At 45.1% G+C, this 521,625-nt stretch overlaps 2 protein-coding genes across 4 annotated transcripts; one reads left to right on the top strand and one right to left on the bottom strand.

Annotated features, from left to right (window-relative positions):
* The first annotated feature begins 2,462 nt into the window (after positions 1 to 2,462).
* Positions 2,463 to 4,158, top strand: LOC120990707 (RING finger protein 44-like). The gene is made up of 2 exons (XM_040419613.1): positions 2,463 to 2,537; positions 3,539 to 4,158. The coding sequence occupies exons 1-2, from the start codon at positions 2,468 to 2,470 to the stop codon at positions 4,156 to 4,158; spliced, it is 690 nt and encodes a 229-aa protein (XP_040275547.1). The 5' UTR covers positions 2,463 to 2,467.
* A 70,437-nt stretch (positions 4,159 to 74,595) lies between these two features.
* On the bottom strand, positions 74,596 to 443,860 carry UNC13B (unc-13 homolog B). Of its 3 annotated transcripts, XM_040421204.1 has the most exons (41): positions 443,733 to 443,860; positions 441,629 to 441,701; positions 385,276 to 385,305; positions 352,283 to 352,382; positions 324,497 to 324,614; positions 323,472 to 323,595; positions 316,392 to 316,465; positions 312,588 to 312,645; positions 294,640 to 294,862; positions 292,990 to 293,115; positions 280,695 to 281,000; positions 278,032 to 278,122; positions 212,793 to 212,842; positions 187,638 to 187,716; positions 181,899 to 181,973; positions 176,976 to 177,195; positions 170,029 to 170,256; positions 169,491 to 169,632; positions 149,417 to 149,586; positions 143,243 to 143,358; positions 140,179 to 140,342; positions 123,787 to 123,937; positions 123,525 to 123,593; positions 116,913 to 117,002; positions 111,034 to 111,168; positions 109,279 to 109,412; positions 107,158 to 107,243; positions 98,141 to 98,267; positions 97,955 to 98,051; positions 95,026 to 95,169; positions 93,723 to 93,800; positions 90,641 to 90,718; positions 88,265 to 88,353; positions 86,988 to 87,134; positions 86,572 to 86,695; positions 84,927 to 84,983; positions 83,763 to 83,843; positions 83,397 to 83,544; positions 79,384 to 79,476; positions 77,815 to 77,974; positions 74,596 to 76,140 (listed from the first exon to the last, which is right to left on the bottom strand). In XM_040421204.1, the coding sequence occupies exons 2-41, from the start codon at positions 441,648 to 441,650 to the stop codon at positions 75,855 to 75,857; spliced, it is 4,890 nt and encodes a 1,629-aa protein (XP_040277138.1). In that variant the 5' UTR covers positions 441,651 to 441,701; positions 443,733 to 443,860; the 3' UTR covers positions 74,596 to 75,854. The 3 variants fall into 3 exon arrangements, with proteins under 3 accessions (XP_040277138.1, XP_040277136.1, XP_040277137.1); XM_040421202.1 differs by lacking the exon at positions 292,990 to 293,115 and having other exon boundaries at positions 74,598 to 76,140; positions 443,733 to 443,858; XM_040421203.1 differs by lacking the exon at positions 292,990 to 293,115 and having other exon boundaries at positions 75,855 to 76,140; positions 88,265 to 88,350; positions 443,733 to 443,859.
* Positions 443,861 to 521,625: the final 77,765 nt, after the last annotated feature.

The raw sequence follows: 521,625 nt of genomic DNA, 5'->3' as shown, positions 1-521,625 counted from the left end.
GCACTGGTCTCCGCTGCACTGGTCTCCGCTGCACTGGTCTCCGCTGCACTGGTCTCCGCTGCACTGGTCTCCGCTGCACTGGTCTCCGCTGCACTGGTCTCCGCTGCACTGGTCTCCGCTGCACTGGTCTCCGCTGCACTGGTCTCCGCTGCACTGGTCTCCGCTGCACTGGTCTCCGCTGCACTGGTCTCCGCTGCACTGGTCTCCGCTGCACTGGTCTCCGCTGCACTGGTCTCCGCTGCACTGGTCTCCGCTGCACTGGTCTCCGCTGCACTGGTCTCCGCTGCACTGGCCTCCGCTGCACTGGCCTCCGCTGCACTGGCCTCGCCTTCACTGGTCTCGCCTTCACTGGCCTCGCCTTCACTGGTCACTGCTGATATTTTCAAGGTGACATGGAAGAGGAACTGCATTCTCCCGCTCACTCCCTCAAATACGATCTGAAACTGGATGCCGACACACCCCCCTACCTCGGGCCTTCATGTTCATTTCCATTGGTGGGGCAGTGGGACCTAACCAATCCCTCCCTTCTTTAGCCCTTTTCAGCTTTCTCATTGGTGGCAGTGGCTGGCCAGCATCACAGTTGGAAGCAAGGAACGCTCTCCTTCTGACCCGCTGTACAGCCGCACGCTGTGTGTGATATGCGCGTCGGGCAGGCATGCGTCTGGCGCAGTAGCGAAACTAGAATTCTATGGGCCTCAGGGCAAACTTTGAATTTGGGCCCCCCCGTGGCAATAATAACCATGAGCACCACCGTGCCCCTCATGTGGCCGACGTGGCACGGCGGTGCTCATGGTTATTATTGCCAAAGTTTTGTCAGTCGCCCCCTTTCTCACTAATTTTCATTTTGCCCCCACTCCTATATATTTCATTTTTTGCCCCTCTCTGTATATATTTCATTTTCATTTTGCCCCCTCATTATTTGCTGCCCCTGCCCTCATGTGGCCCCCCTTGCTGAATTCAGACATTAGTGCCAGTTATTATAATGTGATATGATATTAGAGCAGGGCAGCAAATAATGAGGGGGCAAAATGAAAAGGAAATATATAGAGAATGGGGGTAAAATGAAATATAGGTAGAGGGGGGCACTGACAAAACTTTGGCAATAATAACCCGGTTATAATTGTCAATGTTTTGTCAGAGGCCCCCTCTCTACGTATATTTCATTTTGCCCCCATTCTCTATATATTTCAGTTTTTGCCCCTCATCATTTGCTGTCCCTGCCCTGCCCTCATATGGCCGGTGCGGGCTCCCCCCTTTCTGAATTCAGACATTAGTGCCACTGATCATCATCTGCCCCGGCCCCCCCCCCCCCCCCCCCAAACGTGCAGGCTGTGGCGGGCTTCAGTTCGGTGCGCAATCCTATGGCTCTGCCAGCAGTGTCATTCCAGCAGTGATCCCGCGAGACCCGCCGCAGGAGGTCACGGGTCTCGCGGGATTATGACAGGTTATAAAGCGCAGCGCAGGCGCACTCAAAATATAAGGAAGGCCCGGCATCCGCACAAAAAAAAACCACTTGCGGGGCCGCGGGCCCTCCCCCCTACCCGCCCCTGTCCTAGTGTCTCACCTCCTCTTAATTGCCGCGGCCCGGCAAACAATCTTCCAGGGCCCGGTCCTGGGCCGCGGCCCGGTGGTTGAGGACCACTGCTCTATGTAACATGGACCCCACAGAGCAGCATACAGCGACATAATGAGGGACTACACTGCGCAGTCCTGAGCGGCAGGGACTCTGCCTGAGATTGATCCAGGAGTGAGATGCACCAGATATATGAAGAGGCAGATGACTCTTAATAAATGAGACACAGCTCAGGCCCTCCGTGCTCCAGAAACTGAATTCTACGCCCACTAGGAGCTGGATTGGACGTTATAATTTATACCGGTTTCTGATGTAAATTATAGTAAATCTGGTGAAGGCTCCTCTCCTGCGCTTTTTGAGACACTTGAGAATATGGTCAAGAAGCACAAAAGTCGCATATTTTGGTACAAATACAGCATGTGCCATATTTTGCGCTTTTTACCACCATTATTGTACACACATACACTTCATGATGCGTTTTTTTTTCCAGACAAAAAGCCAGGAGGGGATCCAAAAAGAAGAAAAATAATAATAAAATATCAGGGAAGTGAAATATAAGAAGCTAATAATCTAGAAGACATAACAACCATTGTAGATACTGAGCAGTTGGCAGGAAGCAACATGGCAGCCAGGCTGTGGTGATGTCACAGTGCAGTGATCTAGAACAGGTTCCTCTGTATGACATCACAATGTACAGGAACCTAGAAGACACCTCTGCACAGTCATCTCAGCGCCATTTTCTTTACTTTGGCTCTGGAAGAGTGAGCTAGGTTTAATTTCTAGTATTTGCTTCCTGTCCTTTTTTCCTTTGATTTCTTCCTCAAGGCCCAATAATATCAGGGCCACTTGAGGACATTTTCCTCAGTTATAGACATCCGGCTCGGGAAACCAGACATGGGATCCCGGGAACTTCGTCAGCTGAACGCAGACAACAACGCGTGGCTCGGTCGGCCCGAGAACGAGGGTAAGTGACACATTGAAGAAAAGTTAGACAGTCTTTGCTTTCATTATCTGTAGTAGGGACAAGTAGTCTAAACTCCAACAGGACACATGGGTGCAACTATGTCATCTGGTGATAACCGAGATGTTAAAGGGTTGGACATTGAGAGGTTAAAGGGGGGAATTTATAACGTCCTGCACGTCTGACTTTAAAAAAGTCCCAAAATAGGGATCTGAGACTTTTTGGAGCTTACTTGCACATATGTTTTGATACATTTTGTATTTTAACTTCACTCACTCAAGTGGGTGGTAGGGTTAGCCTGTGTAACTGATTTAAGATAGATTCATCAATGGAGTTTTTGAAAAAAAAAAAGTCCCAAAATGTCTCAATCTTGCTCCAGTGAAGGGGGTACAGAAATTAGAGGAACATCTCAAAACAGAAATGTTAGACTTAAAATGGCACCACATTTATCAACCATCTTGTGATATTTCATGAATTTGACCTAAAACTACAAAACTGACTATAAAAATTCCCCAGTAGTGTTTTTTGATGTTCTGCTCCATCTTCTACTTTTTATGAGGTACGTCGTCTTGTTCGGCAGAGGTCCTGTACATAAGATAACCACTGATGGAGGGTCAGGTGACTAGACACATCAATCAGTCTCCTCCATACAAATACATGGCACCTGACATCTGTACTTGCACCCCTGGGAGTTTAGTGCAGGTGCCGCTCATCACTGCTCCCATTGACTTCAATGACAATAGCAGTGACGAGCACTGGACTCTACAGTGGTGGCCGTGCAGTGTAGTTTCATCTGATTGGTGTGGGGTATCCAATTACTGCAAATCAGCTATATATGGCCTGTCCTGAGGATAGGCCATCACTTAAAAAAAGGCTGGACAACCTCTATAACAGGAGCCAAAAAGTGACCAACTAAGTCACTATGTCCAGGCTACAACAGCAGAGACATGTAGACAGATACATATTGGATATATAGATAATTCTTCATATCTTCGCTCTTTTAGGTCAGACTATTACTCTACAAAGATTAAGATCAGCTCAGAGAAGAGCTCAAGACACACAACATCCTGATGTCTCTGGGTTCAGAGCTCCTCCGCGGCAATTAACATCTGCCAGGGAGAGAAGCCGCTCTCCAATAAGACCTGCACCGGCCCAAGACCCCCGACCATCTGGGGGGAGCAGCTGGGAGAGTGCTGAGGCCATCACACCTGAATTCCACCATCCTCGGCCTATACCACCAAGCCGCAGGACCAGGGAGATCCAGCCACCCAGGAGGTCTCCAATACACCCTGGAGAACGCCTGTATAACATCTTAATTCAGCTGCAGAGGATGGGCACCATGAGACCTCAGGCCATACCACCGCCAGAGCCCCCAACACCGGCTCCACTGGGTGTGCCTCATCAGCCTCCACCAAGCTGCAGGACCCAGCAAATTGGAGCTCTCCCCACAATTACCATCAAAGCGGAGGAGCCACAGTCATGTATAATCTGCCTGACTGATTTCACTAAGGGCGAGCAGGTGACATCTCTGCCTTGCGGCCACATTTACCATCACGCCTGCATCACTCAGTGGCTCCAGAACAACCGCAGCTGTCCCCTATGCCGCAGGGTTGCTTTTAACTAAGCACAGAACATCTCCATCTTCTGTTACAAACCACCAAGACAGAACACAGCACGGTACCCCGAGGGGGCGTGAAAACTGCTGTAAGAGTGTTTGGAGTTTGCCCAGGTAAGTGACTTTTACATGACGCTAAATATCCATAATTTTCCCACCAAATTCAGTTGTAGATTAAAAACATTTTTCTTCCATATATACACACTGTATTTTATACTATAATAGAAAAGATCCACACATGTCCTAACATTCGAACCATGTAGTCACAAAGACCTCATTAATAAAGGGGTATTCTGGAGCAACGAAAAGCCGGCCCCATGGGCTGTGAATGTCTGAGAAGAAATATAGAATATTACTCTCACCTTGTTGCTCCTGGTCCTTCGGTGCCCGGTCCCTCACTGCACTCCACTTCCGGCTTGTGTACTCAACACGACAGGAAATAGATGGGAATGTTGCTCCGCCAATCACTGCTGCGGCAATGACTGGCAGAACGCCATTTTCTGCCATGTCAAGAACACAAGCAGGAAGTGGAGTGCAGCGGGGTCTGGACATCATCACATCGGTGAGGCGAGTATGACATCCTCGATTGTTGTCAAAGATTGCCAGCCCATCAGACCGGCTTTTCACTGTGTCGGAAAACCCTTTTACGCTCTGCTACATCTGTTCATATATATTTTTGCTTTTCAGATTCCAACCTAGGAGAAGACTCCATATTGTTCACCATCCAACTCCATGCACAAAAACAGCAATGACAAGACTGATACGGGTGCAGCACCACAAAGGCTACAAATACCACCATGATTCTTTTTTTTTGTGGCTGGACTCCCAGCTAGACCCCCTGGCATCCCTTCCACCTTGAGCATTTCCCTCTTGATGCCACAAAGACATGTTCTGGGGATGTAGCACCTGAGTCAGTCTCTGGACCTCCTGATCTGCAAAATTCTTATCTTAATTTCCTTGAAAAAAGACTCGTCAATACCAAATGCATCAGAGGAGAGAGCTGCAAGGCTGTCTTATGTCCAACTACCTCTTAACTGAAGAACATCACCTACAGGTGGGGGACACACTTCCACCCTCTGCATCTAGTAGGCCTACAAGACTTATCTGAACTGCATGGCTTCCTCCAGGCCTTGGAACCTGATATTGCTTCCTGCGACTGGTACCTGATAACAGGTATCCCTTCTCCAAGTTCCAAATTCTTACTCAACCCATCAGTTCCTGACATGGGAACTTGCAAATGGACCATAAGAGACCACGTAACATCTCTGGTCCACCTCCACTGGACTTTACTTCTTGATGAATAAATATTTCTGGTGACTTATCATACTTCTTCTCTTCCATTCTTATTGATTAGCAAATGTTTTCTCGTTCTCAATCTTTTTGATCACAGCGGGCTGTTTTCCATTTCCCCCCACCAGGGTAGCAGGACTTGGTCCCTGTATTAAAGTGGTTGGCTGGTTTCCTATATTGATGACCTACCTACCTACCTGCGAATGTCCGACCTCTGGCACCACCACTGGTCAGGTGTTTGAAAAGAACACAGCTCTGGTGTGACTGCTCCATTCTCTCCGTTTACTTGATCTCCGTCGACACAGCAGCAGCAAGCATTGTAATTACAGCTCCTGCATCCCATTCACTTGAATACAAAGATGCAGTTGTTGTTACACCATGTAACATTCAAGTAAATGGGACGGAGAGCTGTAAGAACACTGCAATGTCAACGGCGAGCAGGTAAACAATGTAGAGAACGCAGCCCTCGCAGCTGCACTGCGTTCACTTCAAACAGAGGATCTGCCCTCTGGAGCCGGGGTACAGAACACAGGGACCCCTGCATATTCTTATGTCAACTATGTCTGTGCAGTCAGGACACAGATACAGCTATGAGGGATCTGTGGATGACACACCGCTATGGGGGATCTGTGGATGACACACCGCTATGGGGGATCTGTGGATGACACACCGATATGGAGGATCTGTGGATGACACACTGTTATGGAGGATCTGTGGATGACACACTGTTATAGTGGATCTGTGGATGACACACCGCTATGGGGGATCTGTGGATGACACACTGTTATGGAGGATCTGTGGATGACACACTGGTATGGGGGATCTGTGGATGACATACTGTTATGGAGGATCTGTGGATGACATACTGTTAGGAGGGATCTGTGGATGACACACTGCTATGGGGTATATTTTCTATAATTTGTGGCATGGCCACATGGACAGCCTCATAGAAAAAATAAAAATGTATGTGTTTAAAAAATTCAGGATTACTTACCTGTGATAGTTTTTCCATGAGCCCATGATAGCACCCTTGAGAAACCGCCTCCATCCAGGACAGGAAACAGGAACTTTCGTGGAGAGCTCTTAAGCCATGTATGGCGCTGGTGGACGTGACTTAAGGACCAGCGCCATACATATACACATCAGCGGCACCCACTCGGCAGTCACTGACAACTGGGCCCCTGCTGCACATGCCGGCTGTATTAACCCCTTGTATGCTGACCGCGGCATGCGGAGGGTTTGCGGAGGGTGAGCGTGCTCTCTGCATCTACATCGGGTCCCTGCGCTGTGGCGGTGACCCGATGGTAAAGAAGGCAACCCGATGCCTTTCACAGTCATCGGGCCTTGCCTTCTACAGAAGCCTGTAAGATCCAGCTCTTAGGCTGGGTCCCACAGGCAGGCTGTCAGCATAAAAGCTGACAGCCAATGCATTACAATACAGGTTGTATTGTAATGCATTGCAGAGGGGATCAGACCCCAGAAGTTGAAGTCCCAGAGTGGGACAAAAATGAAAAGTAGAAAAAAAGTTCAAAAAAAGTGTTTTTCTTAATAAAAAAAAAATTATGTTTCAATTAAAAAAAAAAATTCCCTTTCCATAAATAAACACATAAAATTGTATAAAAAATAGAAAAAAAAAGAAAAACAGACATATTGGGTATTGCTGCGTCCATAACAACCGGCTATATAAAAATATCACATTATCCACCCCCTCACCTGAACGCCGTAGAAAAAATAAAATAAAAACTCTGCTAAAACAACTATTTTTTGTCACCTTACATCTCAAAAAGTGCAACACCAACGTATGCCCCCCAAAATAGTACCAATCAAACCATCACCTCCTCCCGCAAAAAATGAGTTCCTACATAAAACAATCGGGCTCTCCGAATATGGAGACACTAAAACATGATTTTTTTTGTTTAAAAAATGCTTTTATTGTGTTAAAGGTGAAATCTTTTTTAAAAAAAGGAGGCATATTAGGTATCACTGTGTCCATAACAACCAGGTCTATTAAAATATTACATGACCTAACCCCTCAGGTGAACACCGCGAAAAAATTTAAATAAAAACTGTGTAAAAAAAAGCAATTTTTTGTCACCTTACATCATAAAAAGTGTAATACAAAGTGATCAAAAAGTCATATGCACCCTCAAATAGTACCAATAAAACCGTCAACGCATACCGAAAAAATTGCATACATTAGACAGTCGCCCCAAAAAAAAAACTATGGCTTTTTGTTTTCAAAAATGCTTTATTATGTAAAACTGAAACAAACAACCCAAAAAAGTAGTCATATTGGATATTGTAGCGTTCATAACAACAATTAGCACATGAACCTGTCAGATGAACATTTGGTGGCTATCCGACTGTTTAAGGAGGGTAGACAGGGACTGGGGGTCCCCTTCTCCCCCCCCCCCCCCCCTTCCCTTCATAGTTCCTTTAGGGCACTTTTCTGGCCCCTGTTTGGGAGTTTAAGGGTTAGGAGTCAGGGAAGGGTTAATAGCTAGTGCGGCAGGAAGAGGAGGTGGGTAGCGGGAGGGTACTTATGTGCTGGTCCCGCCCATTCTCTCCCTCTTGATTGGAAGCGGGTGCCCCACCCTCCCTCCGTTTTGTTGGAGATATTTTAAGGTTTCATGTTATTTAATATTTATTTTCATGTTATTTAATATTTATTTTGGCAATGTGTATGCTCTCAAGGGGAGCAGTATGCGGTTGTTTGAAGAATTTTATAAGTCACAGCTGGCGGCAATTTACTGTTACCAAAAAAGTTGTTAATGATGGTTTTGGCGGAACTGCCCGTTGGGAGGCCAGCGGTTGGCAGAGCGCGCGGTTTTATAATGTTGCCGTTTATAAATAATAAATATAGCTGTGGCCGACTACCACCCAGCAATAAAGAAGTTAAAGGAAAGAATGTGGTCAGTGTCCTTATTTGGGGGATGGTTCTAAGTGTTGGGCCTTTTTATAGGTAAATGCATTGATATCCAATTCATTATTGTCAAAATGGATGTTCATTTCCTTTAAGAGCCATGCTCGACTATAGTTACAATTTTGTATGTCTTGAGTAGGCCAAATTAAGGTCACACAAAGGTTTATACTCTTCAGTGTTATCCTTCCCATGAATATACCAGTCTGAGAAGAATCCTCCTTGTTTACTTTTAAATTTACGACGGTAGAAAAAGATAAGCTCTGTGCAGCTGGTGATAATTACCTATACAATTAGGCATTTATTAATCAAGCAAAATATATAATATGTATGTATTCATTTATTGAGCCTTAGTTAGTCCTTAGCATAAGACAATCAGTAGGACATATATATATTTGTTTATATTATATTGTTATATGTTACGAAGACAACATGTATCCAGTATATTGTATATATTTCTCATTAGAAGAGTGTCTGTGAAGATGTGTATTTTGTAACAATTAATCACATCTTTGGTATGACAGAGGAGGTACTGATATCTCTGTGAGAAAACAAGCCATTTACGATCCATAAATTAAATGTGAGAAACCTTCAGAGAGACGCCTAGAGGTCTGTCTCTAATTGCTACGAGTGTCAGAATTAATCCCTATAGCTTTGAATTAAAGCTTCTAAGGTCAAAATGTATATTCAGACCTACATAAGTTAACCCTTTATACTATGATGCAGATAGCTTATACAGCAGTGCCACCTAGGTATCAGTAGGTGACATTACAACAGTAGCAAAAGTGCATTCTGGGTAGGGTTATGATGTCACAATTTTTATCAATGGTCACGCCCATCCGACAATGATTGGAAAGTTCCCAAACTAGGAAGGTGTGTCTAACTGATAAGTTTGGGATCATAAGCCATACACAGGAGGCAGAAAGAAAAGAGAAAAAAAGGTAGGAGAAAGAGGCGATCAAGAGAAAGGAGCTAGCAAGAGAAAAGAAAGCTAGCTAGTGGAGGAGAAGTTGAGGTCTATCAAGATGGAAGCCATAATGAGATGCGCTATGATGGACCACCCAGCTTTCCTAGGAGCAGAAGTGAGATTCCTGCTAGGACTTGGTAAGAGACACAGAAAATGATATTTCATTTTATTAAGACTAATTTGATAGTGTGGGTGAAATAATACCATCTAGATTGGCGAATAAATAAATAATTAAATAAATTGATCATCTCCATATTGAGATGTAGTCTTAGGATATTGTGAGGCTTCATTCTACCTGCAGAAGAATCTAGACTCATAATCTAGCAAAGCATTAAATAATTGCTTTTATATATATATATTGATATTGATAGAACATTCTTCGCCAAGCTAAGTGATGGATTCCCACCGGAAAGACGTCAAGTCCTTCCCATTTTAAGATCCTAGATCCCTGTTATTTGTCTTAATAGTCTTACCAAAGTTATATCCTTGGATGGATTTGCCCATCTTGAAGTCATGTGATGTGTAGTTGGTTAGGGGGGGCAGAATGTATTTAGCATTCTATAATGATGTCTAGGATTAGACATTCCCATCCTGATATCATGAGGTTTTCTCTGAACAGAAGTAATGTATATAACTTATGTTCATATTTTGATATCCTAACCTAATAATAGCTTTGTTATAATGTGACGAGTTATTTCCACTCACATGTATTGTTAAGCTTGTAATGCTTTATATTAACGCTATATATATTCATTTGCATGTATCATTGTGTTTATTTACTTATATGTTTATAACCTTGTAACCAATAAATCTGCATATTTTTATAATACCTGTGTATTATTGTATACTGCAGAACTACATTTTATCATTAACATCATCTCACGTCAAAAAGAACTTATTTATCTGAGGAAATAGTCGGACTCAGATGTGAATTGTATCAATTAGGTTGTCTACAATTCACCAGGTCATGATTTTAAGAATTTATGACAAATTTTATAAATTTTATTTTTTTATGATTAATAATTTTTATGACCATAATTAATAATTCTTAATTGAATTATTACCCACCGACATAAGTACGGGCCAGTGTGGGTAGGGGCGTCCCTTCCGCTCCCTCATCCCTTTGTTATTACCAACAGTCCTAAAAAACAAAAAATATAAACTGTGCTAAATCAGCTATTTTTGTTTCCTTGCCTCACGGTTTACCTTTCTTTGAGGGATATCTGGCTTTCACTGTGTTGAAGACCCATAACTGGGGCTTCATGGTTATTTTGCATATTACTGTTTCCCAGGAAGCTTTGCACTTTGGATTGCTGTGTCGAGACTCTTAAATGAGGCTCCACAGTGTTTTCTGTAGCTGGTCTCCCTAAGATCAGCCATTGTTTTGTTTGTGTAGTCTCCAAGCCATTGCTCCCGGTTGGCCAGAATCCTATTCCACACTGATGAGGGGGCAACACCCCGAAACAGCTGTCTGTGGATGGATAACTGGCTTAGGTCTTCCCTGTCACATCCTTAAAGCTTGTAAAAGAGCGGGATCTTAATATAGGGGCCACTTAATATGGTGGATTTGGTGATCTCTATAATGGGGACACCCCTTTGCTCGGTTTATCTTCCTTTGAGGGATATCTGGCTTTCACTGTGTTGAAGACCCATAACTTGGGCTCCACTGTTATTTTGCATATCAAAAAGTGTAATAGAGCAACCGAAAATCATATGAACCCTAAAATAATACCAACAAAACTGCCACCTTATTCTGTAGTTTCTAAAATGGGGTAATTTTTTTAGAGTTTCTACAATAGCGGTGCATCTGGGGGTCTTCAAGTGTGACATGGCAAATTAAAATGATCCCAGTGAAATCTGCCCTCCAAAAACCATATGGCGTTCCTTTCTTTCTGCACCGTGCCGTGTGCCCGTACAGCAGTTTACGACCACATATGGGGTGTTTCTATAAATTACAGAATCAGGATAATAAATATTGAGTTTTGTTTGGCTGTTAACCCTTGCTTTGTTACTGGAAAAAATGGATTCAAATGGAAAATCTGCCAAAAAAGTTAAATTCTGAAATTTCCTCTATATTTTCCTTTAAATCTTGTGGAACACCTAAAGGGTTAACAAAGTTTGTTAACTCAGTTTTAAATACCTTGAGGGGTGTAGTTTCTAAAATGGCACCATTTATGGGTGGTTACTATTATGTAAGCCCCACAAAGTGACTTCAGACCTGAACTGGTCCTTAGAAATTGGGTTTTGCTTCTAAACTAAGCCTTCTAACGTCCAAAAAAAAGAAAATGTCATTTACAAAATGAACCAAACATGAAGTAAACATATGGGAAATATAAAGTAATAACTTTTTTTAGGAGGTATCACTATCTGTTTAAGAAGCAGAGAAATCGAAATTTTGAAAATTGCTAATTTTTAAAACTTTTTGGTAAATTAGGTATTTTTTATAAATAAAAATGAAATATTTTGACTCAAATTTACCACTGTCATGAAGTAGAATCTGTGACGAGAAAACAATCTCAAAATGGCTTGGATAAGTAAAAGCGTTTTAAAGTTATCACCACATAAAGTGACATGTCAGATTTGCAAAAAAAATAAAAGGCCTGGTCCTTAAGGTGAAAAATGGCAGGGTCCTGAAGGGGTTAAGGAGGGGCTCTGCCCCTGTAGCACCAGTTAATAGTGAGAACTTGTCCTAAGCATAACTAAACACACAGATTTTTATATATACAATTTTTTTAAATAAATATATATATATATATATATATATATATATACACATATATACATAAGTATTTCATAGATATGAAACTGAAAGCATAGGGTGGGAATAAATCCTGGGTGCTGTCATGGACTCATGAAAAAACGATTACCGGTAAGTAATCCTTCCCCTACGCCCATGACAGCACCCTCGAGATAAGACTAGCATAGAAACTACCATAGGGGTGATGACTACCGCTTGTAACACTTTCCTTCCGAATGATAAACGATCATTGGAGTCTAAATCTAATTTGTAGTGTCGAAAAAAGGTACATGGAGACTTCTATGTAGCTGCCCTACAGATTTGCTCTAAGGATGCATTGGCCCTTTCTGCCCATGAAGCAGAAACGGATCTGGTTGAGTGAACATCGAAACCAAAAGGTGGAGTATCCCCCGCTGAGAAATAGGCCAAAAGGATAGCCTTTACTATGCATCTGGCTAGGGTCTAGAAGACACCTTATTGCCATTGTTTTTCCCCCAAACTGCATAAACAGTCGAGAGGATTTCCTCCACTGACTGGTGATATTCAGATATTGAGACAGGCATCTTTTAACATCTAGACAATGGAGCCTCCTTTCCTTCTCATTCTTAGGGGACTGATACAAAGATGGGAGAACAATATCTTGGGATGTATATCTATGAAAAAGAGAGACCACTTTGGGCAAAAAAGATGGGTCCGGTTTAATGAGCACTCTATCCTCCAGGATGTTAGTATAAGGAGGAGAAGCTGTAAAGGCAGAAATCTTACCCACTCTCCTAGCTCAGGTGATGGCCACCAGAAAAGGCACTTTTAAAAGATAATGTTTTAATAGATAAATCATGTAGCGGTTCAAAAGGAGGTTCCATCATCTTAGACAAAACTAGATTCAGGAGGGGACGTGGCTTGCTCATGGCCGAGTGAGACATGTGTCGCTGCAGCTCTCCCACCATTCCAGCCTAATCAGCTATTTCCACGCTATAAAACCTGCTTTCACCTGACCGATATGGGCAGAAAAACAGCCAAGAGCACTGCGGACACCGATCAGCAGGGTGACGGAATCGGCATTCAGAAATTTTTCAGTTCCCAGCCGAGTACAACGGGGCAGCAGGGAACTCCCAAGATGGCCGCCGGCTCCTCCACGCCGCTTCCGCGGCTCCCGCTCGGCCCCTTCAGATACTGACTCCAGGAGTCCCTCCTCGTGCACCTCTGATATCGGATGGGACCTGCAAGCACAGTTGAGAGCCTTACCTACAAAGGAGGACTTGGAGCATTCGGTCTCCCGTCTCGAGCAGACCTACAAATCAGAAATGGAGGTACTGAGGGGGGAAATTGTGCACTTGGGTCACCGGGTAGAGGCCTCTGAAAAAACGCAGGAGGCTGTCTTTGAACACCTTGCAGACCACCAGCAGGTGATTTCTGCACACTCCATGCAGATCTCCCAGATTTTATCTCATATTGACGACATAGACAATCGTCACCGTAGAAATAACCTCCGGATAAGGGGGCTGCCAGAATCCATTACGCCGGCTGACTTGGAAGCCTCTGTTCAGGCGTTATTCAGTTCTTTGCTAAAGAGCTCAAACGATACTCCCATAGAGTTGGACCGTGTTCATAGGGCCCTAGGGCCCAAATCAGCAGACCCTAACAGACCGCGGGGCATTGTGTGACGGGTGAATTTTTTCAAAATCAAAGGAGGACATTATGAGGGCCGCGCGAGAGTCGGAGGACCTGTCCTATCGAGGGGCCCAAATTCAGATCCTGCCTGACCTATCAAGGAGAACACTGCAATTATGCAGAGCGGTTCGCCCTATTCTTGCCCTGTTGAAAGAGAAGGACATCATATACCGCTCAGGCTTTCCGTTTCAGTTGCATGCCAGGAAGGACGGCAAGATGGCGACGTTCCGAGACCTGGAGGATCTTCCTAAATTCCTTGAGACTTTCTCGCTGCCCAAGGTCTCCCTCCCAGATTGGCCAGTAATGCCATCTCCAGCACAGCTGCCAGACAGAGTACAGTGGTCACAAGTTTCTCCGAGGTCAGCGAAGTCAAGGAAGACGCCGTGATATCCATGTTCACTCTCCCTATGTTGGACTATCATATGTCCACTTTTTAAGTGGTCCTTTGCACTCGTTCTGCATACCTCAGGGTCCACGTATTCAGTTTTTCTACCCATTGTTCCAGCTAGTCTACTTTAACTGTTCTCGGTTCTCATTAACACTCCCCGGCGAGTGTTACCTGCAGTATTGTTAATTCTGACCGTGCTCTGGCTCCCATTTCTGGGGCTAGTGCAAGGGCAGTATCATGTTAGCTAAATAGCTTAATACTTGCTATGCTTTCATTATGAATGGTGGGAGGATGCCTGCTCACCCTGGGCTTCCACCGCTTCTACCTGTTGAGTTTGTGTGGCAGAGACTTCCCTGAGATGCCAAATCCTCAGGCTACATGGCACTTGTTTTTGCCTTATGTGCTAATTGTGTGTCTATGTCCTGTCCATCCTATCTTGTCCTGTCTCCCTTGCTGTTCTCTTCTTCCCCTTTTCTTTCCTGATGAAGATGTGTAGTGTACGGGGACTGTAATGCCCGTCACTACAGAAGGGTCACTTGTGTGCTGTCGTCCCCCTTATTTATGGGGAAGTTGGTATAAGTCATCTTTATAAAATGTAATGTAATGTAATGCTATGTATTTCCCTGTTGCTGTAAAATGTGCATGTACAGGCCTGCTAGGGGTGTCATTCCAGCTCTTAGTCACTAGAGGGAGCTAGGGAGCCCTAGTCTATATAAGGCCCAGTCAGGGAAAGGAAAGTTAGTTGGAGTTGTAGTTGGAGTCTGAAGTCAGTAGTCTAGTCTAACCAGAGATTAGACTATGTCAGAGTCAAGTCCAGGCCTGAAGCCTGTGGACCAGGAGAGGGTAATGCAGTCCCTGTAACCGGGTTACAGATCCAAGGAAAAGGTTCCCCTCCTGAATTTATATATGCAGAAGCAGGAACACCACAGCTAATCAGCCTGAGGACACTGAGAGAGAGACAGAGGCAAGTCAAGAAAAGCAAGAGGTACTCAAGACAACAGAGGAGGTACTTGATAGAGATAAAACCAAGGATATACGCCAGAGCTAGGGCATTGGACCTTGGAGAAGAGTTTCTATGTTCCAGGATCAGTCAGGAATAGAGTGCAAGCTGCCTGTACTGCAAGTCCTGTGTTTAACACTCTAAAGTCACCTTGCTATATATATATATATATTGCCTGCATCAACTGTATTGAAAATCAACTGTCTTCAAAGGAACTGCGCTTCCGTCAATGTCCCTAAATGATGACTACTAAAGTTTGAATTCTGTTTTAACATCATCTCAGTTATTCCTGCTATCAGCAAACGGCGTGCCACCGTTTAATTGGCACTGGCGTCACGAACATTTCTCATCATCACCTGCCCTTGCAGAGAGTCAGCCGTCTCAGGTTAGTGTCTATTGCACTACAACACCCAGGAACATTTCTAAACCTAACTTGAGTACGCTGCACCTCTCTTTTGGCGTCACGAACAGGATATGCACGCTTTCTAGTGCAAGAAGCGTGAACTTTGTGCCTTATACAGTTGCCCTGTGACCAAAGTGACAAATTGCCTGTTTTATTAAAGTGGACTTTGTGGACTGAAAAACATACCCAAAGTGTGCCTAAAACCGCTAAAAAGCGCTGTACAGTGTTGCGCTATCAAGAGGAAGAAAATCGCCACATCAGAGTGTGGTTTTATGGACTTTTTATCATCCTGCTTGCTGTCAGTGAATAGACAGCGGATTTTGCTAAAGATGGCCGCTGGGCTTGCTGAATTTACTGCTGCGTCATCTTCATCCCGAAAATGAGGGAAAAGTTGGCGCCTTTTTGATGAAAAAGCGGGAAAAGGTTCAAGGTCAGGCGCCACTGCTTATCTGGACATTTGCATGTCTGCCAGCATGGACTCCGCCTTCCCCATACTGGAATACCTGGGGGGCGGCCTCCCAGTGCAATGGGAGGATCTGGCTGATCTTATTGGCGCCACCCTGTCGCTCTCCAGAGAAGGATCGAGCATGTTGGAGAGTGAGCACTGCTTTGCTGCCACGTCCGCGCCTGAAATACCGAAAATGGATCATGTTGGTGTAGAGCCTGAGGAAGCTCCACCGGCCTACTCTCCGGGACCGGAGAAACCCGCCTGCCCGCCACGGGAGAAAGAACCAGAGCCCTGCTATAGCTCTTGGAGAGACTTCTTTCAGCCCTCTTTCATGTGGTCCTCACTAATGGCAGAGATCCGGGAGGCCGCTATAAAGCGGAATACAAAGACTAAAATATATTATGAGGAACTGACCAAGACTATCCATGAACGACACACCAACACCCAACCCCGCCTGGAAAGGAGAAAGGGGTTGGTGGTGTCCTTTGACAAAACCCGTGGCTACGGGTTCATACAAGACTACCTAACTGGCAGAGACTTATACGTCAACAGGAGATCTGTTAAGAGAGACTACCTCCCTTCGTACCAACATAGCCTCCGCGAGGGAGAGGAGGTGGAGTTCACCCCTGCCGAGAGCCTGAGAGGCCCATATGCGACTGCTGTGACCCGTCCCAAGCGAGAACCTGAGGACTGGGAGGCAGAAGAAGACTACTCTGGCTGCGAGCGGGAACCTGAACGCTCTCCAGAACAGGCCCACCACGCCTTCCAGGAGCGGAGCTCCTTCATTGGGCCTAACGTCTTCTGGCAGCCAACCGTGTTGGAAAAATGGGTGAGCCCCTATCCTTCCCCCGAGCTGCCTCGTCGGGAGAAGACCATCCAAGACCTGGAAAATTTAAAAGGACTCCGCGTTACCCTGGAGAATATCCGTAAAGGTCGGAGACCAGATGCGCCACCGGAGCCTGCAGCGGCCGCGTCCGACGCATCGTGTACTGTACCTGCGTCGGCGGCGCCAGCAGAGGACAGCGATTCCGACACGGAAAGCATCGGGGACCAGATCGTCCGGCTGGAGGAGAAGTTGCGGGAGCTGCGCAAGATTGCCACCGCCAGGATCCAGACGCCGCCTAAAGGAGACGAGGTAAGGGTGCCTGTCACCACCCGTAAACCACCGTCTGCTAACACTGCTCCGTCCAGGCCCCAAAGAAGACCCACTATTCCTGTGAATTGCTGCACAGAGCCCACCGGACCGCTTGCAGCGGCGGTACCCAATGCAGCACAACCCACAATCATTGTGCCGGGACCGGTACGGTCCACAAGAGTGTTTGCCCCTGGGCCTATGGGGCCAATACCTATTAGGGGTCCCTTCACTTTGCAGCTGCCCCCTAACACTGTGATGTGGGCACATCCTCCTGTAGAGGACTACTACAGGCCGTATTTGCCAGCAGAGCCAGGTGATTATGACATGCCACTGTGAATCAGCCCGCTAGGCCTTTGATTTATTTTGTTAGAAAAGATGATGTTGAAAGCTTAACCCTTCCAGGACAGGAGTCCTATGTTTCCTGGTCGTTTGTTGCTGCTGCCAGTTTATCCACGGCTCAGTGGTAGTTGTTAACCACTGAAGTATTAAAGTCAACGAAGCCAAGTTTGTTTCCAGGACCTCCTGCCTGCTTTTGCTATCCCACGCCAAGTTGTGCCTGTTCCTTTGTTGCACCTTTTACCCTTAACCCCCTTTTCAGGTTGATCAGGGGTATTACAGCACTTGTTTTATATTGTGCAACTTGATACTAAGGAACCGTGCCCGGAGATAGACTCAAAAGAACCTGAGCCTCTGAGATTCTTACTCGTTTTAAAGGTAATGTGCCCAGAGAAAGACTCCACCGCATGAGAGCCTCTGTGATTTATAGGAAAGTAACCTGGGTACGGACTCATATTTGTTCTTTGAGCCTCCAAGAACTTTTATACTGTTTTACCGTTTCTTGCTGTTCTATTAAGGACAATTTGCACATATGGACTATCCTGGTATTAATGTCACGCTGTGCCAGGTCAGCGCCCCAGTTCCATTCACTATCCTGAGAGAAGAGAACGACGCCCCTTGTCACCACCCTTCACCTTTGCCAATTGGACCTGATATGAATGTAAATGCAGATGAATTACATATATGTATGCCTGCATGTGTCTTTTTCTGTTTCAGGTAGAAATTCCAGTTGGGCGGGCCCTGATGGAGTACGAGGTCGTACTCAGCTTAAAGCAGTGGGGTATGTAGTGTACGGGGACTGTAATGCCCGTCACTACAGAAGGGTCACTTATGTGCTGTCGTCCCCCTTATTTATGGGGAAGTTGGTATAAGTCATCTTTATAAAATGTAATGTAATGCTATGTATTTCCCTGTTGCTGTAAAATGTGCATGTACAGGCCTGCTAGGGGTGTCATTCCAGCTCTTAGTCACTAGAGGGAGCTAGGGAGCCCTAGTCTATATAAGGCCCAGTCAGGGAAAGGAAAGTTAGTTGGAGTTGTAGTTGGAGTCTGAAGTCAGTAGTCTAGTCTAACCAGAGATTAGACTATGTCAGAGTCAAGTCCAGGCCTGAAGCCTGTGGACCAGGAGAGGGTAATGCAGTCCCTGTAACCGGGTTACAGATCCAAGGAAAAGGTTCCCCTCCTGAATTTATATATGCAGAAGCAGGAACACCACAGCTAATCAGCCTGAGGACACTGAGAGAGAGACAGAGGCAAGTCAAGAAAAGCAAGAGGTACTCAAGACAACAGAGGAGGTACTTGATAGAGATAAAACCAAGGATATACGCCAGAGCTAGGGCATTGGACCTTGGAGAAGAGTTTCTATGTTCCAGGATCAGTCAGGAATAGAGTGCAAGCTGCCTGTACTGCAAGTCCTGTGTTTAACACTCTAAAGTCACCTTGCTATATATATATATATTGCCTGCATCAACTGTATTGAAAATCAACTGTCTTCAAAGGAACTGCGCTTCCGTCAATGTCCCTAAATGATGACTACTAAAGTTTGAATTCTGTTTTAACATCACGTGGTTCCTCAGTTATTCCTGCTATCAGCAAACGGCGTGCCACCGTTTAATTGGCACTGGCGTCACGAACATTTCTCATCATCACCTGCCCTTGCAGAGAGTCAGCCGTCTCAGGTTAGTGTCTATTGCACTACAACACCCAGGAACATTTCTAAACCTAACTTGAGTACGCTGCAGATGCACTTAGATTCCTCAAACCTGCTTTTCTAGATGGCGTCTGTTAGATTCTGCTCCTACAATGTGAACGGTTTTAATGAACCTGCTAAGCGCAACCAAATTTTATATAGCATGCATAAACAAAAGGTCTCAATAGCTCTTTTGCAGGAGACTCACTTTAAAACAGGACATGTGCCCTCCTGCAAAAATAGATATTACACGACCTGGTCGCACTGTACACATTCTGAGTCCAAATCTCGAGGTGTGTCCATTGCCGTCCATAAATCAGTGCCTTGTGAAATTTTAGACACAGTTTCTGACGTTTCCTCTTCATTAAGGTTTCCCTATCGTCTAGAATCCTAATAATTGCTAATGTTTACTTTCCTAATACAGGGCACTCTCGTTTTGCCTCCAGGATGTTTTCCACCCTGATTGACTTCGCAGATGGTCTCCCGATTGTCCTGGGAGGAGATATTAATTTCCCCTTGGACGTGTCCCTGGATGCCTCCTCTGGTAGGTCCTCTGTTTCCCCTGGGGTGGCCCGTGGCTTCAAAAGACACCTTCGATCCCTTAAACTGATAGACGCATGGCACATTTTATTCCCTACCACAAAAGATTACACGTTCTTTTCAGCCTCCCGCAACACATACCACCGCCTAGACTATATATTTATCTCCCACTCCTTACTAGACTCACGCCCAGTCGCAGGGATTGAACCTGCATTATTTTCAGACCACTCTATGACATGGGTGGCCCTTGACATTGGTGACCCCTCCAGGTTATTCGGTTCCTGGAAACTCAATGACAACATACTCAGAGATCCTGTCTTCACTGCTGACATAAAATCCGCCCTTACTGACTTTGCCTTAAACCACGAATCTGACCCTTCTAGCCCGACTATTCAGTAGGAAGCCCTGAAGTGTGTGATTAGAGGCAGATTCATCTTACACGCTTCCAGACTTAAGAAAATTAGGGCTGGGGAGGTTAAATCGTTATTGTTGAAACTGGCTGATTTGGAGCAGAAACATAAAGGGTCACTTTCAAATGAGGCCTTCCAAGAGCTTTGTAAGACTCGTACAGCTCTCAGGAAAATAATTGATCAGAAGTACCTGGGCGCTAGGGACAGGCTACAAAAACTCTTTTATGGTCACGGTGATAAAAGTGGCAGACTGCTAGCGAGAATGTTGCGACCCAAATCGAATGCTTCATATATCCCTTCCCTAAATCGCAGGGTGGGAGGGCGAATACACGCGACAGGGGACATACTCCAAGAATTCCGCTCCTATTATGAAGAATTATATAACATTAGAGGGAAGTTTGCGGATTTACCCATAGAAGCTAAAACTAAGAAGATCAGGGATTATATGTCCGTCTTGCTCGGCCCTAAGTTATCCGTTGAATAGAGGGAGGAATTAGAAGGTGAGATAACGGAACCGGAGGTTCATAAAACAATCAAGGATTTGACAGTCGGTAAAAGTCCAGGACCAGACGGCTTCACGCCTCGCTTTTACAAAAACTTTCTAGACAAAATTTCATCCCCCTTTGCTAGAATGTGCAATTCCTTGGCGAATGACTCGTCTTTTCCTCCCCAGGCTTTGATGGCCCATATATGTATTATTCCAAAACCGGGAAAAGACCCGCTAGCATGTAGCAACTATCGCCCTATTTCACTGATCAACGTAGATGTGAAGATCTACGCAAAAATTTTAGCAGATCGAATGAAACCGCTTATACCATCTTTGATCCATTTGGATCAAGCTGGCTTTGTCCCGGGAAGGGAAACACGTGATAATACCATCCACACCATGGCCATCATTGACCATGCTAGTAAAAGGAGATCCCCTCTGTGTCTTTTGTCGATCGACGCAGAGAAGGCGTTCGATCGGGTAGATTGGTCCCTTCTGACTGAATCCCTAAAAGCGTTCGGCTTCGGGCCTAGGCATGATAGATAGAATTCTAGCATTGTACCGTGACCTTAGCGCCCAGGTCCGAGTTAACCGATCATTATCGACTCCCTTCCGTATCCATAATGGCACAAGACAAGGGTGTCCACTTTCCCCTTTGTTATACATTATGGTTATGGAATTTCTAGCCAGAGCTCTTAGGGCCAATGAATCCATCAAGGGCCTCAGCACGGGTGCTTTGGAGTCAAAGATTGTCATCTATGCAGATTACCTCCTTATCTACTGAAAGGATCCGTTGGTCAGCTTCCCTAACATTTTGAAGGAATTCTCGACCTTTGGAGACCTCAGCAATTTTAAAGTGAACCTCCACAAATCTGAGGTCCTTAATATTACTCTGCCCCAGGATTTGGCCGACAATCTTCAGTCCTCTTTTCCCTTCCGATGGGCTCATGGCCACATAGCTTATTTAGGTACGGCCATTCCCTCTGACTTAGCTAGTCTCTTCTCTTTGAATTTCGCCCCCCTTATTGAGGAAGTTCGTGGGGACTTGAAGATCTGGAGGGGGCTCCCTTTGTCTTGGTTCGGTAGGATACACACACTAAAAATGAATATTCTCCCACGTATCTTATACCTCTTTCGCACCATCCCCATAACACCTTCTTCAGGACTCTGTGATCTATGTTCCTTAAATTTATATGGGCAGGATCCTCTCCTAGGATTGTGATATGATTTTTGGTGCGCAGTAGGCCGAGGGGAGGCGCGGGGGTCCCGGATTTACCAAACTACCATAAAGAGTCAACCCTTTCTTACATATTGGACTGTCTTACATATGGGCAGTCTAAAAGATGGGTCCAATTTGAGAAACATGTGGTGGGGTCCCCAACCCAAAATCTACTCTGGATCTCTAGGTCCAAGAGACCCTCGCGTCTCCCCCTACTGATCTCGGGCATCCTGAAAATCTGGGATAGAATAGCAATAACACTAGGTCTCACTCAGTTCTCCAGCCCTATGACCCCCCTTCTTAACAATCCTGACTTCCCTTTGGGAATGGGCCGTAAGTCATTTTTGGGCTTGGTCCTCGCAGATAACCCCACTATATCTGTAGTTATGGTGAGGGGCTCCCTTCAGCCGCTTTCCTCCTTCCCAGAGGGGGCATCTAAAGGGGCATGGCTTAAGTACATCAGCTTAAGAGATTTTTTGTCCTCCTTAGGCCCTAATAACACTCTTTCTAGAGATCTCACCCCCTTTGAGGCGTTGTGCACCCAAACTCCCCCCCCCCCACACACTTAGTGTCTCTGGTTTATGGGCTACTCCGGGGAAAGATGATACCATATCCGACTTACCCTTTGTAAGGGTTTGGGAAAAAGAACTAAGGAAATCCTTTCCTACTGACCTATGGGAGAAGGCATTCGAGTTATCTCATAAGTCTTCTATAAGCTGCGGACTCCAAGAGAAGAATTTTAAGATTATGTACAGATGGTACAGGACCCCGGCCCTACTACACTCTTTCCTTCCTTCATGTCCTAGCTCTTGCTGGAGGTGTGGTTTGTGAGGAGGGCAACATGTCCCATATCTGGTGGTTCTGCAGCAAAATTACTGCTTTTTGGGAAGCTATTAATGATTTGTATGATATGGTCAGTGGTAGCTCCTCCAGATGGACCCCTGAGGGTGCTTTGCTTTCCATGTTTCCTAGTTCTATCTCCGCTCTGAAAAAGGGTCTCCTGAGATTCTTTGTACAAGCTGCTCGCCTGGTAATCCCTCGATTCTGGAAATCCATATCCGTCCCTCTCCCTAGGGACTGGCTTATCACTTTCGAAAAAATCTACAGAATGGAGGAGCTCTGGGTGACTCCACCAAGTTTCTAAAAATTTGGACTCCTTGGATCCTGTTCAAGGGATCTCCTGATTTTGTCACTTGGCTAAATAGGGATGTCGCAAGTTATTAGCGAGACTTCACCTTCCATGCAGAATTCCATTATCTTTGCCTGCACTAACAGTTTCGCCCAAGTTAGGGAGTATTCTACTCAAGGTTCGGGTACCTTGGGAATTACTCCACATTGTTCAATATACCACTACTTGTATTATAAGGGAATCCCCTCCCCTCTCCCCCCCTTTCCCAATGTGGTCTTGTCCTTGTTTGTTGTCACTTGTTGTGCAGTATACGTTGGAGCTTTCTATACCTCTCCACCTGTAACTAAGATTATGAGATGCCTTTACAATGGAAGATGGGATCACGAGTTATATTTCCACATCCATTTTTCTAAAATGTATATGCATATAGTAAATGTGATCATCTAATTGTACACAACTACTGTACTCAGCCTCGACTTGCAATCGAGCTGCTTTTCATTGTATTGTTCTTCTATTGGCTCTCTCTAATAAAAGTATTTGAAAAAAAATAAAAATAATAGATTCAGATCTCACGGGGGAACTGATGACCTGACTACAGGCTTAATTCTACTGACTGCTTTAAAAAATCTCCTAATCCAAGGCACTCAGAGCAGACACCTGTACCTTAGGAGTGCTAAGTTTCAGGTTCTTATTAAGACCTTCTTGAAGGAAATCCAAAATCTTAGGCATACGAGGAGGACTTAAAGGATCAACCGGGCGCTAGTGAACTTTAAGAAAGTCTTCCAGACCCTAAGGTAAATTTAGGTTACTTCCGTCCAACAAGACAAAAGGGTAGAAATAATCTCTTTGGATAGACCCCTACGCTCTAAGTTTTCCCCTTTAAATACCAGGCTGCCAGATGAAGGTTCTTTACTTCTGGATGAACAGATCCCGCCTCTCCGGATGAATCCATGGATCTGACAGGGATAGCTTCCTCAGCCAAGTGAACCAGGTTCTTCTTGGCCAGAAAGGTGCAATTAGAATGAGCCTCGTCTGTTCCTGCCTCAGCTTCTGCTATACCCTTGGAAGAAGTCTTAGAGGAGGAAAGCCTCCTTTAAACAGATAGTGATACCTCCTAAAAAAGTTATTACTTTATATTTCCCATATGTTTACTTCATGTTTGGATCATTTTGTAAATGAAATTTTCTTTTTTTTGGACGTTAGAAGGCTTAGTTTAGAAGCAAATCTTAAAATGTTTAAGAAAATTTCCAAAACCCAATTTCTAAGGACCAGTTCAGGTCTGAAGTCACTTTGTGGTGCTTACATAATAGAAACCACCCATAAATGGTGCCATTTTAGAAACTACATCCCTCAAGGTATTCAAAACTGATTTAACAAACTTTGTTAACCCTTTAGGTGTACCACAAGATTTAAAGGAAAATGTAGATGAAATTTCAGAATTTCACTTTTTTGGCAGATTTTTTATTTGAATCCACGGTAGATTCACAGAATCCAGGATCAGCCCTAGAAAAACACATTCTTGTGAGGGGGTCAAGCTTGATTTCTCCCAGTTTATCTGCCACACAAGATTTACTAGAATGTCTACTACTTTTAGAAGACTAGAGGTTAGAAGATCTACAGATTCTGCCACCACCAGAAGATCGTCCAAGGAGCAACCGGAATGTCTTTTTCTCTTATGTGGGCCATAACCTCTACCATTAACTTTGTAAAAAGTCTCGGGGCCTGGGATATTCCAAATGAAAGGGCTCTGTATTGTAAATGATGAACCTGTCCTTCCATAGACACAGCCATTTTGAGGTATTTTTAAAAGTCGACATGAATTGAGATGTGAAAATCGGCATCCTTTATGTCTATGATAGCCATGACACAGTCTTTGAAAATAGGTTTTATTGCAGACTGTACGGATTCCATTCTGAACTTCTTGTATTTGAGGTACTGATTTAAGTCTCTCAGGTTTATAATCATGATGAAAGATCTGTCTGGCTTGGGTACGAGAAACAGGGGCGAATAAAACCCCCTCCCTTTTTCTGAGTCTGGGACGGGAATTAGTACATTTTTCTTTAAAAGAGAAAAAAACTTCTTCTTTTAGTGCTAAGTCTTTCACTGAATTTTGAGCTAGATTTGCAATTATTAACCTTTCCGGTGGGGGAGAGATAAACTCTAGACGAAAAACGTCTTTTAGGATACCATTTATCCAGGTGCGTGCTGAGATTTTTTCCCAACCTCGAGAAAAAAAGAGATAGTCTTTCCCCCATGTAACAGTAACCGTCATTGCTGACCAGACTTGGGGCCTGAAGTGGACTGGGTACTAAAGAGGAACCCCTTATCTCTTCTACCTCTGTATTCTCTCCAATTATTTAGCTTTTTATCTGTTTTGTTGAAGACCCTTTCTTATTGTCAGAGGCCTTCTCTAAAAGGTCATCCAAAACTGACCAAAAAAGGGAATCTCCCTGGCATGGGATAGAGCAAAGGTTATTTTTTGAACCTGTGTCAGTAGACCACCCCTTAAAGGGGTTGTCCAGGTTCAGAGCTGAACCCGGACATACCTCCGTTTTCACCCAGGCAGCCCCCCTGACTTGAGCATCGGAGCAGTTCATGCTCCGATGCTCTTCTTTGCCCTGTGCTAGATCGCGCAGGGCAAGGGCTCTTTGATTACAATACCGCCCGGCAGTGTGTTCAGTGACGTCACTGGCTCTGATGGGCGGGCTTTAGCGCTGCCGTAGCCGTTTTACTAGCTAGGGCAGCGCTAAAGCCAGCCTATGAGTGCCAGTGACGTCACTGCGCTTCCTGGCAGCCCCATGGAGAGTCTGGTTCATCACTGAAACTCTTGAAAATGCCTTTGCCCTGCACGATTTAGCGCAGGGCAAAGGAGAGTATCGGAGCATTAACTGCTCCGATGCTCAAGTCAGGGGGGCTGCCTGGCTGAAAATGGAGGTATGTTCGGGTTCAGCTCTGAACCCGGACAACCCCTTTAAGCCGAATTGCTCTTCTAGCCGAGTTGGAAAGATCTAGCATTTAATCTTAATGCTTCTGCTGAAGCGTCCGAAATAAAGTCCACTGCTTTAAAGATGGTTGGAAATACCGCTAGGAGCTGGTCTCCGGAGGTTTTATTTTGGATATGGGTTTCTAATTCCTGTAACCATAATTTTAAGGACCTGGCAGTAGAGGTAGTGGCTATATTAGGCTTAAATGCCTGAGTAGAGGCCTCCCATACTTTTTAAGGTACAGCTCTGCCCGTCTATCCATCGGGTCTTTCAAAGTGCCGAGGTCTTCAAAAGGCAAAGCAGATCTTTTTGAAATTTTTGCAATAGGGGCATCCAACTTAGGAGGCCTATCCCAACATGATGACTCTCCCTCACTAAAGGGACATTTTCTTTTAACATTTCTAGGGATAGAAAACTTATTGTCAGGTTTTTCCACTCTTTCTGAATTAAATATTTTATATTTTCGTTTAATGGAAAACTCTAGATTTTTTGTGACCCAGATCACCAAACATATTTTGAATGGATTTCTGTTCCCTGGATTCATCCACCTTCATAGTGGCTCTAATAGTCTTGAGTAGGGAATCTGTATCCTCAGGGGAAAATAAAGGTCTACCCGTGGATTCTTCATCTGAGGAAGAGCTTGAATGATCTATGATTTCTCCTTGCTCATTCTCATCGAAAGATTCGGTATCGGATATGACATTAGAGCAACCATGCTTGCCCGCAGCTGAGGAAGGGAGGCATTTTTTAAACATTTTGATTGAATCGGAAACTTCAGATTTGACAATATCTTTGATACTCGGAAGTAGTGACGGTGACTTCCTGGGATGGAAGATTTTCTGGCTCTCCAACCACTTAATCCCGTATACCAAGAAATACACAAAACACATGACTTGGTGTAAAAGGCCGTAGCTTAAATTTATTAACCACAATAAATTACTAAGTATTGTACATATACCTAGTAACATAAAAACTAGTCCAATAATTAATCAAAACATTCTTACCACAATAATCCTACATTAATCCATCATCAAACCAATATGTAACTTTTTGAACATGAAGGGATCCTAGAAGGCAATCCAAATAACCAGATTTGCCCCTCGCGAACCTCCTCACATGATCCAGGTTTAATCCAACCTTACCCTTAGCCGCACTCTCCCACCCAAGGGCACCAACTCTTGGAATTAAAGCCTTGCCCGACTATTAGCCTAGACAGGATCCCCCAGCTTGCCATTCACCACAACGTCCTAGACGCACGCCGCAAGAGATATAGCCATGCACCTATTCCAAGTTTTGCCTCCCAGGATCCCTTCTTTAACCTGCCACCAGACGAACGTAGGGGTCCCCTCACCTATGTTCGTCCCTCTACACCTTAAAGGCCAATTCCAAGAGACTGACACATCAGATTTCATCTGACCAGGTATGCAATAAGATCATTGCAGGAGACATGAATCTGGCGGTGAGGTCACTGGAGGACAGGACACAAAACAGAATCACAGATGGGAGCCAGAGAAGACACGAACATGTACTGAGCAAATTTATGAACGATTTGCAGGTCATAGATATTTGGAGATCTTTATATCCTGAGGGGAGAGAGAACACCTACTTTTCACATGCACATTCATCATGGTCTAGGATAGACTACATACTGACATCTCCCTCAATAGCAGCTAGAAGCTTGTCAACCGCAAATGAAGAATTTGTAATATCAGATCATGCCCCGGTGAAGCTAAACATTCAGGAACAGATACCCATGGGAACAGATTACATATGGAGATTCCCCTCCCAGTTAATGAAGGATGGTGGAGGGAATATTTAGAAAACCACACTGAAACCACATGCCTCCGGCTGTTTTGGTAAGCAGGCAAAGCAGTGATAAGAGGGAAAATACTGACCTACATGTCCTTCATGAAAAAGCAGACAAATACACAACTAGCCAAATATAGCCAGGCATTAAGACAATCCTATACGGACTTTGTCTCCGGGCAAAAAAAAATGGCAAGAGGCCAAATCTCAATATGAAATCTGGCTTCAGAAAAAAAGAGTGCTTTTACCGGTCTCAAAAAGAGGCCCAGTTTTATAGATATGGCAACAAGGCTGGCAAATTATTAGCGAGATTAGCACGCGGTCCCTATGTCGCCACACCAATATTGACCCTAAAATCGGAAGACCCAAAGAAAATAAATGATATCCTATTGAATTACTACAGTCAATTGTACACAAATGACACTAAGCAAAAACAGGAGGGCAAGACATGGTTGCATACTCTATCACTACCCACATTATCAGAAGGAGAGCTACAAGATCTAAACGCCCCTATTAGTATTGAAGAAGTTCAGTCGGTAATCAAAAATCTGGCACTAGGTACGGCACCCGGGCCTTAATGAACAAATCTCACCCATACTAACACAGCTATATGGAAAATGCATGGCAGGTCTAGAGATGTCCTCCCAAACAAAGCATACATAAAAGTACTCCCCAAAGCAGGAAAAGATCTCATGCAGCCATCATCCTATCAACCAATATCACTCATAAACGTGGATACTAAGATTCAATCTAAAATATTAGCTGATAGATTAGCCAGGATACTGCCCAGACTGATTTCAAAACACCAAGTGGGATTCATACAAGGGAGAGCAGCAGTATATAATATATAATATTAGAAAAGTCATGATGATCCTAGATCATATAAAAAAAAAAAAAAACCAATACAACCATCCATCTATATTAACCATAGACGCAGAAAAGGCTTTTGACAAAGTCAAATGGAGTTGGTTACATGAGGTGTTGGACACAATGGCTTTCCTGGGAGCCCTTAGAACATATCTGAACACCTTATATAATAACCCACATGCAAAAGTGTACACACCCGGTTTTTAATCCCCATCTTTTCCCCTACAAAAAGGCACTAGACAAGGCTGTCCATTATCACATTACTATTTAATCTAGCCTTGGAACCTTTGTCTAGGAGCATCACATTAACTGAAAAAATCTGGGGTATATGTAGTGTCCCACTACGTAAGGGTGGGCACTACACAAGGGTCAATTGGGTCATGTTGTTCTCCACCTCCTGTGGAACATGGTAATTGTATTTTATATAGCATTTTAATGTATATTATCATGTTATTTGTTATCTCCTGTGTACCAGGCCTGTAGGGGTGTAGTTCCTCCTCCTAGACAGTATAGGGAGCTAGGGAACCCCCTAGTATAAATAGCCAGGTCTCGACCAGAGAGAGGGAGTTGAAGAGTGTGTAGTCAGAATCCAAGGGTCACTTCAGTAAAAGAGGAGCTGAGAATCAGCTTCTGACATGCAGCTAGATAGCCCAGGCTTCTAGCTTGCCACCAGGAGAAGAGCCTGCCTCCTGAGAAACCAAGTTCCCACAAAGGTACAGTGCATAGCCAAGTTATTCCAGCCAAACAGAGAGCTGAAGGGCAGAAGGATATATTCAAAGCAAGGAGTCATATACGAGAGGAAGTTTTCCCTAACCAAGGATAAAGCCAGCAATAGGGCATACGGGCCTTGGAATAAAGGCAGACAGGATCTGAGGAAAAGTGCAGCCTGATCTGTAAGTGTTTAACCCTCTGAGTATCTTGCAAGAACATTGTGCCTGCCATTTGATGTAAAGCCTGCCTGTCACCACCTTTTTCATGTGGAACTGACCAAAGACTGTAAATAGTTAACCTGTTCAGTAAAAGGAAGTTTTGGTTCACTGCAACTTGTGTTCCTCACTTATTACTACAATAAATCGGTGTGCCACCATTACCGGCACTGGCGTCACAAATTTTAAAAGGATCTTGCCACCGGCACATTAAACCTGCAACACCCAGGGCACCTCACCTACCACCTGGCCTGGTCCCTATACACAGAGAGTGCCCCAGAGGATCCATGTGCCAGCCTCTCCATCACTGCTGTACGCCTGCCCAGGGTATATAAAAACTGTGAGTACCAAGAGCAACCGTCGGTTTGTTAACTACCCCTGTGACCTCACATTCGCTCACCCTGCAGGGCTGCGTACTGCATATTTTGGCGTCACAAACAGGATACGGAATATTCCTACGCCATAGTGGAATTTGAACTGTGTGCCATTATTGCCTATAAAGTGATAAATGCCCTATCCGTCTATTTGAAAATTGTTTGGCCAAAGAACTGTGAAAAATTGCAGTGTGAAAACTGTATTTTTGTGGACTGTTTGCCACTTCCTAAGTCACCGCTTGCTGTCAGTGAATTGACAGCCTTATGCTTAAACACCTCAGCCCCCCTAGCTTAAACACCCTTAATGACCAGGCCACTTTTTACACTTCTGCACTACTCTACTTTCACCGTTTATTGCTCGGTCATGCAACTTACCACCCAAAGGAATTTTACCTCCTTTTCTTCTCACTAATAGAGCTTTCATTTAGTGGTATTTCATTGCTGCTGACATTTTAACTTTTTTTGTTATTAATCGAAATTTAACGAAATTTTTGCAAAAAAATGACATTTTTCACTTTCAGTTGTAAATTTTTTTTTAAAAAAACGACATCCATATATAAATTTTTCTCTAAATTTATTGTTCTACATGTCTTTGATAAAAAAAAAATGTTTGGGTAAAAGTTATAGCGTTTACAAACTATGGTACAAAAATGTGAATTTCCGCTTTTTGAAGTAGCTCTGACTTTCTGAGCACCTGTCATGTTTCCTGAGGTTCTACAATGGCCAGGCAATACAAACACCCCACAAATGACCCCATTTCGGAAAGTAGACACCCTAAGGTATTCGCTGATGGGCATAGTGAGTTCATAGAACTTTTTATTTTTTGTCACAAGTTAGCGGAAAATGATGATTTTTTTTAAATTTATTTTTTCCTTACAAAGTCTCATATTCCACTAACTTGTGACAAAAAATAAAAACTTCCATGAACTCACTATGCCCATCACGAAATACCTTGGGGTGTCTTCTTTCCAAAATGGGGTCACTTGTGGGGTAGTTATACTGCCCTGGCATTCTAGGGGCCCTAATGTGTGGTAAGTAGTTTGAAATCAAAATGTGTAAAAAATGACCTGTGAAATCCTAAAGGTGCTCTTTGGAATGTGGGCCCCTTTGCCCACCTAGGCTGCAAAAAAGTGTCACACATCTGGTATCGCCGTACTCAGGAGAAGTTGGACAATGTGTTTTGGGGTGTCATTTTACATATACCCATGCTGGGTGAGATAAATATCTCGGTCAAATGCCAACTTTGTATAAAAAAATGGGAAAAGTTGTCTTTTGCCGAGATATTTATCTCACCCAGCATGGGTATATGTAAAATGACACCCCAAAACACATTCCAAAGAGCAACTTTCGGATTTCACAGGTCATTTTTTACACATTTTGATTTCAAACTACTTACCACACATTAGGGCCCCTAGAATGCCAGGGCAGTATAACTACCCCACAAGTGACCCCATTTTGGAAAGAAGACACCCCAAGGTATTTTGTGATGGGCATAGTGAGTTCATGGAAGTTTTTATTTTTTGTTAATAAAAATTAAGACACCCCAAGGTATTCAATGAGGGGCATGGCGAGTTCATAGAATTTTTTTTTTTTTGGCACAAGTTAGCGGAAATTGATTTTTATTTTATTTTTCTCACAAAGTCTCCCTTTCCGCTAACTTGGGACAAAAATTCAATCTTTCATGGACTCAATATGCCCCTCACGGAATACCTTGGGGTGTCTTCTTTCCGAAATGGGGTCACATGTGGGGTATTTATACTGCCCTGGCATTTTAGGGGCCCTAAAGCGTGAGAAGAAGTCTGGAATATAAATGTCTAAAAATTTTTATGCATTTGGATTCCGTGAGGGGTATGGTGAGTTCATGTGAGATTTAATTTTTTGACACAAGTTAGTGGAATATGAGACTTTGTAAGAAAAAAAAAAAAAGAAAAAATTTCCGCTAACTTGGGCCAAAAAAATGTCTGAATTGGGCCTTACAGGGGGGTGATCAATGACAGGGGGGTGATCAGGGAGTGTATATGGGGTTATCACCCCCCTGTCATTGATCACCCCCCTGTAACGCTCCATTCAGACGTCCGTATGTGTTTTCCGGATCCGCGGTGTCCGTGTTTTGCGGATCCACGGATCCGCAAAACACATACGGACGTCTGAATGGAGCCTTACAGAGGGGTGATCAATGACAGGGGGGTGATCAGGGAGTCTATATGGGGTGATCACCCCCCTGTCATTGATCACCCCCCTGTAAGGCTCCATTCAGACGTCCGTATGTGTTTTTTGCGGATCTGATCCATGTATCCGTGGATCCGTAAAAAACATACGGACGTCTGAATGGAGCCTTACAGGGGGGTGATCAATGACAGGGGGGTGATCAGGGAGTCTAAATGGGGTGATCACCCCCCTGTAAGGCTCCATTCAGACGTCTGTATGTGTTTTGCGGATCCGATTCATGTATCCGTGGATCCGTAAAAAACATGCGGACGTCTGAATGGAGCCTTACAGGGGGGTGATCAATGACAGGGGGGTGATCAGGGAGTCTATATGGGGTGATCACCCCCTGTCATTGATCACCCCCCTGTAAGGCTCCATTCAGACGTCCGTATGTGTTTTGCGGATCCGATCCATGTATCCGTAAAAAACATACAGACGTCTGAATGGAGCCTTACAAGGGGGTGATCAATGACAGGGGGATGATCAGGGAGTCTATATGGGGTGATCAGGGGTTAATAAGTGACAGGGGGGGGATGTAGTGTAGTGGTGTTTGGTGCTACTTATTACTGAGCTGCTTGTGTCCTCTGGTGGTCGATCCAAGCAAAAGGGACCACCAGAGGACCAGGTAGCAGGTATATTAGACGCTGCTATCAAAACAGCGTCTAATATACCTGTTAGGGGTTAAAAAAATCGCATCTCCAGCCTGCCAGCGAACGATCGCCGCTGGCAGGCTGGAGATCCACTCGCTTAACTTCCGATCCTGTGAACGCGCGTGCCTGTTTGCGCGCGTTCACAGGAAATCTCGCGTCTCGCGAGATGACGCGTATATGCGTGACTCTGCCTGCAGCTGCCGCCTCCGAAACGCGATCCTGCATTAGGCGGTCCGGAGGCGGTTAAATATGGCCGCCTAAGCTGAATGAATTTATTGGTGCGTCATCGCTGTGTTTTATTGGCGGGAAGAATTTGGCGCCTTCTGCTGAAATAGCGGGAAGGACTGTATGTTAGCGTCACCGCCTTATCAGCTTATTTGCATGTCTGCCATGATGGACTCCGCCTCCCCCATGTTGGAGTACCTAGGGGGCGGCCTCCCGGAGCAGTAGGAGGTCTTGGGCGAGATACTGAGAGCCGCCCTGTCGTCCACCAGAGAAGGATCGGGCATGTTGGAGAGAGAGGATTGCTCTAATCTAATGGCTTCACCTACCGTCCATGAACGAAATTTGGAGGGAAACCCAGTTTCGGATTATGCATAGGGCGATCTACGGATTCCGAAAAAACTGAAAGCTGACAGCTTGCCCTAAATGCAAACTAGAGGATACGGACCTCTATCACGGAATATGGAGTTGCCAGGATTCCAGAAATTTCTGGACCAAACTCAAAACTTACCTCAAACAAAAACTGACCTTTGAGATCCCATTATCACCAGAGATGATACTCTGAGAACGACTATCCAGAAATAATTCATCTGTCTATTTTAGCTGCAAAACGGAGTCTATTAAGAAAATGGATTTACCCACAATGCCCAAGTATACCAGAAGTGGTAGAACAGGTTAAGCATTGTATGTTGTTAGAGGTGGTTGAGACGGAAAAAACAACAACACAATCGACAGCTTTTTTCAAAAAATTTAGAGTTTTTATTATGGAATTCCTGAGTGAGTCGGAAATAAATAAATTAATTTACCCCTTTAGGGACTCAACCTGGTATCTCAAAGAGGACATTGCAGGCAGTGGCGCACCTACAGGGGGGGTCCAGCGGGACATACAATGCTTAACCTGTTCTACCACTTCTGGTATACTTGGGCATTGTGGGTAAATCCATTTTCTTAATAGACTAGGAGATGAGCGCTTCCATTGTGGAAGCGCTCATCTCCATATCTAATCCATCTGTATCGCCGTCCTTAGGACAGCGATACAGATGCCTGTGCTGTGCTGCGGCAGGGGAGGGAGAGGTGTGTCCCTCCCCTGTTCTTCTGATAGGCCGCAGGCACTAATGCCTGCAGCCTATCAGAGGCCGGCTCAGGCGGCGCGATGACGTCATCATCACGTGCCTGAGCCGGGCAGCACACAGCAGGGACACAGGCCGGAAGAGCCTGCATCGCATCGCTGCTGATGGAGGTAAGTATCAGTGTATTTTTTTTTGTTTTGTTTTATTTTGTTTTTTTGGAGGGGGGGAGCTGGCACTAAATGGGAGAACGGCACTATGGGGCATCTGGTGGTACTTTTTTTTTAGGTGGCACTTCTTACTGGCACATTATGGGGGGGGGGGGGGGGAACCATGGGGGAGAGGAGCACTATGGGGGCTCTAAAGGGGCTTTTTTTTTTTTTACACATTATGGGGGGCACTATAGGGGAGAACGGCACTAGGGGGCATCTGGTGGCACTATAGGGGCATTATTTGGGGGGCACTATGGGGGAGAGGAGCACTATGGGGGCTCTAAAGGGGCTTTTTTTTTTACACATTATGGGGGGTACTATAGGGGAGAACGGCACTATGGGGCATCTGGTGGCACTATAGGGGCATTATTTGGGGGCACTATGGGGAAGTGGGGGTTCTAAAGGGGCCTTTTCTTCTTATTGGCACATGGGGGCATTATGGCATCTGGTGGCACTAAGGGGGCATTTTTTACTGGCACATTATGGGAGGCACTATAGGGGAGGGCGGCACTATGGAGGAGTGGAGCACTATTGGGGCATATGGTGGCACTTTGAAGGGGCATTTTTTACTGCCACATTATGGGGCGGCACCATGGGAGAGAGGAGCACTATGGGGGCATCTGGGAGGTCTAAAGGGGCTTTTTTTTATTGACATATTATGGGGGCACTATAGGGGAGAATGGCACTATGGGGCATCTGGTGGCACTATAGGGGCATTATTTGGGGGCACTAAGGGGAAGTGGGGGCTCTAAAGGGGCCTTTATTCTTATTGGCACATTATGGGGGCATTATGGCATCTGGTGGCACTAAGGGGGCATTTTTTTTACTGGCACATTATGGTAGGCACTATAGGGGAGAGCGGCACTATGGGGGAGTGGAGCACTATTGGGGCATATGGTGGCACTTAGAAGATGCATTTTTTACTGGCATATTATGGGGGACACTATGGGGAAGGGGGAGAGGAGCACTATGAGGGCATTTACTGGGGCACTATATAGGGGTATTTTATACTGGCATACATTATGGGGACATTAGCTCAACAGCGGGCACTAAGCGGGGGTATTTCATGTACTGTCATATTGTAGGGAGAATTATTAGTACTAGGAGGTATTATGCGGAGCTTTGCTAATACTGGGGGGCTATGAGGAACATGATTACTAGTATGGGCACTATAGGGGCATTATTACTACTAAGTGTGCTCTGGCAGAGAATTATTTCTATTTTGGGGAGCCCTGTTACTTTGGGGGGCACCCTGCCACAGTATCAGCTTATAATTTTTGGGGGACATTATCTTTATACTATTAGTGTCTGGGCGCAGTTATTTTTTTAGAGCACTGTGTGCCAATAATTGTTGAAGGGGGCACTATCTGTGTGGTAGTAGTATTTCCAGGGGGACTGTTTCTGCAGTATAGTATTGGGGGCACAGCGGGCACAGTATTGGGGTGGCAGGAAAGGGTGTTCAGAAGATGTGAAGACGATGGAAATGTGGGAAACTAATGACTGTTTGTTAATCTCTGCAGAGATGGGAGATGGCTGAAAAATCATCATGGCGGTCTGGTCTGAATGGAGAAGATGAGGAAAGAGAACGTCTACAACAAAGGTGACATCACTGGATGTAAGAGGTATAGGGCGCTATGTAGGAGAGGAGATGCTCCGGCTCCTCCCCCTGCCATTTGCAGAAGGAGGATTCAGAGCTGAGTGAGGACGGTAAAGGGGGGCAGCAGGCCACGGGCGGGTGGCAGATGGTGGGGGGAACCACAGGCCTTGAGCAGGATCAGGGGAGGGAGGAGAGCGGAGGATCTTCCTGGCTGTAGCCGGCTGTCTATTGTATAATGTGAAGCAGGCAGTGCAGCCAGGACAGACCCTCCCCCTCTCTCCGTTTGAGGTGTAGAGACAGGCCGCAACTATAGAATGTCAGCTGTACAGTGTTTGTTGGGAGTCGCCTATTATATGTAGGAGGGGCTTTAAATAATGGGCGCGCCTCATTGTTGTTTTCCTGCAGGGCTTTTAGAATCGCCAAGTAAAAGAATCAGCACAACACACTACACCCTTTCCCTGCATTTTTAAATATAAAGGGGGCTGTGAATTAGCACAGCGCACTACACATGCCACATTTTTTTGCCTTTCGGACCCCCCCCATGACAAAATTCCTGGGTGCTCCCCTGATTGCAGGTACTCTAGGTAGGCTGAAATACACCATCACAGAAAACAAAACATGACAGGATAAAATAATAGTAACTTAGCCAATCAAGACCACTACACTATTTTGAAAACCATAGAGGTGAACCACCTGAGAGAGGAAGGGGGAGGGAAAAAGGGAGGGAAAAAGGGAGGGAGGGGGAGTTAATGTGATGTTGATTCATGTTAGTGTTTTCCTTTAACCACCTCCGGATCGCCGAACGCAGCGACGCGTTCTGGAGGTGGTTGATTGATTCCTCCTGGACGCATATACGCGTCCTCTCGCGAGACGCGAGATTTCCTGTGAACGCGCGCACACAGGCACGCGCGTTCACAGGAACGGAAGGTAAGCGAGTCGATGTGATTTTTCTAACCCCTAACAGGTATATTAGACGCTGTTTTGATAACAGCGTCTAATATACCTGCTACCTGGTCCTCTAGTGGTCCCTTTTGTTTGGATCGACCACCAGAGGACACAGGCAGCTCAGTAATAAGTAGCACCAAACTACACTACACTACACCCCCCCCTGTCACTTATTAACCCCTTATTAACCCCTGATCACCCCTGATCATACCCATATAGACTCCCTGATCACCCCCCTGTCATTGATCACCCCCCTGTAAGACTCCATTCAGACGTCCGTATGATTTTTACGGATCCACTGATAGATGGATCGGATCCGCAAAACACATACGGACGTCTGAATGGAGCCTTACAGGGGAGTGATCAATGACGGAGGTGATCACCCCATATAGACCCCCTGATCACCCCCCTGTCATTGATCACCCCCCTGTCATTGATCACCCCCCTGTAAGGCTCCATTCAGATGTCCGTATGTTTTTTACGGATCCACGGATACATGGATCGGATCCGCAAAACACATACGGACATCTGAATGGAGCCTTATAGGAGGGTGATCAATGACAGGGGGGTGATCACCCCATATAGACTCCCTGGTCACCCCCCTGTCATTGATCACCCCCCTGTAAGGCTGCATTCAGATGTCCGTATGTTTTTTACGGATCCACGGATACATGGATCGGATCCGCAAAACACATACGGACATCTGAATGGAGCCTTATAGGGGGGGGATCAATAACAGGGGGGTGATCACCCCATATAGACTCCCTGGTCACTCCCCTGTCATTGATCACCCGCCTGTCATTGATCACCCCCCTGTAAGGCTGCATTTAGATGTCCGTTTGTTTTTTACGGATCCACAGATACATGGATCGGATCCGCAAAACACATACGGACATCTGAATGGAGCCTTATAGGGGGGTGATCAATGACAGGGGGGTGATCACCCCATATAGACTCCCTGGTCACCCCCCTGTCATTGATCACCCCCCTGTAAGACTCCATTCAGACGTCCGTATGATTTTTACGGATCCACTGATAGATGGATCGGATCCGCAAAACACATACGGACGTCTGAATGGAGCCTTACAGGGGAGTGATCAATGACGGAGGTGATCACCCCATATAGACTCCCTGATCACCCCCCTGTCATTGATCACCCCCCTGTCATTGATCACCCCCCTGTAAGGCTCCATTCAGATGTCCGTATGTTTTTTACGGATCCACGGATACATGGATCGGATCCGCAAAACACATACGGACATCTGAATGGAGCCTTATAGGAGGGTGATCAATGACAGGGGGGTGATCACCCCATATAGACTCCCTGGTCACCCCCCTGTCATTGATCACCCCCCTGTAAGGCTGCATTCAGATGTCCGTATGTTTTTTACGGATCCACGGATACATGGATCGGATCCGCAAAACACATACGGACATCTGAATGGAGCCTTATAGGGGGGGGATCAATAACAGGGGGGTGATCACCCCATATAGACTCCCTGGTCACTCCCCTGTCATTGATCACCCGCCTGTCATTGATCACCCCCCTGTAAGGCTGCATTTAGATGTCCGTTTGTTTTTTACGGATCCACAGATACATGGATCGGATCCGCAAAACACATACGGACATCTGAATGGAGCCTTATAGGGGGGTGATCAATGACAGGGGGGTGATCACCCCATATAGACTCCCTGGTCACCCCCCTGTCATTGATCACCCCCCTGTCATTGATCACCCCCCTGTAAGGCTGCATTCAGATGTCCGTATGTTTTTTACGGATCCACGGATACATGGATCGGATCCGCAAAACACATACGGACATCTGAATGGAGCCTTATAGGGGGGGGATCAATGACAGGGGGGTGATCACCCCATATAGACTCCCTGGTCACCCCCCTGTCATTGATCAAACCCCTGTCATTGATCACCCACCTGTAAGGCTGCATTCAGATGTCCGTATGTTTTTTACGGATCCACGGATACATGGATCGGATCCGCAAAACACATACGGACATCTGAATGGAGCCTTATAGGGGGGGATCAATGACAGGGGGGTGATCACCCCATATAGACTCCCTGGTCACCCCCCTGTCATTGATCACCCCCCTGTCATTGATCACCCCCCTGTCATTGATCACCCCCCTGTAAGGCTCCATTCAGACATTTTTTTGGCCCAAGTTAGCGGAAATTTTATTTTTTTTCTTACAAAGTCTCATATTCCACTAACTTGTGTCAAAAAATAAAATCTCACATGAACTCACCATACCCCTCACGGAATCCAAATGCGTAAAAATTTTTAGACATTTATATTCCAGACTTCTTCTCACGCTTTAGGGCCCCTAGAATGCCAGGGCAGTATAAATACCCCACATGTGACCCCATTTCGGAAAGAAGACACCCCAAGGTATTCCGTGAGGGGCATATTGAGTCCATGAAAGATTGAAATTTTCGTCCCAAGTTAGCGGAAAGGGAGACTTTGTGAGAAAAAAAAATAAAAAATCAATTTCCGCTAACTTGTGCCAAAAAAAATAAAAATTCTATGAACTCGCCATGCCCCTCATTGATTACCTTGGGGTGTCTTCTTTCCAAAATGGGGTCACATGTGGGGTATTTATACTGCCCTGGCATTTTAGGGGCTCTAAAGCGTGAGAAGAAGTCTGGGATCCAAATGTCTAAAAATGCCCTCATAAAAGGAATGTGGGCCCCTTTGCGCATCTAGGCTGCAAATAAGTGTCACACATCTGGTATCGCCGTACTCAGGAGAAGTTGGGCAATGTGTTTTGGGGTGTCATTTTACATATACCCATGCTGGGTGAGATAAATATCTTGGTCAAATGCCAACTTTGTATAAAAAAAATGGGAAAAGTTGTCTTTTGCCAAGATATTTCTCTCACCCAGCATGGGTATATGTAAAATGACACCCCAAAACACATTGCCCAACTTCTCCTGAGTACGGCGATACCACATGTGTGACACTTTTTTGCAGCCTAGGTGGGCAAAGGGGCCCACATTCCAAAGAGCACCTTTCGGATTTCACCGGCCATTTTTTACAGATTTTGATTTCAAACTACTTCGCACGCATTTGGGCCCCTAAAATGCCAGGGCAGTATAACTACCCCACAAGTGACCCCATTTTGGAAAGAAGACACCCCAAGGTATTTCGTGATGGGCATAGTGAGTTCATGGAAGTTTTCATTTTTTGTCACAAGCTAGTGGAATATGAGACGTTGTAAGAAAAAGAAAAATCATCATTTTCCGCTAACTTGTGACAAAAAATAAAAAGTTCTATGAACTCACTATGCCCATCAGCGAATACCTTAGGGTGTCTACTTTCCGAAATGGGGTCATTTGTGGGGTGTTTGTTCTGTCTGGCCATTGTAGAACCTCAGGAAACATGACAGGTGCTCAGAAAGTCAGAGCTGCTTCAAAAAGCGGAAATTCACATTTTTGTACCATAGTTTGTAAACGCTATAACTTTTACCCAAACCATTTTTTTTTTACCCAAACATTTTTTTTTTATCAAAGACATGTAGAACAATAAATTTAGAGAAAAATTTATATATGGATGTCGTTTTTTTTGCAATATTTTACAACTGAAAGTGAAAAATGAATTTTTTTTGCAAAAAAATCGTTAAATTTTGATTAATAACAAAAAAAGTAAAAATGTCAGCAGCAATGAAATACATCCAAATTAAAGCTCTATTAGTGAGAAGAAAAGGAGGTAAAATTCATTTGGGTGGTAAGTTGCATGACCGAGCAATAAACGGTCAAAGTAGTGTAGGTCAAAAGTGTAAAAAGTGGCCTGGTCATTAAGGGTGTTTAAGCTAAGGGGGCTGAGGTGGTTAATCTGAAACAATAATGTGAAATCTCATGTCAAAATCTGATTCTACTGAAACTATCATACATGGAAAAGTTGAATAAACATTTTGTTAAAAAAATTAAAGGCCAATTCCAAGCCTTCCTGCAAGCCCAGGGTCCAAATGTCAATCCCGATCTCGTTCAAATGAACACCGTCACACCTTAAAAACATAGTGGATGCCCCTTCCAACTCCTTATGACTCACTACAAAACCACCTTGTCTCCTCACAAAACAGCCTACTTCCCTGTTAACCTTTGCCCACGCCCTGTTAAGCTTGTCAACCGACCTCACAAATCTCCAAGCCCGCCGAGCAACAATGTCTGACCATACCACCAATAATCCTGGTAAATCTGCCAACAACCTCAACAAATCCAATTTTATGTCCCTGATAACATCCCTGGATCGACGGACGGACAAGTTGTTCCCTCCCACGTGTAAAACTATTATATCCGGGGACGATCCAATGATGCGTAATAACAAAATTCAGGGAGCACCCGTCCCCACAGCAAACCCCGTAGACCTATCCAGCGAATCTGTAACTCTCCGACATTAAAGCTCAACTGCCGACCATTCCTACGTACGTCCCCTCTGTGGAGGTACACATAGGAGTGACAAAAAATCCAGGCTAAACACGGACCGGGCCCTGAAATACATATAAAAGATAAACGCGTCAGCAACATACCACAATAACCATTACTTAGAACCCAACCAAACACAACAACTACAATCCACCTTCCCTCAGCTCACATGTGACAGCAAATGCAGACGGATGTAAGAACGGAAGCTTGCGGACTCCCATCTACCTATACGCCTAATCACGGCCTCACCCAGACCCCACCTCGATGCTTCAGTGGCCGCACCTATCCTGAATGAGTGGGACGCAAACTCATTCGCCACCAGGCCTTCCGCCGTTAAGCATTTCCGCATTATTGCCATGAACTTCAAACGAGACAATGCCTCCCCGCTCTGATGAACTAATAACGGCCCATCAATATCCGGCCTTACCGCCAAGAAACTCATCGAACCGGGCAAACAATTGACTCCCCCAATAATCGCAACACAAAATGAGTGCCTCTGGCCTCCGGGTCTGTTTTTGATTTTCTCAAGAAACACCGTAACCCTTCTGCACACTGCAAAACGTCACCTCGCTGCAAACCACCTGCCCCAAACTTACTCCGCGCAACCAACTCCAATACTCTAAAGGCGCCAAAAAACACTAACGAGAAAGCAGCCCGAAACAAGCACACTTCATAACCGACTCTACAAATCACACCCACCTGACTCCACATACGCTGCAATAGTTTGTATGATACCGGGTGTCGCCTGTCCCTGGTAAGGGTACTCCGCCGGAACCCTTTAAACGCTTGATGCACCATAAAACATTTTGAAACATCCATCAAACCCCGCATGCGCAACCAAAAAGCAACCACCGACAACCTCTTAGCCACCACAGAGTAAAACAACCCTTCACTGAATGCTAAACGCACAAAATAAATCAATAGGATCCGGAAATCATCTGCCGTCTTGCAACCCCTGACCTGTTCTAACAACCACTCCCATAAGGACCACACGGAGGCATAAGCCGACCATGTACCGGTACTCACTGATTGCTTAATCAGCGCTATGGAGACTCCAGGCCACACTCCAGAGCCACCGAGGACAAGGACGCCCCCGCTCTGTTGCCTCCAGCACCAGTCGACGAAAACAATCCCACTAAAAACGAGAGAGAGCATCAGCTACCTAATTATCCACCCCCGGTACATGAACAGCTACAAAGCACGCATTTAACAACAAACCCCGCAAAACCAAATGCCGCAGCAAGCAAATCACCGGCGGTGAACTTGCAGATTGTGAATTGATAGCCTGAACTACGCCCATATTGTCACAGCAAAATCGCACTCGCTTATTCCGCAGAAAATCCCCCCATAACTCAATTGCCAAAGTAATAGGAATCAGTTCCAGTAATGCCATGTTGGAAATTAAACCCACCTGCCGCCATTCTTCAGGCCACACACCCGCACTCCAGACGCGTCAGGGAAGAGTTCTAGGTCAACATTTAAGACCTGCCCGCCCATCCAAACTGACCTACCATTGTACTGTGCCAAAAATTGCTCCCACACCTCCAAATCTGCCCTCACCTCCGCAGTATTTCGCCCATAATCTTACATAGTGAACACCAGAATAGGGTGATTTTCGTGCATGTGTACCAGATGTGTGAATAAGTGCCTAATTCAGTAAGGCATCTCCAGCATCTGTCACTGATTGCACTATTTATCCTATGCATGGTCAATGGAGTTTTGTACCATCTCGCGTTGATTTTAAATTGCATTTCTTGCATGGCATATGAGCTTGAGGTCTGATATATGGATTTAATCGCCTGATCTATTTGGCTATCGTTTAAACGATATTGCAATTCCTTGTTCCATTTTTCGATATAGAGGGGGGAGTGAGTTAGTGTCATTAAGTACTTTTTTAAGTACTTAAGTCATTAAGGGGGCGGAGCTAGCTGCCGCTGAGAGAGGACGCACAGAGCCACAGCTCTTGCTCTATCAAACGAATCCAGCCTCATCCAACCCTTGAAAGAACCCAAAAGCGTTTTTAAACGCTACAAATCAATAGAGACACTCTGGTAGAATACAAAAATTCTTGTATTGAGTCGGAATTTGGATCCCAGACAGTATATAAAGTTGCGGCCTACTAAAGTCCGGGAGCTGCGGACCCGCCAGCCGGCCATCTGAGGGACAAGGCGCCCAAAACAGGACCCTTGGAGGCAAACTTTATCAGAAACAAGACCGGAGAGATCCGTTGAACCATCCGACCATCCTACCAGCTCGATTCCCGGAGGACCCGGCTCCCCAGACGGTGGCCGACACTGCAGCCTAGCGCGGCACCCAGACCGCGGACTAAAGTGGAAGCCCGCGGCCGACTGTACACATCGACAGGCTCCGGCAAGCGACTGATAACTGTTCAAAGCGCCTGAGCAGGGTGAGTGTCTGCCTGCATTGATAATTTGACCCCTCGGCACCCGCACCAGCAATTGTATAGATCGGGGCCTGACAGGAAGAGCGATCCCACGCCACAGATAAGTTCGCATATTATAGCCGACACATTAACCCCTGCAAGCTCTGCAACACTTAATAATAGCCACCAGTACTGCTATAACCCATCTCTGAAGGGTCATACAGGCTGCGCTACAATCTGAGACAAGCTAAATATTCCCTCCAGCACTCCGTTCTCGATATAGAAATAATCGCACCTGGCGCACTACAAGGCGCATAATACAGAACAGTGAAAAATCCTATTGATCTCAGCACCTATTGAAGGGATACGTTATTGACATCTAAGGGAACCATAAAGGGATCCTACAGGGCTACACTGACCCTGCTTCTCATTCCCTGCAGAGACTTAACATACCCTTGAATTCTTTGACAAAAGAGAGAAATAAAAGGGTTTTCAATGCCTCCATGCCATCCTTTATAATTCAGCATTAAGGAATCTGCGCTATGATGGGGAATATGTATCTCCATTGATTTATTATGAGGAATGCTTCTCCCACACAGTAAAATTTGTCAATCCGCTGTCTCTCTCTCCCTCTTCTCAAAAGTGCATTTGTGACAGCTAAAACTGTCTCCTCATTACATTCACAATACAAGGCATGAAGAAAGTTAGAAACCAACTAGAAGAAAATAGATCTAGTAAAACACCAAAAAGAGCATCAGACGTCAAGGTACCTAAGGAAGATCTTACCACCCCTATGCGTAAAAATACAACCATGAAACCTAAAAGTAAATTTGTACCCCCTCAAGCCATACCATCAGGGTCAGATAGTGATGAAGAAGATCATAACCAAGAACAAGAAGATATCTCAGATCTTAAAAAGTACATTAAATCTCTCCCAACTTCAAAAACAATGAGAGACATGTTCCAGGAACTAACACACTAAAATCTGAACTAGCAGAAATTAGGACCAACCTAAACCAAATTCACACCAGGGTAAACTCTCTGGAAGAATCATCAGAAAAAATATCTCAACACGCCTCCCACATGGAAAACCAAATTAAATCCCAACAAAAAAGCATTTACGAACTAAATATGCATATCGACGACCTGGAGAACAGGTCCAGGCAAAACAATTTTAGGGTGAGAGGCCTGACTGAGACTGTGGAGGACAAAGAACTCAGTGAAGTTCTAACAACTATATTCTGTGAGCTGCTAGGTAAAGAAGAAAACCAAGATCTTGGCTTAGAAAGATTCCACAGGGTGTTCCGACCAAGAAACGCACCCAAAGAGACACCCAGAGACGTCTTATGCTATGTACTAAGCTTTCGTATCAAGGAGGAAATCTTGCGTAAAACTCGAATAGCCAAAAAGATAGAATACGAGGGAAACGAGATAACCATCTTCCAGGATGTATCAAGACTAACACTTGAAAAAAGAAGATGTCTACAACCGTTTACTAAAGCTCTGAGAGACAGCGGTATATGATATAGATGGCTGTACCCGTTTAATATACTAGTTACTCATAACAGTCGACCATTTACAATACGGTCTCCAGAAGAACTATACTATGTGCTCCCGAAACTAAATATTGGAAACATAGAGGTTCCAGACTGGACAACAGAGGAAACTACAGACAATACACCGGAACTCCCAACATCAGACAGATGGGAGAAATTTGCTACACCAAAACAAAGAAGAAGAGACACTCCTGATGTCAGCCACTACAGAGCTCCAAGGAAAAGCGGGAGAAGCTTCACTCCAGGCTGAGAAATCCGGATATCCTTTATCATGTGTCATGTTATACTTGCAAAAGATCTCGGGCTTATGACGCCTTTTATAAGGTTTAACATATATGTGTGATTGGACTGGTGACCCCGATTGTTTTGGCTGGGATCACTTCTCTAATCAAATAAGACCTATTATGTTCTCTGTCACTAATATGTTTCTTAAGTTTAGCCCAACATTAGGGCGAATTGATTTAAGTTGATAATTATCTTTCCATCTCTCTCCCACCCCACCCTAGTGGTGCCCACCTGGCACCATAAACTCTGATTTACGGGGAAACCCTGCACGGACTCCCCTGTAACTCAGACACTAATCTTGTTTAGTATTATCCTCAGTACCATACTCATTGAGGTGTACTGAGTTGGTTGATTTACTGGTTTTACCTATTGTTATTGTTCCTCTCTGTTTAACAGTACCAGTTAATACAATTCACACTCAGTCATTTTATATCGTATAATTCAAAAAGATGGTAGGATTCACATGCGCTACACTTAATACCAACGGAATCAATATTCCAGCAAAAAGGAGGCAAATATTGAGATTTTTTCAAAAAGAAAACGCTGAGGTGCTCTTCCTACAGGAAACGCATTTCAAAAAATCTTACACGCCAATTACAAAGAATAAATACTACACCCAATGGTACAACGCCTGCACCCCTTCACAAAGAAGAAAGGGTGTATCAATAGTCTTAAGCAAACATCTACAATTTAAACATAAAGACACAATGACAGACCCCGAAGGGAGATATATCTTTGTAAAAGGATACATAGACAATAAATTATATACTCTAGTAAATATATACACGCCCATCGAGAAACAAGTCAACTTCCTCAAAAACAATATTTACCAAACTAGATTCCTTCTTAGAAGGATCTTTGATCGTGGGTGGCGACCTGAACATTGCTTTAGAACCGAACCTTGATTGTTCGAAAGGCAAATCAAATATTTCAGCATCGAAACTTAAGGCAATCAAAAAGATTTTACAGCAGTACCAATTGATTGATGTATGGAGCGCTCTCCACCCTACGACTAAAAATTATTCTTATTACTCAGCGGTACATAAAGTATACACAAGAATTGATTATATTTTTGTAGACCAAAGAGAATTAGAACAAGTTAAAATGGCAGAATACGACTCCATAATCCTCTCAGATCACGCCCCGTTATGTATCAGACTCCAATCATCTCTCATAAGCAAAACCAAGGGCACTTTGAGATTAAATGAAAGTCTCTTAGCAAAGCAAGAAAATGTGAACATACTTAACACTCAACTGATTTTTTTTTTCACAGATAATATTTCGGAGGGAGACTGCAACCCCCTAGTGTGGGAGACACATAAAGCGGTGTTAAGGGGTTTCCTAATCCAGATGGGTGCCAGAGAAAAGAAAAAGCGTACTAAAGACATAGAGAGTATAATGGGTGAAATAAGACAAATAGAATTAGCACACAAAAACACGCTTGACACCACCTTAGGACAAAAATTATTCAAGCTGAGGAAGGACTTGAAAGAACTCCTAGATCAGGACACTCAAAATTTTTTGTTCATGACCAAATTCAAACATTATTTGAACGCCAATAAATGTGGAAAGATGCTGGCCAATTTAGTGCGCAAAGAAAGAGCTAAAACAAACATAACCAAACTTAAAATGCTAAATAAAATGGAAACGTCAGACCCCAATAAGATTGCAGATACGTTTAGAGAATTCTATGGGAAACTGTATAACCTAAAGCAAGATAACCACTTCCAAGATGACATGAACCCGGCCATCGACGAATTCTTAAAAGATTATAGACCACCACAAATTAGTGAAGAAACTAGACAAAAGCTTAGCTCCCCCTTCCACCATTGAGGAAATCAAAGCCGCTATCAATTGTATAAAAAATTGCAAAAGTCCGGGCCTCGATGGCCTCTCGGCCATTTATTACAAAAAGTTTCAGGATATTCTTGCACCTCACCTAGTGGCCTATTTTGGCAGAATCTCCGAAGCCTGCCCGTTCAGGAACGAGTCCTTATTAGCACACATAGCAGTCATACCAAAGGAAGGAAAAGATGAATTGGAATGTACTAATTACAGACCAATATCATTACTAAACAACGATATTAAGATATACGCAAAGGTGTTCGCTAATAGACTGCAAAGTCTAATGACTACACTGATTGACAGTGACCAAGTAGGCTTTGTTCCTGGGCGGGAGGCTAAGAATAATACGGTTAAAGTTTTACACATGATTCAACTTGCTAAAATCAAGAAAATCCCGATGGCCTTTTTGGCGTCTGATGCCGAAAAGGCCTTCGATAGATTGAATTGGCAATTCTTAAAGGCGGTATTATGCAAAATGACTTTCCCCCCGATATTTTCAGACAAGATCATGGCATTATACTCCACACCGTCAGCTTGTATCAAAGTGAATGGACTCCTATCAAATCCATTTACAATTCACAATGGCACACGACAAGGATGCCCTTTATCGCCCCTACTTTTCCTACTTTGCCTAGAGCCATTTCTCGCGAAAATTAGAAACAACCCTGATATAGAGGGCATTAAAACAAAACATAGTACATAAAATAGCGTCTTTCGCCGACGACACGTTGTTCGCCATTACCAACCCAAAAAGATCCTTACCCAATTTGATCAAATAATTTGAAAAATTCCAGACCGTGTCCAACTTTAAAATAAATCTTAATAAATCTGAATTATATAATGTGACCTTAAGTACACAAATTTGGGAAGATATTAAGCAAATCACCCCAATCAAAATAGCAAACAAGTCCTTCAAATACCTCGGGATCAATGTATGTAAAGAATCGACAGACCTATACAATATTAATTTTGTGCCATTACTAAAAGGATATTAGTAAATTGCTTAAGGATTAGAATTCCCTCTGGCTTTCAATCTTTGGCAGGATAAATCTAATTAAAATGATTGTCCTCCCTAAAATCTTATATCTATTCCAAACACTACCAATAGAAATACCCCTAACTTTCTTTAGACAAATTAAACAATACATCCTAAAATTGATATGGCAGAATAAGCAAAGCAGAATTCATTACAAAACCCTAACCAGGTCAGGGAAAAATGACGGCACTGGTCTACCTGACCTGGAAAACTACTATAAAGCTTCCGTACTCGCCAGGATCATAGAATGGAGCAAAGCCATATCCGATAAAAATTGGATTGATGTAGAGCAGGAATGCACTGACATTAACTTTTACTCACTATTGTGGAAAACGTCTAATTATGCAAAAAAAATGAAAAAAGTTAGAAAAAACGTGCTTACGAGATTAATGCTAGGAAAATGGCATAACATAAACGGATCACATAACCTGGTACCGAGTGGCGACTTAAGTCTACCAGTAGCTAGTCTCATCCCACATACTTGGACAAAAATACTTAAAACACTGCAAAGCGATAGAATGAATAGTCATGCAGAATTAAAAAACCTATATAGGGACGACACCTTACTATCGTTTACAGAAATTAGAAATACCCATGGACTACAGAACCTGACACCTAAATAATATAACTTGCTACTTAAAAATATTACACAGTGGAGATCTAAACCTAAAAAGGAATGTACCGATGTCATGGTCTTACCTTCTTGCTGTTCTCCTTCGTTTGACATGTGCTGGCGGCCATCTTGGTTTCTGGGTTTGTTGTAGCCTTCCACCCTGCGGCTCCTCCTTCCCACTGGGAGGAGCTGGATGCCTAGCTCATATATATAGGAGGTCTGTGGCTTCAGTTCCTTGCTTGGTCCTCCTGTGTTCACATGCTTCTAAGACTGCTGCTGCTTCTGGTTCCTGATCCTGGCTTCGTCTGACTACCCTGCTGGTTCCTGATCCTGGCTTCGTCTGACTACCCTGCTGGTTCCTGATCCTGGCTTCGTCTGACTACCCTGCTGGTTCCTGATCCTGGCTTCGTCTGACTACCCTTCTGGTTCCTGATCTCTGGCCTCTCAAAGACTCTGCTTCGGTTTCACCATTCGTTTGGACTTTTGCTTTACAGCTTTATTTTCAATAAAGCCTTCTTATTTTCACTTATCTCTTGTTGTACGTCTGGTTCATGGTTCCGTGACATTAGGACCAAGCCATGAGTTCTGACGGTACAGGGCCATCCTCGCTACCCATGCTGGTTGCCAGACTTGATCAGCAGGATCACCTGTTGGGTCGGTTCGCTGTGGCGTTGCAAACCCTGCTTGAACGCACGGCTCATTTCGCTCCCGTTGCCGATGGGTCGGTTGTCGCTCCTACTGCCGCTCCGGTTGTTGCGCCAGAGTCTACCCCGACACCTGTTGTTGCGCCTGCGGTGTTTCGGGGTATGACCGGTTCTGCCCCTCTTCCACAGCGCTTTGGGGGAGAGCCAACTCAGTGCCGAGGTTTCCTTAACCAGGTGGGCATTTATTTCGAGTTGCTGCCACATGCCTTTCCTACTGAGAGATCAAAGGTGGGCTTCTTGATCTCGCTGCTCTCGGACAAGGCCTTGGCCTGGGCCAGCCCTTTATGGGAGAACAACAATCCGGTGGTTGCCGAGTTTTCCGGTTTTGTTGCTTCTCTTCGGAAGGTATTCGATGTGCCGGCTCGTGCTGCCTCTGCTGCGAAGCTCCTTATGTCCATCAGACAGGGTTCACGATCCGTAGCTGAATACGCCATTGAGTTTCGTACCCTGGCAGCAGAGGTGGGCTGGAATAATGAGGCTCTGGTCGCTGCTTTCTCTCATGGTCTCTCGGATGCCTTGAAGGATGAGGTTGCAGCTAAGGACCTACCAGTGGAGCTCGAGTCTCTTATTTCTTTCCTGATTTTGATTGACACCAGACTCAGGGAGAGACCTTCCTTTAAGGAGAGCCTGCGGAGGTCTTCTAACAGATTGGCGCCTACGTTTGCAGTCCCACCCGTGCCTCCCTCTCCTCCCACGCCTCCTGGGGATGACTTGTCTGGGGGTGAACCCATGCAGCTGGGGTTTGCTCGCCTGTCCGAGGGGGAGAGGGTACTCCGGAGACGCGAGGGTCGATGCATGTACTGTGGTCTCGGTGGGCATTTTCGGTTGGCATGTCCGAACCGTCCGGGAAACGCTCGTACCTGAGATCCTGTCGGGGGCAGATCTTGGGTGGAGTCTCCTCGTCCCCGGTTTCCCGTGTTGACAAACCACTGATCACTGTTGTCCTCTCCTGGGTCGGGGGCTCGGTGACGACCCAGGCGTTGGTGGACTCTGGTGCTGGTGGTTTGTTCATTGATAGTGTGTTTGCTGCCGCCAATTCCATTCCTCTGCAGGCTCGAGGTTCCCCACTGGCTCTTGAGGCGATAGACGGCAGACCCCTTCTGTCGTCACACGTGACTCATGAGACCCTTCCAGTGGGGATAGCCATTGGTGCCGTTCACAGAGAGTCGGTCTGCCTCCAGGTTATTTCGTCTCCACACTACTCGGTGGTCTTGGGCTACCCCTGGCTCCAGAAGCATAATCCGACTTTCGATTGGAGATCGGCCGAGATCCTCTCGTGGTCACCGCAGTGTGGGGCTAGTTGCATCCATGGGTCTGTCAAGTTGCTGTGTACTTCCTCGGACTCTCTGTTGCCTCCTGAATACAAGGAGTACCGGGATGTATTCGATAAGGTGCGCGCGGTTGCCCTACCTCCGAATCAGATCCTGGCCGCCATTCGCACCAGCCTGACCTCTCCCCTGGGTGAGCAGATTTTGGCAGCTCAATCTGGTGCTCCCTCTGGGAGACCCAACGGCAGATGTTTTGTGCCTGAGGAGTTGCGCACTCGGTTGTTGCGAACCTACCATAACTCCAAGACCGCGGGGCATCCTGGAAAGAATCAGCTGTCCTGGGCTGTTTCACGTCTGTTCTGGTGGCCTTCCCTACGTTCCGACATCGCCGCATATGTAGCGGCATGCTCCGTTTGTGCCCAGAGTAAGTCCCCTCGGCACCTTCCGTTGGGCCTTCTGCAACCCATAGCCACCGGGGAGCGCCCATGGTCACACCTGGGGATGGATTTCATTGTGGACCTCCCTGCATCCCGAGGCCATACGGTCATTCTCATGATTGTGGATCGGTTTTCCAAAATGTGCCACTGTGTTCCTCTCAAGAAGTTACCCTCTGCACAAGAGTTGGCCACGATTTTTGCCAGGGAGGTCTTCCGGTTGCACGGTTTGCCCAAGGAGATTGTGTCGGATCGGGGGAGTCAGTTTGTGTCCAGGTTCTGGCGCGCCTTTTGCTCCCAGTTGGGGATTCATCTCTCCTTCTCCTCGGCCTACCACCCTCAGTCCAATGGGGCCGCAGAACGATCCAATCAGGCCTTGGAGCAATTCCTTCGTTGCTATGTGTCCGATCACCAAGACAATTGGGTTGACCTTCTGCCTTGGGCTGAGTTTGCCAGGAACACGGCGGTGAACTCTTCCTCTGGGACGTCTCCCTTCATGGCCAATTATGGGTTCCAACCTGCCGTGTTACCGGAGGTATTCTCTCCCCAGGATATTCCGGCTGTGGAGGATCACCTTTCCGTCCTACGTGCTTCTTGGGTACAGATCCAGAAGTCCCTTGAGGCCTCTGCACAGCGCCAGAGACTCCAGGCTGATCGCAGACGAGCGCCTGCTCCTTCCTACCAGGTCGGAGACCGTGTATGGTTGTCCACCCGCAACCTCAACCTTCGAGTGCCCACTCCCAAGCTGGCGCCTCGCTTTGTTGGTCCCTTCCGAGTGCTTCGCAGGGTAAACCCGGTAGCCTATGCCCTTGCGCTTCCTCCTGGCATGCGGATCTCTAACGTGTTTCATGTCTCCCTGTTGAAGCCACTGGTATGTAATCGTTTCACTTCCTCGGTTCCTCGGCCTCGTCCGGTCCGAGTGGGCAATCATGAGGAGTATGAGGTGAGCAATATCCTGGACTCACGCCTGGTCCGCGGTCGGGTGCAGTTTTTGGTCCATTGGCGTGGTTATGGTCCAGAGGAGCGTTCCTGGGTTCCCTCCGCAGATGTCCATGCTCCTGCCTTGCTCCGAGCCTTCCACGCACGCTTCCCTCAGAAACCGTTTTTTGCTCCGCGGAGGAGGGGCCCTTGAGGGGGAGGTACTGTCATGGTCTTACCTTCTTGCTGTTCTCCTTCGTTTGACATGTGCTGGCGGCCATCTTGGTTTCTGGGTTTCTTGTAGCCTTCCACCCTGCGGCTCCTCCTTCCCACTGGGAGGAGCTGGATGCCTAGCTCATATATATAGGAGGTCTGTGGCTTCAGTTCCTTGCTTGGTCCTCCTGTGTTCACATGCTTCTAAGACTGCTGCTGCTTCTGGTTCCTGATCCTGGCTTCGTCTGACTACCCTGCTGGTTCCTGATCCTGGCTTCGTCTGACTACCCTGCTGGTTCCTGATCCTGGCTTCGTCTGACTACCCTGCTGGTTCCTGATCCTGGCTTTGTCTGACTACCCTTCTGGTTCCTGATCTCTGGCCTCTCAAAGACTCTGCTTCGGTTTCACCATTCGTTTGGACTTTTGCTTTACAGCTTTATTTTCAATAAAGCCTTCTTATTTTCACTTATCTCTTGTTGTACGTCTGGTTCATGGTTCCGTGACAACCGACAACACTATAACCACACTACTCCATACACCCAATACGCCTTAACACATACTGTCCAAATTATACAAGTTCCTTTATTTTTTTACCGCATGTGGAGCCCCTGGGACAAATTTCTTTCTTGCGCTTCAATATCCATTTAAATATTAGCAAATAAATCATCAGATTATAGATATTTTTAGGTTCAAATTGCACAAAATAATGAAGTTCTGGTCTAATATACAGGTAGAAACCATACAGACACTTTAGTAAGAAGCTGTCTAGTAAATTTATTAATGCACATTTATACATTCATTCCCCAGGTCAAAAAGAGGGACACTTAAGGATCAAAAATGGGACAGAGGAACCTGGGTGAAAAAGAGGGACTGTCCCCCCAACAGAGGGACACTTGGGAGGCATGCGTCCCCACCGTTCTAACAATGCAGCTTAGGCCCTGTTCACACTGCAGTGATTGTGAGCCAAAATTAGGAGTTGAGTCTGCACAGAGATAAAGTATAATGTCTGCACCTGCACTGAATGCTGTCAACCGCCATTTTCATTGCCATGGACGTGCTGCTGGAGTCAACTGTTTAGAAGCACATTCTGTGCAAAGGGCCAAGAACTGGTGAGCTGCACCAAGTGATGAAGGAGGGATGGATTTCCTATGTCAGCGCCCTGCAGTGTACGGCATAAAGGGGTCGCCCATTTAATCCAATGAAAAAAAATGGCAGCGTGCACCACTGGGTACCATATAACCGATGTATCCTCTATGTAACATGGACCCCACAGAGCAGCATACAGCGACATGATGAGGGACTACACTGCGCAGTCCTGAGCGGCAGGGACTCTGCCTGAGATTGATCCAGTTTCCTATGTCTGTCTTGATCTCCTGTGCGCTGGAGTGAGATGCACCAGATATATGAAAAGGCAGATGACTCTTAATAAATGAGACACAGCTCAGGCCCTCCGTGCTCCAGAAACTGAGTTCTACGCCCACTAGGAGCTGGATTAGACGTTATAATTTATACCGGTTTCTGGTGTAAATTATAGTAAATCTGGTGAAGGCTCCTCTCCTCCCCTTTTTCAGACACTTGAGAATATGGTCAAGAAGCACAAAAGTCTCATATTTTGGTACAAATACAGCATGTGCCATAATTTGCGCTTTTTACCACCATTATTGTACACAGATACACTTCATGATGCGTTTTTTTTTTCCAGACAAAAAGCCAGGAGGGGATCCAAAAAAAAGAAAAATAATAATAAAATATCAGGGAAGTGAAATATAAGAAGCTAATAATCTAGAAGACATAACAACCATTGTAGATACTGAGCAGTTGGCAGGAAGCAACATGGCAGCCAGGCTGTGGTGATGTCACAGTGCAGTGATCTAGAACAGGTTCCTCTGTATGACATCACAATGTACAGGAACCTAGAAGACACCTCTGCACAGTCATCTCAGCGCCATTTTCTTTACTTTGGCTCTGGAAGAGTGAGCTAGGTTTAATTTCTAGTATTTGCTTCCTGTCCTTTTTTCCTTTGATTTCTTCCTCAAGGCCCAATAATATCAGGGCCACTTGAGGACATTTTCCACAGTTATAGACATCCGGCTCGGGAAACCAGACATGGGATCCCGGGAACTTCGTCAGCTGAACGCAGACAACAACGCGTGGCTCGGTCGGCCCGAGAACGAGGGTAAGTGACACATTGAAGAAAAGTTAGACAGTCTTTGCTTTCATTATCTGTAGTAGGGACAAGTAGTCTAAACTCCAACAGGACACATGGGTGCAACTATGTCATCTGGTGATAACCGAGATGTTAAAGGGTTGGACATTGAGAGGTTAAAGGGGGGAATTTATAACGTCCTGCACGTCTGACTTTAAAAAAGTCCCAAAATAGGGATCTGAGACTTTTTGGAGCTTACTTGCACATATGTTTTGATACATTGCGGATTTTAACTTCACTCACTCAAGTGGGTGGAAGGGTTAGCCTGTGTAACTGATTTAAGATAGATTCATCAATGGAGACTTTTAAAAAAAAAAAAAAGTCCCAGAATGTCTCAATCTTGCTCCAGTGAAAGGGGTACAGAAAGTAGAGGAACATCTCAAAACAGAAATGTTAGACATAAAATGGCACCACATTTATCAACCATCTTGTGATATTTCATAAATTTGACCTAAACTACAAAACTGACTATAAAAATTCCCCAGTAGTGTTTTTTGATGTTCTGCTCCATCTTCTACTTTTTATGAGGTACGTCGTCTTGTTCGGCAGAGGTCCTGTACATAAGATAACCACTGATGGAGGGTCAGGTGACTAGACACATCAATCAGTCTCCTCCATACAAATACATGGCACCTGACATCTGTACTTGCACCCCTGGGAGTTTAGTGCAGGTGCCGCTCATCACTGCTCCCATTGACTTCAATGACAATAGCAGTGACGAGCACTGGACTCTACAGTGGTGGCCGTGCAGTGTAGTTTCATCTGATTGGTGTGGGGTATCCAATTACTGCAAATCAGCTATATATGGCCTGTCCTGTGGATAGGCCATCACTTAAAAAAAGGCTGGACAACCTCTTTAACAGGAGCCAAAAAGTGACCAACTAAGTCATTATGTCCAGGCTACAACAGCAGAGACATGTAGACAGATACATATTGGATATATAGATAATTCTTCATATTCTCGCTTTTTTAGGTCAGACTATTACTCTACAAAGATTAAGATCAGCTCAGAGAAGAGCTCAAGACACACAACATCCTGATGTCTCTGGGTTCAGAGCTCCTCCGCGGCAATTAACATCTGCCAGGGAGAGAAGCCGCTCTCCAATAAGACCTGCAGCGGCCCAAGACCCCCGACCATCTGGGGGGAGCAGCTGGGGGAGTGCTGAGGCTACCACACCTGAATTCCACCATCCTCGGCCTATACCACCAAGCCGCAGGACCAGGGAGATCCAGCCACCCAGGAGGTCTCCAATACACCCTGGAGAACGCCTGTATAACATCTTAATTCAGCTGCAGAGGATGGGCACCATGAGACCTCAGGCCATACCACCGCCAGAGCCCCCAACACCGGCTCCACTGGGTGTGCCCCATCAGCCTCCACCAAGCTGCAGGACCCAGCAAATTGGAGCTCTCCCCACAATTACCATCAAAGCGGAGGAGCCACAGTCATGTATAATCTGCCTGACTGATTTCACTAAGGGCGAGCAGGTGACATCTCTGCCTTGCGGCCACATTTACCATCACGCCTGCATCACTCAGTGGCTCCAGAACAACCGCAGCTGTCCCCTATGCCGCAGGGTTGCTTTTAACTAAGCACAGAACATCTCCATCTTCTGTTACAAACCACCAAGACATATATATGTTTCAAAATGACCCACTGGACCCAGAAGGTCAATAAAAATTGTTCAATAGTCTGAGACTATAAATTCCTGTTTCTGGTCTTTTATTTAAAACATAACTTTTATTCCTTATTTTTAAATTCTAAACCAAAACCAAAACCCAAAGAGAAAAAGATTTAAAAATACATATGGAGGGATACTTTGGTAGGGGCTCAAGTGTGTAATGATTACTATCACTTAATATAGTGGAATCAGGGGGATGTTATTTTCATATGCACCTGGAGGTAGTATGTTAGTAGTCTGTATAATTGTTGTTTTTATAATGTCTGCAGTGTCATCTGGCACCAAACACTCTGTAAACTAGACTACACTCTATTAGCTGATCAACCGTAGGGAAGCAACTGTTGCTACTTTGGAATATTCTCCTTTCTAGGATTCTACTGTCTCCCCAGTCGATTGCTACTAACACCTCAAACCAATTAGTCTATGCTGCCCCTATCATACGAGCATGTGCGCGCAGCGTCTGCAGATCGCTGCGCTAATGCTCAGATAAGTATCCTACCATAATCTTTAAAACACGTTAAAGACACAGCTCCCCCGACATGTTTCACCGCAAAAGCGGCGTCTTCAGGGGAAATGGAGCCACAACTAACACGAGCATTTGCTATGAGAAGTCCTATATACCCGTAGGGCGAATCTTAACAATCAGTAGCCTATGAGTGTTCCCATTTCGCGTTAGCAAACATCTTTTAGGGCCAATCATATCCATATGAAAAATCACAGTGTAGATAATCTAAACCAATCCAGAGGCTGATTGTGCGCACGCGTTAGAAACTTAGAATAATTCAAAGTTCCAAATATTAAACGCGCATGCGCTAAGACTTAGAAAGTTCAGGATCCCCACTTATACGATTTGTGTGCATGCGTTAGGAACTTAGAAATAATCCAAGTTCCAAATGTTAAAGGCGCATGCGTTAGAACTTAGAAAATTCAGGATCTCTACTTGTACCAATACGCAGACGCGAAAACTTTAACCACATTCTAGGCTGCAAAGATTCACGGCGCATGCGCTGGAACTTAGAAAGTTCACTATCCCCATCTGCGTAGTTTGTGCGCATGTGTTGGGAACTTAGAAATAATCCTAGTTCCAAATACTAAGAGCGCATGCGCTAGGACCCGGAAAGTTCAGGATCTAAAACTGCTTAAGTGCGCACATGCGGAGGCTCCAACTACATTTCAGGAGGTAGAGCTTTTCCAGCGCATGCGCTAAAACTTATAAAGTTTTTACCGTATATATATGTGTGACATTGTGCAAATGCGTGGAATTATCCGAATGCGCAAATGCAGTGACTTTAACTATATTTCAGGGGATAGAGCATCAACAGCGCATGCACTAGGACTTAAAAAGTTTTTGCATACACGCATCGTATTGCGCAAGTGCATGGACTTATCATTTTTACGCGTGTATTGGAACTTTCTTTAGAGGTCTCTATTATCACCGTCATTAATTACATCTCTACTATTCATCTTCAACACCAGATATGGATATTCTTGCCCTGTTATTTCTCAATGTTCTAGTTTTTGCAACTTTTTTACTAGTAGTATTTATAATAATTCCTTCGAAGAAAGGGAGTAACACTATCAATTAGACTATAATCCCAGTAGATGGAGCCGGGGGGGAATCCCCTCCCTGGTACCCTTCATATGAACGCTGTGAAGAAAAACCCTTCATTTAAGCCATTTGGACTCATGGTATTGAGCCTATGAATCCAACGTGCTTCACACTGTAGGAGCTTCTTATCTAGGTTGCCCCTCTAGGGCTTAAACTTAACTTCTCAATACCCCAAAATAGCAAGACTGATATTTTATTCTCATGTACATATTTAATGTGTCTCGCAATCGAGGTATCCTTGCCGGTCTCAATTGAGCTTAGATGGCCTGAGATACGGCGTCTCAATTCCTGTGTGGTCTTACCCACATATAGCTTGGGACATGGGCAGGACACTATATACACTCACCTAAAGAATTATTAGGAACACCATACTAATACGGTGTTGGACCCCCTTTTGCCTTCAGAACTGCTTTATTTCTACGTGGCATTGATTCAACAAGGTGCTGATAGCATTCTTTAGAAATGTTGGCCCATATTGATAGGATAGCATCTTGCAGTTGATGGAGATTTGAGAGATGCACATGCAGGGCACGAAGCTCCCGTTCCACCAAAGATGCTCTATTGGGTTGAGATCTGGTGACTGTGGGGGCCATTTTAGTACAGTGAACTCATTGTCATGTTCAAGAAACCAATTTGAAATTATTCGAGCTTTGTGACATGCTGCATTATCCTGCTGGAAGTAGCCATCAGAGGATGGGTACATGGTGGTCATGAAGGGATGGACATGGTCAGAAACAATGCTCAGGTAGCCCGTGGCATTTAAACGATGCCCAATTGGCACTAAGGGGCCTAAAGTGTGCCCAGAAAACATCCCCCACACCATTACACCACCACCACCAGCCTGCACAGTGGTAACAAGGCATGATGGATACATGTTCTCATTCTATTTACGCCAAATTCGGACTCTACCATTAGAATGTCTCAACAGAAATCGAGACTCATCAGACCAGGCAACATTTTTCCAGTCTTCAACAGTCCAATTTTGGTGAGCTCGTGCAAATTGTAGCCTCTTTTTTCTATTTGTAGTGGAGATGAGTGGTACCTGGTGGGGTCTTCTGCTGTTGTAGCCCATCCGCCTCAAGGTTGTGCGTGTTGTGGCTTCACAAATGCTTTGCTGCATACCTCGGTTGTAACAAGTGGTTATTTCAGTCAACGTTGCTCTTCTATCAGCTTGAATCAGTCGGCCCATTCTCCTCTGACCTCTAGCATCCACAAGGCATTTTTGCCCACAGGACTGCCGCATACTGGATGTTTTTCCCTTTTCACACCATTCTTTGTAAACCCTAGAAATGGTTGTGTGTGAAAATCCCAGTAACTGAGCAGATTGTGAAATACTCAGACCGGCCCGTCTGGCACCAACAACCATGCCACGCTCAAAATTGCTTAAATCACCTTTCTTTCCCATGCTGACATTCAGTTTGGAGTTCAGGAGATTGTCTTGACCAGGACCACACCCCTAAATGCATTGAAGCAACTGCCATGTGATTGGTTGACTAGATAATTGCATTAATGAGAAATAGAACAGGTGTTCCTAATAATTCTTTAGGTGAGTGTATATCACCCCTTGTGTTTTACATGTGATCAGTTGTCTGATCTCATATTCTTTCCTGTCATCAGGATTCATACATTTTTAATTCGGGGGATATATTTACAAAAGGAGCAATCTCCACAGGGTGCTGAACCTCGATATTTTTCTCTCAATGTGGTATTTTCTATTCCTTTCTCCTTTAGGTGACTGTGCACTAGTTGGTCTTTCAGGTTTGGGCCTCTCCTATATGTTACACTGGGGTTCAAAGTGAGGACTGATTTTAGATCTCTATCTGTCTGGATAATGTGCCAATGTCTTTCCAATATGCGATATATTTCTTTATTATAACCATCAAAAGTCCCTATACATCTCATGATCTCATTCTTTTTGATTGGGGTTGTTTTAACATAGTAACATAGTAAATAAGGCCAAAAAAAGACATTTGTCCATCCAGTTCGACCTGTCATCCTGCAAGTTGTTTTAAGTAGATTTTCTCTATTTGTAGTTTTAGCTCTATTATAGCTCTTTTTAGGGGGACTGTAGGATAACCCCTCTTCTTGAACCTCTCAAAGAGGTGTCCACTTTCTCTTACAAATGAGGCCTCATTTGAGCAATTCCGCCGAGCCCTCAAATATTGGCCAGTGGGTATTCCCCTCTTGAGAGGAGGAGGATGCCAACTCGTCCAGTGCAGGTAGCTGTTCGCAGAGGTTGGTTTTCTATATATCTCAGTGTCCAGGTGTCCATTTTCCATAATTTTTATTTTCAGATCTAGGAACACTATCTCTCTCTCCTGAATTTCATACGTATACTTCATTCCTATATTGTTATCATTTAAAGCTTGAGTGAATTCCTGAAAAAGTGATTGTCCACCATCCCAAAGGATGAGTATGTCGTCTATATGTGGCAGGTATATGACGACATCCCATCCATGAAAACTGTGTTATCCTCCCACCACCCCAAAAAAAGATTAGCGTAAGTAGGGGCACAAGATGTCCCCATAGCGGTAATTTGTTTGTAAAAGTGTCCCTGAAAAACAAAATAATTGTGCTCTAAAACAAATTTCAACATGGATAGAACTAAGTGATTGTGTTGATGAAAGTTACTACTTTTTGTGCTTAGAAAGTTGCTAATTGCATTTAGGCCTAGTGAGTGTTGTATGTTACTGTATAGGGATTCAACATCCAAGCTTGCCAAGATTGTGTTTGGCATCAATGTTATGTCATTTATTTTCAGGAGGAGGCCTTTTGTATCCTTGATATAAGAAGGCAAGGTGGTAACAAAGGGTCTCAGTATCTGGTCTACATATTCGCTAATACCTTGTGTTAGATTATCATTACCAGATACTAGGGATCGACCGATATTGATTTTTTAGGGCCGATACCGATACCGATAATTTGTGAACTTTCAGGCCGATAGCCGATAATTTATACCGATATTCTGGGAATTTTCATTTTTGAGAAAAAAAAAAAATTCCTACACAAATCTGCTGAAAATTAATATGTTTATTGTTAATGTGTATTTTGGTTTCTTGTTAATGTGTATTTTTTTTTTTATAAATCTTTTTCATTTATACTTAATATTTTTGTATTTTTTTTTTTACTAACTTTTAGCCCCCTTAGGGACTAGAACCCTTGTCCTATTCCCCCTGATAGATCTCTATCAGGGTGAATAGGAGCTCACACTGTCCCTGCTGCTCTGTGCTTTGTGCACACAGCAGCATGGAGCTTATCATGGCAGCCAGGGCTTCAATAGCGTCCTGGCTGCCATGGTAACCGATCGGATCCCCAGGCTTACACTGCTGGGGCCCTGATCGGAGGAGCAGGGGAGAGGGGATCCTGTGGCCACTGCCACCAATGAGTAATACTGGGTGGGGGGGAGGGGCGCACTGCGCCACCAATGTTTTTACTATTGGCCGGGATTGGGGTGGGGGGCGCACTGCGCCACCAATGATTAATACTGGGGGGCTCGGGGGGGGCGCACTGCGCCACCAATGAAGAGGAGTCTTTCATTCATTCATATACAGGAGGCGGGAGCTGGCTGCAGAATCACATAGCCGGCTCCCGACCTCTATGAGCGGTGGCTGCGATCCGCGGCACCTGAGGAGTTAACTACCGCGGACTGCAGCTGCCGTTCATAGAGGTCGGGAGCCGGCTATGTGATTCTGCAGCCAGCTCCCGCCTCCTGTATATGAATGAATGAAAGGCTTATCTTCATTGGTGGCGCAGCGGCCACAGCCCCTCCCCTCCTCTTGTCTCCTCTCCTGCTATTGGCGGCAGCAGCAGCATCACAGGGGGGAGGAGACACTGCTTCCTTCTCCCCTGTGCTGCGGAGGGAACACAGAACGCGCTGAGAGCAGCGCGTTCTGTGTTCCCCATACGTTATCGGTATATCGGCAAAATAGATGCCGATAACGTTCAAAATCCTCAATATCGGCCGATAATATCGGGCAAACCGATAATCGGTCGATCCCTACCAGATACTATAGGCCTCCCTGGAATTGGTGTTTTGTTTTTGTGCACCTTTGGTAGTGCATAAAAGGTGGGAATTGTAGGGTCTTTTTTAAAAAGGTACAAAAACTCACCTTTTGTTATTAAAGAGGACCTTTCACCGATTCTTACCCTATGAACTAACTATACAGATAGGTAGAGCGGCACCCGGGGATCTCACTGCACTTACTATTATCCCCGGGCGCCGCTCCGTTCTCCCGCTATGCCCTCCGGTATCTCCGCTCACTAAGTTATAGTAGGCGGAGATACCAGTCCCTAAGTTATGGTAGGCGGAGTCTGCCCTAGCGCTGGCCAATCGCAGCGCAGAGCTCACAGCCTGGGAGGTTATTTTCTCCCAGGCTGTGAGCTCTGCAGTGCGATTGGCCAGCGCTAGGGCAGACTCCGCCTACCATAACTTAGGGAACGGAGATACCGGAGGGCATAGCAGGAGAACGGAGCAGCGTCCGGGGATAATAGTAAGTGCAGTGAGATCCCCGGGTGCCGCTCTACCTATCTGTATAGTTAGTTCATAGGGTAAGAATCGGTGAAAGGTCCTCTTTAAGTCCCTAGATCTGGCTTCAGATAGGAGTGCTTTTAATTTTACAGTATAGTCCTTTGTGGGATCATTTGGGAGTATTTTATAGGTTTTCTTATCCCTTAATAATCTCTGCACCATCTCAACATAGTCATCCCTATCTTGGATGACTATGTTGCCCCCTTTGTCACTGGGTTTTATTACAATATTTTCATTGTTCTTCAATTCCTCTAGAGCAGGGATGCCCAACCTGTGGCCCTCCAGCTGTTGCAAAACTACAACTCCCAGCATGCTTGGACAGCCTACAGCTATAAGCCTACAGCATGGCATGATGGAAGTTGTAGTTTTACAACAGCTGGAGGGCCGCAGGTTGAGCATGCCTGCTCTAGAGCTTTCAATTCCTGAGGGTTCAGATTGGATTCAGTATGATCTTTTCTCATTTTCAGAGACTTTATATCCTGTGTCACTAAACTCACAAAGGTATCTATTTTCCTGAATAGTGTAAATGATGGAGTGATTTTAGATTTGGGTTTCAGGGTAGAAAAAGGGGGATCTGGGATGACCCGTTGTCCATCATTTTCCCTCAACAAGTCCTCCAAGACCCGACAAATCTCTTTTCATTTTCGAAGGTTTTTCTTACATCCCACTCAGCCTGTTTATGAACCTTATGTAGGGCTAATTTCCGCACAAACAGGTTAATATCCTTAATCCACAGGAATTTATCACTCTGTGGAACTGGTGAGAAGGTAAGACCCCTACTCAGAAGGGTCCTCTGTGATGTTGTCATGGGGTACCCAGAAAAATTGATAATTTGTTTATCATTCACATCCTCCTTTAGCAATGTTGATTCTATTTGCTGTATCCACATTTCTCCCGATCCCTTAGTTGGATCCCTGCCTGTCCTAAAAAAAAGGGGGGCTAAAGTTGTACTCATCTGTGTTGTTGATACCTGAGTGGTAGACGAGTTTAAACCTGAATTGGTTGTCGTATTTGCTGGCTGTCCAAAGGAGAAAGGTTGTGAAGAGGTAGAAAACATACCTGCAGGCGGATTTGTATTTATATTGGTCATTATTGTATTTGGACCTGTATTTGGTTGTTTTTCCATTACAGCAGGACATATTTTCAACACTTCCCTCTTTTCTTGAGCAGGTCTTTTTGGTGGTTGGACTTGGTATCTCCCTTTCTTTGTTTTACGTTTAGTCCCTGCCCTTTGATTTTGAAAGCCCAAACTCTGTACTGAGCCCTCTGTGCTTGAGGTGTCAGTGTCAGAGTTCTCTGTATGTCTTTGATAGGTATTTCTGATATTATTTCTGTTTTTCCAGATACCGTATATACCCCATCACTCTCAAAATCCTGGCGATCCCTGATATATTTTTTATGTTTACGTTCCTTGATTTCGTTCTGTAGTAGATCTATATTGTTCTTAATCTTTTGCTCCAAATTTATGAATTCTGGATGTTGATTAAATTCTTGTATTTCCTTAATCTCCTTGTCTAGTTGTTGATCTAATTTGGAGAAGGAGCTCTTTTCATATTCCAGCAGGTAATTTATTAATCTCAGTGAGCATTCAGTTAGAAGATGCTCCCATCCTTTGGTGAATTGTGCATCTTCCAGATGTGTATTAGGTCTTAGGGGGATATGTAGTCCCCTATACACAATCCCCTGCTGCATGTAGGTCTCAAGACTGGCTATTTCCCACCAGGATCGGATATGTTGGCTATATGTTTTAGGCTACTTTCACACTTGCGGCAGTGTGATCCGGCGGGCAGTTCCGTCGTCGGAACTGCCCGCCGGATCCGCCGATCTGCCGCTGACTGAAAGCATTTGTGAGACGGATCCAGGTGCGGATCCGTCTCACAAATGCATTGCAAGGACGGATCCGTCTCTCCGCTTGTCATGCGCACCGACGGATCCGTCTTGTACATTTTTTCACATTTTCACCGATCTGCGCATGCCGGAACGACGGATCCGGCATTCTGAATGCCGGATCCGGCGCTAATTCATTCCTATGGGAAAAAATGCCGGATCCGGCGTTCAGGCAAGTCTTCAGTTTTTTTCGCCGGAGAGAAAACCGTAGCATGCTACGGTTTTCTCTTTTGCCTGATCAGTCAAAACGACTGAACTGAAGACATCCTGATGCAAACTGAACGGATTACTCTCCATTCAGAATGCATGGGGATAAAACTGATCAGTTCTTTTCCGGTATAGAGCCCCTGTGACGGAACTCTATGCCGGAAAAGAACAACGCAAGTGTGAAAGTAGCCTTATTCAGATTCCTGAAGGCAATATTAATATCAGTCTGGCTCAAAGGAATATTAACATTCGAGAAGACTTGGCTAGCTTCAATTGTCAGATTTTCGAGATTCAGTTGTTCAGGAGTTAATATCTGCCAGGGAGAGAAGCCGCTCTCCAATAAGACCTGCACCGAGCCCAAGACCCCTGACCATCTGGGGGGAGCAGCTGGGAGAGTGCTGAGGCCATCACACCTGAATTCCACCATCCTCGGCCTATACCACCAAGCTGCAGGACCAGGGAGATCCAGCCACCCAGGAGGTCTCCCATACACTCTGTAGAACGCCTATATAACATCCTAATTCAGCTGCAGAGGATGGGCACCATGAGACCTCAGGCCATACCACCGCCAGAGCCCCCAACACCGACTTCACTGGGTGTGCCCCACCAGACTCCACCAAGCTGCAGGACTCAGTAAATTGGAGCTCTCCCTAGGGTTGGGCGATATACCGGTATCACGATATACCGTGGTATTAAAAAAACGGCAATATGGCGATATCGCTGTTTTCTAATTACCGCGGTATTTCGTGACGTCATAGAAGCGGTCATGTGCGCTGACCGCTTCTAAATCTGCGTCCACGGCCGCCAGCCCCAGCATGAACAGATACTGGACATTTGCAGAGTACTTGTACTCGTGCAAATGTCCCCGATAACTGCTGGCCGTTTGCGGCGGCGCTCTTAGCAGTTCGGCGTGGGGGAAGGAATTCTGTGACTCGCATTCCCGGCACCCGACCTCTGAGAGGACGCTGTGATCCGTGCAATTAACCCCTCAGGTGTGGCACCTGAGGGGTTAATTGCGCGGATCACAGCGTCCTCTCAGAGGTCGGGTGCCGGGAATGTTCTTCAGTCTCTGCATTGGTGGCAGTGGGCAGTGCGCCCCCCCTCCCTCCCCCCCAGTATCCATCATTGGTGGCAGTGGGCAGTTCCGATCGGAGTCCCAGCTGTGTAATGCTGGGGCTCCGATCGGTTACCATGGCAGCCAAGACGCTACTGAAGTCCTGGCTGCCATGGTATGTTAGTGAGCAGCATTACTGCTGCAAGAGTGTTTGGAGTTTGCCCAGGTAAGTGACTTTTACATTACGCAAAATATCCATAATTTTCCCACCAAATCCAGTTGTAGAATAAAAACATTATTCTTCCATATACACACTGTATTTTATACTATAATAGAAAAGATCCACAGATGTCCTAACATTCTAACCATGTAGTCACAAAGACCTCATTAATAAAGGGGTATTCTAGAGCAACGAAAAGCCGGCCCCATGGGATGTGAACGTCTGAGAAGGAATATAGAATATTACTCTCACCTTGTCGCTCCTGGTCCTTCGGTGCCCGGTCCCTCACTGCACTCCACTTCCGGCTTGTGTACTCAACACGACAGGAAATAGATGGGAATGTCGCTCCTCCAATCACTGCTGCGGCAATGACTGGCAGAACGCCATTTCCTGCCATGTCAAGAACACAAGCAGGAAGTGGAGTGCAGCGGGGTCTGGACATCATCACATCGGTGAGGCGAGTATGACATCCTCGATTGTTGTCAAAGATTGCCAGCCCATCAGACCGGCTTTTCACTGTGTCGGAAAACCCTTTTATGCTCTGCTACATCTGTTCATATATATATTTGCATTTCAGATTCCAACCTAGGAGAAGTCAATGTAGAGAACGCAGCCCTCGCAGCTGCACTGCGTTCACTTCAGAGGATCGGCCCTCTAGAGCCGGGGTACAGAACACAGGGACCCCTGTATATTCTGATGTCAACTGTGTCTGTGCAGTCAGGACACAGATACAGTTATGGGGGATCTGTGGATGACATACCGCTATGAGGGATCTGGGGATGACACACTGTTATAGGGGATCTTTGGATGACACACCGCTATGGGGGATCTTTGGATGACACACCGCTATGGGGGATCTTTGGATGACACACTGTTATGGGGGATCTGTGGATGACACACTGTTATGGGGGATCTGTGGATGACACACTGTTATGGGGGATCTGTGGATGACACACTGTTATGGGGGATATGTTCTATAATTTGTGGCATGGCCACACGGACAGCCTCATAGAAATTATAAAAATGTGGATCGGATGTGGACCAAAAATTCAGGATTACTTACCGGTAATCGTTTTTCCATGAGCCCATGACAGCACCCTTGAGAAACAGCCTCCATCCAGGACAGGAAACAGGAACTTTCGTGGAGAGCTCTTAAGCCCTTAAGCACCCCCGCCATACATGTATGGCGCTGGTGGACGTGACTTAAGGACCAGCGCCATACATGTACACATACACATCAGCGGCACAGACCCGGCAGTCACTGACAGTTGGGCCCCTGTTGCACACGCTGGCCGTATTAACCCCTTGTATGCTGACCGTGGCATGTAGAGGGTTTGCGGAGGGTACGCGTGCCCTCTGCATCTACATCGGGTCCCTGCGCTGCAGTGGCGGGGACCCGATGGCAGAGAAGGCAGCCCGATGCCTTTCACAGTCATCGGGGCTTGCCTTCGATGGAAGCCTGTGAGATCCAGCTCTTAGGCTGGGTCCCACAGGCAGGCTGTCAGCATAAAAGCTGACAGCCGATGCATTACAATACAGGTTGTATTGTAATGCATTGCAGAGGGGATCAGACCCAAGAAGTTAAAGTCCCAGAGTGGGACAAAAAAAACAAAAACGCCCCTTTCTATAAAAATATCACATGATCCACCCCCTCACCTGAACGCCGTAGAAAAAAATAGTACCAATCAAACCGTCAACTCATACCGAAAAAATTTAGCCCCTACATAAGACAGTTGACCTAAAATAAAAAAAACTATGGCTTTCAGAATATGGACAGCCTTCTGGAGTGGCCCAGTCAGAGTCCTGACCTCAGAAATTCCAAACAAGACAGCTCACGACCCTTTCAATGTCTGCACGGGAAAGGAGCAATCCCCATAAGATGCATAAGAAATAATCCCAGCAGACGTACTTGCTCTTCAGAATGTGCTTTATTAACGGTTCACAGCAAGAGTCCTGACCTCAACCAGATAGAGATGCTGTGGCATGACCTCAAGAAAGCGATTCACACCAGACATCCCAAGAATATTGCTGAACTGAAACAGTTCTGTAAAGAGGAATGGTCAAGAATTACTCCTGACCAACCAAACGTTCCCTGTAGTTGCAGATCAGACGTGCACAACGAAGTTATTCATGCCAAAGGAGGTTCAACCAGTTATTAAATCCAAGGGTTCACATACTTTTTCCACCTGCACTGTGAATGTTTACATGGTGTGTTCAATAAAAACATGGTAACATTTAATTCTTTGTCTGCTATTAGTTTAAGCAGACTGTGATTGTCTATTGTTGTGACTTAGATAAAGATCAGATCACATTTTATGACCAATTTGTGCAGAAATCCATATCATTCCAAAGGGTTCACATACTTTTTCTTGCAACTGTATATACACATATACATAAGTATTTTATAGATATGAAACTGAAAGCATAGGGTGGGAATAAATCCTGGGTGCTGTCATGGGCTCATGAAAAACGATTACCGGTAAGTAATCCTGAATTTCCCCTACGCTCATGACAGCATCCTTGAGAGAAGACTAGCATAGAAACTAGCTAAGGGTGATGACTACCGCTTGTAACACTTTCCTCCCGAAGGATAAATGATCATTGGAGTTTAAATCTAATTTGTAGTGTCGAAAAAAGGTACATGGAGACTTCTATGTAGCTGCCCTACAGATTTGCTCTAAGGATGCATTGGCCCTTTCTGCCCATGAAGCAGAAACGTATCTGGTTGAGTGAACATCGAAACCAAAAGATGGAGTATCCCCCGCCGAGAAATAGGCCAAAAGGATAGCCTTTACTATCCATCTGGCTAGGGTCTAGAAGACACCTTATTACCCTTTTTCCCCCCCCCCCCCCCCTCCAAACTGCATAAACAGCCTAGAGGATTTCCTCCACTGACTGGTGATATTCAGATATTGAGACAGGCATCTTTTAACATCTAGACAATGGAGCCTCCTTTCCTTCTCATTCTTAGGGGACTGACACAAAGATGGGAGAACAATATCTTGGGACCTATGAAAAAGAGAGACCACTTTGGGAAAAAAAGATGGGTCCGGTTTAATGAGCACTCTATCCTCCAGGATGTTAGTATAAGGAGGAGAAGCTGAAAAGGCAGAAATCTTACCCACTCTCCTAGCTCAGGTGATGGCCACCAGAAAGGCACTTTTAAAAGATAATGTTTTAATAGATAAATCGTGTAGCGGTTCAAAAGGAGGTTCCATCATCCTAGACAAAACTAGATTTAGATCCCACGGGGGAACTGATGACCTGACTACAGGCTTAATTCTACTGACTGCTTTAAAAAATCTCTAATCCAAGGATGATTGGCAATGGAGAAATAAAAAAAGGCACTCAGAGCAGACACCTGTTCATGTTCTTATTAAGACCTTCTTGAAGTAAATCCAAAATCTTAGGCATAGGAGGAGGACTTAAACACATTCTTGTGAGGGGGTCAAGCTTGATTTCTCCCAGTTTATCTGCCCCACAAGATTTACTAGAATGTCTACTACTTTTTTTTTTTTTTTACTCGTTTTATTGAAGTTTAACAAGTAAGGCAAGTTACAGCATTATCAAGCAGGGTTAAATCCCACGCAGGGGACACATTGACATCATGAAATATCCCTACAACTTTGCATCCAACATGAAGAGAGATCCAGTTTCGGTCAGGAAGAAGTAAACAGCAGATATAATGAAGCGGCATTCCAGAGCACGAGATCCGCATATTATTATACAGCAGGAGCGCGAATCATACATACATGCATTGTGTAAAGTTAAAGGAGATGAACACCACTCTCCCCATACCTTATGGAACTTTTGTGGGCATTTCCTGTGAATAAATACAATTTTTTCCATACTCACAGCGTGGTTGACCAGTAATGTCTACTACTTTTAGAAGGCTAGGGGTTAGAATATCTACAGATTCTGCCACCACCAGAAGACAGATCCGTCTTCAAATGCTTTCAGTTCACTTGCGGTGTTACGGATCCGGCGGGCACCTCCGGCAAATGGAGTACACGACGGATCCGGACAACGCAAGTGTGAAAGAGGCCTAAGACTGATCATGATACTGATCAGTCTTACTAATGCCATCAGTTGGCATACGTTTTGCCGGATCCGGCAGGCAGTTCCGGCGACGGAACTGCTTGCCGGATCTCTCTGCCGCAAGTGTGAAAGTAGCCTTAGTCTTTCCCCCACGGGACAGTAACCGTCATTGCTGACCAGACTTGGGGCCTGAAGTGGACTGGGTACTAAAGAGGAACCCCCTTATCACTTCTACCTCTGTTTTCTCTCCAATTATTTTGCTTTTTATCTGTTTTGTTGAATACTCTTCTGTTTTTGCGAAAAAAGTGCTGCCTCCTAGGTGGTTTGGAAACTGGAAACCCTTCCTTATTGTCAGAGGCCTTCTCTAAAAGGTCATCCAAAACGGAAGGTCTTTCAAAAAGGAAGTCTCCCTTGCACAGGATAGAGCAAAGCTTATTTTTTGAACCCGTGTCAGCAGACCACCCCTTAGGGTCCATTCACACGTCTGCAAAATGGGTCCGCATCCGTTCCGCAATTTTGCAGAACAGGTGCGGACCTATTAATTTTCAAACGGGCCGGAATGTGCTGTCTGCATCCGCGGATCCGCACTCCCATTCCGCAAAAATATAGAACATGTCCGCAATTGCGGACAAGAAAAGGCATTTTCTATGAGAGTGCCGGCGATGTGCGGTCCGCAACATGCGGAACGCACATTGCTGGTGTCCGTGTTTTGCGCCTCTGCAATTTGCAGATCCACAAAACACATACGGACGTGTGAATGGACCCTTAAGCCAAATTGCTCTCCTAGCCGAGTTAGAAAAAGCCGCGGATCTAGCATTTAATCTTAAAGGGACACTGACAGGCCCGATAAACATATTTAGTTATTCCTATGCAGTCATAGGTCTATTAAAGTGTATTACAATCACATAAGTGTACCCCCTGTCTGCATTTTAAACCATGTAAAAACAACTTTATAATTATCTGTCAATCACCTTCTTTTATGCCCAAGGGGCGGTTTTTCACATCTCTTTATGCCCAAGGGGCGTTTTTACTCCTACCTTTGTGCCCAGCCGCGCCTCAACTGTCGCTTCCTAGCGCCGCCCAGCTCATTATTATTCACTGGCTGGGCGGCTTTTACAGTCCCCGATCCTCCCGAGCCGGCGCAGGCGCAGCAGGAGACGCTGGCATTGAATAAGGGACGCAGGCGCACTGCGAGTGAGGGTGCCGGGCAAGTTATCCGGCGCACGCGCAGAAGGTACAAGTGAGTTCAATGCAGCAGGAGATTATAAAGTGTTTTTTACATGGTTTCAAATGCGGACAGGGGGTACACTTATGTGATTGTAATACACTTTAATAGACCTATGACTGCATAGGAAATTAATGCATCTGCGGAAGCGTCCAAAAAAAAGTCCACTGCTTTAAAGATGGTTGGAAATACTGCTAGGAGCTGGGCTCTCGAAGTTTTATTAAGTTTGGATATGGGATTCTAATTCCTGTAACCATAATTTTAAGGACCTGGCAGTAGAGGTAGTGGCTATATTAGGCTTAAAGGTCTGAGTAGAGGCCTCCCATACTTTCTTAAGGTACAGCTCTGCCCGTCTATCCATCGGATCTTTCAAAGTGCCGAGGTCTTCAAAAGGCAAAGCAGATCTTTTTGAAATTTTTGCAATAGGGGCATCCAACTTAGGAAGTCTATCCCAACATGATCACTCTCCCTCAAAGGGATATTTTCTTTTGACATTTCTAGGGATAAAAAACTTAATGTCAAGTTTTTTCCACTCTTTCTGAATTAAATATTTTATATTTTCGTTTAATGGAAAAACTCTAGATTTTTTGTGACCCAGATAACCAAACATATCTTGAATGGATTTCTGTTCCCTGGATTCATCCAACTTCATAGTGGCTCCAATAGCACTCCTGGACATCAGCGTGCTGACTGCCGTATTCCTCCATTCTTCCAGATAAGGATAGAGCGTTATCCAAAGGCACATCCAATGATGCCTGCAGGCTGGCCTCCTGACCGCACGCTGATAAGGGTTAAATACCCTACAGTAGGTTGGGTCCCTGCCCGCGTCCCCATGCGGCCCTTTATAGAAGAGGATGTTCCTATCCTCATTTCCGGAATGCTGGCCATCCGGAACCACATGTGTTCCAAATACCGGGGGTTGCGTCCGGTAAGCTTTCTGGAGGCCAAAAAAGAAAAAAAAAGAGACCACGCACCGGAAGTCCTGAACACCGCCAGGAGGGTCCGGCGTGTCGGCATTACCTCCCAGTAACACCGGGACTGGCTAGGAACGCCGGCACAACATAGTCCGAGACCCAGATGGATGGCCCCAGACTTGGCAGGCGGCTCCTAGTGGAGTCTTACGCTGCACCAGGTAACACCTATCTCTGATGCACATGCGGGGCTCCTGCAGCCTAATCTTCTAGCTCTCCACTATAGGTCCTATTCCTAGGACAGGAAACAGGAACTGGTGCTACAGGGGCAGAGCCCCTCCTTAAGAGCTCTCCACAAAAGTTCCTGTTTCCGGTCCTGGATGGAGGCGGTCTCAAGGGTGCTGTCATGGGTGTAGGGCAGAGGTACTCAACTGGCAGATCGCGGTCCAAATCCAGACCGTGGTTGCCAGCTGTCCTGACCCCAGCACCTCTGTGGAGCACTAAAGGGATATTATACTGTGTAAGGGGCATTAAAGGGGCATAATTATTGTTAGGGGGCACTGAAAGGACATTCTTACTGTTTAGTCAGCAGAAAGGAGATTAGGTGGGCTTGGATGTGTGAATTATTGTAAAAAATATATAAAAATAATGCAGCGCTACATGCCAATGGTGTTGTCCCTCCTTATATATTTTTTTGTTTTGCAGCTTGGACCTTCATCCTACAGCAGACTCAGGTATGTGGACCTTTACAAAAAGTACTTGAGTACCCCTGGCGTAGGGGGAAAAATACGGTGGTGTGCATGAGGCCTAAGGCTTTTTTTTTGCAAAATGAATAGCATTTAAAAGGGGTTATCCGAGACCAAATCTAGACCTCCAGACGTGGCTGACCCACAGTGGTGATTATACTCACCTGGTCCCGCCACTGTATTCAGTCTGTGTGGCTCCTGGACCAAAATATCCGTTGATGGGGGGAGACACGATTACTTCAGCCAATCATAGTCCGCAGCCGTGACCTGCTCCCCTTGTGTCACGTGCAGGTCACAGTGGTATATACAGTTGTGTTTAAAAAAAAAATCCAAATCAAAACATGAAGAAAAATATATCAAATTTTTGTTGTTCCTCTGCAAATTTTTTGAACAGTCTAATATTCACTTTTCTTAAATTATTTTAGTGTTTGTATTCTTCTTTACAAACTCAAACATTCACTATATAAACTGAAAAATGTTTAAAGATTTTGCTTTCCTTTGAATCACTTAACTAATATTTAGTTGTATAACCAGTGTTTCTTAGAACTGCTGTACATCTGTGTTGCACGGAGTCAACCAACTTTTGGCCCCTGTGAACAGGCATTCCAGCCCAGGATGACTGGACTACATTCCACAGTTCTTCTCTATTTCTTGGTTTTGTCTCAGAAACTGCATTTTTGATGTCACCCACACGTTTTCTATTGGATTAAGATCTGGGGATTGGGTTGGCCACTCCATAACGTCAATCTTGTTGGTCTGGAACCAAGATGTTCCACATTTACTGGAGTGTTTGGGGTCGTTGTCTTGTTGGAATACCCATTTCAAGGACATTTCCTCTTCAGCATAAGCCAGCATGACCTCTTCAAGTATTCGGACGTATTCAAACTGATCCATAATCCCTGGTATGCGATAAATAGGCCCAACACCCTAGTATGAGAAACATCCCCATATCATGATGCTTGCGCCACCATGCTTCACTGTCTTCACAGTGTTCTGTGGCTTGAACTCAGTGTTTGGGGGTCGTCTGACAAACTGTCTCCGGCCACTAGACCCAAAAAGAACAATCTTACTTTCACCAGTCCACAAAATGTCTCTTTAGGCCAATAAATGTGCTCTTTGGCAAATTGGAACCTCTTCAGCACGTCTTTTTTTTTTACAGTGCGACTTTGCGGGGGCTTCTTGCAGATAGCTTGGCTTCACATAGGCGTCTTCTCATTGTAACAGTACTTACAGGTAACTTTAGACCTTCTTTGATCTTCCTGGAGCTGATTGTTGGCTGAGTCCTTGCCATTTTGGCTATTCTTCTATCCATTCGAATGGTAGTTTTTCGCTTTCTTCCACGTCTTTCAGGTTTTGGTTGCCATTTTAAAGCATTTGCGATCATTTTAGCTGAGCAGCGTATCATTTTCTGCACTTCTTTATATGTTTTCCCCTCTCCAATCAACTTTTTAATCAAGGTACGCTGTTCTTCTGAACAATGTCTGGAACAACCCATTTCACTCAGAATTTCAGAGAGAAATGCACTGTAACCATCATGTACAACATTTGTTGTCAAAGAATGAATGACCTCACTCATTAAACTCCACACTGCTATTATTTTGAACATGCCCCTTTCAGTAAGTGCTTGAATTACAGAGAATCAGCAGCATGCATGTCATGACTGTTGGGTCTGTTGGATTTCTATTACTCTACTACACCTGCTAGTAAATTATTTGCCATGTAGAAATATCATTTCTACCAAAAACAGTGATTGATCAGGTTAGTGATGTCTGACTGCTATTATTTTGAACACAACTGTATGTGTATGTACTGGGGGGGAGGGTGGGTGACTGCAGTGACAGCGTATCATAGTCAGTCATTCAGTAACTGCTGGGCATAACTTGCTTAGCGAACGATTCCAACCCCCCCAATACACCCTAGTGAGATTATGACAGGAGACGTGAGATGCTGCAGTAAAGATCTTTATTAAGGACTGAGCTATGGGGTCAGTGACTGGCACATACAATGACGAGTCTACATTACACTCTCACCCTTTACACTCACTGTACACTTGCACCCTACATGGCAGCTCATGTGCTGTACAGGCAGCACCGGGGTATGGCGGTCTTGGCAGGAGCAGCAATGAACACTACATGTCCAGGGAATGTATAATGTAGATTACAGAGGGGAGGGATTTATTATAGAGTGCAACTCTGCAGCCGCGCTGAGAGCAATCACAGCATATAATACAACGAAAGAAGGAGCGTCTCCATCCTCATCGCCGCGTCTTGTTCTTCTCACCCATAGTGAATCAAATGCCAAATGCAGACGCCGCCTTCCCAAATTAGTGCAAAATATGACATTGAAACAAATCTCTACACACCTTTCCAGCTGTAAGAAAACGGGCGTTAGTTGCGGAGCACCAGCTGAGCGATATATGGCACATTATACATATATATAAAGTTATTGTAACACTTCCTTAAAAGGTGCAGTCTCATCAATACTACAGTCTAAACTACTATACCGCCTAACAATGCAAAGGTCCCTCAAAAGAAAACAAAAATATATATATTAAAAAGAAAATGGAGGTCTAGATGTGGAACGTTACAACGCAGCTTCATCGTGAAGATAAAATGATGTGACCTTAAAACTGACAAGTTCTTTAAATAATCTTAAATAAAAAAAACAAGACAAACATATTGTATTGCAAGGTGATAAAAAGATGGCAGATGCGGCCCGCAACATTCTTTAACTGCTCTGCGTGCCTGCGCCTTTAAGGACTGACTCCGCGAGCAGCACAGTCCTGCACCAGCTGGCGGTGACTTATTGCGTTAACAGTCACGAAAATAGAAAAGGCGCTAGCGATCGCCCCGGGATGTCGAGAACCCATTGCGCCTCACAGGGCAGAGTAAGAGTCACTTTATATAAATATCTTATGTACAGGACACCAAGCGCCTTCTGCGGAGCCAGGCAATACACAAAAATAATCTGCTCACCATCCGCTCCTGTCCACTTGTGCAACGTATGGGACACGGAACGCGGAGGCAGCAAGAGCTGAAATAATTGGCACATAGGAGAGGACTCGGACGGAGTTCAGCTGTCCTCTTCTGTAGAGCGGGTCTCTGACTTCAACTTGACAAACTCCCGAGCAACCTCGTCATTGGTCCTTTGGGAAAGTATGCGCAGGATGGTCAGTCCAGTGTCATCCATGTGGACGCGGCGCCCCAACGGACACCAGCACGCACAGCTGCCCTTGTCTGCAATGTCCCGCAGCTGGACCACTGCTATTCCCAACACGTGGTCTTCACGGGCAAAGCAATAATCCTTCACACACACCTGAAGCTCGTAGCACTCCGGTCCATCCTCATTTCCCAGAATGCTAGAGGGAGGTAGAGAAGAATTACGGTCACAAATATATACTAAACCATAGTGGCGGACATTTTATACAATAACATCCAAAGACCTCAGGGCCCACCTGCCGGTCATTTTTTCAGGATTTCCTTAGTATTCAGCAGGCTACAGAATTAATGTCAATGCATCAGGACTTACCACAGGTATTGATTCTGTGGGATATTGTCACAGACGTACCGAGACATACTGACGTCCCGGCGACAGTGAGTGGCAGGAGATCTGTGAGGGGCAACACGTGGTTTGATCTGACAGGTTTTCCTTGTGGATCAATAGGTGTCTGTGTTGTTTTTTGTAATGGCCACACCCCTTTCCTCCAGGTGTTGCTTATGTGGTCATTTAACCTTCCTCATTTACAGTTGCTTCTCCCACTATGCTGTGCGGTTTATAGCTTCTGTGCCTGTGGATTGTTTGTGGTTGGATCTCGGTTGAGTTCCTGGTGCTTCCATAGCTTCTTTGAAGTTAAGTCTTTGCTTTCCCTTTTGTATTTTGTTTGGGTTCTGTGTGTTGCATTTCCCTATTGTTTGTATTAGGCCTGAAGTAGACTCCTGTTCGTCCTTTCTTTTGGAGGAACAGGTAGTCTAGTCCCTGCCATTAGTACCAGGGTCCTATAGGGCTAGTTAGGACTCTAGGTATTTCTGCGTATGAACTCACCTACCTTTGGGGTCTGTTCATACTGGTAGTCAGTCAGGATTTTGGTTAGGGTTTTCACTAGGAGATGTCCATGTTCCTTGCCTAGTTCTCAGGCCTGATTCCCTGTTTCCTCCTTCCCTCCTATGCTCAGTGTGGTGTTTCCCTCCCACACCGAAGCGTGACAGATATTCTCAAATCATGACCGGTAGGTGGGTCCGGAGGACTGGAGTTGAGGAACACTGATATAGACTACATTCTCAGTGATGTCATCAGTTTCTAGTCAATGGATAGACTGCATGCTCTAGTGATGTCACCCTAAACCCCCCTTTATGCAGCCAGATGTAAATGAAGCGTATAGAGTGCACTCAGGGGCTGACATCACCCTGCTTGGACCAGGATCAGAGACATCTCTGATCCTGTCTGTTTAGCATCTCAGATGCTATGATCAATAGTAACAGTGGTACCTGAGTGGTTAAACAAACATGCAATTGTGGGGTTCCTGACTGGTTGTCATGGCAGCCAGTGGTCTTGTGAAGGCCCCCATGCCTGCCATATTAGGTCTCTTTTTAGAGTTCCTGTAAAATCACCAGTCATTGCAATGTATGGTACAAGAGAGTGAACAATCACAATTTCAAGTCCCCTAAGGGGACAAAAAAAATAACGCAAAAACAGTTAAAAATAAAAATGTAAAGAAAAAAATTGCTGCACCCAAAAATGTCTGATCTGCTCAAATATGAAAAAATTCACAACTTCAGAAATGTTTTTTGGTCACCTTGCATTAACACAAAAAAATAAATAAAATGGAAATGATCAAAAAGTAGCATTTTCTCCAAAACAATAACAATTAAAACGACCATGCACCCCACAGAACAACAAGCCCTCACACATCTCCTGGGTCACAACAGTAAAAGTTATGGTTGTCAGAATATGACTATGTCCATGGGAAAATAATAAAGTCATAGCCTTTGACGGCATTAATGTCACTTCGCATTGAGGACACCATTATACTCACAAGTGAAAGGTTTCGTTGTACTTAGGGGCCCAGTTGTTGCTCTTTGATTTGGTGGTGAACTTCCGCTTCTTCTCACTCTGGTGAGGACCGATCATGGTGACCTCCACAAACGGCCGGAACATTCCAGTTGTTTGCCATTTCAGGTCATTTGCTGCCACCACTGAAGGAAAAGCAGACACCAGTCTATTAGGAGGACACCATCTACAGGGATTTCTGATATGTTTAATGACTTCCCCAACTAGAAAAATAACGTAGATTCTGCATAATTAGAAATGATCACGTACGTTTCAGTGTGACATTCACAAAGTTTTTAATAACTAGAAAACTGCTGCACATTAATTAAGGGGAGGAGCCTGGACACGGGGGAGGAGCCAGGAGATCCAAGGTAAGTAATCTCGGTAAGTAATTGCTTGGTGTGTTTCAGATAACGGTCATTCTAATAACACTGAGCAACTATTATTTTATAAGAAAAATGGGCAAATTTGAATCTCTTAATTTACACAAATTTAGGAAAAAACAAACTATGAATCGAAATTGAAGAGTCCGTCTGGGAGGTCACTGGACATGTGCAGTACCACGGGTGGGCATGACCACAGCGGGGAGAGTTGTCTGTGTGGAGGAGCAACATCCACAGGGAGCCACTGGCAGACCCCTAAAGGTGCTAATGCCACCACTGCACCTCACACTGGGCCTTATGAAAATCTATAACATTCTATGGGGTCTGCAGCCTCAAATACCGTCTTCTTTGCTTCTGTAGGAAGCAGATATCAAAGCTTTACAGATCATGAAGATGCAAGGAATTCCCCAAGGTAATGGCTAGTAGAAAGCGGCTTGGAACTGATTTGTTGTAGTGGATCGGGGCTTCCTGGGCAATCACAAGGAGGAAGACTATGTGGTTCAGACTCCGGTGAAGAACCATGGCACCAGGGCCTACAGGATGGCCCTCAAAGTCCAGATCCTTGATATAATACAAGGAGAACATGGGAGAGTACTCGGAGAAGCAAGGTGAACACCTCCACCTGGATATACTGGATTCCGACTGCTACCAAGGACGGTATAAAGAGATACGGCACATGGTGACTGATTCGTGAAATCATAAACACTCTCTCTAAGGCTAGTTTCACACAAGCGCGTTCCGTCTGGGAAACATTCTCCATGTGATGGCTGCATTTCCCGGACTGAATACTGCATCTCTGACCTGAGCTCACAGCATCATTAATGACCCCCAGTCAGGCAGGAACTCACAGCATCATAAGTAATTATGATGCTGAAGGTGCGAGGCAGATGAGCAGTGATCCGTTCGAGAAATGCAGCCATCACACGAGCATGCTTCCTGGACTAAAAGTGCTTGTGTGAAACCTAAAATCTTTGGTATAACACATGTAAATTTAAACGTATTTGGTGTTTTTTTCCTGACTTGAATGACAAGATGCAAATATGCCGCTTTTCTTATGGAAAATAAGTACATTTCATATCATCCCAGTCCTGGTCACAAAAACACAGTTTGGCAAAAGCAGTTAGGGTTACACGGTATAATGAAATAAACCTATGGAGGCGCGATCTCCGTACCTTTCACCGTCACCTTCTGTTCTCCAGTCCCAGGGTGTGTGAAGAGGTCTATCTGTATGGACACCTCCCCTACAGGATCGTCAACACCAGAGCCTAGAAAACAGAGATAGGTGTATAAAAGTACAGTACAACCAGCCTGGCGCTCCAGTGCCCAGCTGGTACTACTGATACTGCGCCAGTTTGGTAGTGGATCTTCAGCAGGGAGTAGGTATCCCACCACACAACTACTAATCTTGCACCAGTCTTAAAGGGGTATTCCAGTTAGAGAAAGTTATCCCCTATCCCGTGAATCGGTGGGGGTCCTACTGCTCGGACCCCAATGATTATGAGAACGGCACTCCCATAGAATTGAACGGAGCAACGGCACCCATTTCCGACCAGTCACTTCTTTCTTCTCAGGAGGGCTCCACGAGGTACAGGGCCGACGCTCCCGTGATCGGCTGGGTTACCAGCGGTAGTATCCTCACCGATCTAATAGTTATCCCGTATCCTGTAGATAAGGGATAACTTTTTCTAACAGGAATACCTCTTTAAGTTACTTCCTCTCTTATACTGTAGAATTATACTCCACTCACATCCAAAGCTGCATTCACACCCCGACAGTTTGAAGCCTTATCCTGTATAAACCGGTTTCTGCACTCAGGTTTACTGAGAGTACAGTACAGGTACTGGTGTTACACACCCAACCTCCCGCTAATGCAGCACAACAGTGCATGCTGTAGGCAGATGGAAAACCCTGCAGCTCGAGAGAAGTCCATCTGTGGATGCAGTCCTGGTGGTGAATTGCATAAAGACATCAACAGATGTAAAGTGCAATAATTTATAGCGTTTCTAGAATAAAAAATACTAAAATCGGTCATTTTCTTTTGCCTCTATGTGTCCAACTTGGTACTGCTGATAATCTGTGATGCTGGGGATGGGCTCTGAACAGAATCACTCTCCTCCTCCTTCTGACAGCTGACAATAATAGACCCTTCTTACTTTCCGCAGTGAAGGAGCAGGGGTGCACCTAGCCTTTCTGCTGCCTGAGGTGAAAACTGAAACAGTGCCCCCCCATTGCCAATTTCTTAACCTAACCCCTTTGCCACAATGAAATTGCGCATTTCCCATTGCCCTTCCGCTGCCCCCTCTTGCCCCTACCTGGTGCTGCCTGAGGCAATCGCCTCACCTGGCCCCATTGGTGGTGCACCCCTGTGAAGGAGTTTTCACAGCTATGCCGCCATTCTCCTGACAAGCAGGGCAGAAATCCATTTCATTTGGCTGCCCAGTAGGGAACAGAGGATCACCGGGTGTGGGGAGAGTGACTGAGCATGTGTGACCAACAGCATTCTACTCCGTAGATGGACGTGCACACCTAGCTCTAAACACTAGGAGGTGCCATACTATAAGCAATTATAATTTCACTGGATTTTATATTTAGCAAATTATGACAAATTTTGTTACCCTTTATGATCTACAGAATGAATATGATATTTCATGGTGTTCATAAGCAGAGCTCTTCTCTTTCTACACAGTGCTCAGCAGACTGGCTTCTTATTGAAGGCGAGACAGACACAGAATAACATGAGGAGGCGCTGGACACGGGAACATAAGACAACACGGACAATCTCTACATGATCACCACAGCGGGGACACAAGAAACCGACAGCCGGAGATATTGGGGAAGATTTACTAATCTTGAGGAATGGTTACATAGTGTGAATTTAGACCTGACAGGCCACATATATCATAGTGATGCTGAATGATAAATCTGGTGACCTTTAGGCCTCGTTCACACAAGCGAGTTTTCCATCTGGATGTGATGCACATAGCGAGCACATAGCAGCCAGACGGAATACTAACCCATCCATTTCAATAGGTCTGTGCAAGGTTTTCATGCATCAGGTGAAAAATAAAAACAAAAAAATTGCAGCATGTTCTATATTGTGCATTTTTCAAGAAGCTCTGGCCCCAAGGCACCCGAGTACGTTTTTCACTGATGATGGCTAAGAGATCTTGAGCGTCATTCTTCACGGGCATGAAAAATTGCATGCAATCCGAATGGAAATAAAGCACACACCGAACGCAATTGCAGGAAAAAACTCATTGGATTTGCCTGCAAAACCATCAGTTGTTCCCCGGACAGATCCTGACACAATCCGTATCACTCGTGTGAAAGACGCCTTATGCCACCTACTATACTTGGCTTACTTTATGCCAAAATTCTAGTGCAATTTTCGGTGTGCACTTGTGCATCTTTAGCCACAACCTTAAAGGTGTGTTACAGGATTTTATTATTGATGGCCTATGCTTGTTATAGGCCACCAATATCTGCGCGGTGGGGTCCATGTCAATCAGCTCTTTCTGAATAGCTCCAACAATAGGACTACACAGCTCATCCATTGTGCAGTTGACAGAGCTAGTTACTGAAGTGAATGGAAGTAGGGCTGCAGTAAGCAGCTCTGTCCACTAGATGGAACTGTGTAGTTCTGGTGCCTCAGCTACTGACTGATGGGGTGTCCTCTGCCAATCAGATACTTAGTAGAATTCTGGCACATTTGGGATAGTAAATCTACCCCTCTGATTGGTAAACCTACAGACCTTATTCTGTCAGGCCATGGACCCAGTCAGAAGATTCACTTTTTATAGTGGGTTTATTATGTGATAAGGCACAGGCCTAGTGCAAGCTACAATTAAAGCTCATGTCCATCCTTCATTGTTTACATACAGAAACTTTTTTCAAAATACGTAAAACACTTTGCTTTATTATGTACATACCTTACTTATATGTTTTAATGCTGAATGGCAGCCTGTACTGTACTCCAGAGCTGCACTCACAGTTCTGCCGGTTGTTAGTGGAAGCAGTGAGCAAGCTGGATGACAGTCTTCTAAAATTATTTGTAGGGTGCAAGATGGATTTTCCTCCATCAGATGACTGTAGAGTGCCCGGTGTATAAATAATACTTCCCAGTTCAAATCACAAGACACCAAACAAGCAGGGAATGCAGAATTGTAAATGCAGCTCTGGAGCATGATAACTCAGGATCAGTACAAAATAAGTAATGTTATGTAGTTATTTATGTAAAACTGTGTAAAATGGTTCAATCCTTCTAGTAATTGTGGCAGGGGGGTGATGTGGAAGGGGGTTCTAGAATATAAGGGGAGAGGAACATATGCAAGATTTGATTGGTCTCTCTATAGCACATACTACCACAATACCAACACATACCCTTCTCGGGCTGAATGTCCTCATTAGCCGTATACCTAATACCCTTCCCATCATGCACTGAGATGTGAACGCAAGAGACAGCAGGCGAGAGAAGAGGAAGAGAGAGTTATAGAAAGACAAAGCACACCAGATTGACAAGTGAAGACAATGACATGCTTTACAGAGACTGACTGTCCTCGACAGCAGACACAATGCAATCAAGAAACGTATGAGAGAAGAAATGTCGCCCTCTTGTGTCAAGTGGTTAAACATTCCTGGCAGCTGTAGGCTATTATCTGCTTCTGGGAAAGCTGAGTGACAACCAACATGACGGCTATTAAGCCTCAGATTAGTTTGTCACCCAGCTCACACAGACTCCTGAGTGACGGATCCTCCTGAAGCATCTTTGTCACTATATAACGCCGTTAAGTAACATATTATCACACCCAAATAGTGGGGACCTAAAAAAAGGTAGGAAACCAGAACAAAACCTTGTATAATTTCAGATAAATTACTACATGGATACAATTTTTTTTTCTATATGGTGGAGGATATTTCAGACAACCCCATTTTAAATGGTAACTAAACCTATGACAAATAAAAGGGGCAGCAGCGCTGTTCAGTTTTTGGAGCACATGGCATAGAAATCCCATATACTTTCTATTAAACCGTCAAAGGTTTAGGTACCCTTTAAGCAACCCCACTATCCATACAGCAGTTCTTCACTTCAGATTGTTGACTGGTGCAATCTGTCCATTGACCACCAGAGGGCGCTGCTATACAGCAAATCCAAAATACCCAGCCTTGCCATGTACAATAATAATACCTTGCGCCGTCTGGGTCTGCACAAAAGTTTTGATGAGTGTATCTGTGGTCTGTGTGTACAGGGACAAGGCGTAGCGCAGGGACTGTAGTTCTGGGCTCTTCTCCAGGAATGTCTTCTTAAGGCCGTTTCCTCCTGCATGGAAGTATTGCTGGAAAGAAAGAGGAGACAATGCTTAGAGGACTGCTGCAGCCAGGATGACAGGGGGCATCAATGCACAACTCGGCATCCCTCCGTCCCGCAACCCCTTGGCTCATGTGCCCCTACTATCCAAACTGACTACGGAGTGGCAGGGTACAGGGATACTTGTGTGGTGCCCTCTTCTCAGCACAGCCCTGCAACATAGAAAACAATCGCTCCAGCACATACCTTGATGGTATCCAGAGCCAGGTCCATTACAGCGCACTGCTTTGGGGTCAGACTGCGGGTCTCTTCTCTCACCATATGATCCTATAAGGACAAAAGGACATTGCCCATTTCATACTGAATAAACATACATAATGATTGTGATGCAAGGCAATGAAGATGGTGAGGAGACAAAAGCAGTAAGCCTTCAGGCTTGGCCTGCAGTGACCTTCACAGCCACAAGAGGGCTCCAGAGCCCACCTGTATAGGTAACTTCTCATATAGGTGGTGTTTTACTTTCTCCCCATTTCCAAAACCTCTGATGAAAACCCATCTTGATCATGTTCTACTGACACATCTATAGGTCTCGTTACAATTGATGAGAACATGGAGTCAGATGTTCGGGGTGTATTCAAACTTTCAAGTCTCCAGGGAACAAGACAAAGTCATCCCGGAAGAAGATTACAGGGAGTCTGTTAGCAGCTTTGACCAGGCTAAACTGCTGACCGCACTAGGTTGCAGATGTGGAGTGCAGTACAAGCATACCTTTTCTGGAGCTTTTCTTATCAGGAGTAGTTTGAATAAGAAAGTTTATTCTGCTAGATTCTGCTCTTGCAAGTGTCCAGGAGGAGGAGCTTCACTGTGAAGTGCTCCCTGCATTGAGCTGCTTCACAGCCACCCCCCTCGAGTGACAGCTGTAGCATCCAACCAGGAGACCACTACAGCTGTCACTCAGAGCAGTGGGGAGGGGCTGTGAAGCAGCTCAATGCACAGAATTACTTTTCTAAGACAAGTCTTCTGGCTGCCATATTTACTGAATGTCAGCCAAATGACTACAGCATCTGAGGGGTTAAATGTCTGTGATCAAAGTCGTCTCTCATCACAAACACTACGGTGTCCGCTCTTCAAGGACCTGACTTGTGCCGTGTACCTAGGGTGGATGTCAGGAAGGGGTTAAGCATATCATTTGGTTGTACCTTATCTAATCACATCATATGCAACTAAATATATGCTGCTAAATACACATATAGTGTACAAGGGTGACCAATAAACACTGAAACTGTGCGGTTGCACAACTGGGGTGAGGTAATATGCAGGACAGACACAGCGCAGGCATGCCGCTGGTCTAATGGCTGCACATGCAGGAGGCAGCTACAAGACGCCATTGCACCGTTTATTGCACCGTACCTTCAGCTTCGACAACTGGCCCAGCTCTTTGGCTGCAGTGAAAATCAGCTGAGTTCCCTGAAGCGGAAGGAAGAAGAGAAAGGAGAGAACGAGTGTTATTTACAAGGGATTTCATTCATGAAAGAAAAGCTCAGACATGACAGGGCACAGATGAATAATAGTAGAGTCTAATGGTCCAGCACCCGATGGAAATCCTGATTATCCATAGACCCATAATGGACTAAGTGGATGAGTTTGTGGATCTCGGGTGAGTCCATGTGCACATCATAGTAAACCCAGGAGGCCAGTTCGATGGTACAGAATTCCCTCTTGGGCTGCACGTCCTCAGGACGCCAGATTATTGGACGTTAATCCGAAAATACGATTTCCAGGTCCTCTGCGCAGTTTCTTCACATCATACCGGTCACTAGCACAAAGTGGAGGCCGCTGTTCTACAGGCCCGAACAGTGACCATAGATGCTGCAGAACAATCCCTGGATGAGGTAACAAGTGCCTCGTGCCTCATGAATTCACCAAAGCCTCTATAACATGCACACCCTGCCTGGGTCCCATCCTAGCCACTTCATATTATATTCTATGTAATATGGCTTCTGCCGGACGGTGACCGGGTGAGGGCAATTGTGGTGAAGGGGGTGCGGAGCCAGTGGTAATGAGGTTCTGGTTAACATAGGCGGACGCATGTGGAGAGGGTTAACCCAAGGGATTTTCAACCGTGCTGGTATGACATGTGTCACACAAAGGGTTAGACACAAGGCTTTCCGGGGTAAATGTGTGTTCTGCACAAATATTGGGGGGCAAGGGCTAAACTTACCATCTGATGGCAACAGGGGTCCACCCGAAGTTAACGGGAAAATAAAAATCAATTAGAGAAGCAGATATCGAGTCCTGTACCTCTTAAGCCACAAAACGGGCGTGCACCCTAAAATCAGAATATGACCAGCACCAGGCTACTGGATGAGATTATTATAGCTGGGCACATGGGTGTAGGGACCTTTAACTTTTATTCCTACTATGCTGTGGATCTTCAGGTTCATGTCATGCCTAGGCAGGAAGCTGAGATATGAGGGGCTGTTTGCACTATAGCACTGTGCCCTGCAGGGAACACTGTGGGTACACAACGGTGGCTCTGCAAATCACGGAGACAAAAATGCACTTTTCCCGCACTAGTGGTCAGAGGCAAAAATTCTCCAAGCAACAGTGTGAGGACCCTGCAAACAGCACCTCATATCTCACTTCCCTGGACCATTGGAAGTTTGGTACAGAGGATATTGTGCTCCACCGCAGTCACAGACAAGAGTGCAGCCCCCCCATGTGACACCTGCAGCAGACAATGTGGCGTGAAGCGCATCAGCTATTATCGCAGGGGGCAGACGCGCTTCTCACTACCCAGCAGTTCTGGTGATGGGGGCGGTCATTGGGGAAAATATCACAGCTGTGTCTCAGCATTTTCCAGGAGGTTGGATGAAACATGCCAGGAACAGCTGGGTACTAGTCACCCCTCATGTGCTGTTGCTCCTGGTTTTCAATGCAAAATCTCTACCCGGACCCCTATCTCTCATGTGGCATAGGGGCTTCCACAACCACCAGGTATGACCTCTCCACCCCATGTCCTGGTCACAGTGTCATTCATCTGGCTGATGCTCACCGACTGGTCTGTGAGGGGAGGAAGGACAATCATCTTCTCCATCGTGTTCATCACCACCCTCCAAAGGTCTTTCAGGACGCGCTTCAGGACAGTCTTCTCACACACGGTGGCGAACAAGGTCAGACTGCAGGGAGCAAAGGCACACAATCAGAAAACAAGGCCAGTGCCAACTGCGGGCACACAGGTACCACACAGCCATTATTGGGAGAGAGGGAAATTAAAGCTGCTTCCTCAATAGCTACACATGTGTCTGTTCCTGTTAAAGGGAAAGGTTCAGGTTATACAGGGCTTTTTCTCTCTGGGTGGCTGCCCACCAGAGGTGACCACCCTGGATCTCCGTGCACTTGAGACCAGAGTGGTTGTTTGATGGTTACAGGATTAATTCCGTGAACACAGAACAGTTATTTCTCACTCACTTTCCATCCAAGAAGTCCATCAGGGGGCGGAGAACATTGTCTGCGTCCTGTGCCACCGTATTCCTAAGGGATACGTTCCCAGTGCCCTTTACGTGGCCCAGGATCTCTGACATCTGCTTAATACATTCATCGATCCGGAACTGGAAACTGAGAAAATATCACCAAAAAAGAGACATAAGCCAGAGACGGCAGAGGAGCTAGGTCTTCTTTAAATCCAACTTGCTCTAGCGCTGAGTATTTGTTACAATATATCAGTGTAGACAATGGGAGCAACACAGCAACAGCACAGGAACTTCTGTCCTCCTCAGAGTCAGAAACTGCCGCTATGCGAGGATGGGTTTCCAGGCTTGAGATGCAAACAAGCTGAGATCTTGAAAATGGTGAAGATTTGAATCGCATACAGGTGAAACTCGAAAAATGTGAATATCGTGCAAAGTTCATTTATTTCAGTAATGCAACTTAAAAGTTGAAACTAACATATGAGACTCATTACATGCAAAGTGAGATATGTCAAGCCTTTGTTATAATTTGGATGATTATGGCTTTCAGTTTATGAAAACCCCAAAGTCACAATCTCAGGTCCCCTTTGCTCAGGGGGTATGGATTAATTAGCGGACTGGAGTGCGACACTTTGAGCCTAGAATATTGAACCTTTTCACAAAATTCTAATTTTAAGTTGCATTAGGCCTCATGCACACGACCGTTGTGTGCATCCGCGTCCGTTCCGTCATTTTTCACAGTTTAGCGAAGGTCCCATTCATTTCTATGGAGCTGTGAAAAAAAACTGATAGTCCTCGTTTTTTTCTCCGCGTCCGTGATCCGCGATTCCAGTCTGTCCAAAAAATATAACCTGTCCTATTCTTGTCAGTGGAAAGCGGGGACGGACCCATTCAAGTCAATGGGTCCGTCAAAAAAAACGGATGCACAACTGGTATGTCATCCGTGTCCGTTTTTTTCTACAAGACCTTGGTGCAATAAAATTACACTTTTCATTAACCTTCCTTTTTTCCCTTGTCAGACAAAAAAAAAGGAAGACACAAGGAAACACAACTGAAGCAAAATCGGACACGGACCACTGAAGCCAAAACACTGACAGTGAAAAAACACTGCCGTGCATGAGGCCTAATACTGTGATAACTGAACTTCTGCATGATATTCTAATTTTTCGAGTTTCACCTGTAGTATATCAGAGAGACGCAGAACGTTTCGTTATACAGCGTTTGAGCTTTATAAGACTGCAGGACCCCTGCCATCTCTTCCTTTCCCTCAGCTCTCACCTATTTCCAAACACAGCACTCAGTTCATCCAAGACATTGTTCAGCTTCACTTGGAGCTCCTTCAGGGTGTCACTGGCCTCAGGGTCCAGCTAGAAGAGAAGAAAACCCCAAACAACAACTATGGACATTATCGGGACACAGTCAATCCTATTACATCCAGCCTGCAGATGCTTTGTCTTAGATCAGATCTCCTGGGCATTTCTCTTTAGGGTGACACGGGGGTCTCAGCCACAGACACGGCCCAGCCTTTCTGCTGGATTTAACAAGCTAGTTAGAGGAGTGGGAGGACATTGTTATACACTCTCCCTGCAGGAGACATCACGACTGCTTGCATCAAAGGAGCGGAGGCTGCACATACAGCGATCTCTATCCACGATTAATATGACAGAGCCAGAGAGGACCTGCTGAGAACCCTCAAATAGCATACAGCCAGGTAACACCGGCTATAGTCAGGCACAGCCACACGGGGGCGCTATGGTCCAGAGACATAGCAGAAAGGAACTATTACTGACATTCACTTAAGTGTTGGTTTCTGACCCTTATCATGAATCTTTGCTAATTTGAATCCCCCCACACACACCTTTCCAGCTTTGAATTACCTCCTCAATCCACCTCTCTTGCTCTGAACTGCCCTCATCATCTGTCTTTCCATTTCAGAACTACTCCTATCATGCCCCTCTCCTGTACCACTCTCACAGTATACGTCTCCTGCTCTCAATTATTCCTACAATGCACCTGTTCCGAACCTTTCCCATAATGCATTTCCATCTTCATCGCCTCTCCTGCTCTGTACTGAACTTCTCCCATAATGCATTCCTCCTGCTCTAGCTCTGGAACGTCTTCAACACGCACCCCTCCTGCTCAGCACCATTCCCACAGTGCACGTTTCCTAATCCAAACTACTTCTACAATGCACCTCTTGTTCACAGCCTTTCCCATAATTTGCTTATCTTGCTCTGAACTACACCCATAACGCACTTTTCCTGCCTTGAACTAAACTACGTCCATAATGCATTCCTCCCGCTCTAGCTTTAAGTGCCTTCATGATGCACTCCTTCTGCTATGAACCACCTTTATCATGCATCTCTTCTTTTCAGTACCACTCCCATTATACACTCTTCCTGCTTTAAACTACTCCGATAATGCAGCTATTGTTCAGAACTTTTCCTATCATGCGCCTCTCCTGCTCTAGACTACACCTACAGTGCATTTCTGCTGCTCTGAACAGAATTACACCCAAAATGCATTCCTCCTGATCTAACTCTGGACTCCCTTTATAATGCACCTCTCCAGCTGTGAACCACTCCTATAATGTACTACTTCTGCTCTGAACTATTCGCATAATGCACCTCTCCTGCTCTAGACCATTAACCATAATGCACCTCTCCAGCTCTGAGCCACTCCCATAATGCACCTCTCCAGCTCTGAGCCACTCCCATAATGCACCTCTCCAGCTCTGAGCCACTCCCATAATGCACCTCTCCAGCTCTGAGCCACTCCCATAATGCACCTCTCCAGCTCTGAGCCAGAACCCATAATGCACCTCTCCAGCTCTGAGCCAGAACCCATAATGCACCTCTCCAGCTCTGAGCCAGAACCCATAATGCACCTCTCTAGCACTGAGCCACTCCCATAATGCACCTCTTCAGCTCTGAGCCACTCCCATAATGCACCTCTTCAGCTGTGAGCCACTCCCATAATGCACCTCTTCAGCTGTGAGCCACTCCCATAATGCACCTCTTCAGCTGTGAGCCACTCCCATAATGCACCTCTTCAGCTGTGAGCCACTCCCATAATGCACCTCTTCAGCTGTGAGACACTCCCATAATGCGCCTCTCCAGCTCTGAGACACTCCCATAATGCACCTCTTCAGCTCTGAGCCACTCCCATAATGCACCTCTTCAGCACTGAGCCACTCCCATAATGCACCTCACTAGCACTGAGCCACTCTCTTAATGCACCTCTCCAGCTCTGAGCCACTCCCATAATGCACCTCTCCAGCTCTGAGCCACTACCATAATGCACCTCTCCACCTCCGAGACACTCCCACAATGCACCTCTCCACCTCCGAGACACTCCCACAATGCACCTCTTCAGCTCTGAGCCACTCCCATAATGCACCTCTCCAGCACTGAGCCACTCCCATAATGCACCTCTCCAGCTCTGAGCCACTCCCATAATGCACCTCTCCAGCTCTGAGCCACTCCCATAATGCACCTCTCCAGCTCTGAGCCACTCCCATAATGCACCTCTCCAGCTCTGAGCCACTCCCATAATGCACCTCTCCAGCTCTGAGCCACTCCCATAATGCACCTCTCCAGCTCTGAGCCACTCTCATAATGCTACATGACGAATGATCGGAAGGTTAGTAGTCACCTCTTTTCCTCCCATGGCTTCAAACATCTTCTCTAGTTGCACTCGGAGCTGCTGAACATTGTTCATAAGGATGCAAGGCTGGAAAAGAGAACATTCAATGTTACGCAGAATGCAATTATTTCACTGCAGGGGCCCCTATCCAGGGATTGAGGGGCCACTAGTTGGAGGTGACAGGTTACAGACCTTCCTCTCTTTCCCATTTCTAGAACATGAGGAGTATGCAATGTAGTACAGCAGAAAGCAGGGTATCATGGGAGCTCAAAGCAACTGTGAAGGATGGGTCCATTATCAAGTGGTAACCAGCAGAATTGTGAATGCAGCTCTGGATATGTCTAGAATTATAAGGCCTGACATGTAAGATCAGTATAGAATAATTACAGCTAAGAATCCACAGTGTCTAAACACTGGACCTAATAGTAGATTGTCTTTGTTTCCTACAGTGACAAATCAGGGGTTGACCTTCATTTCTTAACCTGCTCTAGAAAAATGAAAGCTGTGCTGCAATTGGTTGATATGCGCTAGTAAACCACTTTCACTTTGCCCCAGTTTTGATAGATCTCTCCCTATGTTCTTTAGTAAAGAGATGGGCCTGTGTCTCACCTCCTCGCCCCGCTCCTCCACATCACATCAGAATGGAGGTTAGAATGTGGGAGACAGCACTGGAAGCCATAGAGGGTCATCCAGCCTCAGCAGGATGGCAGGCAGGGGTCATTTACGTTGTACTGTGGTATTTAGCACAGGATCGGAGTTATTTCATGTTGCACTTGGTATTGGAGCTTAAGGGGAGGAATTTGGTGCTGCACTATAGTATTTGACATTGCTGGGGTGATTCTGTGCTGCACCATATTATTTGTTTGACACTGCTGGGGAGATATGTTGCGCTGCGTTAAGGTATTTCTTTGGAGAAGCTGTGGAGATATATTGTGCTGAAGTGTAATATTTCTTTAGAGCTGCTGAAGAGGTATGTTGTGCTGTATTGTGGATTTTCTTTGGAGCTGCTGGGGAGGTATAGTGTGCTGCACTGTGGTATGCCTTTGGAGCTGCTGGGGAGGTATAGTGTGCTGCACTGTGGTATGCCTTTGGAGCTGCTGGGGAGGTATAGTGTGCTGCACTGTGGTATGCCTTTGGAGCTGCTGGGAAGGTATAGTGTGCTGCACTGTGGTATGCCTTTGGAGCTGCTGGGGAGGTATAGTGTGCTGCACTGTGGTATGCCTTTGGAGCTGCTGGGAAGGTATAGTGTGCTGCACTGTGGTATGCCTTTGGAGCTGCTGGGGAGGTATAGTGTGCTGCACTGTGGTATGCCTTTGGAGCTGCTGGGAATGTATAGTGTGCTGCACTGTGGTATGCCTTTGGAGCTGCTGAGGAGGTATAGTGTGCTGCACTTTGGTATGCCTTTGGAGCTGCTGGGGAGGTATAGTGTGCTGCACTGTGGTATGCCTTTGGAGCTGCTGGGAAGGTATAGTGTGCTGCACTGTGGTATGCCTTTGGAGCTGCTGGGGAGGTATAGTGTGCTGCACTGTGGTATGCCTTTGGAGCTGCTGGGGAGGTATAGTGTGCTGCACTGTGGTATGCCTTTGGAGCTGCTGGGAATGTATAGTGTGCTGCACTGTGGTATGCCTTTGGAGCTGCTGGGGAGGTATAGTGTGCTGCACTGTGGTATGCTTTGAAGCTGCTGGGGAGGTATAGTGTGCTGCACTGTGGTATGCCTTTGGAGCTGCTGGGGAGGTATAGTGTGCTTCACTGTGGTATGCCTTTGGAGCTGCTAGGGAGGTATAGTGTGCTGCACTGTGGTATGCCTTTGGAGCTGCTAGGGAGGTATAGTGTGCTGCACTGTGGTATGCCTTTGGAGCTGCTGGGGAGGTATAGTGTGCTGCACTGTGGTATGCCTTTGGAGCTGCTGGGGAGGTATGTTGTGCTGCACTGTGGTATGCCTTTGGAGCTGCTGGGGAGGTATAGTGTGCTGCACTGTGGTATGCCTTTGGAGCTGCTGGGGAAGTATAGTGTGCTGCACTGTGGTATGCCTTTGGAGCTGCTGGGGAGGTATAGTGTGCCGCACTGTGGTATGCCTTTGGAGCTGCTGGGGAGGTATAGTGTGCTGCACTGTGGTATGCTTTAGAGCTGCTGGGGAGGTATAGTGTGCTGCACTGTGGTATGCCTTTGGAGCTGCTGGGGAGGTATAGTGTGCTTCACTGTGGTATGCCTTTGGAGCTGCTGGGGAGGTATAGTGTGCTGCACTGTGGTATGCCTTTGGAGCTGCTGGGGAGGTATAGTGTGCTGCACTGTGGTATGCCTTTGGAGCTGCTGGGGAGGTATGTTGTGCTGCACTGTGGTATGCCTTTGGAGCTGCTGGGGAGGTATAGTGTGCTGCACTGTGGTATGCCTTTGGAGCTGCTGGGGAAGTATAGTGTGCTGCACTGTGGTATGCCTTTGGAGCTGCTGGGGAGGTATAGTGTGCCGCACTGTGGTATGCCTTTGGAGCTGCTGGGGAGGTATAGTGTGCTGCACTGGGTTATTTATTTGGTGCTGATGGAAAGGATTTTTTGTGCTGCACTGTGGTATTTGTTTGCTGCTCAGAAGATGTTTTGCGTTGCACTGTGGGATTTGTTTGGTGTTGCTGGGAGGCATGTTGTGCTGCTACAGAGGTAATATAGGTGCTGCAAGATAGTATTTGGTCGCTGGTGACTTCCTAATAGAAAGGTTCCAGAAGCCCTGATCTAGACACACGATGGGACAGATTTATAAAAACTGTCTAAAAGAACATGGTTGTCCATAGTAACCAATCATAGCACAGCTTTAGTTTCTTAAACTGTCCTGAAACAATGACAGCTGTGCCACGACTGGTAGCAATGGGCAACAAAGATTATTCTTTTTTACGTTTTTTTATAAATCTGCCTGAATTTTCTTGTATTTTTAGCTGATACTATACTGTTATGTGTGACCTGTACTAGTTTATAACCCTTAGCATGAAAAATTACCATTAAAACACCCCCTCCTCGACCTGAGGTTTGGAGAAGGAGCCTTTACCTTGCAGCCTTCCACATATACAACTAGTCTATGTCACATCTGACCCAACATCACTCACCAGCTTTTCCTTGAAGCAGTAGGATTGGAAGGACTTGGAGAGGATGTCCGAGTACTGGAGCAGCACCTTACTGATGGTCTAATGGGAGGAAAAACATGTCACACATCCGACCCGCAGAATCCAGCATCTCATTGTCCCCCGGCTTTTCCCTCTCCTTTAATCCGGCCTCTTGTAATCTAGAATGTCTGATGGCATTTCATACTCCTTGTAAATTCTCTACTAATAAAAGCCACTAACAGCCATATGAACCTAAAGAATATTTCAGTGGTGGTCCAATACTCCAGAATATCTGCTAAACCGCTCAAATTGAGGCTGGGATAAAGAATTTGTAATATACTACCCTTTCTTTTGTATAAGTTCTACAACTTTCTAATATAGTTTGGGGGAAATGTATTGAGCTTTTTGCGCCCCTTTTATCCAGTAAAAAAGCCACAGATTATGGTGCACGCCATTCTTGCAGTATCATTTGCGACTTTTCTCATCTCACAATGCTCATCTGATGAGAAAAGTGGGAGGGGATAACCAGTTAAGAGCGGGGCAACATACCTATAAGTCATAAAATTGAGAAAATTTGGGGCTTATTGCAGGCGTAGATTCATTTTCTGGCTCAATATTGCCTAATATGTGCCGTGTGCCTGTCAATAAATTTGGCGCATCTTGGTCTTAAAGGAGTTGTCCAAGCATTTAGTACTGATGACCTATACTCAGGATAAGTCATCAGTATCTGTTTAGAGGGGGGTCCAACTCTCGGCACTGCAGCCGATCAGCTGTTTGAAGAGGTCGCGGCGCTCCAGTGACAACTCATTTATTGGTCACATGGCCTAGGCACAGCTAACTCCCATTCTAATGTATGGGGTTCAGCTGCAATACCAAGCACAGCCACTATCCAGTGGATGGCGCTGTCCTTAGTATGCTGCGAGGAGGCCACAGTGCTCGCCAGAGAGAGACGGTACCTTTTCAATCTGATCGACAGGGGTCTCGAGTGTCAGACCACAACCGATCAGATTCTAATGACCTATCCTGATGACAGTTCATCAGTATTAAACACTCGGAAACCCCCTTTAATAATGTAGGCACTTTTTACTCCAGTGCAAAAGAAGATTTGGACCTATGACGCTGGTTGACCTGTTACATGTGCAGCTGAAGGCATGTGTGTTGGTCCCATATTCATATGTGCCCGCATTACTGAGAAAAAATATGTTTCAAAATATGCAAATTGGCCCTGCCAATCAAAGTGCAGAGGGCACAATCCCCCAGACCCCATCAGAGCAAAACAAAGGGGCTTCAGTGAGAAAATGCTCACCTTGGCAAATCTCCGCATGTAGTGCGCCACGATAACCGGGTCGGGACACTCAAGTTTTTTGATGATCTCAAAGCTCTGGTTAAGTTGGGTGAATACGTCAACCACAGAGCAGGAAAACAAGGCGTGCTCCGATGTCTGCTGGAACTGCAGAGGAAACAGGAGGACACAGGTTACTGCACACAGAAAACACGGAACCGAGGCGTCTGCCTGGTCTCACAGACGACGAGCAAAAGATGTAGAGGCCATCAGGCAGCAGTGACCCAGGAATGAGCTAGTAGGAAGTTACCTGACAAATCCCGAAAACACAGCACCCTGACAGAAAACCAGGGAATACAATATGACTCTCAAAGGGCACAGGAGGGGTTAACCAGCAGTACAATTTTTGGGGCAAAAAACGTTTAGTAATTCTGTTTTTTCATAATCCACTAATTAAATCCCCGCTGAGCACTGCTCACTTGAACAGTCGCCAAGAATCTGCCTACTTAATATGCTGTGATCATTAGCAGCTCTTTATTAGCAATTTGCATTCAATCAGTGGAAATAAATAGACAAGTTACAATATTCTGCTGCACTGTCAAATATACAGGAGATGCCCAGGTTATAGCAGCATGGTCTATATCACTATATACAATAAGATGTATAACTTATACCAGCTGTACATATATAATTATATACAGGAGATACCCAGGTTATACCAGCATGCTCCATATCACTATATACAAGAAGATGAATAACTTATACCAGCTGTACATATATAATTATATACAGGAGATGCCCAGGTTATAGCAGCATGGTCTATATCACTATATACAATAAGATGTATAACTTATACCAGCTGTACATATAGAATTATATACAGGAGATACCCAGGTTATACCAGCATGCTCCATATCACTATATACAATAAGATGTATAACTTATACCAGCTGTACATATATAATTATATACAGGAGATACCCAGGTTATAGCAGCATGGTCTATATCACTATATACAATAAGATGTATAACTTATACCAGCTGTACATATAGAATTATATAAGGAGATGCCCAGGTTATAGCAGCATGGTCCATATCACTATATACAAGATGATGTAATCCGTATACCAGCTGTACACATATAACTATATACAGGAGATGCCCAGGTTATACCAGCATGCTCCATATCACTATATACAAGATGATGTATAACTTGTACCAGCTGTACATATATAATTATATACAGGAGATACCCAGGTTATACCAGCATGGTCCATATCACTATATACAAGACGATGTATAACTTGTACCAGCTGTACATATATAATTATATACAGGAGATGCCCAGGTTATACCAGCATGGTCCATATCACTATATACAAGACGATGTATAACTTGTACCAGCTGTACATATATAATTATATACAGGAGATGCCCAGGTTATACCAGCATGGTCCATATCACTATATACAAGACGATGTATAACTTATACCAGCAGTACATATATAATTATATACAGGAGATGCCCAGGTTATACCAGCATGCTCCATATCACTATATACAAGTGGATGTATAACTTATACCAGCTGTACATATATAAATATATACAGGAGATGCCCAGGTTATACCAGCTGCACCTATATCATTATACATCCCTTGCTCTAGTAATACAGCAGTCCATAGAACGTCCAGTCTTCTGATTATCCAGTAATGATATGTGACTGCTGATACCTGGGGATAGTAACACGGGCCTCTCAATTATTTCCTTTACATCAGTCTTGACATGGATCCTATTATGGGGAAGCAGTCTGCACCATTATACAACCTGGCACAAAGATTTGTGGGAACTGACTAGCAGATATAGCACAGAAAGACATGAAATTAAAGGGGCGGTCCTGCCAAAAGCCCCATTTCAGAATTCCAACTACCCTGGCAATCAGCTGTTCTTAGAGGGGGTAAGGCTACTTTCACATTAGCGTTTTTTGCGGATCAGTCATGGATTTGCAAAAAAATGCTTCCGTTACCATAATACCATAATACATTGCAGGCATCCGTCATGAAAGGATCCGGTTGTATTACGTCTTCTATAGCCATGACGGATCCGTCATGAACACCATTGAAAGTCAATGGGGGACGGATCCGTTTTCTATTGCACCTCGCTTGTAGCGTCTTTCAGTCCGCGATGGGAGCGCAACCAAAACGGAACAGAATGCATTTTAGTGCATTCAGTTTCATTCGTTCAGTTTTGTCCCCATTGATGGATCTCAATAGCGGAATTGAAAACGCTAATGTGAAAGTAGCCTAAGCTGTGGGCTGAATGGCCGTTCAAGTAATACCAGGCTGGGCCTACACCCTCTCCACTTGTGCTCATAGCGGGTGCCTCGAGCAGAGAACCCCCTATGGTGTCCATATGCTTTAAAGGGATTTTCCAATAATTAACATGCATCATCAATCCACAGGATCAGCAATTAGTGTCTTATTGCTGGGGGTCAACACAGTCCGCTACCTCCATCACGCCCATGGACTTTGAATGGAGCAGTACTGCACGTGTGTGACCACCGATCCTTTTAAATGGGCAACAAGAGACTTGTTTTTATAGGGGTCTCAGCAGTTAGACCCCCAGCGATTAGACACTTGTGACTTATCTCGTAGGTAGGTAATAAGTTTAGATTGTGGCAGGGGTCGGCAACCTTCAACATGCCAGCTGCTGTGCAACTACAACTCCCAGCATGCACACTTGCTCGACTGTCCTTGTAACTCCCATAGAAGTGAATGCAGTATTATGGGAGTTGTAGTTTCACAACAGCTGCAGTGCCGGAGGTTGCTGATCCCTGGATTATGGTATAACCCCTGTCATAGGAGCTACTAGGAAGCCCTCAGCTTTATATATAGGAGGTCAAATGTATTTCTATGATCCTGTGATGAAACACTGCTGGATCGGTCAGCGACTTACCCCGTCCTTCTTATCGCGTTCCAGGGCTCCATGCAGGAACTCCAGGGACACCTCCTCATTCTCCTCCAGCCACTGCATGACGAACTGCTCGAACCACCTGCACGGACACATGGCGTTACCAGTTTATAGACCCGGGCTCTAACATGAGGTTTATTATATAACGATTGTGGGGAGGGGGATACGTACGCTGGGTACTCAGGCACTTTGTCCTTCATGGCCGGCAGGTCCTTCACATACTCGTTGTACAGCCACTTCACCTTAAAGTGCAGGTTCATGTAGTCGGCGCTCTTACACAGTCTCTGCTTCTCGTGCTCTGTTCGGTGGTAGAGACAGGGGTAGAGGGTGAATGGGGGTATACAGTAGGGGGGCACGTGGACCCGCACAATATACTGACTGCATGGAAACTAAGGCATCAACTTATCATAATGATGATAAAAAAGGAAATGTGTTTTACCCTTATCTCCCACCACTAAGGCAAGGGCCTAACCTCAGCTGGGGGCCATGTCACTGGATGGGCTGCCTCCGCTCCATATGCAACCAGGTCTGCGGCCCAACATGGAGAATAAAACCAAGTTATGGCGCAGACCATCTGAGATGTTAAAATGAGACCTACATATCCAACGTAATGGGATTCTCTGATAGTATGATGTGAAGTCCATGATGATGAGCATATGCAGCGTGGTGGCTCAGTGGTTAGCACTGGGGTCCTGGGTTTGAATCCAACCAAGGACAACATCTGCATGGAGTTTGTATGTTCTCCCCGTGTTTGTGTGGGTTTCCTCTGAGATCTCTGGTTTTCTCCCACACTCCAAAGACATACTGCTAGGGAACTTAGATTGTGAGCCCCACTGGGAATATAGTAGCGCTATATAAGTGCATTAAATAAATACATGTGCACTGTGAACTCCAGCAGTCTGTTGGAGTTCACTATAACCGGACACCACCACCCACCACTGGATGTCCATTCACTATAATGGTATCTGGCCAGACAGTAGCGCGTGTAGTAGCGCTATATAAGTGTATCTCAACTGGGAGGCTGGATGAGCTGAAACGCGTCCTGTTTGATTATTTGCTGAAATATGGCGCATGTAGCATGTATGTGTCTGCTGATAAAACTGTATGGCGGGGCTATCTATGTGCGTACGTATATGGGGTGTATATCATCTATGTATGTGTGTGTACACGGTCTCCTTCCATCTCATCTAGTCTGGGCAGCAGAACCCCACTCTATCAATATATAGGGTACCAGTGATGGCGACCAGGCACCATTGGTACTCACTTGATCGCGTTACTCTTTTCTGAGGTGAAGAATGCATGTGAGGGGTTGTGTGCCCCTGATCTATGTGTGTGCATGTATATGTGTGCAAGGGAGTGATTGTGCATGGATGTGATCGTCTGGTCATGAGCATGTACATCTTCCTCCAGGAAGACCCCTAAAAATAAAATGCCGCCATCCTGTGCTTTTTCTCTCCTCTGTCTCCTGCTGCACTTCTTTGCTGGACTATCAACATTTCTGGACTATCAGATTACAGAAAAAAAATAAAATGGAATTTTTAACTTTACATTCCCAATGCCCTAATGATCTCGTACTACGTTATGTCAGACAGGGAAGTGGAAGGGCTCTCGTGTCGCCTCGTTAACCTGAATTCAGCCACTTTGTGACAACCCCCAGACAGAGGCTGCGCTTCCAATTACAGCCCTGCCGGTGACACAACAAACTCCGCTCCAGCTGCTGATTAGCCTGCGCCTCTCTCTCCGCTCATTAGAGCTGAACCGCCAGAGAGGCGCAGGAGCTGGGGGAGAGCGGTACAAAGGTCACATGACACACCGCTACGGGGGCGCCTGGCCCTTGATGAGTCACACCGGGGTCGTGATTCCTGTCCATCGCTATCCTTGTCCCCCGTCATCCAGTATTACGGCCATCCTGTTCCACTCATTTCTATAAAAATACACGTGGGAGCACCAAAAGTTACTTTTCTACTGATATTTTTAATATGTCTGCTTGCTGCCAGTGAATGGAAAAACATCTTGCTTACCTTTACCAAAGCTAATAACCTAGACTGATCTAGCCCTGCTTACATAGCTTGTTACAAGCGCGAGCTCACCATGGCTGACAACCCACGGCCTAGGTGTACTGGCAGTCCGCACAGACTCCCTTTGATCTCTACACCTCCTCTGGTACAAAGAACTGGCAGAGAACATACAAGAGGAGGAGAAGGAGAAGGGCCGGAGCTAAAAGCATCTGAAGATATAAAGCTCAGTAACTAATAGGTCGATCTTATTCGGAGCTACAACCAGAGCGGGGGAGGGGGGACTAGTGGGGGGTTCACTACAGATAAGAATTACACTATACCCTGCACGTGTTATAATATGGCGAGTGACTACCTGGTGCAGATACTCAGCGCTGTGCCCAGGACGCAGCCATCAAGTCAAGAGGTGAGGGTGACAGCCCAATTGACTAAGCTGGAAAACAGTTTATGCCTATACCGGGGGTCACTTACATATTCACTACATATTGGGTTGTTCCGTATCTCTGCCTTTTCAAGAGTTCTGCTTGCTGTCAATGAACTAGAACCTATTCTGAACTAATCCTGCTCATGGTATCCCTTTGGCCTAATAGGTCAACCGCCGGGGAATTCTCGCTCTTGGCCATGGAGTCCCTCAAACAACTACTGACCTGTCAGGGCATGCTGGTTTCATAATAGCTGGAAGACAATAATAGGAAGACACGTCGGCTCCAAGACCTGCCGCCTGCGGCGAATCCTGCGCGCACAGCGCTGAGTATACAGCTGTACGGCACTACCTCTCAGCCGGATCTACTGGGAGCAGGGGAGGAAGCGCAGCTCTCTTCATATCTACACAATCTACGTTCTTACCACCGAAAAAATGAATCATTCGTATTCGAAAGACGGCCGGGGCTTGTGATAGAGGAGAGACAGAAACCAGTCACTGACAGGAAGGACACACTGGGGAGGTCCCAGCAAGAGATTTGCTACTTGACAACTCTCTATATCTATACACATGACTGGTTGTCAGGCAGGGCATCCCTAGTAGCTGGACTAACAGGATGACTAGTGGCGGAGAAGGGGAAGAGAAGCCTGGAAGTCAGTCCCCATAATGACCTCAGTCCCTCACCCAGCTAGACACACAGGGGCTGCATCTACACACTGCGGACAGACCGTCATCCGGTGACGCAATGACCATATACATAGTAGACCTCGCTGATATTTCTCCAGCAGATATCACTGCATTTCATGGCCGGTTTCATATAAAGCACGGGGTAATGGGGATGGGGTGCTGGAGGCAAAGCATTTCATTGGAAATAGGTGTGTATATATATATATATATATATATATACACACACAGGCAGGAACACTACTGGCATCACACTACCCTCAGAGCAGCCGGGCACACTTACCACTCAGCCAGTGAAGGGAACTTATTTTATCCAAGACTTGAAGATGAGGAAGAAGAGATGATATTATTACACACCACAACATGATCGCCAGCTACAGCTGCAAATGAAAGCGAGCCCTCTGTGCCAGGGTGGCCCCATAAGGATTTCTGGCACATGAGGCACTACTATAAGCAGGGGTGGCACAGCGGTATACGGTTAGCTATGTCCCTATGCCTGGCACATAAGGCACTACTATAAGCAGGGCTAGCGCAGAAGTATATGTTTAGCTATGTCCCTATGCCTGGCACTTGACAGGACTGTTAGCAGAGGTGGCACAGAGGTATATGGTTAGGTAAGTCTTAATGCCCTGGCACATAAAGCAGTACTATAAAGCAGGGGTATATGTTTAGCTATGTACCTATGCCTGGCACATGACAGGAGTGTTAGCAGAGTTGGCACAGAGATATAAGTTTAGCTATGTCCCTATGCCGTGTCACATAAGACAGTACTATAAGAAGGGTGGCACAGAGGTGTATGGTTAGATATGTCCCTATGCCTGGCACATAGGGCACTACTATAAGCAGGGTTAGGACAGCGGTATACGGTTAGCTATGTCCCTATGCCTGGCACATAAGGCACTACTATAAGCAGGGCTAGCGCAGAAGTATATGTTTAGCTATGTCCCTATGCCTGGCACTTGACAGGACTGTTAGCAGAGGTGGCACAGAGGTATATGGTTAGGTAAGTCTTAATGCCCTGGCACATAAAGCAGTACTATAAAGCAGGGGTATATGTTTAGCTATGTACCTATGCCTGGCACATGACAGGAGTGTTAGCAGAGTTGGCACAGAGATATAAGTTTAGCTATGTCCCTATGCCGTGTCACATAAGACAGTACTATAAGAAGGGTGGCACAGAGGTGTATGTTTAGCTATGTCCCTATGCCTGGCACATGACAGGACTATTAGCAGAGTTGGCACAGAGATGCAAGTTTAGCTATGTCTCTATGCCCTGGCACATAAAGCAGTACTATAAGCAGAGGTGGTGAAGAGGTATACGGTTAGCCAAGTCCCTATGCCTGGCACATACGGCAGTACTATAAGCAGGAGGCGATGCAGAGCTCCCATTCCTGCAGTTCTCACAGCGATCTTGGCACTAAGCAGGTAGTGCAGAATGGCAATGACAGCGGAGTCCCTATACCATGGCAGCCGACATTATACAGCACCAGCATTGTAAGTTGGAGATGCAGAGATGCCATCCTCTGTTACGACAATGCCACAATGATGCATCTCACTACAGCAAACTACAGTTTTATGTGACTAAGGCTTAAGCAAAAGAGTATGAAACTTTCTAATATATTCTATAATGGTCTGCTAGCTGTCAGTGAATGAAAGCCTTCTTGTTTATATCCAGAGGATGAAAGCCCCATACAGATCTAATACTTCTTATAAGTGACGATATGTTAGATCCAGTCTATCAAAAAGGGGGAGAATCAAGGCGGATACATTTTAACTGTACTGATACACTGTAGCAAACTATCAGGCCAGTAGATATGCTCAGCTCACAGAAGATTGTCTTCACTAAATAGTAACAAACTCTGTGGTGAATTGTTGATTTTTTTTAATTTGAACAAGATTCAGCCTCTGGATGGCTTACATTCACTGACAGCTAGCAGTTAGCTTGAAGATTACCAGCAATTTGCTGAACTTTCCTTTATACAATGATTACATTTTATCGATACAGAAACGGAAAATGCCTTTAAACTGCACATAAAAGCTCCAGCCTATGGGCCTATGCCTCCAAAAAAACTCACGGAAAATGGGTGCCGCTCCAAAGAAACTCAGGGAAAGTGGGCGCCGCCTCCAAAAAAAACTCAGGGAAAGTGGGTGCCAGCTATACATGCTCCAATTAAACAGCCATGACCAAAAAATATGGAGGCAACTAAAGCCCAATACGTACAGTGCAGAAACCAATAGTAGTCAGCACTTCCTACAAAACTAGATGACTGCGCATGTTCAGTAATGCAATGCAGAAGCCACACATTGGGGGCTTGCACTGCTGATGCACTTCCGCAGGTTCGCTTCTGGCTTACGTTGCTTCTGATGCGTTCACCTGCATACAGATCTAAACAGAGCGCCACCATCATTTACAATGACACGGTCAGATGACGGATTTGCACTGGGGCCCAGATGCTCTTCTTGTCCATTGCACTAAGATGATGACTGAAGAAACAACTGGTCATCCCAACATCAACTCGGAGGCCAAGATGTGATCAGCTCAGGGGCATGACATTATATAGCGCCATTTAATCTCATGGCTTGTGACGTCTGGGTCCCACGCACCTCTGGACTTACGCATTTTTCATGTTTTAGACTGAAATCATCTCCGTTTGACCACAGCTACGATTTTTCTAAGTTTCCTATAGCTCAAGACCTCTATGACTTGTTATGTTTTTGCATAGGATTACATGTGCTGTTACATAGGACTGCAAGGAATGCCTACTGCATTATATGTACTTAAAGTCATCATGATGTGTTATCTGTTGTATTACATGGGACTGCAGGGAGCATCCACTGCATTATCGGTGCTCAGTTATCAATGTACAGTACAGACCAAAAGTTTGGACACACCTTCTCATTCAAAGAGTTTTCTTTATTTTCATGACTATGAAAATTGTAGATTCACACTGAAGGCATCAAAACTATAAATTAACACATGTGGAATTATATACATAACAAACAAGTGTGAAACAACTGAAAATAGGTCATATTCTAGGTTCTTCAAAGTAGCCACCTATTGCTTTGATTACTGCTTTGCACACTCTTGGCATTCTCTTGATGAGCTTCAAGAGGTAGTCCCCTGAAATGGTTTTCACTTCACATGTGTGCCCTGTCAGGTTTAATAAGGGGGATTTCTTGCCTTATAAATGGGGTTGGGACCATCAGTTGCGTTGAGGAGAAGTCAGGTGGATACACAGCTGATAGTCCTACTGAATAGATTGTTAGAATTTGTATTATGGCAAGAAAAAATCAGCTAAGTAAAGAAAAACGAGTGGCCATCATTACTTTAAGAAATGAAGGTCAGTCAGTCAGCCGAAAAATTGGGAAAACTTTGAAAGTAAGGGCTATTTGACCATGAAGGAGAGTGATGGGGTGCTGCGCCAGATGGCTCCACAGTCCTCCTCCACAGTCACCGGACCTGAACCCAATCGAGATGGTTTGGGGTGAGCTGGACCGCAGAGTGAAGGCAAAAGGGCCAACAAGTGCTAAGCATCTCTGGGAACTCCTTCAAGACTGTTGGAAGACCATTTCAGGGGACTACCTCTTGAAGCTCATCAAGAGAATGCCAAGAGTGTGCAAAGCAGTAATCAAAGCAAAAGGTGGCTACTTTGAAGAACCTAGAATATGACATATTTTCAGTTGTTTCACACTTGTTTGTTATGTATATAATTCCACATGTGTTAATTCATAGTTTTGATGCCTTCATAGTCATGAAAATAAAGAAAACTCTTTGAATGAGAAGGTGTGTCCAAACTTTTGGTCTGTACTGTATGTTGTAATGAATTACATAGGACTGCAAACATCTGTGGTCATCATAATACAGAAGGACAACATTAGCTCTGCTACATCTGCTTGTCACTTTCCATTCCAGACATCTAGATCTTGATAGACTGGCAGACCTGTGATCGCCATCTCGGGTGAGGTGATTATACTGAGAGGCCAGTGCAACGCGGAGACGTTACCGCTATGAGATTACCAATCTCCTACGTTTTGAATGATTAAAGATGTCCGAGTCGTGCCGCAGTTTAGATTTAATCAGACAATTACTGTACAATCCGCTGCCCTGTTGTGTGACCTGCAGCTGAGTAATATGTAGGTCATGGAGAACGGAAATAAAATGAAAAGACAAGCTGGCAGTGGCAGGCGAGTGATCCCCGCAGCTGGCCGGGACTCCAGAGGTTACAGGATCTGTGCTCAAGAAAGCAGCAAAAACACGAGCAAGCAATCTATGTGCTTCTTATTGCTTGCTTCTTGCAGAATGTTCAGCTCCAACCGGTTAGTGGTCCTACACAGGTCAGATGCCCACATTGTGCCCCATAGACCAACAAAGACGAGCAGGTAGTGCCATTGGTCCCTGTACGCCAGCATATCCGTTCTTCATAAAGCTGGCTGTACACCTTATAGAGCGCGTATTCCTCCGACAGCTATTCCTGTCAATGACTTACATACACATCAGTGCTAAACCTGGCTCAGCATGGATGTGATTTCTATAAAAAATAGAGAAAACTGATGCCAGGCACCGCAGGAGGCAACTTATTGAGGCCTCACCCTGTGACGTCACATCCAACGGTCTCATGGCCTTTCTGCACCTCAGTCCCATTCAGGTGAGTAAGTATAGGCTGCAATAACAAGCACAGACGCTATCCAATGTACAGCAGTGTGCGTGGTATAATATGAGCAGTGATGGCCAGTTCGCAGTGTTCCCCGACGAACACATGCGATCTGCCATCTTTATTCCCAAGCCCGGCGATGCAGGGGTAAGTCCTTACCTGTGCCTGCGCCGGGAGCCGCTCTGAAACACATGCGGTCACCAGGAGCAGGCAGTTCTGAGAACAGCCTTCATCGGACTGTTCTCAGAACTGCCTGCTCCCGGTGACCGCATGTGTTTCAGAGCGGCTCGCGGCGCAGGCAAGGACTTACCTCTGCATCGCCGGGCTTGGGAATAAAGATGGCAGATCGCATGTGTTCGTCGGGGAACACTGCGAACTGGCCATCACTAATTATGAAGAGGCTGCAGCTCACAGACCCCACTGATTTCATATTGATGACTTATGCGAAGGCTAGGTCATCAATATTGGGGTTGTCCCACAAAAAAAAAATATATGTAATATTGTACAGTTTTTAAACCAGCACCACCACTAGCGCCACCTCCTGTTTGTTTTCTTTTCCTATTTCTTTGACCTGCTCACTGAGATGGCCACCCATGCTCAGTTTCATCCTTCAGCGATAGGGAGAGCGTGGACACGCCCTTTGAGCTGTGATAGGGAGAGCGTGGACACGCCCCCTGAGCTGCAGCAGAAAGGACACTCCCCTTGAGCTGTCAGCTTGATATAAATCTAGCAGAGCAATGAACGTGGAGATCTCTGGATCCATGTGAGGTGCAGGGCTGGTTCTAGCTTTGTTAGAAAGAGATTGTCATGTACAGTATGATCTCAGAGTTTAATTTTTACATTAATCATGAGGTAACCTCTTCCAGTCCTGGACAACCCCTTTAAGTCCCTTTCTTGAAAAAAAAACAAAAAACTATATTTTCTTTATATCCTTAGAAAACGCTTTTGTTCTTATGACAACACTTGACTCCCATACCTCCTGTACCTCCTGTTTAGGGAACTGCATTGAACTGTAAGCCATATTGGTAACACTGCAGCCATCTTAGCTGATTTGATGAAAACTGCGGTACTCACAATTCTTCCTGAAAAGCTAAAACTACGGTGACGTGGTCCTGAAAATGCTATGGCACTACATCATCATACACAATATGCTATATCTTATACTTTGCTCTCCTGAGTTCAGGCGATCCCTTCATTCTCAGGAACATAAGCCACCATCAGAGGAGGAGTCTTGCAGAGGCATCGTCCCCCATTTCCTACCGAGAACACATACGTGCTTGGCTGAACCAAGCACATATGTGTATGAGGGGATCAGAAGTGATAGCTTAGGTGTATAGCTGGCCTAACTAATGTACAAAGCCAGAGTGAAGCCAAAAATACTAGAACCAGCCTGCCAACGTCTAAGTCTCCTCTTACCTTCCATGGCGTACTTCATGTCCTGGGAGAAGAGGTTCCACATGACTTCTGCGCTGACCTTGCCCACACTCAGCTCCTGAGGAAATCTTCATGAAAGAAAGCAGAGATTTGATTCAGAGATCAGATGTACAGAAGGAATGCACACAGCTGGCACAGATTACAGGACGACTACCCAGAGCTGGGTAGTCCAGTCACGACTAGGTTACCTTACAATCAATGGTGTTAGATAAGGGCTCCTAGGTCTCATTGGGAAATCCTATGACACAATGCATTGGCCCTAGATAACTTTCTGACAACCATTTATTACATACTTATCCATCCCTGTGCATGGAAGAAAAGTATGTCGGTGAGGAAGCATGCAACAAGCGCCACTCTGCATGCACTGCCGAATCTATACCCAGTATTCCTAATAAACTCAGACAGGGGGTGCAACAAGTTATCACGTCTACTAGCTCCTCCATAATCAGCCAAGAGAATTAAGACAGACAATCTCTATACTATGTGATACTATAGGGCACCCCCAATTTCAGACTTTGCAGCAATGGCAGCAAAGTGACCACATGGATTTATCTTACATGAATAAGGTGCAGTCCACAGAAATAACATCTCAGCAAACACTGCCAGACACTGATCATCATGTAATATAATCAGCAGGACATAGTCATATTTATTACCTACATGCACTGCATGACTGAACATGGTATCACATTCAACATCCAGCTTCTAAATATCTAGTTTTATGGCTGGAGCAAAGCGGGGGGAAACAAACTCCATTGGGGGCTGTACAACATTGGTCAAAGCTTTGCGGCTACTTATTATAGATATATATTTTTTTAAATGATTTGAATTATTTTCATTAATTTTTATATATTTATTTTATACATTATATTTACTTTTTAGTTTCATCATTTTATTGCATTTTTATTTTATTTATTTTAGTTTAGTTACTTTGTTTATTTTTCTTCTTAAATTTTTATCTAATTTTACTTATTAAAGTTTACACCATTTTTATTTTATATAATTTTATTATATTTTGAATTTTTATTTTAATTATTTTTTAGATGGATTTTATATATTAAATGTATGTTTAACCATCTTGTATTTATTTTTATATTATTGATTTCAGTTTATATATTTTAGCTCATTTTTATTTCAATTTTTATTTATTTAACTTTATATTTATTTAATTTTATATATTTCTTTTATATGTTTATGTATTTTATTATTTTATGTATTTTATTTCAGGAATTGGTTTATTTTGGGAGAGATCACAAATGGAAAGTTACATAATGAAAGGAGCAGAGTGTCCAGCAGCACTGAGTATTTCAGGAGAGAAGTCTGCTGATCTTGTGAGAAATTACGGACAGAGTTACATAGCAGAAGGAGCAGGATGTCACATTGCACAGAGTATTTTAGGAGAGGAGTGTGCAGATCTTGAGAGGTTACAAACAGAGTTACAAAATGAAAGGAGCAGGGTGTCCAGCAGCACTGAGTATTTCAGGAAAGGAGAGTGCTGATCTTGAAAGAGGAGTAGTGTGTTGCATAAAGGCCTGTGTCTGATAGGGTAAGTGACCTATCAACTGATAGGATACTAGTGACGACATGAACGCAGCAGTGTCAATGTGAAGAAGGAAAATGAGACAAAGAGGAGACCCAAAGCAGTACAGAGTATTTTAGGAGATGACTTACATACTGAATATCCAGACTGATAGAACTAATATTGTAAAACAATGGAAACCATGTTTACAGTAAATTAGTAACAAAGCGATTACCCATATGAATTCTAGAAGGGCTGACATCTTGGCGGTAATACATTTCTCAATTGCCGGGCAGCACCTCATACACCGCACTGGCCTCCTGCGCTGTGCGGCAAGCATGCAAGAAACTACGGCAGTCGGCTGGCAGGCATATATACGAGAAGCACTCTCCCTCACTCACCCCATGTCAGGATGCTTTTAAGTAAGATCTGGCACCTCGGCCGACGTCACTTATACAACAAGAGACAGAGCAGACAGGGAGACAGACTGACAGGAGATGACACCTCTACAAAGCACAGAAGGATTAGAGAGAGAACAATAGGCAGGCGCACAGCAGCGGGGTGACTGGGGGGGATCTGCTTACTGGTTGAGTACAGGGGTGTAGGCGTTCTTGTCCTCCTCAATGATCGATACGATCAGGGTGATCAGCTTGGGCCAGAAGTCCAGGTTCTTATTACAAGGTCCTTGCTCCTCCGGAGGTAAATCCTGCTTCTTGTTCTGGGGAAGCACAAATGAGTTAAAGGGACCCAGACATAAGGAGAGCAGTCAGTACACTTACAAGGGGCGCTTATATTGTAGAGAAAGTGCATATATATATATATATATATATATATCTCTATTATACATATATATATATATATACACATATACACAACACACACGTGATGTTAGTCTCTTTCTCCAGACCTGTCAATGTCTCTCCATACAAACCCAGGATGTGTCAAATCCGATCTCTCGTAGGGCCGCAGTCTCCAACTCAGCCTACAAGCCTTACATAGTATCTGGGTCCTCAGACCCCTTGAACTTCATTTTGGCTTCAGCATGACACAGAAATAAAAGAAGCAAGCAGAAGCACACAACGAGCAGGAATGGCCATGCTTTCACTAAGGAGTGCTGGGAAATGTAAGTCACCGAGGAGAAAGGTCCTGGCAGTGACTACCTAGACATGTCTTATTACAATGTCTGAAGAAGTCTGTGCTACTTGTAGGCTCAAATTCTCAGGTAAAGGGCCCTTTACACTGCTCAATGTTTGGGTAGATAATCTGCCGGTGTAAGGGTATGGTTCACCGTGTAATAGGATAGTTTGTGCATTCACCTAATGATAGTTTCACACTATCATTTACAGATCTGGTAGGCTGTTCCGGCCAGACGCTCCCGGAATTCCATCTGGCTTCATTAACTATAATGGGGTCCGGCTGCAACCCGGTAAATATGCAGAGAATCGCCAGACACATAACGCTATGTGTTTCGGTTTGTGTCAGTCTGTTTCCCGCCATTCTATGCCGAAACAGCCTAAATCATTGTTTTCCGGCAGCAGATGGTGCCGTCTAAACAGGCTCCTCTGCCAGCAAACAATGATTCTGTATGGGGACGATCAATGGCATTAGTGATCGTTCCTCCTCATACTGTGGAGGAGATCGCTGCATACAAATGTGTCTCTGACAATCGCCTGCTCGTCAGTGGAGGAAAGGAACACTTCCTTCCCAAGGAAAGTCTGCTTCAATTGTTGGCTGGAATTGTACCTTAAAGGGGTTGTCTCATCAAATTTTGCACTTTTCAAACCAGTACCTGGATCTGAATAGTTTTGTAATTGCATGTCATTAAAAATGTATTATAGCTATTGAGTTATTCAATAAAATGTATCTGTACAGCGCCACCTGCTGTATGTTTTTTCTCTTATACTGTATATTTCTTTGACCTGCTCACTGAGGTGGCCACACATGCTCAGTTTCATCCTTCAACTGCCTCCTGAGCTGCGATAGGTAGAGCGTGGACACGCCCCCTGAGCTGCAGCAGGAAAGACACTCCTCTTGAGATTTTAGCTTGATATAAATCTAGCAGAGCAATGAATCAGGAGATCTCTGGACCCATGTGAGGTACAGGGCTGGTTCTAGATTTGTTAGAAAGAGAATGTCATGTACTATATGATGTCTGGTTTACATTTTTTACATTAGTCATGGGATAACCCCTTTAAGACAAACTTCCTAAATCTGCATTAATCCTGCCGGATTGAGCTTTTGTACTTCCATGTTTGATACGTGTTGTAGCAACTTGATGAAGATTTTGGTGCCAATTTGCTGCCGCAGAGGAGCTTTCATAGCTTTCATGGTATACTCACCGGATCTGTCTGGTACTCCCGGCTGTACAGCTCATGGCAATTGTTGAAGATGTACTCATACGTGGAGTTCAGGCAGGCTTTTACGCAGTCTCTGACCACCTGGCTGGCACGTGGGGGGCTCTGCAGCTCTTGTACCTGTCAGATCAGTGTAAGGTTATTATCAGCCAGAGGACATTAAAATCAAGCATTTTTAATTCGGGGAACCAGCTATGGCTGTGATTTGATGGCTGCTATTTCACAGTGTTCCAGCGGCAGCAACTGCATCCCAGCTCGATTATTAAAGGGGTTCTCCGGGCTTTCAATATTGACAACTTATCCTCGGGATAGGTCCTCAAAATCAGATTGGTGGGGGTCCGACACCCAGCACCCCCGCCAATCAGCTGTATGAGGAGATGGAAAGAGCAGTGTGCACGGGCCGTCTTCCTTCTCACCGCTGTATGTCTATGGCAAAGCAGCAGCAAGCAGGAAGAGAGAAGAGAGAACCCCTTTAAGGTGATATCAGGAGTCTATGACCTGAGGCACTTAGCTGTGTACTTCAGTAACAAATTTTCAATAGGTCCAGTGCCTTGGAATTTAAAATAAAACATAACTTTTATTTACATGAATAAAAATACTCCATGGTGTCCTCGGGAGGGGGAGGGGGGGGAGTTGGGGGACACGTGTTTTGCGCACATTGCGCTTCATCAACTCTAGCGAGGACATTCTCCAGGGGAAATAAATAAAAAAAAACTGACCAATGGAGTGGAAAGTAAATTCGATGCATCACCGCCCGTCTCTTGTTTTTTACATTTCCCCTGGAGAATGTCCTCACTAGGGCTTGATGAAGCTTGATTTGCGCGAAACGCGTGTCCCCCAACCCGACCCCCCCCCCCCCAAGGACACCATGGAGTATTTTTATTCATGCAAATAAAAGTTATGTTTTATTTTAAATTAGGCGCTGGATCTATTGAAAATTTGTTACTAAAGTCTCTCATGACCCCAGATCTGAGGGATTCACCCGTGCTCCCTCTTCATATTATGGGAGTGTCTGGATTACGCAAATTTAGGGTGAGCTTACTCAGCTGTGTATTTCAGTTCCAGGCATGACCTAAACAGGGGTCCAGGGGGCAATGCGGGCATTTTCACTGACAGAGCACACTGGTGGCACACAAGGCCGTTGGTTCCTACAATCTTCACTTACACACAGAAATCTTAGTTCTCACTTCTATAAGTTCATGCAGAGTGGTGGAGAAGACCAGGCCGACCTGCAGTCTTATAATTCCCGCCTGTCAATAATCACCAATCTGATATCTTTATTACTCCAGAGCCTGTTATTCCAGTAAATAAGGGCAGGAGAGGGAAGCGCGGTGCCAGTCCTGCATGCCAGCTAAATGCTGGGTGACATATCCAGTGTTGTCAGACAGATGCAAGCTGATTCCTGCTCCCTCGCAGTTCTGCTCGTCACATCCAGATTAGTGTCCCGAAATGACAGCCCTGATCACTCGTATCCGCGCTGCCCATGAGCTGTGGATGAGCGTCAAGCAGGGGGTGAGGGGAACACTGGGCAGAACAAGGCAAAGCACCTAGCAGGGGGGTAAGGAATAAACGTGCCCCTATATACTTTGTTCTGTACAATGCAACACAGTGGGGGTCATTTACAAACATTTTTACACCAGAATTTGGTTAAAAAAAAAGTTGCAAGACCTATTTCGCGACTTTTTAAACACCTGTGCGGCAAGTTGCACAGACCTTTATATGCCATTTTTGTTGCTCTGGAGTGAAGAAGGAGTGGAGGGGGCATCTGCGCCGACAAGTTTACTAACATTTACTCCTGGAAAAAGGCTGAAATGTTGGCAAAAACTACTTCAGTATGGCGCACGCCTCATTATAAATTAAACATATCCTTCAGCAGCACAGGGGGGAATCAAAGACCAGCGTAAAACAGCGGTTTTGTAAATGACCCCCAAGTATGTCAGAAGGTCTCAGGAGGTAATGATGCTGATAAATTCCAATTAGCACCTCTGGATGTGGAAAATCACACCGACAGGCTGTGTCACGGGGCCACACCACAGTTCTTACAATTGTAAAAAAGTGTTGAGTGATAAAAACACAAATGTAAAAGGGACGCTCCCCAAAAATGGTCACAGGGGACACAGACGAGCGCAGACTCTGCTATATACCCTCTAGCAGCAATTTAAAATTTCACATAAATGGGTTACATGGGTTGTTTTTTCATGACTTTTCTCATATAAATGACTGGCTCAGTGTAATTCAGTAGATTTAATTATAATATACAGTGAGGAACAGAAGTATTTGAACACCCTACGATTTTGCAAGTTCTCCCACTTAGAAATCATGGAGGGGTCTGAAATTCACATTGTAGGTGCATTCCCACTCTGAGAGACAGAATAAAAAAAATATATAAAAATAAGCAAATCACATTGTATGATTTTTAAAGAATTTATTTGTCTTGCACTGCTGAACATAAGTATTTGAACACCTGAGAAACAGCAAGAATTCTGGCTCTCAAAGACCTGTTACTGTGCCTTTAAAAAGTCCACCTCTACTCCACTCATTAATCTAACTTAGTAGCACCTGTCTGAGCTCTTTAAAGACACCTGTCCACCCCACAGTCAGTCAGACGCCAACTACTACCATGGGCAAGACCAAAGAGCTGTCAAAAGACACCAGAGACAAAATTGTGGACCTCCACAAGGCTGGAGAGGGCTATGTGGCAATTGCCAAGCAGCTTGGTGAAAATAGATCAACTGTTGGAGCAATTATTAGAAAATGGAAGAGGCTAAAGACGACTGTCAGTCTCCCTCGGACTGGGGCTCCATGCAAGATCTCACCTCGTGGGGTATCACTGATGATAAGAAAGGTGAGGAATCAGCCCAGAACTACAAGGGAGGAGCTGGTCAATGACATGAAGAGAGCTGGGAGCAAAATTTCAAAGGTCACTCTCGGTAGAACACTCTGCCTTAATGGTTTCAAATCATGCATTGCACGGAAGGTTCCCCTGCTCAAGTCATCACATGTCCAGGCCCGTCTGAAGTTTGCCAATGACCATCTAGATGATCCAGAGGAGGCATGGGAGAAAGTCACGTGGTCAGATGAGACCAAAGTAGAACTTTTTTGGTCTAAACTTCACTCGTCGTGTTTGGAGGAAAAAGAAGGATGAGTTGCATCCCAAGAACACCATCCCTACTGTGAAGCATGGGGGGGGGGGTAACATCATGCTTTGGGGGTGCTTTTCTGCAAAGGGGACTGCACTGTATTAAGAAGAGGATGAATGGGGCCATTTATTGTGAGATTCCCTCAGTCAGAGCTGGGTCTTCCAACATGACAATGACCCAAAGCACACAGCCAGGATAACCAAGGAGTGGCTCCATAAGAGGCATATCAAGGTTCTGGAGTGGCCTAACTAGTCTCCAGACCTAAATCCCATAGAACATATTTGGAGGGAGCTGAAACTCCGTGTTGCTCAGCGACAGCCCCGAAACCTGACCGATCTAGAGGAGATCTGTGTGGAGGAGTGGGCCACAATCCCTGTTGCAGTGTGTGCAAACCTGGTCAAGAACTACAGGAAACGTTTGACCTCTGCAATTGCAAACAAAGGCTTCTGTACCAAATATTAACACTGATTTTCTCAGGTGTTCAAATACTTGTGTTCAGCAGTGCAAGACAAATACTTTTTTTTTTTTTTTAAATCATACAATGTCATTTCCTGAAATTTTTATTTTATTCGGTCTCTCAGAGTGGGAATGCACCTACAATGTGAATTTCAGACCCCTCCATGATTTCTAAGTGGGAGAACTTGCAAAATCGCATGGTGTTCAAATACTTCTGTTCCTCACTGTAAAACATAAATACAGAATAAAATACAATAAAATACAAATAACCACCCTCAATGTGCAGTCACGACTCCCTTTAATAGCTGTATAGCGGAGCTCTTTATCTGCTAATTATCAAGTAATATTTTATATACAGTATACGTTATATATAGTGTTGAGCGAATCGAAGCTAATGAAGTGAAATTCTAATCGAATTTCAAGAAATATTTGATTCACCATGAATCCAAATTTCTTGGCACTTCGTGGTAACGAATCAATTTTTCCTGAAATGGCGGTCCTCAATGAGGTCATCATATCTGACCAGCGTGATGACGTCATCATGTCAACGTGTGTGAAATTTTTTCATGTTTTCTTTAAAGGGCACCTGTTAGCAGATTTGTACTTATGACACCGACCGACGTGTTGTATGTGCACTTGGCAGCTGAAGGCATCTGTGTTGGTCCCATGTTCACGTGTCCGCATTGCTGAAAATAATGATGTTTTAATATATGCAGATGAGCCTCTAGGAGCAACGGGGGCATTACCATTACACCTAGAGGCTCAGCTCTGTCTGCATCTGACACGTCCTCTGCACTTTGATAGGGCCACGAAATGTAAGCGTGATCACGCCTGGGCCTGACTTCTCCTAAAGTCAAAGTGCAGAGGGTGCGGAAGTTGCAGAAAGAGCAGAGCCTCTAGGTGTAATGGCAACGCCCCCGTTGCTCCTAGAGGCTCATTTGCATATATTAAAACATCATTTTTCTCAGCAACGCGGACACATATGAACATGGGACCAACAAAGATGCCTTCCACTGCCAAGTGCACATGTAATAGGTCAGCCAGTGTCATAGGTAAAAATCTGCTGACAGATGGCTTTTAATCAAGATGGCCACGATGGCCTGTCTGCGATCAAATGGATGAGGGGAGTATGCATATTTTTTTTTAACCCGGGCTTTAAAGATGGGGGGCGGCGTAATCACCGTTCCGCGTCATTGCACCCGCTTCATATAATGGAATGCGATTCGCAACTAAGTTCTTCGTAACATCCGAATTTCTCGTCGAAGTTCGCAGAAGCAGCTGAATCGAACTTTTGAAAACTTTTCTCATCACTAGTTATATATACCACCTACCGTATATACACAATATTACTTGATACTCAGATGATAAATCTGAAAGCTCCGCTATACAGCTATTTATGGGGACCGTGACTGCGCATTAGGATGATTATTTGTATTTTATGTTTTTATGTTTTATATTATATTTATATTAAGTCAATCTGTCAATTACATTTATATGAAAAAAGTGATAAAAAAAAAAACAACCCATGTAAGGCTACATTCACACGGCGATGTGAATGGAGCCTATAGAAAGGGTCTTTTGGTGACTAAAACGGATCCCCTGGATAGGAGTATAATGGATAACTGATTAGTGGGGGTTAGACGACTGGGGTCCCCTGCGATCCCGAGAACGGGGTTCCTATACCCCAGTCATGATGGAGAGGCAGGTTCTGCGTGGGCCCTGCTGCTCCATGCCCATTCACCCTGTTTGCAGTCTGAGGACACACCAGTCATCATCCTACGTTTCTGCACAGAAGAAGCTGAGAAAGGTACTGCATGTGTGTACTACTGACATCAAACATCCCTGGTGTGTCAATCAGGTTCAAATGGGAGTGATAACAGCAGGACTCCTCATCCCTCCGGCACCGCCCACATGACTCCTGCTAAGCCATTTACACATAGGGCATGATGGCTTATAAATTCTCTCTCCCCCTCACAGTAATCAGGGCAATGTCTAGAAAGGCATCTATAGCATGGTGGTGGACTCAAAGACGAAACTCTGGTGGCAGACTCCCTTTAAGCATCCCTTTAACTGGAGCTGCCGCTGGCAAATGTTAATATACACAAGCTGATGAGAACAAGAACAAGGCCATAAATGGTGCCGGGTGGACCCTGAAGAGCAGAATTCTGCTTGTAGCTGGTAATAATGAGGGACTACTACAAAGTGCAGCACATTTTCTGAGGCTTCTTCTAATCAGGGTCCATCGGTTGATCTCCGACGATCACTCACCTTCATACGGAAGAATGTGATGCTGGTGAGTAAATCCACCGTAGACTTCAGATCCTGCAGTCTGTCCGGGCTGCTGGCTGGGAAGTTATTCTAGGACAAGGTGAGAGCAGACAGGTTATCACATCTACAGCACCGTGGTCACCACACAACAAGCATCTGGAGGTAACAGGAAAATACTTCAAGCATCTCCTCTAGGCAGCAGAGTTTTTTTGTTCTTAAGGGTATGTACACTTTTGAAATCTATTTGAAAATGGTCTGGATGAAATATCTGCTACCGTTTTGTGCATACAGCTCCTATGCAGATCCGCACAGCGAGTAAGACATCATGTCATCAAACATATTTTTGGTATCGCTTAATTAATTATACACTTTTTTTCTTTTTGTTTTTGCCTTGACTGATGCAGCATTAGAATACCCTATTGAAGCATAGGAAGGTCTCCGCTCTCGAAAACCCTCCTCTGACCCATTCAGGAGAAAACATTCTTCTTGCTGCCACTAGGGGCACTCATTACATACCGATTATTGAGTTCAAAGCCCGCCTTATAATTCAATATGCAGGGAGCTCCCCCTAGTGGTGGCTGCAGTGAGAATTGATCATGTAATTCTACAGCAGTGTATCAAAAAAATAGAACTCAATGGGGAGATCTCTGCATCCATGTAAAGTACTGGGCCGGTTCTAGCTTTGTTAGAAGGAGAATGTTAGGTACTATACAATGCATTTAATCAGAGCGGAGGTCCTTCCATTCTCAGGATTGGTGGGGGTCCCAGAGGTTGGACCCCACTGATCATGAAACTATAGCATATCCTATGAGTTGGAATAGGTGTTATCACAAAGCAACTGATCAGTCAACATTGACATAACCCAGATACAAGTCAGTGGAGGAAATTCATTGCCCCAGGCTGCCGCTACAGCGCAGACAGGATTATTCTCACCGGTGGGAATCCTAATCTCAGACTACTGACCGTTAATAAGTTATAATAGTCTAAATACCCTGTAGAGGGCGCTGTCCTGGTGCCACATACATTGTATGTAACAGGAACTGCAGCATCACAAGTGAAACATCTCTTACTGGCGTGAAAATGAAACCTGGAAACATAGAGAGCAGATGGCGAATGTTTCATTATTTAACACTCAGACAGCTTGGTGGAAGCCGTGTGTGCGCCCCGTGCCAACATTTATCCAAATACCCGCCGCAGCATTGGTGGCGACGAGACATAGCAGGGACACAGCGGCCAAGTAGGACGCTGACAACCACCACCTGCTGACAACGTTCTGCCTCCAGCTGTGGAGACGATGGTTACAGGCACCCCGGACACAGGATTTGTGTAAAACCATCAAAGGCACAGATGGCGAGAAATTCCAGTGCAGATCAAGTAGCTGATGGATGAGACGAGAAGAGCGGTGACCTGAGTAACCCTTCAATCACCAAACTCTGCCCCCGTCAGCTACAAATAGAAGACACCAGAGGAGGCAGCGATGCCAGGTTTAGCATGGTGGGCAGGAGGTGCCAGGAGAAAAGGCAGCGAGTTTCAACACACTGAAACTAATCTCACATTCAACTCTATGAGGATGCATCACTCATGCCAACAAACCAACAGATATGCAGTCCTATGTAATGCCACAGATATGCAGTCCTATGTAACGCTAACTTACTGGATTTATGACAGTCACCAGGTAATCTGATGTAGGAAAAATGGGTACACCGTAGGGGGCAGTATAAAATACGGGGGAAAAAACGTACTCACTTTTCAAGTGACCAGTCGCTTTGTTCCCCTCTGGTCCCGCAGCAATGACATCATGTCCACTGTTCACATGACCGATGCTACCAATCACTGGTCTCAGTGGTCACATATCATTCATACAAATATGAACCCTGTGATTGGCTGCAGTGGTAATATAGAAACAATGGATGACTGATGTCACTGCTGCAGGCGAGTAAAGGTTTTTCTGACATTTTATACTGCCCATTTTCCAAAAATCTTGGAAAATCCCAATCCCAGTAAAATAGAAACTTAGTCTGTGCTCCGGCGTGATGTGCAGTCCCTATTCTGAACAGCACTTGTCTTCAGTTCTTAGGACAGGAGACAGCTGTCTGACATCTACGTTTGTCAGCCATAATAGCTCCAATAGGACTGCCTTTCTGCCACCCAAATGACCACTTCTTAAAGGGGTTGTCCAGGAGGGAAACATTTTAGAAAGGGCTCAGAGTGGATAAAAATTACAAATAAAAGAGGCGGTACCCTCTCAGATACCCGCTGTTTCTGTTCCAGCACTTGTCAGATAGATCCCTGCTAGACTTTGCTTCCTGGTCCAGTCTCGACACACAGGAAACGCCTGGAGATGGCTCTTCAGCCAATCCCTGGTTGAGGAGGGTCACCGCTTTGGCCAGTGATTGGCCGAGCAAGTATCTCCAGGCATTTCCTGTGTGTTGAGACTGAACCAGGAAGCAGACGCATGATGTCTGGCCAAGTGCTGGGGATCGGTGAGGTCCATCACAGTGAGAGAAGCTTGGATACTGGAAAGGCCAATGCAGTGGTGACATCAGTGAGGGAGCAGGCAGCTAACTTCTCCTTCTATAGGGGTTCTAAATAAGTCAATATAGCTGCTGTCTGGCACATAAGAAAACTAAGTGCTGAGGTTGACAGTTGTACTGTCCACCCTGAGACACAGATCCTGAATCTATAACAATACTAGCAGAAGGACCCGGCTTCGCACGGGTATATTTCATTCAATGTTTGTGTGTGTCGTTAAAAGATATTGACAGTATCCCCCATAACAGTGACCTCTACAGCACCCGCCCCTTTAACAGTGAACTCCACAGTCCCCCCAACTTTAAAATGGGACCTCCACAGCAGCCCATCCCCTTAACTTTGCCCTTAACAGCAGCCCACCCCTTTAACAGTGAGTTTCCCAGAACCCCACTCACTTGACAGTGTTCTCCTCAGGGGCCCAGCACCTTAACAGTGACCTCCACATACCCCGCTCCCTTGAAAGTGACCTCACAGTACCCTGCTGCCTTAACAGTGACCTTCACAGCCGTTGCCTCTTATATAGTGACCTCCACAGTTTTCGTCCCTTTTAACAGTGACTTCCACAGAGGCCTGCCCCCTTAACAGTGACCTCCACAGTGCTCGCCCATTTAACAGTGACCTCCACAGTGCCCGCCCCCTTTAACAGTGACCTCCACAGTGCCCGTCCCCTTTAACAGTGACCTCCACAGTGCCCGCCCCCTTTAACAGTGACCTCCACAGTGCCCGCCCCTTTAACAGTGATCTCCACAGTGTCCGCCGCTTTAACAGTGACCTCCACAGTGCCGGCCCCTTTAACAGTGACCTCCACAGTGCCTGCCCCTTTAACAGTGACCTCCACAGTGCCTGCCCCTTTAACAGTGACCTCCACAGTGCCCGCCCCCTTTAACAGTGACCTCCACAGTGCCCGCCCCCTTTAACAGTGACCTCCACAGTGCCTGCCCCCTTTAACAGTGACCGCCATAGTGCCCGCCCCTTTAACAGTGACCTCGGCTGCGCCCTTCCCCTTTAATGCTAGGGCTACATGACGAATATGTCGCGCAACATTTTGTCTCAATTTTTATAATGATAGGCTATGGTGTCGCACTGCAAAAAACTGACGCGTCACAGTCGCAGCAGGTCACATGTCGCAGTGCAACACCATAGACTATCATTATAAAAATTGTCGCGTGACACATGTTGTCGTGTAGCCCTAGCCTAAAGCTAACCTAGAGCAGTGAAGAACAATGGCTGGGTTGTTATGGAAACCTGGATTAAAACTGTGTATGTGGAGACTAAGGACCTGCGAGCTTCTATTGGCTGATAAGGGTCATGTGACCGTGTGTATGGCAGTTGGGATATGAAGAGAAAGGCTGGCAGGCTTGTATTAGCTAATGCAGCTCATTTTTTGGGAATATCTCAGGAACGGTACGTCCTAGAGAGCTGTGACCCCACAAGATTTATTTCCAGGTAGCAAGGAATGTGTATACCAAGTTTCGTTAAAATCGATGGTTGCGTTTTTGAGTGATCGCGGAACATACTGTACATACATGCGTCCTTTATATACATAGATTCTGCGCTGTGTATGAAGCAACGTTCAGGATTTGCACTGGATTTTACAACAGCTTTTAATCCACCCCAATCCCCAAAAGTCAGGATCAGCATCTCTGTGGCTCCCATACAGTAATATAAGGCCTATGGAACGAGCGAGTTAACAGGATTTTGAGTTATGCAGAGAATTATCAGTGTGTCTGCTGCGAGTACCAGTGTGTGGAGGGCGATCCTGTAAATGGAGCTAGGTGCTATGTCCTCTGGGCTCGGGAGCAGCAATGTTCACATCACTAACCTGCAATCCTGTACAGACGACAAACACGGTAAGGAAACAGCCGCCTTAGGCCCATTGCATGTGACTGGTCGGCAAAACACGGATACCGGCCGCGTGCTCCCCGCACATCCTGCACTATTGTAGAAATGCCTATTCTTGTCGACAATACGGAGAAGAACAGGACATGTTCTATATGCTTTGCGGAGACGCGTTCTGGACAGCTGTTCACATCTTTTGCGGCCCCACAGAATACACAATACATCTGATACACAAAAAATAAATGAGGATCGGATGCAGACAATATAACACTGTCGTGTGCATGAGCCTGAAGAGGAACTCCTATTTATTTCTAAGGATGGTTCCATGGACTTGGCCTCCTCCACCTTGACAGTAGAGCCGGAAACAATTTGCACCTTCATATACCCGACTTTTATGCTTCAGTACTTATGGTAATAAATGCAGGTTTTAGGTGACACAGATCTGATGAAGCCGCAAAATCCATCACTGCTTCAACAGTGGCTTCTGTATGGCTGAACATGAGCATATGACTGATCAGAAACGCAGATGGAACAGATGGTGCTGATCCCATGTTGGAGAAGGAAGGTGATCCTGCGGCCAAGGCCCATCAGCCTACGAACCCAAACTACAGAGGTGGATTACTATCCCCACTGAAGACAGACAAGCACTCAAGATTATCCTCAATGATCCCTTCAACAAGGCCATTGTGTATTTTGGAGGGCAGCCAACTTTACAGTAATACTTTTTTCATTCAGCCATTACCCTTTATTGGGACCTCCAGATCAACCACTATGACCCTCCCCCATACATAGCACTGAAGACAGTGGTGGTGAACCTATGACACGAGTGCAGAGGGGGTCCGCAGCTCTGTGTGGGCTACACATATTTACTAATGAGCACTTCTAGTCGGGGCATTATTAATTCTGTGGACCACTAATGGGACATTTTAATACTAGGGGGCGCCAACGGGGGCATTCATTTTACTGGGGCCTGTGATAAGCCACATCCCCACAGCTTAAAGAGGTTTTCCCATCTCAGACAATGGGGGCATATCGCTAGGATATTCCCCCATTGTCTGATAGGTGTGGGTCCCACACCTACAAGAGAACGGAGTGGGCAAATAAACGGAGGGCGCACTGCGCATGCGCAGCCACCCTCCATTCATTTCTATGGGGCCGGCGAAAATAGCTGAGCAGTGGCTCGGCTATTGCCATCTGCCCCATCACTTCTATGCAGCGCTTGGTGGTGGACGGACCCCGGGAAATCCGTGTTCCTCCAGCCACAGCGCTCCCCGCTTCGTTCTCGTTGTAGGTTCTGGTCCCACATCTATCAGACAATGGGGGCATATCCTAGCGATATGCCCCCATTGTCTGAGATGGGAATACCCCTTTAACTTTTCAGTATTCAGGTTAAATTGCAGTGTTGGCACTTTGCAATAAATATGTGGGTTTTGGGTTGCAGTTTGGGCACTCGCTCTCTAAAAGATTCGCCTTCACTGACTTGGATCATGACCAAGGATCAACCATGTGATCCCCTATGTAGAGTACTACAGAAATATGGATCACAGTAATCAGCTATACAGAGCAATGAGCAGCACTATATGTGACGGACGGTTGGTGCGACGGTTCAGCATTGTTGGCAGCACATCCATCTCTACACTGGGCAATGTGGTGGCGACAACTGCCAGTTTCAATCAACGACAAACAAGCATGTTTATCAGGAGATCGCTGGGCGTGTTTACATGGCACAGTAATAAAGAATGAGGAATCAAAAGTGACATTTCTTGGCAAATCTTCCCTCCGTATGAATGGGCCTTTATTCTGGGCACCCCCCCAAAAAAAATCATTGATTCTGATTACCGGATATAAACCAAGCTAAATAGAAATGATAATCGGCCGGCCTCAGCCAAAAATATCTTGTGCTCCGTCTAATACGCAGCTACTTCAAAAGAGATGACAAACTCATCTCCGCTCAGGAAGAAAGGAGAAAGCAATATTACAGGTCTCAAGGGACGGAGATAGCAAGTTCCTTTAGATAATGACCCCCCTTGTGACATGTGGATCGGCAGAGCAGCTTCTCGCTCATTCATCTTAAAGAGAATCTTAACTAATCACACGTTCTGCTTTCTGCGGCTCAATTGTGCTGGATTCTTTTCTTTTCCTTGGTTAATTACAAAGGGGGACTTGAGAGCGATTTTCACCCCAACCCAAGTCTCACGCTCTGCAATCACGGCTTTTGTGTTCTGTCATTATGGAGCTTACCCTGTACATGGAGAGATCGATTCGCAGGGAATTGTGCAACTGGTCCAGGAGCTTCACAAAGCGTTCTTTCTGCACAGAAGAATAAAAAAAAAAGCATCATTACATGTTGGTGAGCAACGTCGAAAACTGCAGAGAAAAACGGTCACATCCAAATACACATAGGAGCTAAAAGGGAATGAAAGTCCATCGCTGAAGAACATGGTCTAGATCGGGGGTGGTCTTCTCTAACATTACTGCTGAATCCAGAAGGGAGAACACTCACCCCGAAGTTGGAGGCTGAGAAGCGGTCCGACGCGGACACGTTGGTAGAGGCTGTGGTGTGGGCATAGTAGGCATTGATATTGGCGAGGAGCGTGCTCATGACGGCAGGAACTCCGGGACACATATACTTTGAAGACAGACAAGCAAAATGTCTGGAAAACAAAGAAAATTCATGGTTAAAAGATAATCCACAGACCAATGAGGGGGGATGGTTTTCAGGTTTAGTAATCGATCCCCGATTCGATTTAGGAATCGAATTCTGAGTCAATAGATCAGCATTCCCAACTCGTGAGCTTCCTCTATAAGCTGGAATGTAGAGCGGCTTTAAAAGGGTGTCATGCCTCCTGGAGGACCCCACACGTCCATGGATTTTACAGATAGGCAACTGATTGCAATGATAACTGTGCATTACTTGCTGAATCCTCCTGCAGATTACATGTGATCACTGGGGGCCCCAACAGCAGGACTGGCTTATAGGTAGGAGATTCTTTCCACAAAAACTGGTTTCCCACAGCCACTATACAATGTAGGGCGCTGTGCTGGAGCACCACCGTCTCTTCTGCTGACTGGCGGGTGTGCCAGGACTTGATGCCCTACCGATCTGATATTGATAACCTCTACTGAGGACAGGCCATCAATATCAACATTTCCAGACAACCCCTTTAAGGAGGAACACTACCCACAAGCTATTTCACATAAACTTCGGCAGTAATACCTACAATATCCTAATTTATGACAAGCTATCCTGAATGGTGCCCACTGTGTCCTATTTTCCCTTTTTTGGCCCCATCACAGTTTCTGCCCCCTGCTCTATCTCAATGTCTTCTCGATTCCAGCAGCAGTAAGATCAGCCGCTGGTGCTCACCTCCAAGGAAGCCCCTTCATGATATCCTGCCTGCATCTCTGGCAGACCCTACAAACTGGATAACTATTCCTAGGTCTGTAATTCTTACAAGGGCTTCCTATGTAAGCTTTCTCTTTCAGCAGAGTACAGACAGTGGGGCACCTAGCCTTTCTGCTGCCTGAGGCGAAAACTGAAACAACGCCCATTGCCCATGGCCCTTCTGCTGCCCCTACCTGGTGCTGCCTGAGGCGATTGCCCATACCTGGCCTCATTGGTGGTGCACCCCTGACTACAGAGTATCATAAATGGCAGCCTGCACTCTGCTGATGGATCTGCAGGGCAATAAGAGTGGATTTGCAGCATATATTTAAAAAAAAAAAAAAAAAAAATGCTTAAAAAAAAAGGTAGGAGATTGCTCATACCTTATCTCACCACCCACAATAAGCTGTAGGGAACGGTTGAGACCTCTGCCATTCGCCTGGGCCCCACCACCCAGAGATAAATGACGCAGACACCCACATCATCTTGCAGCAAAGATTAATCGGCGCACAGCATTCATTTGTTAATAGGAACATTTAAAGTGAAATGTCAGCGCGGCTAATGAGCGCAACGTAGGACTGGAATGTAAACGGAGCCGGAGATGACTATTTTATCATTTCTAGGATTCACATGGGGAAGATGAGGTACAAGCTTCATGTTTTTTTTTTTTTTTTTTGGGGGGGGGGGCAGTATCTGGCAGCGCTGGGATGTGGCTCGTGTAGATAATACATTAATAAGGAACCGATTTTCACAGGCTGATAAGAGGATTTCTCCAGTGTTTGTTACAGATCACACCAGACGTGTCACCGTCACTGCTAAATATTCCACACAAACAGCCTAGAGGGCTTCTCCACTGATGGAAAATTGGAGAAAACGGGTAAAAAGAGAAACGTTCAAGCAAAACATTTCATGTCTGCAAAGAGGCAAGGAAAGGATGTCCCTAAACAGTAAGGGCTCATTCACATCGGCATTTAACTGATCCAGCATGCACGGTTCTTTGTCCGGCCAAAGCTGGCACTTATGCCAGAAAGTGGCTGGATTGCCACTGGATCCAATTATGGTCAATGACATCAGGCAGTGTGCAGCCGTGCCTGGCTATGCTGGATCCAGGGACTCTACCATGCTGTTCCTCAGCTGGGACATCCTGCCGGATGAGTTAACTGCAGATGAGAGGAGATACAAGAGAAAAAACAGAGAGGACGAAGCCAGGCAAGAAAAGAAAAGAGGAAGGGAGGCAAGAGAGAAAAGTGGAGGCATGAAAAAAAGAGAAGGTGAAAGCAGGCAAGAAAAGAGAAAGTGAAAGCAGGCAAAAAAAAAGAAGGTGAAAGCAGGCAAAAAAAGAGAAGGTGAAAGCAGGCAAGAGAAGGTGAAAGCTGGCAAGAAAAGAGAAGGTGAAAGCAGGCAAGAAAAGAGAAGGTGAAAGCAGGCAAAAAAAGAGAAGGTGAAAGCAGGCAAGAGAAGGTGAAAGCAGGCAAGAGAAGGTGAAAGCAGGCAAGAAAAGAGAAGGTGAAAGCAGGCAAGAAAAGAGAAGGTGAAAGCAGGCAAGAAAAGAGAAGGTGAAAGCAGGCAAGAAAAGAGAAGGTGAAAGCAGGCAAAAAAAGAGAAGGTGAAAGCAGGCAAGAGAAGGTGAAAGCAGGCAAGAGAAGGTGAAAGCAGGCAAGAGAAGGTGAAAGCTGGCAAGAAAAGAGAAGGTGAAAGCAGGCAAGAAAAGAGAAGGTGAAAGCAGGCAAGAAAAGAGAAGGTGAAAGCAGGCAAGAAAAGAGAAGGTGAAAGCAGGCAAGAAAAGAGAAGGTGAAAGCAGGCAAGAAAAGAGAAGGTGAAAGCAGGCAAGAGAAGGTGAAAGCAGGCAAGGGAGTAGAAAGGGAAGACAGTTAAATGAAGTCAAGAGAAGAGAAAGAAAAACAGGTAAGATAAGGAAAGGGGAAGGCAAAGAAAAAAATGACAAATGATTCCCTACTTTTGCAGATTCATTTTACAGGGATCTTCTTGTTGACCTTAAAGGAGTCATCTAGGAATCTGATATTGATGGACTATCCTCAGAATAGGTCACCAATATTAGATTGGTGGGGGTCCGACTCCCTCACAATCAGCTGTTTGAAGAAGGCGCTGTGCTCACCAGACCCCCAGGGAGAACTGCGGTCTCCTCACAGCTTACCACTGTACACTGTATGTTACTGAGCTGCTCCTAGGCCACATGACTAATGTACGGTGACATCACTGGCCTAGGAAGAGGCCTAAGCATTCACAGAGCATTACAGCCTGTTCCAAACACTGATCGGCGAGAGTCTGACTCCCCGAGGATAAGTCATCAATATTAAATTCCCAGATAACCCCTTTAAGGAGAGCAGCTGTTTATGGAGACTTAGTGGCACCTTGCTGGCGTCACCTTTTGGGAGTGGTTCTCTAAGAGCCAAAGACCAAATTTTTAACAAGCCGTTTACCTTGTTATGTTCTAAGGCTTGTTAACAAGTCAGACAGAGAGATACCTCTTTGCCTGTTATTTTCCCATAGAGCATCATCACAAAGCCTCCATACACGGCTGGTCTATTACAGAAAACCAGTACCTCCCATTTTTTTAATCAGGTATATTTTTACTGAAAATCTATAACAATATAAAGGGAAAGCAATGAGTTACATACAATTGCTGTACATTTGTTCGCATAATATCCATCTAAAACATAATAAAGTATTGTTGCGTTTACAATATTGCGTGTCAAGTCAGTCTTCCAAAACTCCACTGGTATCCCTCCGGATGCCAATGTAAGACATTTACATAATATTACTTATAACGATAACCCCCTCCCACCCCAACCCAAACTTCCATGCGAAGAGATGACCGTTTTAACCCAAGTTGGGGTAACATAATGCATTGGCTTAGGCCTCTTTCACACGGGCGTCATGGATTTGGGCCGGATAGAATGCGGGTGCGTCGCGGGAAAATGCACGATTTTTCCGCGCGAGTGTAAAACATTTTAATGAGTTTTGCACGCGTGAGAAAAATCGGTATGTTTAGTACCCAAACCCTAACTTCTTCACAGAAGTGCGGGTTTGGGTTAGGTGTTGTGTAGATTTTATTATTTTCCCTTATAACATGGTTATAAGGTAAAATAATAGCATTCTTAATACAGAATGCATAGTAAAATAGTGATGGAGGGGTTAAAAAAAAATAAAAAAAAAATTTAACTCACCTTAATCCACTTCTCTTCTTTCTTCAAGACCTAGTTAAAGGACCTTTGATGACATCACTGTGCTCATCACATGGTCCATCACATGATCCATCACATGGTGATGGATCATGTAACGGACCATGTGATGAGTGCAGTGGCATCACCACAGGTCCTTTTCCTCAAAGAAGAAGAAAGAAGAGAAGCCGGGCTACGCGAACAAGTGGATTAAGGTGAGTTAAATTATTATTATTTTTTTAACCCCTCCATCACTATTTTACTAAGCATTCTGTATTAAGAATGCTATTATTTTCCCTTATAACCATGTTATAAGGGAAACTAATAATGATCGGGTCCCCATCCTGATCGTCTCCTAGCAACCATGCGTGAAAATCGCACCGCATCCGCGGATGCTTGCGATTTTCACGCAGCCCCATTTACTTCTATGGGGCTTGCGTTGCGTGAAAAACGTACAAAATAGAGCATGCTGCGATTTTCACGCAATGCACAAGTGATGCGTGAAAATCACCATTCATGTGCACAGCCCCATAGAAATGAATGGGTCCGGATTCAGTGCGGGTGCAATGCGTTCACCCTACGCATTGTACCCGCGAGGAAATCTCGCCCGTGTAAAAGAGGCCTTATGATTGGTTCAATGTATTATCGTGTTACACATTAGACTTTCCCAGGCTGGTGTATCAAAACCACATATCTACCTCTAGCTAGGATATACTGGAGTTCCCCACCATTTAGAGTAGATGTGTTAATGCAGAAAGTTGACCCCGCAGACAGTCTCCCGCCAGTGCCCGCGGCGCCAATCCAGGGACTTCAAACCAACCCGCCCAAATGGACATCAACTTTGCCGGGCATCATCTTTTTAGATATATTCCTCTTTCGTATCTTAGCATATTATTAATTCTGCTTATAAACTCCCGTCTAGTGGGTGGTCTCCTTTCTATCCAGTATTTGGCTATTAGTATTCTAACCTGAAATAACATTCTTTGTATGCTTAAAGATATTCCGCTATCCCCTCCTAGCATATCTGTGATACCTAGTATACACAATCTGGGATCACACACTACCTGTATCTGAGTCACCTGGGTAATTATTTGCAGCACTTCTTTCCAGTATGTTCCTAACTCAGGGCAATCCCAAAACATGTGCATTAAGGAGGCCTCCTCCACCCCACACCGAGGGCAGCATGAGTTTGGCCGAATACCTATCCTGTACAGGAGTTTTATACACTCTGTGTATTAAATATAGTTGAGATAGGCGTTGGGCTTCACTAAGCATCAAGCTAGAAGTTAAAGCTAGAATTCCATCCCACTTCTCCGGTGTGATGGCTCCGACGTCACGTTCCCACCTCCCCTAATTGGTGGGCAGCTTGGAGATAGACTTATCAAATAGAGGTCTGTAGAGGATAGAAATCAGTCCTTTAGAACTGCCACTACGCAGCACCTGTTGGGCTATCGGAGGAGAAGTCGACAGTGACGTGCGCCAGGTATGCATGCCTAAGCTGCAGGAATTGATAAAACATATTGTGAGGGAGACCAAATTCCTGTTGTATCTGTTGTGGCAAGGTGCAGGGTACCGTAATGGATGGCAGATACGTGTCACCGAGGTTCCTGGCCTCGGTGAAGTAAGAGCCGGGTTTTGTGTGTTAACAGCAGAAGCTGTTGACACCTTTAATACTTAGTATGGCTGCAAAGCCAATCCGGGACGGCTTTTACTGGGAGTAGGTAAAGAGTTGGGCGGGTGCCTACTCCCCACGTTCCAGAACCAGGTTTTGAAGCTGGGGTTTAAATTCCCAGGCAGCAACCTCAGCTGGGAGGAGGGGAAGGAAGGGAAATCCCTGTGGGGTGGTTTTTGCAGTGTGTGGAGCTGAGGTCCGGACCCCGACACAGGCGTACAGAGCCCAGACCCCCTGGGGGAATACTTAATGTGGCTGTGCGATCGGCCGGGACAGGACTCATTCCAATAAAGGAGCCAGGTGGAGCTCTTGGTTATTTTGTGTGTGAATTAACACCAAGTGACTGTTTTGCTTTTTCTGTTTGAGCAAATGTGAAATAAACGCTCTTTTGCTTCGTTACCTGGACTCCATTTGCCTCTATACTGCACCCGCACCCCTGTCTACCGGAGTAAATCCCACACTGTGCAAATGATTTCATAACTCCATCCTTTCGAATTTGATGAAGAAAGAAGATGCCCTTCTCTTCCCACGGGGAAAAGCCTTCGAGTCTAAACATTTCAGTCGTGGGCAGTACCTCCCTTAAAGGGGTTGTGTCAATTCAGCAAATGGCATTTATCATGTACAGAAAGTTATTACAAGGCACACTATAGGGAAATGCTCCAGCCTCACTGGTGCCGGCCACTGAACAGGCCGGTGCTTTTCCTACAGTGTGCAAGCACGACCACCTCTGCTGGATTACAAGTTGATTGTAACCCCTGGATACTAGCCATATAAAATGTGATGGAAAAATGAATCCAGCCAGCAAAGGAGGCAATATGGACAATCACAATACATTAGTAAGGGCCTTGTATTAACTTTCCCTGCATGATAAACGCCACTTGCTGAAATGAGACAACAAAAGGGATGCGGATGGATATTTGGCTTAGGCTACTTTCACACTTGTGTTTACGTTTTCCGGTATTGAGATCCATCATAGGATCTCAATACCGGAGAAGAACGCTTCCGTTTTGTCCCCATTCATTGTCAATGGGGACAAAACTGAACCAAAGTGAATGGAGTGCTCCAGAATGCATTCCGTTCCGTTTGGTTGCGTTCTCATACCGGAGAGCAAACCGCAGCAAGCTGAGGTCTTTTTTCCGTCATGGGATGTGGAGTAAGACGGTGCAATGGAAGTCAATGGGGACGGATCCGTTTTCTCTGGCACAATCTGACACAACAGAAATCTCTCCCCCACTGACTTTCAGTGGTGTTCATGACAGATCCGCCTTGGCTATGTTAAAGAAGATCAAACCGGATGCAGATGGTTGTATTATCAGTAACGGAAGCGTTTTTGCTGATCCTTGCCGGAACAGGCAAAAACGCAAGTGGGAAAGTAGCCTTAGCTGTTTACCCTTGTCATGTCCCAAGGCTTTCTAAAAAGTCAAACTTTGACTAATAGGGAACCACTTCCAAAAAGGTGGCACTAGCGAGGCGGTTCTCTTTTTCCGGGAGATAGCTCTTTCAAGTCACATGTTGAGTAGCATTATACCTTAACGTGTAAGCTTCCAACTACCCCACAGACTTGTATGCCTGGTTTGGCCAAGCATGCACATGTCCTCAAGGGCAATACTCCGCTTTCAGGCATGTCTTACAAAAATGAAGACAACAGCGTGGATAAAGTAAGAGGGGCAGCATATATCTTGATGGGATGGAGTTCCCCTTTAAGTTGGATATTTCAGAGGCTAGAATTTCCAACCATTTGTTATGGCTGTCCTTGTTCTGTCAGCCTACGTTATATTACAGACACATTTCCATTGCTCTCCTGAAAATGAGACGTCCTGTGACAGCTGTCATTTCTGGACCAAAATAAACATCTGCAGGTTCCCTCGGCTGGAGCTACATATTGAGGGTTGTCCTCGTGCTGCCTGTACATCACAGGGAGGCAGATGACCCCTCCGCTCATAGCACTGTGGAGGGAGCGATCGGAGGCATCGCCCGCCTATAATGAGCTGGATTAGGGACTTGTTCTGATACTGGAGATGAACTCACCTGGGAATATATTATGTGATATTCGTCTAGTGGAGTGCTGCCTGCTTATGATACAGAGTCCTCTCCGCCTAATACCGCCACTCATTCATTACAGGCACACAAAGCTGCGAGCGTGCAGATGACTGGAACTAGAGCTCGGCAGGGAAAGCAGGCAGCGTCACCGCTACTGGCACGGCGCTCATTTCACCTGTCCGCATGGGATGGCTAGGGCTGTATAAACACTGCCTTTATGTACAGATGTATGTCGTCACTATAGGGCAGCTTTATTCTGCTATAATGGGTAAAATGAAAAAGTCACTGGATTCAGGCGCCAAAACTTAAAGGGACTCTGTCACCACTTTCTAACCCCCCCTTTTAAAAGTATTGTTATCTCCATGGCGCCCCTGTGATTACAAAGGTGTTGTTAGAAGATAAATTTGCCGTCTCCTTTTGATAAAAAGAGCTTTTATCTAACCTGTCAATCTTCTTGATAAGGTGCCCAGGGCGTTTCTGTTGGTCTCAAGCTGCCGCCCGCCGCCGCCGCTGTTGGTGCCCAGCTCCTCCCCTGATGCTTTCAGCGCCGCCTGAATGTAATGAAATACGCCTCCGGCTCTCGCTCAGTGCCCCCTCCTCCTTTTCAAAGATCCCGCGCGTGCGCACAGGCCTGTGCCTGATGCGCCCGTGCGGACATTTACAATCAGCCTCATTGAGCGAAGTGCGCATGCGCGCACTTCGCTCAACCTCCTCATCAGACGAGCACTGCAGCCGGCCGGCACATTCAGGCGGCGCTGAAAGCATCAGGGGAGGAGCTGGGCACCAACAGCGGCGGCGGCGGGCGGCAGCTTGAGACCAACAGAAACGCCCTGGGCACCTTATCAAGAAGATTGACAGGTTAGATAAAAGCTCTTTTTATCAAAAGGAGACGGCGAATTTATCTTCTAACAACACCTTTGTAATCACAGGGGCGCCATGGAGATAACAATACTTTTAAAAGGGGGGGTTAGAAAGTGGTGACAGAGTCCCTTTAACCCATTATATCCACTAGTGTCACTGAATCCAGCTGTCCCTGCTGTTATTCCCAGTATGACTGGAGCCGAGATATGAGGAGTCTTTTGTAGGGTGCTCACCAGGGGCGCACTGGGAATTTAAAGAAGCCCCATGTTGTAGTCAGAAGGTGAAGCAACACAAGTAGGCAAGGACAACAGAGATATGGGGGGCCAGCAATACCACAGTGCAGCACAATACACTGCCCCCAGCAGAACCAGATACCACAGTGCAGCACAATATACTGCCCCCAGCAGAGCCAAATACCACAGTGCAGCACAATACACTGCCCCCAGCAGAACCAGATACCACAGTGCAGCACAATATACTGCCCCCAGCAGAACCAGATACCACAGTGCAGCACAAAATACTGCCCCCAGCAGAACCATATACCACAGTGCAGCACAATATACTGCCCCAACAGAACCAAATACCACAGTGCAGCACAATATACTGCCCCAACAGAACCAAATACCACAGTGCAGCACAATATACCGCCCCCAGCAGAACCATATACCACAGTGCAGCACAATACACTGCCCCAACAGAACCAAATACCACAGTGCAGCACAATATACTGCCCCCAGCAGAACCATATACCACAGTGCAGCACAATATACTGCCCCAACAGAACCAGATACCACAGTGCAGCACAATATACTGCCCCAACAGAACCAAATACCACAGTGCAGCCCAATACACTGCCCCCAGCAGAACCAGATACCACAGTGCAGCACAATATACTGCCCCCAGCAGAACCAAATACCACAGTGCAGCACAGAATACTGCCCCATCAGAACCAAATACTACAGTGCAGCACAATATACTGCCCCAGCAGAACCAAACACCACCATGCAGTACAAAATACCGCCCCAGCAGAACTAAATACCACTTAGCAGCATAAAATACCCAAGCCCCCGCTGCAGTATTCAGTTCTATCACTCTCCTGAGGATGGCTACACAGCTGAGTTCAGGCTATATCGGCTGAGTGTATAAGTACCTAATGCTCCTAGCATTAATTAATGCTGAGAGAATAAGATCGTTATCTACCTGGCCGACAGCTGTGAGACCTCCCCAAGTCACAGGTAGCACGACTACTGCTGCAGCACAGGTATGAGATGGCCCAGACGGAAGCTGCTGGACATGCGTGCCTATGCATGCTCCCACAGGCCTGGCCACCATAGAGGACGGTGCTTTTTCCTATAGTGTGCAAGTGCGGCCACCACTGCTGGATTTCAGGGTGGTCATAACCATGGAAACGAGAAGCGTATAATGTGATGGAAAAATGGATCTAAAAAGGAAGCAATATGGATAATAACTATACATTAGTAAGTGCCTTGTATTAAGTTTCTCTACACGATAAATGGCATTTGCTGAAGTGAGACAACCCCTTTAACCCCTTAAGGACTTGGCCATTTTTTGCAAATCTGACCAGTGTCACTTTAAGTGCTCATAACTTTAAAACGCTTTGACTTACCCAGGCCGTTCTGAGATTGTTTTTTCGTCACATATTGTACTTCATGACACTGCTAAAATTGGGTCAAAAAAGTTAATTTTTACCGAAAATTTTGAAAAATTAGCAAATTTCAAAGTTTCAGTTTCTCTACCTCTGTAATACATAGTAATACCCCCAAAAATTGTGATGACTTTACATTCCCCATATGTCTACTTCATGTTTGCAGCATTTTGGGAATGATATTTTATTTTTTGGGGATGTTACAAGGCTTAGAAGTTTAGAAGCAAATTTTGAAATTTTCAGAAATCTTCAAAATCCCACTTTTTATGGACCAGTTCAGGTTTGAAGTCATATTGTGAGGCTTAGATAATAGAAACCTCCCAAAAATGACCCCATTCTAGAAACTACACCCCTCAAGGTATTCAAAACTGTTTTTTCAAACTTTATTAACCCTTTAGGTCTTCCACAAGAGTTAATGGCAGATGGAGAAACAATTTTGAAATTTAAATTTTTGGGAAAATTTTCCAATATAATCAATTTTTTCCAGGAGTAAAACAAGGGTTAACTGCCAAACAAAACTCAAAATGGGTTGCCCCGATTCTGTAGTTTGCAGAAACACCCCATATGTGGTCGTAAACTACTGTTTGGCCGAACGGGAGCACATAGAAGAAGGGGAACACCATATGGGTTTTGGAAGGCAGATTTTGCAGGACTGGTTTTGTTTATACCATGTCCCATTTGAAGCCCCCTGTTGCACCCCTAGAATAGAAATTTCAAAAAAGTGACTCCATCTAAGAAAGTACACCCCTCAAGGTATTCAAAACTGGGTTTACAAACTTTGTTAACCCTTTAGGTGCTCCACAAGAGTTATTGGCAGATGGAGAAACAATTTAGAAATTTCAATTTTTTGGAAAATTTTCCAATATAATCAATTTTTTCCAGGAGTAAAACAGGGGTTAACTGCCAAACAAAACTCAAAATGGGTTGCCCTGATTCTGTAGTTTGCAAAAACACCCCATATGTGGTCGTAAACTACTGTTTGGCCAAACGGGAGCACATAGAAGGAGGGGAACACCATATGGGTTTTGGAAGGCAGATTTTGCAGGACTGGTTTTGTTTATACCATGTCCCATTTGAAGCCCCCTGTTGCACCCCTAGAATAGAAATTTCAAAAAAGTGACTCCATCTAAGAAAGTACACCCCTCAAGGTATTCAAAACTGTGTTTACAAACTTTGTTAACCCTTTAGGTGTTCCACAAGAGTTATTGACAGATGGAGAAACAATTTAGAAATTTCTATTTTTTGGAAAATTTTCCAATATAATCAATTTATTCCAGGAGTAAAACAAGGGTTAACTGCCAAACAAAACTTAAAATGGGTTGCCCTGATTCTGTAGTTTGCAGAAACACCCCATATGTGGTCGTAAACTACTATTTGGCTAAACGGCAGGACATAGAAGAAGGGGAACGTCATATGGTTTTTGGAAGGCAGATTTTGCTGGACTGGTTTATTTACACCATGTACCCTTTCAAGCCCCCTGATGCACCCCTAGAGTAGAAACTCCATAAAAGTGACCCCATCTAGGAAACTACGGGATCAGGTGGTTGTTGTTTTGGGACTATTTTAGGGGTAAATATGATTTTTAGTTGCTCTTCATTACTCTTTTTTGAGGCAATGTAACAAAAAAAAATAATTAAAAATTGTTTCTACATTCGCTATTTAGTTTTGTGGAACACCTAAAGGGTTAACATAGTTTGTAAAGTAACTTTTGAATACCTTGAGGGGTGTAGTTTCTTAGATGGGGTCACTTTTTTGGAGTTTCTAGTCTAGGCTACATCAGGGGGGGCTTCTAATGGAACATGGTGTCAAAAAAATAAACTGTCCATCAAAATCTGCCTTCCAGAAACCGTATGAAGTTCCCTTCGTTCTATGCCCTGCCGTGCGGCTATATAGCCATTTACGACCACATATGGGGTGTTTCTGCAAACTACAGAATCAGGGCCATAAATATTGAGTTTTGTTTGGCTGTTAACCCTTGCTTTATTACCGGCAAAAAGGATTCAAATGGAAATTTTGCCCAAAAATGGGTGTTTTGGCACCGTTTTTATTTTATATTTTTAACACCGTTCATCCGAGGCGTTTGGTCAAAAGTTATTTTTATAGCGACGACTTTTACGCACGCGACGATGCCCAATATGTATGGCTCTCAGACTTTGGAGACACTAAGCAGGCATCCTAAAAACTGCGGCCCTCCAGATGTTGTAAAACTACAATTCCCACCATGCCCTGCTGATGGCTGTAGGTTGTCTGGGCATGCTGGGAGTTATAGTTTTACAACATCTGGAGGGCCGCAGTTTGAGGATGCCTGCTCTAAAACTAATATTTTTTTGGGGAAAAAAAATTGTTTCCGTGTCTCCAAAGTCTGAGAGCCATAGTTTTTTATGTTCTCTAGTGGACTGTTGGGGATTATAAAAATTTAGTACTCCATGGAAGTGTGATACTCCCTGAAGCAATTGATAATGCAGAGGCCCGGATGATCGGGGCACGTGTCACATTGAGTAGTGGTGTCCTTCCGTATCCCCCTCTTGTGACACACTCTGCATCTTTTTTGGGTTCGTCCCTTCTTTCCAGTATGGGGGACCACACCTGGAAAGTGTTGGCCAGGGACGATCCGGGCGCCTCCAATTCCCGAGGTAATCCGGCCTGCTCTTTCCCGGTCCGAAAAGATCAGGTCTTTGAGGACTGCCTCATAGAATTGGAGGAATGTCCCTGTGCTGCCAGCGCTTCGGGATAGTACAAAAGAGTTGTACATGGCAACCTGTACCAAGTAGACCGCAACTTTTTTGTACCATGCCCGGGTTTTGCGCATGGCATTATATGGCTTGAGGACTTGATCAGAGAGATCAACTCCTCCCATATACCGATTGTAGTCGACGATACAATCGGGCTTGAGGACCGTTGCCGCGGTACCTCGCACAGGGACTGGGGTGGTGCTGTTACCGTGGATTGTGGACAGCATAAGGACATCCCTCTTGTCCTTATATCTGACCAGCAACAGGTTTCCACTGGTAAGTGCACGGGTCTCACCCCTGGGGATAGGTACCTGGAGGGGGTGGGCAGGGAGGCCGCGTTGATTTTTCCGCACGGTCCCACAAGCGAACGTGGATCTGGCGGCAAGGGACCTGAACAAGGGAATGCTGGTATAAAAGTTGTCCACGTACAAGTGGTAACCGTTATCCAGCAGTGGGTACATAAGGTCCCACACGAGTTTCCCGGTAACACCCAGAGTGGGGGGACATTCTGGGGGTTGAATCCGGGAATCTCGCCCCTCGTACACACCAAATTTGTAAGTGTACCCTGAGGTACTCTCACAAATTTTGTATAGCTTCACGCCATACCTCGCCCGCTTTGTGGGAATATATTGGCGGAAACTGAGTCTCCCCTTGAACGCAACGAGAGACTCATCAACCGCGACCTCCCTTCCAGGTACGTAGGCCTGCTGAAATGTGGCCCCAAAGTGATCGATGACCGGCCGTATCTTATACAGCCGGTCATAGGCAGGATCACCTCGGGGTGGACATGCTGCATTATCGGAATAATGCAGACATTTCCGGATGGCCTCAAACCGGGGACGTGTCATAACCATACTGTACAGTGGGGTCTGGTATAGGACGTCCCCACTCCAGTATTGTCTGACACTGGGTTTTTGGACTAGACCCATATGCAGCACGAGGCCCCAAAATGTCCTCATCTCGGCTGCACTGACCGGCGTCCAGCCACCGGGTCTAGCCAAAAATGAGCCTGGGTTTTGAGCGACGAACTGTTGGGCATACAGATTCGTCTGCTCCACCATCAGATTCACCAGTGGGTTACTGAAAAAAAAACTAAAATAGTCAATTTCAGTAAACCCCACTGTGGGAATCTGGATTCCAGGATTGCCAGCAAAATCCGGAATCTCAGGCTCAAAGTCCACTGGGGGACACCAGCTAAGTTCATCGGCAGGGGGCTCCGGTGGACTTATTTGGTGGGCCGGGAAACCAGTACGAACCCCAGGGCGGCTCGTACTAGGGTGGGCCACAGGATCCCTAGCATGTGGGGCCCCTGGCTCCGCCTGGCGTCGTCTCCGCCACCTTGGTGGCTCATCGTCATCCGATGATGATGAGGAGGATGCGGATGACAAAAGGAGCGTGGGGTCATCCTCATCCTCACTGGGGCTCTCGGAGTCGGAGGCAATCTGGGCGTATGCCTCCTCGGCCCAGAACATCCGGCGGGCCATGGGTGTGTGTGCCTGTATGTGTGCGTGTGTGTGGGGGCAACGGGTGTTCGCGTACTAAATAAGGAAAAAAAAGGGGCAAGTGTTTAGAAAAAAAAAAGTTCAAAGTTGCTGATCAGCGGTACAACGCTGATCAGCGGTGGGGCGGTGGGGCGGGCGATGCGCTAACAGTGGCCGGACAAAAAAAGTGCCGGACAGTCAGCGCACGCAGAAAAAAAAGGGAGGGTCGGAGGGGTGGTAAGGGGGGGGGGTGGTGAGGTGGGGGCTGGTGGGGGGAAGGGTGGGGGGTGTTGGGGCTGGTGGTGGTGGGGGGCTGGTGGGGGGGGGGCAAGTGGCAGGGGGGGGTCTGGGGTCTGATAGATGGATCAGAAAGAAAGAAAAGAAAGTTTAGTAAAAGTTTTTTTTTTTTTTTAACTTTTCCCTTCTTTCCCTTCCTAACGGTGCCTCTCCCTCACTGACCCTAACCTACCTGGGTGGCGATGGGTGCAGGAGGGTGATGGACTACGATTAGGGGGACTCAGGAGCTGGACGCTGGACGGTGCTGCACGGTCAGGGTGCTGGACAGGAAGAGGAGGGGAGAGAGGAGCGCAGGAAGTTTGAATTTCGCGCCTCTCTCCCCTGCACCAATCAGCACCCTGGACAGCAGCGTTCAGCACCAGGGCCAGCGCCGCCTCTCCAAATCCTCGGACTGCGATAGGTGGTGTATAATTACGCCACCGATCGCAGTCTTTTTCCGGTTCATCGGGTCACAGGACACCCGAATGGACCGGAAACGCAGAAAACCGCAGGTCTGAATTGACCTGCGGTTTTCTGCGATCGTCGATACGGGGGGGTCAAATGACCCCCCCCTGCATTGTTACGGGATGCCGGCTGAATGATTTCAGCCGAAATCCCGTTCCGATTAACCCCCGCGGCGCCGGAATAGCAAATTAAAGCCATGACGTACCGGTACGTCATGGGTCCTTAAGGATTCGGGAACCATGCCGTACCGGTACGTCCTAAGTCCTTAAGGGGTTAAATAAAAAGTTATTAAAAAAACACTCCCATAAAATGAGCCCTCACACAGCTCAGTACACATAACTACAAAAAAGTTCTAGGGGTCCGAATATGTTTTTTCAAGGTTTTGATATTTTTTTTTTTCTTCTGTAAAGGAAACTTTTCAAACGCAAGAAAAACTATACATATGTGGTATCACCATAATTGTACTGACCTGGAGAATGAAAGTAACAGGTCAGTTTTACCGTATAGGGAACGTGATTAAAAAAAAACGGTTGCAGAATTGTGTTTTTTTCCCCCCAATTTCATGCCATTTGAAATTTTTTCCAGCTCCCCACTATATAGTATGTAATACTAAATGGTGAAACTAGAAAATACTACTTGTTCCAAAAAACAAGCCCTCATATGGCTATGTGAACAGAAAAATAAAAAAGTTATGGCCCTGGAAAAGCTGGCAGTGAAAAATAAAAACAGAAAAATTAAAAACCTCCGGGGTTAAAAGGGTTAAGGATTGCTCACACAGCTGAGGATTAGCATGATTGTAAACCGCACGGGCTCCAGGCTGATGGCTCTTACCAATATTATACCCTCAACTGTGAGAAGTGTAAGGTTTGTAAACGTTTGAGCCTTTGGATAGAAACAAGAATGTTTCCATTCACTTACAGCAAGCAGAAAACGGTGAGACCGTGAAGTGCAAAGTCTATTTAAAAGTAGCAGCACAACACAGCTCTTCCAAGAGACGATGGAGATTTATCAATGTGTAATACGTACAATGGCGGTATATAGATCTATATCAACGAGAGATGAGCCGGTGACACTACTACCAAGTCAGGACAATGTACTTTTAGGGTCACTCCTGTTGCGTCCCCCTCATACTCACGTCATGGCTTGGTAAATGGACTCAATCCCATAACGCATGGCAAACTCATCGACGATCTCCTGTGCCGTCTCGTCAAAGTAAACTTTCCAGGCATCGTCACCCTTAGCTTCTGGGATCTTCACCACGCCGCTCCCCTGGATGTCTGTGAGGTGATGGAACAGGTTCTGGACGAAGAAGAGAGTTGATTAATGGGGTACTCCCATCCCAGGGAATTAATGTCTGGAAGATGCGGTCTCTACCACTGGGGCCCATACCTACATATAGAGCAGGGGCTCCGACAACCCCTGTCTTGCCTGATAAAGTGGCTCCTGTTCTATGGGAGTTAGGCCTCATGCACACGACCGTTCCGTTTTTTGCGGTCCGCAAACCGCAGATCCGCAAAAAAACGGAAGCAATCTGTGTGCCTTCCGCAATTTGCGGAACGGAACGGGCGGCCCATTGTAGAAATGCCTATTCTTGTCCTCAAAACGGACAAGAATAGGACATGTTCTATTTTTTTGGCAGGGCCACGGAATGGAGCAACGGACGCATCTTTTGTGTCCCCATTGAAGTGAATGGGTCCACATCCGAGCCGCAAAAACGGCAGCTCGGATGCGGACCCAAACAACGGTCGTGTGCATGAGGCCTTACTGTAATGGCCGAGTGATCGTGTTCAGCTGCTAACTCCAAAAGAAATGAATGGATAGAGCTGCCACTTCCTCAGGCTGGATGAGGGTAGGGGGGGGGGCTTAGGGATGGCAACTGTTAGATAAGCCGGAGCTACGAATACCCATTTAACAACATGTAGGGGACAAACACAGGTGTTTTACCAGTACTGATTCTATGGTTAACGGAGCTCATCACATAAGCCCCTCCCCTGAGGAGCCCCGCAGCAGACTCTATAGAGGTCCCATGGGCACCCTTGCTCCTAACTAAAAGGAGGAAGTCACATGTCTCTAGTCCTCACTTGTCCCTAGCTGGCACTTCAGGGGGCCACTGGTTGGGTGTAATTGCACCCACATTTTCAAAAGACATTACACAAAATCTTCTCCAGTGACATTCCTTAATTCATAAGATACATCTGATAGGTCTATTTAATAAATCACAGTGAAATACTTTTAAAGTACAGTAAGATGCCCATAATGTAGTCAATTATTTTTTATTGCCCGTGGACTGAAGGTTCCCCAGAATCAGATGAACACTGCTGCTTTCAGCCCCATACCTGCGCACAGACTGGGTGTGGTACTACAAGCTACAGTACATCAAAGTGCATGTGGCTGAACTACAATACCACACACAATCTGTATACGGGCGTGGAGCAATGTTCGAAGGAATCAGCCCTACTTTCCCAATCCTGGAGAAGCCCTTTAACTTCGTAATAAACCATAATGACATTGAGATGAGGCTGCGCTGAGAAAGGACCTCTGTGAAGAGAGTTTCGGAATAATTGTCCTCATCTGAAGGTCCCTGACACTACAATAATCTACATGTAAATGGCCTCTCAAGGCCATTAGCGTTAATTTAATCCTGCCTGCAGAAAAAAAATTAATAAAAGGATTAAAAACTGCTTTGTTTACTGCAGATCACATGACCTGGCGGCTGCCGGTCGGCGCTCTGTATGGTAATGGATGACCTTCACAATGTATATACACCGCCGACTGGATGTATTATGAATCCTGGTGTACAGAAAGTTCTCGTCTCAGGGAGATGTACAGCAATTATTCAGCGGCTGCTGTTATTGTACATGAAGTGACATCGGGCCTCTCACTAAATGCGCTGGTACACTGCTGTGCACTGGGGGAGCGGAGCGATTTCAGAGAATTAAAGGGCAATAACTTCATTAAGACGGAGTAGCCTTATCATGTTGTTTGCATAGTTCTATTGTAATTTGCTGCACAATCTAAGCATAAACTCACAGCTCCTCTCTGCCTCCTCCTAGTGTTCATGTGGCTGTACCCCCACAAATGAAGGTATAACCCATTGCAGTCTATTAGCAGGCACTTACTACTCGCTGCAAGAAATGAACAGTTGCAATCCACTGCTCTCTAGTATCAGACATTTTAGGCTAGGGAGAGGCTGACTGTCGGACAGGCGAGTGCAGTCTATTGGTCCCTGTTATCAGCTATTTCATGCTGGAGGGAGGCTGACTGTAGTGTTAATCAACAGGGCGAGAGGAAGGAAGCGCAGAAACTCCCCGTCCAATTATCAGTACTTCATATTCTGCAGTGCTGAAAACCTCCAAAAATACTTGCATCCATATTTACTATGGATATCAGCCTGGAGATGAACTTTAAAGAGGTTCTCCGGGAAGGATCTAAAGTGGCCTCCACCAGCCTGTCCTAGAATGTGAGCAGGACTGGTTGCCTCCACTTGCAGAGCTACCTAAGGGGGTGAGAGGACGAGGCCTCCCTACACTGCTCTACAATAGATGGTAATGATGCGATCCTGCCTACCAAATCCCATCAAGGCTGAGCAGCCTGACAGGAACACTCACCAATATGTAATATATGAAAGTGCCAGGGCATAATGTGTAGTGAGGCCTGCCCTTTAACCCCCCTAGGCAGCTCTGGCCACCAGTCCTGCTCACATTGTGGGACAAGTTGATGGCAGCCATGTTATAGAATTCCCAAAGGACCTCTTTAAAGTAAAGCACACCTTCATCTAATACTTAAAAATGTAATATTTGACGTGACATTCAATATTCAGTCCTCCACCTTCAATCACATGGAGCCCAGGAAGTCGAGATTTAGGCTGCCATATGCAGGATGCTTGCAATGAAGAACAGAAATTCTGTAAATGACTTGGCCATCTGCACATAAACCTGTAGACAAAGGTGTACATGCAGGCAGACTATATTGCAGCTATGGGGCCCTTAGAGAGAGCCCAGTCCTGGCTTATATAATCCTTTATCACTTTGCAGTACTCCCTATCTCCAGATGGTAAGAGACTGGCCCATCAGACACGGAAAGGTCTTGCAATCAACACCAGGCCCCTCTGTCCTGGATGGTAAAGCTCTGCACCGTCTCTGCTACGAGGCCCCCTCTCTCCTGTGCACTGCCTGTAGAGACAAGCAAGGACCACTCACCTCATGTAGACACGTGTACTGGACGTGGTATGGCGCCACTTTCTCCTCTCCTTTAATCTCAACATTAATCTGTAGGCGAATAGCACCAGAGACGGCCGACTTGTCTGTCCTCTTCTCTGCAAAGATATAAAAAACAGACCAGTTATACCATCCGCCAGACTGGATCCAGTCATATAGTCCTTGAACAGACCTATAGTAGTAGTGTCCCCATTATGGTACTATACGGAGTCTAAACAGGGCGTGCTCTGCTGGAATGTATTGCGGGACATGTAGTGCTTACACTAGAAACTTTGACCTGGGGCCAACATGCCAATATGGGGGCAGCCTGCAGCTGACACACTGTTGCAGACAACACACCATTATGGGGGCATCTGTGGATGACAAACTGTTAAGGGGGGTTCACACAAGGGTTTTTGCTCACATTTTTCTTCACTTCTATGTTTTTCATGGCGGTTTTTGCGCCTGTGTTTATTGGTACATTTCTTGCAGTAAAAATGCTAGCGCCAGATCTTAGCTGAAGGTCTATGGAAAATATGAAGTGCAAGACACAAAAGCTTTTTTTCCTGGCATTTTTGTTCATTAGATGTCGTTTTTTGTCTTTCTGGCTTTTTAAAAAAAACACAAGATGGAGCTCTTGGCATTTTGTTCAGGTGTTTTTCATATCATCATCTCTATACTGGAAAAACACCAGTAAAACACCAGTGGGCAAAAGGCACAAAAGATCCTACAGGACTGATATTTTACGAGGAAGTATTTACTGGAACAGACACGTCAGGAGCCAAGAGAGGTGACACATCCTCTTCAACTAATGGAAAGTAGACGTCAATTTAGAAATTTCTGTAAATTTTAAATAAAATATTAATCTAAAGTGGAACTTAATTTTACATAAAAGGCATCCAAAACCTTACTAACACTTTGGGTATCTTTTCCCCGATAGGATCCCGTGTGCTCGCTGCCACCTCTAAGGCCCCTACTACTAATAACCTCCTCGTATCATCCAGCATTGTGCTTCATTAGGTCTCATGATACGTGTAGCCTTCCAATTACCGCCAGCGAGGCTCTGCACCTATTTATACATGGAGCTGAGAGATGAAGCAGACCTGGGTAATCATGCTACAAATTAAAATCTGAAGCTAGACATCTCATTAGGTAAAGAGGGAGCACATTTTAATGGTGCTCGTCCTGCGTCTGTCATATAGAGACAAAGGATTCGGGGTGTCTGCAGGCGGATGACAACATGAGATAACTTTCTAATGAGCAAAGGGAACGCTCTTTGCAGAATTTGAAGATAGGGAGAGTACAGATTTGTTAGTGATGTCTCATCCAGGAGCCGGGTGAAGAGGGGGAACCACAAAAAATGTTGGGTAACCTAGAAGATATAAAGGTATCCTTGGTGGGTAACAGATGCCTGGTGGGCGAGTATCCTCAGGGCAGGGGCGTAACTACCATAGCGGCAGACCATGCGACTTCTATGGGGCTCTGGGCAAGAGGGGGTCCAGTCTTAGTTGGGTGAAAACTTGGTCAGGACTCTACCCTCTAAAGCAGGCATGCTCAACCTACGGCCCTCCAGCTGCTGCAAAACTACAACTCCCATCATTCTCGGACAGCCTACAGATATCAGCCTACAGAAGGACATGGTGGGAGTTGTAGTTTTACAACAGCTGGAGGGCCGCAGGTTAAGCATCCCTGCTCTAAAGGAACAACTTTTAGCAAATGAGGCAGTGGAAAAATAGCCAAAGGGTCATTGAAAAGGGTTTAGGCAGAAAACCTTCTGTCCTGTGTGGGGGGCCTGGTTTGATCCTTGCTATGGGGCCCTTACTTCTCTATGTACACCACTGCCTGAGGGATAGCCTTGGACTGTTTCTGCACTGCTGCAATCCCCTCTAGTTAAATATGCTACTACTCACTCAATGTATAATATATATATTGTGGTAAAGTGTATGGTAAAGTCCTGGAAGTGGTGTATGTCCCACCCATGTTCCTCAACTGGGTGAGGTAAGTAAAATCCAGGAAGATGGCGCTGGCTTCAGCAAACGTAGTTGCTGGAGCTATTTTTTGTTAAAGTTCAAGGGCTGGATTTTATTTGGACTGGGAATGTAGGTTTGGTAGTGGGACCTCCCCCAGTCCACCCCATTCTAGGGCATGTTTTCCCCTAGCCTGAGGGATCCCCAGGAGTAGTCCAGCTGGGATCGTTAGGGGGAAATAAAAGCACATCCCAGGCTGTCAGTCTAAGGAGCTATGCCCGGAAAAGCCTAGGAAGCTGGCTGCCTTGCTGGTTAGAGAAGCCTGATTCTCCGTGTGTGACCTGCGCTCGATAGGTGAGCTATAAACAAACCCAGTGAGTTAGAACTTGGTTCACCTGTAATTGCCAAAGTGCCATAAAATAAAGCATTGTTTGGACTTTAATCCTGTTGTCTGCGAAGGAATATATATATATGAAGAAAAAGACTCCAGCGTAATTTGGATTAACTTGATTTCTTTTTATTATATGGTTATTGCGGCTTTAAATGTTACGTTTCGGCCATGTGGCCTTCTTCAGACTGCCGTGAACATAAGATATATCATTTTAGTATACATTTCATATCATATCATAAAGGGAACATGTAATTATGACATCTGAACATATGAGGATATGTACATATCATAGAATTCCATCTAAGTATATTTTACATTTAATTCAAGATTCAATTAATCTCAAAAAATCAATTCATCACAAAAAAGGGATCTCAAAAGTAAGAGACCCAGTGTCATGTTCCGGAGTGGTCGTCCTGTAGTATTATCCAAAAGATAGATAAATTGCTGACATTTGTAGGCCCCTTCAAAGTTGCCTGTCATGGTACCGCAATCTATTCATCTGGTTATTAACCAATCACATTCCCATCAACGTCATGATGTTACCAGTAAATTAACCATCTAATACTGATGTACTGATTAAGGAAGAACTGGTAAATTCTAGCAGGTACAGAAAACAGAAAACATCAACATAGTGTGCACTTAACGCTGTCTTCAATAGCGGTACCTCCGCAAATTTACCCTACATTGCGCTTGATCTCTCCTTATCACCAGCGGCATTAGGTAAGCGAGTTCCGGATGCCGGTAGGTCTCCTAGACCTCAATAGTATAAACTATAGCACACTATGTTAATGTTTTCTGTTTTTACTACAGGACGACCACTCCGGAACATGACACTGGGTCTCTTACTTTTGAGATCCCTTTTTGTGATGAATTGATTTTTTGAGATGAATTGAAACTTGAATTAAATGTAAAATATACTTAGATGGAATCTATCATATGTCATAATTACATGTTCCCTTTATGACATGATATGAAATGTATACTAAAATGATATATCTTATGTTCACGGCAGTCTGAAGAAGGCCACATGGCCGAAACGTAACATTTAAAGCCGCAATAACCATATAATAAAAAGAAATCAAGTTAATCCAAATTACGCTGGAGTCTTTTTCTTCATTTATAATTGGGACGGGAACCCTACTCCAAGCAAATCAGAACAGAGTGCGACATAGTTACAACAATATATATATATACACACACACATACACACTGCTCAAAAAAATAAAGGGAACACTTAAACAACACAATGTAACTCCAAGTCAATCACACTTCTGTGAAATCAAACTGTCCACTTAGGAAGCAACACTGAGTGACAATCAATTTCACATGCTGTTGTGCAAATGGGATAGACAACAGGTGGAAATTATAGGCAATTAGCAAGACACCCCCCAATAAAGGAGTGGTTCTGCAGGTGGTGACCTGACCACTTCTCAGTTCCTATGCTTCCTGGCTGATGTTTTGGTCACTTTTGAATGCTGCCGGAGCTTTCACTCTAGTGGTAGCATGAGACGGAGTCTAGAACCCACACAAGTGTCTCAGGTAGTGCAGCTTATCCAGGATGGCACATCAATGCGAGCTGTGGCAAGAAGGTTTGCTGTGTCTGTCAGCGTAGTGTCCAGAGCATGGAGGCGCTACCAGGAGACAGGCCAGTACATCAGGAGACGTGGAGGAGGCCGTAGGAGGGCAACAACCAAGCAGCAAGACCGCTACCTCCGCCTTTGTGCAAGGAGGAACAGGAGGAGCACTGCCAGAGCCCTGCAAAAGGACCTCCAGCAGGCCACAAATGTGTATGTGTCTGTTTAAACGGTCAGAAACAGACTCCATGAGGGTGATATGAGGGCCCGACGTCCACAGGTGGGGGTTGTGCTTACAGCCCAACACCGTGCAGGACGTTTGGCATTTGCCAGAGAACACCAAAATTGGCAAATTCGCCACTGGCGCCCTGTGCTCTTCACAGATGAAAGCAGGTTCACACTGAGCACATGTGACAGACGTGACAGAGTCTGAAGACGCCGTGGAGAACTATCTGCTGCCTGCAACATCCTTTAGCATGACCGGTTTGGCATTGGGTCAGTAATTGTGTGGGGTGGCATTTCTTTGGAGGGCCGCACAGCCCTCCATGTGCTCGCCAGAGGTAGCCTGACTGCCATTAGGTACCGAGATGAGATCCTCAGACCCCTTGTGAGACCATATGCTGGTGCGGTTGGCCCTGGGTTCCTCCTAATGCAAGACAATGCTAGACCTGATGTTGCTGGAGTGTGTCAGCAGTTCCTGCAAGACGAAGGCATTGATGCTATGGACTGGCCCGCCCGTTCCCCAGACCTGAATCCAATTGAGCACATCTGGGACATCATGTCTCGCTCTATCCACCAACGTCACGTTGCACCACAGACGGTCCAGGAGTTGGCAGATGCTTTAGTCCAGGTCTGGGAGGAGATCCCTCAGGAGACCGTCCGCCACCTCATCAGGAGCATGCACAGGCGTTGTAGGGAGGTCATACAGGCACGTGGAGGCCACACACACTATTGAGCCTCATTTTGACTTGTTTTAAGGACATTACATCAAAGTTGGATCAGCCTGTAGTGTGTTTTTCCACTTTAATTTTGAGTGTGACTCCAAATCCAGACCTCCATGGGTTGAAAAATTTGATTTCCATTTTTTTATTTTTGTGTGATTTTGTTGTCAGTACATTCAACTATGTAAAGAACAAAGTATTTCAGAAGAATATTTAATTAATTCAGATCTAGGATGTGTTATTTTTGTGTTCCCTTTATTTTTTTGAGCAGTGTATATATATATATATATATTTATATACACACACACACACACACACACACACACATTAGGCCTGCTTCACACTGCCATCATTTGTTACTGGAATGCCCACTGGCCCCCAATGCACGCAGCGGTATTTGTCCAGCCAAATTCCGGCATATTTGTGGGAGTGCTCATAGGCCAGTGCTTTGTCCTATAGTGTGCAAGCAGGACCACCACTGCTGGATTGTGGGGTGGTCATAACCTCTGGATGCGAGCAGTGTATAATTTGATGGAAAAATGAATCCAGCCAGCAAAGGAAACAATATGGTCAATCACATTAGTAAGGGCCTTTTATTAACTTTCTCTACATGATAAATTCCATTAGCTGAAGTAAGATAACCCCTTTAAACCCCTGCTCTCAGTGTAGGAGTCCAGGGAGCGGTCTTATCAGTGATTGACAGCTTACTCTGCATGACTGTACATACAGAGATCACTGTCAGTCACTGACAGGACCACCCACTGGACTCCGACACTGAGCAGAGATTTACATTTATAAAGTTATACTCAATCGTTCCCCATAAACTATATGTCAACCTGCTCAGCTCCTCCTGCTCTATCACATAGTGCCTGCACACTGCACTGCATTTAAATGTTAATAGGTTCCCTTTAAATTCTTATTGCCAATGGACTGGTTCCTGGACTGAACTGGCACCCTGTACCGTGTCCCTAAGCGCATTAAGTACAGATTGCAAACTCTTGGTGGCAAGATGCAAACTATACTTGATTGTTTCTCCTCCAACTGAAAAGTGCTGCAGAATATGTAAGTATATACCGCACTATTATTCCTACAATATAACCACTGCACCAGACATATATATGATGAGAAATATCTGGTCCTCACTCACATTATACAGCTGGATAGAAGACTTGCACCTCTCTCCAGATAACAGACCATTCTACATGAGCAATGCTCAAGCAGGTTAGATCAGATGCGTATACCACGATATATAACCGATGCACTTTATTCCAGGCACATATAGTATAGGATACATATAGGCTCACCTAGGTTGTACCAAACGTCCATCTCCCCACTCAGTGTCCGAACTTCAATGATGGTCTGCCCCAGGAAATCATCTGATTCTCTCTTCAGCCTCTGCTTAACGCGAGATTTGATATCATCATCCTCATCCCAAACACGAACCTTGATCCGATCTGAAGAATTGTGGCACTCACTGAGGAAAAAAAAAAAACGTAAAAGTTGTGTTACAGAGTATGACACGTTATCCACCATATGCTCCGATGTACAGAAAGAGTTAACTACTTCACTTCTGTACCACATCTAGTGAAGTACAAACATTTCAGTACAAAAAACTAAAACCAAAAAAAAAACTCAAATCCCCTGCAATGACAGATTTAAAAAACAACATGCCAGCTACTGGCAGCCACCACTAGAGGGAGCTAAGAGGCTTGCATTACTGTTGCATGCCGTTAGCTACTAAGCTCCCTCTAGTGGAGAACCCAGGTATTCCGCATGTTACCTTTTTCAATGTATGTCTATGTAGAGACTTCCTATCAGAAAAGAGAACTTCTAATTTAACACTATATTAAGAAATTCAACAGCATAAAATTTTGGAAGATTTTTTTATTCCAGCCCTGCAAATATCCTGTGACATCAAGCATTGCAAACACGGAAAAAATAACAAGCTGCTACACTTCATAAAGTAGTTCTCTGCCTAAATTTCTTTTGAAAAACAAATGGACTGTGTGATCTGCTGGACTGTGTGGGGGTCTTTTGGACTGTGTGGGGATCTAGTGGCCTGTGGGGTTAAGAGATCATGTAGGCCAGGCATCCTCAAACTGCGGCCCTCCAGCTGTTGTAAAACTACAACTCCCACAATGCCCCGCTGTAGGCTGTTCAGGCATGCTGGGAGTTGTAGTTTTAAAACAGCTGGAGGGCCGCAGTTTGAGGATGCCTGATGTAGGCAGTAAAATCCCATGAAATTGAACCTAAAATCTTGACACAGTGAGCCATAGATATTAATTTCCATGCACTTATCATACATCATTAGGATGCATAACAATGTTGTGTGGATTAGCATCCTGCTGAGTCTAATAGAATGTGTGTGGTGCTGATAATGTCTCGCTGCGAAAAGGGGTCTTATGTGCATTCATTATATAGCTGCTAAAAGGTCAAAAACGTGATTTAATATGTATTTATACATTTTTTGGAGTGCCAATTGCTAAGTGAGACTGTACCTCTCTCCATAGGGATGAAGAGCTAAGTCAGAACAGTCAATGCAGAGATGGTAGATGTCTAGACAGTGAAGTGTAGTGAGACAGCAGAACAGAGCCCTAAAGAAAGCTAGACAGCAAGATATATTTGAAAAGCATTCCAGTGTTGAGAGGAGGTGCATGCAGAAACTCTATGAAGATAAACTGCTTAGCAAAATGCCTTTAAGCTCCGCTGCAAACCTGTTCAGGAGATTTAAGTCTTCTGGTGCCTGGATAAACAACCACTATTCTACAACCAGCCATGGAAACCCGTAGTAATATTAACTGTGAGTACGGCAACCTGTGCAAAAGGTACAGAACTTAGTCTGACGTTGTAGGCCGCCCCGTGGTTGCACAGAGAAAGAGAAGTGTTGCACCCTTATTTCTGAAGGCTTATGCTAAAGAGAAGCTAGAGAAGTGCAGTAATTATTATTTACCAGAAAACTCCTTTAAAGAGACCTCTTGGCCTATTCATTGTTACTGCAGCCCTGTAACCGGTAAGAACGATGGAAATTGCACATGTGTAAGAACTGCCAGTCCATCACTGCTGAGAACTGTGAATTCTGTAATTGAACCTTACTGCAATTAAAGAACTTTTCTACTGTTAGAACTGTCTCATCATTGCTTCCTCCTCCGCTGCAGGGGACCCGGCCTTGCACCTCACATATCATCACCACTGAGGGCAACCCAAACCACTATCAGGCAGGAAAAACTCCAGAACCAGGGTGTACCCCAGGGGGAAGAAAAGTGTGCCCTTACAATCACTGTATGGCACAGATGAGCGTCAGAGTGAGTAGCAACTACAACTACCATCACTCCTATCCTTTCTCCATCTCCTGGGATTGCTGCAATAAGTTCCAGTCCCACAGCCTCAAAAACCTAAGAAGTGCTCGGTCAGTAGCCTTTGGCCTGCTACACATGGGGGGTTACTGAGCCCACCCTGCAGATATAACGAAGACTTCCCGCCTAGTGTTAATTAGAAGCAAGCTCTTCTCAGCAGTAGCTGTGTTTTCAGCCCTGGCATGGGATCTCTCTGGTAAGAAATAACCCCACACTCTGACAGAGCGGGGATGATCAGATGCATTTAGAAGCCCAGCGTCCCAGGGGCAGCAACTCGTCAAAATACATCTAAAGCCGACAACACACACAGAGGCGAAGAAATAAAATATGCAAATCACATTCCAGCTCCAAAGCGAGCGTAATCACATCTTCATGTACTGCTCAGAGAGAAGGCTGCGTACAGAGGATCAGGAATGAAAGAGAAATCGTCTTTATGGGCCCACAGTGCCGCATCTCAATGGACCCCCATCCCTCGAGTATGGACTGTGCAATATCAGGGGGTAAATAGTGACCCAAATCAAATTAAGTGAATGGGAAAAGTAGCTGCAATTGTCTACAATCAAGCTGTGATTCAATGAATTCCTATGGGTGCAAATCTCATACCTCCCAACATTTGAACTTCCATTTGTGGGATTTTTTAAAGGGGATATCCATTCTATAGATGGCCTATCCTCAGGATAGACCATCAATATCTGATCGGCTGAGGTGCCAGAGTGGAAGGAGCTAGTAACTGCAGCACTGCTCCCATTCACTTCAATGGGAGCAGTGCTGCAGTAACCATCTCAATCCACTACATGATGGATGGGGCTGTGGAGTTCTAGTGCCAGAGCTACCCTTAATCAGCTGATTGGCAGGGGTGCCGGATATTGAGGGCCTATCCTGAGAATGGGCCCTCAATAGTAAAATGTTGGACAACCCCTTTAAGCCTTTCTCTGGAGTGCTGCCAAAACCTCCAAGAAACTCCTCCTTTTAAGAACATTTGCATAAGCCACACCCCTTTTGAAGACCATTTCTAAGGACTACTATAAAGGGGACACGACTGTGGTCTGCAAAACACGGAAACCGGCCGTTTGAATCCCGCATTTTCATGATTATATTTATAGGGGTGGCCATCTTGCATGAGGTATTAACAGCATTTAGAGATATACTTTACGGCAGCCTCAAGGGCCATATGCCTTTGTGTTTTTTTACTATGTTAGGCCCCATTCACTTTACCGTATGTTTGCTCCGCATCCCACGTGCCTTTTTTTGCCGACTGGATGTGGACCCATTCTTTTCAAGGGGGCCACAAAAGATGCGGACAGCACACAGTAAAAAATTGAATATAGGAGAGGACAGTTCTATAGAGGGGAGGATGTTCCATTTTGCAAAATGCGGAACGCACATGGTAAAAAAACAAAAACAAAAAAAAGCTAACTTTATTCTACAGGTCGTTATGAATACAAATATACCAAGTAAGTTGTTTTTTTTACGGTTTAACACTTCTGCATGATAAAACCATGTTTTTTTGGAAAGTCATTTTTATGTTGCTTGTATTCAGAAAGTCATTTATTTTGCCGTCAAAGTAGTCATGTGGGGGATGCAAAAAAAAATCAAAAAAATGTACCATTATTTTTTGCATTTTTCTCCTTGCTGTTTACTGCGTGATGAAAATAAGTCATTGTTATTCTATGGCTGCAGCGGGATTTAAGGCAGCAAATCGTAAACATGAAACTGCAATAAGCAGAAGCAGAGTGTTAAATGCGTCTCTCCACATGAATTCTGCAAGATGTGTCGGAAGCAAATCACAAAGAACACCCACTTTCGTCTTGATACCAGCCGTCCATTTATTCCAGTAAGACTCTATATATTGAGGGTGGACACCAGTTGGAGAAACAAATCTGGATCGCGGTGATTGACACGTCCGGGACTCAGATTCAATGGCGGCTGAATCTTGTAGGCCACCGAGGAATCACATTGCACCGTCTAACCTGGGTGCACCACACGGCCTCATGGACATGACCGCATACATTTTGCGGTTCGCAAAATATGGATGTGGTCATTGTGCCATCCACATTTTTGGGGTGAACCATTGACTTCAATGGGTCCGTGGTCAGCATTTTGCAGACATATTCTCTTTTTGCGGAATGGACATACGGAAGCAGAAAACTCACAGATGATCCATGTGCTTTCCGCATCCATATGTCCATTCTGCAAAAGGATACAACGTCCTATACTGGTCCGCAAAATGCGAAACTGAAGTAAATGGGTCCACGAAAAATTCGGATGCAGCACAGATGGTATCCGTATTTTGCAGACTGCAAAATACATACAGTTATTTGCATGAGGCCTAATAGGAAGGAGGGTTGCAGCACTTCCATATACCCAACAGCTGGCGTCTCCGCAATCACAAAGACCCATATTGTGCGATCCAGGGCAGGGCAGCAATGGACTTGCCAAATTGAATATAATGACTGAGGCCATTGGTAGTATGAAAACAGACATTACATACTTCTCCATAAAAGGTATAAAGGTAGGTGATGCAGCTGGTTTTGCAAAGGTTTCCAGACAAAGGTAAGTAATATTTAGGGTCCATTCACACGTCCGTTTTTTTTCTTTCCTGATCTGTTCCGTTTTTTCTGGAACAGATCTGGACCCATTCATTTTCAATGGGTCCTGGAAAAAAAACGGACAGCACAATGTGTGCTGTCCGTTTCCGTTCCGCATGTCCGTTTAAATATAAAACATGTCCTATTCTTTTCCTGAAAAATTGGATCCTGGTACAATACAAAGTCAATGGATCCGCAAAAAACGGAAGACATTCGGATGTCATTACGTATGTCATCCGTTTTATACGGAATCCGTTCCTGGAAATTACATTTTAATTTTTTATTTTTATTTTTTAAAGAAATCCAAACAACTTTATTTGCTTATTGAAATTTATACATGTTTCCGTTTTTTGCGGATCCGCAAAAAACGGATGACATACGGATGACATACGGAAACATTTTCAGGAACAACGGATCCGCAAAAAACGGACAGAAAATCGGATTATAGAAAAATACTGACGTGTGAATGTAGCCTTAGGCACTTTTTCAGAGATGTGTGACTTTTCAAAGACCCCTTTCTGATGGACGTCCACGATGATGCCCGGTTCTTGCTAATACACTTCCAAGAATATCCATCAGAACATTGGCGATGAGCGATCCAACGCAGAGGTTGGCGGCAGTTTTCACAGTCCAGATTGTGGGTAAATAGTGTTTTTTTATGAGCTCGATGACATTAGGGTTATTCGTACCAGCTGTACTGGGCTGGGGTGTGTTTTCAATAGAAATGTCCATCCTTTTTGAGGGCAACAAAAAAATGGCAATTTAGCAGGTGGTGCACTTACCACATAATCCTAGATAGGATGCGAAGGTACAGTGGAGCAGCTGCCCATAGCAACCAATCAGAATATTACTTTATTTCATTTATTATACTCACTTATATAGCACTACAATATTCCGCAGCGCTTTACAGACATTTGCCTTTTCCCCAATGGGGCTCAAAGTCTAAGTTCCCTATCAGTATGTCTCTGGAGTGTGGGAGGAAACCAGAGAACCCAGAGGAAATCACGCAAAGACGGGGAGAACATACAAACTCCATGCAGATGTTGTCCATGGTTGGATTCGAACCTGGGACCCCAGCACTGCAAGGCACCAGTGATAACCACTTTTATTTTAAAAGGGCCCTTGGAAAGATGAGAGCCGAAACTTGCTGATGTCATCAGACCGCAGGATTTGTAACCAAATAGTTGCCACTATTACCCCTTCAAGACATCCGCCATACATGTAATACGGATGTGCACACTTTAAAGATTACATACCCCTCAGATTTCTGCTGATTTACACAGAAGACACTTGGGACTAATATCTGCGATTGGCAATATCGCCAATTGCAGACATTCCACCCTTCAGATTATGCGGTCATTTGTGGCCACAGCACCTGAAATGGCTTTCCCTGGGTGCGCTTCAATTGGGGTAGCCATTCTTTCCCTGTAGTAGGCTCTGTGCCTCTGAAGGATCAGAAGCTACCATAGCGATAGTTCCTATGGAGCTCTATGGTCTATATACCATAGACTTCAATAGCAATTCATTACAAACTATAATAGAAGCATGTTCCCAAAGGGAACTTAATATAAAAGTGAAAAAAGATTAAAAAAAAAAAAAACATCATAAGCCCCGCCATCTCCCAAAATGCCCCAACTATAAAAATGTAAAAGGTATTTATCCCGTGGGGTGAATGTAATGGAAAAAATATATATTTAAATTATCTAAATAGTGATCAAAGAGGCCCTGTAAAACAAATGAGTCCTCATACAGCTCCGTAGGGGGGCAGAATATGGAAATGGAAAGAAAAAAAAAAAAAAAGTTTTTATCTTTTTCTATGTATTAAAACACAAGAAAAACTATACATATGTGGTATCAATGTAATCGTACTGACCCAGAGAATGAAGGTCACAGGTCATTTTTTACCACATAGGAAATGCCGTAAAAAAGTTGGAAGTACATTTTTTTCCAACATGATCCGCACTCGATCTGTGAATGAACTGTACGTACTCTGCACCACAGGTCATTTTGAAGAGAAAGCAGCGCTTGTACGAGCACCAGTAACCCTTCAAGCACCTGATCGGAAGGAGTGTGGTGCAGGTGGTTTATTTATTAGAACTGTTCGGCTCTGTTCACATGTATGTCAGAGGCTGCGTCGCAGATTCGGTCATATTTCATTGAAAAAATAGTGTTGAATATGGAGCTACTTTCCCTGTCAGCCCATTTCCAGACCAGGAAAATGGGATTGTCTTTGAAAATTAGGGACAGTCCCTGCAAATTCTCAACTGTGGCAACTATGCTGTTGTGCATTTTCATAAGTGTACAATGTATCTGATGATACCATATTCAATATGGATGATCATTGCCTTTAACAACATGTGATCAGCATGAACCTGAAAAAAACCAAGATGGGTTCATAGCAAGTTCAATGTGTTAAAAGTGAATATATAGAGAAGACTATACTTTTATTATTGTTTAGAGACATGGATTTATCTACAGTGGTTTCTCTAAACTTGTCTGTCTGAGGAACAATGGGTGTTTCATGGCTAAACCATGATCTGATAAGAGACGTCCATAAAACACATCTGGTGTGTGCATTTATTTAGCGTTTGAACTTATTAATGATTCATATATACTATGTGATATTGATGTATTATAACCAAATATTATTAATGTATCTTTATATGTCTGTATCTCACTGAGAGGGTATATTCCAGGGGATATAAAATGTGTTTAAGTGGAAATTTCTTAAATAGGGTTTATTTTAGAGGAGCTGATGTTATCTCAAACATCATCACTCAATCGCTGAGACAGTTAAGATACACAAACCAGAAGAACTCCTATCTGCCCCATAAATTCAGGGATTAGGAAAACTTCTGATACCGCCAGTCAGTCTGAGCAAAGTGTCAGAAAGAGCCCCTCCTAATTGATTTAAGGTGTGAAAGGGCAAAGTTTAAGTAGTAATAAAAAATCTGTATATATGTTAATTCTTAAAATATTCAAAATTGTTATATGATACAACAGTGCCATCAAGTGGTAGATGGGCAGAAGTTTCCTAGGAATGTCAATTAGTGACATCATCCCCATGTTTAACATACGTCACACCCACCTTATCTAATTGGTAATCCCTATTCCAAGAGGGGATGGGCATAGATGAGGATGGGGATATCTGATCCAGTTTTTGGGTAGATCGACACACTTCTTCAAACACTTCACAAACTTCACAAAAGGAAAAACTTCACAAGGACTTCTTCACAACGGAACTCTTTACAAAGATTTATTCATCAGCATCACTTCACACGTCAGGAACATACCATAGGACGGGACATATCTGAACCTTGGAAAGCTGAGTCCATTCTAAAAGCTCTTTATCCCAAAGCCAGGGGTAATGTATAATTTATTTCATTTGCAGTAATTATAAATCGCTCCAATTGGCATATAGTTGAGACCCCATTATTAGTGGGTCAATAGTGTTAAAACAATAATTTTATGGGAAATTTTAATGAACGTGCACATCATTAGAATTCTTGTAATATTGCTATCAGAGTGGAATCTCTGATCGGATTTTATTATCCATAGTTAGGCCAACGGGCGTATTTATAAGATGTCTCTTACTGCCATATTCTTTGATTGAGCATAAGGAATTTTCCACAGATTCATTTCTATTGTTTTGTTGTTATTGTTACATTATAATATTTTAATAATCGGTAATAATTTGATAATAATTTGAATAACATTGTATTGTACTTGGTGTACTAAATTAAATGAGCCCGGCGTAAACGGCGGAGCATCATTTTGTGGTCAATTTTGATATTAACCTTGTATTCATTTGTATGCCATTTTTACTGCATGTATTTATTTGTAATAAATTATATTTTATATAATTAATTGCACCCTGTTTCATTATCTGCACAAATTAACTTTAGATCTCATCAATAAAAGAACTGGCGTTTATATGTCCGCCAATAAAAATTTTAATTTTTAATTTTTCATATTTCATAAAAATATGAAATCATAATTTTATGATTTCATATCTTATATGAAATAAATACCCGACAATGCAGATCTGGTAATGGTAGAACAGAACCATAAAGTCCCAAATACCCTGACATCTTACCAAAATGGTCAGAAATGCCATGTTTAATAGAAATGAACATGTGCTCCTTTTGCGGCCTACAGGTTTGTCCTGTGACTGCTCCCAAGTATGAATTTTGCGTACATCACTTTTGGCAGGTTCCACCATTTTCTCTGGCGTTTCTCTTGATAAATACCCAGGGTTGCCGTATATGCGTCGTCCAGCACGAATGATACATCTCCTGCCTGAGAGGATGTGATACCCCATCAAACCACAGCACCCTCAGCAACCAGAGAAATAAAAGTCAGTGGACGGCCTGGAGACAATCCTTGTACGCGGTGTCCAGGTTGTTCCGGCTGTCAGTCAGGACATATCTTCATCAGGTTCCGTCTCCTCATCCTCCGCTAACTTCTCCATCAGTTGCTGAGCAACGTTCATGATAATGCAGTGGCTGGCGAGGATCGGGTATTATGCGGTGCACAGATCTATACCAGTTATCAGCTGCAGATTATGTGAATTACATCTTCTGGGCGACTCATTAGAGCCCACAGAGGTCAGCCTCTCGTCTATACATAGGGGGTCTTTACATACTGATTCCTATTACAGAGAATGCAGGGGCGTAGGAAGATGTAGAAGCAGAAATGTTTAGGGGGAAGATTAGACAAGAAAAAAGTAATGAGTAAACGATAGGTCACAAAATAAGGGCTAAAGACTGCTGTCAGAACATGCCTATCAGGTACTGGTGTGGACAGTGCAGCATATCCACTATGCCTGTAGGATACTAGAGAATAGGGTGCAGCATATCCACTATGCCTGTAGGACACTAGAGAATAGGGTGCAGCATATCCACTATGCCTGTAGGACACTAGAAAATAGGGTGCAGCATATCCACTATGCCTGCAGGACACTAGAAAATAGGGTGCAGCATATCCACTATGACTGTAGGACACTAGAGATGAGGGTGCAGCATATCCACTATGCCTGTAGGACACTAGAAAATAGGGTGCAGCATATCCACTGTGCCTGTAGGACACTAGAGAATAGGGTGCAACATATCCACTGTGCCTGTAGGACACTAGAGAATAGGGTGCAGCATATCCACTGTGCTTGTAGGACACTAGAGAATAGGGTGCAGCATATCCACTGTGCCTGTAGGACACTAGAGAATAGGGTGCAGCATATCCACTATGCCTGTAGGACACTAGAAAATAGGGTGCAGCATATCCACTGTGCCTGTAGGACACTAGAGAATAGGGTGCAACATATCCACTGTGCCTGTAGGACACTAGAGAATAGGGTGCAGCATATCCACTGTGCTTGTAGGACACTAGAGAATAGGGTGCAGCATATCCACTATGACTGTAGGACACTAGAGAATAGGGTGCAGCATATCCACTATGACTGTAGGACACTAGAGAATATGGTGCAGCATATCCACGGTGACTGTAGGACACTAGAAAATAGCGTGCAGCATATCCACTGTGCTTGTAGGACACTAGATAATAGGGTGCAGCATATCCACTGTGCTTGTAGGACACTAGATAATAGGGTGCAGCATATCCACTGTGCCTGTAGGACACTAGAGAATAGGGTGCAGCATATCCACTGTGCCTGTAGGACACTAGAGTGTAATAAACCTCCAGTGAAAACAAGAAATCATAGGATCTAACAACCAAATTGAGAGCCTAAATCCTCAGCCAAGGCTACTTTCACACTAGCGTTTTTGCTGGATCCGGCAGGGTTCAGCAAAAACGCTTCGGTTACTGATAATACAACCGTCTGCATCCGTTATGAACGGATCCGTTTGTATTATCTTTAACATACCCAAGACGGATCCTTCATGAACTCCATTGAAAGTCAATGGGGGACGGATCCGTTTTCGATTGTGTCAGAGAAAACGTCCCCGCTGACTTGCATTGTGGGTCATGACGGATCCGTCTTGCTCCGCATCCCAGGACGGAAAGTAAAACTTAAACATGCTGGGGTTTGCTCTTCGGTATGAGAACAGAACGGAATGCATTCTGGAGCACTTCGTTCTGCAGACAATTGACAATAAATGGGGACAAAACGTAAGCGTTTTCTTTCCGGTATTGACGTTAAAGTGAAAGTAGCCTAACAAAGTTTCAATTTCTATTTTTATATGCAACCATTTTCTACATGTGGAGAGTTGGTGTCTAATATATTGGACAGTCTCCTTGACTAGGATTTTTTCAAAGGATTTTCCACTTTTGACAACCTCAACCAAATACTTTTGTAATCAGGATACATCTTCCATATCTGGTTACGGAGTGAGAGTCTCTCACATAGAGTACAAGGTGCATGAAACATCATGACCCTTCATCGCCTCTTGTTCACCGGATGAAGGAGAATCTGGTTATAAAGTGCTCCCTTCCTGGTTTACACATCTCATAATCATCTTGTCTTCACTGGATGGAGATTAGGGTCCTCCATGTCCACTCTACACAGGTTGTCTAATCAAGGAGGATTATCCGCCGCCCTCATCGGGGAACATAAGGCGTATTATGTTATTAAATGTCGGATGATGTCCCTGGGACACAGTCTTATGGAGTGTAATGTGCAGTGCACGGGATACAGGGTCAGCAATCAAGTACAATCATCTTCTCTTCACAGTAATGGATGGAGATTTAAGAAGCAGAGAAATAAGGAAAAGACAAGTGCAGACATCAGTCATCTACAGTCGTGGCCAAAAGTTTTGAGAATGACAAAAATATTAGTTTTCACAAAGTTTTCTGCTAAACTGCTTTTAGATCTTTGTTTCAGTTGTTTCTGTGATGTAGTGAAATATAATTACACGCACTTCATATGTTTCAAAGGCTTTTATTGACAATTACATGACATTTATGCAAAGAGTCAGTATTTGCAGTGTTGGCCCTTCTTTTTCAGGACCTCTGCAATTCCACTGGGCATGCTCTCAATCAACTTCTGGGCCAATTCCTGACTGATAGCAACCCATTCTTTCATAATCACTTCTTGGAGTTTGTCAGAATTAGTGGGTTTTTGTTTGTCCACCCGCCTCTTGAGTTCTCAATGGGATTAAGATCTGGGGAGTTTCCAGGCCATGGACCCAAAATGTCAACGTTTTGGTCCCCGAGCCACTTAGTTATCACTTTTGCCTTATGGCACGGTGCTCCATCGTGCTGGAAAATGCATTGTTCTTCACCAAACTGTTGTTGGATTGTTGGAAGAAGTTGCTGTTGGAGGGTGTTTTGGTACCATTCTTTATTCATGGCTGTGTTTTTGGGCAAAATTGTGAGTGAGCCCACTCCCTTGGATGAGAAGCAACCCCACACATGAATGGTCTCAGGATGCTTTACTGTTGGCATGACACAGGACTGATGGTAGCGCTCACCTTTTCTTCTCCGGACAAGCCTTTTTCCAGATGCCCCAAACAATCGGAAAGAGGCTTCACCTGAGAATATGACTTTGCCCCAGTCCTCAGCAGTCCATTCACCATACTTTCTTCAGAAGATCAATCTGTCCCTGATGTTTTTTTTTGGAGAGAAGTGGCTTCTTTGCTGCCCTTCTTGACACCAGGCCATCTTCGAAAAGTCTTCGCCTCACTGTGCGTGCAGATGCGCTCACACCTGCCTGCTGACATTCCTGAGCATGCTCTGCACTGGTGGCACTCCGATCCCACAGCTGAATCCTCTTTAGACGTTCCTGGCGCTTGCTGGACTTTCTTGGATGCCCTGAAGCCTTCTTAACAAGAATTGAACCTCTTTCCTTGAAGTTCTTGATGATCCTATAAATTGTTGATTGAGGTGCAATCTTAGTAGCCACAATATCCTTGCCTGTGAAGCCATTTTTATGCAACGCAATGATGGCTGCACGCGTTTCTTTGCAGGTCACCATGGTTAACAATGGAAGAACAATGATTTCAAGCATCACCCTCCTTTTAACATGTCAAGTCTGCCATTTTAACCCAATCAGCCTGACATAATGATCTCCAGCCTTGTGCTCGTCAACATTCTCACCTGAGTTAACAAGACGATTACTGAAATGATCTCAGCAGGTCCTTTAATGACAGCAATGGAATGCAGTGGAAATTTTTTGGGGGGATTAAGTTAATTTTCATGGCAAAGAAGGACTATGCAATTCATCTGATCACTCTTCATAACATTCTGGAGTATATGCAAATTGCTATTATAAAAACTTAAGCAGCAACTGTTAAATTGTTAAATGAGACTTGTCTACAACGGAGTACAGAACAATGTGTTATAGTTGAAGGAAGCAATGCTCTGCTAGTCAATCATAGTCTCGAAATTAACTCCTACAATCCCCAGGGTACACAGGTAAATGCACCTTTGACCCTGAAGCACGTATTGCCCCACAACTTTTTCAGGGGTACGAAAGCATCTTTTGCAGCCCCATTGAACTGAATGGGTCCGCATCCGACCCGCGCAAAATGCGGATCAGATGCGGACTAAAAACAGTTGTGTGCATAAGCACGAGCCAAAAAAACAACAAACAACCAACCTTTTTCTTTCAGATTACTGTATAGCATCCCCGGCAATGCACTTTACAGATGCTATATGGGCGAGAGCAGGGAGAAGCAAGCGTTCAAAGCCTGAGAGCTGACTAACAACCAGCAGAATTGTGGATGCAGCTTTGGTTGCGGCTAGAGTGTAAAGCACAATCTAACTGAAGATCTATACAAGAGTACTAAAGCAAAGGATTTACAGAACTACTCAGCTTTGTAAAATTCCAACAATATCCGCTTGCAACCAGTAAGGTAAATTAATCTCAGCACGTATCTTGCAGTATTTTTCAGCCATCAACAGCAGACTACAGACCTGGCCAGAAGATGCGTACCACGGGAGGTTTAATCAATACTGATCCCGGGGAGACTTCTGCAGAGATCTGGGTGTTATGAAAGATTAATGCAATAATCAGAAAGTGAGAATAGATAGCCAGGACCTCATCACAGCGAGTGCCCCCTAATCAGACAAGAGTAGCTACTGGAGTAATCTCATTCTCACCAGCAAAGAGGAGGCAGAGCACCGACATGTGATGACAATGTGCAGAGCAGAGGGGACAGCCGGAAAACTGTGACCTACAGTACTTCAGACCCTTTCAAATTTTTTACAATGTGTCACATTTTGCAATGTTAGGGTCTTGTGCTAATATTGAAAATAAAATTAAGATTTCCCCCAACAATCTACACCCTATAGCCCTAAATAAAAAATAAAGTTTTAGCTCTGCGGCCTCCCATTTCTCTTGATCACCTTTGAGATGCTTCTACACCTTGATTGGAGGTACTGTGGTAAATTCAGTTAATTGGACATGATTTGGAAAGACACAGCCCTGTCTATATAAGGTCTCACAGCTGACAATGCATATCAGAGAAAAACCAATCCATGAGGAGGAAAGAACTGCCCGTAGAGCTCAGTGACAGGATTGTGTGGAGGCACAGATCTGGAGGAGGGTACAAAGACATTTCTGCTGTACTGAAAGTTACCAAGAGCACAGCGGCCTCCATAATTCTTAAATGGAAGAAGTTTGGAACAACCAGGACTCTTCCGAGAGCTGGCCGCCCCACCAAACTACTGTAAGTAATCAGGGGGAGAAGGGCCTGGGTAAGAGAAGTGACCAAGAAACCAATGGCCACTCTGGCTGAGCTCCAGGGAGTCTCAGACTGTCAGAAACAAGATTCTCTGGTCTGATGAAACCAAGATGGAACTTTTTGGCCTCAATTCTAATTGTCAAGTCTGGAGGAAACCAGCCACTGCCCAAAACCATCCCTAGAGTGAAGCAGGGACACCAGCGGCTGGGACAGGGAGACTGGTTAGGGTTGAGGGAAAGCTGAATGGAGCAAAATACTGAGATATCCTTAAAGGGGCTGTCTCACTTCAGCAAATGGCATTCTTCATGTAGACAAAGTGAATACAAGGCACTTACTAATGTATTGTGATTATATCCATGGGTTACGCCCACCGCTGCAGTGCAGATACGAGATAGCTGGTCCGGGATTTGCTGCACATGCATGCCTATGTGTGCTCCGACAGTCTTGACATTTTCCCATCGTGTGCAAGTGCGGCCACCACAGCTGGATTGCAGGGTGGTTGTAACCCCTGGATACAATATGTGATGGAAAAATAACCCAAGCCAGCAAAGGAAGCAATATGGACAAGTGCCTTGTAGTAACTTTCTCTACATGATAAATGGCATTTGCTATAGTGAGACAACCCTTCTTTTTAATGAAAACCTGATGCAGAGTGCTCTGGACCTCAGACTGAGCTGAAGGTTCACCTTCCAACAAGACAATGACCCTAAGCACACAGCCAAGACAGCACAGGAGGTTTTTTTAGCGTCAACTCTGTGAATGCCCTGACTTGATCCCAATCGAACATCTCTGGAGACCTGAAATTGGCTGTCTACTGACGGTCGCCATCCAACCTGACAGCTTGAGGGATATGTAGCAAAGAAGGGCACAAAATCCCTAAATACAGGTGTGCAAACCTTGTGGCATCATCCCCAAGAAGACTGGAGGCTGGAATCACTGCTAAAGGGGCTTCATCGGATCTGAATACTTATGTCGATTTACGATATTAGTTTTTCCTTTTCAATAAATTAGCAAAGATTTTTTAACCTCCTGTTTTAGAACTTTTTTTATTTTAGCACAAGGCCAGCAACATAACAAAATGTGAAAGAAGTGAAAGGGTCTGAAGACTTTCCGAATGCAATGTAAATATCGACATACACTGTAACGTAAGCATCACCGCAAAACTGGGGCTGACATGGGTAATGTGGACTAGAGGGGCAGAGAGGAAACACCTGCGCCAGTGCTCAGCGGCCACATCCCGTCACTCCCCGAAGGCTTCTCCATCACCTCATCACTAGAAGGGTAGAAGTGATTTATGGAGCTGAAAAAATACTCATCAATGTCTCTAAGAAAAAATGTTCTGTCTTACCAAATCCTAGTATTTCCTATGAAACAATAATTCTGGAGCATCTACGGTGTCGTTCCTCTGTTATTCTCCCTGGAAATCTATGGCTAAATCAACAGCATTGACTGAATAGTTTTGGGGTGTGAAGGCATACAACAACAAGGGGAAGAGTAACACACAGATGTTAATTTATTGATTCATTTCCAGGAGGTATAACATCGATACGGAACGATAATCATATACAAAATGTCAGGAGGGCAGATAAAGCAGTCACAAAAACTACAAGCAATTTAGGTCACAGATAATGGGTGAGAAAGTGATCTATTCCCACCCTGACATGCTTGTCCAGAGTTTGGAGAAGATGCGAAGTATCGACGGCTAAAATAATGCAGTTTTGGATGTGAATGGAGTATAATGCATGCAATTACAATTTGGTAATGGATAGGAACGAATTCGGAAATCTCTTGATTTGCGGTTTACCAGTTTGTGACTTGCCAACCGTTTGGACATACTGGGAGAACCAGCTGACAATTTTGACCTTGAAGAAGAGAATCAGCTTACCAATAGATTTCTACGACCTGGTGAATTCTCTAAGTGGACGCGCTGGCCATTGAGTGGTTAATACGTTGAGATGTCCCCGCTGAGGGCTTCTCACCCCAGTGACTATGTAATACAGTATAATCCACACTGCTCGTGCGCTGTCCTATGATGGACACAGTAATTCTAGCTGTAATTGCGCAACGATTCATTAGTGGCTTAATTTCGCTCCGCAAATAGCAAAGTGTGAACAGAGCACAAAGGAAAATCACAGTTAATCAGCGGGACATAACCGCCTCATAAGGAGTCAGATGATGACAGCCTGAAAATAATTAGAGAGCAGCGGCCGCCAGCTTCTGGTGCACATATTGAGGATGAGAGGAAGGGAACAGTCTTTTAAATGTCATTGCTACTTCCCTTTGCACACCATGACACTGCCACCCTGACCCCACAAGATCAGCACACACCTCTCCTGAAATACTCAGTGCTGCTTGGTGTACCTCGCTCTTTGTACTATGATACTGTCAAGCTGTCACATCCACCCAAGTTAGCACAATCCTCCCAATATCTTCCATTATTGGCATCTTATTTCCATGTACATCAGTCGGTATTAGAAGGGCAGTAAACTAGGCTGAGAGGAAGCACCAGAAACAGTAACCAAGGACGGGAGTAAGCACCAGAAACGGTAACCTAGGCCAACAGTAACCTAGGTTGAGCGTAAGCAGCAGAAACAGTGATGGAGGCCAAGAGGAAGCACCAGAAACCGTAACGTAGGCTGAGAGGAAGCACGAGAAACAGTACCGTAGGCTGAGAGGAAGCACGAGAAACAGTAACATAGGCCGAGAGGAAGCACCAGAAACAGTACCGTAGGCTGAGAGGAAGCACGAGAAACAGTACCGTAGGCTGAGAGGAAGCACGAGAAACAGTACCGTAGGCTGAGAGGAAGCACCAGAAACCCTAATGTAGGCTGAGAGGAAGCACGAGAAACAGTACCGTAGGCTGAGAGGAAGCGCCAGAAACAGTAACATAGGCCGAGAGGAAGCACCAGAAACAGTACCGTAGGCTGAGAGGAAGCACCAGAAACCGTAACGTAGGCTGAGAGGAAGCGCCAGAAACAGTACCGTAGGCTGAGAGGAAGCACCAGAAACCGTAACGTAGGCTGAGAGGAATCGCCAGAAACAGTACCGTAGGCTGAGAGGAAGCACCAGAAACCGTAACGTAGGCTGAGAGGAAGCGCCAGAAACAGTACCGTAGGCTGAGAGGAAGCACCAGAAACCGTAACGTAGGCTGAGAGGAAGCACGAGAAACAGTACCGTAGGCTGAGAGGAAGCACGAGAAACAGTAACATAGGCCGAGAGGAAGCACCAGAAACAGTACCGTAGGCTGAGAGGAAGCGCCAGAAATAGTAACGTAGGCTGAGAGGAAGCACCAGAAACAGTAACGTAGGCTGAGAGGAAGCACCAGAAACAGTAACGTAGGCTGAGAGGAAGCACCAGAAACAGTAACATAGGCCGAGAGGAAGCACCAGAAACAGTACCGTAGGCTGAGAGGAAGCACGAGAAACAGTACCGTAGGCTGAGAGGAAGCACCAGAAACCGTAACGTAGGCTGAGAGGAAGCACGAGAAACAGTACCGTAGGCTGAGAGGAAGCGCCAGAAACAGTAACATAGGCCGAGAGGAAGCACCAGAAACAGTACCGTAGGCTGAGAGGAAGCACCAGAAACCGTAACGTAGGCTGAGAGGAAGCACGAGAAACAGTACCGTAGGCTGAGAGGAAGCGCCAGAAACAGTAACATAGGCCGAGAGGAAGCACCAGAAACAGTACCGTAGGCTGAGAGGAAGCGCCAGAAACAGTAACGTAGGCTGAGAGGAAGCGCCAGAAACAGTACCGTAGGCTGAGAGGAAGCACCAGAAACCGTAACGTAGGCTGAGAGGAATCGCCAGAAACAGTACCGTAGGCTGAGAGGAAGCACCAGAAACCGTAACGTAGGCTGAGAGGAAGCGCCAGAAACAGTACCGTAGGCTGAGAGGAAGCACCAGAAACCGTAACGTAGGCTGAGAGGAAGCACGAGAAACAGTACCGTAGGCTGAGAGGAAGCACGAGAAACAGTAACATAGGCCGAGAGGAAGCACCAGAAACAGTACCGTAGGCTGAGAGGAAGCGCCAGAAACAGTAACGTAGGCTGAGAGGAAGCACCAGAAATAGTAACGTAGGCTGAGAGGAAGCACCAGAAACAGTAACGTAGGCTGAGAGGAAGCGCCAGAAACAGTACCGTAGGCTGAGAGGAAGCACCAGAAACCGTAACGTAGGCTGAGAGGAAGCACGAGAAACAGTACCGTAGGCTGAGAGGAAGCACGAGAAACAGTAACATAGGCCGAGAGGAAGCACCAGAAACAGTACCGTAGGCTGAGAGGAAGCGCCAGAAACAGTAACGTAGGCTGAGAGGAAGCACCAGAAATAGTAACGTAAGCTGAGAGGAAGCACCAGAAACAGTAACGTAGGCTGAGAGGAAGCACCAGAAATAGTAACGTAGGCTGAGAGGAAGCACCAGAAACAGTAACGTAGGCTGAGAGGAAGCACCAGAAACAGTAACGTAGGCTGAGAGGAAGCACCAGAAACAGTAACTTAGGCCAGGAGGAAGCACCAGGAACAGCGATGCACCCTACCACCCTGGATTCTGGCATTGTGTCATCCTTCACCACTTCAAAGTGTGAATAAATATAAAAGCAGCAATGGCTTGTAAAGCGATGTGTTCTCAGCCCGGGGGCCTATGACTACGACAAGCCTCCCATTCTCACAGTCGGCCTTAATGAAGGATTAAACTCCTCTCCGCAGGAAGATGGGCTGCAAAGACACAGGAGGGTCTCCTCTGAGTCCAGGAGCTACTGCCGACTTATTACACAATCCCTCTATAAGAACCGCAGCGCCCCACGTGGAGCACGAGGTCTGTGCAATGTGAGATTATGCCAGACAGAGCAGTCTGCTCTCATTCACACAGTATGAAAGACGACAGGAGAAGCAGGATGTATTGTAACCTGGAACTATATTGAGTTCATAAGAGCCATAAGAAAAGGCAGCCCCCCTCTAGGGGAGAGCTGACACGAGGGCACCGCTGCCACGAACTCCTGTATGTGATGGGAAAGGGGTGGTCTAACTTTTTCTCCAAATGCCAGAATATCTTGACGTACAGGCTTCAGTGATACTTTACTATATGTTCCGCCAAATTCTCACATGGGTGTTTCTGTGGACCCTAGATTTACAGCAGTCTGTCACTGAGAAGTGACAATGCCATATTACAGTCTCAAAGGGACAGAGCTTAAAGGGATTTTCCAGGAATGGAATATTGATGACTTTGGATAGGTCATCAATATGAGACTGGTGGGGGTCCGATGTCTAGGACCCCCCCGATGAGCTATTTAAAAAAGCTGTGCTTTGCACTGCAGCTCAATCACAACCACTTGAATGACACTGAGCTGCACAAATGCAACGTGACCAATGGACGTTACATCACAGGTCGAGAATATGGACACAGCACTAGCCCAAGTACTGCAGCCCATTCCAACAGCAATCTGAGTCAGACCCCCACCAATCAGATACTGGTTACCTATACTGAAGATAAACCATCAATAATTGTTTCCGAGAGAAGCCCTTTGATCAAGGCATAAAGTTCTACAACTTTGTAATATGCTTATTGTTTCAACTACTCAACGTTTTTAAGATCTTTGCTTGATGTCAGTGAATGAGAATATTCTTGTTAATATCCAAATGTGGCCTAGTCCTGCTTACACAGCTTGTTAAAATGGATCGCAGCAAGTGGGAGCCATTAACCAGGACCAGAGACAGAGCTATCCACATCCTGAGGATCACCTACACTGATACACTGTAACAAGCCCTCATTAGAAAGCAGCAGAACAAAGTTGTTAAATATGAAACTTACAAGTGGAATTTCTCCTCCCACACAGGATTCAGGTTGCCATATATCGTCTTTGTTCTCTTCTTGGTTTTTCCCACTTGGACGGTGACGTAGGGATCACTTGAACCTGTCTTATCCTTGGCTTGAAGGCCCTGAGCACAGAGAACTAGAAGGAAGGGGACACTTGTGTAAGACTGATATCTGGGGCTTATTCTTTCACCCCCCCCCCCCCCCCCCATTTACAATGATAAATATTCAGCGATTCCCCAAAATCTATCCATCATCTGGATCACTCCACTTAGGAGCTAGGGAGATGGAATGGAATGGCGATTGTAATGGAAGGAACTGTCATGAGGTCCTCACAGTCATCATATAGTCCCTTGCTTGCTCAGATCACTGTCCCTGGAGATAGTAAGTGCATCAGAGGGAGATTTCACCATGTCTGAACTGCACTTGTTTTTATATACTACTTACTGTCAAAGAGGTTGTCCCAAATCAACTACCTATGTTTACAGACCCTACCTAAGTATGTGGACATCATAGACATTCCCAACCTCCTCACCTGTGATGGTGATCTTGGCAGACCACTTTGAGGTGCCGTCCAGGACACTTTGCTTCACAGTCTTCATCTGCTGGGCATGGGCAACTTTGCTCACACTGAAGACATCTCTGATGACGTCAAAAATCTCCGGTTTGTTCCTTTCCCGGATCTTCATTCGATCCTTCATAGCCATAATGATGTTCTGGGTGCGGTCCTCTGCTCCATGCTTGGAGCTCTTCTCTGCTGCACCTACGGAGACATCATTGCCCAGAACACATGAAGCATCAAATTCTACAAAACCTCAAGGCGTCTCCAGTAAATACCTTGGGGTGTTCATTTCTGGACTATTACTCATTTCTGAGAAAGTTGGGTGATAACACATACTACTGTCACTACAGAATCCACAGGTGTTATTCCCAGCTTTCCTGGACACCTGAATGTCTCATCAGCATTATATACTATAATATATTCCATGCTCCATCACAACAGAGCTTTTAACAACTTTTTAAATTTATCAAATGTTGCACAATGGTTGATAAATTTCCTGCATAACTCTATATTTTACACCCCTTTACAACTGCAATAATTTTTATGACTTTTTAAAAAGTCATAGTTGATATATCTGTTTTAAAGGGGTTGTCCAGGATTAGAAAAACATGGCTGCTTTCTTCCAAACACAGCACCCCCCTTCCATGAGTTGTGTCTGGTAATGCAGCCTGGTTCCATGAAGTCAATGGAGCAGAGCTGCAATACCGCACACAACCTGTGGACAGGGGTGGTGGTGCTGTTTTTTTGGAAAAAGTAGGCATGTGTTTCTTATCCTTCTAACATAATTTTAGGTATCCCCGGACAGTGCTTTACAAAAAAAAAAAAAAAAAAAAAGGCACTTACCTGCTCCCTTCCTCCCCAAAGGTCCAAACCTGCTCCTTCCGGTCCATGGCATGTAAACCTCTGGACGGGGTCATGTGTGCCACTGCATCTAACCTTAGCAGTGATTTGCCCCTAAGTGGTACATGACCCAACAGAGATATGCAGTTTGGGGACACATTGCAGCTGAGGCCAGTAATTGGCTGCAACGGTGCACGTGACCCGATCTGGAAGGTCACATGTCGGAAACCAGAAAGAGCAGGACTGAAACCCCTTCCCGACCTCCACTGTACATGTACAGTGGAGGTCAGGTGTTTAAACATGGCACCCGCTCAGAAACTCAGAGTGGGCACTACTGTTGCCAGGTGCCTGCTGTTTTACACAGCAGACACCTAGATCTAATGTCTGTGATCGGCGATAACGCCAATCATAGGCTTTTTTAACCCACCCAGATGCTGTGGTCAATTGTGATCATGGCATCTGAGAGGCTTTCCCCTGGGAGTGTTGTGCTCCAGGTGCCCAAACTGCTTCCCCACACCGATATGGGGGAAGCCATATATTCGTTATGGTAGTCTTGTGGTAATTCACTGCAGTCTTTAACCACCTCAGCCCCCATAGCTTAAACACCCTTAATGACCAGGCCACTTTTTACACTTCTGACCTACACTACTTTCACCGTTTATTGCTCGGTCATGCAACTTACCACCCAAATGAATTTTACCTCCTTTTCTTCTCACTAATAGAGCTTTCATTTGGTGGTATTTCATTGCTGCTGACATTTTTACTTTTTTGTTATTAATCAAAATTTAACGATTTTTTTTGCAAAAAAATGACATTTTTCACTTTCAGGTGTAAAATTTTGCAAAAAAAACGACATCCATATATAAATTTTTCTCTAAATTTATTGTTCTACATGACTTTGATAAAAAAAAATGTTTGGGTAAAAAAAAAATGGTTTGGGTAAAAGTTATAGCGTTTACAAACTATGGTACAAAAATGTGAATTTCCGCTTTTTGAAGCAGCTCTGACTTTTTGAGCACCTGTCATGTTTCCTGAGGTTCTACAATGCCCAGACAGTACAAACACCCCACAAATGACCCCATTTCGGAAAGTAGACACCCTAAGGTATTCGCTGATGGGCATAGTGAGTCCATAGAACTTTTTATTTTTTGTCACAAGTTAGTGGAAAATGATGTTTTTTTTTTTTTTTTTTTTTATTTTAACAAAGTCTCATATTCCACTAACTTGTGACAAAAAATAAAAACTTCTATGAACTCACTATGCCCATTAGCGAATACCTTGGGGTGTCTTCTTTCCAAAATGGGGTCACTTGTGGGGTAGTTATACTGCCCTGGCATTCTAGGGGCCCAAATGTGTGGTAAGAAGTTTGAAATCAAAATGTGTAAAAAATGACTGGTGAAATCCGAAAGGTGCTCTTTGGAATGTGGGCCCCTTTGCCCACCTAGGCTGCAAAAAAGTGTCACACATGTGGTATCTCTGTACTCAGGAGAAGTTGGGGAATGTGTTTTGGGGTGTCATTTTACATATACCATGCTGGGTGAGAGAAATATCTTGGTCAAATGCCAACTTTGTATAAAAAAAATGGGAAAAGTTGTCTTTTGCCAAGATATTTCTCTCACCCAGCATGGGTATATGTAAAAAGACACCCCAAAACACATTGCCTAACTTCTCCTGAGTACGGAGATACCACATGTGTGACACTTTTTTGCAGCCTAGGTGGGCAAAGGGGCCCACATTCCAAAGAGCACCTTTCGGATTTCACCGGTCATTTTTTACACATTTTGATTTCAAACTTCTTACCACACATTTGGGCCCCTAGAATGCCAGGGCAGTATAACTACCCCACAAGTGACCCCATTTTGGAAAGAAGACACCCCAAGGTATTCCGTGAGGGGCATGGCGAGTTCCTAGAATTTTTTATTTTTTGTCACAAGTTAGCGGAAAATGCTGATTTTTTTTTTTTTCCCTTACAAAGTCTCATATTCCACTAACTTGTGACAAAAAATAAAAACTTCCATGAACTCACTATGCCCATCAGCGAATACCTTGGGGTGTCTTCTTTCCAAAATGGGGTCACTTGTGGTGTCGTTATACTGCCCTGGCATTCTAGGGGCCCTAATGTGTGGTAAGTAGGTAAATGACCTGTGAAATCTGAAAGGTGCTCTTTGGAATGTGGGCCCTTTTGCCCACCTAGGCTGCAAAAAAGTGTCACACATGTGGTATCGCCGTATTCAGGAGAAGTTGGGCAATGTGTTTTGGGGTGTCTTTTTACATATACCCATGCTGGGTGAGAGAAATATCTCGGCAAAAGACAACTTTTCCCATTTTTTATACAAAGTTGGCATTTGACCAAGATATTTATCTCATCCAGCATGGGTATATGTAAAATGACACCCCAAAACACATTGCCCAACTTCTCCTGAGTAAGGCGATACCAGATGTGTGACACTTTTTTGCAGCCTAGATGCGCAAAGGGGCCCACATTCCTTTTATGAGGGCATTTTTAGACATTTGGATCCCAGACTTCTTCTCACGGTTTAGGGCCCCTAGAATGCCAGGGCAGTATAAATACCCCACATGTGACCCCATTTTGGAAAGAAGACACCCCAAGGTATTCAATGAGGGGCATGGCGAGTTCATAGAAATTTTATTTTTTTGGCACAAGTTAGCAGAAATTGATATTTATTTATTCTCACAAAGTCTCCCTTTCCGCTAACTTGGGACAAAAATTTCAATCTTTCATGGACTCAATATGCCCCTCACGGAATACCTTGGGGTGTCTTCTTTCCGAAATGGGGTCACATGTGGGGTATTTATACTGCCCTGGCATTCTAGGGGCCCTAAAGCGTGAGAAGAAGTCTGGAATATAAATGTCTAAAAATTTTTACGCATTTGGATTCCGTGAGGGGTATGGTGAGTTCATGTGAGATTTTATTTTTGGACACAAGTTAGTGGAATATGAGACTTTGTAAGAAAAAAAAAAAAAAATTTCCGCTAACTTGGGCCAAAAAAATGTCTGAATGGAGCCTTACAGGGGGGTGATCAATGACAGGGGGGTGATCAATGACAGGGGGGTGATCAGGGAGTCTATATGGGGTGATCACCCCCCTGTCATTGATCACCCCCCTATAAGGCTCCATTCAGATGTCCGTATGTGTTTTGCGGATCCGATCCATGTATCCGTGGATCCGTAAAAATCATACGGACATCTGAATGCAGCCTTACAGGGGGGTGATCAATGACAGGGGGGTGATCAATGACAGGGGGGTGATCAGGGAGTCTATATGGGGTGATCACCCCCCTGTAAGGCTCCATTCAGATGTCTGTATGTGTTTTGCGCATCCGATCCATGTATCAGTGGATCCGTAAAAATCATACGGACATCTGAATGCAGCCTTACAGGGGGGTGATCAATGACAGGGGGGTGATCAGGGAGTCTATATGGGGTGATCACCTCCGTCATTGATCACTCCCCTGTAAGGCTCCATTCAGATGTCCGTACGTGTTTTCCGGATCCGATCCATGTATCAGTGGATCCGTAAAAATCATACGGACATTTGAATGCAGCCTTACAGGGGGGTGATCAGGGAGTCTATATGGGGTGATCACCCCCGTCATTGATCACCCCCCTGTAAGGCTCCATTCAGACGTCCGTATGCGTTTTGCGGATCCGATCCATCTATCAGTGGATCCGTAAAAATCATACGGACATCTGAATAGAGCTTTACAGGGGGGTGATCAATGACAGGGAGGTGATCAATGACAGGGGGGTGATCAGGGAGTCTATATGGGGTGATCAGGGGTGATCAAGGGTGAATAAGAGGTTAATAAGTGACAGGGGGGGGGGTGTGTAGTGTAGTGGTGCTTGGTGCAACATATTACTGAGCTACCTGTGTCCTCTGGTGGTCGATCCAAACAAAGGGGACCACCAGAGGACCAGGTAGCAGGTATATTAGACGCTGTTATCAAAACAGCGTCTAATATACCTGTTAGGGGTTAAAAAAATTACATCTCCAGCCTGCCAGCGAACGATCGCCGCTGGCAGGCTGGAGATCCACTCTATTACCTTCCGTTCCTGTGAGCGCGCGCGCCTGTGTGCGCGCGTTCACAGGAAATCTCGGCTCACGCGAGATGGCGCATATATGCGTGACTCTGCGCAGGGCTGCCACCTCCGGAACGCGAATCTGCGTTAGGCGGTCCGGAGGTGGTTAAATCTGCTCGACCGCTTTCCCAGTCACTTATCAAAACTGGAGCGAATGGTATGGAAATGCAATCTTTGGAACTCCCCAAACCTAGAGGGATAATTCCAGTTTTTATTTTATTTCAAAGTTCAACTTTTATGCAATTAGCAGTCAGATACCATTGCAGAACACCACCGTCTGTGCTGCCAAGCCTCAGAAATATCACATTTGTTCTGCAAATTGGGCTTATTCATGTATATTTACTACTTCCCTAGGTTTAACCCCTTAATGACCACTAATACGCTTTTTTACTGATGCAAACAAAGTTTTTTTTAAGCTAAACAGCTGGCTTTAATCAATCATGGATCTGGATAGATTAGAGGCTTGGGCAGAGAAGTGGCAGATGAGGTTTAACACTGACAAATGTAAGGTTATGCACATGGGAAGGAATAATGCAAGTCACCCGTACATAGTAAATGGTAAAACACTGGGTAACACTGAAATGGAAAAGGATCTAGGAATTTTAATAAACAGCAAACTAAGCAGTAAAAACCAGTGTCAGGCAGCTGCTGCCAAGGCCAATAAGATAATGGGTTGCATCAAAAGGGGCATAGATACCCGTGATAAGAACATAGTCCTCCTGCTTTACAAATCAGAGGTCAGACCACACATGGAGTACTGTGTACAGACATAGCAGAGCTGGAGAGGGTCCAGAGGAGGGCAACTAAAGTAATAACTGGAATGGGGCAACTACAGTACCCTGGAAGATTATCAAAATTAGGGTTTTTCACTTTAGAAAAAAGACGACTGAGAGGAGATCTAATTACTATGTGTAACTATATCAGGGGTCAGTACAGAGATCTCTCCCATCATCTATTTATGCCCAGGACTGTGACGAGGGGACATCCTCTGCGTCTGGAGGAAAGAAGGTTTGTACACAAACATAGAAGAGGATTCTTTACGGAAAGAGCAGTGAGACTATGGAACTCTCTGCCTGAGGAGGTGGTGATGGTGAGTACAATAAAGGAATTCAAGAGGGGCCTGGATGTATTTCTGGAGTGTAATAATATTACAGGCTATAGCTACTAGAGAGGGGTCGTTGATTCAGGGAGTTATCCTGATTGCCTAATTGGAGTCGGGAAGGAATTTTTTTCCCCTTAAGTGGGGAAAATTGGCTTCTACCACACAGGGGTTTTTTCTTTTTGCCTTCCTCTGGATCAACTTGCAGGATAACAGGCCGAACTGGATGGACAAATGGTGCATTAAAAAGTATAACTTCTCCTGCAAAAAATAAGACCTCATACAAGTACATTGATGAGAAAACAAAAAAGTTATAGCTCTTGGAATGCAATTTTAAAAATATTTGTGTGGTCACTAAGGGTTTAAACAAATAAATCCGTAATAAAAGACCCCCAAGGGTCAAGTTCCACTCCACTTAAAGCTTCATGGAGGTAGACAGATCAATTCTGAAATTCTAGCCTGAAAATAAACAGAAGCAAAATGTCACATCAAGAGTGCATCAAGCCATGAGTGACAATCAGCTCAGAGGGAGAGAGGAGGCGAAATTATACCCTGCGCTGTCACATATAACGAGTGCCAGGCAGGCGGCAGACACTTTCAGGACAGAACAGTCTGAAAATCTTTCCAGGTGACTCAATGTTACAAAACTCTGCAATTTCATACATCTACACAGCTTGCGGTGGAAGATAAACCGCGGCTACAAGCCGCATCCAAGGGCCAGGTACTGACAGTGGTTCTGAAAAACGGCATAAGACAGGTTTCGTGACTAAGAGGACACTTGTGACTGGACAGAACGGGCACTGCAAATATGTGTCATGCACCTCTGAGAATGAGGACAGCCACAAGGTGCTGCCTCTGTACATGTGGGGCGTTACTTACGTTGCAGGCAATCAGCGTTCAGTAAATCTTGGCACTTCTCATGACACTTGACGCCACATTCACTGCAGCGCATTCCTTGTCTGGCTATTCCCCACAGCAGGCCTTCACATTCATAGCAGTAGGTGGGGGTTGTGGCGGTCCATATCTCAAAGTTGTGAGGGGTAGTGCAGGAAATGGGGTAGATTAAGGCTTGTAACGTCTTCTTGTATACATGTGATTTCTGAGGGGAGAAACAAGAAATATGTGCCACATATGTACGAAATTGGGGACAGCATTATAGGAGTTATATTGTTGTACATAGGAGCAGTATTATAGTAGTTATATTCTTGTACATAGGAGCAGTATTATAGTAGTTATATTCTTGTACATAGGAGCAGTATTATAGTAGTTATATTCTTGTACATAGGAGCAGTATTATAGTAGTTATATTCTCGTACATAGGAGGCAGTATTATAGTAGTTATATTCTTGTACATAGGAGCAGTATTATAGTAATTATATTCTTGTACATAGGAGCAGTATTATAGTGGTTATATTCTTGTACATTGGAGCAGTATTATAGTAGTTATATTCTTGTACATAGGCGGCAGTATTATAGTAGTTATATTCTTGTACATAGGAGGCAGTATTATAGTAGTTATATTCTTGTACATAGGAGGCAGTATTATAGTGGTTATATTCTTGTACATAGGAGCAGTATTATAGTAGTTATATTCTTGTACATAGGAGCAGTATTATAGTGGTTATATTCTTGTACATTGGAGCAGTATTATAGTAGTTATATTCTTGTACATAGGAGCAGTATTATAGTGGTTATATTCTTGTAGATTGGAGCAGTATTATAGTAGTTATATTCTTGTACATAGGAGGCAGTATTATAGTAGTTATATTCTTGTACATAGGAGCGATATTATAGAAGTTATATTCTTATACATAGGAGGCAGTATTATAGTGGTTATATTCTTATACATAGGAGGCAGTATTATAGTAGTTATATTCTTGTACATTGGAGCAGTATTATAGTAGTTATATTCTTGTACATAGGAGCAGTATTATAGTAGTTATATTCTTGTACATAGGAGGCAGTATTATAGTAGTTATATTCTTGTACATAGGAGCAGTATTATACTAGTTATATTCTTGTACATAGCAGGCAGTATTATAGTAGTTATATTCTTGTACATAGGAGCAGTATTATAGTAGTTATATTCTTGTACATAGGAGCAGTATTATAGAAGTTATATTCTTATACATAGGAGGCAGTATTATAGTGGTTATATTCTTATACATTGGAGCAGTATTATAGTAGTTATATTCTTGTATATAGGAGGCAGTATTATAGTAGTTATATTCTTGTACATAGGAGCAGTATTATAGTAGTTATATTCTTGTACATAGGAGGCAGTATTATAGTAGTTATATTCTTGTACATAGGAGCAGTATTATAGTAGTTATATTCTTGTACATAGGAGCAGTATTATAGTAGTTATATTCTTGTACATAGGAGCAGTATTATAGAAGTTATATTCTTATACATAGGAGGCAGTATTATAGTGGTTATATTCTTATACATTGGAGCAGTATTATAGTAGTTATATTCTTGTATATAGGAGCAGTATTATAGTGGTTATATTCTTGTACATAGGAGGCAGTATTATAGTAGTTATATTCTTGTACATAGGAGGCAGTATTATAGTAGTTATATTCTTGTACAGTACATAGGAGGCAGTATTATAGTACTTATATTCTTGCACATAGGAGGCAGTATTATAGTAGTAATATTCTTATAGAAAGGAGCAGTATTATAGTAGTTCTATTCTTATACGCAGTATAGTAGCTACATATTAAAGAACGGAGCTGCAGCACTGCAGAAAGCAGTTTCTTCTTTATTGCAGCACATCCACAAAGGTGCACTACAAAATACAGTGAACTACCGTAGAACTTGCTTACATGTTTCGGATGAAAAACATCCTTAATCATAAGCTACGATTAAAGGGGTTTTCCGAGACTTTTATAGGTTTATAGGTTATCAGTATCTGATACTTTTATAGGTTTATAGGTTATCAGTATCTGATTGGTGAGGGTTTGACACCACAGACCCCTGCCGATCAGCTGTTGAGAAGGCACCAGCACATAGTAACGCCGCGGCCTTCTCTCGGCTTTTCCTAGGGCAGTGATCATGTTCATCAGGCACATGAATGGGGCTGAGCTGCGATACCAAGCACAGCCGCTATACAATGTACGGTGCTGAGCTTGGCGAGCTGAGGGAAGGCCGTGGCGGTACCTTCTCCAACAGCTGATCAGGGGTGTCCTGCCGATCAGAAACTGTATGACTAATCCAGAGGATAGGTCAATATAAAAGTCTTGGAAAACCGCTGTTTTTCATCTGAAACATGTAAGTAAGTTCTACTTCACTGTATATGGTGCTGTACCTTCGAGGATGTACTGCAGTAAAGAAGAAACTGTTTATGACATTGCCCTGCAGTGCTAAAGCTTCCTTCTTCTATTTGTGCTGTTCCTTCATCCTTTGGGCACATGGGATGCCTCCAGTTGAAGTGGGTGAGCTGGCTTTGGCCATTTGTTTATAGAAGTTACATATTATTTTGCGGTATGTAGAGGGTATTACATGTCAGTTATGATACAGTAAATGTTTATTAAGACCGGCGTTTTAGACGGCGGTGGATTCGCCGAAGTTATGTAGAGGCGCCGGCCTTTTTGCCGCAATCTGTGCCAGATATATGCCAGAATCTGTGCCAGATATATGCCAGAATACTATTTACAGCTTTTGGGGTCTCTGAAATAAAGGTATTGTGTTCACAGTATTCTGGGGTAGATGAGCCCCGTTTCTTAGTGATGAAATACAATCACTCTTATTTCGTGTTTTTTTTAAATTATCTATTAAATTATCTACCAGATGCTATGAAGAAGCAGATTCTTATACCGGCGCTCACATATGGCAGAAGAATCCTCCACACAATCCTCGCCTCTCAGAATCTGAACTTAAATAATCATGAATAAATCATGACAAGGTTGTGAGGAGGAGCAGAGTCTCCAAGATTTTTTTTTTTGAGGATCCTGAGATTGTACTGTTCTCCTGCACGATTTTATGGCAGGATTCGCAGGTTTCGTCACTCAACAAAGATTCATGGATTGTCTGAAACCAGCCAGTGCTTCCCAGCAGAAATTGCAAAGAACTAAACAAGTAGAAACACTGGGCAGCTCCAGCACTTCTGAGGGCCAACAACTAAAATATTACACCATATGTATAATTATTAAATATGTATTAAAAGGTTCTGCAGCAGCAGAGGACAGCATTATGGTGTTCAGCAGCTGAGGAGTATTATGAGGTGAGGTGTGTAATAAGATGTTCTGAAGCTGGGTTTTGTATTATTAGGTTCTGCAGCAGCCATGACATGTACTATGAGGATCTGCAGCAGTTGGCATATCCATTATGATGGTCTGCATCAGCAGGGTATGTATTACGAGGTTCTGCAGCAGCAGGGATGGGTATATTGAGTTTCTGCAGCAGTAAAGGAAAGAATTGTAATGTTCTTCAGCAGATGATGTGTGCATTTTTGCATTCTGCAGCAGCTACAGTAAGCTCTGTAATATGTTGTTCTGCAGCTGGGTTCTCTATTAGGTCCTGCAGCCAATTGGGTGTATATAATAAAGTTCTGCAGCAGCTAGACCGTGTATTATGATGTTCTGCAGTAGTTAGATATGTATTATGAGGATCTACAGCAGCTGAGTTTTGTATTACTATATTCTGCAGCTGTCATGGTGTATACAATCAAGTTCTCTAGCAGCTAAGGTGTGTATTATGAGAGTCAGCAGGGTCTTTTTTATGAGATTATTTTGCAGTTGGTATGTGTATTATGAGCTTCTGTTGCAGCAGGGGTATGTATTATGAGGTTCTGCAGCAGAAGGGGTGTATTACGAGGTTCTGCAGCAGAAGGGTTAAGTATTACGAGGTTCTGCAGCAGCAGGGTTAAGTATTATGAGGTTCTGCAGCAGGAGGGGCGTTCACAATGAGATTCTGCAGCAGAAGGGGTGTGTATTATGAGGTTCTGCAGCAGCAGGATTAAGTATTACGAGGTTCTGCAGCAGCAGGGTTAAGTATTATGAGGTTCTGCTGCAGGAGGGGCGTGCACAATGAGATTCTGCAGCAGAAGGGGTGTGTATTATGGGGTTCTGCAGCAGCAGGATTAAGTATTACGAGGTTCTGCAGCAGGGTTAAGTATTATGAGGTTATGCTGCGGGAGGGTGTGCACAATGAGATTCTGCAGCAGAAGGGGTGTATTACGAGGTTCTGCAGCAGCAGGATTAAGTATTACGAGGTTCTGCAGCAGCAGGGTTAAGTATTATGAGGTTATGCTGCGGGAGGGTGTGCACAATGAGATTCTGCAGCAGAAGGGGTGTGTATTACGAGGTTCTGCAGCAGCAGGGTTAAGTATTACGAGGTGCTGCAGCAGCAGAGTTAAGTATTACGAGGTGCTGCAGCAGCAGGGTTAAGTATTACAAGGTGCTGCAGCAGCAGGGTTAAGTATTATGAGATTCCGCAGAAGCAGGGGTGTGTATTATGAGGTTCTGCAGCAGCAGGGGTGTGTATTATGAGGTTCTGCAGCAGCAAGGATGTGTATTATGAAGTTCTACAGAACTTTAGCTGTTAATTCCAAGGTCTGCAGCACCTGTGGTGTATACTATGAGGTTCTGAAGCAGCTGGGGCCTTTATTATAAGAAAAAACACTTTTGCTTATCAGTGTCCTTTATACATTTGTGCTGCCAGCTGGGAGGTTGGAAGGGGACAATGAGGACCCAAGCTCCAAATCATGGATCTATTCTTAAAGTGGGGTGGGGATGCTTTGGGGATAGCAGTATTGTGCAATTCTTCATTGAGATGTTGCACTTGTGGAAGGATACTTACCAGGTCTTCGTCCTTGAGTGACGTTCTCGTGGCCATAGCTGAGGTAATGCCGGCTTTCCTGGACTGTACCAAGGACTGTGAGAATAAGAAGGATTTATAAGCAACTATAACTGAATCAGAAGTTACTGTAATTGTTCCTCTTTCTTGTGCAATAAAAACCCAACTTATTAATGAGACCACTTGTAGGATTCAGGACAGTGACCTGCAGGGGGCGCTGGATCTCAGAAATTATGGGTTAAATGGCCTCTAGATTATCCATGAACCTGTCTTATAACCCAATGTCCTGACATCAGCATATCTGATGAGGTTTTCCCATCGGCAGATCACTTCTTGAATCCTATACGTCTTCTACAGTAATGAGTTTACACCAGAAAAAGCTAATTATAAATTAAGCATTAAAATAAAGAATTTCTACAGTAAAATCTACTACGTAGAAAGAAAACATTATAGGGAGGAGGAAAAAAACAGAGGGGAATACATACATGACCAGGGATGACCACGCTCTACCAAAGACTAACAACAGAAGCCTTTGTGGGCACCATGGCAAGTATGTATGGGTGGCAGAGGCTACTGAATGGGGTCTAGGGAAAAATTTCAGAAGACCCTGCCATTCAGTGTCAATCACTGAGTGTAATGGACCTGGTGGTGTAGGATTGGGATCATGTATGCTGGTGTAGCTAGCAGCGACTGGTGATGGGATGTTTTTTTAAACTGATGATCTATCCTCTGGATAGATAATCAGCATCTCATCGGCAGGGGTCCGACACCCGGGACCCCTGTCGATCAGCTGTTTGAGAAGGCAGCAGCGCTGGCAGTAGCGCCGCAGCCTTCTCGCTGTTTACCGCAGGCCCGGTGACGTCACGACTAGTATCAGTGGCCTGGGCGGGGCTAAGCTCTGTTCACTTGAATGGAACTTAGCCGCGCCCAGGCCAGTGATACTAGTCGTGACGTCACTGGGCCTGCGGTAAACAGCGAGAAGGCTGAGGCGCTACTGCCAGCACCGCTGCCTTCTCAAACAGCTGATCGGCGGGGGTCCCGGGTGTCGGACCCCCCCCAAACAGATGCTGATGATCTATCCAGAGGATAGATCATCAGTTTAAAAAAACTGCAGAACCCCTTTAATCGTGTCTGAAAGCTGCAGAAGATACGATTTCAGGCTTTTTAATACAGCAATCCCAACCAGCACTCATATCTTGCACATATTAGCCTTAAAGGCTATGGAAACCTTTACTAATATTTGGCTAAAATAGGTAGCCAGCAGTTAACCAATAGATTGGCTAAAATTGTTTTTATTGGTCTTTATTAAACATTTTCAGCCGTTTTTGATATACAGGAGTAAATCAGTCTGTTTGTACTTCTCGGTCCTGTCATTTGATGGCTCATGTGAAGCCTCAGCTCTGATCTCCTGACCTCATAAACACTCAGTACAGCTAAACGCCTATCAAACTGATAAGAATATGGCTTAAATGAGTGTTTATGGAGGTCAGGAGATCAGACATAAGACACAAGAGCCGTCACATGACAGGACTGAGAAGTGATACTTTGCAAACAGACCCCTGTGTCTCAAAAACGAACGATTTTTAATAATGACCAATGAAAAAAAAGATTTTTAGGCAAAATGAGTAAAATGCAAACATTAATAAAAATTGTCCAAAACGTATCCATAGCCTTGAAAGGACAGCTTCATCTTTGGAGCTACTCATTAGGCAGTGCATCTTTCAAAGGGTAGTAAAAGAATGGAATGGAGGTGAAAACAGCAGTGCCAATCAGAGCCCTCAAAATAAATATCAACCAGATGCCTGTGTATTTTAATAATCCCATCATGGGAAGGTTCCCTACAAATCTGCTTTAGACAATGCAACTTTCCATGGTGCATTGTTTCCTCCAAAAACAAATGCAGCATCAAGGTGATTAGGATCCTTTATTAGGCCTCATGCACACAAACGTATTTTCTTTCCGTGTCCTTTCCGTTTTTTTGTGGACCGTATACGGAACCATTAATTTCAATGGGTCTGCAAAAAAAACGGAAGTTAGGGCTCATGCACACAACCGTATGCCCTCCGAGACATACAGTCCGTTAGCGGGCCATATGTCCCGGAGCGGCATACATCGTGCGCACGGGAGTGCACAGCATCATAGGTCACTATGATACTGTGCGCATCGAGCCGCCTGCGGGGCTACTGTGCTGCACTCATATGATCATATGAGTGCTGGACAATAGTCCCGCGGGTGGCCCGATGCGCACAGTATCATGGTAACCTATGATGCTGTGCGCTCAATGTATGCCGCTCCGGGGCATATGGCCCGCTCACAGACCGTATGTCTAGGAGGGCATAAGGTCGTGTGCATGAGCCCTTACTCCGTGTGCATTCCGTTTCATATATATCCGTCCCACAAAAAAACAGAATGTCCCATTATTGTCCACATTACTGACAAGGACAGGACTGTTCTATTAGGGGCCAGCTGTTCCGTTCCGCAAAATACGGAATGCACATGGACGTCATCCGTATTTTTTGCGGATCCGTTTTTTGTGGACAGCAAAATACATACAGTCGTGTGCATGAGGCCTTAGAGGTATCTGGATCCACTGGTTTAAAAGAGAAGCACCACTGAAGTTTGGCCCAGTGCTGGATCCGAGCTTTAACCTACTAACAGTAAGATTTTAGCGAGGGGTGAATGAAATTCAATAGACTGCAGCCAAACCGGAGCAGAAGAGTCACAGGAGCTTCTCCATGAGGACCCAAAGTGCATACAGAGCCACACAGTCCAATATAGAGGATAAAAGATCCAGTCAGTCCATCTAAGTATCAGGGCCCATTAAATCAGTGATGTAGGGACCGCTGCCAGCACAATAAAGACTTTATAGCAGGTCAGAGGGAAAATGTAATGCGACTAATGCAAGGGATCCAAGGCTTGCCGCTTACTGTGGAGGGAAGCTACTTACCATCGCCTGTAGAATAGGAGGGACAGCAGCATATAAAAGAATTGCAAAAGGTTAATTCACATAGAAAATCATCTGGAGAAGTAGGGCTGTTAACATTATTTGTGGACTGCTCAATGCGTATGGGTGAATCAGGAGAATGAGACTCAAGCCCATATATTGTAGGGTACAGCACCCTCTTCGTCTTCCTATCATAAGTGGACCCTTCTAACAAAATGGGATTACCTAAAGTAGACAACCCATTTACCAACCTCTCACCGCTAACGGTGGGACCTGCAGACTTTCTAATGTGTATGGAAGTGTCCTGACTCTTCTACGATATTGGAGAAAAGCAGAAGCGAGCTGCAGTGGCACTAGAAATGACATTTTTAACCCAAAGCTAACATCTCCGCAACCCCCTCCTCCCTTGCAGCCCTCACTACAGTGGCTAGTCAAGATCGCCAAGCGTAGGGGGCATGTGTATGGTGGTGGTGGCGGCATTAGGAAGAACAGGACCCGGAGCGATTGTTCAGCTAACTAAAGGCTCCTTTGTATGGGCCAAGGATTTGGGCAAATCATCGGGAATAAGTGTTCATGCCAACACTCGTTCCGATAATTCGCCCCCTGTAAAAGTGCCGCTGATCACTCAAAGATTGAACCACAGCTCATTCATCAGTGATGGTACTTTTTATGCAGCACATCAAATCCTCATTTGCCAGAGGCACATTGCCCTGGGGCCAACAAGCAATGAATATGTATTGGGAAGGGTGACCACAGTAATGATCATTCATCCCCATACAGAGGGCTATCTGATCGGTGGGGGTCTGACTTCCAGCAGACAAGCCAGTTGGGTGCTTGAAGAGGACACAGCACTCTAGTGAGAGGCGCAGCCTCTTCTTGGGCCAGTGATGTCATATTAATCAGTCACGTGGCTAAGGTGCAGGCGCAGCTCAGCCCAGCCCCATTCACGTGTATAGTAGACCAAGAATGGTAAGTTCAAGCTTCTTCAGATCTCCATTCTCCTCAAAGGGGTTCTCTGGGAATTAATTACTTTATTCTAAATATATTCCCAAATACCTTTCATTAGTTATAATGGCTCATTTTTTCTAGGGAGCAATGATTAGGAGAAACAAAATGGCCACTGTCCTATTAGTACACACAAAACCTGTCCTAATCACACAGGAGGACAAGTTACTTCAAGAGCTGCCTTATCCTCCTCTCTGCTATGCTTGTCATGAATTATGATCCTGAATACAGTTTAATATGATATTTAGCTAAATCTTTGTGGGAATGAAGTTCATGGGGAGACGAAGTACAGAGAGGATGGACAGGACAGACTGTGGTAATGGAGACTGCATACAAGAGCTGCTGCTCATTAGCCACATCTGCTCATGAACTCAATTCCAACAGAGATTCAGTTAAAGATCTTATCTGTATTCAGGATCATAATCCCTGACAAGCAGAGAGGAGGGTGAGGCAGCTCTTTAGCTTAGTGTCTGAAGTAACTTGTCCTGTTGTCTGATCAGGACAGGTTTTGTGTGCACTAATAGGACAGCGGCCATTTTGTTTCCCCTAATGATTGCTCCCCAGACAAAACGAGCCATTATAACTAATGTAAGGTATTTGGGAATATATTTATAATGAAGTAATATTTAAGTATTTTCATTTTATTAATTCCCGGAGAACCCCTTTAAGGAGAATGGAGATCTGAAGAAGCTTGAACTTACCATTCTTGGTCTACTATACAGGGATGAACTTACCAACCACATATGGTTAAGAGTCCATTTACAATCTGATAATCTGCCCATTACAAGTTGACCAGCGCTCATTTCTGTCTATTTACAAAGAACATTCATCCTCAGTATGTTTCAAAGAACAATTTCTCATCTCCATTCAGTTCCCTCGCCTTACATGAGGTGACGTGCTGCTGACAAACGAGGATTTCAAAAAATGAGCTTTCGGATGAAAAGTTTTCATGGGGCAATGATCGGAAATAAACATTTCTGATCAAATATCTCCCTGCGTGAATGAGCCTTAAGGATGACCCAACAAAATCCCATACCAATGAAGACTGGCCTTGACAACTTGTCCTTACCTATCAATAAAATGGAGAGGAATGGCCATACTGGTCCAATCATCTACAGAGGGGTGTCCTTTTATGTGCCCGCTGCTAAGAAGATTGTTCTACCAATTTCTAACAACCTACCATCACTTAAAGATGACCCCTCAGCTAGGCTGACACGTGCGCTTTAGTACATACTCGTATCCTATAAAATAACAATTCTGGAGCATTTTCTTAGAACTCTATATTGAGGAGTTCATCTTTTATTCTTCCTGGAAATGTATAAATCAACTAACAAATGGGTGATACCAATAGCCTTTTGAAATGGACGTGTTCCTACATACTCCAGTTACAGCTGGCTATGTAGGGACACATTTTTATGACAAGCAAAAAAAGGAAAATCCTGTTGTTAGATTACTTATACATTTCCAGGAGGAATAACAAAGGAATGGCACTATACAAAGCTCTAAAAAAAAACCCACAATGGTTATTTTCATAGGGAATGGAAGAATTCAAGAGTTTTTTCTAAAATATACATGTCAGGAGAGCTGATGGGACACCTTCAACAGAAATGATGACCTTACTAACCCATCAAAGCTGAAATGAGTGGGCACACTATTCTGACTTCAAAGAAGTGACTTCAACTTCACGCCCTTGTCCAGAACGCACTTTAGTTCACCACCACAAGCAGTACCACTGAATGTACCCATACATTTAGCACAGTACAATGCATCCAGCTCCGTCACGTCAGACTTACCAAATCGCTAACCAAAGGAATCGGCTTCTTCTTGCGAAGGTCAGGCATGCTGTCAATCCCGTATAAGCCACCGGCAGGCCTGGGGGAAGACATACAGCAAAAGGTAGAAAATACACTCGCACAGGAGAGCAGAACTGGTAACAGAATAGGACCAGGAGCAACAAGACGGCGACGTTGATATCATTAGTGATCAGGATGTAATAAAGCGCAACTCAGGTCACACACCGTGGATGAAAGAGCAGAACGCTCGTCAAAGGAGACATTAACAAAGGAGATGGTGTCATTATCTGTACAGTTATCAGTGCAAACACTCAGTGCGGACTCAAGGGCTTCATAGCAAAGCCTGCAGCAATCTCATAGTCAGGCTAAAGGCCCTATTACACGGGCAGATAGAGCAGACGATTGTCGGGAGGGAAGTGTTCCCTACCGTCAATCACCTGCTCGCTGGAGGATGAGACCACTGCTATTACATGCAGCGATCTTCTCAGTATAAGGAAGAGCGATCACTAATGCATCGCTCGTCCCTATACGGTCTCATTGTGCACCTATTACACGGCGCAATCTGCTGCCGGCAAACCAGGAAATGTTAGACATTAAAAGATCTCGATGACCTGATGAACGAGCTCGTTCATCGGGTAATCTGCAGCAGTATTACACTGCCAGATCATCGCTAACTAGCGATCATCTTAACAGTAATCTGCCCGTGTAATTGGGCCCTATGCATATGGCTACACAATGAGATTTGAAGCACGACAAAAGGGTACAACTAGACTGCAACATGTGTTTCGCGATATTAATGTTACACAAACAATTTTGTAAGGAGGCCTATGGTGTTGTACTGTGACATGTCGCAACACGATAGTCGCACAAAAATCCAACTTAGATGGATTTTTGTGTGACTGTTGTGTCACAGTATGTCGTATGTCACAGTGCACAGGGCTATCTTTCCAAAAAATGTTGCGTGACATTATTTCGACAAATAATCATGCAACAAATGTCATCGTGTAGCCCTAGCCTAAGCCTACAAGTGTATCCCTCCCGAGTCTTGAACTCATACAATTCAATATCTAGATAACTAGTAAAAACTTCAGACTTTTCTCTAGTCTACAGATAGTACTGCCTCCCAGTCTCTCTCGCTTTGTTAATGGTGTAGGTACAGAGAGTACTGCCTCCCAGTCCTCTCAGTAAATGATGCAGGTGCAGACAGTACTGCCTCCCTATATCCCTCTGTAAATGATCTAGGTAAAGAGAGTACTTCCTCCCAGTCTCTCTCTGTAAATGATGTAGGTACAGAGAGTACTTCCTCCCAGTCTCTCTCTGTAAATTATGTAGGTACAGAGAGTACTTCCTCCCAGTCTCTCTCTGTAAATTATGTAGGTACAGAGAGTACTGCCTACCAGTCTCTCTCTGTAAATTATGGAAGTACAGATAGTACTGCCTCTCTGTCTCTCTCTGTAAATGATGTATATACAGACAGTACTTCCTCACAGTCTCTCTCTGTAAATGATGTAGGTAAATATAGTACTGCCTCCCTGTCTCTCTATATAAATTATATAGCTGCAGATAGTACTACCTTCCTGTATCTCTGTAAATGATGTAGGCACAGATAGTACTGCCTCCCTGTCTCTCTGTAAATGTTGTAAGTACAGATAGTACTGCCTCCCCGTCTCTCTGAATAATGTTGGTAAAGATAGTACTGCCTCCCTCTCTGTAAATGATGTAAGTACAGATAGTACTGCCTCCCCGTCTCTCTAAATAATGTTGGTAAAGATAGTACTGCCTCCCTCTCTGTAAATGATGTAAGCACAGAGAGTACTTCCTCCCTGTCTCTCCCTGTAAATGATGTAGGTACAAATAGTACTGCCTCCCTCTCTCTCCCTGTAAATGATGTAGGTACAGATAGTACTGCCTCCCTGTCTCTCTGTAAATGATGTAGGTACAGATAGTACTGCCTCCCTGTCTCTCTTTGTAAATGATGTAGGTACATATATTACTGCCCCTCTGTCTCTCTCTTTAAATGATGTAGGCACAGATAGTACTGCCTCTCAGTCTCTGTAAATGATGTAGGTACAGATAGTACTGCCTTCCTGTCAGCCTGAATAATGTTGGCACAGATAGCACTGCCTAACTGTCTCTCTGTAAATTATGTAAGCACTGATAGTACTGCTTCCCTGTCTCTCTCAATAATATTATATAATATCTATGGCCGAGTTGTCTGCCTTCACAGTGGTTGTTCTATGTCTCTAGTAGCATTATTGGGTCTGTTACATCTTGCCCAAAGTTTTTTTGCAGTGCTGTATTTCAATAAACATTTATATCTTATTATTAATTTGCTGATATTTTTGTATTAGTCTGGGCTATTGGTGTATTAGTATAGGCTATGCAGTTCTTTGAGCTAGGCCCAAAAATGCTCATATGATTTTGTGAGGTCTTTATTGGTAATCTTGCAATAAATGATAAAGATACAGATAGTAATGCCTCCCTGTATCTCTCTGTAAATGATAAAGGGGCAGATAGTACTGTCTCCCTGTTTCAAGATGTAAATGATGTAGACATAAAAAAAAATAATGTAAATAGTACTGCCTCCCTGCAATGTCTCCATGTCTGTCCCTGTAAATGATGTACACGCAGATAGTACTTCCTCCCTGTTACTAATTCTAAATGATTTAGACACAGCCAGCACAGTCTGCACGTAAGAAATCTCATCACAGAAATTAAAGGGAATTTGTCAAGTTTCATGTTGCCTGTACTGAAACCCTGACTCACTGGTTACAAAAGCTATGTTAAACTCTAAAATGCAGTGAACCTTCAGAGAAAAATCAGCTTGGAACAGGTAAAGTGTCAGCTGGATTTCTACCGACCAGATTCTCCCCCACCCAGAAGGACTAGACTGACAGGTGTCTTCCGATCATGCAAACACAGCAGAAATTAGTGACTGTGGCACACAAGTGGTTAACAGACGGAGGAGAGCAATGGGTTGCCATGGCAATTGTTATTGCACAGTGCGTCAAAAATGTAAAATGCAAAAAAATTAATAAAATTTAAAACAAAAGCAGAACTGTGTTTTCTCCATGCTTCCCAAAGAAGGTAAGAAAAGTTAATCAAATAAATTAAATGCTGCCATTAAGGGTCCATTCAGACGTCCGCACTTTGGGTCCGGATACGTTCAGCAATGAGCAATTATGCGGAACGGGTGCGGACGCATTCATTTTCAATGAGGACGGAAAAGATGCAGACAGCACACAGTGTGCTGTCCACATCCGCATTTCTGGTCCGCAGCTCCACAAAATATAGAACATGTCCTATTCATTTCTATTGGGGTGCCGGCCGGGTGTTTTGCGGATCTGCAAAACACTGCGGACGTGTGAATGGACCCCAACAAATACAACTCGGCCCACTAACAATCGAGCCCTCATACCGCTGCAACAAAATAAAAAGCTTATGGCTTTTGGAATGCAACTATTTAAAAAAAACAAAAAACATTTTGGTCATTAGGGCTGAAAAAGGCAGATCAATAAGGGGTTGTGGTAAGTGAAACGTTATTCTGTGTAACACTTTAGCTGCTGATTTTTAGTTTTGTGTTTTTGGTTTTCTTTTTTTTTTCAAGAAAATCGAGGAGCTCCTGTGAACCATTAACGGACTGATCTAAAAAAAAGTCCATAACACGTCAGATGTGACAAATGATGTTCTGTGGCAGCTGCGGCACAACGATGTACGTATAATTCACTTTGCTGCGGTTCATACACCTTGTCATAGGTTATTTAAAGGGCTACTTCTATCTGGGAAATGTATGGCATAACCACATGAAATGGCATAAGGTGCGATCAGTGCAGATGTCTCCTCTGTGACTGAATTGGGACCTGTTCTCAAGCGGGATTGACTATTTTTGGAACTCCCAAAGAACTGAAAGTAGGGTGCCGTACACGCTGGCCCACCTCTCCACTCATGGAAGCTATAAGAAAGGGCCCCATTCATGAGTTTGGAAACGGATCCTAGAGGTGGGATTCGACTTAAATGAACTTCCTGTCAATATGCCATAAATGTCCCAGATGGAAACATGTCTTTAAAGGCAATCTGTGACAGACACTTGTCCGTATTAATGTAGACAGGCTCATATTTCTACTCCTACGAATGTGACATTCATATGGATATTATTTCCAGATATTTCAACATGAAATCCTCTGCTGCTGAGGTCATAATGCAGATTCTACTCAGTTATGACATCACAATCAGCAGAAGTTCTACTTTCCTTCTCTTCTTCATACAGTAAGTGTCATTTCTCACCTGGAATGGCTGTAAGTAGACTGTATTTCTCTTCTCTCCATATTATGTTGTCTATCTGATCAGTTTCTCATCCCATTCTTCCACTGGACTCTTCCCTGTGAAGACCATCAGTGGACGCTTCCTCTTACACCTCCATTCTTATTATTTCTCAACTTTTACCAGAGATTGTCCTGGGGCGGGGGCAGCAATGTTCTCCTGATCTCTGCTCCTCTATAGTTATGTTATTAGTTAGTACTTTCTACATGTAGTACTGGATTTTCTACACGATTCCCAACATGGTTATGGATGAGGAACATCAGGACTAGAACTTCTCTCGCTTTATATCTGTCATATTGATAACTTTCATATTTTACAAGAAGATGACTGTTAATGATTCTCACAACATGTTCTCTCTACAGCACATGGATTACGAGATGGATCACTTCTCTTATACGGCGATATCTTATAATGGATTTGTATTTGAAACTATTTCCTACTGGCAGAGCACTCAGATTGTAGATTACATTCAAGCACCATTTGAGGACAGAAGCTCAACATCTCCAGATATTATGGTGTATTCGGGGGCGGAGGAGGTAGATGTAAATGCCTCCGACGATGAGCAGACACCCTTTTCTTACTTGAACAACTCTGAATGTGAAATTGTAAGACACATTCGAGCACCATCATGTAGCAGCAGATTGACATCTCCAGGCATGATTGAGGATTCTACTGAGAAACAAGACTCAGATTCCTCAGATGATGAGCTGCCACCTAAATATCATGATTCAGAGGACGAAGACATCGTCTATGACGTTTCATCATTAGATGTGGACGGCTGGATGGAAGAACGCAGCAGTGAAGATCGGGAAGCAGCTGAAGACACCAACCGTGCTGACGTGATCAGTGGAACGAAACAACCAAGGACATGGTCTTTGGAATGGCTGAGACATGGCATGAGAAGATTTACGAACTCTCTTTTTAGCTGTCTCAGGGGGCAGGAGGAAGAAGAATAAGGGGCCTAAGAAGTTGCCGGCCTCCAATGACAACGGAGGCCATCATAAAGCCTCCCACTACATCAGAGGCAAACCCAGACTGCTAAAGAACACTGGAGGCCCAGCTAGACACCCAAAATGATGCCCCTCAAAATAATAAATAATGTTCCCTTTCCAGACATCGGGGGACTCTTTTTTCTTGTTATATTTTGAGATCAATAAACAATTTCTTAAAATTAAAAGTGTGCATATTCATTTCCTAGTGCATCTTTACAGTGGCTGGAAATTGTTTTTTCTGATACAGATCTCAAAATCTCCTGCATAAACATGGACAGGATATAAAATATGTTGCCTGCATGCAGTCACCACTGGGGGGCGCTTACTGCATACTGTTCTACACAGACCACACTAATAACAGGCAAGGTCATTCTAATCACATCCTCAGCCTTATCTACACTGAAAGCTTGTCTTTTTGTCACTGGAACATCAATACAGGTTTAAGGGTTGTAACTGCAATCTAGCATCCCTGCTTAGGGCTCCGGATCTAGAAGAAACGTACGGGGTTCTGTAAGATTTAAGCTTAAGGCATCTGTTCCCATGTTCAAATGTGCCCGCATTTCTGAAAAAAATGTAGTTTTAATATATGCAAATGATCATCTAGGAGCAACAGGGGAGTTGCCATTACACCCGGAGACTCTGCTCCCTTTGCAACTGGCGCGCCCACTCCACTTTGATTAATAGGGCCAGGCAGTGGAAACGTTCTCAAGTCTAGCCTTGTCAATCAAAATGCAGAAGTGCAGCTACTGTAGAGAGAGCAGAGCCTCCAGGTGCAACAGCAACGCCCCCATTGCTCCTAGAGGCTCATTTGCAAGCACATACAAACATGGGACCAACACAGATGCCTTCAGTTGCCAAGCGCACATGTAACAGGTCAGCCGGTGTCATAGGTACAAATCAGTTTTTCAGATGCCATTTAATAATTGATGACCTAGCCCTAGAAATAGCAGCTGCACCCATCAGATACTGATAACCTATGCCAGGGGTCAGCAACCTCCGGCCAGCTGTTGTGAAACTGTAATTCCGAGCGTGCACAGCTGCTCAACTGTTCTCCGTACTCCCATAAAAGTGAATGGGCATGCTGGAAGTTGTAGTTTCAGAGCAGATTGAGTGCCGGAGGCTGCTGACCCCTGACCTACGCAGAGGACACCTAATCATTATCAGGAGTCTGAAAAACCCCTTTAAGGCCTCATGCACACAAACGTGTCCGTTCCGGTTTTTTAGCGGACCGTATACGGAACCATTCATTTTAATGGGTCCGCAAAGAAAACGGAAGCTACTCCGTGTGCATTCCGTTTCTGTATGTCCGAATTTCTGTTCCGCAAAAAAATAGAACATGTCCCATTATTGTCCACATTACGGACAAGGATAGGACTGTTCTATTAGGGGCCAGACGTTCTGTTCCTCAAAACACGGAATGCACACGGACGTCATCCGTATTTTTGGCGGATCCGTTTTTACGGACTGCAAAATACATACGGTCATGTGCATGAGGCCTAAGTCTAAGTTTTCATTTTCTAGAACTAGACTAAACTAGAACTATTCCGTGCATAAAACCTGGTGTATTCAATTTCGAGAAAAGATGACTGAGCTAAAAGCTCAACTCCAATCGGGAGAGGGGTGTATAATGGATAAGGTTAGGGCACATAATTAATACACAGACAGATACCGTAGCACTGCCTTCCTGTCTCTACCAAATCAAAAATTACCTACACAATGTATAATAAAACTTAACTTTTACTGGGTATACATAAAAATAAAACAAAGGGGGGTTATTCTAAAAGTCCTCCAAAACTGAAGGGGCTTTTGCACCCCCGATCCCACTGGCGGTAGTGCATAACTCAGGGGCATGCCATCTGAACACCGGATCCCACTGGCGGGTATCTGCAGTAACTAAGGGCATGCTGCTACCCCTTTTTAGGGCCTGGCAACAATTTCCTAGTTATCTATGTAGTCTGGCCTAGAATAATCGTTTTAGTCTCTGAACCTCATCCCCTGATGAGTCAATTGGACAGAAATGTGTTACGTCGAGAGCAAATATCAGGGACTACATTTAGGGATTTGGCCGTGCATAAGGGCAGGTATCCAGACGAGGTTGCCCTTCTCGGGGCAGGTGCTCTGTGTAGATAGGCAGAGTTTACCAGATGCATCCCTCCCTCATTTATAGGGTGAAAATAGGGAAAGAATCCTCCTGGCTTAAACTATACCACTACTGCACGGACACCAGGACCCCCACAAAACCAAAGGGTTCCCTGTCCCAGTACTGGACCAATACCAAAGTTTTATACAGGATCCAGTAAGACCGTTCTATGACATATTGTGAACTACTGACACCTGTTCATCAATGGGTGACATTTTTCTTATGAGCATGGGTTATGTTTTAGAATAACCAGCTTTGGTTCGGTTTGATGTTTTGTTGGAGTTTTGTATCTACACAACTTTTTATTGTATACCTAGTTAAGCTTTATTATACATTCCTCCTCCACATTGTGTAGGTCATTTTTGATTTCGTGTTGGGCGTGTACCTGGGTGACAACACTCTGCCTCCCACTTTCGTTTTGTACTTCCTGTCTCTACCCCTCCTCCCTCAGGACTGAAGCAGCTTTATTTTGCAAGAGCATTACAGGTCTGTGGCATGTTAGTGGTTAAATAGCAGAGATCAGCAACTTCTAAGATCCCTGCCGTTGCAGCAGGAGCCCGTTTTCCATAAGCTGCTTGTTTCCATATTTTTTCCATGTGCTTGCACACTATAGGAAAAAGCGCCATTCTATGTGCGTTCCCATGGTCCCAGCCACCACATTCTCTCTATAATGTGCAACCATGACCACCACTGCAGGATTGCAGGGTGGTCGTAACCATGGAAACAAGCAGCATATAATGAGATAGAAAATTTAATCCAAGTTCAGAGAACCCGACTCTCAGAGTCTACAATTGCCGTGGGAGTAACTCTACCATGAAGAACTCCAGAGAGAAGGAGACACCAGATATCTAAGAAGGTCTGGAACGCACAAGGCCATGCAATGGTCTCAGACAGGAAGGTCCTGTGCTCCTCAATGGCAGAAAGGCTTTGCTGTTGTAGAAAGGAATATTGCAATCGCATCCCTCCATACTTTGTGATGGACTGGCTACCCATAGCTAAGGTTTCTGCACCCCTCAGTCTGGGAAATGCAGAAGGACTTAAGAGGCTGCAAAGTGTCTGTAGAGAGAGAGAAAATACTATAACCACCATCATTGTTGCTGTCCATACTCTGCTATTGAGAGAATATTGCACTGTGACCTACTGTTAGAACTGGACCTTTTTCTGGTATTTGTACTACAATCAGAAAATGTATTTGATGCAAACAAAAGGCCTAATAATTTTCTCCATTGTTCACGGTAGTGTTCAGCGAAGCGAGCTTCGGACCATAGATATTTGACTTGAAAACCATTTTAAAACTGGGATCTAAAGTTGGCCTCGGTACCCAGTTTTTAAATGGTTTTAAAGTTCAATAATCGAAGTCCGAAGTTATTCAACGAAGTCTTGAGAGACTTCGGACATAACTAATTTCACCTCAGCGAAGCCCATACATTTAAATGCTGTACGGAGACGGGTCTCTATGCAGCATTCTAATGAAGTTTTGAACGAACAGACTTCGGATCTATTCACCGGTCCTGCCTTGCATCCAGCAAATCATCCGACATCAATGGCACCCCAATCAACACCAGGCAGGAGCCCCAATACCAAGGTGTTTCCAGAGGAAATAAAAGGTGCACCCTACAGTCGCTGCATGGCCCCAGGGAGAGCAATAGTGGAGTTTGTCACTATGATTCATGAGTAATACCATCACCCTCAGAGCCATAACTACCACACCTATTCTCCATTCACTCCCCAAAGGTCGGCTGCAAAAGCATAAAAAACTAAATAAATTATCCCAAACTACACTAAAATCCTCTGCAGCAAGCATTGAACATTGTGCGTCGGGTACAGCTCCTAAGAGGGGCAATCAGAGGAGAAGTCACCGGCATAGAGGAGCACAGGTAGAGCGCCACCACACAGAACCGCCTGTCAAATACTGGCGCTTGTCCACTTTTGCCCCTGACTCTACAGCCTGCTGTTGACAGTGCCCCTCCTCAGAGGCCGGCCGTATCTGTAAATGAAACAGATACCAATGCCTGTCATTCTCCATCACAGTTGCCAACAGTCCAGAATTTGCAGAAACTGTCCCCAATTCTCAGATACAATTCCTGGCAAGTCTAGGCAATCCTAGACCAAAAATTGACGGGGCTTTTGTACACTCCATTCAGAAGTGGGTGTTCCCGTCAGGTTGGGATGAGGATTAAATGTCCCGAATTTAGTGTACATACACTCATCAGAGGTCCACAAGCTTTTGTGCAGAGTAAGACACATTCTGCCAACTTTCAATGATGGTTGGCAGCAATAATTAAAGGGATTATCCAATTTCAGGAGGAAACCGGGCAACCCCTGGGATACACCTGCAATACAAACAAAACTAAACTGGTAAGTACTTACCTGACAGACTGCATGCTGCTGCTCCGATTCTCCCAGGCAGACTCCATTTACCAGGCTGCAGCGGTGACCTCACATCGACAACATGTAACTGCTGCAGCCGGGTAAATCGAGCCTGGCTGGGGGAACTGGAGTGTCAGCACGGGATCTGTCAGGTAAGTACTTACCAGTTCTTTACTGCAGGCGGATCCCAAAAGGTTGTCCAGTTCCTCCACAAATCGGACAAACAAATTAATTAAAAATGGAGGGGAGAAATTTTAAATATGGTGAAGCAAGAAACCAGGCAATTGCAAACATTTGCTGGTAAATATTTCAATGTGGAATCTGAAGCTTGTATTATGGTATCTGGACTGGTGCTGTCTGGCGGGTGGGATGGGTCGGCAGTCGCGTCAAATGCCAGTCCATCTGGTCATTAGACAGGACTACCATGGCAAGCCATATATTAGGGGGTCGACAGCCATAGGTTGGGGACTTTTGATATAAATGATATCAGCATAGATAGTATGGCCGACCTGACCTTCATTGTGACAGAAACATTCAGATCCTATCAGCCAGAAAAAAAACATGGCTGATGGGATAGGAAGTCAAGGCTCCATTCATACAACATAACGTTGTAACGGTTGTCACACGGTAGTTTTTAGAACCAATTGATGTCAAGGAATATTGTATACTGCAGGGGTTGGGATTTAAATAAAAAACAAAAAAACTATGAAATTAACAAATTTTTAATAAATGCATTTAATGGCCATTAAAAAAAATGCAAAAATTGCTATTAAAAAGGCCCAGGCGGCCAGAAAATTTATGCATAAATTGTTAAAAAATAGCCATGAGAAACTAACAATGTGTACATTTTTCATGGCCATTTCTTGTGAATGTAGCGTATGGCGGGGGGCTACACGGTGACATGTGTCGCAGAAAAGTCACACGACAAAACCTATGTGTAATAACTATGTTTGTCTGCAACTTGCCATGGTGCGAATATTTTAGAGCGGTGATTTGTCTGTAATAATAGAGCCAAGTGACAAAAAAGTTGCCGGGTAGTTTCATGTTGCACGCAACTTACATTAAAGTCAAAGAATTAAAAGTTTCAAATGACCTGAGACACAAAATTCATCAGGTCTGGATTTTTGGTGACTGTCACAATCGTTGATGTGACGCATGACACTGTGGAGCACCAGCCTAAGAGAGGATCATCCCGACCAATTAATATTTTGGCAGTGGATAGTGTCATCTATAATTGGGGGAATTCTTCATTAACACTTATGGCTCTTAATTAGACACATTACTGCTATAATTTCTTTTCTTGCAACTTACTGCGACTCCACAGTATAAGAACCAAAAATGAGACTTAATAAATGAAGACACATGAAGTGCAATAATTAATCTGCAGATTGCACCAGTCCTCATTAATAATGTGATATAATGAATGTGATAGGCAGGACATGATTACAGTCATCACTGCTTCTCCTCATTACACCGCACAACACGATATACGAGCTGGAGCAACATGGTGTCACGACCGCTACCCCAGCAGCAGTCATGTCGCACCAGACGGAGGGGAAGGCGGACCCTTATCTACGGATGGGAAATAGAATGGTCACCCCTGACTAACCCTAAGCTGGCACCTGTCTGCCCTGATACCCTAGACGGGGTGTGAACCCGTGCGGCGAGCAGGATGCCTAAACCCTCAGTCACCCTAACAAGACTAGACTGGGGAAAGGCCGATGGGAGCACTAGTCACCATCACTCGTGTCTAGGAGAACAACAGGGGAAGACAGCAACAAACAAACAATCAACAGCAGAGATAGACTTATCCAGTCACGAGCAGAGAAGGCGATCCCAAACACGACAGTCCACGCCGGACAAGAGCTCCACAGCAACACCGTCAAACGATCTCCTTCAAAGGTCAGAATAGCACTGGAAGTAAGGACTATATCTGGCAATGACTGCAAGTGAAAGTGAAACTAATATAGTAGCTGGGAGTGGCAGACAGGACTCACCTGAGAAGGATGCCTACAAACTCCCAGTCAGGACAAAAAGGTTCACAAGGCAAAACCCGGATGACATACCCTGAACCACGGAGCAAACTCACAAGCTATCGCGAGTAGCAAGTCGCTGCGACCTTCTCCTCCCAGACTTGTCTGGATCAGTCACAGTCGTGACACATGGCTGGTATGATGGGGCCACCATCGAACAGAGTTACAGAATGTTACAACATGGCTATTATGGTGGCTCCACAGACAACATAACAGGGTAACATTATAGGGGCAACACAGACTGTAAAACAGTGACACTATCCATTTCCTGGGAGGTAAATTGTAGATGTTATCGTGCATGCGGGACCCATTTCTGAGATAGAAGCAGGTACTAGAGGTGGGATCTGCACCTATCAGACTTTTATGACATCTCCTGTAAATAAATGTTAGGAGATCTGCGACAGACACTTGTCTGGAAGAAGAGATGAGCGGTATCTTTGTAGAAAGGCTCATATTTCTACTCACACGGATATAACATTTATATGGATAGTAGCAGAAGGACCCGGCTTCGCCCAGGTATATTTCATTTAATGTTTCTGTGTGTCATTAAAAGATATCGACAGTATCCCCTATAACAGTGACCTCTACAGCACCCCGTCCCCTTAATAGCGAACTCCACAGTCCCTTACCCTATAACACTGACCCGTCTCCTTAACATGGGACCTCCACAGCAGCTCATCTCCTTAACTTTAAACTTCACAGCAGCCCGCCCCTTTAACAGTGAGTTTCAGAACACCCCACTCCCTTGACATTGACCTCCTCAGGAGCCTGCCCCCTTAACAGTGATCTATACAGCACCCCACCCCTTAACACTGACCTCCATAGGGGACTGTCCCCTTATCTGTGACCACCAGTGTTCCCTGCCCCTTAACAGAGACCTCCACAGCATCTGTCCCTTTAACAGTGACCTCCACAGTACCCCATTCCCTTAACAGTGACCTCATAGTACCCTGCCACCTTTATAGTGACCTCCACAGTGCCTGCCCCTTTAACAGTGACCTCCACAGCGGCCTACCCCTTTAACAGTAACATCCACAGTGAACGCCCCTTTAACAGTGACCTTCACAGTGCCCGCCTCTTTAACAGGGAACTCCACAGTGCCCGACCATTTAACAGTGACCTCCACAGTGCCCGCCCATTTAACAGTGACCTTCACAGTGCCCGACCATTTAACAGTGACCTCCACAGTGCCCGACCATTTAACAGTGACCTCCACAGTGCCCGCCCCTTTAACAGTGACCTCCACAGTGCCCGCCCCTTTAACAGTGACCTCCACAGTGCCTGTCCCTTTAATGCTAGGGCTACACAACGACATGTGTCACACAAATTTTGTCTCAACAACTTTTATAATGATAGGCTATGGTGTCGCACTGCGACATGCTGCGACACGACAGTCACAAAAAATCCATCCAAGATGTACCAGCGTAGTTGTGCCCTATGTGTCGTGCGACTTATTGTTGTCTTGTAGCCCTATCCTAAAGCTGACCTACAGCAGTGAAGAAAAATGGCTGGGTTGTTATGGAAACCTGGAGTAAAACTGTGTGTATGGCAGTTGGGATTTGAAGAGAAAGACTTGCAGGCTTGTATTGGCTAATGCAGGTCATTTTTTGGGAATAGCTAAGAAACTGTACGTCCTAGATTTGGTGAAGATCGGTCCAGTCATTTGGTCGCGCATAAAGAACAGACAGACAGACATCCAGACGGAAACTCATTTTTATATATATATAAGAGACTAGCAGAAGAACCCGGCTTCGCACGGGTAAATTTTATCTATTTAATTTTATGTTTCCATGTCGTAAAAAGATCAACAGTATCCCCCATAACAGTGACCTCTACAGTAACCTCCCCTAGAACAATGACCTGCACAGTGCCCGCCCCTTTAACAGTGACCTCCACAGTGGCCGCCCCTTTAACAGTGCTCGCCACAGTGCCCACCCCTTTAGCAGTGACCGCATCTTTAACAGTGACCTGCACAGTGCCACAGTGACCTTCATAGTGACCGCCCCTTTAACATTGACCACCCCTTTAACAGTGACCTTCATAGTGACCGCCCCTTTAACATTGACCACCCCTTTAACAGTGACCTTCATAGTGGCCGCCCCTTTAACAGTGACCTCCACAGTGCCTGCCTTTTTAATAGTGACCACCACAGTGTATGCCCCTTTAACCCCTTAAGGACCGGTCTCATTTTCACCTTAAGGACCAGGCCATTTTTTGGAAATCTGACCAGTGTCACTTTAAGTGCTCATAACTTTAAAACGCTTTGACTTACCCAGGCCGTTCTGAGATTGTTTTTTCGTCACATATTGTACTTCATGTCACTGCTAAAATTGGGTCAAAAAATTTAATTTTTTTGCATAAAAAAATACAATTTTTACCAAAAATTTTGAAAAATTAGCAAATTTCAAACTTTCAGTTTCTCTACTTCTGTAATACATAGTAATACCCCCAAAAATTGTGATGATTTTACATTCCCCATATGTCTACTTCATGTTTGAATTGTTTTGGGAATGATATTTTATTTTTTGGGGATGTTACAAGGCTTAGAAGTTTAGAAGCAAATTTTGAAATTTTCAGAAATCTTCAAAATCCCACTTTTTATGGACCAGTTCAGGTTTGAAGTCACTTTGTGAGGCTTAGATAATAGAAACCTCCCAAAAATGACCCCATTCTAGAAACTACACCCCTCAAGGTATTCAAAACTGTTTTTTCAAACTTTATTAACCCTTTAGGTCTTCCACAAGAGTTAATGGCAGATGGAGAAACAATTTTGAAATTTCTATTTTTTGGAAAATTTTCCAATATAATCAATTTTTTCCAGGAGTAAAACAAGGGTTAACTGCCAAACAACACTCAAAATGGGTTGCCCTGATTCTGTAGTTTGCAAAAACACCCCATATGTGGTCGTAAACTACTGTTTGGCCGAACGGTAGCACATAGAAGGAGGGGAACACCATATGGGTTTTGGAAGGCAGATTTGGCAGGACTGGTTTTGTTTATACCATGTCCCATTTGAAGCCCCCTGTTGCACCCCTAGAATAGAAATTTCAAAAAAGTGACTCCATCTAAGAAAGTACACCCCTCAAGGTATTCAAAACTGGGTTTACAAACTTTGTTAACCCTTTAGGTGTTCCACAAGAGTTAATGGCAGATGGAGAAACAATTTTGAAATTTCTATTTTTTGGAAAATTTTCCAATATAATCAATTTTTTCCAGGAGTAAAACAAGGGTTAACTGCCAAACAACACTCAAAATGGGTTGCCCTGATTCTTTAGTTTGCAAAAACACCCCATATGTGGTCGTAAACTACTGTTTGGCCGAACGGTAGCACATAGAAGGAGGGGAACACCATATGGGTTTTGGAAGGCAGATTTGGCAGGACTGGTTTTGTTTATACCATGTCCCATTTGAAGCCCCCTGTTGCACCCCTAGAATAGAAATTTCAAAAAAGTGACTCCATCTAAGAAAGTACACCCCTCAAGGTATTCAAAACTGGGTTTACAAACTTTGTTAACCCTTTAGGTGTTCCACAAGAGTTAATGGCAGATGGAGAAACAATTTTGAAATTTCTATTTTTTGGAAAAGTTTCCAATATAATACATTTTTTCCAGGAGTAAAACAAGGGTTAACTGCCAAACAACACTCAAAATGGGTTGCCCTGATTCTGTAGTTTGCAAAAACACCCCATATGTGGTCGTAAACTACTGTTTGGCCGAACGGTAGCGCATAGAAGGAGGGGAACGCCATATGGGTTTTGGAAGGCAGATTTGGCAGGACTGGTTTTGTTTATACCATGTCCCATTTGAAGCCCCCTGTTGCACCCCTAGAATAGAAATTTCAAAAAAGTGACTCCATCTAAGAAAGTACACCCCTCAAGGTATTCAAAACTGGGTTTACAAACTTTGTTAACCCTTTAGGTGTTCCACAAGAGTTAATGGCAGATGGAGAAACAATTTTGAAATTTCTATTTTTTGGAAAAGTTTCCAATATAATCCATTTTTTCCAGGAGTAAAACAAGGGTTAACTGCCAAACAACACTCAAAATAGGTTGCCCTGATTCTGTAGTTTGCAAAAACACCCCATATGTGGTCGTAAACTACTGTTTGGCCGAACGGTAGCACATAGAAGGAGGGGAACGCCATATGGGTTTTGGAAGGCAGATTTGGCAGGACTAGTTTTGTTTATACCATGTCCCATTTGAAGCCCCCTGTTGCACCCCTAGAATAGAAATTTCAAAAAAGTGACTCCATCTAAGAAAGTACACCCCTCAAGGTATTCAAAACTGGGTTTACAAACTTTGTTAACCCTTTAGGTGTTCCACAAGAGTTAATGGCAGATGGAGAAACAATTTTGAAATTTCTATTTTTTGGAAAAGTTTCCAATATAATCAATTTTTTCCAGGAGTAAAACAAGGGTTAACTGCCAAACAACACTCAAAATGGGTTGCCCTGATTCTGTAGTTTGCAAAAACACCCCATATGTGGTCGTAAACTACTGTTTGGCCGAACGGTAGCACATAGAAGGAGGGGAACGCCATATGGGTTTTGGAAGGCAGATTTGGCAGGACTGGTTTTGTTTATACCATGTCCCATTTGAAGCCACCTGTTGCACCCCTAGAATAGAAATTTCAAAAAAGTGACTCCATCTAAGAAAGTACACCCCTCAAGGTATTCAAAACTGGGTTTACAAACTTTGTTAACCCTTTAGGTGTTCCACAAGAGTTAATGGCAGATGGAGAAACAATTTTGAAATTTCTATTTTTTGGAAAAGTTTCCAATATAATCAATTTTTTCCAGGAGTAAAACAAGGGTTAACTGCCAAACAACACTCAAAATGGGTTGCCCTGATTCTGTAGTTTGCAAAAACACCCCATATGTGGTCGTAAACTACTGTTTGGCTAAACGGCAGGACATAGAAGAAGGGGAATGTCATATGGTTTTTGGAAGGCAGATTTTGCTGGACTGGTTTATTGACACCATGTACCCTTTCAAGCCCCCTGATGCACCCCTAGAGTAGAAACTCCATAAAAGTGACCCCATCTAGGAAACTACGGGATAAGGTGGTTGTTGTTTTGGGACTATTTTAGGGGTAAATTAGATTTTTGGTTGCTCTATATTACTCTTTTTGAGGCAATGTAACAAAAAAATTAAATTCTAAAATTGTTTCTACATTCGCTATTTAGTTTTGTGGAACACCTAAAGGGTTAACGTAGTTTGTAAAGTAACTTTTGAATACCTTGAGGGGTGTAGTTTCTTAGATGGGGTCACTTTTTTGGAGTTTCTAGTCTAGGCTACATCAGGGGGGGCTTCTAATGGGACATGGTGTCAAAAAAAAAAACTGTCCATCAAAATCTGCCTTCCAGAAACCATATGGAGTTCCCTTCGTTCTATGCCCTGCCGTGCGGCTATATAGCCATTTACGACCACATATGGGGTGTTTCTGCAAACTACAGAATCAGGGCCATAAATATTGAGTTTTGTTTGGCTGTTAACCCTAGCTTTATTACCGGCAAAAAGGATTCAAATGGAAATTTTGCCCAAAAATGGGTGTTTTGGCACCGTTTTTATTTTATATTTTTAACACCGTTCATCCGAGGCGTTTGGGCAAAAGTTATTTTTATAGCGACGACTTTTACGCACGCGACGATGCCCAATATGTATGGCTCTCAGACTTTGGAGACACTAAGCAGGCATCCTAAAAACTGCGGCCCTCCAGATGTTGTAAAACTACAATTCCCACCATGCCCTGCTGATGGCTGTAGGTTATCTGGGCATGCTGGGAGTTATAGTTTTACAACATCTGGAGGGCCGCAGTTTGAGGATGCCTGCACTAAAACTAATATTTTTTTGGGAAAAAAAAAATGTTTCCGTGTCTCCAAAGTCTGAGAGCCATAGTTTTTTATGTTCTCTAGTGGACTGTTGGGGATTATAAAAATTTAGTACTCCATGGAAGTGTGATACTCCCTGAAGCAATCGATAATGCAGAGGCCCGGATGATCGGGGCACGTGTCACACTGAGTGGTGGTGTCCTTCCGTATCCCCCTCTTGTGACACACTCTGCACTTTTTTTGGGTTCGTCCCTTCTTTCCAGTATGGGGGACCACACCTGGAAAGTGTTGGCCAGGGACGATCCGGGCGCCTCCAATTCCCGAGGTACTCCGGCCTGCTCTTTCCCGGTCCGAAAAGATCAGGGCCTTGAGGACTGCCTCATAGAATTGGAGGAATGTCCCTGTGCTGCCAGCGCTTCGGGATAGTACAAAAGAGTTGTACATGGCAACCTGCACCAAGTAGACCGCAACTTTTTTGTACCATGCCCGGGTTTTGCGCATGGCGTTATATGGCTTGAGGACTTGATCAGAGAGATCAACTCCTCCCATATACCGATTGTAGTCGACGATACAATCGGGCTTGAGGACCGTTGCCGCGGTACCTCGCACAGGGACTGGGGTGGTGCTGTTACTGTGGATTGTGGACAGCATAAGGACATCCCTCTTGTCCTTATACCTGACCAGCAACAGGTTTCCACTGGTAAGGGCACAGGTCTCACCCCTGGGGATAGGTACCTGGAGGGGGTAGGCAGGGAGGCCGCGTTGATTTTTCCGCACGGTCCCACAAGCGAACGTGGATCTGGCGGCAAGGGACCTGAACAAGGGGATACTGGTATAAAAGTTGTCCACGTACAAGTGGTAACCGTTATCCAGCAGTGGGTACATAAGGTCCCACACGAGTTTCCCGGTAACACCCAGAGTGGGGGGACATTCTGGGGGTTGAATACGGGAATCTCGCCCCTCGTACACACGAAATTTGTAAGTGTACCCTGAGGTACTCTCACAAATTTTGTATAGCTTCACGCCATACCTCGCCCGCTTTGTGGGAATGTATTGGCGGAAACTGAGTCTCCCCTTGAACGCAACGAGAGACTCATCAACCGCGACCTCCCTTCCAGGTACGTAGGCCTCCATGAATTTGGCCCCAAAGTGATCGATGACCGGCCGTATCTTATACAGCCGGTCATAGGCAGGATCACCTCGGGGTGGACATGCTGCATTATCGGAATAATGCAGACATTTCCGGACGGCCTCAAACCGGGAGCGTGTCATGACCATACTGTACAGTGGGGTCTGGTATAGGACGTCCCCACTCCAGTATTGCCTGACACTGGGTTTTTGGACTAGACCCATATGCAGCACGAGGCCCCAAAATGTCCTCATCTCGGCTGCACTGACCGGCGTCCAGCCACCGGGTCTAGCCAAAAATGAGCCTGGGTTTTGAGCGACGAACTGTTGGGCGTACAGATTCGTCTGCTCCACCATCAGATTCACCAGTGGGTTACTGAAAAAAAAACTAAAATAGTCAATTTCAGTAAACCCCACTGTGGGAATCTGGATTCCAGGATTGCCAGCAAAATCCGGAATCTCAGGCTCAAAGTCCACTGGGGGACACCAACTAAGTTCATCGGCAGGGGGCTCCGGTGGACTTATTTGGTGGGCCGGGAAACCAGTACGAACCCCAGGGCGGCTCGTACTAGGGTGGGCCACAGGATCCCTAGCATGTGGGGCCCCTGGCTCCGCCTGGCGGCGTCTCCGCCGCCTCGGTGGCTCATCATCATCCGATGATGATGAGGAGGATGCGGATGACAAAAGGAACGTGGGGTCATCCTCATCCTCACTGGGGCTCTCAGAGTCGGAGGCAATCTGGGCGTATGCCTCCTCGGCCGAGAACATCCGGCGGGCCATGGGTGTGTGTGCGTGTATGTGTGCGTGTGTGGAAACCTTTATTATATGTGCGTGTGTGTGGGGGCAACGGGTGTTCACGTACTAAAAAAGGCAAAAAAAGAAAGGGCAAGTGTTAGGAAAAAAAAAGTTCAAATTTGCTGATCAGCGGTACAACGCTGATCAGCGGTCGGTGGGGTGGTGCGGTGGTGGGGTGGGCGATGCGCTAACAGTGGACGGACGCTAAAAAGTGCCGGCCAGTCAGCGCACGCAGAAAAAAAAAAAAAAAAAAAGTGGTGGTGAGGGGAAGGGGGGCTGGTGGGGGAAGGGGGGGCTGGGGGGGGGTGGGGGGCTGGTGGGGGTGGGGGGGGTGCGGGGCTGGTGGGGGGGCACAAGTGGCAGGGGGGGGTCTGGGGTCTGATGGATCAAAAAAAGTTTTGAAATAAAAGAACTTTTTTTTTTTTCTAACTTTTCCCTTCTTTCCCTGCCTAACGATGCCTCTCCCTCACTGACCCTAACCTACCTGGGTGGCGATGGGTGCAGGAGGGTGATGGATGGCGATTAGGGGGACGCAGGAGCTGGTGCCGAACGGTGCTGCACGGTCAGGGTGCTGGACAGGAAGAGGAGGGGAGAGAGGAGCGCAGGAAGTTTGAATCTCGCGCCTCTCTCCACTGCTCCAATCAGCACCCTGGACAGCGGCGTTCAGCACCAGGGCCAGCACCGCCTCTCCAAATCCTCGGACTGCGATAGGTGGTGTATAATTACGCCACCGATCGCAGTCTTTTTCCGGTTCATCGGGTCACAGGACACCCGAATGGACCGGAAACGCAGAAAACCGCAGGTCTGAATTGACCTGCGGTTTTCTGCGATCGTCGATACGGGGGGGTCAAATGACCCCCCCCTGCATTGTTACGGGATGCCGGCTGAATGATTTCAGCCGGCATCCCGTTCCGATTAACCCCCGCGGCGCCGGAATGCCGATTTTAAGTCAGGACGTACCGGTACGTCCTGTGTCCTTAAGGACTCGGGAAATAGGGCGTACCGGTACGTCCTATGTCCTTAAGGGGTTAACAGTGACCTCCACAGTGACCTCCACAATAGCCGCCCTTTAACAGTGACCGCCGTTTTAACAGTGACATCCACAGTGCCCGCCCCTTTAACAATGATCTCCACAGTTCCCGCCCCTTTAACATTGACCACCTCTTTAACAGTGACCTTTATAGTGGCCGCCCCTTTAACAGTGACCTTCATAGTGCCAAATTTAGTGAAGTTCGCTCCAGTTTGGTCACGTATAAAAGAACAGACCGACAGACTGAAACTTATTTATATATATATAAGAGATAAGAGATTATTTCCAGATATGTCAACATGAAATCCCCTGCTGCTGTCACGGTGGGGAGTGGGGGAAACCCCCCACCATGCGGTGTCAAAGGGTAAAAAGGGGATCAGCCTGGCCAAAAGGAGTAATAAGGGAGCAGGTCACCTCCTACAGCGTCCCTAATCCGCTCCCTGACTCCTCACCGTATGAGCGGACCCCGATGGTAGGACGACTCATACTCAGGATTCCTAGAGACCCTAAGTCGCCCTGGTAATCCCTCACCAAGGAGCAGGGAAGAGACGACCTGTTCATCCCACTAATGGAGGAACAGGAGTCTCTATCAGAGGCCAGGCTGCAAGGAGAGGGGAACACATACAGCATAAGGAGATGGCAGGTAAGTGAAACCAATAACACACTTACCTGCCACAGACACACTGACTGGAACCCGTGCACTAGTTCTGCTGTCCACACCAACATTAAAAGGACACAGCACACACCACAAACCACACAGGAACCCAGGACACTCATAGCTGCAATAAACATGAGACAGGGGAATGTCTAGTAAACATGCTGGACACCAAACACCACCAGACATGTAACACCAAACTAGACATACAAACACCCTGAACATAACCCACTCCATACAAATAGCGTCAGGAAGGGAAGGAGACACCCGGATAACATTGATGACCACAAGGGTGGCCCTCACTGGACAGATGGAACACCCTGGACTGGAGCAGAGCTCCAGCACCAACAACAGCTGAAGTACAACTGACTCCTGCCAGGAAACCACAGAAGATAAAAGCCAAGTGACCACACCCAGTCAGGGAGTTAACCCTTACAGCACCAGACAGAGGGAGGCTACAACTTAAAGGGGAAGTGCACACACAAGCATACTAAACCACACGTTACCACCGGCAACAGCATGCGTGTCAACCATGTCACGGCAATCACCCAGAAGGCAGAGACACTGCCACCGCATGCTCTCACAGCAACACGTTGCTGCGGGCAACCGCAAGTGTGGCAACAGTGTCACAGCGCAAACCAAAGGCTGTGACAGCTGCTGAGATCATAATTAGGGATGAACGAATGGACTTCGGATGAAACATCCAAAGTCGATTCGCTCATCCCTAGTCATAATGCAGATTCTACTCAGTTATGACATTACAATCAGCAGAAGTTCTACTTGTTGTTTCTTCTTCATACAGTAAGTGTTATTTCTCACCTGGAATGGCTGTAAGTAGACTGTATTTCTCTTCTCTCCATATTATGTTGTCTATCTGATCAGTTTCTCATCCCATTCTTCCACTGGACTCTTCCCTGTGAAGACCATCAGTGGACGCTTCCTCTTACACCTCCATTCTTATTATTTCTCAGCTTTAGGCCGGCCCTTTACCAGAGATCATTGATAGGGACTAGGCAGCAATGTTCTCCTGATCTCTGCTCCTCTATAGTTATGTTATTAGCTAGTACTTTCTACATGTAGTACTGGATTTTCTACATGATTTATAACATGGTCATGGATGAGGATCATCAGGACTAGAACTTCTCTCGCTTTATATCTGTCATATTGATAACTTTCATATTTTACAAGAAGATGACTATGTTAATGATTCTCACAACATGTTCCCTCTACAGCACATGGATTACGAGATGGATCACTTCGCTTACACAGCGATATCTTATAATGGATTTGGACTGGAGACCATTTCCTACTGGCAGAGCACTCAGATTGTCAGTTAAATTCAAGCACCTTTGGAGGACATCAGATTGACATCTCCAGATTTTATGGTGTATTTGGCTGAGGAGGATGTAGATGTAAATGCCTCCAATGATGAGCAGACACCCTTTACTTACTGGCACAACCCTGAATGTGAAATTGTGAGACACATTCGAGCACCATCATACAGCAACAGATCGACATCTCCAGGGATTATGGAGGATTCTACTGAGGAAAAAGACTCAAATTTCCCAGATGATGAGCTGCCACCTAAATATTATGATCCAGAGGATGAAGACATCCTCTATGATGTTTCATCGTTAGATGTAGACGGCTGGATGGAAGAACACTGCGGTGAAGATCAGGAAGCAGCTGAAGACACCAGCCATGCTGAAAGGATCTTTGAAAGTACAAATTAACTTAAAAGAGGGTCTTTGGGATGGCTGAGAAGATTTATAAACTCTCTTTTTAACTGTCTTACGGGGCAGCAAGAAGAAAAATAAGGGCCATAAGATATTGCAGGTTTCCCACGACATCAGAGACCATCCGTTAGCCTCCCACTACATCGTAGGCAAACCAAGAGGGCCCAAGAACATGAGAATTCAGCAAGACACCGAAATGATAGCCCTCAAGATAATCCAACAACATCAGGAGATCCCTTTAAAAGGCCCCCAAGAAATAAGAGAGACGCTAAATATCCACCTAAGAAACTGTAAGCCACCACAGAAGCCCCAAAACACCCCTCAGTAGCTCAAGGTACCAATGGTCGCTGAAGAGGGCCCAATCATCAGAGACTCTTCTTAATGGTTGGCCCTATGTGTTATAGGCCACAAGCAAATACCTCAAAGACATGAGGCTCATTAAACCATCACATGAGACTTGTAACAGATCCGTTACCAACACAAGAATGCCTCAAGTTGGACACATAAGAACCATGACCTTAGAGGTCCCATATTGCAGAAGTGATGGCCTCTATTTTTTTTTCACTTGTTATACTTTGAGTTCAATAAATGTTTCCTTAACTTTAAAGAAAAATTGTGTGGATCCATTTCTTCATATATCTTTATGGTGGTCAGAACTCAATTTTTCTCATACAGATCTCCAAATCCCTTGCAGAGACCTAATGTTCTGTCTTCCTGCAGTCAGCACTAAGGAGCTCTTTCTGCATACGGTTATACATAGACCTAACTAATGGCACAGTGTACGGTAGCATCATTCTAATGACATCTATAGCTGTATCGAAAGCTTGACTTTTATCCGCTGAAACAATAGAGGGTACAGGGGCTGTAACTGCATGCCAGCACCCATACTTGAGGGTCATAGCGCCACCTACAACCAAAAGGTCCACCAGAATTTTAGAGGGGCTTTCTGGGATTTTCATATTGGTGGCCTATGCTCAGAATAGGTCATCAATATCTAATTGGTGTGGATACAACTCCAGACGAGGTTGCAGTGCTGAAGTTCTTTCTAGTGATGTCACATTCATCAGTCACATGGCCTAGGGGCAGCTCGGTCCTATTCAATTGAATAGGATGAGCGGCGATACCAAGCACACCTGTTATCCAATGTACAACGCTGTGCTTGATAAGCTGCAAGGAGGCCGCAGTGCTCCCCAGAGCACCATGGCTTCCTCAAGCAGATGATCAGCTAGGGTTCCATGAGTTGGAACCCCTCCAATACCATATTGGTTAATTATCCTGAAAAGAGGGCCTCAACCTTAAAATTCCTTAAAAACCCCTTTCATTACTTTTATTCGCATGACTTATTCTCAGTATTGCCCATCAATATTTGATCACTGGGGGTCCGTCACCTTGTACTCCCGCCGATCAGCCATTCTGCCTTAACTCCAGCACCAGAACTACACAGTATCATCCAATGTGTAGAGGATGGAGCTGGCTCCCATTAAAGTGAATGCTGCAGTAACCAGCTCAGTCCACTACACAATGGTCTAAGCAGAACAATTTCCAGTGCTGGAGCTACTATTCAACAACAGATCTTTAGAGGTGCAGGCTGCTGGACTCCCATTGATCAAATATTGATGGCCTATCCTGAGAATAAGCCATCAATGTAAAGGTAGCGGTTGTATGGATTTTAATGCATGCAGTGCAATGTCATACTACTGCAACTTATACTGGGGGTGGAGGTAATGCTTCTGCTTGTGACATCACTGATCTTAGTACCAGGGGCTCCTGCCTCTTGCATTGAAGAATAAATCTCCATGAAATCAGATTTACTGGGTAAAAATAACTTCTGACGCCTCCTGCTCCCATGAGTCACTCAACTACATTTCTCTTACGGAAACACTACCATTAATACTTATTACAATAGATATATATCTACATACATGCACATGCATAGGATACACTATGAAGGACGTCTACATTCTGCATCCAGTCTATCTCCTTATATTCAGTGGCCTCTGGCTGTGATGTGCAGAGTGCCTCATCTGTCCCCTATTGTGTTATAAATCAATTATTCTCACTGATCATCGAAAAATATTAAGAGGCCGCACAACACAAACAGTACAAAAAGAATAATAAAGAGAGCTCACCCGCCGCCTTTGAACCACGGTTGCTTTGATGGGTCCCCGTCATCTTGTGTCTGATGGAAAAAACAGAAATGCAGGTCAGAATCAAGACAACAATGAGAATTATAATAGGGGTCAGATACCTGACAACACACACACAGCTCCCGTCTCTGGTGCACACACATAAAACATGCAAGACTCAGATCAGTGCACACAACAGCTCCCATGGATTGTATAGTTATACACACCCCTGCTGTCCCCACAGTAAATGGATTGTGTCTATAGTGGCATGCAAAAGTTTGGGCACCCCTGGTCAAAATTACTGTCACTGAACAGTTAGGCCTCTTTCACACGGGCGTTACAGATTGGGGCCGGATAGGATGCGGGTGCGTAGCGGGGAAATCGTGCGAGTGAGCACACAATTTCAGTCAGTTTTGATTGCGTTGCGTAGTTCAGTTTTTTCCGCGCGAGTGCAATGCGTTTTGCACGCGCGTGAGAAGAAACTGAATGTGGTACCCAGACCCGAACTTCTTCAATGAAGTTCGGCTTTGGGTTAGTTGTAGTGTAGATTTTATTATTTTCCCTTATAAGGGAAAATAATAGCATTCTTTAATACAGAATGCTAAGTAGAGGTCAATTGAGGGTTAATAAATAAAAAAATATATATTAACTCACCCCCTCCATAGCTGCTGGTCTCTGCTCTTTCTTCAGGACCTGTGGTGACATCACTTAGCTCATCACATGGTCCAATCACATGGTCCATCACCACGGTGATGGACCATGTGATTGGACCATGTTGTGTGACGTCACCACAGGTCCTTTAGCCGGCAGCTCATGAATAAAGTAGTAAGAAGAGATCGGCAACTACGCGATCAAAAGGAGGAGGTGAGTTAATTAAAAAAAAAAATTAAATCCCTCAATTCACATTTTACTAAGCATTCTGTATTGAGAATGCTATTATTTTCCCTTATAACCATGTTATAAGGGAAAATAATAAAGACCGGGTCCCCATCCCGATCGTCACCTAGCAACCACAACCATGTGTGAAAATCACACCGCATACGCACTTGCTTGTGGATGCTTGCGATTTTCACGCAGCCCCATTCACTTCTATGGGGCCTGCGTTGCATGAAAAACGCACAAAATAGAGCATGCTGTGATTTACACGCAACGCACAAGTGATGCGTGAAAATCACTGCTCATGTGCACAGCCCCATAGAAATTAATGGGTCCGGATTCAGTGCGGGTGCAATGCGCTCACCTCACGCATTGCACCCGCGCGGAAATCTCGCCCGTGTGAAAGAGGCCTTAAGCAAGTTAAAGAAGAAATAATCTCCAAAAGGCATAGAAGATGAAACACACTTTACAACATTTTAAGCAATATCGGTGTATTTTTTTGGGTTATATACAATTTTAGAGTGAAAAAGGAAAGGAGTACCTTGCAAAAGTAAGGGAACCCAAGGAGATTTGAGCGCTTAGATAACATTTATTGAGGACCTTACATAGCTCATTAGGTTTAAGGCTTGTTCACAATCATCATTTGGAAAGGCCATGATACATAGTTATTACAGTTGAAGAAAAGGCATAGGTCCATTAAGTTTTACCCTTTCAAGACCAAGCCATTTTTCACCTTCGTGACCACGTCTAATTTTGCAAATCTGACACGTGTCACTTTATGTGCTATTAACTTTGAAATGCTTTTATTTATCCGAACCATTCTGAGATTGTTTTCTCGTGACATCTTGTACTTGATGTTAGGGGAAAATGTGGGTTGATATGTTTTACCTTTATATCATAAAAAATCCCAAATTCACAGAAAATGTGGAAAAAAATTTAATTTTCTAAATTTACATTTCTACGCCTTAAAGGGAGATAGTAATACCTCATTAGATAGGTTTTACTTAAGATTCCCTATATGTCTACTTTATGTTGGCATTATTTTGAAAATTACATTTTATTTTTTTAGGACATTAGAATGCTTAGAATTTAAGAAGCAATTAAAAAAAAATTCTATAAAATTTTTAAAACCGACTTTTTCAAGGACTAATTCAGTTCTGAAGTCACTTACATAATAGAAACCACTCAAAAGTGCCCCGATTTTAGAGACTACACCCCTGAAATTATTCAAAACTGGTTTTACAAACTATGTTTACCCTTTAGGTGTTCCACAAGAATTAAAGGAAAATTAAGGTTAAATTTACAAATTTCAGTTTTTGTGCAGATTTAAATTAACACAGCAAGGGTAACCAGAAAAACGAACCTTAATATTTCTTACCCTGATTCTGCAGTTTACAAAAATAACCCAATTATGTCCGTAAACAGCTGTATGGGCGCACGTCAGGGTTCAGAAGGAAAGAAGCAACATATTGTTTTTGGAGTGCAGATTTTGCTGGAATGGCTTTTCGGTGTCGTGTCATATTTGAAGGCACACTAGGGCACCCCTACAGCAGAAACCCCAAAAAAGTTACCCCATTTTGGAAACTACACCCCTCAAATAACTAATTGAGGGGATTACTGACCACTTTGATCTCACAGGCGTTTCATAATATTTAAAAACACTTGGCTGTGAAAATGAAAAATTATATTTTTTTTAAAAGAAAAAGTCCCTTAAGGCCAAATTTTTCATTTTAACAAGGAATAACAGGAGCAAATGCACCCCATCATTTTTTACCCATTTTTCTCCTGAATACGGCAACACCCCATATATGGGCAGACGGCAGAATTCAATAGGAAAGGAGCGGTATCTGCATTTTCTAACCTGGAATTTGCTAAAATAGATTTTAAGGGCCATAGATTTTTTATTTTTTTCTTGACCGAGCTGTGTGGGGGTTTATTTTTTGTAGGATGGGCTGTAGTTTTTAATGATACCATATTTGGGTACATATCACTTTTTGATCGCTTTTTATTTAATTTTTGTATGAGGTGAAGTGGGCTAACATTGCAATTCTGCCAGTGTTTTTAATGGGGTTTTCCATGTGGTATATTCGATAAGATACTTTTATTTTGTGGGATGATACAGTTATAGCAATACCAAACTTATATTGTTTTATTCACGGTATACCACTTTTAGATCATAAAATCACTTTTTATTAAACTTTTCTTTATTTTGCATCACTGAATCAATGATCCCTAACTTTTAGATTTTTCCGTCAATGTAACTGTGTGAGAGTTAGTTTTTTTGCAGGGCGGGCTTTAATTTTTACTGGTACAATTTTGGGGTCTATATGACTTTTTGAGCGCTTTTTATTCCATTTTTATGAGGTGAAGTTGGCAAAAATTGCATTTCTGTCAGTGTTGTTTATTTTTATTTTTTATGGGCTTCTCCGTGTGGTATATTTGATATGATAATTTTATTCTGTGGGTTGATACGGTTATGGCGACACCAAATTATTATAGTTTTTTTCATGTTCTACGACTTTTATATCATAAAATCGCTTTTTGTTAAACATTTTTTTTTTTTTGCATCACCAAAATCTAAGACCCATAACTTATTTATTTTTCTGTCAACATAGTTGTATGAGGGCTTATTTTTTCTGAAATGGGCTGTAGTTTGTATATTGGTATCATTTTTGGGATGCATACGACTTTTTGATCCCTTTTTATTCAATTCTTTTGGGAGGGGAGGCAAAAAAACTGCAATTCCACCATTGTTTTTTATTTTTATTTTGTATAGAGCTTACCACGCGGGATTAGTACCATTATCATTTTATAGATCAGGTCATTATGGATCCGGCGATACAAATTATATGTAGTTTGTTTTATTTTTTTAATCTCTTATAAATAAGCGGATACAGGAACAGGCAATTAATTTTATTTTTAATTTACATTTTTATTTTTTCATTTTTATTTTTTTCACACTTTTTTTTATCAAGTCCCACTTGGATCCTGACGATCCAGTGGGGCCGATGGCTGTACTATACTTTGCAATGCTCTTGCATTGCAAAGAATAAGACTATCAGTTTTAGGCTCCATGCACATGACCGTATGTGTTTTGCGGTCTGCAAAAAAACGGATGACATCCGTATGCCATCAATGTTTTTTTGCGGATCCATTCTAGCAATGCCTAAAACGTTCAAAAATAGGACAAGTTCTATTTATTTTTTTTGCGGGGCTATGGAACAGACATACTGATGTGGACAGAAATTGAAATGAATGGGTCCGCATCCTATCCACCAAAAAACCCCAAAACAGACCCGGAAACAAACCACGTTCGTGTGCATGTAGCCTTACACTGATAGATGGCAACACTGGATGCCTTTAGAAGGCGTCTGGTGGCCATGGCAACCATCGGGCCGCTACCGTCGCAGCACACAGCCCGATGGTTAAAAGAGGGAGCCGCATCCCTCTGTGAACCCCTTGGATGCCGCTGACCCCAGGATAGGTCATCAATATCAGATCGGTGGGGATCAGTCACCCCGAATCTCGCTGATCAGCTGTTCAGAAGTCAGCCACTCCGTGAGGGCTGCGGTCTCATCCTAGGCCATGCAACATCATCGTACATCGTTCACATAACCAAGCTGCAGCTCAGCCCCATTGAAGTGAATGTAGCTGGGCTCCTGAACTATGTATAGCACTGTGCTTGGAACTGATCCTGGAGTTGGCTGCACTGATAATGATGACCCAGCCTGAGGATAGGTCATCATTATAAATTATTAGATAACCCCCTTAAAAAAATGGCAGTTAACATGAACAGTGGAGGTCAAGAGAATGTCTGGAAGACCAAGAAAAATTTCAGAGACAAATGCTCATAATATTGCTAGAAAGGCAAATCAGAATACCCCGCTTGACTGCAAAAGACCTTCAGGAAGATTTAGCAGACTTTGGAGTTGTGGTACATTGTTCTACTGTTCAGCGAAACTTGCACAAATATGGCCTTCATGGAAGAGTCATCAGAAGAAAACCTTTCCTACGTTCTCACCACAAAATTCAGCATCAGAAGTTTGCAAAAGAACAGCTAAACAAGCCTGGTGCACTTTGAAAACAAGTCCTGTGGTCCGATGAGGTTAAAATATAACTTTTTGGCCACAATGAGCAAAGTATGTTTGGAGAAAAAAAGGACACAGAATTTCATGAAAATAACACCTCTCCAATCATTAAGAATGGGGGTGGATCAATAATGCTTTGGTGATTGTGTTGCAGTCAATGGCACAGGGAACATTTCATGGGTAGAGGGAAGAATGGATTCAATGAAATTCCAGTAAATTCTGGAAGTAAACATAGCAAAAACTGTAAAAAAGCTGAAGTTGAAAAGAGGATGGCTTCTATAAATGGATAATGATTCTCAATACACCTCAAAATCCACAATAGATTACATCAAAAGGCACAAGATGAAGGTTTTACCATGGCCCTTACAGTCCCCTGATCTGAACATTATTTAATATCTATGGATAGACCTGAAAAGAGCAGCGCGTGCAAGACGGCCCAGGAGTCTCACAGAACTGGAAGACTTTTGCAAGGAAGAATGGATGAAAATCCCTCAAAGAAGAATTGAAAGACTCTTGGTTGGTTACAAAAAGCATTTACAAGCTGTGATACTTGCCAAAAGGTGGCGCTACTAGGTACTAACCATGCAGGGTGCCCAAAGTTTTGCTTTTTTGTTATTTTAAAAATGTAAAAGATGAACATAAATAGTTTTTTCTTAAAATACAAAGGGAATGTGTCATCTTTAACTTTATGCCTCTTAGAGATCATTTCCTCTTCATGCTTAATTGTTCACAGTAACAGAAATTCTGACCAGAGGTGCCCGAGCTACTGCAAGTCATTGTATACACACATATTTATCTTCACACAGGTGGCAGGTACAGAGCCTGTTCAGAGCATGTCACCCTGTAAGGGCAGTGGGATTTTGACAAGAACTAATGAGTGGTCACAAAAACCTCCAATTCTTTTTAACGGGCATTCGCGGCATAGTTCATACGGCACAAATTTTTACGCGAGTATATTTTAAAAAACTGAATTGTAAAAAAAAGGATAAGAATGTCCATCCTTGGCAGTTTTCAGCTTGGGAACTGTAACAGAAACCACAGCGGGTGTTCATATGTGGATTATTCCCGCTGAATGAAGCTAATCCATGGGCAGATTCAAAGGGCGTGCAAACTGCAAACATGTGAGAATTCTGACGTGTATTTCCATCGTGTGACTATACCGTAACGCTGGATTCACACATGTCATTTACATCTTATGCCTGAGCAAGGCACAACATATGACAATATGGCATCACAGCAGATGGGGAACAGCTCCCAACCTAATAAAAAGGCTTTGTAGCCTATTCTAGGTCATAAATAGGGATGAGCGAACACGTGGAAGTTCGGGACCCAAACTTGACCCAGAGACCAAACCCAATTTAAGTCAATTGAGACCCGAACTTCACTTTATTGTTTTCCATTACAACATGGTTATAGCAGAAAATAATAGCATTCTTAAGATAGAAAGCAAAAGAATATGGCCATATAGGGGTAAAAAACAAAACAAAAAAAAACTCACCTCAGGTCCTGCTGAAAGAAGATTGAAGACACTGCACGATCAAGTGGATGAGGTGAATCGTTTTCTTTACACCCCTAAATGGCCATATTCTTTTGCATTCTGTCTTAAGGATGCTATTATTTTTGCAGTTCAGCTTCGGTCATCCCTAGTCATAAATATCAGATGGTTTGAGTCCAACACTCGGCACCCCCACCAATCCGATATTTTGGGCAGAAGCCCCAGAAACTATACACTGGACGAAGCCGGTAGTAGAAGGTCCTGTCTGCTGTGTGGCTTCACATGAATAGGAGCTGAGCTGCAGTACCCCAGCACAGCCACTACACAGTGGACATAGCCTTCTGCTTCCGGCTCCGTTCACTGCATATTTTCCGGCACCAGCAGATACCCGAAATATCTGATTGCTGTCGGGTTTCCACTGATTTGACACTGATGACCTATATTGAGGATACATGGTAAGTATCCAAGTCCCACAGAACCCCTTTAATATGTTGGACTGGAAGACTCTGCAGTTACTATTTCTTGATCTGGCACAACCAGGCGGGAGGGAAACCATAATATTAACAGGTTGAACAAATTCCTGTTCAGGGAATTCTATAGTAGAATATGGTCAACAAATTACATAGTCACAGTGATGCCATGATTCTAAAATATAACTTTTAATATGTATAAATAAAATAGTCAATGAATCCCTCTAAGTAATAGTTAATCAATCAATATAGAAAGAAAAAAAAAAGAAAAAAGGAAAAATAAATTTGAAAACTAGGGTCAGGATGATATAAGTTGTTTGTTAATGGTTAGTAGATGTTAATGAAACCTATATTAGGGAGGTAATAGCCCTATTAAGGACCCTAACGTAGTAGCCCTACCTATTACGGAATAGCCGCCCCGATAGGGGCGATCCCGTTTCTCGTGCCTCCTAGAGTCCCTAGTTGACCCTGCAGGGACGGATGCCTATATAAGGGGGACCCTATAGAGATGCCTGGGCTATTCTACATAAGAAAAATAATAAATGTACACAGATAATAAAACCCAGTGACAGACTAGACCCAAATATGAAAATATGATATATAGAAAATACAGAAGTGAGATGTCCCTACGCGTTTCGCCTGGTTGGTGTCAGGCTCATCAGGGGACATATTTAGCAGAGAATACCTATCACCATAGAATAATACAAATATTATTACATATATATGTATAGAGATTTTTATTTCCTTTTTATATTTTTCTCCTCCGTTTGAGGGTACGTAAAAAGATATTAGGAATTAGAATAGAATAGGCCAGTGCTTTAGATTAATACTGATCAATAAAGTCAATAGGATGATTAGATCAGTTGCCAACAGTTGGCAACTGATCTAATCATCCTATTGACTTTATTGATCAGTATTAATCTAAAGCACTGGCCTATTCTATTCTAATTCCTAATATCTTTTTACGTACCCTCAAACGGAGGAGAAAAATATAAAAAGGAAATAAAAATCTCTATACATATATATGTAATAATATTTGTATTATTCTATGGTGATAGGTATTCTCTGCTAAAAATGTCGCCTGATGAGCCTGACACCAACCAGGCGAAACGCGTAGGGACATCTCACTTCTGTATTTTCTATATATCATATTTTCATATTTGGGTCTAGTCTGTCACTGGGTTTTATTATCTGTGTACATTTATTATTTTTCTTATGTAGAATAGCCCAGGCATCTCTATAGGGTCCCCCTTATATAGGCATCCGTCCCTGCAGGGTCAACTAGGGACTCTAGGAGGCACGAGAAACGGGATCGCCCCTATCGGGGCGGCTATTCCGTAATAGGTAGGGCTACTACGTTAGGGTCCTTAATAGGGCTATTACCTCCCTAATATAGGTTTCATTAACATCTACTAACCATTAACAAACAACTTATATCATCCTGACCCTAGTTTTCAAATTTATTTTTCCTTTTTTCTTTCTATATTGATTGATTAACTATTACTTAGAGGGATTCATTGACTATTTTATTTATACATATTAAAAGTTATATTTTAGAATCATGGCATCACTGGGAGGGAAACCATGCCAGATCACCAGATCAAATACTAAACCAACTGAGCTCCTTGGGGCCGTGGACTGACTGGAGGGCACACCTCTTCTTCCCTTAGAGCACTCCGTGGAGTTGGAGCTCCTGCCTGGTACCCTCAGTGTTATGTGTTTGTCTGGGTGCATTAGGTGACGTAGCCAGTGGAAGGTGGAGTCAGTAATTAGGCCAATTGGTTGCAATAAATAAAAAGCAATTCTTTTCCAATAGCAGCGTATGGACAGCAGTAATGATGGAGGTTGTAGTACTCCTCTCTCACGCCTCAGCAGAACCATGTGCATGCAATACAGCTCTTACTTCTGCAATTCCTGGCTGAGGGGTACAGATTTAAGGTACGGCTGGTCAAAGAGTAAGAATCCCTCTCACAGCAGCAAAGTCTTTATTCCATAAACGTGCATAAAACCTTGTCTGACTCCAGCCTTGTAGATTATGGAACTTCTATTTTCCTTCTATCTGGAGTACTTCTGATGAAAAAGTAGCTTGCTTGGCTGTAAAAGTCTCAGAGGTGGAGGTTCTCCGAATTTGGGCCTAGCTCCTGAGGAGCTTGCACACTTAGGTTTTCACTGCAGCTCAGCCAGACACAATCTGCACTAACTCTAACTAGGGGCAGACCCAGGTACATCTCCTGACAACCTAACACAATAAGCCAGGATTTTAACCATCAATTGTCCATACAGTGCCATATATCTCAGCAATATAACATTACATCAATTAAGCCTTTGCAATAACCCTACTGGGGTACTGCCTTATCACATGCTATGTCATAAATATTAACTCTTCATTGACACAACTGGCTTTTGGGAACTTTTCCATTTATCACGAGATGATACATTCAAAATGCAGCTGACAGACTGACTTAGAAGAAGAAGCCGCTATCAGCTACATACTTGATGAAAGAAGTAGCGTCTTTTTATAAACCTTGTTTCTATTCTGCACCGTATTCCTGCCCTCTGAATGCAGCCAGCAGTGTAAAGAATGGAGGGTTTCTTTCTGGTTGTCATGGTTACATCCGGGGCCACGTATATATCCTTGTTGGAGCTGAGTTTTAGAATAAAACAAAAATTCTATTACTTTCTAACAATAAAGGGGTTGTCAAGGGGAACAAAAATGTTGGCAGTGAGATCAGAGTGGGATAAAAATATAATAGAACTATTCTCTTCCCTCTGAAAAAGGTTTACAACCCCTTTAACCTGTTGGAGGCACAGCCTAGTTTGGTACTTAAAGGAGTTGTCCAGTTTTGGGGCCTTTTTTTTAAATTCTTTTTTAAAGGCCCTGAAGCATGTTGTCCCTGTCGTTGCTGGTTGGGACTAATCACCACTGAGGCCAGTCAATGGCTGCAGCGGCACAAGTGACCCTCTCCGTCCAGAAGTTTACACGACCGGAAGACCAGTGAAGGGACCAGATATGAGTTTTATAACAGGTACAACATGTTGAAGTGTTAAAAGCTGCATAACCCATTTAAAGGCTGCAGCGTTTTTTTTTCTCATCTGCACTTCAAAAGCCATAACTTTATTTTTTCCTATGAGGGATTGTTTTTTTGCAACATGAGTTGTAACAGCAAAATTTTGGAGCACATCTAATGCATTATATAACAACATCTTAAGCTTCATTCAGACATCCGTGTCCATGCTCAAATCCATGAAAGGTGGTCAGTGAGGCCTCTGTGAAGATGTCCGTGATGGATCCGTGTTGGGCTCGTTTTTTGCGGTCACTGACGCTGCACAGCTGAAAAATAATTTTCAAAGCATCTCTACCTAATGATCTGATTAGGTAGAGATGGCATCGATGTTGCATCCATGGTTTTCACGGACTCAGACTATAATGGGCGTGATGGATCCAAGAACGCGGACAAATCAGAGCATGCATCCGTGCTGAAAACACTGACCGTGGTAAAACACGGATGTGTGAATACACACATTAAAATAATTGGGATCATGTGCTGGAGAACACATACGGCAGGCATCCGTGGAACACAGACGTGTGAATGAGGCTTTATTCTGCGGGTCAGTACGATTATGGAGATACCAAATTTAGGACAACATTTTTTTGGAATGTTTTTCACACATTTTTCTGTCAGAATCTGTGCCAATAAACACCTTTAAAAAGCCTCCTATCAAATTCAAAAAAATAACTTGCTTTTTTTTCTCCCACACTGAAAAAACAAGATGGGGGAAAAAGCAGCAGCATATCTTGGAGCAGAATCGGTGCTGATTCTCCTATCGAAATGAATGGGAAGCTGAAAAAACAAACACAGAAAATCAATTGCGCTGATTTCTTTTCTAAATCCACTGTGTGAACATACACTTATACGGTTTTTGTTACCTTTTACTGCTTAAAAAAATTATAAACCTTTCAATTTAAAAAAATTAAATAAAAATATTGCATTGTAGGGCACTTTGGGATACATTTCAATGAAAATTTTTTGGGGGAAGTGAGGTGAAACAGAATTAAATCAGTGCATCCTGCATGGCAAACCCAAAACGCAGGTGCACACAGTCCTAGTTAAAGACAGGCATAGCGGCATTCTATAAAGTCACCGAGTATGATCTACATACAAACTAATACCTGTGAGTGCCGAATGGAAGACCAGCCCTAGCGAAAAACTGACAGCCGCATCTGAGGGGTTAAACTCCAATCCGGCAGCGAGAGCAGGGTGAATGCTGTATAATAGAGCTGGCATACAAAAGTGCTGGAGCAGGACCAGCTCCTGACCCTCCACGGCACAATACTCTTACAGCACTTACAGCACTAACCCGCTACTTGCGGCAATATAATAGTATGGGGCTGTGCAGGAAGGGGTTAACCGTGTCATAATGTGCCTTGTGTATAGGAGTACTGCATATATTTCTAGGCATGCCCCTGACAATTAGGGTGTTACCCTCCATGCTTTAAACTGCTGGCTGTATCCAGAGAACAGAGTATCTAGAGTACAATTTAGAAGCATTCATTTCAATAAGTCCGGGAAAAAAAGTTACTCCGTGTGCATTCCGTTTCCCTATGTCCGTTCCGCCAAAATATAGAACATGTCCTATTATTGTCCGCATTACAGACAAGGATAGGACTGTTCTATTAGGGGCCGGCTGTTCAGTTCCGCAAAATACTGAATGCACACGGACCGCAAAATAAATACGGTCGTGTGCATGAGCCCTTACATTGAAATTATAATCTTAATCCCATGATACAGCGGCAGGACACCAGAGTCCACATTGGAGGTCACACTGCAGATCGACGAAGGTAAGTGTCTGTTGAGCGAGGTCAACATACTATGTAGCACAAAGCCCTGCTGCAGAGCATGCGCTCTATATACACTAATCCAAAAGGGGGCAGCAGCGACATACTAGTGTGGTACCCCACAATAGGGTACCTGCAAACTGTTATTGTTATGTAATGTTATATCATGTTATTTAATGCATTGTACAATTCAGTATAGTTTCGTATGGATCTGTCAGGGTTAACTCTCCTGACTCTGCCCCTAGGGACTTAGGTTTGTCCCTAGCTCAGTTAGTAGTGTGTTAGCTGAGGAAGTAAGGTGAAGCTACATGTGCTCTCTCCAAAGAAAACTAGGCCTTGTTTCTAGAGATTTATATCTCTGAACAAGAAAGTCACTGCTATTCAAAAACAATTGATGAACTACCCTCTGCTAATGCGAGCGCCGATACCTTCTCAAAACAGCGGATAGGTGAGAGTCCCGGGTGTCAGACCCCCACTGATCAATTACTGATGACCTATCCACAGGATAGGTAATCAGTGAAAAAAATCTCGGAAAACCCCTTCAATTCCGTACCCCATCGCAAGACCCTTAGGCCTCTTTCACACGGGCGTTGCGGAAAAAGATGCGGGTGCGTCGCGGGAACATGCGTGATTTTTCTGCGCGAGTGCAAAACATTGTAATGCGTTTTGCACGCGCGTGAGAAAAATCGGCATGTTTGGTACCCAACCCCGAACTTCTTCACAGAATTTCGGGTTTGGGTTAGGTGTTGTGTAGATTGTATTATTTTCTCTTATAACATGGTTATAAGGGAAAATAATAGCACTCTGAATACAGAATGCATAGTACAATAGGGCTGGAGGGGTTAAAAAAAATAATAATAATTTAACTCACCTTAATCCACTTGTTTGTCCAGCCGGCATCTCTTCTGTCTTCTTCTTTGAGGAAAAGGACCTTTGATGACATCACTGCGCTCATCACATGGTCCATTATATGATCTTTTTACCATGGTGATGGATCATGTGACGGACCATGTGATGAGCGCAGTGATGTCACCACAGGTCCTTTTCCTGTGCACAGCAAAGAAGAAGACAGAAGAGAAGCCAGGCTGCGCGATCAAGTGGATTAAGGTGAGTTAAATTATTATTATTATTTTTTTAACCCCTCCATTCCTATTGTACTATGCATTCTGTATTAATGATCGGGTCTCCATCCCGATAGTCTCCTAGCAACCGTGCGTGAAAATCGCACCGCATCCGCACTTGCTTGCGGATGCTTGCGATTTTCACGCAGCCCCATTCACTTCTATGGGGCCTGCGTTGCGTGGAAAACGCACAAAGGAGGAGCATGCTGCGATTTTCACGCAACGCACAAGTGATGCGTGAAAAATCACCGCTCATCTGCACAGCCCCATAGAAATGAATGGGTCCGGATTCAGTGCGGGTGCAATGCGTTCACCTCACCCGCACGGAAATCTCGCCCGTGTGAAAGGGGCCTTACTGCCAGCCTTAGATTCTGCAGAAAGAAAATTTGGGAAAGATAGAGAGGAGGAGTACTACAACCCTCCATTATTACTTATGGCATACATGGCAATCTGGGAAGACTTGCACTGTGAATGGTTTGGAATAGTTTTGATACCTTTGGATGTACAACAACTCCCATTCTGCACTTTAGTAAAGAGAGACGTTTCTCCAGCACCATTCGCAGGTCACTCTATATTCACCTCCTGCCTTGCACCCGCACTGAACCCACAACACCAAAGGCACCCCAACTACCATCAGGCAAGTGCCCCAATATCAGGATGTGCCCTGATGGAAGAAAGGGTGTACCCTTTTATCAGTGCCCGGCCCTAGGGAGCATCAGTGTGAGTATTGCTACTGTGAATAACTGTTGCAGCCAGAGCCACTACCACTCCCATCCTCCACGGCTTGCGACATTAGGTCCTGCTAAGTGACAGCCTACAAGTAGGGGTAAAATGTTGCCGCCTCAGGACCTGCCTTGTAAGATAGTAAACACTCAAATAGTTTGGCCTCCTGCTTTGAACAGGCTCCTATATGGCACATTTTCAATCTGTCCAGCAATGAATGAGTTACAGGCTAATCTCATATAGCCTATAGTGGTTGCCATGCAGACATACACAAGTATATATATTAAAAATATCACACAATTAACCTGATATTCAGCTTTATGCCATTTTGTGCAGATAGGAAAGAGCAGGAGAAAGAGCAAAGGTTAGTAGAGACCGTGACCGGTGTGGACGCACACTGCGCAGGACATGACTGGTGAACAACGGCCAAGTACATGAAAACTACATCACAGCATCCAAACCTGGCCATAGACACATAGACTTACATCCAATACAACATTTTCCCCCCTTATCAGACCGCTCGCACTATGAGACTATGTAGATATGATCAGTATAGAGGCGCTGCGGCCACAGTCACCTCCAGTAAGTACACCATTGTATTCTCTGCTGATCGCAGGGATAACCAACAAGTAACTAACACTAAACACAGCGCAGATACGGCGCACACTAAAGACAGCGCAGATACGGCGCACACTAAAAAGACAGCGCAGATACGGCGCACACTAAAGACAGCGCAGATACGGCGCACACTAAAGACAGCGCAGATACGGCGCTCACTAAAGACAGCGCAGATACGGCGATCACTAAAGACAGCGCAGATACGGCGCACACTAAACACAGTGCAGATACGGCGCACACTAAACACAGTGCAGATACGGAGCACACTAAACACAGCGCAGATACGGCGCACATTAAACACAGAGCAGATACGGCGCACACTAAACACAGAGCAGATACGGAGCACACTAAACACAGTGCAGATACGGAGCACACTAAAGACAGTGCAGATACGGCGCACACTAAAGACAGCACAGATACGGCGCACACTAAAGACAGCACAGATACAGCGCACACTAAAGTCAGCGCAGATACGGCGCACACTAAACACAGCAGATACGGCGCACACTAAAGACAGCACAGATACGGCGCTCACTAAAAACAGCGCAGATACGGCGCACACTAAAGACAGCACAGATACGGCGCACACTAAAGACAGCACAGATACGGCGCACACTAAAGACAGTGCAGATACAGTGCTCACTAAAGACAGTGCAGATATGGCGCACACTAAAGACAGCAGATACGGCGCACACTAAAGACAGCACAGATACGGCGCTCACTAAAAACAGCGCAGATACGGCGCACACTAAAGACAGCACAGATACGGCGCACACTAAAGACAGCACAGATACGGCGCACACTAAAGACAGTGCAGATACAGTGCTCACTAAAGACAGTGCAGATATGGCGCACACTAAAGACAGCGCAGATATGCTGTACAGTATTACAGAGCAGATATGGTTATAGTAATGACCGTGCAGATATGGTGCACACTAAGGACAGCACATATATGCTGTACAGTATTACAGAGCAGATATGGTTATAATATGACAGTACAGATATGGTACACACTAAAGACAGCACACATATGGTGTACAGTAATATAGAGCAGATATGGTGTACGGTGAAGATACGGTTTCGAGTTCTGGCTTCATAACCAGTCAGTGTATGAACAAGCTGAGGCCATACAATTTGATCACAAGGTGAAACATTCTGTCTTGTGTGTCAGACACTAGACACTGTATAGCGAGACATCAGACCGAGCGTGCAGGACACAGACAGACAATATGTGGCAAGAGGTCAAGAACGTGGTCGACTGTCATGTCGCATGTATTCTACCTGCAGACTGAATTGTGAAGCTGGGGCGTCCTAACCTGATAACAGACCAATCGCCCATCCAGGAATATAGCGGGAACCTATCCCACCGCGCTGATAATAAGGGCGGGTTGGCTACTTACATCATACAGGTATGCATCCACAAAACACAGTCACCGCAACACAAAAGGCACACTCCGCACACGCAGCATCTGAGCCTCGTAGAGCTGTTGACTGATCTTTGAGAGAACCATTCTAATTGGCTGTTACATAAAAAACATTTCCAAAGTTACTCATCTTGTACTTCTACTCTAGTCACATCCAGAGCTGCACTCACCTTGAACACTTTTTACCAAGCACAGACCTCTATCATCACACAGCATTCATTATAAAGAGCACACAAAAGTAAATCTATTCACCACCGATTGAGTTAGAGGTCTGTTCCCCGACACCCATAACACCGGCAGGTACCGTCTCTTCTGTAAATTAATATCCGTGTTGTCACATAAGCGGCTAATGCTCAAATAATTACAGCTCCCGCATGCCGAAGCGTGTAGTTGACACCAGGCGTTTGCTGCCGGATCCGTCAGGCAGCAAATAATTAAGCCTGTTTTCACACTGGCATTTTGGCTTTCCGTTTGTGAGATCCGTTCAGGGATCTCACAAGCGGTCAAAAACGGATCAGTTTTGCCCCAATGCATTCTGAATGGATAAGGGTCCGCTCAGAATGCATCAGTTTGCCTCCGATCAGCCTCCATTCCGCTTTGGTATCCGTCTGACGAAACTGAGCCAAACGGATCCGTCCAGGCACACAATGTAAGTCAATGGGGACGGATCTGTTTTCACTGACACAATCTGGCACAATAGAAAACGGATCCGTCCTCCATTGACTTTCAATGTTGTTCAAGACGGATCCGTCATGGCAATGTTGCAGATAACACAAACCGATCCGTTCTGAACGGATGCAGACGGTTGTATTATCTGAACGGATCAGTCTGTGCAGATCCATGACGGACCCGCACCAAACGCAAGTGTGAAAGTAGCCCATCGTTTCACCCTCCGAGTTCCTACACAACAGACTCATTCCAGAGGCTTATTATTAGGTAGACTGAACAGAGTGGGCGACGCTCGGACCCCCTCCCCCGCCAATTAGTGTCATTTCTCCAGCAGCACAACAAGGACAACACGAGAACATGGAGCAAAATGAAATCTCTAGAGTTACCGGTAAATAATACTGTATTGAAAAAAACACTGATTTAGGGCTCATTCACACGAACGTGTGCTGCCCGTTGCCGTATTGCGAACCGCATCACGGATGCGGACTCATTCACTTCAATGGGTCCGCAAATCCGGAGATGCGGAACGGAAGCAAGTAACGGAACACTACGAAGTGCTTTCTGGGGTTCTGTTCCATACCTCCGCGCCGCAAAAAGATAGAACTTGCTCTATGTTTTTGCGGAACGGACGGATCGCGGACCCATAAGGCTACATTCACACGACCGTATGTGTTTTGCGGTCCGCAAATTGCGGGTCCGCAACACACCAGCCCGGCACCCCCATTGAAATGCCTATTCTTGTCCGCAAGCTGCGGACAAGAATAGGACATGCTCTATCTTTTTGCGGAGCTGCGGACCCAAAATCGGGGACGCGCACCGCAAATGCGGCTGCGGGCAGCAAACTGTGTGCTGTCCGCATCCATTCCGTCCCCATAGAGAATGAATGGGTCCGCACCCGTTCCGCAAAATTGCGGAACGGATGCGGACCCATTTTGCGGTTGTGTGAATGGAGCCTTAACTTTAATGGGTCTGCGATCCCCATGCGGTTGCCCCATGGACAGTGCCCGTGCTCTGCGAACCGCTATTTGCGGTCCACAGCACGGGCTTCACACGGTCATGTGAACAAGCCCTTACTTTAATAAAGAGACCATTAAACCAAAATGACTAAATAAAACCTGCAAAATCTGATGCCAAATGCGGTTACAAAGTCTTCATCTTGCAACAGGAACTCCGGTTTACTGCTGCTGATGTGGACCACAAGTCCCAGCATCCAGAACTAGTGACAACCACCTATGTCACCAAGGGCATCATACCGTATTGTATTGCTGAGAAGGCCGGGGTGAAACACTATGGCGCTGTTTCACCTACCTGCCTTTAAAGGGCATCCGTCAGCAGATTTGTACCCATGACACTGGCTGACCTGTTACATGTCCACTTGGCAGCTGAAGGCACCTGTGTTGGTCCCATGTTCATATGTGCCCCCGTTGCAGAGAAAAATGATGTTTTGATATACGGAAATGAGCCTCGAGGAGCAACGGGGGAGTTGCCATTACACCTAGAGGCTCTGCTCTCTCTGCAACTGCCTCACCCTCTCCACTTTGATTGACAGGACCAGGCAGTGTAAAAGTGATCACACCTGGCCCTGTCAAAGTACAGAGGGTGTGGCAGCTGCAGAGAGAGCGTAGCCTCTAGGAGTAACGGCTGGTACTATGAATGACGCCATATAGTGCTCATTTATGGGTGTCCTATGGTTTCGTACAACAATAATACATGTAAATGAGGACTTCTATTACTCTAAAGTGACTGATGTCTGATATATACACAACATCTGCCAGAGTGCGCTATAGTAAGTAAGGCATTGAGGCAGGAAGGACTGAGCCTGAGAGCTATCGGAAAACCAGAAGGATTGTAAATGCTGCTCTTGTTGCAATTGGAGTCTAAATACTGATAGAACTTGTTAGAAAGTATTTATAAAGCGTTTAAAGGGAACCTGCCACCTATACTATGCTGCCCTCACAGAGCTGCATAGTATAGTGACAGACCCGCTAATTTCAGCGCACTGTCACTTTTAGGCTAGTATTCGTACTTTTACAGTACTGACAGGCTGAACCTAGGCGCTTGCGCCAGTGCTGGGAGGGAGATGAGTCTGATGAGACTTGTGGCCCCGCCTCCTGCCCATATCTAAGTGGGACAGGAAAGCAGTAGGCGGGGCCACAATTCTCATCAGACTCCTCTCCCTCACAGTGCTGAGACGTGCTGCGAGTTCCGGGCTGTCAGCACTCTAAAGTACTGAATACTAGCCCAGAAGTGAAAGCCTGCTGAAAGCAGCGGCTCAGTCACTATAGAAAGTTGCCCTTAATGAGGGCAGCATAGTAGAGGTGACGAGTCCCTGTTAAAAAAGAAAGTGAATCAGTGCCTTAAAGGGAACCTGTCAGTAGGTTTGACCATACTAATAGGTTGAGAGTATTAGGCTTGGATGTGTGAGAGCAGAAAAAAAAAATATTTTGTGAAGCTTTTCTTATCAGGAGTAGTGTGAATATGAAGTTTAATTCTGCCAGATTCTGACCCAGCAAGCGCACAGGAGGCGGAGATCACTGTGAAGTGTTCTCTACATTTAATTAGGAGTAGTAGTGTGAATATGAAGTTTTATTCTGCCATGTTCTACTCCTGCCGGTGCCCAGGAGGTAGAGCTTCACTGTGAAGGGTCCCCACCCCTCTTCTCTGAGTGACAGCTGTAACATCCAACCTGGAGACCACTACAGCTGTCATCCAGAGAAGAGGGGTGGGGACCCTTCACAGTGAAGCTCTACCTCCTGGGCACCGGCAGGAGTAGAACATGGCAGAATAAAACTTCATATTCACACTACTACTCCTAATTAAAAAAAAAGCTCCACAAAAGTTATGATTGTCCTGTTCTCCCCAGCCCCATTATATTGCTGTCAGCAATATAGCATGGTCAAAACTGCTAACAGACTACCTGTAAATTGATATTACTAAATGTGAAATTATGGGGCAGAATTATGGGAAAAACTGGGGCTCGCGGCTGTTGAAAACGACACCTGCTGTTCTTAATGTACAGCTCCTATTAAGTGCAGCCTTCTACGTTCCATGATGACTTAATCTCTACGGAAAAGTGGAAAACCTAATACACACAAGTCAACCATGTTTGGAGAAAAGGGAACACCACACCTCCTTAAAATGAACAAATGTCAAAGGTTGCGTGTATTTCAGCCTGGTTAAATATGGCACTAGTAAAGGTGTCCACATACACTGTCGGCCAAACCGGCAGATTTCAGCAAGACCAACCAACCATGGACGCATGCCCGTTTCATCTACCACCCAGCCCCACCAGCAGGTGTTGCGAGAAAATCTGATCAGGCTGTTGGATTTTAAACATGCCTGGCTTTATTTTAGAAGACTGCCAAGAATCTTGGCTCATTACCGTTACATAAAGCTACACTTATTCTCCGCACGCTCGGATTAAAGCTACAATGGGAATAATTAGAGCACAGGAGCCACTTCTATGTCCTTTTATATACAAACCCCGCAGCAAAACATTGCAAGTCAATAATTACGTCTAGAGACAGAAAAAAGGTCAGAAAGACACTCCAGAAGTGACGGCCAATGACTGCGGAGGGAACCGCCATGCAGACACACCGGGAAGGCGTTACCTGTCATTTAGTCTTTGAGTATATGATTAGTAATTAGCAATTATGCAGCATCAGCACGTATTCTGTAAAGTGGTGTGGAAAGAACACTTTCAGAAATGTTTTAAAATACACGCGAGCGGTGAGAAAATAACAACCTGGTGATTAAGGGTACTTTCACATTAGTGTTATTCTTTTCCGGTATTGAAATCTGATAAAGGGTCTCAATACCGGAAAAAAAAAACGTATCAGTTTTGTCCTAATGCATTCTAAATGGAAAGCAACCCGTTCAGTATGCATCAGGATGTTTTCCGTTCCGTCCCTTGTACGATATTTGACCGGACAAAATACCGCAGCTTGCTGCAGTATTTTTTCCGGACAAAATACCGGAACACTACTGCACTTGCCAGATCCGACTATCCGGTCTGCGCATGTGCCGGGACATAGGAGGAGCTATTTTCCCTTTTAATCTTTGAAAAAAATGAAATCCCAGATCCGCTATTGCAGATGATATGGGAAGAGACTGATCCGGTATTTCACCGGATCAGTCTAACGGATCCGGAAAAAAAAAGATTTTCATTTGCATGCGGTTTTCTGGATGCAGCAGGCAGTTCCGTTGCCAGAACTGCCTGCTGGGTCCGAACAATGCTAGTGTGAAAGCACACTTACAGATTATACTTCAAGAATACAGGCAGTAAACCGCTCTAATCCAAGAGAAGTAAGTACAACCTAAGCACACCATGTTTCCAACTGAAGACACGACCAGGGTTACTGTACCAGAGGAAACCCTGCAAGGGACAACAACAGGCTTGTAATGTGTAATACTCACCATTATTGCCATAGAGAAGACAACTTATACCAGCTGTACATATATAATTATATACAGGAGATACCCAGGTTATACCAGCATGCTCCATATCACTATATACAAGAAAATGTATAACTTATACCAGCTGTACATATAGAATTATATACAGAAGAAACCCAGGTTATACCAGCATGGTTCATACCACTATATACAAGAAAATGTATAACTTATACCAGCAGTACATATATAATTATATACAGGAGATACCCAGGTTATACCAGCATGGTCCATATCACTATATACAAGAAGATGTATAACTTATACCAGCAGTACATATATAATTATATACAGGAGATACCCAGGTTATACCAGCATGGTCCATATCACTATATACAAGAAGATGTATAACTTATACCAGCTGTACATATATAATTATATACAGGAGACACCCAGGTTATAGCAGCATGGTCTATACCACTATATACAAGAAAATTTATAACTTGTACCAGCTGTACATATATAATTATATACAGGAGATGCCCAGGTTATACCAGCCTGCTCCATATCACTATATACAAGAAGATGTATAACTTATACCAGCAGTATATATAATTATATACAGGAGACACCCAGGTAATACCAGCATGGTCCATATCACTATATACAGTCAGGTCCATAAATATTGGGACATGGACACAATTCTAACATTTTTGGCTCTATACACCACCACAATGGATTTGAAATGAAACGAACAAGATGTGCTTTACCTGCAGACTCTCAGCTTTAATTTGGGGGTATTTACATCCAAATCAGGTGAACGGTGTAGGAATTACAACTTCCCATCACTCTGGTACAAGTTGATCTTGGTCTCATCTGTCCATAGGATGTTATTCTAGAACTGTGAAGGCTTTTTAGATGTCATTTGGCAAACTCTAATTTGGCCTTCCTGTTTTTGAGGCTCACCAATGGTTTACATCTTGTGGTGAACCCTCTGTTGTCACGGCCACGGTTTTGGCTGTGACTCCTTGGGAGCCGCATACTGTTGCCCGCAGTTTTGGGTTGTAGTGTCAACCGCAGCTTGAGGCATAATGTAGTTGGCCTCAGGTGCGGTTGCCGCGGACAACAGCTATGTGTGCGGTTTCCTAGGAGTTGTGTGCGAGTATGAATGCACTTTGGTATGTCTGTGTACACTCTGTGTTATGTGTGGTGTGCACGTACATCTTCCCCTCACTGTGGTTGCCCGTGGCAACGTTTGGACGTTGTTGTACATGTGGTGGCAGTGTCCCAGCCTTCGGGCTGACTCCCTGGACATGAGTGCCACCCATGTCGTTGCCTGCGGCAACAGCCACAGTGTATGTGTTGTTTGGACACTTTTCCCCTTTAAGTGGTGTTTTCCCTTCCCTGGTGTTGGAAGGGTTAATCTCCTTCCTAGTGTGTGTGTGCACTGGGTGTGTCCGACTGTGGGGTGTGGCTTCTTGGCCTATAAAGCCTCACTGCTTTTGCAGGTCTGCAGCTTGCTTCAGCCATGCTTAGCTGAAAGCAGCCTCCTGTCTTTACTACCTGCCAGTAAGAGCCACCCCTGTGGTCATAACCATAATGTCTTATTAAGTTTATTTCTAGTTATGTGTGATGTCCGTTTGATGTTTTACATGTGATTTTGTGCAGCTATGGATCTGGGTCCCTGTGTGGGGATGCGTTTGTGATCTGCACCCTGCTTACACAGGGATCCAGTCAGCAAGGCTGTGGCAGGTAGGTGGAACTCTTTGTTCACCTGCCATATCCATAGAGCTGTTTATGTCTCCCCTTTTCCAGCAGCTTGGCCATTGAGACTCCTGCTCCTCCGTGTCTAGGAGGAGTGGGTTGTCTTACTCAGCTCCTAGTTTAGGGCCATCTTGAGGGCTAGCAGGGACTTCTAGGTTCCGGAGCATGAGCCCTCCTACCATCAAGGTTGGCTCATGTAGCTAGGAGCCAGGGTCAGGTTAGGGATGCATTTAGGAGGTGACCTGCTCCCTAATCCTGTCTTCTTGGTCAAGCAGCCATAACATCACCGGGCTCCCCACGGCTGAGGATTTCCCCCATCCTCAGCCGTGACATCTGTATTCACTCTGGTGAAGTCTTCTCTTGATTGTTGACCTTGACACACATACACCTACCTCCTGGAGAGTGTTCTTGATGTGGCCAACTGTTGTGAAGGGTGTTTTCTTCACCAGGGAAAGAATTCTGCGGTCACCCACCACAGTTGTTTTCTGTGGTCTTCCGGGTCTTTTGGTGTTGCTGAGCTCACCGGTGCATTCCTTCTTTTTAAGAATGTTCCAAACAGTTGTTTTGGCCGCACCTAATGTTTTTCCTATCTCTCTGATGGGCTTGTTGTGTTTTTTCAGCCTAATGATGGCTTGCTTCACTGATAGTGACAGCTCTTTGGATCTCATCTTGAGAGTTGACAGCAACAGATTCCAAATGCAAATAGCAGACTTGAAATAAACTCTGGACCTTTTATCTGCTCATTGTAATTGGGATAATGAGGGAATAACACACACCTGGCCATGGAACAGCTGAGAAGCCAATTGTCCCATTACTTTTGGTCCCTTAACAAGTGGGAGGCACATATGCAAACTGTTGTAATTCCTACACCGTTCACCTGATTTGGATGTAAATACCCTCAAATTAAAGCTGACAGTCTGCAGATAAAGCACATCTTGTTTGTTTCATTTCAAATCCATTGTGGTCGTGTATAGAGCCCAAAATGCTAGAATTGTGTTGATGTCCAAATATTTATGGACCTGACTGTACAAGAAGATGTATACCTTATACCAGCTGTACATATATAATTATATACAGGAGAAACCCAGGTTATAGCAGCTGTACATACTGCATGTATTCTTGTGTCTGGATCAGTGTATATTGGTGCTGATGCTGGGAATAAGCCATGCATGCACTAATACACATTATATGCCTGTCCTCCCACCACCAGCCTCCTATCTGAAGGGCCTGTCTATATGTAAACTGCAAGGGAAACTTTAATCCAATATACTCTTAAACCCTGCAAGCTGCAGAAATGCAATCCCTATTCTAAATAAGTTTAACCCTATGGGGCCCAGCCAATCTCCTGCACTTAACGCTGCACCAAGGACATCACCCTTTACATAAGATCAGAGATGAGTGAATATTTTGGGAAAAATTCGGTTCACAGCAAATTACGTAAAAAAAACCCCGGCTGTTTCCTGGCTGCAGAGAGCCTTTATAGTGGTGTAGAACACTGTGCCTTGCAGTAACACGTATAGGGAGTCTGCTGTGGTAGTGAAATAATACTGTTAGTCCGTATGACATGCAGATGACAGGCGTCGCTCTTAGAATCACTGCACACTTCACTTATTAGGAAAGTCACGGGGCCAAAACTGACCAAATAACTCAAGTATGAACTCAACCTTACAGGTCGATGTTAGCGCCAAGAAGAAGCGCACTCCTTTTACACCGTCGGCAGCTGACTCCACATAGATGTCTACAGAACCTGTTCTATTAAACGCTTATACAAGTAGAGCCCCCCGACAGAGGGGAGAGGGTGTCAGCGTAAGTTTGTGTTGACGTCACTGATTATTTTGCCCTTCCTCTGATCTGTCAGAACAATAACCCATAAAAAACGGATCCCGTCTGTGGAGCATCCGCCTTCACTCGGTCAGCATTTGGTCAGTAATCCATCAGTATTGCTGAAGCCAAAAAAAACAGGAGTAGATGTAAAACAGAGATGACACGTGAATGTAATATTTGAGCGTCTTCTGTGTTTTGTACCCACTCCTGCTTTTGTCTACCAAATCATAGGCCAATTCTGATTGGACCATACAGGCCTTACAGCTGTTACACAGACAGGATCCGTTGTGCGTCTCATTTTTCCTTCCTTCTGACAGATCAGAAGAAAGGTCAAATAAATGATAATGTCAACCAAGGCGAAAAAGGCAAAATAGTGGCCCGGTCATGAAGTGGGGAAGGTGGGTACAGCAGAGTGGCAAGGTGACATAGTGTGGAGATGGCAGCAGCATGAGGAGACCACAGAGTGGCAAGGTGACATAGTGTGGAGATGGCAGCAGCATGAAGACACCACAGAGTGGCAAGGTGACATAGTGTGGAGATGGCAGCAGCATGAAGACACCACAGAGTGGCAAGGTGACATAGTGTGGAGATGGCAGTAGCAGCAGCAATCAGGAGGATACCACAGAGTGGCAAGGTGACATAATGTGGAGATGGCAGCAGCAGCTGCATCAGGAGACCACAAAGTGACCCGGTAAGGGTACTTTCACACTAGCGACAGGGGACTCCAGCAGGCTGTTCCGGCGGGTGAACAGCCTGTCAGATCCGTCCTGCCGCTAGTTCACGTGTGCTCCCGGACTGCTGCTCCATCCCCATTGACTATGCATGCAGTACTTTTAGTCCGGCTGCCTCTCTGCGTGCGCTGCCATACTGCCGCCGGAACTCTGCCCCCGCCCCCATTTTAGTCAATGGGGACGAAGCGGCAGTCTGGGGGCACACATGAAATAGCGGCAGGACGGATCCAACAGGCTGTTCACCCACCGGAACAGCTTGCCTGAGTCCCCTGCCGCTAGTGTGAAACTAGCCTAACAGAGTGGGGCGGTGGGTGGCAATACCAGTACCTGCTGACGAAGGTGGGTAAAATAAGGAGCACTTGGCATTAGATGTGTGGCATCACGCAGATTGCAGAATCAAAGTAGTAAATGGTATTGAATAACAGGCAACTCAACCATCCAGAACTGCACCGATATGAGACATAATAAACAAGATGTTAAAGTGTTTATAACTGTGACCAAGTGTTACAATCACTTATTGATTATATCAAATAATATGTAAATCCATATATAAAATTAAAAATTATAAGATCTTATTAAGATATTATATTCTAATATAAATATAAAAAGAAGTGTATATAAAATATTAAAAATATATACAAAATAGTCCTATTGTAATTGATTTTAGTTCATTTTGTCCATATAGGAAATAAATATATCCAAAATAGATATATCAAAAACTGCATTGATCCAAACAGGAAAAAAGAGGAAAAAAGGAGAGAAAATTGTTCCAGTGGTTGGTGAAGAATAAATAAATTAAAAAGAAAAAAAAAAGAATCTGAAGAGTTCTCTGAAAGCAGCGTGCAGAGTCCACCATTTGGAAAGGAAGGGACTGCAGCACCAGCAACTTGGACAGGAGCACGTTCAGCTTCTGCAGAAGATCGGAATGATAGACAGCTCCCTTCAGCTGAGGTGGTGGAGCCTTGACTGGCTGAAACTGGGTGCGTGCCACTGGGTGACGTAGCGGTAGCTGCGGCAGGCTGGACCACCACATCGGAGCCACCGTTCTCTCAGGCCACTTTATGGTGACGCTGCATATGTTGATGCAGGGCCGTGGTGCCAACCCCCCTTGTACTTGTTCCGCTCCTTGCAGGCTGCGTGGGCATGAGTTCAGAACTTCAGTCACTTTGGTCCGCAATTCTGTTCTGCGACGCGTGATCCCGTGGGAGGTCACGGGTCTCGCGGGATTGCGCGCCGCAGAATTGCGGACCGAAGTGACTGAAGTTCTGAACTCATGCCCACGCAGCCTGCAAGGAGCGGAACAAGTACAAGGGGGGTTGATGGGTTCCAACTTCCTACACTTGTTAATGGGTTCCTTTACAGATTACAGCTGATTCTGGCATCCCAGCAGCACAATCTGTGATTAGTTTATAGTTGGGGGGTTTGCCTAATTGTAAATTAGGCTGACCATAGGTTAGGATGATCTGTGGGGTTGCCCAGACGGCTAGGCCCTTCACTGTAGTTATTAACCCCTTTCAGCAGTGCCACATTCAAAGAAGCGGGGGACTGCTGAAAGGGGTTAATAACTACTGTGAAGGCCCCCCCCCCCGATTGCGATGAGGGCGTGGTTTCATGGAGTGGGGGCGTGGCTTCACGGGGGCTCGTGCCCCGGATGTCTTCAGACCTTACCAACGCCCCTGGCTGTGACATCATAGGGCTGGCTGGCTGCCGATTGTCAATCTGGGTGATCCCGCCTTCCCAGAGTTCCATGCCCCATGTCCTCAGTCCTCACATGTGTAGCTGTCATTTTAGGAAAACTGCGATCCGTTACCACGATGCGCGAGGAAATTCTCATTTGTTGAGAATCAAATTTTTCCTGAAATTCTGAACGAATTCCACTTTGTCAGCTTCGATTCGCTCTCTCTAGATAAGATGTATGTGGGGTCACAACTGCTCTCCTCAATAGATAGAAATTCTTTATATATATATATATATATATATATATATATATATATATATACAGTACAGACCAAAAGTTTGGACACACCTTCTCATTCAAAAAGTTTTCTTTATTTTCATGACTATGAAAATTGTAGATTCACACTGAAGGCATCAAAACTATGAATTAACACATGTGGAATTATAACCATAACAAACAAGTGTGAAACAACTGAAAATATGTCATATTCTAGGTTCTTCAAAGTAGCCACCTTTTGCTTGGATTACTGCTTTGCACACTCTTGGCATTCTCTTGATGAGCTTCAAGAGGTAGTCCCCTGAAATGGTTTTCACTTCACAGGTGTGCCCTGTCAGGTTTAATAAGTGGGATTTCTTGCCTTATAAATGGGGTTGGGACCATCAGTTGAGGAGAAGTCAGGTGGATACACAGCTGATAGTCCTACTGAATAGACTGTTAGAATTTGTATTATGGCAAGAAAAAAGCAGCTAAGTAAAGAAAAACGAGTGGCCATCATTACTTTAAGAAATGAAGGTCAGTCAGTTAGCCGAAAAATTGGGAAAACTTTGAAAGTAAGGGCTATTTGACCATGAAGGAGGGTGATGGGGTGCTGCGCCAGATGACCTGGCCTCCACAGTCACCGGACCTGAACCCAATCGAGATGGTTTGGGGTGAGCTGGACCGCAGAGTGAAGGTGAAAGGGACAACAAGTGCTAAGCATCTCTGGGAACTCCTTCAAGACTGTTGGAAGACCATTTCAGGGGACTACCTCTTGAAGCTCATCAAGAGAATGCCAAGAGTGTGCAAAGCAGTAATCCAAGCAAAAGGTGGCTACTTTGAAGAACCTAGAATATGACATATTTTCAGTTATTTCACACTTGTTTGTTATGGTTATAATTCCACATGTGTTAATTCATAGTTTTGATGCCTTCATAGTCATGAAAATAAAGAAAACTCTTTGAATGAGAAGGTGTGTCCAAACTTTTGGTCTGTACTGTATATAAAAAAGGGATGAGCTCTACAAAATCTGTATTATCCTCCACACACACCACAAGATCCATAGTCTTCTACAATAGGGAGGCCACCGATGTGGCATCAAAGACTCCAAAGCTCTTTTATACAATTTTTTTACCCTCACAACTGATCCAATATTCATGGAAACACAACTGAGAATGCAATTCAGAAGAATTAGGGAGGTGGTCACATATTAGCCTGGACTTTGGATTAGCTGCCCTGTCTACACAGGATGCATTATAAAGATATTATATGGATATTTCCAAAAAGTGGGTAGATGTTGGAATAATGTCAGAGAGGTTTAATACTTTTGTATGACAGATCAAATTATTATGAAAATGACTAATCTGTCGTGGTGCTTTCTCCTGTACTGTGAGAATCCCAGAGGCTCAACTTGAAGCTCCGTGTGAAATATAGAACACGGCCCCCATCTACCAAGCACCATTTATAATATGGGTCTCATGTGACAAGGGGCCTTCTGTTATTTTCAGGCACCCGGCATAAAGTACTGCTGCAACTGTTGCAGGAGACCCTCATGGGAGACCCTGCGGCCAACGGCCTCATGGGAGACCCTGCGGCCGGCGGCCTCATGGGAGACCCTGCGGCCGGCGGCCTCATGGGAGACCCTGCGGCCGGCGGCCTCATGGGAGACCCTGCGGCCGGCGGCCTCATGGGAGACCCTGCGGCCGGCGGCCTCATGGGAGACCCTGCGGCCGGCGGCCTCATGGGAGACCCTGGAGTACAGATGTGAGCTGTGAGGGTAACTGGATGAGACCTCTAAGCCCTGCTCACTCTGATTATCCCCGTTTGATTGACAAAATGTGCGTACAGTGAAGGCTGATAGTAAGACAGTAGCCCTATGGGCACTGTAATGCCTGCCATTAAAGGTGACCCATCATGGTACCTGAATGAAAGAAGGAACATCAAGACTACACAGGACTTGGAAGAACATTACTTCAAGTAATTTTTTTTCACTTTATGGAAACTACTCTCCAGAACAACCAATACAATAATTTCAGTGGGCAATGGTTAATGGACAGCTCATTATGGGGGAGTACCTGGCTAACACGATTCATTTGGGAACCTGCACACACTCACTGCTTCTATTCAGGTCACAGCAGTGGGCTCTGGCAATCGTGGGCCGATAAGTACATTTAATAAAATGCTGCCAACCTGTCATTTATGGAACAAAATGATCATATTAATCCACAGGAAACATAACAATGCACTCAAGATCGAATAGGAAAGTTTCAAAAAAGAGGAAAATTAGAAGCTCTGCTGCGAGAGAGGAGAGGGAAATATGACGCTGTGAAAATGCCAGGAAAGACCACATACAAAAGATAATGAGAAGGTAGAAGAGTCCACTGGACGTGAGGGCGGTTTATTCAATAGGGAAAAGAACTAAATGCGCACGTAAACTAAAAAAAAAGGATTACAATCCTTAAAATGTGAAAGGCATAGTTTGATTTAGAAAGTAATCTCAAGGTGCTCTATTGAAGCATTCTACAGTAGTTTGGCAAAGGGTGGCCACCATCACTCACTGTATAGTGAGGCTATAAAGGAGGTCTCATTCTGGAGGACCTATGTCCATACATTATACTCACAGCCCACCGATTTAAAGGGTATCTGTCGGCAGATTTGTACCTAAGAAACTGGCTGACCTGTTACATGTGCGCTTGGCAGCTGAAGGCATCTTTGTTGGTCCCATGTTCATATGTGTCCACATTGCTGAGAAAAATTAAATTTTAATATATGCAAATGAGCCTCTAAGAGCAACGGGGGCGTTACCATTACACCTAGAGGCTCTGCTCTCTCTGGAACTGCCGCACCCTCTGCACTTTGATTTAGAGGGCCAGGCAGTGTAAACGTGCCTAAGCCTTGCCCTGTCAAAGTGTAGAAGGCGCACCAGTTGCAGAGCGAGTAGAGCCTCTAGGTGTAATGGTGACGCCCCCATTGCTTGTAGAGGCTCATTTGCATATATTAAAACATAATTTGTCTCAGCAATGCAGGCACATATAAACATGGGACCAACACAGATGCCTTCAGCTGCCAAGTGCACATGTAACGGGTCAGCCAGTGTCATAGGTACAAATCTGCTGACAGATGTCCTTTAAGGGTCCATTCACACGTCCGTGGTGTGTTGCGGATCCGCAACACACCCGGCCAGCACCCCCTATAGAAATGCCTATTCTTGTCCGCAGCTGAATAGGACATGTTCTATCTTTTGCGGAGCTGCGGACCGGAAGATCGGGCCGCGCTCCGCAAATGCGGATGCTGACAGCACACTGTGTGCTGTCCGCATCCATTCCGTCCCCATAGAGAATGAATGGGTCCGCACCCGTTCCGCAAAATTGCGGAACGGATGCGGACCCATTTGCGGACGTGTAAATGGAGCCTAAATGTGAATTGTTTAATACTTTATATTCCCTTTCGGGGCATTGCAGTAAAATGAAACTGTTGCTGCTGGTGCCCACCAGCTGAATCCCTGTAGTGGGCACCTTTGACCAGCATATTATTGGAGCACTTTTTTGAGAGGAAAGTTCACCTCTAGGGTTGCTTTTGAGAGATTACATCAGGATTTTTTAAATAGAATTAAAAAATAGTCAAAATTAAGAAAAGTCAATTATCTGCAGTTACTCAACCATCTTTGTAGAAAAACTGCAATATATTGTAAAGCATTTTTTATAAAAAAAAAAATTATGGTAAAGTCTTCATTCACACTTCATCTCAGGAATCATGCAAATTCACAAGTCATACAACATACAAATCATTAAATGGGCTGAATGGGGGAAAAATGTGAAGTCTGCACAATCCGTGGAATCTAGAAAAGACCTGAAGATGCAGATTCAATAGTGTGTTCAAAAGTTGGCAGTAATCTCACTTCTCCAAAGAGATAACCACCCCAACAGACCTCACAAATACTAGAAACTTTGTCTTTCTGAAGCGCCACCAAAACCAACCCAGTATTATTGGGAGGAAATTTAAAAAAGATAATAAACGTAAATCAAGAACTTTAGGATAACTCTTGCAAGTTCTTGACCTTTTACCCGACTGTTTCATCACTTAAAACGATGGAGAACACCACGACAAAGCACAAATATGTCAAGTACATAGGAACATGAAATTCAACTCCTGCCGAAACACAAGACAATACAGTATGTACCTGCATTAGATTCTTCACCAGAAACCCAAAATGTTTCTTGAACAATGTCTTTCAGGAGCTTCCGCTGCATCTTCTTCTTCTCCCGTAGGACATTTTTGAAGTTATTGATGCACTTGTTCAGGTAAATGGTCTCTACACATACTTGATCGAGCCTAAGAGGCTTGCCTTCTTTCATTCCCTCCAACATTTCGCTACCTTCTAGTGCCAGCTCGGGAGATATTATTGTCTGGGGGCCATTAAGGTCTACATCAGGAGACAGGATCAGTGAGGGAATAGATGATTCATGAGGAAGAGAAGGAACTCTGTTGAGCACAAAATAGGCATCTTCTTTCAGATTGGAGCTCGAGCTGTAGCTGTTACTTATGCTTGAATGTGTGGGAATGCTATCATTAAAGTGGCCATTTTCAAGACTGTTTAGTCTTTGTAGAGTGTCATAGTCAGGAACTGGAAACCCGGGATCTTTATTTTCCATAAAGGCATCAGGACTTTCAATCTTATTAAAGACCACTTTCAAAGCCGACCGGAAATGGTTAAGCGCTTTTCCTAATTTATTTGCGTAAAATTTTATGTCCACTATATCTATGTTTTCATTAGGCTGATCGAGGAAATCTCTTAAGACATGATCTGACTTATTTGGACCATCTAAGTCTATGTGGACCACTTCTTTAAGAGTTTCTGATATGGTACCAGCAGCACACTTATCCACCGTGTCGTCAAAGCTTAGGGAGGTAAAACTGCCTGAGGGATCTTTAATAATAACGTTAATTTTCTCTGTGCTGCGAAATTGTACCCGCGAGTCACATGAAACCAGGTCTCCTTCTCCTTTAAAAATCCCATCATGATCATCTACGATTGAGCAGCATCGGTGGATTGCAATTTCTGCCTCCTCTGCCTCTGAAGATGCACTCAAGCGATTAGAACGAGATAGTAACCTGGAGCATCGACAGGCTCTCTCACCCGAGGAAGGTAGGTTGGTGACATTAAGGTTTTTCTGAGATTCTTGGGAGTCAAGACGAATACAAAGATGACTTACGCTTTTCTCTAGGCACTGCTCACAGCTCTCCTTCCCATCAACTCGGACCGGATCCCCATCAGAAACACTGCATTTTTTTGCCAAAGTGCATTTCTGTGCAAAAAGGAATTCCTCTCCACCACATGGAGCCTCGGTACTCTTGTTCTGATATCTTATTCTGAATGACTCTGTTTTACGTTCACCCACAATCTCACCTGTCCTCACCACCTCCTTATCTAGACTCAGGGAGCTCCAGCGATTTTCTCTTAAGCCCTGCTGAAGGACAGACAGAGAATTTGCTCTTATTCTAGTTTGCAAATTGTGCTCTTCAAATGGAACAATTTTTACTCCGGCGCTTTGGAAGTTGTCTGATTTTTGAAGTATAAGGTCCTTGTGATCAGGATGAGAAAGTTTAACTACGGTTGGTCTTGGTCCTAACAAGGCATTGGATCCAGAGTCAAGTCTGTAGGCCTCTTTTATATATTCCCTACTTTGAATTCCATTGAAGCAATGATGGTCACATAAGAAACAGTGAATCCTCTCCAAAGTGTTCTCATCTTCATGCTCCGAAATCCCATAAAAATATAACACAGTCTCGTCAACTAGAGGATCCCTACTCGTCTCCCCACTTGGTGAGAGCATTGAGATTTTGGGGAAAGATCCTGATTGCAAACCCTCAATCTCATTTAGGACAGAATCCACACAGGTGGACACCTCTTCCACTGACCCCTTGATCAAACTCAAGTGTTGACGTAGCTCTGCTATCTCAGCCTGAATGCGACTGATGCTTTGCAGTTCTTTTAAGATGTACTCCACCACATCACCAGACCGGTCACTAGTGACAGAACTGCTTCCAGAGCTGTATTCAGATAGATGATTTTGGCAGAGAAGTTGATTATTTTCGGTTATCTCCTTCCAACTCATGGTAATACTAATAGTGGAAAGATCCTGCTGGTCAGTCAAGAGTCCATTACTTTGACTAGGTGTCATGTCTGAACTCTGTTCATCAGAAGAACTCTGCTCCTCCGTGTTTTGGCTGTCATGTTCCTCTGAGTTGAGAGACAATTGTACATTTGGGACCCAACTGGAATTATTTTCCTTGGCACAAAAATTATTCACTGTCTTGGTGTCTACAGTTGCCTCCATGAGATCTCGAGTGGCTTGGACATCCATGTTGCTTGATTTTCGTTTTATTCCGCAAACAAACAAGTCGGTATCAATCTCCACAGGAAAACCTTGCCCGTTATGGTTTGTCGCAAGCTTCTCTATGGGCCCTTGCAGCAGCCTCTTCATTTTCTCTCTCAGACACTCAGCTATTTTCTGTCTTTTTGATGACTTTATTGACGAGATTTTAAGAGGAAATTTTCTGTGCTGGAGAGCGGAACAATTTTCTCTCTTTTTCAACTTGCTTCTGGCAAACATCATCGACTGTAACACCTGTCTCTTCTCATAGCGTTATACATCAATACAAAGGTTATGGTCGATACAGGCTTTTAGGTACAATGTGCAGTAAAGGAGTCTTCATGATGGAACTAGTACATAGGGGGAAAGCATTGCATTAAAATCACAATGTAGAAACTTACCCTTACCACCATATATTTATGAGGGAACCTACAGACCAGCAGCAAGAATGTTCTGTCTACTCAGTACATGTTGCATTGAGAGAACGAGCTTGACAGTCAGTTTATGGTCTTCAACAATGGTCTCCAACTACATGGGGTTCACTATTTTGTTGTCTCCACTACAAAACTCTGCAATGATGAGCGTATCTTAAAGGGGTCATCCCAGGACTAATGTAAAAAATTAAAATCAGACATCATATAGTACATGACAAACTCTTTCTACCAAAGCTAGAACCAGCCCTGTACCTCACATGGATCCAGAGATTTACCTATTCATTGTTCTGCTAGATTTATACCAAGCTGGCAGCCCAAGAGGAGAGTCTTTTCTGCTGCAGCTCAGAGGGCGTGTCTCAGATCTCCCTATCACAACTCAGGAGGCAGCTGAAGGATGAAACTGAGCATGTGCGGCCACCTCAGTGAGCCGGACAAAGAAATGAGAAAAAGAAACAGCAGGTGGCGCTATACAGTATATTTTAGTGAGTAACTCAGTGGCTATGCAACATTTTTAATTACATGCAATTACAAAAGTACTCAGATCCAGATGCTGGTTTGAAAACTGTAGAATATTTTTCATAGGACAACCTCTTTAACAATGCATAAGGTGCTAAATATTGTACTCCCTGCTAAAAAGCTGAATAATCCACTGTAAATGTAAAACTGGAAACACAAGTTATTCCAAAGAGACAGGACTGCATTTCATTTTGGACATTTATGATTAACGGGAACATTTTCTCTTCCAAAGCCAGAATACATTTACAGCGGGCATGTCATGTCACTGCACATTCTTTTCTATGCCTACTGGTGACAGAAGGCATTTTGTGCCCCTGCAGTTTTAAATTATCCTATGTTTAGGTGAAGACTTAAGATCCTATTGCTATGGAAACTCAGAAATCTATAAAAGAAAGGGAGCGACACTAGCCCCAGCGTCCATATCACACCCAACCTGTTGCTACATTTACCTCCGTCTGCAGGTTGCTTTATAAAACTAGCATAACACAAGGGCGACGTGCCAATATATTAAAATTGTGGTCACGTTCTAGAGAAATACAGGAGGCACATACATCAAACAATACATTATACACTACAGACAATAGCCCTAAAACTCATTTATATGTTGGTAATGGAAATGGAAATCAGCTCTTTAGGTGTTCGTGTGCCGCTGACCTTGTGCTTATAAGAAGCAGCAAATCAGAACAGGCAGAGCCGCATTCTTAGTCAAGGGCCACACTGAGATCTTGGCCGATACACCCGTCACCGCTACGGTAGCATAGTTAGTGAATGGTGTCGTGCTGTCACTTACGGCAGAACAGTCGCAAGATATTTGGCAGGGTTGTATTTCTTGCCACTATAGTATTGCAGTCACCCGCGACTCCATTCACTTTCACTATGCTGAAATGTAGCATAGTAAAAGCAAGATCTTCGGTAGCATGACACTTGTTTCGACCATGACTGGCGTATATCCCTAGCCTTTAAGGGAATGTTTCAGTACTCCCCCCCCCCCCCTTCCCCAACCCCATCTCCAAGCAACTGACATTGCTAAATAGGTGCTTGGAAAAGAAGTGCAATCATACCCCTGCTTGCCATCACTGAAGGCCTAGGTATGTAAATGCTACTTGAGGTGTCCACAGCTCTGAGAAGGGCAGCAACCCTTCCATCATCTCCTCAAGGCTGACATCTCCTGCGGCCTTCCGCCTCATCAGATGCCAGTCTGTAGCAGACTGTAGGGGTCGGGGGGAGCTTGTCGCTATCAACACAGGGCACTACAGGGGAGGAAGAAATGCTCAGGAGGCATTTACATACTGCGCTACAGTGAATGCAAGTTGATTTTCTAAAGGTCCCTTTACACAGGTGGATTTCTTCCCATAACAAGCGCTGATTGACATTACAACAAGTCAATCATCGCTCATTTAAAGAGCTTTCACATGGGGGGGGGGAATGTCCAAACAAACGACTGCATGAGCGATAGCTTAGTACTTGCGATCATTCATGCAGCTCTTCCTTTCGGCTATTGTTGGCCGATGTGCTGCCGACAAATGATAATTATGTGCACATAAAAGAGGAGATCAACCGACAAACTAGCGTTTGCTCTTTTCTCAACCGATCGCGGGGGACAAAAGTGAGGAACACGTGTATGCCTGGTCCACATAAAAAACCCTTAAAGGGGGTGTCCATTTTTTTTTTTAATACATCCACCAGCCTGGAACACCTGTGGAAAAATCCATACTCACCTGACCCCCAGCCCCCCCCCACCAACGACTCCGCCAGCACTGTGGTTCTCTTCATTGGTCTTCCAGTCCACATCCAACAACTTCGGCATGGATCACTTGCGCCACTGAAGCCAATGATAAACGGCCTCAGCGGTGATGTGTCCCCAAGCGGCACAGGATTCAGCAGTGACATGCCGCTTGGGGAGACACCTCATCACTGAAACCATGAATTGGCTGCAACGGCGCATGTGACCTCATCCGGGCGCGAGATGACAGATGGAGACTGAGAGGAAGGCGTCGTGGGAAGAAAGGGAGGATGGATTTCTCCACAGATGCAAATTAAAAAGAAAATCCTAGACAACCCCTTTAAGTTATGCTTTATCAGTGATGGCAAACAGGGCTAGCGCCTATTAGCGGCTTGTCGGATGGTCAAAAGTACTGACAGGTTCCCTTTAAAAATAGAAGGAGGAAAGAGCCACTGAGGAGACAAGAGTTGGATTTCAGACCACCTCAGACCCCAACAGGTAATGCAGCTAAGCCGCATTCACATTAAGCGTGCCTTAATGAGTGTAAAGCATTGAAAGGGAAAGAGCGGCAGCCTCGAGGGTTTATGGGTACGGCCGCGCCATCAGGTTTCCTAATGCAGTTTTGGAAGCCAAATCCAGGAGTGGATTCAAAAAGGTTAAGAAGTAATATCTGTCCTGTAAACTCTATTTCCTTTTATGATCCACTCCTGTTTTTGGCTTCCAAAACTGCATGCAGAAACCTGACTGACTGTGTGGACGCACCCTTAGACCACAGGCGGTGATCTGCTTGAAACAAACAAATTTATTTCTTCCCTAAAGAACGGTTTCCATTTTCCCATACATTTTCTGGAATGTGACTCTGGAAGACGGAGATGCGGCATATTCTGTAGAACAGAGTCGTTGATTTATGGAGCAATTACAATAAGAGAATTATCATTCGAATCAGGTGAAAACGTATTAAAACGACTTCTGATACCCTAAGCAGTACCTGACAGCACATCGGAGCCCGGATCCTCCTGCTGCCGGCAGACCGCTCACAGTGAAATATCTACAGTCTCTGGAGCGGGATATTAGTGCTGGCACGCTGCCACCGTCTTGTGCCAGGCGACTTAAGATTTTATTTTATTTTTTATTTTTAATCAATTAGTCAAAACAAAATCCTGCTGCAACTTCGTATCCACAAGGAAAATATGCTTCCTGTTACCTTATAGACGGCCGGAAAAGTGGCGTAGATTTAACACTTTGCTAACAATGACAGGGAGAATAATACCAACAGCCAGCGAACAGGCCGACTGCTAGTGATACACAGACATTGGAGGGCATCAAAGAGTGTACATTTTCTGAAGCCAATTATTATTTTTTGCATTTAAAGCATTTAAAATTCACTCCCGTTTTGTGCATACAGCTCCTATGCAGACCTATGCGTGTCCATGATTACAGACTACAAGCCCAGCACAGTCTGATCCTGTAGTCATGTGTTACTCCACCTATTCTGCCCCCTTTCGGAAATAAAACTGCAGACGAAGAACAAAGTGGTCTCTGATACACTGTAACGATCCTGCAACTGAGGAGACACGAAAATATAAGGTTTTAAAGGGAATGTGGCATCAGAAAAGGATGTACTGTTTAAATGTTTTGATATTAAGCTGAGACTTAAGAATTTTTCTGAAATGTTCTTTAGGTTTCCATCTCACTATCTATATTTTGAAAGACCCTAAAATCCTGCAGTCCTCAAACTGACCACCAAACCTAATAATTGGTTTCCTGGGGGAGATCACTTCTCAGCAGTCATCTCATTATCATCACAGGCCCGATTACAATGGCATATAACATCTACATATATCAATAACACAGCATACACCATTCATAATACGGTAGGTGATGGTAACAGCTCATCTACTCCCCCTCCCTGTACAATTTCCTCTGCTCAGGTCACAGAGCATGCCTAGAAAACTCCCATAGAATGAAATAAAGATCTCCAGTCTATGGCGCCTAAGGCCCATGTGACTGTTGCAAAGTGCATCTCAAACCGCAGCTCAGACAAGATGCCTCCCCCCCCCCCCATAATCAGGTCCAAAAATGAGAATTTAAAAAAAATACAATCTGTAAATAAAAACACTAGAAAAAATGGAATATGTTTTATTATTTGATGATACATTGCCTTTATGCCTCTAGGTGTAAATAAGAATGCTTCCATTCACTGAAAGCAAGCAGTAAGTCTGCAAACTATTATTCATGGAAACACAAAGTACAGTAGATTACAAAATCTCAGAACTTTCCACTACATAGTGATTAAAAGTTAGCTAAAATCGTGGCCTTGGCTTGGTGTGCCATCTTGGTGCTGCTGCTGCTGCCCTCCTCCTCACCCGCAGGCTGTACTGTAACACTTCTCACTTCATTTGTGTTAAATGTGAGAAGAGACACAGCTGCCCGGCGGCAACATAGTCACCGAGACGTAGCCTGATGAGCTTAATCATTTCAGCACAACATGCGTCCCAGCGGCTGCGTTTACCGCAACATCAACCATAGGAAGATGAGCTGAAGGTGGCATCGGGCTCTGTGGGGCTCAGTAAGGAAGGGTGGGCACCGTGTTGTAAATAATCTATGTCCTCTAGAAAACACTGCATGCACTGTATGTCTTCGGGAACATACACATCATGTCAAGCACACATACTACTAAGAAAAAAGAGGGCTCAACCAACTGCATTGCAAGCATATGGCGGTATAATCAGAATATGTGGCAGTGCCTATCAGCACTACTATACACATTAGATGAACACCAGCTGAACCTACAGATCGGCTGACAATCTAATATGTATCTCCTCAATGGCAGAGGTCAGGTGGAAGACAGATGGCGCATGTTTGATTTCAACATGCCCAATCCTTTTGTACTCACTGGAGATAAGCAGCAGTCAGAGTTGTTTGGCAGCAGTTTATTCCCCTTTAGCATTAATGTATATAGACAGTCAGCACAACCTTAATACACATAATAACCCAACCATGGAGCTAGGTCCAACAGCCTGACCATTTTCCATTGGCTCCACCAAAATAAATCTTACTTAAAGGCCCTTTAAAAAGGAGCGTTCATAAAAATGCTAGTTAACGATTATTTGGAGGTGTAAATGGTCAAAAATTATCATTTTATTGGCTGCAGAGCATGCTGTGCAAACAGCATTTGTTCCCGGCAAACAACTAGTCTGTATGGGGACGAGCGATAGCACTAGTGACCACACCTCCCCGTATTGTGGTGGAGATCGCTACATGTAAGTGGTCTCCTCCACCAGCGAGCAGGTACTTATTGGGAGGGAACAGTTCCTGTCTGACAATCTGCTGCTGTGTCGTCCCATGTAAAGGGACCTTTAACTATAAGGCCCGTGAGTTGAACGCATTAATTTCTATGGGGCTGTTCACATGAGCAGTGATTTTCACGCATCACTTGTGCGTTGCGTGAAAATCGCAGCAAGCTCTATTTTGTGCGTTTTTCACGCAACGCAGGCCCCATAGAAGTGAATGGGGCTGCGTGAAAATCCCAATCATCCGCAAGCAAGTGCGGATGCGGTGCGATTTTCACGCACGGTTGCTAAGCGATGATCGGGATGGGGATTATTATTATTATTATATAACATGGTTATAAAGGGAAAATAATAGCATTCTGAATACAGAATGCTAAGTACAATAGGGCTTGAGGGGTTAAAAAAAATAATAATAATAATTTAACTCACCTTAATCCACTTGTTCGCGCAGCCCGGCATCTCTTCTGTCTTGTTCTGTGAGGAATAGGACCTTTGATGACGTCACCATGGTAAAAGATCATGTGACGGACCATGTGATGAGCATAGTGCTCAAAGGTCCTATTCCTCACAAAACAAGACAGCAGAGATGCCGGCTGCGCGAACAAGTGGATTAAGGAGAGTTAAATTTATTTTATTTATTTTTTTAACCCCTCAAGCCTTATTGTACTATGCATTCTGTATACACAACCTTGAACCCAAACCTGAACTTCTGTGAAGAAGTTCGGAACTGGGTACCACATTTAGTTTTTTATAACGTGCGTGCAAAACGCATTGCACCCGCGCGATAAATACTGAACGGAACGCAATCGCAGTCGCAGTCAAAACTGACTGCAATTGCGTACCTACTCGCGCGGGTTTACCGCAACGCATCCGGACCTTATCCGGACACGCTCGTGTGAAAGAGGCCTAAATGTTTAATCTCTATATATAGATAACACAGGATCCACCATTCACAAGAGGTGATATTACAGCTTATTAGCTCCCTCCTGACCTCTGCACAGGTCACTGAGCATGCCTAGAAAACTCTACCATAGAAGTCAATGATGTCTCCTCCTCACCAATGTGTCTATGGCCCATATAGCTGCTCTCAAAGAACAGGGAGTTCGTAACATATTTTAGGCAAAGTGTCCATTGCAGGATTATATACATTTTTTATATAGTCACAAGAAAAAACAAAAAACAAAACTAATTATAAAAAATAAATGTTTAAACGTACATTTTCTGATGACACATTCCCTTTAAGTTTTTTCCTCACCATCTCAAGGATCTCTGCTAGCCATTAGTGAACGGAAACATTATGGACACTCAGACACTGAAAACCCATCCTGACCTAACCCTGCTTACACAGCTGAGGGTTTGTAACAATTGTGTCCAGTCTAGACAGTCTACATTCCAGGTCAATACATTTTAGCCTGCATACACTGCAATCAGCTATGAAGATAGTCGTGGGGATTGTCTACAATGGAATTAATCGTGGCGATCCCTCAGCTCTGAGATGTAGTCACTCCATTCCAGAAACCTGTACCGTATGTCCTGTGGAAGACAGGCAATGAAGAATACGGAGGTCTCACCCTTGGGTTTATGGCCTGTTAAAGGCATTTAGACATATGCTTTACAGCAGCCACATGGACTGTAGGCACAACAGGCAGGAAATGGGAGTTTTCTAGAAGTACTCTGTGATCTGTCAGGAATTCATTTTGCAGGGTGGAGGAGTAGATAAGTTGTGATATCAACTTTTGAAAATAGTGTGATCCTGTGTTATCTGTCATTGTAATTATTCTTGTGATGATAATAGGATGACTGCTGAAAAGTGATCTCCACGGAACGTGAAGTATCAGTTTATTATTAGGCTCGGTGTCCAGAGTGAAAACTGCAAGACTTTAGGATTTTTTTTTATTTTTTTTTATTTAAACCTAAAAAGTTTGATTAAAACAATAGGTTGCTATCTGATATTTCCTTTAAAAGCGTTGTCCCACAAAAAATATTCTGCATTTTTCAAACCAGCACCTGCACCTGAATACGTTTGTAGTGGCTAACGGAAAATATGTGGTAGATTCACAGCTCTAATATTAACGTGTCACTGCCTGATAAGCGGTTTAAAATAAAATAATAAATCTTTATTAGAAGTTCTAGTATAAAAGGGCATCATATGTGTGTGACACGATGGACGTATTGACTAGAATGAACGATATTGTTCTGGAGGAAGACATTATTCTGGCTAGCCTAGATGTGGAATCTCTCTACACGTCGATTCCACATGATGAAGGCATTCGTACCATGGCTTATTTCCTCCAGGATCAGATCAATTTGTTCTGTCTCTTCTAAGATTCGTTCTGGACCACAACATATTTACCTTAAATGGTAAAATCTTCCGCCAGCTCAGGGGTGTTGCAATGGGCAGTCCTTGAGCCCCCAGTTTTGCAAACCTGTACCTGGGCTGGTGGGAGAATGAAGCTGTCTTCAGCGAATCTCATGACGAATGGTCATCCCATATACAAGTGCGGCTCCGTTTTATCGATGACGTACTGATTTTTTGGAAAGGGAGTAAGCAGGAATTTGAGGCCTTTGTACAACATCTTAATGTGAACAATCTAGGACTGTTCTTCACTCCCACCATCAATAATTGGGAGATTACATTCCTAGATCTTTGTATTACCAAAGGCAGAGAGGACCACATCAGTACTAGAATGTTTAGAAAACCAACGGTGACCGATAATCTTCTACAATGGAAGAGTTGGCACCCACAGCCTTTACGTCAAGGCATACCCAAAGGACAATATCTCAGGGCTAGGCGAAACTGCTCTGGATTATTTGATTTTAAAAGAACAGCAGACGATCTCAGAGAAAGGTTTTCTGCCTGTGGGTATCCTTAGGAACGCTTACCATCATGCACGATGCTCCGACCGGGCAACCCTCCTTACTCCAAAAGAAACCAAGATAAAGGATGAGGCTGTAAGGATAATCGGGACATTTGATGCAGGACATCAAATGGTGATGGGATATTATCACCCGCCATTAGGGTATCCTACATACAGATCCTGATGTTGGTACCTGTGTCGGCAGTTATCCCTCTATTACACATCGTAGAGGCAGAAACCTAAGAGATAGATTAGTGCACAGCTTTTTTTACCCCTGCCCAAACACGAACATGGCTATTTTCTGACAGAAAGGGGACATTTAGGTGTAGCGGCTGCGTCGCGTGTAATTCAATCAAAACGGGCAGGACTTTTACCTGCTCAGTGACTCAAAAAAACGTATATGACATCTGGTCCTACATTACGTGCAGAACCACAGCAGTTATATACCTTATGACATGTAACTACGGCCTACAATATGTAGGCAAGACGATACGTGAATTCGGACGCAGAGTAGGAGAACACCGCAATGAAAAAGACACGTTAATGAGGTCCATGGAGGTAGTGTCAATGTTATACAATTCTAGGGCATCGAACAAGTGCGCCAATCTCACAGAGGAGGAGATTTGGACAATAGATTGCTCCGAAAGGAATTGGAATGGATCTACCGCCTGAATACGGAAAGCCCTAAAGGACTTAATGAGTGCAGCAGCTTTACTAATCACGTGCAATGCGACATTTTATACAGATCGATGTCCAATGTTTTACTGTGCACTAGCAGTGATGGCATCCGTCACCGCACACCTACTGAATGACCCCCTTTCTGTGTCTGAAAATGGTGCACAATCTGCCTACTAATTGAATGGGGGTCTCCTTATCCTCAGTTTTAATCTACTCCCATCTATATGAACAGGTTCACAGTTTATGCCTGTTGTTTAAGCTGCCCATTATTCTTATTTTATCCCCTTGATGTGCATTATTAACTACTCACTTTCTAGGCTGGGTCTGACCCCCTGCTGTATGTCCTAAGCCGCCTATAGCTCCCCCAATACCCCTATGTAGGAAGAGAGACATAATGACATAATATCATTGGCCTGAGGGATGGACGGAGGCACGATGTTTAGCCACGCCCACTTCAACCTCATTGGTCCAAGCGGACAGTGCCTTCTCCTCCCCCTCCACTAGGGCAGCAGTATATATGGAGCAGAATCCGGCGGGCGCGCACGGCCACCATAGTGCCGATGCGCATAGACATGCGCAGCGTTCTACCGCCGGCGCCGATTTAGATACTACTTTTCTACTCTCAGCCCTCTGCCCTGCTCCTGACGAAGTGTCCGGCCCAATGGACACAGAAACGCGTCGAGCGGGCTGAGGAGTAGTTATTTCTTAGGTAGCCTTGCTGTACCATGCTCTGGTATCCTGTGAATGCCGGACTCCATTAGGGCTTTCGAACTGAGTGTCTCTCTTAGCGGCTTTACGGATACCGTAGTACACGGATTCCCCTAGGAGAGAGCATTTGACAGCATCTGACTGTGCTGCATCCCACAGTTTTTTGTTACTTTGGAGCCTAAGTATACTATTGGCTCCTAGGTGTAGGGCCCCCTGACAGCGGCTGAACAATACCGCTTGTGGGAGGCTTTAACCTTTTCAGAGGGAAGGCACAGTAGACATACTGGACCAGTAGTGAAATCTCCCCGTAATCACTGAGGGGTTGATCTGTTCGGCACTGGTTCTCAGCTTATACTATGCGGATACTGGGACAGGTGGTTGCTGTTATATACACCTACACATGACCGCTAATTCGGTGTGGGAATGCACCAGTCACAATACACTGTGCAATAGAGCAATATATATTACACAGATGGGGGTCCTTTCAAATACAGCTATCCCTCAGTAGTGTTGTGACGGTGGTATTGGAAATTGGATAATATATGCTGTATCCCACTTTCCACACAAATACATCCCACTATTGCCTGTCTCTGTAATAAGAGACACATTGTTTTGCCCTTTTATACTAGAACTTCTAATGAAGATTTATTCTTTTATTTTAAACCACTTATCAGGCAGTGACACTTTAATACTTTTGTAACTGCACAACTGCATAATTAAAGATTTAGTATAGTCAATGAGTTATTCTGTGAAAGCTATCTGTATAGCGCCACCTGCTGTTTGCTCTTTTTCTAATTTCTCTGTCCTGCTCACTGAGATGGCCACACATGATCAGTTCCATCCATCACCTGCCACCAGGGGCCGGTTCTACAGCCTTCCTTCGGTAAGTGTTTATACATAAATATCCATCACTGATAGGGCCCCCCACTGGACTGCTAAGCATAGGGAACCAGTGAGTTTACGCAAATCAAATACATACGTAATCTTCTCTTATAAATCTATATATCAATCTACCCAGCAACTCCGGCTCTGTAACAGATACATGAGATCGATAGACCGAAAGATGGATTAGATAGGCAGATAGACTGATAGGAGATGGATAGATAGATAAAAATCAATATACTGGGCAGCACTGCAGACAAGGTGGAAACAGGAGTGCCAGCGGCCACGGAAGCGATCAAACATCCAGATCAATATAAAAATGAAAATTCCACGGCACTTCCGTAGGAGATGATAGATAGGAGATGGATAGATAGATAGATAGATAGATAGATAGATAGATAGATAGATAGATAGATAGATAGATAGAGTGAGCAACAGAAGTATTTGAACACCCTGCGATTTTGCAAGTTCTCCTACTTATCATGGAGGGGTCGGAAATTCACAAGACAAATAAATTCTTAAAAAATCATACAATGTGATTTCCTGAATTGTTTTTTTTTATTCTGTCTCTCAGAGTGGGAATGCACCTACAATGTGAATTTCAGACCCCTCCATGATTTCTAAGTGGGAGAACTTGCAAAATTGCAGGGTGTTCAAATACTTCTGTTCCTCACTGTAGATAGATAGATAGATAGATAGATAGATAGATAATTGCTGTGTGAGAATCTACAACAGGAGGGGTAGATGTGTTTTTGATCGGAGAGAAGCAGATCTAATCAGCAGACCTATTATACAGAATGAGAAAAGTTTTCAGAAAAGATGGAATTGCTGCGAGTCTTCTACACACCGGAGGGGGACTAATTTCCATTTCCTTCAAGCTAAATATCCTTTAATTTCCTGAATTACTAAAGACGCCGCAGACTAGAAAAGCTCTGAAGAGATCAATGTACCGAGCGGAGCTGCGTGGTGGAGCCGGCCATGGTAGGATCAGCCCCATGAACAGAAGGCTCCACCACTGCTGACCATCCTGTGTGTGCTGGACCCGTACGTACAACCCAATAACACATCTGTATGAATAATGCATCACTCCCCCATCATCCCTGACACCAGCAGCTCACATTTGAATATGCCTATGGTATACCCAATGTACCACTCCTATCATCCCATTTCTTGTAGTTCCCAATCTTATTTCACCATCTCTCACATAATGAATGACTACTATTATCCCTGACCCCAGTAGCTCACAATCTAACCTCCCCATCTCACATAAAATGCATCACTCCCATTATCCTTCTACCCAGGAGCTCACAATCTGAACACTTTATCTTACACAAAATCCATCACTCCTATCATCCCTGACTCCAGCAGCACACAACCTAACCCCCATCGGACACAAAATATGAATGATTCCCATCATCCCTGAACCCAGGAGCTCACAACCTAACCCACCTCACACAAACTGCATCCCTCCCAGCATCCTTCTCCCCAGGAACTCGCAATCTATTCTCCTCAATACACGGGCTCCATATGTTTAGGCAGCGCAGTAGTGATTCTGTTCTCAGTCTTCCATGAGTCACATTTCGCAACAAATGTAGAAAACTTATTGGACAGGTGTAGCAGAGCTGAATTTGTCATCTCAAGGCAACGTCTCTATGTGCTCCCAGTCGGTTTCCCTAGCACAACTGGAAATCCTACTGCATTAACAAAATTAATCTTCCAAATGGTCAAATGACCAACTCAGCTCTGCTACATCTGTTTCTCCAAGAATATATACAAGAGACGATCCTAGGTCCATGGTCCTCCCCCACAAACCCAACACTTACCTTGTGGTCTTTACCCACAACACTGTGCCCCAAACACTTGGTAAAGTGAACACAGAGGGTGGCAAAAACTTTGGGTCCTCCAGACGTCACCCCCGGTGGCACATCACAAGTGCTGAGGAGGTGACGGGTGACATGAGATGTTACCTCAGAATCAGATGGACTTATTACCCAAATTTACTACCCGGGGCTGCAAGCCTGTGACAGGGACCCATCAGTGAAGCAGCATGGTGTGCACCACGCTTGTATCCCCAGCCATCCTGCGCAATAATCCCGTTAACTCTTGCTGTGCCAGTCGGGGAAGTTGCATGTCGATGGTCAAAAGGGAACAGTGTCCGTATATGAGCAAGAAAGCCTCTGCTCCCTGCAGAGCGGCGCTCCTCCTCTCCTGCTGCCTCCGATCTTACTTATAGATGGAGCAGCATCCCCCTCCTCCCCGCCACACGTGCACATACATAACACCAGCGCCCTGCTAGAACTACTACTCCGCGCAGCAGAGATGAGGATGATGGAGCCGGAGTAGAATTCACACTGATGAATCCCCCAGGGGAAGATTACTGCAGCCCGGAGACTCCACAGCTGCCTCTCACTGAGAATTAGTGTGAACGGTACATTTACCAGGAGCTGATGGAAATCTCACACTCCACCACAGCTTCCACTGTCACCAGCGCTGTCAATCACCCCCTGCTCACAGCCCGGAGGCACAAAGCCAATCAGATCAGCTCCTCAACTTCAACCATCCCTCCATCATATCTGCTCCACTACTCCCAGCATCCTCCCATATCAGATCCTTCTCTGCTAGCCTCTTCTATCAGCCCACTACTCCCAGCATCCCCCCACATCAGATCATTCTCCGCTAGCCTCTTCTATCAGCCCACTTCTCCCAGCATCCTCCCATATCAGATCCTTCTCCGCTAGCCTCTTCTATCAGCCCACTACTCCCAGCATCCTCCCACATCTGATCATTCTCTGCTAGCCTCTTCTCACCCCCACCGTCAGCATCCTCCCACATCAGACCCTTCACTTCCAGTACACCCCCAGTCAGATCATTCACATAAAGCATCCCTCCATCATATCTGCTCCACTACTCCCAGCATCCTCCCACATCAGATCCTTCTCTGCTAGCCTCTTCTATAAGTCCACTACTTCCAGCATACTCCTATATCGGATCCTTCTCTACTAGCCTCTTTCAGCCTACTACCCTCAGCATCCTCCCACAGCAAACCCTTCACTCCCATTACACCCCCAGTCACATCATTCACATAAAGCATCCCTCCATCATATCAGCCCACTACCCCCAGAATCCTCCTATATCAGTCTCTACTAGCCTCTTCTTTCAGCCCACTACCCCCAGAATCCTCCCACATGAGATCCTTCTCGGCTAGCCTCTTCTATCAGCCCACTACTCCCAGCATCCTCCTATATCAGTCTCTACTAGCCTCTTCTTTCAGCCTACTACCCCCAGCAACCTCCCACAGCAGACCCTTCACTCCCAGTACACCCCCAGTCAGATCATTCACATAAAGCATCCTTCCATATAAGCCCCTTCTTGCCTCACGCCTCCCAGCCCGTTTCCCCCTTTACAATCTCCTTCACTCCCCGATATTCACACTACTTCCAGTAACCCCATAATACTCCCTTATCTGCACCCATAGCATGTCCTTGTATCAGCTCCTTCCAACTCCCATTCATATGACAATCCCCTCATAGCAGCTGCATTACTCCCATCATCCCCTATGTAAACTCCTTCACTACCACAACATAGTGCCTTGAAAAAGTATTCATACCCCTTGAACTTTTGTTTTCATGTTACACCCACAAATGTGGAAAAGTTCAAGGGGGTGTGAATACTTTTTCAAGGCACTGTATATCGGCTCCTTTACTCTCACCATCCCTGGTAAAAGCTCCTTCGCTACCACTCCATATATCAGTTGTGCCAGTACCACCCCTATTAACAGATTCTTCACTCTCACCATCCACCCCCCATATCAGATCCTTCCTCCCATCGTCAACCAACCATATCAGATCCTTCATTCCCACCATCAAACCCCCCATATCACCCTTATCAGATCCAGCAGTCCCATCATCCATCCTATTAGATCCTTCATTCCCATCATCCAACCCACCATATCAGACCTTCACTCCCATCATCTGCCCCTCCATATCAGACCTTCACTCCCATCACCCACCTCCATATCAGACCTTCACTCTCATCACCCACCTCCAGATCAGACCTTCACTCTCATCACCCACCTCCATATCAGACCTTCACTCTCATCACCCACCTCCATATCAGACCTTCACTCCCATCACCCACCTCCATATCAGACCTTCACTCCCATCACCCACCTCCATATCAGACCTTCACTCCCATCACCCACCTCCATATCAGACCATCACCTCCACTATCTGCCCCTCTGTATCGGACCTTCACCCCCACCATCTCTCCCACACACCAGAACAGATCTTGAAACTAATGAGCTGCCGGAATCTTTACTGCTAAACCCCAAGATCTTGTATATTAGGCAGAGCTGGTCCTGTTCCCAGGGATATTCGGACATTCTGGAGGTAGAGGGGTCAGTGCCACACCCTTCACATCAATACAGCGTGAAAACTTAGACGGCAGGAGAAGAGGATCAAGGAGTTATCTTTTGTCTTATTTTTCTTTTGGTGATATTTAATTACAGCTGAGAATCGCACAGGTGTAGTAATGGTTATAGAATATGCCCACGTCTATCCACTCCAAGATGCAAGGCCACAGCGCCTACTGGTGGAGTAAGAGTGAACTGCAGGATAAATCTCCAGCAGACATTATAGTCATATACTATCTATATACAAGAAGATCCTGGGCTCCAATCAAGAACCTGTAACAGGAGCCCCACAAACCATGTGCCATGTCTAATACTGGAGTCTACCTCTGCATCCCCGTCCCTGGGGCAAGGACTACCTCTGCACCCCCTATAGCTATGCCCCATAGTCATACCCAAGTCCATACATATTCATAGAGGTCCACTCTGAAATCTATAGGGCTCAAGGACAGGCACTCCATATACACACACAACTTCAAGCACAAATGGTTAATAAAATAAATGAATACGAAGTCCCGCACCCCACGAGGCCAGAGCGGGGACACCCCCGCCACATGCCATTTTTATAAATTATACATGAACGACGCGGGCAGATACCAATCAGTCTGTAAATCATACATCATAGCGGTCAAAGTGTCACATTAGAGGATACGGGAATACAGCCTTAAAGGGGTTCTCTGCAAATGGACACAGAAAGAAGGAGGAGGGAAGTGAATGTGGGGGGCATTCATGTGCACAGGCAAGATCCCCGATCAATGTACCAGGAACAGGTAACCAAGGGTTAAGGGTCCAACTAGCACCTGAGCACCTTAATTAACATAAAACCCTTCTCATTAAAGTCCATGGGCTTTACGGATCCGTGCCTCTGGCTTGCTAAGACTAGTATTGTGTATATAGTGCCAAAATGCGTGAGCATCTGCACCGATTTTTCACAACTCATCCCCGGACTATAATTTTATATAGTCTTTTTTTCCCCACATTCCCTATTACAGATTTTTTTGAGGGCTTTTTATCTCATTTATATTTTATCCATTGAAGTGAATTAGGAAGGAGGGGGGCACTAACAATGCGGCTGAGGATGTGATTCCATAATTACAACCCCCACAATACAGAATGGCAGAGTACGTTCTGTATAGAGAACAAGCAGGAGGCAGCAGTGAGAGGTAAGGGTATACAGCCCGAGAACCTTAGCAGAATTATGAATGCAGCTCTGGAAGCAACTTAAAGAGCTTGTATTAGAATGGCAACCTATCACCTATCCACAGGATAAGAGATAAGTGTCTGATTGGTGAGGATCTGACCGCTGGGACCCCCACCAATCATGAGAATGGGGGTCTTATGCTCCCCATCTGAATGGAGCTGTGGCCCATACCACTGCATTCAATTTGCATGGGACTATAAAGACAGTGGACTACAGCACTTGGGTATTTCAGACAATTCCATGGAGTTTGAATGGAGCGGCAGGAAACATAGCTCCATTTAAATGGGGACACGGGACCCCCAATCTTGTGATCGGTGAAGGTTCCAGCAATCAGACTCCACTAGGCACTTAAAATCTTCAGACCCTTTCACTTTTTTCATATTTTGTTATATTGCGGCTTTGTGCTAACATAAAAAAAAATTAAAAAGTTCAAGTTTTCCCCATCATTCTGCACTCAATACCCCATAATGAGAAAGTAAAAAAAGAATTTTAGATATTTTTGCAAATTTATTCAAAAGGAAAAACAAAAATTTGTTTAGAATTATTAGGAACACCTGTTCTATTTCTCATTAATGCAATTATCTAGTCAACCAATCACATGGCAGTTGCTTCAATGCATTTAGGGATGTGGTCCTGGTCAAGACAATCTCCTGAACTCCAAACTGAATGTCAGAATGGGAAAGAAAGGTGATTTAAGCAATTTTGAGCGTGGCATGGTTGTTGGTGCCAGACGGGCCGGTCTGAGTATTTCACAATCTGCTCAGTTACTGGGATTTTCACGCACAACCATTTCTAGGGTTTACAAAGAATGGTGTGAAAAGGGAAAAACATCCAGTATGCGGCAGTCCTGTGGGCAAAAATGCCTTGTGGATGCTAGAGGTCAGAGGAGAATGGGCCGACTGATTCAAGCTGATAGAAGAGCAACGTTGACTGAAATAACCACTTGTTACAACCGAGGTATGCAGCAAAGCATTTGTGAAGCCACAACACGCACAACCTTGAGGCGGATGGGCTACAACAGCAGAAGACCCCACCGGTTACCACTCATCTCCACTACAAATAGGAAAAAAAGGCTACAATTTGCACGAGCTCACCAAAATTGGACTGTTGAAGACTGGAAAAATGTTGCCTGGTCTGATGAGTCTCGATTTCTGTTGAGACATTCAAATGGTAGAGTCCGAATTTGGCGTAAACAGAATGAGAACATGTATCCATCCTCTGATGGCTACTTCCAGCAGGATAATGCACCATGTCACAAAGCTCGAATCATTTCAAATTGGTTTCTTGAACATGACAATGAGTTCACTGTACTAAAATGGCCCCCACAGTCACCAGATCTCAACCCAATAGAGCATCTTTGGGATGTGGTGGAACGGGAGCTTCGTGCCCTGGATGTGCATCCCTCAAATCTCCATCAACTGCAAGATGCTATCCTATCAATATGGGCCAACATTTCTTAAGAATGCTATCAGCACCTTGTGGAATCAATGCCACGTAGAATTAAGGCAGTTCTGAAGGCAAAAGGGGGTCCAACACCGTATTAGCATGGTGTTCCTAATAATTCTTTAGGTGAGTGTACATATTCTCTTTACTATGACACTGGAAATTTAGATCTGGGGGCCTCCCATTCCTCTTTGAGATGTTTCTACACGTTGATTGGAGTCACCAGTGCTAATCTCAGCTGATTGGACATGATTTGGAAAGACACAGCCCTGTCTATATAAGGTCTCACAGCTGACAATGCATATCACAGAAAAAACAATCCATGAGGAAAGAACTGCCTATAGAGTTCAGAGACAGGGTTGTGTGGAGGCAGAGATCTGAAGAAGGGGACAAAAAGATTCTGCACTAAAAGATACCAACACAGTGGCCTCCATAATTCTTAAATGGAAGAATTTTGGAACAACCAGAGTTCTTCCTAGAGCTGCGACCCCGTTCCCCAAACTAAGTAAGAGGAGAAGTACCTTGGTAAGAGAGGTGACAAGAAGCAAATGGTCACTCCTAAGATCCTGTTTGCAGATGGAAGAAATATCCAGAAGGTCAGCCATCACTGCAGCACTCCACCAATCTGGGCTTTATGGCAGAGTGGCCAGAAAGAAGCTTCTCCTCAGTAAAAACCACATGAAAGCTGCCTGGAGCTTTCAACAAAAAAGAAAAAGCACCTAAATGACTCAAGAAACAAGATTCTCTTCTCTAATGAAACCAAGACTATTCTAAGTGTCATGTCTGGAGGAAATCAGGCACTGTCCATCACCTGTCCATTTCCATCCCTACAGAGAAGCATGGTGGTGGCAGCATCTTGCTGTGGGAGTGTTTTTTAGCGGCTGGGGCAGGGAGACTGGTCAAGATTGAGGGAGAACTGAATAGAGCAAAGCAAGAAATTATTAAATGGGTTGTCCAGGTTCAGAGCTGAACCCGGACATACCTCCATTTTCACCCCGGCAGCCCCCCTGACATGAGCATCGGAGCAGTTCATGCTCTGATGCTCTCCTTTGCCCTGCGCTAAATCACGCAGGGCAAAGGCATTTTTTTCAGATCCGGTGACTTACCGGGGCTCTCCATGGGGCTGCTAGGAAGCCCGGTGACATCACCGGCACTGATGGGCGGGATTTAACGCTGCCCTAGCCAGTAAAACGGCTAGGGCAGCGCTAAAGCCCGCCCATCAGAGCCGTTGACGTCACCAAACACACTGCCGAGAGGAAGTTTCTGCTCGGCAGTGCGTTATTGAAAACAAAAGAGCCCGTGCCCTGCGCGATTTAGCGCAGGGCAAGGCAGCACATCGGAGCATGAGATGCTCCGATGCTAGCCCCAGGGGGGCTGCCGGGGTGAAAATAAAGGTATGTCCGGGTTCAGCTCTAAACCCGGACAACCTCTTTAATGAAATACTGATCCAGAGAGCTCTGGACCTCAGACTAGGCCAAATGTTCCCCTTCCTAAGCACACAGCCAAGACAACACAAGAGCGGCTTATTGAAAACTCAGTGAATGTCCTTGAGTGGCCCAGCCAGAGCCATGGCTTGAACCCAATCAAACATCTCTGGAGACCTGGAAATGGCCCCATCCAACCTGACAGAGCTTGAGAGGATCTGCAGAGAAGAATGGGAGAAATCCCCAAATCCAGGTGTGCAAACCTTGTGGCATCCTACCCAAGAAGACTGAAGGCTGGAATCACTGCCTAAGGGGCTTCAACTAAGTCCTGAGTAAAGGGTCTAAATACTTATGTCAATGCAGGATTGTAGTTTTTCCTTTTAGCAAAGATTTCTAACATTGTGTTCTCACATTATCATTTTGAGGTATTGAATGTAGAATAATGGGGAAAACCTGAACTTTTTTATTATTTTAGCACGAGGCCACAAAAAAAAAAAAATTTAAAATGTATAAAGGTCTGAAAAGGTCCTAATGCACTGTAAGTTTCAATGCTGTGACTGCCCCTTAAAAGGGGTTGTCCGCTTTATTTATATTCATGATCTATCCTCAGGATACGTCATCAATATCAGATCGGCGGGATCCGACTCCCGGCACCCCCGCCGATCAGCTGTTTGAAGAGACAACAGCGCTAGTACAAGCGCTGCCTTGTCTTCATTGTTTACTTGCTTGCTGTCGCAGCAGCATTCAAGTGAATAGGAAGGAGCCGTCCCATTGAAGTGAATGGGGCGGCTTTGGTGTAATTGCACTTGCTCACCACTGCGGTTGCGACGGTGAGCAGGTAAACAATGAAGACAAGGCAGTACAAGCACAGCCTTCTCTTCATAGAGCTGATCAGCAGGGGTGCTGGGAGTCGGACCCCCACCGATATGGTATTGATGACCTATCCTGACGGACAAGCCCTTTAAGTGCAAAAAACTAAGAAGCAGCAGAATTGTGAATACTGCTTTGGATATGTCTGATGTACAAGAAGCAATATAAAGTAACAACAGGAGGAGGGTGAATGCAGCTCTGGTGGTGATAGTGTCATTACCACTGTGGTTAGACTATAACATGACCTAAAAGCAAGCGTACAAATGCAGCTCTGGATGCAACCGGAGTATGACACGATGTAACGGCAGAATTGTGAGTGTAGCTTTGGATATAGCTAGAGTAGGTAACCGTACGATTCTGAATGCAGCTCTGGATGTGACTGGAGTATAACACGTGATATGACTGGTATAACATTTTTATAAAGACAAGTAAAGGTTAATTTTGTCTCCATTTAGCCTGTAAAACAATATCCAAAGTTAATTAATAATAACACTACGGAAAGCTGTAATTTCATCAAGGGCGTGCTAATTTAGATCCATTCACATCACAGCTATTCACTTCTCAGACAAAGACAATCGACATCAATGGAGGTTCTGAGTAATGAGCGGGAGGGTGAAGGGCGCTAGAGAACGTTCCCCACCCGACCCTGCGACACCGACACAGGGGGCTACTGTACATTCACCAGACTTTTCAATTGATTTCTATCAAACAAAAAAAAAAAATGCCAGGAGCATATTATCAGACACCGTGATCCCCGGTTCAGATGTGTCCAGCCCGGGCTTAGAGGGGCTATCCACTAAAGACAACCTCTGTCTATTAAGATATCACAGTGGGGTGGAGGACACCGCATTATTCTACATTTTAACGTAGTGGGGACTGTGGACATACCTATTAGCATGAACATCCCCTTTAGTTTCCTGCACACAACCGGTCTGCAAATCACGGGCCTGAAAAATAAAGATGCATTCCGTGTGCATCCCCCAATTTTCACTGGACCCAAAAAGCCTATGGTCTAAAAAAAATTGTCTGCAAAAAAGCCTATCGTCTGCGCAATGGACACGAATAGGACAGGCTCTATCATTTGTGGCCCAGCTGCACAGATGTGGACAGTGCACGGATGACATGCGTGTGCTGTCCGTTTTTTTTCGAGGATTCATAGAAAATAATTAATCAGTGTGCGATCAGCAAAAAAATGCAAATCTGACATGGACAAAAAAATACATGTACCTGAGGCCTCATATTAACCCACTGATGTTTGATATAAATAGGGTTGCCACCCGGCCGGTGATTTAGTGCTCCTGCCAGTGCCGATAGTTTTTTTCTATTGGGAATAATAACTGCCGGTATTTTTCCATAAGGACTGTTACTAATGAGCTCTTCCATTGTGGGGCGCTCATTAGTGCAGCTTTTAACTCCCGCCGCCTCCCCCACTGGGGCTGCTCACTGGAAGCTCAGGACCTGCAAAGCGTCATCACTCTCCTGTCCTGAGCTTACAATGGCGAGTTCTTCCTTTATTTTTTATTTTTTGCACAAGCAGAGAAGGGGGCATTATATATTTTGGTGGTCACTAATGGGGGCATTACTGTTATTGGGAGGCACTAATGGGGGCATTACTGTTATTGGGAGGCACTAATGGGGGCATTGCTATTACTGGTGGTGCTAATGGGGGCATTATTAATTCTGGGGGGTACTAATGGAGGCACTACTATTACTGGGGGGCACTAATGGGGGCATTAATATTACTGGGGGCACTAATGGGGGCATTAATGTTACTGGGGGGCACTACTTTAGCTGGGGAGCAATAATGGGGGCATTGCTATTACTGGTGGCGCTAATGGAGGCATTATTAATTCTGGGGGGCACTAATGGGGGCATTACTATTACTGGGGGGCACTAATGTGTTTTGAGCCACACCCCCACAACCACACCCGCTTTGGGGTGTGGCTTTGGTATTTTTTGTTGGGAAAGGTGGCAACCCTAGATATAACATGTAGCCTGTCCCATGTTCTTTATGTCCATAATATGTTATTTAGCTAACGTTGCGGTCTTCTGTATTACTCCGCTCACACCTAGAGCTGCATTGAAAGTCTTGCCAACATCTTATTAACAACTCCTGCCGGTTCACTCTCTAAATAAGGCCAGGTTCAGACATGACAGAATTGCTAAGGATTTGCATTGCAGATTCTGTATGGCCCATCCTTGGCAATTTACAGCATAACACGTGTGGATGCACAGGACGTAATAAATGTGCGTAGAAATAGAAGCACGCTGCGGATTTTCAATGCACTGGGCAAACGGGGTGAAATCTGCGAGAAAAAGTCTAGGTTTTGCTTCTGATTTGCCACAGACTATATCGCTCAGGATGCAATACGTTCTTATGTAAGGCCCCAAGAAAAAAGTGTGAATGCAGCTTTGGAGGTGGCTGGGGCATAAAGCACTATGTAAGGTTAGGATCGGTATAAGACGGTGAATTTACATGTTAACCCTTTAGAAACAGTCCCGCCTCAATAGAAAAAGGAGGACTTTCGTGGGACAACATACTGAGATGGTTCTGTACTGTTCTACATTTCTGCCATCCGATCGGAGGGGTGCACCCCGCCATCTAGGTGCGTCCAAGAAGGGATTACAATGAAATCCTACATCGAAGTTTAATCTCCAATAACAGGAGTCCTAACCCAGCACGACCCTCATCCACCTGAAGCGCAGGTGACCTGTGAAGCCTGGATTTGTCCAATGAGGACAACATGGAGGATTAGGAGCGGGGCTCAATTTTATAGTTTGTGAGATTAGGACTGGATTAAACACGTTAGAACATGGTACGAGGCTGTGGCTGCAGCTTCTGAAAATGCAATAAATTTTACAGACTATTATTCCCAGACAAGTCTGATGAGAATGGGCACAACCCGGGGCACAGCGGAGCACTGCCTCACCACGCAGCATTCAGGACGGGGCTACAGTCTATGGAAGTGGGCTGCATAAGTGCCAGAATTGTGTCTATATAGTTGCCGTGTTTCAATAAGTGTTTTCATTCAATTTCTCACCATTTTCAAGATATCTGCTTGCCATCATGGAATGGACACATTCTCACATAAAACCAGGCCTGTCTCTACTGCTCTCCTGGCTTAAGCTTGAGCTTAGATTTAATGAGGACCTGTCTGTTCCCCTCAGTAAATATTCACTGGAGAATCTTCACTTCCAGTTCTGTATTGTGTCATTACTCTGTTGTCTTGGAAATGTATAGATTGGCAGCTGGGCATTACCAGTCTCCTGGCCAAAAGGACAAGTCCTTACACAGTGCCATGGTCCAAACATAGGGACACAGCCTACTGACAACGAGAAAGGTAATGCCAATCTGTTTAGTCGTACATTTCCTTGAGGAACAACAGAGGAATGGCACAATATAGGTCTGATAGAGAATCTGGGAAATGGTCCCATAGTACGATCCTTGTCCTCTTCCGATATAAGCTAGTTATCCCATACTAGGCATCTGGAAATGACTTGCTGTTACTGTACCAAATGACCAGTATGGCTCCGGTGTTCATCCTTTAATCCCTATGCAGGGATCTGGACTTTGCTGTGGAGGAGCCACCAGACCACTACCTTTTGAGATAGTCCCCACGGGGGTCAGAGACACAGGTGCAGAGCATCACTGGATCAGGATATATGCATAGTCTGGAGACGGGCCAAGATCAGGGCAGACAGCGTACAAGCGCATCCATGAGACAAGTCAGAGGTCAGTTCAGGCGGGCAAACCGAGAAACAGGCTAAGGTCAGGTAAGGCAGCTAGAAGTCAGAGTCGGTGGTCAGGCTGGAGTACAAACACAAGCACCAGAGCAGTAGCATCACTGGATTCACCATCCACCTGGAGAAGACGTGACCCGGACTGAGCTGGACTCAAAGCCGATAAGAAAAATCTTGTAATGCAAAAAAATGGAGGGCGGCTCACCCCTTGCCACTATGGTAAGGTCCTCTATTCGTTTGATACACCCAAATCAAAAAATAGTGGTAAATAGTGATTATGAACAGGCACTAAAATACAGAAATGTATTAATAATAACAGTTGATTCAAAATACAAGATACAGAAACTGGAACACAAAAATTATAAAAAATATAGTATAGTGATAGTGTATATTTTTATACATTATATCAAACAAGAACAGCTATATGCAATCTCGTTCGATAATATAATGTACCAATTGTATTTAACTGCAAGGTATTTGCAGTATTGCGGATTATCAATAATGTGGAAATATGACGCATTGTAAGTATCATGTCTAAAAACGCATATTAATATAGTCACTTGCTTTATAGTACTTGCTTGCTTTGTGGTAATGTCCTCTTTCTTAGAGGGATCACTTATAGTATCATTTATGTCAATTAAATATGCCTTATTGTTTGTACAAATCAACCTTGTAAGTCATAGTCTTTCTTTTCACATCAATCGGTAAACGCAATGGTTAGTAGTGCGTATAGTGTCCACGGAAAATAGTGCGCACTACACCGAGGGGAAGGACACCAGTTGAGAAGTAAATAGTATCCCACAATTAAGAGGTAACGAGGAGTCCTCTAGTTTGCTGAGTAAGTTAACATGTGTTCAGCTGTACATACACTGCATCTCTTCTTTTGTTATTTTTAAGAAAAATCTTATCCAGCACTGCTGAATGTCCAGAAAAAGAAGGAACTTTATTGTACATATTAATAAAAAAACACTGATGCGTTTCGGGCTACACAAAGCTTACTGACATTCACAATATTATATAAGAAAATCAAGGTATGAACAACCAATCAGATCAAAGAATCAAGAAGAATTTGCACAAATAATTAGAAAACCCATGTGACGATCTTATAGGCGAGGAGGAAGCACACGAGCATTTGATTCCGAATAATGTGTTTGTCTAATACATTAAACATTGGAAAGCCACTTCTTTAATGAAGCGCGCCGATGAGATGTTCCTTCATTAATGAGCTGAACGTGCTTTCCTTTTATTATGTAATGTTGTGTTTCCAGTGTTTAATGGACGTGCTGTGGTGGACAAGATCTTTCTTAGCAAGCTGGAGTACAGTATACGGGTAGTCAGACAGGGACTAATCCTTTGCTTATTGCTAGATACTAGAAAACCTAATGCTCAGGCACGCTCCCACTGAGGAGGGTGCCTGAAATATCAAGGGACGCCCAGACAAGCCTGGAGAAGGATTTGGATGTGAGCACTGGCTGGGAGTGTTAATGCGCCCCATATAGAGCAAGACTGGAAGTCTTTGAAGTAAATGCGCAGGCCGCACCCTGCGGAGGATGCCCGCGGCCAGAACCAGCTCTGTGGAAGGAATAGGAACAAGGACGGGTAGCAAGACTGTAAGTAGCGCAGTGCCCGCCAGTCTCTATAGAAGGACTGTGTGTACATATGGCACAGCTATCTCCTGGCATTTAGAAACGAGCAATGTTGCTTTGTTTCGGGCCCCCCTTTGTGTCACAGATCACTCCAGTGACGGTTGGCGACTGCAGATATGAAATATGAATAATAATCACAGCAGCAAATCCATTATGGAAACGACAAGACATCGTCTCTCCCCGCGCTGAAGACAGGATGACTGGCGGCTGATAAGGATCCTGTGGAATGTTAATGAGCGCCTGGCATTTTCTCACTGCCCCTCTTGTAGGCACTGACAAAGCCGATACGTGACTCATACGGTGGACGATGACGTTTGCGTGACTGAGGGTTCATAGCGGACAAGGGGCTGAATGAGAGTGCAGCTCCTGTGGGCGCTTATTACATTTCTCATTTACCATCACTATCACTACATGCATGGAAACTGGTGCTGCCCTAAATATGCCAGGGCCGATGAGCAGACTGAGGAGTGACGGTTCAATCTGCAGAAGCCAGTGATTGGCAGATATCAATATCACACACAGAGTCCTGGGGGCAAGTCCAGAAAAGCTTCACAAGAAACATGGCAAGACGAGCGGACCCCCGCCCCGCCATGTGCCAAATAATCCAGAAATCGCTGTACCCTGGGGGCACAAGAACACCCTGCAGGAATGAAACCTTCATTCTGCTCAGTGTCTGCAGCAGAGGACAACTACTCCTAATAAACTGCGGTTACCAGGCCACCAATATAAAACTCCATCAATCACATGCAGCCCTGTTTTCACTTCTTAAATACTCAGTGCTGCTGGTGAATCCCATTCTTTCCACATTAGAGGAATGTCATCCAAAGGACTGAGCATGTGTATTCATGAAGGTCTGGACGAACAGCTGTACGGCCAGCTTTAGGCTCAAACCTCCGTATGTCTCGGCATGAAATTCTACATACAAATCATAAGGGCACTACAAACGCTCAGCCACACGCCTCTCCTGAAATACTCTGTCCTGCTGGAGAGTCTGTCCCTGCCTCTGTGTAAGTACGCATCTCAGGCTGTATCTTCTCCCTTCTCCATTCCCCCTTGTCACAGTACTTTTATTTTTCTTAGAAATATTCATAAAGGAGGATGAATCCTAAAAGATAATATCATTTTCAATATCTTATTTTATTATACAGTCTGACAACCTTCAGCTGCTGCGGGGATCTCATGACAACACTTCCTGCCTTGATTCATCTTCGGTTCAGTCTTGTGACAGGGACGTGGTTTGGATTCAAATCACAATCTATGTGCAGCGACCCAGAGGGATGGCGAGAATGAGAGGAATGGTAGTGGCTCTGAAAGTGGTGGCAATCGTCCCTGTGGCACACCTTGGGCTGTGCACAGTGAATGGAGGCCACGCCCTTTCTTCCCTTGGGGCACTCCCTGACTTTCTGGATCTCCTAACCGGTGTTAGGTTGGGTGGGTGCCCTTGATGTTAGACGGCCGGTGAGGTGCAAGGCAGGGGTACAGATGCAGTGGCCGGCAAAACGTGGAGACAATGACCAGGCCAAGTGCAGTTGCAATAAAGCCTCTCTTTACTGAATAGATAATGGGAGTAGTAGTTCATACAGCAGCAAAAAGCACAGCTCAGGAGTATGTTACAGAGTAGGTGTATAGGCAGCAGCAATAATGGTAGCAGTAATCCTCCCTGAGTCGCACACTGTCCAGTCTTCCCAAATAACCACAGGCATGCAATTCTGTTCTCATTAACTCTTTCTGCAATTCTCCTCTGTGCACCAGAAACTCAAATCAGCGCAGACTTGAGCTATAACGTACGCCAGTTTCTGTGTAAGTGCTAAGCTCCACTTCTGAAAAGTAGCGAGAACCTCTAAAAGTCGCAGATTATGGTGCAAATATGGAGTGTGCCATAATTTGCTACTTATTTTTTCTCAACTGTGGCGTAAAAACTTTGATAAATTCCTCGCCACCATAGTGCGTAAAGAGGAAAATGCCTCTACATTAAATCGCAACATTTCACTTTTTGCAAACAGTTAACTTTCAGCAATGATCGTGGGGTTCGCTGCATCTCCCTCCACTGTCTGCATGCGCATTGACCACGCCAAAATCTGCACTAAACCTCGCCACAGTCTGCATCTCATGCACATGAATGTGGTTTCTGCAACCTCATTCATATGCAGCAGAAAACATACAGGTGGGCAAAAAAAATCTACTGTAGAAATAAGTAGCACGCGTCTACTTCTGCAGACCTAAGGGTGAGCCCCAACCAATGGTAACAGTGCTACTCCTCCTGCAGATCAGTGGCTGAGACCCAGCACACATTCGAAGCAGAAATCCAAGGGTTAGCCTCCACAGAAATGCACGGCGATTCTATGACCAGACCATAAATGTTAAAATTCATGTGCCGTGTGATCAGGAAGAGTTATCACAGGGACGGCACAAAGGCACAATTGATAGAAGTAGGACGTTAAACCTATTTTTCTGTGTTTTTTATGGAAATTACAACTCATCGGTCTCCTTTAAGAAAGGTTAATAAAAGGCAATAGGAAATGTATTTGAAACCCTGTGTGGTCCCATGTGTAGTAAGGCTGTGGACTGCATGGTCCCTGATGCCAGGCACAGATTGTATGTTCACTTATTGAACTGGCTCTACAAAAATCACATTAATGAGGCCATTTCCTCGCTCGCCCGCAGCCCTGAGACGCTGGAGAACAATACGATTGGCCTTGTCGGCTGTGAGCGCAGAGATTTATTAGACGCGGGAGGAGAGCTTGTTACTGCACGACATCCAGCCTTCATGAACCTGCTCATGTTCTGGACCGACGGGGGGCCCGTCATGAGCTGAGACCGCCATATATATCATAGTGACGCGATCAGTACACAGGGGGCTCTCAGGAGTTGCTGCATTGTCCATGTTAGGCAAGTTCCACACATGCTATGAGCCAACCATGGGTTTACAGACCTGAACTCGCAGCATTGTGGGGGAGTGCAAGTCAGTAAACGGATGCTCACGTCCATTATATAGAGAACACGTGTTGGTTCAGTAGGTTTCACCTAGGACCATGAATGGAAAACAGATACTTTGTTACAATACACAATTCCCTACTTTACGGTCATGTGTCAATTCCCAGAATTTTATTCATGAACCAGGAAGCTCAGGATGAACAGAACTCTAGGTTTCATCCGCATTTCAGATAATACTATATTGCAAATAAATGTAATGAAAAAATAAAATAAAAACAAATTACTTGTTACAGTGACCCACAGATTACCATTAAAAACAATGGAATGATGATCGGATGCGGGCCTTACATACAGTCGTGTGCATGAGCCCTAAAACTGCACAATTGTGGCTGCGATCCATTCTCTATTCTCAATCGACAGCACGTGTGGGCATGCTGAGAGTTGTAGTAACAGCTGGAGAGACGCAGATTGCAGACTACTAATTGACAGCACAAAAGAAAATGAAACATAATACTATGGTCATATAATAAATCCTCCAATCACCAGGTCCTGCATAGCTCATGGCTGCCCCTTTCTCACCGTACGTCACACATGGCCCAGAGACGGGAGCACAGGACGCAGCAATCATCATGTAACACGCATTTAAGGGGGGAGTGCCTCCTCATCCCGGCGACTATTATTCTCATTATTACTCGCAGGATGACAAGCGCACACTGATCACAAATCATTATTTTACATTTCCAGCGAGTAAATCAGCTTTGGAGGATTTAGAAAGTCATGAGCAACCTCCCGGCTGCCTGATGCCATGAAACTGCGGGCAACACACGCACGGGTTAACCCTGTAAGGGCCAGGAAAAAAAAATACTTTTGCCAGGCAAGGTCTTAAAGGGACAAGACCGTCCAGAAAGTGCTTAAAGGGGCAGTCCCCTGTGACTAGTAGATTTGGGGAGAAGGGGATGTGAGGATCTCACTACATTTGGCTGTTATTGCCAGTAGATGTAACGCTGGAGGGAAAGATCATAGGAGGATCATAGGGTGCCTATTTAAAGGGGTCCTCCCATCTTAGACATTTATGGCATATCCACAAGTTATCTTATAACTGGGACCTGCACCTACCTCCCGCACGGATTTCAGAACATAGAAGTGAAGGAGAAAGTAGCCCCTCTCTTCACAGTGACCACGTCAGAAGGGGGGGGGATCTAACCTCTGGGACCTGCACCTACCTCGGTGGATCCCTTTCTGTAGGTCAGGGCAGGTCACAGAGGTGGGACCCAGGTCTACAGTATTAGACTTGTGGATACGTCATAAATGTCTAAGGTGGGAACACGCTTCTTCATGTACTACAGAAGACCCCAGTGGTCCTACGCTGTGCTGCTCTGCTAATACAGGGGACGAGCAGGAGAAAAATATCATCATTAAGACATTTCCAATTAAAAGTGAAATATCAGCCCCGATTTCCACCCTATAAGGTAAGGGATGCTCCAGTAAGTAATTAACTATTGTACTGGTGCAGAGCCAAGGCTATCAGTCGGGATATCCGAGAAGGTTCTCATTCTTCCAGCTTCGAGGTCATGGTACATCAGTAGTAATAAGTCAGATCAATTAGAATTTCTAATTGAGAAAAAAAAAAAAAGTCCAGTTGGTCAGACTTATTGCTAACAAGAGGACCAGGCCCGTCCATGAAAAATACAGATGGCCATGACATGTCATACTGCCATCCGCCTGTAGTGGTCGCTGTATTATCAGGTCACAATAAGCATGATTACCTCGCTGCTGGAAAACAATGCAATTCCTGGAGAAGTCTTACAGCGTTCGAGCCGGATGTGATGAGCACCTGAAAGAATTACTACTTACAGAAGCGTCGATTTGGGCCTGCTTTATAGATATTGTGCATGTAATCCCATAATGTCTGCATAAAATTACCTGCAGGGCTGTGGGAAAGTTTAAAGTGTATATTCACCTATCATTTTCTGTATTTATAATCATCATCATTTGGCAATTAATTTATCTGTAGAAAAATTGAGCCACATCAGGTTATTGATCTTGGACCCATTCCAAGTTACATCACAGTCACTGTGCACATACATTACATTACTTCTCCTGTATTGATCCTGAATTACATCCTGTATTATACTCCAGAGCTGCAGTCATAATTCTGCGAGTTGTTAAAAGAGAGGATCAAAAAGTTTGTTGACAGACATCCCTTACTGACATAAAGACAATTCCTATAATGCAACTCCCCAGAGAAAGATCTGTGCAGACCCCTGAATAAACAGGAACATTTAGGAGATTTCAGCTGTGAAGCCTGAAAAATAGTGAGTGCAATGAGTATAATACTGCAGTGCTAAACTCATACAGGATCTGTACAGGATAGGAAATGTAATCTGCATACATTGTCACTCCACTTGAAGAATAGCGAGTGCAGCTCTGGAGTATAATAAAGGATGTAACTCAGGATCAGTACAAGATAAGTAATGTATGTACACAGAGACTCCACCAACAGAATAGTGAGTGCAGCTCTGGAGTATAATACAGGATGTAACTCAGGATTAGTACAGGATAAGTAATGTATGTACACAGAGACTCCACCAGCAGAATAGTGAGTGCAGCTCTGGAGTATAATACAGGATGTAACTCAGGATTAGTACAGGAGAAGTAATGTATGTACACAGAGACTCCACCAGCAGAATAGTGAGTGCAGCTCTGGAGTATAATACAGGATGTAACTCAGGATTAGTACAGGATATGTAATGTATGTACACAGAGACTCCACCAGCAGAATAGTGAGTGCTGCTATGGAGAATAAATATAGAATGTAATTCAGGATAAGTAACTTATGTACTGTACAAACTGAGTGAACTTTCTAAGTAGATTATAGATATGTGAAAACTGGTAAATATACCCTTTACAGTCACTGCAGGGTCAGCGGGCGGCACAGACACCGCACAACACCTGCTGACGGCTGCTGCAGGGAATGTAAAGTTCTCCTCGGCCCTGCAGGTTTATGACTAGATTGCCACTGTTTGCAAAGGGATTAACCCTGGTGTGTGCAGGAGATTACCGCCATGTATGTGACGGGAGATTTTACAATCAGAGTCCGGATCTCGGGACAAACATAAAACAATAAGAGCGCTGTGTTCCTACCTCGGTTATCTGTAACCGCACTTTATTAATAGCTCGGAGCCAGCGCGCTTTGGCGGGGGAGAAAGGAGGAGGACCGACATCTTCATGGTAGCTGTAGGGGGAAGAAAGTGAAAATATAAGAAAGCTGTAAGAAAGGTGAAGACTACAAATATCAACTGTAGTATGACACGCTCCCCTTGTGTATGGGATATCTGGCTAATGATAATGCTGGGACTAGTAGTATATCAGCAAGAGTTGTTAAAGGGGTCACCCGGCCAAATTTATTTTTAAAGAAAAAATAAATAAAATAAATGCTACCATATTGATCCCTACTGCTCCCGTTCCAGTACTTATTAATGCCCAGCTGGTCTCCGCTTTCTGGTCCTTCTTGACATGCAATAAATGACCATGCAAGCTGCAGCAATGACCCCCCTCAGCCAGTAATTGTCTATATTCGTAGGCTGGAAACAAGTACTGATCGAGTCCTGCTCACAGCTGAAGGTTTCTCACAATGTATCAGATTTAACCCCAGCAGCACAAATCTCTCTCCTGTTCAGAACTACCAGCCTATGGAACCCACCCGTACTGTTGTACGCCAGCAGGCCCATCAGCTGTGTGAGCAGGACTTGGTCAGGAGCACTTTACAGCCTCCAAATATAATAAAATCAATGTTTATACCTTCTGACAGCAAGCAGAGGTCTTGAAAATAACAGGGAACTGAAACAAGGAATATAAGAGGAGCTTAGGAAGCTGGTTTGCGGGCTCATGGGAGAGGGCCCTGGCGGATGCTGGCTCATGGGAGAGGGCCCTGGTGGGTGCGGGCTCATGGGAGAGGGCCTTGGCGGGTGCGGGCTCATGGGAGAGGGCCCTGACGGATGCAGGCTCATGGAAGAGGGCCCTGGCGGATGCGGGCTCATGGGAGAGGGCCCTGGCGGATGCGGGCTCATGGGAGAGGGCCCTGGCGGATGCGGGCTCATGGGAGTAGGCTCTGGAAGACGCGGGCTCATGGGAGAGGGCCCTGGCGGATGCGGGCTCATGGGAGAGGGCCCTGGCGGATGCGGGCTCATGGGAGAGGGCCCTGGCGGATGCGGGCTCATGGGAGAGGGCCCTGGCGGATGCGGGCTCATGGGAGAGGGCCCTGGCGGATGCGGGCTCATGGGAGAGGGCCCTGGGGGATGCGGGCTCATTGGAGTAGGTCCTGGAAGACACAGGCTCATGGGAGAGGGCCCTGGCGGATGAGGAGCACAGCGTTTTATGTTCCTCTGCATAAAGAGAATGTTTTGTTAGAGAGAAGAAAGGAAACCTTTACTTGAAATAGCCAAACCAGCTAAATGTTTAATACAGATAAATTCTTCCCGGCTTCATAGACCAAGACGTCTGGGCGTGGAACTTTATCTAATCCATAGATTTCAGTCACGCCGAACGGCCTGTCCACCCACTATGTGTGGGAAAGTGCAGCTGTACACGGCCCCCTGCTGCAAAAGGATATGTACTAAAAGTGCCTAGCAGGACGGAAGATAAATTATGGCTGAGGACTAAAATGCGTTAATCAGAATCGGCAACTGTCTCAGGTTACAGAATTAAAACATCCATCTAGAGGCGCAAGGCATCGGGACAGAAGCCTCATCTCGGGTGCGAGAAGACGACACATGACTGCAAATACTGTAACAAATTTGCTTTAATACGCTTGCATTATGGGCTGTGTGCGGCTCGGAGCCGGGATAAGGAATGGATGTGCTGTACTTCTCCGCCACATCCTTTATTAGATTAGACGCAAGGAACAATCTTGGAGCGAAAGCTTTCATCTTGCTCTGCAATTGTACTGAGACGGAGTGTGTTTACTACAGATGCTGCGTGAATACTGATGCCTTCACGTAACGCTGCCCCTAAACTCCTGCAATCGTCTCCTCCGAGCCACAACGTAGCCGATGCCGCACTAGAGACCTCTCGGGCATCCGTCCACACAGTACTGGAAGGCGTATGGCCAGTGTTCTGTGGCACCCATTGACTTGCCCGCACATAAAATAACTCCAAGCACAGTGCAGCAGTGTATCTAAGCCTCTTGAGTGATACAGCTTGTTGAGCGGGTGTATCCCAGCTGAACATGTGTGATACTATCGCCATATCTAAGCCTCTTAGGTTAGATACTGCTTAAAGAGATTATGTCCGAGTCTACTGTGTGTGATATCGTCTTGTGTCTTATCTGAACCACTCTCTGGTGAGCCAGTGTATCTAAACGTCTTACGTGGTTATGAAGCCTATCTATGCCTCTTCTCAGGTGGGATACTGAATGTTGGGCTGGTGTGTCTAAGCCCCTCATGGGTCATACTGTGATGCCGAGTCACTTTATCTGACATGTTAACATACCCCAAGCTTCTCGTCTGAGATACCATGCTGTAGTGTTAGCGATTTATGTGTAGGCTTATCTAATAAGTAGGTGTATCTAAGCCTATTATGTGTGATACGGTCTTAAACTGGTGTATTGTACACCCTTGATGTGGAATACTGAGCTACTGAGCCAATGTATCTAGGTATCTGCTCTCACATGAGATACTCTCTGTTGGGCTCATGTATCCAAGGCTCTCATGTGTGATACCAGGTCATAAAACCGTACAGCGATCCAGAATCAGGATTAGCGATCGAGAATTAGGGTCACCAAGTAATAAGCAGATGACAATACCAACCTCTCCTGCTTCTCCAGCTGAACATCTTTGGTTCGTTCTAGCTCTTGAGGTGATTTGGCGGCCACTTCTACAGGCTGTGCCTCGCCTCCCTGAGGTTCTCCTGTTCTCTTGGGCTCAAGGCCATTGTACCACTCTTGGTCACTCTTCCTCTGGTTAGCAGAACCAACGAAGCAGAAATTTGGATCATGGCGCTCCTCTTCCATGTCCAGAGACTGTAGACTCTCATGATAATGGTCAGAATCGCTCAGCTGGGAGCTTCCTTGGCTGACATTACCAGATGAGCCGTAGCGACTGCTCCCAGCAGGACTGTGAAGGAAGGAGGAATCGGAGAACAATTATTTCTGAGAGTCTGACCCTTGAACGACATGCTACCAAAACACAGGTGAAGGTAAAACAGCAGAACACCATAAAGAAGCGTGGATCATCAATTACGTGAATTTTAGACATGGCTTCACCTTTGAGCGCAATACAAGTTAGACCAGTTTTCAAAAAAATAAATAAAATTTTTTCTTCAGATGCTCTATGTAATCTGTATAGTACATGGTCAGATCCAGAGCTGCATTCACAATTCTGCATTCCTCCAGTGATCTCTCAGTGTTGCCCTCTGCAGGCTGAAGTGTCTGTACAAGGCATGCAGCGCCTGTTCTAGTGCATTGTGGAAGAGCAGGAACTGTACAGCAGTCAGCTCTAGAACATGCTCCTCAACGATGCAAATGTACTGCACTGATTTATGATAATAAATGAAAGTGTATATTAGAATAAAAACATGCATCTCCCACAACGCAACCTAGCAGGCTGCATGATGGGGCCTCAGGCAACTTCTGAGACGTGTAATGGAAGACAAAAAGGCACATTAGCCTGGCAGACATGTTGTGTGTGACAACTTAAATGATGATAATGGAAAATCTAAGTCCTGCATTTCCAGTGAGACACAGAATAATGGATCCTGTCTGTTGTCATCCATGACGGTATGTTATCTGACATGGATGTAATTAACATGACACACAAGTCTCAGCACATGTGCTGATGTTTATATGAATGGAAGAATGGCTGAATTATCCTGTGCCATTATAGTGTAATAATATTGCTAAAGTCGGATTATATACTTCATGCAGCCATCTAGCAGAAGAGGCGGGGGTGTCCAATGCAGATATATCCACGACTAAACTTTAAAAGACTTCTTCAGAGTGGCTGGACCTGTGCTTGGGATCATACTTACCTGGTCCCCGCCACTGGATTCCAGCTGCATAGCTCCATGGCCTCCACAGGTCTCTAGGAATCAACATCTTGTTGACACCCATGCGGTACGTCACTAGGTCATATGCTGCACAGGCGCCCATTGATTGGCTGCAGCGGTCACGTGACACTCATCAACAGAATGTCAATTCCCAGAGACCTGGGACCTGCTGAGGCGGGCGTGGAACAATGCATCCGGAATCCAGCAGCAAAGACCAGGTAAGGATAAACCCCACCGCGGGTCCAGCCACTCTAAAGAGGTCTGTTGAAAAAGAAAAGTTTGGTCGTGGATAACCCCTTTAAATGGTTAAAAATGTCCAGTGAAGCCATCTCTCTGAAAGGCAGACTGGTAAAAACTGGGGTCATTTTAGTGCCACTGATTGACTGGCAGACCATCCAACCATCATAACCACCTATATCTCACTATTTTTGAAGAGCATTTGCTATGTTTATCCAAGAAAGATTGTCCAGGATTTTACTATTCATTTCTCATCCTCAGGAAATCTGATCAACAGGCGTCTGACACCCCCTCCCCAGCCATTTAGCTGTTTCGGAGTAGCTCTAGTGCCGAGACTACCTAGCTCCGTCCACTGTGTAGTGGACGGAGAAGGTTATTCCACTGATGTTAAGGGGAGCAGCTCTACGGTAACTAGTTCCGACCACTACACAATGGACACAGCTGTGTAGGGAAAGCTGGGTGTCAGACCTCAACCAATCAGATATTGTTGGCCTATCTTGAGGCTGTAAATTGTAAAATCCTGGACAACCCCTTTAAACTATGACACCAAGCATATCATATAGTAAAGGTGGTTATATACGATAGAGAGTGGTCAACAATGACTCCCGGCTAAGAATGCATGGTCCATGTGTTCACAACAGGGAGGAGAGGTGAATAAACGGTTGCTCTGGCGAGTTCGGTTCCCATGTTACATACATGGGACAAAACTTGCATTTGGAGGACTTTTAATTTTAGATTCTCCAGGAGATAAAAGAGGAGATAGCCCGGCTTTGTAGAACACAGGGTCATGCCCATATGAGCTACTCTAATTTATGAGGGCTAGTAAAGACTGGAATCTATTGAGTGTTCTGCTTATTTTACCATCCACCATTTACAGAACGGTGTTTAAAATGGTTTGACAGTTCAGACGAAGTTTCACAGTCTACAAGTATGAAAAGCATAATACTAAAGAGGGCACCAAGAAAACAAGGTTTCACTGCAAACTGTTGTGTTTAATAGTGATTTACTCAGATGCCACACTTTGGGCCAAACATAGTGCTTCAAAGAGGTAAGGCAGTACTTCCAAAATGGGACCACTGTACATCAGTGATCTTGAACCTGTGTTTTTCCAACTGTTGCAAAACAGTAACTCATAGCATGTCCAGATACCTACAGGCTCCCCCGGCAGACAGGGTGCTACAGTTTTGCACCAGCTGAAGATCAACAGGTTGGATGCCACTTGACTACAAGACTCTATAAACAGGGGGATTTTTGCCTGTTGAAGGAATGGGTTGTATGAAAATAATTACATTCAACAAAGCTATGATCGACTGAGCAGTCAATACAATTTACAAGACATTTTCAACTCCAGGAGGTTTTAAACAGTGACAACCATTTTCCGAATACACTCCTCACAAAAGATCTAGGTATATTTGCAAAATGAGCTAAAACATCGAAGCTTCAATAAGCAGACGTCACTAAAATACAAGGAAAGACTCCTAGGCAGAGACACTTCCATTGTAGAACAGAAGAGATTTTTTAAGGTCTTAAGTAATGAGCTTAAACATTATCCTCTTACATTGGTCATCAGGAGTGTCCCTAGGCTAGGACCTTGACCACCCATGATTTTCCCCCACTAAGGTTCTTTATGGAGAAAATGATCAGTGGTCAGGTAGACTGGGTGTTTGCGGTAGAAACAACAAGTGAAAAGTGGGGCTGACATTTGTGTTGCTAGAGGAGACTGTAGGGTAGGATTGTCATATTCACGACTTAAGCATACAAACTCATATCTAAAACTATAATGCTTGAAGAGTCAATAGCAGGGGAGTTTACTACATTAAAACAAGTAACACAGCACTAATTCTAAGGCGCATTATAAATGGTTGCATGATATACACCATTTATTATGCCCATATAACTGGCCTTGGTTCCCTTCTATTGAGTTGTGTTGCTGCTCCGTGGGTAAAAGGGACAGTGCAGACTCTAGGGCTGGATGTGGGATCATTGGTCTTTGGCTCAGACTGATCTTGATCATCCAAAGAACTTGCAGACATTATTGCGAGACTTCCTAATCTAATATCCAAACAAGGAGAGGGACTTGGACTTAGGTCAATTGCATGGACTTTGGTTTGAGGCTCATCTGAACTATGTGCTAGAATGCTAGATGATTCAGATTGGAGAGAACATAAGTCCAAAGTGTCTTTGGCTTTTAATAAGCTTTGCCCAGAAATTACTGCATCTTCATCTACTTTTGAGGTTTCATTAGAATACACAGTACTTTTCTCATTTATAGAAAGGTCGTCTGCACTGGTTTTCAGGAGCACAGGCAATCTAGAGAAGTCAACTTCAGAAGGACCTTTCTCCAAATCCACCTTCCAAGCCAATGCCCATTCCTTTTTCCCAAATACAGGGGACTGGCTATTGTAATGACCATTTGCATTTTGTACTTCAGTTGTTTCAATTAAAAGGGTCTTTGTTGAAGTTGGAAAAGAAGCAGGAAAAGTCTTACTAGTCATATCTTGAATAGCTATAGCAGAGTCTTGAGTATCTAGATTTAATTCAGAAGGGCAAATCAACATATTCTCGATCTTATTGTTAAGAAAGCCCTCATCGGATGACTTAATGATGTTTAAGGATGACTCAATTGGGGAAGTCTTTTCCACTTTACTGGGTCCTCGCTCTAAATGATCCACTTTAAACTCCCCGTCCTTCAAGTTTATTGTGTCTTTAGTTTGAATGAAATCGCCACTAAGAAAATCTGTGGACACCATACAAGTTTCCATTGTCAAGAAAGGTTCTTGCCCCATCTTGGTGCCTTCATTCACAGGTGTATTAGATATATGAACTTGCCCTTTGTCAAAACCACTTTGTTTTATTAAATTGTTTGCTTGAACAGGTGATTTGAATTGACTGCTACTTTCTTTTGTGGGCACCATTGTTTTAGGTGGTTTATTGGTCGTTTCACTAGATTTAAAAATACCAAAGAAGTCATTGGAAAATGTACTTGACTGAGGAGAAGAGGAGAATCCAAATAACGAGCTTTTCTTGGGTGCTGAAGATGATGAGGACTGAGGGGTAAAGTAGAAGTTGGATGTATTTTTCTGGGGCTCACTGGAGGTTGTAGAAAACACACTGATTTTCGACATGAAGCTAGAGAAGATTTCAACGGAAGAATCAATCACAGATCTTTCCTGCTCAGTCTCCTTAGATATATTGGTGGAGGATGGATGATCTGAAGGTTTACAAACAGGTGCATCTTCTTTTGCTGGCTGTGAAGGACCTAGGTTATTCTGTACAAATCCATATTCCTTTGTAGCTTGTTCATCCTTCTGCAAATTGAAGTCACTGGAACTAGTCCTAACTTCATGCGTATAATCTTGGGATTTTAAAGGGGTTTCCTTATCGGACCCAGAGCTGCTTGGCGTTCCAATAAAAAAGGATTCTTTCTCACTAAGCACAGAGCTTGAGTTATCTGTAAATTTGGTTACAGGAGCAAATGGTTCATCATTCGTTTTAACAGTAGGACACATTTCTGAATCTGGGGCAATACATTCCACAGAAGGTTCTGTTATTTCATTTACTGTGCTTTCGGCATGCTCACCACCATTTACTTGACTAACATCTTCAGAAATGTAGTCAACCTGTTCACTTGCTAAACTATAAGCATACTCACTTGGCTCCACCAGACCACTACCTTCATATCCACACTCCTCTTGCTCTGGACCACCATTCTGGAACCCATGGACCTGAAAAGTTGTATCCATTTCATAATCTTCTGGAAATAAATCATTGTCTGGTTCCCAAGATTCAAGGTCTGGTTTGGTGGTAGAAATATATGGCTCATCTGGTGGAGGACTTTCATCAACCACACAAGGTCCCATCAGTGGACTATCTCCACGAACTGATGGTTCATAAACTGGAGTGCCTTTACTCGCACAAGGCTTATCTAGTTCATCTGCATTTTCACTATAGCCCTTGTTCAAGAAGGAATGAGAATCTGAAATTGGCTTTTGTACTGGCTTCACACCACCATCTTCTCTGGTGCCTTTTGACACACCAACATCAGGGGCCTTTGTCCCTTCAAACAAAGAAAAGCCAAAAAGGCTAGAAAAGGTATTGGTACTGGGTGGTGGTCTCTCACTGACACTGGGTTTACTCGAAGAAAAAAAAGTAGGCATCTTAAATAGACTCTGTTCTGACTCTTTAGCTTGAGTTTTTGGTACCTCCACAGGGGTGGAATCGGACTTGCCTGATTTACTGAAAAAATTAAAAATACTACTCGCTGTCTGCGAAAGACTGTCCCCTATTTGTGCACTGGTTTGCTGCTCTGGTTTAAGGTCTTGAAGACCCCTTTCGCCAGACATTTTTGCAGGCTGTTCATTACTCCCAAATTCTAGTTTAACAGATTGTTGAGGGGTAGCAGGTAGTAAACGTTTGTGAGAGACAGTAGCAGCGGAGTCCGTTTCTGGACATTTTTTACTTACTGGCGTACTTAAAGACAGACTATTACCTACACTATGTGTAGATTGTAGGGTGGTTCTTAGGCTAGTATCTTGAATAGTCTCTTGTTTCTTTAGTAATTTACTCCTAGGTGTTTGAACAATATCAGCTTTATCATCCCTATTTAACTCTACTGACTTCTTTTCAGATGGGCTTTTCTCATTTAATGTAGGCATGATGTCACTGGGCTGCTTAGAAGATACAGACTCTGTTTTAAACAGATCGCTCAGAGATCCAAATACAGATGAAATGCCAGTTTCCTTCTTTTCAGTAAAATCTTCTGAAGTTTTATTAATTTTTATATTTTCTTCCACAGGCGCTGATGGAGGTGGGCCTGATGTCACGGAATCAATCTGGGTTCTAAAAAAGTTCAAGAAGCCAGAAGTAGCGTTTTTATCAGTATTGGTTTTGTCCGAGCTGCCATCACTGATTTTGAAGATTTGCAGAGCACTCTTAAACATATTTTTTTCGTGCTCATTATCTGTGTGTTCTGGAACCTGCTGGCTCGACTTGCTGATACTTCCCTCAGCCAGAAAAGTCAGTCTTGGAGTAAACATGTCAGTATTTCCATGTTCTTTGGTCAGATTTCGAGAAAAATCACATGTGCTTGTATTTTGATCTTCCGGAATTCCTTGTACTGAATGTTTTTTCATTTTGTTGGGCATTTTTGTATTATCCATAAAGTCATCACACTTGGGTTTCACATATCTCTGGCTGGTAGTATCATCAAGTGGCATAGGTTTTACTCTGTTTACATTAAGGTCACTGACTGCCTCTGACTGCTCATCACTAGTAGAAGGGGAAAGATTTAAGTTTTCACTTTTATTCAACAGGCCACCAAGAGAGGAGATTAAGGAGGAAACAGGACTGAATAAACTCTTTTTAACACCACTTTTTTCAGTAGACTGGGATTCAATTTTTGACAGAGGTTCACCATTGGCAGTTGGGATAAATGCAAATTTGGAGGTTTCAGTCAGTTTTCGATCATAAAACTGTTTGGTGCTATGCTTTGCCAAATCAACAACTTCTACTTTAGAGTGCCACTGGGGACATTTAGTTAAGTCAAGTGAATAATTATCTGATAATATGTTTTCATTGTCCGGTCTAAGGTCTACTTTTAGTTTTTTAAGTTTACATGTTGAGAAATCTAGAGGCTGGTCTCGTTCACAGTACACCGATTCTTCAAACATATGAGAAAAGGTCTCCAAATTCATTAAGTGGTCATTTCTATTTAATGCAAAGTTAAGGGTGTTGTTTACGGCATGGTTATCCATGTGTTCATCGACAACAAACCAAGGAAGCTCTCCATTGTTTATCGGTACCTTGAATCCACACAAGATAACTGTCTCATCTGACAGAGTATAATCAGTTTCTAAATAATCTTCATAGTCAAGGCACAGTTCTGAGTCCGGAGTGCAGACATAGACATACTCCCCAGTAGGGTCAGTTAAGAGGGAGTACACATAAATACCATCACTGTACATATAATATCCACAGTCTCCATCTTCAGATTGCCACCATAAGCCAAACTCTAATAAAGCTAACCATTCTAAATATTCATCATTATCAGGAGAATACAATGAGTTTTCATTCTGAATTAAGGAGTCATAATCAATCAAGCTCCAAAGTGGATGGTCATATTGGGCAGAAAAACTCAAATCTAAGGGAATTCCTTCATATAAACTATAGACCTCAGTTTTTATTGAGGCAAGGTCAATGTTCTGGTTATACGACTCATTGTTCAGATCTAAATCTTTTGTGTATATGTATCCCTCTTCTAACTGTGAAAAGGATACCCAATCCATGCTAGCATTGCCATCCTTCTTGCACAGGTTCATGACTGTACCACTTAAATCAGTTACTGCTAGCATATTACTAGATAGATTGTTTTGCTTGACATGACCAGACTCTCTTGCCTCCATGTCATCATCCCATCCTGTAACCTCATAGTCCCACTCGTAACTAGAATGGCTTCTTCTATCTTCAAAGCCCTCTAACATGGTTGACCGACCTAAACTAATCTCAACGGGATAGAAGCCACTTTCAAAATCATCCATCCAGGACAAACCAGAGTCTTCAATTTCTGAATCAAACTGGACCGAAACATCCCTTGAGTAGCTTTCAATAGGACCTAGACCTCTTTCTTTAAAACCTTCTTTAAGAGGTTTTTGTTGTTCATCTAAGCAAGAAACTTTATCTAAAGGTTTTAAAACCATTTGACTTTCTTTCTGCACAGGCAGAAGATTTTTGAGTTTGCTAAACATACCTAAATCCTCACTTTGTATCAGACCATCAGAAATCTCATTCACATTACTCTTTTTAGGTTCTTTTTCTGCATTCAGTAAAACATTAGTGGAGCTTTGCTTGCTGCTTGGTAAATTATCATTTGATGCAAACCTAAATAACCCTGAAAATAAACCTGTTGCTTTTTTATCTTCAAAGGTTTTGCTCTCCTTGACAAGCTTTTCTTCAGTTCTAGTTTCATTGGATGAAAAAGTAAACAGTCTGGAGATAAATCCTTTGGGGGACTCATTTTCTAGATTATGATTAGGCTCAGGTACACTGCCATTAGAACAATTGTGGCTGATATTAAAAGATAGGACTTGTTCTAATCTTTTTTGCTCTTGAAGACTCCCTACATTTTGAGTGGGTGGGTGCTCTACAAGCTTACATTTTGTCTTCAGTGTCTCATCACATATTCTTGAACAATCCATTTTAGGTTGATGACTTTTTAGTTCAACTCTGTCAAAAGATGCAAACTGACCTGGTTCTGCTTCTTTCTTAAAATTTTCTTTACACAGCAGCTTTGACTCAATTCTGCTTTTTTCCCTTTCTTTGTCTGTAGAGGATACATTGTCACCAGATGAAAACACAGGTAAAGAGAAGACCTCCCTTTTTTTGTTAGTTTCCTTCTTGTGTGTCAAACTGAGAGAGCTGAAAAAGGGGATTTTAATTTTGCCCATTCCAAAAGAATCACTGTCCCGAATATCAGTTTCAGATTTAAAGCCTCGTGAACTTTCCAAGTTGCTTGCATTGTTTTCCATATTGTTAGAAGACTGGGTGAAAATTTGGCTGAAAGACTTTTTCAAAGGGTGTAAAAATTCTTTATTAGATGTGGAGAAGTCACCAATTTTGCCTGGTTTTGGGTCAGCGCTATGGGTAACTTTCATAGATAAGTCTTCAGAGTTACATGTGGATTTTTGCATGGTACAGTCAAATTTGTCATGTGTTAATGTATTGTGCAGTTCTTCTGGATGGAATCGGTTTACAGTAACCTCATTTACATCCTGATTCAGTTCAACCACACTTGGTTTGGTAATTCCCTTGGATAAGGCATCTCCATTTACTTTTGATTGTTGAGAGACTGAATGATGAATTCCAACCATTACGTGATCTGCTGCACATTCGGGTTCTAAGACCTTAGAAGAGTTTCTAGAATTATACAAATTAACAGTATTGCTCAGTTGAGGGTTGTTAGCAAGTTTACTACTTAACACAGAGGAACTGGCAGTTACTTCAGGTGGTTGGTTGGTGCCCTCTTGGATTTTGCTGGGTTCCTTATGGGGACCAGTACCAGGAGAAATACCTGATTTCTGGCCACTCGCAGAACTTATTTTGTCATCATTTTTTTCATTTGTAAAATTAACTCCAAAGTTAAACTTATTGCTAAAGATTTTTGATATCCCCCCGGTAATGGGATGCTCTGGTTTCTCAGGAGCTGAAGAAACCATTTTCTCCACGGATGCTGTAACTAGTTTGGCCCCTGAGCCAACCTTCTGTGTAAATGAGGTAAACAAAGAGTTGACTGTTGTTTTTATTCCAGATAAATCTGGAGTAGGCTCTGACTTGTCATCGCCACTTATGTTTGGTTTGTCTACACTGTTTGGCAAATAGTCAATTTTATTACTGCCTAGGTTATCAGCAGAAGTGGGTTTGATTGCTATACTGCCACTGGTCAACTTGCTAACTGGTAAAGTATGGAACTTGTTGATTTCTTCTTCCTTTTCAGCCAGATATTCTGAAACAGACTCAACTAGACATTGTAACTCATCCATTGTATCCACATATTCTTCAGTTGGCTCCTCAACTGGAGACAACTTAAAATTGGGGTAGCTATATTTACTAGATGGTCCCCTAGAAGAGTTTTTGTAAGGGAGAGGTTTTAAATTACCAAGTGGGTTTGAACTTAGAGGACCTAATGCTACATTACTAGAATAAAAGAGACTGGGACCAGCCCAAGACTGGGAAATCAATGCTAGCTCTTCCAAATCGTCATCTGAAACTGGTGAACATGGTTGACCCTCAGAAGCACTACTGTCATACTCCTCCAGAGTATCCAGTGAGGAACTGTGACCAAGAATGGCTGGCTCCTGCTCAACAAGTTCTTGACAGAATTTTAAGTGTACGACATCTTTATCTGGCTTGGACGTGTCATGGTCTCGTCGCCCACTTTTTACCAGCAAACCATTTTTATAAGGTCGCAAAATCGGATAGAAAGAAATTACAGTTTCGTTATTGGAGTCAAATGGTGCGTCAGACCATAATATATCTTTTTTAGATTGAACAATCATTTCTGAACAGAAGCCATTACCCTCTCTTTCCCTGCTTTTTGTTCGAGAATTTCTTTTCAGTTTTCGTCTATCAATAGTATTATATTCCTCTGGGTATTGCGTAAAACCAGATTTCTGAATAAGGTCTTGACCAGACGTGAGTTTTTCTACTCTTGCAGTCATTTCAACATTCAGGTTTTTCTTTGAAAGCTTTGCGTCCTGCCAGTTCTTCTGACTTTCTTTTAGAAAATCTTCTATATGCCGCTTGCCTAATTGTTCATACTCGTCTTCCCAATCTTTTTCCATAGAACCTGTCTCTACGGGAATGTTCCTAACTTTATCTTTAACTACAGAGGGAGTTCTACAATGTGTATAGAGATCAAAGGAGAAGAATGGGAGGACAAAGGAACAAGGAGGAAGTAGACAAAATAAAAACAAAACAATGAAAGATATAAAAATGTTGTCCAACAGTTGTGTCAACTGTTCAAATAACAAACATACAGTGCATGTAACATTAAAAATTCATACCATTTATCATATTTTACATTTTGCTTAACTAGATTTTTTTGTTTTACAATAAGAGTCATAAACATGAACACTGAACTTGAACATTGCAGAAGTCATGGCCTGAAAAATGATCGTCTGTTCTAGAGAAACTAACGTACAATCAAAAACCTAAAAAAAAAATCCATACAAAAGTCTAGATTTGGATATTGTACATCCATTAAAATTAATATAGAATTAAAGGGTTTGTCCAGGATTAGAAAAATGAGGCTGCTTTTATTCAGAAATAGCTCCACGCTTGTCCATGGTATTGCACTTCGACCTCACTGAAGTGAACGAGGGGTAAGGTGCAACACCACACAAAACCTGTGAACAGCAGTGGCGCTATTTTTTTTTTTTTTTTTAGAAGAGAGCAGGCATGTTTTTCTAATCCTCAACAACTCTTTTTTTAAAGTGAATGTGCCATCAGAATATTACATTTTTAAATTAACTTTTTATGTTCGACATATTATTTAAGAATTTTCAAAGATGTTATTTTTAATTCTTCAAGTCGCCAATTCATATTTTAAAAACATATTTAAATCCTGCAGTTTTCATACTGTCCACTAAGACTAATCATATGCTGACACTTCCTGATCTGTGGAGATTATGTCTCATCATCATCAGGCAGGATTACAACAAAAGATAACACCTCTGTATAGATAACACACAATCCACCATTTACACATTTACAATAGTTGATGCTCACAGCTTATCTACTCTCCCACCCGGCACAATGACCGCTGCAGAGGTCACAGAGCAAGCCTGGAAAACTTTCCCATAGAAATCAATGAACATCTCCAGTCTATTGTGTCTATGGTCAACATCTCCAAATGCTGTTAACAGCAGCTTAGGCAAGATGACTGCCGCCATAATCAAATATAGAAATTATAATAAAACAGATTTACAATCAGAAAACTAAAAACGTTAGAAAAAAATGGACGTTTTATTATCTGGTTTAATTAGAAAAAAAAAAAAACATGGCTGATACATTCCCTTTAAAGTGATTTCACTACTGTATTCCAAAGTAATTACATCCTCAAAGCTGTTGAAAAACTGCTAACATTTTATCTTCTGTGCGACTGAGAAAAATGAAGCCTCCAATGTTACAAATTGGAAAAAATGCACAGACACGGCCAACTACGCACCAGTTGCATTACACACTGAAGACATGCAACTACCATGACACTTTACACAGCCACAGGACAAGCCAAAGACACTGCATGGGGCAGAGAGGAGGATGACCTACCTATCGGACAGATCTAGAGAATGCCTGCTTTCTAAGGAACAATGGCGGCTCGTCAGCTGACTAGATTCTGATGCAGACTCTAGATCGTGACGTCCATTTGCACTGGAATCTATGCTATCATATCGCCTTGAAAAGGAGAGAAAAGGGAGAGTAGGAAACCGGTAGAGAAAGAGTCACAATATGATGAGGGTCGTAATCAGCACTGCAAAGATACAGACATGAGAAACATCCACGTCCCTAAAGACAAGAGGCAATGAAACAACGCATTAATAAAAGACACATTGCTGATCTGGAGATAAACGGAAAAAAATTACAAGTTTATAACAGTTGTGTTCCTTTTTTTAATTTTTTTTAAAGCGTACTGTCTTAAAGAAGTTGTCCCATCTCCGCCATGAAAAAGCACAGTAAGCGCTGGCCAGGGGAGGCAACGTTACGAAAAAGGCCGAGCACCTGGCAAACTGATTTCCTAACTCCCACAGCAGTGAATGGGAGTTATGAAAACAGTGGAGTGCAGTCCGCTCGGAAGTTTCCATAAGTATGGCCACACCGCTTACTCTGGTTCTTTTCATATCGGCCATCGCTGAGATGAGACAACCTCTTTCATTTTGTTTCTTTTTGCAAAAATCCTAGATGTGTAAAACACATGGGAGCTCCCATCACTAGAGGAAGGCACCATTTCCTTACCCTCCAGCAGTGTCTAGTTCCCCTTTCCCTGCTTGCAACCTTCCTGTAAATGTTCAGGGAAAAACTCAATCCCCCCTCAAAAAAATATATAGTAATTCACTAAATAGTGTACATGGAGGGGGGCAGATGAAAGTGCAGTTTCTTGTCCTTATCTGCTCTTCCTCCGATCTTTGAATAGGAAGCAGTGCAGGAACTCCAGCAGACAAGCAGAGGGATTGGAAAGGTTCTAAAAAACACAGCTTTTAAACCCAAGTGGCTCAGTAGTTTGCATGGTTGCTTGGCATCACTGGGGTCCTGCATGCAAACCCTACCAACATGCAGTATGTAAGTGGTTTGCATTGGGTACTCTAAAAACATACTGGCAGGTTAATTGAAAGGATTTAGATTGTGAGCTCCATTGGAGACAGGTGCTTATGGGAGCGATATACTTGTACAGTGCTGCAGAATTATGTTGGTGCATTATAAGTAACAGGAACTAACCAATTAGAGAAAAAAAAAAAACTTTAAAAAAAAAAATCAACAATTTCCGAACCAAAAGGTTTATAGCTCTTGAAATATTTAAGAATTTCATTCTCATCACATTTTTTGCCCCCATCCTCTAGAAAAGAGTTAAAAAAAAAAAAAAAAAAGGTTCTGTAGTATAAATATGCATCATGTCCTTCATGGTAGAATTAATCAAAAATCACCATTAAGGAATGGAAATGAGACACTGTCACCCTCCACATCTTCTGAAAAACCACTTCAGCCACTTATAGTTTAGTGCAGTACGGGAAAAGGTCAAGATGCAGGAGTCACGTGAACTTCCACACTGAAGTTCTCCTCTGGATTGTAAGTGCTTAGTGCTGGGATGGCTGTTCTTGTGTTAAATAATTTCTTTATTTTTTATAAAATGAACCCAAAAATGTGTATTCAATCACTAATAACAGGAATACAAAATCCTTTAGGTGATACTACATTAGACCTTACCTCAGTGCCCTCCTCTCCCGGAAGTCCAGGTCATAGCTCTGCATAGAGTCAACACAGGACTCCCGAGATCCCCCTTGCTGCTGCAGTCGAGGTTGCACAGGGAACTGGTGTATGGAGGCATTGGGCTGAGAGGTTGTATGGTATGGAGGCGGCATGCTGTTGCTGGTTTCGCTACGGTAGTCGCTGTCCCGGTCGTCAACAGCACTATCATGATCTTCGAAAGCTGAAACAAAGGACAGGTTACAGGCCGCACACAATGATTCCCTGGTCTACTGTAATCGCACGTTATTTATATGTGGGGGAGGGGGATACAAAAATTTCAAAACCATTTGCTGTAATTGCCATGCAGTCATGGAGGAACATAATAAGATGCTATCACCATTGGCTGTACCAAAAAAACAAGACTAAGTCAAAAACATTCCACTCTTGGATTCACCTTCTTCAGGCTTCAAACAAGACAGTAATTGAAGATCATGTTTAAAGTACACTACTAGAAAAGTAAACCAGAATTCACGTGCACTGTGAGGGTCACCCATCACCACATTGTAGACACTATGCTACCACCAAGGCTGGACCTTTAATGGTCAATCAGATCTCTGCATGTGTACTGGACTTTTCTTACAGAATTTTTAGGTAAGGTCATTTAAGTGAGAAGTGAAATCTTCAGACATTAGGAGGACACAGTGTTCTTTTTGGAAAAAAAGATAACAAGATTAAGAATCTTACTTCTGAAATCTGCCCAGATAAACGTGTTCCGGGACTAAGTTTGTGCACCAAAACTACTACCCTTATCAGGATAGCTGGTGCCATCTTTTTCTTGGAGTAAATGTATGATCACTGGAAGTCTGAGCACTAGAATCCCCACTGATCATGAAAATAGGGCTCCTTAAGTGTGAATGGATGTATGACCACCACTCTGCTCACTTCCAAGGGATTGGTGCAGGTCCCAATGGTCAGATCCCCACTTATCATACCTTTATCACCTATCCTGTAAATAATGGGTAAATACTGCTTGTGGGTCAACCACTTTAAGGGGTTATCAAAGGTGGCCATTCACGCTATTCAAGTAAACAGCACAGGTTGTCAGCAGCCATCTCAGTCGTTGGTAAATGCAAGTTTTTGCAAAGAATCAATAACCATAGGGTTACAACCTATAATTTCTTGAGGGAATAATGAAGAGCACTTCTCACTTAGAGACCCAAAAGAATCGTATCCATATTCTGCAAGACATGAGAGATGTGTTTGTCCCGGGAATATAAAAAGCTTCTTCACAAGGTCTGGACCCATCGACTAATCATAATTGACTATATGACTGTGATATGAAAATCACAAGCTCTGACTACTTTCCAAGCTACGAGAATCAATTTCAGGATGTTTCTACAATAGGATCATTTCATAAGACCTTTTGAAGAAGCAATGAATAGAAAAAAGGGTTGTTAATTTTTTTTTTTTATTATTTGGTGGAGTCCACCTGCTGTTACCACATTGAGCGCATCTCTACTTATATAATGGCATGGAAGCAGCTCAAGGTCAGGAGAAGAGATCGTACAAAAGCAGCACATACAGAATTGAAAATAAACTCGGCCACAGTACACACAGAATGCAACATGAATCAAATAATACAAATAATACAAAAAGGTGGCAATCCAGCAGTGAAAGGGATGGCAAAATAACTGCACAGAACAGAAACGTATAAAATGGGCAGAATAAGATCTAGCACACAGACTAGAGTACTGTATGGCTACTTGGAAACTGCTGCATGCTTGGCCCTGTGAACAGTAGGATATTCATGCATATGGGACATTATTACCACAGGACAGTCACAAACCGAGAGGCAAAGACTGATGGAGAGGTTACTAAAAAGTCTGGAATTGGAAAAAGGGAGGGGAAACAAAATAAACATGGCTGGGTTCACAAATGTTTGTGTTTTTTCCTGATTGCCCCACTGATCTTGACTTCGTACTGAACCGTTCTTCATCTGGTATCAGTCAACCAAACGGTTATCCTTATTGACTCCTCCATAGATATTGGCATATCAACACCATAAAGGTCTAAGATGTGGGCGCCACCTCTAGGACATACACCTCAGCGGAGAACAACGGTTGCTTCAACCTTCAGCCCTGACATTCAGGTGGAGAATATATGGAGAGGTGGTTGCATGCATGGTTGTTTCCATATCTCCAGTAGAAGAGAATGGAGAGAGACATCCACATGCCTGCCCACCTCTCTATTCATTCTATTCCCGGATGTGTGGGTGGTGCAATCTCACCATGCAGGTAAGGGGTCCCCATTTTCCACACAGGTGTGTATATGCCATAAATATCCAAGCAGAAATACCCCTTTAATCACACTGCTACTAGAACACTAGGGATGAGGCTGATAAATGTTCCATCGGCCAAAAGGGACCAGATCCTGACTGAGCCACTTACTAAATGTGATACTTACCACCAAATCAACCAAGGAAAAACATTAAATAAAAAATAAAAAAAACAGTGCATTGTGGGATCTCAAGCAAGCTTTTAGGCTGGTGTCACTTAGAAAGGGTATCAAGGTTTCCAGGTGGCCACTCTGGTTCTCTAACTATGACGTGGTAGGACATAAAGGAAGCGGTGGTTGTTGGTGCACTTTCCCCCATTCTCAGCCCTCTGTATTGTCTGGAGTTGAAGATCAGAGACTCAAAAGTGTAGTTGTAGGGAATGCAGTGGCAGCAGTCACATCAAGACTCTGGAGCCTGAAGGGTCCAGAAGCCCCTTCTGTCACCACAGAATACACTATTATAAAATGGCACGTGGCAGCTGGGGGACCCTCTTGCAGATTTTGGACTGAGGCCCAGGAGCTTCATGATTTGCCCAGGGAAACCTGCTGTTAGCAACTAGACGTGACCCATCTGTGAAGCTCAAAGCTGAAATGACCCCATTCTACTAGAGAACTGGGAACTGGGTAAAGCAACTTGCCATAAGTCACCCCACAAGCTCATGTTAGTATTAACCAGATTCATCAAAATGTAAACCTTGGTGAGAACCCGTCCTAAACCACGTGTGAATTAAAACTATGCAAAGATGTTCAAAAGTGGAGCATAGTATAACGTAATAGAGTGTAACCCTGAAAATAACAGAACGAGGCTCTGTGGGATTGATGGGGGCGACACAGTGACCCCGTATGCATGAATATCCACACTGCATATCACTTTATGAAGCATGCCGAGACAGGTCCAGCAAGAAAGGGTTACATACTCTGGCTTTCTCCCCATCCGAAATATTTCCAGCTGCCTGGAAGTTGCGGCAAGGAAGGGGGAAAAAGAGAATTTCAGCATAAATGAGGCAAGAAGAGTATTGTACTGTGATGAGTGGTCAGCGTGGTGGGTGATGACAGGTGGACACGGATACCTGCTAACTTATGGGAAGGCAGAGAGAGAAAAGTATAGCCACAAGCAAATGGACAGCAATGAGGAAGAGAAATATAAAAATGCATCAAGATCAATATAAAGACATCTGGTTACAGGGACATGCTCCGTGTCTAGGCAGCGATGACACCTCAATGAACACGCTTCTGCAGGGACCATTGAGTGTATGGAGAAAACATTCAAGGTGTAGTTGCTGCAGCATTCAAGGGAATCTGTCCCCAGCGACCTCCCTAGCCAGCTGTTTGCATAGACACATACCTGTGGTTCACCTGATCTGAGGCTCCGTTCCAGAGTTGAAAAACTTTTTTAATATGCAACTTAGATCTTTGGTGCAATAAGGGCGTCACCATAGCTCTTGTTGCACCCAAGTCTGTGGACAGCCGAGCCCTTGCTGCTTTGATTGACGGGGCCAGGCGGTGGCAAACCAGTACGAGAGGGGTTAGCCACAGAAAGGAGCGGAGATTTTTAATCAGGTAAACAACTATGTGTCTGTGCAAACTGATCGGGAGCTTGCTGGTGACAGATCCCCTTTAATGTTTATGGCGGCTTTTCATTTCAGTCTTCAAACATTCAACAATCAGTTGTTCAAAAAACTTCATTATGGACTAAAATTTCTGACAAAATCCAATAATGCATATAAGACACACAACAATGGGGTTCTGTAACTTTCACCAAGCATATACAAACCTAACTGTGCAGATGCCTATCCTTGTACACAGGAGGCAGTATTATAGCAGTTATATTCTTGTACATAGAAGGCAGTATTATAGATAGAACGCCAAACTCCTCTTCACAGCTAACGATCCGGTATTTCTTAACCCACAGGCAGCTTCAGATCTTCTATGCCCCAGTTTTGGAAGAAAATTAACATGGCATAGATCCACTAAAGACTTTGCAATATTCTTGTTCATTTGCGCATAAAATCCAACAGCATGCCCGACCTGGGTTTCGCTCTGCTTAATCAGGACGCCCCAGATGAAGAGGAGCGAATCCCTGGTCGGGCATTGTGTTGCAAAAATATTGCAAGTATATTAAGTGCTTTGGTCAAAAGTCTTTAGTGGATCTATGCCATGTTAATTTTCTTCCAAAGGTGGGGCCATATAAGATCTGAAGCTTCCCGTGGGTTAAGAAATACCAGATCGGTACCTGTGAAGAGGAGAGGAAGGACACGGTGTTACTGCATTCCGCGGGATTCTGCGTATTGTCTGTCTGTATCGCAGCCTCTTGACTGTATGGTGGCGCGGATCCAAAACTATTTATTACATACAAAGAGGAGAATTTGGATCGTCTCCATATGTGGATCCTGCAGCAAAATAGAAATCCCCACCCAGGAACAATCAAGTAACTTTTTGGTGAAATCTACACCAGCCCCAAGCTGGTGTAGGAGGCATTTAATTTATGACTAGGCCTCAGCCTGGTAAATGAAATCCCTGCTCCGGCAAATCAGTCCCTATCAAAGCTGGCATATGCCAATCTTGATAAATCAGGGAATTCGTGTTTACCTAGAGTTATAAAAGTAAACTTACATAAATAAACTAACTTTTTCTATGTCAAAGGTGCGCATAGTTTTAAAATCATTGTATTATTGACCATTCGGAGAATGACTGCAGTAGTCATTGCTGGTATAAAATACATGGCGCTGTGTTTACCGATTCAGGAGGCAAACGCTGTTGAGAGATACAGTGCCTTGCAAAAGTATTAACCCCCCTTGACTTTTTTCATATTTTGGTGCATCACAACCTGGAATTAACATGGATTGTTTGAGGATTTGCATCATTTAATTTACAGAACATGTCCACAACTTTGATGTTTATTTTTTTAATTAATTTTTATTGTGAAGCAAACAACAAATAGGACAAAATAACAGAAAAAGTCAATGTGCATAACTATTCACCCCCCTAAAGTCAATACTTTGTAGAGCCGCCTTTTGCGGCAATCACAGCTCCAAGTCGCTTTGGATCAGTCTCTATGAGCAGTCGCCACTTCTTACCACTGGGATTTTTGCCCATTTCTCCTTTCAAAACTGCTCCAGCTCCTTCAGGTTGGATGGTTTGCACTTGTGAACAGCAATCCTTAAGTCTGACCACAGATTTTCTATTGGATTGAGATATGGGCTGTGACTCGGCCATTCCAACACATTTACATGTTTCCCCTTAAACCACCCAAGTGTTGCTTTAGCCGTGTGTTTGGGGTCATTGTCCTGCTGGAAGGTGAACCTCCGTCCTAGCCTCAGATCACGCACAGAGTGGGACAGGTTTTGTTCAAGAATATTCCTTTATTTAGCACCATCCATCTTTCCCTCAACTCTAACCAGTTTCCCAGTCCCCACAGCATGATGCTGCCACCACCATGTCTCACTGTGGGGATGGTGTTCTTTGGGTGATGTGATGTGTTCGGTTTGCTCCAGACATAGCATTTTCTTTGATGGCCGAAAAGTTAAATTTTATTCTCATCAGACCAGAACACCTTCCTCCATACATTTTGGGAGTCTCCCACATGCCTTTTTGCAAACTCACGACGTGCCTTATTGTTTTTAGCTGAAAGTAATGGCTTTCTTCTGGCCACTCTGCCATAAAGCCCAACTCTATGGAGCGTACGGCTTATTGTCGTCCTATGTACAGATACTCCAGTCTCTGCTGTGGAACTCTGCAGCTCCTCCAGGGTTACCTTCGGTCTCTGTGCTGCCTCTCTGATTAATGCCCTCCTTGCCCGGTCCGTGAGTTTTGGTGGGTGACCGTCTCTTGGCAGGTTTGCTGTTGTGCCATGTTCTTTCCATTTGGTTATGACAGATTTGATGGTGCTCCTGGGGATCATCAAAGATGTGGATATTTTTTTATAACCTAACCCTGACTTGTACTTCTCAACAACATTGTCCCTTACTTGTTTGGAGAGTTCCTTGGTCTTCATGGCAGTGTTTGGTTAGTGATCATGTGACACTTAGATTGCACACAGATGGGCATCATTTCACTAATTATGTGACTTCTGAAGGTAATTTGTTGCATCAGAGCTTTTTATGGGCTTCCTAACAAAAGGGGGTGAATACATCCGCACATGCCAATTTTCTGTTTTCTATTTCTAAACAATAGTTTTATTTATATATTTTTTTCATTTCACTTCACCAACTTAGACTATTGTGTTCTGATCCATTACATAAAATTCAGATTAACAAAACATTGAATTTAAGGCTGTAATGTAACAAAATACGAAAAAAGTCAAGTGGGTGAATACTTTTGCAAGGCACTGTATATGTACTCTGATTGCTATCCCTTCCGTGACTCCTCCTAGCAACAAATTAATATCCAGCAGGGGGCACCTGAGAATATGAACTCTATCCTCCATCATTAGGACAAGGAAACAATTGTAGAATATAGATCTGAATAACGGTTGTGGCTAGGCCAACCCTAAAGTAAAACCTAACATCAGCAGTAAGTAAAGCTGGACTGAAACAAAAAATACTTGATACCTATGGGAATAACTTCTTGATCACCATGGAAACTGGAACACCCAGTAAACGAGCACCACAGATATTAATGCTTTCCTGGCGGCCATCAAAAGCGTATATTCATTAGCTTTATATATCGCACAGGGAAATAACCAGTGGCGGATCTGCACCTGGCAGCGCTGCCACCGCCAGACTTCAAAAAGACTTTAGCAGGAAATATTTAAGTGGGGATTCTTATAAAATAAATGTTGAGACAATTAAGTCAGTTCCTATAGCAACTAATGGAAAAGCTGAAAACAAGCACGCTGCCAAGGCAAATTTATAAAGAGATACAGCTTCTTATGGCCCATCCAACACTTAACTTACCCCCTTTTATTAGTGCAGAGTGAGCCCACTGATTGGGGAGACTTGTGAAGACTTGCAGCTTCTTTTCATCTGGAAGGACCCAGCTCGGCAGTACATGATACGGCCAAGTCAAGGGCTTGTCCAGGATTACAAAGACATGGCTGCTTTCTTCCAGGAAAAGCGTCACACAGGTTCAGGGTCGTATCTCATATTGCAGTTCAGCTACTTAGAAGTCCATAGACCTGAACTGCAATGCCACTTATAACCTGTGCACAGGTGTGGCGCTGTTTTCTGGAAGAAACAAGCCATGTTTTTGCAGCCCCTTTAAAGAGAATCATAAAAGGCTTCAATTAAAAACGGGGACTCGCTAACCTTCTCTTCCAACAAAAATAGTTGGTCCACTTTCCGGGGACAGGTTAGCTTTTCAGAAAACAAGGGTGATCTAAATCAGACCACACTAGAAGCTGTACTGGAAAATGGGTGCAGTCTTCATGAATGGAGTGACCAATACAGATGCACAAAGATGGCCGATGCTCCATGTTTAAGATAGAAATCACAACGAGATGCAACGCATGATGCCAATGTATCCAGGCAGTTGTCACTGTACAGCTATAGCTCCGGATATAAATGAAAGGCTAGAACCAATCCAGGGCACATGGTAATTAAAGGAAATCTGACCATTCATGGGATAATCTGCCCCCAATATGGAATGCCACCTAGAATGACCATGCAAATTGCTTTCAGCATGATAAAGCATTCCTATACAGTATATATATATATACAGGGAGTGCAGAATTATTAGGCAAGTTGTATTTTTGAGGATTAATTTTATTATTGAACAACAACCATGTTCTCAATGAACCCAAAAAACTCATTAATATCAAAGCTGAATATTTTTGGAAGTAGTTTTTAGTTTGTTTTTAGTTTTAGCTATTTTAGGGGGATATCTGTGTGTGCAGGTGACTATTACTGTGCATAATTATTAGGCAACTTAACAAAAAACAAATATATACCCATTTCAATTATTTATTTTTACCAGTGAAACCAATATAACATCTCAACATTCACAAATATACATTTCTGACATTCAAAAACAAAACAAAAACAAATCAGTGACCAATATAGCCACCTTTCTTTGCAAGGACACTCAAAAGCCTGCCATCCATGGATTCTGTCAGTGTTTTGATCTGTTCACCATCAACATTGCGTGCAGCAGCAACCACAGCCTCCCAGACACTGTTCAGAGAGGTGTACTGTTTTCCCTCCTTGTAAATCTCACATTTGATGATGGACCACAGGTTCTCAATGGGGTTCAGATCAGGTGAACAAGGAGGCCATGTCATTAGATTTTCTTCTTTTATACCCTTTCTTGCCAGCCACGCTGTGGAGTACTTGGACGCGTGTGATGGAGCATTGTCCTGCATGAAAATCATGTTTTTCTTGAAGGATGCAGACTTCTTCCTGTACCACTGCTTGAAGAAGGTGTCTTCCAGAAACTGGCAGTAGGACTGGGAGTTGAGCTTGACTCCATCCTCAACCCGAAAAGGCCCCACAAGCTCATCTTTGATGATACCAGCCCAAACCAGTACTCCACCTCCACCTTGCTGGCGTCTGAGTCGGACTGGAGCTCTCTGCCCTTTACCAATCCAGCCACGGGCCCATCCATCTGGCCCATCAAGACTCACTCTCATTTCATCAGTCCATAAAACCTTAGAAAAATCAGTCTTGAGATATTTCTTGGCCCAGTCTTGACGTTTCAGCTTGTGTGTCTTGTTCAGTGGTGGTCGTCTTTCAGCCTTTCTTACCTTGGCCATGTCTCTGAGTATTGCACACCTTGTGCTTTTGGGCACTCCAGTGATGTTGCAGCTCTGAAATATGGCCAAACTGGTGGCAAGTGGCATCTTGGCAGCTGCACGCTTGACTTTTCTCAGTTCATGGGCAGTTATTTTGCGCCTTGGTTTTTCCACACGCTTCTTGCGACCCTGTTGACTATTTTGAATGAAACGCTTGATTGTTCGATGATCACGGTTCAGAAGCTTTGCAATTTTAAGAGTGCTGCATCCCTCTGCAAGATATCTCACTATTTTTGACTTTTCTGAGCCTGTCAAGTCCTTCTTTTGACCCATTTTTCCAAAGGAAAGGAAGTTGCCTAATAATTATGCACACCTGATATAGGGTGTTGATGTCATTAGACCACACCCCTTCTCATTACAGAGATGCACATCACCTAATATGCTTAATCGGTAGTAGGCTTTCGAGCCTATACAGCTTGGAGTAAGACAACATGCATAAAGAGGATGATGTGGTCAAAATACTCATTTGCCTAATAATTCTGCACGCAGTGTATAGTGGAGCAGCTCACCGCCAACCAGGGGGCTACCAGATGTGTGTCTAAAACAGCGGTTCAGTGAACCCTACTGCATATGGGGCAACAAAGCAGAAAGATGGTCTTTGCACCTATGCCAACGAAGATGCATCAGTAGCAAAAAGCTTCACTTGCAGCAGTATCGCTGATTGGTGAAGGGTTGTCTTCTCCGATGAATCACGTTTTCCGTTTCATGAACGGATGGACGTTGGCGTGTCAGGTGAGAAACAGAGAACGTACACCCTGCAACCATTGGTGGAAGAACACAAGCTGGTGGGGGCAGCGTTATGGTCTGGGGAATGTTTTTGTGGTATTCTCTGGGACCACTCATCCATGTGGAAGCCACTCAACCGATTTGGGTATGAATCCATCCTTGCAGATCACGTACACCCATACATGCTGATTGTATTCCCTGGGGCAGACGGGATCTTCCAGCAGGACAATGCGACATAGCACACAGCTAGAAATATCTGACATTGGTTGGAAGGGAATGACCAAGATTTTCAAGTACAACCCCTGCCCTCTTATTCCCCAGACTTGAACACAATTGAGCATCTGTGGGACCACCTTGATCGCTGTGTTCGCTTTATGGACCCTTCCCCACGCCCCCTCCAGCAGCTGTGGGTGTACTGCAGTCAGCATGGCTCCAGATACCTGTGACCACCTACCAGGACCTTATGGAGTCACTCTGAGCACATCTAGCTGCTGTCCGTGTGTACGTTTTGCTCCATACAGTACATCTCAAAAAAGATGGCCACTAGATGGGCTAACATTTATTAGGAGGCCTGCACTTCACCATACTTCATATTAAGATTGACCCCTAAAACATCAGCCTTAACAGGGAATGTGTCATCAGAAAATGACCTATTGTTTAAATCAGAATTTTATGCCATATAAATCATTTTTTTTAAAGAACTTTTGGTGATGCCACTTATAATTATCTACAGTACATCAGCACCTATAATTAAATCCTGCAGGTTTCGCACTGGCCATTACACCTAATAACAGGTACCACTTCTTCCACCAGATCACTTTTCAGCAGTCATCTCATTATCTTCACAGACAGGAATACTAAGACATTTATGAGGTCATTTATGAAACAGAAATACGCCTACATTAGGTCCTTTGTGCTGCAATCTGCGACTTCTCCACCATCACGCCAGATCTAAAGAAGTGAGCGGAGAAGGCGATAGGCCAGTAGGCCGTCTCATTTACCATTTTCTACGCCTGTTTTAGGTGTAGAAAATGGTCTAAATGTAAGACAACTAGGTATCTGTCTTACATTTAGAAGCAGCAGAGGATCTGTCGAAGTTATGTAGAGGCCGGCGTCTCTTCATAACTTTGGTGCGTCCACCGCCAGGTAAAGGGCTTATTAAGACCGGCGTCTAAAACGCTGGTGTTAATAAATGTGCCCCTTTATATACAAATAACAGCGGATCAACCATTCCCAAAAAGGGATATCACAGCTCATCTACTCCTCTGCACAGGTCACAGAGCAGGCCTAGAAAGCTCTTCCATAGAGGTCAATGAGTCCCCTTCTGTCCATTGTAGTGTCTATGGCTGCTGAAAAGCATATCTCTAAATGCTGTTAAGAACAGCTCAGACAAAATGGCCCCATAATAATGTACAGGAAATAGAATTAAAAAAAATTAAAAATCTAAAACCAATCTAAAACATTAGAAAAAAAGGATTCGCCCCTGACGAAGCGTGAAAGCGAAACCCGGGTCGGGCTATGAAATGACTTTTTTCTACTATGTCTGACATGCTGCACACAAGTTTGAGTATAATAAATGTTCTTTTTTATGTGAAGCGGAGAAGTCAGTACTTCTCTATCAGTGCGACCTTTTTGGTTTCCCATAGGCGGTGTTGGAGGAGGGAAGCCTATTGGAGATTGAGCGTCTTCTATGTCCATATCTGCTGTGATATAAAGAAGGTGTCCGGTAATCTTGTAATAGCGCGGTCCTACCCAAAACGCATTATGTGAAATATTGTTTTTTTATAATACTGGTTATTTTATTTCTAGTAGGAGGATTTGTAATTAAGCTTGTTTAATCATGTTCACTGATTTTATTTCACTAAATATGTATTCACATCGATCATTTGGTTTATTTTAGTGTATGTTGGTTAATTTTGTAATAATAATGAATAATCCTGTATTGGATTGTCTCTGATATATATACTGAGCACTTTGCTTGAGAAAGGCTCTATCGTCGAGCTGAAACGTTGCTGGACCACATGGGAGAATAAAACATTATTATTTTATATTTTAGGTAATTGCTTATTCCCATTGGGCTTTGCACCTGTTGCTATTGCTGGTTTTGTTGGTGCTGCCTGTTTTTCCATATATACTGTATATATATATATATATATTTTTTTTTTTACTTACAATGCTTTGGATATGGTGGTCCCAGAGTGGCCGGATTATCTGAATTATACTGTATAATAAAAGGTTCTGCAACTTTCTAACTTTTTAATATATTTGTTGTCTAATCATCTCGTGGGCTGGGGTTTGATTAGAAAAGGAGGGCAGAAAAATGATTGATTTTCATTTTTTAATAAAATGGGATCACTGATAAGTAGTTCTAGGTCTGTGACCACAGATTTTTAATTTTCTACAGTTAAGTAAAATTTGCGTATTTTTGGGGGCGTAACCTGATGTTTAGCAGATTTGTCATTTCTGTGGTGCCAGGACATGGCTGCTACAAAAGCAAAGGTGACATTATTATAAACTACAAGCAACCAGTCCACCAGTGAGGTGGAGGGGAAGAAGATTGCTCTTCATGACCTCACTTCCCATTCACTGGTAAAGACTAATGCCTATACTTGTGCTTTACACTGCAGCACTGCTTGTTCAGACTTTTCCATGTTCAGGCTTTTCCATGAAGCGCCCAAGCTCAGGAGAAAGGTGGACATGGCCATTATAAACTACAAGCAACTAAACCACCAAGGTGAAAACAAAAAAAGAATAGATTAGGCGATTGCTGCACAAAGACTGAGGGGAGGAGCCTCTATAAAGGGGAGGGGCCTGAAAATCTACTTTAATGTGTTTCTCCAATTTTTTATAACTTAACTCCTATTCCCAACCATGCCAATAGCCAAACTGGGACAGAGACTGAAAATAGGCGTCTCAAAAGCGGATCCCTTCAGAAGAAATCAAGGATCTGCTCCCATGATTTTCCATCTATCCAGGCATCACATAGAAATCCCAGCCGGCATATATCCACGATGTCTAACAGGACCACGCTTGCTGCTTCTGACACATTACCGAGGCGATGTATGTCAAGCAGAAAATAAATGGCCCATATGTGAAATGCTCCAGGATTATGCCAATTCTATTATTAAAGCATATGCAAAAAAAATTAATGTAAACATTTTTTTTTTTTTATTCTACTTTTTTCTCTTTCATTTGCATCTGCTCCCTCGTCATGTCAAAGCCATCTAAAAAAAAATAAATAAAAAAAAAAATTGTACGTGTCACCTCGTTCTATCGTAATTAACCCCTTCCTATCATCCGCTTCCTGGGCTGGATCAGAACGTGTAATAAATAGCCTTGCACTAGTTCATTTTCTCCATGACAACAGGATGCCGGCCCTGGTAATAATATGGTGTTGTCACCCGACGAAGCTGCCATCTGCCTCCTCAATTATAAAGATCTCTCTCCTAATTACAAAGTGGCGGAGAACAGGGTTCTCTCGCGTGTCACAAAATACATTGGTTGGAAGCCCTCGTCCTTTCTTTCCCCCCCCAGAGAGCAGTGAGCGGCCCATCCCCGGGGCTCGTCAGATTTCTGCTTTAATCAGCCGATTAAACAGCCGCAGCCCCTGTCAGGTCACGGAAATCAAAAGAGGTCTTATAGGAACGCATTAAATGGAGAATTAGTGGAGTCAGCAGAGTCTTCCCTTCTCGGAAAGTAACATTACATGATTTTAGGATTTGTCTGATGAGCGGCTCGAACGTGTGATTCACCTCGAGTATCTGCTGGAGACGTGGGAGTATGGCGACGTCACAGATTATATATAGATTCAGAGGGAAGGGTCCGATAATTTGTGGTCAAGGTAAAGAAAAAATAATATGTTGTATCGACTCAATGATTCTATCACAGAAGTGCGCCCTCTACAGGCTTCCATAGGCTATGACAGCATCCATATATATATAGGGGCTGCAGATCTAACCCCAAATCAATATCCTGATCAGGGTTGCCAACCGTCGAGAAATGTATGGACAGTCCGTAAAAATAGGCAACTTTTTTTCTTGTGTCAGTGATTTTTTGGAGACTGGTGGTTCTTGAGTATATTATTTTGGTAATCATCATCATTTCACAGCTCACAGTAACTACTAGTAATGAGTTATCAGTATATTGAGATATCGACATGAAGGACTTAGAATCTTTATCATTCATTATGGTTTTCCAATTTGTCCGTAAAAATATTGGGTGTCCATGATTTTGAGCTACGTTGTTAAAAAAAAAATAAAAAAAATTACGGTTGGCAACCCTGAGCCCAATTGAGCGATTACTGGCGCCACTGAAATCCCCAATAAGTTGTTACTCTCAGGACTGCTCATGCTAATAAAGCGGAAGGGACAATTTCCGAAATTTTATTCGATTCTCTTTCTACATGATAGGCATGTACATCGTATTTCATTTGAACCCTGCGTATGGCAGTGAATGGGAGCATTCGTGCTTACACGCATTGGAGAATTCAGACATGTCGGATTTGACGTGCAGATAAGCCGTATCCAATGCACGTGAACAGGTCTCCACAACCCTGCTTACATGCTGCAAGAAAAATCCAGCTAGATTTTTGCCACAGTAACCGGAAATAAAAAAATAAAAATTAGCCGTAGAAAAAGAAAGCATGTTATTTATTTTGCCGTATTCGCATGGAAACGCCGAGGATTAGCTCTATTCAATGACAGGGGGGCTAAGCCTCGTGCTCTGCTGCAACCCAACAGTACAACCTCCGTGCCAACACCAGAGGATCAGCCTCGGATTTCCGCAGCTGAAATAAACGTCGACATTTATGCCGACGCGTGAACATACCCCAAGGCTTCCTTGACAGTTATTTTGGATGGTGTTACTTTGGCTTATTTTTATTCATATATTTGAAGTGGTTTTTTTTTTCTAGTTATGTATCAGAAGAGAAAATGCTTTAAAAAATAAATAAATGCTGAGAGCTAGTTGTGCCACAGACCTTAAAGAGGACCTGTCACCCCTCCTAACATGCCTGTTGTAATAGCTACATGCATTTCCCATGTAATAACATTTCTGGAGCATCTATTCTTATGTCTCTATGTTGTGTCATTCCTTTATTATTTCTGCTAGAAGTTATGTATGAATTGCTAGCAGTCTGCAGTAAGGGTACAGAGGGGAGGTAACCAGTTGGGGGTGTGTACCTGCACAGACTGAAAATAGCAGTAATGATTGGATAGAGTGAGTCTGTGCAGGTACACGCCCCCAACTGGTTACCTCCCCTCTGTACCCTTACTGCAGACTGCTAGCAATTCATTCATAACTTCAAATAGAAATAATAAAGGAATGGTATAACATAGAGACATAAGAATAGATGCTCCAGAATTGTTATTACATGGAAAATGCATGTAGCTATTAAAACAGACATGTCAGGAGGGGTGAAAGGTTCTTAAAACAGACATGTCAGGAGCGGTGAAAGGTTCTTAAAACAGACATGTCAGGAGCGGTGAAAGGTTCTCTTTAAAAAAAAAACAGCCATAAAAATGCACTGTTATTAGAACGTCTTCTATTTCCATATGGACTTAATAAAGCGGCCCCAGCAAAGTGCAGGAGAAACATTGCATCTGAGGCCCCACTAACAGTACGTCAACACGAGATGGATGCGCTGTGGACTGGTCATTTTGCATTTGCATGCAGTGAATATTCAATATTACAGTACCATAAAAGTGGCTGAGATTTTAGCAAATCTTATCCACACGCTGCTGATAAAATCGGCCTGCGGAGCAAATTTTAAATGATGTCAATCTATGCTGCAGATTTCACCCTTGGAGATGCATAGGGCGAAATCCATGGAAAACATGCAGCAAATGATGTCCCCTGTGGACGTACCCTGAGGATTTCTAGTCCAGCCAAACAGAGCAGCTAGTCACAAGTGGCCAAGTCATGCCCACCTGCGACAGCTAATGGCCACACGATTTTACCACAAAAACATGCTGTCACTGGTTGTCGTGGCTTCGTTAAAGGGGTTTTCCAAGACTTTTTGACTGATGACCTAACTTCTGGATCAGTATCTGATAGGTGGGGGTCCGACGCACCCAGGACCCCCTCCGATCAGCTGTTTGAGAAGGCACTCGCCTTCTCACAGCATTTCTAGGCCAGTGACCTCACGTACATCAGTCACATGGCCTAATACCAAGCACAACCGCTATATAATGTACGGGGCTGAGCTTGGTAAGCTGAGAGAAGGCTGCGGCACTTACAGGAGCATCAGTGCCTTCTCAAACAGCTGATCGGCGGGGGTCCTGGCTGTTGGACCCCCACTGATCACCTATCCAGATGATAGGTACTGGCCTGTGTAAACAGGGAGTGCAGCCGACACACAAAGGAACTGTACGGGGACAGACTGCATACATAGTAACAGACCCTCAGAACGTTTCCATCCACTGAGAGATTAAAAATGGTGCAGATTTCAAACACAAAGTCTACTAGAAACCCACAGATCTGCAATTCTGAATGAAATGGTTAATAGTCGGCAGCTTGGTCCCATCATCTGGCGTCTTCCCCGACACAGAAGTCATTTTTGCTCCTTTTAAAGAACTTATTCAATTATGCAGAATAAACGGAGACAGTTGAGCGGAGGGGGCCAGCCATTGCCCCCGGAGCCGGCCTCTTATTAATTGGTGAAATAAATATAATTGAAAAATTTTATTCAAAGCGGGATTTTTATTCTGCGGCACACAAAACCTACAGGATCGTGTGCGGCGTGTAATACGGGCGGCAGAGCTTACCCGCCGCTTGTTTATCACTGCAGACGCCAAGGTAATATCTGCAGGGGAAGGGGGGGACGTTTTTCCATTTTTATTTTCTATCTTTTGCTGAGAAGGTTTACAGTTTATGTGGATTTGTACAGAGGAACAAGGAAGGCTTCAGATCCTGAGCTATTCATGAAATTATGGAATAAAAGGAAAAATAAAATAAAAAAATCACAAGACTTTAACCTCTACAGTGCTGATGGCTGCCATGGCGGAGGAGGGGTAAACTGTCTGATACTTTAGGCTAACCTGGCCGTTACAAACCACGTCAGTAAATCCGGCCATACATCATGGATAGCTGTTTGCAATGAAGTCGTTTGGCTGACAGATTCCTCGAGATCCCACAACCTCACCCAATAAACACGCATGCTCAGCTTGGTCAAGCATGCATGTGTTCTGGGGGGGGGAGTGGCGTAAGTTGCTGACAGTCTTAAGGGTGCATTCACACGACCGTATTTTTGGCTCCGCATCCGTTCCGCAATTTTGCGGAACGGGTGCGGACCCATTCATTTCAATGGGGCCGAAAAAGATGCATCCGTAGATCCGTTCCGCAGCCCCGCAAAAAAGATAGAGCATGTCCTATTCTTGTCTGCAATTGCGGACAAGAATAGGCATTTCTACATTCACACGGCCGGTATCAGTGTTTTGCGGATCCGCAATTTGCGGACCGCAAAACACATACGGTCGTGTGAATGTAGCCTAACCCTGAAAACAAAAGGCTCAGGTATAATGAACCCAACAGTTCGACCCATCTTACCCTTGAAATCTGCCATCAGGGGCAAAAGTAGAAAACCCCATTCATGTTATTCAGCCAGACATATTTGGCCAATATTAATCTGATTTATATGGCCAGCTTAAAGGGGTTGCTCCAGCTGGATATTCATGATATATCAACAGGATATGCATTAAATGTCCGATTGGTGCAGGACCCACCTCAGGGGACCACGCCCTGAACGGAGTGCAAGCTGTGCATGGGTAGCTTTTTCCAATCAACGCTAAGAAACTTAGTGGTGAATGGAGGGGCGGCCTCATATGCGTCACGTGTTCTCCATTCACATTGGGATGCCTTTCATGGCCCACACCAATCAGACATTTATGGCGTAGCCTATCGATATGCCATAAATGTCCAGATGGGAATACCCCTTTAAGGCCGATGTGCGGCAGAAACTACATGATATTGCACAACCAAAATTGCATAAAACCACGTATGCAATTTTTTGCAGTTTTATTCACATGCGCTAGCAGTTTCATACAGACACGGGCAGGTAGTTGTACACATCTGTGATCAAGACCCCCCTAATATTCTAATATGGGGGGGGACACAAGCATTTATCAACCATATGCATTCATTACACTGGAAGAGAAGTTACAGAAGAAGCGTAAAAACTTACAGCACTGAGAGACGGCCATGGGCAGCGGTTTATTCTGCACATCTTCTGTGTAGGAATACTAGAAAAGAGACATATGAACGCCGTATAATATCTGTTATAATACATGCATGTAATACAGTTATATAGACATATATAAGGAAAGAAATGAATGAATCCCCTCCCATCTACCTTCTGTCAAATACAGAGGGGGGAGGGGGGGGACTTTCCACTCTTCTAGCCAGGGGTGCATGGTGGGTTTGTTACCACCACAGCAGGACAATGCATGGAAATATTGGGGGGCGATTCTGGAAAAATATCACATTGGGCCGTGAACATATAACTGAACAGGAGCTATGGTCCATACCAGTATTAGACTAGGGCGGCATGGCGGCTATGACCATGCGACATTAAAGGGCATCTGTCAGCAGATTTGTACCTATGACACTGGCTGACCTGTTACATGTGCACTTGGCAGCTGAAGACATCCGTGTTGGTCCCATGTTCATATGTGTCTGCATTGCTGAGAAACATGAAGTTGTAATATATGCAAATGAGCCTCTAAGGGCAACAGGGGCGTTTCTGTTGCACCTAGAGGGTCTGCTATCTCTGCAACTGCCGCACCCTCTGTACTTTGATTGACAGGGCCAGGCAGTGGAAATGTGATCACTTCTGGTCCTGACTTCTCCAGGAGTAGAGAGGGTGCAGTAGTTGCACAGATGGCGGAGCCTCGAGGTGCAACAGAAACGCCCCCGTTGCTCCTAGAGGCTCATTTGCATATATTACAACTTCATTTTCTCAGCAATGCCGACATTTATGAACATGGGATCAACACAGATGTCTTCAGCTGCTAAGTGCACATGTAACAGGTCAGCCAGTGTCATAGGGACAAAGCTGCTGACAGATGCCTTTTAAGATACTTACATCGAATTGCTAAAATCGCACCCGATAGTCGACGCGTTGCATTAACTTGCAAATCACGACGGCCACATTCAGTTGACATTTAATGGAGCGACATTGTGATCTTAGCCTAACGTTTGATTTTGGAAGGCCCCTTCAGACCAAACACCTTGGACAGATGCCAACTACATTACTTCCACACTAGGCGCCACTGTTGTCCACATGCTGTGTGCTGGGCTAAGCTGCAATACCAGGAACAGCCTAAAAACCAGGAGTGGTGCTGTTCCTGAATAATAAATATGCATACGTCTGTTTGAGTCGTCGGTTTCTAGCAAATTGCACTGATGAACTTACAGACCCATGAACCCCCACCCGCCATTACCCTTTGTGGGGAATAGGACAGAAGAGGGAGTGTTTTCTGGGTAAAAACCGCACGTTTGCTGTGACGTGCCCTGTAATTGTGCTGTATACAGGAGGTATCCAACATGTGTGGTGTCACATAGGCGCCCAGCAAGCGGCTGCCTTCGCAGCGAGAGGCGAGTTACTGTTATTTGCTGTGTGTGATGAGCGCTGCTGCGAGCTGTGGGAGGATAATTGCCGGGTAAGAAGAAAAGACAAATTCTGCTTTACTTGGAAGATTTTAGGTTTTGAAAGCTCTCAAGTCACAACAATAAGGAGACCTGTCAGCTCACGTGACCCCGCTCTAATGCAAAATAAAGGGCAGGGGTAAGTGGCAACACCGTTTACTCCCTTCTACAAAGTAGTATTCAAGATGGCGGAGGGGTACAGTGACATCGTTATAGCTTGATCTATAAACCTAACTCTTAAAGGGGTACTCCGATTAGAACAGTTTATCCTCTATGCACTGGACAGTGATCATCACCAAATCACAAGAACTGGGACCCCCGCAGCAGGTTGACCATGCGAACGACCACCCCACTCATCTCTATAGGACTGCCAGACAGGGCCGCGTACAGCGCTCAGTTATCACAGGTAGTCCCATGGACTTTGAATGGAGGGAAAGTATGCACACTTGACCATTGCTCCATTCAAACGGGAAACGCAGAGCCTCCATTCTCATGGTCACAGAGGATCCCTACCGATCTAGAAGTTAAAGAGGACCTTTCACCGATTCTTACCCTATGAACTAACTATACAGATATGTAGAGCGGCGCCCGGGGATCTCACTGCACTTACTATTATCCCCGGGCGCCGCTTCGTTCTCCTGCTATGTCCTCCGGTATCTCCGCTCACTAAGTTATAGTAGGCGGAGATACCAGTCCCTAAGTTATGGTAGGCGGAGTCTGCCCTAGCGCTGGCCAATCGCAGCGCAGAGCTCACAGCCTGGGAGGTTATTTTCTCCCAGGCTGTGAGCTCTGCAATGCGATTGGCCAGCGCTAGGGCAGACTCCGCCTACCATAACTTAGGGAACGGAGATACCGGAGGACATAGCAGGAGAACGGAGCGGCGCCCGGGGATAATAGTAAGTGCAGGGAGATCCCCGGGCTCCGCTCCACATGTATGTATACTTAGTTCATAGGGTAAGAATCGGTGAAAGGTCCTCTTTAACCCCCTATCCTAACCGCAGTACCCCTTTAGCCTTCAACAGCTCTCCTTTCTGTCTGTAAATTGAGACATTACTCATCTACATTCCCTTTAAACCTCGTTCTCCTCACACCACTGCCGGGCTCTATACATGAATCAGAGGCCTCTCTTGCATTACTTGTGCCAGCAGGGTACAATCGGGATGGGTTCTTAGCGTAAATAATGTCTCCCATTACTAACAGGAAGCAGAGTTTTTGGAAGAATTAGAAGCACATCCGATCGCGACATCAGAGGGAGAACCCCCAGCAAGTCGGACAGTTACGTGATAACGGATAGGAGCGCGGAATCGGCGGGGAGACAGAAAGGGCAAGTAGAGGTTAGCTGGAAGAGCCAATTTAAGACTACAATTCCCAAAATGCTAATCATCAGAACCTGTTCCTTACAGGCACTCAGGGGCAGACTGGCCTTAGACCCTACAGGGAATTTTCCCTGTGGGACGATTCCTGTAGGGCCACCCGAGCCCTCCTCAGTACCACTGGCCGGGTACATACTATTAGGGGAACTAGAGAGGTCATTATAAGGGCTCATGCACACAAACGTATTTTCTTTCCGTGTCCATGAGCCCTAAGAGGAAGTCCAGGCAGCATGCTGAAGGTAGGGCTGGCTTGGTACTCTGGCCCACATTTCATCTCCTAAGTCCCCTGGTACATATTTGGAGGAGGAGGACAGAACGTGGAAGCTATTGATGGCCACCACAGAGGGACAGCTTCTGGGGAGGTATTTTGTGTTGCACTGTGGGATGATATTCTATGTTGCACTATGGTATAACGGACCCTGCCCACATGTATTGGCCCCATCTACTTGTGTTGTTTCACCTTCTGTCATTTTGGACCCACCTGCAACTTGGGGGCAACTTTTAGGTTTATTTCCAGGGCCACTTTAAGTTCCCAGTCCACCCCAGCAGACACTGAACAAACTGGGAAAACCTGCAGAATTGTGAATGCAGCTCTAGAGTATAATACAAGTAGTGACTAAGGATTAATACTGGATAAGTGACTCAACTTATTGGTAGATTTTTTTGCGCATGTGCAGAATGGCGGACATAAGCTTCAAGACAGAAGACCTCTTTAAGAAAACTACTGAAAACAGGATAAGTGAAGGACACATTCTTATATTTAAGTCAATGACATGTAAGCTTTGCATCCCTCTCATTACTGTAAGATCCGGCCAGGCTGCAGTACACGACGCGATGCCCTGCGGATACTGGAAGCAGATGATTCCATGGATACAGAGATCTGGATGACTGGCAGACGCAGCACGTTCAGCTTCTGACCTTGGCTTCTTCTCCTCCTACACAGAACGAGGAACTAAAAATACACCCACCTCTCCGGCCTCTCCCAAGGTGTTAATCTCCTCCAGCTTCGTGGTCCAATATTTCGCCTCCTCTTCAGGGATATCTAAAGAAGGACACAGAAAATCGGTCATTGGGATATCTGGGGGAAAGCTAGAGCAAAGGCAAATCCTCCTCAATGATAAGTGATTCAGATGTCTTCAGCGGAAGACGCCTGGATAATGGAGAGGTCAATAAGGCTAAAGGACTTCATGCACATAAGTACAGATCACAAATCATCAGAACCACGCAGAAAACCCAACCGCACGCAGTACTCCAGGGGAACCTACCTGATTTCAGAAGTGGTTGGTGCCAAGAGTCCAAATACAATAGTAGGCTTTCGGTAGGACCGCCCGACAATCTACTGTGCATGGGGCGCTCCCTGTTCAACATCTGACCCTTTTGTTCTATGCGAATAAAGCTTAACGTGTACCAATCATTTCGTGAAAATCTTTGATGCATCATAGAGACACATGACAAGTTTTGATCAATGGGGGTTGGGTGCTGCAACCCTCATCGATAATGAAAATAAAGGGAACGCAAAGAGCCGCGCACAAACTTCAGCTTTCAATGAGCCTGTACCCAACTTTGTCTGCGCTCCAAGGAGAACAAAGCAGAAACCGTGAAAAACTAAGGGACACATCTGAGCGATTCTGCGATTTCATTTTGGTGATCAGAGAAGACATCAGCATTCAGCACCCACTAATGAAGTGAATGGGGCTGTGTGAAAATCGCATTGAATCCGCAAGCAAGTGCGGATGCGATGTGTTTTTAACGGATGGGTGCTAAGAGATGTTGTTTGTAAACATTCCGTTTTTTATCATGCACGTGCAAAACGCATTAAGGGTCCATTCACACGTCTGTCCGCAAAACACGGACATCGGCAATGTGAGTTCCGCAATTTGCGGACCGCACATTGCCGGCACTAATAGAACATGCCCTATTCTTGTCCGCAATTGCGGACAAGAATAGGGCATGTTCTATTTTTTTAGGGAATGGAAATGCGGACCTGGAAGTGCAGGTCCGCATTTCCGGATCCGGGCCGCAATAGAAATGAATGGGTCCGCAATTCCGTTCCGCAAAATGCGGAACAGAATTGTGGACGTGTGAAAATCGCATTGCACCCATGTGATAAAAACTAAACAACTGAGCACAAAAGAAAACTGAATGGACTTGCTTGCGAAATCGCACAGTTTTCACTGAAGCATCCACAACGCATCCGGACCTAATCCGGACACGCTCGTCTGCGAGGGGCCTTAGACTCAACTGCGATCACTTCTAAGCCCGTGATTGTGGAATCACTTCTGATCTTTCCCCGAATGACACAACGTTATGCCAAAATAGCAGCAGAATAAAAACCACATCACAGCAAGCCAATCTGCACACACCCGACATACCCCTATGGATAAAACTTCAGGCTGCAGAGCGCCACCTGTAGGGAGAAGAGCGATAAGATATGCCACGCAGCGGCCAAGGATAACATAATGAAGGGGTTTCCAGCAAGAAGTTACTGGGTGGAGACAGTGGTCTCCAGAAGAACAAGATGCTGGTCTGGGCCCTCACTGGAAGGACATGCAAATCCCATAAGACCCAAGTGTCCAGAATACTGCTGACCTGATACACAACAACTACAGTAACCATACATTACCTGGTAAAAAAGAAAGTTATATAGATACATTTTTTTTTTTTTTGCTCCTAATGGAGAAAATGTCTGTGAAAAAGAAAAATAGATGCGTCTGTGAGAACCAGAAGTTGGAGGAGGTCGTATAGATTATTGGGAGTATATTTACGACCATTTAAAAGTGCAGTGTATGTACTAGTGAATGTGTGGACATGAGTACTCTGGCTTATAGTCATACCACTCACAATCTTTAGAATTTACGGACAAATTTGTTTTCCAAGTTGTCCATAAAAATATGTCCACGATTCAATATTTCCTGAAAACAGAAATGAATAAAGATGGCGTCCCTGCACTGCCTCAGGAAAGAACAAAGATTTCATATCCTGCTTTCCACTGACTGTGAACGGTCTGATGCCAAGTGTCAGCCCCAATCTCAGCTGAAAACAATTACTACATCAGCGCTAACTACTCAAGGTAACATCCACAAAAGACACGTATTGGCATGGAAAACCCGCTGCAGATTTTACTCCAAACCTGCAGCAAAATCCACGGAAATAACTTGAGTTACATTTGGATGTGCAGTGGATTTTTTTTTTTTTAAACAATCTTATCAATTTATGGTAGAGGTTTTACACATGTATTTCTATCCGCCACATGTTGCTGCACCCTTATATACAAGTATACAGATACTAGAATACTGCTCCCATGTACAAGAATATAACTACTATAATACTGCTCCTATGTACAAGAATATAACTATTATAATACTGCTCCTATGTACAAGAATATAACTACTATAATACTGCCTCCTATGTACAAGAATATAACTACTATAATACTGCTCCTATGTACAAGAATATAACTACCATAATACTGCTCCTATGTACAAGAATATAACTACTATAATACTGCCTCCTATGTACAAGAATATAACTACTATAATACTGCTCCTATGTACAAGAATATAACTACTATAATACTGCCTCCTATGTACAAGAATATAACTACTATAATACTGCCTCCTATGTACAAGAATATAACTACTATAATACTGCCTTCTATATACAGTACAGACCAAAAGTTTGGACACACCTTCTCATTCAAAGAGTTTTTTTTATTTTCTTGACTATGAAAATTGTAGATTCACACTGAAGGCATCAAAACTATGAATTAACACATGTGGAATTATATACATAACAAACAAGTGTGAAACAACTGAAAATATGTCATATTCTAGGTTCTTCAAAGTAGCCACCTTTTGCTTTGATTACTGCTTTGCACACTCTTGGCATTCTCTTGATGAGCTTCAAGAGGTAGTCCCTGAAATGGTTTTCACTTCAAAGGTGTGCCCTGTCAGGTTTAATAAGTGGGATTTCTTGCCTTAGAAATGGGGTTGGGACCATCAGCTGCGTTGAGGAGAAGTCAGGTGGATACACAGCTGATAATCCTACTGAATAGACTGTTAGAATTTGTATTATGGCAAGAAAAAAGCAGCTAAGTAAAGAAAAACGAGTGGCCATCATTACTTTAAAAAATGAAGGTCAGTCAGTCAGCTGAAAAATTGGGAAAACTTTGAAAGTAAGGGCTATTTGACCATGAAGGAGAGTGATGGGGTGCTGCGCCAGATGACCTGGCCTCCACAGTCACCGGACCTGAACCCAATCGAGATGGTTTGGGGTGAGCTGGACCGCAGAGTGAAGGCAAAAGGGCCAACAAGTGCTAAGCATCTCTGGGAACTCCTTCAAGACTGTTGGAAGACCATTTCAGGGGACTACCTCTTGAAGCTCATCAAGAGAATGCCAAGAGTGTGCAAAGCAGTAATCAAAGCAAAAGGTGGCTACTTTGAAGAACCTAGAATATGACATATTTTCAGTTGTTTCTCACTTGTTTGTTATGTATATAATTCCACATGTGTTAATTCATAGTTTTGATGCCTTCATAGTCATGAAAAAAAAAGAAAACTCTTTGAATGAGAAGGTGTGTCCAAACTTTTGGTCTGTACTGTACAAGAATATAACTACTATAATACTGCCTCCTATGTATAAGAATATAACTACTATAATACTGCCTCCTATGTACAAGAATATAACTACTATAATACTGCCTCCTATGAACAAGAATATAACTACTATAATACTGCCTCCTATGTACAAGAATATAACTACTATAATACTGCCTCCTATGTATAAGAATATAACTACTATAATACTGCCCCTATGTACAAGAATATAATTACTATAATACTGCCTCCTATGTACAAGAATATAACTACTATAATACTGCCTCCTATGTACAAGAATATAACTACTATAATACTGCTCCGATGTACAAGAATATAGCTACTATAATACTGCCTCCTATGTACAAGAATGTAACGTGCAGTGTAAATGTCAGATGAACTGAAGCAGTGACTATGGCTCCAAATCCCTTGCTTGTCTTCAGACTGCCATGGAGTTACATGATGAAATTCTGTCTGCCTATGGCATTGTATGATGGTAAGGCTGAGCATGCACACCCAGCATGATGGGAACGCCCAATGTGAAAACAGGCTGGTGTGAGATGCTTCTGAAAACTGTGATGAACGCTATATCCTTGTTTTATACTTCATTTAAAGTGTTACAGCAGTGGCTGCGAGCCGCTGCTGCAGTATCTCTTATCCTGCCCGGCAGGCCGGACCCACCTCCCGCTGTGACCGATGTACAGTGATGTCAATAGCCTAGGAAGAAGCTGCAGCACTCAAGGCCTCTTCTAACAGCTGATGGGTGGGGGTCCCAGGTGTCGCACCCCCGCTGATCTGATACTGAAGATCTATCCTGAGAATAAGGCATAAATATATTTACCTAGATAACCCCTTTAAGGCACCTTCCTCTGTGGTAAGGTGCCTGAGCAGTAGGTTCTATAACTTGCTAGTTCCTGCAAACCATGCTGTATTTGTCTGTCCGCCCAAGTACTGACCTCGGCTTGTTACTCTGAAACTCCACTTCCTGTTCTGACCAGTGTCTGATTCTGCAAAGGGGCACTGCCAGCCACCTGGTTGCACAGGGAATTGCAGTTTGCCACATTCACTTGAAAAGAATGGTGCTTCAGTTTCCGGCATAGCTTGTGGTCGGGAGCGCTGCTGCGCAGGGTTAAACAGTGCAAGAGACCAGCACTGCAAACCTTACATTCTCAAGACCGGTGGAGGACTGACTTCTTTTCATAAAGTGATGGCATATCCTGGCGTAATACCACATTTTACAGGATGTGAAACCTCTTTAATGGAGAACATGAAGCCCGTGGCACCCTGGTGCACTCAGTTTGTCTCATGAAGGATAATTTTAGGAGCTCCCATTATAAAGCACCGGTGTCGTCAGGATAATTATGTCATCACAATAATCTCACTTCCTCAATCAAGAAACTTAAGAGGCGCTAAAGGATCTTTGACAATAACAGAGAAATCACAGAGAGTGGTCCCCCGCTGATCGGAGGCTTCTTCTAGAATCAACGTCACAGCCTCCTCCCGAGAAAGTGCAAGACAACTCTGTTATGATCCCCCCCAATTGGGTGAGATACACTACAAGTCTAAATTCAGCAACACGGTATATCTTCTTGCTTACTCAGCTCACATCTGATACTCTAGCCCCATCCAATTTTTTATTTTTTTTTGTACAATGCAATAATACAATAATTCGGCCCCGCACACTCTGTACAGAGACTAAACCTGCAGAGAGGGAGAAGTCCTGCTGACTGAGAGCTAGTAACAAAGCTGAAGAGTTGTGAATGCAGCTCTGGAGGTGACAGGAGCAGATGTGGATGGATATCGAGCAAAATTTCTAAAAGTTACAAAAATATTTTATTTAGAGGCCCAACAGTGAAGCTACACGGATCGAAATTCAGCTCCGCAACCGGGCATTGTCCGGAATGATTCTGTGCTGCGGCAGCCACTTTAGGATAAGGAGCAGAACTGTTGGTCAATGAATGTGGGCAACTAAACTAAAGGACATCGGCCAAAGAATTGTCATGATCATTTTAGCCAATTTGGATTTAAAGTTCTTATAAAGAAAAATATATGTCAAGAATAGATGTGGCAGAGGGAGGAATAGGTGCGGCAGAGGGAGGAATAGGTGCGGCAGAGGGAGGGATAGGTGCGGCAGAGGGAGGGATAGGTGCGGCAGAGGGAGGGATAGGTGCGGCAGAGGGAGGAATAGGTGCGGCAGAGGGAGGAATAGGTGCGGCAGAGGGAGGGATAGGTGCGGCAGAGGGAGGGATAGGTGCGGCAGAGGGAGGGATAGGTGCGGCAGAGGGAGGAATAGGTGCGGCAGAGGGAGGAATAGGTGCGGCAGAGGGAGGGATAGGTGCGGCAGAGGGAGGGATAGGTGCGGCAGAGGGAGGGATAGGTGCGGCAGAGGGAGGGATAGGTGCGGCAGAGGGAGGGATAGGTGCGGCAGAGGGAGGGATAGGTGCGGCAGAGGGAGGGATAGGTGCGGCAGAGGGAGGAAGAGGTGCGGCAGAGGGAGGGATAGGTGCGGCAGAGGGAGGAATAGGTGCGGCAGAGGGAGGAATAGGTGCGGCAGAGGGAGGAATAGGTGCGGCAGAGGGAGGGATAGGTGCGGCAGAGGGAGGGATAGGTGCGGCAGAGGGAGGAATAGGTGCGGCAGAGGGAGGAATAGGTGCGGCAGAGGGAGGAATAGGTGCGGCAGAGGGAGGGATAGGTGCGGCAGAGGGAGGGATAGGTGCGGCAGAGGGAGGGATAGGTGCGGCAGAGGGAGGGATAGGTGCGGCAGAGGGAGGGATAGGTGCGGCAGAGGGAGGAATAGGTGCGGCAGAGGGAGGAATAGGTGCGGCAGAGGGAGGAATAGGTGCGGCAGAGGGAGGAATAGGTGCAGCAGAGGGAGGAATAGGTGTAGCAGAGGGAGGAATAGGTGTAGCAGAGGGAGGAATAGGTGCGGCAGAGGGAGGAATAGGTGCGGCAGAGGGAGGAAGAGGTGCGGCAGAGGGAGGGATAGGTGCGGCAGAGGGAGGAATAGGTGCGGCAGAGGGAGGAATAGGTGCGGCAGAGGGAGGGATAGGTGCGGCAGAGGGAGGAATAGGTGCGGCAGAGGGAGGAATAGGTGCGGCAGAGGGAGGAATAGGTGCGGCAGAGGGAGGAATAGGTGCGGCAGAGGGAGGAATAGGTGCAGCAGAGGGAGGAATAGGTGTAGCAGAGGGAGGAATAGGTGTAGCAGAGGGAGGAATAGGTGCGGCAGAGGGAGGGATAGGTGCGGCAGAGGGAGGAATAGGTGCGGCAGAGCTGAACTGAATTTCAATAACTTGTGATAAGCTAGAATTTTAGTGCTGCTGTATTATCATACATTATTAGCTCAATGTAGCATAGATAAATAATATTTAGTACACGGCCTTCTTCCATTTTGTTTAGACTTAGTGGATCTGAATAAAAAAATATAAAAGTGGCAGGTAAATGCCCAGAACTCACCAAAAGGCAGCTCGAACCTGGTGTCCAGTAAGATCTTATGAAGAGTCGGGTTCTGGGTCCCACAGATCTCATCGTCCTTCATCAAGACGTCAGCTTCCAGTGCTGTCCACTCTCCAGGGCCCTCCTGATAAAAACCAGAAAGTAAGTTCAGGTCCTGTCTATGGTCCGGGTCACAGCTCATGCTTCCAAGATCAAGGAAAATACATCCTCTTGCATAGGAGGGGGGCTACATATCCAGACAGATCAAGTGCAATCGCTGTTCTCCTACTTGACGCAGATTCGGAAAATCTACCATGAGGTTGTTGTTGTTTTTTGTTTTGTTTGTTTTTTAACCTTTTCTGTGCTGGACCGGTGCTGGATACCAATATCTGATGGTGCCTATCATTTGTCTATTACATTTAAGCCCAAGATCTGTGAACACAAACTAAGGCCCTGTTCACATCTGCCTTGGGGAGTCCGTACACATGCTTCATCCTAGAAACAGAAAAACAGCATGCAAGCCAGAGACGGATCCGCCACATGACGGACAGTCTGTCGGTTTTTGTCCTGTGGTTCCAAATAGTGTGATGCTGGCTATGTTGTCTGGCATTTTAGATTGAATCTGCGATGGACGCTCCAAATAAAGCCTCCTACGCAGACATGACGCAGTCTAGATGTACAGGGCCTCCATGAGTTTGGCCACATCATTCTTTTAGGTTTGGTGGGCTTTATGGTTTTTACACCCCATATAAGTGAAAATATCAATATGAGGAGCGACTCTCTAAGTACAGGAGCCTAATGGCACTACATTTGGCCTCTCTTTAGCCTGCTAATACAGATCATGCATTACATAAGGGAATATGATGCCCTTTACTTAAAACCAGTAGGGCTTCAGCAATCAGAGGTCACTAAACTGATGCAAAAATGTACAAGAAAAAAAAAAACTGCACACAGTCATCCAGTGAATGCCTGTCATTGGCTAGAAACACCTTGGACAGAAGGTTTCTATTCACTGATTATTATGGTCCACAGCCTTTAGGACTCACCTCATCCGACTGTCTGATTGTCTGCAGAGGAATCCACAGGGTCCCCACCATGGTGTCCCAGATGAGGCCTTTATTCCACATTTCCACAATGAGCCCCAAATCCAGCCGACTGATCTCACTGCAAGATAAACCGGGCTTTAGTGACATGCAGAAAAACAGAGGAGAACTACAAATGGCAGGATGCCCGGCACTGACCAGGGACAAGCACCGAGCTCATGTAAAGTGCCGACCCCTCAATGGTCCCATGTCCCTCCCCTCTGGAGGCATTATTACACCACCAGATCTGATCATCTGACCGACAACCGACCAGTGTAATATAGGCTTAAGGAGCCAGCCTGCTTACTGGCAGTTTCCAGATCGCCACAGATCATAAATAATTGATAACTGCTAAAATTTAGTTAGTTCACAAGTGCTGACCATAGAGCCAAAGGAGGAGCCTGACAAGTTTGGAGCAATGATATAATGCTTGTCATTGCACTTGCAGTGTACGTTCGGCATACGTCGTGAGAAATGCTCCTAGGACACATGCTGAACCTATATACAGACCTCTAGGAATCCCAGGGATGCCAAAGTAGAGTCCCTTAGGCATCCACTAGGGGGATACACACAGTGGAGTCACATTATTATGACCACTTCCTACTTTCCACATTGGCAGCATGTAGTTAATGAAGCAGGTCTGGTGTGCTGAGCAGGCTCAGTGGGTATATAAGGTAAGGTGAGCTGGCTCAGTGGGTATATAAGGTGAGGTGAGCTGGCTCAGTGGGTATATAAGGTGAGGTGAGCTGGCTCAGTGGGTATATAAGGTGAGGTGAGCTGGCTCAGTGGGTATATAAGGTAAGGTGAGCTGGCTCAGTGGGTATATAAGGTAAGGTGAGCTGGCTCAGTGGGTATGTGAGGTGAGCTGGCTCAGTGGGTATATAAGGTGTGCTGAGCTGGCTCAGTGGGTATATAAGGTGTGCTGAGCTGGCTCAGTTGGTATATAAGATGAGGTGAGCTGACTCAGTGGGTATATAAGGTGAGGTGAGCTGGCTCATGGGTATATAAGGTGAGGTGAGCTGGCTCATGGGTATATAAGGTGAGGTGAGCTGGCTCAGTGGGTATATAAGGTGAGGTGAGCTGGCTCAGTGGGTATATAAGGTGAGGTGAGCTGGCTCAGTGGGTATATAAGGTGAGGTGAGCTGGCTCAGTGGGTATATAAGGTGTGCTGAGCTGGCTCAGTGGGTATATAAGGTGAGGTGAGCTGGCTCAGTGGGTATATAAGGTGAGGTGAGCTGGCTCAGTGGGTATATAAGGTGAGGTGAGCTGGCTCGATGGGTATATAAGGTGTGGTGAGCTGGCTCGATGGGTATATAAGGTGTGGTGAGCTGGCTCGATGGGTATATAAGGTGTGGTGAGCTGGCTCGATGGGTATATAAGGTGTGGTGAGCTGGCTCGATGGGTATATAAGGTGTGGTGAGCTGGCTCGATGGGTATATAAGGTGTGGTGAGCTGGCTCGATGGGTATATAAGGTGTGGTGAGCTGGCTCGATGGGTATATAAGGTGTGGTGAGCTGGCTCGATGGGTATATAAGGTCTGGTGAGCTAGCTCAGTGGGTATATAAGGTGTGCTGAGCTGGCTCAGTGGGTATATAAGGTGTGCTGAACTGGCTCGGTGGGTATATAAGGTGTGCTGAGCTGGCTCGGTGGGTATATAAGGTGTGATAGGCTGTCTACACACATATCCCTCATTACCATCATGGGTAAAAGGAGTGATTTATCAGAGTCTGAAAACTCTGATAAAGGGATCAATATTTGCTTTTGGGCCAAGGGTGGCAGTATTTCTGACATTGCGCAGTGTGAACTATTCTCGTGCTGCTGTGGTGAAAGTGTATGGTGAGTGGACAAATTCCACCATTGCGAATCAGCAACATGGGAACTGCGGAGCACCACGTGCCATTGATGTGAGAGGTGAACATCGGCTACGAAAGAGTGCGAGGGCGGACCGAGACTCTACAGTGGAGCAGCTCAGCGCCGAAATGAACCAGGGGGTACCAGACTTGTGTCTAAAACAACAGTTTAGACAACCAACCCCTATCTCCGTCCCCGGATGTTTTGATTCCTGCAACGAGGAGATACAACAGGGCCGTGCGGGGAGCTGGAGCAATGTGGGTGCCAGGGAGCTGAGTAAGTATAACCTATATGAGAGGCCCGGGCATTAGGGGGGGGGTCATTATAGGGTTGGATAACCCCTTTAAGGCTGCATTTAAAATGACCCATAAGACCCTAATTATGTATTATATCAGAATAATAAATAACAGTCTGCCATACATCCATTACATGGGGTGTCACACAGGACTGCAGAAGGCATGATACAAGCAGTAGGTTAGAGCGCCATCTGCAGGCCGCACTACTATCACATTACATCTCTGTATTGAGAACATTTGTGAATCTGCGGCTGCAAATCCAGAATGAGGATAAGTGTGCTTCTACTGCCCCCTAGTGCATTCAGATGGTACTGCAAATAGTATCCTACACAACATAACAACAAATACCCATACGTATTATTTTGAACCCCCGTCACAATAATTTAATTTCCTTCTGAAAACCACAAATGACACAACATAAGACGTTTTATGAGCTGCACAAAGAAAGTATAAAATGACAAAATAATTACAGGATATAGCCACATAGAGAGGGTTTTCCAATGAGATGCTGCGGATTTAAAACCTGCGCCGCTGACCAATTTTTTGCAGTGGATTTTTTCACAGATTGTGGACGAGATTTCTAAAAATCCCATTCGCTATGCTCTTAATGTACAATGCTGCAGATCTGCTGAATGCAAAATGTTTACGCCGCGTGCAAATGTTTTCCACCGTCATGTGGATGTAACCTAAGGGTATGTTCACACGTGGCGTCCCACGGCCATTTTCAGAACCATTGCAGTTTATAGGGCTATTCACATGGCTGTCTTTTTAAAAGCCAGTGAATGGCGGCCATCAAAAAAAAATAGAAGATGTCCTATATTTGGGCGTTTTGTCGGCCAGACGGACCCCTCTGAAATCAATGGGACCATTTATAATGGCCGTTTTAGACAGAAGTGCACCCATCTAATGGATGTTCAAAACAGATACCAAATAACACTAAGAAAAGAAAAGAAAAAAAAACATCTATGGCACCCTCTCCGCACTGGAGGCAGCAGGACCTGACGCTCCCCGTGTTGTGACGTCACATGATCACTCTTGGAGCGCCAGGTCCTACTGAGTCCAGTGAGGAGCGGGGGCTCCAGCAAGTAATTTTGTTTTACAGCACTACTGTGAGTGAGGAGGGGGGGGATTATATATATGGGGGCACAAAGGGGGACATAATATAGACACGGGGAACTGCAGGGGTTTGGGTTTTTATTTTTTATTTTTTTTTGTATTCATTTTTAATGTCCAGTTTTAACAGACATCAAAAATGGATAAGCGGCTAGGAAATGGATGCACACATGGATGCAAAACGGCCATGAAAAACAAACTGTTTCTCAGTTTTTAAATGTCCTTTATTTCCACTGCGGTGCGAATTTACCCATAAAATAAACTTACCATGACAATTTTAATTCCAAGACAAAAGAAGTCTTAGCCACTCCGTGTACTGTCCTGATAAACATTTCTTTGGTAGAGCATGGTTCCACTACTCAGACTTGTAAAAATGCCTGCTGCCAACTGTCACCACTAGAGGGCAATCTGTTCTCAACTTCCATTCCAATCAATAGAAGCTATATACAACCACATGTACTGTATACAGAATGCCCTCTAGTGGTGAATCTAGATAGAGCAGGCTGCTTTAAATCTGTGTGTGTGAGAGAGCTGAGACACAGGAGCCATGTATTAAAGAAAGCGACACCCACAGCTTTATCAAGTAGATAAGAGAAATGCAGCAAATATTTTATGCTGCTGGTGCAAAAGACCGCAAAATAATTTTCAGAAAAAATAAAACCACAAAATGAAGTATTTGCAGACTGAAGTCCCATCTGCCGATTCCAGAGCTTCTGCTCGCTATGCATTAACACTTCCCCCAGATTACTCTGCTCCTTCATGTACACATCACTGTGGAGGTATATGGCGTCTAGGAAGAAGCTGGTTAACACACCTTCCGCCTCCTGCATCGACCTTATCAATGCCATGGCCGGGTTATAAACTGGATTAACAACTCAGCAGCAGCACTTTAATCCAGTATTTAATGATTTAGTGCATTCCTCATTCACCAACTCATAAGGCATCCAACAGGGCAGCGCTGGCAAAGACATCTGTAACCTCCTTGGCTTTCCCCACATAAGGTGCATTGCCCGAGGCTGCAGAGTTTTGTGGAGCATTAAAGAGTAATTCCAGCAGACACACAGAGCCATCCCACCACGCCTAACCGAGCCTACATTATCAGTGCTATTTTCTCCGCAATCTTGATTGTAAAAACACTGCCTGTCTTAGGCCTCATGCACATGAACGCATTTTGTTTCCGTGTCCGTTCTGTTTTTTTTGCGGATAAGATGCAAACCCATTCATTTCAATGGGTCTGCAAAAAATGCGGACAGCACACCGTGTGCTATCCGCATCCGTATGTCTGTTCCATAGCTCCGCAAAAAGAATATAACATGTCCTATTCTTGTCCGTTTTTAGGCATTGTTACAATGAATCCGCAAAAAAAACGGATGGCATACGGATGCAATTAGCGGGACCACAAAACACATACGGTCGTGTGCATGTAGCCTTAGGCCTCATGCACACGACCGTTGTTTTGGTCCGCATCCGAACCGCAGTTTTTGCGGCTTGGATGCGGACCCATTCACTTCAAAGGGGCGGCAAAAGATGCGGACAGCACTCCGTGTTATTATTGGGGGGGTGACCAGTATATGGAGCACCAGTGTATGTCGGACAGTGGTGGTGGGGGGCAGCCCTCAGTTGGTTAAAATGAGTGAGGGCTGGGCCCACTGTCAGTAAGTGCATGGTTAGTGGAGTTCTCCCATATACAGGTCCCCTAGGTGGATTCAGAGAAGTAGCATTTCTATCCATATATTTGCTGTGCTGTCCGCATCCGTTGCTCCGTTTCGTGGTCCGCAAAAAAAATATAACCTGTCCTATTCTTGTCCATTTGCGGACAAGAAAAGGCAGTTATATCAATGGCTGTCTGTGCCGTTCAGCAAATTGCAGAACGCACATGGTCGCCATCCGTGTTTTGCAGATCCGCAATTTGCAGACCGCAAAACACACAACTGTTGTGTGCATGAGGCCTTACTGTTAGGGTACGCAAAATGGGTCCGCATCTTTTCCGCAATTTTGCGGAACAGGTGCGGACCCATTCATTTTACATGCTGCTGGAATGTGCTGGCCGCATCCGTATTTGCGGATCCGCACGTCCGGATCCGAAAAAAAATAGAACACGTCCTATTCTTGTCTATAATTTCTATGAGAGTACCAGCAATGTGCGGTCCGAATAATGCAGAACGCACATTGCCGGTGTCTGTGTTTTGCGGATCCGCAAAACACATACGGACGTGTGAATGGACCATTAGACAGTATTAGTCTTTAAGGGGTTGTTCAGGCCTAGGGACCTTTTCTGCAGATCCCCATCCTTCCTCAGCATGGCCAGACCCACGGTGGAAATCATACTTACCCGATTCCCACCGCTGGGTTGCGGGTCTCCACAAGTCAGAATCCGGTTGGTGGTGGGTCAAGCAGCACCTGCAGCCAATGACTGGGCACAGCGGTGACGTGTCACCCATGCGTCATGTCACTGGTCCTGTGATGCATGGGTGCCACATCACCACTGTGACCAGTCATTGGCTGCAGCTGCTACGTGACCCTCATGAAACTGGGTGTTGATGCGGGGAGACCTGCGGCGCCCAAGGGGGATTGATGAAGCTAGAACCCAGTGGCAGGGAACAAGTAAGTATGAATCCAACCATAGGTCCGGCCATGCTAAGGGATCTGCAGAAAAGTTCCCCAGGTGTGAACAATCCCTTTAAACTGCCCCAGATCACAGTGGCCGATCCTGGATGATAAATCTAGTGCCCCTTTAGACTGTCTAGTCCAGAAGTCGGCAACCTGTGGCATGCCAGCTGTCGCCAAATGACTTTTCAGTCTTGTTGCCACTTGTTAGCTGCTCTGCCGCCGTGCTATACCTTTGAATGAAAATATTTTGAAACATGTCATGCACAACGCATCTGCTAGGCCCGCCCCACTCCCTTCCCGCCATGGCCACAAAAGAGGAGCGATATTGGCTGCCTGCTACCTCGCTGCTGCGCTTCTCCTCCTCCTCCTCAGGACTGCCACAAATTAAGAAAGGTATTTCAATGTACTGGGGGGGTTGGGAGGATGATTGTGAACTTGGGAGATGCGGGAACGAGAACTGTGACCAGTTTGAGGGTGGAGGGAGGGAGGATGGGAGAACAAGGACTGTGACCAGTTTGGGGGTGGAGGGAGGATGGGAGAACAAGGACTGTGACCAGTTTGGGGGTGGAGGGAGGATGGGAGAACAAGGACTGTGACCAGTTTGAGGGTGGAGGGAGGGAGGATGGGAGAACAAGGACTGTGACCAGTTTGGGGGTGGAGGGAGGGAGGATGGGAGAACAAGGACTGTGACCAGTTTGGGGGTGGAGGGAGGGAGGATGGGAGAACAAGGACTGTGACCAGTTTGGGGGTGGAGAAAGGATGGGAGAACAAGGACTGTGACCAGTTTGAGGGTGGAGGGAGGGAGGGAGGATGGGAGAACAAGGACTGTGACCAGTTTGAGGGTGGAGGGAGGGAGGGAGGGAGGATGGGAGAACAAGGACTGTGACCAGTTTGGGGGTGGAGGGAGGATGGGAGAACAAGGACTGTGACCAGTTTGGGGGTGGAGGGAGGATGGGAGAACAAGGACTGTGACCAGTTTGAGGGTGGAGGGAGGGAGGATGGGAGAACAAGGACTGTGACCAGTTTGGGGGTGGAGGGAGGGAGGATGGGAGAACAAGGACTGTGACCAGTTTGGGGGTGGAGGGAGGGAGGATGGGAGAACAAGGACTGTGACCAGTTTGGGGGTGGAGAAAGGATGGGAGAACAAGGACTGTGACCAGTTTGAGGGTGGAGGGAGGGAGGATGGGAGAACAAGGACTGTGACCAGTTTGGGGGTGGAGGGAGGATAGGAGAACAAGGACTGTGACCAGTTTGGGGGTGGAGGGAGGGAGGATGGGAGAACAAGGACTGTGACCAGTTTGGGGGTGGAGAAAGGATGGGAGAACAAGGACTGTGACCAGTTTGGAGGTGGAGAGAGGATGGGAGAACAAGGACTGTGACCAGTTTGGAGGTGGAGAGAGGATGGGAGAACAAGGACTGTGACCAGTTTGGGGGTGGAGGGAGGATGGGAGAACAAGGACTGTGACCAGTTTGGGGGTGGAGGGAGGATGGGAGAACAAGGACTGTGACCAGTTTGGGGGTGGAGGGAGGATGGGAGAACAAGGACTGTGACCAGTTTGAGGGTGGAGGGAGGGAGGATGGGAGAACAAGGACTGTGACCAGTTTGGAGGTGGAGGGAGGGAGGATGGGAGAACAAGGACTGTGACCAGTTTGGAGGTGGAGGGAGGGAGGATGGGAGAACAAGGACTGTGACCAGTTTGGGGGTGGAGAAAGGATGGGAGAACAAGGACTGTGACCAGTTTGGGGGTGGAGGGAGGGAGGATGGGAGAAAAAGGACTGTGACCAGTTTGGGGGTGGAGGGAGGGAGGATGGCAGAACGAGGATTGTGACCAGTTTGGGCGTCGAGGAAGGAAGGATGGGAGAACGAGTAATGTGAAAAGTTTTGGGGTGAAGGAAGGATGGCGAGCCTGAATGCGATTGCAGGGGGATAGCTGAGACTAGTTATGAAAGGAAACCAGCTTTCTGACTACTTTGGGAGATTGAGGTAAAGAGAGGTGAGTCGGAAAGTGATTGCTGGAGGGGATGGGGAACAAGCTCTCTGACTACTTTAGGGGCTGCGGTGGGAATGGCCAGTCAGAATGTGACAAGCCGGGGGGGGCGGGGGGTTGGGGGCTCATATCAAGGTGTGATTGGTGCAGCTCTGACTGTTATTATTGGGGGGGTGACCAGTACATGGAGCACCAGTGTATGTCGGACAGTGGTGGTGGGGGGCAGCTCTCATTTGGTTAAAATGAGTGAGGGCTGTGCCCACTGTGAGTAAGTGCATGGTTGGTGGAGTTCTCCCATATACAGGTCCCCTAGTGGATTCAGAGAAGTAGCATTTCTATCCATATATTTGCTGGGAGGCAGTTTTTCTAAAAAGTTGGAAACCTCTTTAAACCATGCAAGTCAGGCAGAATTTTGTGACGTAGCTAGTAAATACCTGGTTTATGTCAAAAGTTTGTGTTGCATGACAGAGCGCTTCAGCTTTGATTTATTTTATTTTTTTAATTGCCACTCTGTAGAAAAAAAGGTTGCCTGGTCTAGTCCAAGGATACACCGCCTATTTGTTGGCATACTTTATGCAAAAAAATGGGCAGGAACTGTGCTTAAAGGATAACTGTCGTATTATTATTTTTTTGAGTATTGGATTGTGGTGATTAATATCACCTTGGTGGCCCTATTTCAACTTTTCACTGTGTATTCAATTACCCTTTAATTCCACATTTTTGTTCCCTGTACTGCCTATTTTTACCTGTGCTTAAAATAGGGTTGCTAGGCATGGTCCTTACTGACAGCCAGGGTCTGTAAGTAAATGATTAAAGCCAGGTCCTCCCCAGCAGCTGATAACAGTGCCTGGGCTGTGTGCACTTCTCCCTGTCCCTGCGCTTGGCAGACGCTCCCTCACTCAGCAGAGCTGGAGAATGCAGAGTGGAAGCAGCGCAGGGAAGGGGGATCTGCCATCTGCTCAGTGTATAAATGAAAGCAACATGTGGTAAGAGGACCCCTTTGTGCTGCAGGAGATTAACCCTTTAGGGGGGAGGGCTCTGGTTATTGACTTTTGGGGGGCTATTGTTACTGGCTAGTGAGCCTCAGGGTAAGGGCAGTGGCGGCCATCTTAACTGAATAGTGAAATTGCAGTTTTATGAAGACTGGTTGCTAAGGGCTGAATCTTATTAAAGGGCTTCTGTCACCCCACTAAACATTTTTTTTTTTGGTTACTTATAATCCCTATACTGCGATTTATGCATACATACTGTAATTAATCATTTTGGTTCAGCAGATTATGTTAAAAACGTACTTTTAAAATATGCAAATTACCTTGCTACCAGCAAGTAGGGCGGCTACTTGCTGGTAGCAGCCGCATCCTCCTATCCTAAAGACGTCCCCTCCGCATGTTGATTGACAGGGCCAGCGGACGGGATCTCTCTCTGCTGGTCCTGTTTGCATTCAAAATCTGGCGCCTGCGCCGTACCTGTCTTCAGTCGGCGCAGGCGCACTGAGAGGCGGACGCTTGCTCGGCCGCTCCATCTTCAATGCGCCTGCGCCGATGATGTCACATCTACACCCGGCGCAGGCGCATTGAGAAGGGGGACGCTCACTCGGCTGCTCCTTCCTCAATGCGCCTGCGCCGGGTGTAGATGTGACGTCACCGGCGCAGGCGCATTGAGGATGGAGCGGCCGAGCAAGCGTCCGCCTCTCAGTGCGCCTGCGCCGACTGAAGACAGGTACGGCGCAGGCAGACAGGGCCAGCAGAGAAAGATCCCGTCCGCTGGCCCTGTCAATCAACATGCGGAGGGGGCGTCTTTAGGATAGGAGGATGCGGCTGCTACCAGCAAGTAGCCGCCCTACTTGCTGGTAGCAAGGAAATTTGCATATTTTAAAAGTAAGTTTTTAACAGAATCTGCTGAACCAAAATGATTAATTACAGTATGTATGCATGAATCGCAGTATAGGCATTATAAGTAACAAAAAAAAAAAACTGTTTAGTGGGGTGACAGAAGCCCTTTAAATATGGGGTAAGTCAGTCTAATAGTAACTGACTCTGGAATATCATGTTATTAGTAACTACATATATGAAAATTGAAATTAGGGTCTAAATGTGACAGTTATCATTTAAGCCACGCCCCTTCACAGTTATGTCATTCCCATCTTGTTAAGACACACCCCGTTGTCGGACAAGTCATAAAAAGGGTAGAAAAGTGTTTAGGTTAATATCTAAGTCCTGGAAAACCCCTTGAAGCAGCTTGACACTGCAGGGGAGGTGAACACATGCTCCCTCCATATATTGCAGCTGTTCTCTGGGGGTCCTAGCAGCGCAACACTCTGTCACTGGACAAGAAAGAACAGTCCAGCGTGGAAAATCTCTTTAAATTTTTCTTTGACATGCCATCATGTTTCCGGCGGGCATGCTGTCTTACAATCTAGTCATTCTTTGCATCATAAAACACATCAAACTAGAAAGACGACAAGGAAAACAAGGGTAACGGACCCCAGGACCTTCATCGGAGAAGACTTGTCATCCATCACTGTCCACAAGGGAACAAAATCATGTCCTGTCACATCATGGATGCCGGCAGCACAGCCATGACATCCGGAAATGTCCAGAGGTGAGTTCCTCACGCTTTTAAAAGGGGAACACCTCCTTATATAATCACCATTCAAATCTAAATTAAAATCTGAGTTACTTTCTTTTCCTTCTTATTTCATTTCTTTCTCCCAGCTTTTCCGTACACCCTGATGGTCGCCTCCGGAGAGCATTCAGAATACATCTACACGTAGCCTGAATTAAATGGGAGGGGGTCCGACCTGGCTCCGAAAACTAGGGTGCCCCAAAGACCCTGCCTCCTTACGGGCACTGGACCCAACAGTGTATTTAGTGGAGCAGTCCTCAGTACGTATTCACATGTCGCAGAGCATAATAGCTCAGAAGAAAACTCTTATCCACATTGCCTGCTATGTATACCACAATCACAGCAGCTCCGCTCTCTATCCATAGCCTTGCTTATGCATAGCAGACAACCTAAACAAGCAGGGCTGCAGTGTAAAACATAGGGGACCAAGTGAATCCGGGATTGTGGCCAGAGGCTTACCCGTGATCACGGCGAGAAGATAGTAACAGTACAATGGCAGAGGCCTCTCCTGCTGTGCAAGAACTCCGCAATACTGGGGGTACTCTTCAGTTACCAGGCCTCAGATCACCGACTGCTGCAGCTAATGGAAAACAAACACCGCAAAGGACAAACGGCGCTTTACCGCAGCTAGTACCTTCCCCAGCACAGATGGCGGATATACAAATGTATATAACAAGTGGAAGAAAATAATAGTACCATGATGATTAATGGTAATCTGATGAAGAAAAGTCATAACATAGCTTATAATAATGAAAAAAGACATCGGTCCATCCAGTTCAGACCGTTATCCTGCAATACTGATGCAGAGGAGGAAAATAATGCATCCTGGGAGAAAACTAAAGAACTACTGCGGTGCTGCTCCAATTCACTTAAATGGGAACAGGGCTGCAGTACTACTCACGGCCACTACGCCGTGTATGGAGCTGTGCTGATTTAATGCACAGCAGCAGTTGCAACCCCTGATCATGGGGATGATGAGTGTCAGACCCCCACTGATCAGATAGTGATGACCTATCATAAGGTTAGGGCAATAATTTTACAGTCCCGGAAGACCCCTTTATTTTCTGCGATGGCACTGCAGTGACATGTTTGATCATTGGGGGTCCAGACAGACACTTCAGCTTCTTACAAGTGGGGTTTGTCTAGAGTAGAGCACCCCTTTAGTTTGCTCTGCCTCAAAGTATATGAGATAGTAAAATTAGATTGTGAGCTCCTGTGGTCAAGGACTGGTGTGAAAGCTGAAGCTTTACATAATGGGCGCAATTTATCAATAGTTTCAGTGTAAGGAAATCAGTGAAACCGGCGACCAAAATGGTCACCAATGCGACTAAGAATTATTTGGCCACCGCTCTGCGGCGCCTCATAGTGGCCATGTGCGGAACATGCACGCCGCTTTGTGCTGGGCTTTAATCTGTAGAGATTAGATTAGTGGGATTAGAGAGGAGCTGTCACCTCTCCTCACAGGTCTGCTTTAGTAACTACTTGCATTCCCCATGTAATAATTGCAGACTATGAAACTATGCTGTGTCATTCCTCTATGATTCCTACTAGAACTTTATGACTGAATTACCAGCAGTTTACAGTGAAGGTCCAGATGTGTGTAACCATTGGGGGGGGCGGGTCACTGCAATGTCTGACGCTATCCAATCAGACAGAACACCAACAGGTAACATTGAGCTGGACCTCTACTGCAGAGCTTCAGAGCTGTAATCTCCATGCTTTGTTGGCTCGTTACTATAAACGCTCATTCCCCATAATCGGCCCATGAAATAATGCCGCAGATCACTCAATGAACGAGTGTTTTGCTCGAAATCATTGTTGAGACGACTCCTATGGATAGGTCATTTAGTATCTGATCAGTGGGGGTCCGACACCCGGGACCACCGCTGATCAGTCGTTTAGGAATTTAAAGTGACCCTCCAGACAGTCGACGCAGTGAAAGGAGTGCAAAAGAACTTGGGTAGTGAGCAGGCTCGCCCGCTCCAGCATCAGTACGCATCACCCTGTCATGGTCTTACCTTCTTGCTGTTCTCCTTCGTTTGACATGTGCTGGCGGCCATCTTGGTTTCTGGGTTTCTTGTAGCCTTCCACCCTGCGGCTCCTCCTTCCCACTGGGAGGAGCTGGATGCCTAGCTCATATATATAGGAGGTCTGTGGCTTCAGTTCCTTGCTTGGTCCTCTTGTGTTCACATGCTTCTAAGACTGCTGCTGCTTCTGGTTCCTGACCTCTGGCTTCGCAAAGACTCTGCTCGGTTTCACCATCCGTTTGGACTTTTGCTTTACAGCTTTATTTTCAATAAAGCCTTCTTATTTTCTCTTATCTCTTGTTGTACGTCTGGTTCATGGTTCCGTGACATTAGGACCAAGCCATGAATTCTGACGGTACAGGGCCATCCTCGCTACCCACGCTGGTTGCCAGACTTGATCAGCAGGATCACCTGTTGGGTCGGTTCGCTGTGGTGTTGCAAACCCTGCTTGAACGCACGGCTCATTTCGCTCCCGTTGCCGATGGGTCGGTTGTCGCTCCTGGGCTCGCTCCTACTGCCGCGCCGGAGTCTACCCCGACACCTGTTGTTGCGCCTGCGGTGTTTCGGGGTATGACCGGTTCTGCCCCTCTTCCACAGCGCTTTGGGGGAGAGCCAACTCAGTGCCGAGGTTTCCTTAACCAGGTGGGCATTTATTTCGAGTTGCTGCCACATGCCTTTCCTACCGAGAGATCAAAGGTGGGCTTCTTGATCTCGCTGCTCTCGGACAAGGCCTTGGCCTGGGCCAGCCCTTTGTGGGAGAACAACAATCCGGTGGTTGCCGAGTTTTCCGGTTTTGTTGCTTCTCTTCGGAAGGTATTCGATGTGCCGGCTCGTGCTGCCTCTGCTGCGAAGCTCCTTATGTCCATCAGACAGGGTTCACGATCCGTAGCTGAATACGCCATTGAGTTTCGTACCCTGGCAGCAGAGGTGGGCTGGAATAATGAGGCTCTGGTCGCTGCTTTCTCTCATGGTCTCTCGGATGCCTTGAAGGATGAGGTTGCAGCTAAGGACCTACCAGTTGAGCTCGAGTCTCTTATTTCTTTCCTGATTTTGATTGACACCAGACTCAGGGAGAGACCTTCCTTTAAGGAGAACCTGCGGAGGTCTTCTAACAGATTGGTGCCTACGTTTGCTGTCCCACCCGTGCCTCCCTCTCCTCCCACGCCTCCTGGGGATGACTTGTCTGGGGGTGAACCCATGCAGCTGGGGTTTGCTCGCCTGTCCGAGGGGGAGAGGGCACTCCGGAGACGCGAGGGCCGATGCATGTACTGTGGTCTCGGTGGGCATTTTCGGTTGGCATGTCCGAACCGTCCGGGAAAACGCTCGTACCTGAGATCCTGTCGGGGGCAGATCTTGGGTGGAGTCTCCTCGTCCCCGGTTTCCCGTGTTGACAAACCACTGATCACTGTTGTCCTCTCCTGGGTCGGGGGCTCGGTGACGACCCAGGCGTTGGTGGACTCTGGTGCTGGTGGTTTGTTCATTGATAGTGTGTTCGCTGCCGCCAATTCCATTCCTCTGCAGGCTCGAGGTTCCCCACTGGCTCTTGAGGCGATAGACGGCAGACCCCTTCTGCCGCCACACGTGACTCATGAGACCCTTCCAGTGGGGATAGCCATTGGTGCCGTTCACAGAGAGTCGGTCTGCCTCCAGGTTATTTCGTCTCCACACTACTCGGTGGTCTTGGGGTACCCCTGGCTCCAGAAGCATAATCCGACTTTCGATTGGAGATCGGTCGAGATCCTCTCGTGGTCACCGCAGTGTGGGGCTAGTTGCATCCATGGGTCTGTCAAGTTGCTGTGTACTTCCTCGGACTCTCTGTTGCCTCCTGAATACGAGGAGTACCGGGATGTATTCGATAAGGTGCGCGCGGTTGCCCTACCTCCGCACCGCCCATACGATTGTGCCATAGAGTTACAATCTGGTGCCGTTCCTCCTCGTGGCAAAGTCTATCCACTGTCGGTAGCGGAGAATGAGGCCATGGAGGAGTACGTGAGGGAGGCGCTTTCACGCGGACACATTCGCAAATCTTCGTCCCCGGCAGGGGCTGGATTTTTCTTTGTGAAAAAGAAGGGCGGTGAGTTGAGGCCTTGCATCGATTACAGGGGTCTCAATCGCATCACGATCAAGAACGCTTACCCGATACCCTTGATTTCCGAGCTGTTCGATCGCCTTAAAGGGGCCACCGTCTTTACCAAACTCGACCTGAGGGCGGCATATAACCTGGTAAGGATCAAGGCGGGCGATGAGTGGAAGACCGCGTTTAACACCAGGACCGGTCATTATGAATCCTTGGTTATGCCCTTTGGGTTGTGCAATGCGCCCGCAGTCTTTCAGGAATTCATCAACGATGTTTTCCGTGACCTGTTGCAGCAGTGTGTGGTGGTCTATTTGGATGACATCTTGGTATATTCTGAATCCATGGAGGCCCACATTCTGGATGTCAGACGAGTGTTGCAACGGTTACGAGAGAACAAGCTGTTCGGTAAGCTTGAGAAATGCGAATTTCACCGATCCCAGGTAACCTTCTTAGGTTACATCATTTCCGCTGAGGGGTTCTCCATGGATCCTGAGAAGGTTTCGGCTGTCTTACAGTGGCCCCAGCCCAGTGGTCTTCGTTCCCTGCAGCGCTTTTTGGGCTTCGCCAATTATTATCGGAAGTGCATCAGGGACTTTTCCATGCTGGCCAAGCCTCTCACGGATCTGACCAGGAAGGGCAGTAATTCCCAGGTCTGGCCGCACGAGGCCATCCGAGCTTTTGAGGCCCTAAAGTCCTCCTTTGTGTCGGCTCCGATTCTGTCGCATCCCAACCCTGGGTTGCCCTTTGTCCTCGAGGTGGACGCGTCTGAGACGGGAGTAGGCGCCCTTCTGTCTCAGCGTAGAACACCAGAGGGTCCTCTGCTTCCTTGTGGGTTTTACTCCCGGAAACTGTCTTCCGCGGAGTGCAACTATCAGATTGGTGACAGGGAGTTATTGGCCATCGTGCAGGCCCTTAAAGAATGGAGGCACTTGCTCGAGGGTTCGGTGGTTCCGGTTCTCATCCTGACGGACCACAAGAATCTGACCTACCTTTCTGAGGCCAAGAGATTGACACCACGTCAGGCCAGATGGGCTCTGTTCTTGTCACGTTTTAATTACGTGGTCTCCTACCTACCCGGTTCCAAGAACATCAGGGCGGATGCCTTATCACGGCAGTACTCCGAGCTGTCCAGGGAGGAGTCGATTCCGACTTCGGTCATACCTCCGAATCAGATCCTGGCCGCCATTCGCACCAGCCTGACCTCTCCCCTGGGTGAGCAGATTTTGGCGGCTCAATCTGGTGCTCCCTCTGGGAGACCCAACGGCAGATGTTTTGTGCCTGAGGAGTTGCGCACTCGGTTGTTGCGAACCTACCATAACTCCAAGACCGCGGGGCATCCTGGAAAGAATCAGCTGTCCTGGGCTGTTTCACGTCTGTTCTGGTGGCCTTCCCTACGTTCCGACATCGCCGCATATGTAGCGGCATGCTCCGTTTGTGCCCAGAGTAAGTCCCCTCGGCACCTTCCGTTGGGCCTTCTGCAACCCATAGCCACCGGGGAGCGCCCATGGTCACACCTGGGGATGGATTTCATTGTGGACCTCCCTGCATCCCGAGGCCATACGGTCATTCTCATGATTGTGGATCGGTTTTCCAAAATGTGCCACTGTGTTCCTCTCAAGAAGTTACCCTCTGCACAAGAGTTGGCCACGATTTTTGCCAGGGAGGTCTTCCGGTTGCACGGTTTGCCCAAGGAGATTGTGTCGGATCGGGGGAGTCAGTTTGTGTCCAGGTTCTGGCGCGCCTTTTGCTCCCAGTTGGGGATTCATCTCTCCTTCTCCTCGGCCTACCACGCTCAGTCCAATGGGGCCGCAGAACGATCCAATCAGGCCTTGGAGCAATTCCTTCGTTGCTATGTCTCCGACCACCAAGACAATTGGGTTGACCTCCTGCCTTGGGCTGAGTTTGCCAGGAACGCGGCGGTGAACTCTTCCTCTGGGACGTCTCCCTTCATGGCCAATTATGGGTTCCAACCTGCCGTGTTACCGGAGGTATTCTCTCCCCAGGATATTCCGGCTGTGGAGGATCACCTTTCCGTCCTACGTGCTTCTTGGGTACAGATCCAGAAGTCCCTTGAGGTCTCTGCGCAGCGCCAGAGACTCCAGGCTGATCGCAGAAGAGCGCCTGCTCCTTCCTACCAGGTCGGAGACCGTGTATGGTTGTCCACCCGCAACCTCAACCTTCGAGTGCCCACTCCCAAGCTGGCGCCTTGCTTTGTTGGTCCCTTCCGAGTGCTTCGCAGGGTAAACCCGGTAGCCTATGCCCTTGCGCTTCCTCCTGGCATGCGGATCTCCAACGTGTTTCATGTCTCCCTGTTGAAGCCACTGGTGTGTAATCGTTTCACTTCCTCGGTTCCTCGGCCTCGTCCGGTCCAAGTGGGCAATCGTGAGGAATATGAGGTGAGCAATATCCTGGACTCACGCCTGGTCCGCGGTCGGTTGCAGTTTTTGGTCCATTGGCGTGGTTATGGTCCAGAGGAGCGTTCCTGGGTTCCCTCCGCAGATGTCCATGCTCCTGCCTTGCTCCGAGCCTTCCACGCACGCTTCCCTCAGAAACCGTTTTGTGCTCCGCGGAGGAGGGGCCCTTGAGGGGGAGGTACTGTCATGGTCTTACCTTCTTGCTGTTCTCCTTCGTTTGACATGTGCTGGCGGCCATCTTGGTTTCTGGGTTTCTTGTAGCCTTCCACCCTGCGGCTCCTCCTTCCCACTGGGAGGAGCTGGATGCCTAGCTCATATATATAGGAGGTCTGTGGCTTCAGTTCCTTGCTTGGTCCTCTTGTGTTCACATGCTTCTAAGACTGCTGCTGCTTCTGGTTCCTGATCCTGGCTTCGTCTGACTACCCTGCTGGTTCCTGATCCTGGCTTCGTCTGACTACCCTGCTGGTTCCTGATCCTGGCTTCGTCTGACTACCCTGCTGGTTCCTGATCCTGGCTTCGTCTGACTACCCTGCTGGTTCCTGATCCTGGCTTCGTCTGACTACCCTTCTGGTTCCTGACCTCTGGCTTCGCAAAGACTCTGCTCGGTTTCACCATCCGTTTGGACTTTTGCTTTACAGCTTTATTTTCAATAAAGCCTTCTTATTTTCTCTTATCTCTTGTTGTACGTCTGGTTCATGGTTCCGTGACACACCCGCCGCCATACAATCTACATCATCAAATATAACGTGAATGAAAGCAGGGGGTGGGCCGCGTGAAGCAGAGGAGGGCTGCCTGTACAGCAGTCTGTGGGACGTGGGAGTTTTTCGTCAAGTGTAAAAAAATTTAATTTCAAGTCAAACACTGAAATAGAGTAGAGGTGCCTCTCCACATCACTGCTAAGGCCTCTTTCACACGGGCGTCACAGATTTGCTCTGGATGCGTCGTGTGTGCATTGCGGGAAAACCGCGCGTTTTGACTGTGATTGTGTTCTGATGTTCCGTTTTTTTCCGCGCGAGTGCAATGCGTTTTGCTCTCGCGTGAGAAAAAAACTAATGTGGTACCCAGACCCGAACCCGGACTTCTTCACTGAAGTTCGGGTTTGGGTTAGGGTTTCTATTCATTATTAATTTTCCCTTATTATTTTCCCTGGTTATAAAGGAAAATAATAGCATTCTTCTTCTATCTTCATTCAGCAGGACCTGCACTGAAGTCACCGCGCTCACTTAAAGGTCCTTTGGCAGGTCCTGAAAGAAGAAGAAATAAGACGATGCCGGCTGCACGAACAAGAGGTTGAGGCGAGTTATTTTTATTATTATTTTTTTAACCCCTCAAGGCACATTTTAGTAAGCATTCTGTATTAAGAGTGCTATTATTTTACTTTATAACCATGTTATAAGGGAAAATAATAAAATCTACAGAACACCTAACCCAAACTTCAGTAAAGAAGTCCGGGTTCGGGTCTGGGTACCACATCCAGTTTTTTCTCACGCGCGTGCAAAACGCATTGCACTCGCGTGGAAAAAACTGAACATCCGAACGCAATCGCAGTCAAAACTGACTGCAATTGCGTGCCTGCTCGCACGGTTTTCCCGCAATGCACACACGACGCATCCGGAGCAAATCCAGGACGCCCATGTAAAAGAGGCCTAAATTACAAATTTTTTTATTTCTTTTTTTAGTGCTTCTCTTTCTGCCTATTATGTTTTTTTATACACTAATGGGGTCATTTATTAAGACCAGCGTCTTAATAACCCTGCGCTAGCGCTTGATGCGCCTAAGTTATGCAGAGCTCCCTTGCTGGCGTCATTTTCTACGCCTAAAATAGAAGTAGGGGGTACTATCTCTCCTTGGAGAAAGAGCGACTAAGTCAGTGTGAGGAGACTTAAGGATAACTGTCATATTTTCATTAAAAAAAAACACTTTAGCATATGTTACTGCTGCAGCAGCATTATGCATAAAGCCATCTTTAGTTTCTTCACATATCACTGTTTTCCTTGAGTTTTCCCCTTAGTTACGGCTGTTTTGAATCCTACATTATCAGGATCATCTTAACCACCTCAGCCCCCAGTGCTTAAACACCCTGAAAGACCAGGCCACTTTTTACACTTCTGACCTACACTACTTTCACCGTTTATTGCTCGGTCATGCAACTTACCACCCAAATGAATTTTACCTCCTTTTCTTCTCACTAATAGAGCTTTCATTTGGTGGTATTTCATTGCTGCTGACATTTTTACTTTTTTTGTTATTAATCGAAATTTAACGATTTTTTTGCAAAAAAATGACATTTTTCACTTTCAGTTGTAAAATTTTGCAAAAAAAACGACATCCATATAGAAATTTTGCTCTAAATTTATAGTTCTACATGTCTTTGATAAAAAAAAAATGTTTGGGTAAAAAAAAAATGGTTTGGGTAAAAGTTATAGCGTTTACAAACTATGGTACAAAAATGTGAATTTCCGCTTTTTGAAGCAGCTCTGACTTTCTGAGCACCTGTCATGTTTCCTGAGGTTCTACAATGCCCAGACAGTACAAACACCCCACAAATGACCCCATTTCTGAAAGTACACACCCTAAGGTATTCGCTGATGGGCATAGTGAGTTCATAGAACTTTTTATTTTTTGTCACAAGTTAGCGGAAAATGATGATTTTTTTTTTTTTTTTTTTTTTTCCTTACAAAGTCTCATATTCCACTAACTTGTGACAAAAAATAAAAACTTCTATGAACTCACTATGCCCATCAGCGAATACCTTGGGGTCTCTTCTTTCCAAAATGGGGTCACTTGTGGGGTAGTTATACTGCCCTGGCATTCTAGGGGCCCAAATGTGTGGTAAGGAGTTTGAAATCAAATTCTGTAAAAAATGACCTGTGAAATCCGAAAGGTGCTCTTTGGAATATGGGCCCCTTTGCCCACCTAGGCTGCAAAAAAGTGTCACACATCTGGTATCTCCGTACTCAGGAGAAGGTGGGGAATGTGTTTTGGGGTGTCATTTTATATATACCCATGCTGGGTGAGAGAAATATCTTGGCAAAAGACAACTTTTCCCATTTTTTTATACAAAGTTGTCATTTGACCAAGATATTTATCTCACCCAGCATGGGTATATGTAAAAAGACACCCCAAAACACATTCCTCAACTTCTCCTGAGTACGGGGATACCAGATGTGTGACACTTTTTTGCAGCCTAGGTGGGCAAAGGGGCCCATATTCCAAAGAGCACCTTTCGGATTTCACTCCTCATTTTTTCCTGAATTTGATTTCAAACTCCTTACCACACATTTGGGCCCCTAGAATACCAGGGCAGTATAACTACCCCACAAGTGACCCCATTTTGGAAAGAAGACACCCCAAGGTATTCCGTGAGGGGCATGGCGAGTTCCTAGAATTTTTTTTTTTTTGTCACAAGTTAGTGGAAAATGATGATTTTTTTTTTTTTTTTTTTTTTTTCATACAAAGTCTCATATTCCACAAACTTGTGACAAAAAATAAAAACTTCCATGAACTCACTATGCCCATCAGCGAATACCTTGGGGTCTCTTCTTTCCAAAATGGGGTCACTTGTGTGGTAGTTATACTGCCCTGGCATTCTAGGGGCCCAAATGTGTGGTAAGTAGGTAAATGACCTGTGAAATCCGAAAGGTGCTCTTTGGAATGTGGGCCCCTTTGCCCACCTAGGCTGCAAAAAAGTGTCACACATCTGGTATCCCCGTATTCAGGAGAAGTTGAGGAATGTGTTTTGGGGTGTCTTTTTACATATACCCATGCTGGGTGAGATAAATATCTTGGTCAAATGCCAACTTTGTATAAAAAAATGGGAAAAGTTGTCTTTTGCCAAGATATTTCTCTCACCCAGCATGGGTATATGTAAAATGACACCCCAAAACACATTCCCCAACTTCTCCCGATTACGGAGATACCAGATGTGTGACACTTTTTTGCAGCCGAGGTGGGCAAAGGGGCCCATATTCAAAAGAGCACCTTTCGGATTTCACAGGTCATTTTTTACAGAATTTGATTTCAAACTCCTTACCACACATTTGGGCCCCTAGAATGCCAGGGCAGTATAACTACCCCACAAGTGACCCCATTTTGGAAAGAAGAGACCCCAAGGTATTCGCTGATGGGCAAAGTGAGTTCATGGAAGTTTTTATTTTTTGTCACAAGTTAGTGGAATATGAGACTTTGTATGAAAAAAAAAAAATAAAAAAAAATAAGCATTTTCCACTAACTTGTGACAAAAAATAAAAAATTCTAGGAACTCGCCATGCCCCTCACAGAATACCTTGGGGTGTCTTCTTTCCAAAATGGGGTCACTTGTGGGGTAGTTATACTGCCCTGGCATTTTCCAGGGGCCCTAATGTGTGGTAAGTAGGTAAATGACCTGTGAAATCCTAAAGGTGCTCTTTGGAATATGGGCCCCTTTGCCCACCTAGGCTGCAAAAAAGTGTCACACATCTGGTATCGCCGTATTCAGGAGAAGTTGGGGAATGTGTTTTGGGGTGTCATTTTACATATACCCATGCTGGGTGAGAGAAATATCTTGGCAAAAGACAACTTTTCCCATTTTTTTATACAAAGTTGGCATTTGACCAAGATATTTCTCTCACCCAGCATGGGTATATGTAAAATGACACCCCAAAACACATTCCCCAACTTCTCCTGAGTACGGCGATACCAGATGTGTGACACTTTTTTGCAGCCTAGATGCGCAAAGGTGCCCAAATTCCTTTTAGGAGGGCATTTTTAGACATTTGGATACCAGACTTCTTCTCACGCTTTGGGGCCCCTAGAATGCCAGGGCAGTATAAATACCCCACATGTGACCCCATTTTGGAAAGAAGACACCCCAAGGTATTCAATGAGGGGCATGGCGAGTTCATAGAAATTTTTTTTTTTTGGCACAAGTTAGCGGAAATTGATATTTTTAATTTTTTTCTCACAAAGTATCCCGTTCCGCTAACTTGGGACAAAAATTTCAATCTTTCATGGACTCAATATGCCCCTCACGGAATACCTGGGGGTGTCTTCTTTCCGAAATGGGGTCACATGTGGGGTATTTATACTGCCCTGGCATTCTAGGGGCCCTAAAGCGTGAGAAGAAGTCTGGAATATAAATGTCTAAAAAATTTTACGCATTTGGATTCCGTGAGGGGTATGGTGAGTTCATGTGAGATTTTATTTTTTGACACAAGTTAGTGGAATATGAGACTTTGTAAGAAAAAAAAAATAAAATTCTGCTAACTTGGGCCAAAAAAATATCTGAATGGAGCCTTACAGAGGGGTGCTAAATGACAGGGGGGTGATAAATGACAGGGGGGTGATCAATGACAGGGGGGTGATCAATGACAGGGGGGTGATCAATGACAGGGGGGTGATCAATGACAGGGGGGTGATCAGGGAGTCTATATGGGGTGATAACCACAGTCATTGATCACGCCCGTGTAAGGCTTCATTCAGACGTCCGGATGCGTTTTGCGGATCCGATCCATCTATCAGTGCATCCGTAAAAATCATGCGGACATCTGAATGGAGCTTTACAGGGGGGTAATCAATGACAGGGGGGTGATCAGGGAGTCTATATGGGGTGATCACCACAGTCATTGATCATGCCCCTGTAAGGCTTCATTCAGACGTCCGGATGCGTTTTGCGGATCGGATCCATCTATCAGTGCATCCGTAAAAATCATGCGGACATCTGAATGGAGCTTTACAGGGGGGTAATCAATGACAGGGGGGTGATCAATGACAGGGGGGTGATCAGGGAGTCTATATGGGGTGATCACCACAGTCATTGATCATGCCCCTGTAAGGCTTCATTCAGACGTCCGGATGCGTTTTGCGGATCGGATCCATCTATCAGTGCATCCGTAAAAATCATGCGGACATCTGAATGGAGCTTTACAGGGGGGTAATCAATGACAGGGGGGTGATCACCACAGTCATTGATCATGCCCCTGTAAGGCTTCATTCAGACGACCGGATGCGTTTTGCGGATCCGATCCATGTATCAGTGCATCCGTAAAAATCATGCGGACATCTGAATGGAGCTTTACAGGGGGTGATCAATGACAGGGGTGTAATCAATGACAGGGGGGTGATCAGGGAGTCTATATGGGGTGATAACCACAGTCATTGATCATGCCCCTGTAAGGCTTCATTCAGACGTCCGGATGCGTTTTGCGGATCCGATCCATCTATCAGTGCATCCGTAAAAATCATGCGGACATCTGAATGGAGCTTTACAGGGGGGTAATCAATGACAGGGGGGTAATCAATGACAGGGGGGTGATCAGGGAGTCTATATGGGGTGATCACCACAGTCATTGATCATGCCCCTGTAAGGCTTCATTCAGACGTCCGGATGCGTTTTGCGGATCCGATCCATCTATCAGTGCATCCGTAAAAATCATGCGGACATCTGAATGGAGCTTTACAGGGGGGTGATCAATGACAGGGGGGTAATCAATGACAGGGGGGTGATCAGGGAGTCTATATGGGGTGATCACCACAGTCATTGATCATGCCCCTGTAAGGCTTCATTCAGACGTCCGGATGCGTTTTGCGGATCCGATCCATCTATCAGTGGATCCGTAAAAATCATGCGGACGTCTGAATGGAGCTTTACAGGGGGGTGATCAATGACAGGGGGGTAATCAATGACAGGGGGGTGATCAGGGAGTCTATATGGGGTGATCACCACAGTCATTGATCATGCCCCTGTAAGGCTTCATTCAGACGTCCGGATGCGTTTTGCGGATCCGATCCATCTATCAGTGGATCCGTAAAAATCATGCGGACGTCTGAATGGAGCTTTACAGGGGGTTGATCAATGACAGGGGGGTAATCAATGACAGGGGGGTGATCAGGGAGTCTATATGGGGTGATCAGGGGTGATTAGGGGTGATCAGGGGCTAATAAGGGGTTAATAAGTGATGGGGGGGGGGGTGTAGTGTAGTGTAGTGGTGCTTGGTGCTACTTTACTGAGCTACCTGTGTCCTCTGGTGGTCGATCCAAACAAAGGGGACCACCAGAGGACCAGGTAGCAGGTATATTAGACGCTGTTATCAAAACAGCGTCTAATATACCTGTTAGGGGTTAAAAAAAACACATCTCCAGCCTGCCAGCGAACGATCGCCGCTGGCAGGCTGGAGATCAACTCTCTTACCTTCCGTTCCTGTGAGCGCGCGCGCCTGTGTGCGCGCGTTCACAGGAAATCTCGCGTCTCGCGAGATGACGCGTATATGCGTGACTGTGCGCAGCGCTGCCACCTCCGGAACGCGATCCTGCGTTAGGCGGTCCGGAGGTGGTTAAGATGGCTCCTCTGCCAGTTCTGTGAGGCCAAAATTGCATTCCCTCAGGTCACATACAAACTTGCTGTAGCCAGCAGCTTCCTGCCAGCCAATCAGACTGGATTATTGAGAGACACGCCTCCTCACTCTGGAGCCTAATGCAGCCATGCAGTGTGAAGGACCGCCCCTCAGTCTTCCTAGCCGGAGACAGATGAGCAGTGGAAAGGGACAGAGGACATTAATGAAAGCTGTTATTACAAGGCAATTACAGATCTTTTGGCAGACTAACTCAGGTATACATGCCTAGCTCTAATAAACTAGCAAATAAAAAAAATATGGCAGTTATCCTTTAAAAGGTCATACATGCTCCCCTGGAATTCTGGGAAGAAAAGGACTTGGCCTCTCACCCAGCTCTCTGCTCTGCACTGATGAGGGACAATCATCACAGCTGTCTGTAGATGAGATGCTGGCTTATTTAATATCCAGGTCATGTCTCAAGACCTATGACCTATAGGATAGCTGCCTTACATCTGGTGGCGTTAGAGGCAGAACTTGTTATGAGCTCATTTGCATCCCTTTTTTTTTCTAAAACAGGAGTAGAAATCGATAAATGAGACAGGCCGGTGGCCCCGGCCCATGATGACCCCTTTTTCAGTACTGGCGTACGTGGCGTGGATGGGGAAGAAGTAACAGATTCAGCCGTAAATCCTATTAACGACTGAATCTGCGACAGATATACACCCAAAAAAAAAAAACGACGGAAAATCGGCATATATCTATTCATAAATGACCCCCTTAGTAAGAACCACGTAAGAACAGTCTTTTGCCTCACACCATTCCCCTCATGGTCCTCCACAAGTCAGTACGGAGTAGATCAAGACCCACTGATGTTATATCATTTTTCTCACGTCGCCCACCGAACTCTAGACACTAACTAGTAATTAGTAACTAAACTGCCTTTGAGACATTAGTAAATAATACAGGTGGGCAGAGGACGGGAAGTACAGCTTTAAATCAACAGATTGATTTAAGATAATTTTTGATATATATTTTTTTGCATATAATGTTGTAGCTTGAGTAAGTGACCACTAGATGGCAGCACATAACTTACAGAACATAAATTCCTACATAGATTTCCGCCAGTCTAAGTAAAGGAGAGAGTTGGATGCAATATACCGGTAGCCATTTCCAAAAAAAAGAAAAGAAAGTTGTACCTATGGTGCCAGCAGTTGGAAGGTCGCTATCCTTTAAATTGATTTTCAATTATTAAAACAGACCTTGAGACATAATTTAGTATTATAGACAAGCCAGTATCTCATCTGCAGACAGCTACTTCAGGGGGCTTGTTCCTCAACAGTGCAGAGCAAAGAGAACTGACTTAGCTAGGTGAGAGGTCTTGCCAACATTTGAGGGACTTTCAGGGTTTAAAAGACCTTGTCCACTGGTAATTATTTTTCCTATAAGGTTCTAGAAGGTTAAAAAAAATTATACTCACCCACACCCATCCCAGCTGCTCACCACTTTCTGGTGTCTAGATCGACATGCCAGAATTGCCAGGAAACCCCCAACTCAGCTAATCACTAGCCATAGCCGTGACCCAACTCAGCCAGCGATCTTTTTGAAAAAAGTACACAAGGATGTGGTCTATCACAAGCCAGAATGCCCTAAAACGGTTGAAGAAAGGTGGCCATCTTCAGCCAAAGCTAAGGAAGGCCCAGTCTTGAGCCGGCTTTCACCTAGGCTCCAGGCCAACACCTAGGGTGGCAGCCCAAGTCTAGATCTGTCTTCCCCAGAAGGTGAGCCAAAAGGTGGCAGGGGGATGAGGAACCTGATGGTCCTACCCCTAGACCTACAGGAGGGAACCCATATGGGAGCTGCATCCTATAATGTTCTTGTGACAAAGAAACATGCGCGGACAGAAACACACAGGGACATAAAAAAAAATTAAGTAAATTTGTGCCATTACGATATAAATTCCTCCTCTCGTCAAGCCAGAAGACCCAAGCAGAGAGAGAAGAGTGCGCTCAAAATGTGAGAAAGTGAAGTCAGTGCAAATGTGCCTTCACCTCGAGTTCTGAAACAACTTGGCCCATGGCTTTGATCCAGATGGTCCAGGTCACCTACAGCTAGCCATCAACTAACATCAACTCTGTGTCTAGACCCTGCTCTGCACCAGTGGTCCAGTACTAGCCACTGATAACAGATACTTCACCTGAAAGGCCGAGATGGTTGAGTTACCCTTTCCAGCATTTTTGGTGTATGGAGTCGGGATGATCAAGTGAAGAGCAGTGTTGGAATCAGTGAGGTAGAGTATGGACATTTTTTAGTTTTTTCCTAAAAATGTCTTTGAAAAGTGATGAGAAACGTGAGCATGGTCTTCAAGGACTTAAAGGGCTCACCCCTAGTATTAATTTTTTAATATATGGCTCATATATTAAAAAATTAATACTGGGGGTGAGCCCTTTAAGTCCTTGAAGACCACGCTCACATTTCTCATCACTTTTCAAAATTTGTCGAACAAAAATTTATTGGAAATTTATTGCAACCCATCACCTGCACCTTTCCTTTTTTGATTAAATGAGGAGACCCTCTCTCGTGTCAGCAGGAGGGTGAAGAACTTGTACTGGACCAGAAGGCACCTAATGGCATTCCCTGCTGTAGATAACCTGTCCATATTTACCTATGAAGTCACCCAGGGCGGCTGCCAATGTTTATAATGCTGGTGTGATCCGGGGTGACGTCATGGTAAATATGACAAGTGTGCTTGGTCAGTGACTCAATTTACACAGCAGGAGCACGCCAGCTGACGACTTGGACACAAAACTCGTTAAACCTTGGATCCCGTGGCCCTGGTGCTGACATAACCTCTCCTCCAGAGCTGCACCTATCAACTGAAAAGAGTCACCCTCACTCTGAAGGACCACTAGACTACGGCATTACATGCAGCAATTTCAATGGTGCTTCATTTCAGCTACAGGATGGACCATTTGCAAGTGCTTTATTCAGAAATAACAGATGGACAGGAATCACAGGAGTGTCCATCATCAGCTGACTACTAAGGAAGCCGAAGCTAGAATGGGGCTGTCAAATGTGGTTCTTCTACCTAGCTCTCATGTTGTAAGAGCTCCCATCTGCCCCCTGCTGGCTTGGTACAGAAATATACAGAACAGTACATATCCCACAATGCACTGCAGTGACATGTGGGAGACTAACTCAATAAAGAATTGGATAACCAGCACAATTACGAGTTCTGTTCTTGAGGCCCCCTCAGTGATTCCAATAGGCAAATAATTGGTGGATCTGTCCCTCTGTAGTATCAATAACCTGCAATCCCACCAAAGGGATCTCTCATCATCAAGGAACTAAACATTTGAGATGGAGTAGCCTGAAATGGAGGTCCTCTCTCAGACCCTCAAAATCCCCTTCAAACATTAATACAGTGCCGTCCTGTACTTACAACATGAAGTCTTGCTCCCAGCAGGGCTGGTCTCCTCTCACAGTTACCGTCGTGCTCTTCACATTTTGGACTTTTAAAGTCACATAAGTATTGAATTTATCTGTAGGGGAGAAGACAGAAAGGCCACAAAGTTATGAAGCAGGGTCATATCAAAAGTCCTGAAATTATACGAATATGCGTTTCTAGAAGAAATAAATACATTTTTCATCATGTTTTGCTTATAGAATCCATCTCCTTCCCCCTCTGGCAGCTGACAATAAAGTCCCTTCTTACTTCCCCTCTGACAAGCAGAGCAGAAGGCTGTTTCTATTGGCTGTTCTGCAGGGATAATGGGGCCGAAGGCTATTTCTATTGGTTTTCCTGGGGTGAACAGAGGATCACTATGCAGAGAGTGACTGAGCATGCGTGACCAGCAGCACATTTTGCTAGAAACTGAACACCAGTTGGCGCCATACTAATACTATGCATGTTTGTATTTTTCACTACATTGTTTTTTAATTTTTTTACCAGCATTTAAAGGGTTTCTACCACCAGAAATACTGTTATGTAGCTGACTGATATAGCGATGCGCTAATGTCAGCACTACATAACAGTATGTTTCTAACATTTGTCCCTGCAGCCGTTTTGGTAACCAAAAAAGCACTTTTATGATATGCTAATGAGCCTCTAGGTTCTATGTGGGCGTAAAATCAGCACCTAGAGGCTCCGTCTACTCACCCTTTATCCCGCCCAGGTCCCCTGTTCTGCCCGCCCCGCTCCTCTTGATTGATGGCACGGTCCACCGCATTATTGACGAAATCCCGCACCTGCGCCGTTCATTTTTGTCTTCGGCGCAGTGAGTGAAGGCCGCTCTCCTGATGCCGGCTTCCTCACTGTGACGTAGTCGGCGCAGGCGCAGTGAGGAATCCGGCACCAGGAGCGCATCATTCACTCACTGCGCCTGCGCTGAATATAGAAATGAACGGCACAGGCGCGGGATTTCGTCTGCGATGCAGGGAACAGTGACATCAATCAAGAGGAGCGGGGCGGGCAGAACAGGGGACCTGGGCGGGATAATGGGTGAGTGGACGGAGCCTCTAGGTGCTGATTTTACGCCCACATAGCACCTAGAGGCTCATTAGCATATAACAAAAGTGCATTTTTTACAAAAACGGCTGCAAGGACTAATGTTAGAAACATACTGTTATGTAGTGCTGACATTAGCGCATCGCTATATCAGTCAGCTACATTAACAGTATTTCTGGTGGTAGAAACCCTTTAAAAAGGAAAACATTGTTGAATCAGGAGTATATGTCACCTATCCACAGGACAGGTGTGACATGCTATAGAAGTGGGGCTCCGACAACCATTGGGACCCACAGTTCCCTGAGCACCGACAGGAGAAGTTTGAATAGGGCGTCAGTCAAGCAAGCACCCTGCCGATCCATTATTGGGCAGACTAGATGGGCCAAATGGTTCTTATCTGCCGACACATTCTATGTTTCTATTCAAAGTCTATGGCGCTGACAGAAACAGCAGGTCTGACAAGTGGGGAGCAACAACTGTAGTATTTATGTTTCTAGCTGGAAAGACCCTTTCATTTTTTACAATCTACACAATGAATATGGATGTTATCTGTCCTGGACAATCCTTAAAAAAGTCCTCAGAGCTGGAAAGCCCAGATAAGCCTACAGCAAAGGGAAGAGCCAGAAGGCAGAGGGGTGCACATCCTGAAGGCCGCAGAGGCCCCCTGACCTTCACGCTGCAGAGGAGTCTTAGAGGGAAAAAAAGACACAACAAAAACCACATTGTAAAAACCACTATTACTGTGACTGCTACGTTTCTGCAATGCGGTAATGCTAAGTAGGGGCTCATGCACACGACCGTATGTATTTTGCAGTCCGCAAAAAATACAGATGACGTCCATGTTTATTCCGTATTTTGCGGAACGGAACAGCTGGTCCCTAATAGAACAATACTATCCTTGCGGACAATAATCGGACCTGTTCTATTTTTTTCAAGACGGAAATACGGAAATGGAATGTCTGGATTTTTGCGCATGAGCTGACTGGCCTATCCACAGCGCATGCGCGAGATTACGGCGCACCAGGCATATGAGGTCGGCGATGAGGAGTGAATAAATTAGCAGTGGGGCGGCAGTGAGATCTGGCAGAGGATTTCAAAGCTGAAATTAAAAACGGATCCGTGCCATTTAATACATTCGGATGCATCCGTTTTGGCCGAATCTGGTTGTATTAAATCTAAAGATTTTAAGTCATTTTTTTTCGCTAACAAAAGATCCGGTTTGTTCCGTTTGGCAGACCGGACACAAAACCGCAGCTTGCAGCGGTTTTGAGTCCGGTTAAAAAAATGCAACACCGGAAAGCCACAATGCAAGCATGAAACAGGCCTTAGCAGTATATAAAGTCAGAGAGCACCTGACGCCTAAACCATAGAGGCAGAATAGTAACAAAAAACACAAAGCAAAACAATTTACAGGCAAGTAACACGAGTCACAATACAGACCACTGGGCTCTCGTTGCGCCACCTCTCTGGTCTGTATTCTCACTCGTGTTACCTGCCTGGAAACGGTTTTGCTTTGTGATTTTTGTAACTATTCTGCCTCTATGGCGCTCGTGACCGTATATACTGGCCACATAACACTGCTGCAAGTATTGCATTTTTTGTGATTCTATGTAGAAGGCCTCATGCACACAACCGTTCCGTTTTTTTGCGGTCCGTTTTTCTAATGATGGAGTAATAAAGATGCGTTTATATTGGTATCACTCATGGCTAGGTGAGGTCTTCTTGGTTAGTTTAGGCCCCTTTCACACGAGCGAGTTTTCCGCGCGGGTGCAATGCGTGATGCGAACGCATCCTAACCCATTTATTTCAATGGGTCTGTGTACTTGAGCGTTTTCTTTTTCACGCATCAGTTCTGCGTTACGTTAAAAACGCAGCATGTTCTATATTCTGCGTTTTTCTCGCAGCCCTGGACCCATAGAAGTTAATGGGGCTTCAGTGAAAAACTCATTGCATCCGGAAACAAGTGCGGGTGCGATGTGTTTTTCACTGATGGTTGCTAGGGGATGTTGTGGTTTGTATACCTTCAGTTTTTTTTATCACGCGCGTGAAAAACGCATCAAAATGCATTGCACCCGCCCGGAAAAAACTGAACAACTGAACGCAATTGCAGACTGAATTTGCTTGCAAAATGGTGCGAGTTTTCCTGAACGCACGCTTAACGCATCCGGACCTAATCCGTCACGCTCGTGTGAAAGGGGCCTTAGGGGTAAGGAAGCGCTATGTATATATATGTAAAGCCTTTTCATTCAGCGATATAAAATGCGTCCATGTTCTGTCCGCTAAAAAACGCCAAATTTCCAACCACGTAGAATTAGTCTGGTCTCCGACTGCACTCCATTTGTCATTTTTTTCCGTCCATATGTCATCAGTACCGTATGTCATCCTTTTTAATGCCCATAAAAAAAACAAAAAAAAACAATACAAAAACTAGCTCATATCACAAAAAGCCGAGACTATGATCGGGTTGTTTTCAGTGGGTCTTGTCTCATTTGGATGACGGACTCACCTGCTTAAAGGGATTTTCCAGGCTGCACATATTGATGACCTATCCTCAGGATAGGTCATCAATATCCAATCTGTGGGGGTCCGACACCCGGCATTACCACCACTGATCCGTTGTTTCCTGCAGTTGCCGGAACCAGCACCACAGCGTTCAAACTGCAGAGGCCGCGCCACGTTACTACAGCTCAGTGCTTAATTGTCGGACCCCCAGTGATCGAATATTGATGACCTATCCTGAGGATAGGTCATCAATATGTGGGGCCTGGGAAATCCCTTTTAATAAGGAGGAGAGTCCGTCATCCAGAGAGACAAGACCGACTGAAATCAATCCAGTCATAGCCTCGGATTCCCGGGATAAGAGCTAGTTAACTTCTTTTTTCGCGGTGGGTGGAGCCTTTGATTGGACGCAAAATCCATTACCTGTAAATGACGGCTGGGAGGTATTTCACCGCCACGCTCAGCACTTCACGCTTCTGCCTGTATGTATAATTAAATACCCTGCCAAAAATAAGGCAGATTTATGGACGAGAAACAGCTTGTCAGTTATTGCCGGGTGCGGAGAGCAATTACTCAGACGCGGAGGTGACATCTGGGAGCAACGTCAGCCAGCAGTGTGTGGTATGGAGTCCTGCTGGCCTTCAGATGACCCAGCAGAGGACTTCATACTGACACACCAGAGGCAGGCCCCGCAGCTGCTGCGGTTCATGTACTGGGGCACGCCCGCTCTGGATTGTCCGATTTAAGAAAGCCCATCCACACACTGCGGAGAAAGAAAAACTTTGCCTAAGGCCTCAAGCACATGACCGTATGTTTGTTCCGCATCTGAGCCGCATTTGGTGCGAATCGGATGCACACCATGTGCTATCTGCATCCGTATGCTTGTTACGCGGCCCTGCAAAAACGTAGAACATGTTCTATTCTTGTCCGTTTTTCAGACAAGGACAGGACATTTCTAGAGCAGTTTGAGAATAAAACATGGTAGCACGCACACGGCCGAGATCCATGATTTACGGTCGTGTGCATGAGGACTAAGGATGCTTTCACACGGACGTATGTATTTTGCAGTTAGGTAAACACGGATCCGGGGGAAAAAAACACTCAGATCCGGGCTGTGTGACATCCGTGTTGCATCTGTTCTTTTTTGCGGAACCATTGACTTCAATGCGTCCGTGAATCGCATTTTGAGGCCATGAACAGGACATGCACAAACATACGCATGTTGAAAGCACACGGAAGACACTTAAGTCAATGGGTCCGCAAAAAAACAGACATCACACGGACGTCCATATTTTGTGGATCTGTGTTTTGCAGACCGCAAAATACATACGGTCGTGTGAATACCCCCCCTAGGCTGACATGTGCCGCAGGTTTTAAATCTGCTGCATGTGAATTGCTGCCATGGGTTTTACCAGAGGCTTTCAGTCCAATGCAGAAGGCTGGAAGCAGTGAGAGAGCCGCTCACTATGGCAGCAGCCATTTCTGGCCAGACCTGCTGCAATTTTTACTCTATGTGGTCAAACCCTTAAAGGGGTTGACCGCTTTCTGGCTACTTGTGACCAATGTGTAGGTAAGAGGACTATATTGCACTTCCTAATATAGCCTCTGCTGATGTTCTGCTGATGTCCCCTCATTAGACAAATCTTCTGTCCTGTCCATAAAATGGACACGGATGTGACCACACAAATCATTCTGCTTCCTCCTCAAACGCCCAACAGCACAAGTGCAGGCGACTGCCGGACGGCACAAAAGACTTATGGAATATCAAAATGGTTGAGATGGCACTTGGCTATTTTGTAAAGGCCCATACGGGTGAATGGGGGGTGGCTGGGGATGGCACATGCACAGCATGCTCTCTATTCACTCCTGAACCCCATTCTTGAGATGGGAGCGGTTCCCAGAGGTCCCCACACCTATTGGACATTTACGGCATGCTGATATACCATAAATGTCTTCAATGGTAATGCCCCCTTAAAGGGGTTTTCTGCGATTTTAATACTGATGATGACCTATCCTCTGGATAGGTCATTAGGATCTGATCAGAGGGGGTCTGACACCCGTGACCCTCACCGATCAGCTGTTTGAGAAGGCAGCGGTGCTCACAGTAGCACCACGGCCTTCTCTTAGCTCTTCCTAGACCAGTGTCATTACGTTCATCAGTCATCTGGCCTAGGAGCAGCTCAACCCCATAGAAGTGAATGAGGCTGAGAGCGATACCAGCACAACCGCTATACAATGTACGGCGCAGTGCTTGGTGAGCACGGAGAAGGCTGCGGCCCTACTGCGAGCACCGCTGCCTTCCCAAACTGCTGATCAGTGATGGTCCCGGATGTTGGACCCCCTCCGATCAGATACTTATGACCTATTCAGAGGTTATTAGTATTAAAATCTTGGAAAACCCTGCTGCAGATTTTCAGCAAAATCTTTATGTGACTCCTGATTCAGACTCTGATCCACTGTGTATTTTCCAGTCCAAAATATCTGAGGCCTATGACGCAGTGCTAAGGTGCAGGGTGAAGAGGGCCCTACTGGGGGGCAATATAAGTACATACAGCATTACTGGGAGGGGGGGCATTATAGGTAAAAGTGGGCACTACTGGGGGGTGGTATATGTACATTGGGCACTGCTAGGGGGGCATTATATCTACTGGGGCCTAAATGGGGATGATTACTAAGTAGGGGCATAAAAGGAGGCAATAATACTAAATTAGTGTGTTGGATTCTGCAGAAAGAAGTTGTGGTCAGGAGATGTCATCATAGCGATCTGTGCAGGACCGAAAAAAAAAGAAAAGGGAACGAGAAGACATGTAAGCCACTGAGTGGGGTCCTAAACGGGATTAATAATTATTGTGTTTTGTCATGTGCGCTATTCCCTCCCAGTCCGCAGGAACAATTTTGTGCGTGATTAGGCCATGAATATCAAACAATTCAGGGGTCAGGGTCTTGGCACCCCTGCCAATCAACAGTTTGAAGGGGTTGAGCACTCATGACGTGGCCTATTCAAACAGCAGATCATCCATGACCGCTGGAATAAGACATGTGACATGAGGAGGCGCGCTGTTCTGTGAGGATCTCTTTTAGGAGACCCCCATACATCGCAGCCAGAGAAGCAGCAGGTTCATTTTCAGTCCATCCTAAGTACTCAATAACTGGGGGAGAACCGAGTACATTGATATATGTGATTCATGAACAGAATGCAAGAACAGAAAATGCACTAAAAATGAAGATAGTGGGGCGCGTGGCCTGCAAAGAGGCTCTCTAGCGCTAGCTGCCTCTCCGATTTACTGTGACCGCCACGTAGACTTGCCATCTTGGACCCGTAACGGGACGAGTCAGGAGGGGTCCCGCAGGATCAGGGCAACCTCACATCTTCTACATACTGCGCCGGGAGGGAATGGCGCACCGCCTGTGAACGGCTGCTACAGCTCAGGGGAAATCAGAGCTGTGGTACTTTAGGGGAAAGCTGTGAGGAGGTCCCTGTGAGTCGCTGTCTCCCGAACATTCAGTACTGGGGGCTGAGCTGGACACGTGGCCCCGCCATCTTGAACCCCCCTATTGGAAGAGAGGGGTGTTACTTGCTGAATCCGGTGGATGCCTAGAACAGTCATTGAAAGAAAGGTGAGAGATATCCCTTGGGATCCACTGTAATTTAGTGCAAAGAAACGGGGATTGCGACCCCCCTACAACTCAATATCTCAGACCTCAAAATACATGGGCCGCAAGACAGGCACTTCCACTACTACCCCTAACCCTAAGGCTCTGGTTGATGTCATGAGCCAAACAGAAGAGATAGGGGAGGGAAGTTCTCCTGACCAAGTAGAGATAGAGCGGAGTAAAATAATGTCTGCCATTACGAATTGCCAGTCTGCGCTTACAGCTAAAATAGATCACCTTCAAGCAGATCTAACCTGCCTCCGCCATGATATTGATAAGATACGAGACAGAACCACAGAGGTAGAGAGGCGACTGGGAGAGGTAGAAGATGTGGCGCACTTAGGAGAAAACCATGTAAGGGCCCTCCAACAAGAGGTGAAAACATTACAGGCGAAGGTGGAAGATGCAGAAAACCGGAATAGGCATAGCATTCTGGGCCTTCCGGAAAGGGCTGAGGGTAAATCACCTGAGGACTTTGCGGAGCACCTCATTAAACAAAGTCTGGCCCCTATCAATCTGTCCTCCAATTTCATTGTGGAGCGGGCACACAGAATACCCACCAGACCCTTCCCACCAGGGGCTCCTGCACGCCCTTTTAATCTGAAAGTTCTGAACTATCGTGATCGAGACACTATACTATACAGCAGCTCGCCAGCTGAAAGAGATAAAGTTTGCAAACACTAGAATCTCATTCTACCCAGATTTCTAATCAGAGGTCCAGAGGTGAGAGTTTACGGCGGTAAGATCAGGACTACAAGAGAAGGGCCTTAAGTACGCTATGCAATATCCTTCGCGTCTCAGAGTTCAAGATGGGGAATCTGCAAAATTATTTTCTACTCCTGAAGAGGCATCTGACTGGATGGACAGGAGAGGCTGATCAGCCGCGGGTTCCCAAGTATCCGCGACACTGCACACCCTACGGATGGCCGAATTATAGGCGAGAAGCTTCAGATGGACTGGAGACCTTCGTTGACCCTTCGATTCGTTCGACAATACTGAGGACTTGGTGACTGTCCATGTTCTATGTGTCTCCCTGTGTCTCTAAGGGAAGGTTAGCGTATCGACGGTTTGGGATGCTAGGCTCAGATAAGTTGAAGGGGTCTGGGCAGGGAGGGGGGTTATTCCTAATACTGATATGGGTTAATCTGTTATGTTCGCTTATGTCCTGGGTTTTGTGGTGTGCATGTGGGTATGATTGGCCTGGGCACTCTGAGGTCCTCTCATGTCGCTTCATAGGGTTCCTCTTTTGGAATGGCCACCTGTAGGTTTGTCTCCAGGAATGCTCGGGGGCTTAATGACAAAGTGAAAGGATCCCTTGTCTTCAACTACCTGAAAGGATACAACCTAGATGTGGTAATCTTGCAGGAGACTCACCTGAGAGGGTAGAACATATTAGGTCTAAAATGACCTTGGGGGGGGGGGGGGGGGGGGGCGCATGCGCGAAGCTTTCGGAGCAGACATGTCTCTGTGAGCTCCGCTCCGACCGCCGGTAATTACCCTATATTAGCGCCGTTCATTCGGCTCCACAAGCCCTGAGAAAACATGCAGGGGTCGCAGAAGAACTCCCGAAACAAGAGAGGATCGAAAAACCCGGGTACGCCACTCGCAGCACATACTATACCGGAGATCTTCCGGGCCACGAGACACTCCATCATGGCCGACAACGCGGCGCCTCCTGCGAGCCCGGCCTCCTCAACTGAGAATGAGCCTATCGTGGATACAGGCTCCTCACAACCAGGCCAGGCAGAACTTTATACCAACATTGCAGCTCTCTTTAAAACTGAGCTGACCCAGGCGGTAGCAGAGTTCTCCCGCCAGATTAATGAACTGGGAAACAGAGTTTCTGACCTGGAGTCCAGAACGGATGAACTTGCAGATGCCGTCGGCGCTGACAGAGAGGACATCGACGCACATTCACTCCAGCTTCAGGCCCTCGAGTCAAAGATTGAAGACCTGGAGAACAGATCAAGAAGAGGGAACCTACGTATAAGAGGGTTACCTGAATCCTTCCAGGACTTAACGAGCACAGTAAGTGCATTATTTACAGCTTTGCTACCCCAGACCCAACCGAGTCAGCTACGAATGGACAGGATCCATAGAGCACTGGGGAAGCCGCGTATCCCTGATACTCCCAGGGACGTGGTTTTAAAGTTACATTCCCCGGAGACAAGAGACATGATCTTGAATGCGGCGCGAAATATGGCGGCCCTACCTGATCTCCCGCCAGAAGTGCACATCTATGCCGACCTAGCGCCCACAACACTCCGTAAGCGCAGGGAGATGAAACCTGTCACGCAAGCACTTCAACAAGCCCAGGTGCGCTATAGATGGGGGTTCCCCTTCGCCCTATCCTTCCAGCTCAATTCACGCTCTTACACTATTCATACTCCTGAAGAGGGGATCGAGAAGCTACGACAAGCCGGACTAAAGGTGGATCGTCTGGATAAATCAGTGGCACCCCCAAGGCCGCAACGCCCGGCCAGAGTTTGGACCCAGGTACCGACCAACGCTAACTCACCGAACCACTGAAAGTGAGACTCTGTTGTTAATGTTTTCCATGTTTTCAAGGAGGGACTGCTTATTATAAAACCTGCTTGCCCTGGACTTGAGATCCATTATAAACGGATACCTGCAGGGTTATGTCTCAGGACACTCGCCAGGGTTACGGCGTATCGGACACTCTTGCTGTCCTCCTTCATTAGGCCATATTTTGTGGAGTCAGGGATTAATATCGCTCCCCTGATCTCTGCAGTAGGCCCACTTGTTATTGCAGGCCTCATTAGGCCCTGCCATTTTTGCTGTACTACGGCATTGTTTATGTTGTTTTTGTTGTTTTTGAATGTGTTTTTCAGTTTTCTTGTCTATATGGAGATCCTAACAGCCACGACTAGATGCTCTTTAGGAATGAGGCAATTAACCACGCTAAATTACACTATTTATTGCTGGGATAATGTTTAAATTAATATCACATAATGTGAGGGGCTTGAACTCCCAAGGTAAACGCAAAACTGCTTTTACAGCCTACCATAAACACAACCCAGATATTATTTGTATACAAGAGTCACACTTCACCACGTCTTCTCACCCTAAATACTTTCATCCTCGATACTCTAGATTTTTTTCTTCAAGCTTCCGTACTAAAAGTAGGGGAGTAATTACTCTGATAAGGAATTCCTTTCCGATCCAGGTTAACGATCAGATTATAGATCAGGAAGGTCGTTATGTTATCCTATTGGGAGAATACAAAGGAAAAGTTATGTGTATTGTGAATACGTATGCTCCAACCGAAGACCCAATTACTTTCTTCACCCATATGTTTCACCTAATAGAGCCTTTACGGTATGATGAAATCATATGGGCAGGAGACTTTAATTTTGTGATGAATCCACCGATTGATAGATCCTCTCAACTTAGCACCCCGCGCTCTACTGTATTAGGGAACCAAATTAAGATGGTTATGAAATCCCTCTCTCTGGCAGACTCTTGGAGGGAATATAATGGCGGCCAGAGGGGTTATACGTATTACTCCCCAGCCCATCATCTCTATACACGTATCGATCTAATTTTAATTTCATCATCCCTTTTGCCACACCTAACGTACTGCAGACACCAGGTAATATCATGGTCAGACCATGACATGGTTGTAGCAGATCTTAACCCGTCCGCCCCAACTAGTAGGTTATATACATGGAGGCTTAATGAGTCATTACTGACCAGACCAGTCATACGAGATAGGATCCAAGACGAGTTAAAGCAGTTCTTTCTAGATAACTCTGATCAGAATGTAGACCCTACAACTGTTTGGCTAGCTCACAAGGCTTATATGAGGGGCCAAATTATAAAAGAAGCATCACGCTTAAAAAAAGAAAAACAAATAACATTACTAAACCTCGAATCCAAACTCAGCAAATTAGTAAATGCACACCAAACAACTCCTTCGCTATATCTTTTAAGGGAGATTAAGAACACCAAAACCCAAATTAATATGATCCTTACGGACCAAACAGAAAAAGCCCTGAGGTGGACTGAATCCTACTACTACAGATTTGCTAATAAGCCCGATAAAATGTTAGCACGTCAGCTTAAAGCTAAACAAACTATTAACCAGGTATTTCGGATTAGATCTAAAACAGGTCAAACCTCATCCAATCCCGAAACTATCTACCAGACCTTTCATACTTTTTACCAGAAATTATATGCTAAACCGAACGACTTGCAAGGTCAGAACCCTAACAACTTCCTAGCATCTATTAGTATGCCACAGATCTCCCGTGAGGCGGTACACGATTTGGGAAAAGCAGTGATAAACGAAGAAGTAGAATTTTCTATTAAGTCCCTGAAGTTAGGTAAAGCGCCTGGCCCAGATGGGTTGTCTGCTCTATACTATAAAAAAATTTACCTCCCTCCTAACCCCGCATATTACAAAATTTTGTAATCACATATTACAAGGTAACACCCCGCAACCTGACTTTTTGACGGCCAATATAACAGTTATTCCAAAACCCAAAAAGGATCATCTCTCTCCCTCCAACTTTAGACCAATTTCCTTATTGAATTTAGACACAAAAATTCTTACATCTATACTCGCACGTCGACTTAATATTCTGCTCCCTAATTTGGTGGGTAAGGATCAAGTAGGGTTCATCCCAGGTAGAGAAGCCCCTGACAACATCCGTAAAACCCTTAATCTAATACAAGAAGCAAACAAAAGAAATACACCATTAGCTGTTCTGGCCTTAGACATAGAGAAAGCTTTCGACTCAGTCACTTGGGATTATCTTTACTCAGTCCTCCAATCCATGGGTATTAAGGGTCCATTTGTGCAGGCCATTAAAGCTCTTTATTCAACTCCAGTAGCTTACCTTAAACTCCCGTCCCTGAACCCCTCCCCTATCCAAATACTTAGAGGCACACGACAGGGATGTCCCTTATCCCCGGCACTTTTTGCACTAGCAATGGAACCATTGGCCATCTCTATTAGAAATGATCAGAACATAAAGGGGGTTAAAATTGGCGAGAAATATTACAAACTAAGTTTGTTTGCAGATGACCTCCTCCTTACCATTACCAATCCTCTAGTCTCCCTACCAAACCTCCTACGTCTCTTGGAAAATTTCTCAGAGGCCTCGGGACTACGAATTAATCACCAAAAATCCGAACTTATGTTATGTAATAATCCTCCCTCCTTGAAGTCTCTCCTCCTAAAAAACTTCCAATTTCATTATTTGCCCAACCACATTCCATATTTAGGCACATTATTACCAAACTTTCCGAATAAGATGTATAAATTAAACTATATCCCTTTATACAGAAGTATAAGAGATGACCTTAAAACTTGGCATAAGTTACCAATATCCTGGATAGGACGAATACATGTTATTAAGATGGTGGTATTACCCAAACTCCTGTATCTATTCAGGACTATACCAACCCCAGTCCCAAGTGGAGATCTCCAAGACCTACAAAGGGATGTAATGAAGTTCGTTTGGGGCAATAAACGAGCGCGTATTGCTAAGACTACCATGTGCCGACATAAAACACAGGGTGGATTATCTGTCCCCGATTTCATTAAATATTACAAAGCAGCTAGATTATCCCAACTTTTTTTGACTCACACCAAATATGAAACTCACCCATTATGGGTTTCGCTGGAGCAGTCCCTTATATCCCCTTGGACATGGAAAGCTTTAATCTGGACTTCATTACCCATTCCAAAAAGAATCTGTACTGACTCGCCACTATCATACCAGGCCATACTTTTATGGAAGTCAGTTAGGTTTAAGCTTTCATTACAGTCAAAACCCTCTCCACTCATTCAATTAATAGGCAATCCTGCCTTTGCACCGGGATTGATATACTCCAATTTTAAGTGGTGGATTGACAACAATTATATAAATCTGCACAGATTCCTGGTTAGGGGGAAGTTGATTACCCTGGGCGATTTTAGAGATAAAGTAGATCTCCCAAGCGATGAATCGTTCAGGGCTAATCAAATTTTCTCATTCCTTCAATCCCTGAAGATTGATAATCAGACATTAGACTTTACTTCTTTTGAGCGATTTATCAACTTCTCTCTGTGTAGACGGGGTATGTTGTCTAGATTTTATAGTATGCTGGATCTCACGCCCAAAGGGGTCCGTCTTCCGTACATGGCGGAGTGGGAAAAAGATATCCAAGAAGAATGTCCACTATCTGAGTGGTTCCTTCGTTCTCAGACACTGACCAAGACTTCTTGGCAGACCACACTGGCTGAGACCTCAGTGAAGGTCCTTCATAGTACCCACTTAGTCCCATTTCGGTTACACCGTATATATCCAGAGGTATCTCCATTATGTTTTAGGGGATGCAATGATGTGGGTACGGTTTATCATATATGGTGGACTTGTCCTCATGTACAAATATTCTGGTCCAAAATTGGCAAATTACTTACTACAATTTTAGGATGTTCCTATCAAATTACACCAACTTTATGCCTCTTGGGAGATAAACCTCCTGAACTAACTTTTGCCAAATTTAAATTGTCACAGTACATACTAATGGCAGCCAGAATTCACATAGCATTTAAGTGGAAAACAAGCGTCCTAAGCTTCCAGGCAGTTATAGATAGAATTAATAGGATACTTCTGTCATGGTCTTACCTTCTTGCTGTTCTCCTTCGTTTGACATGTGCTGGCGGCCATCTTGGTTTCTGGGTTTCTTGTAGCCTTCCACCCTGCGGCTCCTCCTTCCCACTGGGAGGAGCTGGATGCCTAGCTCATATATATAGGAGGTCTGTGGCTTCAGTTCCTTGCTTGGTCCTCCTGTGTTCACATGCTTCTAAGACTGCTGCTGCTTCTGGTTCCTGATCCTGGCTTCGTCTGACTACCCTGCTGGTTCCTGATCCTGGCTTCGTCTGACTACCCTGCTGGTTCCTGATCCTGGCTTCGTCTGACTACCCTTCTGGTTCCTGATCTCTGGCCTCTCAAAGACTCTGCTTCGGTTTCACCATTCGTTTGGACTTTTGCTTTACAGCTTTATTTTCAATAAAGCCTTCTTATTTTCACTTATCTCTTGTTGTACGTCTGGTTCATGGTTCCGTGACATTAGGACCAAGCCATGAGTTCTGACGGTACAGGGCCATCCTCGCTACCCATGCTGGTTGCCAGACTTGATCAGCAGGATCACCTGTTGGGTCGGTTCGCTGTGGCGTTGCAAACCCTGCTTGAACGCACGGCTCATTTCGCTCCCGTTGCCGATGGGTCGGTTGTCGCTCCTACTGCCGCTCCGGTTGTTGCGCCAGAGTCTACCTCGACACCTGTTGTTGCGCCTGCGGTGTTTCGGGGTATGACCGGTTCTGCCCCTCTTCCACAGCGCTTTGGGGGAGAGCCAACTCAGTGCCGAGGTTTCCTTAACCAGGTGGGCATTTATTTCGAGTTGCTGCCACATGCCTTTCCTACTGAGAGATCAAAGGTGGGCTTCTTGATCTCGCTGCTCTCGGACAAGGCCTTGGCCTGGGCCAGCCCTTTATGGGAGAACAACAATCCGGTGGTTGCCGAGTTTTCCGGTTTTGTTGCTTATCTTCGGAAGGTATTCGATGTGCCGGCTCGTGCTGCCTCTGCCGCGAAGCTCCTTATGTCCATCAGACAGGGTTCACGATCCGTAGCTGAATACGCCATTGAGTTTCGTACCCTGGCAGCAGAGGTGGGCTGGAATAATGAGGCTCTGGTCGCTGCTTTCTCTCATGGTCTCTCGGATGCCTTGAAGGATGAGGTTGCAGCTAAGGACCTACCAGTGGAGCTCGAGTCTCTTATTTCTTTCCTGATTTTGATTGACACCAGACTCAGGGAGAGACCTTCCTTTAAGGAGAGCCTGCGGAGGTCTTCTAACAGATTGGCGCCTACGTTTGCTGTCCCACCCGTGCCTCCCTCTCCTCCCACGCCTCCTGGGGATGACTTGTCTGGGGGTGAACCCATGCAGCTGGGGTTTGCTCGCCTGTCCGAGGGGGAGAGGGTACTCCGGAGACGCGAGGGTCGATGCATGTACTGTGGTCTCGGTGGGCATTTTCGGTTGCCATGTCCGAACCATCCGGGAAACGCTCGTACCTGAGATCCTGTCGGGGGCAGATCTTGGGTGGAGTCTCCTCGTCCCCGGTTTCCCGTGTTGACAAACCACTGATTACTGTTGTCCTCTCCTGGGTCGGGGGCTCGGTGACGACCCAGGCGTTGGTGGACTCTGGTGCTGGTGGTTTGTTCATTGATAGTGTGTTCGCTGCCGCCAATTCCATTCCTCTGCAGGCTCGAGGTTCCCCACTGGCTCTTGAGGCGATAGACGGCAGACCCCTTCTGTCGTCACACGTGACTCATGAGACCCTTCCAGTGGGGATAGCCATTGGTGCCGTTCACAGAGAGTCGGTCTGCCTCCAGGTTATTTCGTCTCCACACTACTCGGTGGTCTTGGGGTACCCCTGGCTCCAGAAGCATAATCCGACTTTCGATTGGAGATCGGCCGAGATCCTCTCGTGGTCACCGCAGTGTGGGGCTAGTTGCATCCATGGGTCTGTCAAGTTGCTGTGTACTTCCTCGGACTCTCTGTTGCCTCCTGAATACGAGGAGTACCGGGATGTATTCGATAAGGTGCGCGCGGTTGCCCTACCTCCGCACCGCCCATACGATTGTGCCATAGAGTTACAACCTGGTGCAGTTCCTCCTCGTGGCAAAGTCTATCCACTGTCGGTAGCGGAGAATGAGGCCATGGAGGAGTACGTGAGGGAGGCGCTTTCACGCGGACACATTCGCAAATCCTCGTCCCCGGCAGGGGCTGGATTTTTCTTTGTGAAAAAGAAGGGCGGTGAGTTGAGGCCTTGCATCGATTACAGGGGTCTCAATAGCATCACGATCAAGAACGCTTACCCGATACCCTTGATTTCCGAGCTGTTCGATCGCCTTAAAGGGGCCACGGTCTTTACCAAACTCGACCTGAGGGCGGCATATAACCTGGTAAGAATCAAGGCGGGCGATGAGTGGAAGACCGCGTTTAACACCAGGACCGGTCATTATGAATCCTTGGTTATGCCCTTTGGGTTGTGCAATGCGCCCGCAGTCTTTCAGGAATTCATCAACGATGTTTTCCGTGACCTGTTGCAGCAGTGTGTGGTGGTCTATTTGGATGACATCTTGGTATATTCTGAATCCATGGAGGCCCACATTCTGGATGTCAGACGAGTGTTGCAACGGTTACGAGAGAACAAGCTGTTCGGTAAGCTTGAGAAATGCGAATTTCACCGATCCCAGGTAACCTTCTTAGGTTACATCATTTCCGCTGAGGGGTTCTCCATGGATCCTGAGAAGGTTTCGGCTGTCTTACAGTGGCCCCAGCCCAGTGGTCTTCGTTCCCTGCAGCGCTTTTTGGGCTTCGCCAATTATTATCGGAAGTTCATCAGGGACTTTTCCATGCTGGCCAAGCCTCTCCCAGGTCTGGCCGCTCGAGGCCATCCGAGCTTTTGAGGCCCTAAAGTCCGCTTTTGTGTCGGCTCCGATTCTGTCGCATCCCAACCCTGGGTTGCCCTTTGTCCTCGAGGTGGACGCATCTGAGACGGGAGTAGGCGCCCTTCTGTCTCAGCGTGGAACACCAGAGGGTCCTCTGCTTCCTTGTGGGTTTTACTCCCGGAAACTGTCTTCCGCGGAGTGCAACTATCAGATTGGTGACAGGGAGTTATTGGCCATCGTGCAGGCCCTTAAAGAATGGAGGCACTTGCTCGAGGGTTCGGTGGTTCCGGTTCTCATCCTGACGGACCATAAGAATCTGACCTACCTTTCTGAGGCCAAGAGATTGACACCACGTCAGGCCAGATGGGCTCTGTTCTTGTCACGTTTTAATTACGTGGTCTCCTACCTACCCGGTTCCAAGAACATCAGGGCGGATGCTCTATCACGGCAGTACTCCGAACTGTCCAGGGAGGAGTCGATTCCGACTTCGGTCATACCTCCGAATCAGATCCTGGCCGCCATTCGCACCAGCCTGACCTCTCCCCTGGGTGAGCAGATTTTGGCGGCTCAATCTGGTGCTCCCTCTGGGAGACCCAACGGCAGATGTTTTGTGCCTGAGGAGTTGCGCACTCGGTTGTTGCGAACCTACCATAACTCCAAGACCGCGGGGCATCCTGGAAAGAATCAGCTGTCCTGGGCTGTTTCACGTCTGTTCTGGTGGCCTTCCCTACGTTCCGACATCGCCGCATATGTAGCGGCATGCTCCGTTTGTGCCCAGAGTAAGTCCCCTCGGCACCTTCCGTTGGGCCTTCTGCAACCCATAGCCACCGGGGAGCGCCCATGGTCACACCTGGGGATGGATTTCATTGTGGACCTCCCTGCATCCCGAGGCCATACGGTCATTCTCATGATTGTGGATCGGTTTTCCAAAATGTGCCACTGTGTTCCTCTCAAGAAGTTACCCTCTGCACAAGAGTTGGCCACGATTTTTGCCAGGGAGGTCTTCCGGTTGCACGGTTTGCCCAAGGAGATTGTGTCGGATCGGGGGAGTCAGTTTGTGTCCAGGTTCTGGCGCGCCTTTTGCTCCCAGTTGGGGATTCATCTCTCCTTCTCCTCGGCCTACCACCCTCAGTCCAATGGGGCCGCAGAACGATCCAATCAGGCCTTGGAGCAATTCCTTCGTTGCTATGTCTCCGATCACCAAGACAATTGGGTTGACCTTCTGCCTTGGGCTGAGTTTGCCAGGAACACGGCGGTGAACTCTTCCTCTGGGACGTCTCCCTTCATGACCAATTATGGGTTCCAACCTGCCGTGTTACCGGAGGTATTCCCTCCCCAGGATATTCCGGCTGTGGAGGATCACCTTTCCGTCCTACGTGCTTCTTGGGTACAGATCCAGAAGTCCCTTGAGGCCTCTGCGCAGCGCCAGAGACTCCAGGCTGATCGCAGACGAGCGCCTGCTCCTTCCTACCAGGTCGGAGACAGTGTATGGTTGTCCACCCGCAACCTCAACCTTCGAGTGCCCTCTCCCAAGCTGGCGCCTCGCTTTGTTGGTCCCTTCCGAGTGCTTCGCAGGGTAAACCCGGTAGCCTATGCCCTTGCGCTTCCTCCTGGCATGCGGATCTCTAACGTGTTTCATGTCTCCCTGTTGAAGCCACTGGTGTGTAATCGTTTCACTTCCTCGGTTCCTCGGCCTCGTCCGGTCCGAGTGGGCAATCATGAGGAGTATGAGGTGAGCAATATCCTGGACTCACGCCTGGTCCGCGGTCGGGTGCAGTTTTTGGTCCATTGGCGTGGTTATGGTCCAGAGGAGCGTTCCTGGGTTTCCTCCGCAGATGTCCATGCTCCTGCCTTGCTCCGAGCCTTCCACGCACGCTTCCCTCAGAAACCGTTTTTTGCTCCGCGGAGGAGGGGCCCTTGAGGGGGAGGTACTGTCATGGTCTTACCTTCTTGCTGTTCTCCTTCGTTTGACATGTGCTGGCGGCCATCTTGGTTTCTGGGTTTCTTGTAGCCTTCCACCCTGCGGCTCCTCCTTCCCACTGGGAGGAGCTGGATGCCTAGCTCATATATATAGGAGGTCTGTGGCTTCAGTTCCTTGCTTGGTCCTCCTGTGTTCACATGCTTCTAAGACTGCTGCTGCTTCTGGTTCCTGATCCTGGCTTCGTCTGACTACCCTGCTGGTTCCTGATCCTGGCTTCGTCTGACTACCCTGCTGGTTCCTGATCCTGGCTTCGTCTGACTACCCTTCTGGTTCCTGATCTCTGGCCTCTCAAAGACTCTGCTTCAGTTTCACCATTCGTTTGGACTTTTGCTTTACAGCTTTATTTTCAATAAAGCCTTCTTATTTTCACTTATCTCTTGTTGTACGTCTGGTTCATGGTTCCGTGACAACTTCTTTATGAAAAACTTTCAGCAATTCGAACTGACACCTTCGAAGTGTTCGAAAAACTATGGGAACCCTGGGTCTCTTCAACCTACTCCGCCAGGATACAACATAATCTATCTCTGTAATGTACATTACTCAAAGTGTTGTAGCATTAGACTAAAAACGAGCAGGCTGTGTTTATTCATGATGCTATCTAAATTCACTTATGACTCTCTACCTAAAGTACTCCAGATGACCTCCATTTGACAATTAATTATTGTTTTATACATATTGTTTTTAATTATTATTTCTTTGTATGTCTATACTTACTATATGAACAGAATGTTTGTATATCAACAATTATTCTTTAATACACCAAGATACATTGTTGTTGTTGAAAATAACTTTTAATAAAGCATTTGAAACATAAAATGACCTTGGGTGTGGTCTGCCTATCACGCAGTATATAGCAATTATGCTAGCGGAGTCTCCGTGATTGTAGCTAAGGCAATCCCTTTTCAGTTACACTAAGTGCAGTTAGATATCTCTGGCCCATACGTCATCGTTTCTGCTGCGGTGCGGGGAATAGATTATGTAATAGTGGGTCTATATATCCCTCCCCATTTCAGCGAGGTGTATTAGACGACATAATGGGAAAAGTGGCGAACCTAACGACTGCCCCTAATTATGTTGGGTGATTATAATGCGGTCTTAGATCAGATTGCGGATAGACTCCGCCCCCAGGTTACCCATAATAGATCGCTCAATAACTAGGCAGAGGCCCATGGTCTAAAAGAGGGGTGGAGACACCTACATCCTAGGGATCACCAATATTTATCATTTGCTACATTGTCTCGTATAGACCTTGTGTTTGTTAGTCGAGATCTGTTGCCAATTATGACTAAGGTGGAATACCTGCCAAGGGGTATCTCAGACAATGCCCCCTTGCTTGCGATTCTGATCCAACCGATTGCACCTCCAGATAGACAGTGGCACCTTAACTGGAAGTGGTTGGAGGTGTTGCAGTCAACAGGGTGTGACTGATTACTGGGGTTGTAATGAGGGATCCTCAGACCCTATTGTAGAATGGGAGGCTTTCAAGGCGGTTCTGCAGGGTACGCTTCTGCACGCTATAGCGTCACATAGGAAAGAACTTGAGATTACTAGAGCTAGATTGGAAGCAGAACTAGTGCTTGCGGAAGAAGTAAACATGCAGAACCAGAGTGATGTTACACACAGGGATTGGGTGGAAGCACAAAGACGCCTCAACCTTCATTTACTGGAATACAATTGCAAGAAAAAGTATGTGAATCCTTTGGAATAATATGGATTTGTGCACAAATTAGTCAAAAATTTGATCTGATCTTCATCTAAGTCACAACAATAGACAATCACAGTCTGCTTAAACTAATAACAGACAAATAATTAAATGTTACTGTGGCGAAAGACACTTCGCCACGGTGTTTTGGAGGGGGCTGTTTGCCCGCCTCCTGCCCCTGGATTACGGCCCTTTAAGATACTTTTACTAACTTTTAAACCCCTGAACCTATTCAAGTGAATTTTGGATAGGTTTTTCCCCAAGTTATACTGGTTAAATTGATATAAGTTATATGTATGTACAATGTAAACTCACAAAGTTGTAACAATTTATAAGTGTAACTTTTCAGCTTAGGAGATAGTTGAGTAGATACAGAAATTGACTCAATTATCTCCTAGACAGAGGGGAGGAATATGCTGGGTGTGTTTCTTTTGTCCCATTGTGTCCGATTGGCTGCTGTACTTACATTGTATGTATTGTAATATGTTGATTGGTTGTATTTCAAAACCCTGTGGGCAGTACTAGGTTTGTGGATTGTGAATAAAAGAGGCTGTACGTGCAAGTACAGTCAGTTCTGCTTGACCTCAAAACGAAGTGTCGTCTCGTTATTGGGGGAATTGGATTGTATGCTGATTGCAAGGAGTGTAAGCCGATTGTATTCTTTTCCTGTTCAGCTGTTTCCAGTGTTAGTGTGTTTCCTGTTCCGGAGTTGAAGGATTCGTGTAGTTTGCAGTTCGGCAGACTGGTGCTTGCAGTAGCTGCCTGTCAATCTGAAAGGAGGATATCATCTGAACGGAGTTGTGTGCTGAACGGTCCGTTACAGTTACTATGTTTTTATTGAACACACCATGTAAACATTCACAGTGCAGGTGGAAAAAGTATGTGAACCCTTGGATTTAATAACTGGTTGAACTTCCTGGCAGCAATAACTTCAACCAAACGTTTTCTGTAGTTGCAGATCAGACGTGCACAACGGTCAGGAGTAATTCTTGACCATTCCTCTTTACAGAACTGTTTCAGTTCAGCAATATTCTTGGGATGTCTGGTGTGAATCGCTTTCTTGAGGTCATGCCACAGCATCTCTATCTGGTTGAGGTCAGGACTCTGACTGGGCCACTCCAGAAGGCGTATTTTTTTTTTTTTTTTTTTTTAATTCTTTATTTCTATTTTGCAAAAGTAACAAAATTATTGCATGTTGAGTCACATACATTAGAAAATAATAGTCGGATCCATGCCGGCTGACAATCATGGAGCACAATCCAGCAACACACAAACAATTACAACACATAAGTCTGTGTATGATATTCAGCCCGCGGTGACATTAGAGCACCTTGATTCATCTGACAAGAACCAAACAAAACTCAAAGGACCAGAGATGACGTGGCCTCAGCATGAAAATAAAAAATTCAACAAACAACTGGAACGGAGGGAGCACTGGACATAGATACAATAGGGGAATTGGGAAACAAAGGGTTAAGGAAGCAGGGGGGATAAGTGAAGTGTACAAGAGTGTCCAGACGACACTCTCAAGCCAGCAAGTTCCGATACTCCGAGGAGTCTTGAAAAGTGAACCAGGGGGACCACATAGCAACAAAAGCTCTGTTAACACCTTTCAAAGAGGCTGTGAGTTCCTCCATTCTCCGTATCTCTTCAACCTTCTGAATCCACATTCCCATGGAGGGAGGAGAGACAGACTTCCACTTCGCAGGGATACAAGATCTAGCCGCTATAACCAGGTGACGCAAACAGGAGCGTCGAAATAGGATCAACGGTAGATCCGAAAGAAAAAGTAAAAAAAACTCTGGTGTGTTAGGAATCGAAAAGGGGAAAATGGAAACCAGGGTCTCATGAACAGATTCCCAGAAAGGTTTGATTTTGTCACATTGCCAGAAAATATGTAGAAGCAAACCTTGATGGGAGTCGCATCGCCAGCATAGAGGAGATGCCGACGGGAACATTCTCTGGAGACGGGTTGGGACATAATACCATCTCGACAGCAATTTGTAACTGGCCTCCTGATATTTACTGGCAATGGATGATTTATGGGCAAGTTGGAGAATTCTAAGCCACTGGTCGGAGGAGATATCCTTCTGCAAGTCCTGAGCCCATTTGGCTGAGTAAGAAGGGAGACAGTCCGACCCCGGCGTTACCAATGCCTTGTATAATTCTGAGAGAGAGTGCCGATAAAGGCCGGAGCCAATACATGTCTTTTCAAAGGGAGTGAGTGCCCTATCAAACCCCTGAGAGGAAGGGATAGAGGAAAGGAAGTGGTGTAGCTGTCTGGATCTCCATGGACCTAGAGGGCAGGGATCCGTCTGCCCTAATAGTTCTGAGTAAGTGAGCCACCTACCGGAGGTTCTAAAGAATGGTGCCCGACACCTGCCGCTCGATCTCCACTGTGCAAACGGGCCCCCGGAGCTACCCGCCGGGAAGTCCGGATGTCCCAAGACAGGGAACATCGGAGAAGGCGTGGGAGAGATTGTAGAGATCTGTTGATACTTACGGAATTGAGTCAGGGTAGGGCCTATAAGAGGATGAGAGGAGAGGTCACTAGGAACTTTCCTATCCGTCCATGGCAGAGGCGTATTTTCTTCTGTTTAAGCCATTCTGTTGTTGATTTACTTCTATGCTTTGGATCGTTGTCCTGTTGCAACACCCATCTTCTGTTGAGCTTCAGCTGGTGGACAGATGGCCTTAAGTTCTCCTGCAAAATGTCTTGATAAACTTGGGAATTCATTTTTCCTTCTATGATAGCAATCCATCCAGGCCCTAACGTAGCAAAGCAGCCCCAAACCATGATGCCCCCACCACCATACTTCACAGTTGGGATGAGGTTTTGATGTTGGTGTGCTGTGCCTCTTTTTTTCCACACATAGTGTTGTGTGTTTCTTCCAAACAACTCAACTTTGGTTTCATCTGTCCACAGAATATTTTGCCAGTACTGCTGTGGAACATCCAGGTGCTCTTGTGCAAACTGTAAACGTGCAGCAATGTTTTTTTTGGACAGCAGTGGCTTCCTCTGTGGTATCCTCCCATGAAATCCATTCTTGTTTAGTGTTTTACGTATCGTAGATTCGCTAACAGGGATGTTAGCATATGCCAGAGACTTTTGTAAGTCTTTAGCTGACACACTAGGATTCTTCTTCACCTCATTGAGCAGTCTGCGCTGTGTTCTTGGAGTCATCTTTACAGGACAGCCACTCCTAGGGAGAGTAGCAGCAGTGCTGAACTTTCTCCATTTATAGACAATTTGTCTTACCGTGGACTGATGAACAGCAAGGCTTTTGGAGATACTTTTATAACCCTTTCCAGCTTTATGCAAGTCAATAATTCTTAATCGTAGGTCTTCTGAGAGCTCTTTTGTGCGAGGCATCATTCACATCAGGCAATGCTTCTTGTGAAAAGCAAACCCAGAACTGGTGTGTGTTTTTTATAGGGCAGGGCAGCTGTAACCAACACCTCCAATCTCATCTCATTGATTGGACTCCAGTTGGCTGACACCTCACTCCAATTAGCTCTTGGAGATGTCATTAGTCTAGGGGTTCACATACTTTTTCCACCTGCACTGTGAATGTTTACATGATGTGTTCAATAAAAACATGGTAACATTCAATTCTTTGTGTAATATTAGTTTCAGCAGACTGTGATTGTCTATTGTTGTGACTTAGATGAAGATCAGATCACATTTTATGACCAATTTGTGCAGAACTCCATATGATTCCAAAGGGTTCACATACTTTTTCTTGCAACTGTATACTTAGAAAAATCTCTTTTTCCAAAAACAGGTGGTTTTCTCGGAGGGTGACAAGAATGGGAGAGCACTAGCCTATTTCGCAAAAACTGAAATCGCTGCAAACAGTGGTTTTTATATAATACTAGTGTAGAAGGAATTCAGATAAATGAGCCTGGGGAAATATGTGCACAGTTTGCCTGATACTACTCTGATCTATACGAATCCAAAGCACCCCCTATCATTAGTAACTTGCAGAGTTTCCTGAAGTCCATTCGGCTTACACCATCATCCAAGTTGGACAGGAGTTACTTGGCCCCCCTAGTAACCGTGGGAGAAATCAAGACTGCAATAGAGAGCATGGCAGTCGGGAAGTCCCCTGGTCCGGAAGGCCTCCCTCTGGAGTGGTACAAGCTAGATGTGGACATGCAATGTGCGCGGCTCATTAAACTGTTTGAATATGCTTTTCAACACAATGAGCTGCCCCCATCTTTCATGGAGGCAATTATTGTAGTAATCCACAAACCTGGGAAGCCCCCGGACCAGTGCAGTTCGTATTGACCAATTTCCCTTCTGAACACCGATACTAAAATTTTTGCGAAAGTTCTGGCTAGACGTCTTAGTGATGTTACACTCTCGGTGATAGACCCCGATCAATCCGGCTTTATGCCGGGTAAGACCACAGATATAAATCTCAGGATGTTATTCACAAATCTGCAGGTTAGACACGAGAATGCGGGCGATCGCCTCCCTCGACAATGAGAAAGCTTTTGATTCTGTTGAATGACAGTTCATGTGGGAGACACTGTACTGCTTAAAGTTCCCCCTGTCTTTTGTACGGTGGGTGCAGGTACTATATCAGGCCCCAAAGGCAAGAGTTAGGGTAAATGCCTACCTGTCACACCCCTTAGGTGACATGGGGCACCATTGTCTGGTACCTCTATGTAACATAATGTTGTTTGCATCGTCATGGAACCTCTTGCCCAATTGATCAACAACAGCATGCTGATAGAGGGGTAAACAAAAGCAGGAATACAAGAGAAGTTATCGTTATATGCAGACGATATGTTAGTATATTTGGCAGATCCTGGTCCCTCTCTAGAGGCACTCTTGGTTACCGAAAACAGTTTTGGAACTTACTCAGGACTTCGGGTCAATTGGGCGAAGTCTAGCCTGTGCCTTGTTGATGAGGTGGACAAAACAGACGTGTTTCCACTGTCTCGATTAGAGGTGGTTGATTGCTTTGTATACTTGGGGATTCGGATACACAGAGACCCTAGTCAGTTTTATCAACTGAATGTGGTACCTACGATGGAGTATATTACCCGTAAAATCAAGGCCTGGGAAAACCTGCCACTGTCACTGGTGGGCCAAATAAACAATTGTCAAAATGGTATTATTACCTAAACTGCTATATGTCTAGACTCTAGAGCAACTCCAATGAAAATTCCCAAATCTCACTTTGAGTCCTTAGATAGAGTGCTGTCACCATTCTTGTGGAGACACCAGGCTCCTAGGTTGGCTAGGAAATCCCTAAAGGCTTTATACTCGCAGGGGAAACTGAGATTGCCAGATATGTATATTTATTATATCGCCTCGCAACTGGTATATGCATCCCGGTGGATCAGGGCAGATGCGAATAACCCAGCAGTGGTCCTTGAGGCAGTGCTAGTGGGCTCATATGAGGCACTGGCAAACCTGGTATATCTGGGAGGGGCGCACAAGGTGAAACACTACACGGAGGCTATGGCGAATGTGGTGGCGGCATGGAAGACGTTTGTAGAGGTACGCCCTCTGTGGCAAAACAAGCATCTTAAAGAGCTCCTCTCCTATGAATTCTGGCCTCAGAAAGTGGTGAGATATCTTACCCAAATATATCAAGACGGATTTTTCCATACTTTTGATAGTCTCCAAAGTGTTTACAACCTACCCCTTACGAGTTTCTATCGATACCTCCAGTTGAGACACGCCTGAGGGACACAGTTTAAAATTTTACCTCTACAGTTGAAATGTGGTCCCCTCAAATCCATCGCTAGGCGGGCACAGCCATATAAACCAGTTTCCTCTTTCTACGGGGAGATAATGAAAATGCAAGATTCACCACTCCGGTGATCATTTGAGCTTGGTATTGATTTGGGTGGGGCAACGGGGTGCTCAGGTGTGTATGTGTGTGTGGTGTGAATGAAGTCTAGTGATCGCTCAATATTTCCGGGGGGATAATGCCATAAAAAGACATAGGCATGTAATTTTGTTTTTTTGTGTTCCCTCTTTATTATTGGATTTTTCCTGTGACCGATTACTGCAATACCTGGGCTTGCTGCCTTCAATAATGTCTAATGTTCTTTCTTGTTTTCTTTCATCCCGGTTGGGATGCTGATGTACTGTAAACTAAAATGTGTAAATAAATACTATAAAATAAAATAAATGCAGATAGTAGAATAATGGGATAAGAAATGTAATTTCCTGTGGAAACCATTCCAGGAAGATTGCTTCATAAAAGTAATGAAAGCAAGAAAATACACACAAGGAGCAGAGCAGGGTAGTAATGAGACCCCACAACTGCTACCTGTGAACGAATAACACCAAACAGAATTACAGTGGTTAGGGAACGGGTTAACAGTGCAGCGGCCAAGGAGGAGCGAGCGGAGGATGGGAGTGGTAGCTATGGCCTGGAGGTTTTGGCACTCAATCTCTCCCTCTGGCACTCCCTGGGGCCATGCCTTTCTTCTCTTGGGACACACCCTGGTATTGGGGCTCCTGTCTGGTTGCAGTTGGGATGCCCTTGATGTTAGATGTTGGCAGGGGCGGACTGGGAACTTAAAGTAGCCCTGGAAAAAACTAAAAGTGGCCCCAGATACCACAGTGCAGCATAAAACACTGCCTAAATGAATTAATGCTGAGAGCATCAAATCTTTTTGAACCTGGCCCTCTGGGCATCGGCCCACCAGGAAATTTCCATGTAGGTTCTATGACCAGTCCGCCCCTGGGTGTTGCTCTGGGTGCAAGGCAGGAGAGCAGATGCAATGGCCAGTAAATGGTCAGTAACCAGGCCAATTGCTATCAATAAATAAGGCTCTTGACTAAGGACTAAGTGTTTCAAGAGGACATAGTTTTAAATTAGAGGGGCAAAGGTTTAAAAGTAATATCAGGAAGTATTACTTTACTGAGAGAGTAGTGGGTGCATGGAATAGCCTTCCTGCAGAAGTGGTAGCTGCAAATACAGTGAAGGAGTTTAAGCATGCATGGGATAGGCATAAGGCCATCCTTCATATAAGATAGGGACAAGGACTATCCATAGTACTCAGTATATTGGGCAGACTAGATGGGCCAAATGGTTATTATCTGCCGACACATTCAAAAAAAAATCAATAAGATTAGTTTGACATTATCTCCCTGAAGTAAACCCATGCTGTTTTTCATCTTTCAATTCATGGGATTTTAGATACTCCACAATCCTCTCCTTAAGTATGGTTTCCATTAATTTCCCCACTATTGAGGTCAGGCTTACTGGCCTATAGTTGCCCGATTCCTTCATTTTCCTTTGTATAAACTGAACAGAAGTATTCATTGAGGCAGTCAGCTGGTTCTTTATCTTCTTCCATATACCTTCCATCTTTTGTTTTTAATTTGGAAATTCCTGGTTTTAATTTCCTTTTTTCATTTATGTATCTGAAGAATGTCTTATCGCCTTTTTTCACTGACTGAGACCATTTCTCTTCTGCCTGTGCTTTAGAAGCTCTTATAACTTGCTTGGCCTCTCTCTGTCTAATCTTATAAATTTCCCTGTGATCCTCGTTTTAGTTTTTTTTAGAATGACTAAATGCTATATTTTTGTTTTTAATGATTTTGGCCACTTCTGCTGAGTACCACAGCGGTCTCTTCTTTTTTTTGCTTTTACTAACAAGCCTAATGCAATTATCTGTTGACTTCAATAGTGCCACTTTTTAGTAGTCCCATTTCTCCTGGACTCCAATGAAACTGTTCCAATCTGATAGGGACTTGTATACCACTAATCAAATTTTTGAAAAGTCAGTTTTTCTAAAATCTAAAACTTTTGTTTTTCTGTGGTGTGACTCAGTCACTGTACTTATACTAAACCACACTGACTGGTGATCACTAGATCCCAAGCTTTCCCCTACAGTAATATCAGATACCAAATTCCCATTTGTGAATACTAAATCTAAAATGGCCTCCTACCGGGTTGGTTCCTCAACTACTTGCTGTAGAGATAATCCCAGTAGGGAATTTAGAATATCTGTACTCCTGGCAGAACTAGCTATTTTGGTTTTCCAGTTTACCTCAGGAAGATTAAAGTCTCCCATAATGATAACTTCCCCTTTCAATGTCATTTTAGCCATTTCCTCAACCGTTTCCTCATCCGTCTTGCTCCGCACCACATCGCGGACAGAAAAATACTGCTTGCAGCGTTTTTCTGTCTGCAATGGGGACGCAAACAAACGGAACAGAATGCATTTTGGAGCATTCCGTTTCGTTCAGTTTTGTCCCCATTGACAATGAATAGGGACAAAATTGAAGCGTTTTCTTCCGCTATTGAGATCCTATGACTGATCTCAATAGCGGAATTGAAAACGCTAATGTGAAAGTAGCCTTAGATTGGCTTCCATCCTCCACACTGGAGTTGTGGAGGAATGCATACTTACCTGTTCCTGCAGCTCCGTTCCAGCTCCACCGGTCCCTCCTTGTAAGCCCGCAAGGGGTTCACGTATGCTGTTATAGCCCAGGACTGGCCTCAGTAGTGACAAGCCCCCAAAGCAGCACATCAATTGGTCACTTGCGGGACATAATACACCTGCAGCCAGTCATTGGCTGCACCTGCAGCCAGTCATTGGCTGCAGTGACACACATGACCCCGTCCATGCTAGAAGTTTATGAGTGGGGACTTGGGAGTGTAGCGAATGCAGCGGTGAACAGAAGGAGCCGGAACTGAGTAGTGGGGAGCAGGCTTCCCTCCACAGGTCTGGTGGGGAGGACTGGGAGCCAAAAAAGTGTTAAAAGGGTAAACTAACCCTTTAAGGCTCTGTTTACAATCATGTTCAAATTTCCAGATAAATTGCATAAATGGGTATTACTAGCATCCAGCAGACCCCACTGATGTACAACGGTGTCCACATTTCAGAAAAATGTAAAGCATGAAGAAACAAAATATGTAAAGTGAAAGGGTTTTGATGTGCATGTCCTGTACGTACAGTATGCTACCAGAAGTTAAAAAATGTGCTTTACTGCGTATTTATGCATTTTCCTGTAGAATAAGCAGTTGACAGGTCTTCACTGTCACCACTAGGTGGTGCTGTATCCCCTCCCCATGCGGAGGAGGCGTTAAAACAGTTTAGAAGGAGACACATTATAGACATTGATGACTGCAGACGTAACTGAAACCAGCTCTGTATTAAACCAGCCAGAGAACGAAAAAAACTAGAAAAAAAGAGCAAAAGATATATTTGAGGGGCATGCCAGAAGCACAATAGAAGGTGCAAGTAGAAGTCCTGTGGAGAGATGGCCTGAATAGGACCTTTGAGTCTCCACAGCCATGCGTCTGGGAGAATAAGTGCCTGGACACACCCATGGAGCAGACGGTCCACCTGCATAAAGAAAATATCCACATCCTACATGTCCTGGTTGTGGAAATGTTTATCGGGAGTATTGCAACCAGTTAAAAAGATACAAAAAAATTTGATGTTGGGGGCCACCCCGTGGTTGCACTGCATAGAGAAGGTTAGAAATGTTGCACCCAATTACTGGACACTTATGCTAGAGAAGTGCAGTGCAAGGAGAACTGTCTGGTAACTATTACTGCAGCCAAGTGTCCTGTAATATCTATGGAAAGTGCACTGGTATAACCCCTGCCAGTCCATGCATGCCAAAACTGTGACTGGAATTTGGCTCTTTAGTAAAGACCCCTTTGCTAATAACTTGGCTTTATTATTTCCCGCACTGCTACACTGCACAGACATCTGCAGCTGCAAAGGGACCTTGCCTTGCACTTCTCCCCATTCATCACCATCAAGGGCACCCTGAACCACCATCAGGCCAGAGAACCCCAAAGAGCAGGGTGTGCTCCGAAGGAAAGAAAAGTGCGCCCTTCCTGTCACTGCACGGCCCAGAGGACCGTCAAAGTGAGTAACCACTACAACCACCATTCTTGCTACTATCACTCCTCTCTCCTCCCCTGGACATGCTGCATAATATTATACTTAAGAACACTTAAGAGCGCTGGTCTCCAATCACCAGATTGTAGGTCTATAATTAACAGGGGTCTGCAAATACAGGAGTAAGAGGATTTAATTAATATATTATGAATGATATCATTACAATACATCCAGGTCTATAGGTAGATCATATAAGACTACGGTATGGGTTACCACTAGGGGGAGTAGCAAAGGGAGATCAATACCGTATATCCGAATATACCCATTCACAAGTCACCCAAAATTCCCTTTTGTATCAACGGTGCGGTAACCGCGTCAGGGAGAGATCTCCGAGGGCTCATTTCTATTCCGTATAAGATCAATTGTCACTTTGGAGACTGCCATATAAAAAATATTATAAATAAATAAATATATATATATATATATATACACACACACACATACATAAAAGGAAAATCTGGCAGCACTCCCTTCAGCAGTACCACAGGGTGCAAGCGGTGGTCCCTCGATTCAGGACGGAAGATAAAGAAGAAGATCCGCAGCACTCCTTGAAAGAGACGTTTAGGTTCTGTGAGAGAACCGAAACGTCTCTTTCAAGGAGTGCTGCGGATCTTCTTCTTTATAAATATATATTGTTTTATAATATACATATCAGACTAATTTACAATTGGTGATTACGGTAAAGGGTTACAGACAAGGGGTAGTTTTACACTTTTTCCCATTTAACCCTTGTTGTTAACAATGCTCAGGAGTTTTGTTCTTTGCGATCTATGTAGTTGTATATGCCTTCTTTTTTTTTTTGAAGAGTTCTTATAACTAAAAATTATTAATAGTGTACATTATTAATAGTCACAGGGACACAAATGTATGTAGGAAATCGCACACACATTCAGTAGAAGTTTCTTAAAGCGGCTCTGTCACCAGATCACCCCCATTAAACCAGGCACATAGCCTGGTAGGGGTCATCTTGCAGTATAAAATGATACCTTCCTCCTCAGTGTCGGCACCGCAGTTGTTGATAAAATCGGACTTTTATTCCTTTGCTGGCGGGCAATTTCGAGCACCAGGAGGCGGGATTTTCCAGTATGATTGACAGCACTAGAGTACGACTGACTTATTGTAGCGCTGTCAATCAAGAGGAGGGGGTGCTCATACTGAAAAAGGCCGCCTCTTGGTGCGCAAAATTACCTGCCAGCAAAGGAATAAAAGTACGAGTTTATGAACAACCATGGCGCCGACAGTGAGGAGGAAGCGATCACTTTAAACTGCAGGATCACCCCTACTAGGCTATGTGCCTGGTTTAATAGGGGTGATCTGGAGATAGAGCTGCTTTAAGGCTAGGACTACACTGCAACTTTTTGTAGCGCAAATGTTTGATTTCAACCATTCAAGTACAGCTGCAGTTCAGATTCACGTATTCAGTTGAATGCAATCTCCTGGACTGCAGATGTCATTCAATAGTTCAAATCAATCAGTCGTGCTACAAAAAGTCGCGCTGTAGCCCAGGCCTAAAGAGAGCCTGTCAGCAGGAAATTAACTGATAAACCAGGCGACACCGCTAAATGTAATAACACCTTTCTCTTAGCAATCCATTGCTTCATTCTGGAGGAAAAAGTACTTTTAATCCATATGCAGCCAAGCAGTTAAGTGCACCAAGGGCGGGCCCAAGCCATTCAGTGCACCCTTGCTCCTACTGCTTCCTCTGTCTGCCCCCTCCTTCTCCTTCTTGGAGGACAGGGCTAGGACAGCTGATGATGCAGGAACCTGGCCCTGCCGGTCAAGAAGGAGAGGGAGAGCTGGAAGAGGAAGCAAGGGTGCAAACAGTAGTCGGGCCCACCCTCAGTGCACTTAACTGCTCATTTGCATATGGATTAAAAAGCATTTTTTTCTCCAGAATGAAGCAAAGGATCGCTAAGTGAAAGGTATCATTACATTCAGCTGAGTTCGTCCTGCAAGACATGGTGCCTGGTTTAACAACAGATATTGTCATTCGCACCAAGTAATTTTTAACTGTATTTTTAAGAAAATGACTGCAGGTTGGTGGAGGAGTGAGCTTTTATGCTTAGCATAGACATAAGACAGCCACTGACTGATATCTTCTTTGACTCCACCATATACATTAGACACTACTGAGCAGAGCAATATATACCGCCACACAGAGTCCATATAGTTATCCGCACAGACGACACCCAGATACACAGTGCCATACAGCATCCAGGTAAACCGCTCTATGCAATCAGCTGTAGGCCTGTGTCAACATCCCTATTGGTACAGGAAAGCTTCCCTGGTGGTCCAAGGGAGCTAATGTCGGCAACATTGGTGGTCTAGGACAGAGATGAGGGTTAATGCCTGCACTCCTGGTGGTCTAGGTAAGAAAAGGGGTAAATGTCTGACTCCCTAGTGGTCCCTTATTGCACTGATCATAAAGAAAAGTACAAGGTAGGCAAAGGCAGGACTATGTGGCTGCGAATGACCACCCAGCCAGAACACTAAGGGGACAGCTAAGGTGTGGGACCAGACTTCTGACAACTAGAGAGTTTTTCAGCTACATGACAACGCAAGTGAAAGAGAACAATGGCTGGCACCGCTATACCCAACGTTAGCGGACTCTACCCAGGGTTTCCCATTCTGGGGATTTTGTGCCCATCCACAGTATGGTGTTTAATATCTGGCAGTAAATGGCTATGGTGAGAACATTACATATATCATGCAGATAGGAGAAATTTCTTACCTGGCGGACCCTGGAGTTTGGCCTTTTTAACTGCAAAAACAAAAAGTTGAAATTAGCGCAAAACACGTACAAAGATCTTGTGATGCCCCAATCTAGTCTCACGTCTCTAACGCCATTCTTCCCGTTTTCAGTACAATCCAGCATCGCCTTGACCAGACAGGGGCCAGACGATCCGATGTTCTGGATTACTGGACGGTCACAGCAAACATCTAAAATTGCACTTTAGAAACGTTGGGCTTGTGTATCGCTCACAAAGGACTTTCTACACTGCTACGTGAGAGGTCAGGACTAGGCCAAGCAGCTTTTCACCCGCTTAGGGTAGGTCCACACATCAGGAGGATCTGCGGATATTCATGGATGTGCTGGATCCACATTAGGATCAGTCCCATTCAACAGGGCGAATCCATGGCTTTTCCCATGGAATGAATGAACCTGCTCATCTCTTGAACAGATCATTTTCATCCATGAAGAATGTCAACAGGCTTTATAGAGATTATGGTGTGGAACCTGGAATGTGTGACTGGGCTTAAAGGGGTCTTCTGAGCCTGGGACCCCTTTTTATACGGCCTGGTGGGTAGGACTCACTTGTCACTGGGACTTCCATTTCATCACTGAGCTCCCTGCTTCTCCACTCATGGTCCCTGCTGGACCGGAGGAGTGACCAGCCATCTACATGCGTACCACCACCGCCAGCTAATTAATGGTTTCATTGGAGACATATGCACATGAACGCTGCCAGCACTAAGGCCACCGACTGGCTGGCAGCGGGGACAAGGATAGACAGCACGTCACTTGCAGTCCAGCACGGAACAGAAGCGGGGTAGAAGAGAGCTGGAACAGGAGTGCTGGGGACAGGTGAAGGTTTTTTGTTTATGTTCATCAATTATTACATGATTCCTACCGGGACCGATCACTTACAGGTGAAACTCGAAAAATTCGAATATCGTGCAAAGTTCATTTACTTCAGTAATGCAACTCAGGCTACTTTCACATTAGCGTTTTTTGCGGATCCGTCATGGATCTGCAAAAACGCTTCCGTTACAATAATACAACCGCATGCATCCTTCATGAACGGATCCGGTTGTATTATGTCTTCTATAGCAATGACGGATCCGTCTTGAACACCATTGAAAGTCAATGGGGGACAGATCCGTTTTCTATTGTGCAAGTGAAAACGGATCCGTCCCCATTGAGTTACATTGTGTGTCAGGACGGATCCGTTTGGCTCAGTTTCGTCAGACGGACACCAAAGAGGAATGGAGACTGATCGGAGGCTGATCGGAGGCAAACTGATGCATTCTGAGCGGATCCTTTTCCATTCAGAATGCATTAGGGTAAAACTGATCCGTTTTGGACCGCGTGTGAGAGCCCTGAAAGCCAAAACGCGAGTGTGAAAGTAGCCTTAAAAGGTGACACTAACATATGAGACTCATTACATGCAAAGCGAGATATTTCAAGCCTTTATTTGTTATAATTTGGATGATTATGGCTTACATTTATGAAACCCCAAAGTCACAATCTCAGGTGCCCTTTGCTCAGGGGGTATGGATTAATTAGCTGACTAGAGTGCGACACTTTGAGCCTAGAATATTGAACCTTTTTTCACAATGTTCTAATTTTAAGTTGCATTACTGAAATAAAGGAACATTTGCACGATATTCTACTGGGGCCGAGCAGATAGATCCCTACTGGGGCCGAGCAGATAGATCCCTACTGGGGCCCAGCAGATAGATCCCTACTGGGGCCCAGCAGATAGATCCCTACTGGGGCCCAGCAGATAGATCCCTACTGGGGCCCAGCAGATAGATCCCTACTGGGGCCCAGCAGATAGATCCCTACTGGGGCCCAGCAGATAGATCCCTACTGGGGCCCAGCAGATAGATCCCTACTGGGGCCCAGCAGATAGATCCCTACTGGGGCCCAGCAGATAGATCCCTACTGGGGCCCAGCAGATAGATCCCTACTGGGGCCCAGCAGATAGATCCCTACTGGGGCCCAGCAGATAGATCCCTACTGGGGCCCAGCAGATAGATCCCTACTGGGGCCCAGCAGATAGATCCCTACTGGGGCCCAGCAGATAGATCCCTACTGGGGCCGAGCAGATAGATCCCTACTGGGGCCGAGCAGATAGATCCCTACTGGGGCCGAGCAGATAGATCCCTACTGGGGCCGAGCAGATAGATCCCTACTGGGGCCGAGCAGATAGATCCCTACTGGGGCCGAGCAGATAGATCCCTACTGGGGCCCAGCAGATAGATTCCTACTGGGGCCCAGCAGATAGATCCCTACTGGGGCCCAGCAGATAGATCCCTACTGGGGCCCAGCAGATAGATCCCTACTGGGGCCCAGCAGATAGATCCCTACTGGGGCCCATCAGATAGATCCCTACTGGGGCCCAGCAGATAGATCCCTACTGGGGCCCAGCAGATAGATCCCTACTGGGGCCCAGCAGATAGATCCCTACTGGGGCCCAGCAGATAGATCCCTACTGGGGCCCAGCAGATAGATCCCTACTGGGGCCCAGCAGATAGATCCCTACTGGGGCCCAGCAGATAGATCCCTACTGGGGCCGAGCAGATAGATCCCTACTGGGGCCGAGCAGATAGATCCCTACTATTTTCCTATAATGTGCAAGCACGACCACAGCTGCTGGATTGCAGGGTGGTCATAACCATGGAAACGAGCAGTGTATAATGTGATGGAAAACTTAATCCAGCCAGCAAAGGATGCAATATGGACAATCACAATACATTAGTAGGTGCCTGGTATTAACTTTCATTACATGATAAATGCCATTTGCTGAAGGGAGACAACCTCTTTAAGGGCCCATTCACACAACCGTATTTTTCTTTCCACATCCGTTCCGCATTTTTGCAGATCAGATGCAGACCCATTCATTTCTATGGGACTGCAAAATCCGTGGATAGCACACCGTGTTCCATCTGTCCGCAAAAAAGATAGAACATGACCTATACTTGTCTGCAAAATGCGGTCCATGGCCCTATTCAAGTCTATGGTTCCACAAAAATGCGCAAAGCACATGGAATGTGTTCCGTATGCAATCCGTATTTTGTGGATCCGTGTCCACAAACTTAATGCCTTGTCATGTCACCTTTGAATCTTTATTAAAGCGATACCTTCCGTTTTTTGCAGTTCCGCAAAATACAGAAGACATACGGAAATATACATTCCGTTTTTTTGCAGACATGTAGAAGATTTTGCTGAACAACTGATGCAGATATTTGCGAACCGCAAATAACATACGTCTGTCTGAAGGTTCACACCTCTGTTTAAATGGCCAAGCCGGATACTGCCATTCACCGCCACACCCCACGGACTACAATGGAATCCAGCAGGGATCCCGCTGGTTTCCTGCAGGAGTGCCGGGTTTTAGCCAGCATGCAGAGTTTTTGGTCTGGCCGTAAGCCACCACTCATGCTGGAAAGTGGCCAGATCCCACTATAGTCAATTGGGTCTGGAGGTTGAATGGCTGTATCTGGCTAAGCAGGGTCTGGGGGACTCCAGCAGGCAGATACTGTACATTTAGCGCAAATGTGAACCTACCCTAAGCTCCCCATGGAGGCGTTCAGGTTTTTTGATGCAATTTTGGAAGCTAAAACACAGGAGAGGATCCCAAAGGAAGGACACATAAAACGAAAGAAGGAGGCTTCTCCACTTTTGACTAAGGGTGCCAGTATACTTGTGTATGGGTTAAATACCTGCATCCCTGCTGGTCTAAGGTGGTTTAGAGGGTTAAATGCCTGCATCCCTGGTGGTCTGAGGCAGGGAAGAGGGTAAATGCCTGCATTCCCTGGTGGTCTGAGGCAGTGAAGAGGGTTAAATGCCTGCATCCCTGGTGGTCTGAGGCAGTGAAGAGGGTTAAATGCCTGCATCCCTGGTGGTCTGAGGCAGTGAAGAGGGTTAAATGCCTGCATCCCTGGTGGTCTGAGGCAGTGAAGAGGGTTAAATGCCTGCATCCCTGGTGGTCTGAGGCAGGGAAGAGGGTAAATGCCTGCATTCCCTGGTGGTCCGAGGCAGTGAAGAGGGTTAAATGCCTGCATCCCTGGTGGTCTGAGGCAGTGAAGAGGGTTAAATGCCTGCATCCCTGGTGGTCTGAGGCAGTGAAGAGGGTTAAATGCCTGCATCCCTGGTGGTCTGAGGCAGTGAAGAGGGTTAAATGCCTGCATCCCTGGTGGTCTGAGGCAGTGAAGAGGGTTAAATGCCTGCATCCCTGGTGGTCTGAGGAAGTGAAGAGGATTCAATTCCTGAATTCCTGCTGGTCTGAGGAAGTGAAGAGGATTCAATTCCTGCATCCCTGGTGGTCCGAGGCAGTAAAGAGGATTAAATTCCTGAATTCCTGCTGGTCTGAGGCAGTGAAGAGGGTTAAATGCCTGCATCCCTGGTGGTCTGAGGCAGTGAAGAGGGTTAAATGCCTGCATCCCTGGTGGTCTGAGGCAGGGAAGAGGGTAAATGCCTGCATTCCCTGGTGGTCCGAGGCAGTGAAGAGGGTTAAATGCCTACATCCCTGGTGGTCTGAGGAAGTGAAGAGGATTCAATTCCTGAATTCCTGCTGGTCTGAGGAAGTGAAGAGGATTCAATTCCTGCATCCCTGGTGGTCCGAGGCAGTAACCACTTCAGCCCCCAGTGCTTAAACACCGTGAAAGACCAGGCCACTTTTTACACTTCTGACCTACACTACTTTCACCGTTTATTGCTCGGTCATGCAACTTACCACCCAAATGAATTTTACCTCCTTTTCTTCTCACTAATAAAGCTTTCATTTGGTGGTATTTCATTGCTGCTGACATTTTTACTTTTTTTGTTATTAATCGAAATTTAACGATTTTTTTGCAAAAAAATGACATTTTTCACTTTCAGTTGTAAAATTTTGCAAAAAAAACGAGATCCATATAGAAATTTTGCTCTAAATTTATAGTTCTACATGTCTTTGATAAAAAAAAAATGTTTGGGTAAAAAAAAAATGGTTTGGGTAAAAGTTATAGCGTTTACAAACTATGGTACAAAAATGTGAATTTCCGCTTTTTGAAGCAGCTCTGACTTTCTGAGCACCTGTCATGTTTCCTGAGGTTCTACAATGGCCAGACAGTACAAACACCCCACAAATGACCCCATTTCGGAAAGTACACACCCTAAGGTATTCGCTGATGGGCATAGTGAGTTCATAGAACTTTTTATTTTTTGTCACAAGTTAGCGGAAAATGATGATTTTTTTTTATTTTTTATTTTTTATTTTTTTTCTTACAAAAGTCTCATATTCCACTAACTTGTGACAAAAAATAAAAACTTCTATGAACTCACTATGCCCATCACGAAATACCTTGGGGTCTCTTCTTTCCAAAATAGGGTCACTTGTGGGGTAGTTATACTGCCCTGGCATTCTAGGGGCCCAAATGTGTGGTAAGGAGTTTGAAATCAAATTCTGTAAAAAATGACCTGTGAAATCCGAAAGGTGCTCTTTGGAATATGGGCCCCTTTGCCCACCTAGGCTGCAAAAAAGTGTCACACATCTGGTATCTCCGTACTCAGGAGAAGGTGGGGAATGTGTTTTGGGGTGTCTTTTTACATATACCCATGCTGGGTGAGATAAATATCTTGGTCAAATGCCAACTTTGTATAAAAAAATGGGAAAAGTTGTCTTTTGCCAAGATATTTCTCTCACCCAGCATGGGTATATGTAAAATGACACCCCAAAACACATTCCCCACCTTCTCCTGAGTACGGAGATACCAGATGTGTGACACTTTTTTGCAGCCTAGGTGGGCAAAGGGGCCCATATTCCAAAGAGCACCTTTCGGATTTCACAGGTCATTTTTTACAGAATTTGATTTCAAACTCCTTACCACACATTTGGGCCCCTAGAATGCCAGGGCAGTATAACTACCCCACAAGTGACCCCATTTTGGAAAGAAGACACCCCAAGGTATTCCGTGAGGGGCATGGCAAGTTCCTAGAATTTTTTATTTTTTGTCACAAGTTAGTGGAAAATGATGATTTTTTTTTTTTTTTTTTTTTTCATACAAAGTCTCATATTCCACTAACTTGTGACAAAAAATAAAAACTTCTATGAACTCACTATGCCCATCACGAAATACCTTGGGGTCTCTTCTTTCCAAAATGGGGTCACTTGTGGGGTAGTTATACTGCCCTGGCATTCTAGGGGCCCAAATGTGTGGTAAGGAGTTTGAAATCAAATTCTGTAAAAAATGACCTGTGAAATCCGAAAGGTGCTCTTTGGAATATGGGCCCCTTTGCCCATCTAGGCTGCAAAAAAGTGTCACACATCTGGTATCTCCGTACTCAGGAGAAGGTGGGGAATGTGTTTTGGGGTGTCTTTTTACATATACCCATGCTGGGTGAGATAAATATCTTGGTCAAATGCCAACTTTGTATAAAAAAATGGGAAAAGTTGTCTTTTGCCAAGATATTTCTCTCACCCAGCATGGGTATATGTAAAATGACACCCCAAAACACATTCCCCAACTTCTCCCGAGTACGGCGATACCAGATGTGTGACACTTTTTTGCAGCCTAGATGCGCAAAGGTGCCCAAATTCCTTTTAGGAGGGCATTTTTAGACATTTGGATACCAGACTTCTTCTCACGCTTTGGGGCCCCTAGAATGCCAGGGCAGTATAAATACCCCACATGTGACCCCATTTTGGAAATAAGACACCCCAAGGTATTCAATGAGGGGCATGGCGAGTTCATAGAAATTTATTTTTTTTGGCACAAGTTAGCGGAAATTGATATTTTTAATTTTTTTCTCACAAAGTCTCCCGTTCCGCTAACTTGGGACAAAAATTTCAATCTTTCATGGACTCAATATGCCCCTCACGGAATACCTGGGGGTGTCTTCTTTCCGAAATGGGGTCACATGTGGGGTATTTATACTGCCCTGGCATTCTAGGGGCCCTAAAGCGTGAGAAGAAGTCTGGAATATAAATGTCTAAAAAATTTTACGCATTTGGATTCCGTGAGGGGTATGGTGAGTTCATGTGAGATTTTATTTTTTGACACAAGTTAGTGGAATATGAGACTTTGTAAGAAAAAAAAAAAAAAAATTCCGCTAACGGGCCAAAAAAATGTCTGAATGGAGCCTTACAGGGGGGTGATCAATGACAGGGGGGTGATCAATGACAGGGGTGTGATCAATGACAGGGGTGTGATCAGTGACAGGGGGGTGATCAATGACAGGGGGGGGTGATCAATGACAGGGGGGTGATCAGGGAGTCTATATGGGGTGATCACCACAGTCATTGATCATGCCCCTGTAAGGCTTCATTCAGACGTCCGGATGCGTTTTGCGGATCGGATCCATCTATCAGTGCATCCGTAAAAATCATGCGGACATCTGAATGGAGCTTTACAGGGGGGTGATCAGGGAGTCTATATGGGGTGATCACCACAGTCATTGATCATGCCCCTGTAAGGCTTCATTCAGACGTCCGGATGCGTTTTGCGGATCGGATCCATCTATCAGTGCATCCGTAAAAATCATGCGGACATCTGAATGGAGCTTTACAGGGGGGTGATCAGGGAGTCTATATGGGGTGATCACCACAGTCATTGATCATGCCCCTGTAAGGCTTCATTCAGACGTCCGGATGCGTTTTGCGGATCGGATCCATCTATCAGTGCATCCGTAAAAATCATGCGGACATCTGAATGGAGCTTTACAGGGGGGTGATCAGGGAGTCTATATGGGGTGATCACCACAGTCATTGATCATGCCCCTGTAAGGCTCCATTCAGACGTCCGGATGCGTTTTGCGGATCCGATCCATCTATCAGTGCATCCGTAAAAATCATGCGGACATCTGAATGGAGCTTTACAGGGGGGTAATCAATGACAGGGGGGTGATCACCACAGTCATTGATCATGCCCCTGTAAGGCTTCATTCAGACGTCCGGATGCGTTTTGCGGATCGGATCCATCTATCAGTGCATCCGTAAAAATCATGCAGACATCTGAATGGAGCTTTACAGGGGGGTGATCAATGACAGGGGGGTGATCAGGGAGTCTATATGGGGTGATCACCACAGTCATTGATCACGCCCCTGTAAGGCTTCATTCAGACGTCCGGATGCGTTTTGCGGATCCGATCCATCTATCAGTGGATCCGTAAAAATCATGCGGACGTCTGAATGGAGCTTTACAGGGGGTTGATCAATGACAGGGGGGTAATCAATGACAGGGGGGTGATCAGGGAGTCTATATGGGGTGATCAGGGGCTAATAAGGGGTTAATAAGTGACGGGGGGGGGGGGGTGTAGTGTAGTGGTGCTTGGTGCTACTTTACTGAGCTACCTGTGTCCTCTGGTGGTCGATCCAAACAAAGGGGACCACCAGAGGACCAGGTAGCAGGTATATTAGACGCTGTTATCAAAACAGCGTCTAATATACCTGTTAGGGGTTAAAAAAATCACATCTCCAGCCTGCCAGCGAACGATCGCCGCTGGCAGGCTGGAGATCAACTCTCTTACCTTCCGTTCCTGTGAGCGCGCGCGCCTGTGTGCGCGCGTTCACAGGAAATCTCGGCCATCGCGAGATGACGCATATATGCGTGACTCTGCGCAGGGCTGCCACCTCCGGAACGCGATCCTGCGTTAGGCGGTCCGGAGGTGGGTAAAGAGGATTAAATTCCTGAATTCCTGCTGGTCTGAGGCAGTGAAGAGGGTTAAATGCCTGCATCCTTAGTGGTCTAAGGTGGTTTAGAGGGTTAAAGGACTGTAAAAATACAGAAGATTGGAAATAAAACACTTCCTGTCTGATGGTTATGGCACATTTTATATCCGTGTCTCCAGCTGTCACATAATAAACCAGAGAGAAGTGCAGCAAATATCTAACTGTTCCAAGAAGGAGATCAGTGCATGACGCAAGCGCAACGTAAAATGGGTAATTGGATAGCGGCTCACCCTTCCTGCTTTCACAGATAGGTGCTCTCACTAATATGTGATTCACCCAACGTAAAATGGGTCAACAACTCCACTCAAGGAAATACAGGAAACACGGGCATGAAGCCAAAATCACTGACTGGTGAGGTGAATCCTAGATCCACCGGGGATGTGACTGACACAGGAGACCAATGTGTGACAAGCCGGGGGAATCACAAAGTAACACATCCAATCACATGCCACTTAAATACGAATGACTAGCATGAACACAGAGGAGCCATCACATTTACATATTAATCAATCCTGCAGGCGTTGGGGTGGATCACCTTGCACCTTTTTGTTTGCTAAAAAATAACATATCTTTATAGTGGTCCGTTCCCTTCACACAGCCATAGTTACATGATCAAATTCTATGTGCCTTCTGCCACCACTAGAGGGAGTAAACTGCAGATACATTTATAATGGAGCTGTATAAATCTGTATGCAGTCAGCTCCCCCTAGTGGTGGCTGTAGGCAGACATCAAATTCTTCAGGCACGTGTAACTGAAAGCAGTGGATCAGGTCAGTGATCCTCGAAAAGAAGAGCCCATTATGCATAGTAAATGATGGAAGAGTCAAAGAAAATCTGATCTCTATAATGGGGTGTATTTTGGAGAGTTTTCACTGAGTCATATAGTCTGCACAGACACTTTTGACCAAATGCAGCAAATCAGTGGAAAGCGATTGTGAAAACGATTGCCAGACAGTAAGACCGGAGGAAAGCAAATGGCAATCTGACGTCCTGTAGAAGGTCTGCTGACCAGAAACTTTTGCCTACAATCTGATTTGCCCCTAAAAAAAAAAAAAAAAAAAAAAAAAAGAAGATGAAAAAAACCTATGAAACACTTACTGAACACAATTTTGGAGTGTGAAGAAATTTCAATAATCTGCCACCAGCATCTCCCCGATATACAGCATGGCGTGATTTCTCGCCTTAAAAGTGGTCTTCCATGACCCAGCAGTTCCTGCAAATCCACCTTAATTACACATATAACCCCTGCAGGAGAAAGTCTGTAATAGACTTAATGTTCCACATTTGTGTGGCTTGGCCGCTCAGCAACATGGTCACCTGATACCAGCTTCCACTGACATCACATCATACACCAGGTTTCTAGCCTAGGCTATGGACAGAACCTCACGTCTGCTGTGGACGGGGCCTGAACTATTCCACTCCCTGATGCATTGCCAGATGAGGGGGCTGTAGGAGTTTGCGCATGCGATAAGTAAAGGGATAGTTCTGGTCCCTTCCACAGCAGAAGTGAAGTCCCATCCATAGCCCAGGTCAGAAACCTGGTAAAGTTTCTGATGACGATGGAAGCTGGATTTTCAGAAGAGGAGCACCACATGACTAGGTTCCCGAGCAGCCAACTTTGGAATGGTAAGAGTATTACAAAATTTCTCCTAAAGGTGTGTAGGAGACTATCAGAATATAAACTGTGACATATCTTAAAACCACTACAATAACATTGATTATCAGGTGACAATGGCCCCTGTCAAGAGAAGGGACATATTAAGCAGCAAGTGAACAGTCAGCTTTTCGAAGTTGATGTGTTGGAACTTGGAAGCAGAGAAAAAAAGCCAAGAGTAAGGATCTGAGTGGCTTTAAAAAGGACCAAATTATGACGGCTAGACAACTGGGTCACATAGTCTCCAAATCAACCAGTCTTGTGGGATGTTACTCCTTTGCTGTGGTTAGTACCTACTAAAAGTGGTCCAGACAGGGACAGCCAGTAAACCAGCAACATGGTCAAGGGTGACCAAGGCTTACTGATGGGAAGTGAAGGCTTATCGGTCTCGTTCCATCTCACAAAAGGGCTACTGTGGAGCAAATTGTTGAAAAAGTAAATTCTAGCTATGCCAGAAAGGCGACAGGACACAGAGGACACTGGAGCTTGCCGTGTATAGGGCCCTTGTAATCACAGACTGGTCAGAGCACCCATGCTGACCCATGTCCACCACTGAAAGCACCTACAATGGACACGTAAGCATGAGAACTGAAACAATGAAAGAAGGCAGCCTGGTCTGATGAATGAGGTTTTCTGTTACATGTGGGTGGATGGCAGGGTGCATGTACATCACTTACCTGGGGAAGAGACTGTACAGGATGCGGCAGACTAGATGGGCCAAATGGTTCTTATCTGCCGACACATTCTATGTTATGCACAATGGATAGAAGATAAGCCAGCGGAGGCAGCGTGATGTTCTGGGCAATGTTCCCCTAGGAGACCTTACATCCTGGAATCATGTTGATGTGACACATACCACCTACCTAAACGCAGTACAGACAAGTATACCCCTTCATGGCAGCGGTATTTTCTAATGACAGTTGCCTCTTTCAGCAGAATAATGCCCGATCATCACTGCAAAATCTGTTCAGGAGTGAGGACCATTACAAAGATCAAAGTGATGACTGTCTCCAAATTCCCCAGATCTTAATCTGACCGGCATCTGTGGAACATGCTGAAAAACAACTCTGATCCGTCAAGGCCGCACCTCACTACTTACAGGACTTAAAGGATCTGCTGATAATGTCTTGGTGCTGGATACACAAGAGACTTCAGAGGCCTTGCTGAGTCCATGCCTGGATGGGTCAGAGCTGTTTCCGAGGCAAGAGGGAGACCTACACAACATTTGATTGCTGTATATCACACATATAGCATCTTATGCTGGCCCCCCTCATGGCCCTATGTGTCATCCATAGGTCCCCCATAACAGTGCCATTCAAAAGGATCCTCCATAACAGTGCCATTCAAAAGGATCCCCCATAACAGTGCCATTCAAAAGGATCCCCCATAACAGTGCCATTCAAAAGGATCCCCCATAACAGTGCCAACCACAGATCCCCCATAACAGTGTCATCCACAGATCCCCCATAACAATGTCATACCCAGACCACCATTAGTTCAAAATCCAACAAAAGCACACCTTCTGGTTCAAAATAATTTTTTTCTTATTTTCCTCCTCAAAAACCTACGTCTTATAATCAGGTTAGTGTTATAAAGCAAAAAATACGGTACATAGGTGACGGACGGGTGACGGACGGGTCCATACTTACGGATCCATCACACCCAGTACGGACCTAACATGGACTCCATCCGTGTTTCACAGACCATTTATAGGAAATACTCTGAAAATTAATTTTCAGCCGTGCAGGGTCTGTTTTTTTGTAGGGAGAGAAGTCAGATTCCCAACTGTTCAGTAGGCTTACCCCGTAGTTGGTTTACCCGATACAACATATCTTGATGAACCAAAAAAGGAGGGGAACACTGACTCTGCCCCAGGTTGTTGTGGTTCACCATCTACTATTAACACATTTTCCCAGGCGATTGATAGGGTTGGGCGGTACCAAACTTATCCCCGGAGACATTGAGGTCTGCCAATTTAGGACCCGGTGGCAAGGGTCTCCCCCCCCCCCCCCCTGAGCCGGGCCACTCTGCTAGGGTTATCCCTGTCTCATGGGTATCAGTCACTCTCATAGGAGGCCACAGTGCTGGGAAGCCCGGAAAGTCTCTCCCTATTATGAGTTCATAATGTAGATTTGTGGTGACAGCTACCTCGTGGGTCCATCTACCGGCCACGTGGTTAGAGACACCAGCGCTGTGGGGTAGTCTTAAGTCTCAGTGGATGCACATCCCCCCGACTTTCCGGCCAGTATACTCAGTTGACCGCACCAGGGTAGCCCTTACTAGGGTCACCAGACTCCCTGAGTCCAGCAGAGCCTCCGCCGGAGTGTCTCCCACTTCCACCTAGCACAAGTGATCTAGAGACTCTGTGGTACCTGTTACACACAGCCTCCTGGCATATAGCGACTGACGGGCTCAACCCAATGGGGACAGTCAGCCCTTACATGGCCAGGCTTGTGACACCAGCAGACTATAGGAGCCAGGTCCACTGTGAGTACATCCCGGGTGGGTTTTATCGGCTCAAACTTCTGGGCCTGGGGTGGATATAGAACCCTCCTTTAGATTCCTGGTAGCTTTATAGCGTTCCACTAGGTCCACCATCTCAAGGGCATTTCCAGGAGACACCTGATCGATCCAGTGCTAGAGAGGGTATGGCAAAGCCCTCCAGAACATATCGGCTAATAGTCTATCCAGCATGCCGGGGGTCTCAGCACATCAGGCTGTAGCCACTTTTGCAAGAGGTGGAGTAAGTCATAATAGTGGGTCCTTGCAGGCTTAGCCGGCTTAAACCCCCACTGATGTACCCGCTAGGCCCGGACCAACACATTCACCTCTAGTCTTGCCAAAATATCACCCTTTACTTTTTGGTAGTCGGCCGCTTGATCGTCCGGCAAGTCGAAATACACCCACTGGGAATCGGATGCCAAGAATGGAGCAACGACCTCAGCCAGTGGTCACGGGGTAGCTTTTCCCTGATGGCCACTTTTTCGTACATCGCCAGGTAGGTTTCGATGTCATCTGCGGGGGTGATATTAGGAATCACGGCACGGACTGCTTTCCAGGCATCGTGGATGCTCGGGGTTGCCCCTTCTGTCTCCAAAGCCATCATATGTTGTAGCAGCAACTGGTTAGTCTCCTGCTGCTGATTATTAGCCTCACGTTGGTGCAGGTTTGTCTCTCGCTGCTGCAGATTAGCCTCCATGAGGGACTTCACAACAGCCTCCATTTTGTCGTGGGGCACTGGTTGTAATACAGCTGGTTTAATGTACAACATGCAACCGTACCTGAAAAATGCAGAAACCAAAAATATCGGCGTTCACGCCAGGTTCACTGCTCTTGGGCGCATCCTCCACCAATTATTGGTACTCGCTCTGGTAGACAGGATTAGCGGACGCAGAATAGAGGCAACAACAAGTTCTTTGGAACAAACAGTTCAGTATTTTGTTCACACTTCAGGCAAGTGACAAAACAAGCAGTCATATTCAAACAAAAAAAGTCACCTTGCGCTGTTGGTGGTAATTTACACCATGCGGCAATTCTGCCTCCAAGAGTCCTTTCTGATAGCAGCACCAACCTGTTTTCACACCAAACAGGTAGCAAGCCTTCATCCAGACACAAGGCTCCCAGATCCCAACACAGAGACATGACTTCTGAGTAGGGATCGACCGATATAGATTTTTTAGAGGCGATACCGATAATCCGTGAACTTTCAGGCCGATAGCAAATAATTTATACCAATATTTTATATCTCATAATATACATTATATTAGTTGGTAGTCACTGAGGTGGTGGAAATTAGCATTTGGCACTAGTATATTATAAATGCAAATTATAAATTAATAAAGCCCTTAGTTGGTAGTCAATTTATAATTTATAATATACTAGTGCCAAATGCCAATTTCCACACCATCCCCCCCCCTCCTCACTGACTTTATTAACTCCTATCAGACCTCAGATCAGCCCTTTATTAACCCCTATCAGACCTCAGATGAATAAAATAAAACACTCCTCACCTCTCCTGCACCGCGGCTCCTCTTCATCTCCGGGTCTGGCGTCTCGCTCCCCTGTGTTCTCCGGCCCGCGCTGCACTGTCATCTGAAGGCGTGCAGCGCCAGGTCATAGAGCGCACTACGTCATGACGCTGTACGGGGTCAGGACAGTGCAGCGCGGGCCCCTTCAAAGAAGACCAGGGAGGGCGAGTTTTGGAAGCGCTTGCTATGCTTCTTCCCCGCTCCCGGCACCCGATGCATACTAGTGCACGCTTCCATAATGGAAGCATTCACTATTATTCGCTTTATATGCATTATCGGTATATCAGCAAGGTTAGATGCCGATAATGTACAAAATCCTGAATATCGGCCGATAATATCGGTACTTCCGATAAATCGGTCGATCCCTACTTCTGAGCCCAACTGAGTATTTAAGGACAGCCAGGTGCTGCCAAAACTCGGACTGGCATTTAAAATCTGGTCCGGTATTTCACCTTACCTGGCTGTAAATCAGCCCAGCAGCACATGCTGGGATAAAAATACCTGTTTTCCCAGACCAAACCTCTCACTGTGTCACAATACATACACAGAGGAGGAGGCGGCCAGGACTCCACACAATAGTCCATTGTCTGCTGTTCTGCGGTTTCCTCATTGAAATATTAAATCGTCAGAGCCAACAAGGAAGAAACTTAAGACAATTACCATCAAGGTAAACAGAACGTCCAAGAACAAATGGAAACTGCTCAGAAACACAAACATGAATGAGAGCTCCTTGTAAGTGTAGTGACCTACAGGCAGTGTTAAAGGGACAATGGCAGGGGCGGACTGGGAACTTAAAGTGGCCCCAATGTTGTAGGTGGGTCTAAACTGACAAAGTTTGACAACACAAGTAGATGGGGCCAATACAAGTGGGCATGGTCAGTAATACCATAGTGCAGCACAGAATACCATCCCACAGAACCAAATACCACCGTGCAGCACAATATACCTCCCCAGAAGCTATCCCTCTGTGGTGGCCATCAATAGCTGCCATTTTCTGTCCTCTTCCAAATGTCTATAATTAAGATATGGAGCAGTGGGCTTAGGAGGTATGATGTGGGCCACAGCACCAAGCCAGCCCTACCTTCAACATGCTACCTGAACTTCCTCTAATAATGGCACTTTATAGTTGTCCCAGTAGTATGTACCCAGCCAGCAGCAGTGAAGAGGGCTGGGGTGGCCCTATGGGCACAGACTCAACAGGAAAATTCCCCGTAGGGTCTATGGTCAGTCCTCCCCTGGACAATGAGCCTGCAGCACAACTGAAGACAATCTAGTGTTCCCTGTTATCAGCTATTTCAGGCTGATAGAGACTGTGACTATAGGACAGGTGAATGCTATCCATCGCACATGTCCCCCTTGGTGCTGCTGCCAATCTGTGGTGCTAGGTTTGGGCTCTGGACTGAATCAATCTCCTCCTCCCTCTGGCAGCTGGCGGCAAAATAGACCTTTCCTACTTGTCCTGCAGGTGGAGTCTCCTTAGCTATATCGAGCTCCCGCAGAGCATTTGCTACTTCTTGACAAGCAAGATTTTTCTATTTCAATTGTCTGCCTTGCAGTGAAACGAGACCTGGCTGTGAAGAGAGTGACTGAGCATGTGCGACCTGCAGTTCAGTACATGGACATGCACATTGCTATACACTCTGAACACCAGGTGGCGGGATACTAAGCACATAAATGTCATAACTAATGGCATGCAAGTGGCCAGTAAGCTTTATACATGTACAGCGCAAGGATGATGCGGGCTCCAAAGCTGAGCAAGCGCCATCCGCAGCAGGTGTCAACTGTAGATTACCAACTTGACACTCTGCTGCAACGTCCTGATTCGGAGATTGCTTTGCCCCCTCAGATGAATCCGTTAATAGTGACATCTGAGCAGTTAGAAGGAGCCCCCCTCCGTCATCTCTCAGCCTCCCATGATGTGCTCTCATGACAACTGCCCTGTGTCTGCCATCTAAAATGGCTGCCAGTCAGTTTCAGACTTTACACTGACAGGCATAATACACTACAATACAGCGAACAGGAGGTTGGTTCATCAAAGAAAAAAAAAATTACAAAAATAAAAAAGTAAAAAATAAAATAAAAAATGGTATCCCTAAATCAAAAACAATGTAATAATTGCTGGCTTTTTCACCTCTTCCCGTAAGAAATGGTGTAAGAAGTGATTAAAAAAATCGTAGGAGCCCAAAAATCGTACCAATGAGAATAACATCTTGTCCCGCAAAAAAAATAAAAAAATGGAAACAGGTCAATAAAAAAATGTAAAAAAAAAAAAAAGTTATGGAGCTATAATTTTTTATAAAAATATACAGTTTTTATTATGTAACAGTAGTTAGACATAAGACATAAAGGTCGTATGCCATACAGTGAATTCTGAAGAAACTAATGCCCAAAAACAATAGCCTAAATGTTGTTTTTTACCATTTCGCCCAATATAAAAAGGAACCTACGACAGATACATAAAGAACGTATGGCTCTTGAAACGCGTTGATTTAAAAAAAAAAACAAAAAAAAAAAAAAACACAGTACTGGGACCTCGAGGTCCGAATTATGGCAGTCATTGAGAGGTTAATGGGGATGAGTGACAGGAAACAAGGAAAGTTTCCTGGGGAAAAGTGCTGCATCAAGTATCTCGCCTCTGGCCCTGGCCTTACATACATGGCAGTCTATCAGCAGCTCTGTTATTAGTTTTCACTTTAGGGTTACTGGCCCTTTAAGCTACAATGAAAGCCTGAGATGCTCTTCTTCTCCAGCACCGGAGGTTGCGCCTAGAGGGAAAACATCTGGATTTCCGCCTCTCTTGTGGAGATTAATGTGTCACTCGCTTTCAGTACAAGTGCTGGCGGTGGGCATCATGCATTACTATGCTAAAAGCCTAGGAAATATGATGGCTGCACGGCCAACAGTACAATTGTAGAGGCGGCATAAAACTAGCACACCAAATATAATAAAAAGTACATTCCACAAAAACTGAAAATAAAACCACTGTTTACACCTGAAAAATGTTCACAGCACATCCTATGTTTGATGCAAAGGTAAAAGTATGCCAAACTACAACTGACCACCACAACCTAAAAGCCCTATACGGTAAAAAAAGGCGTCTTCACGTAGATGTATGTCTTGGCATAATGTGCAGTCGGGTCTCCTGTGAGGCTGTATGGGCACTGTCCCTGATAATACCTAAAAAGTATAGAAGGAAGGGGGCTAGTAATCCCTGTAACCCGCCCGGAGAAGGGCGACCTGGCCGAAACCTCACCCTAGATACGGCCCTTGTATCCAGATAGCTGGACTCTTCAGGGCACAGATTAGCCGAATAATCTAAATGAGCAGAAATACTATCACTAGAGAGCGATCAAGAGGTAAAAAGTCATCCTGTCCGTCATCTTACTCCGGGGCGGCCTGGGAACTTCAAATCTAATCCAAACGGACAGAAGGCAGGACCAACAATGCCATAGCACAGCACAAAATACCGCAGTGCAGCACAACATACTGCCTCAGCAGAGCCAAATACCACAGTGCAGCACAATATACTGCCTCAGCAGAGCCAAATACCACAGTGCAGCACAATATACTGCCTCAGCAGAGCCAAATACCACAGTGCAGCACAATATACTGCCTCAGCAGAGCCCAATACCACAGTGCAGCACAATATACTGCCTCAGCAGAGCCCAATACCACAGTGCAGCACAATATACTGCCTCAGCGGAGCCAAATACCACAGTGCAGCACAATATACTGCCTCAGCAGAGCCAAATACCACAGTGCAGCACAATATACTGCCTCAGCAGAGCCAAATACCACAGTGCAGCACAATATACTGCCTCAGCAGAGCCAAATACCACAGTGCAGCACAATATACTGCCTCAGCAGAGCCAAATACCACAGTGCAGCACAATATACTGCCTCAGCAGAGCCCAATACCACAGTGCAGCACAATATACTGCCTCAGCAGAGCCCAATACCACAGTGCAGCACAATATACTGCCTCAGCGGAGCCAAATACCACAGTGCAGCACAATATACTGCCTCAGCACAGCCAAATACCACAGTGCAGCACAATTTACTGCCTCAGCACAGCACAAAATACCGCAGTGCAGCACAATATACTGCCTCAGCAGAGCCAAATACCACAGTGCAGCACAATATACTGCCTCAGCAGAGCCAAATACCGCAGTGCAGCACAATATACTGCCTCAGCACAGCCAAATACCACAGTGCAGCACAATATACTGCCTCAGCACAGCCAAATACCGCAGTGCAGCACAATATACTGCCTCAGCACAGCCAAATACCACAGTGCAGCACAATATACTGCCTCAGCACAGCCAAATACCACAGTGCAGCACAATATACTGCCTCAGCACAGCCAAATACCACAGTGCAGCACAATATACTGCCTCAGCGGAGCCAAATACCACAGTGCAGCACAATATACTGCCTCAGCAGAGCCAAATACCACAGTGCAGCACAATATACTGCCTCAGCAGAGCCAAATACCACAGTGCAGCACAATATACTGCCTCAGCAGAGCCAAATACCACAGTGCAGCACAATATACTGCCTCAGCAGAGCCAAATACCACAGTGCAGCACAATATACTGCCTCAGCAGAGCCCAATACCACAGTGCAGCACAATATACTGCCTCAGCAGAGCCCAATACCACAGTGCAGCACAATATACTGCCTCAGCAGAGCCAAATACCACAGTGCAGCACAATATACTGCCTCAGCAGAGCCAAATACCACAGTGCAGCACAATATACTGCCTCAGCAGAGCCAAATACCACAGTGCAGCACAATATACTGCCTCAGCAGAGCCAAATACCACAGTGCAGCACAATATACTGCCTCAGCAGAGCCAAATACCACAGTGCAGCACAATATACTGCCTCAGCAGAGCCCAATACCACAGTGCAGCACAATATACTGCCTCAGCAGAGCCCAATACCACAGTGCAGCACAATATACTGCCTCAGCGGAGCCAAATACCACAGTGCAGCACAATATACTGCCTCAGCACAGCCAAATACCACAGTGCAGCACAATTTACTGCCTCAGCACAGCACAAAATACCGCAGTGCAGCACAATATACTGCCTCAGCAGAGCCAAATACCACAGTGCAGCACAATATACTGCCTCAGCAGAGCCAAATACCGCAGTGCAGCACAATATACTGCCTCAGCACAGCCAAATACCACAGTGCAGCACAATATACTGCCTCAGCACAGCCAAATACCACAGTGCAGCACAATATACTGCCTCAGCACAGCCAAATACCGCAGTGCAGCACAATATACTGCCTCAGCACAGCCAAATACCACAGTGCAGCACAATATACTGCCTCAGCACAGCCAAATACCACAGTGCAGCACAATATACTGCCTCAGCACAGCCAAATACCACAGTGCAGCACAATATACTGCCTCAGCGGAGCCAAATACCACAGTGCAGCACAATATACTGCCTCAGCAGAGCCAAATACCACAGTGCAGCACAATATACTGCCTCAGCAGAGCCAAATACCACAGTGCAGCACAATATACTGCATCAGCGGAGCCAAATACCACAGTGCAGCACAATATACTGCCTCAGCAGAGCCCAATACCACAGTGCAGCACAATATACTGCCTCAGCGGAGCCAAATACCACAGTGCAGCACAATATACTGCCTCAGCGGAGCCAAATACCACAGTGCAGCACAATATACTGCCTCAGCAGAGCCAAATACCACAGTGCAGGACAATATACTGCCTCAGCGGAGCCAAATACCACAGTGCAGCACAATATACTGCCTCAGCAGAGCCCAATACCACAGTGCAGAACAATACACTGCCTCAGCGGAGCCAAATACCACAGTGCAGCACAATATACTGCCTCAGCAGAGCCCAATACCACAGTGCAGCACAATATACTGCCTCAGCGGAGCCAAATATCACAGTGCAGCACAAAATTTTGCTGCTTCTGCTGCAGTATTCAGCTGTATTGGGGATGGCAATACAGTTGAAATTCAGGACAGTACCTGTGGCCAGATGCATAAATACCTGATGTTCCTAGCATTAATTACTGCTGTAAGCATCAGATTGTTATGTACCTAGTTGGCGGACATGAGGAGGGCTTGGGCAGCCCTATGGGCATTGGCCTACAGGGAAATTTCCCTGTAAGGTCTCTGGACAGTCCACCCTTGGTCTCACTATTCAGTATAGGGATACATACATATAAGCAGTCAGTGGACTGTAACAAAGGAGGATCATTACCGAACTCCAGTATGCCATGTTTCCCCACTACCTTGGATGCAAAGATTGCGCCCGCTGTGTATGTATAGTACCACATACCTAGGGGTACAATTGTATATAGTTAAGTATATATTGTTATGTGTTGTGTTCTTTATCTGGCTGTATGTACCAGTAGGGAATGGATGGCAAAGATTAATAAGGAACAGGGCTAACCATCCTGTTCCTCCCCTCTTGGTAGGAGTGGGCTGGTCCCGCCGGGAGTAAGGGTGGTGGGGTGGGAGTGGGAGTTCCGGTGTCACCACAGAAGGGAGAGGAAGCATACTGCAGAGCTCCTGCTCCTAAAGAGGATTCTACAAAGAAATAAAAAACAGATACAGCCTCAAGTAAATCCTTGAGAAGACAGACAGCAGAGTGAACTGCTACAACCAGCATTAAAAGACACTGCTGTGAGGGACTACGGCAAGGGTACTTTCACACTTGCGGCAGAGGATTCCGGCAGGCAGTTCCGTCGCTGGAACTGCCTACCGGATCCGGCAATCCTGATGCAAACGGATGGCATTTGTCAGACGGATCCAGATCCTTCTGACAAATGCATTGAAATACCGGATCTGTCTCTCTGGTGTCATCCGGAAAAACTGATCCGGTATTTTTTTTTTTTTTTTGCATTTTTAAAAGGTCTGCGCATGCACAAACCGGAAAACCGGTTCAGTTTTGCCAGAACACTTAATGCCGGATCTGACACTAATACATTTCAATGGAAAATAATGCTGGATCCGGCAAGTGTTCAGGATTTTTGGCCGGAGAGAAAACTGCAGCATGCTGCGGTATTTTCTCCGGCCAAAAAAAGTAAGAGGGACTGAACTGATGCATCCTGAACGGATTGCTCTCCATTCAGAATGCATTAGGATAAAACTGATCAGTTTTTTCCCAGTATTGAGCTCCTGTGACGGAACTAAACACCGCAAAAGAATAAACGCTAGTGTGAAAGTACCCTAAGACACCCATCACCAGACTACCATTCGACCAGTACAACACTAGTCCAACCGGCCTCCATATTCATTACTGGTGCTAGAGAGAATTCTACATCACACTTAGTAAGGTCTCCTGCACATGACCATATGCGTTTTTTGCAGTCAACAAAACACGAATACCGGCCAGGTATGTTCCATATTCGGGGATTAGTACGTCCTGCCCTCTGTTAGAAATGCCTATTTTTGGCCGCAAAACGGACAAGAATTGGAGATGTTCTATTTTTTTTTTATTTTTTTTTTGCGGGGTGGACAGCACGCGGTGTGCTGGCTGCATCTTTTGCAGCCCCAATGAAATCAATGGGCTTGCAACCAATTCGCAAAAGATGTGGATCGGATGTAGACCAAAACTATGGTCATGTGCATGAGGCCTAAAAGAGACTTTTTCTATGTTTCTGGCCTCACTCTGAAATACTGCATTTCCTCTGCACCGATCTCCAGAGAAAAATTACCTGAGGGAGTACACAGTGACACAACCCTTCATCAGAGTCACTACCACTCCCATCCTCTGCACCAGCTCCTCCGGGGCTCGCTGCATATGCATCAAACATAGGGCATCTTGTGAACATTTTTCAGGTGCATACATTGGTTTTGTTTTCAGTTTTTGTGGAATGCACTTTTCATTATATTTGGTGTGTTTTTTTTAAATATCAAATATTCCAAAACTGCAGATATACAGGGCAATTTATCAAGTGGAGTGGCCAAGATTAGAACAAAGTTATGTCTCATTTATGATGTGCGACTCTTCACAGACGTTATCTCAGCAAATGGCATTTATCATGTAGAGAAAGTTAATACAAGGCACTTATGTAATACCCCAGAGTGGCATTACCACCTCCTTTTGTATACCCACTATCTTTATTGGTGTGATCCTGTGTCATCTTATATATTTACTGCCATTTCCTGAAATGTGTGTATGTATTTCCTTGCAAATGTAATGTTAACATGTAATGTGCCTGGTTCACCAGCAGATGGCGGAAATCTGTGCAGAGCTAGTGTTTCTGGAGAGGAACCTCCTAGTTCCATTCCAGCCCTCTCTAGAAAGGGTGGAGTTTAGTTAGTTAGTGGAAGCAGTCTAGTCTACCCCCTCCTAGGAAAAGGTTGTGTGTTGGCTAGCAGAGCACTGTCTGCTCTGCTGGGCCCACAGGCCCTGCCTGTGAAGTGCTACATGGTTGCTTGTCTCCTCCTGGGCTTGCATTGCCTTAAACGCCAAGCTAAGTGAGCTTCGTGCCAGGAAGAAGTTCCTAGGATTAAACATAAAGTAAGAGACAGACTACAGACAGCTAAGTAAAGTTCCAGCAGAAGAGGAAAAGTTCCTGTTTACTTCAGCTAGCAAAGCAGAGCTGAGATTGTTTCAGAAGTATTTGCCTGCCAGAAGTTAAGCCAATACCGGCTGATTACCACGATAAAGTCAGTAAACAGTTTGGATTACCAGTTATGCCAAGTAAAGCGGTGTTGAACGTTAATACAAAGTCTGGACTCCGTTTATTATACCCATTCATCACCCAAGTTCAACAACCCCTTTTTGCACTTGCTTCGGACTACACCTCGTCTGGGATCCAATGATATCCAGGTAGAAGCACCGTGACACGTGCATACATCTACAGAGACATTGTAGGCCACTCTACACCACTCTGGCAACCCTACATCTGGATACCCACATTTATACCATCTACAAAGCGGACTCCATGTCCTCGTTGCTTAACCGCAACTGGCGTCATGACTACTTGCTCTAACAGAGGGAAATATAATCGTAAATACCTCTTAAGGGGCAAGGGATACCCCAGACGCTGGCAATAGGCCGCTGCAATCAATTGGCGTCACAAACAAAATAAGAAAAGTATTCGTACAACGTTTCAAACTGTGTGCCTACACTTTATTAGCCTATTGGATTTACAAATTGCCTTTAAAAATGACTTTGATGTGTTTGCTGCGGAGTGACCGATGCAAAACACTGCGCGACGGCGTCCGAAGAGTTAATTTGTCATCTTTAACACTTATGGCGCAGCTTTTTCATGCTCAACAGAAGCAGGAAACTAAAGAAACGCCGGCGGGAAACTCTAGCCCTGCCTACAGGGAGCAAGACTACGGTATGACGAGGGAGAGAAGAAGCCACTCCCAAGAAGTCCCTCCTTAATTTCCTTTCTTAGCCCGGGCAACAGATCACAAGATGGCGACCGAGCCGCATAATGAGGAGACTTTCTCACTGCCTACGCAGGAAGAGGCGCCTACCAGAAATAACCTCGCCAACCTGGAAGAGGCTCTAGAAGAGATTTGCCTCCCGCAACTTATCAACAGATCGAGAAAGGAGGTACCTGCATGTTCCACGCCGGCTGGTGCAGCCGGAGATCCTACTCCACTGCCCAGAAGAAGTGAACCACCTAAGAAGAGCGAGAAGGCCAACGCCTTCAATCCCATAGTACCCTGGAGGGTGACAGCTCACGTCACCAATGCATGGGAGTACCGAAAGACCGCCGGGGATTGGGTCCTCCGCCTGATCGCCCGCCCGCTGCCTCACGACCCGATACTGGAGCGCAGGGAAGGAACCGTACTATGGTTCGACATCGAAAAAGGTACGGGGTATATCCAAGATGACAGATCGGGGACGGAACTATTTGTCAGTCGACAGTCAGTGAAGAGGCCATATCTGCCCCAGGCCAGACATAATCTTCGCAAAAGAGAGCAGGTGCAGTACACCCCTATGCGGTCCCCAAAAGGTTTCTTTGCCGCGGGAGTGAGCCTACTCCCTAAATCAATGGCATCAGTGCCCGAGCAAAAGCACTGGCAGGAAGGCCCAGCTGCCCGGGATGGGGTTAGCTACCTACAAAAAGAGGAGAGAGAGAGTTCCGACGACGTCCAGAGAGATCCACACCTGAGCCATAACTCCTCATCCCCCAATCATGGGATGACAGATGGGACGCATGGACCAAACCGCCTTGGTGTACAGTCCAACTATAGTGTTGTACCAGTTACCTGGAAAATCCCAGCCGCAGCTAGGTGGAAGGGAGTGCCCGGAATTATCAATCCGACCGACCCAAGTGGAGGTTTATCTACCTGCGCCACTCCAGCCAGAGGTACTGGATCCCTTTAAAACGACAGGAGCCGCTGCCCCAATCAAGCAGAAAATGGCTGCGCAGATGAAAAGTGTGACCACCCGGTCAGTTCCGACTTCCGCCACACTTACTAATGTATTGTGATTGTCCATATTGTCTCCTTTGCTGGCTGGATTCATTTTTCCATCACATTATACACTGCTTGTTTCCAGGGTTATGACCACCCTGCAATCCATCAGTGGTGGTCGCGCTTGCACACTATGGGAAAAAGCGTCAGCCTCTCTGGTGGCTGGGACCATGGGAGTGTACATAGGCTAGTGCTTTTTCTATATTGTGCAAGCATGACCACCACTGATGGATTGCAGGGTGGTCTGTAACCATGGAAACGAGCAGTGTATAATAATGTGATGGAAAAAACGAATCTAGCAAAGCAATATGGACAATCAAAATACATTAGTAAGTGGCTTGTATTAACCTTCTCTACATGATAACTGCCACTTACTGAAGAGGCCCCTATAAAAAGTTGTAGCTCCACGCCAGCGACACCCCCCACCCCCCGACGTACTTTCACTGACAGTGGCCAAACCATATTGCAAATTTAAAGAGGTTATCCAGGAAATGACAACCTATCCTCAGGATAGGTTAACATTATTACATCGGCGGGGGTCCAAGCCCCGGCACCCCTGCTCATCTGTTGCTTTAGGGAGCCACCGCACTCATAGAAGCTCTGGTGAGCGCTGCAGACTCCCAACAGCTTATCAAGCACAGTGCCATACATTGTATAGTGGCTGTGTTTGGTATTGCAGCTAAGCCCCATCCACTTCAATAAAGCTGAGCTGCAACTAGGCCAAGTGACCGATGTATGGGGACATCACTGGCCTAGGAAGAGGCCACGGTGCTCATGAGGCGCCCAACCGCTTCTAACAGCTGATCGCCAGTGATCACCCGTCAATCTGATACTGATGACCTATCTTGAGGAGGGGTCATCCATATAATTTGCCAGATAACCCCTTTAATAATAGCGCCACTTTATAAATTCAGCAACACAAACCAAGGACAGACTTAAAACAGACACCAAAAGCACTGCAAATTATAAATTACTCCCATAGAGAAGAGTGTTAAACTATAGCACAGCTCATCCTGACCTTTCTAGGTTTGTGAATAGAATGCAAGAACTGCAGTGAAGACTGACACCAACACAGGCTGGTGAAATTTGTAGGATAATACATTTAGGGTCTTTGGAAAGCTGGGCGATTACTCTTATGGGCACTGGCTGAAGAGCATCAGCAGGTTGTTGACTTGGCATGAAGGTGCTGGCACAGCTCAGGGTCACTGCTGATGGGATACTCCCATAATAATAGAATATTTCCTCCGTCCCAAGATATTTGGCTGCAGCGTAACCCTGAATTGGCCGCGTCTGTCTATATTTACGGCATCGCCACAGCAACCGGCCGGAAAATAAAAAAAATCCAGCACCTGCCGGCAGCTTTCTGTGTAAACAGTGCGAGCCCGTGCGCCATCCACAGCGGGCACCGCCGCACTTCTCTCTAATGCCAGGAAGCATTTTAATTAATTAGAAAAACATTTAACTAGAAGGCTTTCTTCTGCCTCCTCCGGGCGCGCTCTGACGTGGCCGCTTATTATCCAGAGACTTCCATTGTCGCCTATCAGTCCAATTTGTTGCCCGGGAAGCAAAAAGCTTTATCTAAAGAGAATCATTGAGGATAAAAGGAGGAGCGGAGCGCCGGCCTCGGAAAAACACATTTCACTTAGGATCAGCGCTCCGGAGCGCAGAGTGTTAGGAAGAAAATCTAAAATCTATTCAATAGTAAAAATAAAAATGATAAAAAGTAATATTGTAAACATAGTTTAGAACCCACACACACAACTTCATGATATGGACAGGGGGCACAGCGGCAGGCCGCCTCATGACATGGGGGAAGGGCACAGCGGCAGGCCGCCTCCTGACATGGGGGAAGGGCACAGCGGCAGGGCGCCTCATGACATGGTGGAAGGGCACAGCGGCAGGCCGCCTCATGACATGGTGGAAGGGCACAGCGGCAGGCCGCCTCATGACATGGGGGAAGGGCACAGCGGCAGGCCGCCTCATGACATGGGGGAAGGGCACAGCGGCAGGCCGCCTCATGACATGGGGGAAGGGCACAGCGGCAGGCCGCCTCATGACATGGTGGAAGGGCACAGCGGCAGGGCGCCTCATGACATGGGGGAAGGGCACAGCGGCAGGCCGCCTCATGACATGGGGGAAGGGCACAGCGGCAGGCCGCCTCATGACATGGGGGAAGGGCACAGCGGCAGGCCGCCTCATGACATGGGGGAAGGGCACAGCGGCAGGGCGCCTCATGACATGGGGGAAGGGCACAGCGGCAGGGCGCCTCATGACATGGGGGAAGAACACAGTGGCAGGCCACCTTATGACATGGAGGAGGGTCACCGTGGCAGGCAGCCTGACGACATGGAGGAGGGTCACCGTGGCAGGCCGCCTCACGACATGGAGGAAGGGCACAGCAGCAGGCCGCCTCATGCCATGGAGGAAGGTCACCGTGGCAGGCCACCTCATTACATGGTGAAGGGTAAACGTGGCAGGCCAACTCATAAGATGGAGAGGGGCACAGTTGTAGGCCGTCTCAATACATGGAGGAGGGTCACCGTAGCAGGTCACCTCATGACATGTAGAGGGGTACAGCGGCAGGCTGGGAGGGGACAGATTCGGTTATTTTGCTCCAGTGAAATAGAGTTGTGAATGTAATGGATCTCTTACAGGATCCCAGTAGATCTAAACCTTGTGATGATAACTACAGTAGGTGGTCTATGTTCTATCACAGATCCAGATTACAAGCTTTACTAATTCAAGCACTGCAGCGATCTCCTACCTAGATTACAGCAATGTTCATCCTGAGTCTTTTGGTTCACGAATAGAATTCCAGAACGACTGGGGAGACTAATTCAGAAGAAATGTATCGGGATCTGCTGGGCGGCTGGGTGACACTACCCATAAGTTCTATGACACCAGACATGGCATCTGTCACCAGCGGTAAAGACTAAATGTAGAGGTGAGAGGCATTCAGGGAGAGAGACATATATGGTGGGCGTTCATGTGGCTGCTCAGTTCATTATCACCTATTACATCAGTGTGGGTGTTGGAGGGAGCAGGACACGACCGCTGCCGAGGTAATCGACCCTAATGGCCGCGCTGAAATATTCACATAATCTGCTGATATTTCCGGCACCAATTTACATATCGTCAGGAAAGTCCTCACATCTCCCCGGAAAAGCGGAGCAGCAAGCCCTGCATGAGCCAGCTGTCACAGGAATAACGGGACTCCCTCCTGGAGCAGCAGATGGGGGAGGGGGACACATGGATCCTGGGCCGCCTTATAGGTTATTCTGGGGTCACATCCCAAGAACGGATGAGGAATAATTCTGTACATTTATATGTGGTGTTCATATGTATACTGCATGCGTGTACGTATATACACTCACCTAAAGAATTATTAGGAACACCATACTAATACGGTGTTGGACCCCCTTTTGCCTTCAGAACTGCCTTAATTCTACGTGGCATTGATTCCACAAGGTGCTGATAGCATTCTTTAGAAATGTTGGCCCATATTGATAGGATAGCATCTTGCAGTTGATGGAGATTTGAGGGATGCACATCCAGGGCACGAAGCTCCTGTTCCACCACATCCCAAAGATGCTCTATGGGTTGAGATCTGGTGACTGTGGGGCCATTTTAGTACAGTGAACTCATTGTCATGTTCAAGAAACCAATTTGAAATGATTCGAGCTTTGTGACATGGTGCATTATCCTGCTGGAAGTAGCCATCAGAGGATGGATACATGTTCTCATTCTGTTTACGCCAAATTTGGACTCTACCATTTGAATGTCTCAACAGAAATCGAGACTCATCAGACCAGGCAACATTTTTCCAGTCTTCAACAGTCCAATTTTGGTGAGCTCGTGCAAATTGTAGCCTCTTTTTTCTATTTGTAGTGGAGATGAGTGGTACCTGGTGGGGTCTTCTGCTGTTGTAGCCCATCCGCCTCAAGGTTGTGCGTGTTGTGGCTTCACAAATGCTTTGTTGCATACCTCGGTTGTAACGAGTGGTTATTTCAGTCAACGTTGCTCTTCTATCAGCTTGAATCAGTCGGCCCATTCTCCTCTGACCTCTAGCATCCACAAGGCATTTTTGCCCACAGGACTGCCGCATACTGGATGTTTTTCCCTTTTCACACCATTCTTTGTAAACCCTAGAAATGGTTGTGCGTGAAAATCCCAGTAACTGAGCAGATTGTGAAATACTCAGACCGGCCCGTCTGGCACCAACAACCATGCCACGCTCAAAATTGCTTAAATCACCTTTCTTTCCCATTCTGACATTCAGTTTGGAGTTCAGGAGATTGTCTTGACCAGGACCACCCCCCTAAATGCATTGAAGCAACTGCCATGTGATTGGTTGACTAGATAATTGCATTCATGAGAAACAGAACAGGTGTTCCTAATAATTCTTTAGGTGAGTGTATATATGTATTTATATATGTGTTTATGTATGTTGTATGTATGTAGCGCCTGACCACTGCATGCGTGTACGTATATATGTATGTATTTATATATGTGTTTATGTAGGTATGTATGTAGGTATGTATGTATCTCCTGACCCACCCAGCGGCAATTAGAAAATCTCAAAGCTTTACAATAATATCCAATAACCCACAATGGACACTATTCACATTGGCAGAAGGACCAGATCCCCAGCACCATCCTGCTCGCTGAGGGGAAAGCAGGATCCTTCAGGCCACTAGATTAATAAGAAATTTGAGGTGAGAGGCGGTATCCATTCGGCGTTCCCAAAATACCCAGGACTGACCCTGAATCCCCTCCTACATATATTATCTCAGCACTTTACACTCTCCTTTTAAACGCACCCAAACCTCTGGCCCCTTCTCTCACCAATGCTTGGGCCTCAGTGTGTTGGGAGTCGCAGAGGGGCTTCCTTAGAGCTCACAAGCTACCTTTGGCACGTCAGGTTCAGGAGGAAAAATGATAAGATCTTGTCTAGATGGTATCACTGCCCCGACACCTGACCCAAGGGTTCTCCTACATTGTCCAATGAGTTGGAGATGCGACACGGAAGTTTGCACCATGACACTTATTAGGCAGGGATGCCCTGTGCTACCGCTATTTACTGATTTTCACTATTTATCATCAAGTCTCTGGTGTTAAGCTATCCCCTACCCTTTAGCTAGCACTTTTGTTGATTCTTCCTGGGTCCCTCTTGTACCACTTTTCAGCAGCAGCTCGCACAGTGATACCCAGACATTGGAAGTTCACTAGTGCTCCTTTGATCAGGGAATGGACCCTAGAAGACTGGAGACACTAATAATGGCCAGTACACCCCAAGCATATAAGACAGCGTTACTTAGGCTTCCCCGGCAGACTTAGGCTGGGTTCACACGAGCGTGTCTGGATTAGTTCCGGATGCGTCCCGGTGTGTTGCGGCAAACCCGCGCGAGTAGGAATGCAATTGCAGTCAGTTTTGACTCCGATTGCGTTCCGATATTCAGTTTTTATCGCGCGGGTGCAATGTGTTTTGCACGTGTGATAAAAAAACCGACTGTGGTACCCAGACCCGAACTTCTTCACAGAAGTTCAGGTTTGGGTTCGGTGTTGTGTAGATGTTGTTATTTTCCCTTATAACATAGTTATAAGGGAAAATAATAGCATTCTGAAAACAGAATGCTTAGTAGGTGATCAATTGAGGGTTAAAAAAAAAAAAAAAAAATTAACTCACCTTCTCCTCTTGTTCGCGTAGTTCTCCCGGTCTTTAGTTCTTTAAAAGATGAACTATGGGCTAAAGGACCTTTGGTGACGTCAGATCACATGCTCCAATCACATGGTCCATCACCGCGGTGATGTACCATGTGATCTGACGTCACCAAAGGTCCTTTAGCCCATAGTTCATCTTTTGAGAAGTAAAGAAGAGACAGGGAGCTACGCGAACAAGAGGAGAAGGTGAGTTAATTTTTTATTTTATTTTTAACCCTCAATTGATCACCTACTATGCATTCTGTATTCAGAATGCTATTATTTTCCCTTATAACCATGTTATAAGGGAAAATAATACAGTTTATAGACTGTCACCTAGCAACCATGCGTGAAAATCGCACCGCATCCGCACTTGCTTGCGGATGCTTGCGATTTTCACGCAACCCCATTCACTTCTATGGGGCCTGCGTTGCGTGAAAAACGCAGAATATAGAGCATGCTGCGATTTTCACGCAACGCATAAGTGATGCGTGAAAATCATCGCTCATCTGAACAGCCCTATTGAAATGAATGGGTCCAGATTCAGTGCGGGTGCAATGCGTTCACCTACCGCATTGCACCTGCGCGGAAATCTCGCCCGTGTGAACGCAGCCTTAGAAGGATGGCCCTCTTTACCACACTTGGTTGGGTCATGCTTGGTGGGCTTATTCTCCATTGCTGTCTGATCGACGTTTCTCTATTCGTACCATATTCCGGTGGGTTTTGCGTCTGTGGTCCTTTGGGTTTTTGTTTTCTTTTTCTCTTCCTCTCCCCTCCTTTTTCTTTCTTTCTTTCTTTCTTTCTTTCTTTCTTTCTTTCTTTCTCTCTCTTTCTTTCTTTCCTACTGTCTTACTAGTCCTTCTTTCCTTATGTAAGAATACTTTGCATTGTCACTGTATAACCATTTACAGTGCCTGTCGATTGACGTCCTTATATTTGCCTTAACGTTAACGCCATTCTGTGCGATTGCATTATAAGCCATCTCTGATTCTAAGGTCATTTCAGATCTCACGTTGTATATGCAACCATGTTTCCTTTACTGTTCCAACTTAACTTCAATAATAATAAAAACAAGATTTTGAAAAAAAAATACAAAAAAATCTTTGACTACTTTCACATCTGCGTTTTTGCTGGATCTGGCAGGAATCAGCAAAAACGTTTCCGTTAGGATAATACAACCATCTGCATCCATTTTGAGCGGATCCGGTTGAATTATCCCTAAAATAGCCATGGCTGATCCATTGTAAGTCAATGGGGGGCGGATCCATTTTCTTTTGTATCCGAGAAAACGGATCCGGAACCATTGACTTACATTGTGTTTCATGCCGGATCAGTTTTTGCTCTGCATCCCAGGACGCATTCAATAACACTGCTTGCAGCGCTTGTGTGCATGACGGGAACGCAATGGAACGGACTGCATTTTGGAGCATTCCGTTCAGTTCAGTTTTGTCCCCATTGACAATGAATAGGGACAAAACTGAAGCGTTTCCCCCGCTATTGAGATCCTATGACATATCAATAGCAGAAAGTAAAAGCGCAGGAGTGAAAGTAGGCTTTTCTACATGGCTTAAGCGAGAGTTCAGCCATGTCCTTCCTCCTCCTCTTCACTGTCCTGTGTCTGGCTGTAAGACAAATGGCTGCAGCAGGAGCCTTCTAACTCTGCTCTGTCTTCAGTAGGATACATAGAGGCTTAAAGGGTTAACTCGTAATTTATACTGATGACCTATTCTCAGGTCCTGGCCGTCAGAACCCCATTAATCAGCTGTTAGAAGAGGTAGGCGCTCTGAACGCTGCGGTCTCTTCCTAGCCTAGAGACATCACCATACATCGGCCACTTGGCCTAGATGCAGCTCAGCCCCATTAAAGTGAATGGCTAAGCTGCAATACCAAGCACAGCCGCTATAAAACGTATGGCGCCGTACTCTGAAAGCTGCCGGGATCCTACCACACTCTGGTGAGCGCTATAGCTCCCTGTAACAGCTGATCGACGGGGGTGCCAGGATTCGGATCCCCACTGATGTCATAATGATGACCTATCCTGAGGTGATCATTAGAGTTACCTAGATAACGCCTTTAAAGGGGTTCTGCACTTTGTTTTAACTGATGATCAATCCTCTGGATAGATCATCCAAACAAAACAATGGCTGATCTTAGGGAGACCAGCTACAGAAAACACCATGGAGCCTCATTTAAGAGTCTCGACACAGCAATTCAAAGTGCAAAGCTTCCTGGGAAACAGTAATATGCAAAATAACAGTGGAGCCCCAGTTAGTTATGGGTCTTCAACACAGTGAAAGCCAGATATCCCTCAAAGGAAGGAAAACCGAGCAAAGAGGTGTCCCGATTACAGAGATCACCAGATCCACCTTATTAAGTGGCCCCTATGTCAAGATCCCGCTCTTTTACAAGCTTTAAGGATGTGACGGGGAACACCTAAGGCTACTTTCACACTAGTGTCGGGGCTCCGCTTGTGAGCTCCGTTTGAAGGGTCTCACAAGCGGTCCCGAACGCATCCGTCCAGCTACCAATGCATTCTGAGTGGATGCGGATCCGCGTAGAATGCATCAGTCTGGCAGCGTTCAGCCTCCGCTCCGCTCAGCAAGCGGACCCCTGAACGCTGCTTGCAGCATTCGGGTGTCCGCCTGGCCATGCGGAGGCAAGCGGATCCGTCCAGACTTACAATGTAAGTCAATGGGGACAGATCCGTTTGAAGTTGACACAATATGGCTCAATTTTCAAACGGATCCGTCCCCCATTGACTTTCAATGTAAAGTCTGGACGGATCCGTCGGAACAAGTTTCACACTTAGAATTTTTTCTAAACTATAATGCAGACGGATCCGTTCTGAACGGATCCAAACGTCTGCATTATAGGAGATGATCCGTCTGTGCAGACACCAGACGGACCCTCTCTGAACGCTAGTGTGAAAGTAGCCTAAGCCAGTTAAAGTTGTGTTGAAGACCCATAACTGGGGCTCCACAATTATTTTGCATATCTGGATAGATCATCAGCATCTGATCGGCGGGGGTCCGACACCCAGCCCAGTGACGTCACGACTAGTATCAACTAGCGTGGGTGTGATACTGGTCGTGACGTCACTCGGCCAGCGGTAAACTGTGAGAAGGCCGCGGTGCTGCTGGAGCGCCGCTGCCTTCTCAAACAGCTGATCAGCAGGGGTCCCGGGTGTCGGACCCCCGCCGATCAGAAGCTGATGATCTATCCAGAGGATAGATCATCAGTTTAAACAAAGTGCAGAACCCCTTTAAGCATTGCCCCTTGGTTAATCTCAACCCTTAGTCAGCCCCCCAGATGAAAATGGAAGATATCAGCAGGAGGTTAACCCCTCTGATTTCTGCAGGATTTCAACAATTACATTTATTTCAGGAACATGCAGAAAATCCTGCAGACTGAAATACTGGGAAAAGCGGACCCTCCCCTGTTTACTTTCACCATTCATTTCAAGGTTCAGTGTTCCTTTAAAGGAAATCCGTCATGAATGAAGACAGATTAATGCACACAACTGGCTGAGCACCAGATCAGCTCTATGTGGCGAAGCAATGCATTATCATCCTATAAAAGGTTTCTGGACCTTGTTCGGAGTTTGGTCTGGGGTCTGTATTTACGGTATTATTTGGTCTGGTTTTTACTTGCATTGCTATAGAGGGTGGGGATGGGCTGTAGAAGTAAGGGCCAAGAATGTCCCGACAGCAAAGTCTGCATTAGTCAGGAGAGTTGTAACGATGGTCTGGGCCAGATGGAGACTAAAGGGTAAGAAGATTACAATCAGAGGAGACATCACCTGTGAGTCTCTGGGTCTACAGAGGAGCTGTCACCTCTCCTGACATTACTATTCTTCTCAGTTGCGTCCCTACAGAGTCTGATGCTGTAAGAGAAGATTGACAAGGAGAATGGTAACGATGAAAGGTGGTGATATGACTACAGACCCTACATTTTAAACAGGAGCCTATAGTTTCCTTAAAGGGGTTTTCCAGAGTCTAAAACATGCCCCCCAATGCCTGGGCCCCTCAAATAGACTATTCTTACCCCACTCCCCGACACCCACATCGCTTCTGTTCCCTGCGCGGAGGCTGCTGCATCTCCCTGCCGATAAGAACATCCGGCAGCGGAGGGGAGCAGCCAATATCAGGCCGCAATGGGGACGAGCCTCCCTAGCATCGGGCGTGACACTAGGGAGGCTCGTTCCAGTCACCGGATGTTTTTATCCGCGCGACGGGGAGATGCAGCGGCAGACGTGCTGGGATTAGGAGTGACATCGGGTACCGGGGAGCAGGGCAAATATAATCTATATGACGGGCCTGAGCATTGGGGGGCATGTTTTAGACTTTGGATAACCCCTTTAAAAAGGGGTTGTCCCACACAAAAAAATATAAATAAATTCTACAGTTTTCAACCTGGATCTAAATACTTGTGTAATTGAATGTACTTAATTTAGTACAGCTACTTAGTAATTCAGTGAAATCTATCTGTATAGCGCCACCTGCTGTTTGTTCTTTTTCTAATTTCTCTGTCCTGTTCACTGAAACAGAAGCACATGCCCAGTTCCATCCTTCAACTGCCACCAGCTGCAGCAGAAAGGACACGTCCCCTAAACTGACAGCTTGATAAATCTATCAGAACAATTGGAGCAATGAATGGAGAGATCTATGGATCCATGTGAGGTACAGGGCAGGTTCTGGATTTGTTAGAAAGAGTTTGTTATGTCCTAGGTCAGTGGTGGCGAACCTATGGCAGGGGTGCCAGAGGCAGCACTCAGAGCCCTCTCTGTGGGCATCCGCACCCTGGAAAAAGTCTATGGTGTACCAATATGCCTTAGACTTCTCATGCTATACATCAGCGCAGGGCGCACTATGAACAGCACAGGCGGCTCACTGAATGTAGGCAGGCTAATTGATGGACGATATACTATACTGGACTGTAGTATTCAGGGGAAATTGCTGTGTTGCCACTTTGCAATAAATGAGGGGGTTTTGGGTCGCAGTTTGGGCACTTGGTCTGTAAAAGGGTCACCATCACTGTCCTAGATGGTGTCCAATTTTCATTTTTTACATTATTCATGGCATAACCCCTTTAATCTGCCACTAAAACAAAAATATGGTCGAGGCCAGGCGACTTTAATCAGACCATGCAAGTTGGGGTCTGAAAACAAATATGGCTTCACAGCACTACCAGCCACATGACTGCCCCCAAAAGGTCATTCCTCATCCAATGACAGCCCATGACATGACCAGCCTTTTTGTAATTGGCTAAAGGTTGTGAACCTCCAACAGAGTCCAAGAGCTAAGAAAACAGAGACGTGCCAATGAATGGAAACAGAGGGCAAGGGTGCCAACCCTGAGCTGGGACCACCCTCTGCACATGGGACATATCACCACGACGGAGCTCTGCTTGGAGTCATTAACAGAAGGTTCAATAATGATGCAGATTGTCCGTGCACGTTTAGGGAATTACTCTGAGCTGGGCCCAAGAGCTTTCTATCGGTTCCCAGGAGGCTTCTGAGATATAAACAAACAGTCGCCACATTCAGCGCCTTACCTCAGACTTTCCATACAGTGGAAATAGCAGATGAGCTCATCACACACCGGAGCATGGCTCCTCGGGAAGTCTACAGCAACCAGCAGGACTAGGACTGGTGACATCTTCATGGGGTGGCTTCTCAAAGCCCTGCCTCCTTTGTGATCAGGCACAGAGTAAAAGGCAGATACCCAAAGAAAGCTGATCTGCCATGTTGGATTCAGCCATTGTTGGGGGCAGCTATAGGCACCCCAGCAAGGGGAAACCAGGACGTGCCACTGAGCAAAGCAGAGACGTCAGCCAAAACAACAACCTTCATAGACAAACTGTGCAGCCTTCCGACATCTCCATCACATAACCAGCTTTACAGACTGAATTATAGTGGAACCTTCCCAACAGCACAGAGTGTTTTAGGAGAAGCATGTGCTGAACTTGTAGGAGGTCAATGATATAGGCTGTATAGTGGAAGGAACAGGTTTAGCCAGGTTTGAGACTGCAGTGGAGAGACCAAGGACAAAAGGATTGTAATCCTTTAACCTCTTGGGAAATTTTGAAAACCAGGGACATAGACATCAAGGCATACAGCTCCGTCAGAGTTCTATATGCAAATATTATCCTAATTTTACTAATGACAGCCTAATCCCGGCCTCAGGATAAAATATTCCAGCTGCAGATTAAGGCTATCCGTATAAAATGCGGTCATTAAAATGGGTTTCCCCAAGAACACAGCTGCCCGCATGTTAGGTGACAAGTGTCTGAGCCGTGGAGGTCAGCATGTGCACATCCAAATCCTCTCCCAGTGGGAGGGTGCCTGGGCTTTAGGTTCCTAGTTCTAGGTAACTAGTGAAGGTGCGTTATTCTGTTTGATTGTCCGTGTACTGAACATCTGCCCGATTTTACTTTGCCTACCCTGACCTGAGCCATATTGCTCTATTGCTGCCTGCCTAGATCTGGGACTGGTCTCTCGGATACGTCTGAACTCCGCATGCCCTGACTTCAGCCTTTCTCCTGACTACGAATGTTTTCTGACCCCTCGTTGCGATGCACCAGTGCCTCTGACTCCCGTGTGTCAGCCGCCAACTACACTATGACCATCTTAAGAGGTAGCAGCCTTGTGGCTCCCCTGCAGCAAAAACCAGGTCCCTGTATAGGGCTTAAAGGGTAAAATCCAGGGGACTGCCAAGATAGCACCCATACAGCTAGCCCAAAACCTGTCATTACACAAGAGCTGCTGCCCTTACACTCAAATGGTGGAATTCTAAACCCCTGCTGATCAGACACGTATTCCCTATCCAGTGTTTTTCATGGGAAAACTCCTTTTAATGGCATCAGTTTGGGTCCATGACCGTTTTATAGAAGCACAGATCTACAATTGTCCCCTTGTATGAAGACTTTTACTGTTTTATTTGCTAAGTGATCGTTGTCTCCTGGGGAACAGATCATGGGTGACAACCGTTAATGGCCATTGAAAGTCTGCAATCCTTTCCTTAACCTCCACTCATCCACTGCTCTGCCTGTCTACACTCGAGCCATAGACTTCACAAGACCTCTGAAGTGTCCTGTGATATCCGACACCCAGACATTATCAGCAGATCTTTTAAGTCCTGTAGGTTGTGAGGTGCGGCCTCCATGGATCAAACTTGTCTTTCCAGCACATTTTACAAATGATGATCAGATTGAGATCTGGGGAATCTGGAGGCAAAGTCATCACCTTGAACTCTAGAACATGTTCCTCAAATTACTCCTGAACAGTTTTTGCAGTATGGCCGCGGCATTAACCTGCTGAATGAGCGCACTGCCATTAGGAGCTACCATTGTCACAAAAGAGGGGTAATTCTCTGTACAATGTAGGTGGTAAGTGTCTCATCCACATGATGCCAGGACCCAAGGTTTCCCAGCAGAACATTGCCCAGAGCATCACACTGACTCTACCAGAGTGTCTTCTTCTCATATGGCATCCTTAGGCTCCATTCACACGTCCACAATTGTGGTCCGCATCCGTTCCGCAATTGTGCAGAACGGGTGCGGACCTATTCATTCTCTATGGGGACGGAATGGATGCGGACAGCACACAGTGCTGGAGCGTGCCACCAATCTTCCGGTCCGCGGCTTCGGAAAAAAATAGAGCATGTCCTATTCTTGTCCACAACAGGCATTTCTATGGGGGTGCCGGCCAGGTGTATTGCGGATCTGCAATGCACTACGGATGTGTGAATGGAACCTTATGATATCTCTTACCCAGGTACACACTCACCTGGTGTCCATATGGTGTAAAATGTGATTCATCAGAAGACCAGGTCACCTTCTTCCATTACTCCATACTCCAGTTCTAAGGTTTATGTGTCCACTGTAGGCACTTTTGAAGCTGGACATGGGTCAGCATGGACACTCTGACTGGTCTTCAGAGCGGAGATTGTGATCTGATGCATATCTATCATAGCCAGCAGTATCAGTAATCTGCTCTACAGCCGCTCCCCTGCGAGATCGGACCAGATGACCCAGCCTTCAACCTCTGTTGCATCACTGAGCCTTAGGGCCCATGACCCAGTCTCCCGCTCACTGGTTGTACCTGCTTGGACCACTTTTGGTCAGTACTAACCACTGCATACCAGGAACACCCCTCAAGACCTACCGTTTTGGAGATCCTCTGACCTAGTCGTGTAGACATCACAATTTAGGTGGTGTTCTCAAAGCCGCTCAGATCATTACGCTGCCTAATATATCCCACCATGTGACAGCTAGCATTGACACCAGACTCTAATGTTATGGTTGATCAGTGTGTGTGTGTGTGTGTGTGTGTGTCACCTTTCACTGTATTTCTGGCATTCTATTCATTAACCTCAGGATGAACAGAGCACACAGACGGGACAACACATGGACTTCTGAGAGGACAGATTAAAAGCCAATACAATTCTGTAACACAAGGAGATTAACCAGCGATCATGGCCAGTAACCACGCTGCAGCTCTGGCTATGTACGGAGAGGAGATGCTTTTCAGTGAAGGTATTTGCTGACTGCATTCTCCAGATGCCTGGGTCAACCACTTTTACAGGTTGTGAAATTTTACATACAGTGAGTAACAGAAGTATTTGAACACCCTGCGATTTTGCAAGTTCTTCCACTTAGAAATCATGGAGGGGTCCGAAAATTCACATTGTAAGTGCATTCCCACTCAGAGAGAATAAAAAAACCAAAAATTCAGGAAATCACATCGTATGATTTTTAAAGAACTTAAAGAATTTATTTGTCTTGCGCTGCTTAACACAAGTATTTGAACACCTGAGAAACAGCAAGAATTCTGGCTCTCAAAAGTCCACCTCTACTCCACTCATTAATCTAACTTAGTAGCACCTGTCTGAGCTCTTTAACTCCGTAAGGACTCGGCCTTATTTCACCTTAAGGACTTGGCCATTTTTTGCAAATCTGACCAGTGTCACTTTAAGTGCTGATAACTTTAAAACGCTTTGACTTATCCAGGCCGTTCTGAGATTGTTTTTTCGTCACATATTGTACTTCATGACACTGGTAAAATGAAGTCAAATATTTTTTTTTTATTTATAAAAAAAAATACCAAATTTACCAAAAATTTGAAAAAAATTGCTAATTTCCAAGTTTCAATTTCTCTACTTCTATAATACATAGTAATACCTCCAAAAATAGTTATTACTTTACATTCCCCATATGTCTACTTCAGGTTTGCATCATTTTGGTAATGATATTTTATATTTTGGGGATGTTACAAGGCTTAAGTTTGGAAGCAAATCTTGAAATTTTTCAGAAATTTTCAAAAACCCAATTTTTAGGGACCAGTTCACATCTGAAGTCACTTTGTGAGGCTTATATAATAGAAACCACCCAAAAATGACCCTATCTAAGAAACTACACCCCTCAAGGTATTCAAAACTGATTTTACAAACGTCGTTAACCCTTCAGGTGTTGCACAAGAGTTATTGGCAAATGGGGATGAAATTTGAAAATTTTATTTTTTTGCCTAATTTTCCATTTTAACCCATTTTTTCCACTAACAAAGCAAGGGTTAACAGCCAAACAAGACTGTATCTTTATTGCCCTGAATCTGCCGTTTACAGAAACACCCCATATGTGGCTGTACACTACTGTACGGCCACACAGCGGGGCGTAGAGTGAAAGGTGCGCCGTGTGGTTTTTGGAGGGCTGATTTTTATGGACCGGTTTATTTACACTGTGTCCTGTTTCAACCCCCCTGGAGTAGAAACTCCCTAAAAGTGACCCCATTTTGGAAACTACGGGATAAGGTGGCGGTTTTGTTGGGATTATTTTTAGGGTACATATGATTTTTGGTTGCTCTATATTACATTTTTGTGAGGCAAGGTTACCAAAAATTGAAATTCTAAAATTTCATCTCCATTTGCCATTAACTGTTGAGGAACACCTAAAGGGTTAATAAAGTTTGTAAAATCAGTTTTGAATACCTTGAGGGGTGTAGTTTCTTAGATGGGTCACTTTTGTGGAGTTTTTACTCTAGGGGGCTTCAAAAGTGACATGGTGTCAATAAAAAAGGCCAGAAAAATCGGCCTTCCAGAAACCATGTCGGTCCTTTCCTTTTGCGCCTCCCTTTTACTGATACAGCAGTTTACGACCACAAATGTGGCGTTTCTGTAAACTGCAATATCAGGGTAATAAATATTAAAGTTTTGTTTAGTTGTTAACCCTTGCTTTGTTACCGGAAAAAACGGATTGAAATGGAAAAGTGCCAAAAATAGCTGTTTTTGCACCGTTTTTTTTTTTTTACCGTGTTAATCTGGGGGGTTAGGTCATGGGGTATTTTTATAGAGGAGATTCTTACGGACGTGGCGATACCTAATAAGTCTTTTTTTTACAATTATTTAGGTTTTAGACTATATTATCCTTTTTGATACAAAAAAAAATGTTTTTGTATCTCTAAAGACTAAGAGTCTTTTTTTTTTGTTTTTTAGCCGATTATCTTTTGTAGGGGCTCATTTTTTGCGGGATGAGAGGACGGTTTTATTGGCACTATTTTGGGGGCTATAGGACTTTTTGATCGCTTGCTATTAAAATTTTTGTTGGGTAAGGTGACAAAAAAAGTTTTTTTTGCACAGTTTTTTTTTTTTTTGGACCGTGTTAATCTGGGGGGTTAGGTCATGGGGTATTTTTATAGAGGAGATTATTACCGACGCAGCGATACCTAATTTGTATACTTTTTAAAAAATTATTTTAGTTTTTTTCAAGTCTGAGAACCTGTTTTTTTTATCCGATGTCAGTGCTAAATTGGGATATACATTTAGTACTCCATGGAAGTACATGAAGCAACAGTCAATGCAGAGGCCCGGATGATCGGGGCACGTGTCGCACTGAGTAGTGGTGTCCTTCCGTATCCCCCTCCTGCGACACACACTGCACTTTTTTTGGGTTCGTCCCTTCTTTCCAGTATGGGGGACCACACCTGGAAAGTGTTGGCCAGGGACGATCCGGGCGCCTCCAGTTCCCGAGGTACTCCGGCCTGCTCTTTCCCGGTCCGAAAAGATCAGGGCCTTGAGGACTGCCTCATAGAATTGGAGGAATGTCCCTGTGCTGCCAGCGCTTCGGGATAGTACAAAAGCGTTGTACAAGGCAACCTGTACCAAGTAGACCGCAACTTTTTTCTACCATGCCCGGGTTTTGCGCATGGCATTATATGGCTTGAGGACTTGATCCGAGAGATCAACTCCTCCCATATACCGATTGTAGGCGACGATACAATCGGGCTTGAGGACCGTTGCCGCGGTACCTCACACAGGGACAGGGGTGATGCCGTTACCATGAATTGTGGACAGTACAAGGATATCCCTCTTGTCCTTATATCTGACCAGCAACAGGTTTCCAGTGGTAAGGGCACGCCTGGGGATAGGTACCTGGAGGGGGTGGGCAGGGAGGCCGCGTTGATTTTTCCGCACGGTCCCACAAGCGGACGTGGATCTGGCGGCAAGGGACTGGAACAAGGGAATACTAGTATAAAAGTTATCCACGTAAAAGGTGGTAACCCTTATCTAGCAGTGGGTACATAAGGTCCCACACAAGTTTCCCGCTAACACCCAGAGTGGGGGGACATTCTGGGGGTTGAATACGGGAATCTCGCCCCTCGTATATACGAAACTTGTAAGTGTACCCTGAGGTACTCTCACAAAGTTTGTATAGCTTCACGCCATACCTCGCCCGTTTGGAGGGCACATACTGGCGGAAAATGAGTCTCCCCTTGAACGCAATGAGAGACTCATCAACTGCGACCTCCCTTCCAGGTACATAGGCCTGTACAAATTTGTCCCCAAAATGATCGATGACCGGCCGTATCTTATACAGACGGTCGTAGGCAGGATCACCTTGGGGGGGACATGCTGCATTATCGGAATAATGCAGACATTTCCGGATGGCCTCAAACCGGGAGCGTGTCATGGCCGTACTGTAAAGTGGGGCCTGGTAGAGGACGTCCCCACTCCAGTAATGCCTGACACTAGGTTTCTTGACCAGGCCCATATGCAGCACGAGGCCCCAAAATGTCCTCATTTCGGCTGCACTGACCAGGGTCCAGCCACTGGGCCTGGCCAAAAAGGAGCCCGGGTGTTGAGCAACAAACTGTTGGGCGTACAGATTCGTCTGCTCCACCATCAGATTTACCAGTGGGTCACTGAAAAAATGACAAAAAAAGTCATATTCAGTGTAGCCCACTGTGGAAATCTGGATTCCTGATTGCCTACGAAATCAGGAATCACGGGCTCGTATCGCTCTGGGCTACACCAGACAGGTTCACCGGCAAGGTGCTCTGGTGGATTTAACTGGTGGGCCGGAAAACTAGTACGAGCCCCAGAGCTGCTCCTCCCTGTCTGTATACAGACCCCAGGCTGGACCCTCGTCCCCGTACGTATACAGACCCCAGGCCGGACCCTCTTCCCTGTCTATATAAAGACGCGAGGCCAGACCCTCCTCCTCGTCCGTATTCACACCCAAGACCAGACCCTCCTCCCTGTCTGTATACAGACCCCAGGCCGGACCCTCGTCCCCGTCCGTATACAGACCCTAAGCCAGGCCAGTCCCTCCTCTCCCTGTCCATATACAGACCCCAGGTGAGACCCTCCTCCCCGTGCCAATGTCAGATCCCCATCAATCCCCCACCCCATATACTGGCACCAGGCCACCTCTGCAGCCCCCTGTATACAGATTCCAGAACAGAGGATGACCTTCTCACCTTTCCCCATCTCTTTGCTCCCAGATGCCTCCATAGACAATGTCCTGGTGTATAAAACCACTGCCGTACAGGGGAAGAATCGATCCCCGCTGCCGCCATTGAGCTGCCCATCTCAGAGTGACAGCCAGCAAGAGGATCAATCTGCCCCCCGACAATGGTCACAATTATTGGGATCTACTACAGAATCCTGGAACACAGTCCTCCTCTGACATAAGACATCAACCTTAGAGCGGTGGATTATTTCAGACCATGTGACCAGAACCGTATAATACCCACACCATATGAATCCATGGCGCGGTATGAGCGGATATAGTGACATACACTACGCTGCAGCGAGCGGGCAAATACAAGGAAATAAGTGAATCCTGCGCAGGAAGAGACTGGCGCAGAGTGCTGTGAAGACCTTACCCGCCTGGCACCGCATCAGGCAAATTGAAGATTGCTTTTTCTTCACTTCAAATACAAGACATTCAGAAACTGAAAACCTCTCAACGGGGATTTATGCATAACAATATATCACAGCGCAGGATCTGCGGTGAGCGAGAGCGTGCGACACTGGCTGAATAAGGCTAATGAGTGCACAATGCCAGAAAAGGCTGTAGAGGCGACACCGCGGGAGGCTGTGGGTACAAAGCGCACGACACAGAGACCTCCCTGCCTCCATACCGTATCACATGTATGTGCGCTACCGGATGCTGCAGCTTCCAAGACATCAGCCGATACAAACAGCTGAAAAGTGAACTACGTGGCGACTTGTGAGGCGATATGACCGCCATGGAAAATACACGCCTGATGGATATTGGATTGCGTCTTTTTCAACATTGGGTTCGATGCAAGTCACTTGTGACCATTTTTTTTTTTTTTTTACTGTCTAATGAGTATCGCCAATCCCATATTGCTCATGACTCGGAGCCAAATTGACCCCTAAAATAGTCATGAGGCTTTAACGTAGCAGCAAGTTGCAAGCAAATTGCGCCCATTTCTTGGTTGTGCAACCAAGGTCGCCGCGCAGCCCTATAGACTTAGTGTCATGGTGCTAGTAGAGGCGCTTGGGATATTAGAGGGGCGATTCACCTCCTGCAGCTTAGCCGAGCATTATAGGCAAAGCCAAATACAGTTTCCAAGGGTCTGCTGAAAATGGAGACACCCCGCCATCAGTCTGGCTCCTGGGACCCTCCAGGATCCGCTTATATCGGCAGGGAAGTCTCATTCAGCCATATATTTCCCCTGAAGTGGCCCATCTGTTCACACAGCTGAGGGTTTGTGACAATGTACAAGGCTAGAGAATCCTTAACAAAAGGCTGGGGCTATGATGCCATTTTGGTTGCTGACATCAAAGATCTCCGCCTGAGTCACAAATAAAGGGGTTTTGTTCCAACACTGCTGATTTTTTTTGCGATTTGTGGGTCACGATAACCTTATGGGTCGTGTTACGAACCCAATAGCTTCTTTACAGCGAGGCTGCAGGGCTGCTGCACATCAATCATGGTCATGGCCAACATCACCATGTAGCCCCAGCCTAAAGCTCTCTCCTGACAGCAAGCAGTGATCTCGACAATGGTGAGAACTGTATTAAAAAATGTAACCACGGGGAGGGGTTCAGCCTCAGGTAATGCTGAGAAGGAAAAAAGGTTTCCCCATTGTATAAAATCCGCCACAGAACCTGCAGCTGACCCTTGGATTTCTGCTGCAGATCCACACATGGATCCTGTTCCCTGTAGTAGTCCACTGCACCATACGTAGACATAGATTCCTTAAAGGGGTTGTCTCACTTTAGCAAATGGCAATTATCATGCGATCCAGCAGCGGTGGCCGTGCTTGCACACTATAGGAAAACGCATTGACCTCTCTGGTGGCCGGGACAGTGGGAGCGCACATAGACACGCATGCGCAGCAGCTCCCATCCCAGCCACCTCTGCGCTGCAGCAGTGGCCGTAATCCCTGGAAACCAGCAGTGTATAATGTAAATGACTCAAGCCAGCAAAGGAGGCAATATGGACAATCACAATACATTAATAAGTGCCTGGTATTAACTTCCTCTACATGATAAATGCCATTTGCTGAAGGGAGACAGATTTTTTTTGAAACATGAATGAAAATTCTGCAGTCGATGGAGTGCACTTTCCAGGCACAAATTTGGAAGCAGTGACACGGTCTTAAATGATGAGGAATTTTTGGGGAGGATTTTATTTATTTTATTTTTTGCTCCTATATGTGCACCGCCACACATTAAACATTGTTAGGAAAAAAAACTGTGAAACAAGGTAATGGGGCGTAAACCGCTACGTGTGAACAGTATGAACGGGAGTGAATTAAATCTGATTGACTGGACCCAGGAGAGGAAAGGGGGGGGGGGGGCATTTTGGCTGCAAAGCATCATGGTCCCACATTTCAAGAGCAGAAAGATAGGGGACCCCTTCCCCCACCATTTCAGAAGACTGCCTGCAGCCAGCCGCCCCTCACCAGCGAGCAGACACCGAGGCAAAGTTCTAGGACAGCAGCTCAGAGCCGCCGGATCCACGGGATAAGAGGATTAACAGTCTTTAAATGGAAGCAAAAGGAAAGAACTGGTTTGATTCTTCTGAAAAGAATTGTTGCGGATTACAAAAAAAAAATAAAAATCAGGAGAAAAAGGAAAATTACATAAGACCCCAATAATCAGTCCCCCCATCCCCAATATCTGGCCACTCTTCATGGCAGGAATAATAATGACATACTAGGTACTTTTTAATCTCTCATCCTGTTCTATCAGGCTGTTAACTCCGACCACACGGGTGTCAGAGGGAAGACCCCACACCAGACACCCCTATAACAGCCAAATTGGAAAGCCGCTCTGTAAGCCATGGCCGGTATGTAACAGCACAGCAAATGTCTGGCCACGAAATGTGGCCTGCCGGGAGCTGAGCACACACCCCATCGCCACGACGGGTGTAATGCTATACTTTCATTTACATCTCATCTGGGAAAGTTGGGCGACAACCCATATGGCTACCACAACGCACGTCACCCAAAAAGGAACCAGAATGTGCAGGTCTACTCCCCCCTCACATGAATGAGTCAACACATGTAGATTTTAGGGTCTAAAATTCTGAAAGTGTCCAGACGTTGCAGGTGACATTAAAGGCGCCTTTAAAAAGTGCTCCCGATTTTGCAGAGGAAGTCACGACCAGCTAGGCATTTACTCTGCAGTGACCACTGCAGGCAAAATGTAGTATTACACATAAAGCAGATCAATGAGTCCTCCAGGGTGTGCTGGCTCATAAAAGTGGGGCCCCGGATGGGAAACGCCCCCCCCCCCCCCCCCCCCCCCAATATGGACAAGGGTTGTCTTCATGACACAACCCCTCCAAGCAGCTACATGTGGAGGAGATTGGGGAGGAGGGCAATTTACTATACAAAACAATGAAAGATTTGACCCATGAAGATCTGACTGCACCGCCGACTCTACTGGACCTCTAAACCACGGATCAGCATCCTTTGGCACTCCAGCTGTTGTGACACTACAACTCCCAGCATGCTCCTTTCTCTTCTGTGGGAGTTCAGAGAACAGCCGACAAGCAAGTGTGCATGATGGGAAATATAGTTCCACAACACCTGGAGTGCCGGATGTTGCTGTCAACAGTAGTGCGAACAGGGTCTTAGAAAATGATGGCATGGGGCCGGATCGGTGAGGGGGGTCCCTGCAGTCCCCACCAATAGAGAGATAGCCCATCGTCACTTCATATGATAGGAAACCCCCATGTAACATGACCCCCTGCAACTTTCTAATATACTTTATATTTAAATTCCTCAACTTGCTGTCAGTGAATCGAGCCTGCAAACCAATACAAACATAATCATTCGCCTGAGTCCGGACTCTCGCTACAATGTGTCAGCACAGGACGGGAGACAGAGATGGTACCGATCGGGAGTTTAGTTTACAGGACAGTGTACACCGATAGAGAAGGACAGGCTGTCAAAATGGTGACAAGAATGTTTCCGTTCACTGACAGCCAACATAAATCAGCAGTACTGAATTCAAACACAAAAGTACAGCAGAAAAGTTCAGCAATTTTCTAAGTGTTCAACCTTGACTGGAATGTAATGGGTTAACGCGTCAATGAAGGACTATAGAAAGTGGTGACTAAGATCTTCCAGGGAGCAGAGCCAGAACTCTTAAGATCCAGAGCTTTACATTGTCAGAGACATAAGAGGAAGTCATAATACAGCAGCGGGCGCGGCGGGGAAACGCGCGGCCCCCGCTCCTCTTCACGTGGCCCTTTTATCTACGCAGGTGGTGGATGCACACAGATCTAATAGACAGAACATAAAACACATCAGCGTCTGCCGCTGCTTTGACCTATAAAATGGAGGACTTCATGATGGTTTCTTTCACTTCTCATTTCCCTGTTCTTGGCCAGTAAAGCACTGATGACACCGACGGTCCGGTCTTGCTCCTTCCAGCACCAAGCCTGTAAATTCCCAGACAGGGTCATCTGCACCGCTGCAGCCAATCAGTGGTTTCAGGGGTTACATGTCCCAGGCAGCACATGACTCAACAAGGATGTGCCGCTTGCGGAAACTTAACCGCTGAGGCCATTGATTGGCTGCAGTGGCACGCATAACCCTGTCCGGATGTGTAGAGGCCAGAAGGAGCCAGACCCTTGGCATTGGGACAGAGTGGCGGGGAGCAGTGAGTGACTGCTTTACTTTAGGATACCCCAGGATCAGCTCTACTAGCCAAATTGAAAATGGATATAAAAGCAGGAATAAGCCTTTAAAAAGCAGAGACTTGAGAACTAAAGCCGCTCTTACAAGAGAGTAAAGCCAGCCAAAAAAAAGACGATTTCAGCCAACTGAGCCGATCATAGTCTCAAAAACCAGCACAAACTGACGGCAGAAAATGGGATTGTAACCGAAGAGTGTGAAATATACAGGCGGATACATTGTAGCTGCGCAGTGTGAAATATACAGGCGGATACATTGTAGCTGCGCAGTGTAAAATATACAGGCGGATACATTGTAGCTGCGCAGTGTAAAATATACAGGCGGATACATTGTAGCTGCGCAGTGTAAAATATACAGGCGGATACATTGTAGCTGCGCAGTGTAAAATATACAGGCGGATACATTGTAGCTGCACAGTGTAAAATATACAGGCGGATACATTGTAGCTGCGCAGTGTAAAATATACAGGCGGATACATTGTAGTTGCGCAGTGTGAAATATACAGGCGGATACATTGTAGCTGCGCAGTGTGAAATATACAGGCGGATACATTGTAGCTGCGCAGTGTAAAATATACAGGCGGATACATTGTAGCTGCGCAGTGTAAAATATACAGGCGGATACATTGTAGCTGCGCAGTGTAAAATATACAGGCGGATACATTGTAGCTGCGCAGTGTAAAATATACAGGCGGATACATTGTAGCTGCGCAGTGTAAAATATACAGGCGGATACATTGTAGCTGCGCAGTGTAAAATATACAGGCGGATACATTGTAGCTGCGCAGTGTAAAATATACAGGCGGATACATTGTAGCTGCGCAGTGTAAAATATACAGGCGGATACATTGTAGCTGCGCAGTGTAAAATATACAGGCGGATACATTGTAGCTGCGCAGTGTAAAATATACAGGCGGATACATTGTAGCTGCGCAGTGTAAAATATACAGGCGGATACATTGTAGCTGCGCAGTGTAAAATATACAGGCGGATACATTGTAGCTGCGCAGTGTAAAATATACAGGCGGATACATTGTAGCTGCGCAGTGTAAAATATACAGGCGGATACATTGTAGCTGCGCAGTGTAAAATATACAGGCGGATACATTGTAGCTGTGCAGTGTAAAATATACAGGCGGATACATTGTAGCTGTGCAGTGTAAAATATACAGGCGGATACATTGTAGCTGTGCAGTGTGAAATATACAGGCGGATACATTGTAGCCACGCTGATACTTTGTAGCAAACTATGAGAACAGGGAGAGATTTGTGCCAATGTACTGAGCTCCCAGAGGATTATCTGCATTGGATACCACTGTAGAAAACCCCGGCCAGGAGAGACGTTAGATTTGTCTTTGTTTCCAGCTTCTGGAGAAAATCATGCTCATTCAATGACCACAAGAAGAGAGATCAAAAACGGGGAAGGATTGAAAAAGTTTGGTAGAAAGTTAAAGAACCTACAGTATTAGACATCATAAAAAGGAAAACTTTCAATCACTTTACTGCTCGACAATTCACTCTGTTAGGACAGAACAAGGCTCCGTTCACACCGCCATCCTGTCACTTCTCAGCATGCGGTATTCATGTTGTCATATAGAAGAGAACCTTGATGGACCCCATTATAAAGACAATGATTGTCCAACGGATCAAAACGCCACCTGGTGGACAATCGCAGCCCCTTACTCAAAACGTAAATATGTTAGACGTCCCTTTTTTAAACATTTTTACACCACCCTTGAAAACCGGGGAGAGGCCATCAGACCCCTGGCAAATTCAATGACAACCGAAATCAGTCAGGCGATGGAGTGCAGGGACTGGCGGAGCGTAAAAGCGCCGTCGTGTTTTCTGTCCTATATCAAAGTCACAATGCCAGTGTGAATATGGCCATAAACTGCCCACACATAATATAAAAGTTAGCCAAACTGCTGATTTTGGCTCACTATTGTCTATAGGAGCCGCCGCAGACTACTGACTACTGCCAGGGACATTGGCCGACGAGGAAAACACTGGCCCCGGTCAGCCATGACTACACCTATATGGCCTGACTGGCGAAACGCCACTGATTAATTGCCGCTTTGCACAAGTCTCAGGAAAGCACTTTGGTTTAAAACGTACTCCCTGATCGGTCAGTTCAGTCCATCAATGTCCAATCACTGGGGCTGCGATCGCACAAATGACACTTTTTTTTGGGGGGGGGGGGGGGGCCTACGGCATTTTACCAAGCGCTGCAGCCACTTCATTCTTGGCAGTTGGACCCCCACAGATCAGACGCCCCATGACCATTTTATAGCATGCTTTATTAGATATTGGATTATTACAGCCATCCCCCTCCACTCCTCCGACAGGCAGAGCGTACATTACATCTCGCCATCAGGTGGAGACACTGCTGCGTAAAACATTTTAACAGCTTACATTACAAGATACGCGGGAAAACTGTCATTACCGAGCCGCTATATCCAGAGCCAGAAATAGGAAGATGCAGATGACGGGTTTCGGAATCCTCACTCGCGCGGACGATGTGCACAGCATCCACAGATAAATCACTGGGGGGAGGGGGTAATTCCTTCCATTCACATCTGCCTGTCATGGATTTCAAGGCACACTAAGCCTACAGTGGAAGACGTGTCGCTTGCGTTTATCCTGGGGCCCATGTAAAATCCAGGGTTTCTCGAATAGAATTATTCAATATTAGGCGCTTCAGACTCCTCTGGGGGCAAAGAATAGGTTCTCAGAGACCAGACGTAAAGAAGAATTCTCCAATTTTCCCAATAATCGTGCAATCGCTCAGGTCACGGATGAGACAATAGAAAGTCTAGAGCATTCCCGTTATTGGTATCAGTGAATGAATCAGTCAGTGGAAGCAGTCCGGGACCATGAAAACTTTACTAGGTGCTGCCTGCAAAAATCCTTGGCTCCTAGGAACACGACTGGATGCGTTTTGTGGTCTGAAAATTGCGAAACCGCAAAACACAGAAACCAGCCCTGTGTGTTCCGCATTTTGCAGACCGCACATGGCCGGCCCTATGATAGAAATGCCTATTCTTGTCCGCAATCACGGACAAGGATAGGACATGCTTCATCTTCTTTGCGAGGCCATAGAACAGAACTACAGATAAGGACAGCACACGGTGTGCTGTCCTCATCTTTTGCGGCCCCATTTAAATCAATGGGTTGTTTCACAAAATTGCAGAACGGATGCGGATCCAAAAATGACGGTTGTCTGAATGCACCCCAAGGTTTCCGTTTGTGAGATCCGTTCAGGGATCTCACAAGCGGTCCAAAACGGATCAGTTTTGCCCTTAATGCATTCTGAATAGAAAAGGGTCCGCTCAGAATGCATCATTTTGGCTCCGTTCCGTCTCCATTCCGCTTTGGAAGCGGACACCAAAACGCTGCTTGCGGCGTTTTGGGGTCCGTCTGATGAAACTGAGCCAAACGGATCCGTCCTGGCACACAATGTAAGTCAATGGGGACGGATCCATTTTCACTGACACAATAGAAAACGGATCTGTCCCCATTGACTTTCAATGGTGTTCAAGATGGATCCGTTTTGGCTATGTTAAAGATAATACAAACTGATCCTTTCTGAACGGATGCGTTTGTGCAGATCCATGACGGATCCGCACCAAACACGAGTGTGAAAGTAGCCCAACTTGTACAGAGTTTGCCACAGGTTTCAGCCTCTGTATTGCAAAAGGTGAAATCTGCAGCACAAACTGCCATGCTGTGGATTTTCTGCAGCGCGGGGATGACATTTTGTAATATCGCAGCCATTTTGCTGCCACCATTAAGGCCTCATGCATGCGGCTGTTGCCGTTTTTTGCTGTACGCAAATTGCAGATCTAAAAAACACAGACAACGGCTGTGTATGTTCCGCATTTTGCGGATCCTGTATTTTGCCTTCTGTAGAAACGTCCTATCCTTGTACGTAAAACGGACAAGAATAGGACATATTCTATTTTTTTGCAGGGCCATGGAACGGACAAACCCATGTGCTTTTCGCATCTTTTGAAGCCCCGCTTAAGTGAATGGGTCCGCATCCGACCTGCAAAAAAATGCGGATCGGATGCGGACCAAAAGTACGTTCATATGCATGAGCCCTAAATGACGCAGATTTTCTGCACGGAAATCTATTCTGGAATGAGGCAGCATTTCCTCCCCTTGTGGACCTACCCCAAATTCATCCAGCAATGTCCATGAGTCAACCTATAGGGTGTCGGGGGAGAGGGGTTCCATGAAGACTCCAAAATGGCAGCTCTTGGAGGGTGTTCATGGCATGCAGTCGTTAGTACCTACCAAAAGTAGTCCAAGGAAAGACCATTAGAGAACCAGTGACTAAATCACGGGCGCCCACAATTCCATCATACAAAAGAGCTACTGCAGAGCAAATTGCTGCAAAATGTTCCTGCTGATGATGACGGCAGGACGCACAGGACGTCGGTCGGAGTGCCCATGCCGACGCCTGTCCACTGCCAAAAGCGCCACTGAGCATCAAAACTGGAGCAATGGAAGAAGGCGGCCTGGTCTGATAGATTTTCTTGGACAGCTGGGTACCTGGCAAATAGGTGGCACCAGGACGTACCACGGGAAGACGATAGGCCATCAGCGTGATGCTCTGGGCAACGCTCTGCTGGAAAATCTCAGGTCTTGGCATCATGTGGATGAGACACATACCACCTACCTAAACATTACAATGACAAGTACCCACCCTTCATGGCAGTGCCCTCTTTCAGTAAGATGATGGCATGGTCACACTGCAAAAACTATCCAGGAATGGATGGAGGAACATGACAAAGGTCAAGGTGATGACTTGGTTCCAAATTCCCCAGATCTCAATCCGATCGTCATCTTCGGGAAATACAAGTCTGATCCATGGAGGCCGCATCTCACAACTTCCAGGACCTGCTGCTTATGTCTCGGCGCCGGATATCACAGGACACCCATGCCTTCTACACATACAGGACACCCATGCCTTCTACACATACAGGACACCCATGCCTTCTACACATACACACAGACATTTTATTCTATATATTTTTCATGTGAGCCCGGCAGATGCATCGCCAGAATCTCATTGCTCCCCTCAGGCCATCGATATAAAGGGATCTCAGCTCTCTGTGCCGCTCAGGGTACTGGGGGGTGTGGGGCTGCATTTTCATCATCGGACTAGTGGGAACTGGACTAGTGGGCATTAACCGTCCATACACCGGGCAGTAGGTACCAGGCGGCAGCTCCACATCGTCAGGAGAGAAAGCGTGACTCCACCGACATTCCCTAGGTGTAAGTGACCTTCCCGCCTGGACTCCAATGAATAATATCAGCCAGGAAATCCGAGCAGACAGTGCAAAAAAAAAAACAACACAAAAAAAGCAACGTCAGCCACCAGGAAACGCAACATCCCAGCTCCCCCGACACCATGTGCCAGTAACATACAGACACACAAGGGATGCTGAATGGGAAACTACATACAGGAGAATTCCAATAATCCAGCATTACCAGGACCAAAAAAAAAAAAAGTCTGCTTTCGTCCAAAAACAGCACCATCCTGTGATATTACAGCTCATTCACTTCAATGGAGCTGAGCGACAACACCCGTTCCGGTTTACTAGTGATGGACTGAAGGAATTTTTAGCAACACATATACGTGCGCAAATTTGGGTAGGTTCATACAGAGGATTTTGTCACGGACGCATCCCACGGAAGAAAGCGCTGCGGTTTCTGCCGTGGGTTACAGGCGGACCCACTGGAGCTTTAGTTCCATTGAATGATGCTAAACCATTAGCAGGCCCCCGCTGCGGCTTTGCGAGGGGCAAAAACCCTCGGTCGCATGAACTGCAGCCTGACCTCCCACTGACAAAGGGAGCCGATTTCAGCGCAGATTTGCGCGTCCTAATTCCGCAGCCACATTATAAACACTGGGGGCCACAGCCCTGGCAGAGAGGATTTCCAAATTCTGGGGCGCGGTTCTGCCATAGATGACATTGCTAGACAATCCCTTGTTAAAGAGGGTTTTGTGTTAATCATCATACAATTAAAAGTTCGGCAACTTTCAAATAAACTTGGTCTCTCTGTTCATCTCCATTTTCAAGATCTCTGCTTGCGGTCACCAAACGCGAATATCTTTGTTTACATCTAAAGGCTGAACACCTATATAAATTGAATACATCTTGCAGCTGAGGGGTTATTACAATCGAATCCAGTCCAAGTTAGGGCTCATGCGCACAACCGTGATCAGCCGTCAGTGTGTCGGTCCATTCTCCAGGGCTGACCGTGGCATCCTTGACCCGAACTGACTGTATCATAGTAATTTATCACACAGACAGTTGATATCTAAGCCATCAGTTACACACTGACTATCCAAAATTAGTCTACTTTCACACACGCGTTTTGGCTTTCCGTTTCGGAGATCCGTTCAGAGCTCTCACAAGCGGTCCAAAACGGATCTGTTTTGACCTAATGAATTCTGAATGGAAAAGGATCCGCTCAGAATGTCAGTTTGGTCTCCATTCGGCTTTGGAGGCGGACACCAAAACGCTGCAAGCAGCGTTTTGGTGTCCGTATGATAAAATTGAGACAAACGGATCCGTCCTGGCACACAATGCAAGTTCACTGTACATTTGAATGAGGAAAACAGTGCTGCACCAGCACAGGGGCCCCTTCATTCAGCCAATCAGTGGAGGATCAGAAGCCGAACCCCCAATGATCACTTTATAAGTTGGTCAGGGTACTTTCACACTTGCATTGTGAAGATCAGGCAGGCAGTTCTGTTGCCGGAACTGCCTGCCGGATCTGGAAATCCGTGAGCAAATGGATAGCATTTGTAGACGGATCCAGATGCGGATCCGTCTAAGAAATGCATTGAAGCTCCGGTGTCATCCGGAAAAAAACGATCAGGTATTTTATTTTTGCATTTTTAAAGGTCTGCGCATGCGCAGACCGGATTCGTTTTGCCGGAGAACTTGGTGCCGTATCCGGCATTAATGCATTTCAATGTAAAATAATGCAAGTGTTCTGGAATTTTGGACAGAGGAAATACCGCAGCATGCTGCGGTATTTTCTCCAGCCAAATACTGTAAGAGTGACTGAACTGAAGACATCCTGATGCATACTGAACGAATTGCTCTCCATTCAGAATGCATTAGGATAAAACTGATCAGTTTTTTTCCGGTATTGAGCCCCTAGGACAGAACTCAATACCGTAAAACTTTAACGCAAGTGTGAAAGTACCCTAATACCTCCTTAAAGGGCATCTGTCAGCAGTTTTGTGCCTATGAACGTGGCTGACCTGTTCCATGTGCGCTTGCCAGCTGAAGGCGTCTGTGTTGGTCCCATGTTCATATGTGCCCGCATTGCTGAGAAAATGAAGTTATAATATATGCAAATGAGCCTCTAGGAGCAACGGGGGCGTTACCGTTACACCTAGAGTCTCAGCTCTCCCTGCAAATTCCACACCCTCTGCAGTTTGATTGATAGGGCCAGGTGTAATCACATTTACACTGCCTGGTCCCATCAAAGTGCAGAGGGCGCGGCAGTTGCAGAGAGAGCTGAGACTCTAGGTGTAACGGTACCGCCCCCGTTGCTCCTAGAGGCTCATTTGCATATATCAAAACATCATGTTTCTCAGCAATGCAGGCATATACGAACATGGGACCAACACAGATGCCTTCAGCTGCCAAGTGCACATGTAACAGGTCAGCCAGTGTCATAGGGACAAATATATCAGCCTGCATATTAGAATACACTTGTAACAAACCCTCAGCGGTAAGAAGTATTATATCTGTAAACGGGATGTAAACAAGAATGCTCCTATATATTGACTGCAAACAGAAATCCTAAAAGCAAACAACATATATGCTTATTACTTCTGGTTTATCATAGCAAAGATTTCACGGAGGGTCATTAGGATACATTGGGAGAACAGATGGGGTTATTTCATCCTATAGACAGATGATAAATTTGGCACAAGGCTTTGGAAACATGTTTAAGCCAATTATAAAGTGAGCTGTGACAGAGCAGCAGAGCGTCGCAATGTGACAGAATTTTTGCACCCGTAATTACAGCGTGCGAGTATACGGTATGTCACCCCACCCGGCTTTCACAGGACGAGACACACGGGTGAGATCACTGCCATCTCAGCACGACACAAGTCACTGAGGAACTCAACACGAGCCGTGTAATCTGGGTATTTACCCAGTAAACATCCCACAAACCACTGGCTGCACCCACAAAATCCACACTGACATTAATGAGATGCCATGTGGTCAATCACAGGGACAACCCCGGAAAGCTGAAGATCTGACTGGAAACCACAAGGAGAATACAGGGAGTTAAAGGGAAGTCAGCCCCTGAGGTGGGGGGCACGTGCACTTACCTCGGACACACAGGAGAGACATGGCCTCCGTCGGTGGGGATCACTCAGGGGAACATGAGGCGAGCAGGGTCATCTGCAGAAAGATTAATCTGTATTAATAGCCAGGAATTACTGATGCCACCGGGGCACAGAAGTGCAGGAGAGCCGACCAGGCCGCCAGGGGAACAACATGACGGACTCGGGGGCAGCCAGCATACAAGGGAGAATAACAGAAGATTATATACAGAGGAGGGGGGATATAGCAGTAGATTATATACAGAGGAGGGGGGAATATAGCAGTAGATTATATACAGAGGAGGGGGGAATATAGCAGTAGATTATATACAGAGGAGGGGGAATATAAAAGTAGATTATATACAGAGGAGGGGGGATATAGCAGTACATTATATACAGAGGAGGGGGGAATATAACAGTACATTATATACAGAGGAGGGGGGATATAACAGTAGATTATATACAGAGGAGGGGGGATATAACAGTACATTATATACAGAGGAGGGGGGATATAACAGTAGATTATATACAGAGGAGGGGGGATATAACAGTAGATTATATACACAGAGGAGGGGGGATATAACAGTAGATTATATACAGAGGAGGGGGGAATATAGCAGTAGATTATATACAGAGGAGGGGGGAATATAGCAGTAGATTATATACAGAGGAGGGGGGATATAACAGTAGATTATATACAGAGGAGGGGGGATATAACAGTAGATCATATACAGAGGAGGGGGGTATAACAGTAGATTATATACAGAGGAGGGGGATATAACAGTAGATTATATACAGAGGAGGGGGGATATAACAGTAGATTATATACAGAGGAGGGGGGATATAACAGTAGATTATATACAGAGGAGGGGGATATAACAGTAGATTATATACAGAGGAGGGGGATATAACAGTAGATTATATACAGAGGAGGGGGGATATAACAGTAGATTATATACAGAGGAGGGGGATATAACAGTAGATTATATACAGAGGAGGGGGGATATAACAGTAGATCATATACAGAGGAGGGGGATATAACAGTAGATTATATACAGAGGAGGGGGATATAACAGTAGATTATATACAGAGGAGGGGGATATAACAGTAGATTATATACAGAGGAGGGGGATATAACAGTAGATTATATACAGAGGAGGGGGGATATAACAGTAGATTATATACAGAGGAGGGGGATATAACAGTAGATTATATACAGAGGAGGGGGGATATAACAGTAGATTATATACAGAGGAGGGGGATATAACAGTAGATTATATACAGAGGAGGGGGGATATAACAGTAGATTATATACAGAGGAGGGGGATATAACAGTAGATTATATACAGAGGAGGGGGATATAACAGTAGATTATATACAGAGGAGGGGGATATAACAGTAGATTATATACAGAGGAGGGGGGATATAACAGTAGATTATATACAGAGGAGGGGGATATAACAGTAGATTATATACAGAGGAGGGGGATATAACAGTAGATTATATACAGAGGAGGGGGATATAACAGTAGATTATATACAGAGGAGGGGGATATAACAGTAGATTATATACAGAGGAGGGGGATATAACAGTAGATTATATACAGAGGAGGGGGATATAACAGTAGATTATATACAGAGGAGGGGGATATAACAGTAGATTATATACAGAGGAGGGGGATATAACAGTAGATTATATACAGAGGAGGGGGATATAACAGTAGATTATATACAGAGGAGGGGGGATATAACAGTAGATTATATACAGAGGAGGGGGGATATAACAGTAGATTATATACAGAGGAGGGGGATATAACAGTAGATTATATACAGAGGAGGGGGATATAACAGTAGATTATATACAGAGGAGGGGGATATAACAGTAGATTATATACAGAGGAGGGGGATATATTCCTGTATTTATTTACACAGGGCGCAGGGAGAGCCCGGCAGGCAGCCGGAGTTATAATGAGGGGACCGGCAGGGATGGAGGAGGCAGAGAATGAAGGGACAGAAGTGCACTGAGGAGACAAGCAGCCGCCGCTGCCACCGGGGAGAAGTCAGTGAAGTTATGAAAGACCGGAGCCAGATGCCCGGGAGTCGCCGCTCACCTCCTCTCTGCTCGCGGGTCCCGGCCGCTGTCACTCGGCGGACAATCCCTGACAGCAGGTGCTCTGCAGGCGGACACTACAGTCTGTGTGAGTGGAAAAGATCCCCACTCCAGCTCCTCCTACCCCAATGCCCACAGCACACACCCCTCTCCTCCCTGCATGGTTCAGCTCACCTACTGCAGCCCCAGGAGATGGTCCGATCCATCCCACAGTCACACAGGGGGGGACAAAGGCAGTCGAATGACACGGCACAGGTGACAGGGATGATTGACGTGGAGCTGGTGTGTCATCCAATAGCGGTTAAGAGGCGTGGCTTTTCGACGGGTGGGCGTGGCTTTTTGTCTCTAATGTTGTTCAAGGCGGTATATTGTTGGACTAGTCACTGCCGTGTGCGTGCGCGGAGCGGAGCACACCTGACTACGGCGCAACCTTACGCAGGCAGTGATACGCGCACCTGAGGAACTATTTTGTAGAAGTGCATGTGTGTGATACTGCCTGCTGAGCAGATGTATCTAAGCCTGACCAGTGTGACACTGTCTGTGGGCTCCTGTATCTAAGTCTATTATGTGTGGTACTCTGCTGAGCCAGTGTATCTTACCCTATTATGTGTTACCTGGTCTGCTGCATTTCTTGCTACAGTTGGGTCTTGGCCACAGCAACTTGTGGGTCACTAGGGGACTGTTCACATTCATTACTTGTAAGGTGGTGCTGTATGTGGGTAAGTAACTGGCTCAATGATAGAAAACAGAGGGTGGTTATTAACGGTACACACTCAGGTTGGGTCACTGTCACTAGTGGGGTACCTCAGGGGTCAGTATTGGGCCCTATTCTCTTCAATATATTTATTAATGATCTTGTAGAAGGCTTGCATAGTAAAATATCAATTTTCGCAGATGACACTAAACTGTGTAAAGTAATTAACACTGAAGAGGACAGTATACTACTACAGAGGGATCTGGATAGATTGGAGGCTTGGGCAGATAAGTGGCAGATGAGGTTTAACACTGACAAATGTAAGGTTATGCACATGGGAAGGAATAATGCAAGTCACCCATACATACTAAATGGTAAAACACTTGGTAACACTGACATGGAAAAGGATCTAGGAATTTTAATAAACAGCAAACTAAGCTGCAAAAAACAGTGTCAGGCAGCTGCTGCCAAGGCCAATAAGATAATGGGTTGCATCAAAAGGGGCATAGATGCCCGTGATGAGAACATAGTCCTACTACTTTACAAATCATTAGTCAGACCACACATGGAGTACTGTGTACAGTTCTGGGCTCCTGTAAACAAGGCAGACATAGCAGAGCTGGAGAGGGTCCAGAGGAGGACAACTAAAGTAATAACTGGAATGGGGCAACTACAGTACCCTGAAAGATTATCAACATTAGGGTTATTCACTTTAGAAAAAAGACGACTGAGGGGAGATCTAATTAATATGTATAAATATATCAGGGGTCAGTACAGAGATCTATCCCATCATCTATTTATCCCCAGGACTGTAACTGTGACGAGGGGACATCCTCTGCATCTGGAGGAAAGAAGGTTTGTACACAAACATAGAAGAGGATTCTTTACGGTAAGAGCAGTGAGACTATGGAACTCTCTGCCTGAGGAGGTGGTGATGGTGAGTACAATAAAGGAATTCAAGAGGGGCCTGGATGTATTTCTGGAGTGTAATAATATTACAGGCTATAGCAACTAGAGAGTTGATCCAGGGAGTTATTCTGATTGGAGTCGGGAAGGAATTTTTTATTCCCCTAAAGTGGAGAAAATTGGCTTCTACCTCACCGTTTTTTTTTGCCTTCCTCTGGATCAACTTGCAGGTTGACAGGCCGAACTGGATGGACAAATGTATTTTTTCGGCCTTATGTACTATGTAATGTGCACGCCTTTTAATAATTTTAGCTAGAAGCTTGTGTAAATTTCAATAATCTTAAAGGGGTTTGTCCAGTGTTTAATATTGGGGACCTGTCCTCAGGATAGGTCATCAATATCTGATCAGTGGGGTCCGACTCCAGGCGCCCCCGCCGATTGGCTGTTAGTGAAAGGTGCTGCGTTTCGGTGAGTGCCGCGCCGTCCTCATGCAGCGTCCCACTCAGGACATGTAGGAACTGCAGAATTACTGTAAAACTGCATTACTGTGTTGCATGTCATTTTGCATTACATCACCTGTTGTATCCCTGTTCATAGGCTGGTTAGGTGGACCCCTACGTCCATTACTCCTGAGCTACAGGTCCGTGTCCAGGACCTATGGGATCGCCACTGGAGGGAGCGCAGTGTGGATCGCGCTGCTGAATCGGCTGATTGCGGTACAGGTCAGCACGTCGCAGCGATGCCGCGAAACCGGCCTCAGAAATGTGCCGAAAGGTCCGGTCTGGCTACAGAATTCCCCACCGTAGCGTGGCCCACTACTGAGCAGGCAGAACTTTGGGCCAAGTTGTCTGCTGAAATCAAGTCGGCGCGACTCCCGCGCACACACGCCTGTAAGAAGTACAATGAGGGCCTGACCCGCAAGTTGCTGGAGGAACCCGTAAAGGACTTCCCGGTTCCGGTACGGAGATTGGGCCGAGTTCTTAGCTTCTGTAAGCAGCGAGGATTTGGGTTTATCCGAGATATGGAAACAGACAGAGACTATTACGTTAATCGCCGGTCTATAAAGAGGAAGGAGCTCCCTAGTAGGCCTTATAGCCTGTACGTCAATGAGACGGTCGAGTACACCCCTGCAGAAGGCACACGTGGGCCATACGCTACTGCGGTACGTCTACCAGGACAGCCCACAGAGACCCAGGAGCTTGCTAAAGACTCTGAGTCCGAGGAGGATCTTGAACAGGAACCTTCTACTGCCCCCGTGCGGCCTGCTGCAAAATATGTGCCACCAAGCACCCAAAATCAATATGCCACTGGATTTGCAGGCACTAACATACTCTGGCAACCTGCCATCGTTACCAAAGACCCTGTAAGTGATCCCAAACCCCAGAGGGAACATGTTAGGAGAAAAAGGCCAGAGCCAAAAGGCCTAAGTGTATCTGCGGAGGACTGTGCTGTTTTGTTCCAACAGCTGGCTGTGCAACATCATCTGGAATTCAACATTCCAACCTACAGAGGTGAACCAGCGAGTCCATCATTAATGAGAAATCCTTCAGTGGAATCAAAACCTGTAACCAGGATTGACCCTGCAATTGGGCTGGATTACAGCATTAGAAAAGAGCGACCTCCTATTTTTGAAGAGTTGAAAAAGAAGTTGAACTTGCCATCCACTCCTAAGCAGCGGATCATGGAGGGGAAACCAGAAGGATCTTCCCCTGATTCATGGGATTCTGGAAGTCCAATCCCTACTGATGTGTCGTCTAGTCCAGATCCCTACAATTAAGTAGGCCATATGACAAGCACTTATATGGAGCAGGATCTGCTGTTGTTTTGAGAGGACTTCTCTTCTTGTTTTTGTTTTGAGCCCCTCTCTGTGTTTTTATTAGCAAGGACTCCATCTTGGACTCCAATTGAATCCAGAAAAAATAAAAATCCAGTTGCACTTTATTTGAATGTTTTGGGCTATTTAACGTTTTTTACCCCATTTTCAGGTTATCAAGGGACTATGTTGATGAAACGTTTAAAGTACACTACCCAGAAAGACTTTTCTGTGTTCATCCTTTTTATAAAAATTTTGCACTTTAAAAAGTTTTTATACATGTTTTTATACCCCAATTTAGATATGGACTTTGTCTTTAAAAACCCTGTATCAAGGACTTTACTGCCCTTATGTGAGATCACTACTTAATTACCATTTTTGGCCGTAAAGCAGGTGATATGTTATATATTTGCCTAGAATGTATTTCTATGCATAACCCTTTATTTACAGGAGGTTATCGAAGAGTCATGATAATGCATTGCAATGTCTATATCAATCTTTGCATATTTGGTGGTGTGTATTTGGTGTATTACAGGAAATGGCTTAGAGATCCACAGCTTCAGATACCAACATCGAGGGCGACTTATCTTTTACCATGGGGGTATGCAGCGTCCCACTCAGGACATGTGGGAACTGCAAAATTACTGTAAAACTGCATTACTGTGTTGCATGTCATTTTGCATTACATCACCTGTTGTATCCCTGTTCATAGGCTGGTTAGGTGTAATTTATACATCCCACCACTAGATGGGGATAGCACTTAGTCTATATAAATACTTTAGTCAGGCCTAGAAAAGAGAAGAGGAGAGTAGAGTTGGTTTGGTCAAGCTAAAACTACACATCACAGAGTAGTGGGTGAAGTCAGAAGTGTCATGCCCTGCTCTGACTATGTGTGGAGGTCGGCCAGAATAGCAGCACGTGTTTAGTTTTGTTTTGGAGTCGTGCTGGACCCGCCTCCCATCAGGTGCACTGGGTGGGGTCATTGGTTTAAATATCACTCTAGTCCAGTGTTCTGAGCGGGTTATAGAAATCAGTCTGGCCTTGGAAGCAAGGAAGGAAGGTTGTCTGTTCCAGCTCAGAAAAGATAAGTGTGGTTTCAGTTTTTGTTGATTGCTGTCTAGGTTGTGTTTGTGTCATCTTTCCCATCCAGGTTCTGTGCGAGCAGGCTGCTCCTTTTCCCCTTTTCACCATCTCAGGGAATCTAGGGTGTTTTAGCCCAGGCACGAGGACACATCATTCCTACCTTCAAGGTCTGAATGTGGTCTGAGCAGTGCAGGGAACGAGGTCAGGGTTTAGCTAGGAAGTGACCCTTCCCCTGCTTCTCGCCTAGAGCCTGGTTGTTGGTTTATCTGTGTGTCTGAGTTCCCCATCCGCCGTGACAAGAAGCAGCTATGTAGTAGTGCCAAGGTATGAAGAGCAGGAGAGTGTTTTCCTCCTGTGATCCTCTTAGTTCCTTACGTCCTACAACCAGAGGATAGAGTTGCGTCCCTGGAAGAAAACCAAGCAGCGAGTCATTGGTGATAACAGCCACTACCTAAGGCTTAATGGGCACCTTTGCACATGGTGGAGGACAATCTAGCTACAGGCAGCCTCACCATAATTTATAGAAGACAGATTAGCTACCTGTTCAAGGGCTTGGAAGAAATATAAATTATAGGACTAAGCATGCAGTACACAGACCTGCAGGGTATTGCGATGTGAGGTCACGGTTAATAGGCATACGAGGGTTACTCACAGTTTGTAGGGAGACCCTGGGCAAGGGTACAGCAGTGATGAAGAGGCTGGCACAGGAGACCTCTGGGGCACTCTCAGGATATAGGGACCAGGCCTGATGATGGGTGAGGTGCCCTGGATGTTGCAGATGTTTAATGTGCCTAGGGCAAGGTCCCTTTAAGGTTTGTGACGCCAGTGCCTGTAACAGTGGCACACCGGTTGATGATAGTGGTAATAAGTGAGGAACACGTTGTTGTGGTGAACCAAAACTTCCTTTACTGGAAACAGTTAACTTTATACAGTCTTTTGTAAAGTTCCAGGTAATGCAGCAGTATAAAGCAGGCTTTACATCAATGGCAGGTACAATGTTCTTGCAAGATACTCAGACCAGGCTGCACTCTTCCTCGGAAATCCTGTGCACTATTCCTCAGAACTCCTGGCTGTTTTTATCCCAAGGCCCGTATGCCCTAATGCTGGATTTATCCTTGGTAGCAAACTTCCTCAGGTATATATTCTTGCTTTGGGTGAATCCTTCTGCCCTTCAGCTTACTTGTCTAGCTGGAATACTGGTTCTGCTCTGCTTATGGGAACTTGGTTTCTCAGGAGGCAACTCTTCCCCTGGTGACAAATCTTCTGAGCTAACCCTGGCTCAATATCCACAGGCTGGCTAGTCTGCACTTACTAGCCTCCTGGACTACACTGCCCTTTCCTGTCTGGGCCTAACTATATATACTAGGGGTTCCCTAGCTCCTTCTAATGTCTAGGAGGAGGAACTACACCCTAACAGGCCTGATACCCAGATAACACAGGAAAATACACATAACACATCATATACATTACAATGGTCATATTAGCCCTTGTGTAGTGCCCACCTTTACCTAGTGGGACACTACATACACCGTTGCTGTGACGTTGCCCGTCCTCGGCGCAACATAAGGGGCCCGCCCAGCAGGAAAAAAACACAGCCTGAAAGACAAAACGGAAAGCAGGCATATACAATAGTCACCACTGTTACAGTACAAATATATCAAGCAGTTCCTCTGGAAAGTGCGGTGGAAAGGGGCGTCGTTCTCTTCTCTCAGGATAGTATAAGGGAACAGGGGGCGCTGACCTGGTACAATGTATCAAGGATAACCAGGATAGTCCATAATGATAATGATAGAAAATGTAAATATAACAATAGTTCCTGGAGGCTCAAAAGAACAAAATGAGTCCGTACCCGGGTCTTGTAAATAATTATACAGAGGTTTCCCGGGAGGGGCTACTTGGGCCCACAATGTAGTCCCCGAATCTCACAGGTGGGTGCCCCTTAGTAGACGTGTGGACCTTCTTACTGGCAGAGGTTCTTCCTGCCTTGGTTCAGGAGGGTCAGAGGAGTCCACAGGCTCTGGAGCTCTTTCGGGTACACTCTGGGACAGGTTATCTGGAGGTGGAGGACTAGCAGGAACTGAAGCTGGTTCCTCCTGGGGTTGAGAACTAGCCGGAACTGGAGCTGGTACTACCAAGTTCAACCAGGGTGTGAGGAACCAATGAAGTGGCTCTTTATCATTTATCAGGTTCTCAACAGCCTGCATAGGATCAGTTGGGCTGACAACTCGGGCTCAGGAGACTCTGGCTCAATGTCCTCTGCTGCAATTTCTCCTTCTATGCAGGGTTTTAAACGATTCCTGTGAACAACTTGGGAGCCTTTATCCTCTCTGGAAATTTGATAAATATGGGCCTCAGCATTAGGGATGGCAGAAATGACATAGGGAGTCCTTTCCCACTTGCTGTCCAATTTACTCGTTCTGTGGTTATTTTTTAACCACACCATGTCTCCTATAGCTAGAGGCCCTGCATGAGCAGCCAGGTCATAGTCTCTCTGCTGTCGCTCCCGGGCATTTTCCATGCGCTCCTGGACAATCTCCTTAGCATTGAGGAGACGCCTTTGATGCTCCACCACCCAGTCAGTCTTTGATAGTGGATTGATGACATCAGGCACCTGTACATCCAGGGAGTGGTCAGCAGGTAACTTCCCTTGACGGCCAAACATCAGATAGAAGGGCGTGTACCTGGTGGAGCAGTGAATCGTGTTGTTATAGGTGTACATGAGTTGTGGCAGCAGAGTAGGCCAATTACCCCTTGTCTCAGGGGGTACTGCTCTCAACATTTCAATGAGAGTTTGATTCATCTTTTCACAGAGTCCGTTACCTTGTGGATGATAGGCGGTGGTCCAGACTTTCTGGCAATTATGTAGCAGGCACATCTCTTGGAACAACTGTGATTCAAACGCAGACCCTTGGTCGGTGAGGATCCTCTCTGGGCAGCCGTAGGGCAGGAGGAAATGTTTCCAGAATGCCTCCGCCGCAGTCTTGGCTGTCAGGTCTTTCACAGGCACTGCTACGACAAACTTAGTGAAGTGATCAATAATAGTCATGACATAAGTATACCCTGAGCGACTCGGCTCCAACTTCACATGATCAGTGGCAACAAGTTCTAAGGGAGTTTTACTCACGATAGGATGGAGAGGCGCCCTCTGGTCATGGCGTTCACTTCGCCCCACGGCACTGGCAGTACATTCCCGGCACCATTTCTCATCGTCTTCTCTCATCCCGATCCAATAGAATCTCCTGCGAATGGTGGCCTCCGTTTTCTGCACGCCGAACTGTCCTAACTGGTTATGATACATTTCTAACACCAGACTGGCATCTCGACCTGGTATGAGGATCTGGTATACCCTATTGCAGGACACTGGATCCAGGCTCCTTCTAAGCAACAGGCCTTTTTGAAGGAAGAGTTGGTGGCGATGTCTCCACAGTCTCATTAGTTCTGGGTCTGCACTCTTCCTGCGGACTCTCTCAGGAGTTCTCCCACTAGTAAGGAAGTCGAGCAGTTCACCGAGGACTCTACTTTCTGACTGGAGCTTAATCCACCTTTCTTGTTCGCCCCTGGACTCAGGAATGTTTGATGAAGAAGAATCAGCAGCTGAGTGATTTTCAGTGCATATATTATCTTGCTGAGCAAATTTGTTGTAAAACGCCGGCATCTCCACTTCCTCCCAGGCATCCTTTGGTTCATCTGGTGCTTCGGTAGTGGGGAGCCGAGACAGGGCATCAGCATTATCGTTGGAGCGGCCTGCTCGGTATTTCACAGTGAAGTCATAGTTAGCAAGGCGAGAGGCCCATCTTTGCTCCAGCGCCCCTAACTTGGCTGTATTCAGATGCGCCAGATGGTTGTTGTCCGTGAAGGCGACAAACGGGGTGCCAGCAAGATAGTCTTTGAACTTTTCAGTTACAGACCACACTAAAGCAAGGAACTCCAGCTTGAAAGAATTATAATTCTGATCGTTTTTCTCAGCTCCTCTCAGGGATCTACTGGCGTAGGCAATCACCCTCTCTTTGTTGTCTTGCACCTGGGCTAACACAGCTCCCAGGCCTCTTTTACTGGCATCCGTGTAGAGGTGAAACGGCTTCTGATAATCCGGGTAACCCAGGACAGGGGGTTCAGTCAGCTTCTTCTTTAGGAGCTGGAAGGCAATCTCCTGTTCTTCATTCCATTCGACAGGAATAGGAGTCTTTGGACTCTTCTTGGGATGCCCCCTTAGGAGTTCTTGGATCGGATGCGCAATTTGTGCAAAATGTGGGATGAAGCGTCTATAATATCCTGAAAAGCTGAGGAAACTTCTCACCTCTTTCACGGTGGTGGGTGTAGGCCAATTCCGGACAGCAGCAAGTTTATCGGGATCAGGCTGGACTCCTTCGGCACTAACAACATGCCCTAGATACTTTAATGCCGGCTTCAGCAGGTGGCACTTGGACGGCTTAATTTTAATGCCATATTTAACAAGGATTCGAAACACTTCAGCCAGGTGTTTTAAATGGTCCTCATACGTCTTGGAGTAGATAATGACGTCATCCAGATATAGTAGTACAGTCTCAAAGTTCCTATGGCCTAAACAACGCTCCATCAACCTCTGGAATGTCCCTGGAGCGTTGCACAGTCCGAACGGCATATAATTAAACTCAAACAGGCCCATAGCATAGTGAAAGCGGTCTCTCTCGATCTTCTGGGGCCATAGGTACCTGCCAGTACCCGCTAGTTAAGTCCAGATTGGAGAAGTAGGCTGATGACCCCACGGCAGTCAAGGACTCCTCAATGCATGGTAACGGATAAGCGTCTTTGTGGGTGATTTGATTGATTTTTCTATAATCCACGCAGAACCTTATGCTGCCATCTTTTTTTCGGACAAGAACTAGGGGCGCAGCCCAGGGACTATGACTGTCCCGGATTATATTAGAGTCCTTCATCTGTATCATCTCTTTCACAGACTGATAGGTAGTTGGTGGTATGGGTCTGTATCTCTCCTTGATAGGAGGATGAGAGCCAGTGGGTATGGTGTGTTTGATTACACTGACCTCTCCGTAGTCCGTGGAGTGCTTGCTAAATGCCTTGTGGTGCTCTTTCACCAAACTCAGGACTCCCTCTATTTGCTCCTTCGGGGTGGATTCGTTCCCCACATGAAGTTCTTCCCACCAGGATACTGAAGAGGCGCTGGCAGGGGCGCTGCTGCTCTGTGTGGTCATGAACGTCTCCGTTGCAGGCAGACGGATCACATCCTGGAACGACACCTGGAAAAGCTGAGCAACGGGGCAGTGCTTAGAAAGAGTAACAGGGTGATCACCAAAATTAATCAAACGGACAGGCACTTTACCTTGAGACACAGTCACCAGACTCTTGGCTGTTCGCACGAAGGGATGATTCTCAATTTGAATAGGTTCCACTAGGGCTTGATAGTCCTGGCCCTGGATCCCTAACACAGCACGACACCACAGGATGATCTGGGAATTTGGAGGCAGAATTACCGGCCGGTTATCCCGGATCCGGACAGTACAGATTTCTCCATTTCCATTTGCAAACCTTTGTTGAGCACACAGCATACTGATAGTCTTTTGAATGACTCTTTTAGAAGCAGGTGAGGCTGAGGGTATAGTTTGATTCAATGCTTCAAGTACTTCGGAGTAACAATTTTTAAAGACATTAGTCCCTAGGATCACAGGGTGTCCCCCTTTATCTCCGGCTTGTACCACAATCACGCCTTGCTGTGGTAAGGTGGCTTCTCCCACCTGAAGGGTAGGTTCCCAGTACCCATGAACTTTCACTGGCTTACCGTTGCTGGCAATGATATCCAGCCAGGATTCTGGCGGCTGGGTGAGGAGACTTGAATCCCAGAATTTGTCAAAGGCGGGTCGTTGGATGGTGGTGACCTGAGACCCAGTATCCAGCAGGGCTTCAAAAGGTATCCCGTTGATGCATATGTTAATTTTTGGACGAGATCCTACGTATCTGGGTATCCAGCTTGGATCCTTTGGACCTATTGTTCTACCTCCCGAGGGGTGGTCCTCGGCCTCGGGGGTGGCCCGTTTAACTGCCAACACGTTGATTCAGTGTGTCCATACTTTTTACAATAGTGGCAGACAGGCTGCCTGCGACTCCTGGACCAATAACTCGGTCGCCCATCAGGTTCTTTGGGGTATACATCTTTATATGCAGGCGGGAGCCTTGGAGTCAGGGGGCTTTCATCTTCCAGTAACAATGGTCTCTCCCATTCCTCCATTTTCCTGCACACCTTCTCCAGGCTCTTAGTGAGATGATTTACCTGCTCCATTAATGCTGCCACCACATCTGTTACTGGAGCCTGCGTGGCTTGACTGACTCCAGACGGACCCACATTGACGGTTTTCGGCCGACAGGCCTGAGGTTCAAGGGGGGCTGCTGGCCCCGTAGCCAGGTTTTGGCCTACTGATGCCCAGCTCTTTAAAGTCCAAAAACGCACAATTGGGTGTTGGGCCGATAGCATCCTCAGCTGGCCCTTTAAGTGCTCAGTATTTATACCCGCAATGAACTGCTCTCTTAGAGTCCTGTCCTGGTCCTCAGCCTCCTTGGGGTCCACCTGGACCACAGCTCTCAGGGTCTCTTGCAAGGACAGAGCAAAATCGCGAAGCGACTCTCCAGGCTGTTGCTTCCTGCTGAAAAATCGCATCTTAACTTCGGACACCGTTCTGGCCTCAAACGTGGTGCCGAGGCGATCAAAGATCTGTTCCAGGCTACGCTTTTCAGAATGGGGCCATGACATGACTTCCCTGCGGGCGGCCCCTTCTAATTGAGCTAGGAGGATCTCCATTTGTTGTTCAGCAGAGATAGGGTAAAGCCGGAATAAGGCCAGGATCTGGTCTCTAAAGTCCTTCAATTTAAGGGCTTCCCCGGAATATCGCGGGAACCAGGGGGCCCCGAAATAATATGGCATGGTCAGTGGCATCAGGCTTGATGCTGCCGCAGCGGCAGGTGCCCTATTATCAGCTGCGTGCACTTCAGAAGGCACATCGGGGGCCGCCTGCCCCGCTTCTTCAGGTGCGGACATAGCGTTGCTAAGGGGGCTATGGAGTGAGTATGGCCCTTTAAGAAACAACGGAGCAGACCGGATCTAGGGTGGACGTACTTTCCCCCCGGGTTAAGTCTCTTATCACTAGTGGGGGATCTTCCCCAGTCTCTTCGCAAGGATCGGGACCTCCCCGATGCGAATATATGAAGGGGCCGGTGAATACAAAAGTTTTTACTTACTCCGGCAATGTTCGGTCCAAATCTCGCGAGATGCGTGGTTACGTCGGACGGGAGTCCCAATCGCAGCGTCAGAAGGTAGGAGCGGCCTCTTGGAGCTCCGGGATTCAAGGTAGACGGTATCTTCTTTACAGACGGGGCGGCGTTTTTCCTTCTTGTAAGCTGGGCGGTACCTTCTCTTTGTCTTTTTCGCGCCAAACGGACACAACGAGGCGCACAAATAATCCAGTCCAACTTAGGCGGCCATCTTTGAGTACAACGCTGTCTATTCACTGACAGCAAGCGGTGGCTTAAATAAACGGCAAACAGTCCACAGCAATACAATCTTCGCACCACGATTATTACAGTTCTTTGGCCCAGCGATTTTTCAAATAAGAAGTAGGGCTTAGTCACTTTATGGGCAAATAACGGCACTCAGTTTATATTCCACAATGGCGCAGGAATGATCGAATCCTGTTCGTGATGCCAAAATATGAAGTACGCAGACCTGCAGGGTATTGCGATGTGAGGTCACGGTTAATAGGCATACGTGGGTTACTCACAGTTTGCAGGGAGACCCTGGGCAAGCGTACAGTAGTGATGAAGAGGCTGGCACAGGAGACCTCTGGGGCACTCTCTGGATATAGGGACCAGGCCTGATGAGGGGTGAGGTGCCCTGGATGTTGCAGATGTTTAATGTGCCTAGGGCAAGGTCCCTTTAATGTTCGTGACGCCAGTGCCTGTAACGGCGGCACACCGGTTGATGATAGTGGTAATAAGTGAGGAACACGTTGTTGTGGTGAACCAAAACTTCCTTCACTGGAAACAGTTAACTTTATACAGTCTTTTGTAAAGTTCCAGGTAATGCAGCAGTATAAAGCAGGCTTTACATCAATGGCAGGTACAATGTTCTTGCAAGATACTCAGAGGGTAAAAACAACACTTACAGACCAGGCTGCACTCTTCCTCAGAAATCCTGTGCACTATTCTTTAGAACTCCTGGCTGTTTTTATCCTAAGGCCCGTATGCACTAATGCTGGCTTTATCCTTGGTAGCAAACTTCCTCAGGTATATATTCTTGCTTTGGGTGAATCCTTCTGCCCTTCAGCTTACTTGTCTAGCTGGAATACTGGCTCTGCTCTGCTTATGGGAACTTGGTTTCTCAGGAGGCAACTCTTCCCCTGGTGACAAATCTTCTGAGCTAACTCTGGCTCAATATCCACAGGCTGGCTAGTCTGCACTTACTAGCCTCCTGGACTACACTGCCCTTTCCTGTCTAGGCCTAACTATATATACTAGGGGTTCCCTAGCTCCCTCTAATGTCTAGGAAGAGGAACTACACCCTAACAGGCCTGATACCCAGATAACACAGGAAAATACACATAACACATCATATACATTACAATGGTCATATTAGCCCTTGCGCAGTGCCCACCTTTACCTAGTGGGACACTACACTAAGCATACCCGAAAAGAGTACTACAGAACCACAGCCTGAGTCAGAACCCAGCCAAACCTATTAACAGTGGATCAACAGAATTCCTCTAAATATCAAGAGACTGTATTCTGTCTGGATGTATATGCCGCAACTAAAACCAGCTACAGTAAAAGTGGTCAGTTATATCCTACCACTGTCTACTTCATTCTTCAATATTACTACAACTGGTTGTACCACCATAAACGGTACTGGCGTCACGACAAATACCACCAAGGGACCCAGCCGCCACAAGCACCCTAAACACCGCCGTCATCAAGGGCACCTCAACCCCCATCTAGTCTGGTGCTTCCCTACCACAGAGTGTGCCCTGGAGGATTTCGTGCTGTCTTCCTCAACACTGTGCTGCCAGCCCAGGGAGGCTTTCTGCTAACCGTGAGTAAATCGATGAACTGTATTACTATTTCTCTCATCGGCCCACCGTGCACCTCACGTGTTGCCCCTGCGGTTCTGGCTGGCTGCACTCACAGCTTATGAGACAAAGCGATGCCCATTGTATAGCGGCCGTGGTTGGTATCGCAGCCCAGCCCCATTCACTTCAATGGGACCAAGCTACACCTAGGCCATGTGACCGATGAATATGACGTCATCTGGCCTAGAAAGAGCGATCACAGGAGCACCGCAGCCTCTCCAAACAGCTGATCCGTGGAGGTGTTGGAAGTCGGACCCCCACCGATATGGTATTGATGATGACCAGGGGTGCAGCTAGCCTTTCTGCTCCCTGAGGTGAAAACTCAAACGGCACCCCCCCATGTCAATTTCTTAACCTAACCCCTATGCCAAAATGAAAGCGCTCATTGCCCATGGCCCTTCCGCTGCCCCCCACTTGCCCCTACCTGGTGCTGCCTGATGCGATCGCCTCACCTGGCCTCATTTTTGGTGCACCCCTGGTGATGACCTATCTATGGGGATAGGTCATCAATATGAAAATCTCAGAAACCCCTTTTAATGTGACGGCCCATAGGCCCTGCCTCCATAACCCCTACAAAAGTGACAAGAGCAGTGTAAAAGATGTATATGAGAAGATAGTGACTCACTCCCTCATCAACCAGACCCAGGTGCTCCTGTTATTGGACTACCCCAGAGTCCTACAATAATAAAAAATGATGTAGTTAAAAAAATTAACAGGCACTCTGTAAAAATTATTTAGCAATCAAAGAACATGATTTAACATTTGGTATACATGAGTCATGTCTACCAAATATTAAATCATGTTCTTTGATTGCTACCGTAAATTATTTTCATGAACTATCAGGATTTACTCAGCTTATTGGATCAATTTCTAGGATTGTGACAAAATTTTAGGACTGTGAAATATTTTTCTTCCATCCTTTGCTGGCAGGACTATTGACTGTCCCACCACGGTGGACCATTTTTATTACACTCTTTTTCTATGCTTTAGTTTTCATTTTAATTCATTTGTTATTTTTACTCTTGTCATATTAACTTTAAGTGTCACATATTTTAATTCATTAAAGGTACGTTATATGTAAATAAAACTTGCTTCATTTGCAGCTCCAGGTGACAGAGGGCCTGTTAAATTTTTAAATTTTTTAGGAGTGTAAAAGAGTTTGTGCAAAAATTAGCAACTTCTAAACCAGTTTCTTAGAAATATTACCTCCATACAGTAAAAAAATATTACTGAGCAAAACCAGGGGCGGATTGGCCATAGACCCTACAGGAAATTTCCTGTTGGGCCGATACCCAGGGGCAGCCCCAGCCTCTCCTCGTAGCTGCCGGCTGGGTACTTAAAGGGGTTCTGCAGTTCTTTTAAACCGGTGATCTATCCTCTGGATAGATCATCAACATCTGATCGGCGTTTGTCCGACACCCGGGACCCCTGCCAATCAGCTGTTTGAGAAGGCAGCTGTCACGGATGGTGTACAGGAAACAAGACAATGCAATACAATAATGACTTACTGGATCCACAACTAAGGAACAAAAGGGAGACCCCTACATGAGACCTGCCACTCTCCCTAATTGCTCAGCCTATGCGAACACCCCAAAGGTGGATGGGCGCATATCCACGTACCTCGGCTATCTAATACCTGAAGACCCTACAATAGTGAGGGGACACGACCACCGGCTCCCTACACTAGACACGGAGGGAGTCAGGGTCACCTGAAAATCCAGCAGACAGAAAATCACAAATAAAGGAACAGCACTTCTCTTGCAGAGGACTGGGAAATAGAAACAGCAAGCACACACACTCCAGGAAGTTGTATAAGCCGCAACCTAATGCATCATGGGGAGGAACTTAAAGGGAAGCAATCAGTCCAACTGCATGACAGCTAAGATAGACTAACGAGATGAGGAACTTAACCAAAACAAAGAAACTCAAGGAGGTTCTCAACTGTCTGGTTGTGACAGTACCCCTCCCTCTACGAGTGGACTCCGGACACTCAGGGCCCACCTTCTCAGGATGGGACCTATGGAAAGCCCTGATGAGACGAGTGGCCTTAATGTCCGTCACTGGGACCCACATCCTCTCCTCAGGACCATAACCCTCCCAATGAACGAGGTACTGGAGGGAACCGCGGACAAGACGAGAATCCACAATCCTAGAGACCTGAAATTCAAGATTTCCATCAACCATATTTGGAGGAGGAGGCAAAGGCGAGGGTACAATAGGTTGAACATAAGGTTTCAATAAGGACTTATGAAAAACATTATGGATCTTCCAAGTCTGAGGAAGATCAAGACGGTAGGCAACAGGATTGATGACAGACAGGATCTTGTAAGGCCCAATAAACCTAGGACCCAACTTCCAGGAGGGAACCTTCAATTTGATATTCTTGGTAGACAATCACACCAGATCACCAACATTCAGGTCCGGACCAGGCACACGTCTCTTATCTGCCACACGCTTATATCTCTCACTCATGCTCTTTAGATTATCCTGAATCTTTTGCCAAATAGATGACAAAGACGAGGAGAATCTGTCCTCATCAGGTAAACCAGAAAACCCCTCTCCCGAGAAAGTCCCAAACTGCGGATGAAACCCATATGCACCAAAAAATGGTGACTTATCAGAGGACTCCTGACGACGGTTATTTAAAGCAAACTCAGCAAGGGACAAAAAAGAACACCAATCCTCCTGATTCTCCGCCACAAAACAGCGCAGATATGTCTCCAGATTCTGATTGACGCGCTCTGTTTGGCCATTCGACTGCGGGTGGAAAGCAGAAGAATGACAAGAATGACAACCAAACCCCCAAGCGAGAACAGAAAGCCTTCCAGAATCTGGAAACAAACTGCGTGCCCCTATCAGAGACTATGTCTGAAGGAATACCATGCAATTTGACAATGTGGTCAATAAATGCTTGCGCCAGCGTCTTAGCATTGGGCAAACCAGGAAAAGGGATGAAATGCACCATTTTGCTAAAACGGTCCACCACCACCAGAATCACAGTCTTCCCCGAGGAACGAGGCAAGTCCGTTATGAAGTCCATGGACAGATGTGTCCAAGGACGGGAAGGAATGGGTAAGGGAAGGAGAGGACCTGATGGCCGTGAATGAGGGACTTTGGCACGAGCGCAAGTCTCGCAAGCTGCCACAAAACCCTCAACCGACTTACGAAGCGCAGGCCACCAGAATCTCCGAGCGATGAGATCCAGTGTGGCTCTTGCCCCCGGGTGCCCAGCAAGGACCGTATCGTGGTGTTCCTTAAAAATCTTGTGTCTCAAAGCGAGAGGCACAAACAACCTCCCAGGAGGACAAAGATCAGGAGCCTCTGACTGGGCTGCCTGCACCTCTGCCTCCAATTCAGGAAAAAGAGCAGAGACCACCACACCTTCAGCCAAAATGGGACTCGGGTCTTCAAAATTCCCACCTCCCGGAAAACAACGTGACAGGGCATCTGCCTTCACATTCTTAACCCCAGGGCGGAACGTGACAACAAAATTAAACCTTGAAAAGAACAAAGACCATCTGGCCTGTCTCGGGTTCAGACGCTTGGCTGACTCCAAGTAGGCCATATTTTTATGGTCAGTAAACACGGTAATAGGGTGTCTGGCTCCCTCTAGCCAATGGCGCCATTCCTCAAAAGCCAACTTGATGGCCAACAATTCCCTATCTCCCACATCATAATTTCTCTCTGCGGAGGAGAGTTTCTTCGAGAAAAAGGCACATGGTTGCCATTTGGCAGGAGAGGAACCCTGAGACAAGACCGCACCCACCCCTACCTCAGAAGCATCAACCTCAACTATGAAGGGTAACGAAATATCAGGTTGTACCAGGATGGGAGCGGAAGCAAAACTCTCCTTGATATTAGAAAAGGCCTTACGCGCCTCTACCGACCAGGAAGAAAAATCTACCCCCTTTCTGGTCATATCAGTGAGTGGTTTAACAACAGAGGAATAATTCAAAATAAATTTCCTGTAATAATTGGCAAAGCCCAAAAAACGCATCAGCGCCTTCTGATTCTCAGGAAGCTCCCACTCAAGCACAGCGCAGACCTTCTCGGGGTCCATGCGAAAACCAGAAGCGGAGAGAAGAAACCCCAGAAATTGAATTTCTGGAACCGCAAACACACATTTTTCCAGTTTCGCGTATAATTTATTCTCCCGCAGGATGAGCAAGACCTGACGTAAATGTTCCTTATGAGTCTTGAAATCAGGAGAAAAAATCAAAATGTCATCCAAATACACTAATACAAATTTTCCCATTAAATGATAAAAAATGCTGTTCACGAAATGCTGAAAAACGGCTGGGGCATTCATCAAACCAAAAGGCATAACCAAATTCTCAAAATGGCCCTCAGGGGTATTGAAAGCCGTCTTCCATTCGTCTCCTTCTCTGACCCTGACCAGGTTGTATCCCCCTCTTAGGTCTAATTTGGAAAAGACTTTAGCCCCAACAACCTGGATAAACAGGTCCGGGATGAGAGGAAGCGGATAAGGGTCACGAATAGTGATACTGTTCAGCTCCCTGAAATCCAGACAAGGTCTTAAAGAACCATCTTTTTTCTTAACAAAGAAAAAACCAGCGGCAACAGGTGACTTCGAGGGTCGTATGTGTCCTTTTCTCAGACTCTCAGAGATATAAGCACGCATAGTGACCCTCTCAGGTTGGGAAAGATTGTATAAACGAGATTTAGGCAGCTTGGCGCCTGGGATGAGATTAATAGGGCAATCATACTCCCTGTGCGGGGGCAAATCCTGAACTCCACTCTCAGAGAAGACATCCGAAAATTCAGAGAGGAAAGGTGGTACAGTCTTAGTAGAAACCTCAGAAACAGATGTCATGAGGCAATTCTCTCTGCAGAAGTCACTCCAACCATTTATTTGCCTCGCTTGCCAATCAATGGTGGGGTTATGTTTAGTGAGCCAGGGTAGCCCCAACACTAGAGGAGTAGGCAAACCGCTAAGGACGAAACATGACACATCCTCAACATGAGCATCACTCACAATTAAACGGATATTGTGAACTATGCCCTTTAATGATTTCTGAGAAAGTGGAGCGGAATCAATAGCAAAAACAGGAATATCCTTTCCCAAAGTGCATACCTGGAAACCATGAGTTATTGCAAATTGATAATCAATGAGATTGACAGCTGCTCCACTATCCACAAAAATCTCACAAAAAATGCTCTTGCTCTCTAGCGCCACCCTAGCAGGCAGGACAAAACGGGAACTACAAGCAAACGGAAAACCTTCAATTTCCGCCTCAACCCTGCCAATAGTAACAGACAGAACATTTTTAAAAGATGTTTTCCTTTTTGTTTCTTTATTACTCCCAGAAGACTGCCTGAATCTCCTAGAGGGACAAACATTTGCCAAATGATTTATACCTCCACAACAAAAACAAACCCTCCCATGCGGGCTGAATCTTCTATTGTCAGAGGCAATCAACCTCAGCTGCATGGGCTCCTGCTCAGAAGGGGCTGACAGCGACTGAGACCCCTGCGCACAGAAAGAGACCACTGCACTGTCCCGGGACTGAGTATGACAAGAAGGAGAGATCTCTCCTCTCTCTCTAAGACGCCTGTCAATACGAACGGCCTGAGACATAGCAGAGTCCAAGGAGGTAGGTCTCTCATGAAAGGCAAATGCATCTTTAAATCCCTCTGAAAGACCATGGCAAAATTGACTTCGGAGTGCAGCATCATTCCAACCAGTATCAGCTGCCCATCTTCGAAATTCTGAGCAGTATATCTCTGCGGATTGTTTACCCTGGCATAACAGACGTAGTCTAGACTTAGCCAGAGCAATACGATCCGGATCATCATATATCTGACCCAGGGCTAAAAAGAATTTATCCACTGAACGGAGGGGCCGTGCCCCCTCCGGCAGCGAAAAGGCCCAGGATTGAGCGTTACCCCTGAGCAGCGATATAATGATCCCCACCCTCCGTTCTTCATCACCAGAGGAATGGGGAAGAAGGCGAAAATGGAGTTTGCAAGCCTCTCTAAAACGCACAAAATACTCACTACCCCCGGAGAACGTAACCGGGAGCGAGATCTTAGGCTCAGAACAAACTCCATGAACGCAAGCTGAACCGGTCACTTGAAACTGAGAAAAAGTCTTACGGAGATCAGCTACCTCCAATGAAAGACCCTGGAAGCGCTCAGCCAAAAGTGAAACCGGATCCATGCTTGAGACGGTTTAGGCGGCTTATAATGTCACGGATGGTGTACAGGAAACAAGACAATGCAATACAATAATGACTTACTGGATCCACAACTAAGGAACAAAAGGGAGACCCCTACATGAGACCTGCCACTCTCCCTAATTGCTCAGCCTATGCAAACACCCCAAAGGTGGATGGGCGCATATCCACGTACCTCGGCTATCTAATACCTGAAGACCCTACAATAGTGAGGGGACACGACCACCGGCTCCCTACACTAGACACGGAGGGAGTCAGGGTCACCTGAAAATCCAGCAGACAGAAAATCACAAATAAAGGAACAGCACTTATCTTGCAGAGGCCTGGGAAATAGAAACAGCAAGCACACACACTCCAGGAAGTTGTATAAGCCGCAACCTAATGCATCATGGGGAGGTACTTAAAGGGAAGCAATCAGTCCAACTGCATGACAGCTGAGATAGACTAACGAGATGAGGAACTTAACCAAAACAAAGAAACTCAAGGAGGAGGATCTGGAAAGCTCCTGTCAGAGCTTCTCAACTGTCTGGTTGTGACAGCAGCGGTAGTAGTGGCACGGCATTCTCGCTGTTTACCGCAGGCCCAGTGACATCACGATTAGTATCACGGGCCTGGGCGGGGCTAATCTCTGTTTATTTGAATGGATCTTAGCCCCGCCCAGGCCATTGATACTAGTCGTGACGTCACTGGGCTTGCGGTAAACAGCGAGAAGGCCGCGGCACTACTGCCAGCGCCGCTGCCTTCTCAAACAGCTGATCGGCAGGGGTGTCGGACCCCCGCCGATCAGATGCTGATTATCTATCTAGAGGATAGATCATTAGTTAAAAAAAACTGCAGAACCCCTTTAATGATTTGATGTATCCTCAGGGCAGTGGCACAGTTGAATACTGTGATGAAAGTGGCAATATTTTGTGCTGCACTATGGTATTTTCGTCTGCTGAGGCAGTATTTCGTGCTGGTTCTGCTGGGGTGGTATTTTTTGTTGCACTACAGTATTGCAGGCCCCACCTACTTGTGTTGGCCTTGCCTTCTGTCAATTTTGGCATGAACCCACTTTTAGTTCTTTTTTACAGGGCCACTTTAAGTTCCCACTCTGCCCATGAGCAAAACTGACTAAAAAATACCAATATTAGCAATGATACCACTATACACGGCCCAAATAATACCGCCACTCCATGATTATTACCATTACCGTATGAGCTAACTACTGTACAGATAAATGTAGTGGCACAGGTGACATCTTCTCTGACTGGAGTCATTCACTTTTCCATCATAACCGTCATGTAGGCTTCTTCCAGCCAGAACTTGTGTCTGCAGAGTTTGCTGCAGGGTGGATTTGATTTAAATCACTAGTCAGTAAAGCTTAATTTAAATCATAGTTTTCTACATAAAGACTAATTCTTGCTGGTATAACTTCTAATATGCAAGTAGATGAAGATTTTTAGAACATCTTTTCTTATTAGTTTGATTAGGTTGATTCTATATTCATAGGTTTGTAGAAGTTAGGATTAAGGTCTTTTTCTCAACTCTGTTCATGTTATAACATTTTTGCTGTGAAGAAGAGGCATGTGATCTCTGCTGAGTCAAATTCAGTTTTGAGAACTGCAAAAGTAAACCAAGCATCTGTGATAATATCTTGTAGGCAGAGAAACTGCCCAATAATCTTACAAAAACCTCTGGAGCATGACATTGTGAATGGATTAATGGAATTTATTTACCAAAAAAATTAAACATATACAGCCTTATTCTACATAATTAACCACCTCAGCCCCCAGTGCTTAAACACCCTGAATGACCAGGCCACTTTTTACACTTCTGACCTACACTACTTTCACCGTTTATTGCTCGGTCATGCAACTTACCACCCAAATGAATTTTACCTCCTTTTCTTCTCACTAATAGAGCTTTCATTTGGTGGTATTTCATTGCTGCTGACATTTTTACTTTTTTTGTTATTAATCGAAATTTAACGATTTTTTTTGCAAAAAAATGACATTTTTCACTTTCAGTTGTAAAATTTTGCAAAAAAAACGACATCCATATAGAAATTTTGCTCTAAATTTATAGTTCTACATGTCTTTGATAAAAAAAAAATGTTTGGGTAAAAAAAAAATGGTTTGGGTAAAAGTTATAGCGTTTACAAACTATGGTACAAAAATGTGAATTTCCGCTTTTTGAAGCAGCTCTGACTTTCTGAGCACCTGTCATGTTTCCTGAGGTTCTACAATGCCCAGACAGTACAAACACCCCACAAATGACCCCATTTCTGAAAGTACACACCCTAAGGTATTCGCTGATGGGCATAGTGAGTTCATAGAACTTTTTATTTTTTGTCACAAGTTAGCGGAAAATGATGATTTTTTTTTTTTTTTTTTTTTTCCTTACAAAGTCTCATATTCCACTAACTTGTGACAAAAAATAAAAACTTCTATGAACTCACTATGCCCATCAGCGAATACCTTGGGGTCTCTTCTTTCCAAAATGGGGTCACTTGTGGGGTAGTTATACTGCCCTGGCATTCTAGGGGCCCAAATGTGTGGTAAGGAGTTTGAAATCAAATTCTGTAAAAAATGACCTGTGAAATCCGAAAGGTGCTCTTTGGAATATGGGCCCCTTTGCCCACCTAGGCTGCAAAAAAGTGTCACACATCTGGTATCTCCGTACTCAGGAGAAGGTGGGGAATGTGTTTTGGGGTGTCATTTTATATATACCCATGCTGGGTGAGAGAAATATCTTGGCAAAAGACAACTTTTCCCATTTTTTTATACAAAGTTGTCATTTGACCAAGATATTTATCTCACCCAGCATGGGTATATGTAAAAAGACACCCCAAAACACATTCCTCAACTTCTCCTGAGTACGGGGATACCAGATGTGTGACACTTTTTTGCAGCCTAGGTGGGCAAAGGGGCCCATATTCCAAAGAGCACCTTTCGGATTTCACTCCTCATTTTTTCCTGAATTTGATTTCAAACTCCTTACCACACATTTGGGCCCCTAGAATACCAGGGCAGTATAACTACCCCACAAGTGACCCCATTTTGGAAAGAAGACACCCCAAGGTATTCCGTGAGGGGCATGGCGAGTTCCTAGAATTTTTTATTTTTTGTCACAAGTTAGTGGAAAATGATGATTTTTTTTTTTTTTTTTTTTTTTTCATACAAAGTCTCATATTCCACAAACTTGTGACAAAAAATAAAAACTTCCATGAACTCACTATGCCCATCAGCGAATACCTTGGGGTCTCTTCTTTCCAAAATGGGGTCACTTGTGGGGTAGTTATACTGCCCTGGCATTCTAGGGGCCCAAATGTGTGGTAAGTAGGTAAATGACCTGTGAAATCCGAAAGGTGCTCTTTGGAATGTGGGCCCCTTTGCCCACCTAGGCTGCAAAAAAGTGTCACACATCTGGTATCTCTGTATTCAGGAGAAGTTGAGGAATGTGTTTTGGGGTGTCTTTTTACATATACCCATGCTGGGTGAGATAAATATCTTGGTCAAATGCCAACTTTGTATAAAAAAATGGGAAAAGTTGTCTTTTGCCAAGATATTTCTCTTACCCAGCATGGGTATATGTAAAATGACACCCCAAAACACATTCCCCAACTTCTCCCGATTACGGAGATACCAGATGTGTGACACTTTTTTGCAGCCGAGGTGGGCAAAGGGGCCCATATTCAAAAGAGCACCTTTCGGATTTCACAGGTCATTTTTTACAGAATTTGATTTCAAACTCCTTACCACACATTTGGGCCCCTAGAATGCCAGGGCAGTATAACTACCCCACAAGTGACCCCATTTTGGAAAGAAGAGACCCCAAGGTATTCGCTGATGGGCAAAGTGAGTTCATGGAAGTTTTTATTTTTTGTCACAAGTTAGTGGAATATGAGACTTTGTATGAAAAAAAAAATAAAATAAAAAATAAGCATTTTCCACTAACTTGTGACAAAAAATAAAAAATTCTAGGAACTCGCCATGCCCCTCACGGAATACCTTGGGGTGTCTTCTTTCCAAAATGGGGTCACTTGTGGGGTAGTTATACTGCCCTGGCATTTTCCAGGGGCCCTAATGTGTGGTAAGTAGGTAAATGACCTGTGAAATCCTAAAGGTGCTCTTTGGAATATGGGCCCCTTTGCCCACCTAGGCTGCAAAAAAGTGTCACACATGTGGTATCGCCGTATTCAGGAGAAGTTGGGGAATGTGTTTTGGGGTGTCATTTTACATATACCCATGCTGGGTGAGAGAAATATCTTGGCAAAAGACAACTTTTCCCATTTTTTTATACAAAGTTGGCATTTGACCAAGATATTTCTCTCACCCAGCATGGGTATATGTAAAATGACACCCCAAAACACATTCCCCAACTTCTCCTGAGTACGGCGATACCAGATGTGTGACACTTTTTTGCAGCCTAGATGCGCAAAGGTGCCCAAATTCCTTTTAGGAGGGCATTTTTAGACATTTGGATACCAGACTTCTTCTCACGCTTTGGGGCCCCTAGAATGCCAGGGCAGTATAAATACCCCACATGTGACCCCATTTTGGAAAGAAGACACCCCAAGGTATTCAATGAGGGGCATGGCGAGTTCATAGAAATTTTTTTTTTTTGGCACAAGTTAGCGGAAATTGATATTTTTAATTTTTTTCTCACAAAGTCTCCCGTTCCGCTAACTTGGGACAAAAATTTCAATCTTTCATGGACTCAATATGCCCCTCACGGAATACCTGGGGGTGTCTTCTTTCCGAAATGGGGTCACATGTGGGGTATTTATACTGCCCTGGCATTCTAGGGGCCCTAAAGCGTGAGAAGAAGTCTGGAATATAAATGTCTAAAAAATTTTACGCATTTGGATTCCGTGAGGGGTATGGTGAGTTCATGTGAGATTTTATTTTTTGACACAAGTTAGTGGAATATGAGACTTTGTAAGAAAAAAAAAAAAAAAATTCTGCTAACTTGGGCCAAAAAAATATCTGAATGGAGCCTTACAGAGGGGTGATCAATGACAGGGGGGGTGATCAATGACAGGGGGGTGATCAATGACAGGGGGGTGATCAATGACAGGGGGGTGATCAGGGAGTCTATATGGGGTGATAACCACAGTCATTGATCACGCCCGTGTAAGGCTTCATTCAGACGTCCGGATGCGTTTTGCGGATCCGATCCATCTATCAGTGCATCCGTAAAAATCATGCGGACATCTGAATGGAGCTTTACAGGGGGGTAATCAATGACAGGGGGGTGATCAATGACAGGGGGGTGATCAGGGAGTCTATATGGGGTGATCACCACAGTCATTGATCATGCCCCTGTAAGGCTTCATTCAGACGTCCGGATGCGTTTTGCGGATCCGATCCATCTATCAGTGCATCCGTAAAAATCATGCGGACATCTGAATGGAGCTTTACAGGGGGGTAATCAATGACAGGGGGGTGATCAATGACAGGGGGGTGATCAGGGAGTCTATATGGGGTGATCACCACAGTCATTGATCATGCCCCTGTAAGGCTTCATTCAGACGTCCGGATGCGTTTTGCGGATCGGATCCATCTATCAGTGCATCCGTAAAAATCATGCGGACATCTGAATGGAGCTTTACAGGGGGGTAATCAATGACAGGGGGGTGATCACCACAGTCATTGATCATGCCCCTGTAAGGCTTCATTCAGACGACCGGATGCGTTTTGCGGATCCGATCCATGTATCAGTGCATCCGTAAAAATCATGCGGACATCTGAATGGAGCTTTACAGGGGGGTGATCAGGGAGTCTATATGGGGTGATCACCACAGTCATTGATCATGCCCCTGTAAGGCTTCATTCAGACGTCCGGATGCGTTTTGCGGATCCGATCCATCTATCAGTGCATCCGTAAAAATCATGCGGACATCTGAATGGAGCTTTACAGGGGGGTAATCAATGACAGGGGGGTAATCAATGACAGGGGGGTGATCAGGGAGTCTATATGGGGTGATCACCACAGTCATTGATCATGCCCCTGTAAGGCTTCATTCAGACGTCCGGATGCGTTTTGCGGATCCGATCCATCTATCAGTGCATCCGTAAAAATCATGCGGACATCTGAATGGAGCTTTACAGGGGGGTAATCAATGACAGGGGGGTGATCACCACAGTCATTGATCATGCCCCTGTAAGGCTTCATTCAGACGACCGGATGCGTTTTGCGGATCCGATCCATGTATCAGTGCATCCGTAAAAATCATGCGGACATCTGAATGGAGCTTTACAGGGGGGTAATCAATGACAGGGGGGTAATCAATGACAGGGGGGTGATCAGGGAGTCTATATGGGGTGATCACCACAGTCATTGATCATGCCCCTGTAAGGCTTCATTCAGACGTCCGGATGCGTTTTGCGGATCCGATCCATCTATCAGTGGATCCGTAAAAATCATGCGGACGTCTGAATGGAGCTTTACAGGGGGTTGATCAATGACAGGGGGGTAATCAATGACAGGGGGGTGATCAGGGAGTCTATATGGGGTGATCAGGGGTGATTAGGGGTGATCAGGGGCTAATAAGGGGTTAATAAGTGATGGGGGGGGGGTGTAGTGTAGTGTAGTGGTGCTTGGTGCTACTTTACTGAGCTACCTGTGTCCTCTGGTGGTCGATCCAAACAAAAGGGACCACCAGAGGACCAGGTAGCAGGTATATTAGACGCTGTTATCAAAACAGCGTCTAATATACCTGTTAGGGGTTAAAAAAAACACATCTCCAGCCTGCCAGCGAACGATCGCCGCTGGCAGGCTGGAGATCAACTCTCTTACCTTCCGTTCCTGTGAGCGCGCGCGCCTGTGTGCGCGCGTTCACAGGAAATCTCGCGTCTCGCGAGATGACGCGTATATGCGTGACTGTGCGCAGCGCTGCCACCTCCGGAACGCGATCCTGCGTTAGGCGGTCCGGAGGTGGTTAAAAAACTTATCTTTATTTAATGATGGAATAACCTTTGGATGGTAATATTTTTTCCTCAAAAAGCATTTTATATAAAAAAAAAATCTGATTTAAATAAAAAAAAAATCTGATTTAAATAAAAAAAATCATAGATTTTTATCCACCCTGGTTTGCTGCCTACAAATGTTTGGCTCTTTTCTTTCCACCACCCTCCAGGGGTGCACCACCAATGAGGCCAGAAGAGGCGATTGCCTCAGGCAGCACCAGGAGGGGGCAGCGGAAGGTCCATGGGCAATAAGCGCTTTCATTGTGGAAAAGGGGTTAGATTGGGGGGGGTGGCGCCGTTTTAGTTTTTGCCTCAGGCAGCAGAAAGGCTAGGTGCACCCCTGCCACCCTCCATACATTTTACCAGCTTACCCCTCATCATGTTGATTTCCCCCAATTCTGTGCCTGTTGCTGCTCCAACTGCCTCTATTACTGTACCTGCTGTGAGTCCTGAGCCCACAAATACCATACTTCAGATATATTGTTGTCATAACTCTAGTTACCCCAAAGAAATAGTGCCCCACGTACAGCACCCCCAAACAGAATAGTGATCAACCGTGCTCCCAAAAATAATATTGCCACACTGATAAAGTCTCCAGTGTGTAACAGTGCATCACACAGCAAAAGTGATATTTTTTGTACCACCCCAAACCCTTTTATGCCCCACAAACTATTAGTGCCACCTTTTATATCCCACAGTAAGATTAAATTCACACTGCAGCTTTTTAAGCTGAATTTTGGTGCGGACAGCCTTGCCAAAATTTTGCAGGAAACCCACCGACGGCTGTGTCCTCTCGGCCTCCCATACATCTGAATAACAGGCAACGCTGAGGATTGCGGAGCGCTGGCTTAAAGCTGCACTGAGAAAGGACATGTCCCTAAGGGAACATTCACACGACAGCCACGGTGAAATTAAGCTGGCGGCTGCATCTTTTCCCATTGAAATGAATGGGCGGCAACTCCGAGGATTGTGGAGTAGCGGCTTAAAGCCACTACGAGAAGAGTCATGTTCTTTCTCGACTCGGCCACAGCTATAGGCAGCCGCTTCTCGATCCTCACCTCTGCCTTCCATTGAGATGTATGGGAAGCAGAAAGGTCCCGGCCCTGACGACTTATCGGCAAAATTTCGGAGCGTCTGTCCATGCCAAAATTCCTCTGTGAAAGCCGATGTGTGAACGTCTTCTATGTGTGTTAAACTAATGTTACATAGACTACCCCCTATGCCCCCTCTGTTAGGCTACATTCACACAAACGTATTTTGTTTCCGTGTCCATTCCGTTTTTTTTTGCGGATAGGATGGAGACCCTTTCATTTCAATGGGTCCGCAAAAAATGCGGACAATACACCATATGCTATCCGCCTCCGTATGTCCATTCCATAGCGCCGCAAAAAAAAATAGAACATGTCCTATTCTTGTCCATTTTGTGGACAAAGATAGGCATTGTTACAATGGATCCTCAAAAAAACGGATGCTATATGTAATCTTTTTTTTTTTTTTGCGGATCGTAAAACACATGACTGTAGCCTTAGACTGCTCTCCATTTCCTCAGCTCTCTCACGGACTGCTCTACATGATCCCCTTACCCACAGACTGCTCTCTATTTCACACAGACTACTCACCATGCTTCCCCTCTTCCACAGACTGTCTAGAACAGGGCGGTCTCATTTATCATTTTCCATGCCAGTTTTTGCTGTGCCAGCAAGAGAGCGCTCATAGATTTTAGTATACCACATGGCCTGCTGGAGGAAGCACCAAAGTTATGTAGAGGCCTGCGCCAGAGGGACCAAGACCGGCCATGTCCCCCTGTATGTTTGATTAAAGTTTGATATTGGATGTACAAATAGGTGTAGGTGGTAGGTCTGGTAAGTCAGGAGAGGATTCTCTTTATGGTCTAAGGCCTCTTTCACATGGCGTATTCCGGCACGCATACGGTGGGTCTACAATACACGGGACACCTGCCGTGTGCATTTCGCATCACTTGATTGGGTCTGCAAATCCGGAGATGCGGAACAGCACCACGGAACGGAAGCACTACGGAGTGCTTTCGTGGGCTTCCGTTCCGTGCTTCCGTTCCACAAAAAGATAGAACTTGTCCTATCTTTTTGCGGGACGGACGGATTGCGGACCCCATTCAAGTGAATAGGGTCACGATCCGCATGCGGCTGAACCACGGTCGGTGCCTGTGTATTGCGGACCGCAATTTGCAGTTCGCAGGACGGCCATCACACGTTCGCGTGAAAGAGGCCTAAGGACTTGGGATTGACATTGGGTTTTGAGTCTGAAATCGGCCCTTGCCTGATCTGGTTCTGGACTATGAACACTGGCCTTGGGGCATGAAATGCAGGACCACCTCGGGCTAATGTGAGGGGACTGTGGGCTTAGGTATGTAATGCATATACAGTCCTTATCAAAAGTTTAAGACCACTTGAAAAATGGCAAAAAATCATATTTAGCATGGCTGGATCTTAACAAGGTTCCAAGTAGAGCTTCAACATGCAACAAGAAGAAATGGAAGTGAGACAAAACATTTTTTGAGCATTCAATTTAATGAAAACAACGAATAAACTGAAACGGGCTGTTTTTCAGCTGATCAAAAGTTTAGGACCACACCTCCAAAAAACCCTAAACCCCCCCAAAACAGGAATCCAACTTCCAAACATGAACTCAGTAATGAGTAGCTCCGCCGTTATTGTTTATCACTTCAAAAATTCGCTTCGGCATGCTTGATGCAAGCGTTTCCATGAGTTGAGTGGGAACATTTCTCCAAGTGGTGAAGACGGCCGCACGAAGGCCATCTACTGTCTGGAACTGTTGTCCATATTTTTAACTTCCCTTGCCATCCATCCATCCCCAAAGGTTCTCAATTGTAAACTTCCCTTGCCATCCATCTCCAAAAGTTCTCAATTGGATTTAGATCAGGAGAACACGCAGGATGGGCCAAAAGAGAGATGCTATTCTCCTGGAAGAAGTTCCTTGTCCTGCGGGCATTGTGTACCGTAGCGTTGTTCTGTTGAAAAACCCAGTCGTTACCACACAGACGAGGGCCCTCAGTCATGAGGAATGCTCTCTGCAACATCTGGACATAGCCAGCGGCCGTTTGACGCCCCTGCACTTCCTGAAGCTCCATTGTTCCACAGAAGGAAAAAGCACCCCAGACCATTATGGCGCCCTCTCCACTGTGGCGCATAGAAAACATCTCAGGTGGGATCTGCTTGTCATGCCAGTAACGTTGGAAACCATCAGGACCATCAAGGTTACATTTTTTCTCATCAGAGAATAAAACTTTCTTCCACCTTTGAATGTCCCATGTTTGGTGCTCTCTTGCAAAGTCCAAACGAGCAGTTCTGTGGCGTTCAAGGAGACGAGGTCTTTGAAGACGTTTTTTATTTTTGAAGCCCTTCAGTCTCAGATGCCGTCTGATGGTTATGGGGCTGCAGTCAGCACCAGTAAGGGCCTTAATTTGGGTCGAGGATCGTCCATTGTCTTGACGGACAGCCAATTGGATCCTCCGGCTCAGTGCTGATGAAATTTTTTGGGGTCTTCCACTTGACTTTTTTGTTCCATAACCCTCAGGATCATTTAAGAAATTCCAAATGACTGTCTTACTGCGTCCCACCTCAGAAGCGATGGCGCGCTGTGAGAGACCCTGCTTATGCAGTTCAACAACCCGACCACGTTCAAAAAGGGAGAGTTTTTTTGCCTTTGCCATCACAACATGTGACTGACTACCTGACAGAAAATGACAATAAATCCACATCTTTGCACAGATTTGGCCTTTTAAAGGCATGTGGTCCTAAAATTTGGATCAGCTGAAAAACAGCCTGTTTCAGTTTAACCACCTCAGCTCCCCTAGCTTAAACCCCCTTAATGACCAGACCACTTTTTACAATTCTGCACTACACTACTTTCACGGTTTATTGCTCGGTCCTACAACTTACCACCCAAATGAATTTTACCTCCTTTTCTTCTCACTAATAGAGCTTTCATTTGGTGGTATTTTATTGCTGCTGACATTTTAACTTTTTTTGTTATTAATCGAAATTGATCGAAATTTTTGCAAAAAAATGACATTTTTCACTTTCTGTTGTAAAATTTTTAAAATAAAACTACATTTCTATATAAATTTTTCTCTAAATTCATTGTTCTACATGTCTTTGATAAAAAAAAATGCAATAAGTGTATATTTATTGGTTTGCGCAAAAGTTATAGCGTTTACAAACTATGGTACAAAAATGTGAATTTCCGCATTTTGAAGCAGGTCTGACTTTCTGAGCACCTGTCATGTTTCCTGAGGTTCTACAATGCCCAGACAGTAAAAACACCCCACAAATGACTCCATTTCGGAAAGTAGACACCCTAAGGTATTCGCTAATGGGCATAGTGAGTACATGGAAGTTTTTATTTTTTGTCACAAGTTAGCGGAAAATGATGATTTTTTATTTTTATTTTTTTCTTACAAAGTCTCATATTCCACTAACTTGTGACAAAAAATAAAAACTTCCATGAACTCACTATGCCCATCACGAAATACCTTGGGATGTCTTCTTTCCAAAATGGGGTCACTTGTGGGGTATTTATACTACCCTGGCATTTTAGGGGACCTAAAGCGTGAGAAGAAGTCTGGAATCCAAATGCCTAAAAAATGCCCTGTGAAATCCTAAAGGTGCTCTTTAGAATTTGGGCCCCTTTGGGCACCTAGGCTGCAAAAAAGTGTCACACATGTGGTATCGCCGTACTCAGAAGAAGTAAGGCAATGGGCCAGATTTATCATTACTCTGACAGCTCACTCCACTTTAACATATGGCTAAAGTCAGTTTTAGCCAAGTCAGATTTATGATCGGCCCTTTAAGACTGTAATAATTGTGGTTTGACGGAAGCAGTTTCTCCGTCAGTAAGCAGCTTTACAAAAGTCGCACATCTTTACGAAAAAGTCGCACGTTTTTATGAAAAAGTCGCATGTTCTATTAAAAAGTCTCATAAGATAAGATAAGCATGGTCCTCACTGGAGTGAAATTGCGACTTTTTTGCAACTTTTTAAATAGTCCCAATAGTAAATCTGTCTAGAGATTAATTTACATAAGAAAACACGCCCACTTTCAGAAAACTGGCGAGCATAGTGCAGAGCAGTGTCACAAATTTGTGCGCAGTTTTAGCATTTGGGACTTTTTTGGGGACTTTTTCACTCCATTATTCTGACCTGAGCTAATGATAAATCTGGCCCAATGTGTTTTGGGGTGTATTTTTACATATACCCATGCTGGGTGAGAGAAATATCTCTCTAAAAGTCAACTTTTCCCATTTTTTTATACAAAGTTGTCATTTTAGAGAGATATTTCTCTCACCCAGCATGGGTATATGTAAAAAGACACCCCAAAACACATTGCCCAACTTCTCCTGAGTACGGCGATACCACATGTGTGACACTGTCACCACCAGACATCTGAGAAGCTCTGACAGACGTTCTTCAGAACCTCCCACTTGAGGTTTCTTTTGTTTTGCTTTAGTTTCCTCATCTCGTTAGCCTCTCTCAGCTGTCATGTAGTTGCACTGATTGCCTCCCTTTTCCCCTTTAAATCCCTTCCCATACTGCATCACTTTGCGGTTTATACAACTTCCTGGAGTGTATGCATGCTGGATGCTACTACTGAGTCTTCTACAGATAAGTTTTGTTCATTCATTTGTATTTTCCTGTTTGCTGGATCCCAGGTGACCCTGACTCCCTCCGTATCAAGTGTAGGGAGCCGGTGGTCGTGTCCCCTCACTATTATAGGGTGTTCAGGGGTTATACAGTCGAAGTACGAGGATATGCGATCTTCTACCATTGAGAATTTTGCATAGGCTGAGCAGTTAGGGAGAGAGCCAGGTCTGTTGCAGGGCTATCCCTTTGGTTCCTTAGTTTTGGATCCAGTCAGTCGGATCTTCCTTTTGTGTCTTTTAGTTTGCTGTACACCTTCCGTGACAGACACTTTTTTGCAGCCTAGGTGCGCAAAGGGGCCCAAATTCCAATGAGTACCTTTTAGGAGGGCATTCTTAGGCATTTGGATTCCAGACTTCTTCTCACGCTTTAGGGCCCCTAAAATGCCAGGGCAGTATAAATACCCCACAAGTGACCCCATTTTGGAAAGAAGACACCCCAAGGTATTCCGTGAGGGGCATGGCGAGTTCATAGAAGTTTTTTTTTTTTTGGCACAAGTTAGCGGAAATTGATTTATTTATTTTTTTCTTACAAAGTCTCCCTTTCCGCTAACTTGTGACAAAAAGTTCAATCTTTCATGGACTCAATATGCCCCTCAGCGAATACCTTGGGGTGTCTACTTTCAGAAATGGGGTCATTTGTGGGGTGTGTTTACTGTTCTGGCATTTTGGGCGGGGCTAAATTGTGAGCAACCCTGTAAAGCCTAAAGGTACTCGTTGGACTTTCAGCCCCTTTACGCACCTAGGCTGCAAGTGTCACACATGTGGTATCGCCGTACTCAGGAGAAGTAGGGTAATGTGTTTTGGGGTGTATTTTTACCATGCTGGGTGAGAGGAATATCTCTGTAAATTGTCAACTTTGTATAAAAAAAAATGTAAGTTGTCATTTACAGAGATATTTCTCACACACAGTATGGGTATATGTAAAAATACACCCCAAAACACATTGCCCTACTTCTCCTGAGTACGGCGATACCACATGTGTGACACTTTTTTGCAGCCTAGGTGCGCAAAGGGGCCCAAATTCCAATGAGAATCTTTACGATTTCACAGGGCATTTTTACGCAAACTACTTCTCACGCTTTAGGTCCCCTAAAGTGCCAGGGCAGTATAAATACCACACAAGTAACCCCATTTTGGAAAGAAGACACCCCAAGGTATTCCGTGAGGGGCATGGCGAGTTCCTAGAATATTTTTTTTTCGGCACAAGTTAGCGGAAACTGATTATTTTATTTTTTTTTTCTCTTACAAAGTCTCATATTCCACTAACTTGTGACAAAAAATAAAATTTTACATGAACTCGCCATGCCCCTCACGAAATACCTTGAGGTGTCTTCTTTCCAAAATGGGGTCACATGTGGGGTATTTATACTGCCCTGGCATTTTAGGGGCCCTAAAGCGTGAGAAGAAGTCTGGAGCCCAAGGTATTCGCTGAGTGGCATATTGAGTCCATGAAAGATTGAACTTTTTGTCACAAGTTAGCGGAAAGGGAGACTTTGTGAGAAAAAAAAATACAAATCAATTTCCGCTAACTTGTGCCAAAAAAATAATAATTCTATGAACTCGCCATGCCCCTCACGGAATACCTTGGGGTGTCTTCTTTCCAAAATGGGGTCACTTGTGGGGTATTTATACTGCCCTGGCATTTTAGGGGCCCTATAGCGCGAGAAGAAGTCTGGAATATAAATGTCTAAAAATTTTTACGCATTTGGATTCTGTGAGGGGTATGGTGAGTTCATGTGAGATTTTATTTTTTGTCACAAGTTAGTGGAATATGAGACTTTGTAAGAAAAAAAAAAAAAAACAATTTCCGCTAACTTGTGATAAAAAAAAAAATCTTCTATGAACTCGCCATGCCCCTCAAAAGTGATCTTTTTATAGCGCCGCAGCGATTTTACGGTGTTTTTGCAGTGATCAGAAAAAAAAGATTTCTGTCACTGCGGTGGGGCGGACTGGACCGCAAGTGTGCACACAAGATCAGGCCTGATCGGGCGAACACTGCGTTTTTTGTAGAGCCTATAGAACATGTCCTATTCTTGTCCGCAATTGCGGACAAGAAAAGGCATTTTTTATATAGTTCTGGCAATGTGCGGATCCGCAAAATGCGGAAAGCACATTGCCGGTGTCCGTGTTTTGCGGATCCGCGGTGTCCGTGTTTTGCGGATCCGTGGATCCGCGGATCCGCAAAACACATACGGACGTCTGAATGGAGCCTTACAGGGGGGTGATCAATGACAGGGGGGTGATCAGGGAGTCTATATGGGGTGATCACCCCCCTGTCATTTATCACCCCCCTGTAAGGCTCCATTCAGTCGTCCGTATGTGTTTTGCGGATCCGCGGTGTCCGTGTTTTGCGGATCCGTGGATCCGCGGATCCGCAAAACACATACGGACGTCTGAATGGAGCCTTACAGGGGGGTGATCAATGACAGGGGGGTTATCAGGGAGTCTATATGGGGTGATCACCCCCCCTGTAAGGCTCCATTCAGACATCGTATGTGTTTTGCGGATGCGTGGATCCGTAAAACACATATGGACGTCTGAATGGAGCCTTACAGGGGGGTGATCAGGGAGTCTATATGGGGTGATCAGGGGTTAATAAGGGGTTAATAAGTGACGGGTGTGGTGTAGTGTAGTGGTGTTTGGTGCTACTTTACAGAGCAGCCTGTGTCCTCTGGTGGTCGATCCAAGCAAAAGGGACCACCAGAGGACCAGGTAGCAGGTATATTAGACGCTGTTATCAAAACAGCGTCTAATATACCTTTTAGGGGTTAAAAAAATCGCATCTACAGCCTGGCAGCGAACGATCATCGCTGGCAGGCTGCAGATCCACTCGTTTACCTCCGGTGACTGTGAACGCGCGCTCCTGTGTGCGCGCGTTCACAGGAAATCTCGCCTCTCGCGAGATGACGCGCCGGCGCGTCCAGGAGGAATAACAGGCAATCCTGCGTACGCAATCCTGCGTACGGCGGTCCTGGGGTGGTTAATCGTTATTTTAAATTAATTGAATGCGCAAAATTTTTTTTGTCTCACTCCCATTTCTTCTTGTTGCATGTTGAAGCTCTACTTGGAATCTTGTTAGGATCCAACAATGTAAAATATGATTTTTTGCCATTTTTCAAGTGGTCTTAAACTTTTGATCAGGACTGTATTTTAGCATCTAATAATTAGAGTTTTCTTTTGACTTGTAATATCAAAAATAATTTTTCTTTGCCAGGTCGTCTGTTGTTTATTTTTTCTCTTTGTTAATTATTTGACGATTATTTTTTTATAGTGTGGAAATTGGACTGGATTTAGTTAGCTAAGATTAGGTTTGATTTGTGCATATTGTTATGTGTGTATATATGTGGTTCAGGGTGTGGGTATATGCTAATAAAATGGTGTGTATTTATGCAGCAATTAATTTTCCATTTGATATATTATGTTTTCAATTTCATTATGTTTATATTATTGCGGTTATGTTACATTGTGTTATCTTTTTTTTAAAATAAAATAATTATGGGCTGTAACTCAGGATTAGTAAGGCTACTTTCACACTTGCGGGAGTGTGATCCGGCAAGCAGTACCGTCGTCGGAACTGCCCGCCGGATCCGCCAATTTGAATGTGACTGAAAGCATTTGTGAGACGGATCCGGATGCGGATCCGTCTCACAAATGCATTGCAAGAACGGATCCGTCTCTCCGCTTGTCATGCAGACAGACGGATCCGTCTTGTATTTTTTTTTCACATATTTACTGATCTGCGCATGCGCAGGCCGGAAGGACGGATCCGGCATTCCGGTATTTTGAATGCCGGATCCGGCACTAATACATTCCTCTGGGGAAAAATGTTTGCATTCCGGCAAGTCTTTTCGCCGGAGATAAAACCGTAGCATGCTGCAGTTTTATCTTTGTCCTGATCAGTCAAAATGACTGAACTGAAGACATCCTGATGCATCCTGAACGGATTACTCTCCATTCAGAATGCATGGGGATATACCTGATCAGTTATTTTCCGGTATAGAGCCCCTAGGACGGAACTCACTGCCGGAAAAGAAAAACGCTAGTGTGAAAGTACCCTAAGGCAGGAATTAGGGGCCTCTGTCACAAATACAGGACAATATAGTGCAGTATGGATTTTGTCAGGCAAAATACAGAGTCACATGATGGAAACCCGACAGACTCCATTATGGTCAGTGGGATCCTTCGGCCACCCCTGTGTCTATCATGTGATGGCTCTGGTGCTTCTGTTTTTTTCTGTTGTTCTGTTACTATAATGAATATCACTGCAAAAAAAGACTTAAAGGGGTTGTCTGGGTTCACATGGATCACGCAGGGCAAGGGAGAGCATCGGAGCATGAAATGCAGGTTAGATGGCAATAGACCAATCTCTATCTAGTATCATAAGGTTACTCACGCAGATAACAATGGTCAGTGCACAAAAATATATTATAGCAGCCGAGTTATTCAATGAAATCTATCTGTATGGCGCCACCTGCTGTTTAGACGTTTTCTAATTTCTCTGTCCAGTTCACTGAGACGGAAGCACATGATCAGTTCCATCCTTCATCTGCCACCATCTGCAGCAGAAAGGACACACCCCCAAGAAAGGACACACCCCTGAGAAAAGAACACGCCCCTGAGAAAGGACACGCCCCTGAGAAAAGGGCACGCCCCTGAGAAAAGGACACACCCCTGAGAAAAGAACACACCCCTGAGAAAAGGACACACCCCTGAGAAAGGACACACCCCTGAGAAAAGGACACACCCCTTAGAAAAGAACACACCCCTAAGAAAAGGACACACCCCTGAGAAAAGGACACACCACTGGGACACACCCCTGAGAAAAAGACACACCCCTGAGAAAAGGACACACCCCTGAGAAAGGACACACCCCTGAGAAAGGACACACCCCTGAGAAAGGACACACTCTAAGCTGACAGTTTGAAATAAATCTAGCAGAACACTTGGAGCAATGAATATAAAGATCTCTGGATCCATGTGAGGTACAGGGCTGGTTCTAGCTTTGTTAGAAAGAGATTGTCATGTACTATACGATATTTAATTAATTTTTTAAAATTATTCATGGGATAACCCCTTTAACAAATGCTGCAATCTCACTCTAGAAGGGGTTGGCGCAATCTGACACCAGGGGGTTGGTCTAAAAACATCTCCGGACATGCTGAAAGATGCACCAAATTCATCAAATAAGGTGCATAAATTTGGTGAAAATGACAACAAAGTTGACTTCAGTAATTCCACTCATCATCTTTCCCATTATTTTCTGCAAACGCTGTATAAATGCTCCCTCTATGTTACACGTAATAATGTTGGATTTTTATTTGACTACCAAAAATAATTTGCTAGTACAGTTTTAGAATGTATGGGCTCTGATGAGCCGAAGTAAGTTACACAGGTCATCGCCCAACTCCAGCATGAAAAATCTGTAACTCTTCTGGAAAACAGCTCCAAACTGGAAAAAAAAAAACTTGGGCGCCCTTGGCTCTTTAGAAGAGTTACAGATTTTCCATGCTGAAGTTGGGCGATGACCTGTGTAATGGCTGGTTGTCATCCAGCTTTCCCAGGTACGGATACAACAACGATGGAGGACTGATATGTAATTTATTGAAACTCTTAAAGGGGCTGTCCAAGTATTTTTCTTCTTGTAAAAGGCACTCAAACTTTTAAACTAATAAGAATAAAAAAAACACATAGTAAAAAAACACATTTGCTCACATGCTTGAGGGAAGCGAGCTTCAGATGCTTCATCCAAAGTCGCTTTGTTTAAAACTTCTGAATAATACTGTACGGAGATCCATCTCCGTACAGTATTAGAATGTATGGGCTTCGATGAGCCAAAGTAAGTTTTTCGCGAAGTTGTGAGTGACATTCTTGAATAACTTTGGTAGTTGATTTTTAAAGCGGAAAAACACTTTAAAACTTGAAACCGAACTTGGCTTTGGTCCCGAGGTACTAGTCCGAACCGAAGCCGAATTCAGTTTCAAGTTTTAAAGTGGTTTTCCACTTTAAAAATCAACTACCGAAGTCATTCAACGAAGTAACGCACAACTTCGCGAATAACTTACTTCGGCTCATCAGAGCCCATACATTCTAATACTGTACGGAGACGGATCTCTGTACAGTATTATTCCGAAGTTTTGAACAAAGCGACTGTGGATGAAGCATGTTTTAATAGCTTCATTGCCTTTAAAAAACTAAAAAAAAACTCTCACAACCCCTTTAAGACTGTAAATGTATTATCTAACACTCAGCACATTGCACTTGCTACACGGTGGCTGGCCGGTCATGTCCCTCATATCCAGATGTTCCTACAAGTCAGAAACATCTGGCATCAAGTCTCCAGCAAGTCCTATTAATACCGTCTGCTATATTAATATCTCCATTCTCCGAGGCATCACGTTCCTGCGCAGATTCCTGTCCACATTAATTACCCGAGCAGTAGAAGATGTCATTTCAATTCTCTGCTCTCCAGGACGGGGGGAATTAAGCTCTCGGAAGCTGCCAAATAAAAGGATGTTCAGCCGATATGAACCAGGGTACCAGGTGTTAGCGAAGGAGAACGCTCAGCAACAATAAGCCCGCGTCTTCACCACATTGTCTAATGGTTAAAAAAGTATTTATGAAAAATAATAGTAAACCGGTATAGTTGCATATGTTCTATCACCCCACAGTGTTACGTATAGAATGACTCTACATAAGAAGTTGGGTCACTTTATAATTATGTTGCTTTATGTATCTTGTACCGATCCTGAGATACAGAGTGTATTATACTTCAGAGCTGCATTCACAATTCTGCAGGCTTCACAGCTGAACTCTCTCAGCATTCCCTGCTCGTTAAGGCCCCTTTTACACGGGCGTTGCGGATTGGGGCCGGATGCGTTCAGGGAAAATGGTGCGATTTTGACACTAAAACAAGTCAGTTTTCACTGCGATTGCGTTCCATTTTTGCGTTTTTTCCGCGCGGGTGCAAAACATTGTAATGCGTTTTGCAAGCGCGTGAGAAAAATCGGCATGTTTGGTACCCAGACCCGAACCCGGACTTCTTCACAGAAGTTCGGATTTGGGTTAGGTGTTGTGTAGATTTTATTATTTTTCCCTTATAACATGGTTATAAGGGAAAATAATAGCATTCTTAATACAGAATGCATAGTACAATAGGGCTGGAGGGGTTAAAAAAAATAAATAAATAATATAACTCACCTTAATCCGCTTGATCGCGCAGCCCGGCTTCTCTTCTGTCTTCCTCTTTGCTGTGCACAGGAATAGGACCTTTGATGACGTCACTGCGCTCATCACACGGTCCATCACATAATCCTTTACCATGGTGATGGATCATGTGACGGACCATGTGATGAGCGCAGTGACGTCATCACAGGTCCTGAAGAAAGAAGACAGAAGAGAAGCCGGGCTGCGCGATCAAGTGGATTAAGGTGAGTTATATTATTTATTTATTTTTTTAAACCCTCCAGCCCTATTGTACTATGCATTCTGTATTAAAAATGCTATTATAAGGGAAAATAATAATGATCGGGTCCCCCAACCCGATCGTCTCCTAGCAACCGTGCGTGAAAATCGCACCGCATCCGCACTTGCTTGCGGATGCTTGCGATTTTCACGCAGCCCCATTCACTTCTATGGGGCCTACGTTGCATGAAAAACGCAGAATATAGAACATGCTGCAATTTCCACGCAACGCACAAGTGATGCGTGAAAATCACCACTCGTGTGCACAGCCCCATAGAAAGGAATGGGTCCGGATTCAGTGCGGGTGCAATGGGTTCACGTCACGCATTGCATCCGCGCGGAAAACTCACTCGTGTGAAAGGGGCCTAAGTGTCTACAAGAGCTTGATCTGGTGATTTGCATTCTGAAAAGTGTAAAATGTATACCATGCACTGTACTGTCATCTCATTTTGAAAAAAAAACTATCTGGGAGCTTAGCTTAGATGTCAAAGCGGTTTTCCTGCAAATAATTATTTCCCCTATCAACAGGATATAATATAAGTGATTGGTGGAGGTCTGACCCCTGGGACACTTACTGATCATGAGAATGGGGGTCCTGTGTTCCATCAATAAAATGGAACGACACCTGCTGCTTTATTCAACTCCGCGGGACGACCACAGGTAGCCAAGAGTATCTTCGGCAGTCCCATAGAGATGAATGGGGCGGCAGCAGACATACAAGACCAGCTCTCCAAACAGGAGAACACAGTACCTACGTTCTGGTGATTAGTGGGGGTCCTAGCAGTCAGACTCCCACCAAAGAAACTCATCCTCCACACCATGGATAAGAATTAATTGTGGGGGGAAAAAAAAAAACATTGAAGAATGTGCTTGATGACAAAAAAAAAATAGAATTGTGGGGTTCAGAAACCCCTCACCCCTACAATCAGCCATACAAGTAGGTCTGATGCCGGAAATACATAGCTCCATCCATTCTGTAGTGCAGTGCCCATAGCGTGCTTAGCTTCTTATAGTGATGCTTGAAAGTTTGTGAACCCTTCAGATCTTTCTATATTTCTGCATAAATTTGGCCTAAAACTACATCAGATTTCTACCCAATTACTAAGAGTAGATAACGATAACCAGATCAAACAAATGAGTCAAAAACATTAGACCTGGTCATTTATTTATTGAGAAAAAAGATGTGAGTGGCAAAAATATGTGAATCTTCAGGATTAGCAGATCATTTAGAAGTGAAATTAGAGTCTGTGTTTTCAATTCAGGTGTGAGCTGTCAACCTGTTTTATTTAACCACTTAAGGACCACAGGTTTATACCTCCCTAGTGACCAGGCCCTTTTTTACAAATCGGCTCTCCACAACTTTAACGGTTTATTGCTCGGTCATGGAACTTGGCACCCAAATTAATTTTACCTCTTTTTCTTCTCACAAATACAGCTTTCTTTTGGTGGTATTTGATTGCTGCTGAGATTTTTCGTTTTTTTGATATTAATCAAAATAGACCGCAATTTTCTAAAAAAAAGTGTATTTTTAACTTTTTATGGTAAAATTGTTCAAATATAATTACATTTCTATACAAGTTTGTGTCAGAATTTATTGTGCTATATGTCTTTGATAAAAAAAAATCCAATAAGTGTATATTTATTGGTTTGCGCAAAAGTTATAGCGTTTACAAACTATGGTACAAAAATGTGAATTTCCGCATTTTGAAGCAGCTATGCATTTCTGAGCACCTGTCATGTTTCTTGAGGTGCTAGAATGCCAGGATAGTATAAATACCCCCCAATTAACCCATTTTAGAAAGAAGACACCCCAAAGTATGGGGCATGGTGAGTTCATGTATGATTTAAATTTTTTTCACAAGTTAGCGGAAAATGACACTTTCTGAGAAAAAAATAAAAATAAATAACGTTTCCATTTCTGCTAACTTCTGGCAAAAAAAATTAATAAATCTCCCACGGACTCACTATGCCCCTCAGTGAATACCTTGGGGTGTCTGCTTTCCGAAATGGGGTCATTTGTGGGGTGTGTTTACTGTTCTGTTGGGCGGGGCTAAATTGTGAGCAACCCTGTAAAGCCTAAAAGTGGTATCGCCGTACTCCGAAGAAGTAGGGCAATGTGTTTTGGGGTGTATTTTTACATATACCCATGCATGGTGAGAGAAATATCTCTGTAAATTGACAACTTTGTATAAAAAAATTAAATAAGTTGTCATTTACAGAGATATTTCTCACACACGGTATGGGTATATGTAAAAATACACCCCAAAACACATTGCCCTACTACGGCGATACCACATGTGTGACACTTTTTTGCAGCCTAGGTGCACAAAGGGGCCCAAATTCCAATGAGTACCTTTAGGATTTCACAGGGCATTTTTACGCATTTGGATTCCAAACTACTTCTCACGCTTTAGGGCCCCTAAAATTCCAGGGCAGTATAAATACCCCACAAGTGACCCCATTTTGGAAAGAAGACACCCCAAGGTATTCCGTGAGGTGCATGGCGAGTTCATAGAAGATTATTTTTTTGGCACAAATTAGCGGAAAAAAAAATTTTCTTTTTTTTTCTTACAAAGTCTCATATTCCGCTAACTTGTGACAAATTTTTTTTTTTTACATGAACTCGCCATGCCCCTCACGGAATACTTTAAGGTGTCTTCTTTCCAAAATGGGGTCACTTGTGGGGTATTTATACTGCCCTGGCATTTTAGGGGCCCTAAAGCGTGAGAAGTAGTTTGGAATTCAAATGCGTAAAAATGCCCTGTGAAATCCTGCACCTAGGCTGCAAAAAAGTGTCACACATGTGGTGTCGCCATATTATAGTATAAATACCCCACATGTGACCCCATTTTGGAAAGAAGACACCCCAAGGTATTCCATGAGGGGCATGGCGAGTTCATAGAAGATTTTTTTTTTGGCACAAGTTAGCGGAAATAGATTTTTTTTTTTTTTCTCACAAACTCTCCCTTTCCGCTAACTTGTGACAAAAAGTTCAATCTTTCATGGACTCAATATGCCCCTCAGCAAATACCTTGGGGTGTCTTCTTTCCAAAGTGGGGTCATTTGTGGGGTGTTTGTACTGTCCTGGCATTTGAGGGTCTCCGCAATCATTACATGTAGGGCCAGCATGAGTTTCTGCTATTCTCCTTATATTGAGCATACGGGTAATGAGATTTTTTTTTTCCGTTCAGCCTCTGGGCTGAAAGAAAAAATGAACGGCACAGATTTCTTCATTCGCATCGATCAATGTGGATGAAAAAATCTCTGCCAAAAAATGTGCAAAAAAAAAAAAAGAGGGGAAAGGACATAGGAGTGCTTGCGAAGTAAAGCTGCGATCGCTAATAAAGATCCAAAAAGCTCAAAAGTGATCTTTATAGCGCCGCAGCGATTTTACAGTGTTTTTGCAGTGATCATCAAAAAAAATTCTGTCACTGCGGTGGGTCGGACTGAACGCAAGTGTGCGCACAAGATCAGGCCTGATCGGGCGAACACTGCGTTTTTTGTAGAGCCTAAGGTGACCCTAATGTACTAATATAGATCTGATTGCGATCAGTCTTGATCACTTACAGATACTATATAGTACTAGTGCTGATTAGCGACAGCGATGACGCTAATCAGCGACTAATCAGTGACTGCGGTGCGGTGGGCGCTAACTACCTAACAAGTAGCTAACTGGCGGTGATAAGGGACCCTTAGGACCCATTCACACGTCCGCAATTCTGTTCCGCATTTTGCGGAACGGAATTGCGGACCCATTCATTTCTATGGGGACAGACTTTGTCCCGCTCGGATCTGGAATTGCGGATCTGCACTTCCGGGTCCAAGAATTGCGGACAAGAATAGGCATTTTCTATATAGTTCTGGCAATGTGCAGATCCGCAAAATGCGGAAAGCACATTGCTGGTGTCCGTGTTTTGCGGATCCGTGGATCCGCAAAACACATACGGACGTCTGAATGGAGCCTGACAGGGGGGTGATCAATGACAGGGGGGTGATCAGGGAGTCTATATGGGGTGATCAGGGGTTAATAAGAGGTTAATAAGTGACGGGGGGTGTAGTGTGGTGCTTGGTGCTACTTACAGAGCTGCCTGTGTCCTCTGGTGGTGGATCCAAGCAAAAGGGACCACCAGAGGACCAGGTAGCAGGTATATCAGACGCTGTTATCAAAACAGCGTCTAATATACCTTTCTGATGCAATTTTTTTAAACATCTACAGCCTGCCAGCGAATGATCAGCGCTGGCAGGCTGTAGTTTAACTTTAGAGCTGCGCGCCGCTGTGAACGCAAAATCTCGGGTCTCATGAGATGACGCCAATAGGCGTCGCTGAGACCTGAGAGTGCCGCCGTCCTGATGCCTATCGGCGTTAGTGTGACGGGAAGTTGTTAAATTACAGGGATCTATTGCAGTGTCCCACATATGTGTGTAAATGGGACACTTCAAACATCTGAATATATATGTATTGAAATGCAATGTATGGTATTCTTTATTATCTGGCTGGCAAGTTCATTTACATCCATTCGCCACTAGGTGGTGCTGGCACCACATAGTATATATAGTGGGGGGGGGTGTCTAGCTGAGAGCAGAGTAGAGCAGAATAGAGGTTGTTGAAGCTAGAGGAGGAAGAAGCAAGTCCATGGAGGAGAGAGACAAACCTAAGCCGCCATGTAACTGCTGTACTTCCGTTTAGGCCCTGATCAAGCCTGGAGAAGATCATTGCAGAAAACCAGGCTTATGGACCTCAGTGAGTCTATACACCGAGATGCAAGGAGACCAGTGAGGGTACAGCTAACTAAGGCTTATGGACCTCATTAGCACCACGTGACCAGAAGTAGCTTTCAGAGTGCCTGAACACTACCAGACAATTTAGGCTAAATTGTCATTATCACTAACTTAACCTGCCGGGTGGTAGTGAGAAAACATAAAATCCGTTTCTAGATTAGTTTCCTGCCAATTAATGAAGCAGATGTGTTTGCCTGCCGTGAGGGGGACGCCCTTAGCATGTTTAGTGCCAGTGTGCTGTGAAGTAAACATAGGTTTTCTACCAGGATACTTTCCTGCTAAGAGTCTACTCCAAAAAGGACCATTCCTCATAGACATTTGCCACTACCAGATAATAGGATTACCAGTGAACTTATTACTTATGCCATATAAACCGCTTCTTATTGATGAACTGCACCAACTGTCCAGAAACTATTGATCTTCAGTAAATGTTCAACTGGTTTACAATTACTGACTTCTCATTCTTACAACTACTACTCTCAACATTTGCACCTAACGGTGCTGGCGTCACGAACCAGGGGCCCAGCCACAAGCACCCTAAACATCACCACCATCAAGGGCACCTCAACTAACATCTGGCTGGTGTTCCCTGTAACGGAGAGTGCCCCGGAGGATGTCGTGCTGTCTTCCCATCCTCTGCACTGCCGGCCCCTAGGAACAACTAAACCGTGAGTACTACTATCCTCGGCACCTCATTTACTAGTATGCTCACGCCCGCATCATCCTTAGGGAGCCCCGGCACGCTGCACTATCCAAGTCTGATCTTCACAACACATTCGTGGAAGTGCATCATGGCATGAACCAATGAGATTTCTGAGGACCTCAAAAAAAGAGTTGTTGATGGTCATCGGGCTGGATAAGGTTACAAAACCATCTCTAAAGAGTTTGCACTCCACCAATCTACAATCACACAGATTATGTGTGACTGGAGGAAATTCAAGACCATTATTACCCTCCCTAGGGTAATAATGGTTGACTTACAAAAGATCACGCCAAAAGCAAGGTGTGTAATAGTCCATGAGGTCACAAAGGAACCCAATATAACCTCTAAGCAACTAAAGGCCTTTCTCACATTAGCTATTGTTCATGAGTCCACTATCAGGCGTACACTGAACAACAATGGATAGCAAGGAGAAAGCTGCTCTTCTCCAAAAAGAACATTGCTGCCTGTCTAAAGTTTGCCAAAGATCACCTGGACAAGCCAAAAGGCTATTGGAACAAGGTTTTGTGGACGGATGAGACCAAAATTTAACTTTTTGGTTTAAATGAGAAGCATTATGTTTGAGAAAGGAAAACACTGCATTACAGCACAAAAACTTCATCACATCTGTGAAACACTGTGGTGGTGGTATCGTGGTTTGGACAGATGTCAATGAGCTGAATCTCAAAAGAATGTGGGTCTAACAAGTCTTTCTACCAAAGAATGGTTAAAAAGAATGAAGTTAAACTTTTGGAGTGGCCAAGCCAAAGTCCTGACCTTAATCCAGTAGAAATGTTGTTGGAGGACCTGAAGCGAGCAGTTCATGGGAGGAAACCCATCAACATAAGAGAGCTGAAGCTGTTTTTGTGCAGGGCTAATTAACAATTATTGCTACACAAGAGGATCACACTTTATACTGAAAGCAAAGATTCACATACATACTTTTTCCACTCATATACATGTGATACTGGATCATTTTCCTCAATAAGTAAATAAGTAAATGATCAAGCCTAAAATTTTTTACTCATTTGTTTTATTTGGTTATCTCTATCTACTTTTAGGACTTGTGTGAAAAGCTGATGTAGTTTTAGGTCAAATTTATGCAGAAATATAGAATTGTGAAGCATCTTATTGCCATGTAAAGTTGCAGCTATTCATGGTTCTTCAACAGAACTATAGCAATAAAACATTTTTAAGGCCATGCCGACTGCTGTATCTAGGACACTCGGTGCGGCAGTAATCATAGTGTATAAATCACTGCAAAATGATTAAAGGGGAATTCCTTTTATACTGTATAAAGTTATTAGATCAGTGAGGGTCCTACCGCTGTGACCCTCACTGATTTCGAGAACGAGGCTGCCATATTACATGGAGCCCCCCAAAATGAACTCTGTGGTCGGGTGGGCATGTGCGCAGCTGCTCCATTAATTTATATGGCCATTCCGGAGATGCCAGAACATTTCTATGCTTTTTTAAGACCCGTAACTTTTTTATGCTCAATGATCTGGGTTTTTTTCAGTATTTTTTTTTCTGTAGGACAAGCTGGAGTTTTTATTAAAACTGTTTTCAGTTACAGTACATATGGCTTGATCGCTTTTTATTCCATTTTTTGAGAGGCGAGTTGGCAAAAAACTTTGCAGTTCTATATTTGTTTTTATTTTTTATGTGGTTCACTGTACGATATGAATGTCATGTTTATTTTATTCTTTGGGTTGGTACGATTATGATGATAACAAATTTATATCGTTTTTTTATGTTTAATTGCGTAATCAAATCACATAAAAAAATTATTTGTGTTTTGTGTTGACATGTTCTAAGAAACATAACTTTTGTATATTTTCATTTATTGAGCTATGTGAGCTTATAACTTGATTTATGCAATTGCCACAATAAAATGTATATAGTTTTTAATGTTTAACTACTTATGCATCAAAATATCACCTATTAAAAATAATTTTTTTATTGTGTTGTCATAACATTTAATTGTTTTTCTGATGAAGCAGCTGTGTAAGGTTGGGGCGTAAGTAGTACAGGCTGGGCCCCATAGCAAATTTTTGAATGCCCCATCCCTTCGAGACTATCCCACAGCTAGTCCCGCACTACACAGAAGGATGAGTCAAGAGTTTACTTTACAGTATGCCACTCGGTCCTTGTATGTCCCCTTAGTGACCCTCACAGTAGTTATTCCCTCTTAGTACCCCCCTTCCCCCACACACACACACAGAGTAGAATGCTCCCTTAGTGTCCCACACAGTAGTTATGCCCCCACACAGTAGCTTTACCTCCGTAATGCCCTCACAGAGTAGTTTTGCCCCCTTAGTGTCCCCACATAATAATTATGCCCTCTTAGGTTCCCCACATGGTAATTTTGCCCCCTTAGTGTCCCCACACGGTAATTTTGCCCCCTTAGTGTCCCCACACAATAGTTATACCCAGTTTGTGCCCCAACAATGTAGAGTACCACCTTACAATAGTGCTGCCTCCTTGCTGCCCCACTTAAAGTTCTCCCCAGCAGGAGTGTGATGCAGTGACATCATCATGCCTGCTGGGCTGAGTAGCTAGTGCACAGGCCGGGGATACTGTCACAACTGCCTGGCCTACTGTTGAGGATAGTCCTCAATGGATATGAGGGCTGACCTTCTTTTACATTTGAAAATATATGTTACAATGGCGATTCATGGCTGCTGATGTCCTGTGTGTGAATTAGGGCCATTGTTCATTGTAACTCGCCTCTGTTGCAGTACCGTCAAGGTTAATCTTCTCTGGCTCTCTATGTGCAACTACTTGCCTAATGAGCTAATCTGCCCTCCTATATATGGTGGACTGTGGTTCCACCCCTTGCCTGAGCTTTAGGTTCTTAGTTTGCTAGTTTAACGAGGTGTGCTATTCTGATTGTCTGCCCATGTACTGAACTTCTGCCTGTTAACCGAGTCTGTTACTCCACTGCCTGCCCTGACCTTAGCTGGTTTACCATACTGAACCTCTGCTGCCTGCTCTGACCTCGAATTAGTTTCACAGCCTGCCTGCCCTGACCTCTGCCTGTTTACCATCTATTGGCTGACACCTTGGTGCTTCACACTGATGTCTCTGACCCTCATGAGTCAGCTGCCAACTTCATCAGGACTATTCCAAGAGGTAGCGGCCTGGTGGGTCCCCTGCAGTGAAGGCCAGATCCCTGTATAGGAGTTAACTGGTGGAAACCAGGGCATCACCAGGATAGCTCCATTAGGACTAGCACAAAGTCAAACTGGTTACCTGGTACAGTGGGTCCACGCTCACTGCCTGGAAAAGATGAGAGAGGACTAGTTTATTGCAGTTCTTTGACCTTCCTGTCCCACTACAATCACTTTTTTTTTACCTCCTTCTCCGCAGCAGGACCAACATATCAGTAGTTTTGATCACCGGGGTCCAAGTTCCCGAGAACCCTACTAATATCTAAAATGAAGGGGCAGAAGCACTCAGACAAAATCTATAAGAAGAGTTAGAAATGCCCTTTCATCTCTGCACCCGGACCCCATTGATCAAAACGTCTGACATTTCATTATGGCATGTCAAATGTTTTATGGACTGCTCCCCTTTAAGCGTTTTGTGCTAATTAGTTATTTAGCTATTTGTGGTTATTTGGTCCCAGTACTATATGGCACTTATAGTTAGGCACCTTATGGCATGGTAATTTGTACGTTAAGTGCCCACCATATCCAAGATAAGGCTGTCCCTGCTATTAGGCAAAAACTTTCGCTTATTCTTTTTCCGCCCATCAGTAAATTTTCTTAACGGAGACTAATCACAGGGAGTGGGACACAGGGGGATGTGCGCCGTACACTCCATTGGTTGCCATAGTAAAGAACGCCTTTATTTATGAGGGTTGCTGACATACGGAGGACTCAGGCTTTTAAGTGAAGTGTTCTTTCCTGTGGCCTCCTGAGCCGGCTCTTATGTGTAGAGTGCCCCTCCAGCAGCAGGCCGCCATTAAAATCAGGTTATTTTCAGGACGGCTTTTAACCCTGTCAGCACCATTGTGTAACATTTTAGGTGTTACAGAGGGACAAGCAGGAACTTCCTGGCATGTAGCTCATGTATGTCCGACTTAATCCGATCAAACGCATAAGATACTTGTTGGCCAAAAGCTGGTTCAGCCAAAAGCTATCACTCCCAATCCCCTCATACACATAGCTGCTGGATGCGGCTGATCAAACATGTGTTCTCAAAGAAGAAAAATGCCCCCTGCAGCAACATATCTTGAGAACATAAGGATTCGGCAGTTGAGCTCCAACAGACCAATCTTAACTCCCCCAAAATCTACCATTGGGGAGAATCAGGAGGCCCAATATACATTACATCACTCAGACATCGGCGGGTTTGACCAACTTATATCTAATGTGTATGGCTAGTTTACAGAGTTTTTCCGATTCCAGACTTTGACAACATATTGCTAGGCTATACCCTCAAAGTCAAATAGGTGGAGGTCTCACCTCTTGGACCCATACCTATCTCCAGAACAGGCCCCCCAAAGTGAAGGAGAGCACAATGTGCAAGAGCAGCAGACCCTCCATTCAATACTGTGGGAGGTCCGAAAATATGTAAAGAGAGTAATATAGCAGCTCAACCGTCTTGATTTCTAGTTATAGGTGCACTGTTATAGGCTTACCCCACAGCCTTTATATAATAAATGTCTAGATTAAGAAGGTTAACAGGCACTCAGTCACCAGAAACTGTATTAGGAATTCATGTGTTTAATAACCAGTACACAATACAACAATTAATAATAAGAAAAAAAAAAAATAATAAGAAAAAAATGTAAAACACTATGAGGGTGTTCTCACAGCGGAGATCATATATCTAGGAACATATCCCAATCAAGATGGTATCTTATCTAAACATATTCCCCAGTCGAGTACATATTATCATAATTTGTATTATGAAATATACCATAAATAAATGATAATAAAAAATACAAAATATATAAAATATAAAAAATTTACAAAAATATTGTTATCTATTCAAATGTTCACTGATTGGAAATATCAGAGGAAATTAATCATGTTAGTTGATCCAGATACTGAATAAATGTTGTTAATAATTCATCCAATAATCGATGTTCATAATTGGAATATCAATAAATGGTTAGTGGTGTTACTTGATCCAAATTATTTCATTCAAAAATCAATGTTCATGATTGTCCTTATTGAATTGTATATGTACAGTATTTCTCATCTATCTGAAAATTCCTTTGGGATAATTCATTGATATAATATATAACTTTTCTTGTTAGCATCTTGATTTTACCACATTTTCAATAATCAATGTTCATTATTTAGATAATAATAGATCATCAATAGATGATTAATAGTGTTCCTTGATCCAGATTATTCAAAAATCTGTGTTCATAGTCATCAATCAGTGTTCATGATTATTATTCTCCTCCTCAATATGATAGAGGAGAATGATAATCATGAACACTGATTGATGATGAATATGAACACAGATTTTTTAATTAAGGGTACTCTTAATGTCTATGGGTCTCATAAATTAAGTACAGGCCGAATTTAGAATGTGGGCATGGTGCAGACCCCATTGCTGTCCCTTTTGTTCTACACAATGATGACTTTGAAATCCCAACATCAATATTCTAGTAGTTGAAGAAGCTGACTCTCTAACTATAATAATAGTACACTGTATATTCAGTCATGAACAGGCCCGTCCCATCCTTTCCAACCACTTCCATGCATACTATTAACATGGTGTCTGTCTTATCCAGTCATCATTAGCATAAGACTGTATGAGCTGTCTCAAGCTTTTCTATTTAGGGCAAGCAGAATGTTATTGTAAAACAGAGAGATCAAAAGGCATTGAAAACTAGCTTCATCAAGGATGTGAGGGTGTCTGCCAAGAGAACAACAGTGGGGTCTGAAACCAGCCTGTTCCTAAGTAACCTTTTTCATGTATGAATTGGATACAATGTAATTTCTATAAATATTTCAGACAATTTAGTTAGTTTGATTAACATATCTGTCAGGTTCATCCATATCCCAGGACTAGTTGTTTCCTGAAAAATTATAACCAATATGCCAAAACCGGAGGAAAAATCCTTTCTGACCCACCATAGTGGTCACATAATTTCCCTAGATCAATTAACTGTAATTAATCACTACAGTTATTACAACTGTCAATATAATTGATCGTAAGAGTTTTTTATATCATTGTATTTGCCATTTCTGTGTCTTGTGGTCAGATATTCCAAAGTTTAACTCCTCCTATTGTAAGAAAACCTTTCTTTTATTGATTATGCAAGACTCTGTCCCCATATCTTTTGTACAGTCCTTGGAAACCATACATCAATTACTGGTTCATGTATTGTTCTTGTGTAGACACAACTGGAGCAGGAGGTCCAGGGTGAATACTGTTGTGACAGATGTGAGCATGTTGTCCATCTGGAAGCTTGCATTGGAGATCTGGAAGATCAAAATGCAACACTGAGGGCAAATGACAATGCCAATCTTGAGAGGAGCATGCTGCTCACCGAGCAAGCTTTTAGGGGGTAGAAATGGAGGTTGGAGGTAAAGGTCAGGAGGAGCAGGTATGCAGCTGGGTTAATGTAGTCAGACGGAGTTGAAAGGGGTCCAAGAAAAGGAAGGCCTCTCCCGTTACTGTGCTCCCAAGCAAAATTGCCAAGTTGGTTGACGATGCAAGAGTGTCAGTCTCAGAAATGGCAGCAGATATTGTTTTCCAGGACGACAGCACAGCTAGTAGTCGGGGATGGTAGTGCAGGTAGGTCTAGACATCTAGCATCTACAGGGGATTCTATAATCAGGAAGGTGAATAGAATAATTTGCCGCCAAGACCGCCTCAGCCGAATGTTTTGCTGTCTTCCTGGTGCCATAGTTCTCAATGTGGTGGAACAGATGGATAAAGGGGTTAGTGATGACCCAGCAGTCATGGTACATGTTGGAACCAATGACAGAATACATGATAGGTGGAGTGTCCTTAAGAATAATTTCAAAGAACTAGGTTGTAAAGTTAAGGGAAGGACCTCCAAGGTATATTTTTCGGAATACTGCCTGTGCCATGCAGAACAAAGGAAAGGCAGCAGGAGCTCAGGGAGCTAAATGCATGGCTCAAGTCCTGGTGTAGGGTAGAGGGGGTTCGGCTGACTTTTCATTGTGGTGCAAAGAGTATTCCAAGGGACTGTTTGCCACTGAATGCACGGGGTCTGCTGTGCTAGGGAGAGAATACTAGCGGGGGTGGCTGAGTATTAAAACTAGGTAAGACAGAAAATGAAATGGTAGGTTAGAGAGGAGTCACAAAATATTGGTGGCTGGAGAAATGGATTATAGTGGAGTTATTAGGGCAGTAGATAGGGAGATCCACATGTTACAAACCAACAATAAAAACCAAGGTGCCCACAAAATCTTAAGAATTTAGATTCCGGGAACTGAATATGCATGTTCACAAATACCAGAAGCCTGGTAGGCAAAATAGGGGAGCTGGAGTCCATTGAACTGGAGGACCACATTGATATACTGTACAGTCGTGGCCAAAAGTTTTGAGAATTACATAAATATTGGAAATTTGAAAAGTTGCTGCTTAAGTTTTTAAGGGAAAATAAGGGAAAATAATAGCATTCTTTAATACAGAATGCTTAGTACAAGGTCAATTGAGGGTTAAAAAAATAAAATAAAATTTAACTCACCTCCTCCAATTGATCGCGTAGCTGCCGGTCTCCTGTTCTTTCTTCAGGACCTGTCAAAGGACCTGTGGTGACATCACTGAGCTCATCACATGGTCCAATCACATGGTCCATCACCGCGGTGATTGACCATGTGATTGGACCATGTGATGTGACATCACCACAGGTCCTTTAGCCGGCAGCTCATTATTAAAGAAGTAAGAAGAGATCGGCAACTACGCGATCAAGAGGAGGAGGTGAGGTAATTATTTTTATTTTTTTTAACCCTCAACTGACCTTGTACTAAGCATTCTGTATTAAAGAATGCTATTATTTTCAATACAGTGAATAGACTGTCATCTTAGCAACCAGGCGTGAAAATCGCACCGCATCCGCACTTGCTTGCGATTTTCACGCAGCCCCATTCACTTCTATGGGGTCTGCGTTGCGTGGAAAATGCACAATATAGAGCATGCTGCGATTTTCACGCAATGCTCAAGTGATGCGTGAAAATCACAGCTCATGTGCACAGCCCCATCGAAATGAATGGGTCCGGATTCAGTGCGGGTGCAATGCGTTCACCTCACACATTGCACCCGCGTGGAAAACTCGCCCGTGTGAAAGAGGCCTAAAAGAGATTAAATATGCAAAAACACAAAATGAACGGCAAGAAAACAAAACAAATCACAGATTTAAAAAATATATATATATATAAATGCTAAAAAACCAAGGTCAGAGCAGGTAGGTTCCCTAAATAACGGTAAAGGAGGGATTGTCACTGTTGATTGGGAAAAGGCAGAGTTACTAAATGGGTTTTTTAGCTCTGTTTGTAAAAAAGAAGAGAAAGGAGCTGATATTGATGTTGCCAGGGCTGTTAGTACATCCAGTAATATACTCAACAGGATAACTGTAGATATGGTCCAAGCTAAGTTAAATAAGGTAAATATGAACAAGGCTCCAGGTCCAGATGGATTACACCCAAGAGTTCTTAAAGAACTCTGTTCAGTTATTGCTGTGCCCCTGTGCAGAATTTTTAGAGATCCTCTGGCGCTTGGTTCAGTGCCAAGCGACTGATGCAAGGTGAATGTGGTGCCCAAGTCTTGCTTTACTTAGTACAACATAGGAGTTGTAGTACATCCAGTATTAATTGTATACAGTATAATCTCTCTCCCCAGATGATGAGGTATGGTGGCTGGCAAAGGGGCAGATAATGGCACCTCTGGTATGCTATCTTGCTGGTGCCTCTCTTCTGAACTTCTGGCTAACAGCTGTAAGCGGCCAGCGATTGGCTGCGGTGGCGTCAAACACAGGAAGTTTACATCCAGGGAGCGCAGTGGAGCACCCAAGGCCGGAAAGCAGGTAAGTATGCTTCTTTTCGCAGGTCTGCATATGAAGTTGTTGCCAAAACCAGCCCTAAAGGTGCACAACCCCTATAAGTGTGGCTAGCACCATCTGATCTTCACCTACGTTCCGCACCGTATGATTCAGATTAAAATGAATAGGTCCGCATCTGTGATATTGTGCGCACATGGCCGGTGCCCGTATATTGTGGACCCGCTGTTTGTGGGCTGCAATACGAGCACTGCCTGGCAACGGCCGTGTGCATGAGCCCTAAAGGGGTTGTCTCACTTCAGCAAATGGCATTTATCATGTAGGGAAAGTTAATACCAGGCACTTACTAATGTATTGTGATTGTCCATATTGCATCCTTTGCTGGCTTCATTTATTTTTCCGTCACATTATACACTTCTCGTATCCAGGGGTTATGACAATCCTACAATACAGCAGCAGTAGTTGTGCTTGCACACTAGTGGAAAAATCGCCAATCTCTCTGGTGACCGGGACTGTGGAAGACGCCGCTTTTTCTTACAGTGTGCAAGCATGACCACCACTGCTGGATTGCAGGGTGGACGTAACCCCTGGATACGAGCACCAGCCTATTCGCACTGCATCGGTCTCGGCCACCAGAGAGGCCTGCGCTTTTTTCTATAGTGTGCAAGCACAACCACCACTGCTGCTGGATTACAAGGTGGTCGTAACCATTGAAACAAGCCGTGTATAATGTATTGGAAAAATTTATCCAACCAGCAAAGGAGGCAATATGGAGAATCACAATACATTAGTAAGTGCCTGGTATTAACTTTATCTACATGATAAATGCCATTTGCTGAAGTGACACAACCCCTTAAAGGCCACATGCACACCAGTGTGGGCGAACGCACATAAGATCTGCATGAATTTCTGTGCGGATTTATGTGCACCAAAATCCGGAATGTCTAACAGCGGTTTTGGTGCGGATTTAATGCGTTTTTGCTGCAGATCTCACCCTTCCATTTAAAAGGGTGAAATCCGCAGCTAAAACCACAAACATAATTCACAGGCTATTAAATTTGGATTTTCAATTTCCGCACAGAAAAAATGCACTACGTGTACGTGACATATGTGTAATCTCATACACTCTGCTGGCACCGTAATACGCTGTGGTTTTTCCACTTGCGAATCCGCACGGAAAAACTGCACGTATTCTGCAATATGTGCAGATGGCCTAATAGGTCTGTGTGCGATGCAGGAGCAGTCTGGATAATTACTGCCACCAGGCATTTAGACTACATGCACACCACCTTGCCGTGTTTTGCAGTCCGCAAATTGTGGAATCGCAAAACACTGATGCCGTCCGTGTTCGTTTCCTAATTTGCGTAATGGGCCGCCCATAATAGAAATGCCTATTCTTGTCTGCGCAACGGACAAGAATAAGACATGTTCTATTTTATTTGCGGGTCCATGGAACGGAGCTACAGGTGCGGAGAGCCCACGGAGTGCTGTCCGCATCTTTTGCAGCCCCATTGAAGTGAATGGATCCGCATCCGAGCCGCAAAAAATGAGGCTTGGATGCGGACTCAAACAACTGGGGTGGCGGCATGCCTGCTCGACCTCTGCTCCATTTACTTGGGGCACTTGTTGTCCATGAATTTCCCAGCCGTTGGACTCCCACCAATCAGATTCTTATTCCATGTCCTGTGGACAGGAGATCCGTTTATATGGAGAGCTGCCACAGTAAATGCACCTCCTGTCTAAGAGTATGTCGCCAGTAAACCTGCACCTCCACAGATACTGAACAAGCAGGGAATGCTGGGAGATTTCATCTCTAAAGCCTATGTAATTGTGACCACTGCACCCCATTCTTTGTTAGAACGTCATACGATGCAATACACCTCTCATCCCTCTATTTCTCTCCAGCATATCTCACCATGCTGTAGTGCAGCACATGGTAACTTGTTCCACTGAATAGTATTTCATATCCCATTCCCCTGCAGAATATTTCACCCCCTACTTTAGCAGGACATTCCTTTCCTTGTAGAATATGTCCCATCTACTGGCAGAGTATTACATATTAATCTCATGCAGAACATTGCACCCTCTTATGGAGCAATATATTGGACCCTATTTCCTTGCAGAGCATTTCATGTTGTTACCGTGTTGCACAGGGGTTGTCATATGTGATTAAGCCTTCCCTGACACCCCCTGCTATGCCATCTGGATCTCCAACCGGGGAAAAATTCTAATTGTGTCTAAGCTGGCTTTATCACAGATACATTTAGCCCCAGTCACATGTTTGGGCTCGCTTCCCTAGATTCACGAAAAAGTGTCTATTTTTATCTGGGAGAGCATGTCAGTGTCATCTAGTGAAGACACGGCCTGGTGCTTAAATACAGATTGTTACCATCCTATACAGCGGAGAAAGATAAAACAGCAGAAAACACTGAACTTTTCTTAAAATAGACACACAAGGTAGGCGGCTATTTTATCATCTTAGGGGCTGCATCAAGATCTTATTTATAACAAAGAATTCGGGTGAGTGATGTATATAATGATTATTAACCTGTGCTCAGGATGAGATGAATCTTAGTTTTTCTGATCACATCTCTCCTGTCTGATCAATATTCCCTCTCTTAATCACTCTGCCCTCTTCTGATCATTCTCCCCTCTCCTGATCACTCTCTCCTCTCCTGATCACTCTCCCCTCTCCTGATCACTCTCCCCGTTCTTAATTATTATGTTCTCCTGATTATTCTCCCCTTTCCTTATCACTCTTCCCTCTCCTAATCACTGTCTCCTCTTCTGATCATTCTCCCCTTTCCTGATCACTTTCCCTTCTCGTGATCACTCTCCCCCTCGCCTGATCACTCTCTCGGTTCTTAATTATTCTGTTCTCCTGATTATTCTCCTCTTGCCTGATCACTCTCCCCTCTCCTGATCATTCTCCCCTCTCCTGATCATTCTCCCCTCTCCTGATCACTCTCTCCTCGCCTGATCACTCTCCCCTCACCTGATCACTCTCCCCATTCTTAATTATTCTGTTCTCCTGATTATTCTCCCTTCTCCTAATCACTGTCTCCTCTTCTAAACACTCTGCCCCTCTCCTGATCACTGTCTCCTCTTCTAAACACTCTGCCCCTCTCCTGATCACTGTCTCCTCTTCTAAACACTCTGCCCCTCTCCTGATCACTCTCCCCTCTCCTGATCACTCTCCCCTCTCCTGATCACTTTCTCCCTCTTCAGATAGCTCTCTCCCTCTTCAGATCACTCTCTCCCTCTTCAGATCACTCTCTCCCTCTTCAGATCACTCTCTCCCTCTTCAGATCACTCTCTCCCTCTTCAGATCACTCTCTCCCTCTTCAGATCACTCTCCCCTTTCTAAATGAATCTGTTCTCCTGATCATTCTCCCCTCTCCTGATCACTGTCTCCTCTCCTGGCCACTCTTCCCTCTCCTGATCACTCTCCCATCTCCAGATCACTCTCTCATCTCCAGATCAATTCTGCTGTCTCTGGATCACTCTTTCCTCTTCAAATCACTCTCCCGTCTCCTGATTAGGGCTTATGCACATGACTTATCGGCCTGAAAAATAAATTCTGTGTGTCTGCCTGACTGCGGCTTCCCTGAACTGACTGTAAGTAAGTTTTGATACACTCAGTTTGTATCTGATCGCAGATCTTTTGTACAGAACTGTAAGTTCAGAACAAGAGATCAGCAATTAGATATGAATTGACTGCATCATTAGACACTATGATACAGTCAGTTCAATTCAGGGGAGTTTCGGTCGGCCCAGGAGATCCGGCAGACACATGGACCATGTTTCCTGGGCCAATCACGGTCATGTGCATGATCACTCTGCTCTCCTGATCACTCTTCCCTCTCCTGATCACTCTTCCCTCTCTGATCATTCTCCCCTCTCCTGATCACTCTACTTTATCTGGATCACTCTACTCTATCTGGATCACTCTTTCCTCCCTTCAGATCACTTTTTCCTCTCCAAATTACTATCCCCACTCCTCCCCACTCCTGATTACTTTGCTCTCTTGATCACTATGCTACCCTGATCACTTTGCTCTCCTTATCACTTTGCTGATCACTCTTCCCCCTCCTGATCATTCTCCCCTCTCCTGATCACTCTACTCTATTTGGATCACTCTACTCTATCTGGATCACTCTTTTCTCCCTTCAGATCACTATTTCCTCTCCAAACAGGAGCGGATTGGCCATAGACCCTACAGTAAAATCTTCAGCTGGGCCGATGCCCAGTAGGCCACTCAACGGCCAAACGCCACATGTGTCCTCCTTAACTCAACTGTATTACCATGCTCATGACAGTGATTACACTCCCCTCGCCTGATCACTTTCCCCTCGTCTGACCACTCTCCCCTCCCCTGATCACTCACCTCATTCCTGATAACTCAAAGACTGCACCGTGTTGAAGATCCTCCTAGTGCTGATCACCTGGTGCTCTTGGTTCAAATGGCCCACGCTATCTTATAGCTAGACAAGAGAGCAGCTTATGACAGCAGGTTTACTGACCACTCTTGGCTACTGTGAATATTCCCAGTTTTCCTGCCTAGGCTAAGTTTACATGGGCATATGCTGTTAGGATCGTCTATCACAGATCACACTCACCTAATCACTTTTAACTTTGCTAAGAGACCTTCTAATCATTATCAGCTCTCCTACTTACCCTCTTCTGTCGTGATCACTCTCAGCTTTCCTGGTCATTTTCAGCTCTTCTTTTTATTCTCTTCACTCCTGATCTCCATTAGCTCTCCTGATCATTCTCTGGTCTCCAGATCTCACTCTTCTCTCCTGATTGCACTCTGCTCTCTTGATCACTCTCTCCACTGATGACCACTCTCTGTTCTCTTGATCACTCTCTCCTCTGTTGACTACTCTGTGCTCTTTTGATCACTCACTCCTCTGCTGACCCGTCTCTGCCCTTTTGTTGATTCTTTCCTCTACTGACCACTCTATGCTGATTTGATCACTCTCTCCTCTGCTGACCATTCTCTGCCCTTTCGACGATTCTCTCCTCTGTTGACCACTCTGTACTGATTTGATCACTCTCTCCTCTTTTGATCACTCTCTCCTCTGCTGACCACTCTCTCTTGATTACTCTCTCCTCTGCTGACCACTCTCTCTTGATTACTCTCTCCTCTGCTGAACACACTCTACACTTCTGATCACTCTCTCCTCTCTTGATCACTATCCTCTATCTTGATCACTCTCTCCTCTGCTCTACCAACCACTATCACATCTTCTTCTTATTCTCATCACTCCTAATTACCCTCACTTCTCCTGACCACTCTCTTCTACTAGAAATAACAGAAATGACCACCCTGGAGCAATAACATGAGTTGGCATCTAGTCACCATTAAACCATGACACGATGTCCTCAGCCGTGTTCCTCTGAGTGAACCATGAGGTGGCCTGATATGCAGGAGCAACAACCAAGACTAAAAAGTGGAGGCACATCTTGTAATGGACAAACATAAAAGAAATCCACAAAAAAAAAAAAATTAATATGACCCAACCATTTTCCATTTATAACAGGATAACAAGTTGGCAGAGCTGTGATTGGATCACAGGGGAGAGGATTGAGCTTTTCCTCCTCTGTATAAATAGATATTGTATTCAAAGGGTTCTGGTGAGAATGGAGATATTTGTAAAACAAAGAAATGAATCTTGGCATTATATGTAGAGTGGTAGCGATGTAATCCAAGACAACGCTATATTCCGACGTAGCGCCAGTGACAGCACTTAACTCTTTAATAATCTGCCGCCACCAGATTGCAAGGCCTTTGCCTCCTGGTCTGTCTTTTCACAACACACCGTTGTGCAAAAAATTGTACAAAACATTTTTTTTAAATTATATATTCCAATTCAGCCAAGATTCAGAAGCCATAATGTGGCGGTGAGAAGCCTGGGAGCGGCCGTGTAGGGAGCTGTCCGAGTGCTGAATCAGAGTGTGCGTCTATGCCCTGTGGTCAGATAGGAGGCCGGAGACAGATGTGCTCTCTGCTCTCAATGTGCTGACTCAATTAGACCATAGAAGCCTGGCTCAGTAATACCCCCTCCCGGGCTCCCTCTTGTAATCGCTTCATGGATGACGTTAACCCATCCCTTGCCTGGCTCCTGGAGCATACAACAGGATTACAGCTCCCATAATAGTCCTCTGGCTCAGCACCCTCAAAGCATCTAGAGATAAATGGAAGAAGCTCTGAGCTCTGTGGGTGTACTACAGCCTTTACCAAATGCCTAGTTTTCATCGGTGTGTAGGACGGTCACTCATCAGACAATTAACTTGTTCTTGTCTAGTTGAGTTATGATACAATAATCCCTTCTAGGCAGAATTATATCAAAGGCACAGAGCATAGCAGATCCTGGAACATAATAATATATATAATGCATAGCTAAACAGAACACAGGTTAGCCATGGCGCGTCATAATAATAATAATAATAATTTAACACCAAATAATAAACTTGGATGCCTATATGATTCTAACTTAACAAAGAAAGACACTACCACTTAAGATTGCCCCTTGTGCACATTAAATTGCAATGGGGAGAAACGACCCCCACCTTAGATGCAGGATAACAGCAGGGCAATGTGGAATGACAAGAAATAATGGTACCATGTGTAGCACGCCGACCCTGCAGCCGCCTCCCCCCAACGCTGTTTCGCCTCACAGGCTTCTTCTTCTGTTATCCTGCATCTAAGGTGGGGGGGTTGTTTCTCCCCATTGCAATTTAATGTGCACAAGGAGCAATCTTAAGTGGTAGTGTCTTTTTTTGTTAAGTTGTTCCATTTGTTGTGGCTGGCCGTCTCTGCAGCCCCCTCAGGAAGGATCCTCATCTGGGGGGGGGAGGGGGGGGTCTCACTTGCTGCTTATTGCTTCCATGTTTTAATATGTACTTTGTGTGTATTTATTAAAGAATTTTGGTATTTATTCTGTATGGAGGCTATTCGTTTTTTTGTGTAGGTTGTAATAATAATTGTAAAATCCATTTCCATTCCATTTTAGGATTAACCCCTTGTGATATCATAATAGATCGATTTAAAAAAAACAAAAAACTGCTTTTAAATTATTAGAACCCATATATATGAAACTAATGCCAAAACATTATCCCCATCACTGTGCCAGATTGTACTAGAAAAATAATTAAGTTTTAACCGCTTCAGTACTGGAGGGTTTAACAACCTTTTCCTGTTTTACGTTGCCCCATATAATTTTCATTTTTCTGTTTGGCGTAGCTCTACGAGGGCTTGTTTTTTTGCAGGATGGGTTGTATTTTTCAGTTTAACTATTTTTGGGGTACATATAACTTGACATTTATTAACCTTTTGTGAGAAAGAGAAAGAAACACCAATTCTGCCATTGTTTTTTTTGTCTTTTATCCTACAGCATAAATAATGTATTACCTTTATCCTGCAGGTCAATACAATTACAGCGATACTGAATGTCTATACTTTTTTAGCACTGTTGCTCAAAAATAGCACATTTCAAGGGGAAAAAAATGTTTCACATTACCTTAAAGACATTTTTTTTTTAATTTCTTCATTCTTCATCAATCAATATAGCTGTGTCCTTACTTTGTTAGACTGAGTAATATTTTTTAATAAAACAATTTAAAAAAAAATTAAGTTCATTTATTTTTCTTATTACGGGACTTGACACTCTGATTGTATCTATCATGCTTTGGTATACTCAGCAACAAAGTGACAGGCAATCTATTAGGCTGTGCCTTTGGCGTGGCCTAATAGGCATATGGCCATGGCAGACTCGGTAGTCTTTGTTTTACCACCTGCTGCCATGACAACCATCCGCTCCCAGTGATCATGTTGCAGGGTGCAGATGGTGTCCCAGAGGGAGCCTCCTCCCTCTGTCTAACCACCTAGATGCTGTGATTGCATTTGACCGCAGCGTCTAATTGGTTAATGCAGCGATGCCATCCTGCTCTGACTTCCCTGTGAAAGCTGCTGTATAGTGCTCAGAAGCGCCATCCAGTGGCAGCACGCTGTAAATCCAGCTGCCATTGAACAGATAACAGGAGACCATTAGCTGTATATTCTTCATTTTAATTCAATGAGTTATAGAGTTTAAAATAAAAATAGAATTTTTTTGTTCCCCTAAAATGAAATTCATTAAAATTAAATGCTTACAACGGTGCACACAGAAGTAAAAATGGTCCCAAAAATCTGCCTGCATCGATGCAAAATGCCAAAATGAAGAATAAAAAAAAATGGATGTACAATAACCTGGTCCTAAAGAGGTTTTCAGGTTTTATTTACTGTTAGCAAAGCCCAATTATTACATAATGAAACGTTCTCCAACTTTGTAACCGTTTTTGTGTTTCAAATCCTTCCTTTTCAATAACACTGCTTGCTGTCACTAAATAAGAACGTTATTGGTAAAATTTTACCATTCTTGTCTGAAATTTATTTATTAAAATAAATGGGTCCAGAATAAAAAACGACCCTGCCAGATGTCATATGGAGGTGAAGATACATCTGTGTTCTGCAGAAATCAGAATAGCTATCTGAATCAGATCTCATATTTATGTTTCACAGTGAGTAAAAATGCCTATTAAAGGGGTTGTCCCATGACAAACACTTATCCACAGTATAAGGGATAGGCGTCTGATCTGCTGGGGCCCCCAACAAACAGAACAGAAGGGCCCTGTGTTCCTTATTTGAATGGCGTGTTGCGCATCCAATTGTATGTGACTGCTTAGGCTACTTTCACACTTGCGTTGTTGTTTTCCGTTATTGAGATCCGACAGGGGATCTCAATAACGGGAAAAAAAAACACGTCTCTGTTTAGTTCTCATGCATTCTGAATGGAAAGAGATCCGTTCAGGATGCATCAGGATGTTCCGGCAGCATTCCATTTTGCGACAGGACACCAAACCGCTGCGGTTTGGTGTCCTGTCATAAAAAGGGGGGGGGGGGGGGAAACGGATCCGGCACTGAAAACAATGTCAATTAATGGTGACAGATCCATTTTTTTAGGAGCCTAAATAAACAGATCCGTCACCCATTGGCTTTCAATATATTTAGTGACTGATCCTTTTTTTCCGTTTGGATTTCATACAACCGCATCCTAAAGGAACGGATGCATCCTGATGTGCAAAATCAAAATGGATCCGTTTAATTCCGGTAATGAGATCCTCTGCCATATCTCAATACCGGAATTAACAACTCAAGTGTGAAAGAGGCGTTACCTCTGGCGGTCGTATAAGGGGGTTAAGTGTCTGTCCTGGGACAACAGATAAGGAGACTGAGAGGCCGAGATTTTCCTTCTGACCTATTGATATCTATTATTCTTCAGGAACTGGTGTAATGTGAAGAATCCGTCACCATTATTATTTAATTTACTGCTCATTTGTGATGTGGGCGATTCATGTAGTTATTATTACAGTAAATACCTCGTCTCATGGTCTCTGGTGGTTTCATCAGTGGAAACCTCTAGCCCAAGGAGGAAATGACTACTAAAATATTCATCACCAGCGACTCCTGGAGAAGAGGAATCAGTAAGTATTATAATGGAAACAGTCATCTCATACAGTACAGAAATAATGAAAGGGCTTGTCTGGGGGAAGGGGGGGAGAAACATGGCTGCTTTCTTCCAACAACAGTGCCACACCTGTCCACAGGTTGTGTGTGGTATTGCTGCCCTGCCCTAGTCACGTCAATAAAATCAAGCTGCAAAATCAGACATAACCCATCAGGGGTGGACTGGCCAATGCCCAGGGGGTCGCCTGAGCTTTCCTCATGGCTGCCAGCCAGGTACCTAATGATCCAATGCTCTCAGCATTAATAAATGCTAGGAGCATCAGGTACTTATGCACCTGGCCAGCACTCACAGTTGCCCTCCTGAATTCAAATGTATCACCCTCATCATGACAGGGATACAGTTGAATTCTGCGACATGGGCGTCAATATTTTATGCTGCACTGTATTATTTGGTTCTGCTGCAGCCAGGGGCGTAACTACCATAGCGGCAGACCATGCGACTGCTATGGGGCCCAGTCTTAGTTGGGATTATCTCCTCTTCTACTGGAGCTGAAAACTTGGTCAGGACTCCACCCTCTAGCAGGCATGCTCAACCTGCGGCCCTCCAGCTGTTGCAAAACTACAACTCCCAGCATTCCTGAACAGCCTACAGCTATCAGCTTACAACAGGGCATTGTGGGAGTTGTAGTTTTACAACAGCTGGAGGGCCACAGGTTGAGCATGCCTGAGTCTAAAGGAACAATTTTTCGCAAATGAGGCTGTGGAAAAAATGGCCCAAGGGTCATTGAGAAGGGTTTAGGCGGAAACCCTTCTGTCCTGTGTGGGGGGCCTGGTTTGATCCTCTCTATGTACACCACTGCTTTTGATATTGTAAAACCAACCGTCTGCAGGGGAACTGAATGCACTACTAGTTCTCAGGTATTGGGACAATACATCCTGGCAATGTTTTTGACCTGAATTGACCATCATTTGTTAGATTCCTCTAGGAAGCTGCCATCAGTAGAGCAATTCCTGCAAAGTCTTACCCATTCCCCATATGAAATGTTACTAATGAGGGAACGGGCTAGCAAGTAGCTAGCAAGGTAGTATTCCCGGCTGTATTCTACCGGTATGGTACCGCAACCATATCTCTGTCAAGCACATTGAGCTCAATATCCAAAAAAGTAATAGATGAACCACCCAGTTAAGCGGTAAACTATAAATTCATGGAATTATCATTTAAGAACTGAATAAACTAATCAAATTCCTGGGATGACCCCTTCCAGATGACCATCAGGTCATCTATCTACCTCTCCATCCATACAATAGACATGAGAAAGGGATTAAATGAGTCATACAAGTACCGTTGCTCCCTAAAGTAACTGTGGAGGATGGGGGGGGGGGTGCTCAGTGTATGAGGGGAGATACTGTGTGCAGGATGGGGGGGTGCTCAGTGTATGAGGAGAGATACTGTGGATGATGGGAGTGCTCAGTACATGAGGAGAGATACTGTGTGGAGGATGGGGGTGCTCAGTGTATGAGGGGAGATACTGTGGATGATGGGGGTGCTCAGTGTATGAGGGGAGATGCTGTGTGGAGGATGGGTGGGTGTTCAGTGTATGATGAGAGATACTGTGTGGAGGATGGGGGTGTTCAGTGTATGATGAGAGATACTGTGGATGATGGGGGTGCTCAGTGTATGAGGAGAGATACTGTGGATGATGGGGGTGCTCAGTGTATGAGGGGAGATACTGTGTGGAGGATGGGGGTGTTCAGTGTATGATGAGAGATACTGTGGATGATGGGGGTGCTCAGTGTATGAGGAGAGATGCTGTGTGGAGGATGGGTGGGTGTTCAGTGTATGATGAGAGATACTGTGTGGAGGATGGGGGTGTTCAGTGTATGATGAGAGATACTGTGGATGATGGGGGTGCTCAGTGTATGAGGAGAGATGCTGTGGATGATGGGGGTGCTCAGTGTATGAGGGGAGATACTGTGTGGAGGATGGGGGTGCTCAGTGTATGAGGGGAGATACTGTGGATGATGGGGGTGCTCAGTGTATAAGGAGAGATACTGTGTGGAGGATGGGAGTGCTCACTGTATGAGGAGAGATACTGTGGATGATGGGGGTGCTCAGTGTATGAGGGTAGATGCTGTGGATGATGGGGGTGCTCAGTGTATGAGGGAAGATGCTGTGAAGGATGAGAGTGCTCAGTGTATGAGGAGAGATACTGTGGATGATGGGGGTGCTCAGTGTATGAGGAGAGATACTGTGTGGAGGATGGGAGTGCTCACTGTATGAGGAGAGATACTGTGTGGAGGATGGGGGGTGCTCAGTGTATGAGGGGAGATACTGTGGATGATGGGGGTGCTCAGTGTATGAGGAGAGATACTGTGTGGAGGATGGGAGTGCTCACTGTATGAGGAGAGATACTGTGTGGAGGATGGGGGGTGCTCAGTGTATGAGGGGAGATGCTGTGAAGGATGAGAGTGCTCAGTGTATGAGGAGAGATACTGTGGATGATGGGGGTGCTCAGTGTATGAGGGGAGATGCTGTGGAGGATGGGGGGTGCTCAGTGTATGAGGGGAGATACTGTGTGGAGGATGGGAGTGCTCAGTGTATGAGGAGAGATACTGTGTGGAGGATGGGAGTGCTCACTGTATGAGGAGAGATACTGTGTGGAGGATGGGGGGTGCTCAGTGTATGAGGGGAGATGCTGTGAAGGATGAGAGTGCTCAGTGTATGAGGAGAGATACTGTGGATGATGGGGGTGCTCAGTGTATGAGGGGAGATGCTGTGGAGGATGGGGGTGCTCAGTGTATGAGGGGAGATACTGTGTGGATGATGGGGGTGCTCAGTGTATGAGGGGAGATACTGTGGATGATGGGGGTGCTCACTGTATGAGGAGAGATACTGTGTGGAGGATGGGGGGTGCTCAGTGTATGAGGGGAGATGCTGTGAAGGATGAGAGTGCTCAGTGTATGAGGAGAGATACTGTGGATGATGGGGGTGCTCAGTGTATGAGGGGAGATGCTGTGGAGGATGGGGGGTGCTCAGTGTATGAGGGGAGATGCTGTGAAGGATGAGAGTGCTCAGTGTATGAGGGGAGATACTGTGGATGATGGGGGTGCTCAGTGTATGAGGGGAGATGCTGTGGAGGATGGGGGTGCTCAGTGTATGAGGGGAGATACTGTGTGGATGATGGGGGTGCTCAGTGTATGAGGGGAGATACTGTGGATGATGGGGGTGCTCAGTGTATGAGGGGAGATACTGTGGATGATGGGGGTGCTCAGCCCAGATAGCAAGGATAACTTGCCACAAACTTGTGGCAGGGTTAAATTGTAAGTCTTGTTAACTTGCTGCACACATTCTCTGGCAAGTTGTACACTTGCACAGCACTTGCAGCACAAGTTCTAGTTGACACTTTTTCAACTTGCAGCAAATTTGCTTGGCAAGTCTCTAGCAAGAGCATAATAACTTAACGAGAACTTGCAGCAGGTTAATCTAGAGACTTGCAAAGCAGACTTGCTGCAAGTTTGCAACATACTTGTGAAGCTTGGCAAGTCTGCAATAGCTTAGCAAGTCATTTTCAGAATTGCAGCACAATTACTTGCTATTTGGGAGTGTATGAGGGGAGATACTGTGGCGGCACTAGTGCCGCACTATGTCTTGGCAGCGCACAGCTCCAGGACGTATTGCACAGAGGAGCACACTATGACCTGGCGCTGTGTGACGTCAGGACTCAGGACATAGTACAGCACTGGCGCCAGGACACAGCGCTAAACCAAGAGCGATGGCGTCTGGAGGAGAAGCAGAGAGGGGAGTATACACCATATATATATATATATAAATATATAAATATATATATATATATATATATTCTTGTCTGATGGCTGCATTTAATGTACTAAGGAGTGAGGTGGAGGTTATAGGGGGCGACAGGGGTCTGAATAAATTTTAGCCCTGTATAGATTTGTGGGCTGATCTGTATGAATTTGGGGGTTGTTCTGGGGCCTGAATGGATTTGGGGCTGACTTGGGGTCTAATCTGGGGTCTGTATGAATTTGGGGGCTGATCTGGAATCTGGAAAAATTTTGAGATCTGGTCTGGAGGTCTGCATCATTAATTTGGGGATCTCATGTGGGCTCTGTTTTTAAAAAGGGTTTATCCAGCCATGTAAAATTCATTATCTAAAACTGATTTGAATGTGATAATAAAAGTAGTGATACATCTCTGATCCCTGCCACACTCCTTCCATTACTTCCCTAAAATAAAAAGGAAAACCGAGCACCGAACCCTCCCTCAAGCAGGTGACCGATCAACTGCTCCAGGCAATAGCTACCTGTCGCTCCTCTCTCTCTGGGAAGATGGAGGAGGTTAAGATAGACATCGGTCTCCTGAGGCATGACATGCAAAACATGCGTGAAGGCATTGCGGAGGTGGAAAACCATGTGTCCACGGTGGAAGACCAACTGAATCCATTGCCGGCCCGCTTGGCTGATTTGGAAAAGAAAGTGGATTATTGGCAGCAAAAGTGCGACGACAACGAAAATCGCACGAGCCGCAACAACCTACGTATAGTGGGACTTCCTGAGCGCGCAGAGGGTAATAACCCGTGTGAATTTGTGTCTACATGGCTGCGAGCCACTTTCCCTGATGCCACCTTCTCCTCTGCCTTTATTATTGAAAGGGCACATAGAGTACCGGCCAAACCGCTACCTCCTAGCGCGTCCGCGGCCGTTATTGGCGCGACTACTGACGTCTGAAGATCGAGACCTCATACTACAACTGGCCCGTCGCAAGCAAGAGCTTCGCTTTGAAAATGCAAACATCATGCTCTAGATTTTTCAGCAGAGCTTCAGAAGCGCAGAGCGACGTTCACAGTGATAAAGAGACGTCTCCGGGACTTAAACCTCCCATATTCAATGGCCTACCCAGCCAGGCTACGGGTAGTGGACGGAGAGTCCATCAGGTTTTTCAACACCCCTGCGGAAGCTGCGGCCTGGCTAGAGGGCAAGTCGCGTCCAGCGAGATCCCTGAGATGAACACTCGTCGCAAGCCCTGGATGCTATTGTTTGTCAAGGTTTTCTCCGTTGATCTCAGGGGGATTGTTGAAGATATGCTCTGCCAAGTGAATGCCTTATTCATCTTATATTTTGGTGCCCCATATACTTTGTCCTTCTAATACCTGATATTTAATGTTCACTGCATAGCATTTGTTTTTCAGTACTGCATTGTTGCATAATGTTGTTGCTCTGCATTGGCTGTTGTAAAGCAGCACCTATACCAAGCATAACCTGAGATATGCCGCAGATTAACTGCCATGGGAGGGCAGAGATACGATTGTTGGCATAGGGATGGGGGGCTCACCCTCTAGATAGGTGTGCTTACATAATGTGAAGTTGGGGTACAAGTCCTTTAAGTACCACCTAAGTTCGTTGCAGTGCGAAGGCTTAAGTTAACCAATAGCACACCCCGTACACTGTTGTGCCACACTGGACCTATCACCGGGTATCCTGTTGCATATATGTAATGACCGGATACCCAGTGCTAGATCTGTCTTTTAGATGACTCTTAATGAATCAATGTTAAATGTTTGGATTTTCTTAGTTCTTAACTACCATTGCATACTTACCCATGTACTATCATATCACGTGAGATGTTTGAAGATGTCTAACCAGAGGTGGGCGCGTGTATTAGAGAATAGGGAGCGACATGCCTATTTTATGATGCTACAATGGCAGACGTACGGTTAATGTCTTGGAATGTTAGGGGCCTTGGGATTGTTAGGAAGCGTACCATGGTGTTCTCAGTGATCGGTCAGTTTAACCCTCATATCTTGTGCCTACAAGAGACCCACCTACTTCCTGACAAGACCAGGAGATTATGTAAACCTTGGGTCCAATGGTCTCGCCATTCATGCTACTCTAATCTGGCTAGGTGAGTTTCTCTGATGGTGCATAAATCCCTAAGATGGGAGGTGGAGAAACTACAGATAGACAGTGTGGGAAGGTATATCTTTGCGGCAGCATATATTAACTGCATATTATATGTTATATTAGGGATCTATGTCCCTCCTCCCTCCAAGTAATACATCAAGCGATATGTTTTGCGGCCTCCTATCCCTCAGCACGGATTATTTGTATGGGGGACCTTAACATGACCCTACATCCTCTTTCGGACAGGTTTCATGGTGAGGAGCAGCCACGAGGAGGTGCTCAGTCGGAAACATCATTGTCCAAACTGATGACGGAGGTGGGATGGGTGGACTTATGGCGCCTTAAGTACCCTGACGATCGGGCCTACTCATGTCAGTCAGATAGTTATAATTACCTATCCCGCATTGACTATGTATTTGGTGGCTCCACTGTGTGCTCACTCCCTTATCATGTGGAGTATGGAGCTAGAGGGGTGTCAGACCATAACCCTATCTTACTGTCCCTATTGACGAATGTGAGGGGCCTAGGGCGTTCCATGAGAGTGCATCCTTTTTGGCTCACACTGTTCCCGCCTTCGGATCGTATCCCGGACCAGCTGTCTGTGTTCTTGTCCGACCATGCTTCTTATAATGATAGGTCGCTGGTGATAATGATAGGTCGCTGGTGTGAGAGACGCTAAAGGCGTACTTAAGAGGGTGCTTGAGATCTTCTATTTCCTTTATTAAACGTAACTCAGCTAAACAAGAAAAAGATCTGGCTGAGGAATGTGCTGAGATGGAGAGGCTGTATGTTGCGGATCCGACGCCCCAGAATAGGGACAATTGGCTACAAATCAGTAGACGATACCTAACTTTATTACATGAAAAAACCCAGCGCAAAATGTTTTTTACTAAGCAATCTTATTTTGAACTCGGCAACCAATCTAGCAAGTTGCTGGCACATATTGTTCACCAGAATCAGGCATCTCCTGCTATCTTACGTATCCGAGATGGGGAGGGCATTATGGTGGTGGAACCGGAGGCCATAGCTCACCGTTTCCGGTAGTTTTATCAAGACCTGTATGAGGCCCGAGTAGACTATACCACGAAGACAGTCAATACCTACTTGCAGGAGTTAGAATATCCTAAGCTCTCTCAGGAGATGGCTCAATCATTGGAGGGTCCTATAACGGATCAGGAGATATTAGAGGCCATTAAGTCCCTGGCAAATGGGAAATCCCCTGGCCCAGACAGGCTACCCCTAGAAGTGTACTCTAGATACATTGACCAATTAGCTCCTCCTCTACTGCAAATGTACCATGACTACTTTTCGAAAGGTATTCTGCCGCCTTCACTGTATGAAGCTACCATTGTGATACTCCTTAAACCAGGCAAGGATCCAGCTGATTGTGGATCATATAGGCCCATTTTGCTATTAAATCTGGACTACAAAATCTTGGCCAAGATTTTGGCACAATGGTTGAATGGGGTTGTTGTAAACCTTATGCACCAGGATCAGTCTGGATTCTTGCCTGGTAGGTCCACAACGGATAATATCCATAGAGTGCAGGTAGTTACTCAAATAGGCCTTCAATGGAGGAGTCAGTGGGCCTTGGCGTCTTTGGATACTGCCAAGGCCTTTGACTCAGTTGAATGGCCATATCTACTAGCCGCCTTGGAATGCTTTAGGATTGGCCCCAGCATTTATTAGATGGATATCAATATTGTATAAATGACCTTCAGCTGGTATCCTGGTGAACGGTATGTGTTCTGCGAACTTTGATCTGGGCCGTGGGACTAGGCAAGGATGCTATTCGCATAAATCACAGAAAAAATGCACCAAACAGATATGCCACTGACTATACTGGCTAGTCATAAATGCAGATATTAAAAGCTGAGACTTTTGACAATATATTCCTGCCAGGAAAATATTGGAGCCCATCATGCACCACATCACGGTCACTCAGCATGGCAAGGGGTCCTACCACTAAGCTACCTATGGTGTGAACAAGGTCTGAAGGTGATGTAATCCAGCTCACAGCCAAGCTTCCACACAACCGCATAGCAGGACAACTAATGCAATGTGAACAAAGCAAGACTGTAAGCCACACCCATATCAGACCATGTGATGGAGGTTACCAGGTGCAAAAGAGAGTGTTTGAATGCCAGGTAAAGGCACATACACTACATATAAAACAAGACGCAAACACAGAAATATAGTGGCAAATCTGGGGGAGCTGCTCAACTCCTAACACTGTAGCGTGTTCTTCATTGGGGGAGCAGCCCCACCGCATGTGGACCACAGCAACCGACTATCCCCAGCAAAAAAATGCATACGGTGGAGGATGTCGGCGCGGTCCACATGCACCACAAAGGCATCCTACACAAAATGGAGCATTGTGCGGATGAAAATATAATCATATAAATCACAGAAAAAATTCACCAAACGGGTATGCCACTGACTATACTGGCTAGTCATAAATGCAGATATTAAAAGCTGAGACTTTTGCCAATATATTCCTGTCAGGAAAATATCGGAGCCCATCATGCACCACGTCACGGTCACTCAGCATGGCAAGGGGTCCTACGACTAAGCTACCTATGGTGTGAACAAGGTCTGAAGGTGATGAAATCCAGCTCACAGCCAAGCTTCCACACAACCGCATAGCAGGACAACTGATGCAATGTGAACAAAGCAAGACGGTAAGCCACACCCATATCAGACCGTGTGATGGAGGCTACCAGGTGCCCTAGCAATCGAACCTTTAGCCATCCGTATTAGGTCCGATGCTCAATTTAAGGGGATATCTATAGGTGATCAGGAGGACAGAGTGGGACTATACGCGGATGACATGGTACTGTTTATGTCAGATGTGGAATCCACGTTGCCCCGAGCTACTGATCTCATTGGGACATTTAGCCAATTTTCCGGTTTAAGGATAAATTGGTCTAAATCTGTTCTATTTCCGCTGTACTCCTTACCCTCATCCTCTCTCAACACCGAGCTTCCTATAGTCTCTGAATTTAAGTACCTGGGGATTCATATCACCAAAGATGCGGCTTCTTTTCATACCCTCAACATACAGTCGTGGCCAAAAGTTTTGAGAATTACATAAATATTGGAAATTGAAGAAGTTGCTGCTTAAGTTTTTATAATAGCAATTTGCATATACTCCAGAATGTTATGAAGAGTGATCAGATGAATTGCATAGTCCTTCTTTGCCATGAAAATTAACTTAATCCCCCAAAAAAATTTCCACTGCATTTCATTGCTGTCATTAAAGGACCTGCTGAGATCATTTCAGTAATCATCTTGTTAACTCAGGTGAGAATGTTGACGAGCACAAGGCTGGAGATCATTATGTCAGGCTGATTGGGTTAAAATGGCAGACTTGACATGTTAAAAGGAGGGTGATGCTTGAAATCATTGTTCTTCCATTGTTAACCATGGGGACCTGCAAAGAAACGCGTGCAGCCATCATTGCGTTGCATAAAAATGGCTTCACAGGCAAGGATATTGTGGCTACTAAGATTGCACCTCAATCAACAATTTATAGGATCATCAAGAACTTCAAGGAAAGAGGTTCAATTCTTGTTAAGAAGGCTTCAGGGCATCCAAGAAAGTCCAGCAAGCGCCAGGAACGTCTAAAGAGGATTCAGCTGTGGGATCGGAGTGCCACCAGTGCAGAGCATGCTCAGGAATGTCAGCAGGCTGGTGTGAGCGCATCTGCACGCACAGTGAGGCGAAGACTTTTCGAAGATGGCCTGGTGTCAAGAAGGGCAGCAAAGAAGCCACTTCTCTCCAAAAAAAAACATCAGGGACAGATTGATCTTCTGAAGAAAGTATGGTGAATGGACTGCTGAGGACTGGGGCAAAGTCATATTCTCAGGTGAAGCCTCTTTCCGATTGTTTGGGGCATCTGGAAAAAGGCTTGTCCGGAGAAGAAAAGGTGAGCGCTACCATCAGTCCTGTGTCATGCCAACAGTAAAGCATCCTGAGACCATTCATGTGTGGGGTTGCTTCTCATCCAAGGGAGTAGGCTCACTCACAATTTTGCCCAAAAACACAGCCATGAATAAAGAATGGTACCAAAACACCCTCCAACAGCAACTTCTTCCAACAATCCAACAACAGTTTGGTGAAGAACAATGCATTTTCCAGCACGATGGAGCACCGTGCCATAAGGCAAAAGTCATAACTAAGTGGCTCGGGGACCAAAACGTTGACATTTTGGGTCCATGGCCTGGAAACTCCCCAGATCTTAATCCCATTGAGAACTTGTGGTCAATCCTCAAGAGGCGGGTGGACAAACAAAAACCCACTAATTCTGACAAACTCCAAGAAGTGATTATGAAAGAATGGGTTGCTATCAGTCAGAAGTTGATTGAGAGCATGCCCAGTCGAATTGCAGAGGTCCTGAAAAAGAAGGGCCAACACTGCAAATACTGACTCTTTGCATAAATGTAATGTAATTGTCGATAAAAGCCTTTGAAACGTATGAAGTGCGTGTAATTATATTTCACTACATCGCAGAAACAACTGAAACAAAGATCTAAAAGCAGTTTAGCAGCAAACTTTGTGAAAACTAATATTTGTGTCATTCTCAAAATTTTTGGCCACAACTGTACAGCCTCTCCTGAACTATAGTGCAGACAAATTTAGGGTGTGGGGTGGTCTCCCACTATCCGTTCTGGGTCGAATAAATCTGATCAAATTAATTATATTGCCCAAGTGGTTATACGTGTTGGAACATGCACCTTTCATTGTTTCCAAAAAGATATTCCAACGCTATTGTCACGGATGAAGTTAGCAGATAGCTGGAACATATAAATAAACAAGCGACTGGCTTGATCCCAAACTAAGGAGCTTATAGGTGAGCCCTATAAAACCCTAAGAGCTCTCCCTGACTGCTATGCACATGCAAGGGTCTGTATGGTAGACGATTGCATGCCCGCGTACCTAATCCTGTGTGACACTTGAAAACCCTATAATAGTGAGGGGACACGACCACCGGCTCCCTGCATTTAATACGGACGGAGTCAGGGTCACCTAGAATCAAGCCAGCAAGGAAACACAATAAAGTAAAGAGAGACGCGGCACTCACCAAACTTCTTATTGCTGGTTGCTGTTTATTGCAAGTAGAATAGCATGCTGCGCAGGCAGGGGGGCGGGATGGCCACAGTGTGCGTCGGCGGCGATGGCCGTTTCGCGCAGAGATAGCGCTTCTTCTTCTGGCCGGATATGACGTGCAGGTGCATGAGTAACCTTATATGAAGGAAGGAAAGCTGGGCGTGTCTATGGTGATCCCAGGCCTCCCCTGTGTGCAGCTGCGTTTAAAGGTATACAGACAGAGACACAAGTGAATCATACAAATGATACAAAAAATGTCATAAAACAAGACAATACAACAATGAGGTACTCATACTATGATAGGGCGACAAGTTTCAGGGGTCAGATCGAGGGTAATAGTACTGAAGGGATATATATAAAGAAATGTGTTGGATGCATGGACGCAAAGCCTAAGAAGGGGACCATATGATGAATTGACAAAAATGGTGTAGCTGATACACACAATGCTATTAGAGTAGGGTGGTAGGAGCAAAAACAAGGAGAGGGCGACGTGGCCGTACCATCACAAGAAGACTGCCATGTTGTTTTTGTCATTGAGACCAAGAGGTCCCATGGCGTTGGTCCTAATGATCCATCTGGCCTCTCGTTGCAGCAAGAGGCGGTGGCGGTCACCTCCACGGAGGATGGGTCCCACAGCCTCAATGCCAGCAAAGGAGAGGCCAGATGGGTCACCATTATGGGCCGCATGCACATGTTCAATGAGGCGGGGAGAGCCTCGCCCGGTACGGATGGAGTTGATGTGCTCACGCACCCGTTCAAGCATCGGCCTAATTGTTTTCCCGATGTAGAACCTGTTACAGGTACAGAAAATAACATACACCACGAAGGGGGTGCGGCAGTTGATAAACTGCAGAACTCTGTGTGTTACGCCCCCTAAGGACAAACTTTTGGCCTGGGAATTTAAGTGACAAAAGGAACAAGTTCCACATTTATAATTTCCTATGGGGATTCTACTTTGTAACCAGTTAGACCTTTTAGGTAGCCGAAAAGCGCTTTGGACCAATTTGTCCCTTAAAGTATGGCATTTCCTAAAAGAGATAATTGGTTTGCTGGAGGTTACTGCGCCCAATGTAGCATCATGCTTCAATAGGTCCCAGTTACTATGTATTGCCCGTCTGATAATGTCGGCTACGGGACTGTACTTAAAGACGAAGGCAAATCTCTCGTCCTTATCACCGCCAGTATTGTCCCTGAGGAGACTGGATCGAGGGCGGATAGCTGCTCGATGTAGTGCATCTAATACGGTCCTCCTTGGGTAACCCCTCTCCAAGAGTCTACCCATAAGTTGGTGAGCCTGCTTGAAGAAGTCCGCGTCGGTACTATTAATCCTACGCAACCGGACAAATTGTCCGTAAGGTACCGCGTCTTTAACGGCGGGGGGATGGAAACTGGCCTGGTGGAGCAGCGAATTAGTAGCAGTGGGTTTACGAAAACCCGTTGTGTGCAGATGACCCTCAACCACGGAGACATGTACGTCAAGGAAATCCAGACACCTGCCTCCGAAGTTGAAGGTGAACTTCATGTTCATATTGTTGATATCATTGAGGTACTGCACAAAAAGTCCACACTGCTCTTTGCTGCTCGACCAGACCAGGAACACGTCGTCCACATATCTGAGGAACCTATGGATGTAGACGAGAAAGGGGTTACCCAAGGAGAAAACGTATGTCTCCTCAAATACCGCCAGATACAGTTTGGCAAAGGTACATGAGACAGGTGTACCCATTGCCGTACCCTGTATCTGGCGGTACCATTGGCGGTAAAATATACCACTTTTTTACGCAGAGCACCATCCCTTGCTTGGTCTTCATTAACGGCTGCCTCCCCTGGGTTCGATACGGACTCACAGATACATAGGTGTATGCACGTAGTGCCGCTGCATTTTTCCTTTCCCTGCTTCCTTGTACTACAATAAAGTAAAGGACTTATCTGAACAAACAGCAGAAGCAGCCTCCAGCAGTAAACACCTCATCCAAGAAGTAGTATAAACCGCAAAGTGATGCAGTATGGGAGGGATTATAAAGGAAGACGATTAGTCGAAATAAGTGACACCTGGCAGAAGGAAAGGAGATGAGAAAGTGAAACCAAAACAAAGAACATCATACAGGAGGTAGAGATGAACGTCTGCCAGATCTTCTCACAGAACTGGCAGTGACAGCTATAAGTCACTAATGTCTCCATTTATCTGGGGCAATAATAGACCTAAGCTATCCATAGATGTGCTATGTCGCCCTAGAGGAAACGGAGGTATATCCCTGCCTGACCTACATTTATATTATCTAGTGGGACAATTAAGACAGTTGAGATCATGGATTTCCCCTGGTAGCGATCTGGATAGGGCAGAAAGACAGCTTGCTGCATTTTTGAACATCTCCTCGCTGTGGCCAGTGCTGGAGCAGCCAAAACTCTTCAGCCGAGCACTTCTGCCCATACATAAATTAGCTGTTCAGGTTTGGGATACCAGTAAAAGGTTACATTCTTATGTAGGACTGACCCCCAAAATACCCTTATGGGAAAACCCTATGTTTCCCTCTTTTCAAGCCGGGGTGGAAAAGCAGTTCTAGAAGGATCATGGGATTACCGTTCACCACGGTGTTTTGGAGGGGGCTGTTTGCCCGCCTCCTGCCCTTGGATTACGGCCCTTTAAGAAACTTATTTGGGCTATTGGACTTCTTGGATTCTTTCTCTTACCCTTCCCTTGGATCCATTGTTCTGCAGCAGGGCGTTATCTCAGGGCCACGGCCAGACCAGTGGGAACTGGTTTGGGCAGGAAAAGCCATGCTTGCAAGTGATAAAAAAGAGACTTTTACTAACTTTTAAACCCCTGAACCTATTCAAGTGAATTTTGGATATGTTTGTCCCCATGTTATACTGGTTAAATTGGTATAAGTTATATGTATGTACGATGTAAACTCACAAAGTTGTAACAATTTATAAGAAGTGTAACTTTTCAACTTAGGAGAT

This window comes from Bufo bufo, chromosome 2 (assembly GCF_905171765.1).
Source record: "Bufo bufo chromosome 2, aBufBuf1.1, whole genome shotgun sequence".
Lineage (NCBI taxonomy): Eukaryota > Metazoa > Chordata > Amphibia > Anura > Bufonidae > Bufo > Bufo bufo.
The sequence above is the reverse complement of the archived record's forward strand: the minus strand, read 5'-3'. Positions and strand labels throughout refer to the sequence as shown.

What these genes read in the sequence shown, in the direction of transcription:
- LOC120990707 (XM_040419613.1), top strand. Translation starts at nt 2,468, where the DNA reads ATGGGATCCCGGGAACTTCGTCAGCTGAACGCAGACAACAACGCGTGG. An exon ending in CGGTCGGCCCGAGAACGAGG is followed by an intron (nt 2,538 to 3,538) that starts GTAAGTGACACA and finishes TCGCTCTTTTAG; the next exon opens with GTCAGACTATTACTCTACAA.
- UNC13B (XM_040421204.1), bottom strand. Translation starts at nt 441,650, where the DNA reads ATGTCTCTCCTGTGTGTCCGAG. An exon ending in TGCCAAGATCACCATCACAG is followed by an intron (nt 169,633 to 170,028) that starts GTGAGGAGGTTG and finishes CCTTCCTTCTAG; the next exon opens with TTCTCTGTGCTCAGGGCCTT. An exon ending in ACTGCTTCAAGGAAAAGCTG is followed by an intron (nt 90,719 to 93,722) that starts GTGAGTGATGTT and finishes TCTCTTTTCCAG; the next exon opens with CCTTGCATCCTTATGAACAA.